The sequence below is a fragment of the Eubalaena glacialis genome, chromosome 7 (genome assembly GCF_028564815.1).
Source record: "Eubalaena glacialis isolate mEubGla1 chromosome 7, mEubGla1.1.hap2.+ XY, whole genome shotgun sequence".
NCBI lineage: Eukaryota > Metazoa > Chordata > Mammalia > Artiodactyla > Balaenidae > Eubalaena > Eubalaena glacialis.
The window spans coordinates 19,437,334-19,911,276 of record NC_083722.1 but is presented as its reverse complement, the minus strand read 5'-3'; the positions used below and the strand labels follow the sequence as shown (position 1 = coordinate 19,911,276).

The 473,943-nt window shown below is 40.4% G+C and overlaps 8 protein-coding genes, 2 long non-coding RNA genes and 1 pseudogene across 17 annotated transcripts; 7 read left to right on the top strand and 4 right to left on the bottom strand.

Moving 5' to 3' along the window:
• Positions 1–1,647: 1,647 nt before the first annotated feature.
• On the top strand, positions 1,648–2,660 carry LOC133095650 (AP-3 complex subunit sigma-1-like; annotated as a pseudogene).
• A 21,786-nt stretch (positions 2,661–24,446) lies between these two features.
• C7H6orf62 (chromosome 7 C6orf62 homolog) lies at positions 24,447–39,992 on the top strand. Of its 2 annotated transcripts, none has more exons than XM_061195769.1 (5): positions 24,447–25,475; positions 28,567–28,743; positions 29,752–29,874; positions 33,707–33,841; positions 38,102–39,992. In XM_061195769.1, the coding sequence occupies exons 1-5, from the start codon at positions 25,434–25,436 to the stop codon at positions 38,225–38,227; spliced, it is 603 nt and encodes a 200-aa protein (XP_061051752.1). In that variant the 5' UTR covers positions 24,447–25,433; the 3' UTR covers positions 38,228–39,992. The 2 variants fall into 2 exon arrangements, with proteins under 2 accessions (XP_061051752.1, XP_061051750.1); XM_061195767.1 differs by having other exon boundaries at positions 24,447–26,819; positions 38,102–39,989.
• A 1,668-nt stretch (positions 39,993–41,660) lies between these two features.
• On the bottom strand, positions 41,661–53,620 carry ACOT13 (acyl-CoA thioesterase 13). Its single transcript, XM_061194878.1, has 3 exons — positions 53,328–53,620; positions 43,584–43,768; positions 41,661–41,914 (listed from the first exon to the last, which is right to left on the bottom strand). Exons 1-3 carry the CDS (start codon positions 53,406–53,408, stop codon positions 41,758–41,760), a joined length of 423 nt encoding a protein of 140 aa, XP_061050861.1. The 5' UTR covers positions 53,409–53,620; the 3' UTR covers positions 41,661–41,757.
• A 187-nt stretch (positions 53,621–53,807) lies between these two features.
• Positions 53,808–66,192, top strand: TDP2 (tyrosyl-DNA phosphodiesterase 2). Its single transcript, XM_061194877.1, has 7 exons — positions 53,808–53,985; positions 54,072–54,157; positions 58,219–58,392; positions 59,127–59,218; positions 60,960–61,087; positions 62,407–62,577; positions 65,264–66,192. The coding sequence occupies exons 1-7, from the start codon at positions 53,821–53,823 to the stop codon at positions 65,543–65,545; spliced, it is 1,098 nt and encodes a 365-aa protein (XP_061050860.1). The 5' UTR covers positions 53,808–53,820; the 3' UTR covers positions 65,546–66,192.
• Positions 66,193–86,557: 20,365 nt separating this feature from the next.
• Positions 86,558–141,372, top strand: KIAA0319 (KIAA0319 ortholog). 2 transcript variants are annotated; one of them, XM_061194876.1, is made up of 21 exons: positions 86,558–86,603; positions 94,979–95,138; positions 100,457–101,205; positions 103,940–104,123; positions 106,738–106,836; positions 108,024–108,121; positions 109,001–109,088; positions 110,048–110,140; positions 111,406–111,538; positions 118,705–118,933; positions 122,615–122,738; positions 123,388–123,520; positions 124,540–124,688; positions 126,152–126,303; positions 127,952–128,090; positions 128,772–128,931; positions 132,970–133,112; positions 134,807–134,929; positions 136,502–136,592; positions 138,403–138,494; positions 141,037–141,372. In XM_061194876.1, the coding sequence occupies exons 2-21, from the start codon at positions 95,072–95,074 to the stop codon at positions 141,213–141,215; spliced, it is 3,225 nt and encodes a 1,074-aa protein (XP_061050859.1). In that variant the 5' UTR covers positions 86,558–86,603; positions 94,979–95,071; the 3' UTR covers positions 141,216–141,372. The 2 variants fall into 2 exon arrangements, with proteins under 2 accessions (XP_061050859.1, XP_061050858.1); XM_061194875.1 differs by lacking the exons at positions 86,558–86,603; positions 94,979–95,138 and having other exon boundaries at positions 100,387–101,205.
• A 6,240-nt stretch (positions 141,373–147,612) lies between these two features.
• On the bottom strand, positions 147,613–181,202 carry ALDH5A1 (aldehyde dehydrogenase 5 family member A1). The gene is made up of 10 exons (XM_061195766.1): positions 180,700–181,202; positions 175,038–175,121; positions 169,268–169,438; positions 167,731–167,847; positions 165,984–166,127; positions 161,674–161,817; positions 159,748–159,906; positions 155,548–155,717; positions 153,058–153,116; positions 147,613–151,064 (listed from the first exon to the last, which is right to left on the bottom strand). Exons 1-10 carry the CDS (start codon positions 181,024–181,026, stop codon positions 150,859–150,861), a joined length of 1,581 nt encoding a protein of 526 aa, XP_061051749.1. The 5' UTR covers positions 181,027–181,202; the 3' UTR covers positions 147,613–150,858.
• LOC133094973 (uncharacterized) lies at positions 161,813–173,915 on the top strand. Its single transcript, XR_009701540.1, has 3 exons — positions 161,813–161,868; positions 167,721–167,868; positions 173,891–173,915. It is a non-coding gene; the product is annotated as an uncharacterized LOC133094973 (long non-coding RNA).
• A 4,606-nt stretch (positions 181,203–185,808) lies between the features above and the next one.
• GPLD1 (glycosylphosphatidylinositol specific phospholipase D1) lies at positions 185,809–232,827 on the top strand. The gene is made up of 25 exons (XM_061194874.1): positions 185,809–185,905; positions 188,633–188,688; positions 197,242–197,320; positions 200,685–200,782; positions 201,268–201,378; positions 202,162–202,210; positions 202,861–202,915; positions 208,246–208,353; positions 208,581–208,608; positions 208,712–208,851; positions 211,867–211,932; positions 213,524–213,644; positions 215,605–215,741; positions 217,842–218,028; positions 221,091–221,201; positions 222,551–222,625; positions 222,726–222,882; positions 223,552–223,693; positions 224,511–224,616; positions 224,705–224,798; positions 227,288–227,464; positions 227,803–227,963; positions 229,158–229,184; positions 229,636–229,686; positions 232,457–232,827. Exons 1-25 carry the CDS (start codon positions 185,809–185,811, stop codon positions 232,541–232,543), a joined length of 2,520 nt encoding a protein of 839 aa, XP_061050857.1. The 3' UTR covers positions 232,544–232,827.
• Positions 232,828–234,523: 1,696 nt separating this feature from the next.
• MRS2 (magnesium transporter MRS2) lies at positions 234,524–264,217 on the bottom strand. Of its 3 annotated transcripts, XM_061195763.1 has the most exons (11): positions 263,897–264,217; positions 261,997–262,070; positions 259,575–259,611; positions 258,218–258,330; positions 256,355–256,528; positions 254,544–254,674; positions 253,416–253,532; positions 245,575–245,727; positions 245,199–245,316; positions 237,710–237,823; positions 234,524–237,166 (listed from the first exon to the last, which is right to left on the bottom strand). In XM_061195763.1, the coding sequence occupies exons 1-11, from the start codon at positions 264,084–264,086 to the stop codon at positions 237,056–237,058; spliced, it is 1,332 nt and encodes a 443-aa protein (XP_061051746.1). In that variant the 5' UTR covers positions 264,087–264,217; the 3' UTR covers positions 234,524–237,055. The 3 variants fall into 3 exon arrangements, with proteins under 3 accessions (XP_061051746.1, XP_061051747.1, XP_061051748.1); XM_061195764.1 differs by lacking the exon at positions 253,416–253,532; XM_061195765.1 differs by lacking the exons at positions 258,218–258,330; positions 259,575–259,611.
• A 547-nt stretch (positions 264,218–264,764) lies between these two features.
• LOC133094971 (uncharacterized) lies at positions 264,765–298,394 on the bottom strand. Of its 3 annotated transcripts, none has more exons than XR_009701539.1 (4): positions 298,104–298,394; positions 277,102–277,247; positions 266,654–266,838; positions 264,765–264,818 (listed from the first exon to the last, which is right to left on the bottom strand). It is a non-coding gene; the product is annotated as an uncharacterized LOC133094971 (long non-coding RNA). The 3 variants fall into 3 exon arrangements; XR_009701538.1 differs by lacking the exons at positions 264,765–264,818; positions 266,654–266,838 and adding exons at positions 275,593–275,996; positions 276,099–276,287; XR_009701537.1 differs by lacking the exons at positions 264,765–264,818; positions 266,654–266,838 and adding an exon at positions 276,434–276,905.
• Positions 298,248–466,034, top strand: DCDC2 (doublecortin domain containing 2). 2 transcript variants are annotated; one of them, XM_061195762.1, is made up of 11 exons: positions 298,248–298,399; positions 299,006–299,393; positions 303,765–303,819; positions 345,776–345,852; positions 345,985–346,116; positions 350,298–350,444; positions 352,863–352,917; positions 362,073–362,235; positions 441,911–442,011; positions 458,932–459,231; positions 460,356–466,034. In XM_061195762.1, the coding sequence occupies exons 2-11, from the start codon at positions 299,101–299,103 to the stop codon at positions 460,452–460,454; spliced, it is 1,422 nt and encodes a 473-aa protein (XP_061051745.1). In that variant the 5' UTR covers positions 298,248–298,399; positions 299,006–299,100; the 3' UTR covers positions 460,455–466,034. The 2 variants fall into 2 exon arrangements, with proteins under 2 accessions (XP_061051745.1, XP_061051743.1); XM_061195760.1 differs by lacking the exon at positions 298,248–298,399 and having other exon boundaries at positions 298,848–299,393.
• The last annotated feature ends 7,909 nt before the right edge of the window (positions 466,035–473,943 follow it).

Genomic DNA, 473,943 nt, shown 5'->3' with positions numbered 1-473,943 from the left:
TATACCACTTCTTCTTTATCTGTTCATCTGTTCATGGACACTTAGTTTGCTTCCATATCTTGGCAATTGTAACTAATGCTGCTGTTAACGTTGGAGTGCATGTATCTTTTTGAATTAGTGTTTTTGTTTTTTTTGGATAAATACCCAAGAGTGGAATTACTGAGTGATATGGTAGTTCTATTTTTATTTTTTTGAGGAACCTCCATACTGTTTTCCATACTTGCTGTACCAATGTACCTTCCTACCAACAGTGTACAAGGGTTCCCTTTTCTCCACATCCTTGCCAACATATGTTATTTTTGGTCTTTTTGATGGTAGCCATTCTGACAGGTGTGAGGTGATATCACATTGTGGTTTTGATTTGCACTTCTCTGATGATTAGTGAGGTTGAGCATCTTTTCATGTGCCTGTTGGCCATCTGTATGTCTTCTTTGGAGAAATGTCTATTCAGGTCTTCAGCCCATTTTTTAATTGGTTTTTTGTTTGTTTTTTTTTAACTTTAAGTTGTATGAGCTGTTTATATATTTTGGATATTGACCTCTAGGGTCTCTTTTTTTTAAATTTTCTTTTATAAGGGCACTAATCCCATTAATGAGGGCTCCACCCTCATGACTTAATCACCTCCCGAAGGCCCCCACCTCCAAATATCATCATGTTGGGGGTTAGTTTCAACATATGAATTTGGGAGGGGTACAAACATTCAATATATAGGAAGATAAATTTTTATTTCCTCAATATTGTGTTAAGTTTTCAGAAGGCCAATTAAGAATATCACAAAAGTCAACCAAAATTATTTTAAGAATTATTGGAGACTCTTAACACTTTAAAATATTATATGCTGTAAGGATTCGTTATAAATTCTGTTGGCTGTGATGATGACACTGTTGGCAGGTTAAAAAAAAGAAAAAGTCCTTATCTTTAGAGATATCCTCAAAACACTTATACGTGAGATGATATGATGTCTATCTAGATTTATTTTTTTAATTGTTATTTATTTATTTTTATTGGAGTATAATTGCTCCAGAATATTGTGTTAGTTTCTGCTGTACAGTGAAGTGGATCAGCTATATGTATACCTATATCCCCTCCCTCTTGGACCTCCCTCCCACCTCCCCGCCCCCCCTCCTCCCCACAGATATCTAGATTTACTTTAAAATACTCCAGATAAATAAAAAATAGAGTGTGAGGAATACATGGACCGAGACTGGGAAAATGTTGATAATTGTTGAAAGTAGGTGGTGTTTCATTATATCCACTTTTTTCCATTCTGTACCCATTTATTATCCCCACTCCTGTTTGTATGAAAACGTTCAAAATAAGTAAACAAATGGGAATTCCCTGGTGGTCCAGTGGTTAGGACTCTGCACGTTCACTGCTGGGGGCTGGGGTTCGATCCCTGGTCCAGGAACTAAAATGCAAGCTGTGTGGTGAGGCAAAAAAAAAAAAAAAAAAAAAAAAGTAAACAAACAAGAAAAGCCCATAGCAACAACAAACAAACAAAAAGGTAACTAAAAATAGGGGAAAGAATGGCCAGCACAGTCCCCAGGAGAGGCTCTCTAGCCTGCCTCAGCCCCTGGCTCTCAGCATCCGGCAGACCAGCCCTGCTCAGCCCAGGCGTGATAAAGGCGATCCTCATTTTCAGCACCCATGGTGCTGGGCTGCACCCTGCAGGCCTACAAGCCTTGTACGTGCCCATCCTTGAGATAGAGCCGAGAGTCAACGACAGAGACATCAGTGGTTAATGGGTAGGGGTATCTCACACGGTGCTGGAGTGACACCCCAACTGTGTGTGGCAGACGGGGGGCAGGACATGGCAGTAGTCTTCGTTCCCGGGGGAAGAGAGAGGTTACCAGTTACAGGGGGAATTGACTTAGGGTTGGCTTACCAGTTACCAGGGAAACTAGCAGAGGGACATTCCTCTCATTGCCCCTTTGATAAGCTATCAAGGTGTAGATGTTCTGATCTAAGATAAGAACAATCACTAGCTGGTGCCGGTGCAAGTATGTAGGAAGGTCAGTCATGTGAGTAGGGTGTAGGTGAAGCAGGCACTGGTGGAGCAGGGAATGTACAGAGAGTGAGAGAACAGCCATCTTGGGTGGCCTGACCATACACATGGGAACTTTCCAAGTTCTACCAGCCCTACAGTAAAGATACGCAACAGCAAATCATCAGGGAGACTTTCCATTTGGTACCTAAGAGAGATGAAAATGTTTGTAATTTCCTAGAAGGAGGATTATTAATTGTAGGATCTAATGACAAACTGACTTACAGACATTATATAACATTATATTTTGTCTTCCATGTGGATTCTTCAGAGAGTGAACTTGGCATTTTAGATATAATTCAAGTATTTTGGAAACATTAGATAAGTGTTTTTGAAAGTGTCTGTGAACTGGTTTTAATTCTCCATGTAGACAAGGAATAGAAATGGTGATGGGAGTAATGAATGATATTAGAGACCAATATGAATGAGATTATTACATAAATTGATGCACAAAATAAGCTGAAGATCTCTGAGACTAGCATAGCAGGAGCTCCAAGCTGTACTGCATGTATCAGATGTAAAAAAAAAAAAAAAAAAAGAATCTTCCTGTGATCCAAGAAATGTCAGCGGTGGTGATATAAGTATAAAAGTGCCAAACCTGCCTTCTTTCAGATAAAAAATTTAAAAGGTTACTCCCAGGTAAAATCCAGAGGGAAAAGTCATCTAAGTTTACCATTCACTTGTTCACCCAAAATAGGGGAGAGTCTTCGCTTTTGCTCTTGGATCGAAGCCAAGGTACTATATACAAGTTATGCAAAATTAGTATGTGTAGTTCAATGTTGCTTTCCTTGCTCGGTGATTTTAAAGAAATTGAGTAGTTCCTGTATGATTTTTTTTTTCCTTTTCTAAACTGCATTTCTATGCCCACCAAAGGCATGCTCTAGTATTGGCTACTGTAGTATTCAATATTTCAAAAAGTGTTTGAGACATTTAACTATCAAAACCCAAAACGTTGGCGTTTGAATGGGTATCAAGTGCAGCATTCCTTAATTCTTTCTGCTATTTGTCACAATTGTTATTTAAAGAACCAAATATGTATTGCATGAAGACGTTGTACCCTTTTTCCCTTAGTTAAAATAAATGCCAAGGTACCTGGAAAAATAATTCAAGTGAACAATTCAGTAAGTCCATATCTCACTATGATCTGCATTCCATTAGGTATGACTATGAACATTTAATCAAAACTTTTCAGTTGTAATTTTATGTTCACATTGTATTTGAATACCTCCCAATATTTTTGAAAGAAATCTTTCAAACACACATATATGGCCTGTCCACAGATTTCTCACGCTTTTTATTTTGAAAAATTTCAACTATACATGAAAATGGAAAGACTAGTACTGTGAAAGCCTGTATACCCCCCACCCAGATTTAACAGCCATGTTTTTGATCTCTCTGCATATAGTTTTTTTTAACTGAACAATTTGCAATTCTTTGTGACACTTTTGCTCCTTCTATTTCTTCCCTTTCCTCCTGAGCTTTTAACTGTCCCTGCTCAGGACCCTTCACCAACTCTGCTTGCTGCTTGCCACTTGAACGGGGCATTCTAAATGACTCCAATTCCATCCTTTGTCTTCAGTTAAGCACTAAAACATTTTGTTGCTTATTAAAGGAATATCAGGGCTTCCCTGGTGGCACAGTGGTTGAGAATCTGCCTGCCAATGCAGTGGACACGGGTTCGAGCCCTGGTCTGGGAAGATCCCACATGCCGCAGAGCAACTGGGCCCGTGAGCCACAACTACTGAGCCTGCACGTCTGGAGCCTGTGCTCCGCAACAAAGAGAGGCCTCGATGGTGAGAGGCCTGCGCACCGTGATGAAGAGTGGCCCCCGCTCGCCGGAACTAGAGAAAGCCCTCGCACAGAAACGAAGACCCAACACAGCTAAAAATAAATTAAAAAAAAAAAAAAAAAAAAGTTTAAAGGAATATCAGGCATCAGTAAGAAGATGGAGAAAATCTGCTTTGTGTGGGAGAACTCAAGAGAATGTTCTGGCCTTTGGGTGTTGACTGAAAAACCATACCCCGAAGCTATTCAGAGGAAGGAATGTAGGTAAAAAGCAAAAATGTTTTGCATGTTAGAGGCTTAGGGAAAACATTTGATGGCAAATAAGGCAGAATATCATCTTTCTCAATTATAAAGTTGTGGGATGTCATCTATCCATGGTAAAGACCTGTCTCCCCCATCTCCACACATAAAGTGGACAATTGCAAACCCCACTAACAGTACACATGGTAACCCCAAATACACACAGTGCACCTTGATCTCAGGTCTTAGTGCTTCACAGGATTAATCAATCTGTTTCGCTTGAAAGGACTGCATCTAATCCTTTAAGTATTAGGGAATGGATTGCTAATCCATAAACAAAAGAGAAAAGCAAGTCCCTGTGCTACCTGATTGATAGGTAAATCTTCCATTCAGGAGTTCATTGCTATTAAGGAGACAACACCTGTGCTGAGAATTAAGCCTAAACTGAGGTAAAGTGGACCTTGAGATTAGGAGAGAAAAAGAACCAGTACACAGTGCTGATGTGTCAGGTAAAGAACAAGGAAGGAGGCAAGCTGAGTCCTTTAGTAAGGTGTGTGTGTGTGTGTGTTTAAATGGAATAAGAAAATTGGATGTTTAAATCAACAAAATGCAGAAGATAAATTAGTGTGTAAGATGGGCATATTAATAAGCATATATTTTTACTATTGGGAAAAAAAATTTTTAAAAAAGGAACTAGTTTAAAGCAAGATAGTTTCCATTTTAGTTTTCTTTTATTTACCAAATATGGTAAAACTGTAGCAGCTACAGATTTAACAGAAGTAAAACAGATGATGTTATTAGGAAGTCACAAATGCACTGGTTTTAGACTTTGTTGGCTTTTAAAAATAAAACAGTTGCCCTTTTTATTTTCCATTCCATATTACATATTAAATACTCTCAAATATCTAAAGGACCCCAATCAGAATTTTTTAATAATAAAATTATCTTGACGTGGCTTCTTTCTTATGAATTTACTAAAATACTTAAGGAGAGGAGAAAGAATAGTTAAAAAGACATATCCTGTGATTGTAATCTACTTTTAATCTAACTAGAACCTAAATTAATTACTAATTTTTATGCCTGCTTTATTATAAAATGGTAGCCCAGTTGTAAACAACTTACTCTGATTTTATGTCAAAAGACTAGCACAGGTGAAAACTGAAAGTCTAGAGTTTAGTTAATAGTAGTGTATTATACCAATGTTGGTTTCTTATTTTGGCAGCTGCAATACAGTAACATAAAATGTTAACATTGGTGGAAACTGGCTGAGAGTAATATGGGAACTCTCTGTAAATAAAAGAGTAAAAGGAGTCTTTGTGACTCTTCTGTAAATATAAAATTATTCTAAAAGAAAAAGGTTATGATTTTTTAAAAAGCCTAGCATGTGATGATATTTATAACAATGGGTGTAAGGATGTAAGGATAATGGCTCGCTCAATATTATCCAGATGATTACTGTAATCATGAAAATTATACATAAAAAGCTTGTTAATTAATATTTTGGACTTTTCTAAGTAAATCTATGTTTAAAAATTCAGCTCAGACTATCAGTTCTAAACAAGTAACCTTTAAAGCACAATCAGACTAAGAACAGTTCTCTAATTTGAGGGATATTAGAATACCCAGAAATAGTCTTTCTTGAGACCAAAATAAGTTGGATGAGGCCATTTGAACAAAAGAAAGTTATTGTCTGCCAGTTTCTCCTGCATTTCTGGTTAATTTGGAGGGAAAAATAAAGAACTGCAAGGAATCAGATGTCCATATATATCTTCTTTTTCCATTTTTTTCTGATATTCAGATATTTCTGAAATCAGGGCAGTTGGTAAGATCTAAAAACCCAGGAGACAGAGCTCTTTTAATAAGTAATTTTGTAGAGCTCATTAAAGATATCACATGCCTTCTTATTAAATAAACTAACTAACTAACTAACCCAAAGAACCTATGTCCGGTCCCACCACAGTTCTTGGCATTTAGTCTTACAGACCAGGCAGCTGGCTACTGCCCATGGACCCAATCTGGCCTGTTGTTGTTCTTTTTTTTAAAGCCCATGGATTAAGACTGGTTTTTACACTTTTAAATAATTGAAGAAAAAAAACCAAAAGGAGAATATTTCATGACACATGAAATGAAATTCAACTTTTAGCATCTGTAAATAAAATTTTATTAGAACACACCAATATCTCTATGGCTGCTTTTCTGTTACAAAGGCAGAGCTGAGTAGTTGTGACAGAGATGAGAAAATCTAGCATATATACTGGCCCTTTAGAAAAAAAGTTTGTCAATTCTATCATAGACGACTTCCGCCATACGCACACACCTCCCTCTTGGTTTTCAGAGCAGTGTTCTCATTTGACTTTCCAACTAACTGCCACTCTGGGATTTAAGCAGCCATACGACAGGCTTGGTCTGGTGAGGACAGGACAAGGAGCGTGGCTAGCTAGGAGGGGCCTGGCAGACACTAATAGGAAGGTAAGATGTCAAGTACTGGAAGAGCTAATATATGGCTGAAGAGGTCGGGCAGGTCCTGGTGATCTGATAGAAGGGTCCCATTTTAGGAAGTCAGCCGAGGAATTAGGAGACAGGAATAGGAGACATGATATGAGTGGTCTAGGAAGAGCCTAGAAGGTCAGAGTTTGCAAGAGCTGCATGAACAAGCAGGGTGAAACCAAACCCACATTCTAATCTTGAGACAAAGGTCACTGCCCCATTTTACACTGCTATCTGGGGTTGGATGGCATTAGGTCCAAAACTACTAATGACATTCAGAAGAAAATCAAGGACGTGAGGGGAACCCTACCTTCTCATAGATTTAACTCCTGTGATGGATGCTGAAGAAAAACCGTTTCTCTCTCGACCACTAGACTTTCCTTGATACTGGTCTTCCTCCACTTACAATGGTGTAACGTCCTGATGAACCCATCGTAAGCTGAACATATTGTAAGTCAAAAATACATTTAGTACACCCAACTTACAGAACCTCATAGCTTAGCCTGGCCCACCTTAAACATGCTCAGACACTTACATTAGCCTACAGTTGGGCAAAATCGTCTAACACAAAGCCTAGTTCATAATAAAGTGTTGGATATCTGTGTTTTATTGAATACTGTACTGAAAGTGAGAAACAGAATTGTTTACCCTCGTGCTTGAGTGGCTGACTGGGAGCCGCGGCTCACCGGCCGCTGCCCAGCATCACAAGAAAGTATCATACTGTTTATCACTTGCCCAGGAAAAGATCAAAATTCAAAATTTGAAAGACGCTTCCACTGAATGCATATCACTTTCACACCATTGTGAAGTTGAAAAATAAGTCAAACCGTCATAAGTCAAACCATCGTAAGTTGGAGATCATCTGTATACAGTTCCACAAAGTATTGATTACAAGCTTTCTTTACTTTTATATCTTTACCTTGGGGCAGAAGCTTGTCCTTGTTTCATGACTAGGCCATATATCTAGTTCCATTATCAAAGTGAAAAGCTATCTTACCCATCTCCCAAGCAAGAAAATCTCCCTCATATGTCACTAGAAGTCCCCAGTGCCTACATTCATCCCAATTCCCGTCTGACCATACAAGAAGTATATACTGTAATGAACAATAGTTGGGCGATGAAAAGTGACAAAAAGAGGGAAGTCATTAAGTTGTGCTGATTCAATCCTTTAATAGCCAGGAATAAAAATAGATAATTTTTTTGATTTGATAAATCAAGTATAGTAGAATAAGTATGTTTTAAAATGTAAAGATAAATACTAAAAAGAGCAGAAAGAAGGAAGAAGTGGTAATAATTTCATCAGTGCTGATAGTATGGGGTCAATTGGTCCTGTCTAAGGAATAGAGGATTAAGTGTATTACATAAATTTACATTTATAAAGAACCATTACGTTAGGAGTTTGGAATTAACATATTTACACTACTATATATAAAGTAGTTAACCAACAAGGACCTACTGTATAGAACAGGGAACTATACTCAATATTTTCTAATAACCTATAAGGGAAAAGAATCTGAAAAAGAATATATATATATCTGTATCTATATATAGATATAGATATAGATATCTGAATCACTTTGCTGTGCACCTGAAACTAACACAACATTGTAAATCAGCTATACTTCAATAAAAAAATAATTTTTTTTAAAAAGTAACTGCTGGGGTAAAAATGCAAATATGTATTTCCTTATAACCCACACCCATACCCACAGAAGAAAATACAGTCTGAATATTGAAAGATTTAAATAGTAACAAAACAAAACACCACAAACAAACAAAAAACCAATCCAGAAATCGTTTTACAAAATGTGATGCAGAGTTAAGACCAAACGTATATGTATATGAGCTTAATTAACTCTGACAGGCACTGTTGCCTACCCAACAGCCATTGCCCTGCCTTTTCCCTGTTTTTTTGTACCCTGCTTTTGTTTGGAGCATGTACCCAGCCCTATGGGATGAGTCACTATTGGCTAAGCTGGGCATGGGTATTCTGTGTCCTTTTGTCAGCATCCCTTACATCTAAGAGTAGCCAGGAGTTGACTGAAGGAAAATGTACAACCTAAAAGTTTCAAGTTATGTCTTAATCAGGGACCTTACTGAAAACTATATAGCCCAGGAGACAGCCTCTCAGATAGCTCTCAGAAACTGTTCCAAAGAGGGAAGGGAGGAACCAGGGTATACAGGACTTTTTGTTGGGAAACAAACCCTCCCCCCCCACCGCCCTGCCCAGAAAAAAAAAAACCCATGTCGTCAGACATCAAAAGATTACTGCTAATCTCAAAAAAACAGATCTCAAGTTAATGATTTTAGTGCTTGTCTGTGTATGCAAAGATGCAAGAGTCTGGACTCATTGAAATTATTCCTTAGATGTGTATCTTAACTATCTAGGGCCAGTATCCTGTTTTTCTCCATCCTGAATTCTCCTCAGGGTGCACCATTGGGGTGACTGCAGTGGCTGATGGCTTGATTACAGGCAACATTCGTTGTTTACTGGAATGGCAGGCAATTTTTTTTTTTTTATACACCGGTATATGACCCGTTTTTATGGCCAATGAGACTTGAGGGGACATCTACTGCAGGGCACCGGGAAATATAGTTTTTTCCCCTGATAAGAGTAGCCCCAGGAGGATAAAACCTTTTACCCTGACTACCCTTTGTTTTCTGCCTTTGAATGTGCATATGATGTTAGGAGCTGTGGGAGCCATCTTGTGTTCATGAATCAACAAAATAAGGGCTGGCAGAGCAGAGGGAAGGAGCCTGAGATCTGATGACTTTGCTGAATGAAGGCCAGCTACCGAGTTGCAGAGTGACTCATATCTTTCCTTGCAACTTTCATTTCTGTCTTCAGGCCTATAGTACAAGGAGGTCATGATTAATGTTGCTTAGCAAAATATTCCCCTCCAAAGCTTTTAACCATTTGCCTTTGCAGACGTTTAGGTATTTCACTTGCAGCAGAGAAGAGTTGACTTTGTACTAAAAATCTTCCTAGCAGAGAATCTTCCCAGCTTCGGATTACATAAGTGACCTTTAGCTTGTGGCATAGAATTCCAGAACACTGGAAATGGCAATGCAATAATGGAAAATGATTCAGAAGGAGCTTCTTGAGGTCACACACTTGGGTTACATAAACTGCTTCAAACAGCCTTTAATTCTTTATTCTTATACATGCTTAAGCTCCTATTAGTTATTGGGTATTACTACTACTTGGTATCTTTTACTGATTTCAACAATGACCTCTTTTTAGCTAAATCCATTATTCTTCTCCGGTTCTTCATTTTCTTGACCTCTCTATTGCATTTTTAGAAAACAATTACACCTACCCTCAAATGCTCTCTTCCTTGACTTCCGTTCTATTTGCTAGCAGTTTCTTCTCTTTTTATTGCCTTTGATTCCTCACGCCACCCCTTCACGGTATATTCCCTTTCCCCAGTCCTTTGCTCCCTACGCTCTTTATTCTTTCACTCAAGGTCACATCATCTTCCCTACAGCCATTACCTCTGTGCTAACAAAGGCCTGTGCTACTTTCTCACTTAAATTGTAGTCCCCTACTGCTTCTTGCTATTTACTCTTGGATATTGCACTGGTACTGCAATTTGAACGTATATCCCTTCTCAAACTGGCTCCTTTTTCCATTTTCCTGCCTGTGGTCATGGCATGGTCATTTTCTTAGTAACTGCTGTTGTTTGGTAGAAACGAAAGAAATTTAAGTTGGCTCAAACAGCAGAAATTTATTTTCTTACAGTTCTGGAGGCTAGGAGTCCAAGATTAAGGCATTGACAAGTTTAGGCCTCTCTCCTTGGCTTGTTGATGGCTGCCTTCTTGCTGTGTCTTCATATGGTCTTTTCTCTATCCACACACATCCCTCGTGTCTCTCCCTCTCTTTTTTTTTTCTTTTTTTTGTCTCTCCCTCTTTTTATAAGGACACCAGTCATATCGGATTAGCGCTCACCCTAATGACCTCATTTAACCTTAATTACATCTTTAGAGGCTTTATCTCCTGATGCAGTCACACTCTGAGGTGTGCTGGGAGTTCAGGGGTGGGGCATAATTTCATCCATTATAGTCACCCAGGCCATATTATTTTGTTCTCCTCTTTACTTATCTCCATTATCTTCTATCCAGACATTTAGTCTTCTAGACTTTTCCTATTGTGTCTAAATCTATTTCACCACCATTCCCAGTGCCATTCTCAGACCTTAATCAATTGTAAATTTCCTTGCCTAGTCTTTATAAGGCCCTCTATAATGACTCACCTAATCTTTTCTTTTGGTATTTTTGTCAAAGCCATTCATGTTTGTAAGAAATATAAATGCTAATAATCAAAAGGAACGGTCCTCTGCCCTAATCCCAGGCCCATCGCCCAGATGTAGCCTCCATGTAGAGCTAAATACTGTGCCAGGAGTACATTTTTTCCTTAAGATCCACTGTTCTTAGAAACTAGAAGCAAGATAGTTTGTGACACATATGCGTTCCAAAAACTAGAATAGATTTTTACTGAATAGTGGTATAACTGATGGTATATGTTTCTTAAAGGTCCAAATGTAATTTTAAAAATGGAAAAGGAAAAAAAAGACCCACTGTTAACAATCCCTGGGCCGTCCGAAATAAACTGCTCTTAACAACCATACAAATACATCCTCTTTTCTGTCACTCCACCAGTTGCTCAAAAATCTTTCCACATTTAGTTCATTTCATATTTGGACATTTTCTAATTATTTTTAGAGCTTCTAATTATTATTTTTTTCCTTATTGAAAGGTATATTAGTTTCTTAGGGCTGCCATAACAAACTACCACAAACTAGATGGCTTAAAACAATATACATTTATTCTCTCATAGTTCTGGAAGCCTGAAGTCAGGGTGTTGGGAAGGGGATGCTCTCTCGGGGCTCTAAGGAAGAAGCCTTTCTTGCTTCTTTCTAGCTTCTGTGGAACCAGCAATCTTTGACATTCCTTGACTTGTAGTTTCATTATTCAGTTTCTGCCTCCATCTTCACATGGCCTTCTTCCTTGTGATTCTGTGTATGTCTCCTCTTCTTCTTGTAAGGACACCAGTCATTGGATTTAGGGACCACCCTAAATCCAGGATGTTTTCATCTTGAGATCCTTAACTAATTACATCTGCAAAATCCCTATGTCCAAATAAGGTCACATTTTTTTTTTTTTTAAGGGTGTTGTTTTTCACTTTGTTTCACAAAAAGAAATATTTACCAGGTTACCAAGAAAATGCATAAGGCAACAATAAGTACCAGAAAAAAAAAGACAGAATGTGCATTTGAGTTCAGCTAAATCATAGTATCTAGCATGTTGACTGGTACAACTTCCAGATTTGCAATGTGTTCTTTTTTTTTTTTTTTTTAAAGAGGGCTTGAGCTTTAGCTCAGTTTTTTGTTTTTTATTTTTTTAAAAATTAATTTATTAATTTATTTATTTTTGGCTGTGCTGGGTCTTCGTTTCTGTGTGAGGGCTTTCTCTAGTTGCGGCGAGCGGGGGCCACTCTTCATCGCAGCGCGCGGGCCTCTCACTGTCGCGGCCTCTCTTGTTGCGGAGCACAAGCTCCAGACGCGCAGGCTCAGTAGTTGTGGCTCACGGGCCCAGCTGCTCCGCAGCATGTGGGATCTTCCCAGACCAGGGCTCGAACCCATGTCCCCTGCACTAGCAGGCAGATTCTCAACCACTGCGCCACCAGGGAAGCCTGCAATGTATTCTTGATTGAGGATCCAGATTCCAGTCTTCTTTTTCTCCATTAACTCTCATTTTTTAGGGTTAGATCTGTATTCCCTTACAGATTTTCTTCTCTTTCTACAAAGGGACAAAAATTCAGGTCAAAAACAGTAGTCACATCCCGGGCTTGAGAAAATAATTGGTAGTTAAATAATGAAAGTGGTTATTCCTCCCCTACACATTCCCAAAAGAGAACATGAGGGCTGGATAATTATACATTGGCTTTTTGACCATCAACCCCCAACAGGATTTTTCCATCCTACCATTAAAATGCTGATTTCTCAACACTGTCCTGTCGTGTTGTTGGACTGCTCTGGTTAGAAAGCTCTGGATGTTAGGAGGTTCTTCCCAACATTAAGAAGGAATCTGGAGTGAATGTTCTCGTCTTCTGCTGAACTTAAAGCTTCTGTCTGGAGTAACATAAACCAAGACTCGTTTCCCTTTCATGCAACAGCCCTTCATGTGTTTGAAGATGGCTACTGTGCTGCCGCTGAGCCATCCTCCCATCAACTAAGAAATGCCCCAGTTCTTTCAATCATTCTTTGAATAACTTGATTTCTAGTACTTTACCCAGCTTATCTGTGCCTTCTAGACAGTGCAATTCTTCAATATGCCTAAGTGTGTACCTAAAACTAAACACAATACCCCAAAGGTGACATCCTGTCCTGCCCAGAGAGATGTGGTTACTTCCCATCAGCCATGCAGTGTTTCTTTTAATGCAAACTAAGTTTGGGGACTATTTTAAAGTATCTGCATCCACTGTTGTACCAAGCTTGTGATGAACTAAAGTCTTTATCTTTTATTTTAAGACTTAATACCATTCTGAGTCTTTAATTGCACTTATGCAATTGATTTAAAAAAAAAAACTAAATATGAGATTTTACATTTATTCCTATTAAATATATCTTGAAGCTTCCAGCCCATGGAGGCCATGTTGATACTCTCATGAGCTCTGAGGGCCAGAAGGTCACATTTTGAGGTTCCATGTGGACATGAAGTTTCAGGGGACACTATTCAACCCACTATAAGGGAAAAATATGACTTGCTCAGTATATCATTAATGTTTTTCCCACCCTAATTACTTTGAAGAAAGAGGGAATTATGGTCCAAAATGAACCCAGGAGCTCAAACAATGTCATCACTGCCTTGTTTCTTTCTCTCCAACACTATGGCTTTGTTTTCCTCTATGTTGGCTTCATTCTCAAGCAAGCTTTACCTCATGTGCCAGCAAAGATAGGTTCTAGCATCTCTCTAGGCTCATCCTCTTCATAAATGATGATCCAAGAAAAAATACAAATGACTTTCCTGTTAGTTCCAGCAAAATACCTAAGGAAGTCTCAGATAGACGTTGTTTGGCTCATCTCTGAACCAATCACTGTGGTCAGAGGAATGAACAAAGCTTACTCGGCCTAACCTGGGTCACATGCCCACCCCTAGTATGAGAGGTGGAATGACCCTACCTAAACCACAGGGAATAAGAATGGGGAAGGATGGTGCCCTAAGAGATCCTTGGTAGATGAAAATCACATTATTCCTTGCAAAGCTGAAAATAGCTTTATCAATATCTTGATTGATAGTTTAACTGTACATGAAAAAGTTCAAAAGTACAGAAAAATTGAAAGCATTTTATGTGAACACCCATATGTCTATCACCTAGATTCTACAATTGTTATATTTACATTATCAAATATCTATCCATCATTCATCCCTCTGTTCATCTATTGATCCATCTTATTAGGCATTTCAAAATCAGTTTCAGACATTACTACATTTTACTCCCAAACACTTTGGCATGCATATCATTACCTAGAGTTCAATATTTGTTCATAATTTTTTAATTTGAGTTAAAATTTGTATACAACAAAAGGCAAAAATTTTAAGGGTACCATTCAATGAGTTTTGACGCTGCAACCCAAATCCATATCAAGATACAGAACATGATGTTCCTTCATGTCCCTTTCCAGTAAACCCCTGTACCTACCCCTCGCAGAGACAACCATTATTCTGGGTTTTTTTTTCAATCATAGGTTAATTATGCCTGTTTTAGGACTTCATGTAGATGGATTCATACAGTATTCATTCTTTGTAAGAATTATTTTATTCCACATAATGTTTTTGATGTTCATCTACATTGTAGTCTGTATCTATTCCACTGTATGAATGAATATACCACAGTTTATCCATTCCCCTATCGATAGACGCATGGGGGCTGTTTCCAATTTTCAGCTATTATAAATAAAGCTGTTATACACATTCTTGTACACATGTTTTTGTGGGCATAGTTTTCAACTTTCTTGGACAGACACTTAGGAGTGGAATTGTTGAGTCATAGAATAGCTGTAGGTTTCATTTTATAAGGACCTGCCAGATCTTTATGCAAAGGAGTCGTACTGTTTTATAGTCTACCAGCAATATATGAGAGTTCTAGTTGCTCCACAATCCTTGCCAACATTTGTTGTTGTCAGTCTTTTCAATTTCAGCCATATTGATGAATATGTTGTGATGTTTCATTTTGATTTTAGTATTCATTCCCTAATGTCTAATGATTTTGAGCACTTTTTCATGTGCAATTCATGTATTTTCTTTTAGGTAGTGTCTAAGCAAATCTTTGTTCATTTAAAAACTTGGATTATCTTTTTATGAATTGTAGGGGTTCTTTTATATTCTGGATTCTACACCTTTGTCAAATATGTGTTTTGGAAATATTTTTTCCCAATCTGTGGCTTGACTATTCATTTTCGTTTTTTCTTTCTTTCTTTCTTTTTGGCTGCGTTGTGTCTTCGTTGCTGCGTGCGGGCTTTCTCTAGTTGCAGTGAATGGGGGCTTCTCTTCATTGTGGTGTGTGGGCTGCTCATTGCGGTGGCTTCTCTTGTTGCGGAACATGGGCTCTAGGCGCGCGGGCTTCAGTAGTTGTGGCACGCGGGCTCAGTAGTTGTGGTGCGCGGGCTTAGTTGCTCTGCGGCATGTGGGATCTTCCTGGACCAGGGCTCGAACCCGTGTCCCCTGGATTGGCAGGCAGATTCTTAACCACTGCACCACCAGGGAAGTCCTCTTCATTTTCTTAACAGCATCTTTTTGATGAGCAGAAGTTTGAAAATTTGATGAATTTATCAATTCTTTCTTTTATGGTTTTTGCTGTCAGCATCCTTCCTACTCCCAAGTCATGAAGATATTCTCCTGTGTTTTCTTCTACGTTTTTATTTTAGTTATTACATTTAGGTCAAGAATTCATCTCAATTTTTGTGTGTGGTTTGATGGGGGTGGTCAAGAATCTTTTTCCTCCCATATGAATATCCCGTCGTTTTAGCAACGTTTAAAAAAAGATTCTGTTGTTTTTCTGACGTCTGATAATTGCATATAGCCTGTTGCCAGTCTGATTTTTTTTTCCTTTGAAGTTGACCTATTTTCTCTCATCTCTGAGTGCTTTCTGGATCTTCTCTTTTCCTTAGTACAGCTAATATTATCTTGCTTATCTTTCAGTATACCCTTTGAATCTGAAGATTCATGGCTATCTTAGCTTTGGCCTATTTTCTTCAATGATTTCTATAACATCTTCTATTGTTGCACTTTCTTTGAGCTTTCTTTCTGGAATTCCTATTGGTTAGATCTTGGACCTGGATTGGACCTCTAGGTCTTTTATATTTTCGCTTTATTTTTGGTCTTTTTCTGTTTTCTAATGTCATATTACCACCTTTCTAGAAAAAAATTCAGTTTGGCAAGCATATTTTTAATTTCTTGACTTTCTTGTTTTCCAAGTGTCTCTTATTTATAGCACCCTGTTTTTTACATTAGGTGTTCACTGTCTTATAGAATACCTCTGAGAATATTAATTAGAGGTTTGAAAAAATCTTTTTCTGTTACCCAAGTTGGTTCTTGTGAGGTCAGCTTTTATTTTTTGCTTCTTCTGTTTTTTGGGGTTTTTTTCTTTTCTGTTTTATGTAGCTGATTTCCCTTGTGTGTCCAGTGATGTGAGGGTGCTTTTTTTAACATTTGAAAAAGAGGAAATAGGCTGATTTTTTTCTAGATTTGTTTCTTCAACTGTTACATATCAGGCTGTCTTCTGCTAGTTAATTTCCCAGAAAAACAGGAGAGATTGACAGAAAATTCTGTGTTCATGAGCAGAGCTTGCTAAACAGGGAGGCTTCTAGTTACAAGGAAAGGCTAGGGAGCCAGAGGGAGGAGGGCTTACCTGATGGCTACCACTCACCTTAGCATTAGTTCATCAGTATTTAATTAAAGTTATTGTCTGCTTATTGTCCTGTTCCCATTACTCTTAGCTTTTATGGCTTTATTCATTTAAAGAATTCTTTACTGCTCTTTTAAATTGTGTATTGTAAGGGAGGGGAGACAAAAGTTTTTGCTTAGGCCGCTGTTTTGAACCAAATCTTCTATCTTTTAAAAATTATTTCCTGTTCTTTCTAAATGGGCATCTTCCACTATATTTAGGTTGTTATGTTTACTGTCTCATGGATATACCAGACTAGTAGCTACCTTCTTGCCCTCAGTTATTGTGTTTCTTTTCCAGATATTTCCTTCTTCTCTTCGCCCTCTTCTTCCACCTAAGCCTAATGAAATTTTTCCCAACTTTTGAAGCTAACTTGAGCACACTTCCTCCATGAATCCCATCTGTTTAATCCAGCTTTCATTGACATCCCTTTCATCTTACTACTATCCAACTCAGTACCTGTCATTCACAATTCAGCTCTTTTTTTAAAAAATATTTATTTATTTATTTGGCCGCGCCAGGTCTTAGTTGCGGCACGCAGGATCTTCATTGTGGCATGTGGGATCTAGTTCCCTGGCCAGGGATCGAACCCGGGCCCCCTGCATTGGGAGCGTGGAGTCTTAACCACTGGACCACCAGGGAAGTCCCCACAATTCAGCTCTTAATTATACAGGCTAGTATTGCTTATTCTTGTTTCAGATGTTTATTATTATGTTGGTAACTATTAAAAACTCTTTGGGAACAGGTATTTATTTTTTCTCTGTCCTTCAAAACACGTAGCATAGTATGCATGTGTAGTAGATATTCAGTAAGTATTCGTAATAACTTCCCTACTATTTGCAAGAAAGGAGGCAGACGACAGCTTTCTTTTTTCTTTCTTTCTAGAAACAGTAGGAGACCTGTCTTTGAACTGGAAGCTGAACTGGGGACACTCCATTCCGGGCAGAAGAAATGCTTATTCTTCTCCACTAAGGAAAAAAACAAGTTACATAGCATAAATGTTTGTTGAAAGCAATGGAGATAGAATGATCCACCAGAGTTGAATCAACAGAGGCAAGAGTGGTTTGGAAAAAAAAAGTAACAAAATGTGATTTAAAAATACATTTTACAGTCTAGAATTCCACAACATTTCTAACAGTGGGTTCTCACAACATTGCTAACAGTGTCATTTTCAATTAAAAAGGAAAGAGGTCTAGTGGTGGAACAAGAGCAAGAGGATTAGTTATAAGTGCTGTTCACCAAATATATCAGCTTCACCAACCTTCTGGGCACATGGTAGGTTTGTACTGCCTTGATCCCATTAAGTTAGGGGTAGCCATGCAACTTGCTTTGGCCAAAGAAATGAGAGTGGGAGTGATGTCACTTCCAGGTGGAAGCTTTAAAAGCCAGTGAGGGATTTGCCATATTCCTGTTTTCTGCTTCAGTGGTCATGGAAGCATGTGATGCTCCATAATTCTGAATTCTTAAAAGTCCATAATGAACAGTCTCTCTGAAGACCTGTGATGGAAACATAGTGTGACGGATAAACCTTTGTTGTTTAAAGCCACTGAGTATAAATTATTGCTGTCCAGAGTCAAGCAAACTACAGCCTGCAGGCCAGCTGTTTTGGTAAAATTTTATTGGAACACAGTGATGCACATTTGTTTATGTATTGTCTATGGCTGCTTTCATGTTACAGCTGAGTTGAATAGTTGCAACAGAGACTGTGTGGCCTTCAAGTCAAAAATATTTACTATTACTCTTTAAGAAAAAGTTTGCTGACCTCTGACCTAGTCTGTCTTGCCTGTGATAGAACTAGAGGTCTTTGATAAGTGCCCTTATGCGGCCACTATCTGTTTTGTGCACAACGCAAATGATGTTTATAATAGCCAGCCTCCAAGATAGCCTGGATGATCCCCATCTCTTGGTGTTCACACCCTCGTGCATTTCCTTCTCACACTGAATAAGGGCTGACTTGTATGACCAATGTGGAAGTGATGCAGTGTAGCTTCCAAGCCTAGGTCATGAAAGACACTGTCACCTCCATCTCCCCCTCTCTGAGATCACTCTGGAGGAGGCCAGCTACCACCATGTTCTGAGGACACTCAAGAAGCCCTATGGAGAAGCCCATGTGGTAAGAAACTGCGGCCTCCTGCGAAGTCATGTGAGTCAAGCCTTCAGATGTCTGCAGCCTTGGCCGACATCTTGACTGCAACCTCATGAGTGACTCTGAGCCCAGATCACCCAGTTAAGCTACTCCTGAATCCTGATCCATGGAAATTATGAGATAGTAAATGTGTTGTTTTAAACCACTAAGTTTTGGCATAATTGGTTATGAAGAAATAATTAATGCAAGGTTCAAATGAAAAAGTGTACTGGTACTCTATATGCTTATATATATATTTGTACATAGAACTTTATACACACACATTATTTTATTTTATTACTAGACAAAGAATTTATGTACTTTAATAATTAGAGTATACTTGTGTGAATATAGATAGGTGGAATTATCCTGTGAAGGAAATTATTATACATATATGTTATCTTCCCCATTTGCTTTTCAATGCCTTAATCTTTGTGGAATAAAGGGTGAAATGTGTTCTGGGAAGGAAGGGAAAAAATTCCCCAAATATTTAAATTTTCCTTGATATGTTAACTGCTCAATTTGCTTTAAGTTCTTTGTAAAAGAATTGGGTAGAATGAATGGAGCAAACTTTTTTTTTTATTGGAGTAAAATTGCTTTACAATGTTGTGTTAGTTTCTGCTGTACAATGAAGTGAATCAGCTATACGTATACCTATATCCCCTCCCTCTTGGACCTCCCTCCCACCCCACCCCTGCATCCCACCCATCTAAGTCATCACACAGCACCAGGCTGAGCTCCCTGTGCTATACAGCAGGTTCCCACTAGCTATCTATTTTACCCATGTTAGTGTATTTATGTCAAACCTAATCTCCCAATTTGTCCCACCCTCCCCTTCCCTCTGTGTCCACATGTCCGTTCTCTACATCTACGTCTCTATTCCTGCCCTACAAATAGGTTCATCTGTACCATTTTTCTAGATTCCACATATATGCGTTAATATATGATCTTTGTTCTTCTCTTTCTGGCTTACTTTACTCTGTATGGCAGACTCTAGGTCCATCCACATCTCTACAAATGACCCAGTTTCGTCCCTTTTTATGGCTGAGTAATATTCCGTTGTATATATGTACCACATCTTCTTTATCCATTCATCTATCGTTGGACATTTAGGTTGTTTCCATGTCCTGGCTATTGTAAATAGTGCTGCTATGAACATTGGGGTACATGTGTCCTTTTGAATTATGGTTTTCTCACGGCAGGGTATATGCCCAGTAGTGGGATTGGAGCAAACTCTTTATAATACTTTATTTCTAATGGTGATCATGTATTTCTAACAAAAGTGTTAGAAGCCAGATTTTTCCAATTGACTGCTATAACCTTCCTATATACATTAAATGGAATAGTTAGTAACAGCATTTGGAATTTGGGGAGTGACAGGGAATCAAGAAAGATCTTTGAAGTGAAGTTAATAGTGAAGAAACAAAAGTCAGTGGGAGCCAGGGTTCAAGGAAAACGAAATTAAAATGTTTCTGATGGCATTTACTTTTTCTTTTACAAATTGAGACAAACAGACAAAGATAATGGGTAAAAAATTCCTTCTCAAATAGTATCAGCAGATTCTTCTGGACAGCAGTCTGTACATCTTTAACCCAAAGTATAAACAGGAGGGCATGAAGTAATATTTTTGGATAATACCTGTAGGCATAAAGCATGAGAAGTAGAAAGGAAAAAAGGAAAGTTAGGAGAGAGAAAGAAAGGAAGTGGGGAAAGAAGAAGAGGTTAAACAATAAAGAAAAAACATAGTGCGGTGTAAGTACTCCCCAGCTTATTCCTCTGGTTCTTAACTGTGTTCCAAACTTAGGATAATGCTGGTTACCTGGCCAAATCTTATTTTCCAAGCCTGTAACTTGCTTTAGGCCTTCAGTAAATATTCAACTATCAGGCTGCAAATAAGTACTGACCTCCACAGTTCGGGCCTACATGAAATTAGGGTAAGCCTAGAGGAGAAATTAACTATCTCCTTATGCTCCCCCCACATCCCAGAAAAGGCCCAGAAAACAAATGTAATTTCTCGCTTTATATCATTTTTGTTTAGTAACCATGTGACTGCTGTGGATGGGAGGGCTGTGTGTACCAGAGTGTGTGCTGTGAATAAACCTTCTTGGACTGTGGAATTTTATTGCCCCATATTATCAGTTACCTTAGATGGTACACCTGTAAGGTTGAAATCTGGAGACCAGGCTCTGGTGCTGCTGCTTTTAGGATCAAACTGGAGAGTTTCAGAACTAGTTCTCTAGGCCTGGATTGACTTAAGCATAAACTTGTTCTGTATAGATGTTTATCATGCTTATTAAACTGTAAGTCATACATATGACCAAAATCAAGGCCCATGTCTGATAAACTTAACAGCATTAATGAAGGGAGACAAAATATTTGAGAATTCCTGAAACAGCTAGTATGCTTACTGGCTGTAATTATAGTTATAGAGAAAATTGAGCTAGAAGTGTTTTCTTCCTCCAGGGAACATTGCTGCTATTCCTTGGCTCATGTCACTGAGACCTGACACAGACCCACAGCACACAGTGTCTTAGGATTTGTTCAGCTTGTGACCAGGTGTCTCCAGTTCTATTTCATAGTAGCTGAAACTGAAAACTTCATTTTTTACCTCAACATCTGCTCCATCCTGCTTTTTCACGATTATTATAGCAGTGTAAAAAGTTTTCAGTGGTTTCATAGCTAAGACACCAAAAGCACAAGTAACAAAAGAAAAAACAGATAAAATTAACTTGAACAAAATTTAAAACTTTGTGTGGCAAAGACCACCACCAAGAAAGGGAAAACCCACAACCCATAGAATGGGAGCAAATATTGGCAAATCATATATCTGATAAGGGACTTGTATCTAGAATAAAGAACTCCTGCATCTCAATAATAAAAAGACAAGTAAATCAACTCCAAAAAAACGGGCAAAATCTCTGAACAGAAATTTTTTCCAAAGAAGATAGAACAGCCAAAAGCACATGAAAAGATGTTCAACACCATTAATCATTACGAAAGGCAAATCAAAACCAATGTCAGATACCCACTTCACACCCACTAGGATGACTATAATCAAAAAGTCAGATAATAACAAGGATGTGGAGAAATTAGAGCCCTTATACACTGCTGACTAAAATGTAAAATGATGCCAACACTTTGTAAAAACAGTCTGGCAGTTTCTCAAATGGTTAAAGATAGAGTTAACGTTTGCCCCATAATTCCATCCAAGAGAACTGAAAACAGAAGTCTACGCAAAAACATTTACACAAATGCTCATAGCAGCAGCATTCTTTTTATTTATGTATGTATGTATGTATGTATGTATGTATGTGTGTATGTTTTGGCTGCGTTGGGTCTTCTTTGCTGCACGCGGGCTTTCTCTAGTTGCGGTGAGCGGGGGCTACTCTTTGCCGTGTGCGGGCTTCTCATTGCGGTGGCTTCTCTTGTTACGGAGCACGGGCTCTAGGCACGCGGGCTGCAGTAGTTGTGGCACGTGGGCTCAGGCTCGTGGGCTCTAGAGTGCAGGCTCAAGTAGTTGTGGCACACGGGCTTAGTTGCTCCACGGCATGTGGGATCTTCCCGGACCAGGGCTCGAACCCGTGTCCTCTGCACTGGCAGGCGGATTCTTAACCACTGCGCCAACAGGGAAGTCCCAGCAGCATTATTCTTAATAGCCAAAAAGCAGAAACAACCTAAAAGTCCATCAGCTGATGAATGGATCAACAAAATATGGAATAGCCATTCAATGGAATGTTATTCGGCAATAAAAAAGAGTTAAGTACTGAAACATGCTACAACACAGATGAACCTTGAAAACATTAGGCTAAGTAAAGGACCATGCATTGTATGATTCCATTTATATGAAATGTCCAAAAAAGGAAAATCTATAGAGACAGAACATAGATTAGTGGTTGGGCTGGGAAGAGGCAGAAGTGGAGTGACTGCTACTGGGCATGGGGTTTCTTGTTTGGGTGTTGAAAATGTTCTCAAATTCTGGTTATGGTTGCACAACTCTGTGAATATACTAAAATCCATTGAATTGTACACTTTAAATAGGTAAATTCTGTGGTGTATGAATTTTATTTCTAATAAAGCTACTTCAAAAAAAAAAAACTCTTCCAAGGAGATGATCTTGGATACAAATTAGGGCCAGATCAAGAAGACATGAACCATTACTATTTTTTTATATCTTTTTAAAAAAACCAATGTCCTAAACTACCTGAAATCCTCCATTTTACCCTTTGAGTTTTCTGCACAGTTATTATGTGATTGTGAAAATCAATCAGGGAAGCACTAGGAAAATGCTAGATTTATCTTTCAAGGTTAGCAATAATTTGGAAACCTCAGGAATCTCATCTTTTAGTTGTGAACAATTTATTTTGAAGGGTGGGTCGCAATTATTCTTTTAACTCATGGGTGAAAAATATGTCATTACAGCTAATCTATTTTGATTTTACCAAGTGAAGAGCAGTAATTTGGGGACCCAATAGAGTTCTAAAATTTCATCACAGAGAGTAGCTCATAAATGATTACGTATGCTTTGCTTTTGTTGAGTGTTGGCCTTTGCTGATTACTTATTTATATAACTGAGTTTTTATAGGCACACTGGAGCTCTAAAAAATGGGACTCATTGCTTTTTGGTGCCAAAGACCTGTGATTCGGATGTGTGGGTCCGTCCCACAGAACCCTCTTCATATTTTGACGAAGACAGAGAACCACCTAAGGGACAGGTCCTAGGTCTAAGGTCCTGATTGACGGATCGCCATAGAAATTGTGTTCTCCAAACGTATGGAGAGCAAGGGGGGAAAGCCGGGGGGGGGGGGGGTGGGTGTGATGAATTGGTCGATTGGGATTGACATGTATACGCTGATATGTAGAAAATTGATGACTAATAAGAACCTGCTGTATAAAAAAATAAAATTCAAAAACTCAAAAAAAAAAAAAAAGAAATTGTGTTCTCAAAGTAGGGTTGAAATCATCCAAGGGGCAGGTTTGGCAGTTTTTCTGCTAAGCCACAGCAGCAACGCTCCAACGGCGTCTCTCACCTTCTTCGGAGCTTGAGAGCCGCCCTCCCTCCCTGCGCACGTGGCGAGGTGGGGACAGAGAGCCATGTGCGACCAACGTGAGCCACTTTCTGCTGCACGCTGTTTAAATTCCAGGTATTGCAAATGAATTCTCAGCTGCAAGATACCGCGGGGCAGACCAGAAGGACTACCAATCAGTGGTTTAGAAATAAAACCACAACGAACTGAAATGAGAGTCTTCGCCTCCTCTTCCGACACACACTTCTCTTTTCCTCTCTCACTCCACCTCCTTCACCTTCGCTTACTCTCTGCCCACCGGCTCCGCCCCGTCCCGCGACCCGGCGGAGTCTAAGAGCCGGACGAAACCAACGAAGAGCGAATCCATCCTGCTGCTTCGTCTGGGAGGGCATAAGGGCGTGGCTTTATGACGACAGAGGGGGAGGGGCGAGGGGCCAACGCTGGAGCCCGGGACCTCCCGACAGAGGGGGCGGAGGGAGAATGGGTCGGCCCTTTCCACGCCCTATGGAAACTCCATACTGTACAAGAGGGGAGTGTCTATTCTCAAACTTCCCTTTGAGGCGGGAATGTTAACTGAGAAGCTTAAGCTCAAAGAGTCACCCTTTTAAAAGCCTGCTCACACCCTCTGCTCCAGCTCTTCTTTCCTTCCTCCTTTGACAACCATGTAAACCTTCCCCCCTTCCAGTTTTTTCTCCCTCTTCGCTTCTGCGCAGATGGTGGCGGCCCGCGGGGTGCGCAGCCGCAGAGAGTTCGGGGCGGTGTCGGTGACGCAGCGGCCGTCGCTGCCATTTTAAGTTGTTTGTTCTCGCTTCTCTTCTCAAACGCGACTCTGCCCCGGACCCGGGAGGCGCCGGAGTCGCTGCCGCCGCTTCCGCAGCCACCGGTGGGGGGGAACCGACCTGTGCCACCGCGGAAGCCCACCCTCCGCTTCAGCATCTCCCCTCTCCTGGTCTCCTCGACCTTCTTTCCGAGAGCCGGAACTCGACCCGTGCGGAGAAGAAAGACTCCAGAGCAGATGCTTGAACTGAAATAACTTTATTTTGGGGGGTTTACTTCGCTGACAGACCCCCCCCCCCTTAGCGCAGGGCTCCCCTCCCCTTCCTCCCTTCCCCCTCCGCCGCCAGTACAAATCCGACCCCCCTCTTCCTCCTCGTTTCTCCTCCTATCTTTCTCTCGCCGTCGCCGCCGTACCCGCGTCCTTCCAGTCCGCCGCCGCCCGGGGCGCCGAGCCAGACTATGGGTCCCAGGTGGGGGCTGAGCGGCGGCAGCAGCGCGGGCGGCCCGGTCACAGTGCGCACTGCAGCGGGGATGGAGGGGCTCAGTTGGCTGGTGGTTTTCTCTTGACATGGCTCCTGCCCGTGCTGCGAGCAGCGCCCCCGCCGCCGCCTCCTCTTCCGCCGCCGCCACCGCTCCGCCCGCGGGCTGCGGCTAGAGGGCCCGAACCCCGCCCGAGAGTCGGTCAGTGAGTCCCGGTCTCCGCGGGGACAGGGAGGGGACTTCCCCATTACCCACCCCCGCCCCAGCTGCCTCGAGTCCACCCTCTACCCCTTTGGGAAACCAACTAACGACCCCGCCCTAAGCAATTCAAGCTCGGGAAACATGGTCTGTTCAACGTGAGAGCGGAATCGGGGAACTTAATTTTTTTTTCTTGGAGGGGGTGGGGTGGGCATACTTTAAAAAGTAATTAATATTAACACAACTATTTTCTTTTCTTCTCACTGATCATTTCCATTTACCCTCTCCCGCCTCCTCTACCCGGGCGGGGATTGTTTCCACGATGAAATGAGTGAAAACCCGAGTGATCCAGTGTCTCCCGTGGTGCGAGTGAGTCGCTGCCGCTGAAGGCAAAGGGTGGGGGTGGGACCTGGGGGGTGGAAGGCCGGTGGTCCCCGGGCACTGCCTGGGATTTGGGAGAAGAGCCCGCCACCTTTGCCTCAGCAATGCTCACAGGAAGATAAGTCGCACTCCCCACGGTCTTGCACAGGGGCAGATTCATAGGGAAGGCTCCCTTGGGGAATGTAGGACTCATTGCAGGACTGGGGGTGTTGGGATCCCGGGCATTAATCAGGTCTAACCACAGAGCCGGAGTCATTACTGTATCGTATTCTGTACCCCCTTTCCCTGTGCCATCATGATTCTCCTTGGCAGCAGCATTAGCAGCCGCCTGAGGGTGAAAATGTGGGTGATGGGGAAGTTGGTAATGACTCCGCTGTTTTTTCTTATGGCTCCTTTGGGCAACAGCTGCCCGCCCCCGGTATACACTGTAGTTGATTGCAGGGAAACCCTGTACCTCTCCCCTTCCTTCTCTACCGATTTTGCACTTTTCTCTTTGCTCACCACCAAGTGTAATCAATAACACGCACTGACAATACATAGCAATAGTGAAATCTGAAATAACTAAGAATTAATTAGGTACTACAGCCATGGATCTGGCTGGGTAAAATCCAATTGGGTATTTCAGTTTCATTCACCTACCCTGTTTTGGGGGGGTTATTTTGGTGGCTTTGTTTTTTCCTTTCCTTTCCTTTTTTTTTGTTTTGACATTCAGAAAGCAAGGATCACAGTCCCCCTCCCCATTCCTTTTCATTATCCCTTCTCTGAAAAGAGGGAAAAAAATCCGGATGGATTTTAAGGATTGGACTGATGTCAGCTGTGTTTTATTGCACACCTAAATCCTATTAATAGGTTTTTCCGTTCCCCCACCTTTATTTTGGCAGTTAAGCCAAATGTGTTTTCCAAAAAGTTAGTTCAAGTATTTTCTCCTCTTTCGTTCCTTCCTTCCCTTCCTTTTTCCCATCTGACCCCAAACGTTATTGTCCAAACATGACTGGACAGCAGCTTTTGTTTCTTGACCCTGTAATATGACAGTCTGCTAATATTGCCAGAAGGTGCAGTTTTTGGGTTACAGTCGTGATTTTAGCTATTCAATCATATTAGCAGGAAAAAAATGACTTGTTTCTGTTGTACTTGAGTCTTAAGAAAAAGTGCCCATAGTTTAGTGACAATTTCCAAAGGCTTTAGTACCACCTGTATTTCAAAATGGGGGACCCAAACTCCCGGAAGAAACAAGCTCTGAACAGACTACGTGCTCAGCTTAGAAAGAAAAAAGAATCTCTAGCTGACCAGTTTGACTTCAAGATGTATATTGCCTTTGTATTCAAGGAGAAGGTAATTTAAAGTTCTTAATGTGAATTAGCACAAGTGATTTTTGTAAGTGTATATTAGGTTAAAGAGTGGCTGACAAAAGTTTACATTTGTGTGCTTTAACTTTGACCCTTGTGGGTAATTATCTCAATCAAAGGAGTTGCAGTATAACTATGAATGGAAGGCTTGAGTGCTGGTTGGTTTGGTATTACTTAATTCTAAAGCTTCTTAGGATCCACTTTTAGTTAACATGGGGTGGGTAGCATTGTAAAACTCATTTATGTTTTACAATGAATTTCATTTATGTGGAGTTACATAGAGAACTTTGATAACTGAATTTAAAGATTGTTTAAAGTATACAGAATGTTTGAAAGTAATAAATTAGAATCAAAATGTTTATATGCTGAAAGCGATCGGGTTCATCAACTCTGTTACCTTTTCTCATGGTACATTTAATGAAATAGAATGCACTTTAATTCTTAGGAGCAATTGATTACTGTAAAGGTTTGATTTGTGTTTAGAAGTGCAGTTGATTAAAATTCAAAATGACCAAGTTTAAATTTTTTTGGTCTTAATCAGAATTAATTCCACAGTTAAATAGCAAATAATGAGTTGTGAGTAGTCAAGGAGAACATGATAAAAGCAGTATTTTTTTGCAACTTAAAATAATTGACAGTTTCTTAGATAATCGATCTCTCTTTGACATGAGGTCAGGTTATGAATATTAAGGAAATACTACTTTGATTTTGTGCTTAAATTATGAGCTAATTTCACATGAGAAACATCATCTTAGCATGGCAGCTCTTTAATATTTGAAAGTTTCCCACGTTTTTACCCCACTATTAAAGATACTAGTATTCAATATTTAAGAATGCTTTTAGCTGCTAGAGTATAGCATTTTAAAGTGGTTTCAAAAGTGGTTTGTTTTGAAATGATATCACAGATTTACTTTTTTTTTCCTTTTTTTGTTAATTGCAGAATTGATAAGATGAGATTTTAGTTGAAGCCATTATAATGTAGGTTCACTAGAAATAAATACAAGATATAAGTAGTGAGACTAGATCTTTGAATTTAACGTGTGAGATGCCCCAGATTATACCATCTAGCTCTTCTAACACCTATGAAAACCTGCTTTCATTCTTTGAGTGGACAGTATCCAGGCAGTTGTCTGAGCAGTTGATAAGTTTTATAACCTAAATTGATGATGAGCCCTTGATCTTAACTACGTTTGAAGATTTAGTAGACATTTTTTTTCCCTCCTCTTGAATGTTGATGCTTGTAGTTACGTAATATCCAGAAGGAGTAATGGAAATTGACCCTTTTAAGGAGTGAAGCAGTTAATTTGTCGGAAGATCTTTGATTTTAAACTGCTGAGATTTTAATTTGGCTGTATGTAGGACCAGTTAAGTGAATTTACATCAAGATTAAATCACTGTTTTGTTTTTTTAACCTTAGGTGTATCTGGTGTTTGTTTCTCACAGCATTTAAGAAATATTGTCTAAAATAAGTACTTGCTGTGGTTACCATAATGCTATAAAACATGCAGTTAAACATTCTGATAACAGCCTGTTTGTGTGTGGTAGAGGAGTAAGGGGGCTGGGGGAAGAACAGAAGGATCCACCTATTTGAAAATCTGTGTTTTCTGTACAAAAATTACATCAGTTAAGAATTTTGCTGAGTTAGAATAAAGGTACATGACATTGTAATATGAACTCTGGGTGTTAAGACAGTGTGCTACCTGTGGGTTAATACACCTTTTCTTTTCTTTTAGAAGAAAAAATCAGCACTCTTTGAAGTGTCTGAGGTTATACCAGTCATGACAAATAATTATGAAGAAAATATCCTGAAAGGTGTGCGAGATTCCAGCTATTCCTTGGAAAGTTCCATAGAGCTTTTACAGAAGGATGTGGTACAGCTCCATGCTCCTCGATACCAGTCTATGAGAAGGGTAAATTCTGTTTTTGTCTTGGTTTTGGTAGGCTTTTGTGAGTTAAACTTGGGTTTTTCTTCCTCCTAAGAATGGGTAGTTAACTGTGGTCATAAATCTCTTTAAAAGTGGAATTTAAATAAAGCATGGATAACTTATGTGTTATTATGTTGGTAATTGTTGCTGTGATTCGTGGTTTATATTACTGTTCATTGGGATTTCCTTTTTCGGGGGAGAACATCATGCCCCTTATAAGTAAGGAATTTTGCTAAACTTCTGCAGCTCATTGAAAGAAAGTTAGTCTGGGCAAACTTGAACAAGAGGTCCCCAGGATTAGTGGGCTTGTTGGGGAGGCTGGAGATAACCATATACTGGTCTGGAAGAGGTTAGTTGGCCTCGATAATCAGCATACAACAAAAATAGCATTTCACCTGTGATTAGAAGGTAGTGATTCATATTAGAAGTTCTGATTTTGAAGAGTGGAAATAATGGTACAAGGACTTAAAAAAAAAGAAAAGACAAAAAATTAGAGCTTCAGTTGGAGTTTTCACCGTGCACTGAGTTAAGATCTTAATGTGAAAAACATTGGATTGAGTGATTATATGTGGACTCTATAAGATAAAAATTAGAATTAGGTCATGAGCTGTTCAGATTGTATACAGACTTCTTAAAAGACATAAAATGATACGTGGTTGACCCTTGAACAACACAGATTTGCACCGACTGCCAGGATCCACTTATAAGCAGATTTTTTCAATAAATACATATACAATACTACTCAATCCACAGTTGGTTGAATTCACAGATGCAGGACTGTAGATGTATGGGGGGCTGGCTATAAAGTTGTATGCTGAAATTTCGACTCTGGTCAGTGCCCTTCATGCCCAAGCTGTTCAGGGGTCAGCTGTATAGTGGACCTTTTGCACTTGTAAAATGTTTCTGTAGTCCAACCCTGTAAGTTGTGACATTGGTTGTTACGGCTTTGTTTCTTTGAAAGTAATTTTTTTTTTTTTTTTTGGCATTTTATAGGATGTAATTGGCTGTACTCAGGAGATGGATTTCATTCTTTGGCCTCGGAATGATATTGAAAAAATTGTCTGTCTCCTGTTCTCTCGGTGGAAAGAATCTGATGAGCCTTTTAGGCCTGTTCAGGTATTTTATTCTAAAATAAGTGTGGTGAACATGTAAACAAGTTGAAAACTCAGAATAGGGTCCAATTTAAGAAATTCTTTGGGAATACGCTCTCTAATAAGTTTTACTTCATGAGTCCCTCCTCGCCTTTTGACTGTTGTAATGCAAGAATAGAAAGCGTTTGGATTATAGAATCTCTTGAGAATGAGGTGGTTCTAACTATCCACTGTGTCCTTGAAATTATGGTCAGAGAAAATCTTTTAAGGTAGACATTTGTTTATTTATAGAGGAGCCCATAGATGAACTTCAGAAAATCTCTTCCCCTGCACCACACACTCTAAAATACTTTATACTTAACCCTGGTTGTCAAAGGAATCTAAGAAATGAATTAAGAAACCCTTTTCTAGGAGTTGATTTGCATATAAAACTTTATAGGAGAAAAGTAAATGTAATAGTGGTTCTTAATTAACTTTCCTTGACAGCTTGCTATGTTTTGACTTGTCATTTGATGTGCTTGACAATTTCTAGTGCTTTATTTCAGGGCATTTACTTGGGTGTTGATGATTTTAATTTTATTTATAGTATATATATATATATATATATATATATATATATATATATATATGAATGGAAGGAAGTATAACAAGATCCACCAAATTGTTAATTATGGTTAGTTTTAGGTCAGATATAGCTAACTTTTCCTTTTTTACTTAAATATATGTATGTGTTTCAGTAAATTTCTATATGAGCATACTTATTTAACAATCAGAAAAACAAAGAAATAATTACATTTATTTAAAGACTCAACTTTATATACTAAGCTAAATATTAGAAGGCTTATTTTAAGCTAATTGCTTAGGAATATGAAAATTGTCATTGAAAAAATTTTGCATTTATCCATTACTATGAAGTATCTTTGTAGTGCTTTCGGGTGTGATAGGCAAATTGGTATACTCCTCCTGTCCCCTTTTTCTAAGATTCCTTTTTCTAAGATTCATTTGACGGTAGTTGTAAAGATAATGCATAGGCTAAATAGAGGTGAACGTATCATATATTTGTGTCTTTTAATAGATGACATCTGACTAACATGAATGTACTGGAGAATTTAAGTTGAATATAAAAGGCAGGAAGACGGGAATGGAAAAGGCATGTTTACATTGCTATCAGGGCATGTCTTACACCTGAACCGTAACTGCTCTCCAGAAGCACTACTAGGATTTTTTTTTTTCTTTTTTTAGTTCAGAATTTCCCATCGGAAAAATTTAGGTCCATTTATCACAGTATATTTTTGAATTTCAGATATAAAGGTCTTTTAAAAAGGTCTCCTCTGAGACCTTTTTAAAAAAATCATTGTATGAAAATAGTCTTGTCTCAAGTAACTTTTCTTTAAAATCATGGCTGTTATATTGAGTGTTGACTGTGCTAGGCTGTCTCTTAAATATATACATTGAATCTTAGTCCTTACAATAAACTAGGTAGATAGGGACCTCCTTTTGCAAAGAAACGTGAGTCAGAGATAAGGTAAATAATGCAAGGTCATGCAGTTAAGTGGCAGTCAAGACGTTAAGTCTAGACTGACTATAAAGCTTACGCTCTTAATTCGCTACCCTGTACTGTGGAAAGCTCCCCGAATGATAAAACCTTAACTTACGGACTGAATATAAGCAGTAGGATATAGGTAATAGCTTTATAATTTTAGAATTCTACTGCAGTAAATAAGGTAACAATGTAAAAACAAATACACTTCTCTGAAGTAATTTAATATACATAAATATCCTGAATGAGAAGCTTTAAATAAAAATAACATAGTTTTTTCTCTCAAGATAGATGAGAAAAGGAAAAGTAAACTTTAACTCACACATTTTTTTTTTTTGACTCGAAGCAGTTTAAAATCTGAATACTTCAGTCGTGAGATTTAATAGGAACCAGAGTAAAGATTGTTTTAAAATATCCAGTTCTACTGTATTCATAGTGCTGTGAAGTACAGAGAAGTACTAGTAAAGTAGATCTCTTCTTTCCTCTTCATCCCTCATGCTGTTGCTTTAGGTTAGCTCTTCATCACACTATTAAAACATTCATTACTTTTCTTCCGGGAATTATTTCTTACATGGTACCTATGAGAGTTTTCTTTTGTGGACCATTTGGACCACAAATGGACCAAAAGTGTGGACCATTTCTTCCCAAATCTTTGGATATTCAAATAGGATAGAATTGAAGTGCCATAGAAATACAGGCAAGGCCTTTTCCAGTCTCACTCAAATCTCTTTTCAGTGTGATACTCTACTGGCCTCTTCCATGCATCCTGATATTTGCCATATTGAAACACTTGAGGCTTTCTTGAGCAGTGTCTTGATTTTGACACTTGTGTTTGTGTAGGTTCTGTTTCCTAGAACGGCATTTTCCAAATTACTTACCATTACTATTTTCCCCAAGGAAAATTACTGTCATCTTTCAAGGCCCAATCCAAAATCACCTCCTAATATTGCACTCATTGTCTACTCTGTTAATTATTTCTTCTTTCTTCCCATAGCACTTTAACAGTAAGAACCCATTTTAGGTTTTTTACAAATAACCACATCTTATTGTGGGAAAGATTTGAAGCATGTTAGGTTTTATATTTGTACGTGCTTTTCCTCTTCAGCAGTATGTGAGTCCCTTAAGGTTGAGATAGTCTTATTCATCTTTTTCAGTATCTCGTAACATGCTTTTTGTATTCTGAGTTCAATAAATATTTGAATTGTGCAGAGGTACAATTCAGTATTATATTTTACATGCAATAGTATATAGGGGATACCATATCATCTTTTGCGTTATGGTTTATGAGAAAAACTACTGGGTAGTAAAATCCTAGATAGCAGGAACTGATGTTTTTCCATGTTAGTATTTTCTGCTGTCTTTGACATAATAGAATAAAGATTGTTTGAACTGAATGGACTAATAATCATTTTTACAGTTCACTATCTAATTATCAGATTAAGGTTTCCAGGTTTCTTGAATTCCCCATTAGCCTGGTGTTTTCACCTAGCATTTGGCCTCTTCACAGACATTTTGTGGGAGGATGGTGTTAATCTTCCTCATATTAAAAGATTAAAAGAATATTATGACTGACTTGATAACTGTTCTTCATAACATAAAAAAAAAATTTTTAATCATCTGAAAAAATACATGTAAAAACGTTTTTTAAAAATTTGAGGGGTTCCTGTATCCTCAGGTGCTCATCCTTGTGAGGATTGGAAGCATATTTCAGGTGTGGGCTTTACATTTCGTTTACTCCTCTTAACTGATGGGTTAGAGCCCTGTTTTAAGTCTAAAAAAGTTAAGGGATTTGCACAGGCCGTATAAGTAGTGAGATGTGCAGCTGGGATTGGAATATAAATAGATTTCTTTCCAAGAACCATCTACAGTGTTCCTTATATGTTATAATAGGAAGGAGGGATGTGTCATTGGGCTTAAAATACTAAGGAGTCTTGAGCTGAGTGGGTTTGAAAATCTGATTTTATGATATTTGGCTTGAAATCATTGAGTATTAGGATTTAGTCAGTTTGGTGTAGTTTTTCTTGAAGGTCAAATTATGAAGTGCTATCCAATAGAACTTTCTGTGATGAAGGAAATCTTCTGTATCTCAAGAGACTATTTAGAATGGAGGCCACAAGCCACATGTGACTATTGATCATATTGATATGTGGCTAGTACTAAAGAACTGAATTTTAAATTGCATTTAATTAATATAAATTTCAGTAGCCTCTATTGGTTACCATACTGAACAGCACAACTCTATGCACGAGTGCAGGTGCTGTTTCAGGTCGTATAACATGTTTGTGGTTACACATAAACGTTTATCTTTCTTAATTAGGCCAAATTTGAGTTTCATCACGGTGACTATGAAAAACAGTTTCTGCACGTACTGAGCCGAAAGGACAAGACTGGAATTGTTGTCAACAATCCTAACCAGTCAGTGTTTCTCTTCATTGACAGACAGCACTTGCAGGTAAGCTGTTTTTTACTTTTCCTTTTTTTTTTTAAAAAACCACATAAGGGCTCATTTTAAAAGCTTATTGGTTAGCAAACTGTTTTCTATATGTTACTTAATTCTGTTTTGCTCCTTCAACATGGCATTAATTTTGAAGTTACTTAAAAACCAAGAAACAGACGTCCTGACCTTAACCTAGAACAATGGTTCCCAAACTTTGCTGCATATTAGAACTACCTGGGGAGCTTTTTTTTTTTTTAATAAATTTATTTATTTATTTATTTATTTATTTTTGCTGTGTTGGGTCTTCGTTTCTGTGCGAGGGCTTTCTCTTCATCACGGTGCGCGGGCCTCTCACTATCGCGGCCTCTCGTTGCGGAGCACAGGCTCCAGACGCGCAGGCTCAGTAGTTGTGGCTCACGGGCCCAGTTGCTCCGCGGCACGTGGGATCTTCCCAGACCAGGGCTCGAACCCGTGTCCCCTGCATTGGCAGGCAGATTCTCAACCACTGCGCCACCAGGGAAGCCCTGGGGAGCTTTTAAAAGTCATGATTCCAGTGTGCAATAATCAGAATCTTTACTTTGAATAAAATCCTCAAGTGATTGATAACACATTATGTTTTGAGAAGCACTGGCCTAGACCTTTTAAATAAATATCTGAAAGGATGAGGCACATCTGTTTTTAAAAGGTCCACATGTGTTTTAAGTAAGTACTTCCAATTTAAGTAGCAATCCAAGTATTCCAAATTGATTTTTATTCTGTAAAATGTTGTTTATTCTTACCAATCTAAGCCTAAATATCATTACTTAGAATTTATAGTAGATAATAGATACTTTGTTATTAACCTTTAAAAATGGCATCATTTTAATTTATTTAACATTCATTCAACAAATGAGCGCTAAGTGCCAGGCACTGTACGGCAATGAATAAGTTAGAAATTCCTTTTGGGTTGACATTCCATTGTGGGAGACCTAGAAGTAGATAAGTAAAATATATAGTTAGATAGTGATAAGTGCTAAGAGAAAAGGGGGAATTACATAAACTGTTGGGTGTGAATTCTTAGATGGTGTCACCAGAGAAGGCCTCACTGAGAAGGGGATTTAAGACTTATTTTAAAAGTACACTATTAATTGCATTGTAGAACATTTTTGTTTTTATTTAAGAGCCGAGTCTATGCAAGGTACTAGAAAAATACAAATGGGAATCATACTGCTACCTTCAAGGAGCTGATAGACTACTTGGGAAGATTGTACATTTTCCATCTTGTAAAAAGTTAAGTAATTATGGTGTAGGTACAAATAAAAAAACTGGGAATTAAGAAGAAGATTAATTTCACTGGAAGCATCTGGTAAAACTGATAGAAGAACCATACAATTTAGGTGGGGTGTTTTTGGTTTTGACCTTTTTTTTTGTTTGTTCTCAGTTTCTTCTTTACCTCAGCTCTCCTTTGGTGAATACTTTTTAGTTGACTTTTTTTCCCTTTTTAATTGCCTGTAAGTGTACTTTCATTTGAGTTACTTGTTGAGAAAATACTGTATAGCAGGGTATTGACTTATATTGTGGAATCCACAACAGAGATTTTTAGTCATAGAAGATTTAATAATAACATACATTAGTGTAGCAACTTCATTTTCACGTGAATATATATGAGATCAGTAATACTGTATAGAAATGACTAGTGAATTGAAGGAGTTTCTTGGCTAAATAAGTTAACGAATCATCTCTTTTTATGCATCGAGGTCAGATGTTCTTAATGTTTTATGAAGCAAACAGCTTGAATCCTTTTAATGAAAAGAAAATTATAAGCTCATAAGCTAAATTTGGGTTGTAGGTAGGGTGTGACCAGTAGTCTCAGTTTGTCTGGAATGTCCTGGTTTTAATACTGGAAAGTCCCAAGTCCTGGAAACCCCTCAGTCAGTCCTGGGCAGACTGGGATCACTGGTGCCCCCTAGTTGTAGATGAATTTGTTCTTCAGCGCTCTTAGTCCCCTTCTTCCACTCAGGCTCTGTTCTCGATCTTCATAAGCTGGAGATGTGTTGCTGTATTTGCATTATATGGAAGAATCAACCTCCACTAGTTCATGAGGGAATTGATATAATAGTGGTGGCCACCACCTATAGTATACAGTTGATGCTTGAACAATTCGGGGGTTAAGGGTGCCAACCCCTGTACAGTTTGCATATGACTTTTGACTCCTCATAAACTTAACTAGTCTCCTGTTGACTGGAAGCCTTACTAATAATGTAAATGGTCAATTAACACATATTTTGTATGTTCTGTGTGTTATATTATTGTATTCTTACAATAAAGCTGAACAGAAGATGTTAAGAAAATCATAAGAGAAAATACACTTACAGTACTGTACTGTATTTATTGATACCTAAGTTTATGAATTTTATTTACAAGATGAATTGTCAGTAACTACAATATTCTTTTATATGATACAAAACACTAGGTGTTATATTAGTAACGTCTACTAATTATATTAGTAACATTAGACATCAAAAAGGATAATGTGAAAAATTACACTAGGCTGCCATAAAGCAACCATACTAATGAAGTGCAGTATGGTTGCTTTATGGCAGCCTAGTGAAATCGATACGATTGCTTCTTGGTAGCCTAGCTGTCCACTAACGAATGCTAATGAATGAATTGTTACGAAAGATTTATGGCATACAGTATTATAGTCATATTCATAATACAGTATTAGAAACATTGTAACATTTTTTTAAAAGCCACTTACCTGTGATGACAGGCTATGTCATTTCTCCAGTTGTGAGAGAGGCATACTGTATGGTAATGTAATCCTTTGAAAGCAAAGCAATAAAACAGGTAGAAAACTAACACATTAATTATATATTAAATGTCACTCACCTTATGCCTATGTAAGGATAGACTAGGGTCTGCAGTTGACCCTTGAATGACACAGGTTAGAGCTGTGCTGGTCCACTTAATACACGAAATTTTTTCAATAAATACATACTACAGTATTGCACGATCCGCAGTTGGTTGAATTTGTGGTTGGTTGAATCTGCTGATCTGGAACCGTGTATATGGAGGGAAGACTAAACTATATGCAGATTTTTAACCGCAGGTAGGGTCGGTGCCCCAACCCCCGTGTTGTTCAAGGGTCATCTGTACATATATTTCATGCATTCATGACACACTTAACTTTTTTTGGTATTTCTAGACTACATGGTTTGTCTATTTTTTCAAATTATCACAAATCTCCAAAATTTTTCCAATATATTTATTGGAAAAAATTTGCGTATAAGTGGACCTGAGCAGCCCAAACCCATGTTGTTCAAGGGTCAACTGTATTATGTACCAGACTCTATACTAAGAGCTTTACGTGTATGAGCTCATTTAATCCTCACGACAGTCTTCTGAGGTGTAGATCTTACTACTCCCACTTTATAGCTAAGGAAATCAAGAAATTAAGAAATTTGATAAAAGTCATCTAGCAGAGATCTTCTGCCCTTTATATCCTAATATAATATATATGATAAGGGCTAGAGCAAAAAAGAATTTTGAATGCGCAGTGGTATAGAGGCACATGCCTAGAGTCTGAATAGTCATAGGTAGCTAGTCTGCTTCAGACATTGGCAAAGGCAGTCTTTCGCCTTTTTTTTTTTAAGAGGTGCTATAGTGAAAAGATGCAAAACTTTGAAGGCAGTTCTGGGTTCAGATTTCGTCTTCCACTTACTAGCAGTGGTTATTTGTGAAAGCACCTAGCACTTGTTTATCAGATGTTAGATGTTAAAATAGTAACTGCTTTTTAAAAAATACTTAAGAGTTTGATTTAATACTTTGGCCTTCTAGTCCTTTCCCCCAGGATACGCTTAAATCTTTTTTACCTATTTCTAATCTCTCTACCGTCTACTCTCACCACATCTGCTGTCTTTCTGTATACAGATGTGATTGCAAACCTCTATTCAAATCTGTCTCCATGAAATGCCTTTAACCCTAATTTCTTTTAGCAAGTAGTCTGTGTTTGACTTTCCTAACTTTCAATTTTTTATTCTGCATAAACTCTGTAAACATTTAGTTTATAATCATGTTTACTCTGTTTTCTCTATATTTTGTATGGCAAGGTTCTGTCCTAACTAGGCTAAGGTCCCTATGGATGGGAACCATAATTTCTTCCCTTACTCTATATGCTTTGTTACTGTGGTCCATAAGTGCTTAATAAATTGTGGGAGATGGACTTCATGTGATAATCGGTCATTTATGTTAAAGTCTTTATTAAGAATATTAAAAAAATTTTTCCCCTTCCAGACTCCAAAAAACAAAGCTACAATCTTCAAGTTATGCAGCATCTGCCTCTACCTGCCACAGGAGCAGCTTACCCACTGGGCAGTTGGCACCATAGAGGATCACCTCCATCCTTATATGCCAGAATAGAGTGCTGACCAGCAAAATGGAGAAGATCAGAGAGTGCAGCAGCAGTTTTTTTTCTTTTTTTCTTACCACTTTATTCTTTCAGAGTTTAAAGAAAATGGACTCATGCACAGAACACTATGCATTTTGAAACTTGTTCATCCTGGATTTTTTTTTTTTTATCATTTGTATCTCAGAACTTAAATTAGATGTCTTCTGCACAGACTGTGTGAAAGAAGATGCTTTGCATATTTGCTGCACTGCATCAACATCTTACTAAAAATGTGAAATGAAAGGACTATTGTACACTGAAATGCTTAAATGTATCTGAAAGCACAAGGTGATACTCATTTTTGATAGTCTTTCCATTTGTGCTGGTTTTTGCCTCTTTGACATCTGTCATCAGTATTTGGAGGGTGAGAAGTGAATGTAACAGGTATAAATAACATTTTAAAAACTTACAGCTTTGCTATAATCACATTGTTCCAGAGCACTGTCAGATTCATTCTAATGACCAGAAGTGGTTGTTTAAAAACAAAAAAAGAAAAAAGAAAATACAACCATGGGAAAGAAATCTTAAATGAAAAAAGCATCTCATTGTAGGCATTCTTGCCTCATTATTACTGGGCCATGTTTGTTTCCTGGTACTCATAAATATATGTATTTTGTTTCCAGATCTCTTTCCCCAAGTTGCTGTTATGAAAGAGCATTCTGCTGAGTGTGGATACAGTTATACACATTAAAGCAGATCTGGAGTCTGAAGTAGCTAAGCAGCTATAAAACTGAGAGATACATTCATAGCTGCAGAAACCATAATAGGTAGAGGACTTTCCTTTTGGTTTTTGTTTTGTTTTTTGGTTTTAAAAAGAGATTTTTATTATAAAGGAAAAAATTCCAGTGAATTGTGCAGAAATACTGGTTTTTACACCACCCTAAAGGAAAACTTAGGGTTTTTTGAAGTAGAAAAGTTACTAAAGTTGGGATCTTAAATTGTGAAAACATACAAAAACACCATTGAGTGTCAAAGTTCTAAAAGGAGAACTCATTTTGTGCAATGAACATAAGGAAAGACTACTGTATAGTTTTGTTTTTTGGTTTTATTTTTCTTTTAAATGAAGAAAAGCTTTGCTTAAGGGTTGCATACTTTTATCGGAGTAAATCTGAACGATCCTACTCCTTTGGAGTAAAACTTAGTGCTTACCAGTTTCCAATTGTATTTAGCTTCTGGTTGGAATTTGAATAAATGAAAACCTAAATAAAATAGGTGAAAGTTCCCTGACTATTCAGGTGAATACACAAAACTCGAAGTGGTAACTTTTCTTCCAAGTCGCTTGGGTACCCGTTATTGATGACCTTAGGAGGGTTTATAAACATGGCTAAACAGTAAACTCAGAAGTTGGGTTTATAATTTCAACAGGTATGGGAATCAAGGACATTTTGTCAGCTTTTAACAATTATCATTCCTGGCCTTACGCCTGGCTTCATGGAAAAGAAAAAAATATTCTTAATTTCAGAATAATTTTTCACATGTTTTCTGATCAATTGAAAATTAGAATCTATTTGAAATTAACACTTTCTCATGGCTGGGTACTGTTCTAAGCTTTTAACAACGCTGAGGGGATCTAGATGCAGAGGTTTAGGAACTTGCCCACACTCATTGTGAGTAGGGGAGGATTTAAAACCTGGCTGTCTGGCTCTGTAGAGTTAAAGTTTTTATTTTAGAATAATTTTAATTGGGAAAGTTCTAAGTAATACAGAAAAAAGCTCCTGTATAAACTTCACCCACAAAATAACTTGACATTTTGACGTTTTGTCTTTCTCCATATATTTATATATATTTTCTGAATAGTTTGGGAGTTTGATCCCTTCCCCCTCGGTACTCCATATATCCCAAGTACAAGGATATTCTTATTACCACAGTAAAATTATCAAACTCAAATGTAACAATGATATACTTTAATTTACCATCCATATTTCAGTTTTGTTGATTGTCTTCCTATCTTTGATTATGTGTTTTTTTTTTTTAATCTCCCTATAGTTAGTACAGGATCATTGCATTCAGTTGTCATGTTTCTAGTCTCCTTTAATCTTGAACAGTTCCTCAGCTTTTGTTTAATGACCTTGACAGTTTTGAAGAGTACAGGCCAATTTTTTAAAACACACAGTGTCCTTATTTTACATTTGAGTGATGTTCCTTCATGGTTAGATTTGGATTATGTATCCTGGCCAATACCCAATGTAAGTACCTTATGCCCCCTAAAGTTAATATCCAGAAACACACTGTCAGTGTACACTGTTGATTTTCATTTTAATTGGTCGTGATGTCCTATTTCCCTATTTTATAGTTATTATTTTATATCTACCCCTCCACATTTACCAGCATTCTGTTACAAGGAAGAGCTCTCCTGTCTCTGCTGTTTATTCAATATTATTACCTAAACAGTATGGACTCCCTCCCTTTTCAATACTGTATAATTTTCATGCCTCTCGTCATTTTCTTGAGCACTTCCTGACTTTCAAAGCACAAGATATGTTCATCTTGTAATTTCCCTATCATCTCAGCCCCCAGCTCTGAAATCAGGTATTTCTCCAAGGAGCCCAAGTTACTTTTAGTGGGAAATACTAGATCTGGGTTTCCTGTGTGCTCACTGCTACTATCAAGTCTGCTTCTGTCCTTTCAGCAGACAGATCAGCATGTATTCTAATACAACCAAAGGATAATCAACCTTTAACTGTTGACTGTGTTTCCAGTTTCCAAAGTTGCTTTGGAACTTTATGATCTTCAGTCATGAAATGTTAACTAAGACCCCCTGATGGCAGAAACCAACTATTATGAATGCCATAGTCAGTAGAACTTCGAGAAATGGACTAAACAATTTGTGAACTTGGTCTTTCCAGTACTGCAGATTGGGAGATTAAAGACCTGCATGGTTTTATCCTAGGTACTAGAAAAGGGGCTAATAGTATGCTCCCCCACCACTATAAAATATGCCAATCCTGTAATAAATTCTCAATCAGAGAAAAGCAGTGCACCCACTGGACTATTTATCACTTACGTGCTTTGCCTTAAACTTTGTTGAGGACTACTCAGTCTATTTTATTTTCCAATGTGGCCTATGGTTCACCTATTTTGAAGTTCCATAATCTTCAAATTGGGTTAAAAAAAAAATATGTAACATTTTAGAGCTGAGAAGGACCTACAATTTGTTAAGGATTAATCGTTAATTTGTATTTCTCCTTTATCTTAATACGAATTTTAGTTTCAAGGTAATCTTACCTCAAAATGGCCCTGCTAGCTTTGCTTTACCTGTTTTCAAAACAGTCTGAGCTAAGAATGTTTTCATCCAAGTATCATGTATGATTACAAACTAAAAGAGGCTTAGAATACAGACAACTCTATCCTATATTCCACTTGATCTCTATGGCATTTTCCCCAAAGAAAATATTTCTTAGCCACTTGTGGTTGTGCTAATTTATTTTGAAAATTATATTTGTTCAAGTCAGATTTACTCTGGACATTCATTGTTGAGTTTCTTTAGGTTACCCTGCTGTTCTCAGTTTCCCAGGTGTTTTGTGTGTCTGCCTTGTGCTATTAATTTTCCCGTGGCCTTGTTCATCAGATCCACAGAAACAAATGCAAGTGTTTTTCCTTGCTTCAGAACATGTGCTGTAATCACTATATCTTCTCCCATTTTAGCAGGTGACATGTACCTTGAAAAGAAACATTTAAATTTAGTTAACAGCAAATAGTTTTTAAAAGAGAAAATTGTGTGCATCTCATAACAGCCTTATGTTACTTATTTACTCCTAAATAGTTGAAGAATAATATCCTTTCTAATTTGAATGGCTGGTCCTGACCGAGTTATATCTTACTGATTCCTTATGCACACAAATTTCTTTTCCCAAAAATATAGGAAGGGGTTTTCAACTGCTCCCACCCCCCCACACCACCCTTTTTTTTTTTACTTTCCCACTTCATATTTATTTGGGGCTAGAGATTTCCTTGAGCTTTCACTTAATTGGCTTAACTTCCTAGGTGAAGTAACACTTGGTGTTAATATCTTGTCAAATCAATATGCAGAATTTACTCAACTCTAAAATGACTTAATAAGAACTATAAGGAATTAATATAGGCCCTTTTGAATCTCAGGCAGCTCTTGATGGTGGCCAATACTTTGGCAACACATACTTTGAAAGGCCAAAATTATGTTTGACTTATTAAAAATCCTTTAGGATTGTAGCAGCAGTATCTTAGAAGATCATGAAATGCAGTGCTAGGTTGGAAGATCTCTCTGCTCGTAACAGAGGGTCTTAAGGCAAAGCAGAGTCATCAAGTGGTCTTACCCTTATCATGTGGAATAAGGTAAGGACTGCTGAATAGGCTCACCAGTGCCCGAGCAGATCCTTCGTTTTGTATGTCTTAATTTCAAAACACCATTTGCATCTTGTCCTGTGATTTGCTTACTGCACTCTCAATTTATTTCCATAGTAGAGAGGGACTGAAAGTTAGCCTAAGAAAAGGTTTAGATTGTTTGAAAACCTGATAACTGACATTATTTCCATTGCCCTTGTGATATATCACATTGGCTTTCCCACCCTAACCCCTGCCTGCCCTTCCAACAAAAATCTTTCTTCTCTTGCTTAGGTGGAAAAATCAATTGTCTTGAAACTAAATCCCAGGGCCCTGCACTCTTTAGTGAGCGGGACACTGGCAACAGTACTAGTTAATGTGGGAATTTAATTTTTTGCATCTGGAAGTGTTTGACCCCTGCAGGCATTTTCACAACAGTGAGTGACAAACCTGACATCTGGGGTTCTGCTTCCTTATCATGAGAGCATGTCTGTGCAGTTGCAGGAAAACATGAAGTACTGCGAAACTGGACATTTGTGTTCACCTTGTTACAAGGCAATGGCAATGTATACGTGAAGGTTTCCTCAACTTTTCTTTGATTTTTATTCTAGCTTTTCTCTATAGGTACTCAGTACAACCTTCACGAGACATTTGTACAAGTGGCACTTTTAAGGATTGTATGAAAAACAGTTACAAACCGTGAGTTTGTGATGATTGTTTTCCCCACCAGTATGCATATTAGAAGCTGAATGTTTGCCTTTTTGAGTGTTTAGATCATTCCCTATTTATTACTGGTTATATTACTGATTACTTATTATTACTGATATATATTGTACTTGGAAATTAATTCCTCTAGTTCTAGATTCTAAAACCATGGAATATTTTAAGGTAAATCTATAGCTGCATTTAAGGATGACCAGCTAAGGGCACCTCATGTTTTATTTATGTTACAAATGTGTTTAGTCTCGGTTGTTTGAAATGAGTTACCACATTGGAGAAAGTTACTTGGGGTACAGTTTGTATACATACGTTATGTTCATGTCGACACTGACTCCGGGTGCTCCCCTTTCTGTGCACAGCAGAGCATATGTTGATACGACATCCACTAAGGTGGCTGTCATGCCACCATGGAGGGTGCCCATTTTATTGGTATGCTGCTCTTCTACTTTCACTTCACAAATCACTTTCCCAGGGACAGCAGAAACAACAGTCACCTAAGTGTAAAAAAAAAGAATTTTGAATATTTGGTGGTATTAGAAAAGCCCAAACAGCCTAACAAGAACTATCATTGGATTAAACCAAGTCACCCCCAAAAAGTTGATTCAGAAATTGAAAATCAAGTTACCAATCTCTCTCTGATAGAAATTAACTCTGATGTAAACTGTTTTGAAATAAAAAGGAATATTTAGGGAAAAACGGGTAGTTCTTCTTAATCTCCACTCCTCTGCAGAAATCAAACATTCCGTCTGAGCTTTTCAGCCTTATGTACAACAACCTGGCATCTCTTAATGTCTCCTTAGAAATTTTGCACCAACAAAGCCAGCTGGTCCTTGTGATCTGTTAACTCATTATAGTTTTAATTTGGATGTTCCCTAGTTTTTGCACAAAGTAATTTTTTAGAATGACTTCATAATGAATGGTTTAAAACCATTTACTGGAAGAAATTGAGTAATTCAATGCATTACTAGAATTAATAAGCTTATACCACAAACCTATTTTAATATAAAAAAAGTTTGATAGAATCCAGCAAAGTTAAATTGCTGCTTTTAAGGTCCTGCCCCATTTATAGTATCATAATGAAAAAATTATATGAAAGATAAAATGTGGAACAATGAATTTAAAATGTTATATCAAACATCTTTAGAAAGGAAACTTAAAGAAAAATAATAGAAATATGTTTCTTATATCCTATCTAAATTACTAGGAAAAAACATCATAGATAATATTTAGAAGCTGGAACTAAACTGTGAATAGAATGTGCTGCATCCAGCAACGTAATTCTCACCGTCACTAGAAGTGTTCAGGCAGAATATGGATGAATATTTGATGTGTCTGTTTGTAGATACAGGAAAGGATGTCTCAAGCATTAAATGGTTTAATTCTAGATAACTACCATTTATTGAGCACTTTCATGTCAGGCACTGTGCCAAAGTCTTTCCATATACTATATAACAAGGAAGGGGTTATTTCCAGTTTGTGTAACTTAAATTCAGAGTGGTTTACTCTCAAGGTCACCCAGGATGTGACAGAACTGAGATTCAGATCTAGGTCTGTCCACCTCCAAGTCTCCCCAGTTGCTAACTATAGAATCTCTAGGTATTCAGCGGCCTTTATGCTCCCACCAGGAAGACATTTCGGCATTTCACAAATATGACTTTAGTTGTTTGCTGTTGTTTATCCCCTAGAAGGCCCTGATGTAAAACAGAAACAGAACTATAAAATATGAACCATCCTAAATAATATGTCATGTTTTGCTTAATGGGTAAATCAATGGAAAAGTAAACGTTAGAACGGGATCAAGTCTATTTATACAATAAATAACCTAGCCACAAGATGTCCTCATAAACTAATAATACACACCAAGCAAGCCCAAGGTGTAAACTCACCTTACTGGGGGCATTTACCTGAGTCTATCAAGCACTGCAATCTAAAGATGAACGAGATCAAATCCCTGCTTTTAAGGGGTTCCCAGTCTAAAGGAATAGACACACATGCACACTGCAGTAGAGCGAATTACTGCAGATAGGATAAATACAGGTTGCTGGAAGTAAGGATCTTACTTATCAAAGTATGTTTTCAGGGAAGAGACATTAGGAAAGGCATCCTGGGGAATTATTTGTGGATTGAAGGACGGGCAGGAGTTAGGCAGGTGAGGACAGGAAAAAGCCAGGCAGTTCAAGAAATAGAATCGAACAGGAAAGCATCATAGTCACCAAAGGTAGTTTAGTGTAATTTTAAGGTATGGTGTGTTTAGTAGAGGTCAGTTCTTAGAGTTCCATTTTATTATCTAACTTTGGCTGGGATGACAAAAGGTAAAACAAATGTCAATAGGATTTTCTACTGCAGACTACTGATTTTGTTTTTTGTTTTTTGTTTTTTTTGGCTGCATCAGGTCTTAATTGCAGCATGCGGGATCTTCGTTGCAGCGTGCGGGCTCAGTAGTTGCAGCACACGGGCTTAGTTGCCCCACAGCATGTGCGATCTTAGTTCCCTGACCAGGGATCGAACCCATGTCCCCGCGTTGCAAGGCAGATTCTTAACCACTGGACCACCAGGGAAGTCCCCCAAAATACTGATTTTAATTTTTATCTTTTTCCACAACTTGAAAGGACAAAGGACATACTAAGATACAAAACTGGTTGAAAATGTACGTTGGAATAGAGATACTTTTGTACTGGTCAGCCAGATATGGCAGAGAAATGCTTTTATGTGTTGCCAATTCTTTTTGTTTTTTTTTTGGCTGGGCTGCATGGCTTGTGGGATCCTAGATCTCTGACCAGGGACCGAACCCGGGGCCCTCAGCAGTGAAAGTGTGGAGTCCTAACCACTGGACCGCCAGGGAATTCCCTGTGTTGCCAATTCTTGTCTCCCTCAGTAAAAATAAGTAAACCAATGGAAGACAACAATGAAGGGATGTCCTACCCAACCTCCCAGAACTAAGAAACAGTCTTGCGGTGGAAGAAACCGATGGAGAGCTACCTGTCTGATGAAGAATGGGGCTGGGGGGAGGACACTATTTAAAAAAAAAAAAAGCTCTCAGTCAAGATATAGGCTGTAGAGAGCACACGTGTTTATTTGGTTATTAACTATGGCTAACTTTGTGTGACAGACCGTGCTCAGAAATGTACACGCATTGTCTTACAGGCATTGAGACCCTGTCTCGATCCTCACAAATCTTTGAAGTAGATACTGTTTTTATCTCCATTGGACTCAGGTGTCTCTGGCTTAACCACTATGCAAAACTGCCTCCCCTCACATCTCACCTGGACTGCTGCAGACAACTAGGACCTCATGCATCGGGAGGAAGATGGGTGTGTAGCCTTTTATGATGCCATGGGATCAGAAATATAGCTGCCATGGCCCCAGTAATCCTGCAGGTTGGATGACTGCAGTAGATCGGCAAGAACTTCTACGGCTCAGCCCAGTCTGACACAGCAGACTCCTCAGTTCAGCATAAAAACGGTCTTAAATGGACATGCGCTCATGTAATCATCTGCCCCTTTTCTGTATGGCCTGCAGGGTACTGTCTCTGCCCTGCACCTCAGGCATTCACATGAGTTTATATGACTCATGCTACCACAGCATCCCCGCCCCCCGCCACCCTTGACCTGCAGGCTCAAATTCCATCAGAGAGAGATATGCTTCAGGTGACAAACACAGTCTCTCCTTTCCTCACTTAGCTTTTCAGTAAAGACATTGAGAAGGGATCCCTAATAGTCAACAGCAATGAAGGAGACAGTCCCTAATAGGAAGCTCTGCCCAGAACCCAGAATTATTCTTAGGCCTTGAGGTTTCCAATCTTTCTGGTCTTTAAGAGTCACCGCCTCACTGGCACTGCTGCTGATTGCTGAGCGGCACACACAGGGCCTCTGCTAATGGATAAAGAAACATATGTCTCTGGCTCTGTAAGGGTGTCTGTAACGGGCCTCAAGGAGTGTGGCACATGGCATGAGAAAACCTGCATGTATGTAAAAACGTGAGTCAACCAAGGAGACGGAATGCGGAAGACCGTATGTATGCACAAAAGCACAGAGAACATAATATTAGTGGATGAGAATTTTGTGTATTTGTAAAGGAGGCTGTTTTCAAAGCAATTTGCCCTGATGATGGACACAGCTGATTTCATATGTGACACAGTACAGATACCAGAGGAAGTGTGTCTGAGGATGATGTAAAAATGCACCTGCATATAAGCAGGAAAAGAGGTAAAGAGTAAGATAGAAGGTGGCAGTGTGATGGAGTGGCAACGGCAAGAAAAATAGTTGGAAATTATGTTAAGGGGCCATAAAAGGGCATAAGCTATTCAAGAATTGTGGTTCAGCCATGCTGCTGTATCAGCCCAACATTTCAGTTTTATAATAAGTGTATGTTTTAGTAGCTTAATTACACAGGTGACTAGACCAATAGTTAAGAGCACTAGCTCTGGAGCCAGACTTAGGCAAGATCCTTTTTTTTTTTTTTTTTTAATTATTTTTGGCTGCATTGGGTCTTTGTTGCTGCGCGGGCTTTCTCTAGTTGCAGGGAGCGTGAGCTACTCTTCCTTTGAGGTGCGCGGGCTTCTCATAGCAGTGGCTTCTCTTGTTGCGGAGCACGGGCTGTAGACGTGTGGGCTCAGTAGTTGTGGCTCGCGGGCTCTAGAGCACAGGCTCAGTAGTTGTGGCGCACGGGCTTAGTCACACAGGCTTAGTTGCTCCGTGGCATGTGGGATCTTCCGGGACCAAGGCTCAAACCCGTGTCCCCGGCATTAGCAGACAGATTCTTAACCACTGCGCCACCAGGGAAGCCCCTTAGGCAAGATCCTTAACTGAGGTTTCCTAAGCTGTAAAGTGGAGATGATAGCACTACCCTCCTAGAGTTTTATAAAGATTAAGATAAAACTCAAATTAAGTTAGAACGGGGCCTGGCATATCATAGGTGATTAAAACATTTTAATTCTCATCCTTATCAAAGTTGTGACTCAAACACAACCATCAAACTGAAAGTTGGTTTGGATAGTTTCACATGGAATTGCTTAAAACTGCCCAGTTGGAATTGTTTCTGTTGCCAAGGTCAAGGATGACTTAATTACTAAATTCAGGCTTTTCAGCCTGTCCCTTACTTGACCTCTCAGCATTCTGCAACATCTAAACTGTTTTCTGGCCTTTCCTGAACTCCCACGTTCACACCTCCGGATTCTTTTCCTCCTCCACTAGCCACTCCACATGCCCTTTGCTGGCTCTTATTCTGCAATGCCCACCAGAAGTCAGAGGGTCAACTAATCACTCAGACTCACAAGCCCACCAAAGGCTACGCTTGGTGCCAGTTTCACTCAGGATACAGGACAGTTTCTCTAAGGTTAGGTACTATAATACAATGTTAACACACAGGCAGGGAGCGGACAACTTGGGTTTAGATCCCCCTTACTAGCTGTGAGGCCTTAGAAAAGTTAAGCTTCTATTTTCTCATGTGTAAAATGGGGATAATAATAGTACCTGCCTCATCAGGTTGTCGTGAGGATTAAACGAAATAATGTAGGTAAAATGTTTAGTGCAGCGTCTGGCTCAGAGTGCTCAATAAATGTTAGTTATTACTGAAAATGCCAGAACTGTGAAGATGACTCCAGCCTGCTTGCTTCTCAGAACTTTCACTCGGCTTCTTTTTAGAGGCCTGAACAACCCTGAAGGTGCTTTTCTGAAGATGAATATGATCCTATCAGATCCCCTGCCTTCTACTCTGCAGTTCAGTTCCTTTCTGAGCATGCCCCAATGTACCTGACTGATTGTAAAAGTCCCAGCTACCAGATAAACGGCAAAGTCCCCTGATATGAGCGCTCAAGATGTATGTAGCAACTCTACAGGAGGGGAATAGTGATAAATCTAATGAGTGATGTAAGCCATAACCAATTTAAGGTAGTTAGATAAAAGGCCTTCTCAGGGCAAGTACCCCAGTATATAGAACTGCCCCAAACCCTGGAGTCATCACTCCTCTTTCCCTCCTATCTCACTATCCAACTCATCAGCAAAGCCTGTCAGCTCTAGCTTCAAACAAATCCAGAATGCCAATCACCTTCCCAGCCCCCATCACCTACTCATTATACTTCCACTCGAATCCAAGCCGTCATTTCTCTCCAGTTGTTACAGAAGCCTCCCAAATTATCTCCCTACTTCTGCCCTTGCCCGCCTTTTGTCCATTCTCAGTCTTAGAAACAAGAGTGCTCCTTTTAAAATGCAAGTCAGGTTATATGACTCTTCTGTTCAAAATTCTCTAATGGAACTCCATTCCACTCAGAGTAAAAACCAAAGTCCTTACACAGTGAAGCCATACATGGTTAGCTCATCTCCAAATCGTCCCTTCCTAGTCTCCTTGGGAATCCTCTTGAAACACTGCAAGCACACAGTGTGATAAAGTCCCAGGGCCTTTATATTTGCTGTTCCCCTGCCTGGATCAATCTTCCCCTTGGAGTATCTATTACGTGCTCAGATCTTTACTATTTCAGTGACATCTTCCAAGATGACAGTATTTAAAACAACTTTCAAAAAAATTATTCCACAGGAATACATATTTCAGGGAAAAATACTCTCCTGTCCCAATATTGCCTATCATTGCTCTTTGCTTTATTTTCTTTTATAGCACTTATTACCATCTAACATACTATATATTTTATTTACTTATTTTGTTCAGTGTTTGATTTACCACAGTACAACGTAAGTTCCATGAGTGGTAGGGTTTTTGTCAGTTTTGTTCACTGGTATATCCCTGGTGCCGAGAATGGTGCCTGGCACATAGTAGATACTCAAATGTTTGTTGAATGAATGAATACATTCAAATCTGAAGGTCAACTAAGAGCATTCTACAACAATATGCCCAACATTTAGTAGCTTCAGCAACTGATTGAACAAACCATAGGGAGTATCTTCTACGTGAAAGGCATTCTTACTAGGCACTGACAAATGCTTATTAAGCATCTGCTATGGACTTGCTCCCAAAGAGCTCTCAGTGAGGAGAGGGAAGACAGAAAAATCAACAGATATTTTCAATAATGAATAGTGAGTCCTATGATAAAAGTTATCATAGGAAAGTTCTGGAGATGGATGGTGGTGATGGTTGTAAACCATGTGAATGCAATAATTACTATTGAATACTTTAATATGGTTAAGATGGTGAACTTTATGTTATGTGTATTTTACTACAATTTTAAAAAGGGGGTATACAACATCAATGTTTTCTTAAATTATTTATTCATAGGACTCTTTTTTCTCAGGGCACATCTGATGGGGCTGTTCCTTGGAACCCACTTTTTCTCCTCTCCCAGATGATAAACTCCTAGAGGGCGAGGAATTGTGATTGGCATTTCTTTATAACCTAGAGTACTTAGTTTGTTGACTGATTTAAAAGTGATCTTATAGCAAGAACAGGACACTTTCTTTTTTTGGCTTAAAACAAAGTCATTTATTAGATTTTGATTCTGTCAGTTGGCAATTTAGGCTGGGCTCGGCCAGCCAGTTCTGTCGGGCTTGCCTGGACTCACTCTTGTTTCTACAGGCAGCTGGCAGATTGCTAGGAGCTGGTTGACTTAGATGGCATAATTCACATGTATGGTGCTTGGTGCTGGCAGTTGGCTGGAGTGATGGGAGTGACAGACCACATGTAGGACATTTATTTTGCGTGTTGGTTTTTCTGTATCAATGTTTTATAAAAGATAGGTTTTGTGGGTATTTATAAACACTGATAAAACAGAGGTTTTAAAAAGAGAACAGGCTTAAATAAACAAGTTCTAATGTATGATCTCATGCACTGACTTGACATCTGTACCAGGACTAATTTTGCAATTTGCCTTTTTCAACAGATCATTTTGAGAGGAACAGAAAGTCACCATCATTTATCAGATTCTATATGCCAGGTCAAAACATCTGTCCAAAAAACAAAATCCCCACTGGAATATTATCAGCCAAATTTTCAAGTGTTATTCTACTTGATTCATTGACTTTGTGGGAGTGGGTAATGGAGCAAACTTGACACAGTAGTACTGTACATCTCACTTGCTTCTTACACCCAGAAACATTATTCCTTCTCACCTTTGCAAAAGCAATGAGGTATAGAGAACAAGTGTGTCTGAGAGACCATATACATCTTTACTCCAATTTAGTTTTAACAATATTCTTGCATTTTAAAATCCTGCACTTAAAAGTGAGCATTTCTTGCCTTGAAAAATCTCTGGTGTCATATTTAAATCACCAAAGGGACAATTCTTTGACATAAAATAATTTTGTCAGTCAAGGTCCAGTGACGCGCGAAAACCACACTAGTTATATTAAGAGACTTTAAAGAATTGTTGGGACTTCCCTGGTGGCACAGTGGTTAAGAATCCGCCTGCCAAAGCAGGGGACACGGGTTCGAGCCCTGGTCCGGGAAGATCCCACATGCCGCGGAGCAACTAAGCCCATGCGCCACAATTACTGAGCCTGCGCTCTAGAGCCTGCGAGCCACAACTACTGAGCCCACGTGCCACAACTACTGAAGCCCGCGCGCCTAGAGCCCGTGCTCTGCAACAAGAGAAGCCACTGCAATGAGAAACCCGTGCACCGCAAAACGAAGAGTAGCCCCCACTCGCTGCAACTAGAGACCCAGTGCAGCCAAAAGATAAACTAATTAATTAAAAAAGAAGAATTATTAACCAGAGATTTAGAGAAAGACCATATTCTGTTACACGCCAACACATGTAGAAATCGCATGATTTGAACAACCAACTCAAACTTCAGTGCAAAGACATGGTTTATATATTCTTATAAAGAACAAGAAAGTAGCAATTTATCTAGTTTTGACCTAGGACAAAATGAATAAGAGGATGGTTTAAGTCAAGTGTTCAAAACCTCAGCACTGTTGACGTTTGGAGTGGGTGATTCTCTGTCGTGGGGACGGGGGAGGGAACCTGTGCAGTGTGGGATGTTCAGCAGCATCCCTGGCCTCTAGCCACTAGATGCCAGTCCCACCCCTCCCACCACACTCCAGTTGTGATGATCAAAAATGTCTCCAGACACTGTCAAATGTCCCATGGGAAGCAAAACCACCCTCAAATGAGAACCACTGGTCTAGATGACGTTACCTTAAAATTTACGGTAAAAGAAACGATGTTCACGACTGGATTTATAGATCACTAAGCATAAACCTGTACTTTAGCCTGAGCAACTCTTCCCACACGAAAAGTAGACAACTACAAAATCCATTTTTGATAAAATTAACAAATACAGAGCACCTACTATGATACTGACCTGTGCAGTTAACATGGTAGCCACTAGTCACCTGTCAGTATTGAGCACTTGAAACATGGCTAGTATGAATTGAGATGTGCTGTAAGTGTAAAATTCACACGGGATTTCAAAAATTAAGTACAAAAAGTTAGTACTCTTTTCTACTGATTACATGTTAAATATTTTGGATATAATGAGTTACTTAAAATATTTTACTAAAATTTCACTTCTTTTTAAAATGTTCATAATATTGTAATAACAATTATATAATGTTACGATTATAAAATACCTCATTCAAAATGGAGTTGGGAAGCCCTGAAGGGGGAACTTTCCCCCACTTACCACTCCTCCCAGCTTACTTTATAAACCCCAGCGGGAAAAAGGAAGATTTTCTCCCCGTCCAGCAACAACCCAGCTGCTGAGAAACCTCTGCAACTCAACCAATGAGACGACCACAGCCCCGGCTCTCCTCTCCTCCAGCGAACTTGTTCAAGACAGCTCCTCTCCTCGCTATAAAAGAACAGTTGAGGACTTGCCTATGGTTGGCCACAGTTTGCATGTCCCAAAGTGCAATTCCTCTGCTATTTTTGCTGGCTAAGCCATTTTGCTGGCTAAGCCACTTACGTTTTCGTTTTAAAGACAGATCAATGTAGGCACACCTAGCACATAACTGTGCTCCATTAAAGTAGTAATTATTATTACTAAGGTGAATTTAGGAACGCAGTCCAACAGAATCTAGCCAGAGACAATTTATTCAGCGCTCACCACGAACCAAGCATGGTGCTTTCTTTCCCCTCATTAGAAACCGCGCCTTCGCCTCTAATACCTTTTCCAAACTTCTGTCAAAACCGAGAGCCTTGCCTGAGAACTTTATCGCCTCCAGCAGGCTCTTTGCCTTACAGCTCATCGTGGACCGTTCGCCGGCTCCCAGGCCCCACTCAAGAATGATTCTTGGAAGGGCAGGGAAGCCCGGAAGTTCGCAAAAGAACAAGGACAGAAAGGGCGAAGGGTTTGCAGCCTTCTGGGCCCGCGACGCGCTCCAAGTCCGCACACGCGCGCCCCCGCGGCCACGGTGCCACCGCGGCTCGCGCACTGACGTTCCGCGCCTCGTTGTGACCTCGCGCGCACGCGCTGTTTAGCCCTCGCCAGCCCGGGCCGGCTTTCCTGCTGCGCAGGCGCGCTATCGTCCTCCGAAAGCGGAGTGCGTTTCCGCAAGAGGCGGTTGATGCGCGAGCGCTGGGGCGCTGGGCGCCTGCGCAGGGCTGCAGGCGTCTCCCCGCTCGGCCCGGGTTAGAGGGAGGTGAGTAGGCGGCGAGCCCATGGAGCGGAAGGGCGGTCCGGACGGTGCCCCGGAGGCTGAGCGGGAGGAGGGGGAGCCCGAGGTGAAGAAGCGGAGACTTCTGTGTGTGGAGTTTGCCTCGGTCGCGAGTTGCGACGCCGCCGTGGCTCAGTGCTACCTGGCCGAGAACGACTGGGAGATGGAAGTACGCTTTCGCTGCTTCTCTCTTTCCCGCTCTTTACTTTGGTCCGTGCAGCGCACACGTCCCATCTCTGTGTCTTTGTTTTGCAGAGAGCGCTGGACTCCTACTTCGAGCCGGCCGTGGAGGAGAGCGCTTTAAAAAGCCATCTTGAGACCACCTCGGAGCCCGAGTTCTGGTGAGTGATGACGGGGCGGGGACCACTCCGGGCGGAGGCAGTTTGTACCAGGTTGCGTTGGGCATCCTGGGACCTGCAGTCGAGTTGGACGGGCGGGTTTGAGTAGAGGCACGTCTCGCCTCTGAATAGCCGGAGGCGGAGGGTTTTTGTTGGTGCGTGGGATGGAGACGCGTCCCAGCAGCGGGGCTGACGCTTCTCTCCCGAAGTCCAGGCTGTCACTTGGAAGGTACTTTGGAGTCGGGGGGTGGGGGGTGGGGGAATATCTGAAAAATGTAATTTTTTGACTACAGTTTTAGGAAATATGTAAGCAAGAGTTTCGAAACAAATGAATGAGGCAAAATCCTCTACTGAGGAATGGTAACTTGGAAGTTTTCTTGCTTCTTATATTGTTGTTGTTTATTTATTCTCTGCCGCCCGGCCAGGATAATAGTTTTTATAAACTGCACATCCGCCCCTATTATTCCAGTGCTCCCTCCCCAATTCATGCACTTCTGCTCTTAAAGTCCAGGTGCCTTACAGGTCCCTCCACGGTTTGACCATATTTCTGGGTTCGTTTCTTTTCACACTCTCTTTCCTACCCTACAAAACTTCCAGGCATACCAAACTTTCCCTTTCTCCAGTGGGCCATTTTTTCTTGCCTTTCAACCTTTGTAAAGATATTTATCATCTCTGCCTAGAACCCTTTTCTTCCTCCTTCCTTGCTAAGTAACATTTATCTTAAGAGTCCAGCTTAGACATGACTTGTCTTCAAGAAGCTTTTCCTGATTTCCCAAGTCTGGGTAAGGTTCTCCTCTTAAGTAATTCTATATAGTATCATGCATGACAACTTAGTTCACATTATAATCGCTATTTAGTATTTTATATCTCCCACTAGACTACACATTTGGTGAAGACAGTATCTGTTTCATACATTGTTGATTTCCCAAAGTCTCAAACAATATTTGGCATGTAATAAGCTCTCAATAAGTATGAATTGAATATATAAAGTTCTCCCAGCTGTATGGGCAGCCTCTACAGTTAACTGTTCATAGTAGATACTTCTTTCTTCCTGTGAACTTTTCAGCTGCACTGTCTTATAGATGTGATAAGATCATTTCATTAGGCTCCTTTCTCCGTCTGCCTGGCCTGTTGTTGAGGAATTGTCTACCCATCCACAGTGACATATCTCTGGCTCCCATGTTGTATTAGCTAAAGTCAGTTAGATTAGTAGGTGTTCATCTAGCCCGTGCTGGCCAGTCAGATCCTCTCTCCTGGGCTTAGAACCAAGAGTGTTTAGTGAATCTTCCTGTCAAGCTGGGACTGTACATGTTAACTCAGTACCTGTGGGGGACCCATACCCATACTCTTTTGTTCATGGGGAAGCTGAGAATGCTAGTCTGCAGAGAGACAGTGAAACTGAGGGAAGTTGAGTAAGATGGAGAGAGAGCCTTGATCGAACTTCCATAGGCATAGCTGTGTTCCTGTACTTGGCTCTGGGACATGATTCTGTTTCCTTGTGAATTCTTTTGTTTTACTCAGACTAGCCTGTGTTAGTGTCTGTTAGTTGTATCCTAAATTGTAGTCAGTAAAGAAGTTGGAACAAAGGAGGTGGAGTCCCTGAAATCGTCCCTCAAAAAAAATGTGGGTGGAGCTGAGTAATGGTGGGGTGGAGGACCATTAGGAGTCTCCTAGCCCAGAATCACGAATTGGCAGAAAACAAGCAAAGTGATTGATGAGGCTGTGGTCTGTTGTCTCTTGGAACTCAGATCAAATGCCAGTGAGAGTGAGGCTTTATCTATAGAATAGAATAAGAATCCACACTGATATAAATACATTTGTCCAGGAGTGAAGGGAACACTTTCCCTCACAGTAGAATTCCAACTACTAAATGTTGAAGGCATGTTAGAGTTAGAAAAAAAATCACCATTTGGGAACTATCTTGATAGTAATTATCTCAGACAGGAATCATCAATGGACACTAAAACTAAGGGACTTCCCTGGTGGCACAGTGGTTAAGAATCCGCGTGCCAATGCAGGGGACACGGGTTTGATCCCTGGTCCGGGAAGATGCCACATCCCACCGAACAACTAATCCCGTGCGCCACAACTACTGAACCTGCTTGCTGCAACTACTGAGCCCGTGTGCTGCAACTACTGAAGCCCGCACGCCTAGAGCCCATGCTCCACAACAAGAGAAGCCATTGCAATGAGAAGCCTGCGCACCACAACAAAGAGTAGCCCCCGCTCGCCGCAACTAGAGAAAGCCTGTGCGCAGCAATGAAGACCCAACGCAGCCAAAAATAAAAATAAATTAAAAAAAAAAACAAACTAATAGGTAAAAGTTGATGAGAAACAAGACATTTACATAGTCTCAAAGTACCTACCCGCAAAATACTTATTACATGGGGGGAAATCATAACTCTGCAGTGCAGAAACCAAGGGATCAAAGTTAACGTGACCAGTACTGGGGACAAATCCAATACTGTTGGATCAGGCCTCCTGACCTGATGCACTGAGGAGAACACCCTATCACTTCTGTGTCATTCCTGCCAAAAAATACACATCCTCAGAAAACATCAGACAAACCCAACCTGAAGGACATTCTACAAAATAAATGGGCTGTATTCTTCAAAAACATCAAGGTCAGGAGAGACAAAGACTGAAGAACTATTCTGGATCAAAGGAGCTTGAAAGAGACATGCCATCTCAATGCGACATGTGATCCTGGATTAGGACATTACTGGCACAATTGGCAAAGTTTGAATAGATCTTTAAATTATATAATAACATTGTATCAATGATAATTTTCTGATTTTTGATAATTGTACTAAGGTATGTATGTCCTTATTTTTAGGAAATGCATTCAAAAGTATTTATGCAAGTGTTTCAGAATAAAAAGAGTAAAGCAAGTAAATGTTAAATAAGTAAAATGTTAACATTTATCTGTATGAGTGGTGAGTAGAATTCTTTTTATTGTTTTTTGAGAGTCTGAAATTATTTCATAAGAAGTTTAAAAGTTAACTAGACTTATCATGGTGATCATTTTGCAATGTATACAAATATTGAATCATTATATTGTGTACCTGAAACTAATATAACATTATCTGTTAATTATACCTCAATAAAAAAAATTTTCCAGGAGTTCCCTGGCGGGCCAGTGGTTAGGACTTGGCGCTTTCACTGCTGTGGCCCAGGTTCATTTCCTGGTTAGGGAACTAAGATCCCAAAAGCTGCGTGGTGTGGCCAAAAAAAATTTTCTTAATTAAAAAATAAAATTTTTTTAAAGAAGTTAAAATATTGGCATTACATTTATTAAAATTATAAATACAAAACCCTAGTTCTTAAATTTACGTATATTTTATAAATGCTTAGCAGTTGCCTTTTAATAATGTTTGTCCCTCCATTCAAGTGTCTGGGCCTTGGTGGGAAAGGTGGGGTCAGGCAGACTTGTGGGCTGGAGCCCATACGCATGGTCTCTCCAGCATGGCAGTCTCAGAGTAGTCAGATTTCTCATGTAGCAGCTCAGGGTTCTTGTTGGACAGAGTGTGCCAAAAGGCTTGCGTGAAAGCTACAAGGTTTCTTATGGCCAAGCCTCAGAAATCCCAGAATAATCCTTTTCACTATATTCTATTGGTCAAGCAAGTTACTAAGGTCCAGATTCAAGGGGAAGGGTATTAGTTGGACTTCACCTCTCAGTGAGGGGAATAACAAAGAATTGCAGCCATTATTTACGTGGCACAATGAGATCTTATTTCAAATGTGATTTAAAATGAATCCAGATAAATGTGGAAATCTTACATTACTCAGTCTGATTTGGGGTCATAGTTTATCAAATCATTTTAGTGACTTATGTCATTGAGGGATATTGAGTTGGTTCTAAGTAAGCAGACATTTGGATAACACAGTAAGAATCTATTTTTCCTCACTCATCAGACTTTTGCTGTTCTATAGGCAGATACTTTTAGGACTCTTAAAATTTATTTACCTGTAAAATGAGGGCTACAGAGACTCACAAAATAATTTTTTAAATTAATCAGTTTATAGATTATTTACAAAGTTGTGTTTCATTCTTATCTTGCCAGTGTTGACCTAACCAAGGAAGAAACAAGTGATTCCATTAGTTCTAAAACCAGCACATCTGAAAATGTTCAGCAAGAAGATGGCAGCATGTTCTCTTTCATTACCTGGAATATTGATGGATTGGACCTCAACAATCTGCCAGAGAGGGCTCGAGGGGTGTGTTCCTATTTAACTTTGTAAGTATTATTACATCTGTTTCATGGTAACGTGATAATGTGTCTTACCTGCCTACAAGGAGGGTAACAGTTCAAGGTTATGGGCTTTGGAATCGGTCCTGACTTCAGAGTCCAGCTCTCAGAGGAAACGTGTGAAAGAATTGGGAGTGACTGCCTCTGGGAGCAGGATTGTGGCTTGGGGTACAGAGGGAACACTAATTTTTGTTCACAGCCTTCTAGTACTATTTTATTTACTAAACTTTGTGTATAATTATTGCTATGAAAAGAAAATTACCAAAATGATCCGTATCTGCCACACACTAGCTCTGTGACCTTGTGGAACCACTTGTAAGCCACTTCAGTTCTCCAGAGCTCAGTTTTCTTCATCATGGATAATAACTGTTTCAAGAGGATTGAAGAAGACAATAACACTTAAAGCATCTGTTAAGAGTGAGGACCATTGTAGGCTCTTAATATTATTGGTTTCTAGTGTCAATGATTCCTTTTCTTCTAACTTTGAAAGGTTGTCATGTATATGTTTTTTTTAAAAATTTTGTCTTTACAGTATTATGTGTTAAATAGCACAGGTCTTTCTCATTTTATAGTTATCAAAGGTCAGCATAAATATTGAATATTAGGTGTCCTAGAGGACTATAATTTTGTGTTTCTTTTATGCTGTGGCATTTTCCTAATCTAGGTAGCTGCAAATGAAATGGTATACCTCATATTTTTCATAAATTGATGTGTTTAATTAGGTACAGCCCAGATGTGGTATTTCTACAGGAAGTTATTCCCCCATATTCTGCCTACCTAAAGAAGAAAGCAAGTAGTTACGAGATAATTACAGGTAACAGTTTTCCTGTTATTTAACTTGTCTTTTTCTTTGAAAAACAAGGTGACAGATAAACCAAAGTTAGACAGTTGGAACATAGACAGGAAAAAGCACAAATAAAGTAAGTTTGAGAAAAAGAAGTCAGACACAGGATACTAAAAAAATCGTAGGAGAATATGTTACGTATGTGGAAAAATGGTTGAAATGGATGATTTTTCAGGAAAATATAAATTGCCAAAATTTGAGGCACTAAGGAGCTTTTTGGTGAAATCAAATTGTTAGAAAATGTTTAAGTGTGGTGATTGCATTGTGGTTATGCTTTTTCAAAAAGTCTTTATTTCTTTTTATTTATTTTGTTCTTTTTCTACCTTTTTGCCCTGAATATTTTAGTTTTTGATTTTTCATCTATTTTGTTTTTACTAAGTGCATTTAATATACCACTTTGGCTTCATTTCATGACTTTTGGCTAAATCTCATGTTTTCTTTGACTTTCACTTTTACCTAGTGTATGATTTTAATTTTGATTTACTTTTTAATCCAAAATTGCTGAAGAGAGAGCTCTCTCTATCTGCCTTTCTCTCTCTCTCTCTCTGCGGGACAACTTTTCTGCATTCTCTTGGGGATTCCTTTTGCCTGTCTTCTGTTTTGGTTATCTTGTTTTCTGAATCCCATGCTTTCTTCCTTGGTTTACTTCCTCATTTTATTGGCGCACATTCTCTAGTCACTTTTCTAAGAAGTAGCACATGGGGAGTGAAGTTTTTGAATCCCAGCCTATTTGGAAATGCCAGTGTTTTATTCTCATAGTTCCTTGATAGTTTGGCTGGACAAAGATTTCTAGGTAGAAAGTCATTTTCCCACAGAATTTTGAAGGCATGATTTCAGTGTTTTCTAGTTTCCATTATTGATGATTAGAAGTCTGATGCCATTCTAATTCTTGATCTTTCTTCCCCCCCTTCCCCCTCTGAAAGCTTTGAGGCTCTTCTTTTTAACTCCAGTGTTTTGGGGGTCTTTTTTTCATTTATTATGCCAAACACTTGGTAGGACCTTTCAATCTGGAGGTTTGTGACCTTCAGTTCTGGAAAATTCTTTTTTCTGTCTCTCCTTTCCTCCCTCCCTCTCCGCCTCCTTTCCTCCTGCTGGACTCCCCACCTGCCATCTTTCTAGTCTGCTGCCCTCCTCCCTGCCCCTCCCTTTCTTCCTCCCTTCTCTTCCTGTTCCTCTTTTCCTGGTTCCCCTCCGTTCTGATAAACCAGTTACCACTTCTCCACCTGCTTTGTTCTCTGAAAACCTTGGAAGCTTTCATTCATTGCCCCTCCATTTCTGTTCTTTTCTTCTTGAAAGTTTATACCTTTCTAAATTTTTTATTCACTTACTGTGATTTTTCTGGTGCTTCCCGAGTGAAAAGTAACTGCATGTCAAGTTGCCTCAGTTTAAGTCTCATCTACTCTGCCTTTCAGAAATTTTTCAAATTTTTATGTTTCGTATTAGCACTGTTAACTGTTTTGGGCACTTATGTAAATTCATTATTATTTTTGTATTTCTTCCATACTTCCAGTTACACTTTTATATTTTTTCCATACTTACAGTTACAGAGGGACTTGGTTGACCATCTTCAACTATTTTGAAATAATAGTTTACTTTTAAGATTTATATCCATTTAAATATCTATACCTGCTTGTTATAAAATTTTCAGTAGGGGAGCTTGGGATAAACTGCAGATACCCCTGATCTCTCAGCCTAAATTCTTTTCTGCAAGCATTTGAAGGTCATGAAAAAGGATATTTCACAGCTATAATGTTGAAGAAATCGAGATTGAAATTTAAAAGCCAAGAGATTATTCCTTTTCCAAATACAAAAATGATGAGAAACCTTTTGTGTGTGCATGTAAGTAATTTTTTTTAATTGTTTTTTTTTAAAAAAGAGTGAACTATTTTTTTCATAGTTCCATGATGGTGTCCTTTTTAAAAAACCATTGTCTTTAGAAAAATATTTACTCCTCACTTATAGGTTCTTTTAAATAGTCTTAAAGAACTTTATAAATTAAATTTTTACATACATTTCAAATATAGACAAATTGTAAAAATAAAATCCTTGATTCATTAGATGTTTTCTTAATATATAAGAGTTTGCTAACATTCCACAGTTGCTTCTTAAAGTAGTTTTTTTTTTTTATTAAATCCACTATACTTGGTACTTTATTGTACTCTGTGAGTCTTACAAAAATGAGTCAAATAGATCTTGGTCTCATAGAGCTCATAGATTAGCAGGGGAGAGATTGTATGTATAGTACCTAAAATAAACGAAAGGCATAAATGCCATGGGAGAGGTATAATGATATGCCATGGAAGTGTAGAGAAAGGAAAGATGATTTTCAGCTACATTGTTTAGTGAAAGTTTCATGATGGAAGTTGTGTTTGAATTGGGCCCTGAAAAATATGTAAAATGTAGACATTAAGAACAGTGCAGGTGGCAGAACCAGCATGAGCAAACTTTTGCAAATTGCCAATAGCAGGGTATGTATATGTGAAAGAGGGCGTGTATAGCTGTGAACGAGCCTTCTATTCAGTTGGATGTAGAGGGCACAAAGCGGGTAGTGTGACGACAGGTTGGTAAAGTAGGTTGGATCCAGATTATAGGAGATCATGAATGCCCAATGTGAAAGAATTTGAACTGGACCCTGCAGGCAATCAGTTTAAATAATGACAGATCTTACATTGCTGGTATCTTAATTGCAAATGGTAAGTGATTCTCATTCATTCATTTAACTGACATTATTTTGAGTTACCTATGTGCCAGGCTCTCGGTAACAGTAATAAATAAAAGAGCCATCTTTGCTTTCAAATGACTCAGGGCTTTGTAGGAGAGAGATAATTGTGCTGCAGTTCGATCTAGGGGACTTTATAAACAGTCTACACAGTGCTGTAGGAGGATAGGGGAGGGAGCCACTGATGCCTGGGATGCTGGGGAAGGGCTCACAGTGGAGTTGACATTCGAGGGAGGTTTTGAAGTATTAGTGGGTACTTGCTCAGTATTCTTTGGGAGTATTCTTTGACCTTTAAGGATAAGCACGGTGCTGATTATATAGTTTCACTTCAGTAAATATTGATATATACCCATCAGTTGAATAGTTACTGATTCTGTGAACAAAGTTCAGTGTTAATTGTTAGTGGATCATTTTAACAACTCTATTTATCTTGTTGCAGGTGAGTGTGTCAGGAAATGAACTTTGCCTTATGACTTCTCATTTGGAGAGCACCAGAGGGCATGCTAAGGAACGAATGAATCAGTTGAAAATAGTTTTAAAGAAAATGCAAGAGGCTCCAGAGTCAGCTACAGTTATATTTGCAGGAGATACAAATTTAAGGGATCATGAAGTGAGTGATGAAGTCATTTCACTGTTTATGGGCAGATTAATGCTGTGGAAACTAATTTAGGTTTCTTTTGACTAAAGCTATTAAAACTAGGACTTTCATCTGTTCATAATGTATAAGTGACCTTGCACATGCAATTCAGCAAATGATTATTTAGCCTGTGCTACTTGCCTAGCACAGGGGAAGCAGAGGCAGAAGGGGCTGTTACATTATTGGGTGAAAACATATATATGGTATATGAAACAGACAACACAAAACAATATATATTGATTAACAAGAGGGGTATAGAGAAAATAATGATTAGAAGAATTTAGAAAAGGTCGTTTATTTGCAGTTTCTTAGTTGTAAGGTAAGAAGAACAGAAAGATTTGACCAATGTAGTTGTCCCTAACTCTTTTCCTTCTGGATTTTCTTTTTTCAACCTTTTTTACCTTCATGACATTGGTTTTGGCAGTGATTTCTTGGATATGACACCAAAAGCACAGACAACAAAAGAAAAAATAGATAAGGTAGACTTCATCAAAATTTAAAACTTTTGTGCATCAAAGGGTATTATCAATGGAGTGAAAAGGCAACCCATGGAATGGTAGAAAATATTCACAAATCATATATCTGATGAGATATTCAGAATATTCAGAATATACAAAGACCTCCTACAATTTAAAAAAAAAAAACACAGAAAAAAAAAATAACCTCATTAAAAACTGGGCACGGGACTTCCCTGGTGGTCCAGTGGTTAAGAATCTGCCTTCCAATGCAGGGGACACAGGTTCCATCCCTGGTTGGGGAACTAAGATCCCACATGCAGCAGGGCAACTAAGCCCACACGCTGCAACTACTGAGCCCACGTGCTGTGGAGCCCACACACCACAACTAGAGAGCCCGTACGCCACAACTAGAGTGCCCACGTGCCGCAGCTTTGGTGCCCACATGCTCTGGAGCCCACGCACCACAACTAGAGAGAAGCCAGCACGCCACAATGAAGGATCCCGTGTGCCACAACTAAGACTCGACGCAGCCAAAAATAAATACAATTTAAAAAAAAAAAATGGGCAAAAGATTTAGACATTTCTTGAAAGAAGATATACAAATGGCCAGTTAGTTCATGAAAAGATGTTAAACATCATTGGTCATGAGAGAAATGCAAATCAAAACCATGATGAGATACCACTTCACATCCATTAGTATGACTATTATAAAAAAACAAAACAACAGAAAATAACAAGTGTTTGCAAGGATATGAAGAAATTGGAACCCCTGTGCACTGCTTCTGGGAATGTAAAATGGTGCAGCTGCTGTGGAATATGGTGTAAGGATTCCTCCAGAAATTAAACAGACTTTCCATATGATCCAGCAAGTCCGCTTCTGGGTGAATACAAGCAAGCAAAAGCAGAGCCTCGAAGAGATAGGTGTACACTTGGGTTGGTAGCATTATTCTCAGTAGCTAAAATATGGAAGCAACCTAAGTGTAAGTGTCCATTGACAGATGAATAAACAAAATGCATATATTGATACATGAAATGGAATTTTTTTTTTTTTTTTTTTTAATTTATGGCTGTGTTGGGTCTTCGTTTCTGTGCGAGGGCTTTCTCTAGTTGTGGCAAGTGGGGGCCACTCTTCATCGCGGTGCGCAGGCCTCTCACTATCGCGGCCTCTCTTATTGCGGAGCACGGGCTCCAGACGCGCAGGCTCAGTAATTGTGGCTCACGGGCCTAGTTGCTCCATGGCATGTGGGATCTTCCCAGACCAGGGCTCGAACCCGTGTCCCCTGCATTGGCAGGCAGACTCTCAACCACTGCGTCACCAGGGAAGCCCTGAAATAGAATATTATTCAGCCTTAAAAAGGAAGGCAATATTGACACATGCTATAACGTAAATGAATGAACCCTGAAGACATTATGCTAAGTGAAATAAGCCAGTAACAAAAGGACAAATGTTCATGATTCCTCTTACATGAGTTTCCTAAAGTAGTCAAATTCATACAGACAGGAAGGAGAGTGGTGGTTGCCAGGGGCTGGGGGGAGGGTGGAATGGGGAGTTCGTGTTTAATGGGTAGAGTTTCAGTTTGGGACATTGAAAAGGTTCTGGAGGTGGATGGTGGTGATGGTTGCACAATCATGTGAATGTACTTAATGCCACAGAACTGTAATGTTAAAGTCGAAATTTTATGTGTACTTCACCACGATAAAAAATATTTTTAAATCCTAGAGTGTGAATGGGAGGAAAAGTTAATGTTGTTAGTAAATTTCAAATAAAACTGAAGGTATTTGACATTATTGGATCATATAAATGGTATACTTCTAAATTTATAGATTAGAGTAACAGTTTTGCCTTCTTTACACTTAATGTTCATTTTTTTAAACTACTAATAGCAATAACTGAGACCATGGATTTTCAGTCTTCTGAGTTTCATTTGACTCCCAAAGTTAGGAAGCTACTTGTGGCAGAAGAGAAGGGGCAAATTTCAGACCTCTCTGTCTCTCTTGATATTTTTATATTACCTACTTATTACCATGCAGTAAAATAATTTTATAATATATCTAGTTGTATCTAGTTTTGCATTTGTGCATTAATAAGTAATCTGTGGCATTCTGATTTGAAAAGTTGCACCTAGTTGTGGTAATGGTGAAGACCTTTTTAATAAAAGGGAAAAAAGACTGAAAAGAGTTTTCTTTCTTTTTCTTTTTAGGTTACCAAATGTGGTGGTTTACCCAACAACATTTCGGATGTCTGGGAGTTTTTGGGCAAACCTAAGCATTGCCAGTATACATGGGATACACAAATGAACTCTAATCTTGGAATAGCTGCTACTTGTAAGCTTCGTTTTGATCGAATATTTTTTAGAGCAGCAGCGGAAGGCGGCCACATTATTCCCCGAAGTTTGGACCTCCTTGGGTTGGAAAAACTGGACTGTGGTAGATTTCCTAGTGATCACTGGGGGCTTCTGTGCAACTTGGATGTAATATTGTGAACTGCTTTTCAAATACGAGTTTTAAATGTTCGGAGCAATTTTGTTCTGTGTTTTCGCAAATATAATTGCTACCTGTCTGGAAAGGTAGTTTAATGTGGAGGAATTAATATACCAGATCATTGTAACAAAAGAAAAAATGCCTGTGATTTTATTTTGTGAATTGTGTCCTCAGATTTCAGAACTAAATCTTAATGTTTATTTAAATGAAAGCATACCTGTGTTCAGAACATGAGGCCTCTTAATGAAAGGTCACAAAGGCTATCCGCTATTACAAACTCTGGCTCCTAATAGTGCTCACAGCTGCTGGCTGGATCTGCATTTAAATAGATTGCAGCTGTCCTACATCAGACTTTTTGTCAGCTAACAGTGCCTAATTGGTAAGCTAGAAATGAACTCATGATTTAAAATCCCTTAATTTTTAAAAATTCATGTTTGTAGTTAATGTCATCAACAGAGGCAAAGTTAGGCTTGATCATGATTAAAGTCACTTTTATAGAGGCATTGGACTTTTTTTCTAAGAGAAGAGTAAATGTGTAAAAAGAATTAGCCTTTTAGTTTTGCTACTTGTAAAACTGAATTTTTTTCAAGACGTGAATGAGGAGCACTTCTACATGTGCTTTAAGGAAAGATTTTTTTCCCATAAGAGAATGTACTTTAAATAAAGAATTCTGCTTGCTTATAGTTTGTTTTAGTATGTTTTTGTGCTCATGATGGGATTGAAGTTTTTACCTGCTTCCTGTTTCTGGCTCCACTGCTACTGTTTCACCTTTGTGTGGAAGAAAACAGCTTTCCGCGTTGCTTCTCACTCTGCCAAGTATTGCCAAGAATATATTGACTTCCTCAGGATACAAAAATGAAAGCTGGCGGTAATAATTAGAATGAGAAGTGGCAGAAACTTATTTTCATCAGGGGTGTCAAAATTAACAACTGAAACACCTAAAAAAAGACAAGCTGTATTTATATATAACATATGCTTTGTCATAATGGAAAAGTTTTATATGTTAATCATAATTTTAATCATTAAAAATGAGTATTAATGCTAATATTTTAGCATGTATTACGGAAGCAATAGTTCATTTTTGTGGGAAAAGGATGTTTTTGGCATAAATTGCTTATTCACTTGGAAGCATAATTAAGTTAGAACTCTACCACACTTCAAATTACAAAAAAAAAAAGAAATCTAGATGAGTGAAAGGCTAAATATAAAAAAATAAAATATGTAGTAGTGTGTATTAGATTAAATAATTATCAAATTGTTTTAAAACTGGAAGGAGTATCGTTTTCTTTTTATGACTCAGAGCATCCAAGTGAAATACCTTACCATTTACTCCTTATAGTGACAAAATCTAAGAAACAAGTTATCAGTGAAGTGAATAGGAACAAAACTACTTTTGGTCTGCTTTCGATGGGCAATAGTTCTCAAATAATGCAAGAATTAAGAAACTACTAATATGCAGTATCTTGAACTTTTTACTTTGAATTTCAAGTTTTCTCAGTATAGTAGCTTTGTGTACCTTATCCCCCTTCTTGGTGAAATTCCAACTCAGAATGTTATATATCAATATGCTAAGCACCATCTTTGCCACTGGTAGGGAATGTACTTGAATCTTGCTAGGCCTGTTTCTCCCACCTTCAAAAAAAGATAGTTCCTTGTCTTTTATTGTGCAGTTTAGTAAGAACAAATGTCCCAAACAAGAACATATAAAAAGCAGACGAGGGCTTCCCTGGTGGCGCAGTGGTTGAGAGTCTGCCTGCCAATGCAGGGGACACGGGTTCGAGCCCTGGTCTGGGAAGATCCCACATGCCGCGGAGCAACTAGGCCTGTGAGCCACAATTACTGAGCCTGCGCGTCTGGAGCTTGTGCTCCGCAACAAGAGAGGCCGCGATAGTGAGAGGCCCGCGCACCGCGATGAAGAATGGCCCCCACTTGCCGTAACTAGAGAAAGCCCTCGCACAGAAACGAAGACCCAATACAGCCATAAATAAATAAATAAATAAATAAATAAATGGATCATCACATTTAAAAAAAAAAAAAAAGACGAAGTCAGAAAAGCTGTACTAAAAATACATCATTTTATCCTTAGTATTTACTATAGTGTCTGGCATGTAGCAGGAGCTCAATAAACGCTGAAATGTAATGAAAGACAGTGCCTTCACATTTGTGTCCTAGGGAGGCAGACTAACATTTTCATAAGTCAGTACCAAAATAATTATATGTATTATATATATCAAAATAGATAATTCATTGTAATGGCTCTGAGTTGAGAAGTCTAGGCTAAGCTTATATATATGTAAGTATGTATATATGTAAAGACTTTAAGCCCATATATTAATGACTTAATTTTTATTTAAAGACTGCTGGGAATAGGCTTGTTGTCTGAGTACATCAGATTTATTGATGTGGTGAGAAAGGTCACTCTGGGGGTACAGTGGAATGCCACTGTGAGAATAGAAAGGATGGAAGTGTCTTGTAAGGTTTGGGTTCCCTTTGAAGGAGGGTCTTGGAATCAGATTGGTACTGTTGCTTACTCTTTCAGAGGCAGGTTAGGAGAAGCAGGGACTAACTATGGACTGGGTGCTGTCATGAGGCAAGGAGAATTCAGCAGTGGGGTATCACCAGTTACGGATGGAAATAGCAAAGCAAAGGGGGCGTCTGTGGTAGGAAAGCAGTAGTCATTCAAAGGGGGTTGTTATGTCATTTTACAGCTGCTGCATGACTTTGGGGGAAATATTTCCTGTTAGTTTTGCTTCTGGCTTAATCTGTGCCTGTCCTCCCAGCCCGATAATTGGCAGGGTTGCCTTTTTCTTTTTAGTCCAAACTGATTTTGACTCTTTCAGTCCCAAGCAGTTTTTATTCTTCAAATGTGCATTTTCTTTTAATCCCCACAGTCATCCTAAAGGAATGCTATTACCATCTCTATTTTATAACTGACAAAACAGGTTTAGCAAGTAACTCATCCAAGGCCCAGCCATAGCCAGGGAGTAGCCTAGTAGGGGCTTGTTCATCAAGTCTAAGCACTGTACTGTAGTCATGGGGATGTGCAAGGAATGCCTTGGCTTCCTTTTGTGCCCTATGTTACCATACCTAGATGCATGAATCTTTCTTACAAGAAAACAGTATAAATACAAGGAAGAGTCTTCCACAGGAGTTTTCTATTGTTCAGATGATCACCTTCCCATAGATGCAAATGTAATCTAAATACTTTGGGCACCTGGTTAACCTATAAAGCGTGGGGTTGATCTGGGCCCCTCCTAACACCTATTTCCATCCTCATTCAGAAAGCAACACGTGCTCAAAACATAGTAGGGCCTAAAGAGGCTCCCGCTGGAGGAGTGGGACTTGTGCGTGTGGGGTGACTTTGCTTCGGGGGAGACATTTGCAAAGGGTTTTTGACCCAAGTAGTGTCCTCGCGCCTCCCTAGAGCCACCCTGGCCCGCGGCATTTGGAAGAGGCACTCATCCCCCAGGCCGTTTAGGACCACGGTGTCCGTCAAAGTGTTGGTAAAGGAAAGGAGGTGGGGCATGCAGGCCGCCCTGCTGTCCGAAAGCCTTCTGCTTGGTCGCCTGCGGGGTGGGAGTCCTTCGCCTGGGTACCCATCTTTAGAGCCCGAGCTGGGAGTCGGGAGCTAGGCCAGGACTGCTGCCCGCCCATCCCTAGGGGCGCGTGTGCGCGTGCGCGTGCGCGCGCGTCGCCGTGGTAACGGCGCAGCGGAAAGGCGCTGAATCACGGGCGCGCGCTTTCCCAGCTCTAGCAGAAGCTGATGCGGGGGGCGGGCGGGGGTGCCCTCCTGGTTGCATCCTGCCTAGACCGGGGCTGACCCCGTCGGGCCTGGCTGGCCTGGCGCAGAGGAGCGGTGGCCAGGATCTCTGTCACTACTGGAGGTAAGAGCGCAGCAGTAGCCTGCCTCATCCTGTCTCCGGTTTGGGCAAGAGTCTCTCCTTGGGGGCTTTATCCTGGGGAAGAGAAAGCGAGGGTTTGGCTTGGATGGGGCGGTACCTCCTCCCTGACAACAGATGCGCGTGCCGGTGTGTAAAAGTGTGTGTGTGTGTGTGTGTAGGGCCGGGAGACGAAGAAGAGGAGCAGGTGGGACGGCAGGTGATGCTCCTAGCCAGCTGCACCGAATAGGGCTAGCTTTAGTGCGGCCAGCAGCGCCTCGATGCAGTATCCCACTTCCCAACCCGTCTGCCGATTGATGGGAAGGGAGGGCAGCAAGTAGGCAGGTTATGCCAAAGAAAAATAAAATCAAGAGGCCCTGAGTTAGGAGGTGACTTTCTTAAGGTTCTTCTGAACATCTAGGAAAGGACTTTTCTTGATTGCTGCACCGATTGATTGTTTCTTAGTAGGGTGGAGTCGAGGAAATTTGCATCTTTTCCCAATCTCATGAATTGCATTTCTTAGACCTGTAGAATCGGTTTTCTTTAAACTTCGTTTGGTAATAGATATGTGATCTTTGCTATTATTTGCTAAATTCATTTTGTCTCTGTATCTTACCATAATCTGAAGCTTGAAACCTTTGAATGGCTTTTTTTCTCTTTCCCTTTGAACTTCCTCCACAGAATGGATATGAATCACGATATTATTAATCAAGAGCATAAACCTAAGATTATGAAAGTCATCATTCTTTCGATCATTCATTCTCTTAAGTATATGGAGAGAGAAAAGAATATGATATACCCACTCATATCCATTTTTATTGTTAGATTTCTCATCTAAACATTTTTGTTTGTGGGTTAAATGTTAGTGGTTTTTCCAGTGCTTAAATAGAAAAATTGAATGATATTTTTGATGATAATAATAGAAAAAGTAAATTTTAGACAACCCCCCCAAAAAGAACAAGAATTTTTGTTAGTGTTTATTTCTTTATTCCTGAAATGCATGTTCAATGTCCATATGTTTCAAATTGTTTATTATAAGAAGACCACAATCATTGAGACTCCCGAGATTATGCCAAATGTAAAATTTTATTTTGTGCTTATCATTTTACATAATTTTTCGTACAGATGAGGAAATCTGGAAATATCAGTTCAGCTATAGACCTAGGCGTCATACAGAAAGCTGAATTCCTCTGTAATTTGAAAAAGAAAAATATAATTATATATCAAGACTTTTTAGAACCACAGGTGATAGAAAGATTCATCACACCTTTGCCATATAAAATGCCAAGTCAGGGAATTAATTTCCTTTCAGAATAACAACAATAATTCAGCCAAACTCTTTATGTATTAAAAATAGTCAAAAGAGAGCTTCAGTAATTTATTAATGTACAAGAATGGATTTGCTGTTAAATTTTCTTGACTTAATTTTTTTTCTAGCCAAACAGATAAGCAGCATTCTCTTTAAATAAATCTGTAGGACCAGGCATGACTGTTTCTGGGGCCGTGATGTATTAATAGATTGCCAGATCAGATGGCCTGGGTTTGGTCATGGCTCTGCCACTTAGTGGCTGTGTTACATTTGGCAAATTCCTTAATTCGTCTTAGCCTCAGTTTTTTCATCTGTAAAATAGGGATAATAATAGGACCAACTTAATGAAATTCCTATAAGAACTAAATAAAACAATATGTATAAGAGCTCTTTGCTCATTGCCTGGTATGCAACTAACTTCAATAAAAGTTAGTTGTTATTGTTATTCTTTTTTTTATAAACTTATTTATTTATTGGCTGCATTTGGTCTTCATTGCTGCAGGGGCTACTCTTCGTTCCCATGGGCAGGCTTCTCATTGCAGTGGCTTCTCTTATTGAGGAGCACGGGCTCTAGGCACATGCACTTCAGTAGTTGTGGCACGCGGGCTCAGTAGTTGTGTCTCATGGGCTCTAGAGCGCAGGCTCGGTAGTTGTGGTGCACGGGCTTAGTTGCTCCACAGCATGTGGGATCTTCCCGGACCAGGGATGGAACCCGTATCCTCTGAATTGGCAGGCGGATTCTTAACCGCTGCGCCACCAGAGAAGTCCCATTATTGTTATTCTTGACATAAGTTTTCTTTTCAGGAAATATTTTCTATGTCTTCAAAATAATTTCTCACTAAAAATACAGTTATTTTGATGTGACCAAAACTTGTTCTGGTTTATAATGTCAAATCATCATAAAATGCATAAATTTTTCCTTGTAGCATCTTTGCAACAATAATAAATATAATAATTACAATCTTAGAGGCACGTCAATTCCAGGTAATTATATTTGATACCCTAAGGAAGGAGCTTTGCTTTAGTAGGCCTGGAATAATTGCTGGGTTATTGTTCTATGTTTTTTAAAATCTGTATTTTTAGATACTATTTATGTGAATTCCATAGTGAGAAAATTTCTTATTTATTTCTATTAAGCAGTAAATATGGTTGGACCAAAATAACATCTATTTTTGCATCATTTGACAGAGTCTTTTAACCAGAGGTGTTTGAATTTCAAAGTAAGTCTTCTTAAATGACGCACAGGTAGATAAAGACATGGTACTGGAGTTTTAACTCTAATCCTTTCCAAATAACCTTGGTAGAATATGTTACCTGTTGGAAAGTGTTACTATGTCCAACCTGCTGTGCGTTCTTTTCCTTAAGTTCAAATAAGCAAGGGACTCTAGTAAACATCTGTTTAAGGAATGTAGCTAGAGTAACAGGATAACTCCGACCTCAAAGTGAATTTTCAAAGTTGGTTTTATTGCATGCTGTAATGTAAAGCACCAGAATTATTAAGTATCGAGGGCAAATTAACTCCAGTGTTGCCACCTACAAATTTTACTACTTTTTTTTTTTTTTTTAATAAATTTATTTATTTATTTTTGGCTGCGTTGGGTCTTCATTGCTGTGTGCAGGCTTTCTCTAGTTGTGGCGAGTGGGGGCTACTCTTTGTTGTGCTGCATGGGCTTCTCATTGCGGTGGCTTCTCTTGTTGCGGAGCACGGGCTCTAGGCACACGGGCTTCAGTAGTTGTGGCTTGCGGGCTTTCTAGAGCGCAGGCTCAGTAGTTGTGGCGCACAGGCTTAGTTGCTCCGCGGCATGTGGGATCTTCCCGGACCAGGGCTCGAACCTGTGTCCCCTGCATTGGCAGGCAGATTCTTAACCACTGCGCCACCAGGGAAGTCCCGCCACCTACAAATTTTAAATGTTACAGTGTGTAGAATGTTTTTTCATGTGGTGGTGGGGAAGTAGGGCTGGCTCCTCTCTAGGATAACAATCCTGTTATTCTAACATTGTGATTATCAGCGTATCTTACCATTTTTTTTTTCTATCCTCCTCATTAAAATGAAGTGTAAGACAGTGGAGGATTACTGGACTGAATGTCAATATTATGACATAGTATGAGTGTGTTTCATGTTTGGTAATTGCAATCATTGTTGCTTTTGTTGTGGTCATCCATGTACAATGCTTGGTGTCAGTCTATTTATCTCTTGTAAAAATAAAATACAGTGTGTGTGGGAAAAAAAAAAAAAAAATGAAGTGTAGGATGTCTTCTGGTCAATATAACATAGTTGCCTGTCTTCAAAATTTTTTCAAAAGAATCTCTTAAGATGACTTATCTTCAATAAAATTATTGGCTTTACCATCTCTCTCGGTATATTTGTACTTATCAGGAGGTTGAAATATTTTATTAATTTAGTATCTTCAGCTTCCTTGTCTTAAAGCTTCAAGACATTCAAATTCTAGGTGCCAAATGCTCAACACTTTATTGTCGTGTGGGAAAAGCTTCTTTGCAGACACGTACGTGTTTAGGAGTACGCTACTAGCAGCTAACTAGTCTTCACTCGTTTATATCAGGCTTTCCTAACTACTCCTATGCCGCAACTGCTCCTCCCCAAATCAGGAGAAACTTTTTCTGACCTCGTTTTACTAGACCTCTTCCACCCAGTTGACCATTCTCACTTTCTTGAAACAAGAACCTCTCTTGGTTCACAAGTTCCATCCTTCAGTCCCCTCCTAGGGTTACTCTCTAAAGCAGATATATGAACATGTCACACCTCTGCTTCAAAATCTTCAATGTCATGTCCATCAGTGGATGAATGGATAAACAAAATGTGGTCCTTACATACAATGGAATATTATTCAGTCTGGAAAAGGAAGGACATTGTAACACATGCTACAACAGGAATGAATCTTGAAGATGTTATGCTAAGTGACATAAGCCAAATACAAAATGACAGTATTGTATGACTCCACTTATATGAAGCATCTAGAATAGTCAAATTCATAAGGATAGAAAGTAGAATAGTGATTACCAGGAACTGCCAGAGCAGGTAATGTTATGGTTCAATGGGTACAGAGTTTCAGTTTGGAATGATGAAAAGTTCTGGAGATAAACAGTGGTGGTGATGGTTGCACAAGAATGAATGCACTGAATGTCACTGAATTATACATTTAAACATGGTTAAAATGGCAGATTTTATGTTATATATATTTTATCACAATAACAAAAAAAATTTTTTTAATCTTCAATGTCTCCCCACTGCCTACTAAATGAAGTGCCAACCTCTTAGTGCGACCTGGACAGTATTTACTATTTCTTCTTGGTTTACGTTTTCATCCTCTTATCACATCATTTCCCGCACATATTCTACATTCCAGCCATATGGAACCACTCAAAATATGCCATCCCTCGCAGGATCCCACGCTTTCTCTGTGTAGTCAGTCCCTACAGCCTAGAATGCCTTTCTTTCTTCGAGAAGCAACCACTCATCCCTCAGGATAGAGCTTACGTGTAACATTTCTGAAGTCTTCCCTCGAGTCCTCAGTTCCTCTTGCTTTGATGGTAGTCTAGCTCGTGGCTGTGCCTCCACAATGTCCCTTATCTCATTACTGTATCCTATGAGCTTCTATAGAGCAGGGACGTTTTATTTTTAAAATGCATATTTTCTTTAAAAAAAAACACTGAAGTTAATGTTTCCATTCTTCTCCTACTACATAAGACCTTAGTATACTTTAATCTGCCCCTCATCTTTCACTTCACTATTGTTTAGCACTTTTTTTGGATAATATTTTTATTATTATTTCCAACACTGTTAGTCAATTTCTACCTTACTGATGCTTCTTCTGTCCATCTGTGCAGTTTTCCTTTCATAGCTCTTTTAGTGAGGATCTACAGGTAGGTATACTCTGTGTTTATGTAAAAAACAAACAAACAAACAAAAAACCCTTATTTTATTGTTACTCTTGAATGACAGTTTAGTGAGTATAAAGTTCTAGGTTGGCAGTTTTTGTCCTTCAGGACTTTTGAAGATGCTATTTCTATTATCTTCTGGCATCTACTTTTTGCTGATAAATCATGTTGTCAGTCTAATTCTTGCCCCTGTTAAGATAATCTGTCTCTTGTCTCTGGTTCTTTATAAAATGTAATCTTTGTCTTTGGAATTCTGCAGTTTCATTTCAGTGAGAATAGGAATAGAATTATTTTAACCTCAGTACTTCTTGTACTTCCTGGATATGAAGATTTTTGTCTTTCTTTGGTTCTGGAAACTTCTTGGCCATTATCTCTTTACATTTTGTCTCTTCCCAGTGCTTTTTATTCTTTCCTTTTGGAGTCATCAGAAGATGTATATTGGACCAGTTTTTACTTCAGGACTCTTATTCTTGCCTTTATATTTTCAATTTTTTATTTCTTTGAATTGCATTTTGGGTTACTTCCTCATACAATATAGCTTTCATTTCAGTTCATTGAATTTTTTTTTCAAGTTCATTGAATTTTAAAATCCAGTGGCTTTATTTCTAACAACACAACTTCTGATTTGGATCTTTTAAACTATGCCCTTAAAAAAAAATCTTACTAGGGCTTCCCTGGTGGCGCAGTGGTTAAGGATCCACCTGCCAATGCAGGGGACACGGGTTCGAGCCCTGGTCCGGGAAGATCTCACATGCCGCAGAGCAACTAAGCCCATGAGCCACAACTGCTGAGCCTGCGCTCTAGAGCTTGCGAGCCACAACTACTGAGCCCACGCACCACAACTACTGAAGCCCGTGCGCCTAGAGCCCGTGCTCCGCAACAAGAGCAGCCACCACAATGAGAAGCCCACGCACTGCAACAAAGCGTAGCCCCTGCTCGCCGCAACTAGAGAAAGCCCGCATGCAGCAACGAAGACCCAACACAGCCATAAATAAATAAACAAACAAATAAATAAATAGCTTACTGTACTGTTACTTTATTATGATTTTTGTCTCCTCTCTTCACCTTAATGTGTTTCACCACTTCAAACATACTTATTTTGTAGTGTCTCTTAGGTGTACTTTTACTTCTTTTTCTTGCTCCAATTTTTTACGTCTGCCACCTCTCCTTTGTACTGGTTTGCTCCCTAGCTTGTGTTACTTTTGTTTTTAGGGTGGTTCATCTTCAGTGGGGATTGTTTTTCTGGTAGAGTTCTATGTGCTCTGTGTTGAGGACTGTTCTAGACAGATTTTGCATTGCTTCTGCATAGGAGCTTAGCTATGTGTTAATAAAAAAAAGTTTTGTTGTTGTTGTTATATATACATATGCTCCATTTAGCCTGGAAATGGAAGTTATAAATTAGTTCTATAAGGGTTGTTAAAAGAAAGTCCCCGTAAAGAGGCACATCTTGGCAATCCTTCCTCTTTTTGCTTTCAGTCTCATCATGACATGCCTCTGGTTTCTTCTAGCCCCTATCTAGGATGCATTAGTCCTCCTAGGCTGCAGTGGTCTTTGTGAGGCTCCTCATAATATTTTATAACGTCAATAGATGTTCAGCTACTTTGCTGCTGCATTAGTCTTTGATAATATCTAATTCCTTAATTGACCCAAATTATTTTTGTCCCTGCGTTTGAAACTAATATTGTATTTTCCCTCCTTCTCTTTCTTTTTTATAACTATTCCCATTTGGTTTTTGTTTGTCTTTTGAACATTCAAGTAGATTTTCCTTCTAGTTAGGAATATATAGTTATCATAATGGCATTTCTTAAAAAGTAATTCCCATCCCTTTGTTTTGTTACTCCTAGTTTGTTACAGAGTAAGTCCTAATAAAAAGTCAGTTTGTTACCGAGTCCAAGCACACTCTGCTCGTTCGTGGCAAGACAGGCCAATAAATCGGAGACAAGGTGCTGAAGCAAGGAATACGACTTTATTCGGAAAGTGGGCAGACCGAGAAATGGCCGACTAAAGTCTCAAAATAGCCATCTTATCGGGGTTTGGATGCCAGTTACTTTTATAGCACAGAGATGGGGAGGAGATGAGGAAGTAAAGTAAAAAGGCCATAAGTTTTGCAGATATCTCCTGGAATGGCCAGGCTCCTGGAGGGGATGTGTTAATTTCTTCTTTCTTGTAGCCATCCACAGGTGGACAAGGTCCGGATATTTCCCTGAACAAAGGCACTTTGGTTTAACCTTCAGGCAGAGGGGCGGGGTTCCCCGAGGCAGGCCATTATGTACAGACAGTATCCTTTCAGTGAACAAAAGCAGCAGAAAGCAAGTTAAAGTAAAAGAAACAGATCCAACATGTAGTCAGATTTGGTTCTTCCCTGTTACAATTTTAGTTTATATATTTTAGATGATTTTTGCTTTATAATGAGTATGAGAATCTACCATTGTCTTTTATTCTCATTCCCCAAATATCCTTGCATATTTGTGCCTGTTTATTTTTTACAAATGGATTTTGTTAAGTACTTTAAAGCATTCTGTTGAGTTTTAATTCATTTTGTTTCTTTGTTAACCTAATATATTGTGATCTTTAATACCTATTGTCTTTCCAGGTTTTATAAGGTTTCCCTCCCCCATTATTGATATCTCCCATTATCTCTCCCAGTACAGTTTTATTATTGTATTTAAAGATATTCTCTGTCACATTGTAAGTCTTTTTGCATTTTTGTAATGCTTCTGGCCATGCCTAGGAATGGGATCTCTCATTAGTGCTCTTTCTATCTGTATATTTGTCTGTTTTATACAGAGATGCTGTTGCTTCAAAGAACTTTGCTGATCTTCACCAGCCTGCTTGTATTAATCCTAGTGCTGATGTTTCTTTCATTAATTTGATGAGTTTAATGATAAGGAAACATCTTGTGTTACTCTTTCCACCATCTCCTTAATAATCTGATTATTTTATTTATTTTTTGGCTGTGCCACGCAACATGTGGGATCTTAGTTCCCTGACCAGGGATCGAACCCATGCCCCCTGCATTGGAAGCGCGAAGTCTTAACCACTGGACCGCAAGGGAAGTCCGATTTAATCTGATTCTTAGAACATTATTAAAGGAGGGATTTGGCACTTTTTTTTGGCTTGTATTTTCTCCTATTTGTTCCCTGGTCCGCCCTTTGGAGCTTCACAGAATCTGTTCACTCCCCATTCCACATGAATGTCCTTCCTGTGTTTAAAAACCAATGCTGGATCATGTTTCCCTTAATTCTGCTTGATCTCCTAATAGGAAGTCATCTTATACTGTAATTGTAAAGCATTATCTCTGTTGCCAGTAAATTCCTGGGTAATCCTCTGTGTTGATTAGCACAGGTTTTCTAGAACTTATTTTACTTTATCAGCTTTCAGTGGAGAAATTCAGAGCATAGATTTCACTACTGAAAAATTGCCAAGTTTTTACCTTCTTGGCGAGGCACCTAACTACATGTATTGTCTGAGTTTCCTCTGCCTTACCTCCTTGTTTTGTTGGTGAGGATTTGGGGGCTTGAGAGCTCCTTGTAGATGCAGGAGCAGTGGGTCTACACCTCTTCTACAGGTACTTTCTGAGCTGCTTTCTTTTCAAGACTACTCTCCAGGCTCAGGCAGGTCAGGGGTGAAGGAGTGTGACTCATTAAATGTTTATCAATTGCCTTGGCAAGGGAAAGTGCTGAAAGTGAGAAAGATCAGGAGGAAGCAACCCTGACTCAGTTTCATCCTTTATATTCCTTACCCACTGAAACTTAGAGGCTTGTTTTGGAGAAACCAGAAACTAACTTCTGATTAGTGAGCCGCAGAATTTCAACTGATTCAACCAGAATATTCTATGTACCTGTTGGGGATGACACATATCTATCTTACCTCTCTCAGATTCTTTTTTTTTTTTTTTTTCATATAATGGATTCAATTAGAGAGCTTGTTTTTTTTAATGAAAGCTTATTTATTTATTTATTTATTTATTTATTTATTTATCTATTTTTGGCTGTGTTGGGTCTTCGTTTCTGTGCGAGGGCTTTCTCTAGTTGCGGCGAGCGGGGACCACTCTTCATCGCGGTGCGCGGGCCTCTCACTGTCGCGGCCTCTCTTGTTGCAGAGCACAAGCTCCAGATGCGCAGGCTCAGTAGTTGTGGCTCACGGGCCTAGTTGCTCCGTGGCATGTGGGATCTTCCCAGACCAGGGCGCGAACCCGTGTCCCCTGCATTAGCAGGCAGATTCTCAAGCACTGCGCCACCAGGGAAGCCCTCTCTCAGATTCTTAATGGGAGCTTCAGATAATATGAAGTATGTAAAATTGCCTTGTGAATAAAAGGACTATTATAAATGGCTATTATGTTGATGATGGTGATGATGATTATTACAAACCATTTTAAAAATGTTGTTACTAATAGGATAGATTATTAACTGACAATATTCTACCTTCTTTCATTTTGTCCCTTTTCCTTCATAGGGAATAAGTGAATAATTATTTCCTTAATGCCAGAAAGTTAAATTCTAAAGGCGAACTCTTTTTTTTTTTTTAATTGAAGTATAGTTGATTTACAATATTGTGTTAGTTTAAGGTGTACAGCAAAGTGGTTCAGATCTTTTTTTTTTTCAGTTCTTTTCCATTATAGTTTAATACAAGATATTGAGTATAATTCTCTGTGCTATACAGTAAATCTTTGTTGTTTAAAGGAGAACTCTTTGACCAGCTAATCATAGGCCTGCTGATAAATGGAATTGAAAGACTGAACAGTCTCAGAATTTATGAACAGTTTGCCTGATTCAGAAGTTTGGTAATCACCAGCTGTCTTCAGAATTTGATGCAAAGCAGATTCACTGTCATTGACACACAGGACGTCTGGCATCTGAACTTGGACATCACAGAGCACAAACTGGGTTTTCCCCCAAAGTCTCTGGCAGACGGTGTCTGCACTCTCTCTGGCCTTTCCCTGTGCATGTTTTCTAAAGGTGATGATTTAGTTATTAGAGCACAGGACAAAGCATTTATTTAGGTAGCAGTGTTGACCCCATTAGTAAGAATTAAATTTAAGGAGAAGGAAAAGTGCTGAGCCAATTGAAAGCTAAGCTATTCCCATAATTAGGGAGACTGTTTAAAACCCCATGATGTACACTTAAGGTTTCACCTTCTGAAATTTTTCCTCTTAGTTTAGGAACAGTATCTCCAGGAATATAAAACTCTGGTGTTATTTATAATACAAGGACCATGAGACAGTGTGTTCATTTGCAGCAGTTTAGAAAAGATGGTAAAATGTATACCCTAGGAATCAGTACATAAAGAAAATAAATATAAATGTCTCTTACCTTTCCTTCCTCCTCACATACGACCTTTCACTGAATGCTATCCACCCGACCTTTGAGTTGTTCTCTTACCTGTTTCATCTGGTTACTTCCAGGAAATCACCACTCACCACTTCCTTTCTAACATTGCTTTGACTCTCGTTGAGTGCAGGATGCTCAGATGGTAACCCATGGCCTGCCGTCACCCCTGCGGTTAAAGGCTGCCTCGGCAAAGACAGTTTTTGTCACAGTAGTGGCTGATAAAGCAAGGAATGCAGAATAATAAAAGACAAGAGAACATCTCTGGCAGCCCCCAGGGGCTAAGCTGAAATAGCACAATACAGCTCACCTTGTTTGAGTTCACTGGCTCTGAAAAGCAGGAGTTTACCAACCAAGTTTTTTTAGCCAGTAAACCACAAACAGGACAAATTATAAGCACAGTCTGTTTTGAGTAGCCTGCAGAAAAATGCTGTCCGGAAGATCCATTGGGATCTTTGAAATTAGGCCCCCTTAGAGCTGTTTTCATTTACCTCAGACAGGCAAGCTGCAACTTGCTTTTTTTTCTGAGCCTGTAGAAGCATTTCACTGCAGCATTATTGATAAGAGCCAAATATCAGAAACAACCTAATGGCCTAGCAATTAGGAAATGGTGAAGTCAGTTATAATAATCACCTCAATGGGATGTTGCAAAATAACAAGAAAGAATAATGAAGAAGAAAGTATCAATAGCAATGAAGGATACTTTTGTGATAGAATGTTAAATGAAAATGAGACCCTGTTTCTCTAAGAGTGTAGCTTTGCTGAAGTATACTGGCTGGTTTACTGGCTAACAAAACTTGGTTGGTGAACTCCTGCTTTTCAGAGCCAGTGAACATGCTTTATAGCATGTTCCCACTAGCTATCTAGTATGATTTGATCATAATGTTTTTAGTGTACATTTTTGTCATTCTAGTTAAAGAACAAGTTATTTCATTCACTCAACCTCCATCCGGCCAGTGTGCCAGAGCTTGGGGCACAGACAGCAACCAGTAAAAGGCAGTTCTTCTGGGGTTTTGCACTATATCATTTTAAAAATCATACTTTTCCCCTTGATCAGAAATGTTATCGCAGAAATAATGCAGCACCTGAGGAACAGCAGAGTTTCATCACAAAGTTCATCTTTCATAGCTCATTCTGGCTTTTCATTTCAAAAACTAGCAGCAGCCACAATAAACCATCACCATTCAACGTCTATAACTTCTGGCTACAACGTACCTTGTTCTGGATTGGAGATTTCAAATATTCTGAAGTCCTTTGTCACTAATTCTACCTTGGTTCTGGCTTGGCTGGTTTCCTTTGGACAGAGATGAAAGAAAATCCCCAGTGTCTGAAGACCTGAGTTATTCTTTCTTCTCACTGTAAAATGGTTGGCTTTTTTTTTTTTTTTTTCATCCTTAAACTTAGAGAATGCTCTCTGTTTTAGGTACTCCACGGAGTCAATAATGGGACAAGGTGGGAAAATTTCAGAAAGCCCTTCTGTTGAAAAATATAAAGGATGGTGTTATGGGTTGCATGTGTCCTCCCCAAAAGATATGGTGAAGTCCTAGCTCCTGGTACCAGTGAATGGGACATTATTTGGAAATAGGGTCTTTGCAGGTGTAATTGAGTTAAGCTGAGGCCTTTAATCCAATATGACCAGTGTCCTCATAAGAAGAGGGAAATTTGGACACAGAGGCAGCCAGGGAGAATGTCATGTGACAACAGAGGCAGAGATTGGAGTGATGCAGCTGCAAGCCAAGGAATGCCAATGACCGAGGCAAAGAAGGATCCTACCTGGAGTTTCAGGGGGAGCCTAGGCCTGCTGACACCTTGACTTCAGACATCTATCCTCTAGAACTGTGAGAGAATAAATTTCTAATGTTTTAAGCCACCCAGTTTGCTGTGCTTTGTTATAGCAGCCCTAGGAAACTAACACAGATGGTAAAAGCAAGGATTATATTCCATATTTTTTAAAATTTATTTTTATTTTTTAAGCTATTTCTATTTATTTATTTATTTATTTGGCTGCATCGGGTCTTAGTCGCAGCATGCAGGCTCTTCGTTTTGGTGCACAGGCTTCTCTCTCGTCGTGCGGCTTGGGCTCCAGAACGCGTGGGCTCTTTAGTTTGCAGCACACAGGCTCAGTAGTTGTGGCGTGTGGGCTTAGTTGCCCAGCGACATGTGGGATCTTAGTTCCCCGACCAGGGATCAAACCCACGTCCTCTGCATTGGAAGGTGGATTCTTCACCCCTGGACCACCAGGGAAGTCCCAGGATTATATTCAATAGGAAAGCACTTTGATGAGCACCGAGGGAGCACAGAAATGGATAAGGCATTGTGGACCTGTTCAGGCTTTTAAGACCCTAGAGGACAATGATGCTTCAGAGCTTTTGTATGAGTCAAACACAACATATTAAAATTAAAACAATTTAAAGAAGAGAACTTACAGGCTAGAAAATAGGAACACATAGGTTACTTAGAAAACTTTTTGCATTGAAAGCAAAAGAATTTAAAAGTGGGAAAATTCAGAAAAGATTTGATGATTAAGTATGTTTGTACGTTTTTTTTTTTTAAGTATTTGTTTATTTATTTATTTATGGCTGTGTTGGGTCTTCGTTTCTGTGCGAGGGCTTTCTCTAGTTGTGGCAAGCGGGGGCCACTCTTCATCGCGGTGCGCGGGCCTCTCACTATCGCGGCCTCTCTTGTTGCAGAGCACAGGCTCCAGACGCACAGGCTCAGTAATTGTGGCTCACGGGCCCAGTTGCTCTGCGGCATGTGGGATCTTCCCAGACCAGGGCTCGAACCCGTGTCCCCTGCATTGGCAGGCAGATTCTCAACCACTGCGCCACCAGGGAAGCTCTGTTTGTACATTTTAAGTGCTAAGAACAACCTGGGCCTGGCACATAGGAAGCACTCAATATATATTACCTGCTAGTATCATCAGCTGTTATTTCACCTGTTCATTCAGTTTTTATTTTAGGAATCCTATCTGAACTTCCAAGAACTTTCTCTTCTTCTCTGATTGTTTTTCTCCTCTTTTGTAGCAACTATTTTTATTTTATGGAGGATGTACCCTCTCAAGTCTTTCTGAGGATATTACTTACCATGTTTAAAGTTTTTCTTTGTCCTTTTCACTGACCTCCTGTTTGTTTATCATGGTCCTTCTCTTCAATGCATTGTTCTCCTATTTCTCAAATGTAGGGCATTGTTTGATTGCCCGGTCTTGTTGATTTCTGAAGACTCTACTGAGGAGGGTGTGGCTGCTTTCCTCCCGAGCTGTCCATTCACTGCCTGAGTCGGGGGTTAACTATGGTGTCTGAGTCTGTGTGAAGGCAGGGTCCGGGCAGGTTTCCCTCTGGTGTGGGTGGGTAGGGGCGCCCCAGGTGGCCACAGGGAGGAGAGCTCTGCTCTAGAGGTGCAGTGCTTTGGAATGGAGTATGTTTCCTTCCAGGACAGTCTTCAGATTCTCTTGACTCTCCTTTTTTTCAGAGGCCCGCTGCTGCCACTGAAGCCCCATGAGGACAAATCTCTATCTCTTGAGAGAGAAGTTTTCCGGCATAAGCTTGAGATCTGTCTTTTAGTGCATCACCCAAAGTGCTGTACGTTGGCCCATCCTGTTTCTACATTCCTGGGCTCAGGGCTTAGAGCTTCTCTGGTGTCCCCTGAAGGTCCTGTGCTTTTTCAATTTCTAGGGAGTGGGTTTCCTCTCTCTCCATCAGTTCCATGCCGTCTGCTTTCTATCTTCCAGGGAGTTTTTTGGAATTTCTGGTCTATCAGTAGTTCTCATTCATATTTTTCTGCCGTTGTGTTGTATTTTCTTCCATCTGTTCATATGTCCTGCCTATCTTTCTCCTTTATTTATTTAATTTATTTATTTTTGATATTTATTTATTTATTTATTCGGTTGCACCAGGTCTTAGTTGAGGCACGCGGGCTCTTTAGTTGTGGCATGCAAACTCTTAGTTGCGGCATGCATGTGGGATCTAGTTCCCCGACCAGGGATCGAACCCAGGCCCCCTGAATTGGGAGCATGGAGTCTTATCCACTGCACCACCAGGGAAGTCCCTCCTCTTTATTTTTATTTTTTATTTTTCAATGAGAACATAGGAAAGAGGGGAAATAGATGTATGGATATGTCCAGTCTGCCATCTTGAACTAGAAAGTTTTCTTTTTATTCTCAGCTTGCCAAAGTCCCATTAATGAAGCTCATTTCCCCACAGGAAGATTAATGTGAATATATTTGCTGTGCAGGCTGGGTCTCTGGACAGTCCTTGGAATAATGGTGACCCTTGTCTCCAGGATCTGCCTGTTCAGAGAACTCAACCGCTTCGAACAGCAAGGGTGGAACCATCCCTCTTTAAGGAACACCTAGGGACTTGGTCTATTACTATAGCATCCTGCTTGTCTCAAGCTTTGAGGATAAAGTAGGTGTGTTAAGTAGCTATGATTAGAGAACCGTAAGACAAGCACCTACCCCAAAATATCTCCTATACTGCCATCTGTCAAAAGTACCTAAAATAGCCTTTGGTCATGAGGAATCTCTGTGTGACAATGCTAGTATCCTCATAAAGAATACGAGCTTAAGGCTTAAACAAGTAATAACAGCCAACGTCTTTGCCTGGAAGCTTGGGTTTATAGAAGCCTGAAGGGAGGGGACTGATGGACAGGAAGGGGAGAACCCGACCAAGACTCCCTAAAAGGGGAGAGAGGCATAATTATGGGCTTCTTCGTTGTCCTGTGTGCCCACGCTGGCTGATATCATGTTGCTTCTGTTTCTTGCTTTGAAATGAAATACTAAAGAGAATTGGCAGCAGGAAGGTAAGGCCTTTGCCTGCACAGGCACAAGGGATAGCAGTTCTTTAGGGATAGGTTGAGGATAGAAAAACACAATTATAGATTGTCAGCATTCCCTTCAGGGCAAAAACCGAAGAGGCCCTCATGTATGGAATCTTCCTAGCTAAGATTAAAGCCAAGCTCTGAAGGGCTGCAGCCCTGCTTACAAAAATTGACTTTTAAAAAAGTTCTGAAGTAAAATTGCATATTTTTTCGTGTCTCAATGTCAAGTTCAAGAAACCTGACTCTCCTACTCCCCTCCAATGTTGATAAAATATATTGAAAATAAATTTCTAATTTTTTCCCCCAGTGGTAAATTATTAACCAAGGATATACAGAACAGGATTTTAAATCAATTAATCTGGTAGTGTTCGAATTAGCAGCAATCAGAATCCACTTAATTACAGTTTTTGTCAGTTGAGCCTTTTAATCAGCCCAGAGCTATATTTGGTTTGCCCTGGCTGAAGCAGCCAGGGAGTTGCTACCGTGTGATTTGCACCCCTGCTAACAGCAAAATGTGGCACTGTCAAATCAGAAGGCCTCCCTGTGGGTCCATCTGACTAGATGAGAGATGTTGTTTATGGAACCGTTTGAAGATGGGCCAGTCCCTTCACATACACACATCTCCCTTCTCCTACTCAAGTTCACCACTCAGGCAATTCTTCCCCCTCTTTTTCCTTTCCTTTCCTTTCCTTTATACTTCCTCCCTTGGTGTTTAAGCAGTTCTGTGGCTTTCAATACCAACTCTATGGCTCCCCATTTATACCTCCAGCTCCTCTCTCCTCTGAACTCCAGACATGTTTATCTGGTGCCCTGTTCAACACTCCACTCGGATGTCTTGGGTTGGTGCCCATTTCGGGTCATGGCAACCCCATTCTTCCGGTTGCTCAGTCATCCTGATCACTTGTCTTTGTCTCATACCCTACATCCCATCCAACAGCAAATCCTCAGGCTCTTCCTGCAAAATAAATCAGGAATCTGACTCCTTCTCAAGACCCTCACTGTTACCACCTTGGGGCAAGACGCCATGCCCCCACCCAGATAACTGCACGGGCTTCTAACTTAGCTCTCTGCCTTCTACACGCTCGTCAACACCAAAGCCAGCAGCTGAGGGAGCTAATCCTGCAACAATTCCCATCTCAGAGGCAAAGCCAAAGATCCCTTGTATTGACCTACAAACCAGCGTGGCCTCCATTGCCTTCGTAACATTGCCTCCTGGTGCCTTCCCATTTTCTAGCCATGCTGACCTTCTTGCTGTTCCTGGAATACAGGGCACATTCCCTCTTCCAAGCCTTTGCATTTCGTGTCCCCTCTACCTGGAACTCTTCTTTCAGACATCCACATGTTTCATTCTCTCATCTCTTTTAAGACTTGGCTCAAACAGGACCTTCTAAGCTCATGAATTCTTCAGCAGTGTCTCATCTGCTCTTTAACACATCTGTTGAGCTTTTGATAAGCAAAAAATGTTATCTTGTTATTTTTACACCTGTGCTTAGTTATTTTTCAAATCTGCCAGGGTCTTTGTGTATGTGTGTGTGTGTGTGTGTGTGTGTGTGCAAATCTTATACATTACTTTTTCTTTTCTTTAAATATTTTAAGCATCTTATTTTATATTTGTATGCCATGATTTCATTATTTGAAAAGCTCGGGGACCTGATTCTCTTGTCTTTCTTTTCTATTACCTTTCTTCATGGTGCCTGTGTATTTTGTAATTTGGAATTCTAAGCTCATGTTTGTCTGGGTTCTCTCCAGGGGTTGAAGAGAGTTCTTCCAGAAAGGATTTATCATTGCCTCTGCCAGGTATGTGTGGGAATTACCAACCCAGGACCACTTAAAGGTAATTTCTCCCCTTGGGATTAATTGGACTAAACTTGTAATGAAAAATGGAGCAAACCTGTGGTTGTCAATTCTCAAAGGAGAATTATTTCTTTCCACAGAGCACAGTGGCCAGATTTTTTTTGTTTTTTCTAGTTCATCCTTTCACCCACAAGGATGCATCTCTAAAAGGTTCCTGGTTTTATGAGGCACCTTAGTTCCAACACCTCATCTCGAATGCACCCAAGGCTCTAACTTCTGTCTGTGTTGTAGCCATGAAACTCGCGTCTCTAGGTTCTAGAGATCAGCAGATATCTCATGCAGCTGCTGCCTCAGCATCAGCTTTCCAGCTTTCTAGCTGTTTGTTTTCAGCCTTGGGGGATTTTGCTTGTGTTCTTGTGAATGCAGTTATATATTTAAAAGGTGTTTGTTATATTTTCCCCAGTAATTTCAATATTTTGCTGTGTTGCTATTTTGCTAGACACAGAAATCCAGACTTTCCCCATGCATGTGTAATACTGTTTTCTTTTTAAAATCTGCATTTTTCATGTAGTACTGGACCATAGACTTCATAGTAATAATACATGGATGTTATACATCCACGGGATATACAATAATATTTAATTATACCCTAATATTGGATATTATTGCTTTTATAAATTAGAAGAAAACCCAATTAGCTTTTTTTTTTTCTTTTAATGGAGAGAGACACATAAGGCAGTACAGAATAGTGGAAAGAACATGTTCTCTGGTGTCAGACGTACCTGGATTGGGTTCCAGTTCTTGGACATTTTAGCTTTTCTGAGCCTCAGTTTCATAATTTATGCAATAATAATATGCAATTGGAGGGGTTACAGAGGATTAAAATGAGTGCATGTAAAGTGCCAGGGACATTATGAAATAAATGGAATTTTTACAAATGTTGATGTACTTTTCATACAATGTTATATTTGTGGTGATAATGTAGCCTTGGGATGTGTCCCGAGGGGATGGAGCAATGACTGAAGCTTGGAGGTTATGTTCGGGAAGCTGAGGAAGGCTTCTTAGAACTGGCTTTTGAGCTGGCTATAGGCAGGGTAGGGGAGGCTGGTCGATGCTGGAAAGAAGACTGGGAAGAGGAGGACATGGAGAGTCATGTGATGAGTTTGCTCTCCTTTCTCAAGGTGTCTGTTCTGGCATATTTCAGGGATTTGTAATACTGTCTCCAGTCGTCATCTGAACCGTCTGTGTAAGATGCACGCAGTCACCGTAGTCCCAGGAGGCCTGCCTGAGGCCACGGGATGCTTCCTACTTGGTTGACTTGAGTTTATTGGTCACAGCTACTACAGTGACTTTTTTTTTTTTTTAATAAATTTATTTTTTTATTTTTGGCTGCATTGGCTCTTCGTTGCTGTGCGCGGGCTTTCTCTGGCTGCGGTGAGCGGGGGCTACCCTTCGTTGTGGTGCGCAGCTTTCTCATTGTGGTGGCTTCTCTTGTTGTGGAGCACGGGCTCTAGGCGCGCGGGCTCAGTAATTGTGGCTCACGGGCTCTAGAGCACAGGCTCAGTAGCCGTGGCGCACAGGCTTAGTCGCTCCTCAGCATGTGGGATCTTCCCGAACTTAACCACATGACCCCACTATGCTTCAGGGGGTGTTGGGAAATGTAGTCTTTTAGTTAAGTACCCTCGTGCCCCAAATAATTATCTGAATCTTATTACTAAGGAATAAGGGGAGGACACGCACTGAATAGACACCAGCAGTCTTTGAGCCTCACTTTTCCTGCATCCTTGACGCTCATCCCTTTCTTGTCCAGGACAAGATGTGCGCCATCATTCCTTGCTGAATACATTTCTGTGCTTTGCTCTTCTCGGAGCTCAGCCCATTCCTAGGGCTCATTCGCTCTCTAACACCATCCCTGAGCCTTACGTCATCTCTGAGTCAGTGATGTCATCACCATCATCCAAAGAGAAAGAACAGTTGGGGTGAGGCTTCCGGGATGGTCACGGATGACAGGAAGCTCAGAGATGGGGTGATGTTCAAGAACAAGATTAGGCCAGAAATATCAGGAATCAGAAATAACCGTTTTACATACAGCTTGGTAATTTTTTTTTTTTTTAATAAATTTATTTATTTATTTATTTATTTTTGGCTGTGTTGGGTCTTCGTTTCTGTGCGAGGGCTTTCTCTGGTTGCGGCGAGCGGGGGCCACCCTTCATCGTGGTGCGCGGGCCTCTCGCTGTCGCGGCCTCTCTTGTTGCGGAGCACAGGCTCCAGACGCGCAGGCTCAGTAGTTGTGGCTCACGGGCCCAGTTGCTCTGCGGCATGTGGGATCTTCCCAGACCAGGGCTTGAACCCGTGTTCCCTGCATTGGCAGGCAGATTCTCAACCACTGCGCCACCAGGGAAGCCCCGGTAACTTTTTTTTTATTTTTTAAATGCTATGTTAGAACAACCATGGCAAAATACCTAAGCCTTCTTTAAAAATGAAAATATAATTGTATTTTATTAATACAAAGGTAAGGTGTATTCATTGTATTAAAAAAATAGAAAATACAGATAAGAGAGGAAGGAAAAAAGGAAGAGAAAAAAAATCATCAGAAGGGAGAAAAAAATTACTTTCACCTTGGGAGGGGCATTTCTTTCAGATCTTCACGTGTATAAAGTTGATCCATACAGAGTTTATGTAAGGATCTATGCATCTGTACTATTTATAACGTTTTGAACTTGTTAAGCCTTATTTTAAAAGCCCTATTTTACCGCTCAGATTCAGCTCTATCTTTGAAATTTTTAGGAAGCTAGTGAGGCTTTCTATGTGAATTCTTTAATATTTTTCTTTCCCTTTAATGAGAACATGAAACAACGGGAAGGTAGGCAGAGGCAAGCAGCAGGAGAGGGCACGATTCTGTCAAGAGAATCAGGCAATTCAGAGATTGAATAATAAGGAAAGAGGGGAGGTCTTCTTAAGTAACCCAGAGCCGAATGCTCTTACTTCCGAGAACCGTAGAGGAGGACTGGGGCAGCTACAGGGCAAGTCTGAGGTCCAGAGTCTCAAGACTGACTCGAAAACTCTGTTTCCTTTTGTGTAAAATGGGAATAATAAGAACTCCTACCTCAGAGAGAGTTATTATCAGGATCAGAAGGGAAAATATATGTCAAAACATGATTTAACTCATGAGGTACTCTATATCAGCGATCCCCAACCTTTTCGGCACCAGGGACTGGTTTTGTGGAAGGCAGTTTTTCCATGGATTGGGGGGAGGGTGGTGGATGGTTCAGGTGGTAATGTGAGCGATGGGGAGCGATGGGCAGCGATGGGCAGCGGCAGATGAAGCTTCCCTTGCTCGCCCACCGCTCACCTCCTGCCGTGCGGCCCGGTTCCTAACAGGCTGCGGACCGCTACCAATCCACGGCCTGGGGTTTGGGGACCCCTGCTCTATATGTATTAAAAAAAAACCAAAACCTAGGGACTTCCCTGGCAGTCCTGTGGTTGGGACTTCGCCTTCCAATGCGGGGGGTGTGGGTTCGACCCCTGGTCGGGGAGCTGGGATCCCACATGCCTCGCGGCCAAAGAGCCAAAACATAAAGCAGAGGCAATGTTGTGACAAATTCGATAAACACTCAAAACATGGTCCACATCAAAAAAATCTTTAAAAAAAAAAAAGCCCCTGTAAACTTAGAGCTAAAAAGATTTTTGATAACATGAAATCCATACGCCTTTTAATGTTGAGGAAATGGAGATCCATTGTTTGCTTATATTAATGTACCGAATAAAGGAACCTTACAGATGATGTTGAGAATAGGAAATGCTTTTGTTGCTGAGCACTGTAAGTTTGCACTCAGATAATTGCTTTCCAGAGCTTTCCAGGTACAATATGTTTGTGAAGGTACATTGCACAAGGGCGTCTGCCAAAGGGTCAAGGGTTTGGAAACCTGGCCCACAGCCCATTTACTGGGCTGTGTGCCTTTGGAGCAGTGTCTGCCCAGAGATGCACCTTTTATTAATTCGGCTGAAGGTACCCTGTGGTATGGCAGGGGCCCAGTCTTTATCCGTGGGGTTCCTGACCAACTGCCCCCGACTGACAGCACCTTTGCTACTGTGGGCAGCGTCTTGGCAGCTGGCTGAAAGCCATCACGGGAGGGCCAGTTGCTCTTCTCCTGCCTTTTAGGTAGGGCGTGGTCAATTACTGCAGACAGGAGATGGCCAATCTTTTCTTCTATCCACTTCCCATCCCAAACCACACTTTTTTTGCTGCAGGGCAAGGAAGTTATTAGTGGCAAACTGTTTGCACCAGCAGGCGGTCCCTCTCTGGGTTGTTAGGCATGAAGCTTACGGGACGCTTACTGAACGTTCACATTCTCCCCTTTACCTTATTGGAAACTCGTGTTCTGATGGCCCCTGTTATCCTGACACAGAGAAATGTTATACCCGCCTCCTGAATTTACCTTCGGTCACCTTCACTCTGGTTCCTTTCCAGTCTCTTGACCTAACTCGGCTCAATAACACAGAACCCCTGGAGGCCTCTTTTGAACTCCCCCGGGCACTGATGCTTGCAGGCTGGGCAGCAACCTTGTTCCAAGTGGTCAACGACAGAGCCACCAGCGCAGTTCAGTGGGAGGCCTTCTTGTGATTTGAGTTGTTTCTTGAGGAAGACTCAAAGCAAGGTCCAGCAGTTCCCAAGCCCTCCTCATAGGATGCTGGGTTTGACTGTTTTAATAGGCTCCTTGTTCTTTCTGGTTGCCTCTGATAAAGCTGATTCACCTATCAGGACCTACAAAGTGGAAGCTGCCCCCGTGGCCCGGTCCACATCACAAATCTAAACCACAGTCAGCCTGATCTCAAGCGGCCTTGGCCAGCAGCGGCTTGAAGCAGGATCTCAGTTCCCCGACCAGAGATTGAAGCCAGGCTGTGGCAGTGAGAGCACTGAATCCTAACCACTAGACCGTGAGGGCCAGTGGCTAGTGACAAGGCCCTGGCTTGTCTACTTTGTAGAAATGAATTTCAACAAAGGGATGGAAAGTAGTGAAACAAGTAAAGTGTTTATTAGGAGGGAAAAAAAAAAGTACATGTGAATAGACACACATGGGTGGGCTCAGAGAGACAGTTGTGCCTTCGTGGTAGTTTAAATCACTTATATGGGGCATTTCTTCTGGGTTTCCTCTGGCCAGTCATCTTGCTTTGCCTGGCTCTGAGTCCGTATTTGGTTATAACTCAGGGTCCTCCCCTGTGTGCGTCTGCATCTCTTAGCCAAGATGGATTCCAGGTCAGAGGCCTGTGGAAAGGTTGACATCACCTATTATGGGGTGGGAACCCCTCCCTTTTGGCCCCCGAGGAGCCTTTCTGCACAGGTGTAGTCAGGAAGGTCTCCTTGACCTCCAGAATGAGGACTATGTGGTCTCTTTATCTCTTATCTGGGCAGGACTCAGCTCCTCTTCTGCTCCTGCTATCATCTCCAGCTGCTCAGCCTGGGGCCCATCTATCTCCTGCCTCAAGCTGCACTTATGGGAAACGCCTGTCAAGGAACCCTCAGATACACCAATCGCAATCCTGCAGCTCCGCTTAGCTAGCTCACCTTACCCTAGAAAGTAGGACCTCCTTGCCTTGTAAGGAAATCCCCGACCTCCTAGCCAGTCATGCCCTTTTTCCACGTTGCCACTTCTAATGTTCTATAAAACTCACTCTTGCCCAAAATCCCTCAGGACGAGTGGTCCACTGCTTATGACATCCTGTACTCTCCCAGTCCGTGGATTGTTTTCCCTTGAACAAAGGACAGCCAACTCATCACTAAATTGTTTGTTTTGTCATTTGATACCCCTCACCTCCCCTAGATTACCACATCATTTTTTCCCCCAAATTTTGTGTATTTTAATAACATATATATGGAAAAATACACAATATATTGGTAAAGAGGAAAAAAAATCACCCGAACTTCAATGTATGAACCTAAGTACTGTTCAGTGTGTGAACCCAAGACTGAGTCCCTTCCGGTCTTTCTCCAGCGATCATAGCTTTTCTGGTTGTAACCATAGCAAAATGGAAATTTGTGTCTCTGGTGGATCTTTGTCATTGTGTTTGAACACAGGGTATCCAAAAAAAAAAACAAAACTCTGGCTAATTTCTGCAATATAAGGAATTTATTTAAACAACATTAGTTTCTGGGGAACTGGGAAAACAAGGCTGGAAACTACACAGCCAGGAATGTGACAGACCTAGTCCAAGGAAGATGCTACGCTGTTGTCACTGGGCACAGACATCTCACCTGCAGGGCCGGCAGTGCTAATGCTGGGGTCTCAACACAAGCCTGGAATCACTTCTGCTGCTCCTCTGGAAATTAAATGTTACTGTATGACACTTCCACCACCACGCCACTGGGTGGAATCTTGCACTCCCTGTAACCTCAAGTCACCAGTTTCTGAGGGTGTCTGGTTGTTCCAGGACAGCACTTTGGGTTCAGAGGATGTCATGAAAGCGAGGATGTGGCATTTTCAGCTACTATAACGGGAGGAAGACCCTGTCTGTTATGGAATCCTCCACGTCATTCTTAAATGACTAGCTGGGAGGCCTCTGCTGGGGTGTCCCACTCCTTGTCATCCCTAGTTCACGTGTAAATTCCTAAATGTACTGAGATGCTTCTGGAAAGGGGGCGGGAAGAGGGAAGGTGATGAGTCTTGTTCTCTCCCAAAAGAACAAGTGTAAGCTGTGTGGGTGGGGGGGGAACAAGGAATGGGCGGGGAGAGAGTGGTGTGCACTGGGACTAAACTCTAGTTCACCGTAACATACCAACTTGTAACTCACAGCAAGGCTCTGGCACACTCACTAGGAAGCCCTTATCTAGGTGTGCTTACTCCTGGAAGCCTTGGTACATATTTGAAATAACAAATACTTGGAGTCCAGACCTCCTCGTACTGGTTCTTCTTCAGCCTTGAGCAAATCAGTGAACTTTTTTGAGCGTCAATTTCATCATCTTCATGCTATCGAAAGCATAGATTATAATATTGCCTGGGTTGTTGTGAAGATCACATTGAAGAAAGTGCCAGGCAAAAATAAAATGCTAATATTACTCTAGTTCATTGAATCTAAGATGCTAATGATTGGAAGAGCCATCATTATTTTAAACACCATGAAGGAAGAAAGAAATCCTGTCAGTTATACCATAGCACATCACTTTCTTATCCTGTAAACTATTTCTACACATTGAAAGAGATTTTGGGGGGTTGCTTCGGCAGATTTTTATCCTGAGTCTTTCTTGTGCATATATAAAAAGGAAATATAAGTGAATATACATTAAGGTATGTTTAAATTTCCTGACAATATTTGTCCATTTCTGCTGAATCACTTGTCAAGGCATTTAGTGAGGTCTGTGTATTTTCTGCACAATTTTGCCTCTGTGTCGTCATGAGCATTGGGGATGCAGCAGTTCTGAAAGGAGTGCTTCACATTGCCTTCTTTCAAGCCTCTGACACCAGTTCTGCATAGTCTACATGTGTGTACAAGCAATGGCATTATCTTCTGCCCAGTGTTTGGCCAACTTAAGACATCCCAATTTCAGAGATGGTAAAGCATGAAAATATTTACATGTTAGAATTGATGAAATATAGTAGTATGATTGATTCTATTTCATTCCCTAGGTTTGGCTTATAAAGGGAGAAAGCATGAGAAGCCCTTTGCCCATTCTTAGGAACTGTACTTGCTATTTGAACAAACTTCAGTGGATGGTTTGCCTGTGATATGGTTGTCAGGGTGGGGGAAATTTCCCCCTTCCCCTCTTGGTCCTTTTGGCTGGTCAAATAATTAAAATGACATGAGGCAGATTAACAAGAGAAAACCAAATTTAATTGCTTACGTACAGGAAATCCACATAATGTGAGAGATTCCAGGTAAAATGAGAGTCAGTAAAATGAGGTATATATGTCATCCTGGACCAAGGAGAAGGGGATAGGGGTCTGGGACTTCAAAGGGAAGGAAGGCAATTCATAGGAAGATGAAAAAGAGCACATGTTTGGTAAACAAATGTTTGCTGCATCATACAGAGACAGAAGAACACAGAGAGGAATTTTAACAAACAGACTTTGCTAGGTTCCTCCCTGTCTACCACACCTAGTTCACATTATACTGTATTTATTTATGGTGAGAGGTCCCTTCCTGGAACAGGTCTTCTATCTAAATCCTTTTGGGCAGTTAGGGGGAAGGTCAAAGATTCTTCCTGAATCCTTTAGACCTTGACTGGTTCCAGCTTGAAATAATCCACATGCCAAAGTGGCACATCTTGGCGTGTCCCGCCCTGAACCCCACTATGGCCCTGGGATGTAAACAAGACAGACTTCCCATTGCCATGAATAAATAATAGAAATAACTTTGTATGTTTCTGCATTTACCTGTTCTTTTCTTCCTTCCTGTCTCTTTTCTGTTTTTCCTTTGAAGTTCTTGAGGCTGAATCTGGCTCCTAAGAAACATCAAAGGAAGCCTGCACCAAAGACCTCTCAGGGCCATCTCAGAAGCCAGCTTCCACCCACCATGTGGGGCAAAATGGCTCCCCCCACAGGTGCGCTCTCTTCATTGCTGCTGCTGGTGACCCTTACAGGTAGGAAACCATTACCCTGGAGACACCACCAGACATCACACTTGGACTTCCTATCTTTGGCTTAAGTAACTCAGATCAACCTGAGGAGATGAAGGTGCTGTGTGTTTGCTTTCCAATAGACTTATTTCACGTATAAAAAGGCAGACCTCATGCATAAGTGGTTTCTGGAAACAGGCATTTAAATTTTTTATCATGACTATTTTGGGGAAAATAAAATCACATTTCATATATACTAGGAAAACTTCATGTATTTATTTAAAAGAATTGCATAGCAGATCTTTCTTGGAAAGCAAATGACAGACATTTTTTTTTTTATCGTAAATCTTTATTTCCATATAGTCTGTTTGCTTATTGTGGACACACCATGGCATAAAATCATTGGTGAGCATCAGTTCTGATGATTCATGCCTCAACTAGGCCAGGCAAGGCAGCCAAGCCCCTTTGAACTTACCAAAGACTGAGGATGGAGATATGGCCAGGGAAACTGGTTTTATATCCGGGGTTTGTCCAAGTATGGTAAAACCATGCTGAGGCTTCCCTGAGAGTGACCCTGGTTAAAATTTGGTTTCCTGGGCCCCATCCAGACCTACTGAATCAGAACTTCTACTGGGTGTGACTCAGGAGTCTGAAGCATCTAAATTTTTATAAGCACAGTTTTAGATCATACAAGGGCCACTTCAGGAAACACTACAATCGGGAAAGCCTTATCATTTCCTGCAGATTACTCTCCCCACGCCATCCATCCATCTTATTAGACTCACCACTGCTTAGTATGCAAGGCAAGATGTTCCTTTATTCCACACTTAGTGTACTCTATACTCTGGAAAATGCTGTCATTAATGTTTGAGCCTTCTTTTCTCTCTCTCTCTCTCTCTCTCAAATCCCCACTTTTTCACTGCTTTTTGTCTTTTTCTTATGAGGTGTTTTTCATTAATTCAAAGTTCCTGAGTTACTGAGCCCAAATAATGTTATTTAGGGTTTGTCTGTCTTTTCTCTCTATCCTCTTTACCTTTGACAAGATGCTAACCGATGATTTTATTGATTTGTCAACAATCATGGAGTGCCTACTGTGTTCATGGATTGGGCTGGCAATTTGTAGAGGGGACAAACATGTGAGTGTTTCTGATCTCTTCAAGAACGTTCTTGAGTGAGTCTAATAGATTCTAAAGTAATTATGGCAACTTGGCCCAAAGGGAGAATGGTTTAGTTGTTGGGAAACCCACCTTTTCAAACTTCTTTATTTCGTGTTCAGATCTCTGCTTAAGGTATGTATATCTAAACAGCCCATTCAGGTGATTTTTTTTTTTTTTAATAAATTTATTTATTTATTTATTTATTTATTTATTTTTGGCTGCGTTGGGTCTTCGTTGCTGTGTGCGGGCTTTTCTCTAGCTGGAGCGAGCGGGGGCTACTCTTCGTTGCGGTGCGCGGGCTTCTCGTTGCGGTGGCTTTTCTTGTTGCAGAGCACAGGCTCTAGGCACACGGGCTTCTGTAGTTGTGGCACATGGGCTCAGTAGTTGTGGCTCACGGGCTCTAGAGCACAGGCTCAGTAGTTGTGGCGCACGGGCTTAGTTGCTCCGCGGCATGTGGGATCTTCCCAGACCAGAGCTCGAACCTGTGTCCCCTGCATTGGCAGGCAGATTCTTAACCACTGCGCCACCAGGGAAGTCCTCAGGTGATTTTTTGCAGAACAAAATGATGATCTGTCCCAGAGGTATTGGGTTGGCCAAAAAGTTCCTTTGGGTTTTAAGTAAAAATAAAAGACACATTTTTCATTTTCACCAAGAAAATGGTATTCACCATTTTGTTCCACTACCTTTTGCCATTTTTCAGGCAACTTCATAATTCCATCTTCCCAAAACTTCTTATTTTTTTGAGCAAAGAACTGTTCCAGGTGCCTTTTACAGTCTTCCAGGGAATTGAAATTTTTTCTGTTAAGAGAATTTTGTAAAGAATGAAATAAATGGAAATCCGAAGTTGCAATGTCTGGTGAATATGGTGGATGAATCAGAACTTCCCAGGTAAGCTGTAACAGTTTTTGCCTGGTCATCCAAGAAACATGCGGTCTTGTGTTATCCTCATGGAAGATTATGCGTTTTCTGTTGACTAATTCCAGACTCTTTCATGGAGTGCTGCTTTCAGTTGGTCTAATTGGGAGCAGTACTTGTTGGAATTAATCGTTTGGTTTTCTGGAAGGAGCTCATAATAGAGGACTCCCTTCCAATCCCACCATATACACAACATCACCTACTTTGGATGAAGACCAGCGTTTGGTGGGGTTGGCGGTGGTTCATTTCGCTTGCCCCACGATCTCTTCTGTTCCACATTATTGTACAGTATCCACTTCTCATCGTCCGTCACAATTTGTTTTAAAAATGGAACGTTTTCGTTACGTTTTAGTAGAGAATCACCTGCAGAAATACGGTCAAGAAGGTTTCTTTCACTTAACTTCTGTGGAACCCAAACATCAAAGCAATGAACATAACCAAGCTGGTACAAATGATTTTCAACACTTGATTTGGATATTTTGAGTATGTCGGCTATCTCCCATGTGGTATAACATTGACTGTTCTCAATTAATGTCTTGATTTGATTGCTATCAACTTCAACTGGTCTACCGGAACATGGAGCATCATCCAGTGAGAAATCTCCAGCACGAAGCTTCGCAAACCACTTTTTTTTTTTTTTTTAAACATCTTTATTGAAGTATAATTGCTTTACAATGGTGTGCTAGCTTCTGCTTTACAACAAAGTGAATCAGTTACACATATACATATGTTGCCATATCTCTTCCCTCTTGCATCTCCCTCCCTCCCACCCTCCCTATCCCACCCCTCCCACCCCTCGCAAACCACTTTTGACACGTTCAATCAGTCACAGCACCTTCTCCATGCACTGCACACATCTTTTTATGTGTTTCAGTTGCATTTTTACCTTTCTTGAAATAATAAAGCATAATATGCCGAAAATGTTGCTTTTTTCTTCCATCTTCAATATTAAAATGGCTACACAAAAATTCACCAATTTTGATAAGACTTTTTAAAATGCACACTGATATGACAGCTGTCACAATTGAATCTAACAAAATTGTTTCAAATGAAGTTAAAGACAACTAAGTGCTACTACAGCCATCTTATGGAAAAAAACCAAACGAACTTTTTGGCCAACCCAATAAATGGCGATCTCCACCTTCAACCTGATGGAAAACTGCTTTAAGCTTTGTGTTGAAGGTTCCTGCCATGCTTCTCACCCACGTGTAACAATTTGCTTATTCCAGGATCACAGCCTTTTCCCTGTATAATGGTTTCTGTGACACAGTTTTATAAGTTGGCTTTTAAGCTTCTGGTGGCCAGAGCCAGAAATGAAACATGATAGTTCTTATGAATCATATTGCCCAAAAGGAGAGGACCCAACAGTTGTTCAAGGGAAATAAAATATATCCTGCCATTTGTGTTTGAAAGAAATGTCTAGTTTGAGTCTTCATTTAAAGGCCCCTTCATTTAAAGGAATGTAGTGATATCTTTACAAATAAGGACACTATTTTTGAGAGTAGAGCTGGGAGTTGGAGATTACCTGCCTATTTTATACGCTTCATCGTCTCTTGACCTCAATTAGAAATGCTATTTTGTTATGTTCAGCAGAATTATTTTTTTCCCCCTCTCCGTATCTGAGACTAAGCTTTTCTTTAGAAAATAAAAGGCTAAAACTATAAAGGTGATTTTTTTAAAAAGTAGATTTGGTTTGAGAAAATGTCATTTCAGTTGAATTAAAGTAGTTTGTTGCTAGCTTATTCATTGGGAAAGATGTATATTTATTATATCTAATTCTTATTGAATTGGACCAATTAGATTTTCCTGTAGAGTCAGTGTTAGTCACTGAATGATTCTTAAAAATTTATAACAATGGTGATATGTATACAGGTAAAAAAAAATAAGATGATTCTTATACTGTATTTAACCATTTCTCTTACCTCCAGTTAGAAGTAATCTCTGACTGTCCTTATGAAAAATGTAACAGTTATTAAGAGAATGATCAGTGATGGGCCCTCACTAGAAAAGAGATCCTTTGCTGTTCTGAGTTCTGCAGAACGGTGCTCATCAAACTATATGTGGTGAGGGACTGATTTGTTTTTATTTCCAATCTACCACCGACAGATTCTTTGGTAAAAAATCAACAAACAATTTCTACTGAAAGAAAAATGCACAGTGTAAAAGTTGTGGGTTTCAGTTTTATCCAGGGACCTTCCTGAAGACTATAGCCCAGGAAACAGTCTCTCAGTAGCTCTAAGGGAACTGTTCTGAAGAGATAGGAGAAGCCCATATATGTATGATTTGGGGCTAGAGAATATGTGCAGTCAAGCACACATTTTAGTAACCGATTACTGCTAGTCACAAGGAACAGATATCTCAGCTGATGATTTTAGTGCTTTTCTATGTATGGGAAGATACAAGAATCTGGGCTCATTAAAATTCTTCCTAAGATATGCATCTAACTATCTATGGGGCCTGTTTTTCCAAAGCACAGAGCGCCTTATCCTGTTTCTCATCCTGAATTCATTTCTGGGTGTACTGTCAGTGACTGCGGTGGGTAATGACTTCATCCTTGTAGAACTGGAGGGTGGGCAGCATTCTTTGTTTTACAAAATAAACAAAAAAGCAGAAAAGTGATTTTTGTCCTTGGATGTCAGGGAATGACACATTGCTACAGAGGTTCCTAAAAGCCCCAGTTGCCCTTATTCTTTATGGACTGGTCACAGAGTTTGTGGCCTGCTCCACTGTGTCTGCAGATCACACTTACGTAGCACGACTCTCCTGCCTGCTGTATTTGCCAGTGGGCAACATTTGTAGTTCATGGTTCAGACTGTGCTTAAAGCTAGTTGTTATAGACCTATATTTAGGACAAGTTTTTCTCTCCTTTGATATGTCATCAGAATTGATCTATCATCAGAATAACCTGAGATGTTTAAAAATTCAATTAACAACAACATGACATTGTTCCTAAAGTAAACCTTTATAGCTGGCTTTTGGGTGAGGAGCAAAATATTATAGTGTAAAAGCAATACACACGTAGGAAAGAATGCCTCTCTTCGCTAAGTGGAGTAACATTATATAAAGAGAGAGGATGGACGGTTAGTTGGACGGGTCGAAGAACCTATGGATGGATGGGTGGGGGTGAAAGGATGGGAGGACAGATGTATGGATGGGGCTGTTGATGGATGGGCTCTAAAGCAGTGGACTTTCTATAGGAGATGCTGGTGGTTTATTTGCTTGCCAGAAGTGATATGCCTCGCTTCCTCATTGGAGACTGCGTGTTTGTAGGTTGTGCCTGTACGCAGTGCAGTGAGGGGAGGACGTATTCCAATGCCATCATTTCTCCTAACTTGGAAACTAGCAAAATCATGCCAGTGCCTCAAACCACCCCCGTGGTAGACTGCACATCCGCCTGCTGTGACCTGTACAGCTGTGACCTGGCCTGGTGGTTTGAGGGCCGCTGCTACCTGGTGAGCTGCCCTCACAAAGAGAACTGCGAGCCCAAAAAGATGGGCTCCATCAGGTCTTACCTGACCTTTGTGCTCAGGCCTGCCCAGAGGCCCGCACAGCTGCTGGACTACGGGGAGGTGATGCTGAACAGGGGTGCCCCGTCAGGAATCTGGGGGGACTCACCCGAGGATATCAGAAAGGATTTGGCCTTCCTGGGCAAAGATCGGGGCCTGGAGGAGACGTCTGAGTACTCAGATGACTACAGAGAGCTGGAGCAGAGCCTCTTCCAGCCCATCAGCAAGCAGGAGCCCCGAGGAAGTGCCGAGTACACGGATTGGGGCTTGCCGGCCGGTGGCAAGGGAGGTTTCAACTCCTCTGCTGGAGACAGCCCAGCAACACCAGCGGAGAAGCAGCAGGAGGGCCCAGAGCTCCACAAGCTGAATGAGTCGGCATGGACCCCGGCCCCAAAACCCTCCCCCGGGGGAAGGTTTTTGCTTCCCTTGGTCACTACTCCACCTTCAGGAAAGGAACTGGAGAAAGAGACTTTTCAGCTCCAGGAGCAATCCAGCAACAGCTCTGGAAAAGAGGTGGGTGTGGCTGGTGTGTGTAGGAGAGGGTGGGAGGGGCTGAGTTCACTTTCAGAGCCCGGCCCTCATTAGGACACACCTCACACGAAGCTTCCTTTTGGGGGCACCTGTTAAGGTATCATCTAAAAAGATTACTCTCAGAACCTTCCAAACAAAACACCCTCTTCCTCTGTTGTGCGCTCGTGACCAGACTGTTTAAAAGAGCAACTATTTCTTCTGCCTTCACAAGTCAGCCACCTAATGATGATTTAGTGCTTCTCCTTAGAGATGCCTCTACTGGTATCTCAGATGAATGAGGTTTTATAGAAGTTTCTGGAGCCAGCCCATATACACAATGCGTGTAGCCAGAGGCTTTGCAAATCTCTCGTGGTAGGTTTTGTAGGAGCAGAAAAAAATTTCCTCCTTTCCTTCTAAGTTTTTTGGTTGGGGTAATAATTAAATTGACATAAGATAGATTAACAGGAGAAAAACAAATTTACTCTTGTATGTATTGGAGACCCCATAAAAATATGAGAGGTGACCAAAGCAGGAAGGCTTTGTATCTTTTAAACAAAGAAGCAGTCTGTGAAGAATTGACAAGCCAGAGAGGATTAGGCTTGGGGTAATAAATTGGTGACAAAGTATCTGTTAAAGATAAGTATCTGTTAAAAAATAAACTGAAGCATATTAACATTTTTAAGAGTTTGAGCAAAAATGCATTCAAATCAGGCAGCATCCAGTATAGCAGATGTAAAGGAGCTCCGAGGAGCTGTACAAAATGAAAAACTTTTTTAGGCAGGAGTGGAAACAAGGAATATAAGGCAAAAAAGTGGGTTGGTTATTACAAGGTTACTTTCCTTTAAGGGATAGTAGGGGTTTATCAAGCAGATTACCTCAAAATTATTCCTGATTGACTGGTTTAAGATTCCATTTCTGGGAGAGCTGAAACTGTAATTAAGTCTTGGTTTGGGGGCTTAACATAAACGACTCTATTTGGGGCCTGTTGCTTTAACACGAGGTTTGTTTCGACAGCCTTCTCAGCCCTAAATTTCCTCTCTATGGTGATAAGGATCCCTTCTATCCTCCTGGTACAGTGTTTTATTTTCCACGAAAGTACATATTTTCCCCTATAGTCACAATTAAATTTTTTTGAGCTGCATTAAGTTGTAGATAATCCTTGAAAGGAAGGGTACCTTTTGCATGGGAGATTTGTCTCTTGCTTTCAGGGGGGACAAAGGAGGGTCAGAGTGTCCTTCTTGCACTGGCTGTTTCTCAAGTACCTTTCTTTCAGAATGATCAGCATGCCAAAGTGCTACATTTTAGAGTGACATTCTGACCCCCTACAGTTTCCTCAAGACCCAACAGGTTCTGAGGTTGCTAGAAACTCACCAGTGATAAGAATCAGTTGGATAGGAGGAGCAAGATACTAAGGAGAGAACATAAGCTGTACAGAACTTTCCATGAAAAACACAGGTGAAAAGAATGGGCACCTTTGGGAGAGCAGACACACCCAAAACAGAGGGAAGGTTCAAGTGCTAACAGCAGAAGGTCAGGGAGATAGAGAAGGAGGCTGCGCTGTGGGGAGAGTAGTTGGGAGCTCAGAGACTGCTCATTTGGGAAACACCAGGACAAGGTGAGGATGTAGTGAGTGTGTTGATCAGGAGAAGCCGAATGCAGGTGGCAGTAAAGTGACAAAAGGACAGGTCATGGGAGAATTTAATGTATTTCAAGATACAATAGAGCAAATCAGAATGTAAAGGGACATAAACCAATTAAGATTTTTTTTTTTTAAAAAGGAAAATATTATTTAAGATATCAGTGCTTAGGTTAGAATAAGTGAAGAAAGCTGGATTGAATTGACTAGACATTATAATCTCAACCATTAAAACTTGCTAAACATTCTTTTAAGCAGTGAGATTATCAGTTTTTTTTCCTGCTTTGATGTATTCTTCGTTTCAAAGTTTTCATATTTTTCTGTCCTTGTACTTGTCTTAAACATTCTTAAGACTTTCAATTAAAAAATAAAGTATCAAAGATTAACGGTGTTCTTTTCCCCCATCCCTGAGTATTAACACATTTTACCTTCTTTTATGTGGCTAAGTGAACTGCAAAAAAGAGTAGCTGTGTTTTCAGTAAATACCAGCACCCCCCTCTCTAGTTAACATTTGAGTTACAGCTTTTCTTTCTGTGGATTTCACACTTCAACTTCCCCTTTGGGTCTCCTATCTTCTTAGCCTGAGTTTTACTTATCTGGCTTCAACTCCAGTCACTGGCAGTTGAAGCTCAGAAGAGCATTTTATTATCATATTGTGAGATTTTTCCCCCGGCACATAATATTTAATTTAAAACTTTAAGTTGGATAACCCTATAACCATAATCTTAAATTATAAATTATGTACAGTGGTTGATATGAATAGAGATCATTTACTCTAGAAACCTGTTCATTGTTGAATTATCTGATTGTCTTCAATTATTGCTACTCTAAGTATTTTCTCTCTTTTTATCTTGAATGTTTTCTGTATGTGTATGTTTGCCTATAATAATTCTCCAACCCAGAGTTGCCTTACGTTTTAGCAGGTAGCAGAGAATGTTTAAAAGAGATGGTCTAGAGTTCCAGTGGTTTGCAATGTTAGACATGGTATTTCAAATGCTACTGAATCTAATTTTTGAAAAAGTCAATGACATGGTGTTGTCTTAAAGAGTTCAACCTTTGTTTTTCCCCCATAACAACTTATCCTTGTAATTGATCTCCTAGGTCCTAATGCCTTCCCATAATCCTTCTCCAACCAGCCTGGAGTTCAGCCCAGCCACCGTGGAGAAAAGCCCAGCTCTCACAGTCACCCCATGGAGCACAGAGCATAGCATTTCAACCCTTCCCACTAGCACCCTCCCCACTGAGTCCACCCCATCTCAGCAACCTGTATCTGCTCCCAGGACAGGTAATTTAAAAAATATAACTGGAAGAAATGTGCTGAAGACACGCTGTGGAATATAGTAGTGACAACTTCGAAAGTTTACTCATTCCCTCCAGGCACGTTTTTGAGCATCTATCGTGTGCCAGAAATGATGCTAGGCGCTGGGAATAAAAAGATGAATAGATATTGTCTTTTCCCTCCTTGACTCTATAGTCTAGAGGATGAGGCTGACAGACAAATAGATGGTTTGATACAGTACAGTAAGTGCTTTGAGAGGCTACTATGGGAGCAGAAAAGGAGCAGCCCGGCTGACCGGCTCAGAGGGGCCACAGAAGCCTTTCCAGAGGTGGTAATGCTAGGACAGATGAGCCAGCAAAAATGGAGTCAGCATGCTGTTCGGGTCGAGGGAGTGACATGTGTAATAACAATAATGAGAATTACATTTACTGAGCACTTACCAGGGCCAGGCACCACGCTCGGCATTTCCCGCCCATCCTCTCTTTCACTGCCTGTGCCAGGGAACAGAGGGACAAGAGCTCAAGGGGCATTTTGGGAAGAACGATAAGGAGTTCAGTATGGCTGCCACTGATCATGTAAACGGAGTGGAAATGGCAAGGTCTGAGTCTAGAGTGGTGAGCAGGGCAGTATTTTGAAGGATCCTGAGTTCTGTGCTAAGGAATTTGTGCTTTACTGGATGAGTAGAGAGAATCCCTGAATGATTTGAAGCAGGAAAGTGAAATGATCAGATTGATATCAAGAAAATAGTATGGGGTTGACCTGAGGCAAGAGGATCCATTAAAAAAACTGTAGTGAGTGGTTGCAGGGATGGAGGGAAGGAACCAGATTCAAGCGATATTAGAAGGGCAGAATCATTAGAATTTGGTAAGTGGTTGAAGGTCACGATGAAGGTAAAAGGACTCTAAGATATTTGGACACATGGAACTGAAAATTAGATGAGTGGTTGGGCTGAAGATAAAGGACTAGGTGTCATCGGTGTAGAGGTGATAGTTGAAGACCCTCCAGGGAGAGCCGCGGGGTGGGCTGGGGAGAGGCCTGAGGGGTGGAACTTTGGAGCTGTCATTGTATTAGGAGCCGGGAGAGCCGAAGGAGCCTATAGAGCTGACTGAGTGGCCGTGACAGAGAGGTAGAGAAGGAGGAGAGCGCGGACTGAGAGGAGAGAGGAGAGGGTTCCACGTTGGAAGAAGTGATGAAGGGGCCGTGTGTTACAGGAGGATTGAAAAGCTCCCATTAGGTTTAATCCTAAAGAAGTTACTAGAGACTTTTGTCATGTTTCCTGAGCCTTTCTGTGGGTAATGCACTTTGAGGATTACCCTCTCTTCTTTGGTTATTTACTTTGATCCTGAGCTTCAGTAGAGAGAAGGACAATGGTGGAGGAGCTGTATAGTATATGGAAAAGGAAACTGGCCTGGGAATTAGCATCCTTGAGTTCTAGTAGCACCTATTGCATAGAGTAGTTAGAGGATGAAATGAATTGATAATCTTCAGGTCCTTGGAACAGAGCCTATCAGAGTTTAATCTTGTAGATAAGTGGCTGTTGAAATAAATACGTTTAAATTAGTTAGATATTGGTGGATCTATTACTAATGATCCACATAGCCTCAAGCAACTTATATTGCCTCTCCAGGGCTCAATTTCTTTATCTGTAAAATGATGGGTTTGGACCAATATCCCTTTTAGGTCCACAATTGCTGATTTTTCTTGAAAGGAGTCAGTGAAAGTGACAGGGAAGAAGAGCCAGAGAGGGCAGCGAAGCCTCTGCAGCTGGTCTAGGAAGGCACTCGAGGGACTGAGTACAGACTGAGAGAAGTAGATTTAAATGAGCCACATCTCCATCTAACATCTCCAAGCAGCTGGGACCTCTAGAGAGCACGCAGCGTTTTAAAAAATCTTTGCTTTTCTCTATGTGATATCTTGACTTATCTCAATTGTATTTTACAAGGGAGACTAATGTCCAGTTGAGTCAAGCCAATTGAACTTATCGATATAATCCTGGTTATAGAGCAAGGAAACAAGCATTGTTCTGAATGCTGATTTAGTGACTAAGTGCTTCTGATGAGAGTGGATGTGCCTGCTGCTTGAGCTAAAATAGCCTTTTTATATTGAGGTTGACTGGCTTTTCTCTTGGAAAGGTTCCAAGAGCAAGACCATTGCAGTAATTCATGGGGTTACTATCAGAACCGAGTGGCGTGTGATTAATGATACAGAAACACTTATGATTACACTCCATCTTTTTAAGACTAAAAATAGCACATACCAGGGGGTCAAGCAAAGCTGGAAGCAAGAGAGAAAATAGACCCAATCCGCAGTACACTACCTGTTTTCACGCAACTCTTGTCACCGACACCTTGCTCAGTCGATCTGAAGCATTATTTTCTCCACAGTGCCTACTCACGTTGACAGTTTTAAATTCATGAAATCTACCCTGCAACATAATATAGGGCACAGTTCAGTTACTAGCCAGAGGGAAAAAAGTATCTTAGATAAAATCGCATGAAGAACTATTACAAAAATATGTGTTATTTTATTTTATGGATACTAAAAACAAATCTATCATAGGGCAGTAATTTAACATCATTGAAGTATATGATGAAACGTACTATTTCTAATTAACTTTTAGTGAAAGAACTCATGGTGTCTGCTGGTGATAACCTAATAATAACTTTGCCGGAAAATGAAGTTGAACTGAAGGCGTCTGTTGTGCCAGCGCCACCTGCAGGTGAGAGTTTGACTTTCCTCTGGGACCAGTAGGGGCCCATTAGCTGGTGTGTCCTTAAGGTGTCTTTACTGGTTATTTACAACTTGGATTCATTTTCACAACATAGTGAATGTCACTCTCGAGTGGATGACAAGGCTTTGATGATCATAAGCTTTAAAGTTTATTGAAATAGTTTAAAATGGAGTGAGAGGATAGGAATTAAATACAGAACATTTCCTTTAATTGGTCAGGATAAAAAGTCATACATTTCTGATGATGCAAAGCAGAGTGATATCTTAGAACAGGAGAGGTTTCCATATACCAGCTTTTGACTTGTAATAACCCACAGAGCCTGGGAAAATTCCACTGTCAGGTGAGGGAGGTAGCACGTGCACAAAGGTTTGTTTGCAGATATTGTAGTGGCAACACGTCTCTCAGGTTCTCAGGATCCTCACACCAGTTGTTCAAAAAATGTTGTTTCAAATGCTCTTTCTTCTGCTCATCCAGCACTCTGCTCTTCAGCAAACATTTGACCTCTTCCTGTGACCTGTCAAATGCATTCTTTCTTAAAGTGTATTCATTTTTAAGGTGTTTGAATATTTCTCATTCAGGTTAGTTCCTTTATTCATTTTTCCCTATCACACATGGATCAAAATTTAAGCATAGATGATAATATGTGGCATTTGTCATTTACTCCTTTCAGCTGAGGTAACTCGTGCTTTAACTCTTACTAGAATCACAAGGTGGAAGACAGCTTCATCTTAATATAAAGAGATTTAATCTGTTCTTATGGCCTTATATAAACTCCTACGACAGATGGAATGAATTTAAATCTCCTTGCCTTTTATTAAAAGGAGAAAAGTACAGTGGATTATACTATGTTAAAATTTATATGTATAGTCAAGTGTAGCAGTCTGGAAGGAAAGTCATCAAATGCTAACAATGAAATTAGGGCAATTTTTAAAAAACTTTCTATATTTTCTAAATTTTTATAAGTTGTATGTTCTTATAATAACAAAGAAATTTTACATTAAAAAGATATAGATACCTTATTGTTCCTTACTTGGATGATAGTTGAAAGTTGAGTGCAGTATATCTAAAGTAATTTCTGCTAGTAGATTGAAGACTGTCATTTTCCTCCCTCTGCCCAGATTATAGGGACTTCTAAGAGTTTATAACTACTCATATTTTTCTTTGCTCGCTCTCAGAAACAACCTACAACTATGAATGGAGTTTAATAAGCCACCCTGAAGACTACCAAGGTGAAATAAAACAAAGACACACACAAACTCTTAATGTCTCTCAGGTAAGTAACTGGTAACCGGTAGTAACTGACAGCGTACCTTAGAATTCAGGTAACACCTTCTTAGCTGTTGAACCTAGAAGTCTCTCTTACGATTAAGATTAAAAGAAGAATATAAATGAATCAAGTTTCAAGCATGTAGGTAGACAGGTAGATTTAAATAAAGGGGCTTTCGGGATCTTTTCTTTATTTGACTTACTTGGCATAGCAGCCCAGGGAAGAGAGGCTGGCGCAGGCTGGTATGGGTCTCTGTAGTGAGGTTAAAGCCTGTGTTCCAACTCTTGCTCCCTTTGCAGTGTTAGAGACATTCTGGTCATCTCTGATTCTTAGTCAGGCACATTTCTAGGATTGCCAAAAATTCCATTCCAGTTCACATATGGTTTGACTACCAAATATTGCTCCAAGATATAAGCCCTCACAAGAAGAAATGTTCCCTCTTCTTGGCCCATAGATGATTATGTTCTCTTCATTTCTGATACTGCACAGCTACTGGTGCAACATGAGTTAGCCCCTATGCCACTGAGCGCTGTTTCTCAAAGTCTGGTACCCAGACCATTGACAGCTGACCCACCAGAGCTACTTGGTAAAAATGCATGATTCCCATACACTCAAGTTTGAGAACTGCCACCCTCGGTTGGTCCATGTCACATATGCCTCTGTAAGCCCCGTGAACATCTGTAACTAAGCTGAAGGCCTTCCTGGGTGATCTTCGGTGTTCCAGAGTATAGGCTTCAGACATGTGGCAGTGTGTCCACGGGTCCCGAGCCCCTTCTCTATGCTGATTCCAGGAGGACGGCTTCTGGAATATTTAAGGATTTTCTAGGCAGTGGACCCATCCTGTTGTTTGCATGTTTATCAGTATAACTTTTCTTTATCTTGCAGTTGTCAGTAGGACTTTATGCCTTCAAAGTAGCAGTTTCTAGTGAAAATGCCTTTGGAGAGGGATTTGTAAATGTCACCGTTAAGCCAGGTAAGCCTGTGTAAGAGGACAGCCTCCTGTTGTACAGGTTTATCTCAATTTTTGGTGCCTGAATAGCATGGTAATATACTTTTTTAGTTTTACATTAGGCTCCATTGTAGAGAAAACATGCAAAGAGTATATGGTTTTTGTCTTTCTTCTTTCTGCATAATTCTTAGTACTTGCTTGACACTGCTGTGTAAGGTTGCAAGGTTATTGCTTGCTGTTCTTAGGTGTGCCAGTAGCCTCCCCCGTCTGACATTTGCTGCGTTCACCCTGCTACCTCCATTCCCCATGACTCAGCTTGTCCTTAGGTGACGGGAGCAACTCAGGGCTCAGGGGAAATGTATGCCATGGGCTTTCAAGCCCCCTGGTCCTTTCAGGCCACCGCTAGTCCATAGGTCAGTGCACTGGTGTGAATTAGAAATAGTGGCCCTTTGTCTGGGTGGGCACAGCCCTGGCTCAGTGCATGGAGCATGGGCCTTGAGCCTCTGCCACCCCCTCCTCTGGGCACAAGGGATGTGGGCCAGCTCAGTGCCAACCTCACCTCCAGCCTCTTCCCCAGGGGCTGACAGCTCCCCATTTTGCACATTCTGTCTGGTTATTCTTAGAGCTAAACGTGGTTGGCGGGGGCGGGGCTTCAAAGAGTCAAGAGCCAGCTAATCATAGGAGCTGGAACCATACTCCGTTGCTTCTCTTTTGCAGTTGCTGCTCAGGTTCTGTGACCAACCCCTGGCTTGTTATTACATGTGTTCATTGAGCCTGGGCTTTCATACAGAAATCTAAACCTGCAGACATGCTCCTAAAGTGTATAGGGAGGTTCCAAAACATTAAAAGTACTTTCCATAGTTGAGGCCTGCAGGATAAACACCTTCTGGACAGGATATTGATAACCAATTTTTGAAAATCAGATGGTTTATTTGGGTGGTGACAACTTGGGCTCAGCCCGTGTCCTTTTTTCTGTCACACAGCCGGAAGAGTCAACCTGCCTCCCGTGGCAGTTGTTTCTCCCGAGAGACAGGAGCTCACTCTTCCTCTGACGTCGGCCCTCATCGATGGCAGCCGTGGGTATCCTGCCATTCTTCAGGGGGTTTTGCCCTCTGCACTATGAGACGTAATGGGAAGTCTCTATTGAGGCTGTGAGGACTTATGGGCTAACTCACCAATAGATGAGCATCTATCTGTATTTTCAAGTCCTTCAGCTCCTTTAGCACAACTTCTCTGTCTTAGGCTGAATTTCCCTTCAGTTATGTCTCATTTGTCTATGAAAAAATTCTTTAGGGTCTAGCTATTTGATCGGAATTAAAGCAAGAATCTCCTTTCGATGTAGTATATGTGATGAGCAGTTGGAAATCACTTTTTTAAAAAATTATTATTTATTTTATCTATTTATTTATTTTGGCTGGGTTGGGTCTTTGTTGCTGTGCATGGACTTTCTCTAGTTGTGGCGAGCGGGGGCTACTCTTCGTTGCAGTGCGCGGGCTTCTCATTGAGGTGGCTTCTCTTGTTGTGGAGCCCGGGCTCCAGGCGCGCAGGCTTCAGTAGTTGTGGCGCACGGGCTTAGTTACTCCGCGGCATGTGGGATCTTCTTGGACCACGTCTCCTGCACTGGCAGGTGGATTCTTAACCACTGCACCACCAGGAAAGTCCCTGAAGCATGTTTTAAATGAAAATATTTACATGAGAAAATACATTACATTTTGATTCCTCTAATTCAGTGTGGTTTAGTTACAGGAAACTGTTCAGGATTATTAACCTGTTGCATGAACTTTTCTTTCCTTAAATGAATTAGATAAAACTGGCTCCCTTCCAGGTCTAAACTTCTGTGATTCTACTTAGTACATTTTGTTTGCTGTCTTTTAAAGTAGAAATAGGAGGTTTTCATGTAGGGTACTACCTTTCTCTGGATTTACACTTAACGATTAGGGTAGTAAAAGGTGTTTTGTAATTATATAGAAGCATCTCAATTCTTTATGAATCTGTCAGTTCAGATACCTATTTGAATTATCAGTAAGATATCGTGTGCTGTAGTTGAAGGGAATTAAAAAAAACAAAACAGTAGTGTCTGTCACTTTGCTTTTTAAATTCACAACTGAGTGGAAACACCCTCACTCAAATCTGGTGGAAATCCAGGAGAAAAATCATGATGATAATTTAGAGAGAAGAAGTAATCCTCCTTCTAACACATAATATATGGCCATTGAAATCTGTGCAATTATATAATTTCATATAAAATCAAATGTAAACCCCAATAATATAAATTACAAAATTTATGTTTTAATATTCTTGTATTTAATTCTAGTTTTCATTTATTTGTCAATCTTTCTAGACAGTACAGATGATACTAAAATAGTGAGTTATCACTGGGAAGAAGTTAATGGGCCCTTCCAAGAAGAGAAGACCTCAGCTGATACCCCCATCTTACAGCTGTCTAACCTTGTTCCTGGAAACTATACTTTCAGGCAAGTGGGTTCGCTTTCCAGCACTGATAATTTGACTATTTCCGATAGATGCCGATAGAACATTGTGCTTTTGATCAGGAGGCAGGGCAGATTTGGTTTCCTCTGGGGTTTTGGTTGTCAGCCACTTTATACTCTGATACCATCATCAATAATATAAATTACAAGTGTGTATTTATTGGAAACCTTTGGATTTGGTTGTCAGGAATAGTTTGGGACGGCATCTATTTTGCTGTGTTGAGATATGTGAAAGAAAGTTTCTATCTTCAGAGTCAAAGTGAGGTAGATTTATATGATTTACCTGTTTCTTTATCTTTTTACAACTTTTAAAGATATAACTGAAATATAATAAACCGAACATATTTAAGGTATAAAATTTGATGAGTTTTGACATTTGCATACACCTGTCACACCATTGTCACAATCAAGATAATAAACATTTCCATCATCCCCAAAAGTTTTCTCATGCCCCTTTGCAATCCATCCCTCTCTCCATTCCTGTCCTTGGGCAACCACTGACCTGCTTTCCTCCACTTTAAATTATCTTGCACTTTCTAGAATTTCATATAAATGGAATTGTACAGTATGTGCTCTTTTGTGCCTGGCTTCTTTCACTCAGCAAATGATTTTTGAGATTCATTCATGGTGTTGTCTCTATTGATAGTGTGTTCCTTTTTGTTGCTGAGTACTATTCCAATGTATGGATATACCACAATTTATCCTTTCATCTAGTATGGACATTGGGTTGTTTACAACTTTGAACTATTACAAATAAAGCTGCCATGAACATTTGTGTACAAGTCTGTGTGGACATGTATTTTCATTTTTGTGGAGTAAATACCCAAGAGTGGAAAGGCTAGGTTCTACGGTGAGCTTATGTTTAATATTTTAGGAAATTGCCAAACTCTTTCCCAAAGTGGGTGTATTATTTTATTTTCCCACCTGTAGTGGATGAGAGTTCCAGAATCCACATCCTCACCAACACTTGGTGTAATCAGTCTTTTTAATTGTATCTAATTTGATGGGTGGTTGTATCTCATTACGGTTTTAACTTGCATTTTCCTGTTGACTAATGATATTAAACATATTTTAGGTGTTTACTGGCCATTCATATAACTTCTTTTGTGAAGTCTCCATTCAGATCTTTTTCCGGTTTTAAAAATTACGTCTTACTTAGTTGTAAGATTTTTATACATTCTGAAACAAGTTCTTTATTTTATATATGTGTTGTGGATATTTCCCAGTATATGACGTTTTGTTCTCTTAATGGTATCTTTTAAAGAGCAAAAGTTTTACATTTTGATTGTCTAATTTATCATTTGTTTCTTTTATGTTTCATGCTTTTTGTGTTCTATCTAAGTAACCTTTGTTTAATCCCAAGATTGCAAAGATCCTGTTTTTTTTCTCTAAGTTTTATAGGTCTAGGTTTTATTTTTAGATTTGTGATGTATTTTGAGTTATTTTTATGTATTGTGTGAGATTTTTGAATGTTAAATCAACCTTGCATTCATGGGATAAACCCTATTTGATCATGATATTCTTTTTATGTAGCATGGGATTCAACTTGATAATATTTTTGTAAGGATTTTTATGTCTATCTTCATGAAAGATTTGGCCTGTGCCTTCTTCTCTCTTTCTCTCTCTCTGTCTCTCTCTCTGCGTCGTCACAAGGTTTTGATATGAGGATTATACTGGCCTAATAAAACAAATTGACCAGTGATCCATCCTCCTTTATTTTCTGAAATACTTATGAACAACTGGTGGTATTTCTTCCTTGAAAGTTTTATAGAATTCACCAGTAAAATCATCTGGGCCTGGAATTTTCTTTTGGGGAAAGTTTTGATAACAAATTCAATTTCTTTAATAGATGTAAGCCTATTTAGATTTTCTGGGTTTTTAAAAAATTTTTCTTTTTTATTTTATTTTATTTTCTTTAATTTTTATTTTATATTGGAGTATAGTTGATTAACAATGATGTGTTATCTGTTTTTTTCTTGTGTCAGTTTTTAGTAAGTTGTATTTTTCAAGAAATTCATCCATTCCTTCTAAATTATCTTATTTTTGGCATAAAGTTGTTCATAGTATTTTCATGTTATCCTTTCATGTCTGTAGGATTTGTACTGATAACCTCTTTTTCATTTCCAATATTGGTGATTTGTGTTCTTTTTCTCTTGATAAGTCTAATTAAGGGGTTTGTTAATTTTGTTTATCTTCTCAAGCAACCCTAACTAGAACTGTTTTAATTATATTTGCCTGTTTTCTAATTTGTTCTTTTCTGCTCTTTACTATTTCCTTACTTCTATTTGCTTTTGATTTACTTTGTTCTTTTTCTTCTAACTTCTTAGAGTAGAGTCTTGGTTCATTCATACTAGAGCTTCCTTAAAAGCTTATAAATCTTTCACAGGTATAATTTTCCTCTAAGTGCTGCTTAGCTGCACCCCACACATTTTAGCTTATTATATTTTTAAGACCTCATATACTGCTTTAAGAATCTGATGATTTCAGAGAAGGAGCCCATACATATGTATTTATGAATCCTCAGAAGTCTAGCCAAGTTAAGAAACTCAAGCATCTGACTGGATTTATCTTTGACTAAAAAGTCCACAGAGGTGCTCTAAAGTGCTTTAGATTTTACACATGTTGTAAAAACTTCTGTTTTGGTTTATCGGAAATCTCAGCTTAAGAAGCAGTTTACTCCATTAGGATAGCTATTATTTAAAAAATGGAAAATAACAAGTGTTGGTGAGGCCATGGAGAAATGCGAATCCTTGTGCATTGCTGGTAGGGATGGAAAATGGTAGAGCTGCTGTGGAAAACAGTTTGGCAATTCCTCAAAAAGTTAAACATAGAATTGCCATATCTGCAATCTCACTTTAGATATATACCTCAAAGAACTGAGAGCAGAGACTCAAATAGATGCTCGTACACTATCTTCGTCCAGTCAGGCTACTATAACAAAAATAACCATAGACTGGGTGGCTTTTAAATGACAGAAATTTATTTCTCATACTTCTGGAAACTGGGAAGTCCAAGATCAAGGTGCTGGTCGATTCGGTGTCTGGTGAAGGCCCTCTTCACATGGTTTTTAGACAGCCTTCTTTTCACTGTGTCCTCACATGGCAGAAGGGGTAAGAGAGCTCTCTGAGGTCTCTTTTATAAGAGTACTAATCCCATTCAGGAGGCCTCTGCCCTCATGACCTAACCACCGGTGGAAGGCCCCACCTCCAAATACCAGTCACATTAGGGATTAGGTTTCAACATATGAGTTTTGGGGGAACAGAAAACATTCAGTCTATGGCATACTCCCGTGTTAATAGAACAACACAAATGTCCGTCAACCGATGAATGAGTAAACAAAATGAGGTATGCACATACAGAGAAATATTATTCACCTTAAAAAAATGAACTTCTGAGGCATGCTACAGCATGGATGAACTTTGAAGACATTTGGTTAATTGAATGAAGCCACTCACAAAAGGTCAAATATTGTATGATTCCGCTTAGTTAAGGTGCCTAGAGTAGTCAAATTCATAGGATAGAAAGCAGAATAGTGATTGCCATGGGGTGGTGGTAGGGGAGAAAAGGGGAGTTAGTGTTTAATGGGTACAAAGTTTCAGTTTGGGATGATGAAAAAGTTCTGGAGATGGATAGTGGTAATGGTTATACAATAATGTAAATGTACTTAATGCCACTGAATTGTGCACTTAAAAATGGTTAAAATGGTAAGTTATATATACTTTACCCCAATTAAAAAAAAAAGAAATTTACCTAGTTCTGAAAGCTTATTTTATTATTGAGTGGATTTCCGGGAATCTATAGGCCTTGTAGGGGTAGAGTGAGTAGCCACATGGGGCATCCAGTGCTCAAGTGTGGGTTTTTTTTTTTAAACTTTATTTTTTTAAGAGCAGTTTTAGGTTTACAATAAAATTGAAAGATACAGAAATTTCCCATATGTCCCCTGCTCCCCACATGCTCAGTCTCCCTGTTATCAACATCAGTCACCAGAATGGTTCATTTTTTACCAAGGATTAACCTACATTGACACATCATAACCACCAAAAGTCTATAGTTTACCTTAGGGTTCATTCTTGGTGTACGTTCTATATGTTTGGGCAAATGTATCCTGGCAGATATCTATCATTATAGTATCATACAGAGTATTTTCACTGCCCTAAAAATCCTCTGTGCTCTGCCTATTCATCCCTCTCCTTTTCCCCCTCCTCTGGTAACAACTGACCTTTTTACTGTCTTCATAGTTTTGCCTCTTTCAGAATATCATACAGTTGGAAGTATATAGTAAGTGGCCTTCTCAGATTGGCTTCTTTCATGTAGTAATATGCATTTAAGATTTTTCCGTGTTTTTTATGGCTTGATAGCTCATTTCTTTATAGTGGTGAGTAATATTTCATTGTCTGGATGCACCACAGTTTATTTATTCATTCACCTACTGAGGGACATCTTGCTTGCTTCCAAGTTTTGGCAATTGTCAATAAAGCTGCCATAAACATTCATGTGCAGACTTTTGTGTGGACAGAAGTTTTCAACCCCTTTGGGTAAATACCAAGAAGCATGATTGTATGGTAAGAGTATGCTTGGTTTTTTGTGGGTTTTTTTGGTGGCCTGTTTTGTGGCTTATTAAACATACATTGTACATTTGGTTTGGCCATTGAGGAGGAGAATGCATTTAAAAGTCAAAATAGAGTAGCTTTTGTTTGTTTATCCAAGGTAAAACTAGGTGGCCATTGTGGATGTGATTTCAGACATGTTTGTGTATTGCTGAGAACTTGAATTTTCTGAACTGTATGGGATTTAAGGACACCACCAGTCATTCTCAAAACAGTATCTGCTAGTAGCTTCCAGCTGCAACCTTATTGTCTGAAAGTCACCTCTTATAGAGTATGTTTAGTTTTGTAAGAAATTGCCAAACTGTCTTCCAAAGTGGCTGTACCATTTTGCATTCCCACCAGTAATGAATGAGAGTTCCTGTTGTTCCACATCCTCACCAGCATTTGGTGTTGCCAGAGTTTCAGATTTTGGCCATAGTATAGGTGTGTAGTGGTATCTCATTGTTGTTTTAATTTGCATTTCCCTGATACTGTATGATGTGGAGCATCTTTTCATATGCTTATCTGCCATATTCTTTGCTGAGTTGTCATGTATTTATTTTTAGTTTACCACACTGGCCGCCACAGCTTGATCCAGAAGAAATATAGGTTTCAAGAGACAAGTAACAATGCAGGTGTTTAAAAAAATGATATTTTCTTCTTATAATAAGAATAATGCATGTTTGCTATAAAAATAAAAAACAGAATGTATCTAGAAGCAGAAAGAAGGAAATTAAATACCTCGCATAATTCCACTACCTAGGAATAAACATCCTTAAGAGTATAGTACTTATATTTATGGTCCTTTTTCTATACACATAAACTTAAAACTTTTTTCTTACTTGGATCAAAATGTATAAGATGTTTTACAAGCTACCTTCTATATTTTCTTCTAAAGTTTAAAAATTTTGTCTTTCATGTTTAAATTTTATCCATCTAGAATTGATTGCATGTCTACTGTGGTTAGATCCAATTTTATTTGTTCCCACATGGATAATCAGCCTATTGTCCCATTACTGTTTATTGCCTAGTCTGTCCTTTCCCAATCTGCAAGACCACATCTCTTCTATATCAAATTGTCATGTATGAGTGGATCTGATTTTGGATTCCCATTAATTATGGATATCTGTGTCATTAAATATTCTGCAACATCATGTTTGATGCTGTGCTGATACATTTTAGAAAATTAATTTAGCCTCATTATTCAATGTTTGGGGGAACATTCTTATAGTTAAATTTTGGAGTGCAAGTAAAATTTCTGGGTCAGAGGCCTGTATGTTTTTAAGGAGTTTGATATATGTTGCCAAATTATTGTCTACTTCTTATCTGAGGGTTTTGCTAAGGTAAACTTGTGGAAACTTTATGACATAAAAGTCTAAGGGAACTTCAGAAAAGTTATTTTTAAAAGTCTTTCTATAACACTTTACTTATTTATTGGGGTAAAATTTATATACAGTGAAATACCACTTTATGAGGTTCTTTTGATTAATTTTAATTTAATGACTCTTTACCCGTCTCATTGAGACAGGCCTACTTTGTTTTTTTTTTTTGTTCTTTGTTTGCTTGTTTTAGTTCCCCAACCAGGGATCAAACCTGTGCCCCCTGCATTGGGAGCACAGAGTCTTAACCACTGGACGGCCAGGGAAGTCCCAAGGCAGGCCTACTGCTAACCCCATTTTACTAGGAAGAAATTCCCTTTGGGGCCCAGAATGTGTCCTGACTCAGCCTGGTTGAGGAGGAAGGACCTTAGGTGTTTGGTTTGCTGTCCGAGCGAGAACTGGAGTTTGGACCTTGGTTGTATGGAGTATGTAGGATAGAGGCCCAGAATACGGGGGCCCCCTGTACAGGTACCTTACCTACAAATAAGGCCTGTGTTCTTTCCAGAGCTTCATTCTCATATTCCTATTTACACCTGTTACACGTGCATTGCTGCTCCAAACTAAATCTTGGCCCCAGAAGAATGAAGTGACCTTATTTCACTGATCCAGTTGCCACATCACCAATGAGTTCACTACAGGAGGGTCAGTGCAGCTCTCTGTGTTGTTTGTGTAGGCAGAGTATCGTTTGTATTTCAAAGTGCTTAATCCTAAAATTGCTTTGCAAGGAGTGTCCTGAAAACACTTAATATTAAGTCCTCTAGAAAAGAATGAGAAAATTAAAAAACTTTGTAGCTGAAAATTCAGGAGTGATTTGCTGTCTCTACATGCTCAGGCCTGAAGGCAGGACTTAAAGCTGATACATTTTGAGTCTCGGGTGGTAGAGAGAGGCTTCTGTGTTGGCTGAGGATGGTTTCTTCATCCAGCATCTCAAAGAATAATGAGAAACCCATATAAAATAAAACTCTATCATGGGAATATATTACTAGCTAAAAATAAAGAAAATCAACAGCAACAAAGAAAAAATATAGCCTCGGGTCTCTGTTCTTTCCTCAGCTTCATCCTCAAATTTCTATTTACACCTGCTCTCAGTTGTTCTGAGAAATGTACCATAGGCAGACTAAATTGACCACTTGCCTTGAGATTTGGCATATTCATGCAGTGTAATAGCTTCCTCTCCTTTTCGTAGATTGACTGTTACAGACTCAGATGGAGCCATTAGCTCCACAACAGCAGCCCTAATAGTCAACAGTGCTGTGGACCATCCACCAGTTGCCAATGCGGGACCAAATCAGACCATAACTTTGCCCCAAAACTCCATCACTTTGAATGGAAACCAGAGCAGTGATGATCACCAGATTGTCCTCTATGAGTGGTCCCTGGGGCCCGGGAGTGAGAACAAAGAGGTGACCATGCAGGTGAGTTCTCCATCCTGCCTTCAGACTTTTATTTGTCTATCTATGTGTTCATCTGTCCATCCATCCATCCATCCATCCATCCATCCATCCATCCAACTCTCTATCTATCTATCTATCTATCTAAAATATTGGTACAAGGGGGCAGCTAAATTCAGAAAATATGTTTTATAAAGTTGTCTGATACATTACAACTACTAGAAGAACAGCTAAACTCACAAATCTTCCAAATTTATGTCACTTTCCTTCACCCACTCTATATAAGCCCAGGATAGCAACTAAGCAGCTCCTATGCAGACAACTTGACCTTGAGCTGAGTTAGGGAAAAGTCTGACCCAACATTTGCTACAGAAATATTATTTTAGTATTAGGATAAACCTTAGGAATGATCTAATCTAAACCTCATTATCAGGAAATTCCTTTTTATTTTGTTTCCCCTATTTTTAGAAACTGCATGTTACCTTTTCTGGATCCAGTGGTCTCTTGTTGAGATCTTTTTGTATTTACCTTTTGATTTGTTCAGATTGCGAATATATCTGTCTAAAGGCATAATAACCTTGAAACATTGCTGTATTTGTATGCGTGAGTATCTGTGAGCTGTTTGCTTATTCTACTTCTGGTGATGGCCAGAACTAACCAGCTTGGTATTTTTGAAGTTATGTTATTATTTCAGAGTTGAATGGAAGAAAGATAGTACCTTACATTACCACCTTCCTCTTCTCCTTCAAACTCCATCTCACCAGTCCAAGACAAATTTCTCATTAGTGTTTATGGTGAAGTCAGACATTCCATGAAAACTGACCTACTTTACTTTTCGATATTTCTGGAAAGTGCTTTGTGATGATGATGAATTAAAAATGACCGGTTGGATGCATGGGTCTTGAAAGAGCCGTGAGTCCTCGAGATACCCTTGGAGAGCACTTGGTATAGAGTTCGTCTCTACCTAAGAGTTGTGGCAAATGCTATGTTTGCTTCTGTTGGGTTAAGAATTCGCATTTGGTGGGGTTTGGATACAAACAGGAAGATGGGTATTTTGTATTTTCTCAGTTAAAAAATATTCCAAATTTTCTTTCCCTAATTACTGGGAAGTATGTGCCCAGAGCTAATGCCCCAGTGCATCCAAGTCTAATGGACATGTATCCAAAGGAAGTCACTAGTGCTGGGCTGCAGACCTAGCCTCGCTGCTCTGAACACCTGCCCATCTGCTGCAGACACTCTCAGATTATCCACAGTAACAGTGTCACTGCCTTGTGATTGATTGATAAGATGTCAAAAGGGGTGATGCTTTTTATGAATTGGGGCAATCGCAAAGATCAGCTCTTAAACCAGCCTCTCTTACACTAGTCTAAAAATCGTCAAGGCAAGCTGCAGAGGCTATGCTCTGTGCTGGGGAGGTCACTGAAGGTCACTGAAGCCTGTGCAGCTACCTGAATCATGGCTGCTTTGAGGCTCTCAGTGCATTAATCTGCTCAGTTCGCATTTGCCACAAGATTCCTTTTTATTGTGTGCATAAGCATTCATGTAACCATATTAATTTTGAGGCACATATTACTAGGAAATTATACTTTATAGAGCTCTTCAGAAAAAAAGTACTTTGCTCTATTGAGTCATAGTAGGGAAAAGCCCTTTTTTTAAGTTCTTAAAAGAATGCATTTCAAATTTCAGAAGTTCCCTTTGTGATAACACACTTGATTTTCTATCCATTTTTTTTTCAATTTTTCCACTAAAACTCTAAAACACACACCCACAGGGACTTCCCAGGTGACACAGTGGTTAAGAGTCCGCCTGCCTGGCTTCCCTGGTGGTGCAGTGGTTGGGAGTCTGCCTGCCAGTGTGGGGGACGCGGGTTCGAGCCCTGGTCTGGGAGGATCCCACATGCCGCAGAGCAACTAGGCCCGTGAGCCACAACTACTGAGCCTGCGCGTCTGGAGCCTGTGCTCCGCAACAAGAGAGGCCGCGATAGTGAGAGGCCCGCGCACCGCGATGAGGGGTGGCCCCCACTCGCCGCAACTAGGGAAAGCCCTCGCACAGAAACGAGGACCCAACACAGCCAAAAATAAATAAATTTATTAAAAAAAAAAAAAAGAAAGAAAGAAAGAATCCGCCTGCCAATGCAGGGGACACGGGTCATTCCCTGGTCCGGGAAGATCCCACATGCCGCGGAGCAACTAAGCCCGTGAACCACAACTACTGAGCCTGTGCTCTGGAGCCCACATGCCACAGCTACTGAGCCCACATGCCACAGCTAAGCCCGCGCGCCTACAGCCCGTGCTCCGCAACAAGAGAAGCCACCGCAATGAGAAGCCCGCGCACGGCAACGAAGACTAGCCACCGCTCACCACAACTAGAGAAAGCCTGCGCGCAGCAACGAAGACCCAACGCAGCCAAAAATAAATAAATAAATAAATAAAACACAGATACATTTATCTTTAGACAATCTTGGGATCTGTGAAAGTAAATAAATTATAATAGGACTTAAAGTTAAAAATCCTTTTCAGGATGCCATGAACTTCAAACATAAGCAATAACTGGAAATATTACCAACAACAGAGCAGCAACAAAATGAAAGGGTATTAACCTGTAGGCAATAAGTAGCTAACTACTATATACTCAACTGAAAAAATGCCTTATTGAAAAGTTTTGTTGTCCTAGCATTTAAAAAATTTATTTTTACAACAAGGACTTACTGTATAGCACAGGGAACTATATATTCAATATCTTGTAATAACCTATAATGGAAAAGAATCTGAAAAAGAATATATATATATATATATATATACACACACACATATATATATAACTTAATCACTTTGCTATACAGCTGAAACATTTTAAATCAACTATACTTCAGTAAAAATTTTAAAAAAAGAAATACATGCAAAAAATTCAATTCAAAAGATAACAATAAATGGAGAAAAATAACAAAATTTATTTTTGATTATAAAAGTAATACATTAATTACTTCCTGTGGTTAAAAACAAACTCAAATTCTGATAAAGTGAAAATACACCTTGACCTCATCCAAGTCCCTTTACTCAAGATAATTACTTTTCTGAGTTTAATGTGTGTGCATACAGAATCTCCTCTGTGTTTGCATATGTGTATATGTGCATGTAGCAAATATCTATCATGCTGTATCCATTGTTTCACAGATTTCTTTTTTTGCTTCGTAATATGTCTTTGACATCTTTCCACTTTATTCTTTATAAATCTACTTTATTCTTTTAAACTTCTTTTTTTTTCAGCTAGCATCCCACAGTGGATTGTGGTGGGTTTGGCCATTCCCCTGTTGATGATTGTTTAGATTGTTTCCATTATTTTTTGGTGTCATAGGCAATGCCTCAGTCAGCACCTATGGGCTAGTCTCCATAATTACACACGTGGGCATTTCTCTAGTGTAGATACTCAGTAGAAATGCTGGGTTGAAGAGCATGTTCTTTTAACATTTGAATGGATGCTGCCAGATTGGCTTCCAAAAAGGCCATATTAATTTATATTCTTTCAAGAGCATCTGAGGATATACAATGGACTTTAGATCCCATTTTCCTGGGACATGCACATTTTTTTTTAAAACAGGATCTCCACATTTAGTAAAATCACTAGTTTTTCGTTATGTCATGCTAATTACTTGTGCTTCTTTAATATTATTTTTTCTTTTTCATTTTTGTATTTGCTATTACTTAGGGAGTAGAGACACCGTACCTTCATTTGTCTGCAATGAAGGAAGGAGATTATACATTTCAGCTGATGGTAACAGATTCTTCAAGGCAGCAATCCACAGCTGTGGTCACTGTGATTGTCCAGCCTGGTAGGTGAGATGGGAAAGGGATTTAGCCTCAGAGATTAAAACAGAAATGACATCTGGGCTTCTGGGCTTCAGACCAGCCGAATTTGGTACAAATTCTCTAGATCTTTGAACTATCAAGAAATCAGGGCTGCAGGAGCTGAATCTTAATATCAAGGCAATTTGCTTTTGTGGTTCTGAATTATGTCCTGGCTGTATCTCCAAACAATGGCACGAGGGACAAAATGAGAGCTATCTCCAGAGTCACTTTGGGCTCTGATGCCATGCCCCACTCTGCTGCAAAGCTCTAGGGCATTCTTGAAGAGGCTGGTAGTTATGTGTGGCTTGATACTCAGATGGCTTGTGGCCAGACATTGGGGAATTAACTACAGTTCCACTCCATGACTTTTAAGGTCTTTTAAAGAAACCAAAGGTGTACATATTAGGGAACAGTATTTCTTGCTGCCTGTAACCCTCATCTCAAACTTAGAATTTTTAACTCCTGGGTCAGCTAGGAGACTGCAGCGTTTCACCCCAGGATTCCCAAAGGACAGGGCATGCTCTAGTAGCTGCCTGAGCTGAATATGAGTAATTTGCTTAAATCAAGAAATCAGGGGATGGCAGACTGAATGCAAAGAGATAATATTTCTTCACACTGTTTCTATAATTCTAGAAAACAACAGGCCTCCGATGGCTGTCGCCGGCCCGGATCAGGAGCTGGTCTTCCCAGTGGAAAGCACCACCCTGGATGGGAGCAGGAGCAGTGATGACCATGGCATTGTTTTCTACCACTGGGAGCATGTCAGGTAGTCAGCCCATCTCATCACTGAGTGCTGGGTTCACACCCTGGATGAGTGCTAATATTACCCCTGCTCTGGAGGGTCTACATTAAACAATCAGCTTGAGATTGTTGAGGAGTCAGTATTTAAGCACATTTCTAGAAGTGGCCAGGGAACTATTGATTAGATTCTGTATCAGGTGTGGATGGACAAGATGGACGTTCCTTGACAGTGGAGAGAGGTGGAGCTGGGGCAGGTGGACAGGGCAGTCTTGGTGTGAGGTGAGCTTCATGACAGAAGAGGTGCAGGGGAACCTGGGTGGGGTCCTCACGAGGCCCCCCAGTCTACACTCACTCAAACCACGCGCAGTGACTGTAGACAACAGAAGTGCAGAGTTCAAGGGGATTCCTTTATCCTCCAACATTTTCTGTGCTATATATGCTTAATCTCATGGAATCCTAGGTCAGTTCTTAAGAGGTAAATGATAATATTATTCCCATTTTAAAGGTGAAGAAACTGAGGCTTGCAGAGATGAGTGAGTCACAGGGTCTCCGGTTGCCCAGATAGTAAGAGCAAGAGTTGAGGCTCAATCCTGGGTCTTCCTGACTACAAAGCCCACGATCTTCACGACTCCGCTGTATTGAATAATTCCTCTTTTAGGAGATCAATTACCTGGCTCATTCTCTCCTCCTCCACACTCTCTCGAAAGATAACTGAGGATTTCAGCTGATTTTATTCAAAGGAGAAACAAGAATAGTTTATAAGGCTCCATTCTGATCATTTCACTGACAGTTCAATTTTAAAAAACCGAAGACTCCAAAATCCTCTTCCCAGGAATCCAGCAGCCTCTGTCTGAAATAGGCTTTAACTTGTGACTCTTACATAGAACTAGAGAATCTAAATGAATAAAAAATTATCTTAGAATTCTCTAGATGGTATATATTATTGCTGTGAAAAGAAGCATTTATAAGGACACAAACAACATACCTGCCGTCGTCAGAATCCCATGCCCCCTGCCTTTTGTTAATGACTGTCCTGTTTCATAGAGGCCCCAGCGCAGTGGAGATGGAAAACATCGACAAAGCTATAGCCACAGTAAGCGGTCTTCAGGTGGGTACCTACCACTTCCGTTTAGCGGTGAAAGACCAGCAGGGACTAAGCAGCACGACCACCCTCAGCGTGACCGTGAGGAAGGGTGAGTCAAGGCAGAGGGCAGGTGGATCTGCCGGTGGAGGAGGTTGGGCCCCTTCTGCTTCTCAGTCTCACAGACCCTAAGCCAGGCCATGGTTATCCGGAAACGTTAGTGTTTGCTTATTGGCTATAGCAGATACCGAACTCTGCTTGGCCAAGCAAAGGTCACTCTTCTTCCGTCCACGTCCACAGCATTTCCTTTTGTTTGTGGAGTGTGTGTCCTAGTAGCTTCATTCTCCTTCTGCGACTACTGGCAACTAAAGCCCCATGTACTGGTGACCACGTGATGCTTTGCTTTCTCTCTTCCTTGGAAATCTAAGAGCAGAGATGGTTTCAAATTCCATGTTGTTTCTTAATATGAAATGTGTGGTCCAGTCTTATGACATCCTGCTTTATGTACTTGTCTCTTTTTTCTTTTCCATTTGACCGTGAGCTGGTTGAAGACCTTTGTTTCAGATATTTCTGTCTCTTCCATGTGGCACAGTGCTAGACTCATGGCAAATCAAAGATGTTGGTTACTTCAGTGAATGAATAAATGATTATGATGTATTGAAGATCAGAGGTGTAAAAGAGCATGGCTGGATGGGAAAATCCATTCCCCAGTATTATGGACCAGCAAGAGTGTCAGTTCATTGGGGAGGGTGGCTGAGACAAAGGCAGAAGCTCAGCCTTGAGGGATTGTATGTGTCATGTGTCATGCTGAGGAGTTTGGACTTTATTTGCTGGGCAGTTGGGAAAGGATGAAACAATTTTATCAGCACAGTGACATCGATTTGAGTTTTTTTCAAACATTTTATTATGGAAGTTTTCAGCCATATATAATAGTAGAGAGAGTATGGGGACACGTGCATAAAAGGGGGTGGTTGTTGTAAGTTCCAGTTTTGAAGCTCGATAGGGTCTAGATATTGTTTTTTATAGAAGGATTTTGGGGCTTACTCAATTTACTGCCAGTCTATTTCTATTCTTTCTAGCCTTTCCCTGTATCGACAATGGAATTAAGCCTCCTCAGTGCCAGATTCTCCCCACTGCCCTGAATCTTCCTTCTTCAATTTACTTAGACAAGCAAGATTTGGCACTGTTAGAAACAAAAATATTTCTGTGGCCAGATAGTGTGGACCAGTACAAAATAATCCATAGCATATTCTAAACCAAAATATTTTCATTTTCCAGACCCTGAACATAAGTAAGATCATGATTTCTCTTTTTTAAAAAGAGAAAAAACTGTAATGATAATAGAAAACTCTCCAGCATATAGGCTGCCAAATTACAACTAGCTAAGTGCAAAAAGAACTTTAAGAAAGTCTGTATATTATTTAATGGGTATTTGGGGCAGGAAATGATGCTTTCTGGATATTTTAAATCTACATATCTGCAAGATGGAATAGTCATGGATAGTTTGTGATACACTTCTATCACAAGTGTTTTAAATCAATTTCTTTGCTTTCATTTCTGCTATATTTGACTTAGAAAATAATAGTCCTCCCAGAGCCCAGGCTGGTGGCAGACATGTTCTTGTGCTTCCCAATAACTCCATTACTTTGGATGGTTCAAGGTCTACTGATGACCAAGGAATTGTGTCCTATCTGTGGATCCGGGATGGCCAGAGTCCAGCAGCTGGAGTGAGTACTTGAAGAGAATTGCCCCTGGACCACTAATCATTACATCTGTATTAGCTTGCTAGGGCTGCATAGCAAAATAGCATAGACGGGGTGGCTTAAACAACAGATATTTGTGTTCTTCCAGTTCTGGAGGCTGCGAAGTCCAAGATCAAGGTGCTAGCCAGTTTGGTTCCAGATGAGAGCTCTCTTCATGGTTCTCAGACAGCTGCCTTCTTGCTGTGTCCTCACAGGGGTGGGGCAGGGGTTGGGGGCGGCGGGAGAGAGAGAGGAGAGAGGGGACGGGAGGGGGAGAGAGAGGGCTCTTGGGTGTTTCTTCTTATAAGGACACTAATCCTATGGGATCAGGACCCCACCCTATGACCTCATTTTAACCTTAATTACCTCTTAATAGACCTTATCTCAAACATTGGGGGATTAGGGCTTCAACAGATGAGGGAACACAGCTAACTCCATAGCAATGTCTCTGTTATGACCTCATCTCCCTTTCCATGGTCCCCACTAAGGTGTTTATGCTTCTAGGTTTCTTCTGAGGGCTGGAGGCAGCAGGCTGCTGTTCAGTTTAAACAAATCTGAAGTCCCTTCCGACTTTTTCCTTGCCCAGACTTTGCATAGGGTCAGAAACCATAGCCTGGAGGGACTTTGAAGCCACGTCTTCTCATGGGACCCATTCTGCTCCTTAGCTTCCCCGTTGTTTCTATTTTGGTCCAAATGGATTCTTTCCGTTTCCTCAACATTGTACCAGATAGGTCAATAGATCGAGGATTGCTATTCCCATTTCCTAAGTACAGACAATGAGATGCAGGGATGGAAAGTGACTTGGCCAAGGTCAACTAACTCATCCTTAATCAAACCAGATAGACCTAGGTTTTTAGCTCCTGGCAGGCCTTTTTCCCCATTAGAGATCACTCTCCCTCTTAGGCTGTAAATTTAGGTACATCTTCATTCCTGCTGTTGCTAAGGACTTGAGAGATGCAAATTTACTCTTGGAGATGTACTGAAGGAGTGGTCCCAGGGAAAGAACTGAAAATGCTTTATAATTTCTAAAGTAACTCTGGAATGAATACTGTTCAGCCAGATGGTGGGTTAGCATCTAAGTGTAATTATAACAGCTCTCTGATCCGAGCCCTTGTTACCATTTGTTACCACCCTCTTCTGTTAGCAAGTTCAGAGCGAGGGTCTGGGAGATTCTTCTCGAATTCTTTGAGCAGAGATGTTGCTACTCAGGCTCTTGGGTCATTTGAGAAGGTGAACCTGATACACCATGAGGAAACCCAAGATGAGAGCATTGTAAAACTATCTTTGAAAATAAGACCCAGAAAACTCTTCAAAGAGAGTGCTTCACCCTCCAGGTCTCTGCCCTAATTTCAGTGGTTTCCCCCTGTCGGGTGGAATTTGGTAATTCCTAGAGAGCCCTTGGGAAGCAGCTCAGCTCACAAAGTCCTGTCTGAGGACTGTGCCTCCTGGTGCTTTAAAAGTGGAAGAGACGCTGAGGATTACCCGGACCTTCACTAACCCACCACCTTGCTTCCTCTTCAGCCTGCCCCTTAGAATCATGCATGTGTGACAAAGACGGCACCCCGAGGTTTGGGATCAACAGAGGCCCAGGTTGGGAGCTGACTACTGAATCATGAATTGGGTTATTTCTCAGGATGTCATGGATGGCTCTGACCACAGCACGGCCCTGCAGCTCACCAACCTGGTGGAAGGGGTCTACACTTTCCACCTGCGAGTCGCTGACAGTCAGGGCGCCTCGGACATGGACACTGCCACCGTGGAAGTGCGGCCAGGTGCGCTCACAGGCTTCCGGGCCTGGGTTTGTGGGGCTGGTCTCTGAGCGGGGGTGGGGGGAGGGGTCAGCCTTTGGGGCTCCTTGCAGGTGACAGTGGAACCCAGTGTGGGAAGCTGGGCCCACTTTGAGGTTTTCTCTGCCTGTGGTTATCGATCCCCAAACAGATCCAGCCTCCTAACTCATTAGGGAGAATTGGATCTGGCAGCAGTACCTCCTGGTCACTTTGGTTTTCCTGCCAGAAGACAAAGACCTAATGTGAGGTGGACACGAGGCCTTCATTCCTGGGAGTGCGAAGAGGGCAGCTCCAGCAAGGTGGCCACACTGACCCCCGGCATAAACTGGCCCGGACCCGCAGCGCTCAGAGACATAGTTCTCTTACCAGGCCCGAGGAGGTGTGTGAGGTCCCAGAATTTCACGTGAGCCCAGAGGCAGATTAGGCACACCTCCTTATCATCTGGAGAAAAATTAATAGACAGCAAGCTGATATAAAAGAAGGAAGAAGTACTCTCGGATAGTGGCCCCTGTGGTACTTGGAAGAATTGACCTGAGCCCTAGAACCTAAGCGTAGAAATTACACAGGGGTCATTTAAAGCTCTTTAACTATTGTGCGGGCCTTGCTCCTCCTATTATCAAGCCTGGGGTTTCCAGGTGGAAAGCCCATGTCTTCTCATTTCCCCAGACCCAAAGAAGAGCGGCCTGGTGGAGCTGATCCTGCAGGTTGGCGCTGGGCAGCTGGCGGAACAGCAGAAGGACACCCTTGTGGGGCAGCTGGCGGTGCTGCTGAATGTGCTGGACTCAGACATCAAGGTTCAGAAGATTCAGGCCCACTCAGATCTCAGGTAAGAACTGCACAGTCCAGCCTGAAGCTCGTCATTTCCTCTCTTGTTCTGTGTCTTTGCACGCAAGTTTATCCCATTCATATTCTTTTTTTTTCTCCAAGGGAAGCAGGAAGGACAACATCATTATAGGTCCTTCCCACAAGTCTCGGTAAATGTTTGTTGATTGAGAATGTTCAGAATGAAGGCATAGGGAACGTCAGAGGGAGCTGGGTTTTAGTTCTGGTATCATCAGAGCGCGTGCGCACGGTCTGGGGCGCGCACGGGGGATGCCTCACAGCCAGACTTCATCCCTGCCCCGTGTTTAGGGGCTGAGACTTCTCTCAGTGTGAGAGGATTATGGGTTACCATTGCTGTTTTCTGAGGGTCTGTAAGGTTCAACCTCTTCCTTGATTTCTTATAAGATTTACAATTTTAATTGAGTTTTTAAAAAACTCTCATCCAACCTATGAACAGTGAAGTGGGATGGGGAGAGAGAGAGAGACAGAGAGACAGAATATGGGGATAAAAACCTACTATTCATAGTAAATCCACCTGCCGGTTATTGTCAGCTATTCTGTTTAGGTTTGCTTTTCAGATAACTGAAATTTACTTACAAAAATAATAAATTAAAAATACTAGTTATTTTTTTATGGAACTCTTTCTAAAATGGATCATACATTGCCCTTTCTTATATCAAACACTGAACCAAACACATCTGAAAATCAATAAAACCAAAAGTTGTTTCTTTGAAAGATCCACAAAATTGATAAAGCTTTAGCTAGAATGACCAAGAAAAAGAGAGAAGACTCAAACTGCTGACATCTGGAATGAAAAGGGATATCACTACCAACCTTATAGAAATGAAAAGAATTATACTATGAACAATTATTTGTCAACAAATTAATTAACCTAAATTAAATGGACAAAGTTCTAGAAAGTCACAACTATAAAAACTGACTCAAGAAGAAATAATACATTTTAATAGACCAAAGTAAGTGAAGAGATTGAATCAAAAAACTTCCCACAAAAACTAGGACCAGATGGCTTCACTAGTGAATTCTACAAAATGTTTAAAGATTTAGCACCACGGTCACAAACTCTTCCAAAACATAGAAGAGGAGGGAACACTTCCCAACTCATTCTATGAGGCCAGTTTTACTCTGATAGCAAAACTAGACAAAGATATCTCTCTCTCTCTCTCTCTCTCTCTCCCTCTCCCACACACACACACACACACAATTACAGACCAATATGCCTTATGAATATAGAAGCAAAAAAATTCAACAAAATGTTATCTGCATCCAGCAACATATTATTTTATTTATTTATTTTACTGAGCTATAATTGACATATAACATTGTGTAAATTTAAGGTGTACAACATGTTGATTTTGTACATTTATATATTGCAATTGATTACCACCTAGAGTTAGCTAACACCTCTATCATGTCACAAAATTATCATTTCTTTTTTGTGGTGGGATCTAGTGCATGTGCAAGAGATCTAGTCTCTTAGCAACTTTGACTTTATAATACAGTATTGTTGTCTATAATCACTGTGCTGTGCATTAGATCTCCAGGACTTATTTATCTATTGGTTGCAAGTTTCTACCCTTAAACATCTCCCCAATTCCTCATCCCCTACCCTCAGCCCTGGTAACCACCATTCTACTCTCTGTTTTTATGAGTTCGGCTTATTTAGATTCCACATATAACTGATATATAGTGTTTGTCTTTCTCTGTCTGGCTTATTTCACTTAGCATAATGCCCTCAAGGTCCATTCATGTTGTTGCAAATGGCAGGATTTCCTTCTTTCTCATGGCTGAATAATATTCCATTATGTATATATGCCACATTTTCCTTATCCATTCATCCACTGATGGACACTTAGGTTATTTCCATATCTTGGCTATTGTGAATAATGCTGCACTAAACATGGGAGTGCATATATCTCTTCGATATCCTGTTTTCATTTCCTTTGGACATATGCCCAGGAGTGGAATTGCTGGATCCATCCAGAAATATTTAAAAGGATTATACACTATGGCCAAGTGGGATTTATACCAGCAATGCAAGGGTGAGTAAACACATGAAAATCAGTAATATAGTAAACCATATTAATAAAGGACAAAAACCGTATGATCATCCTAATAGACATGAAAAAGCATTTGACAAAACTTTTTTGATAAAAACACTTGTAGGTTGAATGGTGTCTCCCCAAAAGATATGTTCTGCCCTAACCCCTAGGACCTGTGAATGTGTTCTTATTTGAAATTGTTGTTGCAGATGGAATTAGTTAAGATGAGGTCATACTGGAGTAGGGTGGACCCGTAATCCAACGTGACTGTGTCCTTGTAAGAAAAGAGACACAGAGACAGACACACAGGGAGCCTGCCATGTGATACTGGAGGTAGAGATTGGAGTGATGTCTCTACAAGCCACAGAACGCCAAGGATTGCCAGCAACAGCAGAAGCTAAGAGAAAGGCATGGAGCAGATTCTCCCCTAGAGCCTTCAGAGAGGATAGTCCTACCAACACCTTGATTTTAGAATTCTAGCCTCTAACACTGTGGGAGAATAAATTTCTGTTGTGTTAAGCCACCCAGTTTGTGGTACATTTTTATGGCAACATTTGGAAACTAATACAGATTTGAATAAAATCTCTCCAAAGAAAATATACAAATGCCAATAAGCACATGAAAAGATGCTCAGCATCACTAGCTATTAGGGAAATGCAAAATCACATTGAGATACCACTTCACACCCACCAGGATGGCTGTAATCCAGAAGACAGACCATAACAAATGTTGGCAAGTATATGGAAAAATTGGAACACTCATACATAGCTGGTGGGAATGTAAATGGTGTAGCCACTGGGGAAAACAGTTTGTCAGTTCCTCAAAATGCTAAATGTAGAGCTACCATACGACCCAGTAATTCTGCTCCTGGGTATATAACCAAGAGAAATGATAAACATATGTCCATACGAAATCTGGCACGTGGGAGACTCAAGAGGGAGGAGATATGGGGATATATGTATATGTATAGCTGATTCACTTTGTTATAAAGCAGAAACTAACACACCATTGTAAAGCAATTATACTCCAATAAAGATGTTAAAAAAAAAAAAAAAAAAGAAATCTGGCACGTGAACATTCACAGTGGCATTATTCATATAGCCAAAAAGTAGATACAATCCAAATGTCATCGACTGATGAGTGGATAAATAAAATGAGATATATTCATACAATGGCATAATATTTGGCAATTCAAAGGAGGGGGAAATACTGATATATGCTACAACTTGGATGAGCTTTGAAAACATTATGCTAAGTGAAAGAAGCCAGATGCAAAATGCCTCATATATATTCCATTTATATCAAAAGCCCAGAATAATTAAACCTACAGAGACAGAAAGTAGATTAGTGGTTGGCAGGAGCTGGGGGGCGGCATGGGGCTGGCTGTTAATGAGTGTGGAGTTTCTGTGATGATGGAAATGTTCTGGAATTAGATGGTGGTGATGGTTGCACAACTTTGTGAATATACTAAAGGCCACTGAAGTGTACACTTCAGAAGGGTGACTTTTGGGAGTTCCCTGGTGGCCTAGTGGTTAGGATTCTGGGCTTTCACTGGCTTGGCCCCAGGTTCAATCACTGGTTTGGGAACTGAGATCCTGCAAGCTGCACAGCACCGCCAAAAAAAAAAAAAAAGGGTGACTTTATTGTAAGTGTATTATATCTCAGCAAAAAGGTAAAAATGAAGATGTGTCTGAAAGTTCTCATTCTGTGGTGGTTATGTCTGTTTGCACACACATATACATTGCTCCTTTTATCCAAAGGTCTATCTATCATCAGCTGAGCTCTGGGACCAAAGAACCTTTATTTGTGAATAGAAACCGATCAATCCCTTGGCCCTCAGAATACACCCCTATGTCCTTGCCAAGCGGCAGAGCTGTGGCCGTCTGTCTTCTCAGCCCCACAGGTCAGATGGCTGGAGTGGATGTGTCACATTGGTCACTGCATAACCGTGTGGCTGGCCTCTGTCTCTGTCTCCTCTGCAGCACCGTGATTGTGTTTTATGTACAGACTGGGCCACCTTTCAAGGTCCTCAAAGCTGCGGAAGTGGCCCGAAATCTGCACAGGCGGCTCTCAAAGGAAAAGGCTGATTTCTTGCTTTTCAAAGTCTTGAGGATTGACACAGCAGGTATGTCCCCTATCAGAAATATTCTTTTTTATTTTTATTTTTAAAGTTCAAGTAATGTAATTACCTAATTGTTGTATAGTCAGAATTGGATTCCACTGGACTAGACATCCCATCCAATTAAATGCAATGGGAGTCGTATAGAAACATAAGTAACTACCCAGGTTAAAGGAAAAGATTTTTCGGAGGAGGTGAAATATGATTTGGTTCCTATATGGCGGGACAGTAGCCAGGTCTCATAGTCTTTTTTGACTTAAGTAGGAATGAAGTTCAATATTTCATTGTCTTTCCAATTTCTCCATGTCAACCCCTACGGGAATATTCTAAAAGAATCAGATTTGCTGATCGTGGCTATGTTTTACTGGCACAGAAAGAGGACATGTGGTCATCTTTGCTTTAGCATCCAGGGATTTGTTTTGCATTTATTTCTCCAGCTGGTTTCCTGCAACATACATTTGCCAACTATGCTTTGTCTTTGAGAGAAACTGGAGAAAAACAACAGTTATGGTCTGTTTTTAAAACCATACTCTTTCATACTGGTCATTGTCAGAGATTTCATACTTAGATGGTCAGAACAGTATTAAAAGACAGGTAAGTGTTATTGGTTGGAAAAGCCATGTTTATATAATTTATTGACCTGGGACTTCGTGCCTTAGGTTGTGAACATGGTGTTATGTAGACTCTTGGAAATTTAAGATAGCTTTTAAGTGCCTTCCAGTGGTACCACTTTTCTTAGTGGCTTGCCTGCCGCCTTTTCCTGGCACCAAACTCATTCATATGTGTGGATGGAAATGTGGTCTTTATCCCAGGTCTCTGTCCCCACCTTCCAAGGAACATGATTCCCTTATTATGTTAAAGGGGTCATTTCAATAGACACTGGAGACTGTGGTACCATTTGAGGAGTAAAATTTAATTTGTTTCAGATGTATACCTATCCACAATTGATTTTCTTTGTAATATGGAGTAAATTAATTTTTTAAGAACTCCTTTTTTTCTAGCTACAAAAGTAATATTTATTTATTGTAGGAAATTTGGAATATCCAAGAAGACAAAAAAATTAGAATAATCCTTTAGATTCTAGAGTCTAGAATTCCCACCATCTGAAGATAACTTTTGTTAATATTTTGATGTTTTTCCTTCTAGTTCCCCCATCTCTAGAAACACGTAATACAATCAGGATAATTTGATATATAATTTTTTAATCTGGTATTTAACTTAAAATCATATTATGATCATTTTCTCAAATCTTTTAAAATTCATCCCCCAATAACATATTCATGACCTCACAGTACTCCATCCTAGATATGTTCCGCAACTTATACAACCAATCCTCTACTCACAGACCTCAGGTTGATTTTAAATAATGCTGCAATGTAGATAAATCTTTGTGCACATCCCCAGTCATTTTCACTGGATAAATTCTTAGAATTTCTCTTTCTTAAGCCAAAGGGTGCTACGTTTCTGCTACATGATGAAGGCTTTTGTTTCACAGTGCAGGTGTTGGCATATTTCTGCCATTTGCTTCCAGATGAGACTGTCGATTTGAGAGACTTTCCCTGGAACCCCTGTTCATAGTGTAGGAGTCTCTTGATTCAACGAGATGCCTCTGTTCAGGGTCTATGCTATGAAAAGACACAGCTGAAGCCAGGGAGCCCCTTTTCTCCATGGTGACCTCTGCCCCACTCGCCTCCTTGCAGGGTGCCTCCTGAAGTGTTCTGGCCATGGTCACTGTGACCCCATCACAAAGCGCTGCATTTGCTCGCAGTTGTGGATGGAGAACCTGATCCAGCGTTATATCCAGGATGGGGAAAGCAACTGTGGTGAGTCCTGGTGTGGTGGAGGCTTTGGGTGAGGAGCCTTCAGACAAATCATTCTGAACTGTCAGAAAGATCTGCCTAGCTTTGCAGCTGTAAATTCAACCCTTTTCTCACCCGAAGCCAAGCGAACGAGCTCACGTGGTGATGGGTTAAGATCCTCCCACAGTTCACCTTGGGGGTGTGTTTAAGGCTTTTCATAAAACTTCCCGATGAGGAGATTCACCTTGGCAGAGCAGATTTGGCTAACCATCGCTGGCATTGCTAAGAAGGTTGCTTTGGGCTACCTGGTCCCCATTTCCAGATTGCACCTGCCTTGGCTTGAGCTGAGTGTGACCTTCTGGTGAAGTGGTCCCTGGTGTGGACCTGGCTGGAATCAGATGAACAAGAAAACTGGTCCATTCTTCCAGGCTGTCTGCCCAAGCAGGCACCAGAAATTGGAACCACCGCCTCAGCTGGCCAAGCTGGTGCCCTTAAGTCTCTTCTGAGGAGGGAATTGTATTTCAATGCCAGTCTATTCCTAAGAGTAATTTTGTTTTCTTGGGGATGTAGATGGACATAATTGGCCGAAAAATTAGGACGAGCTGACTGCCAAATTATGTTCCCACTCTCTACTACATAAAAATTTGAAAATAGCCAGCCCTTGGATTGTTATTCCAAGGAGCATGTATAACATTTAATAGAGGTAAACCTTTTGTCTTTGCTCCATTGGTTTCTCTCTTCCTGAGTTGCTGGTGCAGAACTTTTTTTTTTTTTTATAAATTTATTTATTTTTGGCTGTGTTGGGTCTTTGTTGCTGCACACAGGCTTTTCTCTAGTTGCGGTGAGTGGGGGCTACTCTTCGTTGCGGTGCGCAGGCTTCTTATTGTCGAGGGGTCTCTTGTTGCGGAGCACGGGCTCTAGGCGCACAGGCTTCAGTAGTTGTGGCACGTGGGCTCAGTAGTTGTGGTGCACGGGCTTAGTTGCTCCGCAGCATGTGGGATCTTCCTGGACCAGGGCTTGAACCCGTGTCCCCTGCATTGACAGGCGGATTCTTAACCACTGCGCCACCAGGGAAGCCCTGGTGCAGAACTTTTTACCCTGGATTTCCACAAGGATGTGGGGGAAGTGGAGATCAGGTAGCTTCTGAGCGGCTGTCTGGCTCTGTGAAAAGCGTCTTCATGTCATAGGCGACCATACAAATACTTTACTTGCTTTATTCAAACCAGGCCAGAACTAGTTTTGAGGTTCTGTGATTCTGGAATGAATATTTTGATGTGACTTTCATGGGTGTTTAAGAGGCCTTACCTCTTAACTGATGAATTTATTTTTTTCAGATTATTCTGTTCTCAGGTCAGTGTGAAATATGTGCTCCATGAGGTCCCTGAACCAGTTGGATGAAAGTCGGGTGGTTTTAAGTTGTTCTTGATTTATTTGTATTTCACCTTGCTTAGGCTCTTGACCAGCCTGGCGAGGTGGTAGCAGCACCACAGATGGCTTTGCTTGTAAGGACTCAGAAATATTCATTGTGAGTCATTGAAATAAAGCTGTTTTGCAAATGGTATGTAACATGTCCACTCTGGTTTTCTTGTTTTTCAGAGTGGAGTGTATTCTATGTGACAACATTGGCTGTAACTCTTGTCGTGCTAACAGGGGGTTTAACTTGGCTTTGCATCTGCTGCTGCAAGAGGTACCTGGCACGCTTACTTACATCTTTGAAATAAAGACACAACATTGAAGGTGATGTGACAGTTTTAGCGGCTTTTGCTTGGGTTTGTGAAGCTGCTGAACTGTTTGACAGTCACTCTTTTTATGAAGAGAAACTCGACTTTAAAAGTACTTTATAATGCATTCTCCCCCACGAGGCTTATGTGCCTAGTTAAATAGAATAATAACTAGAGACAGCTTTTTTTCATTGCAGCTCTCATATTTTCTAGAAGATTCAGTGATTCTGTATCAAATCTAATGCTCTTTTCTATCAGTCTCGCATTATGTTCACTAGAACAGTACCTAAGTGGCCTGACTAATCCACCCTCGGTAGAGAAAGGAGTTGTAGAAGTAGACTGATCCACGTGGTAGATTTACATTATTTTACGTATGTGAAGCAACAATCTAATCTACCTGAATTCTATTTCATAAATGCAAAACTTTAAGCGAAGTGAATACTATCACCAAAGAGAGGTTTTGCTTTAGATTTTTTCCCATGGAGCTGACCGCTGAGAAGCCCCAGAGCTGCCTAATTGTCCGAACCTTCCATAACCGCATGCTTGACCCTCTATAAGGAGATTTGTAGGAACAGTGATTACTCAAGTCCTTAGAAGACAGCATTGGGTCCACTTTCCTATGTGGAACTCTATAAATGCTCTCCAAAGAAGACATGATAAAAAGAAATAATGGTTATACCATAATAATAGTTATTTTTCAGAGATCACTTATCAATTTTTTTAGTTTTATTTGTGGTTATTTTCCCAAAGGTAGGACTGGTGAAAGAGAGCACAGGCACTTGGAGGCCTCCATCCCATTAAGTTTTCCCAGAACCATCTGGGCTGATGGTCACCCTGCTGTGCTTGGCTTTAAAAATTCTGCAGCTTTGTGACATTTGTATCAAGTAGATGAGGATGATGATGATGAGAGTGATTGACTGTGAGCATTTATTAAGTATTTGCCATTGTGATGAATGGTTCTAAGTGCTTTCTGTGTATTATCTTATTTAGTCCTCCTATCCACCATATGAGAAAGGGACTATTCTTACTCCCATTTTACAGGTGGGAACATGGAATCACAGAGGTAACAAAAAAATGATCTCAAAGTCACCCTGATAGTAAACCCAGGGTTAGAGGCCCATGCTGTTAATCACCAAGCTATCAGAAAATTGCCTTTGTTTGTTCTCTACATATCTTACCATAGTGTTGATGTGTATTTTCAAATTATCCCCTGAAGCATAGGATGAGGTACATAGGATCAGCCCAGTTGTTTTTAGGTGTTGACTGAGTTATTGCTTATTCCTTTGGGGGAATTTATTATAATTTCTGTTGGGTTTTTTTTCTGATTGCCAGTTACATCATCTTTTCATTCCTGCCTCTTTGGACATCTCAGGATACTATAGGTTCAGGGGGAAACTTGCTGATCCAGGTTTTTACGAGGAAGGAATGACTCATGGAGAAAAGCTTGCTAGGCCAACACACAGGTATTGAGAGTCTCTGGGAAGGTCCCTGGCACCTCAGCCTGAGGATTAGGTGAGAGCCTGCAGCTAGGAGGGTGATAGCAGTAGGGCCGTTCTTACTCTGACATGTGTTTCTTCAAGATGCATGATGTATCCCAGACTCACCAAACTCAGATCTGGCTGTGTATGCATATCCTTAATAAAAGATGCCGATTCATAGAACGTAATAGATTCTAAAGGCAAAACATTTCCTTTGGTGTCCTCCATGTGTTTTAAATCCTGGATCCTAGATACCCTTTCTGAGAATCTGAGTTGACCTTTTCTTTGTTCTTTTCAGACGAAAAAGGACTAAAATAAGGAAAAAAACAAAGTACACAATCCTGGATAACATGGATGACCAGGAAAGAATGGAGCTGAGGCCCAAATATGGTAAGGCAGCCTCCAAGATGATTTCCTGGTGCCTTTCCATTATTTGATCCAGGTGTCTGAGAGTCACCGTAGGTGAAGGGAGAACAGCAGGCTGGAGTGGGCGCTTTAACCGGGGAGGAAGAGTGAGGCTGGGATTCTGTGAAGAAAATCAACCTACTTCAATCCCGGGGATATGCTACCTGCGAGGCGATAGTTGTATTATACATGCAATGAAATCTTGGCAAAGTGCTTTGAGGCATGAATGGGTGAGGGATAGGAAATGCCTATTATTGATCGAACCAAATGACCCCAGGAATAAGACTGCTTTTCAAACAGGTGTCCCCAGTGCCTGGCTTTTCTCTACTCATGGTTGGAGGGTGGGGCCTGTGATGCTGTTTCACCCTGGCTCATCTCTGAATGCTGTTCCCTTTAGGTCTGCCACACACAAAATGCTGCAAAATAACATTTGGACTTCAAAACCAAACATTTTTCAGCATCTGCATTAGCTAATCAGCCATGTGTATAGATGGACACAAAAGCTTTTACAAAAAATTGACTTTGTTCACAGCATGAATTGGTCCCCATGCTGAAAGCTACCTCTTGACCTCAGTTAACTCTCTGATTCTCACTTATTAACTCTTGGAGACTAAAGGAACCTTCTCTGGCCCTCTGAGGCTGCTTAGCACTGATTCTATGGACTTGTCATAATTCTGGATTGATGACTAAATTGATTCTTACAGAGGGCCGTAATCACTTTCGAAGTTGTGAGATGCAGAACGTTGTCCACGGCAAATGTCGTGTATCTACCCTCTGCACAGACCCTGAGTTAGGCCCTGGAGATGGGGAGGAGAATGAAGCACAGGGCCTGCCTTGGGGTGCTCAGAGCCCAGGGGAGGATAATTACACCAGAGTCAGGGTCCTACAGAAGCCGGACAATGCCCTGTAGGAACATAGGGGCCAGAATGACTGAGCATGTATGGAGAGTGTGGTTCGGGCCTTTGGCAGGGGAAGCTTCTCAGGAAATCCACATAATAGCGTGCATTTATCAACTGCTCACCATCTGTATTACATAATTAATATCAGAGGTGTTATAAAGAGACTTTGTACCTAAGAGCTCAAAGTGCTTTTGGGTGCATTGTCTCACCCACCTGCCTCCTAAAATACACTCCCCCCTTCTGACAGTCTTGTTTCTACTCACAGTGCCCCCGTGCTCCTCATTACCAGGCTCTAAACCTGGGACACTGGTGCTTGGTCCAGGATGCCTTGTCCCCACTCCAGCCACTCCGTCTTGCCTAATCTCTTGCCCTCTTCCCTCATCGTTCTCACCACCACCCTAGTTCAGACCCTTGTGATCTCACCTGTGGACTAATAGTAACAACAGTAATAGTTAGCAGGTACTTAGTGTTTACTATGTAGGAGGTACCATTCTATGCACTTTACCACTGAATTCCGATCCTGCCAACAGCTCTATGATTATACCCATTTTACAGAAAGGGAAACTGAGGCACAGAAAAGTTTAGCAACTTGCCCAAGTAACAGAGCTAGTAGGCGCCAAAGGCAGGTGGGACAGGCCGTCTGCTCCAGAGCCTGGGCTCCCTTCCTCCATGCTGTGCTGCTCTGTGTGTGTGGCTGGCTCTCCAGTTACTCCTCTTTCTTCCTTCTGTCCTGCCACTGGGTTTTAGTAATATCTTAAAACAGCATTTTAATCATGTCACTCCTTTGCTAGTAGGACAAAATCCAAGCTTCATGGCTTCCCTTGGATTCATGTGCTTTTCTATGAGGTCCCAGCCTCTGTTTTTTGTTTTTTTTTTGCATTTCCTATGTGAATCATTTGCTCCAGACTGCTTTCTGCAAATATTTCTGGATGCGTCCGCATACTCCATGCTCCTCCACTGTCCTCCTGTCCAAACCCTTCACTCTCTTCAAATCCCATCCTGTGTGAACCATCCCTGAAGCTTATAAGTGTGTGCTTATCTCTTCTTGATTCATGTAAAATTTATTTTTAAAACTTTCTTGCCTGTCATGAACCCTCATCACGTCTTTGTCTTACATCCTTAGCTAGACACTATAAATTCTTTGAGAGCAGGGGTCACATACCTATCTCTTCTCTTATTTTAACTCCCAGCAATCAAATATTCTACTAAACATATTTGATGGGAACAAGTGGTAAAATCATAATGGTTTTCATTTATTGAGTGCTTACTAAGTGATAAATGCCGGCAAGAGCTTTACATGCACGAGTTCACTTAACCCCCACCATAAACCCGTGGAGTAGATGCTTTGTTATCTCCTAATTTAATAGATGAGGAGACTGAAAGCCCAGAGAGGTTAGGTATCTTGCCCAGGGTCACACAGCTGGTGAGTGACAAAGCTTGGGCTCAAGCTCAGCAGTGATTCCAAAGCCCCTGTTAATACTCACTAGGAAACCCCAGTCGCCTGCTGCGTTGTGAGTGATCGTTTTGCATGTGCAGCGCGCATGGCTGCGTGCATGGGACCAGAATGATGGACAGCTGAGAGGGAAAATGCCCTTCCCCCCAAGATGCATCTGTCTGCTTCTCCCTAGGTATTAAGCACCGAAGCACAGAACACAACTCCAGCCTGATGGTGTCTGAGTCTGAGTTTGACAGTGATCAGGACACAATCTTCAGCCGAGAGAGGATGGAGCGAGGGAATCCAAAGGTTTCCATGAATGGATCCATCAGAAACGGAGCTTGCTTCAGCTATTGCTCAAAGGACAGATAATGGAGCGGTTGTGAAATGGAAGGACGCCCACAGGAATCCTTTAATCCAGGACAGTCAATGGGAGTTAAAAACAAAACTAACTCTTGTTAGAATAGCATGTTCCCATCCTTTCACACTGGGCTGGAGGTGTGTCCCCGTATTTTAAAAGACCTGTCTTCCTGGGGTTTTTGAGACACAAACCAAAACAAAAACATTGCTCTTTTAACTGAGATGCTTGTCAATGGGAATAAAGGTTGGGTAAGACGCTAAGGTATATACTTAAAAGAGTTTTGTGTTTTTGTAGCTGGCACAGTGTTACGTTCCTATGTTAAGAGAAGGATTAACCTGTTTGTATCTGCAGACCCTTGCGGAAGATGAGTTCAACATGATGTAAAGAGGGCCAATTTCTCTTAGGACCTGTGATTGCCTTTAAAGACGACTTTCCAAGCGTGGTTTCTGTCGTAGGACCATTGGAGTCCGAGGGCTGTGTGTCTATATATATATATAAAGATACTTTATCTGAGGAATGGGTTGTCCTCTGTCCAGCAAGTTTTCTGTGCTGAAGAGACACCCATACAGAGCCCAGCTCTCCTGTTTTCGCTCCTTCCCTACGGCCAACCGCCATTTCTGTGCTCTCTCTAGAGAGCAGCTCTTGGAAGTTCAAGAGCTAAATAAGAATTGTATTCTGAGGACTGGAGGCAACAGAGAGGGAGGTGAGGTTTGCTCACTTGTAGGTTGAAGGTTGAAGGTAGCATTTTAGCATGTTTCACCTTTTCTTTCTCTGAGAAAAACAAGCCACACCAAGGCCTCTCTCAGCCCCAGTTTACATGAAACACAGGAAAAGTGATTATTAATTCCTTAGACATTTATTGAGTCTGTGCTATAGGCCATGCATTTGGACCTCTATCAGTAGGAAGAAAGACTCAGCAACTTTGTAATATATACAGTCGGGCCTCTGTGTCCATGGATGCAGGACCCATAGGGATGTGGGCCCCATGGATGCAGAGGTGGGAGAGTGGGGGAGGGCCGACTGTATTCCCAAACTCTGAAATACAATCAGTCTTAATGAGGATGTGTGCTTATGATACTCGGCCCCTACAGGTACTTTCCCTAATAACTTGACATAGATATCCACTTCATATGTTTAAAAATATATTTATTAAACCATTTTCTACTAAATATCTTATTTTAAATATATGAAAAAGAAATTAAAGCATCCCCAACTACAGAGCAGCACCCCAGAGCAAGGACTTGGAGTTAATTGTAGCCTGACAAGTTGGTTAGCTGATGATCGTTCCCCATCCGCCCATGGTCCTGAGGCTGGAGGCCTGGGTGGTGCCCTTGGCATTCTTTGTGGAGAGATTAGAATGAGAGGTGGGGCCCGTCACAGACAAGCGTGACCACACCTAAGCAATATTCTGTTGCACAAGCTTCTGTCACACGAGGGGAAAACTAGGATTGCTTTGCTATGACTAAGTGGAGAAGCAAAGTGATTAAACTGTCAGGTTTAAATCATCAGGACAGGACAATAGAGAAAACAGTTCCCATGGGCCTTTGAAAAAAATTAAGCTTTCCGGTGCTTTTGTTCTTGCTGCTAATATTCATCCTCATGAGACCGTCTTATTTTTAATTATTCTACTTTATAGGGAATGGCAAAAAAAAAGTAAAAAGCACAGGAGTGTGATTTTATTTTTAAAATAATTTCTCTGCTTATGTCTACACTTTCTGTATAGCCAGCCAGTTCAATACTATCAATGGTGTTAGAAGGAAAATGTGATGCTTTTTACATGAATATTTAGCTTCATACACTTAAAATCTGCCCTACCCAGTGGCCAGGGTTATGTTATTTTTGTGCACAACTGGAAATTTCTGGCACAGAGGATGGCAGCCTCAATATGAGGTCAGTAGAGCACAGTGATGGAGAAGGGAGTGATCATCTGTTAAGTGCTATGTACATAATACACGTATTTTACATACTCCATTAATCCTTACAGTTATCCTGGAAAAGTAGATATTATTCTCATGTTGCACATAATGAAGGCCCAGTGAGTTTAAGTAACTTGCTCAAGGTCACGGCCAATTAGTGGTGGATCTAGGAATCGAATGCAAATTTTGTAAGCTGCAAAGTCCGTGCTTTCCACCCTCCTCCCCTACACAAAGAACTCCCACCTCCAAGTGTTGGAGGGCAAATTCTGGTGGACCTTTTGGACCACTTGGAAGTTCTGTTCCTAGGACCAAGGATTCCCTTTGTGAAGAAAGCAAAAGACAAAGGGAGAGAAGCCTGCCTCATCTCTTCTGTTGGATCATCCCCAGGGCCACCCCTCCAGGTCACTTCTCCTTTTCTGTCTCCAGCCCGGCTAGTCTGATCTTTCCACCACAGATGGATCTTGAATCTATGGTGGAGCAGAAATAAAGACCACACCAGTGATCAGAAAGTGGGTCCTCTCTTGTCATCAGAGGAGCAGAGCGCGAGGTGGAATGGCAGCCAACATTCTTCTCTTGTGCACTTTGCATTAAGGGCCTTGGGAAGATGAAGCTCACTAGGAGCTCAGGATAGATGAGAAAAGCAGGGCCCGAGAATGTGGGAGAGGGCATTGGTAGGGCTCACAGGCTGACAAGATTCTTAGCTGCTTTGGCTGAAGTCTTGGTTTTATTTTTCTTAATGTTACCTTTTTCCCATGTATTGACAACGTATCATTTCCAATATAACACTATTAAACATATATGCTAATCTGAATAAAGGTGTCTGTATTCTCTGTAACGCCTCCTTGTTGTTGTGGAGGATGGGAATACTTATTCTTTACGCTTCTGTGTGGAGGGATTTCCCTGGAGTAGGAGGCAGCAGGCTGGCCCACGACCTGTTTTTGTGCAGCCGGTGAGCTAAGAATGGTGTTTACATTTTCAAATGGTTGAAAAAAAATATCATATTCTGTGACACATGAAACTCACATGGAATTCAGATGTCAGTGTCCATAAATAAAGTCTTACTGGAACACAGGCACACTCATTCATTCCTTTGTGCTACAACAATAGAGGTGAGTAGCTTCAACAGAGACTGTGTCCCAAGCCTAAAATATCTACTCTCTGAACCCTTACAGAAAAAATTTGCTGGAGCCTAGAGTAGCACCCCTGGCTCCCTCCTCCCCATGGGGGACAGGATTTGGGGAGGCACTGAGAGTGCTCAGTGCTGCCTGTCTTCTCTCCCCTGCTTAGATTCGGCTGCCTGCCGGCTGCCAAAACAGTACATTCCCCTGGTTTCTCTGACATTAATGGGTAGTCTACCCTTTGCTGGGAAATGCCTTCAGCTGGGGGAGGTGCAAGTTAGATTATGGGGTGTGTGTGCTTAAACTACAGCCCCTAATCTAGTTTCCATCATCCCTGTGACTCTTGCATGGAAAAATTGGTGAAATTGGTATAAAGATCGTATGAACGGTATGTACTTCCTGGTTTTGATATTGTGTTAGTTATGTAAGATGTTAAGCTCTGGGGGAAGCTAGGTGAAGGGTACACAGGAATCTATTACTTTTGCAACTTCCTGTGAACTTATAATTACACTGTGCCCTCTGTATCCGCGGATGCAGAACCGTGGATTCGAAGGGCCGATTGTACAGTGCTATTTTACATCAGGGACTTGAGCATGGGTGGATTTTGGGATCCATGGGGGTACTGGAACCAATCTCCCACGGCTACTGAGGGACGACTGTATTTAAAAATAAAAAGTCAAAAGATTTTGAGGGGAAACATACAGATCCATGATTAATCGCGAAACACTAGAAGCGTTTCCATTAGTCGGGAACAAGTTTTTTAAAGAGGCAAAACCATCATTTCTCCTACTAAATGGTCCATAGAGCCTCCCTTTTTGAGATGAGCTTAGCGAACAGCCAAGCTTCCTTTATTTGAAGCCTACATGGTGAGAGTTACTACCTCTGTTCTCCTGAAGACGAGCCCAGAGTTGCAGTGCTGAGTCTTAGCACAACAGGAAAAAGCACATAGCCTTATATAATCTGACAGAACATCTGAAAAACGTCCTTGTCCACTAAACCACTGGGACAGTGGTGGTGTCTGTGGTCTAAATTGTGGCTACTCCTTCCTGGTTAGCGGATAAAAGGGATGGATTATAGGTAAATTTAAAGACCACCAATTTCCAAATCCATTTCCACTCATTTATAAATAGCGCACAAATAGAATATCCCTGTAGCCTTTCAACACTCAGACCATGCAGGACCTGTTCTTTTTCCAGACAGGTTTCCCACACTTGATAAATGAAAACCACAGTAATTTGCTTTTAAAATTTGTTGCAAGTTAAATCAGAGATAAAGCAGCTCTAACAGGTGAAAATTTACTGATAGAAATAGTAGGAAGATGAAAATACACTTGCTTCTAAGCAGAGGCCTAGGCCAAGCATTGAACAAACCCACAAATTGAGAGTATAAAAAATGAACAGAAACTTCAATTAAATAGAGTCGGGCGACCAGAAGGGGGAGCTCTCACACCCTGTGATGATAGTAAAGCCCAACAGGAAGAAGGAAGACTTCTCTTTCCTGGTAAGGACTCAGCCAATGAAAAGTCATGAAGTTTTTAATTATAACCCTCCCAACTTCCCTTTCCTCCCTATAATAGTGTTCTTCTTCCCTTGCTGGGCAGGGGCTTGCAAGCGGCTTGCCATGGCTGTGGGCACTGTTTTGCAATTCTCTGCCAATACCGAATAAACCCATCTTTGCTGGAGAAATATCTGGGAGTCTGTTTGTTTCAGTCAACAAGAGGTAAGTGGATCGTTTCTCCTGGTAACAGTAATTTTAAAAATCAAAAGCAGGTTAAGAGAAATGCATGCAATAAGTGGAATGACAAAGGGAGATGTGTATTCTTTCTTCCAGAGAAAACCTTACCTTTGTTCAAGGCCTACTGATACAATTTGGATTCAATGAGGCCACGTGAAATTTCTTAGAATATAAATGAACACTGGATGAAAATATAAGATATGCTGTTTAAATAATTAACAGTGATTATATCTGAATGGCAGGGTTTCAGAAATGTCTTCCTCATACATTTCTGTATCCAAAAAAACCCAACCTTTGAAAAAAGTACATAATGGATAACAGTAGCACATGTAGAGGAGAGAAGCTGGTGAATTTGAGAAAGCTGGAGGCTACTCCTTTCTTAGGCAACCACACCTGCAAACCAGGTAAATTTTCTATTTAGTGCAGCAAACATTTAATGAGCACAAACCATATGACAGGCCTGTTACCAAGTCTAAGCTTGTACTGCGCACTGCACAACAGGCCAATAATCAAGAGACAAGGAATAACGACTTTATTCGGAAAGCCAGCAAACCGAGAAGAACATGCCCCAAAGAACCATCTTGCCTGAGTTAGAATGCAGGCTTCTTTTATACTAAAAGGGGAGGGAGTAAAGTCAAACATTTCCTGGTTCGGGTCGGCCTCTGTAGGGGATGTGTTCATTTCTTCCTCCCTGCAGTCATTCAAAGGTGGGCCTGGTCAGGATGTTTCCTGTGAGCTAAACAAAGGTATTTTAGCTTAATGCTCATTACCTGGGAAGCAGGGTTCCCAGAGATGGGGCGTTATGTATAGTTTAAGCTCATAGGCAACATCCCTTTAGTGATTAACTTGTAATAGAATGCAAAACGTTCTTCCCTGTTACAGGCCGTCCTGTAGGAAGGTGCTAGGGTACCAAATTTCACAGGCAGGTTCCCTGCCCAAGAGATCACACACTAGTCAAGGGAGCACAGTTTATACATGTAGGAGAGGAAAAATAATTTTCCCTCTACATTTCTGAGTTCTTGGCTGAGACCACTGCAATGAAAGATTAACAAGAGAAAGACAAACAGAAGTTTATTAACATGTATATCTCAGGTAAACATGGGACACACTCAGGGAGAAATGAGTAACTCGAAGAGGTGGCTTAAAACTTCAGCTGACAGAGCATTTCAACAAAAAACAATAAATCTCTGGAGAAATGACAGGACAGAGGAAAGCAGCTGTAGGCTTTCAAGGGCGGAGATAAAGGCTAGTTAGTAAAATTTGTTATTTAGATTCCAGGCTGATTGGGCCTGAAGTTGTCTCTGGGAATTAACCTTTGTCCTTCCCTCCTGATGCGGGGAGGAGAGCACCTTTATAAATCTGTATCCTGCTTTTAGGCAAATGGAGGGGGAAGGAAAGATAGAGGGCTTTTCTTGTATCTGCTTCTTAATTGCCTTCAGCTCACAAAACACCTATGCCAAAGTGGCACCTTTTGGGGTGGCATGTCCTGAACTCCTACAGTCATATTTTGGGGTGGCATACGTATCCAAACTGGTCTAATAATCTCCAAAGTAAACTCAAATGATGAACTGGCAAGAAAAAACCCCACAAACCAGAAACCTTGACATAAAAAGAGGAAATTCTGTTAATTCAACCTTTATTAATTACACACGCACAACTCTGCTGACAAGACATTGACACACACATGCAATTATCAAAAACTGGAAAAATGAATTATGTGCACGTTTAAAAAAAAAAATATTTCCACACTTCCAACTACACTTATTCCCAAGTTTTAGCCCATAAAATACAGCACGAAAAAAATCACAGCATAACTATCATTCAAGTAAAATGCTATCTACCATAGCTGCTCCTGAACAGTTAAAACCCTGGGCTCCAGCCTTCCGAGAAGGCAGTCATGTGGCACAGTTTAAAGTTAATGATACAAGTTTACAATAAAATAGAGTTATTTGCATTGTGCTTCTGATCTTTACTTTCACTGAGTCTTTCCATAAAAATAAAGGTAGATGAACCAGCGCTTGACATAAAATTGTATTTTAAAGCTACTCAAATGGATAAAGATAATAGGTACAGAGGAGCTTTTTAAATGAGAATCCCTGCATAGCTGGGGAAAGTAAATTGAGAAGTGTTTTTTCAAGGCCAATAGACTCCCATTCTCTGGGTAATTTCATATGAATTATGTGAAAATTGCTGGGAAGTTCTTGGTGAGAATTCACTGGAGCAAGGCCCAGAAAAGTACTTTTTACACAGTAGGTGTTCAATAAAATGATATAATGCCTCATAAACGGGGGAAGGTCAATATCTCCCTCTTGGTTTAGATCAGGGGTTGGCAAATTATTTCTGTAAAAAGCCAAAGAGTAAATACTTTAGGCTTTGTGGGCAATACTGTCTGTGCTGCAGATACTCAACTTTGCCAAGAAAGTAGCCATAGATCATATGGTAAATGAATGGATGTGGCTGGGTTCCAATAAAATTTTATTTCTGGACACGGAAATCTGAATTTCACAAAATTTTCACGTGTCATGAAATACTATTCTTTTGATTTTTTTCCCCAACCACTCCTTTGGGAATATAAAAACCATACTTAGCTCTGGGTTGTACAAAAGCAGATGGCAGGCCAGATATGGGCTGTGAGCCAACCCCTGGTTTAATGGTCCTTTTCTATTTCATGTTATAACATACATTTTTTAAAAAATCCATCACATTTGGTTACCTTATTGAAAAATAACCCCCAAAATGTTCATTTAAGAATACTTCTCCGTTTTCCCCACAACCCAGAACAATTTTACTAAACAGTAAGCTATTTCCTTTTCAAATTATTTTAATTCCAAAATTAATCAAAGATATTGGAATGAGTGTCTGGCCCTCAATTTATGTACCTGGTGAGCCAAATATACTAGAAAACTCAAAATCTGCCACCCAGCCAAGACATTCACTGATTTACAAAGTTACAAATGTATTTGAATGTATTCCTCCAAACATTTCAAGCACCAGTATTCCAGACTTCTAAAAACTAGTGTTAGAGCATTTTTATCATTAATAGAAAACAGATGGGCACACCCAAATATTAAGTAATTAGGGTGTTACATAAAACAACCCTAAAACTAAAAAGTAGAAATTCACTGTCAATACGATGCGTACGTGATTCTGGACAGGGTCTGAGCAATGCATGTTACCAGGAGGTGGATTTCAGCTCATTCCTTATTGGGCCTTAGGGGAGATGGCTGATGTAACCCAGGGCAAACACAAGGCAGCTCCAGGACTGGCCGTGGTACTTTTGTGCACAGGGACATCTCAGACCTTTAGCTATTCAGCTCCCCATGGCTCAGTGAGAGACGCTACATCCTAGCTGGGTCCAGGAGTGACTGCCTCTAGCACTCCTTTCATGCATGTTTTCCTTCTCCTCCCCAGAATATCCACAGAATGTCAGTGGAGTGTGCACACAGAGAGAGTGGGAAAGGAGGTGCTTCATCCTTGTCTGTTCCACCGGGAACAGCTTTTATTCCTTTTCCTTGTATATCAGGACAGACGGAGACATGATACAGAAAAGCCTAGTGTGTTTTTAATCAGAGTTTTTCTTTCAGAGTGACAGGAAACAGTGGTCATAGGGTTTTTTTGTTTTTGTATTTTTAAAATGATGAACTATAAAAACTCTTATTGGATAAAAGGTGCCTGAAGGGCAAAACCTCATGCCTCTTCCAATTGGCAATTATGGAAATTCTTTTTTCCTTTTGGGATTATTGTCGTAAAAGTGCTTTCGCTCTTTTGCAGGTGAAGGAGCAGCACTTCCTAAGAACAGAAATAGCAGGCTGCAGGTGACAAGCCCTCACTCAGGCTCAGGTGCTGGGCAGGTGGGTACCAACCTCCGCTCACCTTGGCAAAGCCACTGCCGGACACCCCAGCGGGGCTGGGAGGTGCTGCTCATAATAATGATGACTCCTGCACTTACACTGAATTTTTACTTTTTGGCAAAGACTTTCACTTTCTCTGAGGCTCACAATAGCCCATGGAGCTAAATAAGGCATGTATAGAATCTCCACTCTCCTGAGGGATTGGGGGTGGGTGCGGGGAGGGGTTGAATGGCACATCCATGGGGACAAAGCCAGGCCAGGCCATTACTTGTGGGCCATCCATCCCACCAAGCTGCTGCTGCTGTGCTTTACTTTATGCTTAGGCTCATTTCCTAATGGAAACAACATGACATGGAAAACAGCACAGAAATGAAAACAAAATCTTTAAGCAGTTAATTTAGGACAATGGAGACTTCAATTTAAAAAATGGTCCGAAAAGGGAGAGGGGTTCCTTCATGTCTCAAAGAAACACAGGCAATTCCGTGCTATTTCTGAAGTCTTAAAAAATGAATGGTTCAGAGGCTTCTGCAGCAACACCTCGGAATACCCAGCAAGTGTCTTTAGTGCTGAGCTGGCAGGTTGCCAGGGGTGCTTCATCACCCCAACCGGCCCGTCAGTCACACTCAGGGGGCTTCCCTGCAGCCCTCCGGGTCTAAGCTCCGGAGCCATGTGGGTGCTGGCTGCGGCATTGCCCAGACAGTGATCCAGCCGTGACCATGGGGCTGCAGGGGCCGGCTGGCCTCACGCTGCACTTTGCTCTGAGGCAGACGGGGTCGTGGTGGGGTCCAGGGCTTCATTCTATAAACACTACGCTGGTTCTCGGGGAGTCTGCGGCCTCAGGAGCATGGCATATATTGGTCCCTAGTCAGGTAAGGGGAGGGGTAGGATTTGCATCTGCTTAAGATTATGAGGATTGGATGAGCTTTAAAAAATTCCTAATTCAGATACCCTATGGGCTTATTTAAAATAATGGATGGCGTGTCCCCATACATGTAGGGAAGCTTCCTTTTTTATTTTTTAAAGAACTAAAGAATCCTATAAGCCTCCAAAGCACACGTACTTGAGCTCCAGATACTCATCAATGCCATACTTGGAGCCCTCTCGCCCAAGGCCGGACTGCTTCACCCCCCCGAAAGGGCACTCCACGGAGGAGATCAATCCTTCGTTAATGCCAACCATGCCGACTTCTAGCCGCTCTGCCACCCTCCAGATCTGGGCTGGGTCTTGAGAGTAAAAATAACCTGTCATGGGGATAAAGGACATGGATGTAGAACAGTCATTAAAGACAGCGGTCCCCAACCTTCTTGGCACCAGGGACTGGTTTCATGGAAGACAATTTCTCCATGGACAGCAGGGGGAGATGGTTCAGGCGGTAATGCGAGCCATGGGGAGCGACAGGAACCGGCAGATGAAGCTTCGCTGGCTCGCCCGCCGCTCACCTCCTGCTGTGTGGCCCGGTTCCTAATGGGCCATGGACCGGTACCGGTCTGCGGCCCTGGGGGTCGGGGACCCCTGATTAAAGACATCATGTCCACAGCTGAGGATGCCATGGATGACCATCTGCCTAGTGATGCGGGCCTGGAGCCCTCCCTGCTCCCACGTGGAGCCCCGAGTTGGTCCTGTGCATGTCTTCGTCTCAGAACCTTTGGAAATCATCTTTCTGTTTCTGTTCCACTCTCGCTAGCGCTCTCACCATCTCCTATCAGGTCTGTAACAACAATGAACGCCGCTCCTGTGGCCTCCTGTTCAATGCATCCTGCACATGTCTGTTAGATTATCCACGTGATATTTTTACCCAAACTTTCCAGGGACTCCTTGTTACCTATAAATAAGGTTAAATTTCTGGTGGGTATGTGAACTCTCCCTAATGTGGTTTCAATCAACATTTTCAGCTTTATCTTCCATTATTCCAGCCATTGTCACCAAACTTGTCCACCCAATCCTCTCTGTCCTATCATACTTCACTTCTTAACTCCCTTGGTCCCCCTCTGCCCAGAATCTCTCTCCTCCGATCTCTGCACGACCAGAATCCTGCCCATCTTTGATGACCTGGTTCGGAGCGTGGCTTCCTCCACCATCCATCCCATCGAGAAGGGACGAAAGGAACACCAAACTCGGCGTTATGGAGGCACTTGTGCACACCTTACTCCGGCTTTAGGCTCTTTGAGTAGGGGCAGACTCAGTCTCAGCAGCAGAGTAAGGGACCCTACAGTGTGCACGTCCTTCCTCTGGTTATCAACAGTTCTCTTCCACCCAGAGGGGAAGCTCCAATAGAGCACAGCTGTATCTTGTATCTTTGTCAGCACTTCATTCACTCTGGATGCTAAATACAGATTGGTTGAGTGCATTTTTTTTTAATGCCTTATGTTTTTTTTATAAAGTCATTTATTTATTTATTTATTTTTGGCTGTGTTGGGTCTTCATTGCTGCGCGTGGGCTTTCTCTAGTTGTGGCAAGCGGGGGCTACTCTTCGTTGCAGTGCGTGGGCTTCTCATTGCGGTGGCTTCTCGTTGCGGAGCACGGGCTCTAGGTGCGCGGGCTTCAGTAGTTGTGGCACGCGGGCTCAGCAGTTGTGGCTCGCGGGCTCAGTAGTTGTGGCACACAGGCTTAGTTGCTCTGCAGCATGTGGGATCTTCCCAGACCAGGGCTCGAACCCGTGTCCCCTGCATTGGCAGGTGGACTCTTAACCAGTGCGCCACCAGGGAAGCCCTTGTTGAGTGCATTTATGCACATATAATTTTGTCAGGGTCATAGGGTACATTCTGTGGCCACCTTGTCCATGTCCAAACTGAAAGATACTCTGTGAGGCTCCCTCTGCCTGTGCTGCCTTCGCTTCCTTCATTGCCCCTGATGCTCTCTGTGAGGTCAGGCGCTATTTCTTTTGTCCAGGCTTCCAGGAGCCACACAAAATGGGAGGAAAAGCCCTTGGAATTTCCAGGCATCGAGCCTCTGGGAACATGGGACTTACAGGGTGCGTGCGATTCTCCACCTGAAACACGGCACTGCTTCTCCCACCACCATACCCAGCTCCAACCAGGGAGCCCCCACCCTGCATCCGGGAACGAGGCAAAAGAACACGGACTTGCACAAGCCCACCCTCGCCCCTGGGGAAGCAATGAAACACATGCTCCAGTGAAGTTGCCTTCTCAAGACCCAGGGTGACGTTTAAAAGGCCACCCTGGCATCAGCTGGAGAAGTGATTATGACAGCTACCGAGCGAGGACGGACGCCTACCTGCCAGCCCGACGTCGGCCACATTAGCGATCGCCACCGCCTCCTCCTCTGTATCAAACCTGCCAAATCAAGATGGGTCATCAGCAAAATCCCTAAGGGGAGAGTAAGGAAAACCAGCTGATTTCCTCCTGATTTGTTTCCCAAATAAGGGCGAGGGGTTAATCAGAGCTTTGCAGAGAGTACAGAGGAAAACACCATCACTCACTGCAACCGTGCAGAGTTCAAGACTAGCGAGCTCGGATCAACACCAGTTCATCTCCTCTAGGAGATCGGGAGACACACAGGGTACTGCAGAGTATTCACAATGTCGAACAAAACGCCTTAAGAAAAGGATTACGGCTCTTGCTACCTACTAAGAAGAATAATATGTACCGATCGGACTTCCCTGGTGGTCCAGTGGTTGGGACTCCACGCTTTCACTGCTGTGGCCCCGGGTTCAATCCCTGGTTGGGGAACTGGGATCCCGCAAGCCACAAGGTGGGGCCAAAAAAAAAAAAGAAAGAAATGTACCGATCATAACAACTACCTTAGAAGCAGCCATAATGTAGGAGAAGGAAAACATCCAGAGGCCACTGGGGCCCAGGGCTCTAGTGTCGGCCCCACCACTTATGCTCTAAACATTGTGACGGTGCTGGGGGTCTGTTCCCCTTGGAAATGAGACTGCTAGTGTGGAAGCCTTATGCAGTCTCTTCCAGCTTTATCATCGTATTTCTGGGACAACGTTTCAGAGGCCTTTTTCTGTTGCCCCAGAACTGTAACTGGGGGCAAAACATTGTCCGCATCCCAGTTCCTCAATTCAGAGGTCCAGCAGCAGTGGCAGCCAGCCAGCCAGCCCTCTGAAGTCACCAGGCAGAGCTGGCGGACCCCAGTCAATGCAAGAGGACGACTGGGAGAGAAGAGAGCGCTCTGGGGGAGGGCAGGTCAAGGAGGGTGACCCCAGGAGAATTATTTGTTCCGAGGACGACCAGCTGTGTCTCCCAGGGCTTGGCTCTCCACCTGTAGAGAGTAAGCCATTCTATCCGCCAGAGAACAGAAAACAGGGCATCACCCATGTCCTCACTGCCCACCTGTCCCTCAAAAATGCAGTCATTGGGACTTACCTGGTGGCACAGTGGATAAGACTCTGAGCTCCCAATGCAGGGGGCCCGGATTCGAGCCCTGGTCAGGGAACAAGATCCCACACGTGTGCCGCAACTAAGGAGCCTGACTGCTGCAACTAAGGAGCCCACGTGCAGCCACTAAGGAGCCCTGGAGCCACTAAGACCCAGGGCAACCAAATAAATAAATAAATAAATAAAAAGAAAATGCAGTCATCTCATCATCAGTTGTGACAGCCTTGAGGATTTTCACCTTTCTGTGCTAACGTGGGTGGTGCTCCCACCACCCTGTGTCCCAGAAGAAGTGTGAGACCAGAGACCCCTAGTAACAACTGTGTCCCCCTCCCTGACCTAATGCTTTATTTACACAACAACAACCATAATGATATCAGGCAATGTGCTAAGTGCTTTACGTACATTATGTCATTTAAACCTTACAACTGTCCTGTGAGGCAGGTACTAGTTTTTACTCCTTTTCCCATCAAGGACCCTGAGGCTCAGAGAAGTTAACCTGTTCAACGGGACACAGGTATGAAGTAGCAAAGCCTGAATCTACACCCAACTCATCTCCAAAGCCTGCATTCCTAACCACTACATCCTTTTGGAAAATGTCAAGTTCATACTCCAGGTAAAAAAAAAATTATTAAAACAAAGAAGATGAAAGTTCTCCAAGTGGTTCATTTCCCCAATGTCAGATTAATCTATAAATTTCATTAGCAATAGAAGAGAGAGAAATATTTGGAGAAATAATGACCAAGAATTTCCCAGGACTAAACAAACACTTTAGACATTAAAGAAAGACATTAGGACCTCAGACTGAAAAAGCTCACAGTGTGCCATACCCAAGCTACCATGGTAAAATTTAAGAACGTCAAAGGCCGTGAGAAATTTTAAAAGTCTCTAAAGAGAAAAAGCATATCCCTTGACAGGAGTAAGAACCAGGTATCAGCTTTCTCAGTGACAACCCTCGAAATAAGTAGACAAAGGTGTGACATCTTCAAAGTGTTGAAGCTAGAATTTTATGCAGGTGAATTATTATTTACTTGTGACTGTGAGATAAAAGGTCGCATAAGAACACACAGTTCATTTCCCACAGACGCCCTTGAAAGAACTCTTAAAGGATGTACTTCATTACAAAGAAAAATGAGTTCAGCAGAAAGCAAGAGAGCAAAGTAGAGAATTTGGTAAATTTTGTGGTCTAAAGAGGCAATAATAGAAACAAAATTTTTTAAATGTTACATTGAACTTAGTGTTTCCACTGATACAACCCCGCTCTCTACTTCAGCCCATCCCCCACCCAGGCCTCAAACGACACATGAACTGGATTTCTCTCCAGGTTTCCTTTTCCTTTCCTACCCTTTCTCCTGTCTTCCAACCCGCTGGATGACCTTACTTGATAACGGGTGCCACAGGCCCAAAAGTCTCTTCCTGAGAGCAGAGCATGTCTCGGGTGACATTGCTGAGCAGGGTGGGCTCGAAGAAATTTTTTCCAACTTGATGTCGCTTCCCGCCTGTCACAACGGTGGCCCCTTTGGAAATGGCATCACTCACATGTTTCTCTACCTGTGTGAAGAGAAGAAGAAGAGCCCTTGGGAAAGGTGGTCGAGGATACTTGGGAAATGTTTAAACTGCAGAAAACTGTAACTGGGTTTCTTTCTTTTTCAAATAGGTTAATGTACCCTGGCCCCTTCTGGGTAGAAAGAACCAAATACACAGAGGTACAGAGGCAAGAGGGCACATGGTGTGTACCATGCTGTCTCCTCCCAGCTCTGTGATTTTCTGGCTGTTTGCTCTTACAGTTTGTCAAACGGTCTAATATACATATGCCCATGTCTTTGCAGGCCTGATGCTCAGCTGTCTCCCTGGGATTTGTTCTCATCTCCTTCCTGGGTTAGTTCCAGCCTCTTGGATCCCATGTTGTTCTCCTCCCTGGATTTCACTTTCATTTTGTTCTAATACATTCTCCTCGAGTAGTTGTTTCAAAAAAGGTGCACTGAAAATGGTTTACCTTCAGAGTTTTCTGACACTGCATGTCTGGTGTTTTACCTTGCATTGGTTGGTGATGGAATTTGGACCCAAAGTAATTTTCCTTCAGAACGCTGAGTGCAGGTTCGATCCCTGATCAGGGAACTAAGATCCCACATGCCAGCAGCGTAGCCAAAAAAAAAAAAAAAGTCCTCACTCCTTTGTGGGTTTGTGGGTAGCTTTTCCCGCCTCTGGAAGCTTCTTGAATATTCTGGTATGTTCCTGACATTCTAAAATTTTAATGAAACATATCTGGGTTTTTCTTTTTATTATTCTACTTGGCAATTGACGAAGTCTTTCAATTTTGAAGAATTGTTATTTTCCCCTAGCTCTGAGAAGTTTTCCTCTAGTATTTGATAATCCTATTTCTTCCATCTCAGGTCTTTCTTTCTAGAGTTCCTATTACTAAAATGGATACACCCCTCACCTCAGATGGATTTCTTTGTGCATTCCTGCCATATTTTTCATCTCTTTGTCTTTTGCTTTAAATTCTAAGAGCTCTCCTCGATTTTGTCTTCCATCTTCATTACTGAGTTTTAAAAAGATTTTGGCCACCATGTTTTTAATTTCTAAAAACATTCTTTCTAGGAGTTCCCTGGTGGCCTAGTGGTTAGGATTCCAGGCCTTCACTGCTGTGGCCCGGGTTCAATCCCTGGTCAGAGAACTGAGATCCCACAAACTGCGTGGCACAGCCAAATAAATAAATAAAAACGTTCTTTCTTGTTCTCATTGCTTCATTTTCATAGAACCTGCTTCTGTTTTATAGATGTACTATCTTCTCAGAACTCTTGGAGAATACGATTAGATTCCTAGAAAAAATCCTGTCTGTTCACAGAGTCATCTGCTTCCTTGAGGGTCAACTGTTCTGTTTGTTCTTGTTGACCCTCCTCTGATGTGCTATGGGTTTCCCTCTAGGGCTGTCGTGATTCTTCGTTGTTCATCTTTCTAATGAAGGATGGGGTTGGTTAATTTCAATGGGTGACATGGGTGACCTCTGCTGTTTCCAGTCTCTTCCCCGAACAAGAGGGACAACGCCAAGCTTGGGTTTGTCTCACTCGGCAGGCTTCACTTTAGGGGTGGCCCCACCTGAGCAAAGGGCAAAGGCAGGGGAGCGCCCCTCTGGCGTGCCTACCCTCACTCTTCAAGCTGTACTCCTCCTAGGCTGGCTGCTCTATTTCTTCAGAGGCATTTTCCTGCCCAGAGCAAATGCCTCTGTTACGTTGTATGTATTGGTGGTGGGTGGAGGGAAATGACCCAGAAAACTGTGCAGAAGTAGAACCAATGAGCACTATTTCTCCCCTCCTCCCACTGCTACCCTCTACCCGAGCCATTTCTAGAAAAGCTCCATCCTAGAAATGACACCCATTTCCTTTGCAGGCTTCCCCTGGGCCTGCCTCATCTGCTTTGACTTTGTTAACATGATCCCTGCTGCCTTCCAGAAGTTCATCACAATCCATGGTCCACTGGACCCTCCCCCCGCCTCCCATTCTCAGCGGAATATGCTGTAGGATTTCAGAAGAGAGAAATACAGGCTTGGGCACGGTCTGCCGTCGAGATTCACCCTTTTGAAATCGTCACCCCTTCTAATGCTCTCATAGTCCGCTGTCCGCAGCAAATTGCCATTAGCCAGCCTGGCTTACTTTCTATGATTTATATCTCTAAAAGTACCTGTAGTTAACATACTTAACAAGGCCCCATTCTATTTGACCTCAAATAGAATATGCTCTGTCCTCCTCTTGTCACATTAAATGTGATGTGTACTTTTTTCCCCCAGGTATTTACCCTGTGACCGTATGTACACTAAAGCCAGCATAATGGATTGTTTTCAGACAAGATGTTTTCTCCTAAACTCTCAGAGGAAAAAAAAACAACAAAAAAAACCCTTCAACTGTAGTTGCTTGAGGTCCTAGGAAACAGCGTCCTCTAGAGAGCAATGTCTATACAAAATCACTTTGGCAAGAATAACAACAAAATCTCCAGATGGGTTTCCCAGTCTGCAAACTAGCAATAACTGGGACACTAAATGCCTAGGCCCTACTCCAGACAGATTCACCCCCAGTCTCCTCAAGTAGGACCGAGGCATCTGTAGTTGTTAAAGGTACTGGGTGGGTTAAGAACCACCCCTCTGGGACTTGAACCACAGCTGGTACAGAGCCAAATTTTCTTCACTGGCTGAGTGCCCAGGGTCCAAAGTCATCTCAAAAATGCAGGTGGGGGCTTCCCTGGTGGCGCAGTGGTTGAGAGTCTGCCTGCCAATGCAGGGGACACGGGTTCGAGCCCTGGTCTGGGAAGATCCCACATGCCACGGAGCAACTGGGCCCGCGAGCCACAATTACTGAGCCTGGGCATCTGGAGCCTGTGCTCTGCAACAGGAGAGGCCGCGATGGTGAGAGGCGCGCGCACTGCGATGAGGAGTGGCCCCTGCCCGCTGCAACTAGAGAAAGCCCTCGCACAGAAACAAAGACCCAACACAGCCATAAATAAATAAATTAATTAAAAAAAAAAATGCAGGTGGTACCGATGTAAACTTTAATGTATGTTCTTTATCTAGAGATAGAGAATCCCAAGGCAATAACTAGAAATGTTATCAGAGCTCTGTAAAACCCCAGTACTTCATTGGTGTCTACTGGGGAAGGCACCAGACATGATCTTCAGCCAACCAGACTGCCCACTGGGTCAGGGCAGCCATGCCAGGGCTTGGTCCTCAGGCCCTCAGGAGGCCGACGAACAGCGATTGGGCTGTGCTTCCCACCTGGGTGCTGACCTGGCTCTAACTTGATTTTGGTTCCTCAGGTGACCCAGGAGGCTGGCTGTGCCCCCTTTTTTCCCCACACACAACCTCCAGCCTCTATTTTCTACTAAAATTCTATTGAAATCCTTTCTACCAGTAAGGACTTATCTAGGGAGCATACCGGATGTTTGGTATTATAAGAAACCTCCTTGTAAGCAACTCTAAAGAGGATTATTTTTTTAAAACAGTAGAACAAGAAGAGAAAACTCACCTCGCTAGTAGTCAAGATTGTGACATTATTTGAACAAACAAATCCTTGCTTAAGGAGTTTCCCTTTCTCGCCATCTCTAAATCTTAAACATGATTTCTGTGGCTCTACATCTCCTGCCAGGATGTTTTCGCCAAGGATTCTTCTGCAAGGGCATTTTGTTTTCAATGCCAGCCAGCAGTTCAGCTGAAACATAAACGATCTCAAAAACAAAGCCTTTTTCCTTTCCTTTTAGGTGTTCCAAAAATTAAAGAACTTTGTATTTCAGGATCTTAATTCCTGAGGCAGCAGGAGATAGAATTATCACCACTGTAAAAGAAAATTTAGGGAGGGCAGTAGGAGAACAGAAGTGACAGATCTCATGGGGACTCAGTGAAATGACGGAGCTGGAAAAGCTTATAACCACGTGGTGCCACTCAGTTTATACAAATTGGCAGAAACTCAGTTGTTTTCCCGATTTCTCCATTGTTTCCAAAACCGCCTTGCTGGCCACCTTACCAGAGTGGTTTTGCTAGTTAAGCTTGTGATACTGAAACCATGACATTGAACAGATAATAAAACGAACTTACCTTTTCTACAGCTTTCTCATTAATTAACGGGCCTTGAGTAGTTCTCTCCTCAAATCCATTACCCACATGCAGGTTTGTTTTAATTGCCTCGGCAAATTTTTTCACAAAGGAATCATGGATACCCCTTTGCACCAAGAAACGGTTTGAGCAAACACAAGTCTAGACAAAAAGAAACAAACTCACACTGACAGTTTGTTGGAAGCTATTGACCCAACCAGTAACCGTGTGACTGCTGCTACCTCTGAATGTGAATGCACTTTCCCAGGTGATTCCCGTCCTGTGTTCTACCTGCTATGTTCCTCCCCATGTGGGCTTGGCCCTAAAGACAAACGTGCTGAGTGCATGTACTTCTCCAAGCCCCTCTACAGCCGCCACATCTCTGTGGTTAAACAGGTAAGCGAGGATAAATATCTGTGCACAAAAAACCAAAAAGCCACCTAACCCAAGTTTTTTCGAATGGCTCCTATTGGAAAGAATAAAACCAACACAAGAAACTGTAACTCCCTGAGACAGTGATGCTGCAGTGACAGCAGAGCTAGAAGGAAAGGGATTCAAAGGCTAACTTACATCCACTAGCTTATTAAACCTTTCAAGTGCTTGGTGGAATCCGAGATTTTGAAAATGGACGCAAGACCATTCTTCCGTGTCAGCCTAAATTATTGAAAAGCCCTTTGCTTATTATTTTTTCTAATTAGACCTAATATTTAAAAATTATGTAATATAAACACATTACAGGAAATGTAGTTACCCTTGATACGTTTTCTTCTTGGCTTTTTTCTTAATCGTGTATTTTTCTAATAGAAACAAGCCTATAGATAATTTTGTATCCTATGCATTTTTATTGGCTTAAGGCAATACACCCCAAAGTTGTAGCTTTATAAGTGTAACTCTGAAGGTTACTCACCTTGGCATTTTGTGTTTCTAAAAGGAAACATACCTGTTTCTGAAACAACCAAGCTTATTAGGTTATGTGAAAGGAGAAAAATTAATTACCAAAGGACAAAACAAAGATGAAAGCTATTTAATATGGAATATTATACAACATTTCACCTTTTTTTCCCCCAGATAACCTTTCAGGAGTTATCATTCCATTTCTGGAATGCATTTAAAACTGCTTAGCGATGGTACTCCAAGACAAAGTGCTTAAGAATATTGTATAAGAAGCCAGGATCCTGGCAACAGCTTGCATAGAAGTTGGGAGACCGGGCCCTAGGTTCACAGTCCCAGATCCTGAACCCAAGGATGTATGACTTCAAGTCAGTTAGTCTTTCTAGAGTTTCATGTCTTCAGCTGTAAAATGCAAGTTTTGTGTCAGATAACTGGGAAGGTCCCTGCTAGATCTAATGCTCCAGGATTCCCTACAAGGTGTGAGCTCAGGCCACCACTCTCCCAAGGACAACCTGGACCCTCCTTGGGCCGCTGTGGTGTGTGCAGCCCTGTAGTGGGTGCCTGTCATGCCCTCTCCATCTCGGGAAGAATGAGACCCAGGCAGCAGGGCTTTGAGTTTTTCAAGGCACCATCTCAACATTTTCCTCCCTTCTTTTCCTTAAGACTGTGGGCCTCAGACCCTAGGTGTTCAGGCTGTTTTGTGTCTGAGGAGATGTTTAAACCTGTTCAGCAGAGAAAAGCCCAGCGAGGTAAAACTATGAAAATAACCAGATTCAAAGAGGAGATGAAAGATGAGAAGAGAGAACAATTTGATTAAAAGGCATCTGCTGTTCAGGAAATGCCTTGAAGCCAGGGATGATGACTTATTTCTTTTTGGACCCTCTGAGCCTAGCAGAGTCCCAGGCTAAGAGGGGGCACTTACTAAACACCTGATGAAAGAGGACGTGGACAAAGAATGAGGGGAGTGTCCTCCCAGGAGGTGAGGAAGGGGGTAGGATCTGTAAAACACACAACCCAGAAAAATGCCCTGGGACTCACCTGTCCAGAGTTCCTAAATTTGGATGCCATGGCCCCAGCGACAGCCTGGTCAACATTGGCACTGTCGAACACGATGAATGGGGCATGGCCGCCCAGCTCCATGGACACCCTTTTCACAGAGTTTGCCGCATGGTGCAACAGGACCTGGGAGCAGATGAGAGGATGCTGTGAGCACCGAATCAACTATATGGACCGGTAAGCCTTTGTTTCAAAAAATTGCCCAGTAGTGGAAAAAGCCGGGTGCACAGTAGTGTATACGAGATGACAGTTTGCATAAGAAAAGGGGAAAATAAGAATCTATATGTATTCATATTTGCTTGTATTTGGTAAAGAAACATGAGGAAGATAAAGAAACTAAAAATTACTTATAAATGGGAGGAAATCGGGGATGGGGGTGAGGGTGAAACTTCTGAATATAAACATGTTTATATTGTCCCGATTTTTGAACCATGTCAATGTATGACCTATTAAAAAATTATGATAAAAATTATGATAAAATTATCATATTATAGAGATACGCTAATAAAATCACCCATAACCCCATAACCCATAGCTTACCACTGATAAAATCTTAAGGTATATCCATCCAGAATTTGGCCACACACACCAGGGACATGTGCCTTTTTTTTTTTTTTTTTTTAAAGAGGATGGTAGAGTTACGCAGCTTTATTTATTTATTTTTTAAATTTATTTATTATTTTTGGCTGCGTTGGGTCTTCGTTGCTGCGCGCGGGCTTTCTCTAGTTGCGGCAGCGGGGGCCACTCCTCGTTGTGGTGCGCGGCCTTCTCATTGCGGTGGCTTCTCTTGTTGCAGAGCACGGGCTCTAGGCGCGTGGGCCTCATTAGTTGTGGCACGCGGGCTCAAGCTGCTCCGTGGCATGTGGGATCTTCCAGGTGCAGGGCTCGAACCCGTGTCCCCTGCATTGGCAGGCGGATTCTCAACCACTGCGCCACCAGGGAAGCCCCAAGTTATGCAGCTTTATAACCTGCTTTATCTTCCCAATTAGTCATATATCTGGAACATCGTAACATGCTCACACCACTTTAAATACACCCATATCAGTGTGTGTTTCTAGAACATCCTTTAGCTGCTTGCCTAGTATTCCATTGCAGAGCTATTCATTCATTTATTTATTCAGCCCCCATCTGTTGGAAATTTAAGTTGCTTCCGATTCCTTGCTATTAAAACAACACTGCAATTATTCCCTTAGTATAAATATGTAGAAGTAGAATCACTATAACAACAACAATAAAAAGTATAATCACTAGCTCAATGCACAACTGTAAGGCTTTTTGATACATATAACTATTAGGCTTTAAATATCCAGGAAGAGATTCTTATGGCCTAGGAAAGCTGCCCAGGGATGTTTGCTTTATTACACGATAGTAGGTCTTTGTCCAGTCACAGCTACGAGAACGATGGACCCGCTTGGATGGTTCAAGTGAAACGAACAGTGGTCACAAGCCCAAGGTCACTCCAGGACTGGTCCCTGTGATACACAGCTGTGGGTTTTATGATAGGTCTCTTAGTCAAAATTCAGAAAAGCTGGAAAATTGCTTCAGTGCTGGTACTTCTCTATATGCCCAGATGTTAATATTCCAGCAATGAACTAAAAAAAAACGGTCTTCTCAATGAAATGTTACTATTCAACAAAGTAGTACAAGTTTTAAGATTAAACTTTTTCTTTTTTTAAAATTTATTTTATTGATGTATAGTTGATTTACAATGTTAGTTTCTGCTGTACAGCAAAGTGATCCAGTTATATATACATATATATGTATATGTGTGTGTATATACTTTTTCATATTCTTTTCCATCATGGTTTATCACAGGATACTGAATATAGTTTCCTGTGCTATGCAGTGGGACCTTATGGTTTATCCAGTCTATATATAATAGTTTGCATCTGCTAATCCCAAACTCCTACTCCATACCTCCCTCACCCCCCCTCCCCCTTGGCAACCACAAGTCTGTTCTCTATGTCTGTGGGTCTGTTTCTGTTTCGTAGATAAGTTCATATTTTAGATTCCACATATAAGAAATATCATATGGTATTTGTCTTTCTCTTTCTGACTTACTTCACTTAGTATGATGATCTCTAGGTCCAACCATATTGCTGCAAATGGCATTATTTTATTCTTTTTTATGGCTGAGTAGTATTCCACTGTATATACATGCCACACCTTCTTTATCCATTTATCTGTTGATGGACATTTAGGTTACTTCCATGTCTTGGCTATTGTAAATAGTGCTGCTATGAATATAGGGGTGCATGTTATCTTTTCGAATTATAGTTTTGTCTGGATATATGCCCAGGAGTGAGATTGTTGGATCATATGGCAACTCTATCACATGGCAACTCTATTGGATCATAGTTTTTTGAGGAACCTTCATACTGTTTTCCATAGTGGCTGCACCAATTTACACTCCTGCCAACAGTGTAGGAGGGTTCCCTTTTCTCCATACCCTCTCCAGCATTTATTTGTAGACTTTTTAATGATGGCCATTCTGACTGGTGTGAGTAAACCTATTTCTTTATTTTCTTTTGAATTTTTAAGAAATGCTCTCTGCCAGGCCATTGATTTTTCTGACTCTGCTCGCTCTTGGGTCACTTGCCTCCACCTGTGTCCTCTGACTGCGCCTTCTTGCTACTCAGTGCCCATGATGAGGGCTTGAACCTGGCTCTGGCCTTCATGACCCCTGTGGCACTGCCTGCAGTCCTGCTACGTCTTAAGGAATCCTTTCTGCTCCAGTTCCCCCTGCTGACCTTCTCAGGATCTCAGCTTCCAAAGCCCTAGAAAGGGAACGTGAGTGCCCAGCTCATCTCTCTATGGCCAGGTCACTCGTCCTAGGTCACTGGCCAGCCTATGAATCTGTTTTCCTCGGGTCAAATGACCACTCATGGTTGAATTCTCTGTGGGGGAACAGATTGAGGTATTATGTGCTATAAAGCACGGCTGCTGTCCCCGCAGCAGGCCCCGGGAGGGGTGGTCCCCCTAGAAGGAGTGAGGGCAGGGCAGCATCTCCAGAACAGGCTGACCGAATGGGGTTCAGTAGAGGCAAGATTCTGCGGTCCAAGATCAGGAGCTCAGCCACTGATCCTCTGCAAAGATCAGCTCAGAAGAGGCCCTTGGCTATTCCTTTATCAGTGATTCCTATCACTCTTCCCTTTAAACCACTTGAAGTGAATCACTGTCCTGTGTAAATAATTTAAGAGGCACAGTTGGACTTGGCAGGAACAGGGTCGACATTTTCCTTCGGGGTCTATCCAATGGGGATGGTTCGCTGAGCAAAGCGAGGTTGAGTAATGAGTGGCTGGCCTTTGCCCAGCATCTGAGAATTTCTCTGGCTTCAATGGTAAAGGTTTACAACGCTTTTTCCCAGGCCTCTCTCTTTTTCTCTAACTATTGATATCTTGAAACCCTCTGAGAGTAAGTTTGCTCTGCAAGATCCATTGATCAGGGTGGTAGCAGTTTATGGATCTAAAAATTCCTGCTTCTGGAATGAATGGCAGGCTTCCCAAGTGCGAGTTTATGGCATGACAAATGTGGTTATGGTTGGGAGCTACTAAAATTGCTTTATTCTCTCCTGCTTCTCATGGTGTCAAAAAATGACCAGTTTCACCAAAACTTTCAGATTAGATTTATATTATTTTTATCTGATATATGTTTATGTACGTCTCTAGCATGAGTGTGTGTGTGTGTGTATATAAATACCAGCAGAAAAAAAGTATACTATCTGGAGAGAAACACCATAAATAAGAACTTTTGTTCTCCTCTGCTTTTTTTCTCTTTTGAACATTTAAAAGAATAAGTAAAAATGCACTCACAGGCACACAAATGAAGTTTTCGGGAAAGAAGTTTTCAACATATGAGGGGGGGAAACAAAACAAAACAAAAAAAAGACCTTTCTGTTTCTGTAAGCACCTTTATACTAGACACAATTTTTGTTCAATTCTAAGACATCCATTTCTTTAATTCTAGATTATGAAAGAAACATGCATTCCAGAGTTATGGGAATTCCAAAGTTATGGACAACTTGCAGCTACTTCACATGCAACAAATAATGGGAACCTTGTCTACCCCTAAACCTTCAGTTTTGTCAAATAGAAACCTAGGTCATGTCACAATAAGGAACAGCATCCAAATATCTCCAGAAAATGACTGGACGTTACGTTATGGGACAGAGCCTTTAACACTCTGCCAGAAATCTTCCTACAAATGGTGATCGAGATGAAATAGTATTTTGATACTCTATAAAGACAAGATATTAGAATGCCATTTGTTTTTTTGAGACTTGAGTCACATACCTTTCCGGTGGCTGTTGAACCAGTAAAGGAAATTTTAGACACTAGGGGATCCGTGCAAAGTGCCTCCCCTACTTCCTTGACCTTCTTTTGAGAGCAGGGAATAACGTTGTATACACCTGGAGGAATTCCAGCCTGGTCTGCAAGCTGTAAAGAGAAACAGCAAACATGTGGCAGCAAATGATCAAACTGGAAAAACAGAAAAGAGAAATAAATAGATGTTTTAATCTAAAAAGTAATGGCAAAAAAAAAACAAACTAGGCTGACTTTAGGGACAGAATATATTTGGAACTGAAATAAGATTCTTAATAGTGCTAATGTGATATTAATATGAATGTGTTGTTGGAAGTTTCTGTATGAATTTAAGCACTATTTTATTGTGTGAGTGTGTGTGTGTGTGTGAATACATATATGTATATTTCCTAGCCCTGACACTAAAAGGCCTAGAAACAATGACCAACTAGTAGCAATGACCATCCCTAGTGCCCCAAATGTAGTCTTAAAGTATAATTTCCTACCAAAAGAAATAAGGGCTTTCTGCAAAAATGGTTAATCCCAGGTCTGGGGCAAGAAATATATATAATAAGTCTAAAATATCTTGTCATACTAGCAAGGAAGGTCTCAAAAACTGTTAGAGTTATGTTAAAAGATAAAAGAGCCAACTCGAAGAGGCTGCCATTGGCCAAAAATGGGGGCAATCTGAGCTTCATCAAGGATAATAACCGCAGCCAACTGAAACTCATCAAATACGTTAAAATCTACTAGCACATAATGCTACTAACAAACTAATTGGGAACCTTAGGCAGATGACAGGAATAGATGCATTAATTTGAAAAACTGTAAATAAAAAGAAAGAATCAAACATTCTGTCTTTCCTATGGGAATTTACCACTGGGTAACCACACAGGAGATGATGGGTAGCTTTGATTTATAGACGTAGTCTGGTGAATAAATGAAAGAAAAAGGAAAGAATTCAAATATCACCATTTTTGCACTCCTAATGAATTAACAGACCGAGCAGCATTGCACAGCAATGGCTGCAAATATGAAAACAGAGACACCCAGACATTATTCGCCTCCTGACAAAAGAACACAAAATGGGATCAAACCCAAGTCTGAGGAAGCATCTGGATGCAGCTGCCAATCTGTGGAAAGTGCAGCAGACAGGGGAACACGGTGCATGGTGTGCCATCTGCAAAGCCCAGACTATGGGGAGCTCTACCGGTCAAATGTCCCGCTTCTTCGAAAGATAAATTGTAAGGGACAGAAAAGGATGAAGGGGAATGTGCAGAATAGAAGAAACTCATCAAACATGCCCAATTTTAAAAAAGTGAAGGCCACTGCAGGAAGCCTGACTCTTACTCTGAGAGACATGAGAAGCTATTAGAGGGTTGTAAACAGAAGAACAAGATCTGACTGATGCAGATTGAGGTGGAGAAGGGAACGGTAGATAAGAGGTGCCCTGAATCTGAGAGATGCCCACATTTTAGTCACATTACTATGACAATAAAAATGACGGCTAGATATCATTTTTAGGGTAGCCTAAACAATACATTGCCTACAGATAACAGAAAACTCCCCCATCTGTTATTTTTTTCTAAAAAGAACATCATCTGGGTTAAAATAATGGCTAGTGAATTAAAACACAACACCATCAAACAGGAGACGCAGGCAAAGAAGGAGGTTTCGAAAGTCTTTCCTTCTGTCCCAGATAACATCCTTTTTTTGGACTCTGTGCAGAGAGGCTCACCTCGGCCAAGGCCAGGGCAGAGAAGGGCGTGTCCTCGGCAGGTTTCACCACCACCGTGCAGCCTGCTGCCAGGGCGGCCCCCACCTTCCTCGTGATCATGGCGCTGGGGAAATTCCACTGGATCAAAAGAAAGAGGAGGTAAGTGAGAGGAAGGACTGCCCCCTGGTCCAAAGGCAGGCAGGTTGGGAAGTCGGCCAGCAAATCCCAGTGCACAGGTGCCTGGCAGAGCTGTTCTTGCACAGGTGAGCTCTCAGAACACCTGGTACCTGCTGACTGCTGGGACTGGGGAGACAAAGGCTCATACAGACAGGAAACATCTTCAGAGTTTAAAACAATACAAAATCATCTACGCTGGGGACAGCGAACTTTCTCTGTAACAGGCTGAGTAGTAAAAATTTTAGGCGTTGTGGGATGTCCAGTTTCTGTCACGAGGACTCAAGACCACAGACAATACAGTATGTATATGAATGGGCGTGGCTCTGTCCCAGTAAAACTTTATTTACAAACACAGGCAGCAGGCTGGATTTGGCCTGAGGGCCGTAGTTTGCTGACCCTGTGGAGGAAAATATTAGCAAAGGTGATTTTGAAAATGGTAGATGATATATTACTTTCCTCTCTCTATATATTTATAGATAGCTCTCTGTACACAACTGTGTATCTATAGTAACAACGTTTTATTTCAGCAAAAACTCATATAGTGCTTATTCTGTCCCAGGCACTGTTCTAAGCACTTTTAAACTATAATTAATTAAATCCGCATCACAACCCAATGAGGTTGGTATTTTTCTCCTCATCTGCAGGTTTGGACAAAGTGAGACAGAGCAGTTAAGTAATTTGCTCAAGGTCACACAGCTAGTGGAGAGTCGGCTCTGAGTCAAACCTGGTCAGTCTAGGCAGTGAGGGGGGCAGTTCTCTGTAACTATGGTGAGCAGGGAAAGATAAGCAGTCTTGAGACCAGCTGGCAGACACTGTAGAGAAGTTAATAGGGGATCTAGAAGGTGGACCCAAGAAAGGCAGTTCATGTAGAGAAAGCTGGGTGCCCCGCAAGTATACTGCAGCCCTATCCAGGCAGACACAATATCTTATTTTTTAGCCTTTTTACTTTCAGAACCTGGCCCAGTGCCTGCTGGTAGATACATAAATACTTTGCTGTTGATGATAACCATAAATTAAGCATAAAATTTTCTCAAAACTATAGCACATTTAAAAATTGTCAAATCTTAAGTCTTTTAAAAAATGATAAATACCAGAAGATCTTTTTAGATGTACTAGGCAATGCCAAGAAGAAGCCTTTATGCTAAGTCAGAGGAGCCCCTGGGTCCTCCAGTGGGTCATCCCCCTTCTGCAGGCATTAGAAACGCCCCCTGGCCACCACCACACCCCTCACACCTATCACAGAGGACCAGGAAACACACCTCCAACATGCAGCAATGGCATCAGGAAGCCAAGAACAGGTGACAGAGCTAACAGGATGAGCACACCTGCTCAAACCCCACTCAACCTCCTCCCCTAGGATCTTGCAGATCCTGCCACATACTGGGGTGATGACTGTGGCCACACCGAGGGGCTGCTTGAGGACCAGGGCCCGTTTTTCTTTTGCTGGGGTGTAGATAATGTCTCCGTAAATGCGGCGGGCTTCCTCTGAAAACCACTCCAGGAAATTTGCAGAATAGAGAATTTCTCCCTGTGCCTCCTTTAGTGGCTTTCCCTAAATTAAATCAGAAAAGGACACACTCATTACCTTCTAATAACGAAAGCATGATTCTGAGTTTCTAAATTCTTCAAGGATGCAAGCAGAGCAGAAAAGTCTCCCATTACAAAACCCACAGGGTAGTTGAGAAATTTCTAATGAGGAATGGAATATTTCCTGCCACATCAGTAAACAAAGGATGTCACAGTCATCAGCGATTTGCAGCCCTCCAATGTGAGCTGGTGAGCCCTGAGTGAACTCAGGATGTGAAAACACAGGATACTGGCCCCAGAGAGCTGAGGTGCATATCAAAGGAATGATTTCAGTGAGCCCAGACTCTTGCATCTTCACATACAAAGAAAAGCGCTAAATTCCTTAACTTGGGATCTGGTTTTCTTTACAATAATCTTTTTTTTTTTAAACATCTTTATTGAAGTATAATTGCTTTACAATGGTGTGTTACTTTCTGCTTTATAACAAAGTGAATCAGTTATACATATACATATGTTCCCATATCTCTTCCCTCTTGCATCTCCCTCCCTCCCACCCTCCCTATCCCACCCCTCTAGGTGGTCACAAAACACCGAGCTGATCGCCCTGTGCTATGCGGCTGCTTCCTACTAGCTAGCTATTTTACATTTGGTGGTGTATATATGTCCATGACACTCTCTCACCCTGTCACATCTCACCCCTCCCCATATCCTCAAGTCCATTCTCTAGTAGGTCTGTGTCTTTATTCCCGTCTTGCCACTAGGTTCTTCATGACCTTTTTTTTTTTTCCCTTAGATTCCATATATATGTGTTAGCATACTGTATTTGTTTTTCTCTTTCTGACTTACTTCACTCTGTATGACAGACTCTAACTCCATCCACCTCATTACAAATACCTCCATTTCATTTCATTTTATGGCTGAGTAATATTCCATTGTATATATGTGCCACATCTTCTTTATCCATTCATCCGATGATGGACACTTAGGTTGCTTCCATGTCCTGGCTATTGTAAATAGAGCTGCAATGAACATTTTGGTACATGACTCTTTTTGAATTATGGTTTTCTCAGGGTATATGCCCAGTAGTGGGATTGCTGGGTCGTATGGTAGTTCTATTTTTAGTTTTTTAAGGAACCTCCATACTGTTCTCCATAGTGGCTGTATCAATTTACATTCCCACCAACAGTGCAAGAGTGTTCCCTTTTCTCCACACCCTCTCCAGCATTTATTGTTTCTAGATTTTTTGATGATGGCCATTCTGACCGGTGTGAGATGATACCTCATGGTAGTTTTGATTTGCATTTCTCTAATGATTAATGATGTTGAGCATTCTTTCATGTGTCTGTTGGCAATCTGTATATCTTCTTTGGAGAAATGTCTATTTAGGTCTTCTGCCCATTTTTGGATTGGGTTGTTTGTTTTTTTGTTATTGAGCTGCATGAGCTGCTTGTAAATCTTGGAGGTTAATCCTTTGTCAGTTGCTTCATTTGCAAATATTTTCTCCCATTCTGAGGGTTGTCTTTTGGTCTTGTTTATGGTTTCCTTTGCTGTGCAAAAGCTTTTCAGTTTCATTAGGTCCCATTTGTTTATTTGTCTTTTTATTTCCATTTCTCTAGGAGCTGGGTCAAAAAGGATCTTGCTGTGATTTATGTCATAGAGTGTTCTGCCTATGTTTTCCTCTAAGAGTTTGATAGTGTCTGGCCTTACACTTAGGTCTTTAATCCATTTTGAGTTTATTTTTGTGTATGGTGTCAGGGAGAGTTCTAATTTCATACTTTTACATGTACCTGTCCAATTTTCCCAGCACCACTTATTGAAGAGGCTGTCTTTTCTCCACTGTATATGCTTGCCTCCCTTATCAAAGATAAGGTGACCATATGTGCGTGGGTTTATCTCTGGGCTTTCTATCCTGTTCCATTGATCTATATTTCTGTTTTTGTGCCAGTACCAAACTGTCTTGATTACTGTAGCTTTGTAATATAGTCTGAAGTCAGGGAGCCTGATTCCTCCAGCTCCATTTTTCGTTCTCAAGATTGCTTTGGCTATTCGGGGTCTTGTGTTTCCATACAAATTGTGAAATTTTTTGTTCTAGTTCTGTGAAAAATGCCAGTGGTAGTTTGATAGGGATTGCATTGAATCTGTAGATTGCTTTGGGTAGTAGACTCATTTTCACAATGTTGATTCTTCCAATCCAAGAACATGGTATATCTCTCCATCTATTTGTATCATCCTTAATTTCTTTCATCAGTGTCCTATAATTTTCTGCATACAGGTCTTTTGTCTCCTTAGGTAGGTTTATTCCTAGATATTTTATTCTTTTTGTTGCAATGGTAAACGGGAGTGTTTTCTTAATTTCACTTTCAGATTTTTCATCATTAGTATATAGGAATGCAAGAGATTTCTGTGCATTAATTTTGTATCCTGCTACTTTACCAAATTCATTGATTAGCTCTAGTAGTTTTCTGGTAGCATCTTTAGGATTCTCTATGTATACTATCATGTCATCTGCAAACAGTGACAGCTTTACCTCTTCTTTTCCGATTTGGATTCCTTTTATTTCTTTTTCTTCTCTGATTGCTGTGGCTAACACTTCCAAAACTATGTTGAATAATAGTGGTGAGAGTGGGCAACCTTGTCTTGTTCCTGATCTTAGTGGAAATGGTTTCAGTTTTTCACCATTGAGGACAATGTTGGCTGTGGGTTTGTCATATATGGCCTTTATTATGTTGAGGAAAGTTCCCTCTATGCCTACTTTCTGCAGGGCTTTTATCATAAATGGGTGTTGAATTTTGTTGAAAGCTTTCTCTGCATCTATTGAGATGATCATATGGTTTTTCTCCTTCAATTTGTTAATATGATGTATCACGTTGATTGATTTGCGTATATTGAAGAATCCTTGCATTCCTGGAATAAACCCCACTTGATCATGGTGTATAATCCTTTTAATGTGCTGTTGGATTCTGTTTGCTAGTATCTTGTTGAGGATTTTTGCATGTATGTTCATCAGTGATATTGGCCTGTAGTTTTCTTTCTTTGTGACATCTTTGTCTGGTTTTGGTATCAGGGTGATGGTGGCCTCGTAGAATGAGTTGGGGAGTGTTCCTCCCTCTGCAATATTTTGGAAGAGTTTGAGAAGGATAGGTGTTAGCTCTTCTCTAAATGTTTGATAGAATTCGCCTGTGAAGCCGTCTGGTCCTGGGCTTTTGTTTGTTGGAAGATTTTTAATCACAGTTTCAATTTCAGTGCTTGTGATTGGTCTGTTCATATTTTCTATTTCTTCCTGGTTCAGTCTCAGCAGGTTGTGCATTTCTAAGAATCTGTCCATTTCTTCCAGGTTGTCCATTTTATTGGCATAGAGTTGCTTGTAGTAATCTCTCATGATCATTTGTATTTCTGCAGTGTCAGTGGTTACTTCTTTTTCATTTCTAATTCTATTGATTTGAGTCTTCTCCCTTTTTCTCTTGATGAGTCTGGCTAATGGTTTATCAATTTTGTTTATCTTCTCGAAGAACCAGCTTTTAGTTTCATTGATTTTTGGTATTGTTTCCTTCATTTCTTTTTCATTTATTTCTGATCTGATCTTTATGATTTCTTTCCTTCTGCTAGCTTTGGGGTTTTTTTGCTCTTCTTTCTCTAATTGCTTTAGGTGCAAGGTTAGGTTGTTTATTCGAGATGTTTCCTGTTTCTTGATGTAGGCTTGTATTGCTATAAACTTCCCTCTTAGAACTGCTTTTGCTGCATCCCATAGGTTTTGGGTCGTCGTGTCTCCATTGTCATACAATAATCTTTTGACATTCAGACTACCTGCTCTTTGTTGCAAAACTTCTGTATAACCTGGCTCTGCACTTCACCTCCTCAGAGCAGTTCTCTCAGGGTTACTTGAGATGCTGCCTCCCGGGCTTGAAGTCCTAAAAATTCCCGCTGAATAAAACAAAACTCTCAACTTTTAGGTTGTGAATATATTTTAAGTCAACACTAACCTCAGTGTGAGTCTTAGAAAGCAGACTCACAAATGGTGATGGAAGGAATCCTGCCAGGCTGAGAGGCATTGAGTAGGATAATCAAATATTCAGCTTAGAAACCCCATTAGGGGACTGTAGATAGAGAGGGATTTTTAGGGGGCTTTGGGAGACCACAGTAAGGTTAATGATCACTCAAGAAAGTAATGGGAAAATCCTGAAACAATGTGGGCTTGCTTGACTCATAAAGCAGAACAAGTCGCTTAGCATCAAAGCCAGATTGGCTTGCTTAACAACAAAATCAAGCTAACTTGATTAGCAACAAAATCATACAACAGAAGCATGAGACATGCCCCAATAAAACAATGGTGGCATGAGACCTACAACCTGCCCAGTGGTGTCATCAAGTTAATGACCCCCAGCACATGCTCTGTGCACACAAAAAAATCATTTATGGAAAGGACATTTCAAAGTGAAAGACCCTCATTGTAGTGAGACCTGAAATAATTTTTCCAAAGTGCCGTGACAGTCCTGGCCTGACCATGTAGGGACAAAAAACCCAAAGTGGAGGCGGAGCTGATGATGGAAACGTGATACCTACTCAGGAAAGACAAAGAAGGTCTTCTCCCCCTCCCCTCTCTTCCTTTGATTATAAAAATGTAACCCACTAAGTACTTGGGGCAGTGCAATGCTTGCCTGCCCGCTTGTAAGCCTCACAAGCAACCTATTCTAATAAATCACTTTTTAAAAATAATAAATTTATATATTTATTTATTTATGGTTGTGTTGGGTCTTCGCTGCTGCACATGGGCTTCCTCTAGTTGAGGCGAGCGGGGGCTACTCTTCGTTGCGGTGCGTGGGCTTCTCATTGCGGTGGCTTCTCTTGTTGCGGAGCACGGGCTCTAGGCGCACGGGCTTCAGTAGTTGTGGCACATGACCTCAGTAGTTGTGGTTTGTGGGCTCTAGAGTGCAGGCTCAGTAGTTGTGGCACAGGGGGTTAGTTGCTCTGCGGCATGTGGGATCTTCCCGGACCAGGGCTCGAACCCGCGTCCCCTGCATTGGCAGGCGGATTCTTAACCACTGCGCCACCAGGGAAGTCCTAAATCACTTCTTATCTATCCCTTTGCCTCTCGTTGAATTGTTCCTGTGCTGAGACATAAAGGACCAGGCTTCTTGGAGTCCCCCGAAATGACACCTAACGATTTCAAGACCACCCTGAGCCACAACCATCATTTGCATTCTCAATATGTTTACAATTAGGAGGAGGCACCTAGAACTGCCTCTTCAATTTTTTTTCCTTCTAATATCTTCTAAATGTTGTGAACGGTGGAAAGTAATTTATTAGAGCAACCAAAAAACTGGTACCTTTGAAAATGTACAAAAACAACATGAAAAATCAATCAAAGCAGTCACATGCTAAAAACCTGGAATGGTGGAAAAGCAGTATTCACATAGTTCCACTCAAAATCTATTTCTTGCACATTATTAAATAGGCGTGCCTGACTTAATTTTGTGCCCAAAATAAGAATTAGCTGATATCTGATCATTAGGCAAGGAATTCACGTTTTCTTTAGCTACAGCACTGAAGTTAGAGGCTTCCCCATGCTTCAGTCTAAGAACTCCTGGACAATTTCTTCAGGTAGTAAATTAGGGTCCTGAACTTACACTTTCAGCTGTGATTATCTTGGCAAGGTCATCCTTATTTTGTATCATTAAGTCGTACCATTTCCGAAGTAAAGAACTCCTCTCCTGAAAAAGAATTAAAAAATAAATAGTAAAATGCCAAGTGTAAGAGAGACTATTAAATAATATTCAGTTTCCTAAAATATTTGCTGTGTGGTCTCATTCTTGGGGAGACATACATTGACCTTTCCTTTTTTTTTAAATTGAGGTATAATTGACATACATTGTATTTGTTTCAGGTGTACAGATCTTTCTTTGATAAGTGATAACAAAGATCCAATTTCAAGTTGCATCTAACAAGGTGTGCGGAGTCATAATTTGTAAGAGAGAAAAAGTTCTGTGGAACAGCTGTTATTATTTATGGTAAATATGAATAACTTGAATTTCACCACACTAAGGTATAGTTCCTTACTTTAAAAAAAAAGTTATGTTTAATTGCAGTGAAATACACATAACATAAAATTTGCCATCTTAATCATTTTTAAGTATGCAGTTCAGTGGCATTAGGCACATTCACAGTGCTGTGCAACAATCACCACCATCCATCTCCAGAATGCTTTTCATCTTGCAGAACGGAGACTCTGTACCTGTTACACAATAACTCTCCACTCCCCGCAGCCTCTGACAACCGCCATTCTACTTTCTGTCTCTATGAATTTGACTACTCTAGGTATTTTATATAGGTAGAATCATACAGCCTTTGTCCCGTGACTGGCTTATTTCACTCAACACAATGTCCTCGGGTATAGTTCTTTATTTTAACGACTCACTGGCTAGTTAAATTTGTCCCACAGACTGGGGTGGAGGTTGCAGGGTGTGTAAGGCATCTGAAGGGGTTTTGCACACTTAAGAAGAGGGTCCAGGCACAACACCCTGGATGTACTTGATGCCACCGAACGGTACACTTGCAAATGGCTAAAATGGTAAATTTTATGTTATGTACATTTTATCACAATTTTTAAAAATTTCCAAAGATAAAAGGATGAACGAATAAATTGGATTATTAAGTATATTATGGAAGAAATGGTTTCTTAAAAAAATTTTTTTAAAGGAACTCATATAAAACCATAAAAACAAAGGGGGCCCAGAGAATCCAGGTCAACCAGGCCACACAGAGGTGCCCCGAAGGAAGATGTGCCCCCGAGCTCTGGCTTCCTGCATCTGAACAGGTGTATCCGAAGCAAAGGAGAATCTTTGGTTTATTCCTACCTGCCTGAAAGGTTGCCCATAGCAACGAGCAAACCTGGTTTGTCATTCTGTCATCCTAATCCATCCAAGCAGGTGTTAAGATTTAAATTATTTTCTCATTCCACTCATGAGCAGGGAGCCTGAGACTGTAAACACCACTAACCATCTTTCTCTGGGTTCTTTCCCTTCCCTATTTTGGATAAGCTAATAAGCTTCGTTATCTTAGCTCTCAAGGGTGTTGTTGAGATGAAGTCTTCGGAATCTCAAACCCCCAGAGAACAGGCATTGACAGCTCTTAAAACAGTATTACTACAGTAATTTCACCCTCACTCTGTACAATACTGGTTAAGAATCTGATGACTGTGGGCCTGTGTGCTGTGACTTATTCTGGGTAAGAAAGGAAAGACTAAAATCTAGGAGGCCCGGCTTAGAGAAAAAAATGAAATATGAGTAAATAGCCTGCAAGGAATAGAGCACCACACATAGTCTGAGAGAGAATGAGAGAAGAACATGGAACAGCATGAGAATGGTAAGAATAAAAAGCAGATTCTGCTTGCTGGCAGAAAACCCAAGGTCCAGTCTGAACACAGAAACCAGCAGAGGCCACAAATTGCCCTCAGTGTGTGCGGCCCGTGTTATGGGTTAGTTGCACCTGCCCAAAAAAGGTGTGTTGGAGTCCCAATTCCCAGCACCTCAGAGATGGGGAGATGGGGTCTTGACAGAGGTCATCAAGTTAAGACAAGGTCAACAGGATGGGCCTTGTTTGGAGATGGGGGTCTTGACAGAGGTCATCAAGACAAGGTCATCAGGATGGGCCCTAACGCACTATGATGTCTTTATAAAAAGGGGAAATTTGGACAAGAAAGAAGCACGCACAGAGGGAAGATGACACAGAGAGACACAGGGAGAAGACGGCCATCTATAAGCCAAGGAGAGAGGCCTGGAACCGTTCCTTCCCTCAGAGCCCTCAGAGGAACCAACCCTGCAAACACCTTGATTTCAGGCTTCTTGCCTCCAGAACTGAGATGACACATTTCTGTGGTTTAAACCACCAAGTTTGTGGTTCTCTGTGACGCCAGCCCTAGGAAACTACTCCAGCCTTTGTAAGGAGCTGAGTAAGTGTGCAAGACTCAGACGGGGGGCTGGGGAGGCTGGTGGTGGATGGAGTAACGTGGGGCTCAAATCCCAGACCCTCCACTTGAGCAAGAGTGAAGTTACAGAACCAGGAGGCTCTGTAAGCCAGTTTCCTCATGAACAGCATGGCTCGACTGTCTACCTCACAGGGCCATTGAAAGGACTAAACAAAACGCACGTAAGCACCAAGAACAGTACTCAGCTGTGGAAGGCACAATAACGGCCCTCAAAGAGGTCCTCATCCTAATCCCTGGAACCTGTGAACATATTACTTTACAAGGCAAAAGGGATTCTGCCGACGTGATTAAGTTAAGGACCTTGCGGTAAGGAGAGGATCCTGAATTACCCAGGTGGGCCCAATGTAACCACAAGGATGACTATAAGAGGGAGAGAGGCGGGTCAGAGGCAGAGTAGGGGATGTGATACAGAAGTGGAGGTTGGAGTGCTCTGGGGCCACAGACCACAGACTGCGGGCGGCTTCTAGAAGCTGGAAAAGGCAAGGAAAGCCCTAGAGTTCCTGAAGGAATGCAGCCCTGCAAACCTGTTTTGGACTTCTGACCTCCAGAACTGTAAGAATAAGTTTGTGTTGTTGTGTTTTGTTAAGTCCCTGAGTGTGGGGTGATTCGTTACAGCAGGCCACAAGAAAGTAATGCATCAGCTTATAAGGCGGTCAGTAAACGCGTCAGTAACCATCTTTCCCTGAACTCCTCCAGGAGCTCACAAGGTGGAGAAAGGAGGTCATAAAACGTGTGAAAAGAAAGACGTGAAGTAATGCAAAAGATGTCAAGGGGAAGGGCGAGACAAGGGCACGGGCCACGCTACGGGTTCAGGGGAGAGTGATGGAAGGCTGTGTGGTCCAACGGGCGCCATGGCATAAATAATACACGAGCCAGACCCCAGGAATGGCGGGACGTAAGTGGGCCTAGAGAGGGAAGCGGAAAATAGCTGGGGGGCAGCGGGGCGAGCAGCAGAGGCCTCGGGGCAAGAAAGCTGCCTTACAAGCTGCGTTTGTGCCCCATCGTCCAAGCTGCAGAGGTGGACCCAGCTTCCTTAGAAAGCCGGTCCCACCACGTTCTTAGTAAGATGCTCCAAGGTCCTTTCAAGAAGCCCCAGGGAAGACCACCTGACTGCACCTGGAAGAGCTCCAGGGCACACGTAACACCCCTGCACGGCAGGCTTGAGGCTGCAGGCCCTGGTGGGGCTCCAAAACAACGGCAGAGGGCCCAGGGCTCAGCCTCGATGCCCACCCTTCCTGTAAGCTCGCCATTCCCACAGCTGTAAGCGCACATGCGTGTTGTCTCTAGTTCAGGCGTCCCTCTCCTGACTCACATAGCCAATCCTACTTAACACCCTCGCTTGGTGACTAACGGACATCTCAGACTCAATGTGTCCAAAGCTGAGCTCCGACGTCTCGCCCCAATGCTGCTCCTCTCACCCCCTTCCCGTCTCAGTGGGTAGTTACTCCTTCCTTCCAGTGGCTCTGGCCAAAAGCCCTGGGGTCATCATTCCATCCTGTCTTTCTCTCACACCTCGTCTGTAATAATCTGTCAGGGAATCCAGTTGCCTCTACCTTCAAAATATATCCTTTATCAGAACACTCCTCACCGCCTGAACGGCTAGGGCTGGCCCATCAGCATCTCCCACATGAATCACTACCACAGCCTCCTAGCCCTCTGGGCTTCCACCATTGCCCCCCCACCTTCAGTCTATTCTCGGCACTGTGAATAGACTGAAAACCTTTGAAATGGAGCCCCGCCTCACACGCAGTAAAACCCCACTTAGTCCTTAAAATAGCTCCGTAGCCCACTGGATCCAGCAGCCTCCTCCTAAGACTCTCAGCACACGGGCCTCCTTGCTGATCTACACCTGTGTCAGGCATGCCCCTGACTCAGGATTTTTGCTTCAGCTGAATTCCCTCGCCTCCTTTGGTCTTTGCATCTCATGTCCTCAGTGAGGCCTACCCTGATGTTATAAGGTCCCCCCCAACTCATATAACCCCCCAGTACCTCAGAATGTGACTGCATTTGGAGATAGGGTCTTGAAAGAGGTTATTAAGGTTAAATGAGGTCATTAGGGTGGATCCCAGCCCAATATAACTAGTGTCTTCACAAGAAGAGACTAGGACACTGACAAGTTCAGAGCGAGGAGCATGTGGAGATGGGGGAAGACGGCCATCTACAAGCCAGAGAGAGAGGGGCCTCAGAAGAAACCAACCCTGCCCACACCTGGATAGCAGATTTCCGGCTTCCGGAACTTTGAGACCAGAAATTCCTATTGTTTAAGCCACCTAGTCTGTGATACTCTCTTATGGCGGCCCTAGCAAACCAGTACACCTGCCCACACTACTTATTTTGCATCTTGCCCCTTTTCTCTGGCCTCTGATCCTCTTAGCCTTCCTTCTCTACCTTTTTCTCCCTCATAGCATCCATGACTTCTAACATATTTATTTAGCTATGTTTTGTTTACAGGTTAGAACTCCCCTCCCACCCCTCACCCCCAAGTGAACTCCAAGAGGGCGGGAATCTTTCTTTTGTTGATTGCTGTATCGCAAGCACCTCCCACAGTGCGTGGCATAGCAGTTGCCCAGACAATCTCTAATGGATTAATGAAAGCTACAGCTCCCTCGGGTACTTGGACCTTATTGTTGGATTTGTATCTTCCTTCAGAGGGAGGATCCTGAAGGACAGGGTGAACAGTCACTTCACTGGGCTGACTCCAGGTGTCACAGAATAAATGCTCTAACAGCCCCCATCCCGCACTCCCAATTCTCCACTATTCTCTGTGTCAGTTAATAGATGGAGCTCTCTAATCAGGCCCCAAACCTGGAGACTGGTCCTGGACTGGTCCCTTCCCCTGCCCGATTCTTCTCCCCAGTTCTCCACTGACGAGTTCGTGACTCGAGGCCGGGGCACTCACTACCAGCCTCCTCGTGGACCACTGAAGCAGCCGGGGAGGTGCTTTAGATGCTCTGAAGTCACTCGTGCTCTCACCTTCCCTGACCCTTCCCGCCCTCCACCCCCAACACACATACACACACGCACGCACGCACCGGCCTGCTCGGCCTGCTCGCTTGTAATTGCATGTTGGTGTTCTGCCTCACCTACTGGATACTTTATGAGGCTTGAGACCGGGGCTATGCTCCCTAACGCCGGCACAGGGCTTGGCACAAAGCCGACGCTCCAAACGGATTTGTTGACCATCTCTTTTCTTGTTACCATGACTTTCCGCGTGGTGTATCCCGGAGCACTGGGGAGGGGGAGGTGACAGCTGGTTTCACTAGAGGGCAAAGCCCGATCGCCCCCTGGACCCGGCGCGCACTCACCTTGGCCGAGACGCCCCTCCAGCTGCAGAAGGCCTCGTAGGCGGCACGCACGGCGGCGCGGGCCTCGGGTACCCCGCAGTCGGCCACCAAGCCCAGCTCAGCGCCGCTGGCCGGGTCGTGCACGGGGAAGGTGGCGGCAGCCGAGAGCCAGCTGCCACCCACGAAGCCGTCGGTGCGCAGCAGGGCCGAGGAAAGGCCCGCCGGGCCCCGGGCGTAGCCGCGAATCCGGGCCACCGAGTAGTCGGCGCGGGGGCGCAGGACCCGGCTGGGAGGCGTCCGCGGGAGGTGCAGGGCCAGGCAGCTCCGCAGCCGAAAACAGGTCGCCATGGCCCAGGCGGCGGCGGCGGCGGCGGCAGGAAGCAAGCAAGCGAGCGTGCGCACCCGAGTGCAGGGATCCAGGCGGCGGCGGCGGCGGCGGCGGGGACGCGCCGGGTGGCGGCGGACGCGGGCTGAAGGTGGCCGAGACGCGGAGCAGCGCCCTCTCCCCGCGCTCTTCGCTCTGCATCTCCGCGCACTCTGGACCTTAACCCTGAGGGCCGGGCGGCTTGGCTTCCTGCGCGACCTGGGAAGGGTCGCTGGGAGAGGCACCTGAGGACCGCCGTGCCGTCACCTTTGTCCCTCTCGTTTGTAACTTTTCCTTAGCCCCTCAACCGCTGCAAGAGAACCGCTCTCTCTCCCCACCACTTCCCCAAACCGGCATTCCCCCGCCACCGGAATTTGTGCTTGGCCCATGGATATGCTGGTGTCTGCCCCAGCTTCTAAGGACATGATCACGATTCTTTATTGCCATAGCTCCTGTGCACTTAGGATTTGGGGCGAGGGTTCTCCGAGGGGGTGCAGTGTGGTCCACCGTTCTGCTGCCTGGATGGTTTTCTGGGTGTGTGTCTAAGTGTTCTCTCCATTAACTGGGAGCAGGGGTGCCCATGATATAAGCGCCTTTGGAGACGAACAGACTTGGATCTAAGCTCAGAATCTGTTGTTGGCAAGCTGTGTGACCTTCTACAAGTTATGTAACCTCCTTGCTCTCCTTTGTAGAATGGCACAATACCTACCCCATAGGTTTGTTGTGATTTAACGTATAATGCTCAGTACAGCATTACTCAGTACGTTAAATTCAGCAGTGTTCAAAGCCATGCTAGCTGCCCTGGTTCAAACAACTAGTAAGACTAAAGTTAGGCCACCTACTAGTCAGTGGGACCATTTTGTCAAAATCAATCAACCAAGGTGTAATCACAATTAGACTTGGCCTAAAACCCCAGAAGTAGCAAGGAAACCTCAACTACAATGAGGATAAAAATAAAAATAGCAGGCCTATACTCGGAATTTGTGGGTTCAAATGAAGCCTAACTCTATGTGTTGATTGGATCACTAGTCTCAAAAAACTCCCCTTCTGTATCTCTCCTGAGTGGAGAGTCTCTTGCTGGCTTTTGCAGAGCCTGTGGGCTCTTCACCTTTTCTAGATTTTTATTTGCAAAAGGCTGAGGCGGTACTTTATATTTTGACTTTGGTTTTTGCTGAGTCACTGTCACTCAGTCTTGAGTCAGTCACATTTGGCAGAAATGGGAATAGCACTTAATTAAATAGAGTTTAATCTTTTGTGTGAGTGGGTTCACTTTTTGGTTCTGTATTCTATTGAAGGAATTGGGAGGTGAGAGGCAGTCCTGATGGAGACCACAGCTGGTCGGGTATCACATTCGGGACTGGGGAGCTGGTGTGCTTCCACCTACTGCCTGCAGAGGGAGCTCTACGGATAGTTGATTTCTAAGAGTTGGGGAAATCCATTCTGCGGAGCAAAAACTAAGTCCCAGAAAAGTGAAGTCCGCTGTGGCTGCCTCTCTCGATCCAAAATTACTCTGCTTATTTTTTCAAGGTTCTATTTCAAACGGTGCCCACTCTGCCTAGGGCCCACAGGACTTTTAAGGGAACACAAAAATGTTGACCTTCTTATAAAATCAGAATAAAAAAATAAGCTTTTACGTTCAGTATTAATATATTAACCTTTATACCAATGCAGATGTAAAATGTGATTTTTTAAAAATGTGTTTATTTTTATGAAGGAAGGGACCCTCCCCCCCACGCCAACCAAGGCAAAAGTGCCCAGGGCCTAGGAAATTCACCACGTCCCCTGCCCTTCTCCCCAACTCACTGTTCTGTGCTCTTTGCAAGTTCCCATTTAGAGTGGGAAAAATTCCCTCCTGGTTCCGGGCTTGCTTCTAGGCTGCCCTGATGCCTCCCCGCCCAGAGCTGGCCAGTTGTGTTCACCAGGGCTTAAAAGGATAAGACCACCAGCTGACAGGGACCTTTCTTCCTTTCCCCTTGGCTTTCTCCTGTCCTGAGCACCTCCACCTCTAATTCTCACTTTCTCCATCCTCTCTCCCATGCACTATAAGGGCACTATGATGACAGCAACGTATTAGACTGTGCAGAAGTGAGCTGAAATTGTCTGCTTTATCTCAAAAGTTTCTGGACCTCAAAATTGTATCTCATTTAACTGCACAAGGAGACGCACCTTCACTTCAAAAGCCCTACCCTGTGTTGGCTTCATACACAAATCTAAATTGTTATAAAAGGTATATTACTGTATATCTGAGTGTAAAGTTTTTATTTTTAAATTCAATATGGAATATAGTTACTCAGTAGAAGTCTAAGGTGCATCTTTTAGAAAGGGAACATTTCTTTTGAATGATAATAGTTAACATTCATTAAACACTTACTGTATACCAGTCTCTTTTAAGCATGTTACCTATATACTCATCTTCACGGCAACCCTATATGGTAGGCATTATTATTATCCCCATTTTTATGGATAATTTTATAAGTAAGGAAACTGAGGCAAAGAAACTTTTAGTAACTTGTCCAAGGTCACCCCAATAGAAGGTAGCAGAACAGGGACCCAAATGAAACCCAAGGCCTTGTGGCTCTCAAGCCTGTATCTCCCCACTCATTCCTTAATATACCTGCATGTTTACTTCTCAGCTTGTGTCTCTATTTCCAGAAAAGCTCTAAATGGTAGACTCATGATGTCTATTTTATAACAAAGCCACCTGTATTAGGAAAAGAGGGCATGGGGTGGAAAGAAAAACAATTCCATACACCTTTGTCAGGTAGTTTTCTTAATATTGCCAGCTCTATTTTAACTTTCCTTTAAAAGTCATATCTTTGTTACAAGCAGCATTGTCCTACAAAGGCCCTATCTCATAACCATCACACTGTACTGCCTAAGAAAATAATTCCCTCCCTTTCTATTACATACCTAAAATTAAGTCATTCTGAATCTTAAACACAAAAAATATATGTAGTGAGAAATTTGGCATTAATATGGCTTAGTTACTGAACCCTGAACCCATTTCTTTCTCTGGTGCTTTTTGGATAGGTTTGTTTTATTAAATCTGATTAGATATTGTCTTCAGGCAGTGTTACATTTTCCCTGTCGACCCTTTGCAACCCTTTACTGTTGTCATTCATTGAATACTCCTGGGTGTTCTGGGCTTACCAGAGCCCTAAGTTATAATTGCCTCCCCCTCACTTGCAGGCTTTGGAAAGCCCGGAGTGAGAGGGGAGCAAACCCCATGGCCTCTGATGGCCAGAGGGGCATGGCAACCCGTACACGTTGTGTGTGTGGTGAGGGCTGGAGGACGTGGGGAGGGCATCCTCTGTCTGTGGAGGGGAGACTGCTGGCTCTTCAGCTCCAGCGGATGGTCACATCACATGGGAATGTCAGTTCATGTAGCCAGTTTTTTGTTTTGTTCTTTTAAAGAGAGGTAGAGATCTAGGTTTCTATGTGGATTTTCCCCATTAAAAAAAAGTTGGCCTAAATTTATAAAACACCCTATTTGCCAAACAAAACACATCAGCTTATGGCCTCTGACCTACAAACAGTCAGGAGCAGTGGGGCCTCATGCCGTCAGGGTCGAGGGAGAGCTCTAGGATTCCTTTCCTTGGGGCTTTGCAGATGCAGAGTTAGGGTTACAGACGAAACTTGGCAGACACCTAAGGGTCTCAAATCATCCCATCTTCTATTCTCTTCCGTTTGGCTAACCTGAGAAGGAATACCGTGTCCTCCCACTCTTTTAAAATCTCCTTTCTTGTTTTTAAGGTATAATATGCATAATTCGAGCTTTAAGATCACCATCATTTCTATGAAGAGTTAAACCTAATGTTTCCCATGGGTTAAGTGCTATAGATTGGATACTTTGTCAGGTGTATTTGGAACCTAGCATTTTCTGAATCCTTCTTTCTTGGTCCTAAATCTGTCTCTCCCCACTTGCCCCTCCACTCCCCACCCACCGACAGTGGTATCGGCATCTTTGTGTGGGCTGCAGGAATCTGACCAGGCAGCAGGCTCTGGATAAGCCCTATAAGAATAGCCAGAGATAAAAAGACCAGGAGTGGTTGCAGCTGTGTAATCTCACACAAGTGTCATAATTTGTTGCCAGATACTGAAAGAAGCTGGTTCCACCTGACCATCATAAAAGCTTTCCCAGTACTTGTGGCGATAAAAAGACCAGGAGTGGTTGCAGCTGTGTAATCTCACACAAGTGTCGTAATTTGTTGCCAGATACTGAAAGAGAAGCTGGTTCCAGCTGACCATCATAAAAGCTTTCCCAGCACTTGTGGCGTCCGAGGCTAAGGAAACAGGGTAACCAGATGTATGTGTGGAAAGATGCAAGAGAAATCAGCTTTTGTAAGGTGAGGTGGTCCAATATACTGATTATCAATAGAGACAGGTGAGTCTTTTTTTTTTTTTAAAGAAAGCAAAGAATATTTGGAGACAACTCTGCTTGTGTCTCCGTCCAGATTTCATGTTAAAAAGAAATCCAGGGGAAACCGGGGTCAGAAGATGGGAATGCACCACCTGGAGGCATTTAGATTTCAGTTTATCGCTTTTTTCTTTCCCAGGTGGAGTTTGTTTGCTGTTCTGGTGAAGTTAAACAGTAGTTAAACAGTTGACTTCACTGGAAAATGATATTATTTTGAAATGAGGCTGGGTTTCCCATGTCAGTGACCTGCTTAGCGGGAGAGCAGTGGGTCTGGACCAGGATTTCAGACTCCGTGCTGCCGCAGCTCTGAGCATTTCTCGTCACCATAGGAGCAGGGAGTAATGAGAGCATGTCTACTTTCAGATTCTGGTCAGGAGTGCTGATTGCACTGGGCTCCCTCTGCCCTAGAAGTTCACCGTGTGGCATTTCAACACACATAGAAATAGGTAAGTGCTGACCCCTTGTCATGGTATTAAGGACAGTATATCTGTCAGAAATGTTAAGGAAGGGATTTAAAGTCTAACCCGTGTATTGATAATGAGTTTCCCTGCTGCACTGAGCCGTGGGGCAGTGGAGAAGAAAAAGCCAGAGATGGAGTCATCCAGGATTGGGGATTGACTATTGGGGTAAGGTCCGTGGAGGAGCAGGAAACCTCTTTAGTCACTTGGTCCCTGGCTGTTTCTCCGCGTGGGGAAATAGGAACTGGATAAACTCGGGATTCCCATGAAGCAGAAGAACTGACAGTGGGAGAGGAGAAAGACGGGTGGAATATGGTAGGAGTGAGGAGTTTATGCTTGTTTTTACATTTCCAAGTATATGTAAAGGACCATGTGTGGCCACAGGAGTGGGTCCCCTGAGTCAAGTGGCTTTAAAGATGGTTGGCTTTAGGGAGGGCAAGGAATGGTCCCTGGCACTAGAAATGCCCAGAATGATGGCAGGATTCGGGGAACACAGGGGTACAGCAAGCTAGTGCCTATGAGCTCAGGGGTGAAGGCTGAGTTACCTGGATATAGGTAAATGGTAACACAAAAAGTTGTTTCTTGGACACAATGTATTTGTAATGTTTTTTTAACTCTTTAGATAAAAACAATAACAATATTTTATAGTTATGCTACTTCCAGAAGATTCAAAGCAGAACAAGATTACAAATAAAATATGAAAATTTATCAATGCAAAACAGACCTAGAATATTGAGCTCAGCTGGGCAAGAACTATATTATCACAGAATTCTATGATTTGAAAGGACACTAGAGGTCACTGAGTCCAGTTCCTTTATTTTACAGCAGAGGAAACTGATCCCAGGGAGTTTTCACAGCTCACTTGTTAGTGACCTGGTCAAGAATTACATATCCTGACAGCTGGTCCAGTGTTCTTTCCATTAAACATCTATTGCTGGGCTTCCCTGGTGGCGCAGTGGTTAAGGATCAGCCTGCCATTGCAGGGGACACAGGTTCGAGCCCTGGTCTGGAAAGATCTCACATGCCGTGGAGCAACTAAGCTTGTGCACCACAACTACTGAGCCTGCGCTCTAGAGCCCGCGAGCCACAACTACTGAAGCCCGCGCGCCTAGAGCCTGTGCTCCGCAACAAGAGAAGCCACCGCAATGAGAAGCCCGCGCACCGCAACGAAGAGTAGCCTCCGCTCACGGCAACTAGAGAAAAGCCCACGCGCAGCAATGAAGACCCAATGCAGCCAAAAATAAATAAAATAAATTTATTTAAAAAAACAAACATCTATTGCTAAAAGGGAGTCAGGAGACAGTGGAAAAGGAAATTGGACCTAGGTTCTAGTACCAGCTCTGCTGTAAACTACATGGGTGACTCACTCTCTTCCTCTTCTGCAAAATGAGGGGGCTGAATTTCTTAATGAATTCTAAATTATTTTGCACATCTAAGTTCTATGAAAATGAAATTGCTGAAATTATAGCAGTGGGCCAAAGAGGAACAAATTTAAGTGGGAATATTCAAGGTTTTAATCTTTAGATTTTAAAAATTAGACATGAAATCTAAAAATTTTTAAAAATCAGATAATTCCTTGTTTCTTCAGTAGTTGCAAAACAAAGGTGCTAATAATATGTTAATATATATTAATCTAATATATGCTCAATATAAAACATGTAACAATAAATAATAAACATGTTTATGTGGACATAATTGAAGGCAACTCCTAATCTGCGCACTGAATATTTTTATATAAAAGGCGATTAAAACAACACTTATTTACTAATAACTTAGATTTCATAAATATCTTGGTTCTTGTTTTCACCTCTTATGTAGGGCCTGTGTGGATGGTTGACATTTATGTGAGTTAATTATTAGAATTGGCCTCACTCAGTGATTTGGTTTATAAATCACTGGAATCCTATATACAGGTTATTTGTGTGGGCTGTGACCTTGTCTCTCTTATGGTGTAAATGCTTACAATATGGTAGTGGCTATATTTTTGTTGTATGAATTTAAAAAAAAAAATTGGATGTGACTTCCAGTAGAAATAAGGTATCACCTTTGAATGTCTCTTCATAATTAGTGTTCGTCTTCCTATTGATTCTAAGGAGATTCAGGGTGTGGGTGCGCGTATCTTATGGGTGTGGGCATGTGGGTGGAGCGGGTGGCTTTCTGAGACTTTTTTTGTCCTTCTAAAGTAGTCCAGTGATGAGGAAACACTTGAGGGACACTGATTCAGTCCATGGTTTAGGCCCTGTATTGTATTTCCTACTTGGGTTTATCTACCCCAGTGGGCTGTTGAAGCAAAATATGATGATGACAACTTCTGTTTATTGAGTTCCTGCCATGTGTCAGCCATGAGCTCCTCACTTAGCATTTATTTTCTGTGATTCTCTTAACAAACCTGTAAGGTGGATGTTAATTACTTAATTTTACATAGGTGGGAACTGAGGCCTTGGAGAGGTGAAGTAACTTACCGAAGGTCATAAGAGCTAGTTAAGCAGAAACTTTAAATCATCATGCAATTTTGATTTGTATTATAACAACATAAATATTGTTTGAATCTAATTATAGCTAATGAAAATTACTAGTGCAAAGTTAACTTTCATTTCCCACTTCCTTGACAGTTACAACCACAAAATTATATATTTTCCTTTTAAAGTGATCTCTAGGAAATTCTGTTTTCAGTTATAGTTGAATTTAATTGATTTATGTATTTATTTCTCTCAGGTCACAGAGCTCTGGAGTTTCTCCACCTTCAGGATAGGACTGTTAACTACAAAGAGGTAAGAAGTTTGATTTTTTTTTTTCTTCCTTGGGCATTAACTTTCTCTCGTAGGTGAAAAACAAAGGTCCTAACAGATATTGAAATAGTAATTTTAAGAGTCATTTATATGTCTTTATAAAACATTAATATTTGGGGTTAAATGTATATGTCTCCTCTAGCACAACTTGAACATATATAATAATTTAAATAATATCATTGAAATATTTTAATTATATGAATGATAGTTTGAAAAATATTTGAGAGCATTTAAATTTAAATCTTATTTGTTCTTATAAAGAAAGGTTATACCTAAGATGAGCCATTTATTTTCCACTTCTTATCTCTGTGTGCTGTATAAAAATTGCATCACCGTGAGAAGAAGGAAGTATTTATTGAGAAGTATGCCTTGAGATAATCCTTCCAATTTTTCTGCCTACTGTATTCATGGTAGGACTAGCTGATGGCTCACCTTTACCCATCCTCAAATTAGTTGAACCCATTCTGGCCCTATACACTATTTCTAGTTCTATAGGTAAATAAAACTTTGTGACAAAGATGATTCTTAAATATTACCTTTGAGAGAAGTGGTTAAATTCCCTCACGACATCAGAATTGGGACTTCCTTGGTGGTCCAGTGGGTAAGAATGCAAGCTCCCAGTGCAGGGGGCCTGGGTTCGATCCCTGGTCGGGGAACTAGATCCCGCATGCACGCCACAACTAAGACCTGGTGCAGCCTAAATAAATAAATAAATATTTAAAACAAAAAAAAAACAGAATTGGATCAAATTATTTACCAGTGAGTCTTGACAATCCAGTATGGAAATCAGTATGGTTAAAAAAAACAACAACAGAACTGAAATCTAGCATCATCCGTAAATCACTTTTAGTCATTAGTTTCAACTTCCTTATTCACCAATTTAACAGGCCCTCTAGGAAAAAAAAACAGCATTTATATTTGATTGTCATCTTCCTTGACCCCTGATAGAAAGTCGACAGGAAAGAGGAGAAGCAAGAATCTAATTCATGGTGTGAACAATCAATCCTGAGCAGAGTGATTTTCTAGTAGAGGCATTCAAGCTCCTATCACTAACTTAAAGCATGTTAAATGGACATACATACTTCCCCTCAGCATTGGTCTTAATCCAAAGACTGATGTCATCATTGGAAATGCCCTGAGGACACACACCTCTCCCTTTTAACTTATGAAGACAGATAGGGATTACTTTACCTTTTATCATGTTGTCAAAAAATCCCTTTTCAAGGATTGGTGATCTATTTTATATCTCCATATGTGGGAATCTTAGGAGTTTCTCTTTCTCCCTACTAAAACCTGCTCTTTGGTGACTGCTGGACTCATCGGTCCAGTTTGGTGAAAGGATACAGAGGCAGGTTACCCGAAGGATGCTAGACAGACCCCCACAGGCTGGCGGTATCTCAGCAAGCCCTGCACACTCGGGGTCTGAGTTTTGTTGGTTCTGGGATTATCATTTGCTGATACATCCAGATGTGACTACATTTTAATGACTTTGACCTACCCTAATCAAGTTAATAAGAGACTAATGCATAAAGCTGAGAAAACCAGCTTATTAAGTTATAAGAACTGTAAGAACCAAGTGTACCTCACATTGGTGGTCATTATGGCCCTGATTTTATTCTCTTTCTACAACAATAAACAGAATGTGGTACGTTAACCAGGAAATCAAAACAAGGGTATTTGGTTGGTTGCTGTCCTCTCTTTGCTCTGCTCCTCCCTCACTGCCCATAGAATAGATTTCATCTTTTCTGATTATAAAACTAATAGAAACGCATTGTAAAAAAAAAAAAAAAAATCTTAGAAATAACTAATGTTAAATTAACATTTTGCTTTAAATCATGCCAGGCATTTTCTCTGCATTTATTAGCACTTTCTCTCTTTTTTTAAGTTACGCGTTATTTTGTAAACTTGCCTTTTTTGTCATTTACCATATCAGAGATATAGTCATATATCTGTTCATGTCCATATCAGTAGAGATCTTCAGAATAATTTTAAACCATTACATAATTTTCTGTACCATAATTTATTTAACCAGTTCCTTATTTTAACTTTTTATTTTGAAATAATTTAAAACTGATAGACAAGTTGAAAAAATTAGACAAATAATTCCTGTATGCCTTTTACCCTATTTCCCCAGTTGTCGATAACTTATCCTATTTGCCTTTTGAGCCTCTGTATACGTATTGATTTTCCCCTGAGCCATTTGAGAGTTAGTTGCTGACGTGGTAATCATTACCCTTCAACACACCCTTGTGTACAGTAGTTCCCCTCATCCTTGGGGGATACATCCCAAGACTTTCAGTGGATGCCTGAAACCGTGGATAGTACTGAACCTCATATATACTGTATTTTCCTATACATATGTTCATACTTATGATAAAGCTTAATTTATGAATTAGGCACAGTAAGAGAAACAACAATGACTAATAATAAAGTAGAACAATTATAACAATATACTGTAATAAAATTATGTGAATATGGTCTTTCTATCAAAATATTGTACAAATTTAATGTCTTTTCCATTTTATCTAAGCACTTAATCACACACTGTGGCTGTAGCTTTTACAGTTTGAGGTGCAGCAGCAAAATTAGCACAAATTTCCTTTTCCTTCTTCACAATTTCATGACTAGAAGATTTGTTCTTACTGTACAGTAGTTCTTACTGTATATCTTGCAAACTCATCATACACTTTCTTCCCTTATTAAGTCTACAGTGTTCACCTTTTCACTTAAAGGAAGCACTTTACAGCTTCTCTTCAGCATATCCAAATTGCCAGCATCATTATTCTTGTGCTTTGGGACCATTATGGAGCAAGATAAGAGCTACTTTAACCCAAGCACTGTGCTACCTTGATAGTAGATCTAATAGTAGAGACTAATGGGCAGGATATACTGGACAAAGGGATGATTCACGTTCCAGGCAGACAGAGCAGGATGGCTCGAGATTTCATCATGATACTCAGAATGGCACCCAATTTAAAAACTATGAATTGTTTATTTCTGGAATTTTCCATTTAATATTTTTGAACCATGGGTAACTGAAACCAAGGAAAGCAAAACCATGGATAAGGAGGGACTATATTTCCTAAAAACAAGGACACCATATATATACATATACATATATATAACTACTATATGTATCTATATAACTACAGTATAATAATCACAATCAGGAAATCAACATTGAAATAACACTATCACCCAATCCTCAGGCTCTTACAAATTTCACCAGTTGTCTCAATATACTTTATGGTTCCAGGAGCATGTGTTTAGTTGTCTGATCTCCTCCAACCTGTAACAGTTCCTCAGGCCTACCTTGTCTTTATTGTCCTCAATAGTTTGAAAAAGTACAGTCCAGTAACTCTGTAGAATGCAACTTCATTTGGTTTTGCCTGATGGTTCTTCATGATTAGATTCTCCTGCAGGTTATTTTTGGGCAAAAATATTATAGACCATTGAAGTGATGCTGTATTCTTCTCATTGCCTTTTACCAGAAGGCACATGATGTCAACTTGTACCATTTCTGAACTTTTATTTCAGCTATTGTATTTTTCAGTTCTATAATTTCCATTCAGTTCTTCTTTATATCTTCTATTTCTTTGACTCTTTTTTTTTGTTTCAACTGTGTTCGTAATTGTTCACTGAAGCATTTTTATGATGGCTACTTTAAAATATTTGTCAGATAATTCAAAAAATTCTGCCATCTCAATGCTGGCATCTACTGATTATCTCTTTTCATTCCTTTTGACATCTTTCTAGTTCTTGGTATGATGAGTGATCTTTGATTGAAACCTGGACATTTTAGGTATTAGGTTATGAGACTCTGGATCTTATTTAAACTTCCTGTTTTAGTTGTCTTCTTCTGATACCACTCAGTTCGGGGAAGGGGTCAGGGGACACTGCCTCCTAACTGCCAGCTGGTTTTAGAATTCAAGGTTCCCCACTGGGCCTGCCCTGATGCCTCTCTGGCCAGGAGGGGTAGGAGTGCCTAATTGCTGCTTCTCACCATGGCCTCTACTGATGTCAGAAGGCAGAGGTGGCCTCTTATCGCTGGCTGGAGGTGGATGTCCTGACCTCCCCTGGGCTTCTTTTGACACTGCCCCCCTCCCCAGTGGGGATGGGGAGAGATTCCTTGTTACTGCCAGTTGGGATTGGATGCCTAGGCTCTCTTCATGGTCTCACTGACATCAAAGGGTAGGGGTAGGGGGGCAGGATGGCAGGGATGAAAGTCCTGGCTTCCTCCTTAGCCTTTTCTGATACCACTGTAGTTGGGGCACTGGGGCACCTTACTGCAGCCTCGTGAGGGGACAAGTCTAGGCTCCCCACTAGACCTTAGCTGGTGGTGAGGAAGGGTGGGGCCGCAGGTTTTTCTGTGGTGTTTACCTGGAGTAGAGAGGTTATTGTGTAGAAGTCCTCTGTCTTGCTAGGCTGTCCGTTTCCTGGTTCTGTGGCTAGAGAGAGCAGGCTTTTGTTGTGGCATTGTTTTGTTTTGTCTATACCCATTGGAGTTTCTTGGTGGCTGGCTTTTCCATTATCCAGTTTGGGATATATGAAGTAAAAAGAAAATCCACAGAACTCACCACAGTGTTATTCTTCAGGTCCTGAGTTTCTTAGCCAATCTGCATACTTATCTCCACCTTTGAGTCATCTTATATTCGTTCTGTATACAATGCCCAGGGTTTCAGTTGTATTTAGCAAGAAGAATAGGGAAAAGTACACCCACTTCTGGAAGCAGAAGTCCTATTGATGTTAATTTTATCACTTGGTTAAGATGGTGTCTGCCACATTTTTATATTGGAAAGTTAATAAATATTTTCTACTTTTTAAATTAATTAGGAAGTAAATATTTTGTGAGGAGATATATTGAAGTAATGTAAATATCCTGTTTCTCATCAAACTTTTTAGCATCCATTGATTATTCTTGCCTGAAATAATTTTGACGGTTGCCAAATTGTTTATCTGATTCCATCATTCCTTCTACATTTATTAGTTAGCATTCTGCTGTAAGGTAGAGCTTTTCCTTATTCCCCATTTATCTCTTTCTTTATATTAGTATACAGTCATGGATTCCTATTTTATTCAGTGGTTTATATCACATTACTAACATTATTTATCTTGATGCTCAAACTGTTCCAGATTTCACTTGAAGTTGGCTTTTGTGTCTGTCTCTTTACCTATTTAAAACCCTGAGTTCACACAAAAACATCTCCAGTTCCAACCCATCAGCACAGGATTTATTCTAGCTTTCTCCATGTGTCTATCTGTAGCTCCTTTCTCCAACAGTGAGAAACCTGGCCTCCATCATCCTCAATATATATTCTTACACGCTAGATCTCCTTGTATGTGATCCATTACCTGGCAAATCCCTTCAGCCCTGGCCCTGCTAGTCGAATCCCCTTGGCCCAGAAACAAATAAAAAAAAAAAAAAAGAAAAAGAAAACACAGGGAAGACATACATGACCAAGAAAGGGTTAATATCCTTAATTGTTCATGTATTTCATTGAAACGTCTTTATGTTCAGATTTGGAAATGGATTCACTTTTATGGTCTATTTTTTTAAATTATTTTTTCATTTTTGCCAATTTTATATGTGAAAATGGTATTTTGTTATTGGTTTAACAGACATTTAAATTATTGATTTACTATTAATGAGGTTAAATATACTTCAAGTGTCTATTGACTATTTCTATTGCCTCTTCTGTGAATTGCCTATGTCTTTTTTTTTTTTTTTTTATAAATTTATTTTATTTTTGGCTGCTTTGGGTCTTCGTTGCTGCACGCGAGCTTTCTCTAATTGGGGCGAGCGGGGGCTACTCTTCATGGCGGTGTGCGGGCTTCGCATTGCGGTGGCTTCTCTTTGTTTCGGAGCATGGGCTCTAGGCATGTGGGCTTCAGTAGTTGTGGCACATGGGCTTAGTTTGCTCCACAGTATGTGGGATCTTCCTGGACCAGGGCTCGAACCCATGTCCCCTGCATTGGCAGGAGGATTCTTAACCACTGCACCACCAGGGAAGCCCTTGCCTGTGTCTTTTGCTCATTTTTCTATTACAATACTAATCTTGATGTGAAGAATGGCTTATTTATTAAAGATAGTAGCCTGTCATGTGTCAAGTGATTCTTGTGGTTATTTATTTTTCTCTTAAATTTGTTTCTGATGCTTTTAACCATGCAGAAACATTTAAAATTTTGTGTAGTTAAGTGCATCATCTTTCATGGTTTCTGCCTGTATGTTTTCCTTAGAAATGTCATTCCCACTCTGAGATTATACAATTATTCACTTAAAATTTGTCTTGTTAATTTCATGGATCTATTTTTGACATTTAACTCCCTAATTCATCTTGTATCATTTTGACATAAAGCATGATAGGGATCCAGTGACCTGTTATTGGTAATGTCAACTTCAAGTCAGCGTCACCTAGGCTAAGTATGGATTCCCTGCAAAAATGGAATACTCATTGCCGTGGGATTGTGCTAACACAATTTTTGATTACTCTGTCCTTTATTCATCTCTATCATGCATTAAATTATTATCTATGCTTGAGTCTGTTTCTTTACTCTTTATTCTGTTTCATTGATCTGTCTCTTTTGGTTCTGATATCATACTGTTTTAATTTCTGTAGCTTAAAAATACATTTTTATATCTGAAGGATACCTCCTCCCTCTGTACTTTTTTTCCCCCTAGCAGTTTCTTGACTATTTTTCTGACACCTTTACTTTTAAAAATTTACTTTAGAATTATTTTTCCCTGTTAAATAACACTGCCTCACTGGGAGATGCAGATTCAACAAGTCTTAATGCATATACAGTGAAAAACAGTGGCTGGAAGGTAAATATTCAATAAGGTTAATTATTACTTTTAAGTGGCAAAAGTCCAACTCCAGCTATCTTTAGAAAAGAAGGAGACTTTATGGGTTCATGCAACTGATAGCCCTAGGAAAGAGCTGGACCAAGAGGTCTAGATGGTGCTCTCTCTCCTAGTGGAAGACACTGGCCGTCCAGGACTCAACCTCTAAGTTTAAAATCCCTGATGCGAGGAAGGCATCTTCCTCACAGCTCTAGCTGAGAAGTCTTGGGGAAAGTTCTAGCTGAACTAGCTTCCATCAAATGTGCAGCTCTGAGCCAAGCACTGTAGTGGGAGTGGATATGCTGGCCTTGTACCCCTATGGTCAGCCTCACCGATCAGTATGGAAGAGATTCTGTCTGTCTGGAAGAGACTGGGGATGAGACACTGCTTGAAAAAGCAAAAACAAAAAGTAGATGATACTATATTTCCTTATGTTTTAAGTTCTTTGAGGTACCTCTTTGTTGCTTTCATATATAGCCTATGTTATTAGTAAGTCCCTACTGAAAAATTAAGAAGTTGGAGTGCCAGACTTCTACTTTGCCCATGGTGTCAGAGTTCATTTGCAGACCATGGAAACCCCTCTGGCTAGCATATGCTGAGAGGGGCATAAGACCATGTATTAGGGGATTCAGTGCTGATAAACTGTGAGAAATGGAGGAGCAAGCTCTAAGCTGAGTGTCCAGAACGGATTCCCAGGAAAACACACAGAACTGGCCTGCCAGGGCCACCATGCGATCAGACAGCCACTGTCCCATTCACTAGCTCCACGTCCAGCTCTCTCCTGTGTGGTTTGGAATGGAAGAAGCCACCACCTTGACTGTTGGCTCTGGGGTCTCATCACCTCAGCCACCCTCCGTACGAGCAAAATAGATGCCCTGCACTCTGCCTGTGATCACCTGGGCCCCCTCCACCTTTGCTGCGGAAAGGCCAAGCACTTCCGTGCTGGCTGAAGGAGCAAAAGAGGGAGAAGTGGGCTCCTCGATAGAGGCTGGGAAATGTAGTCTTCATTTTCTAGACTCTGGCGTGCATCTGGGCACAGCCATAAGGGGGTCGGAATGGGATGGAGTGAGCCAGGCCACCAAGGAAGAATGCTGAAAAGAACACCTCTACCACTGACTTGTACATCATTTTAAAGGGGGAAAGGATATTTTTTAACCCTCCAAAAGGTTATAATCTTAACCTTTAACTTATAAAGGATATAATCTTACTCTAAAGCATAGGTAGCAACTCTAAACATATGTGTGTGTGTATATATATGTATATATATACACACATATATATGTATATATGTCTGTATTTTTCTCATTTCACTGATTGTCACTAAATCATTGAAAATTTTACCATAAACCAGTTCTGGGTCAGTGAAATAGCCTTGGGGAAATCCTGCTCTACTGGGTGGACAGAAAAAGTGAAAAGAGATAAAATTCAAACAGGTGAATTTTGCTACTACTTAATCAGCCTGTCTGCTTTTGGTAGGAAAGAACTTGAAGTTATACGTGGTAGGGTGCTGTTTGGATTATACATGAATTTTTATAATTTCTTTATTTACGCCTTCCTTCTGCACTCCTTCCTTCCATCACCCCCCTCCCCGCCATCACATTGTTCTAACTTCCCATACCTGGAGATTGACTGGGTCTGCTTTTCCCAGACTGTTGACGCTTGCCCTCTAATCTCTATATTTTCCTGCTCCCCAGCTGTTACTTGAACACCAGGATGCATATCAGGCTGGAACCGTGTTTCCTGACGCCTTTTACCCAAGAATCTGCGAAAGAGGTAAGCTAAGATTTATGGACCAAATGATGTCACTTTTCCTTGGTTGATAGGAATAGCTAGGACTCAAAAAAATATAAAATAACACATTATATTTTCCACTATTGTTGATCAATGACTTGGGTGCATTTTCCATTTAACCGAAACTTACTTGCTTAAGCATAGAAATTCTGAACGCTTTATTCTAAGCACCCTGACTTGCTTTCCTGCTTCATGGCAGTAAGAGAAAACATTTTGAAAGAAATCAAAAGGTCTGAGTTTTGTTCCTTCTATGTTGTCTGTTAGCATGTGACCTTGAAAAAGTCACTTCCGTGCTGAGTCTCAGTTTCCACATCTATAACACAGTAATATCTAATTAATTACTATTTAATTAATAGTAATAATTAATGCCTGCTTTGCAGCTTTACTGAATTGCTGTTGCCATTAATGCATGTTATTTTGTCAAGTCTTATGCAAATCCAAGGTAGTGTTATTAGTGAACTGGACTTACGAGTTGTTTCAGTCAGGGCCCCCGGAGGCATAGAAGATATACTCAAACTGAATAATTTGAGGGGAGTTTTATAAGGGGACAGTTTACAAAGGTGTGGACAGGATACAAGAAAATTGCAGGGCATAGCGCAGGGGAGGGGGCAGACAGAGCTGCGGGGAGAGGGTCGCTTGATGGGACCAGACCTTGAGTCAGGGACGCAGCCAGCCCCCTGTGACCCCACAGAAGGGGAGCTGGGAGAGTGAATACCCCACCCTCTCTCTCCTCCTTTTCTCTGATCTCCTGTCAGTTCTCCCCATTGGCCAAACCCAGCCCACCCCAAGCCAGAGGACAAAGTATTCAGTTGAAGCAGGTCACCTCAGAGGAACAGTACAGGAGAGAGAAGGATGGAAAGTGAGTCTGGGGGGACCAATGAAAGACATCCAGTACATTGGGTTGCCACATAAACCATTTTTGGAGTCTTAGGGTCATCAGCCATTATCTCACTGTTTTCCAATACAGTGATACCTTTAAAGTCAATGAAATGTTTAGAGCTACTCACGCCTCTAGTTACGATCCCAGATAACTCAGCTTTTGTGTTTCTCTATTTGTACGGGGTTTTTTCCTGTTTCCCTCTTAGTCTGTTCACTATCCTTTCTCTATCCTATTATTATATTTTGCCTGCTTGTTGTAGTTCTTTCTAATAATAGAATAACCTATTACTTCTAATTTAGCATTTCCCAAACTGTATTTAGGAGGCTTTAATGTCTCTTGATATTTTTAACATCTCCTTGATATCTTACACAAAAAAAGAAGTAAAAATGATTTTTTTGTCAATTAAATTTGAGATACTTTTGCTTAACATATGCCCTTTTTAGAGACCAAAAAAACCCAACACAATAATAAAGGTTCTGAGAAGAGTGTAAGAGGAATGCAAACTCCAGCATTTTCTCTCTCTCTCTCTCTTTTTTTTCTTTTTAAATTATTTATTTATGGCTGTGTTGGGTCTTCGTTTCTGTGCGAGGGCTTTCTCTAGTTGTGGCAAGTGGGGGCCACTCTTCATCGCGGTGCGCGGGCCTCTCACTATCGCGGCCTCTCTTGTTGCGGAGCACAGGCTCCAGACGCGCAGGCTCAGTAATTGTGGCTCACGGGCTTAGTTGCTCCGCGGCACGTGGGATCTTCCCAGACCAGGGCTCGAACCCGTGTCCCCTGCATTGGCAGGCAGACCCTCAACTGCTGTGCCACCAGGGAAGCCCTTTTTGTTTTTTTAAATACATCAGTAGATAAGATATACCCTCTTATCTATTATAAAGATTGGGACCAGTATGTGACTGAAGTGAAAAGGTCAATTAGGATTATAAAACATGTACCAATTACATGGAATTTCACACAGACTCCTGCTAGATTTTCCCAGTTTTCCTAAGTCTTACCTTTCTCTCATACATATCTACTTCAACAGTTTTTTCTTCTTTGGTGATTCACTTTTATTGCATCTTTCGAGAGGACTTAAATTTCTTAGATACTTAGTTGCCAAAGAAGCCACTTTTTGAACTCATATTTCATCAATTTACCTACTTAAATTCTATCATCACAGTAACAAGGACAATTGGCTTAATAAACAGGATTAGAAACAGACATGGCTGACCTACCATAAACTATAGCAGAGCCACGGAGACCGAGATGCTTGGGCCTATGCATAGTGGCCCGCTAGTTGCCAACATCCAGCAGTCCTGGGATGTGGCTTTCTTTTGCTTTCAGTCCATACGATTTACAGAGGGAACAAGGAGCTTCAGTTAATCTGGCAATTTGGTTAAATGAAGTTTTGTCAAAAGAGCTACTGCTATACTTAATTCTGGATTTTTGCTGTATTCTGTAGAAGAGGAATGGTAAAGTTTATCTCTAGGAAAACTGTTGGAGAAAATCAGATTGCTTACTTACAACTTCTTGAAAATCATTTTCAGAGAAACCACTGATTTAAAACTGGTTAGTAGGTCCTTGTTGTTTTTATATATATATATATATATATATAAAATAGTGTATATCTGTTCATCCCAAACTCCTAAATTATCCCCCTCCCTCCCTTTTCCTTTTGTAACCATAAGTTTGTTTTCTATGTCTGTGGGTCTATTTCTGTTTTGTAAATAAGTTCATTTGTATCAAGCACAGGGAACTATATAACCTATAATGGAAAAGAATCTGAAAAAGATGTACATGTATAACTGAATTACTTTGCTGTATACCTGAAACTGACACAACATCGTAAATCAACTATACTTCAATTAAACAAAAACCGATTAGGTTATTTTTAGTTTAACAACAGTATAAAAAAGTTGACCTGAGAGATCTGACTCTGGAGTTTTGCTTTTGATTGCCCCTGTGACATGTGACACTCTATGAAGAATCTGGCACTTGAAGGTTTTGAGTAGATGTCAGTTCCTGTCTTTTTCACCCCTCCTGCAGGAATAAAGAGGCATATGGGACACCCCATTTAAAAATATTATAAACTCAAATGCTTGAAAGCCTTTGGAGTATCTACTTTTGTCTTTTGTGCTGTTAGGGAGACTGACTGTGATGGAAAAGAAGATTGAAAAAAAAACCCCAAAATCAAAAAAAAAAAAAAAAAGGACAACTTATCTCCTTAGCTTTAGGGCAGAGAACTTAAACACTTCCAGCTTCTCTTGCAGCCCCGCTGTTTCCAGATGCTATGAGCAGTTAAGGCTCCTTTTTCTTTTGACTGGCCCTTCTGTTCTAGAGGCTTCCTTGGAACACTGACTCAGGAAAATAAGAGGCTTGGAGGGAAGGCGAAGGGACGCAGCAACACATCAGGTGGTGGTGGAAGATCTGATTGAGAATGTCCAACTTTTTAAGGAGGAATTCTGAGGGTTGCTTTTGTTTTGTCAGGACAATTCCATGAAGTGTCAGAGAGCACTCACCGGACTCCATTTCTTAATGCAAGCGTTCATTATATCCGGGAGAACTATCCCCTTCCCTGGGATAAGGTAGGCACAGCCTCTAACCCTAAAGATACTCAGTTCCTGCCAAGTACTCTTTAACCCCATTTGTGACCCGCAGCCCCACCCCAGACTCTGTGAGGGCTGCTCGCCGTTGTGCCTGCGGTGCCGAACACAGCATGTGGGACATAGTAGATGGCTAGTTAATACCTGAATAAATGATGGTTTTGTGTTTGTGTTTTGAAATTTATACCTTCAATTTTATCTGCAGTAAATGATGTTTTTTAAAGTTTGGGCTATGTCACTTGGTCATTTTGTTCTAATAGTAAATTAATCTGAAAGCAGTTCCAAGGCACTCGAAAACATTTCAAAAAGTCCTTTGTGTGTTTTGGGAAACTACAGTATACCTGTCTCTGATTTTTTTGTGAAGTCTCAATGATGGAAATGGATTCATCTGTATTAATCCTTTAATAAGATTGTTATAAAATAACCCCCCCCCACACACACACACCTCTAATTTGCTTATTTGGCAGGACACAGAGAAATTGGTAGCTTTCTTGTTTGGAATTACATCTCACATGGTGGCAGATGTCAGCTGGCATAGCCTGGGTATTGAACAAGGATTCCTTAGGACAATGGGAGCTGTGAGTACATATCTTCAGGTTAATGGCTTTATGGGAGTGATACTGTCATACCCAAGATCCAAAACTGACCCTCTTAGGAAAAGGAAAACTTTAGGTTATTCAGATTCACACGGAAACAAGACTTTGCCCAGCGCGGTATTTGTTAGATTTCCATCTTTCCTGTTCATTCCTCTTACTCTTCTTGCTTCCCGGGTAAATTCATCCACGTGGGCAGAATGACTGATGTGCACTGAAAACAGCGATGGATGTGATATTCTGTTTTAGTCACAAACAGTATTTGAGAAATTGTATGTTTTATTCAAGCTGTACCTCTTAACAAAGGTATAAATACCTACTACTTGGTTCTACCGTATTTAAAAGTAAGTTCACATGTTTTTGTTTTCTTTCCTTCTTACTTTTCTATATGAGGATGCCATATCACCACTAAAAATTGTGATCTTACCTGGTGACTTAGCTTCTGAAAGTCCCCTCTGGTCATTCATTGATATTAATACCGTTCTGTACCAACTTTAAACTTGCACTTTGTAGAGATTTTCCATGCCTCCTGTTCGATGCAAATGTCTGCAGTAGCTTTATCTGTCTCAAGATATTAAGTATACAACTCAGCTGCCAATATCATTTTTTAACACATAAAGCAATAAAATTAAATGTTTCTTTGAAAAGTGAGTCCATCCACTAGGCATTCCCAGCAATCATTGGGTTAGGCTGTCATCTCCTCACTACTCACTTCATTGTGGGCTTTAATTTGTGAGATACACCAGATGGGTCTCTTTTTTTCCTCAGATTGATTTTCACGGCTCCTATTCTGAGGCACATCCGGCTGGTGATTTCGGTACTGTTTATTTACATTTACCAGATTTTCTTTTGCGCTAGTTATATTTCACTTGCAGTCACTATTGTACCTTAAATGTGTATTTTTTTAATCTCTTGCCACTAGCTTTCTATTTTAATATTGCAGTTTGTTTGGAGTACAGGAGCACCTCATTTCACATAGAGATGTACTTCTGTAAAGTTGCATACTTTTTTTTGGTAAAAAACCCCCGAAAAACCCATTACATTTTATCATTTACTTGTGTCATTATTTTAGAAAAGCATTGCTTTTTAAATCAGATTTAAATTCATTGCCTAGTGTCTCCTAATACTTTAGCTTTAAATTGGTAAACTCCATCTTTTTTTCTATAGTAAATTACCTTTAAATATACAAATTATTGGTGAGTGGTGTTTATTTACAAGAACCCTTATGGTCCTTCTTAAAGTAAAAAACCTTTTGGTTATATGGGTGACTCTTTCTTAATTCATGTGTTTCACTAAAATTTTAAAAGATCACTTTTTCTTAAAGATGTGCCTATACCTAAAACAATGAATGGAAACCTATAACAATGTGAAGAAATAATAATCTGGATTGTGCAAATTTGTGTTCAAAGAAGCATGCTATGTGTTGTCATTAACTCACCAGATGCAAATATTTTTCTCTTATCATAGGAGGAGACGTGTTGAGCCAGTTTGAGTTTAATTTTAATTACCTCTCACGGCACTGGTAAGAGCAATGTACATTTAAATATGTGATACCCAAATGGCAGTTAGGAGCTTGACTATATTTTCCTTAGGAAATATAACTTGCAATGTAATTAGGAGCCTTCTGCATTTGTAAATTTTGAAAAGTAAAACTAAAGATTAGAATAGCCTAAGTAGATTCTTTTAAAAATTTGTGAATTATGCCAAACATATAAAATAATGTATTTTTATAAATAAAAAAGATGATGCACACTGTGTGGCTGCCACCTAGCTTAAGCAGTAGAGCATTGCTGGTACCTAGAAGCTCCAAGTCTTTCCTGCTCTATCACATCACCTTTTCTCCCACCTGATGTAATCACTACCCTAGGTTTTCTTAATCGTTTAGTTGCTTTTCTCTATAGTTTTACTGCATGTAGCTATATCCATATGCAAAATATTATATGGGTTTTCACTTTAGATAAATAGAATTACACAGCATGTATTTTGCTTAAAATTAAATTTAAATTAAATTAGAATTTAATGTAATTAAACTTAAAAATGTTTTTGCTTAAATTTTTTCTCTGACATTTAATCATATTGATATGTTCAGCTGTAGTTCCTTGATTTTCACCACTATATGGTCCTCCATTGAGTGGATATACCAAAATGACTTGACTTCATTCTAATATTGATGGATGTGTAAGTAGTGTAAAGTGTTTTTGCTTTACACATAGTGTTGCTATGTACTTTTTTTTTTGCACCAGAGGGGAATGTCTTTCATGTATTTTTGCACCAGAGGGGAATGTCTTTCAAGCAGGTGGCACCAGAAGTGGAATTGCTGGGCTGTAGGGCTTACGCATGTTTAACTTAAGTAAATAATCCCAGACTGTCATTCAAAATGGTCTTCCCAATTTGTACTCGCATCAGCTTTGTTCTGCTTCTTCTGTGTTCTCCAGTGCTTGGTATTGTCCAGCTTTAAAATTGTTCTAACCTATTTGGTGTGTAATGGTATCTCCTTAAGGTTTTAATTTGCATTTCCCAGACTACTAATGAAGTTGAATATTCTTTCGTATTTTATCGATTGTTTGTGTTTCATTTTAAGTGAAAACCTTTTGTTTGGTTTTTAGCCTATTTTTCTGTTGGGTTGTCCTTTTTATTTCTGAGTATTCTCTGTATATTCTGGCTTCTAATCTTTGTCCGTTTATCACTTATTTGTTATAAATATCTTTTTATAGTTTGTGGCATGTCTTTTTACTTACGGTGTATCTTGATAAACAGAATTGGTTAATTTTAATGTAGTTGAATATATCAATCCTTTCTTTTGTAATTTGTACTTTTGATGTCTTATTTAAGAATTCCTTCCCTACCTTGAGGGCATGAGGTTATTCTCCTACCTAACTTTCTAAATAATTTATAGTTTCATTTCTTAACTTTATATCTTTAATTTACCTGGAGTTAATTTTTTGTATATTCTGTGATAGAAATTTTACTTTTTTCCTGTAGAGATAACCGATTGTCTCAGAACCATTTATCAATAGTCTGCCCTTCCTCACTGATCCGTAATGCCCTCTGTGACATAAATTAAAATTCCATACATATGCGGGTCAATTTCTGGGCTTTCTATCATGTTCTGTTGGTCTAATTGACTTTCCCTGAGCAATACTGATTTTTAAAATTACAACATCTTTAATACATTTTGACATCTATTAGGGGTGATTTCTCAACCTGTCCTTTTTCTTCAAATGTATCTTGTCCATTCTCTTGCTTTGGCTCTTGGTAGGATCAAGTTGCCATGTTCCAAGAAAAATCTTGTTGGAATTTTGTTTAGAATTCTATTGACTCTAGAGATCAAGTGGAAGAGAATTAACAATTTTTCAATATTGAGTCTTCTTATCCAAAAATATGCTATATGTTTTATTTAAGTTGTCTTTAATGACTCTAAAATTTTATAAGTTTTTCCATCGAGGTCTTACACATTTTATTAGACTTAGTACCATAAATGGTAACTTTTGGAAACAACTGTATTTTCTAATTGATTGCTGGTGTATAGAAATGTAAGTGACTTTCTAATTTTGATTTTGTATCTAGCAACATTTCTTAGCTATCTTATTCTAATTATCAGGAGATTCTTTTGAATTGACTCACAATTCATAATCTACAAATTGTAACAATTTTTTGAAATTCATTTATTTATTTTTGGCTGTGTTGGGTCTTTGTTGCTTTTGCTTTTCCTTTTCAGTCTTTATACCCATAATTTCTTTCTTGCTGTATCATATTGGCTAGTATTTCCAGTACAATAGAAGTGGTGATATTGAGCATGCTTTTCTTGTTCTTTATTGTAAAGAAAACGCTTTCAATGTTTCATCAAGTTTGCTGTAGATTTTTGAGAGTATCCTTTATCAAAATTAAGGAAGTTTCCTTCTATTTCTAATTTGTTAGTAGTTTTTATTATAAATTAATTTCATGTGTATTGAACTCTTATTCTTCATCTGTTGAGATAGTTATTTTTTTCTTAATCTGTTAATATAGTGAATTATACTAATCTATTTGCAAATATTAAATCAACTTTACCTCCTGGCACAAAGCCAATTTTGCAAAGCTATATCATCTTTTTTTATATTTGTTTCATCTCTTCTCGCTGTTTAGGGTTTTTGCATCTATTTTTATGAGTTAGTTTGTACTGTAATTTTCCTTTCTTCTATCCATGTTTGGTTTTGGTATTAAAGTTATTCTGGCTTCATGAAATCAGGTGGGGAGTATGCCTTTCTTTACTATTTTCTGGAAGTCTGTGTAAGATTATAACTTTGATTTCTTGAATGTTTGGTAGAACTTGTCTGTAAAGCTATCTAGGCCTGATGTTTTAAGAAGTAGGGACTTTTTAAAAACTTTTTAAATGGTTTTAGGACTGTACAGTTTTTCAGTTTCTTCTTAAAGAGTTTTATATTTTTCTAGGACTCTTCCATTTTGTCTAAGTGTTTAAACATTTTGGCATAAGGTAGTTCATAATGTCTTATGTTTTTTCTTGTTTTATTTGTACCTATGTTCCTTTGTTATCCATAATGTTTTTTATCCTGCCTTCTCTTATATTTTTAAACAATCATGTCTAATATTTTTCAGTTTTATTATTAAAAAGATAAACTTTTGGCTTTGTTGATCCTCTTTACTATATGTTCTTTTTCTCTTTCATTATTTTTTCTTATATTTATTTTCTTCCTTCTACTTTTCTTTGGTTCCTGTGAAATTTGAGTCTTGATTTTAAGGTCTAGCATATGATTAATTTTTATCAATTTTCCATCTGTACTTGAAAAGAATGTTAATTCTCCAATTTTTGGTTTAATGTTATATATGTACTTATTAGCTCAAGCTTATTAAATGTACTACTCAAATCAGAAGATTTGTAAGCTATAAGTAAGATAGTCTTACTATTTTTATCTGGTTGGTCTAACAATTACTGAGAAATTTGTTTAAAAATCTCCCCCTGTGATGGTTGAATTTTTCAGTTTCTCCTTGTAGTTAGTTTGCCATACATGTGTTTGAAGATATGTTGTTAAGTATATTCGAGTTTTAAAGTCTTATATTTTTCTAGTGAATTGAACTTTTTATCTGGTGACTCTTTATATCTCACAATGCTTATTGCCTTCAAGTCCGCTTTACCAGATATTACTGTAATTACTTTTTGTTGTTTGTTTTTTCTTCAAATGTTTACTAAGCAGTCAGGTGACATAACTCTATCCCTCAGTCCCAGCCTCAGTCCCTGAGCATGGAGAGCTGAGAGTTGGGAGAAGTGCTTACAGAACAAAGAGGAAGTAGAGCTGGGGGCTTGGCAAGTTGCCCATTCCCATCCCTGGTCCTTCTGCCTTAGAGCTAAGGGAGGCCCAGAACCAACAAGTCACTCCCAGATCAGATGAGGCCAGCTGGCCTTTGGATGTCCCAGGAAGAGGTGGTGGTAGCAGTGACAAGAGGTTTCCCCCTAACTCTCCACACAAGGTCATCTGCACTGGATTAGATGTCCATTTCAAATTGTGCGTCATCGGGGATCTTGTCTTCTTTTGGTTATATTCACTGGTGCTTGAATTACTCGAGGCTTGCATTAGAGTTGCATTTCTCCAGAGAAAGTTTGTCTTGCCTTCTGCATGCTACCTCAAGGCACAACCTGGGACCACATTAAGTTACTTTCAACCCTTGAAGTTCTTCTGACTACACAGCTGGCATGAATGAAAGACAAAACATTTGTGGGGCTGGGTAGTTGTTACCAGTTCTCAGGGGAGATATTTTTCCCTCTCTCTATCCTTTGCCAAGATGAAGACAGGCAGGTTTCTTTGTTGTCCTTGTTGGTATGTTGAGTTTATTTCTAACTAATATTCATGCAGAAGGTATAGCCTTTAATGAGGAGTTTCCTCTGAGTTGGCCCACTTTTGGTATTTGGTGGTTCCTATACTTTATCTCCTGTCTCCTGCATACCACACAGCTATCAAACAAACAAAACAAAAAACTCCTAGGTTCCCAGGTTTAGCAGATGTCTCCAGGGCAAAAGCTGGCTTTCTCACATGCTTACCTCCCAAAGTTTCCAGTTTCAATTTGTTTTTGGCTTTTGGAAAAATTTCACTTTCTTGATAGCTTGGTGATTCATCTAAAAAAATATTTTTGTTATTTTGTCTAGAGTTTTAAGCTATGTTTATGGGGAGGACCATTCTGGTGCGCTTGTGAAGTAAAAAATGGACATCTCAATAGATTCCTTCTTATAAATATACTAAAATCCGGTTTTATTGGTTGTGATTTCTGTCTGGTATATTCTAAGGTTTTTTAAAGTAAAGATAAAAGATAACAGTATAAATCTAATTCTTAAAATGCTGCTCTTCTTCCAACTGAAATAACTAGTATCTGTGAACCAAAAGATTGACTTAGAATTCTTTTTTTTTTACTACCTTCCACTATGTACTCTGAAAGTAGGATGTTGGGGTAAGGAGCCATTTTTGGTGTTTTTAGAACAATGATTTTTGAGAGTAATTCAACTCAAAAGAATGAAAATACTTTATATTGCTCCTTGAACTCTGAATTCACAAAACTAAACATTCTTTTTATATTTTATAGTTACTTATTGTTGTATAAATACTTGATGAGGGTACCAGTTTGCTCTGCAGCATTGGGCAAATTATTGAACTTTTCTGTGCCTTAGTTTCCTGTATGTGAAGTAGGACTATGATAGCACCAACCACTCCGGGTTGTTGGTAGGATTAAATAAATAATGAATGTAAAGCCCTTTGCATGGTGTCTGGCACATAATAATCCTGGAATAACTGGTAGCTGCTATTGCTGCTGTTATTATCTTCAACTTCAGAATCAAAACAACTCTTATTCTAATGCTTTTCTCAGGTATGTGCCTGTTGAAGATCTCCTGGAAATTTATAAGAAACTCTATGGCCGAGCAGTCATCACCAAAAATGCCATTGTTGACTGTTCATACCTTCAGTTCTTGGAAACGTAAGTGTAACTAGAGGAATATTTGCAGTCGATTTTATTGTGACTTCCTTAACACACTTTCCAATGTTTTAGTTTTCTGAGAGTGGGTATTGGATTTATGGATTTTGCTTGTTCAAAGGCAGTTGCTTGATAGTGGATACGTGTTGCTGGAATCTTTTCTTCATTAATTTGCCTCATTTCTTTGTGGAAACCACAGCTCACAGTCAAAATTATTGCTTATGTTGCAGGTATGGTGAGATGTTAGCTATTTCCAAGGTAAAGGCATTTATTCTTCAAAATCTTAAAGCATTATAAAGATACCTTGAGAAGCACTTGATTCATTTATTTATTGACTTATTTTTCTTTCTCTTTGCCATAGCTTTATCCCACTTATTCTAGAAAGTCCCCATTTTTGGTGGAACAATTTCAAGAATACTTCCTAGGAGGACTGGATGATATGGCATTTTGGTCCACTAATATTTACCGTCTAACAAGTTTCATGTTAAAGAATGGGACCAGGTGAATTCTTACTCTATTTCTCCTTCCAATCACTCCCTGCTTTGCTACCCTGTCCCCAACATAACTCTCAGGTTTTTCAATTGATCAAGTGAAGAACAAGAAAGTCTCATGAAGTGCTATCCTATCCTAATCAAGAAGGAAAAGAATGGGACTTCCTGGTGGTCCAGTGGTTAAGACTCTGCTTCCAGTGCAGGGGGCATGGGTTCGATCCCTGGTTGGGGAAGTTCTGCATGCCACGTGGCGTGGCCAAAAAAAAAAAAAAAAAAAGAAGGAAAAGAATGGAAACTGTTTTCTCAAAACTCCAACTAGCTCCCATCTGTTTAGGTTTGCTGATGTCTCTCCTGTCTTAGGGATGAAGAGGTAGATATTGCAAGGTTTGTGGTCTAGGAGAAATGGCTCAGGTGGGAAGGAATCTGCTTCCACAGCTGCACTGCATCTGTTTCTTTTGGGAGACCCCATGCTGTGGGCTGGGGTGTCTGCCTCCCCAAGCTCCAGCAGTGGATGTGGCCATCCTCCTCTCCACCCGATCGAGCTCTCAGAGCTCCAGGGTTTAGAAGGTTACTTCACCTAACCCCCGCACTCCAAAATGAAATCGGAAATGAATGCATTTGTAAAGCTCAGCCTTCTGTTGGAATTTGACATCTAGCCCAGATGGGACAGTTGCTCAACCTCCAGCTCCTTTTCTGTTCCTCCCCAGCACACCTACGACGAGTGTCCATCAGAGACTCAGATGGCGTGTAGACCAGCGTTGACTGGTCGTGTCCCAGTTCCAGCTGTAGTAGACATTTCGGCTCTCACAGAATCTGTTCATGGTCTGAGGGAGCCGAGGTTCTCTCAGAACCCATGTCTGACCATACCACTGAGGATGCAGCCCCTCCCTCCCACGCTGTTGAACTGAGCAGGGTAGGGATGGGTCTGGATAGGGACCCCTGGAGGCAGCACCTGCTGCAGGGAAGGCAGGGAAGCTTAAGCAGCAGCGGGCAGGGAGAAAGAGGGTTCTGTGGCAGGAGCTGCACTGGGGTGGCTATTCTGGGTGAGGATCATAGGAGGGTTGGGCTTTATAAGTTCAGGGGCCTGTATAAGCACAGCTCCAGAATAGTAAACACTGGATGATGTTCCTTTGCCCTTAAAACATTTGCTAGTATTCAAAGAATGTTAACCATAATTATATATTATGTTTTATATTATATACACAACATATATATATATGTGTATATGTATATACAACACATTTATATATATTGTGTTGATTTGAAACAAAATTCCCTTTGATAAGTTCAACCTTAGCCTTGCTTTTAAGACTCGGCAAGTAACAGTGTGGCAGATGGAAACCATCCAATATAAATAGCACTTTTAATAGTGAAAATTAACCTTCATTAAAATCCCCAAGCTCTTTTATGGCTGTGGGTGTTTCAGTCCATGTGAGTTGTAGAGAAGATGAACTTTGGAATTAAAGAGACGTGTCACTCTCTGTTGAGCTATCCCAAGCAAATTGTTAAATCTCCCTAAGTCTTAGTTTCCTCATGTATGAAGTGTAGGCAATAATAATTCTATCTTTCTCATAGGGCTATTGTGAGGAGTAAATGAGATCACTCGTGTAAAGGGTTTAGCCTACAGTAAGCACTTGATAAATGTGGGCTACTAGTAGTAGTGTTAGAAAAAAGTTAACTTTATATTGGAGGGATTCATAACACATGGCCATGTTAGAGTAAATGACCTACATTTATTTGTTGTATAAAGTCCAAGTGTATTGATCCTTAAATTGGAAAAACAATTTTGGTGTTTGTCTTTGGCTCAGTTGTCCAACATAGCTAAGGAAAGTTATGTAGCTGGACATTATTCTTTAATTAGGAGGAGATAACTGAGAAAGAACAGATTTCTTGTCTCTTGATCTGTCTTAATTTATCAAGGCAGAAAATTCCATGAATTGATTGTATCTTTACAGACATTTACAAAGAAAGATTCATCAGAATTTATGCAACTTTATGGGAAATTTGGAGAATTATCCAAAGAAAGACAACACAAACTCATGACAGAAAGAAAAGCATACGTATTTTCACATTATAACCATTTCTTAACTTACTAATACGTGATCTTCCAAAGCAAATTTGTGTTACTTGAAACTCATAGTATATTTTCCTAAAGAAACAGTGAAATAATGGTAGTTACGTTCCCAGCCAGAACTCTACTTAACTCAAAAAGTATTTGTAACTGTAGTGCTAATCTTGTAAGGCTGCCATCTAAATCCTGGTGGTACAGAAAAGAGAATTTGAGGAAAAACCTTTTCCTCAGCTTAAAGCTGGCCCTAAGAAAGATTTTGATGGGAAAAGTTTGCCTTCAGCTTCTTTCACCTCTTTTCTGAATTCCTTTTCTAGCAACCAGTCCTTTTGCCCCAGGTTCATACTTCCTTCATACTGCCCTGAAACTCCCTCAGTGACCTCCAAAGCTTCCTCTCCTTCAGAATAGTCTTCATTCTGGAAGAGACTCTTACAATGTAATACCCACTCCCTTAGTGCTTCTGTTCAGTGTTAGGGAGAAAGTTCACCTCTTACATTCTATCAGCAGCCTTTTCACTTGTAGAAAGGGATACTTAGTTACCTATTTAATTATTAGTTTATAAATTTTTGTTTTTAAAGGAATGAGAATGAGAAATTAAAACATTGAGCATAGATGGGCAAAAGGTGGCACAGTTGGGAATCAGTTTCTTTCAGTCTCTAACTCTGAGATGGTTCATGTCAGCAGGGAGAACTCAGCAGGTGGAATCGGGAGGGAAGGGGAAGGCTGTGAGTCTAGGGTGACCAGCCGTGTGGCACTGCCTGTGTTACCGTAATAGCACCTGCTTATCCACCCTCATCAAGTAGGACTCGGGCCCTTTACCAGTCCTGCCTGGCTAAGTCATAAAACCTCTGCATGAAGACTTTTGGAGGTGGTTTGAAATGTTACACTGATTCTCAGAAAAATTCATGCTTGAAAAGAAGGTCGAAAACTGCCTAACTCATTTGACTCTTTCCCCAGTAACTGCAACCTACCTGAGAACCCTCTGTTTATCACATGTGGCAGCCAGCAAAACAATACCCACGGGTAAGTGGATTCCAAAATGGCTCATAGAAAAAGAACATCTCACTCGCTCAGAGGGGTGCTCAGTAGACTCTGAAAGCATGGGCTTTGTAGACAGAGGTTCAAATTCCAGGGCTGCCATTTACAGCGGTGTGATTTTTAAACAAGTTGCCTAATTATTTGTTGAGCTGCAGCTTTCTCCTTTGGCAAACTGGAATAAATACATATCCATACTCCCAGAATTATGGTATGGATTATGTGCGAGAATGGATGTAAAGCAATTAGCACATTAGTAAGTTGCTCATTAACTGGTAAATGATAGTTAATAGTATTATTATTATTATCACCATCATTATTGTTATTATTCATAAAGTTTGGCCAAATTCCACCCTGAAAAAGTATCAACAAGACAGGGTGGGGAGAAGTCCTCTCAGTTAGTTTCTGAGGAAGAGGGCCAGAGGATCTGCTTTGTATTCTAAGGGGTGGTATTCCCCGCTGGACTCAGGTACCAACCACCAACCATTCATTCATGCATTTAATAACTATATTAATCCTAATATTATTACTAATAATACAATACAATTACAATAAAGTAGTACAAATTATAATATTTCCTCATCATTATGTGCCAGGAACTAGTTCAGGCATTTAGAGACCTCATTGTGAACAAGACAGAGACAGTTTCTGCTCTCAGAGGATGGCGGGTGGATGGGCGCTGAACAAGAACTTGTAAATACCCTTGAGTATTAGGAAGGACAAGTGTTGGGTGCTCAGGATGTACCACAGAGTGTCCTCAGTCACAGGAGACGTCCTGTGAAGAACTGATGCTTCTACCAAGATACTTAGGGTGAGCAAGTGTCCGATACTCAAAAAGAGGGCATTGCAATAAAAGATGCTAAGGTGAGAGAGAGTTCAGCGCTTCCAAAGAATTGAAAATGTGCAAAAAGTGTTCAGGTAAGCCCTCACTTTTTAGTTTATGCGAATTAGGTAAGTTTTGTTTTGTTTTAATTAAATTGAACGTCTTTAGGTTGGGTTTGCAAGCTCTAGATTGTCGGGATCCCTATACTGGCTGGTATCTTATGCGGCCTCCTTTGTTCATTTGTTGCCCAGCTTCCACTGTAAGCATTTCTGAAACCTGTCTGGCTTCTTTAGGCATCTGATTGGTAGACTGGTTAAAACATATGAATTTGAAAATGTATTTTTATTGTATAATTAATTCTTGCATGTCTTTAAGGATAAATCAGTCCACCTGCATACTGGTTTCCCAAACAGCTATGACCTTTTCTTGGCCATTTGTATGAAATGTTGACTTTTGATTTTTTTTTTTCTTTTAAATCTGGAAGGAATTCAAACTTATACGCTTATAGAACTTATTTTTGTAAGGACAGGCTTTTTCAACCTTGGAAATGTGTTTATTAAAAGATGTTGTGGAATCTCCTATAAAAGTTTTTCTACAATTTTGTTTTTTGTGTTGCTGTTCCTTCAACTTGCAGATGTTAAAATTTTATGGCCTTTTAACCTGTGATTAACTTGACTATAGTTTTCAACTCAGTTATTCAGGGGGAGTTGCTGTTTCCTCAGTCTTAACCAGTTTATTCCTCTCTCTTTCCAGCAGCACAAAAGTACAGAAAAATGATTTTCATAGAAACGTGACTGCAGCCCTAACTAAAGATATTGGAAAAAATATAAACTATACCAAACGAGGAGTGTTCTTTAGTGTGGATTCCTGGACCACGGTAAGAATTTTCGGCTTTTAATGGAGAGACAGGCACCTGCCGCTTCCTGTGATACCGCGTTTTGTAGAGTCGCTGGCTGTTTAATCGTTCATTGAAAGTCACCTGGGCGTGAGCCAGGCTCGCAAGTATCCTTGGCCTCCAAGTCTGGCTTGTTCCGGAAACATCCTATGACGAGAGTCTGGACCTCAGTGGCCTTTGGCAAGCCAGGTGGAGCCCAAGGTGGCCGTGGGGCCAGTCCTGCTCTGTCCTTAGGCAAAGTGTGTCAGCAATATTGTAGGCTCACTGTGCAAGGTCCCACACCAAGGGGACACCACTGCATATGAAGTTCCTCCATGAGATCACCTTAAGTGTCATTCCACCAGGGAGATAGAAGATGAAAGGGAAATAGCCTCTGACATTTAGAAAATTTCAGTCTAATAGGGGTGATAAATACAAAAATAACCATTTGTGAGTAGGATGCAACAAATCCTATGGTTGGGGGTGGGGATGGGTACATAGCCTCTCATGAGGATAAAAAATTATATCCCTACTATCAGAGAAGGCTTCATGGAGGAGGTGGCATTTGAGTTAGGCCTTGAATACTAGATGGTTTTTCATCAGTGAGCATGTATTTCTGGTAGTGGGTTGGGAAAGTTTCACGATGTTTGGAAATCTGAGTAGTCTTGTTTGCCTGGAACACAAGACAAGGGATACAAGGTACTTGCGAGAGTTGGGGAGGGAGAAGGGTTTAGACAACATTGTGAGCTGGGTGAGGGTCCGGGCAGGGCCTGCTTTTCACAGGTCTGCAGCCTGCATGGTCACGCAGAAGGCCGCCTCACTTGGTTTAATGCTCTGCTGTCATTGCCTTAAAACTCTTAATAACTTGGGAACAAAGAACTTTGCTGAGTTCTACAAATTATGTACCCACACCTAGACCTGGGAAGCTCTGTCAAAGCAACTCTCATTTGGTCTTGCAATTATGTGGATCAGTCTCCTTTGCAAAGGGAAGATTGTGTAAGAGAAGGACTTTATATTCCCAAGGCCTGGGTGGTACCTGACATGATGCTTCCTGGATGAATGAGAATGCCAGAGCTGGGCATCAGATGAGCAATCTGTGGATGGCCTGCCAGAGGTGTTAGACTGGAGAAACGGAAAGCACGGTCCCTTCCTGCAGGGCCCTTTTAACCTGCACTTCTCTGGAGCCTGAGCTGTCCAGGGCTGTCCCATGGCTCTAAGCTGATTCTGCTCTTGGGCAGGCCCGGGAATTCTTTTTTGGTCTTATGTTACCCCTGGGTGGATTTCGAGTTGTGTTCCCTGAACTTGCATGGATCTAGTGCCTGGCCAGGTTGTTCAGGGCCACTGCAGTCTGTATTTGTGTCTCTGCAGTAACCACACTAAGAACAATTCAGCATCCCTGTTCCCTCATTTCTCTCGCATACAGCTTCCAGCACTCCGCACATGACCCCTCCTGCCTGCCCGGTTTCTTGGGACTCAGAGCAAATCCAGCAGCCTCTCAATTTGAGTGTGGTTGGGAGGGTTTCTAGCATTCCTGGTGGTATTTCAGTTCATTTGTTTGGGGGGAAAAAAAGGAGATATATATATATACAAATATAATTACAATTCTAGATTTGAATGGACTTATCTTTAAAAAAAACTTTAGTTCGTAACAATTATTTTGTTCAGTTACATTCTGCAAATTAATAGACCATCCTGACTTGGTTTAGGTTAATCCCAGCTGACTCTTTCTTTCCGTGATGGCCCTGACCTCTAGGGCTATAACTCCCATCTGTGAGCACACACTGGTGGTGTGATTTCACTCTCCTAATTGCCAGTCTTAAGTCGTCTTACTTGTTGATAGGAATTGATGTTATTTTTCAGCACTTGTAAAAACTTGTTTCCTAAAGTCTAATGTTTTTGGCAGGAAACGGTAGCTTTGTTGATTATGCTGTGCCTTTTTCTGTCTGTAATCATTTTATTTCAGGATTCCGTATCTTTCATGTACCAGTCTTTGGAGAGGAGCATACAGGAAATGTTTACTGGCAGCTCTCAGCCACAGAAGCATGTTTCTAGCCCCTCAGCATCTTACTACTTGTCATTTCCTTACACAAGGCTTGGTTGGTACGTATGAGTTTATCTAATTCCTGAACGTTTTCATCAGTATTAATTTCAAGCAGTCATTCACAAATGTTTACAATGGTGCCTATTAGCACTTTATTTTCCAATCAATTCATCGTCAACAAAAAACAGTAATTTTGTGGTTAAGTTCTGGTAAAGATAAAATTATCTCCTTAAAATTGGTCAAAAATATGTTTAAGTACAAACTTTTACTTTATTAAATAACCACAACAATAAACTATTTCTTTATAGAATATTTGTAAAGCTTCAGTGTTTTCGGAGATAGATTATTACAGATATCTTGGCACCTAATGACATTAGAAGGATAAAAGCAGGTAGTTATTATGGTGACTGGACTATTATAACTTCATAAGGCAAAAGCCTAGCACACCACAATAATTTTATAAAGAGAATGTTAGGGATTCCTCTGATTTTAAAGATCAACTGTTACCAAACTGAACTCGGGTCCCCTCGCCCGAGGCACAGCAAAGCCAATCTACTGATACCGAGCTGCGGTGAAGGAAAGTACAGCATTTATTGCAGGGCCCCAAGCAAGGGAGTTGGAGACAAGCCTCAGGTCCACTCCAATTTGGTCTTCGAGTTAAGGGTGTTTAAAGGGGGAGACCAATGAAGCTGGGATCAGTCATCGTCTTGTGACATTTCTGTGACATTTCTTAATCATACTGTTAGGGGTCAGGATGTTTCGGTTTATGATTCTCTGGCCAGGTGGTCCATGGCTCGGGGGTCTGATAGCTCGTCTTGGCCTGGAGAAACAACCTGAGTTTGTATGTTAATGATATCTACAACAGCCATTTTAGTACATTAACGATGTTATCGACAACAGCAGTTTTAGTCATCTGACTCTGGTTGAGGGTAGTGTTCAGTTAGCACAGGATTGAGGTCGGAGGGGACAAGAAAGGGAATAAAGTTTTGGATAGAAAGATTAATCATAAACTCGGTAAGGGAACTTGGTTTTAGGGGGACTCAGTTTCACAACCAAACTGAGCCCAAGGATATAAAAGTGACTATTTTTTGGAGGTTTTTGTAAAAGCTCTTTTTTTAAACCACACTTTTTAAATCCAAATAACATTGCATTTCCCTTGGAACAATATACCGACAGCCCTTCCTCTTCAGGCCGCTAATGCATTCAGCTCCAGCACAAGGAATGGGGGGTGAATGCTGTCTTTACTGGACATTCATTTGTGAATAATGAATAGCTCTTCTTGGCTGCCTTCCTGAAAATCCAAATGAGGGCCTCCTGCTGGGATCTCTGCCACATGGGGGGGAGTGGGGTGGGGGGCAGCACAGAGGTCCTTCCTGGGGGCCATTACTGGCCAGAGTCCAGCCTCGGGAGTGCAGAGACCAGCAGTGTCTCCACGGTGTGCATCTGACCCAGTTCACCAGACGTCATACCTGTTAGAAACTGCTCTTCTCTTTTTCCTCTGTTCTGCTATTTATTCTTATGTGGTCATCAGAACCAGAATAAATAAATGACTTTTGGTCATTCCAGCCCCGCCAGAGACATTTGAACCATTGACTCAGTTTGTCCAGCTCTGTAACTGGTAGGTCATGGACTCTCATTTAGAAACATCCACTAAACCTGTTAGGCATTGAATTTTTTCCAGTATAAGCCACGCTACGTAGCTATGGTAGAAATAAAATGGCCTACTTACCACAAACTTGTCTTTGATCAGGTAACAAATTGAAATGAGTTGAGCCGATTGTAACCTGTGCCATTGGCTGATGGCGAATTTCCTCTCTGTTCTCAGGTGGAGCCTGGGATTGTGCTTTGGCTGCTCTGGGTTTTGCATGTAGGACAAGGTGCTTTTGTGAGGATGCTTTTTATGTGTTCAGGTTATATGGTCCAGAAATGCCCGGAGGCCTTGATTTGTCCAGTTTTGTTGTTATTTTTTCTGCCGGAGAACAAGGCTGAATCACACAAGCAATATAACCTCAGAGGTGAATATTCACAACAGTCATACAGGATGGAAAAATCCATGAGAGGAAGTTAAATTCTAGAATCCAGAAAGGAAAGGAGCAAGAGACAGTTTTACTTATAGCTCTCAGTAGACACTGCAGTGGGTTCCCTCTTCTTCCTTACAGGGCGATGACCTCGGCTGACCTCAACCAGGATGGGCACGGTGACCTGGTGATGGGCGCCCCGGGCTACAGCCGCCCCGGCCACATCCACGTGGGGCGCGTGTACCTCATCTATGGCAACGACCTGGGCTTGCCCCTCGTCGACCTGGACCTAGACAAGGAGGCCCATGGGATCCTGGAGGGTTTCCAGGTGAGGCCCCCATCTCATATTTTCCCTTTTTAGTGTCAATAAGCCACTGCCCGCATTTCCCGGCAAACTCTTCCAGGATGAATGACAAATAGCAAGAATAATGATAGTAACAAACAGCTGGTGGCCAGCATTTGTGTAGTACTTTTCATGTTTAAAAGCATGTTCATGTCATTAATCTCATTCTATCATTAACTTTGAGTGTTTAGTCCAATACCTTCCAGAAACAGCCATACTATTTAGTGGCTTTGAGTAGCCAATCAGAATGTGATATCTTGATAATATAAAAGCTCGTTTGGTGTGTTTCTTTTAATATAAATATTTTATCTTGTAAGAATTTTAGATTCACAGAAAAGTTGTAAAGACAGTACAGAGAGTTCCCATGTACCCTTGACCCAGTTTCCCCTGTGTTAACATCTTACGTAATTATGGCATACTTGTCAAAGTTAAGAGACCAACACTGGTAAATTGCTATTTTTTAAAAAAAATTATTTATTAATTTATTTTTGGCTGTACTGGGTCTTCATTGCTGCGCACAGGCTTTCTCTAGTTGCGGCGAGCAGGGGCTACTCTTTGTTGCGGTGTGCAGGCTTCTCATTGCAGTGGCTTCTCTTTGTTGCGGAGCACAGGCTCTAGGCGCGCGGGCTTCAGTAGTTGTGGTATGCGGGCTCAGTAGTCATGGCACACGGGCTTAGTTGCTCCGCGGCATGTGGGATCTTCCCGGACCAGGGCTTGAACCTGTGTCCTCTGCACTGGCAGGCGGATTCTTAACCACTGTGCCACCAGGGAAGCCCAACACTGGTAAACTGCTATTAACTAAACTCCAGACTGTTCAGGTTTCATTCCGTTGAGTGGTTATTCACCACCAGAGGAGTCCCGCAGTGACTGTACAGATGTTCCGCACGGAGGCAGCATGAATTCCTCGTGGGAGCACTAGAGACCGGGAGGGTTTTCCTCCCTGACGTCTTTGGTAATAGTCCTTACATGAGCAATAAACAAGGAGGGGCCGACAGCGCCCTGCTACCAGCCACAGACGAGTATGCGGGCTTTGGTGGCACTGCAAGCTCCAAATATCAAACACCAGGGGAATTTGGGGTCAGATGGTTTCTTGTCCCAGACATACCGTTAAAACGTTCGCTGTGGAGTTAATGCTGTGAAAAAAATAAGATGGCGCACCTGAACATACTTTAAATAATGAAAAGTCCAATGGTTTATAATCTAGGTTTTAAAAAAATAAATTTATTCTTGGCTGCATTGGGTCTTTGTTGCTGCGAGTGGGCTTTCTCTAGTTGCGGCGAGCGGGGGCTACTCTTCGTTGCGGTGCGCAGGCTTCTCATTGCGGTGGTTTCTCTCGTTGCGGAGCACAGGCTCTAGGCACTTGGGCTTCAGTAGTTGCGGCACACGGGCTCAGTAGTTGTGGTGCACGGGCTTAGTTGTTCTGCGGCATGTGGGATCTTCCCGGACCAGGGCTCAAACCCATGTCCCCTGCATTGGCAGGTGGATTCTTAACCACTGCGCCACCAGGGAAGTCCATATAATCTAGTTTAAGCTCTGATGGAAGGAGCCTCTGAGTCCGAAAGGTGTTAAGTTGATGGCCAGTGTAGGAGGTCACACAGTCCCAGAGGGACAGCATTTTCTGGAACCTTCTGACACCACATGAGAAAGTTCCAAAATAAATCAACTCATTCTTGTTACTTCTTTCTTCACCAAGCCATTCCCCTGTCAAACTGTGGTGTAAAGTGTAATCCTTTGGTCTCCTGTAGACAAGGAATAAGAAAGGCAGCTGCTTCCTGTGGATGAGAAATTCTCTCAAAGACACTTGGGGTGAGGAAGGAGGTAGCTCCATGCTCTCTTGTCCCAGTGACCTTTGATAATTTGGAAGATGGCCAGATTAAGGCATGTGCTAGGGATGGGAATCCTGTACTCATCCCTGGTCTGCAGTTAACCTTTCTGGTCATTGTCTATAAAGTGGAAGATTAGGATAGATAAGCATTTGCCTGCTTTCGAATGCTGTGCTTTTCTTGGAATGATGGTTACCCTGCAGGAGGGCTTGATAGTAAAGCTGGTGGTGATGAAACGAACCCATCTTCAGTTGGCAGGGACCTCTATTCATTGGTCCCCATCCTGCCCCAATGTGCTTGTGTCCCGGGGCAGTCCTCTCTCGTTTATCAAGTTCCTGCCTTGTAGAAAGGGGCTGTTCTCAAATGCCATTGCACACAGGTATAGAGAGATCAGACAACAAATAACAGATGTGGGTTCTGGGGCATGTGTGTTATGTGGCAAGCATCACTTGTGCAAGACTCTTCATAATAGGAGAACCTCATGAGTTATTTTTAGGTCTAGGCTCATTCTAGACAGTAGGAGATGAAAGATCTAGAAAATCCACCTTGGAAGAAAATTGTCCCTGAATGGAGTGAATTTTCCAGCTGTAAACCACAAAAGTAGGAGTAATAAAAGTATGTACGTTAATCCATGTGAAATGCTTAGTGTCTACAGCACTGTCATCAACAGAACTTTCCATGATGATGGAGATCCTTTAAAGCTGTGCTGTTCAGTGTGGGAGCTACTAAGTGCTTTGGCTTTTGAGCATTTGAATGTGGCCAGTGCAACTGAAAAACTGTTTTGGTTTAATGTTAGGTAATTTAAATTTAAAAGTAATAGCCACATTTAGCTAGTGGCTACCGCACTGGACAGCATGGCTCTAGAACAGCCTGAGTATTCGACAGATGTTAGCTACTGTTATGTGATTATTATCTTGGATACTTTCCAAGAGGAGTCTGGTCCTTAACGTGGGGCATGATACACACCAGACCATTTTCTGAAAACCTAGAACTTTTAAGAACCGACCTTCTTCTCTCCGGCACCTCTTCTTCCCCTCGGGGCAGACAGATGAGCCAAACACATCCTTAGGGCAGAGCTACCCACCTGGCGGGTCATGGGTGTGTTACGGGCGGCTGCAGTTCTGTTCCTCAGTCCTGGCGTGCTGGGCGGGGTCCCCCAGGAGTCAGGTGTGCTCTTCTGGAGGTTGTGGCTCAGCCCAGGGGAAGTAACTGGTGCCTCTTCAGCCCTCAGGTCGGTTCGGCTCTGCCGTGGCCGTGCTGGACTTTAACAAGGACGGCGTGCCTGACCTGGCCGTGGGAGCCCCCTCAGTGGGCTCCGAGAAGCTCACGTACACAGTAAGGAGGCTGCTGGGGGTGATGGTGGCAGATGGGGGGGGAGGGGAGGAGGAGACACTGTGTGGAGGCTCCGGAGGAAAGCAGGCAGCAGGGGTGCCGGGCAGAGCTTTTGTGGGGAGATGATCCCAGCCCCCCATTCAGGTCCTTGATGGGACTCCGGTTACCTGGCAGCTCCTGTTCCTGCCTCCCTGGCCTTAGCTGGGCTTCACGGGTGGCACTCCACCAGGTACTGTACTCTTCCTCCCCCCTCCCCCGGGATGCTGAATGATAGGGAAGGCAGAAATTCCAGCTAATCCATAGCTTCCTGTCATCACAGCAGGGAGGTGACTTCCTGGATCTTTCCTCTCATGCAAGGAACCCAACGGGTTCCCTCTTTCCTTACCGAGAGCAGAGATCCTGGGTCCTGGCCCACAGGGCTTTCCTCCCACAAGTCCTCCACACCGTAGCCGGGCACCGCGAGTGACAGTGGAGTCAAAGGCCCTTCGTCTCCCTCTCCCACTGCAGGCTCGCCTCTTCCTCTCCCTCCTCACCCTGTTTCTAGTCCTGTGAACAATTTGTCATCCAGACGCATCAGGTGCCCTCACGTTAGGGCTGGTGCTCATCCAGCTCCCTCCACCTGGAAAGCCCTTTCTCCCCTTTTTTCTGTAGGGGTGAAATGTCACTTCTTGCAGGAAGTGTGATCTAATCCCTGGCTCAGGAGACACTTTGTTGTCCTGTGCTCGCTGCACCTTTGTAGCTCCCCACGCTGTGGTGTCACAGTTGCCAATTGGCCAGCTTTTGGGACGGAGAGAGGTTGGTCTTATCCATCACTGTGTACTCAGTCCTTGGCTCACTATGGAAAATAAATGCATGTAGAAGGAGTAGGGATGGAGACAGGCAAGTTATAAGATGAGAAGTGAGAACTAGTTTGTAACACAATAACAGCACAGTCTGCATCCCAAGGCAAGTAAGCAGTACTGACACGATGTGTTAGTGTTCAGAGAAATAATGGGCTGGGCCGGGGGAGGGCTTCATTGAAAAGCCAGAAACTGAGCTCGGCCTTGAAGGGGTGGGGAGTTGAGCAGGTCATTCTGCAAATACAGTGAACAATTATGGATGGCAGATCCGGAGCAAGATGCTGGGGAGGCAAAGATAAAAATGACAGTTTCTGCTTTGGGGCTCTAATAGTCTGATGGAAGTGGCCAATACACAGGACTGGACACTGACTTCTGGCAGTAACTAAGCTCCTGACCCTACAGGGCTCTGATGGTGATTTATTTCATCATCAGTCACCTTTGTCTTGCTATTATTTAAGGTTCTCGGGTCACCACCAAGTCTTAACGATCGCCCTGTGGTTTGTCCTTGTCTAGGGTGCAGTGTACATCTACTTCGGTTCCAAACAAGGAAGACTATCTTCTTCCCCCAACATCACCATCTCTTGCCCGGTATGTTGAGCCACCTTTGAGAGGTACAGAAAACTAGAACTCGCCATATCCTACTTGCCTCAAGGGCTGAGTAAGACGTGTTTTCCTGTTTCCTCTTCAGGACACCTACTGTAACTTGGGCTGGACACTCTTGGCCGCAGATGTGAATGGAGACAGTGAACCTGACCTGGTGATTGGCTCCCCTTTTGCTCCAGGTGGAGGGAAACAGAAGGGAATTGTGGCTGCGTTTTATTCTGGCTCCAGCCACAGCGACAAAGGTAGTGCTTGCTGGGGCTGGGGGTGGAATGGGCGGAGACCTCCGCTGCTCTAGTCTGTGGTGCCTTCTCTTGCATATGGGTTTTTGTCCTATTTTCCTCATTGCATAGCATTTCACCTAAATTTTCTAACACTCTTATTCTTGCAGATGTTCTGGCAAATGATATGGATAGATTCACTGAATAAACAAAGAGGGATCCAGCGTGTAGATCCAGATCCAAAGGAGGGGGCGATAGCTATTCTTATAGTGTCTCAGTGGAATGGAAGAGTAGAAACACTCAAGCATCCCAGTGATGCTCTAACTGTCCAACAGGCCCTTTTTGCCGTGCGGCTTGTGGGATCTTAGTTCCCCGACCAGGGATTGAACTCGGGCCGTTGGCAGTGAGAGCACGGAGTCCTAACCACTGGACCACCAGGAAACTCCTAACAGGCCCTCTTTTTAAATAGCATCCTCCACTCCACAGAAGTGAGCTCTAGAAATGCATTGCTTATATGAAGCGTGAGTTCCATTTCTGACGTTGGGGCCCTGGGGACAGCATGGGGGCACATAAGAGTTGTGGCAAAAACTCAGCCCAGTGAACCTGTTTCTCATTGTCCTACAAAAGGAGCCCACTCTTTCCATTCTGGTAGTCTTTCCACGTAAAGTAAAAGGCACTGGTTGTCTTGTGTAGAAGAGCTGAATGTGGAGGCGGCCAACTGGATGGTGAGAGGCGAGGAGGACTTCGCCTGGTTAGGATACTCCCTTCATGCTGTCAGTGTCAACAACAGGACTTTGCTGTTGGCTGGGAGCCCGACCTGGAAGAACGCCAGTAGGTGAGCACTGATGTTGGGGCCCAGGGACCAGTGAGCATGAGGGGCAGGTGCCTGCAGCCGTGGGAGCCCACTGAGTGTGGGGTTCAGAGGAAGCAGCTAAGGAATTCTTACCCTTCAAGGAAACGCTAAGGCTCTGGGGCAAGGTTGCAAATGTTCCTTTTTAGACGTTTAAAAGAGAGATGGGTGTGTTAGTTTGCCAGGGCTGCCATACAAAGTACCATAGCCTGTGTGGTTTAAGCAGCACGAATTGATGGTCTCATAGTTTTGGAGGTTAGAGATCTGAGATCAAGGTGTCAGCAGGGTTGGTTTCTTCTAGGGCGCCTCTCCTTCGCTCACAGACGACCACCTTCTCCCTGTGTCTCACACAGCCTCTTTTCTGTGCACCCATCCCTGGTGTCTTTCCCTCTTCTTACAAGGACACTAGTCATATTGGTCAGGGCCCCACCCTAATGACCTCATTTTAGCATGATTACCTCTTTAAAAACCTTATCTCCAAATGCCGTCACATTCTGAGGTACTGGCAGTTAGGATTTCAACATATGAATTTTGGGGGAACACAATTCAGCCCATAACAGTAGGCATCCCTCTATTTTGTCAGTCGGGAAGTAGAATGGTGAACCTCACATCTGGAGAGCCTTGATATTGGGATTCATTCTGAAAGCACCCCATGCTCATGTCTAGGATCACAGGGACCAGGAGCATACAGGGAGGGGGGGCATGGGTGGGGAAGATGTGGGTTGTCTTTCCTTGGACCTCAATACCTGGCCAGCATTGAATCCTGTGCCCCATCAGCTAAGACCAGTGTGCTTCATTCCAGTCTGGGCCATTTGTTCCGCGCTCATGATGAGAAACAGAGCCCTGGACGGGTATCTGGCTATTTCCCGCCAAATTGTCAAACCTGGTTTACCATTTCTGGAGACAAGGTATGACAGCCCCTCCCTCCCCAGGCAAGTGGACACCACAGAGAAAGTTTTCTTAGCTGTACTATATTGACTTACTGCTATTTCACAGGCAATGGGGAAACTGGGTACCTCCCTGTCCAGCGGCCATGTGATGATGAATGGGACCCGTACACAAGTACTGCTGGTTGGGGCCCCAACTCAAGGTAGGTAACCCGCCATGAAACTTTGCTTCTTTTTAGTCATGTGGCTCCTTGACCAAGTCATATGGGGGAAAGTTAGGAGATATGGAGGCAGACAGACCTGAGTTTGAATATTTCCTTTTCTCATTAATAGCAAGCTGGGTCACCTTGGGGAAGTTACTTAAACTCCCTGAATGCAAAACACAGCTTATAATATCTACTTCAAAGATTTGCTGAAAATCACACGTGAAAGTAACTTGGTGTGTTTTTGAAGCTCCTATCCCATTGAACTTGGAGACGGAGCAAATTTTATAAACCAGTTCACCAGGAATAGGTCCACTCTGAGGGTGTATGTTAATAAAACATTATTTTGTTTAATTTATGGGTGAGTTAAAAGAACAAAACAAAAACTACTCCCTCTAAGAGTATAAAAGTAAATTATGCTTATTGTAGAAATTTGTGAAAATATAAGTATATAGAAGAAAAAAATCACCCCTTATCCAGATATTTTAAAGCTTAAACGCATAAATGTTTTTTCACACCTAATATTTTATATCTTAAGTATGTTCTCATGCTAAATATTCTTCTAAAACATTACTTTTGATACCTGTATCACATTTTTTCCATATGCACATGCCAACATTTACTACCATCATCCTATTGCTAGAGGGTCTAATCTTAAGACTCTTAATACATATTGTCAAATTATTTTTCAGAAAGATTTTCGTTTCATACAATATATTTGAATAATAAGTAGAAGTGGATTGGGCAAAGGAATGGTTAAATCTTTCCTTGCATGAGTAAGGACACAGCATTACAACAGAAAGTTGCTGACTTAGCTTTGGAATAGTTTTTTGTTTTTCTCCTTTACAGAGTCTAGGTAGTGATTTCTAAACTCTTGCAACACACATTACTAATTCTGTGTCACCACTCTTGCTCCCAGAGTGCTGTGAATTAGAGCTTCCCAAATTTTCTTAGTTTTAGTCCCTTTACTGCCTTAATAATTTTCTCCATTATCAAATATTGTATAAAATACAGAATAAAAAGGTTAATTATATATATCATGATATATATGATATATAAATGATGCTTTTTGAGATAATTATAAATTCACATGCAGTTGTAAGAAATAATAGAGGTCATGTTACATTTTATCCAGTTTTCCCCAATGATGATAATCTGCACACCATAACCAGTGTCACATCTGGGTTATCAACAGATATAATCCACCAATCTTGCTCAGATTTTCCTATTTTTACTTGTATTTTGATCGTATTTCACCCACATAATTTGAGGGGCCCAGACAAAATTAAAATTTGTTAAGAAAAATTATCCAGAATTTCAGGTAACAGGAGAGCGTAAAGCCAAGCACAGGGCCTTTCTCAGTATGGGGCCCCGTGTGACTCAATAGATTGCAGACGCTGTGTTTATGTCCTAAAAGCTTAGCTCCTTTGGGGTACTGTACCACTTCTCAAACCCTGGAATCAGATTAGACACCACTATCCTCATTTCGATCCACACTGATTTTCTAGTGGTACCTGCATTTTACCGTAAACAACCCATTATGATAAAATCCCAGTTTTGCGAAGATGTGACATCATTGAAAGGAACATAGGGATCTAACGTTGAAACTGTGACCCACCCCCAGCAGGGTAGCTCATGTGGCGTTAGACAGATGTCATTGTGTTACCAGCAAAAATTCAAGACACCTGCAGTATCCCCGTGAGTTCGCTGAAGCGTTTCAGTGTATAGTTGGGGAATCGCAGCTCTATGGACAGATTAAGTTAAATGTGAAAAATCTGATCTACTTTCAGGGCAAGTTTGAGTAGGACAGTTAGGCTTGTCCCTCTCACCCTGTCCCCTGCCTCGGCAGGATCTCTGGGTCAGACTGTGGCCACTATACACAAGTTTGAATATTCAGTGAGGATTTTAGGGTGATTAAAAACTATGAAGTACTTTCAGTATTAAAAAGAATACTCAATGACGGCAAGGTTGAAGTGAGATGGGAACTTATACACTGTTAGTGAAATGGAAATCGATATACCTTTTCTAGAAAGAGGTTTGGCAAAATGGCAAGAGCCATTCCCCAAATCCAATGCTATATGGGCCCCTTCTAAGAATCTGTTCTCAGAAAATACTCAGAACTATGGGGAAGGATATTTATCATAGTATTAATTATAAAAGCAAAAAGTTAAAAATGGCCTGAGTGTAAAAAGAATTTTATAATCTGCAAAAACCCCCATTAAAATGTGTGTATGTATACGTAAGTATATATCATTGTCCAGAAAGAAATATATGCTTTATATACATTTTCTTCTTTATACTTTTTTGGGGTGTTTCCCACACCTTTTATAATGATCATATATATAAAAAAAAACCTTGGCATTCACAAATTTATGTTTTGACTGCCTCACAGTAATCCTGCAAGTCAATGACACAAAGTAACCTATAACTTCTATGTCCTATCTTCATCCTTGTGACGGCAGCAGTTGCTGTACTGTGGTTTATTTCAGATGTCACGGCTAAGATGGCATTCCTGACCACGACCTTGCACCAAGGTGGAAGCACTCGGATGTATGAACTGCCACCTGACTCGCAGCCTTCTCTGCTTAGCACCTTTAGTGGAGACCGCCGCTTCTCCCGATTTGGTGGTGTTCTGCACTTGAGTGACCTGGATAACGATGGCTTAGGTAGGAAGGAACGGTGTCTCGGGCCAATAAGAAAGTCCTTTGCTTAATTGATGAGTCCCCCTAATTGGATCACCTAGGCTCTACCCTCATAATGAATCAAGACCAGAGCTGGATGTATGAGTAGTACTTTTTGAACATGGTGACCCGACAGCCACCCACATCAACTATTATTGATGAATGATAACAGAAAACAAAAGCCTCTGACTACGTAGGAATGAAATCAGAACAGACTAGTAAAAGATGTACTATTATTTATGGAAGGTTGGGTTAGGATCCAGTAGTGGAACAATGACAGCAAGAAGTAGGTACTTCCTGCTGCTGGTTTTCATTGTTTACAGATGAAATCATCATGGCAGCCCCACTGAGGATCACAGATGTAACCTCTGGACTGATGGGGGGAGAAGATGGCCGTGTCTATGTGTATAATGGCAAACAGGTCACCTTGGGCGACATGACAGGCAAATGCAAATCATGGGTAGCTCCATGTCCAGAAGAAAAGGTAACTGTTCTTGTACACAATTCCATACCATACTGGGAAAGGATGGCTACTTGCTGATGCCTTAGTAAATTATGTCCACTATAGAACTCTTAAGAGTTTCTGCCTGAACTCGGGTAACCTGCCCCTTACCTGGTCAGGACACAATCCCTTGCTTGTGTTTGTAGGGCCAGGCTGCCTGCCTGCCGGCAGTTCTGCAGTGTTCACCCCCCACAGCTGCAGCTGGATGTGGTGTCATATTGGTTCTTGGTCACAGCCAAGAACTGCTTGGTTAGGAGCCCACGGCAGAAGAAAACAGGCCATGGCCATTGGAGTTTCATGAAGACTCCCAATCTTTTTATTTCACCTTTCATTGCTTTGTTTTATTCCTTTTCTCAGGTGGGTTTCCTTAAGTTTCCTGGGTCTAAAACACTTGGCTGTTAAACTTAAAAATTACTTTTTAAATTGCAAAAAATGAAAGTTTATTGTAAAAATATTAAAAAATACACAGTACAAAGAAGAAAACTAAAATCTACCTAGAATTCTACTCTACAGAGATAACGTATATTAACCTTTTGATGTGTATCCTTCATTTTTTTGCTATGAACTTAATTGCTACCATTTATTGTGCATTCACTCTGTGCCTAGCACTATGCTATATATAAAAAAATCTAATCCACATCAAAGCTATTAATTTGGTATTTTATACCCGTTATAAAGAAACTGAAGATTGGAGAAGGAAGTTGTTACAGGCCACACTGCTAGGAAATAGCAGAACAGAGACTTGAACCAAGAGCTGATTCTCAAGTGCACTCTTAACCACTACACTGTGCGTGTGTATCTTATTAACGGTGGTGACCATATTGTACATGATTTTGTATACTTTTTTTCTATGCCTTCCTATAGTCTTATACAATATATCTACCAGATACCTAGTATTTTATCTGTAGATAAACCAGTTTAATCATTATTTAAGTGATTATTATTAGTCACTTAGTCCATTTCAAATTTTTGCTGTTATAGTAAGATAAACACATTTAAACATTTTTATACATCTGTTTTTCTGAGCTAAACTCCTGTAAGTGGAATTTCTGGTGACAAAGGGCTTCTCTAAAATGAAGAAATGTGAGTGTAAGGGTGTAATTAAAATTGGTTTAAAAAAATCCCCATGAACAGTAATAACATTAATAGTCTCCCTTTCTCATCACTTTCTTTCAGGCCCAATACGTATTGATTTCTCCTGAAGTAAGTACCTTCTGAAAAAAATGAAAGAATAACTACCAAAAAAAAAAGCAGCCCTTCCCCTTATTTCAAGTTGATAAAATAACATGGTGTTTTTCTTTATTTTTATTTTTGGCTGCGTTGGGTCTTCGTTGCTGTGTGCGGGCTTTCTCTAGTTGTGGCGAGCGGGGGCTACTCTTCATTGCAGCAAGTGGGCTTCTCATCGCGGTGGCTTCTCTTGTTGCAGAGCACGAGCTCTAGGCACGCGGGCTCAGTAGTTATGGCTCGCAGACTCTAGAGCGCAGTCTCAGTAGTTGTGGTACGGGCTTAGTTGCTCCGCAGCATGTGGGATCCTCCAGGACCAGGGCTTGAACTTGTGTCCCCTGCATTGGCAGGCGGATTCTTAACCACTGCACCACCAGGGAAGCCCCATGGTGCGTTTTCAAAGGCTACTAACAGACAGTGTGTTTTCCAGGCAGGCTCAAGGTTTGGGAGCTCTATGATCACTGTGAGGTCAAAGAAAAAGGTGAGTACCAAGACTGTACCACTTTGATATCTGCATTTGTTCTAAGGCTGGGATTTGGGGATGATCTCATTTTGTATGTATTTTAGATTTTTTAATTTGAAAAATAGAGGGACACACACAAAAAAACACTCACACATAATCCCATCATTTTTTGGTGAAAAGATTCCCTCACTACCCCTCCAATTTCATCCTCTACAGCAGGGGTTAGCAAATTACAGCCTGTGGGCCAACTCTAGCTGGCTGCCTGTTTTTGTATAGCCCATGAACTAAAAATGATTGACATGTTTGCAATGATCAAAAAATATATTTTGTGACACATGAAATTTATATGAAGTTCAACTTGCAGTGTCTCTAAAGTTTTAGTGGAATATAGCCACAGTCATTCCTTTCTTTACAGCTGCTACTATACCGTTGATCAGTTACCTCAGACTGACGTTCCACAAAGCCTAACATATTAACCTGGCCCTTCACGGGAAAAGTCTGCCGACCCTTGTCATATTGGCTAAGCACTGTTAATATTTTGGTTCTTTTTCTACAAGACTGTTTTTGTATGACTTTAGAAACATACACATGCACTGTGTTTTAATGCCGCCTTCCAGACAAGTACATATAGAACTATCTGATTCTTTTCAATGACTGAATAGCAATTTGTTGTCTGGATGCACCATATTTTATTTCTTTGGTTTACTTTCTCATAGACGTTTAGTTATTTCTTGTAGTTATTTCCATTTTTTTTTCCTATTACAGACAATGCTCTAGTGAGCATTCTTGTATCTGTAACTTTATAATTTATATCTTTATAATTGTGCAAATTTCTCTGCTGGTAAGATTCCTAGAAGACTGCTAGGTCAAGGGGCATGCACATTTTGAATTTTTAATAGATACAACAGATTAAATGGGTTTTATCTTAAAATATACAGCTAAACCACTGATTCCACTCATTTATTTTAGGATATGACATTGTATGGAATTATGCTAGGCTATGAGAGAGAGAAAGAGAAGACCAAGTCCCTGCTCTTGAGGAAAATTATACACATGGGAAGTTAAATAAAATGCAAATCAGTATAGGATTAAATGGTAAAGAGTAAGTGAACTATGGGATGAAAGGCTAGGGAAGCCTTCAAAGATTTTCAAGTACAGAACCAGGTTTGTAGGGTCGGGTAGGTGCTGTGGCCCTGGCTTGTGAGAATTGTGGTGAAACTGCCCTCTACGGGCCAACAGTTCAAGTAGCCCTTGCTGTAACTCATTTATAGGCAAGCTCGAAAGCGAATACTCAACCATTATTTATACCAACTGAAGGGGGGGTGGTATAGATCATCTAAAAGTATATTTGATTCCTTTCTGTATAACAATGCAAATTCATCTTCCTAATTACATTTCACAAGTCAATAGTAAAATTACTCCACTTTCCCAACACATACCTGAGACTGGGGGCCCCTAAAGCACTCTTGAGTGTAAAGATAAATCAAAGGTTATATTTAAAAAATGGACACAGACAATATGAGGATGATCAGAGTGGGTGGCCTTTTACTTGAGTAAAAGTTATGACTTTGAAGACTCCTTTCTCTATGTGAGCATTAAGTATTGAACTAGTAACCAACTAGAACCAGGAGGACTCGGCACTTACCTGAGTGGTACTGCCACTGTATTTCTGAAACCACCTGTGGGGCTGCCTTCAGTCAGCCCGAGGGCCCTGGCGGAGCAGTGTTACATTGGGTACCAGAGAGGCAGACAAACCTGAGCCCTGGTCCCTGCCCCCAGGTTCTTAGAGTCTAAGTGGAAAAATAAAACGAACAGCCGTAAGACCAGCAGGTCCATTTAGGATGACCAAAGGCAGTCAGAGATCAATGGAAGTCTATGCTGGTGGAGTCAGGGAAGGCCTTGCAGGGCCCCTTGGGCCTGATGGATCTGGAAATAGGAGTAGGCTGACTGGGCAGAGGGCAAGAAGCAGGGGAAGACCTGATTTTAGGAATGAAAGTGGTTTAACCAGGAAATGGAGAGGAAACTTAGCTCACAGCCAAACTACAGGCAAATCCAGTAAATGAGTAATTCCATAAATAAGAGTTGAGATTTTCCCTCTTATCTGACACTAGTGTATTTAAAAAGATACAAGCAAAGGGTTAAGCATAGTATCTGACCTATGGTAAAGGCTCAATATGTTAGCCTTTATTTCTGGATTCCATTGGTAGTTTTCAAAATTAAGTCAATGAGCAACGTCACAGAAGGGTTGGTCATTTTATGGTCACACCCTGCTCTACCACAAACCCTATCAGCCAGTTTGATCAGCCACATCTCATTTATCAGCCATGGTCCAGAAAAACTCTTGGTAGTTTCCAGAACTAAAATCCACCTCGAAAAATGTTTAAAAACTTGTACAAGCTTAGACACTTTTGAAAGACAGTTCCTAAAATATTTCAAGCAGCAGGGGCAGAGTAGGTGGTGTGAACACACCGACAAAGGCCAGCCTGTCTGTGGAAGTCTTATTACTCCAGATATGCCGTCTACACTGCACCACAGCTCGGATGCTGAATAAACATGCATGAACGCACTTTTCCTTTATGTACCAGAGAAGGGACTAGAGAGAACTTCCTCAGCTGTGGTTTTCTGAACCTACAGATCTGCCAAAGGGGTATTTAAGCTCAAGCCCTGGGGCCTGGCCAATGTCTTACTCATCTTTATATTTCCAGAGCATAACATTATGCCTGGACTACAGCAGGAACTTAATAGATGTTATGAACGGAAAATGAATTCTGTTTTGTGTCCCCTACAGAACCAAGTTGTCATTGCTGCTGGAAAGAGTTCTCTGGGAGCCCGACTCTCTGGGGCGCTTCATATCTATAGCCTCGGCCAAGATTAAAGGTTTCACTCCACTTTCCTAACCTGCCCCCTCCCTCTCTCATGCCAAGTCATCTCCAGGGTGAGCGTTCTGGTGGACAGAGGGGCACATCCAGTGGAGCCTTGTAGATCCTACCACAGGTGGGGCTCCTGGGGGTGGACGCATACACACTAACAGCCAAACTATCTGGAAATACAGGATACAGTAAATGGGGACAACATCAGAAGCATGTGAAACAGCAAATACTCTGGTTATTCATGTCCCCTTCCAAAGTTCACTTGTTTCCTTTGTACCTAAACTTATTCCTAACTTGTTTCCTGTGCTCAGACCTGCTGTACAACCTATTTCGTCTTCCACATGAGTACCTGTGTCTTTCTGATGACTGGAAAGGCCTCTCTCTGGTTATCTCTTAGGAAAACCTCTGTAACACAATTCTTCCTAAAAATGTCCTTTTAAAGTTGGTGACCCATTCCAATCAAACAGAAATAGAAAGCACAGTATACAGGAAAAACGCACAAGGAGGAGAAACAGAGTGAGGAGAAAAGTAAGGGGTGAGGCATAACCTCACAACTCCAAAATCATGTTGCAAATGATGTGGTCCTTTCTTATGAGGATGATTGTATTTTCAATGTTTCATATAGTGAAAGACAAATATAAAAAGTAAAACATCATCTTACTGTGCCCTCAGATGCTTTCGGAGAAATGACTGTTCTAACAGCAGATGAGCCTAGTGAAGTAGCCTAAAGTCATCCCACGAAGCCTTGGGTGCATTAAGGCTGCCACAAGCTGTGCCAACAGAACTAGAGTAGAAAGAAGAGAGATCTGTCCTGAGCCGGAGGCTACTGCAAGGGACCAAGAGGAGTGAAGCAGGCCTTGGCCGCCCTTGTTTCTGGGCTGGTTTTAGCAGAGTAGATCTCATCTGCCAGTCCTGCAGGGTGGCATATTTAAGGCAAAGGAAATGTACCATAGCATTTCAGCTTCACTAAAAATCTGCAGGCATTGTTATCCATAAACAGTAACTAGTTGATTCTCTATCAGTCAGGGTAGAACCTCTTTCTTCTGACACTAGTGAAATGATACTAAAAAGCAGGAGAAAATAAAAAATGACCGGAGCCCTTCTCTTAGCTTCTCTAGAGGCAATACAGAGACTGGTCAAAGGAGACAGGAATTCAGCTGAAGAGTAAGCTAAATCAGAAATCAAGGAGAAGCTAGTAGAATTACAACTGTGAGCATAAGGTGAGTATGTAGATAGGAAAACAGCATAAACAGGCACATACCTAGATAGGACCTCTGGATCACTCCTGGGACTGTCTCATCTTTCTTAAAGAGGTATACTAGCTGCATGGTTCCCCTATGGCACAGCAAAAAGCACATAGAAACACCATGTGGTTTTTGGTTAACAATTATTGGCAGCTCAACCTATGTGAAGAATTATTTTTAATTAAAAGGAAGTTTATTTTTAGGGGACCAGACATTAGTTGTAAGTATGAGTTTTTATGAATTGAGAAGTCTGAGTGTAGAACAAGCTAATGACACTGCATTTCAGTAAAGGCATGCTTTCACTATTGGATTAGAAGGATGCATACCTTCATATTGCCATTATTATAGAAAGTGTTATGCTTTACTAAATGATAGGGCCTATGTTTAAACATGATTATTCTTTACCTGAGGATTTTTATTTTCTCAATGCCTAAACATACCACATTAGCAAGCAGCAGGAGGAGAAGGTTAAAATTTACAAAGTTAGAAGCAGGTTTTCATATAGGACATTAAACCATACTAACCCCATATTCAAAATTATATAAATTGTACTTCTACTGTGTATATGGAAAATATGTGAAAACCCAGCATAAAGGAAAAAAGTCTAATACCTGACAGTCTAATGTATTATCCTAACAGGTGGATTAAATTTTCACTCTACTAAGTATTAACTGTAGTTCTAAGCATTGATTCTGAAATACTTAACAAAAATACCTTAGGGATTTAATCTCTCCTGAACACAAATCTGAACTTATACAATTTAACTCAAAATTACCTTTATTTTAAGATATCAGAACACATTTACATATTTGCAATTTTTATCTATTACCTGTATATGCAAAAACTTTCATCAAGGCTTCAAGATTGGAATTGTTCTATGCCTTTGTATCACAGACCTACAGAGATCTGAAGTGAGTTTGGGAATAAACTCAGGTCTCTGAATTCCCTATTCCATGCTCCATCTGCATACCTATTACTAAGGTAATGACAATAAATCCTGAATTTAAAGTGAGTTTAATATTGCAATTCCAAAACATAAAGCTTGTACAACTCTTGGAATAACTCACCAAAATAAACGGCTTTTTAATATGACTATTTAGTGGTTATCAGTCTTTATCAAGGATGAAGCAAGTGTTAATAGCATCTTAAAATGACGTCTATTCTTGCCACACTTTCTTAAAGGTCTTAAAAAGGCAATCTGTTAAGAATATCATTCCTTGTACTTATACATGTTAAACAGAATACGACTGCCTGCTTACTCATAACTGAATGTTTGGTATTCTTTCACCTTACTTACAAATAGTTTATGTACTCCGTCTATTTAAATTCAAAATTTAAAACTGCTGAACATTTTTTTTTTTTTTTTGGCATAAGCTGTTATTATTTGAGGGCTATTTAATATAAGAAGCATCCTGCTACCTATCACCAAAGCAGAGCTAGCTGACATCTGGAAATCATACTTGATTTAACCACCTTCAAGAAATTTATAAAACATGAGTACCTTCCCTTTATCAGACTTATGAGGTAGTTGCATTTATTTTCCCATTTATTGATGCGACATGACTCATCAAAAATTTTTATGTAAGCCCACAAACTAAGCAACATCAGAAAGAAAAAAAGACCAAAATTCTATCCTATTCCTGATCTTAACCAAATCAAATTTTGCCCTCTGGACTTCCAATTCTTCATATGTCACAGTTAAGTGATATTACCTTATTTTACAGTGATAACCTAAGATGAAAAATAGCAGCAGAGTGCTCTGAGGTATACCAAAGAAGACTGCCCTGTGAAATCTAAATATTATCAAAGATACTTTATCTTGGAAATCATCAAACAGATGTATGATGCTATTCACATTCCAACAACCACACCATAAAGTGTGCTCCAAGACAAGCCCAGCCTGTTTCATGCTATTCTAATGTCCTCTCATAACCAGACATGGGAACAGGGAAAACTTAATACTTGTAACTTTGTTTTCTTTCAAATCAGCTACTAGAAGAGCATTTTTATTCCTAGCACTAAACCACCTGGTAAATGGACCCCTAAACTCCCTCATATGACATATTAGGGTATCAGGTATCCTCCAACATCATCAGGGTATGCATATTTATTTTATTACTAAATTTGTAGTGCAAGAGCTGCTCTGAACACTCTAGAATCTTCTATGCATCTTTTGGAGGCAAATGTAACTGTCATGTTCTATTGCATAACTGTACTTAACCTCCAGAAAATAATTTGGGTTGGCCAAAAAGTTCGTTCGGGTTTATAAACCCAATATTAAAAGAGGCAGATGATGTTAAGTAGGATAGGAGCTTTGAGACATACAAATAGTCATTTGTTTTAAACCCAAATCTGACTGTGAAAACAAAAAGGTATCACAATTTTAAAGTTTATCTACCCTCTTGTTTTAGGAAGCCCATCTGTCAACCTCCGAGGTGTAGGCAAATAGATTAACTAGGCTACATATATTTTCCTCTTTGGGGTGACATGTCTATCTGTTCTAAAAACCAGGGAATGACCAAAACAGCTATAAAGCAGCAACAGAATGGAAATACTTTCTTTCAGCTCAATTTCCAAAGGCTTTAATTATAGTCAAGCAAAGAAAAATAATTTCATTGGTTGAGGAAGTAAAATTCTGATTAACTGGAATCTATATAAAGCTAACATTAAACTCATTTCCTTTTTTTTTTTATTCCTTATATAAAAAGGGGGCAAATACAAGAAAATAAGGTTATGTCAAAGACTGGTTTAAAGCACAAACTCCCAGAGTTTGTTTTAAGGTTAATATATATTCTGCTAGCTTTTCAGTCACCTGAGAGTGAGAAATTCACAAGAATGTGATTCCTTGTACTAAGAACTATGGCTACCTGGTCTCATAACTGTGGGCTTGTCAAGTTTCCAGGCTTCATTTGGCACGAGGTTGCACTTTTGTTGACATGTATAAATTAAATAAAATTAATACCACAATCTATTCTTGTGTTAAGTTAATCTCTCCGTACCTTACATGTCTATAAAAACAGCCTCTTAAGTTTGTAGGAAATAGAACTTTGGCCTTTTACAAAAGCAAGCGCTTTGTTTCTTTACTCAGAATCCTGAAAATGCAATTAAGTTCTAGTATTGTGACTGCCATAATATTTTTAACATCAGACACTATAATTTAAATGTCAGTGATTTTTTCCCCCAAGTCTCTGACACAAAAGAAAACAATAGAAGAATATCAGAACTTTCCTGTGACTACCATAAAAAAATAATTCAGTTTCCACCGGGTTGTGCCTAACGGTTTGTTAGGACACTCCTGCTTGATTCAAGTCCATCCGGCCTGAAGCTGTGTTTCATTTCCGTCCTTCTATCTGCCTGCAGTGTCTTTTTAGGTAAAGAGGCCACCTAAATGAAGCAGAAAAATTCGTAATTTTAGTTGTGTCTGTTTAAAAGAAAAGCCACCAGTAAAACGATACGTTAACCACTAAACGAGGGAAGGACTGCAAGCCATGTATCAGTATCTTGAGTACTTGCTCCAGGGGTATAAACTATAAGTAGAAACGTAAGAAAAAGAGGTAACCTGTGTATCTTTTCCTATACACGATAAATCTTTTCTACATTTCAATTTTGGTTATGACAAAACCTGCACCAGAAAGTTACTAACATGTCTAAATGTACAATGCTTGTCACAGTGTCCCACACAGAATAAATTTCTAACTTATTTACTGTGCCAGGCCCTGTGCTCATAAGTGCATTACACACATTATCTAATTCTCCCTTTAACTACATGAAGCAGGTGGCAGATGGGGAAACTGAGCGAGGATTAGAGAAATTAAGTAACCTGCTCAGGGTCACAAAGCCCGCGACAGCTTAAGCCCAGGCCACAGGACTTCAGAGCCCAGGACTGTAGCCCTTCTGCAGTACTGCCGTGAACCAGACCCTTCATACCAGAGGAGGCAAAGGAGCTTCTAGCTGTCGTCCAAGGAATGACAGCAAGCGCCTCCAGATGAGGCCACTTCCCATAAACATAATTCCTGTGATCAGCCAAAACACTCTATGGTCCTAAAAGAGAACACACAGTTAATTTCAATCACAAAAGGTTAGTTTCCTTAGTGATAAAATTTCCTGAACTTATCGTTGCCCCAGAGTTTAAAAGAAACCTTCTGTTATTTGTACTGCTCTTTCCTACAGGAACTAAGAACAAATAGCACCCAGAGATCAAGCGTCAGAAAATAAATCAGAAGGAAAACATGATTTAAGAGTATTTTACGATCATCAATGAACCCACATTAACTACTTTTACTTTGTGTTTCCTTCCAGTCTGTTTACATTCACACAAATTTTAATAGTTATAATAGTTATAATCACATAGGACATACAACTTAATTTACATTTTTTGCTTATAGCCACATTTGCCAAACTGTGAGCTGAGGTGTCCTGGCATTACAGCACCGCAGAATACTTTAAATTCTGAAGGAAATCACAGTGCCATCTGTGGAATACCATGAGAACTGCTACTCTTAAATTGTTTTGACCTACCTTCTTCATAAAAGAAACTGTAAGGTAACATGACAGAAACTCTAACATAATAAAAGAAACTTTTGGTCTAGGGATGCTGCAAAAAAATTACTAAGACACTAAAAGCATCATGAACCAAGAAAGCCCGGGAACCTCTGACTTACAGTGAACATTTTCCCTCACTGTCATTTTCTTTTCTTTTTTTTTTTTTTTTTGTGGCCACACTGCGTGGCTGGCAGGATCGTAGTTCCCTGACCAGGGATCAAACCCAGGCCCCCAGAGTCCTAACCACTGGACCGCCAGGGAATTCCCCTATCATTTTCAGAATTGTATTATTTTTTGCAGTGTGATGCTTTTGAGTGCATGTGTGAATGTACAGAATCACAGAATTTATATTAATCTCCCACATGGAAGGAGTCTCAGCTACAGAAATGCCATTCGTTATTATCAACAACAGCTTGGTCTCCAGTGATTGGGAGCTCAATTTCCTCCAAAATGATCAGTAACCACTGATGGAAATTCAAGCCATACATGAAGAAGAAATCTGCCTCCGTTTTAACATGAAATTAGATGTTAGACATAATTTATCAAGAAGACAAGTGCTTATGTGAGTTAACTGTTTGGATGAACACATTTCCAGTTATCCTAAACGAAGGCCCTAATTTATTAAGTAAAAATTATGTTTAAATGAGATTTAGCACACCCAGATTACCGTTGTTTTTTGCTATAGACTGGTTCTGTAATGCCCTATAAATCAAAAGTCTGGGAATGCTAAAATGTGATAAACTTGAGAGGTAAGCAAGTCAAAAATTCTATGTGTCATTAAAATACACACACAGCACAGTGTGAGACCTCTAGGAGATTAAGGGAAGGGACAAGTGTCTAAGAGTTGGATTTTTAATGCCCCCTCTTCTCTGGGCGTGCCCTGCAGTATTGTATGTTTAAGTACCTACCTTTCAAACTCCTCATCTCTGCCACTGTTCAGTCTATCTACTCCTTAGAAATAAGATGCCTAGAACATCTTGATGTGCCAGAGGCTAAAAAAGCACTAAAACCGATGGCGACATGTCAAAAGTACTCAGAAGTCAGCATGAAAGGAACAATTTGAACACCAAGATAAATAATGACAGTAGTGACAGATTATAACTCATTGACTAAAGTAAGACCCCATGAGTCCATACTGATACAAATGAATAAATAACTGGGAGAGAAGGAAGGCTCTACTTTATAAAGAATAAAAGGAGGAGTGATGGAATTAGAAATCACCATGTGATAATCATCATTGCAGTATTTGATTCAGGCATGAATCAATTTTGGATCAATTAGTGGATGCTAAAACTAGAGGGTGCAAATTATTAGAGAACTGCAGATCAAAACTACAGTGAGGTACCACTTCACACAGGTCAGAATGGCCGTCATCAAAAAGTCTACAAATAACAAATTCTAGAAAGGATGTGGAGAAAAGGGAACCCTCCTACACTGTTGGTGAGAAATGTAAGTTGGTGCAGCCACTATGAAAAACAGTACAGAGGTTCCTCAGCAAACTAAAAATAGAATTATCATATGATCCAGCTCTCCCACTCCTGGGCATATATCCAGACAAAACTATAATTCAAAAAGATATATGCACCCCTATGTTCATAGCAGCGCTATTCACAACAGCCAAGACATGAAACAAACTAAATGTCCATCGAGAGAGGAATGGATAAAGATGTGGTATGTGTATACAATAGACTACTACTCAGCCATCAGAAGGAATGAAATAATGCCATTTGCAGCAACATGGATGAAACTAGAGATTATCATACTAAGTGAGTCAGAATGAGAAAGACAAATACCATATGATATCACTTATATGTGGAATCTAAAATATGGCACAAATGAACCTATCTACAAAACAGAAACAGACTCACAGACATAGAGGACAGACTTGTGGTTGCCAAGGGGAGGGGGTTGGGGGAGGGATGGAGTGGGAGGTTGGGGTGAGCAGATGTAAGCTTTTATATATAGAATGGATAAACAACGAGGGCCTACTGTATAACACAGGGAACTATATTCAATATCTTATGATAAACCATAACGGAAAAGAATATCTAAAAATGTATATATATGTGTAACTGAATCACTTTGCTGTACAGCAGAAACTAACACAACATTGTAAATCAACTATACTTGAATTAAAAAAAAAAAAAACTAGAGGGTACAAATTTGATGAATAGCAGAGTTCTTACAAGATACTTAATTCCACAGAGAAAAAGAGTAACTTCACAGGACAGAAAGTTGGCAGATACCACCTTAACCAAATGATCATAGTTAGTATCACCAGTAATGAGACAAACTGACATCAAGGGTCTCCTGATGGGATTCAATGTGAGAAACACACTGACACAATGTGTAACCAGAATCCAATAATGAAGAAAGAGTATCAAGGGCCAAACAACTGACCTACATTCTTTGTGAACATCAAGGCCATGAAAGACAAAGACCGAAAAACTGGCCTAGATTAAAGAAGCCTAAGGAGACATGACAACTATATAACAACACACAATCCAAGATTTTCTATGAGGCAAAGGGCTCTACTGAGCTGAGTGGTGAAACCTGACCAGGGTCCACAGATTAGAAAATAGTGTTGTTTCAATGTTAATTTTCTGGAGCTGTGGTTATGTAAGAGAATACATGTTTTTAGGAAATACATACTGAAATATCTAGATGTAAAGGAGCATCATTTTTTGTTTACTCTCAAATGATTTAGAAAAAAAGTATGTATATATTGATAGAATGATAGAGTAAATATGATAAAATGTTGCTGTTTGAAGAATCTGGGTAAAGGCTGTATGGGAATTCTTTGACTATTCTTGAGACAGTCTGGTATTATTTTAAAAAAGAAGAATGTTTTTCCTATCTTGGAGTCACCATTGTAAATATTAACCCCAACTATACAAGGACAGGGAAACCTCTGCTATTCCTAGATTTAATGAACATCTTCCAACTCTTCTCCAGGAAACCTGGAGATGTCATTTGCGACTCTGGTGAGACACTGATCTGAATCTTGCTCTGGGGGCAAGCCTAGCTCACTACTTTCTACTCAGATCTCATTACAACCAGAATTGCATATGCTGAAACTATCAGAAAGGAACTTCTAAAAATTCTTTCATTTTTTAAAAATAGGCATTTAGAGAAAAATATTAGAGTGAGCATAAGATAGAGTTAGCTTGTAGAGTGAGTATATGTACATAAAAATAGTTCTTAACAAAAATAATTTGGGAGAATGACAGGAACTTAGAGTTCTGCAGTCACAAATTGGGGAATTTGCAAAGGTCTTTGGGAGTACCCTGAGAATGTCCAGGGTTGGTCTATGTCACACAAGATACTTTGGCGACTACTGGACTTTTTACTATATTTGGGCTCAAAAGCCTCCAAGAGATTCCTATCACACTTAGAATAAGCCCAAACTATTAGCATGCTCCACAAAATCAACATGCCCTCCCCCTCTGTCCTTCTAACATTCTCCCTGCCTTTCTCCACTTGACGCACCTCCCCTACCACTCTGGCCTTCTTGCTGTTCCTTCAAGCTCAGTGCATCCCTGCCTCAGTCTCACATGCGTGGTTCCCTCTGCTTAGATCACCTCCCCCCCAGGCCTTCCCACTTTCTCTTTTCATTCAGGTCTCTGCTCTAGGGTCACCTCAGAAAGGCCTTCCTCGACCACCCTATCTCTAGGATGCCCCTCGTCTCACCTCTGCTAACAGTCTCTATCCCTTTACCTGGCTTTATTTTTCTTTATGGCACTTATCACCTAATATACCATGGATCTGTTTATTCTCTTCTACCTCACTGTAATGGAATCTCCACAAGGGCAGGGACTCACTGCTATATCCCCACAGCTAAAAGCAGTGTTTAGTGTGCAACAGGCACCAAAAACCGTATCTGTAAGATGAATGAATGAAGTGTGTTGCATTTATTTTTCTTTCACATCTTATAAGGAGCATTAAAATGACTAATGCTGACTTTGCTTCAGGGAGCTATGATCTTTTGCAGACTTTAAACAGCAACTGCAAATTTGAGGAACACGGCAAATGGGAAGTGTGGGATTATTTGGGCACGTATAACCAGGGGAGTAATTTTACTCAGCTGGGTTGGGGGTGCAGTCAGGGGAGAGTCTCCTTGGAAGTAACACGTAAGTTGAGACCTAAGAGAGAAACAGATGTTAACTAGGCAAAAACAGGTGGACGCCGAGGAGAGACGTGTGGAGGCCCCGTGAGTAAGAATAGTGATGAATCAACCGACGGTGATGGCAAGGTGTCTGGAGACAAAATGGGGATGTGGGTGCAGCAGACCAGGAAAAGCCCTACAGGCCAAGGAATCTGGATTTTTATCTTACTGACAATCAAAACCCCCTGAATAATTTTACACAGAAGAGTGACCATCAGATTTGCTTCTTTTAAAGACCACTTTTTAAAAGTGAATCGTGGTCCTGATGAGATGACATGGGTTGGACTTCAGCGACAGCCAGAAACAGAGAATAGATCTGTTAACTAGGACACAGAATCCAGCGCCAGAGTGTGCCTGCCAAACGCACATGCAGATTCATTTCTAGAAATCTCACAGTAAGACATCTTCTGAAAGTACAAGCCTACAATGATATGAAAAACCCTGCGAGGGACTTCCCTGGTGGTCCAGTGGTTAAGAATCTGCCTTCCAATGCAGGGGATGCAGGTTCCATCCCTGGGCAGGGAACTAAGATCCCACCTGCCGCAGGGCAACTAAGCCTGCATGCCGCAACTACTGAGGCCTTGCACTCTGGAGCCTGCATGCCTTAACTACTGAGTCTGCGCCACAACTAGAGAGCCCACATGCCACAACTAGAGAGAAGCCCACGTGCTGCAACTAGAGAAGCCTGCATGCCACGACGAAAGATCCTGCATGCCACAACGAAGATCCCACGTGCCACAACTAAGACCTGACACAGCCTAATAAATAAATAATTTAATTTAAAAAAAAACTCTGCAAATTCAGTGTTATATTAAAATGGAGCAAAGTGGAAAGTGCAAGTCTTGGGGACTAAATCCTAGTTCTGTTATTTCCTAGCTCTGTGCCCTTGGTTAAGTTACTAACATTTTCTGCGCCTCAGTTTTCCTACCTATAAAGCAGGGAAAATACATTCATTTTCAGAGTTTTGATAACTGAGTCAAATAAAGCATGCAACTGTCCGGAACACTGCCTGACACACAAGAATTTAAAAAAAAAAAAAAAAAAAGAATTCCTCATTAACACTGCCTCATAGTGTACTACTGTTTTGTCAAACCTTCCCCATGTGTAATTACACGTTTTGGGAATCATAAGGTAACCTAGGCTATCTACGTTATAACAGAGTCTAACAATATGCCATGAATTTTAAATGACTTAGAGTATATATTTTATTTCACTAGGGGTATATACATCTTAAAACTTTCTTTTTAAAATCCATTAAAGGGACTTCCCTGGTGGCACAGTGGTTAAGAATCCACCTGCCTACAAGCAGCTCATGCAGCTCGATATCAAAAAAACAAACAACCCAATCCAAAAATGGGCAGAAGACCTAAACAGACGTTTCTCCAAAGAAGATATACAGATTGCCAACAAACACATGAAAGGATGCTCAACATCACTAATCATTAGAGAAATGCAAATCAAAACCACAATGAGGTATCACCTCACATCAGTCAGTATGGTCATCATCAAAAAATCTACAAACAATAAATGCTGGAGAGGGTGTGGAGAAAAGGGAACCCTCTGGCACTATTGGTGGGAATGTAAACTGATACAGCCACTATGGAGAACAGTATGGAGATTCCTAAAAAAACTAAAAATAGAACTACCTTATGAACCAGCAATCCCACTACTGGGCATATACCCTGAGAAAACCGTAATTCAAAAAGAGTCAAGTACCACAATGTTCATTGCAGCTCTATTTACAATAGCCAGGACACGGAAGCAACCTAAGTGTCCATCGAAAGATGAATGGATAAAGAAGATGTGACACATATATACAATGGAATATTACTCAGCCATAAAAAGAAACAAAACTGAGTTATCTGTAGTGAGGTGGATGGACCTAGAGTCTGTCATACAGAGTGAAGTAAGTCAGAAAGAGAAAAACAAATACCATACGCTAACACATATATATGGAATCTTTAAAAAAAAAAAAAAAAAGGTTCTGAAGAACCTAGGGGCAGGACAGGAATAAAGATGTAGAGAATGGACTTGAGGACACAGGGAGGGGGAAGGGTAAGCTGGGACAAAGTGAGAGTGGCATGGACATATATACACTTCCAAATGTAAAACAGATAGCTAGTGCGAAGCATCCGCATAGCACAGGAAGATCAGCTCGGTGCTTTGTGACCACCTAGAGGGGTGGGATAGGGAGAGTGGGAGCGAGATGCAAGAGGGAGGAGATATGGGGATATATGTATACATATAGCTGATTCACTTTGTTATACAGCAGAAACTAACACAACATTGTAAAGCAATTATACTCCAATAAAGATGTTAAAAAAAAAAAAAAATCCACCTGCCAATGCAGGGGACACGGGTTCGAGCCCTGGTCTGGGAAGTTCCCACATGCCGCAGAGCAACTAAGCCCATGTGCCACAACTACTGAGCTCGCGCTCTAGAGCCCACGAGCAACAACTACTGAAGCCTGCGCACCTAGAGCCCATGTTCCGCAACAAGAGAAGCCACCACAATGAGAAGCCCACACACCACAACGAAGAGTAGCCCCTGCTCGCCGCAACTAGAGAAAGCCAGCGCGCGTGTAGCAATGAAGACTCAACACAGCCAAAAATAAAATAAATAAAGTTCTCTTTTAAAAAAAATCCATTAAAAAATTATCTTCAAAACATTAAAAACAACCTCTAGATTACTGAAATAATACATTCTCACCTCCTCAAGGGAAGATTCCAAATTCATTCCAAAAGCAACTCCCATTAGTCCAAAGAGCGAAAGAGAGAAGGTTCCCATGGTCAACTGTAGGTTCAACCTCATCATCACATTACGGTGGCTGGGGAGGAGAACAACTGCTTAGTTCAGAAGATCTTACCAACTACACGCAGCAAATTCACTAAATAGTCTATTAAAGACCACATGGATTAAACATACACCTTAAAAAAAAAGATACTTCCATGTAGTAATTACAAACGATAATGATGGTATAATTCTTTCCAAAATGGAAAAACAAAGCTATCCTTAAAAGCTTTATTACTGTGTATTATTTTATAAAGAAAATACTTACTGATTGTTTTATACGATGCCTTCTTACCTGTCCAAGTTGATGAATATGATACTCTGTGAATCATCAATCAGTGCCCTAAGTTCCCGAGCTGCATTGGAAAGATCCTCAGCTAATCGGTAGTAGTTTTCCAACAGTAACTCCATCTCTTCTGCATGGTCAATCCCAGCACTGCTCTTTTCACTTTAATTAACAGAGTTAACATAATTAACATGCCCACAATACATGAATTATACATTTAGTACCATAGAACTTCCTGAATTAGTACAAAATATTCAGCTACCAGTGAAAAAACTACCCTTTGCCTTTACTATTATTGTGATTGAGGCCAGTCTGGAGTGGCTTTGCCAACTGATCCTAAACATGACCCAGGTAGTTGAGGACACGGGTTCCATCCCTACAGAGGCCTCACTGTATTCCATGGCCCTGATCCCAGGGATGCTCATGCAATGCTACCAGTTACAGGAAAATGCAGACATGTGAATGCTGATGAATTAGTGCAAATCCCAAATCACTATCCGGTAAAAGAAAACCAAAAATTAACATAAAGAGCATTTCCTTTCCAAGGTAAATATATAACATCATTTTCATATAAGAAGTAAACTGTTTTTGAAAAATGTCAATACAGTGAGAGGGCTCAAGATGGCAGAGGAGTAGGATGGGGAGCTCACCTTCTCCCACAAATACATCAACATGTGGAATGACACTCACAGAACACCTACTGAACACTGGCAGAAGACATGAGACTTCCAAAAGGGCAAGAAAATCTCCACATAACTGGGTAGGACAAAAGAAAAAAAAAAAGAGAGAGAGAGAGAGAAAGGAATCGGGAAGGGACCTGCTCCCAGGAGGGAGCTGTGAAAGAGGAAAGGTGTCTGCACACTGGGAAGTCCCCTCACTGGTGGGGAGATCAGCTGGGACAAGGGGGGAGCTTCAGAGCCTCGGAGGAGAGCACAACAAGCAGTCTGTGGAGGGCAAAGCGGAGAGAGCCCCGCACAGTCAGTTGGTGCCGCTGCCTGGCACTCCCCAGCCTGAGACGGTCCTCCACTGGGGCGGGTGGGGGCTGGGTGCTGAGGCTCAGGCTTCGGAGGTCAGAACAGGGGAGAAGACTGGGGGTGGCTGCCTGGGGGGGCTAGGGTGTGGTGCGCCACCACTGAGGGAAGAAGCCTGGGCCCCCCAGAGAGGTAGGGCACCACTGTTGGGGCGGGGGGCATGAGGAGAGGGGTGGGGGGGCACGAGGAGAGGGGTGGGACCTCCATAGGAGCTTATTTCTCAGGCAGCAGGGCACCGCTTACATGAGCTTTGGGTGCGGGCACGAGCCACCACTGCCATCTCAGGCTCCAGAGGTGGGAGCAGCCTGCCAACGCCGAGGGTCTCGTGACCAGGCACCAACCGCTGCCCCTGACCTCCTGGGAGCGTGCACAGGGCGCGCACCTGCACACCCTCTGACAAGGGGATGATGGCCAGCACACACTGAGGAAAGAGATGGCAAGCATCCAAACCAAAAACAGCCCTCAAGCCAAAAAAATATTAAACCCACAAAAGCTAAGCAGGAATGCTCCCGCATATAAATAGCCCTCCAAGCCTACAGTAGATGATTGTTTCTCCTAAACTCACAGAGTAAGAGAAATATAAGCAAAATGAAGAAGCAGAGGAACCACTCCCAGTTAAAAGACCAAGAGAATTGCCCTGAAGGAACAAACAATGAAATAGACCTCTTCAGTCTAAAAGACACCGAGTTCAAAAAGGAGGTAATGAAAATACTGAAGGAATTAAGAAAGGCTATCAACAGAAATGCAGATTACTGTAAAAAGGAACTAGAAACTATAAGGAGGAGCCAAGGAAAATTAGAAAATTCATTTGCTGAAACGAAAGCTAAGCCAAAGGCAATGAATAGCAGAATGAATAATGCAGAAAAATAAGTGATCTGGAAGACAGAATAATGGAAATTACCCAATCAAAACAGTAGACAGAAAACCAAATGAAAAAAAATGAAAGCAATATAAGAGACCTATGGGATAATATAAAGCGTGATAATCTATGTATAATAGGGATTCCAGAAGGAGAAAAGGGGATTAAAAATGTATTCGAAGAAATTATGGCTGAAAAATTCCCACATCTAAAGAAGGAAACAGATATCCAGATACAAGAAGCATAGAGGGTCCCAAACAAGATGAACCCAAACAAACCTACACCAAGACATACTATAATAAAAATGGCAAAAGTTAAAGATAAAGAGAGGATTCCAAAGGCAGCAAGAGAAAAACAAAGAGTTAATTACAAGGGAACCCCCTTAAGGCTATCAGCTGATTTCTCAACAGAAACACTCCAAGCCAGAAGGGAGTGGCAAAATATATTCAAAGTTTTGAGAGGGAAATATCTGCAAACTAAAATACTCTACCCAGCAAGATTATCATTTAGAATAGGAGGGGAAATAAAGAAGTTCTCAGACAAGCAAAAACTAAAAGAATACAGCAATACCAAACCTATCCTAAAAGAAATATTGAAAGGTCTTCTCTAAATACAAAAGAAGATATAGGAAAGGGGAAATCACAGTTGAAAAGTAAATCACTTAAGTTAGCCAGTATACAGATCAAAAAGAAAAAAAAAAACCTATTGTGAAAGGACGATAAACACAAGAAACAGCAAAAGGATAAATATGAAGCTGTAAAAAAAAGCTGTTCAAAATCATAAAAGGTGGGGAAGGAGAGTAAGAAAATGTAGATTCTTGTTTTTTAGAATGTGTTTGAGCCTATATGACTATCAGTCTAAAGCAAGCAGATATAGGAAGGGGTTAACATACTTGAAAAACAGGGTAACCACAAATCAAAAACATACAATAGATTCACAAAAATCAAAAAGAAGAGAACACAAGCATAAGATAAAAGGAAATCATCAAACCACAAAAAAGAAAAACAAAAAGAAAAGGAACAACAACAACAAAAATCCATAGAATCAACTGGAAAACAAGGTTTAAAACGGCAATGGATACATATGTATCAGTAATTACCTTAAATGTCAGTGGACTGAATGCTGAAATCAAGACAGAGTGGCAGACTGGATAAAAAAACAAGAGCCTACAATATGCTGCTTACAAGAGACCCACCTTAGGGCAAAGGACACACACAGATTGAAAGTGAGGGGATGGAAAAAGATATTTCATGCAAATGGAAATGACAAGAAAGCAGGAGTTGCAAAACTCATATCAGACTATAAAACAGACTTTAAAACAAAGGCCATAAAGGAAAAGAACACTATATAATGGTAAAAGAATCAATACAGGAAGAGGATTTTACAATCATCAACATATATGCGCCTAACATAGGAGCACCAAATCCATAAAAACACTAACAGATATAAAGGAAGAAACTGACTGGAATACAATAACAGTAGGAGATTTTAACACCGTACTCACATCAATGGACAGATCTTCTAGATAATCAATAAGGCAAGAGAGATCCTAAATGATGGAATAGGACAGTTAGACTTAACTGATATTTTCAAGACATTACATCAAAAAGAACAAAAAAACAGAATACACATCTTTTCAAGTGCACGTGGAACATTCTCTAGGATTGACCACATACTAGGGCACAAAACTAATAACCTCAACGAATTTAAGAGTACAGAAATCATTTCAAGCATCTTCTCTGACCACAACAGCATGAAACTAGAAATCAACCACAGGAAAAGAAATGAGAAAAAAATGATTATATGAAGAACTAAACCATATGCTACTAAAAATAGGTCAATGAGGAAATCAAAAAGGAAATTAAAAAGTACCCTGAGACAAACAACAATGAAAACACAACCACATAAAATCTATGGGATACAGCAAAAGCGCTTCTTAGAGGAAAGTTCATAGCAATACACGCCTTCCTCAAAAAACAAGAAAACATCTCAACAACCTAACATACCACCTAACATACCAACCTAACATACCACCTAAAAGAATTAGAAAAAGAAGAAAAACCAAAACCTAAAGTCAGCAGAAGGAAGGAAATAATAAAGATCAGGGAGGAAATAAGTTGAGATTAAAAAAACAATAGAAAAAAAATCAATAAAACCAAGAGCTGGTTCTTTGAAGGGGTAAACAAAATTGACAAACCTCTGGCCAGGTTCACCAAGAAGAAAAAAGAGAACCCAAATAAGCAAATTAGGAAATGAAAAAGGAGAAATCTCAACCGATACCACAGAAATACAAAAAGCCGTAAGAGAATACTGTGAACAATTATATGCCAACAAATTTGACAACCTAGAAGAAACGGACAACTTTCTAGAAAGATATAGCCCACCAAAACTGAATCAAGAAGAAGTAGATAATTTGAACAGACCGATTCACTAGAAGTGAAATAGAATCTGTAAAAAAACCAAAACAAAACAAAACTCCCTACAAACAAGTCTAGGACCAGAAGGCTTCACAGGTGAATTCTACCAAACATACAAAGAAGAACTTATACCCATCCTTCTCAAACTCTTCCAAAAGACTGAAGAGGAGGGAACACTTCCAAAGACATTCTATGAAGCCACCATCACCCTGATACCAAAGCCAAAGATACCACCAAAAAAGAAAATCACAGGCCAATATCTTTGATGAATATAGATGCAAAAAATCTCAACAAAGTATTAACAAACTGAATCCAACAACACATAAAAAAGATCATACTCCACAACCAAGAGGGATTCATCCCAAGTTCACAAGGATGGTTCAACATATGTACATCAATCAGTGTAATACACCACATAAAAGTAAAAAGCCACATGATCATCAAAAGATGCAGAAAAAGCCTTTGACAAAATTCAAAATCCATTCATGATAAAAACATAGTAAAAGCATTTATGACAAACCCAAAGACAGTATACTCAATGGTGAAAAGTTGAAAGCCTTTCCACTAAAATCTGGAACAAGACAAGGATGCCCACCCTCACCACTTCTATTCAACACAGTATTGGAAGTCCTAGCCACAGCAATCAGACAAGAAATAAAAGGTATTCAAATTGGAAGGGAAGAGGTAAAACTGTCACTATATGCAGATGACGTGATACCATATACACAGAAAACCCTAAGGACTCCACACAAAAACTACTAGATCTAATAAGTGAATTCAGCAAAGTAGCAGGATATAAGATTAACATTCAGAAATTGGTTGCATTTCTTTACACTAACAATGAAATATCAGAAAGGGAATATAAAAAAACAATACCTTTTAAAATCACACCAAAAAACAAACAAAAAAACCCTAGGAATAAACCTGAGCAAGGAGATGAAAGGCTTACACGCTGAGAACTATAAAACATTAATAAAGGAAATTAAAGAGGATTCAAAGAAATGGAAAGATATCCCATGCTCTTGGATTAGAAGAATTTTGTTAAAATGGTAATACTACCCAAAGCAATCTACAAATTTAATGAGATCCCTATCAAATTACCCATGACATTTTTCACAGAATTAGAACAAATAATCCAAAATTTATATGGAACCATAAAAGACCCAGAATTGCCAAAGCAATCCTGAGGAAACCAAGCAGGAGGCATAACTCTTCCAGACTTCAGACAATACTACAAAGCTACAGTAAGCAAAACAATGGATCAATGGAACAGAATTGAGAGCCCAGAAATAAACCCACACACCTATGGTCAGTTAATCGTCTACAAAGGAGGCAAGAATATAAACAGGAAAAAGTCTCTTCAGTAAGTAGTGCTGGGAAAGTTGGACAGCTGCATGTTAAGTCAACAAAGTTAGAACAAACCCTCACACCATGCAGAAAAATAAACTCAAAATGGCTTAAAGACTTAAACATAAGACACGACACCATAAAACTCCTAGAACAGAGCAGAGGCAAAACATTATTTGACATAAATTGTACCAGTGTTTTCTTAGGTCAGTCTCCCAAGGCAACAGAAATAAAACCAAGAATAAACAAATGGCACCAAATCAAACTTACAAGCTTTTGCACAGCAAAAGGAAACCATAAAAAAAACGAAAAGACAACCTATGGACTGGGAGAAAGTATTTCCAAATGATGAGACTGACAAGGACTTAATTCCCCAAACAAACAAACTGCTCATGCAACTCAACAAAAACACAACCCAATCGAAAAATGCGCAGAAGACCTACATAGACATTTCTCCAAAGAAGATATACAGATGGCCAGTAGGCACATGAAAACCTGCTCAACATCACTAATCATTAGAGAAATGCAAATCAAAACTACAATGAGGTACCACCTCACATCAGTCAGAATGGCCATCATTAAAAACTTTACAAATAACAAATGCTGGAGAGGGTGTGGAGAAAAGGGAACCCTCCTACACTATTGGTGGGAATGTAAATTGGTGCAGCAACTACGGAAAACAGTAGGGAGGTTCCTCAGAAAACTAAAAATAGAACTACCATACGATCCAGCAATCCCAGTCCTGGGCATATACACCTGGACAAAACTATAATTCAAAAAGATACATGCACCTCTATGTTCACAGCAGCACTATTCACAATAGCCAAGACATGGAAACAACCTAAATGTCCATCAACAGATGAATGGATAAAGATGTGCTGTGTGTGTGTGTGTATATATATATACATGCATATATATATGCACGCACGCACACACACACACACACACACACAATGGAATACTACTCAGCCATAAAAAAGAATGAAATAATGCCATCTGCAGCAACACGGATGCAACTACAGATTATACTAAGTGAAGTCAGAAAGAGAAAGACAAATACCATATATCACTTATACGTGGAATCTAAAATATGGCACAAATGAACCTATCTACAAAACAGAAACAGACTCACAGACATAGAGAACAGACTTGTAGTTGCCAAGGGGGAAGCGGGGAGGGAGAGGGATGGACTGGGAATTTGGGGTTAGCAGATGCAAACTATTACATACAGAATGATAACAACAAGGTCCTACTGTATAGCACAGGGAACTATATCCATCCAATCTCCTGGGATAAACCACAATGGAAAAAAATATTAAAAAAAGAATGTATATATGTGTATAACTGAGTCACTTTGCTATGTAGCAGAAATTAGCACACACTGTAAATTATCCTCCCTACCAAGGAGGATAAGTGGGAATGAAGCACTCTGTAAAAGACACTTACAAAGCATATTAGAGATAAATTGGCCTAAGAAGCAAAGCAAGCAAGAGTTACAAGAGTGATCAAGTTTCTGCTACTATATCTAGCTGCTATAATATCAAGCATTATAGAGCCCTTATCTTAATCGTTCATTAGAATATAGATAACTAATTTCTCAAAATGTTGAAAAATCTGTACACACTACAGAAACTATGCACATTACAAAGGTGTCTGTATTAATCTCTGATACTGATCTGCAAAGTACAAAAATGAAATATTTGGGGTATTTAAAAAGTCAACATTTAAACTTGGGTGTGCACAAGAAGCGTAAATGATTCCTAAATTCATAAGAGAGAAAAGGTTTATAAGATGAGAGAGTTTTTATATTAACCAGACTTACAGAATCTGTGCCAGTGTCTCTACTCACCTCCCTGCACCCCACCCTTTCCCTCCTCTCTCCCCCTGAACTCTCCAGGTAAGTTATCTGGGTAGATGTGTATGTCACTTTGGTGGCCAGTCCTTTGAAGATAAAGGTAATAGTGTGTGTATAGTCAAAGCCCAGCATATTGTTGTGTACACAGTGTGCACTTAGTAAGTCCTCATTAAATTCAATCAGATGCAATATGGTACCGGAAATAGTGAAACAACTGGGGATGAAAAGTGCCTACATCCTCTATCCCAGAAAAATGTTGTATCCTCCCTAAAAAGTCATCTTGAAAAAGACAAACAACTGATCCTAAGAGAGAAACTAACAAAGCATGACTGTCTGCTTACAAGACTTGTGGGTCACTCCACTTTGTCAGACAGAGCTCTTCCAGCAACTCTTCTTCATCCAAGATCTCCAAAATGGACTCTTTGAAGATTTTAATATCTGTTTCTAACTCTGACAGGCTGTAAGAGTAGTTGCATAGAAATGTTCAATAACATAAACCTATAAAAATATTTCCCTAAAAGAATAGTGCCTTTTTAGTGTCTTATCAAGTAGATACACTTATAAATTCATGGTAAACACTGATTTGTAAAAAAAATTTTTTTTATATTTACTATGCACTCTGAGAATCAATTCCCAATCCCAAAACTACATTAAGTGGTAAAATTAACCAATGATATAATTTTCAGCATATATTATTTATCTCAGAAACATATAATCACTGTGATTTAAGCTTCTGGGCTCAGAAATTTATCTTTACTCTTAATAAGTATGGCAGTGATGAACAGACTATTTACTTTTAATTCATAAAAACATCCTAATATTTTCAGACAAAGAACTACTGATTCAGGAATTTTAGCTGTTAACTCATGAATAGATTTTTAGGGGGTACAAATCCTGAGGGCATGTTCATTCAGTCTGTAATACAAATTAAAATATTATCCTTAAATTCTGGAATGCATTATGATAAACAAAAAAACCCATGGACCTTGGAGGGAAAGAAAATTGGGTTTGAGTTTAGATTTGCTATTTAGTAGCTGTTAAAGTTTAGACAAGTTACTTAGACCTCAGTTTTCTTATCTTCAAAATGAGGACCATGTCAACAGGATTGCTGACAGGATGAGATGACATCACACACATAAAAGAGACTGATACAGCACTTCATGCAAAATAGTTTTTCAATAAACATTAGTTTGTGTGCCCCCTTTAGCTCAACTTCCCACCTAGGCTACTTTCTTAAAGTTATTAAAGACAGTGAAAACCAAATATGGAAATGAAGGTACTGAGAGTAAGTCACAAAGTAAAAAAATGTCATTATCATTAGCAAGACTAGTTGGTATTTTTAAAAGAGCTAAGAATTACACTAATTTTGGACCTGAATTTACGTTAAACATTTCACTGTTAAGACTACTGAAAGAGAAATTTAAGACATTTGTGTCTAACTCCCAACTTGGTAAATCACCCATATTTACCTTTTGCCATTTTGTAGTAAGATGTGAAGTTTGCTTCTGTCTATGGAAGAATGTTTGGGATCCACTAAAGCTTCCAATGTCTCAAGGATCAGTGGTTGCAAAATGCTAAGTTTCCCCTGAAGAGTGTTGATCTAGATAACAACATGACCTTTCATAAGAATTAAAACAATCTTTTTAGAATACTCAGGGTCAGTGAATCCTCTGATTAAATACAGAAATCTGTAATAGCTAGGAAGGATGGTAACATTTCAGAACATGGTCACTGCTGGAATGCCCATCCCAGATGATTAAAAACTAGACCTCCTAGGTTAAAAGATAACCATGCATAATGTTGTTAGTAAGCTCCCATTTGGTTGCCAGGGAATTAACTCCCATAAGTCTCTTCCCCCTACAGACACCAGACGCTTATTATGAAAGGAATGGAGGACTGATTAAAAGAAAAGCTGCCGTTCTTTGGTTAAAACATAAACTTTACATCTGGTAAACAATACCTATGTTCTTTGTAAATAGGATACAGTTCAAAACTCCTATGAACATGGCTCTTTTGAAAACCAAAACATACCTGAAACTTTACAAAATAAACTTGAAAAGTCAAGTGTATTTATTATTCGGGTTAATATAGGCACAGCAGGAGTCAATCAGCAGGTATACATTCATACAGCTATACTAGTTCTTAAAATATTAAAATTCTTCCATACCTGTTGGTAAACAGCATAACAGCAGCTGAATTAAGCAGTAAGATTAATTATTAATGTAAATTCCAACATATACTATCCATCCCAGCATTAGCTCCTGAGAGCTTAGTCAGTCTGTGTAGCTTGCCACCGACCATTGTTTATACCTTCATTTCTTTCCATTTTTCCCCTGCTTAGTAACTGAGCTTCAACTAGTCACCATCTCACTGGCTGGCACTAGCTGGCACTATTGCCTCATTAACCTGAGTAAGGAACGGAGCCATCTCCTACTCCCTCAGTAGAGCAAGGCAGACAAAGAAGGGTGCCAGGTTCACCAACACCCCCCCCCACCTCATGTCCCCTTTACTCTGCCCTCTTCTTCTCCCACTGTGGCTAGCATGCTCATGGCACTGACTCTTGCATGTAGCCAGGTCCTGAACAGTACTATCCTGACTCATAGGGGGAAGAAAAGATGATGAAAGATTTGTCGGGGCCAGGAAAGCAGTGACCATCCTTGTTCAGAGCCTGACAGGATCCCCAGACACTCAATGATGATCAACTTAAAGGAGGAATCGTAAGAAGAATTGTACACAGTTTATATGTCAAACTAGGTCTCAAACACAGGCATCATTTAGCTAGCTCAAACAAAGGATTACACAAACAAAGAATGATCTGGAAACTTATCAGAATGATTTGATGAAAGATTTGTGCTATAATATTTATCATGTGCAAGCAGTTACACAACAATTTAGTTAGAGAATAAAATGGAGTACAGTTAAAACCTTTTGATATGTTCATTTATATCATATTTAGGATAAGTATTTTGAATTAGCATCCCTGAATACATTTATTAAAATTGAATAACGGATAGACAACCTGAAATGTGCTTCACTGAATGTCATAACATGACTGTCAAAGAGACTCTATGTATACCATACCTAGAGACTTTAGATCTATTTGTTTGGGTCATAAAGTTTAAGAATTAAGTACTTTCTGCATATAAAACCCTTAGAAATGTTTTTATTTGGGGGGAGGGTGTGGTTAGGGAAAGTGCTATTAAAACAATACCAATGTGTCTTCCTCAATAGTACTGTAAAACCATAAAACATTCAAGAAGCTAAATAAAAACAGGCTTACCCGATATTGCAGGAGTGCTTCTATAGCTCTAAATTCAAAAGGTAAAGGGTATGTGACAAGTTGACCCTCTCCAGCCAACTGTGAAGGGAGTTCCCGGAAAAGCCACTGCTCTAAATTTAAATTACGATAATCTAGTATCAGAAGACACTCTGGAGTTATCACAGCTTTCAAATACTGAAAAAAAAAACATAAAAAACATATATATATATATGTACACACACATACGCATATGTAAGTTGTAGAGTTGTAGGGAAAAAATAACCTTCATAAAATAGGATTTAATACTCTATTAATTTTGGACTAAGCCCAAACCAAATCACTGTTCATTTGGTTTTTCAAAAAAAGTCAAGACTTTTTTTTTTTAAAGAGAGGAAGCCTAAAATAAATCCAAGTCTTGATACCTCTAACTCAGTCTCAACAGAACTAGAATTAAACAAATTATGTATTTATTAGGACTTCCAGGGTAATCATGAGAAATATAGAGAACAAAGGAAACAAGATAAGGTCTTCTTACAAGTCAGGTATTCAGCAGACTTTTAGAAAAGATTTAGTTTAATCATGATTAGTTTGGCTGAAATGGGAAAGTTTCCTTTTTAAAATATCACCAAAACACATTAAGCTAATTCAAAATGATAAAGATAAAATGTATCCTTAGCGCTCTAATTTAGAACACTATGAAATTAAAAATTTATTCTAAAAAGAAAGACTGACATCTTTTATGTTAGAAGAGTAACACAGAAGAGTAGTAGCCTGTGGCCACTGTATTAGTGATATAAAAATCAGAAATTTTTCTTTCCCATTTTCCCCATTTTACAGCTGACCCTTGAACAACACTGGTTTGAACCATGCGGGTCCACTTACGTGCAGATTGTTTTCAGTAGTAAATACCGCAGTACTACACTATCCGTGGTTGGCTGAATCTGAGGATGTGCAACAGCAGATATGGAGGAACCGTGACTATAAGTTACATGTGGATTTTTGACCGTGTGGAGGTTCAGTGTCCCCGACCCCCATGTGGCTCAAGGGTCAACTGTAATATGAACATGTTTATTCAGAAAAGTTGAAAAATTACACAGTGAATACCTATACACATACCAATTCGATGATACGATTAACATGCTGCTGAATTTGCTTTATCACATACTTCTCTATCTCTTCATTAAAGAGGTACTGTTTTGAAGGGTGCTCGCTATTGATAATAAAAGTGAAGAATGTGTTTTGGAGAAAAATCACTTGGGAAAAGACTGCTTCCCTTTTTAATTTTTTAAAAAATTCTAGATAAATTGACAAAAACCTGCCATCAAAGACTTTTTGAAGAAAGCAAGTCTCATGCCCACTGCAGGGCCGATACCATTGAGACCTGCGTCCCCTCATCTATGTCCAAACCTTAAACGTTAGCCCACCAAAATAACTTAAAGCTTTCCATAAAAATAAAAAATTAAATTAAGATGATAAACTTTAAAGGATATTCTTAGGCTATTTGGAAAACCAGAATATATTCTTAGTAGCTGAAGTTACGCTACAATTACACATAACTGTATACGACTGAAAATGTCTATTATAAATCAAGATTCTTTCTCTTATTTCAGAAACTAGAGACTAAATTCAAACAGTGAGAATGGAGACCGAAGTCAGATCTTTTCCATCATAAATAGAGCAGTGCTATGCCTGCTGAGCATATGTATATAATCCACGTAAAATGAGTTTTACTCTTAACAACATGTTATATTATAAAATATTCTATGTTTCACATAGCTATTTTTATTACGAAATTACTTTTAACCTAGTTATTGATCAAGATAGTTAGGAAGTAACTTTTATAAGACTGCAGCGGAGAAATGTATATGGAATAAAATCCTTTACCTCCATTCTCATGATAATCCTATTGTTTCTGGTTGTGATACTCATTAAATGCTGAAACCTCAAATCTCTGGCTTGAAGACCTAATTCTTGATATAAGTCAGTTTTCTTTCTTTCTATAAAAGAAACATGTTCAATAAAAAGAGTGGGTAAACCAATATACCGAAAAGTTTAGATTTTTATATCAGAGTACCCCTCCCACCAACAAGATAATCTTCTATTACTACCAGAAACGAGAGCTAAAATGGGTCTTTTTAATACCCATTTCTACCTCAAAAACATACTCAGGCTAAATCTGGTCAAACTAATTTTTCTTTTCTCCTTTTAACCACACTTCATAAAATTTCTCTGTGCTTAGAAAAGCCTCTTGGGACCAATATAAAAACCATAGCTATACATCATTGGAATTTACAGTATCAATTTCTAGCTCTAGATTCATGGATTTTTAAATATGAACTGTAGAGAACTACAGTTCTATTTTCTATTTTTTCCTTACTACATTATCAACTTCAGCATTTTAAATCTATGAACAGACAAGTTCAATTTTCTTTGTTCTTGGACTAATACAAAATGAGAAAATAAAGTCAGTTCTCACACTAGATTCTCCTACCTGAAAACTAAATTTATTACCTAAGAGAAAGCAAAACAGATGAAGAAACTCAAGAAATGATGCTGGTAATAGTAGCATCTATTCTTATAATATCAAGCCACACCTGTGATAGAGCTCTAAGTAGAACCACCTTTTGAAGGAGATGCCGAGCCAAAAAACCGCCCAAAATACTCCACTGGGATCTTAGCAACAGCAGGAACAGGACCACGGGGTGGGAAGGACATGGGAGACCTGAAACCTGCACCTGAGGTCAGACAGTAAAGTAATGCTGGGTTTCATTTAAAAAAGTAACCGTCCATGAGAGCCATCACTGGCAGAGTTCCATCTGACTGCCATCCAGTGCCCTGTCCCTTCTGTCTGCTGTCACCCACTGCTACTGCAATAACAGTGGTATTATGTGATTCTCTGCCTTCAACATGGTACAGGAGGAGAGGGACATGTGGACCGGGGCAGTGAAAGGGAGACTCAGGAAGAGAAACAAAAGGGAAAAGAGTGCTTCACTCTGAGCTGCACACCAGCCTACGCTCTTCCTTTAACATCCTGTTAGAGTGAAAGTGGCTCCTGAAACAACAACACAGGTCAGGTGTTGCCAGTTCCAATTAGGACAGATGGGCAAGTGCTGAAAAAGATCTCCTTCAACACATCCATAAATGCAAAGAATATTCTACTCAAAATATTGTAATTTCTTGACTTCTAGTGGGTTCACTCATTCACTGATGAGTGATTTAAAAGAAAATTACAGATACTCACCAAAAGAAGTAACCTTTCCCCCTTTGTCAAATTTTGTCTGGAGAGAGATAATAAAATATTATTTTCTCCCACATCAGTACATTATATATGGTATTCTAATCCTCCCAAATACTGAAATACAGATAAAAACCATAACTGCCCTTAAGTTAAATTCAGTTATGAGTTAAGGGTCAAAAAATTCCCTTTCCCTTTGCTAGGACAAATCTGACCTTGGATTAACTTTCTAACTTGGTTCCCCGGGAGATCTGATAAAGGAGTGTCAGTTGTGTTAATAGGCAACAATGCTTATGGTAAAAGTGCCCAATGACTGGTAGACAGACTGCTCCGGACTGGAAAGACTAAGAACAGACTACAGACACCTGTTGGGAAGCCATGGTTCTGCCTTTTCCGAGTGTAGTGGTTCTTCTAACCGACTATGCTCCTTGTGGGAGCCCTGGATGTGTCTCTGGGATGGTTACAAGATACTGGCGCTAGAGGGCCTTGGGATCCTAAGCCAAGGTGGATCTCACACCCACATTTGAGAATATCCTCTCCTCTCACCTGAGCTGTCACACAGGGGGCCACAGGAGCCCCTGCATGGCTGTAAGGACTTCTTTTGAAGAGAAAACACCTAATGCTGCCCTTCTGCACGTCCTATCCTTTATCCTTTTGAACAGACTGGGACCAAGTGTGGCTTATCTTGTGAATCTAAGTATCTATGGGAGGCTACGAAGTCTCTCTGGTGGGTGTTGCAGAATCAATAAATGTTTACAAAAAGACCTCTTCTGAGAGTTTAAAAAGAGGACACAAGGCAGAAACTGTACTTATTTCCTATAAAGCAGAGGGAAGGTTTTCCTGTAATACTTGTCCATAGTCAAGTTTGAAGATGTCAAATAATATTTAATGAATCACTAGGTACTGGGCTGTATTAATTACTATTAAATATGCATTTTCAGGAAGACACACTCTAAGATACAGTTGTAGGTCCAAGTCCTGGGTTATTACCATGGAAAATACACATGCTGTGTTAATAATAACACAATAAAACCTCACAATATATATTTCAACTTGCTTCTCATGAGCAAAGATAAGATCAACAGGATTATATGAGTATCATAAAACATCAGAGTTCAAGGGAAATTTACATCAAGGGAAGCTTTATGTTTTGTGTAATACACACTAGCTTTCCTCCGTACACTTATTTCACAAATATATACATCTGCTGCAGAAAATTTGAAAATAAAGATAAATAAAACTATTTGGTCACAAATTTTTAGAGAAAATCATGCTAATATTTTACTGAATGTCCTTCCAGACTTTTTCCTATTAAATATATTCATGTTACACACACTTCTTTGCAGTCTTCCCTCCACTTTCAACTTAACAATGTATGGTGAATATTTTTGCATCTCAGTATTTATATTTTTTCCTTAATGGGATTTTTTTGATTTTAAAAAAAACATGAGATCATACAAACTGATTTTTTAAAAAAATGTTTACCTTGTAATGTAACTCACATTATTTCAAATAGCATCAACTGATTTTAAGTGCTCTTGGTAGACAATGATTTCACCTGCAAAGAACCTTCTTTCAATATTTAACATCTGATTTTGTACTGTTAATTAAACTGGCTAACTCTTCCAGAACAGTGAATAACAGTGATAACCCGCAGAACTACGTGTAGAAGTTATCTTGTTCTGTATAATTGATAAAGAAAAGTTCTTATGTGAGTAAGCCTAAATAATAAGGATGATATATAATGGCTAATATACACTGAATGCTTACCATGCATGAGGTATTATTTTTAAGGGTTTTACATACGTGAGTTAATTTAAATCTCACAATTCTATAAGGTGGGTACTTTTACCCCCAAGTATACAGATGAGAAAACTAGGGCACAAAGATGTTATCATAACTTGTCCAAGTCCATCCAGTTAGTAAGAGACAGAGTTGAGATCTGAATTTAGAAACTCTGGCTCAGAGCAAGCACTTTATTTTTCTCTCTCTAAATATGTGTGTGTGTGAGACACACCATTTGTGTTATTTTATTCAGTTTTTTTCCTGAAAAAAAGAGAAAGCTGCAGAGATCATGACCCTTCAAAGCATGCACTCTCAGCTAATACACTGTGCTGCCCTCAAAATGCTTCTGCATATATTACGTTGCATAGCACAGGTTCAAGACGTTTTGTAATTAACAGCCTTCAAGGACTTCTAGATTTCTGGAGAAATCTTGAGTATTCAAATAGGAAGCTCTGAATTGTGATTTGAGCCACCTGTTCTAGTATTAAAAGATGAGCTCTACAGTCATTAGCAAAGTTTCAAGAGTGCTGTGAAGCAAACCTAGCTGGTACTCAGGTCACTGGCTAAGCAAAAGACAATGACTTATAAGGATTCATTATAAAACAAAGTAAGTAATATCATCAAACGGACCACACATACTCACCACAGTAAACACCGGGGCTACACTGGCTAAAGTGGCTTGAGAGACATCAGAAGTTCTAAACCGGTGAATTTCACCTGAAAAACGAAGCAGAGAATTCCTTGTGATCATACGATTGGTTTTCACATACAGCTAAGATACAATTCTCACAGTATGTGGAGGTCTTCAGACTATTTTACTATGTTTTGAATCTTTTTCCTAGAGGGAAAATAAGAAACACTCTTGTTAATATTTGTAGGTGATAATGTTAGGTTTGCCAATGAATGAGTAGCTTAGGTAAGGCATTAGAATAATCTATGGAATCCAATCACCGCTTTGCCTTTCTAAGTATTATTGATATCTTATAGTTGGATGAACAAGTGTATAACAATGTTCTGAGATTAAAATAAAATGTCCATTCTTTTTTGCCTAGTTTAGAAAGGCTCTTCATGCAAGTTACATTGGTACAGTTTAGAAAACATACATTCCAAGAACCATCTGACCTTTCAGCATTCCAATATCAGGATTATTTGACCTATAAATTATGAAACCTATTGATTTTACTTCTGTGTATTAACTTCTTTTTCACAGATATACTTTAGAGTGAACATACTTATGAAATAACCTACTGCACTAGAATGGAGACCCCAGTGAACTGGAATAAAGACAAATCTTTATTTGAAAATAAACCTATTTAAAACATGTGATTTAAACTGAGCTGAAGTGAGCTCTCAAGTATAACCAAGTAAATTTAATGCCTGACAAAGGACACTGTTCAAAATACTAAACATAAGAGGAATGAACAGAATTCCTATCTACAGAACATGTAGATATATTCTCATTTCTGATCTTATTCCTTCCTATTACATAAAGACATGTAATTTGTTACCACCTGTGGTTTGTTGGTTCCCTTCTACAAAATACAAACTATGTTATGAGGGTCAGCTGAATAAAGGTTAAAGAGCTACACATCAGCATTTGCTAATCAGTCACCAGTTAGATAAAATGTTACCATCTAATGTTTTGTCCTAAAACATTAGATGGGCTGAACCTGGGTTCCCAGGCATTTACCAAAGAAGGGAATATGAAATGTAACCCAATTTGGAAAGAGTCTCCTAATGGGTATGGGGAAGAAGGTGGAGATGGTGAGTTACTTCGGGAGCATTTTGAGAGTACAACTGAGAAACTTGAGGACATTTTTTGCGAAGACGTATATTTTAATGCCCTTTGTTTCTCAGCAGTATTAGCACCCACACTGTCATATTTGTGAAAACGTCAACGTATTACCGTCATGCTCTATCATTCAGGGGGAAAAAAAATAACTCAAATTTCAACCCCTCTCCCCCCCATCCCCTGACTCCTTCTGGCTGTCTGGTTACACAGTACTTGGAAAAAAAGTCAGATCTTTCTCAGAAGCAACTCTTCCCATTAAGTTTCAAAGTCTTCAGCCTCACTTCTAGGTGCGTCCCCACCCCTTACCTGAGCAACTGGACAAAGGTATAAATGTGTCCGTCCATAAGGAAGAGACAGAAGACAGGGAACATACTTAAAAAAATATTTCAGGTAGATAAGCCTAAACTTAGCTTCAGCACTATGATGACAGATAAGAGTGAAACTCTTTAAAAAGTCTTTTCACAAGCGCACTTAAGCCTGGAGATTTGCAGCTGGGGCGGTGGGAAAGACAGAGGCCTGTCGGGTCGGGCTCTAGCTGGTCACAAGGCGCAGTGCTCAGTCGCGTTCGGAGCTGGTGGGACGCAGCTCGGCCCGCGGACCTGGGCAAGGGGACAAGAGCCGGGCGCCCAAGGGCGGACCTGGAGGCCAAGGCCAGAGCAGCCACAGCCACGTGGGCTCCGGCGGTCGGGTCGGGGCCCTGGGATCACGGCAAGCCCGGCGTCCCGGGGCTGCGGGGCGGAGAGGGGAGTACCTGCCGTGGGGAGCCGGCGGGGCCCGTACAGCGGCGCGGCCCACCTCCTTCCGAGCAGTTGGGCGGCGCGGCCGCAGGCGGCAACGGAGCGAGTCCCGGGGGTCAAGCCCAAGGCCAGAGCGCATAGGGTGCGCCGGGGCAACCTCACCGCGCGGGGCAGGAGCTGGGCCAACCTCCGCAGGCATTCCATGGCGCTGGAGCAAGGAGGAGGCAGCTGCAAGACCCCAGCCCTTCATACCTGACGGCAGCGGAGCAGCCGGCTCTTCGCGACCCCGCGCGAGCGCCCAAGCTGCGGCCGCTGCCTACCGGGCATGCGCGGAGCGCGCCTGCGTCTAATTTCCCGCGCATGCTCGGAAGGTGCCTTTGGGTGGGCATCTCGTATCCCTCGGCCAATCGGAGTTTGTCTCCTACACCTGAGTCTGTACCTGTAAAGCGTGTAGGGACCGGCTCGGGGGGGGCGGGGCGCGTTTACCTGCGTGAGTCGAACTCTCTAACCTAGATTCGACCCATAGGGCCTTGGAGGGGTCAGGTCGGCGCGTAGAGTGTCGATTATTTCTATTAACTAGTCATCGTTAAATGTGAAAAAATACCCAGCATGTATATAATGCTTTGCGGTCTCTGGAGCATTTTCATACGTATGATGCAGTCTGCAATTTGGAAGTGAAGAAATTATACCCATTGCCAACTCAATTTATATTTAAGTTTAATGTAGCAAAAATAATTAACCGTCATATGGAATGATATATTAAATTTTGCTAGTGAAGACTGAGGAACATAAACGCGTAGGATTTATAGTCCGTATTTAATCAAATGTAAGATAGTATCAATTTCAAGGTGCCATTTTATATACCACCAAGAAAGAAAAATCGCTGATAAACTTTGCTCTCTAATTATATCATTTAAGAGTCATCCCAATTTCAGTCTGTAAAATAAAAAAAAGTGAGGCTTAGAATTGATGAAATATAGTATATATACATCTTTTTAAAGTGTGAGTTAATAGACTTGTCCCTTACAAGGTAGAAATACAAGGCAGACACAAATTTCACAGATTACCATTCAATCACTATGTATGAATACAGAGCTGAGGAAGCACGAGAGAACTTTTCCCCCCCTGTAGGATATGGAGACTGAGGCAGTAGACAGAGAGAAGGCTTACAACACAGGGGACATCTGACTTGAGCATTGAGGGCAAAGGAGGACTTCAAGCAGTGCTTCCTTGGCAGTGGGATGGGGTGGGGTTTGGAAAGTCTGGAAAAGAGCCCTGGGTATATAGTACATGGCTGGTAGATTTTTCATGTAACTAAGGGCAACAAGGATGAAATACATCTTTCAAGAACATTGCGTGCCTTCAGAGACATTTCTTGGAAACAATATGTGATAACTTTTTAAAAACTTAGTCCCCAGCATGAAGAGACAACTCTGTTTAAGATGACCCTTACAGAGCCTTAGAAAAACTCTGGGACATGGCCAGACACATGGCCTTAAAACTCATGTCAAGGATTTAGAATTTCATCTGAGAAGGGTGGGAGCTATTGCGGGGACTTTGAGTAGAGAAGTAAATCTGATTTATGTTTAAATGGATTGTTCAGGCTGTGTGGGGGAGAGATTACAGAAAGGTAAGTGTGGAAGCAGAGAGATGGTGATGATGGTTTAGGTTAAGGTGGAGGTGGTGGAGAAGGGGAGACTGGATGGGTTTGGTGCTATAAACTGAAGGCTGAGTTGACAAGATTTGCAGATGGGATGTAAATAAAGAGGCATAGAAGCTGACTCCAAATTTTTTGGCCTAAACAACTGGGCAATCGTGGTGCCATTTACTGAGCTAGGGAATTTTGGAGAGGAGCAAGTTTAGATGGAGAGCAGATGATGGCTTGGCGTTTGGTTCTGGGCATGTTAAATTTGAGAGCTCTACTAGACACATATCTAAGCATAGATATCAGGTAAGCAGTGTGGAGTCTGGGGAGATTTTGGAGCTAGATATATACATTTGGGACTATATAGAAATATTTAAAGCCATATGATTGGGTAAAATCTCTTAGGAAGTGAGACAGGAAAGAGAAAAGTTCCTGTGATTCAGCTCTAGGTCCTCCAACATTTAATGGTTAAGAATCGAAGATGGATCCAGCAGAATACGAGAAGGCATGGCCAGGAAGGAGGAGTAAAATTAGAGAGGGTGGGATCCTTGAAGCTAAATGGAGAAAGTGTGTCAGGAATGAGGAAGTGATCAGTTATGTCAAATACTACTGTTTGGTAAGTGAGAAATGAGAATTGTCTATAGTGGGTGTGATGCTGTGGAGCTTACTGGTGATCTTGACAGGAACAGTTTTCAGAGAGTGGTAGGGAATGGGATCTGGATCATCACCTTCCTTTTATTTTTTTTTATTGAGGTATAGTTGTGTTACAATGTTGTGTTAGTTTCTACTGTTCATCACCTTCTTTTTCATCTCAAGCCATGACAGAATCCCAAAAGATTCTGCACCCATATAACAATTTGGCTTTAACATTCCTTAATCTCTTTCCTTACCTCTTAAGCTTTAAAGCACGTCGGTGACCTAATCCGCCAGGATCACACTCTGGATTGTGTTCTTACCCAGAATTGTTTCATCTCAGAAATGTTACACCAGTTATGCACACCATAGCCTCCTGGAGGCTCTACACCCACAGTGATTATATTCTCCCATCAGACCCTTCCTGGATGCTCTTCCTTCTCTACCCAGCCCAGATTATGTAACTGATCTCTGAAACCACTAAGACTTGTACCTGGAGCATGTTGCACTCATGGGATGTAATCATAGAAGCCACTTTATTTTTGTCTCTTTAATCCTGCTGAGTGGGGCTAGTCTTTCTCTTGCCTCTTGAAAACTTGAGCCGGTTCCATGACTTCTCCAGTCTTTCAGTCTTATGTTCATTTTGGTCTCAATTCAGCAATTTAAAATATCCACTCCCTATTATGTTTAGTGAAATAAGTCAGAAAAAGACAAATACTGTATGTTATCACTTATATGTGGAATCTAAAAAATAAATGAATGAATATAACAAAACAGAAACAGACTCATAGATACAGAGAACAAATCAGTGGTTACCGGTGGGGAGAAGGATGTGGGGAGGGGCAAGATAGGGGTAGGGGATTAAGAGGTACAAACAACTATGTATAAAATAAATAAGCTACCAGGATACAGCACTGGGAATACAGCAAATATTTTATAATAACTATAAATGGAGTATAATCTATAAAAATTTTGAATCACTATGTTGTGCACCTGAAACTAATATATTGTAAATCCACTATACATCAATAAAATAAAACATCCACTCCGTATACTTCAATTCAGTAATTTGCAGTGTCAGACCCAGTATACTAATCGCTGTTTCAATCTTCATTCAAAGGAAAGACTTGGTTCCTCTTTCCTTGTTAGGCCTGGGGGCAAATAAGAACTTTGGGTGTGGGTAGAGATTCTGGGCAGCTCCTCCTACCCCTTTCCCACTGCCTTTCTTATTCCATGGCTGCTGTTTCTGACTCTGCTGGGGCAGTGAAGCAAAGTTAAGAGTGAACCAGGGCTTCCCTGGTGGCACAGTGGTTAAGAATCTGCCTGCCAATGCAGGGGACACGGGTTCAAGCCCTGGTCCGGGAAGTTCCCACATGCCATGGAGCAACTAAGCCCGTGCGCCACAGCTACTGAGCCTGCGCTCTAGAGCCCGCGAGCCACAACTACTGAAGCCCACGTGCCAAGAGCCCATGCTCCGCAACAAGAGAAGCCACCGCAACGAGAAGCACCACGACCAAGAGTAGCCCCTGCTCGCCGCAACTAGAGAAAGCCCGCGCACAGCAACGAAGACCCAACGCAGCCAAAAATAAATTTTAAAAAATAAGTTAAAAAAATAAATAAAGAAAGAACTAAAAAAAAAAAAGTGAACCAAATGTGTTTATTGAAAGATGGCCCCGTGTTCTCTCTAGGCAGGGCAGATTTTAAGCTGATTTCATCGTGGGCATATTCACGTGGTCTCCAGAGGACCAGCTCCCTCCCTTTCCCACCCCACCCCCCAACCCAGGGCCATCTGATTGCCATTGCTTTGACGTCGGCAGTGACCGTCCTGATCACTTTCAGATTCTGCCCCTTCTTGCCTCAAATGATCAGGTTCCTCTCTTCCTGACATGCTGCTCTTTGGGGCAGGATCCTTTTAAAAACAACCCCAGATTGATATTCCTGTAGTCAGGTCTGCATCTAGGATTTCATGCACCTTTAGAGGGAGTGCAGTCACTTCCCTGCAGAGCTGGTCTCCCTTGCCCAGGTGTGAGTCTAGGATCTCTTCCAGCTCTTGGAGCGCTCTCAAGTTCCTCTCACTAGACTTGAAGTGAGTGGGCAACACTTCCCCTACCCCTTTCTCTTGATGGTCGTGGTAGGGGTGGGATTCCCAAGCACAGCTTTTTTTCCCAAATCTTCCATATAATATCTGCCCCTAAGTCTTCAGTCTTTCAATCCTTCTATATTGTGAGAGGTGAGAGGTCGAAGAGCTCTGTGATGGCTGCTCAGATTGTTCCCTGGGGAATTTGCATCTGGCAATCCATCTGGTAACTCACTTTGGTGCTGATACCCTATCTTGGCACCTCCGTGGAAGCACCTACACTCCTCAGCACCTTTGATTCTGTGGCACCTCTTTTATTTATTTGTTTATGCAGTCATTTATTTCACAAATATTTATTGAGCGTAATCTTCATGCCAAGTATTATTTTAAGTTCTAGGGGTAGAGGAGTGAATGAAACAAGTCCCTGTTTATACTGAGTTGAATAGCGGCCCCCCCAAATTTATGTTCACCCAGAACCTCAGGATGTGACCTTATTTGTTTTTTGTTTTGTTCTGTTTTGGCTGCATGGCATGTGGGATCTTAGTTCCCCGGCCAGAGACATGGAACCCACACCCCCTGCAGTGGAAGTGCAGAGTCTTAAACACTGGACCACCAGGGAAGTCCCAGGATGTGACCTTATTTGGAAGTAGAGTCTACAGATTTAATTAGTTAAGGATCTCAAGATGAAATCATCCTGGATTTAGCGTGTGCCCTACAATGACTAGTGTCTTTGTCAGAGAAAGGAGGGAGATTTGGACACACAGACCCAGATAGAAGACCACCATGTGAAGATGGAGGCAGAAACTGGAGTGATGCTGCCACAAGCCAAGGAACACCAGAAGCTACCAGAAGACAAAAGAGACAAGGAAGGATTCTCCCCTAGAGACCTCAGAGAGAGCATGGTCTTGCTGACCCTGATTTTGGTCGTCTAGCCTCCAGAACTGTGAAAGACTAGTGTTCTGTTGTTTTAATCCACCTAGTTTGTGGTCGTTTGTTACGGTAGCCCTGGGAAATTCATAAGCTACATGTTTTCACGTAGCTTAAATTCTAGTTCATTGGGGCCCATAAAATTCGCAGCCCCAGCTCTGTCCTCAGTACTGCCTGCCAATTATTTTGCCCTCTCTCAGTCCCTTCTTCTTTCCCCCTAACACCTCCTTTGAATATTTACTGGTATCCTCAAACCTCTTATTCCAGCCAAGCTCTACTCTCTCTTAGCAGGTGGAGTACTCTGCAGTCATTTAAGGTACAAAATAATTTTACAGTGTCAGGAAATACAGTGATATAGACCAAAAGCAAGTAAGACCTGTTATAATTTTATGTTTTCCTCTGGCTTAACTTGCCATAAGTTCTGGCTTTTATGGCTCTTTAATATTTGGCTTTGGAATTCAAATCAAAGCCTTCTCCCAAAATGTTTTGGGCCTTTAGGAGAAGTACATTCATTTCCTTTGGAGCCTTAGATGCATTTCTTGAAAGTAATTATATATTCTGGTCATTCTTCATCCCTTCAACCAATATTTCCAGGCACTGTATTTAGCTCTGGAAATATAAAAAAAGAGAGATGTGATACTTAGCCTCAAGGAGCTTACATATCAGAGACAGACATTAAAAACATGATTTTACAGATAATTGTTTAATTTCACTTGTGAAGAGTACTATGAAAGAAGAGTACAGAGTTCTATGAGGACTTATAAGAGGTGGACCAACATGGGAGGCCAAGGAAAGCCCTTCTTAGGAAGTGACAATTTGGCTGAGACCAAAGGATGCACAAGCATTAGCCAAATGAAGAGGAGGGGCTAAGAAAAATTTCTAACAAGGGGAAAAATTGTGTAGGAAGACTAGTGTTCTTTGGCCATTGGAAGACCTATCAGAAGTGGCTGTGTCTGGAGCTCAAGTGATTCTAGATGAGGCCAGAGGGGAAGGCAGGGGCATATCATGCCAGGCTTTGCCAGCCAACTGAAAGAGTTTTGATTTCATTCTTTGAGAAACGGGGACACTATTGAAGGATTCTAAACTAGGGGAATGGATTTGGTTTTCATTTCTATTTTTTAATTTTTAAAAATTGTTATTTTTTGGCCATGCCACACGGCATGTGGGATCTTAGTTCCCCAACAGGGACTGAACCCTTGCCCCCTGCAGTGGAAGCATGGAGTCTTAACCACTGGACCGCCAGGGAAGTCCCTCGATTTTCATTTTTAAATGGTCACTCTGGCTTCCCTTGGAGACTGGGTTATGGGGGAAGCAGGAAGAGCATTGGGAGGCTGCTGCAGGCATCCGTAAAAGATTTGATGGGGGCTTGGATGAGGACAGGTGAAACGGATATGGAGAGGATAGACTGAAGAGTTGTTTAGGAAGTAGGGTGGGTAGGACTTGGTGACTGGGGAGAGGGAGAGGGCGTATTAGTTTGCTCAGGCTGCCATAACAAAATTCCACAGACTGTATGGCTTAAACAACATAAATTTATTTTCTCACTATTTTGGAGGCTGGGAGCCCAAGATCAAGCTGTCGGCAGGTTTGGTTTCTCCTGAGGCCTCTTTCCTTGGCTTGCAGATGGCTGCCTACTTGATGTGTCCTCACATGGTCTTTTTTCTGCACACACACATCCCTGGTGTTTCTCTGTAAGTCCTAATTTCCTCTTCTAATAAGGACATCTGTTAGATTGGAGTAGGGCCCACCCTAATGGCCTCATTTTAAACTTAATTACCTCTTTAAAGGCCTTATCTCCAAATATAGTCATATTCTGAGGTCCTGGGGGTTAGGGCTTCAAAATATGAATATGGGGACACAATTCATTCAATGATAGAAGGTAAAGATGAAATCCATGACTCTGGGAGAAGTAAAATACTGAATTATGGTACTGTTGACTGAGTTAGGAAAACCTAGAGGAAGAGATAGTTCAGAGGAAAGATTGGGAATTCTATATTGGACCTGCTGTGTTTGAGACTGCCTAGTAAATAATCCAACTGAATAAACAGATCATTGGTCTGGAGCTAAGAATATGAGTTTATCTAGGCTAGATGGATAAATGTGGGGGGTTTGGCGTATAGATAATCAGTGAGGCTATAGACGTGCAGGAGATTGCCTGGGGGCAGGGGGTGTATAATAAGGAGGGGAGAAAAGGGTCCAGATCACAGTCTCCAAGGCACACCAACCAAAACCGGAGTGATAGAGGAAGAGCCAGCAAAGGAGACTGAGGAATGTGGGTATTTTGTCTGTTGTTAGCATGTACTGGCCTAAACAGTAGTGACCCCCAAATAAAATAGCGGAGTTACCCTGAAAGAACACTGCTTTTGACTATGGTGGCAGAGTAGTTATGGTGAGGGCCTAGAAGTTACTATAGCTCTAAATTTCACTAAGATCCATAAGAAAACAACCCATGGGTCTCCTTGATAAAAACAAATGCAGATCCCCAGGGTTGATGTGAGAGGAGGGTTCTCTGTGATGGGTTTAGGAGTCTGGCCCATCGTCCCTCCATTGTTTCCCTTGTGGCTTTCTTACTGTCGTCACTACCATTCTGAAGTTGAGGCGGTTCTACTCCTTTTTAAAGTCCTGGGTTAAGCCAGAATATTTGAGTTTATCATTATATACCAAGCACTGTGCTTAAGCACTGCAAGTAGTAAACTAGAGGAAAAAAGTTGGCGCAATATTGTAGTATCATGATTACACTTTTCCACACTTATCTCAACTGCTAGGTTTCCTTAGGGCAGTAGTTTCTAACTTTTTATTTAATCACAAAAGACTCCTTGTATTATTTTGTCCCAAAGGATCTATAAATTCCTACAATATTGCATCAGATGAAATGAACTTGTATGTAGTGTCTACACGCCAAGATTTTTATTTTAGTTAGTCTAAGAAATTTTCTTGTAGATAAATGTTCAGTTGTTATTGGAGCATTTTTAAAATGTTGAAAATAGCTTTCAGACTCCTCTTATTTTCACAGAGCCTGAGGATTCAGAGATCCCAGGCTGGGGCTCCAGGTCCTAAAAGAATTGCTTTTCCTCGGTTGCCAGAGGGATGACTACGTCGCAGTCAATCTTTTCTCTTCTCTCCCGCTCTCAACGCACCTGTCGCTAGCAGGCATGTTTTCCTAATGAAAACATTTCAGATCTACCTGGAGTTAATTTAAAAACTTCACTCTCCTAGTATTTCGCTAAGAGAGAAGAATAACTGAATTTATATCTCACGGTAGCTAGCAACCAAAACATCCAAATATATTTTCTATTTTGAAGAACAATGGTTAAACATTGTAAATATATTACATTATAAGACAAAATATATAATCCAAAAGTATGTAGTCAGACATGAGACTGAGTTCAAAAGAATCATCCTTCCTGAATTTTTAACTTTATTGCTGGAATTCTAACAGAATGTATTTGGCTTTGCCGTTAATAACTACTACTTTTTTTTTTTTAATTTTAACATTGAATGTTTATTTGAAGAGACTAAGAAATCTCCCTTGCATTTAAGGTGTGATAGAAGTATTGTGGTTAAGTCGAAAAATACACAAGAGATGAATAACTACTACTTGTAAGTTGAAGGTTTATATATTACAAATGAATGAAAAGGATTAAAGAATTCTTATATATTTTTTTTTAACCTCAGCTCTATTGACATTTTGAACCAGATAATTTGGGGATGAGGGCTGTCCTGTATGTTGTAGGATGTTCAGCAGCAACCCTGTCCTCTGCCCCCTAGGTCCCAGTAGCACCCCTTCCCTGAGTTGTGACAATGTCTCCAGACATCACCACTCTCTCCTGGGGAGCAAAATCACTCCTGATTGAGAACTACTGTATTTTATAACAAGGAGAAGAATCCACAAAACCCCAAGACCATTTTTGCCTTTAGAAGATATATCCCTTTCGATGTTTCTAGACATATTCTTCACACGTGGTAGGCATTAAAAAGTGAAACTCTAATGTTACCAGACTCCAGTAAAATATTATTTTTCCTGATTTTATGACTTAAATGTGTGTGCTTATTTATTTGTGTCTGTTATCCCAAACCCAAATCCCAGCTTTTAAAATCATGTTCCTGTTTACATACAGCACCTACAATGGTAAGTGGGCTTCTCTGGGGTCTGGGTCCATGACACACCTGGTGTCTGCAAGAGATAGGTTTTCCTTGTTGGAAATTTTTCAAGGAATTTGGCCACAAGAGGGAGCACTATTCCTATGCTTGCTTATTTATTTATTAACTATTTTAATACATGCTTGTCCCACAGAGTTCAATGATGCAGGGAATTCCTAATACAGAAATCAGAAACACTGCTAGTATACTCGTCAGGATTTTCCAGGGAACTCGAGCCAAGAGCATAAAAGGAGATTTATTACGAGGAATTGGCCCACACAATGATGAAGGCTGAGAAGTCTCATGATCTGCCATCTGCAAGCTGGAGGCCCAGCAAAGTGGGGGAGTAGTTCAGTCTGAGTTCTGAGGCCTGAGAACCAAGGGAGCTAATGGTGTAAATGTCAGTCTGAGGGCAGGAGAAGATGAGGCATTCCCGCTCAAACAGGAAGGCAGGAAAAATAAAAAAGGTGGAGAATTCCTCTGCCTTTTTTTCTAATCAGGCCCTCAGTGGATTGGATGACACCCACCCACAATGGGGAGAACAATTTACTGAATTCATTGATTCAAATGCTAATTTCATCTGGAAGCACCTTCACGGATGCCCAGAAATAATGTTTAACCTGCGCTGCCCAGTCAAGTTGACACATAAAATCAACCATCACAACTAGTTTACACATCGAGAATCTAACCACATCTCCATTTTTATAATCTAAACACTTGCCACTACACTTATTTTTTTCAGTTACATTTTTTGAAACCAGTAGTGTAAGATAGCACCTTGCTGGGCTGTGCCCCATAGGCCTACAAGGCCTGTGCTTGCCCAGCTTCAAGATGGAAGAAAGAGCCTGGAGTGAGCAATCAGAAACATCAATGGCTTAATGGATAGGGGAGCTTACACTTCTGAAGCCAGGTCCTGGAGCGACACGCCACCAGGCGGGCAGGAGTTGGAAGTCGTCTTGCTCCTGGGGGGGGCGGGGGGGAGGTTACCAGTTATAGGGGAACTGATGTCAGGTGGGCTCATTAGTTACCAGGGAAACCAGCAGAGGGGAACGCCCCTCACCGCCCCTTTGATAAGCTCTCAACAGCTGGGGCAAGTATGTAGGAAGGTCAGTCTTGAGAGTAGGGTGTAGGTGAAGCAGGCCCTGGTCGGGCAGGGGGGTTAGAGAGAGCAAGAAAGCAGCCATCTTGAGTGGCCTGACCATACATACCTGTAGATGAAAGATTGCTGCACCATATAGACGGTTTAAAGAATTTCTCAGAATAAAAGTATTAGAACTAATATCCTCTCCTTTGGAGAAAACACAGGGTATATGGTGACATCTGATAACTGGTGCAGTCTCCACCTTTATGTACCAAATACAGGTGTATTGAGAAGGTGTTTAATATAAAGCAGCATTTTAGAAATTTTTATAAAAATTTAGCAGCTGTCAAAATGTGTGTGTGAAGATTTTGGTGTGTGAAGATAATAGACCTTAATAGAAGTACATCCGTATGCTTTAAAAAATAAATGTACATGTACTTCATACTGTAATGTGCTTGAATTGGCTCCAGGCAATAGCCAAGAATGATATGGCAAATTTGGTGAAAAATTACTTTCAAGAAATTTAGAGTGGGCGAGATAGAGTTAAATAAATAGAATAAAACCTTGTATGACATGGTGTGTAATTTATTAAATTTTACCATTTTACTCTTTTAAAAACCGAGCTTATCATATGGATATGCCACTGTACTTTTTACACCCTCTGCCAACACAAAGGGAAGCCATGTTCAGATATGATCATCTAGGAAGATGTTAGAAGAATTTAAGTTCACTTTTTCAGGAAGGTTGGAAATGTTCTAGACCTTCCCCAGTTTACCAGACCTGGAAGTGAAGTTTTGAAACTGATAGAGGTACATCAACACATGTTTTTTGTTATTTTTTTAATCCATACTTTTTTTTTTTTAACAACTAGGTGAGGCAAGTGTGACTATAGCCTGCACTTTTTTTTTTTTCTTTTTTATTTCTTTTTATTTTTTGGCTGTGTTGGGTCTTCGTTTCTGTGCAAGGGCTTTCTCTAGTGCCGGCGAGCGGGGGCCACTCTTCATCGCGGTGCGCGGGCCTCTCACTATCGCGGCCTCTCTTGTTGCGGAGCACAGGCTCCAGACGCGCAGGCTCAGTAGTTGTGGCTCACGGGCCTAGTTGCTCCACGGCATGTGGGATCTTCCCAGACCAGGGCTCGAACCCGTGTCCCCTGCATTGGCAGGCAGATTCTCAACCACTGCGCCACCAGGGAAGCCCTAAACCTCATTTTTTGTTTCAACCCTTCTTATTGGGAATGTTTCTAAGCTATATTATTATTATTTTTTATACATTTATTTATTTTTGGCTGCGTTGGGTCTTCATTGCTGCCCGCGGGCTTTCTCTAGTTGTGGCGAGCAGCGGCTACTCTTCGTTGCGGTACGCAGGCTTCTCACTGCAGTGGCTTCTCTTGTTGCGGAGCACGGGCTCTAGGTGCGTGGGCTTCAGTAGTTGTGGCATGCGGGCTCAGTAGTTGTGGCTCGCAGGCTCTAGAGCAGTAGTTGTGGTGCACGGGCTTAGTTGTTCCGTGGCATGTGGAATCTTCTGGGACCAGGGCTCGAACCTGTGTCCCCTGCATTGGCACGAGGATTCTTAACCACTGCATCACCAGGGAAGCCCTCTAAGCTATATTATTTTCTGCAACAGTAAATGAATCTTTAGTAATCTGGGTCATGATTCTAAATGTAATTTCTTACTGATTAATACCCTAGCACTAGGTTTTATACCAGGTAGACTTACTTTTGAGTTCCATAATATCTTATAATCAAAGTTGACTGATGAGAGTAAAAGGTGACGGCTGGATCCTGAAAAAGCGGCTGCCAGCTTTGCTTCCTCCTTTCTCGGGAAACTCTGATTTTGGTGGTGGAGAAATGATGGAGGCAACTAGGGCAGATCCTGGGGTGGGGCATTCCAGCTGTACATGTAAAGCTGTTGGAGAGATTTATGAGTAGTGACCCTACCGACTGGAATGGCACTACTTCTTCCAATCTAAGACACTTGGGATTGTTACCATGGCTGTTAGCCTCGGGCTCTAACCCTCTCCCTTCCTTGAGGGAAGGTAAGCTGTGGGCAAGTGTTATCTTTGTCTTATGGGAAACCACCAGAAGAGAAAAACAAGAGGCCACCAGAATTGATTAGAACAACTGGTCAAATCCAAGATGGCAGAAGACCCGACCTCCAGCAGACCTTGAGCCCTGTTATACGTTCATTGTACTACATTAGCATTTATTTTATTTTTTATTTACTTTGTTTTTTATAATTTATTTATTTTTGGCTGTGTTGGGTCTTCATTGCTGCGCACGGGCTTTCTCTAATTGCAGCGAGCAGGGGCTACTCTTCGTTGTGGTGGACAGGCTTCTCGTTGCGGTGGCTTCTCTTATTGCAGAGCACGGGCTCCAGGCGCGCGGGCTTCAGTAGTTGTGGCATGCGGGCTCAGTAGTTGTGGCTCGCATGCTCTAGAGCACAGGCTCAGTAGTTGTGGCACACAGACTTAGCTTCTCTGCGGCATGTAGGATCTTCCCGGACCAGAGCTCGAACCCATGTCCCCTGCATTGGCAGGCAGATTCTTAACCACTGCGCCACCAGGGAAGTCCCTACATTAGCATTTTAAGTGACACACTTACTGGCAGCCAAGACAGGAAGGACCATAGAAGGAAGAAACAGAGATGGCAGTCCAGTTCCAGGAAGAACCCCACCCATTCCCAGAAAACCAATGCATAGGCCTCCGCCTCATTAACCTTACCTTTAAAAATCTTGCCCTGATCCTCCCCGAGGAGAAGTTGATTTGTGAACTAAGTTTCCACTTCCATTCTCAGCCATTGAACGGCCATTCAACAAAGCTTGTGCTGTTTCAGTCTCAGCATCAGTTTCATTATTGGCTGTGTGAATCTGAATAGGAAAAGAAACAGGAGGCCTTGGCTGGGCTAGGGCCCAAGTCAGGGTCCATAAGACCAATTCAGTAACATGATTGCAAGATGCACCGTTATTTTATGTACCCCTAACAAAGAAAAATATTAAATTCAATTAAATGATGATACAATGCTTTCTTATAACACAGATTTAAAAAATTGTATACTTATTGAAAGTCCTCTTTTAGACTTATTTAGACATAGCTCTTTATCACATGACATTCTTGTATATAAATGCGAAAATGTAAGCAAAATATTACGGCATTTCTAAAACTTTTTTGTTTCAATGCTAAATCATGGTATGATCTTAAAAAAATTAATCTTAAAAAAATCTTAAAAAAATTCATTTTAAAAGTCAGTTAAACCTAACATATGAGGTACCAACCATGAACATATCTCAAGTGGTGACACTGAACAGTATGGCCAGGTTCTTACCTGCTCACACAATACACCACCTGGTCAAGGACAAGTGTAGGACTTTGTAAGGCACATCCCGATTTCAGAGATGTAAAGGTGGTGGGAAAAAATGTGCATCTTAAATAAATGTAATGTAGTTATTTGTTTCTTTTTTTCCTCTTTTCTTCCTTCTGGCTTGAGTAAGTTTCTGATATTGTTTTGTCATTTGTCTCTTTCAGATTAAATTTGAGTTAATCATGGGAAAAAGTCAGTTAGGCAGGGTTCAGGGTGTGCTGGGTTCTTTTCTTTTTTCTTTTTTTTGGCTGCGCCGCATGGCTTGTTGGATCTTAGTTCCCCGACCAGGGATTGAACCCGGGCCCTTAGCAGTGAGAGCGCAGAGTCCTAACCACTGGATCGCCAGGGAATTCCCTGGGTTCTTATCAGGAAAGGTTTTACTGCATTTTAACTTCTATGGTATTTAAACCTTGTCATCCACTCACATAGATGTTTTAAGAAGTGCTTTTCAAATCTGCACTCAGTATGGTTTTGCTGCACTATTTGAACATGTCATTGGGAAGGGATCAAATAGGTCATAAAACAGAGGGTTGAAAAAATGTTATATTGTGCAATCACTGAAACTTCTGTAGTTTATAATTAAGTTAGAAATCGATATATGTGAGGAGCAAACATTAGGGTGTCTAGCCTTAATAATACTATCTCCTATGCTGGTCGTGGTCTTATTGACTGATAAAAAATTTTTAAATTAGAATTCCCAAACTTTAAATAACATCAGAACATCATAGTTCCCTAAAGCAGCTCCCTCCATTAATCCAGAAACTGGACTGCAGTTAACCAATAACTTCTGTATTAGTGACATAATTTCCTGCAAAATTGTTACTTTGTAATGGTTAACTTCGCTCTTGGTTTGTTCACAGCAGGGGGTAGTTTTCTTTCATGGAAGTCTTCTATTTATTATAAATTCACTGTGGCTTACCACATCGGACCCGAAAACAAAACCAACCCCCCCCCAGGTACTAAGAGATAATACTGTTTTACCTCAATAATTATCAGTGACCTAAAGAAAATCCTTTAAAACACTAACTCAAAAATTGTTAGCCCAAAGTGGACATCTAAGGTTTTCACAGAGGTAACCTTTTAATGACGGTAGAGGCAGAGAATTAGCCATCGAAGCATACTTGTTGGTGTTAAAGGATAGTGATTTTCATTTTGGAATTAAAAAAGGAAAGAAAAGAAAAACTCTCTTCTGAGGTTGTGTAGAATTAAGGTCTGTGGAGAAATGTAGCCTGTTAGTAGTGTGAAAATATGAAAGAAGCCCCTGGAATGTTGGAGACAGGCCCAATCCACATTCATTGTGTGGTTCTATTGCTCCAAATCTGAATTACAAAAGGATTAGCACAGTTTACCAACAACAAAAAATCAACCTCAGATATGCATTACTCTAATTTTCACTTTAATGAAATCTGATAACAACCTGGAGAGGCAGCGAGCCCATCAGAGACCAGAGGACCTTGAATTCTTTGGGCTGTGGGGTCTGGGGGAAGGTATCAACTGACTACTAAGCTTTGGCTTTATTTCTTTCTAATTTATTTCCTTATATTTAAAGATAAATATATTCATTTTATAAACATCACTCCTGACTTAACGTAAATAAGATAGTTATACCTACTTACTTAATGATTATGCATATAAATAGAGAACTGGGAGGTAGAAAAACAGAACTTAGTTTGGTATAGTGAAACCATTCCAAAAGTATCGGCCAGTTTGTAGAGTCAAGCTGAAGAAGATGAGTTAACAATTTTATTAACTCAGCATCGAAGAAAGTCTTGCTCCTGTAGAGGGTGACACAAATAATTTTTTTTTTGGCTAGGAAGGGACTTTTATTTTCTTTTTTTTAACATCTTTATTGGAGTATAATTGCTTTACAATGTTGCGTTAGTTTCTGCTTTATAACAAAGTGAATCAGCTATACATATACATATATCCCCATATCTCCTCCCTCTTGCGTCTCCCTCCCACGCTCCCTATCCCACCCCTCTAGGTGGTCACAAAGCACCCAGCTGATCTCCCTGTGCTATGCGGCTGCTTCCCACTAGCTATCTATTTTACATTTGGTAGTGTATATATGTCCATGCCACTCTCTCACTTCGTCCCAGCTTACCCTTCCCCCTCCCCATGTCCTTAAGTCCATTCTCTACGTCTGCATCTTTATTCCTGTCCTGCCCCTAGGTTCTTCATAACCATATATATATATTTTTATATATATATATTTTTATATATTTTTAACACACATATATGTGTGTTAGCATACGGTATTTGTTTTTCTCTTTCTGACTTCCTTCACTCTGTATGACAGACTCTAGGTCCATCCACCTCACTACAAATAACTCAATTTTGTTTCTTTTTATGACTGAGTAATATTCCATTGTATATATGTGCCACACCCTCTTTATCCATTCATCTGTCGATGGACACTTAGGTTGCTTCCATGTCCTGGCTATTGTAAATAGTGCTGCAATGAACATTGTGGTACATGACTCTTTTTGAATTATGGTTTTCTCAGGGTATATGCCCAGTGGTGGGATTGCTGGGTCGTATGGTAGTTCTATTTTTAGTTTTTTAAGGAGCCTCCATACTGTTCTCCATAGTGGCTGTATCAATTTACATTCCCACCAACAGTGCAAGAGGGTTCCCTTTTCTCCACACCCTCTCCAGCATTTATTGTTTGTAGATTTTTTGATGATGGCCATACTGACTGATGTGAGGTGATACCTCATGGTGGTTTTGATTTGCATTTCTCTAATGATTAGTGATGTTGAGCATCCTTTCATGTGTCTGTTGGCAATCTGTATATCTTCTTTGGAGAAATATCTACTTAGGTCTTCTGCCCATTTTTGTATTGGGTTGTTTGTTTTTTTGATATTGAGCTGCATGAGCTGCTTGTAAATCTTGGAGATTAATCCTTTGTCAGTTGCTTCATTTGCAAATATTTTCTCCCATTCTGAGGGTTGTCTTTTCATCTTGTTTATGGTTTCCTTTGCTGTGCAAAAGCTTTTAAGTTTCATTAGGTCCCATTTGTTTATTTTTGTGTTTATTTCCATTTCTGTAGGAGGTGGGTCAAAAAGGATCTTGCTGTGATTTATGTCATAGAGTGTTCTGCCTTTGTTTTCCTCTAAGAGTTTTATAGTGTCTGGCCTTTTATAGTGTCTGGTCTTTAATCCATTTTGAGTTTATTTTTGTGACACAAATAATTTAATTGTAAGTGAAGGGAATGGAGAATTGCATGAAGTGTTGAAAGGATTTTGAGCTTAGGTTGCCTAGTTTTGTGAAAGTTTTTTTTTTTTTTCCCTCCTTATAGTTGGACAGTTAAACCACCATGGAGGAGAAATTGCTTTGTTTAAATAGCTTTTCTGTTTAAAGAATCAAAGTGTCACAACAAACTCCTTGTAGGATAGAGTAAATTGTGTTGTAAGGGGAATTACTCAAAGAAAAGTATCAACATTACATCAGCTTCCAGCAGTCCTGCAGGCAAGCAAAGTCAGCCTAGCAGCTTCCTACAGCTCCCAAACTGAGGCAGAAACCCTTTAAAAAGCGAAGCTCTTTGTTCTAGTCCTCAGTTGTCATGAATGATCAAGTCTCAAGAGGGTTCTGGTTTCCTGTAAAATAGTGTAATACTTTGTTCTTCGGTTTCCAGAAACTATAGTGTATAAGAACAAAACAAATTGATGATACAAATGATGTATATTGCCAACAGATACACTGAAACAAATCAAAGAGTAAGTCAATTGGTAATGACTTGACTGAAAGAATTGAAAATCTCTATAGTCCCAGGTCTGCTGCATCCTTTATTGGTACCTCATGCCACTGAGCTAGCATTTATAGGTTCGTTGAGACATTTGATGGTTAGTGTTTTTCATTCACCACCAGCTTTAAACTCAGCTTGGGTTCACTCTAAGACCTATGGGTCTATCCACTTTCCCAAAAAGGAAGTAAATGGGTATAACTAACATATAAACTAGACGTTCTTTAGAACAAACAATATGTAAAATAAAGAGAGTGGTGATTTGATAGAATTGGCACTACTCGAATTACAAATAATGGATGTTATGAAGTGAATTGTGTACCCCTCAAAAATTCATATGTTGAAGTCCTAAGCCCCATTCCCTCAGAATGTGCCTGTATTTGGAGATCTTTAAAGAGGTAATTATCATTAGGGTAAGTTCTAATACAATATGACAGGAATCCTTTTAAGAAGACGAAATTAGGGCACAGGAGGTGGAGAAAGGGCAGAATATTTACTATACTCTATAAATAAGAAATAGTGCTTTGGGCTTCCCTGGTGGCGCAGTGGTTGAGAATCTGCCTGCCAATGCAGGGGACACGGGTTCGAGCCCTGGTCTGGGAAGATCCCACATGCCGCGGAGCAACTAGGCCCGTGAGCCACAACTACTGAGCCTGCGCGTCTGGAGCCTGTGCTCCGCAACAAGAGAGGCCGCGATAGTGAGAGGCCCGCGCACCGTGATGAAGAGTGGCCCCCACTTGCCGCAACTAGAGAAAGCCTTCGCACAGAAACGAAGACCCAACACAGCCAAAAATAAATATAAATAAATAAATAAATTTATAAAAAAAAAAAAAAAAAGAAATAGTGCTTTGCCCAGAGTAGGTTCTGAGCTAGTATTTGGTAATGAATGAATGAATGAATGAATGTGTGCATGCATTAGGTAGGCAGCTAAGGTCCAGGACTGGAGATTAGAGAGTCAGAAGGGGTAGGATCATAGGTTTGTATACAGTGACTTATTACGGAAGTGCAGTTAAAGGAATTGGTAAGAAGCCAGGTAAGGGCGTGATTTCAGGCGATATCCCACTGAGGGCCACTTCAACGTGATTCCACAGGGGAGCTCTGAAGTATACTTTATGCCTTAGAATTAACCCAACCTAAAGCAAGGGAGGAGGGCTTTCAGACTCTTGCACTGGTTGGTCACAGGGTAAGGGACAGTGGGTAGGTGTGGGCTGGTGGTAGGTGGAGGTAGGGGTGGGGAAAGATAAACTCTCCGGCACTCTCTGCTCTCAGCCAGTTCAGATGCTGCTGCTACAGTAGCCTGAGGCTGCCTGTGAAAAAGAGTCACAGGCGTGGAACATAGAAGCCAGGGGTGGGACACACAGGGTCTCAAGGATCCGAGAGGATCTGGGCTGAGCGCTGGCACTGCCCATCTTGGGGTAGTAAGGCAAGTGGCCTCAAGACTAAACCCTAAGCAGGATTGTTGCTCTCTGCTCTGTTATATTCTACTGAGCCTGGCCAAATGTTGTATATGTAATATCTAAAATTGACCACACTCATCTACACAAGAGAAGAAGAAAAAAAAATTATCTCTTAAAAAAATGAGATAATATTTATTTGGTGCATACTGTAAACACTATACATTTGTCATTATCTCTTTTAATCCTATATGGGTAGGGTTTTGTTGCTCATTTTATATATGAGGAAACTAAGAGAAAAGTGAAGCAACAGACCCCTGGTGACAGAGTTATTAAGTGATGGAGCCAAGATTCAAAACCAGGTTACAAGTATTATGTATAAATAAAACAACACAACCAATCTACTTTGAAGTACATTAACATTTTCAGTGAAGCAAGTTAAAATCAATTATGAGATCATCCCTGTGAAATAGATGCAATCTTTCCTAAATTAAGAGATTTAAATAATTTGATGACCGCATTGCAATGTGTATGCCTTTTAGAACATAAAACATCCTTAGTTAGCAATTTTCTTCATTCTCTCTTATAATAAAATTCTATCATTACCAGTACATTTTGAGGAAGTCAGTTACAGAGGTCAGATCCTCTGATATCTAGAATATATGATTTTTGGTCACATCTGTCTGCTTTCTAGTATAGAAAAAGAGCAATCTTTCAAGAGTAAAGTTTTGTGTTTAACCATCGTGTGGCAGCCACATGGACCATCTGAAATGTTTATTGACTCCAATGAATTTGACTGTGGTTGGAAACCTCAGGCAATTTTTTTCTTCCTTGCCGTGAGATAATTGTCTAGAGACAAGGGAATCCTTCAGGTGGCTAGTTAAATGCCTCCAGAAGGCATAGGGCAGTGATGAATCCCTCTGAGGATTTCTGTAGTTTACAAGTGGTCTTATTGGCCAAAGAATCTCATTAATCATACCTCTTACAATGGGATCTACAGAAGTGGCATGTCTGTGAAGCAATCGTGAAGCAGATGTGATGCTGCATTTCAGAATCCCTGGATGAAACTCTCTAATACAGAGGCATTTCTTATCTTTAAAAAACCCACACTGATATTTAAAATAGTTACTCTCTTGTCTTTTTCAACATCACTAGGTTCTATTAATTGTTTTGCGTATACCTCTCTCACTTTCAAGATCTCAAACCCCTATATTTTCTCAGGTCGTACCAGGCCAGTGGGTAAAACTGGTCAAAATTATTAAGGCACAGCTTGGCAGGTTCTTGCTTCCTATGAAACATACATGTGCATCCCATAACTGTCCCCCTGAAACTTCCCCCAGTTACTTCGAAGAGTTCCCAGGGAGTGAGCTCTTAAGTCTGCCCAGCTTCTGCATGTTCCTCATTCCCTGCTCTAGCTCCTTTCGGTGCTATTTCCTACTGAGGCCTCTACTGCTTGTGAAGCCGGGTACTGCCCGCTCTGTACCGTTGCCTCTGTGAGGTGATGCTGTCTCTTGCCAGGTCCCAGCACCACGGATGCTACGTTACAGTCCACAGGGTCCAGGGAGGCACCGCCAAGGTGACTGTGCTCCCTGCGCCAGAAAGCCTCTCTTCTCCATCTCGCTTCCACATTACATTTTACACACTGTATAAAAGAAGAGCTGTTTGTGCTCAATGCTTTATAGAATTTATAGTGAAATATTTATTTCACATTTTGCTGATAGCCACATCCAATTCCCCGTAATGAGTACATGGGGATTGGAACCTGACACGTGAGACGCTAAACTTCAGATTGCCCCTCTCCCATGATCTAGCCTTTGTTACTGGGTTTACTTCTCTTACAGCTTTTTACTTTAGGATGATTTTTTTTTTCCAGTGATGCCTTAGTTTTTCATAAAAACACATCCCTGGTGGGTCTATCTAACAGTCTGTCAGACACGCTCAGACATACATGAATACTGTAGGGGACGTAGTGGAGACCTGGGCTAGGACAGCTTCCTTCCTTTGCCCTTTTCCTCCCTCCCTCCCTCCCTTCCTTCCTTCCCTCCTTCTTCTCTTCTACTCCCTTTTCTCTCTTTTTACACACACACACAATATTCATTTGCTAGACTATATGCCAGGCACTGTTCTAAGTACTTCATATAGAGCAGCGACAGATCAGACAATGTCCCACTCTCCTGGACATTCTACAGAGTGGCAAGTGCCACAAACAAGAAACAGAACAGGGCGTTGTGACCTACAGTGACTAGGGGACACTTTACATAAGGTTATTAAGGAAGGCCTTTCTGATGAGGTAAACATTCAGCTGAGAGCTGAATGACAAGAAAGACTCAACTGTACTTAAAAACCTGGTACTTAAGCATTCCATTCAGAGAAAATGGCAGTACTTACACCTTTATTTATATTATATGTTATACTCTGCCTTAGAGAGCATCCCTTGCCCCTAAAGATGTACGAAGTGGGATTTTACACTGAACCCACCCCTGGTTGACTTGTTCCACTCGCCCAGGTATCATGTTAGGGTTTGTCTTGATGTTGGGGTCACCCACATGAGTGGCCCTGTCTCACAGGGCCCTCAGCTGGAGGGATCCTCCGTAGATCCCTCTCAGGGTACAGCCATATTCCCAACTCACCACACACTCTAATGAGGTCTCTGGGCATATGGTTTTCAGGGTTTCTAACCTCATTCCACAGGGAGGGGAGCTTCAGGGAAATCCCAGCCCAGGTGCAGGATCACAGTGAGGAGAAGGCAGTAGAAGCCCGCATCCTCCTTATTCTCAGGGAATTCCAGATTCCACATAGTTAAGCCCTAGAAGATGAAGAGTAGGGATTTCTCCAGTCACCGTGGGGCATTTCTGATAAAACCTGGATTCCTCAAGATGGCTAAGCGACTCAGGAGGCTCTCGCATGCCCAAGGGGGTCAGGTTCTCCCTTTCAACTCCTCAGAGGGGAGGGACATTGGTCACCACAGGCTGGGTCTCCTCAGGCAGCCTCTGATTTTACCTGGCTTCTGGGGCCCTCTCTGCTGAGGCTCCGCCATCCAGCCTTCACTGTCCTTCACCACAGGCTCCCCCAGCAGACACAGGCCTCCCATCGTCTCCTGAGCCAGGCCTGGGTCAGAGACGACTATTTGCCTTTTGGGTTCTTCCCAGGCTTATTCCTCCATATTGTCTTTGCTCATCATCATTTCCTCATGAAGCTTCCTTTAATTTCTCCTCCATCTCTTCACTGTATCACATCCAATCAATTCTTCAAGGCCCACCTCAAGACTCACTTCCTCTGGGTGGCCCTACCCAATTGCTATTGCTCCCATTAATCTCTTCTTTGCTGAATGCCTACAAGCATCCCAATTCTTCCTCTCCCTCCCTCCCCACTTCCTCTCCCTTCTCTTACTTCCCTCCTTCTCCCCTCTCCCTTTTTTCCTTCTCCTCCTTCCTTCTAAATAAGAATTAGCTTATTTATCCCAACTCTTTTTTGGGAAAAACCCCTAAATTTTGAATATATAACAAAATATTTATAAGGTATATGAGGGATATAAAATATTAACAATAATACAAAGACATTTGTGCACCACACCCTCACCCCCACCAGTCCAAGAGTGAGATATTACCATTTTCCTACAATAGATCGTAATGCTCCTGCCAGATCCCATCCCCTGTATTCCCCCCACCCCACCCCCCATGCCAACAGGTAACCACTATCCTGAATGTTGTGTCTATCACTCTCCCTTACTTTTCTTTATAGTTTTACCATCTTGGATCCTTCAACAGTGAATTCTTTAGTTCTGCATGCGTTTGAATTTTATACTAGTGAAATTATACTATATTTATTCTTCTGTGCCTTGCTTTTCTGACTCAGCATTATGTTTGCGGATAGTCTTCCATGTTGGTACATGTTGGTGTATGCTGTTGAGTTCATTTCCACTGCTGTATATGGTGTTCTATTGTCTATTTATTTATCCATTCTATTGTTCTTCCACATTTGGATTGTCTCTTTTCTTTTTTTTTTTTTTTTTAAACATCTTTATTGAAGTATAATTGCTTTACAATGGTGTGTTAGCTTCTGCTTTACAACAAAGTGAATCAGTTACACATATACATATGTTGCCATATCTCTTCCCTCTTGCATCTCCCTCCCTCCCACCCTCCCTATCCCACCCCTCTAGGTGGTCACAAAGCACCGAGCTGATCTCCCTGTGCTATGCGGCTGCTTCCCACTAGTTATCTATTTTACATTTGGTAGTGTATATATGTCCATGACACTCTCTCACCCTGTCACATCTCACCCCTCCCCCTCCCCATATCCTCAAGTCCACTCTCTAGTAGGTCTGTGTCTTTATTCCCATCTTGCCACTAGGTTCTTCATGACCTCTTTTTTTTTTTTTTTTTTCCCTTAGATTCCATATATATGTGTTAGCATACTGTATTTGTTTTTCTCTTTCTGACTTACTTCACTCTGTATGACAGACTCTAACTCCATCCACCTCATTACAAACACCTCCATTTCATTTCTTTTTATGGCTGAGTAATATTCCATTGTATATATGTGCCACATCTTCTTTATCCATTCATCCGATGATGGACACCTAGGTTGCTTCCATGTCCTGGCTATTGTAAACAGAGCTGCAATGAATATTTTGGTACATGACTCTTTCTGAATTATGGTTTTCTCAGGGTATATGCCCAGTAGTGGGATTGCTGGGTCATATGGTAGTTCTATTTTTAGTTTTTTAAGGAACCTCCATACTGTTCTCCATAGTGGCTGTATCAATTTACATTCCCACCAACAGTGCAAGAGTGTTCCCTTTTCTCCACACCCTCTCCAGCATTTATTGTTTCTAGATTTTTTGATGATGGCCATTCTGACCGGTGTGAGATGATACCTCATTGTAGTTTTGATTTGCATTTCTCTAATGATTAATGATGTTGAGCATTCTTTCATGTGTCTGTTGGCAATCTGTATCTCTTCTTTGGAGAAATGTCTATTTAGGTCTTCTGCCCATTTTTGGATTGGGTTGTTTGTTTTTTTGTTATTGAGCTGCATGAGCTGCTTGTAAATCTTGGAGATTAATCCTTTGTCCGTTGCTTCATTTGCAAATATTTTCTCCCATTCTGAGGGTTGTCTTTTGGTCTTGTTTATGGTTTCCTTTGCTGTGCAAAAGCTTTTAAGTTTCATTAGGTCCCATTTGTTTATTTGTGTTTTTATTTCCATTTCTCTAGGACCTGGGTCAAAAAGGATCTTGCTGTGACTTATGTCATACAGTGTTCTGCCTATGTTTTCCTCTAAGAGTTTGATAGTGTCTGGCCTTACACTTAGGTCTTTAATCCATTTTGAGTTTATTTTTGTGTATGGTGTTAGGGAGTGTTCTAATTTCATACTTTTACATGTACCTGTCCAATTTTCCCAGCACCACTTATTGAAGAGGCTGTCTTTTCTCCACTGTATATGCTTGCCTCCTTTATCAAAGATAAGGTGACCATATGTGCGTGGGCTTATCTCTGGGCTTTCTATCCTGTTCCATTGATCTATATTTCTGTTTTTGTGCCAGTACCAAACTGTCTTGATTACTGTAGCTTTGTAATATAGTCTGAAGTCAGGGAGCCTGATTCCTCCAGCTCCATTTTTCGTTCTCAAGATTGCTTTGGCTATTCGGGGTCTTTTGTGTTTCCATACAAATTGTGAAATTTTTTGTTCTAGTTCTGTGAAAAATGCCAGTGGTAGTTTGATAGGGATTGCATTGAATCTGTAGATTGCTTTGGGTAGCAGAGTCATTTTCACAATGTTTATTCTTCCAATCCAAGAACATGGTATATCTCTCCATCTGTTTGTATCATCTTTAATTTCTTTCATCAGTGTCCTATAATTTTCTGCATACAGGTCTTTTGTCTCCTTAGGTAGGTTTATTCCTAGGTATTTTATTCTTTTTGTTGCAATGGTAAACGGGAGTGTTTTCTTAATTTCACTTTCAGATTTTTCATCATTAGTATACAGGAATGCAAGAGATTTCTGTGCATTAATTTTGTATCCTGCTACTTTACCAAATTCATTGATTAGCTCTAGTAGTTTTCTGGTAGCATCTTTTGGATTCTCTATGTATAGTATCATGTCATCTGCAAACAGTGACAGCTTTACTTCTTCTTTTCCGATTTGGATTCCGTTTATTTCTTTTTCGTCTCTGATTGCTGTGGCTAACACTTCCAAAACTATGTTGAATAATAGTGGTGAGAGTGGGCAACCTTGTCTTGTTCCTGATCTTAGTGGAAATGGTTTCAGTTTTTCACCATTGAGGACAATGTTGGCTGTGGGTTTGTCATATACGGCCTTTATTATGTTGAGGAAAGTTCCCTCTATGCCTACTTTCTGCAGGACTTTTATCATAAATGGGTGTTGGATTTTGTCGAAAGCTTTCTCTGCATCTATTGAGATGATCATATGGTTTTTCTCCTTCAATTTGTTAATATGATGTATCACGTTGATTGATTTGCGTATATTGAAGAATCCTTGCATTCCTGGGATAAACCCCACTTGATCATGGTGTATGATCCTTTTAATGTGCTGTTGGATTCTGTTTGCTAGTATTTTGTTGAGGATTTTTGCATCTATGTTCATCAGTGATATTGGCCTGTAGTTTTCTTTCTTTGTGACATCTTTGCCTGGTTTTGGTATCAGGGTGATGGTGGCCTCGTAGAATGAGTTGGGGAGTGTTCCTCCCTCTGCAATATTTTGGAAGAGTTTGAGAAGGATAGGTGTTAGCTCTTCTCTAAATGTTTGATAGAATTCGCCTGTGAAGCCATCTGGTCCTGGGCTTTTGTGTGTTGGAAGATTTTTAATCACAGTTTCAATTTCAGTGCTTGTGATTGGTCTGTTCATATTTTCTATTTCTTCCTGGTTCAGTCTCGGCAGGTTGTGCATTTCTAAGAATCTGTCCATTTCTTCCAGGTTGTCCATTTTATTAGCATAGAGTTGCTTGTAGTAATCTCTTATGATCGTTTGTATTTCTGCAGTGTCAGTGGTTACTTCTCCTTTTTCATTTCTAATTCTATTAATTTGAGTCTTCTCCTTTTTTCTCTTGATGAGTCTGGCTAATGGTTTATCAATTTTGTTTATCTTCTCAAAGAACCAGCTTTTAGTTTCATTGATTTTTGCTATTGTTTCCTTCATTTCTTTTTCATTTATTTCTGATCTGATCTTTATGATTTCTTTCCTTCTGCTAGCTTTGGGGTTTTTTTGTTCTTCTTTCTCTAATTGCTTTAGGTGCAAGGTTAGGTTGTTTATTCGAGATGTTTCCTGTTTCTTGATGTAGGCTTGTATTGCTATAAACTTCCCTCTTAGAACTGCTTTTGCTGCATCCCATAGGTTTTGGATCGTCGTGTCTCCATTGTCATTTGTTTCTAGGTATTTTTTGATTTCCCCTTTGATTTCTTCAGTGATCACTTCGTTATTAAGTAGTGTATTGTGTAGCCTCCATGTGTTTGTATTTTTTACAGATCTTTTCCTGTAATTGATATCTAGTCTCATAGCGTTGTGGTCGGAAAAGATACTTGATACGATTTCAATTTTTTTAAATTTACCAAGGCTTGATTTGTGACCCAAGATATGATCTATCCTGGAGAATGTTCCATGAGCACTTGAGAAAAATGTGTATTCTGTTGTTTTTGGGTGGAATGTCCTATAAATATCAATTAAGTCCATCTTGTTTAATGTATCATTTAAAGCTTGTGTTTCCTTATTTATTTTCATTTTGGATGATCTGTCCATTGGTGAAAGTGGGGTGTTAAAGTCCCCTACTATGATTGTGTTACTGTCGATTTCCCCTTTTATGGCTGTTAGTATTTGCCTTATGTATTGAGGTGCTCCTATGTTGGGTGCATAAATATTTACAATTGTTATACCTTCCTCTTGGATCGATCCCTTGATCATTATATAGTGTCCGTCTTTGTCTCTTGTAATTGTCTTTATTTTAAAGTCTATTTTGTCTGATATGAGAATTGCTACTCCAGCTTTCTTTTGATTTCCATTTGCATGGAATATCTTTTTCCATCCCCTCACTTTCAGTCTGTATGTGTCTCTAGGTCTGAAGTGGGTCTCTTGTAGACAGCATATATATGGGTCTTGTTTTTGTATCCATTCAGCCAGTCTGTGTCTTTTGGTGGGAGCATTTAATCCATTTACATTTAAGGTAATTATCGATATGTATGTTCCTATTCCCATTTTCTTAAATGTTTTGGGTTTGTTATTGTAGGTGTTTTCCTTCTCTTGTGTTTCTTGCCTAGAGAAGTTCCTTTAGCATTTGTTGTAAAGCTGGTTTGGTGGTGCTGAACTCTCTCAGCTTTTGCTTGTCTGTAAAGGTTTTAATTTCTCCATCAAATCTGAATGAGATCCTTGCTGGGTAGAGTAATCTTGGTTGTAGGTTTTTCTCCTTCATCACTTTAAGTATATCCTGCCACTCCCTTCTGGCTTGCAGCGTTTCTGCTGAAAGATCAGCTGTTAACCTTATGGGGATGCCCTTGTGTGTTATCTGTTGTTTTTCCCTTGCTGCTTTTAATATGTTTTCTTTATATTTAATTTTTGATAGTTTGATTAATATGTGTCTTGGTGTGTTTCTCCTTGGATTTATCCTGTATGGGACTCTCTGTGCTTCCAGGACTTGATTAACTATTTCCTTTCCCATATTAGGGAAGTTTTCAACTATAATCTCTTCAAATATTTTCTCAGTCCCTTTCTTTTTCTCTTCTTCTTCTGGGACCCCTATAATTCGAATGTTGGTGCGTTTAATGTTGTCCCAGAGGTCTCTGAGACTGTCCTCAGTTCTTTTCATTCTTTTTTCTTTATTCTGGTCTGCAGTAGTTATTTCCACCATTTTATCTTCCAGGTCACTTATCCGTTCTTCTGCCTCAGTTATTCTGCTATTGATCCCATCTAGAGTATTTTTAATTTCATTTATTGTGCTTGTCATCGTTTCTTGATTCCTCTTTAGTTCTTCTACGTCCTTGTTAAATGTTTCTTGCATTTTGTCTATTCTATTTCCAAGACTTTGGATCATCCTTACTATCATTATTCTGAATTCTTTTTCAGGTAGACTACCTATTTCCTCTTCATTTGTTAGGTCTGGTGTGTTTTGACCCTGCTCCTTCATCTGCTGTGTGTTTTTCTGTCTTCTCATTTTGCTTATCTTACTGTGTTTGGGGTCTCCTTTTCACAGGCTGCAGGTTCGTAGTTCCCGTTGTTTTTGGTATCTGTCCCCAGTGGCTAAGGTTGGTTCAGTGGGTTGTGTAGGTTTCCTGGTGGAGGGAACTAGTGCCTGTGTTCTGGTGGATGAGGCTGGATGTTGTCTTTCTGGTGGGTTCGTCCACGTCTGGTGGTGTGTTTTGGGGTGTCTGTGGCCTTATTATGATTTTAGGCAGCCTCTCTGTTAATGGATGGGGCTGTGTTCCTCTCTTGCTAGTTGTTTGGCATAGGGTGTCCAGCACTGTAGCTTGCTGGTCGTTGAGTGAAGCTGGGTCTTGATGTTGAGATGGAGATCTGTGAGAGATTTTCGCCGTTTAGTATTACGTGGAGCTGGGAGGTCTCTTGTGGACCAGTGTCCTGAAGTTGGCTCTCCCACCTCAGAGGCACAGCCCTGATGCCTGGCTGGAGCACCAAGAGCCTTTCATCCACACGGCTCAGAATAAAAGGGAGAAAAAATGGAAAGAAAGAAAAAAAGAGGATAAAATAAAATAAAATAAAGCAATTATAATAAAAAATAAGAAAAAAAATTATTAAGAGTAAATTTATTAAGAAAAAAAAATTTTTTTTTAATTTTTAAAAATAGATTTATTAATTTTTTATACTAAAAATAAGAAAAAAATTATTTAGAAAAAATTTATTAAGAAAAAAAATTTTTTAATTTTTTAAAATAAAAAATATGAAAAAACTTATTAAAAATTTTTTTTAAAAATAGAAAATAAGGAAAAAATTATTAAGAAAACATTTATTAGGGAAAAAAAAATTTTTTTAAGCCAAAAAAAAAAAAAAAAAAACAAAAAAACGACGGACCTAACCCTAGGACTAACGGTGAGAGCAAAGCTATACAGACAAAATCTCACCCAGAAGCATACACATCTACACTCACAAAAAAAAGGAAAAGGGGAAAAGTTAATATATCCTGCTCCCAAAGTCCATCTCCTAAATTTGGGATGATTCGTTGTCTATTCAGGTATTCAACAGATGCAGGTACATCAAGTTGTTTGTGGAGCTTTAATCCGCTGCTTCTGAGGCTGCTGGGAGAAATTTCCCTTTCTCTTCTTTGTTCGTACAGCTCCCGGGGTTCAGCTTTGGATTTGGACCCGCCTCTGCATGTAGGTCCCCTGAGGGCGTCTGTTCCCCGCCCAGACAGAACGGGGTTAAAGGAGCAGCTGATTCGGGGGCTCTGGCTCAGTCAAGCCGGGGGGAGGGAGCGGTACGGAGGAGGCGGGGCGAGCCTGCGGCGGCAGAAGCCGGCGTGACGTTGCAGCAGCCTGAGGCGCGCCGTGCGCTCTCCCGGGGAAGTTGTCCCCGGATTACGGGAGCCTGGCCGTGGCGGGCTGCACAGGCTCCCGGGAGGGGCGGTGTGGAGAATGACCTGTGCTCGCCCACAGGCTGTTTGGTGGCGGCAGCAGCAGCCTTAGCGTCTCATGCCCGTCTCTGGGGTCCGTGCTGATAGCCGCGGCTCGCGCCCGTCTCTGGAGTTCGTTTAAGTGGCGCTCTGAATCCCCTCTCCTTGCACGCCGCGAAACAAAGAGGCAAGAAAAAGTCTCCTGCCTCTTCGGCAGCTGCAGACTTTTTCTCGTGCACCCTCCCGGCTAGTTGTGGTGCGCTAGACCCTTCAGGCTGTGTTCACGCAGCCAACCCCAGTCCTCTCCCTGGGATCCGACCGAAGCCCGCGCCTCAGCTCCCAGCCCCCGCCCGCCCCGGTGGGTGAGCAGACAAGCCTCTCGGGCTGGTGAGTGCTGCTCGGCGCCGAGCCTCTGTGCGGGAATCTCTCCGTTTTTCCCTCTGCGTCCCTGTTGCTGTGGGATCCGCGCTGATAGCCGCGGCTCGCGCCCGTCTCTGGAGCTCGTTTAGGCGGCGCTCTGAATCCCCTCTCCTTGCGCGCCGCGAAACAAAGAGGCAAGAAAAATTCTCTTGCCTCTTTGGCAGCTGCAGTCTTTTTCCCGGACTCCCTCCCGGCTAGCACCGAAGCCCGAGCCCCAGCTCCCAGGCCCCGCCCGCCCCGGCGGCTGAGCAGACAAGCCTCTCGGGCTGGTGAGTGCTGGTCGGCACCGCTCCTCTGTGCGGGAATCTCCGCTTTGCCCTCCGCACCAATGTGGCTGCGCTCTCCTCCGTGGCTCCGAAGCTTCCCCCCTCTGCTACCCGCAGTCTCTGCCCACGAAGGGGCTTCCTAGTGTGTGGAAACCTTTCCTCCTTCACAGCTCCCTCCCACTGGTGCAGGTCCCGTCCCTATTCTTTTGTCTCTGTTATTTCTTTTTTCTTTTGCCCTACCCAAGTACGTGGGGATTTTCTTGCCTTTTGGGAGGTCTGACGTCTTCTGCCAGCGTTCAGTGGGTGTTCTGTAGGAGCAGTTCCACGTGTAGATGTATTTCTCATGTATCTGTGGGGAGGAAGGTGATCTCCGCGTCTTACTCTTCCGCCATCTTGCCCCTCCCTCTTGTCTCTTTTCTTAATATGAGAAATACTTCTACACACTTTCTTGTAGATGTCTCCTGATGTACCATGTGCAGGAGTTTTTCTAGGGTATTTAGAATGTAGAAGAAATGCTGGTTCTAAGTGGTTGTTCTAGGTTATAGTCTCACCAGTGGTGGATGAGAGTTCCTGTTGCTTTCCATTCTCGATGACTTTGGTTTGTCATATCTTAATTTTTGCCAATCTGGGGGCAAAATCTTGGAGGTTTTAATTAGAATTTCTCTGATTTCTAATGAAGCTAAACATCTTTTCATATGTTTATTGGTAATTTAGATTTCCTCCTTTGTTAAGAGGCTGTCTGAATCTTTTGCCCATTTAAAAAGTTGAGTTAGGGTTTTTTTCTTTACCTTTTGGATACTGAATAGTTCATATATTCTCAGTAGTAGTCCTTTATTGGTTATATATTTTATAAATATCACCTCCTAGTTTGTGGCTTTTTTCTCTGTTTCTGGTTTCTTTCTTTGAACATAAATTCTTAATTTTAATCCATATTTATTTATTTATTTATTTATGTTTTATTTTTGGCTGTGCTGTGCAGCATGCAGGATCTTAGTTCCCTGACCAGGGATCAAACCCATGCCCCCTGCAGTGGAAGCACAGAGTCTCAACCACTGAACCGCCAGGGAAGTCCCCTTAATCCATATTAAATCCAAAATCATAATCATCTGATTTTCTCCCTTAATCTATAACATGCAGAATTAAATTAATGGCTCTTTCTTATGTCAAACCAACTTTGCATTCCTGGCATAAATCCAATTTAGTTATGGTATATCTTCATGGTTATTGTTTCCTAGTATTTAGCTTAGAATTTTTGCATTTATGTAATTTTCATTTTATATTGTTCTTGCAAGATTTTGGTATAAAAGTTATGCTAGCTTCTGAAAGATTTGGCGTTAGACTGAAATTATAGTTCCTTAAATGTTTGGCAGAAGTCACCAGTGAAATTGCCAGTGAAGTCATTTGGGTCCTGTTAGTTGTTTTTGTTTTAATCAGATTTGGGAAGTTATTTATGTTTAAGACTATGTCCATTTCATTCTTTTTTAAGTTTATTGGCATAAAGTTGATCATGGTATCAATCTTATTATCTTTTAAAGGTCTGTGGCATATACAGCACGTCCCACCTTTTCCTTTTTTACCATTGTTCTTTATGCTATCATTCTTTTAATTAATCTCACCAGAGTTGTGTTGATTTTATAAATCTTTTCAAAGAACCAACATTTAGCTTTGTTGATCATCTTTTCTTAATCCAGCTGTCTGTTGATGGACACTTGGGTTGCTTCTATAGCGTGGTTATTGTATACAATGCTGCTGTGAACATTGGGGTGCATGTATTTTTTCGAATTAGTGTTTTTTTTTAGTGTTTTGAGAAATCTCCATACTGTTTTCTCCAGTGGCTGCACCAATTTACTTTTCCACCAGCAATGCACAAGGGTTCCCTCTTCTCCACATCCCCACCAACATTTGCTATTTGTGGTCTTTTTGATGATAACCATGATCAGTGTTTATCTAACTTTTCTGGCTTCTGAAATCCTTCTCCCTTTGCTGTGTTGGGATTCTGTATAACAGAGAAGAGCTCTAACACAAATTCAGCATGCAAAAGGAGCAGAGAGAAAGACTGCAAATATATGACTATTTCTGTTGTTGTTTCTCTGCCATAGTTAAATATAGTCAAGCCTGGTGCACGGGCTTCTCATTGTGGTGGCTTCTCTTGTGGAGCACGGGCTCTAGGTGCGAGGGTTTCAGTAGTTGTGGCACACAGGCTCAGTAGTGGTGGCTCGCGGGCTTAGCTGCTCCACGGCATGTGGGATCCTCCCGGACCAGGGCTTGAACCGTGTCCCCTGCATTGGCAGGCGGATTCTTAACCACTGTGCCACCAGGGAAGCCCCGACTCAATTGTTAAATTTCCAGCAATTTTAAACATGGTCATTGCATAAATATACAATTAAATAAATTACATTAAAAATAAAGATAATAACTACTCAAAACTCATCACCACCTCCATTTTACTATTATCTCTGAGGTTATATGTCTATTGTATCTGAATGGTGGAAATACCATACATGCTACTGCACATCTCATGCTTTCAGTGATGTCAGATTGGAGCTGGAAATGGGCCTTGTTTGCACTATTTAAACTACAAAAGTTGGCAAGTGCTGTGAATCAAGGCTTTCCCCACCCTGCAAACCAGCAGTTAAACATTTATCACCATATCACTGTCTAAGAGGCAAATGGATAAATGAGTCTGGGCTCAGGAGACAAATCTGGACTGGAGATAGTGTTGGGGGAGGCATCAGAATACAGATGTGGGGCTGCTTCATGGGCTGATGACAAGGCTTCACACTCAGAAGACCCTTGTGCTTAGTTTATTGTTCTGTGGCCACCATCTTGAAATTCGTAATTTTTGAACAAGAGGCCACATGTTTTTATTTTGCTCTGGGCTGGTATGGGTATGGATGGTAGGGAGGTTTAGGTGGTCTGGGGGTGGCTTGATTTACTGCCTTTCATCCCTCAAAACAGGTTTTCTCTCCTATTCACCTACTTGGTAGCACATCCCCACAGATATTTTCCCCATCCATTCCCTCAACCTGTGTATTCTTCACAACCAGCTCACAAAATTTCCTTCTTCTACTTTCCCTCTGTATTGTTCTCTTCTCTTTAATCTTCTTTTGAAAACTGTTAACTTTTAAGGCATTGATGTATTAAGTAACTTTAATAATAACATTTCTGCCCCAGACTGCAATGTCCCATACATTCATCTCTCAGATTGGTATGACATGGTGGTTAAGGTGGTCCTGGAATCACAGAAGACTGGGTTTGAATTTTCCCACACGACCTGAGGTGAATTTCTTCTGTTTCTCTACGCCTCAGTTTCCTCATCTGAGGAGAGAATATTTACCTCTGAAGGCTGTGAACATTAAATTAGATAATCTAATTAAATTAGATAATCTAAAGTGCTTAACACAATGCACATGGTAAGTGTTCAATTAATGGTAGTTATTAACTACCATTATGGTAGTTAACTACCATAATGGTAGTTATTATTAACATTATTTTTATTCATAGATGAAGAATTAGGAACAGCCAGTAATGAAATTTGCACATGACACATAGTAGGGACGTCTTACGAGGAACAAAGGAACACTGGGAGAGATGAGCTGGAAGATTTCAACTTTTTAAAGAGAATTTTCCTGCTTCCACAATATGTGTCCCAGAGTAGCTTGGACAAAGCACTTCTTCACTGAAGTTCTCAAAGCTCCTCTCCCCCATCTTACGGTACACCGATCCAATCTATACAAACAGCATGGATGTGGGCTCTTGGTCACCGAGAGCCACTTAGCCTTCTTGAGGCAACCTTTTCTCGGCATAAAGCTACGCATATGGTAGGCACTTCAAAATATTAGATTTTTTTCTATGCCGCTGTATCCCGCAACTTCAAACACAGAGCCTGGCACCCAGTAGGCGTCCATTTATAGAGTGACTGCATGATAATGACTCCCAGGCTTCCCCTTCTTACCCCCAAAACACTCACTTCTCGAGTCTCTGCCGGAGGCTGCGGGCAAACCCCGAGGGATCCAGGAGCGCGCCAGGCCTAGTTCACTGATTCCGCTCCCTGCGCGTGGCTGCAGTTGCTATGGAAACGGCGAGAAATAACAACTCCGTCCCCCCCCCCCGCGCCCCGGGTGAGGGAGGCCCGCAGAGGAAACGGCAGCTGGAGGAACAGCGGGAACGACGCGCGGCCGCCGCCGAGTTCACCGCGGCGCCCCTGCCCCGGCCCTGCCCCGCCCGGACCGAGCCGCCCCTCCCCCCACTGGGCCTCGGGTGTCGGTAGGTACTCCGGCCGCGGGCGCCTCCCGGGACCCCACCCACTACCCCCCGCCTTGGGACTCGATTGCCTGCCTCTGCCCTATGTGTTCAAACGATGCCCATGGGAGCTTCGCCGCGGGGCGGTGCAGGTCATCTGGGGAGGGGTGAGGGGTCTGGGAAACTCTCTCAATGCACTTTAGGCATTTATTTCTCGGCAAAGAAAAATCTGGGCAATTCCAGCCAGAACCCTAATTACTTTGGGAACAAACAGAAGATTGAGAGGGGAGAGAGCCAGGCGAGGAAAGAAGTTTCATCACATTTATAATTTTATAATTCGTGTGTGTGTGTGTGTATGTGTGTGTGTTCCCACCTCCCTCCCGGGCGCACGAAGTTTGCCTGTTTCAAGCCCCCCGCGCGGCTCCTGTGCAGAGGTGGTTACGCCTTGATTCTGCCGGTAGCGAGTGAAACAGGTGTCGTGCGTGCAGCGCGATTGCTGATTGGCTGTGCAGACTCTGGTGAACTACTTGAACGTGTCCTGCAGCTGCAGGGTCTTCGCGGGGTGAACGCCGGGCATACGCAGTTGCTTTGCCTTTACCCGTGAGCTTGTCTGTTGCCCATTCGTTTCAGGACGCGACCCCGCGCCGCGTGTGCCGTGAGGCCGCTGGGGCAGCGGAGGTGCCTCCCCGCTGAGAAGCGAGCCGGAGCGGCGTGCCGTGGGGAAGATGAGCGGCACCAGCGCCAGGTCCAGCCACCTGTCTCAGCCGGTCGTGAAGAGCGTGCTGGTGTACCGCAACGGGGACCCCTTCTTCGCGGGGCGCCGTTTCGTCTTCCACGAGAAGAAGGTGTCCAGCTTCGACGTCTTCCTCAAGGAGGTGACGGGCGGCGTTCAGGCGCCCTTTGGGGCCGTCAGGAACATCTACACCCCGCGGGCCGGGCACCGCATCCGGAAGCTAGACCAGATCCAGAGCGGGGGCAACTACGTGGCTGGGGGCCAGGAAGCCTTCAAGAAACTCAAGTGAGTCCTTCTATCCCCACCGCCCGTCATTTCAGAGGGTTCTAAGGTGGAATAGAATAACCCCCGCCTCACCCCACACCTCGGTGCGCTCAGGGGCTGTGACTGTGCGGGTTGATGGCACTCAAGGCTCCCGCTGCAGCTGGGGTCAGAGGTTGAAAGTGTGATTGGAAAAGAAAGTTCACGTACGGAGCAGTAGTAACAGACTTTAAATGTGTGTATAAGGAGTGGGAATAAAAAAAAAAAGTGTTTCGTGACTAGCTATTTGGAAAGAGTAACACAAACGTCATGTTAGATATTTGGCATTTTCTGTTCTGCTTTTTCTCTTTCCACTTTTGCTTGGAACCTATCATTTTAATTTTTGTTGGAGTATAGTTGATTTACAATGTTGGAACCTATCATTTTAGTTTAAATAAAGACTTCTTAAAAATCACTTGGAAGTATTGTCACCCGTGAAGAAAAGTGCTTTCAACCTTTCAATTCCAAGTAGAACTGACCACACCCCACTTTGTGACCCTCCTCCCACCTCCTGCACGTTTATGTTATTTCCTTAATGCTTGGAAAAGTTTACTGGCTTACTGTATTTGTCTCCATGTCTGTCACCAGGTACTTGATGGTTAAACCTTCAAGGACAGGGGTCGTTAGTGGTGCTTATCCCCAGTTCCTGGCAGGGCACTCACTTACTGTGGGCGTTCAGTGAATCAGCAAACTGTGCTTAGGTCTCTGAAGGGAACAAACATAAGACAGGACTCCTTGTCTTTTGGAGTTCACAATCTAACAGGAGACAGACTACATGCACACCAGTAATTTTAATGCAAAGTACAAAAGAATGAGTGCAATTAGAAAAATAGTTAAAGTTATATGGGAGTTGAGAGAAATTATTCCTCGTGGGGGTGGGTACTGTATGACAGGTAGAATTTAATATTCCATAGGGTTTTTTTTTTATAGCTTTACTGAGATATATTTCACATAACATAAACTACAGTGGTTTTTAGTATATTCATAGAGTTTTGCCGCCATAACCACAAACTAATATTAGAACATTTCCATTACTCCAAAAAGAAACCCTGTACCTTCTCAGTTTCTCCTTCTCCCCATCCTCTAGTAACCACTAATCAGTTGTGGTTAGTTTCCCTGTCTCTATAGATTTGTCTATTCTGGACATTTTATATACAGGCATACCTCGGAGATATTGCAAGTTCTGTTCCAGACCACTGCAATAAAGTGAATATTGCACTAAAGCAAGTCACAGGAGTTTTTTGGTTTCCCAGTGTATATAAAAGTTATGCTTACACTATGCTGTAGTCTATTATGTGTGCAATAATAACATTATGTCTAAAAAAAAGTACATGCCTTATTTAAAAAATACTTTATTGCTAAAAAATGCTAATCATCATTTGAGCCCTTAGCAAGTCATAGTAGTAACATCAAAGATCACTGATCACAGATTACCATAACAAATATAATATAATGAACAAGTGTGAAATATTGCAAGAATTACCAAAATGTGACACAGAGACATGAAGTGAGCAAATGCTGTTGGAAAAAATGGCGCTGATAGATTTGCTCCATGCAGGGTGGCCACAAACCTGATTCAATTTGTAAAAAAATGCAATATCTGTTAAGTGCAATAAAATGAGGTATGCCTGTGAAAGGAACCATACCTTTTGTGTTTCTGTCTTCTTTCACTTAGCATAATGTTTTCAAGGCTTATCATGTTATAGTATGTATCAGTACTTCATTCTTTTTACTGTTGAATAATATTCCATGATATGGCTATACCACCTTGTGTTTATCCGTTAATCAGTTGATGGATATTTGGATTGCTTCACTTTTGGCTAATATGAATAATGCTGCTATGAACATTTTCATTTCTCTTTGGGTATATACAAGTTTTCATTATTTGGGTATGTATAAGTTTTCATTTCTCTTTGGGTATATACCTAGGAGTGGAATTGCTGGATTGTATGGTAAGTCTATATTCCATAGGTTTTTTTCCCCCCATAGTTTTTTATATAATATTTTAATTAAAATTCAGCTTGGACCGCAGGAAGGCAAAAAAAATACCTTTACCATAAAATCTATGCTTGTGAGTTCTGATTTTAACTGTGTAGAACTATTTTCCCAAGTACCACTAACATTATCTAATATAATCCTAGCTTGTGTAAGTTTGTTTAAATTGAGTTCTAGGTGTTCTGCTTTTTTGTTATGCCAGATGTTCTTTTTATGGGAGGTGAGGGATACATTTGGATTTAGTTTCCCTTCCCTGAAACCTCCTTTAGTATGCTTTGTCTAACTTCCTTAGAAAAGAGCCAAATGAAACTGTACTTCAAAATAACTTAGAACTTAAAGCTGAGAGTCAGGAGACTTGTGTTTGAGCTGTTTATTAGCTCTGCATCCTTGTGCAATTCACTTGACACAGCTAGTCAGTTTCCTAATGCAGAAAAGGAACATAACCATTCCTACCTCACAGTCTTGTTGTAGAAAGTAAATGGTATGGATGTGAATGTGTTTTGTAAACAATGAAGTGTTATAAATGCAAAGCATCTCTGTATCCAGTTCCTTTCATCATATACTTCGTTAATTTTTTAAATTAAATGATTTTCATATGAAGCAATTTCATGGGAATGTAAATCTGCAATTCCAGACTCACTTTAATAATTCGTATTCTCTTTTGTTTATTTAGTGCTACCAACTCAAAAGATAAAAACAGGTACAGTTCCAAACCAAATAGAAAGTGCACTTCAGATCACTCTTTATATATATATATATATATATATATATATATATATATATATATATATATATATATATATATAAATAAAAGAGATTTGCATGGTTATTTTTGCTTTTAACTCACACACAAAAACCCTGAGTTTGTTATAACAGTGTCCATGGTTAATTTTCCATGCTGACAAATGAATATTTATTTGTGTTAAAGTGGTAATATCTATGGTTATAATGATAGAAGCCAAGAAGATTTAAATGCTGAATATATTTGAAGCTTTGCAGTTTTAAGTTTACATAACAAATGAAGAAACTGGCAGAACAAAAGAAAGCCCAAAAGATATTGAGGGTAATTCATGCCACGTAGACCCTAATTGATGTTGGGGAAGACAGCAATGGTGGAAAAATATTTTTCAAATGAAAATGATCAACATTGTTCTTGCGTATCTTTTACTCATATTTCTTCTAATATTTTTGAAATGGTGATTAAACTTCAGGTAGCTATTAAACCTTTATTTTATGGCAGAGAATTCTAGAGATTGTTATTTTCCCCAGAGTTTTCCTTATGCATTTTGGGACGTTGACTCTACTACATGTGGATCTGAAATCACTTTCCTGCACATGACAGTTAGAATGTTTTATTGTTATGTCAGAAATCAGTCCCTGAAGATTTCCGAAAGACCCATTTTATTGTTAAGCAGGGGGAGAATTTTCACTGTCTTGTATAATACTGTTTATGTAAGAGAAATACATGATAATTTCCAGAGGTATGGATTAACTAAAGCGTTCTATCCAAAAAACAACAAAATAAAACATAGCCAAAATTAATTCTAATATAAACATTTTTGGCAACTCAGCAATTATGGTAGTTGAGGTAGAGAATGTATCTATCTTTCTATCTATGGTTATAAATTAAATCCTAGATTTATATTGATTTTTAATATTAAAACATTTATTTAGCACCTTCTATGTATGAAGCACAGTGGAACGAGATCACAGTGATGGACAGATAGCTTGAAGTGGACAAAGGTATAAAGTTTTTAGGTTGTGCTTATGCTATAGCTAAAGAATGATCACTAGTTAATATATGTAGCAAATAGTAATGGAATAATAGGGGTCTCCAGAGGTTAACTAGTTTACCCATCTGTATTTTAGCTGAACCAATGCCTAAACCATCCCACATGGCTGAGCATTTCTGCATCATTAAAGTGCTCTCCTAGGAAAAAAGATTTCCCAGCTTTTCACAGTTGTTACTCTAATGCATGGGATCAGTACTACTTTCTTTGGCCTAAAGTCTGTGATTAATAGAACTGTTAAGCAGCTTTACACACAAACCACTATTTATATCAAAATTGATATAAAAATAAGAAATACCATATATATAGTAAGTAGCTGACCATTGTGGGGAAAAATGTTCTCCAATGGCAGTATGTATTTCTAAGACTTCAATTTCATTGAAGTTTAGCATGGACATGTGTCAGCCCTGAAAGCAGTTCCTGTTATTATAATGGCTTTTAATTAGTAGCCATTGATTTTTGCTTAAGTATTTCCTATGGCTAGCTTTACTTTTCAATAATTTTTAAAAAGACATTTACATAGCTGATTCAAAAGTAATAAAAGAAGCCCTTATTGTTTTTTTTCCCCCAGTTACTTGGACATAGGAGAAATCAAGAAAAGACCAATGGAAGTTGTGAATACGGAGGTAATGCAAATAATAGTAACAGTGCTGCTTTGTGTTTCTTATGGTATGTCTTAGAGATCTGGATGACATTCTAATCGAGATAAATTGTCTAATGTATATAAACAGGACATTAGATGTTTTAAGGCAAAGATAACCCTTTCTGTGGATCATTATCAGAAACAAACAGACCGAGTAGGTGTCCACAGATGTGTAGGACTAGACACAACATGCTCTTATTCTCCCATTTTCTAGCTGCGTGTTCTCTGGTTGAAACCCATAGGGATTTTCCCTGTCAAGTGAGAAGAGATTCTGAGCACCGTGATACCAACCTTTGCCAAAACTACATCCCCTGTCCTGACTTGCTTCTGACAGTCCAATGTCTGAAATGGCCAGGATCACTCTGACTGGCCCTGAGGCTTTCAAAGGAGCCTGTTAAGACTTCCTGTGATATCAGGAAAACACCTCCATGTTAACTTGCATTAAAGTTCACTTGAGCGTGGTCACCAGAAGCTTGCATGAAGACTGGCAATGAGTCTTGTGACATAGATATTCATTCCACTATGTTCCACATAGCATCTGGATCCCTAGTGGAATCATCTCTAGTGGGTATTCTATAGGATGTATTCCTTAGTCTATGGATGAAAAAACAGATTAAAAACAAAATTAAGGCAATAGCCTTAAACGTCCCAGTGAGACAGGGAAAATGATAGTTAAACCCAGATTGGGATTCTATTCACCAGCCAGACTTGCCCTCCTCCCATTTGGACCCCACAGAGTCAAGTGCTCCCAGTGGGTGTGTCCTGCCAGTGAAGAAATGACTAACAGGAAAAGGAGTTTTTCCTCATTTGTAGTGCAGAGCCCCAGGGAGACTCCTCAGCTCTGGCCATTTCCTCCCATGCTGGGTTTATGCCCAACAGGACCAAATTGGTCTCGCTAGGGAAAAAAAAAAAAAAAACTACGTAAGAAAAAATTTTAATTGTGCAGTGTTTTTAATAACGCAAGATTAAATTCATGATTCAAATAATTTGTGGGAAAACGTGGTAATCCCAGACATTATTTAAAATAATATTGTTTGTATTTTTGATTTTCAATGTATGAAAAGTTGATTATTTATGAAAGTGATAAGATTTATAGCTTAACGTAGACAAAAATATAAATTTTTCAGGTGGTGCTTATGTTACAGGTAAAGAATGACTGCTAGTTAATATCTGTAGCAAGTAGTAAGAAAAGACATTAGTGTATTAGTTCTGGATATAGTATTGTTTGAAGGACACACAACCGCTTGAAGTAAGCTATCAATACCTTGATTGAAGTTAGTGACTGAAGCCGAATTTCTGCAGTAGGATTTGAAATGTGTGAATTCCAAAAAAATTATGAGCGTATATTTACTCTGGATTCCAGTGTCTTTGATGAAGACATTGGGTCTGGCAAATTGCAAGAGGTGTGCAAAAAATTTTTGGAATGTACTTAAAAAAAAAAAGATTATCCTTAACAAAAGAAGCATTCACAAGGACTCTAGTGAATTTAATTTGCTAATTGTTCTTCCGCTTTGGAGCAGTAACTATTGATTTCTCTTTACTTGGGGCCTGTGCACGGGCCACACAGACAAGGTTCTGATTTATGAATGCACGTCTTACATGTGACAAATCCACCCCTTATCTCAAACTAGAAGACAGCATCTCTCCCTCTTCTAGAACACTGTATCTCTCCCGCTTTACTTCTTACTGGTGGTTCCTGCCCCTTCTCATTTGCTCTAACTGCATGGATCCTGCTGTAGCCTTTCATTTCTTCTCAGTCCTTCCCCTCGCAGTCTTCCAAAGGGGGTCATTTTGGGGACGCAGAGCAGGTGGGAAGAGGTGGTGAGAAACTGTTCTGTTTGTCCGTGACCTTCAGCACTTTCCCTCACCCACCCAAGCCCCACTCTCCCACTTTTGTCCCCCTCAACCTTCCCTCCCAGTCTAGACAGCAGTGTATTTACTTCCCTCACTTTGCATTTACGGTCTTTTTTTTTCCGGCCGCGCGGCACGGCATGCAGAATCTTAGTTCCCCCACCAGGCGTCAAACCCGTGCCCCTTGCAGTGGAAGTGAGGAGTCCTAACCACTGGACCAGGGAAGTCCCATGCATTTCCAGTCTTGATCTTCAGCACAGACACCCTCCTCCCCAAAGTCCACACCGTGACCACACGCTAAGCCTGCTTTGAGCAAGGGGACCCCTGTTTTCATTGCCAGAAAGGGAGAGTTTTGGGTTCCGGGCATCCAAAATAGGAACTCTGAATGCATTTTCCCATAGAGATATCACTTTCACTGTTGGTTCTGAAGTCTTATTGATGCTGTTTTAGGTGGAGCACAAGTCAGAAAGGCTTTTGTAGGCTGAACTGAGAACCTCACTTTTGTGTGTGTAATTCTTACTGGGCAGAAATACCTTTCTCTTTTTCACAAGTGATTAACCATCAGACTTTCAGAATTCCACAAGTTTATAAGTTAGAGGACAATCTATGTTCAAAATTTGAGAACAAACTTGACAGACACTGGCCTTTCACAATATTATAGATTCTATTTTCTTGATCTAAGGTGGTGATTTCCTTTCAACATTTGTGTCTACTGAGAAAAGAGTGCACACCTGGTAAAATACTGTTGGTGACTGCTATTCTTTGAGGAAGATAACACATCTTTCTCCCAATCACAGGGAGGGATTCACAGAAATAATTTTGAAGTGGGAATATGAATACATAGAATTGGAGAGTTTAGAGTTGTTTCAGAGAAGAAGTTTCAATGCAGTAGTAGCACAAACAATGTCTATTCAAAGACGTTTCAATATGAAGAGTTAGTAAAATTACCTATTCATCAAAACTGGGGACATTTCCCTCAAATCTGACGTATTTCATATTGTTTAAGTTTTCAGTGTTGGGGTTACCTAATAAAAGCCACCACATTGAGGTAGATGATTCAATTTTTCTAATTGCTTGAAGCATATGAATTCTGATTATTCACAGTGCACGTTATAACAGAAGGACTTTTGCCGTTTGTTGGGGTTTTGTAGGACTTGTGGCGTTGGGTACCACAGCTGTGGCTAGGTTTTCGCGTGTGGTAGGAAACCCAGCCAGTGAGTGCTGGGGGTCAGCAGCATTCCTTTCCTCCTCCCGGAGCACCCCCCGCCCAAGTCTATAATACAGTTTGCTTGTTCTTTAGACAGTTAATAGTTTAGACACAGTGGTATCCACTTGCTGACTGCAGGTCACGTAATGAGAATGGCCATGTCATCTGGACGTTCCAGGTTCTGCTGTGGTTTCTGTCATTGCCCTTCTGTGCCATGAAACTCATCTTTGAAGAGACACTGAAAGGACAGCTAGTCCTATTCCTCTTCTTCTTTGTAGCCATGTCATCAGGACAGACAAAGGCAGAACTCTAATGCACCTGTTCCACTAACCTGAAAGAAGTACGTGGTCTTATGTGGCCAACACTTTTTGCAGCAGGAGGAAGGGTGAGGGGAAGTGGAGGAAAGACAGCGAAGGAAAAGGAGATGGGAGAAAGAAAAGCAAAATGGTGACTGGTGGTTTGCACCTGCTCCAAAGTTGGGCTGCGCTGTGGGCTCTGAGCCCTTCCTTACCTCTCGACACCAGGTCTTGCTTTTAATAACATCCAGATAAAGAGACCTTCTAGGCCCCCCCTTGGACTCCTGCCTCTATTCCCCAGTCATTGTGTTGAGCTATATTTTCATCTTTCTTCCCGCTTTCCCTGCATCGGTGGTGGTTTTAATAAAGACAGTGTTCTCATCTTCTGACCTTGGTAGTTCATCTCCTTATTTATGTCTTCCCAGTCCTCTGTCTGCTTCCTTTCCCCCCCCCCTCTGCCCAGTTTCAGATCTCGTTCTATGTTTCCACGTTCCAAGTCCACTCACCAGCTTCTTCCTTTCCTCTCTCAGGGAAGCCGTCTATGGAGCCCTCTGTCCTCATGCACTGGGAGCCTCTGATCCGCATGTGGGATACCTTTCCTCTTGCTTACCAGCCCGCATTGTGCTTTTACCCTTTCCCTTTAACTGAAGGAGGGTCTTCTTATTTTTCTGCTTTATCCACTTTGCTTTCACATGATTGAACACCCGTACTGTGCAGCATGGTAGGCAGAGAGCAGGGGAGCAGAATGAACAAGACACATATAACCTCTCACCTCCAGGAATTTACAGTCTTGCTGAGAAGACATAAACGAAAATCTCCAGTACTGCATAATAAGCGATTCAGTTTGGTAGGGGTTCAACTCCATTTGCGTTGAGCTGTTTATTTCAAGTGCTTTTGACTTTATCAGGTGGCAACAAGGCCATCGGTGAACTCTTCCAAGGGAAGCTTCCTTCGTCTTCGACCTAGAGTTGTGGATGTTGCTGATCGGCTGATCAGCTCTCCCCTGTCTCATCCATGTAGTGAATCCTTTAGATTATGACATTCTTTAATACTTATTTAGAGAGCAAAATCTGTTTCATTGTGTAAGAGGCGTTGGATAGGGCCATTCTGGACAGAGGAGACAAGCAGACAGCTTGGCTACATAGCACTTAGGATGCGCTGGGAGCTGTGAGTCACCAGGTATAAAATGAGCACTTCTCTGCTTTTTTAGGAGTTTGGAGTCCAGGGGAGAAGACAGGGAAGTAAACCAACTATTATTATCCAGGGCACATGTGCTGGGCTAGGGGGATGCTTGGAGGACTGAAGAAGGGTAGATGGGATTAGGTTTATGGGTCAGCCAGTTTTGAAAAGATTTTAAATATAACAGAATCTTTTATTTTTGGCCCATTTCTCTTAGATTAAGGTTTTGAGAATGTCCCTTTCTACTTGATTAAGGAGGATTATTTAATATTTGTATCTGTGTAAAGATCAAAGCCTGTCTCTGACAGAGTGAAAATCAGCTGGATGGAGAAGCAACAAAGGCAGCCTTGCCACTAGTCAGGCTTGGAGGACAGACACATAGCAGGCCAGCTGCAAAGTTATCATAGAACACTGCTTCTCCCAGTTATGCAGCAGCTATAAGATGCCATAAGGGCCTCCCTTTCAGTGATTAATGCTTACTTGCGGCTGACACTCCAGACCTGCTTTGCTGTTCTCATATTTTATTGGTCATCTTTATTTTTTATTTTTATTTTTTGGCCGCGCCACACAGCTTGCGGGATCTTAGTTCCCCGACCAGGGATTGAACCCGGGCCACAGCAGTGAAAGCGTGGAATCCTAACCACTGGACCACCAGGGAATTCCCTACTGGGCATCTTTAGTTGCTAAATCGCCCTCACCTCATAACAACCCCTAGTTAATCCCCACATCTAATTTCACCTCAAAACTGCAGTCACTCCAGAACTGAATCGGCTTCCCTTAGACCCTCCTTGGAATCCTTCAACGAGAACCCAAACCTTACAAAAGATGATTCCCTTCTCCGTCTTTCTCAGCGTCATTTTGTGCTTTCTCTGAGTGCCATCCCTCGCTGCACCAAATCAATAAATCTGATTTTGTCTGACTACAGATTTGTTCCTGTTGTTGGTAGTCATCAACTGATGAGGCTTTAACACATGTGTCAGAGCTGTCTGTTAGAGTGTACGTCCCTAGGAGGTCTGCTAATTCTGTATAGTACCTAGCATTAATAGGCTGGTAGTCGTTTTAATTCTCTATAGTGTTGAATGTTCCTTATCATAGTTAAGGGAGACATCTGTTTGCCTCAAGCGTGCCTGGTGATTCTGCATTTCACATATGGGTGGGATGTCTCAAATAACTTAAAAGTCTTCATGGCCACTATCTATCTAGCTTTTGTTTCAGGGATAAAATTAGTTTAGTTAAACCTTTGTGTGATTCATTTATTGTCTCTAGTATAATTTGGAGCTATATTAAATGAATGTTATTCATTTAACATGGATTTACTGTGTGACTGCTATGTGCCAGGCATTGTGCTTGTCACCTGAGAACCAAATAACATGGCCCCTGTCCTCATGGAGTTGACTACTCTTTAGCCTTCCTTGCCTGCCATGCCTTACTTTTAACTCTACCAACATTGATCTTTGTTGTAGAACTTGTAGATTTCTTTGGCTCAAAAGCCCACATTTTAAGGGCTAAACAGTTTTTGAACTTTATCAATGATGGGTCAGGAAATAATGGGACTAATTTTTGAGGAGCAATAAACTCCTAATTTCTGGAAAATTTGTTCCATTTTCCTGGAGTTATAAACACCTAAGCTGCTAGTTGTAACCTGAATAATGGCTGGAGTTGTCCATCTCCTATGGTCGAGATAAAATTGGCTTGAACCTCCATTACTTAGCCTTTGGAATGTCCTACATTCTTCCCAAGACTTCTGTGAATTCCTGCAGGGATTATTACCTCATGCTCACCTCTTTGCCTGAGCTTCTGCTTCCAAAGTATTAGCTGAGTTCATGGACTGTCTTGTTCTTTGCTTGAGCTTCTGCTTCCAAAGTATTAGCTGAGTTCATGGACTGTCTTGTTCCTGTACAGGTTGTATTGTTTAAGGCCCCACCAACTCAGAGGTGAAATCCTCTCATTGATGTCCACACAAATACCCCGTTCCCACAAGTTTGTGTGTGGTGAAATTTACCAATGGTTTGTAGAAATGGAGTGGGTTTTATAGGTAATCTAGAAGTGCCAACAACTCAAAACTTAATATCAGACTTCCTCATTCTTAAAAATAGCTTGGTCTTATATGCCAGTTCAGGTTCTAGTCTTTGACCTTGCTTCTTGACCTCCTCTTTCTTTTTTTTCCCTCTGCCATTCTCTTCTCTGTTCTACTCCCACTCCAGTTGCTTTTCTTTCTTTCTTTTTTTTTCTTTTTCATAAATTTATTTATTTATTTATTTATTTATTTTTGGCTGCGTTGGGTCTTCATTGCTGCACGCAGGCTTTGTCTAGTTGTGGTGATTGGGGGCTACTCTTCGTTACGGTGTGCGGGCTTCTCTTTGCAGTGGCTTCTCTTGTTGTGGAGCACAGGCTCTAGGCACACGGGCTTCAGTAGTTGTGGCACGCAGGCTCAGTAGTTGTTGTGCACGGGCTTAGTTGCTCCGTGGCATGTGGGATCTTCCTGGACCAGGGATTGAACCCATGTCCCCTGCATTGGCAGGCAGATTCTTAACCACTGCGCCACCAAGGAAGTCCCGAACTGCTGTCTTAAAAAGAAATCTTCAAATTAAAATCCAAAGACACCAATGAATGTCTTCCCAAGGAGTGGAAGCTTCCTCGTTGGATAAACATCATATTGGATCCTCTTGAATATTCCTCTCTCAGTTTAGATTTTCATTTATGGAGAATTTGGATAACTGTTGTTTCTTCTTAATGGGGTAGAGTATTGCAGGAGTACCTTGGAGAGGAGGAAAGAAAGGAAGTGAGTTTTTGAAACCTCAGAACTTGGCCTGGTCTGAAAAGGTTGTGGGAACATGGGTTGTACTTCTGGTCAGTCACTCCAGTGAATGTCTTTAAGATTTTGAATATCATTATCAAAACTTCACATTTCAGTTTAATCATTAGGCATCATCTCCAGTGAAACATACTATGAGATTTGCTACTTAAAGGCTTTGGGTTGGGAATGGATTTCTAGACATTAAATTGGGTGTAATTATTAACCTTACTGCAGGAAGGCATGGGGCTCTGTGGTTTCACTAACTAATCTTTAGCCTGGGAATTCTGAGTTCAAAGGGGGAACTACAAAATAGTTAAACTCCTAAATATTTCTTTTTTTAACTTGGGGAAAGATTTCCAGATTATGTTAGTCAAGTTTACTAATTTATCGAAGAATCAAAGAAAATGAAACCCACTTTTGTGAGTTCTTCCAACAATAATTGAAGCCCCTTTCCAATCTTTTACTTTACACCTTTCCCCCATCTCTCTAATGTATCTGCTAAATGAGAAGCATTCTTTTAAGGACAGCCAGTTCACATCAGTGGTCATGGTGATTCCAAGGTGTCTATGACCTTGCCAAGGCTCTAGGAAGACAGAGTTTTCTGTTGAAGAACAAAACTGGCCATATTTCATTTTTCTTTTTCTTTTTAAAGAATATTTATTTATTTATTTATTTATTTTTGGCTGTGTCAGGTCTTAGTTGCAGCACATGGGATCTTCGTTGCGGCATGCAGGATCCTCCGCTGTGGTGCAAGGGCTTCTGTCTAGTTGTGGTATGAGGGCTCTGTAGTTGCGGCACGCGGGCTTAGTTGCCCCGCGGCATGTGGGATCTTAGTTCCCTGACCAGGGATTGAACTCACATCCCCTGCATTGGAAGGCGGATTCTTAACCACTGGACCACCAGGGAAGTCCCTCATTTTTCTTTCACACTTTCTTGTCTGTTCGCTTTTCTCAGTATTGAACTGTGTGTGTGTGTCTGGGTGTGTGTGTGTGTGTGTGTGTGTATGTGTGTGAACAAGAGGAAGAAAGAGAGAAGTGTTTATGTCAACCTGGAAAATATTGGTCTAATGAAAAATATCCATTAATAACCCTATTCAGCTCTGATCAAATGCTAAAAGACTGGTGATTTTAGTTTGTCCATTAACATGTGCCATGGCATTTGTTCCAGATATCTTGCACTTTCTATTTGTCATTTAGACATGATTTTAGAATGTCTGTGAAATTAGAAGATGTGCAAATTAGAGTATGTATATCTTTTTTATTTATAGTAATAAGCTGTTCTAAGCAAAGACAGACATTTAATAAACAGTTATAAAATAATTATCAACCTTTTAAGAAAAAATAGAAAACGTATCTAATAAAAGAAATGGCTAGCTAATTGTGTGTGTTTAAAAATATCACTTAATCTAAGTATTGAACTATTCTCAGTAAGACATTTCATTGGCCCCACTAAAACAAAGTCCTTCTGGCAACACCAACAGAACTTCGTGTTTTTATAGTGCATGAGATTTGGAAACACAGAAGATGAAATTTTAGGCATATTCAGTATGATTTGAAGTTCTGCCAAGGTATACCAAACTTTTCATTGATGGATACTGTGCATCTACTAGAAAATCAATACTTAGGTTCACATTTTAGGATAATTTTTAGAATGAGCTTATTGCATTTTCTTGTGAGTCAAAGGGACAATTCATGATGGAAATATGATTATTTCCACATAGTAGGAATAATAGGAAAATGTGACCAAATAGCAAAGTATAGTCAAGCAAGACAAATTATGCTCCACCATTTATTGAATGCTGCTCATGTACGATTTCACACTTTCTTGAGAATATTTATCCAGAGCCTGCTGAATGCCAGGCAGTGGGCTAGATTCTAGCCACACAGATATAAAAAGACACTGAGTATGTGCCAGTCAGAAATTACAACAAGGTAATTGTTGTCAGAGGACGCTGAAAAGAGTTTTCAAAGAAAAGCTGTGTGAAAAAGTACAAAAGATGGGAAAAATAATACCAGAGATTGTTAATCCAAGGGGAGAGAATTTTTTATTTAGACCTAATTAATAATTGGCTTCAATGCTTATAAAGAATATGGTGAGTAGGTCTTCTCCATCATAGCTGGGTACCGAAAAGGGGAAAAAAAATTAAGCTGTGGTGTGAAGTTTGAAGAATTTCAGTCAGATTGAAAGAAAGCTTTAAAAAAACTTGGTTAGGACTACTAAGCATTTATTGAAAGAAAGTGTCGTATCTTCTTTTCATCTGTTTTAAAATATAAATCCATTCCTTTGACTTGCATATTTCAGTTGCATACCAAAATGGCAGAGGTGAACTGAGGTCTCCCTCTAACCTAAGGTTTCGTGGGTTAGGTTGCTGTCAGAGTCTTCCTGGAAAAGCCCAGAAGGACCACTGCCCAGGCTGTCATCACAGTCCCTCATGGAGGCAGCAGTGTGTGGGAGGAAACTGCCCAGGTGACTGGCAGCAATCCGTGCTGGTACCTTCTGCTGTGATTTCTCAAGTTTCAGAGAGTTCTTCTGTGTAAATAAGCAGGCAGTGCTGTGATGTGCTGGTACTTCCAGCCATAATTTTTCAAAAGCAACTAAATTTGAAGGCACACCATGAAAGTAAAGGGTTTGGAGAATATTCCTGTTTTGGAATGCGGTTTTTGTATTTGGAACTGTAGCGTAGCCTCCTCAACAGATACAGCAACCATCTAAAGAGATGTTTCAGTTTTTTTTCCCCACACATTGTACATTCAGAAAAGAAAACCCAAGAGAGTGAGGTGTTAAAGGAATAAAGGAAGTGAAACTCAAAGGAATCAGTAATAATAAACAAGCATATAAGGTCATCTATGATGATGGATTCATTTTTTATTAGGATATAGAAACAGTTTAAATTCTATTTCTCTTTAAGAACAGATTTGTGTGTGTGTGTGTGTGCGCGTGTGCGCGTGTGGGGTAATCTTTTTTTTTTTTCTGAAAAAGAAAGATATTTAATATATATTCAGTATATATTGTTATAAAATGTAACATAATTATATATCACATAGCATACCAATTATGTATTACATAATGTATGATGATGATATGAATTGTAATAATAATAAATTATACTTTTATAACTCCTTACATTTAAAAATCTTTCACATATGCCATCTTTGAAATAATCACATGGGACGAGTAATTATTTATATTTTACAGATGAGAAAACTGAGGCACAAGCGTGTTAAGTCATTTGCCAGTGTTCACAGCCAGGTCCTGAACCCAGGTCTCAGATCCCAGGCTCCGGGGGCCACTGCTCAACTGTCACGACCTTTTAGGACCCTCCTCAAAGGTCTGGTGCCACCCCCAGGCCAATGCCCTTGACACGCCAGCTGTTATTTTTGGCCAGGCAGCTCTCCCACCTCCATCCTAGGCGTGGGGTAATCTTAAATGCCTAACTTGTGGAAACTTTGTTTCAGAGATCCAGAGTAGCACAGAGCAGCAATAAACCCTTAGACTGTTCCTCATGGAACAGCATGGTGAGATCACCATGCTAATGAAGCCAGGGACTTGGACTGGGACCCCATGGGACTCTCAGTTCTACTAGGTCCCTGGCCCCAGACTGTCCCCCAAACATCTAGCTGTCCTCTCAGGTGTGGCATTGTTTAAGGCATAGGTGAGAACGTATGTGAAATTCAGCTTACATCTATCACCATATTGGAGAACAACTAAAAAGGTCTGTGTCCCACAGGTAGTAGGCTAATAATCTTATCTTTGTGTACAAAATAAAACATATTTCTGTGTACTGCAAAATGGATGCATGGAGGCATTTTTTAAAGGTAGGGCGATTTATTTACATTTGGTTTATTTCAGCCTGAAGTATAAAGGTGGTGTGCTTTAGTATCTAGCTTGGTCAACAATGAAAATTCCCATTTATTATTGTGAAAGACTCCTTTTTAAGCAGCCAGCCAGATCAAGCTCAGATGTCATCCCATGATTACATAGTTTGGATGTTTGGTTTGTTGAAATAAGGTTGATTTCAGCCCACCTGTTAGCTGGGGACAAAACTAAGTGGTAAGGGACTGTGGGAGAGTGAAAACTAAATGGACTTGGTATATTTGCAATGTCTAATGTTTAACCTGGGACATTTCTCTCTAGGAAATTTCTAGTGGCAGTCAGTCCATGCTGCTTTGTGTTTTTTTCCTCACCTTCTGGCAGTATTTTTGAGTTTCAAAGATTTATGAACCTCCATGGCCATCTTGCTATTTCAAATTATACAACCTAATGTAACTGGGCTGCCAACTTCTGGCAATACTTATAAAAGAAGTCATCTAATATTACCCAAGTTCCGTTTTGTAACTTATATGGTGATTGATAAAGCTCCATAGTCACAGCTTGTTTTTCTAGAAGTGAACAGATAACTCAACTTCCAGTACTATGAGTTTTGTATTAGCTTGTGTGCTGTGGGATCTCCCACAGCTGGTTTTTAAAAGCTGGATTAAAGGGACTTCCCTGGTGGTGCAGTGGTTAAGAATCCGCCTGCCAATGCAGGGGACATGGGTTTGAGCCCTGGTCTGGGAGGATCCCACATGCTGCAGAGCAACTGAGCCCGTGCGCCACAGCTGCTGAGCCTGTGCTCTAGAGCCTGTGAGCCACAACTGCTGAGCCCACGTGCCACAGTTACTGAAGCTCGCGTGCCTAGAGCCTGTGCTCTGCAACAAGAGAAGCTATTGCAATGAGAAGCCCGCGCACCACAACAAGGAGTAGCCCCTGCTTGCTGCAGCTAGAGAAAGCCCACATGCAGCAACGAAGAGCCAACGCAGCCAAAAATAAATTAAAAAAAAAAAAAAGCTGGATTAAAAAAGTGATTTGAGGACTTCCCTGGTGGTCCAGTGGTTAGGACTCCACGCTTCCACTGCAGGGGCACGGGTTCGATCCCTGGTCCGGGAACTAAGATCCCATATGCTGCGCGGCGTGGCCAAAACAACAACAAAACCAAAAAACCCCCAAAGCAAAAACAACAACAAAAGATTTGAAATATCAATTTAAAAATTACAAATATATATATTTACTATAGCATAGAGATTCTTTTAGTATGGCTTTTGCAACGTAGCTGTTTCTCATGAACTCTCAATTGGCTAATATTTAAATTAGTCAAATAGTATATGGAAGTTGGATTGAATTAACTTTCCTCTAGCTGGCACTTCTTCTAATCAGGTTGCTATTCCCTTGTGTTATTCCTGTTTCAATTATTTTATCAATAATATTGATTAACTTTGACTCTTCTTACCTATTATCTAAACATGTATACATGGATATGTATATAATGAAGTATAGGCATAGGCAATGTGATTTGTCATTGGGAATTTTCAGCATTTTTACTTAGTGACTCTTATTTATTCCTAAACTTTCTTCCTCTCTTCCACTTCCCTAATTCACTTGCTTATATAGAACCATATTCAAATTGTAATTCTCTGTTTATGAATTCCCTTTGCTCTAGCTTATGGTGTCAAGTTAGTGGAGTTGTGTGCGTCAGATTTGGTGCCAAGAGAACCTGTCCAATGCTTATTATAAATGAAATTATCCTAGAAAGACAATCTTGGTTAGATATCTGCATTTTAATCTGTAGCAATGTCAGTTTATCTTGTGTCCCAGACACCATGGGATTACTCTGAGTATATAGACAGAATTATAAAATCATAATGGCAGTCTTCCAGTACTCCATGTAAGCGATCCTAGACGATTATAGAAGAAGGCTTTGTTGCGGAGTGTGGAGAAGGGGAGTCTGGCAATGAGGTGCTCTGTGTTTCTGTTATTATTTTAGACCTTCTTGCGTGTGGGAGGGTTTGGAGCTTAACGGAATGACACACACTAAACTTCCAGCGCTGTGCTGATAGTTAGAGCTCAATTAATGGAAATTATGCCATATTGCTGCTGATGTTAACAAGATCCCTGTGGTAAGTGAAATAAGAGATGGATCACTGACATCGTATTGGCTGCATTTACTGGCTATGTCCAAAAGGAGAAAATGTAAATGTAAATGCTCGATGGAGTACAAAACTCTCTACGGATGCTAGGTGATACTTACCACTCCTTCTGACTGCAGTGACCATAAATTAGATGTTTAATAGATGGTTAAGATTATTATTATATAAATACATTGAAGAGGAAATACATTAGTAAATAAAGTAGCATACAGTAAACTTGGGCGTGACACTGAATCTTGGAGTTGTTCTTCAAATATTGAGGGTTTACGTAATTTCAGATATATATAGAGAGTGAAAAATATACACTTGACTTAGTCAGGATATTGTCAGGAAGGAAAAGAAAATGTCTGTGTCTTATTTTAGTGGAAAAGGAATTTAGAAAAATATACTGGATATCCTTTAAAACCTCTGATAGAGCTGCAGAACTGAGCTCAGAGAGTGAGCAGTCACAAGGGAATTGAAGCAGCTAGAATCTAGACCACATTATGCCACAGGACCAGGCCATTAAGGATGGTACTGCCACCACCATTGATCAATGGAGACATTCAGCTTCTCAGGCCACTGCCGCAAACTTTTCACAGTAGGTGTGGTAAACACTACCCCTAGAAACTGGGCTTCATTGCTACTGATGGTAGCACTTTTACCTTCTCTGCTTTGTTGTGTCACTGGAACTGGTGTTAAAGCCCTGGATGGGACTACCGAGCCAAGCAAAGGTCATGTTCTGATGGGTTAGCTTACAGTAGGGCTGATAAAGTGGACATCGGCCTTTATAACCTTCTGTGGCTAGTGGTAGGATCTGCTTCTCCCCAAGCTTCATGTGATGGGAACTCTATTCTTATGGAAGATGCATTCAGATGCTGGAAAGCCAAATCTGACAAATATTTATTACACATCTTTCTGCCCAAATCAATGCTAACGTTTCTGCTACCTCTGAAGTCATACTCATCCTCTTCCTCAGAAGGAGGTTACCCATTGTCACCTTAGTTATTGTATCTTGTTCCACGTCAGGATCTCTGGGTGAGGTCTATTCTTCTTCTAGTTCTGCTGCTATCCCAACTCAATATTTTGGTATAAATGTAATTATTTTTACCTCATATAAGTCAATGAGATAAGGGGGGGGGAAGGATATTAGTTATAGACAATATCCAAGATATACAAGACACCACAAGAAAGGAAATAGGGTATTTCTTCAGAGACTCATGAGACTAGAGATAGTATTCACGATTTCCTTTTCTACCCTCCTTCCTACCTGTAATTAACATTGGGTTGGCCAAAAAGTTCATTCGGGTTTTTCTGTAACGTCTTATGGAAAAACCCGAACGAACTTTTTGACCAACCCATACTTCATCTGCTTAGGATTCTTAGTTGGTTGGGTGGCCCAAATGTTTGTTCTGGAGGGATCTGAGCTCTTGGTAGTGCTGTCTATATGGGATTGCCGATGTTTTCCATTAACATCATTGTTTTTAAGAAACTATGAATTATATATAACGTACAAAAGAGAAACCATAGCTACAGTTTGTAGAACAATAAAATTAACATCTGTGTACTACATTCAGCTTATGAAACAGAGCAGAGCAGATATAGTTAAAGCTCCTTATGTCTCTCCTTAGTCCCATTTCTTCCTTCTTCCCAAAATGTAAACACTATCTTGAATTTCATATTTATCATCTCATTGCCTTTTGTTTTTCTTAATAGTTGTGCCACATATATATGTAATCCTAAACAATATGTAGTTAAGTTTGGAACTTATGTAAATGGAATCATACTCTATGCATTCTTTTGCAGCCTGCTTATTTTGCTCAGCATTATTTGTGGTATTCATCCATGTTGTGGGGAGTTGTATCTCTTTCATTCACCTTGCAGCACTGTATTCCATTTTATAAATATAATACTATTTATTCATTCTCCAATGGTTAACATTTGGATTATTTCTAATCGTTCCTCCTTCTTTCTTTTTTGTATTACTGTTGAAAATATTTTGGGCATATCTCAGTTCATAAACATAAGAGTTTCTCCCTAAGAGATATATTGAGAGTTTGTGCCCAAGAGCCAATGTCTGTTCATTCCTCAATGGGCTGAGTATTTTACTCCCCCCCCAGGGCATACTTCTCTGGTGAATGGTTTCAGGTCTCATTGAAAGGACTTTGAGGAAGACTCAAAAGTTTTTATTTGTGATATTGTAGGATCGTTTGGCAAGGGCCAGGCCTCAGGTATCAGGATACCTTCAGGGGCTGTGAGGTCTGATAATTGACTGTGGGCTATGACAACTGGAAGTTTGAGTCAGGCTTCTGTTTACAAGATCTGGAGATTTTTGTTATAGAAATCAAGTAGTGAGTCGCACAACTCTTTTAATCTTAGAAGTCCCAAGATCATTCAGACAGCATTATAGGGCCTTACAGGTCAGTTTATTGTGGTTACGACATTGACTCTTCTGCCTCTTATGGTTACTCTGCCTGCTTTGTCTCTGGAGATGAAGTGCTGCTTTCTCCTTCTGCCACCCCACAATCCCGATACCCCGCTGGAACCAGAGAGCCCACTTCAAATGCAGCATCTTCCATGCATGCGTGGTCTAGAGAGAACAAGCACCAGCGCACTTTTAGAGTGGCTGGAGCAATGTTCCTCACCCATGGGTTTCTCAAGGCCTTGTTGAAGGGAGGGTGTTTGGGATCCTTCTTTGAGTCACAATGGTAGATTAGTGGCTGAAGCGCTCATGAAATTCTACTCCAAGATTTCTGTCTCCTGAAGTCTTTGGCTGCTCCCTTCCTTGGAGTCACTTAACTAATTTCTGTAAAGGGCAGGCAGTAAATATCGTAGGCTTTTGGGTCATATAGTCACTGCTGTAAGTACTCAGCTCTGCTGTTGTAGAATGAAAGCAGCTCTTGGCGGCTCGTGAGTGGCGGCTGTGCCCCAGAGAACAAACAGAATGTGGCCCATGGGCAGTAATTGGCCGACCTTGGCTCTGAATTATATGCAAGAAAATTGGGCATCTTAACTTCTTTATTGAGGACCACCACTAAGTCCCAGTTTTAATAAACTAGCTAAGCAAAAATTCAGGGCTATTTCTAGCTGCTCAAGATAGTATATTGTGTCCAGTCTTTGGCAAGTACACCCACAGTGATAAAAGGTGATACCTCATCCAGTGTTAGTCTCAACTATTCTTCAATGGACACATTATCTGGGACTGTGAAGTTATTAAAATTTTGTTTTTCACTAAATGTGCTTCAAAATTACTGTACCCCAATGAGCTGTCACCATAAACTAGAAGTCAGCTTTGTTTGCAAGAGCTGTCTTCCCTGCTCTGTACTTGGTTTCTTCCTTTGTTTCTTCAGAGAATGGTACTACTTACCATCTTGTTTTGAGAGTCGAAAACCTCACTCATCCTCAATGTGTAGTTAATCACTCCCATCAGTTTTAACTCTCAAGTATCTGAAATTCATCCATTTCTCTCCATCTCTACCCCCACGATCATCATAATTCAAGCTACTATCATATCTTGCCCAGTTTTCCTTGGTAGTCTCCCACCTCATCTTATACTCGTTCTGTTTCTCCTGCATTCTGTTTTCTCTTGTATTTCAACCAGAGTATGGAAACACAGATTTGATTATGTTACCATGCGGTTTAAAACTCTTCAGTGACTTCCCATTACTCCTAGCATAGAGATAAATTCCTTAACTTACCCTCTTAGGCCTTATGCCAGTGCTTTTCAAACTTCAGGTTGTGACCCTTTAGTACACTGAAAATCAATTTAGTTGTGACAAATACATACAAAGATAGAATAGACGATAGTAGATTGCATGATAAGTAGTGAAGGTAACTCCTGTTTTGTGAAACTGATTTTGATTGAGTGTGTGTGCATGTGAATTAAGTGGCAGTGTAAGATGTATTCCTTTCTTTGAGTGGTGGTCAATAAAAGTCTGAAGGATGTTGTCTTACGTGTTCTTGTACCTTCATATACTTCCAGATCCACTCTTCCAACACTTTCTTTTGCTCTTTTCTCTTTACCTTGCCACTCTCCATCAAGAGGTAGAGTCTAATTTTTCTTCCCGTGAACCTGGATGGGACTTTGGCTTGCCTGGGAGAATAGGATGCAACAGAAGTGATGTTGCATGACTACTGGCCTTCCTTCAGTCCATGGTGTACCCATGCTACCTCTTGTCTCAGGACCTTTGCACATCGCTGTTCTCTGAGTCTGGAACATTCTCCCCTGTTCCTCTCTTTGCCTCTTTTGCTCATACTTACCACAACTCAAGTGTCAGTTTTTCAGGGAAGCCCTCTCTGACCTTCCTAACTAGATCAAATTCCCCCACTATTGGTGCATATTGGGCCTTTCTCCTTGTTACAGTTGCATTTACCTTTGTGTAGCTGAATAGTTGATTGAAGTCCTTTCTCCCCCTAGATAATAAACTCCAAGAGGTCAGTCATTATATCTGTTTACACTCATCTTTGTACCACCCCAGCATTAAACACAGTATCTGGCACACAGAATTTTTTTTTTTTTTTTTGAATGAATAGTAATCATTGCTACTTTCCTGGTATATGAAAATGGCTGTAATCAGTTTTTGCTTTAAATACTACTATTTCCTTCATATTTAAAAAATTTTAGATTTTTTTTGAAAATGAAGTGTTCCAGTTTTTAGGGCTGCAACATAAATTACCCCACAATTTAGAAGCATAAGACAATGATTTATTTTGCCTATGGGTCCTGTGTGTCAGACATTCAGGGATGCGCAGCATAGATGGTTTTTCTCTGCTTCATGAAGTCTGGAGCCCTAGCTGAAGACTTGCAGGCTGACTGCTGGAATCATGGGAAGGCTGTTCACTCACATGAATGGTGGCGAATGTTGGCTGTCAGCTGGACCTTACTTCCTCTTCACCTGCCCGTTTCCACGTGGTATCTCCTTGTGGGCTAGATTGGGCTTCTTCACAGAATGGTGGGGTTCTAAGGGCAAGTGTTGAAAGAGAATCTGACCTACAGGCAGATAGACAGACTCAGGAGTCATGCAACATCACTTCCCTTACATTCTATTCTTCCAGGCAGTCCAAAGTCCTGTCCAGGTTTGGGGGGAGGGGAAACAGACTTCACCTCTTAGTGGGGAGTGGCAAGATTCTGGAAAAGGAAGTGGGCCAGAAATATCGCTGTGGCCATTTTTGGAACACACCCTCGGCCACACTGGGAATTTGTTTCTGTTATAGCATTTAGATACGGTCCTTGCATACCTTCAGATGTCAATATTTTGATGATTACTTTGTGAATTAGTACAAAGGCTCTCCTCCTTTTCATATCTCTTATTTTTGAGTATCCTGAAACAAACTGATTTTTCACTTAATTGCTTATAGAATTAACTACACTGTATATATATGATTTATCCCAATATAAACAACTTGTCCTTAGTTTTCTGGTTGCTCAGGAAGCACCACTCTGTTCTGGGAAATTTTTCCTGTAGAGTATTGACAACACAGAAAACAGAACATGAAGGAACCATTTAATTTGATCTTCTGAAATATAATTTGTCAGTAGAACTGAGTAGAAACATTCTATTAACATGTAGAATTTAATCTGATAAATTTGAACATTCACATGCAGATAATCTAAAAAAGTGACTTCATGTAATTATGATGAAATATTTGAAAGAATTTAGATATTTCTAACTATATCAAATATTTTTGTTGTAATCAAATATATATACTTAGATATAAGTAATAGAGAGAAGTTAATTCTAAATATAATTATTTAATAACTTTTGTGCTTAATTTTTAAAAATTAGGTCACATTTACGTTTTTTCCAAATATTTTTTTTTTCTCTTCTTTCTAAGTGACTTATATTTAGCATTTTGGATATCCTTATCCTTACTCTCTTAATTTTTTTCATTTCTTTATCTTCTTACTTTATTCACTATTCTTTAAACTCTTCCCATGTTCAGCTTCTAGCCTTTACTGTGCTTATTAAACATGATTGAAAAAAAAAACTTCAGCTGCCAGCTTCTCAGTTCATCTCTTTCCAGTGTGTTCATGTCTTATTTTCAAAGTTAAAAAGTATATATGCTGTGATGTCTTAATTGAAGATATTTTTGATTAAGTGAAGATATTTTTGATCAAGTGCATGCGTTGTTGGCTACCACCTCCCCTCCCCACACCAATTGACTTTTATTTCTTTTTTAAAAAATTTATTTATTTTATTTATTTATTTTTGGCTGTGTTGGGTCTTCCTTGCTGCGCACGGGCTTTCTCTAGTTGTGGCGAGCAGGGGCTACTCTTCGTTGCGGTGCGCACGCTTCTCATTGCGGTGGCTTCTCTTGTTGCGGAGCACGGGCTCTAGGCGTGCGGGCTTCAGTAGTGTGGCTCACGGGCTCTAGAGCACAGGCTCAGTAGTTGTGGTGCACAGGCTTAGTTGCTCCGTGGCATGTGGGATAGTCCAGGACCAGGGCTCGAACCCTTGTCCCCTGCATTGGCAGGTGGATTCTTAACCACTGCGCCACCGGGGCAGTCCCGACCTTTATTTCTTGATAACATTTTTATTAACATGTTAATTTTGGTGAAAAATACTCCAGATCATTTCTGCAATTGGTATTTGCGGTTGACTTGGCTTAATGATTAGCATAGGAGAGGGATTGAAATACCAGGGAGTCAAAGCTATAGGTAAGATAAAAGCAAATTATGATTAGCAAAATTTAATAAATGAAAGAGCTGCTTAAGAAATGAGTGAATGAGTGACAAGGTAACTCCTTACAATACCAGTCTGAGCTGTCATCTGAATGTCACTGAGTCTGCACCATGTTTAGATAATTTTAGTGACTGTTGTCAAATAAAGGATCGGGTTTAAAATATTACCATTTTATATATAATGTATCATCCATTCTCATTGGAGGAAATAGAGTTTTCTGTTGTGAAGTTTTGAAGACTGTTTTGCTAAAAATGTTTGAAGTCAGGTAGAAGATGATACGGAATATTTCCTGTCTAACCCGAAGACGTAGAGAATTTACTAGTAATTTGGCAAAAGTAATACCTGTTTCTTTCAGAGAGGATAAATGATGTATATGATTTAGAAGTTAATCAAAATTAAAGGGCCTCATGTATTTAGTAGAAGTGTAACTGCCAACAAGCATGTGTCAGTTTTGTTTGTTCTTTAAACCACATAGGGGTTTTCTTTCCTTAATTGATCTGAGGTACATTTTCTTTTTCAGAAGCAAATACCTGTCAACTTTGTGATTTCTTTGTTATTTAAAGAAATTAAAAAAGACTTCACATAGAATTACAAAATAAAGCGGTTCATATCAAACTACTTGCACTGCATGAGGGTGAATCTGCTGCTTTCTTTTGATGTTTCCAAGTCATCAAGCTACTGAGCCAGGCAGTTTATCAAAAAAGAGAGGGTGGCAGTCATTTAGGAGCTTGTAATATAAGACAGGTAGTGCTGACAAAGGTATAGGACAACTTAAGAAACATTGAACTAGGACTTAGATTGATTTATTAACATTATGTATAAGCAATGGCTCAAGGCATATTATAGGGCTGTGAGTGAAAGGAGAGCTGGGGGAAGTATATGTCACCAGGGAGAATTCTCTGCTCATCTCCAGTTAGATAGGAGAGATTTTATAGAACGGGTGAGGTTTCAGTAGCTGTTTGAGTGAAAGAAGGGAGACATCTGGAAGAGCTGGGAGTACAAGACGGCAAGCTGATGCATAACAGTATGTGTCCTTATCATGCCGGAAAGGACAAGGAAAAGGCATTCAATTTTTGCCTTCCTTTTATTTCAGTATTCCTTTTCTCCCCCAATATTGTGTTTTTAGAGTAGAGAAAATGCTCCAGCTGCTTTTCATTCTAATTCATTTTAATGATGAAAATACTCAAGTTTTTAAAATTGCAATTCAAGCCTTTTGGGAGTACAAACAGGCACCCCTGTGTTAGGGAAAGATTCATCACAAAGTTGAAAAATATGATTAAACCACAGCCTAACCCCCTCTTATTCAGACGAATAGTGTCCATTTAAAACATCATTCCTCTGGGATCCTATTTTCCTGCCCCTCAGTGGCTGTGGCTCTTTCCTCTCCAAATTCTCTCTGTCCTTCTTGAGTTGTGGGATCCTACCTGCCCCCAGCAATCTAGAAAGAGATGGACCAATGTTGAATCAAGAAAACAGCCTGCCTTACATGCCCACAAAGCAAATTCACAAGATAAAAATTCCTAAGTGTTCTTTGTGGTGGTCCATTTTAAAAGGCCAAATTCTCAGATAGTTTGGGAGGCTAAATTCCTCCTCTTTTGAAGCTAGACAGAATGACTTTACTGCAAGGTTGCCCAACCAATACTGTTTATACAGGGTGACCCTTTACTTTGATTTATTATTCTACTCCCCACGGGTGTGAAGATTGCAATTTATCTTTGAATGCATATGGCAGGTTTCAGAATCTCTGGAACAGTATGTCTAGAAGTTACATTTAGTCCAGGGTTGTTTGGTAACTGGTAACTTGGAAACCTAATTGCAACAACAAGCCATCCAAACACAGTTATTCTTCTGAGTGCGCGTAATGAAAGTAACACCGGGAGGGATCAGCCAGGAATGGACCAGACTGCCCTTGCAAACAAAACTGGCTTCTAGTTTATGGTTATTGCTAATTGGGGTACAGTAATTCTGAAGCATGTTTAGTGGAATTTAAAAAAAAAAGAAAAATTCCACAGTTCCTGGTAATGTGTTCACTGAAGACTTACTGGATGAAGTATCATTCTTTCTCATTTGCAGGTTAAAATAGCTGTCTTTTCCTCCATATCCAAGCAAGTGTAAGAGATTTGCTTTCTCAAATAAATGTGCTATTTTTTCCCTTCAGTATTTCACATTATATAAACACTACAACAAAATGGAAAGGAACACAGCGTGGAAATTTGAACACCCCTCTGACCGTTTTATTCATTCATGTCTTCATTTTGACACTATAAGTATAAACGCAGGTGGAATAGAAGGTAGCCCAGGGAAGACTCAATGTTTCATGTGGAAATGATTTTGTGTCATCTCTTGGATTCCTTGAGTTGTTTGTATTGAATGTAATTAGGCACAAAGTAAGCTAGGCCTCTTCTTGTAAAACCTAGATTAATCACAGAAATAGATTGGTTCCAATTTTGGGATGATAGAAGGAATCCCTCTCCGATTTCGCATTCTGTTTGGGACATTAGGTGGCTAATGTTGCTTGTCTGTCTCCACTGTATCCTTAGTTCCAAGCTATCACCATTCTCCCTTACCTTACCTTTATAATTTTGGGATTGCAGGGTAGAAATGAGGAGTTGAAGTGAAGCAAAAATGCAGTGATATTTTTTCAAACTAATCTTTCAACAAACCTGAGTTGATAAAAGATTTCATTGAACTTGTTTTTCTTCTTAATATGACAGTTTATGCTCAGGAAAACAAAGAAACAAACAAACATGGTAAAGGCTTTCCAAGAAGTCTATCGTACATGGAAAGGAAATGAGGGTAAACACTTTCCTTCAGTTGTGTTTATTATTTTGTTCATGTTCCCCTGCTCACTACACATCTACATGCATTTTGGGTAACCAAGCTTATTGAGCCTGAATTATCTCTCCAAACTTTAATTTATACGCTTTCGTCAGTAGGTGAGTGCCCATCCATTTTTATCTGAATGCTTCAGTTTAGCATCGTTTATCATTGAGAGAGAGCAGGGCTTAGTGGAAACAGCATGGATTTTGGAACTAAATAGGCCTGAGTTTCAACCCTGATCCTGGGACCTAAAGTACTGTTTTCTCATTGGGAACTGGAAAAAGTTATCTCTGTCTTGAAGTTGTAGTTATCAAGAAATATTAAGTGTGTGCTTCCCTGGTGGTGCAGTGGTTAAGAATCCGCCTGCCAATGCAGGGGACATGGGTTCGAACCCTGGTCTGGGAAGATCCCACATGCCGCGGAGCAACTAAGCCCGTGCACCACAACTGCTAAGCCTGTGCTCTAGAGCCCGCGAGTCACAACTACTGCAGCCTGCGTGCCACAACTACTGAAGCCCACGTGTCTAGAGCCCATGCTCCACAGCAAGAGAAGCCACCACAATGAGAAGCCTGCGCACTGCAACAAAGAGTAGTCCCTGCTTGCCGCAACTAGAGAAAGCCTGCGCACAGCAACGAAAACCCAATGCAGCCAAAAATAAATAAATAAAATAAATAAATTTATATTAAAAAAAAAGAAATATTAAGTGAATATCTGCCACGTGTCAGATGCTGAACCGGATGATTGGGGTGAAAAATGAGAAAACGTGGCCCCTATTTTCCAGGGAAGAGCTTTTTGTCTCACAGGAATGATAGATGTGCATGCAGATAACAGTAGTAAAGTGTGATAAATGCACACAGTGTGTAAGCCTGATGTGAATGAACGTACCAAGGGGAATGCAATTAATATTGCGTGGCAAGTGGGGTCAGAGAAAGGACACTTCGGAGAGGAGCTGGGTCTTGAAAAATCAGTAGTTCAGTAGACATATTGAGGGTGAGGTAAGCAGGCCATGAGCAAGGACATAGACGCATAAAATTTCGTAGCTGTGTTGGCCAATAGTTTGAGCGATGACCTCTGGGGTATGGTAGGCCATGGGCTTCACACTTGACAGAAATGTGCTTTGGCTATATCAAGTCCCCAAAGCAGTGATTCTCAACTCTTGGTTTAGTCTAGCTATACAAGTTACCCCTCTGCCTGAAGATAATTCAGATACACAAGTTGTGGCCTCAATTAGTTGAATTCATAAGCATCGCATATTCAGATGTCCAAAGCACAGCTAGTTTAATATCCCTGGTAGTGAACTTTACAGGAATCTAAACTCTTTATTACCTTGAGCTCTAATAACTGTAAAGGTAGGTCTACACAGGGGAATCCACTTTAAAATCCTCAGTTGTCAACAACTCAGTGCCAATAGGCAGGGGATTTAGAATTACTCTGTGACTGAGCAGGAGAGCTAATCAAGTTTCTGTATATGTGGAGGAGATAGATGCCCTTGGAGAAAGTATTCCTCTTTGCTTCCTAAACAGATACTATTTATTGACATCTTCTGGTGTGCTAACTATTCTTGTTCATTGTCAGGGAATTTATACTACACTCAGAAGGCAGTCTGTATTTTCTTCCTTGAAAATGGAAGGACGTTAATTTAGGCCTCATTTCCTTGTGCTTGCCGTCTTAGCCATCTGTTGGAGAGTAACAAATGTGGGGCATTAAAGTGTACATCAAGCTAAATATATATTAAGCAGAGACAAATAAATGCAAGGGGAAAGACATATTAGTACATTCACTGGACTATAAAACTTTGTTGTTTAAAGAATATTCATTTTGTTTGCTTGTAACATCTCATGTCTTCATTATAAGTTTATAATGTTAAGAGATTGATTAAAAGTGGATCACTGCAATGAAAACCAATGATATGTGTGAAATTCACACACATCACATGCTAAAAGACACTGAAGATATTAGAAGAGATTAGTTTTAAGTAAGTAGGGTTCACAGAGAAAGTGTCAATAGAAATGAAAACAAAGTGCTTGTTATGTAAAGCAGGGAGATCTCAGGAGTTAGAGTTGAAAGTCCTGGCTCGGTTGCTTTATGGCCTCAGTTTCCTCAGCTGTGAGTTGGTGATGACAACAGTAACTGTTCTAACCTAGGTTTCCTTGTAATTCAATTCAACTCAACTCAACAAACACATACTGTCCCGTTAATGGTAAGCCCTGATAGTCTAGGGACCCTGACTGGCTGGTTCATGGTCACGTGGAGGGCTCCACAGATGCTTGCTGTTGTGCCAGGCCCTGGGCTGTGCTGGAGGAATTAGAAATATGAAAAAAACAGAGTCCCTGGGCTCACAGAGTGAACCATCTATCTGAGGAGACAGCAGGCAACAAATCCTGTAACCAGAATACCGGATGGGTTAAAGAAGAATGTAAGTGAAAGTTCTTCATACATTCTTATTTATTTTTAATAAATTTATTTTATTTTTGGCTGCGTTGGGTCTTCGTTGCTGCACGCGGGCTTTCTCTAGTTTCGGCGAGCGGGGGCTGCTCTTCGTTGCGGTGCATGGGCTTCTCATTGCGGTGGCTTCTCTTGTTGCTGAGCATGGGCTCTAGGCGCGCAGGCTTCAGTAGTTGTGGCTCACAGGCTCAGTAGTTGTGGCTTGCAGGCTCTAGAGCGCAGGCTCAGCAGTTGTGGCTTGAGGTCTCTAGAGCACAGGCTTAGCAGTTGTGGTGCACGGGCTTAGTTGCTCTGCAGCATGTGGGATCTTCCCTGACCAGGGCTCGAACCCGTGTCCCCTGCATTGGCAGGCAGATTCTTAACCACTGCGCCACCAGGGAAGCCCCATTCTTGGTTTTTATTGATATGAATGATGGTGTTTCTTTCCCCTGGCTAAACTGGTTTTTTTTCTACATCTGTTCTCTTTATAGCTAAGATATGTGTCAGTCCTTTTAACAGCTCTTAATCTTTGTGTGATTTTTGATTTTATGGATCATCTACAGTAAATTTTAACATTTGGACTGGTTTTTCTACTATCTGGGAGCTATGAGGGGATGTCTTTTTGCTGGTTGATGTGTTCTAAGAATAAAGATTCATTTAGACATTAGTTTGAGTCAAAAAGGGAGATAATTAATATATTGGCAAAATGAAAAAGGCTGATTGAGTAAATTTTAATTTTAAATGACTTTTGGATTAGCTAGTGCTTTGATTATCTGTATCTCTTCTCCATCAACAGGGAGAATTGGAAGTTTTGTGTAGGTGTGCTTACTAACAAAATTGCAAATTACACACAGGTACATATGCTTCATCCATTACCTCAGTTGTTGACCAGAACAGAAATTTTCTCTTATTTCTTTCCTTTTTTTTCCTTTTTTTTTGGCTTTGGAACTTTGCATGAAACTTGATCAACAATTCAAATTACATATTCCCATGTATGATGGTAATAAAGAGAAATTATACTAGTTTGTGGCCTGGGATTCACCATGGCAGTGGGGAAGGGAGACCTGAAGTAATAGCAAGTAAATATTATGGTATTAAGAATAGGGAGGTCAGGGCTTCCCTGGTGGCGCAGTGGTTGAGAATCTGCCTGCCAATGCAGGGGACACGGGTTCGAGCCCTGGTCTGGGAAGATCCCACATGCCGCGGAGCAGCTAAGCCCGTGCGCCACAACTACTGAACCTGCGCGTCTGGAGCCTGTGCTCCGCAACAAGAGAGGCCGCGATAGTGAGAGGCCCGCGCACTGCGATGAAGAGTGGCCCCCGCTCGCCGCAACTAGAGAAAGCCCTCGCACAGAAACGAAGACCCAACACAGCCAAAAATAAAAAAAAAAAAAAAAAGAAAAGAATAGGGAGGTTGTGAGACTGACAGTTTTCAGTCTTTTAAATTTTATTATTTAAAAATCAGAGATGTGGTAAAATAAATGTGACTCATCTCCCGCTTACATGTATAGTATTTGTTTTATGTAAACAGGCCTTGATATTATGCTAAGGACTAAGCCCTGCTGTAGGCTGAGACGTGAGTGTGGTGACAAAGAAGAGAGAGACATAGTGACAAAAATGTTTTGGATTTTCTCTAGTAACTTATTTTAAAAAATAATAAAAATCCACTCTATCTGCTAAATGTTACTTGGAATGATGGAAAATTTTGTGGAACACATTTGTTCAAAATTTCTGGACTAGAAGTGCTAATATAACTGAAATCTTTGATTCATTCTTTGCGATACCAGGACTCCTCTGTGATGTCTTCAGGATGTGAGGGACATCTAGTCTCTCAGGGTAGAGGACAAAACCCCCTCTGTCTTTGCAGGTGGGAGCCAAGGTCTAAGTTATCCTTCCAAGGTGGATAGTTTGAGGCTTCAGTACTTTCAGAGTTCCCCCATAGGGCATAAGAACCTACATTCCATGCTGCTTTTCCAACCACCAGGAGGACTTTATGGTTTCTTATTTACAATAATGCAAAAACTGTTCATGGAATAATTAAAGATGGTGGCCTGTGAGTGAGTGCCTTTACCTGGGAAGGAAAGAGGCAGTATATGAGGAAGTGGATGTCTTGTTCCCTTACTCTAAATGGAGTGTTTGAGTTTGAACCAGGTGGGTTCTCTGAAGATTTTGGTTTTGGATTATTCCAATTCAGTTCACTTCAAGGACCTCCTGATTCCAAGGCTTTCCCTGCAATAGTCAGATTGGGAGTAGAATGAACTTGGCCTTACTTAATTGCCTTGATGTGAAACCCTTTCTTCTATCTCTTGTGTTGCAGCCCAAATAGTTTAGATACCAAAATGACCCAAATGCCCTTGCTCTTGAATGGGTGACCCTCATCCAAGCAATCCAGATAGAGAAGGAAATGAAGTATGAAAAAGATGGGACAAAGAGGGAATAGACTTTGATTTTCTTGCTAACAGTGATTTACAAGCGAGACACAAAGTAATCATAAACTGTTGGTTTTTTTGCAGGTCTTAGGTCCTAATGCAGGGTCTGGGCCAAATACAGATTTTACTTCTTTGTGTGTTTTACTTAAAAGAGTTGTGCTGTCATTCGTCTTTGGTTCTCAGGTGAAGGTATTTGTTTGCGGGGCTTGGGCGGGTGGGGTGGGAAGGGCTGGAGATAAGCTCACAGGAGGGAGAGCTACTTACAGAAGGGAGGGTCGCTGCGCCATAGAGAGTCTTGAACTGTTGCTTTTTGAGAAATAAAACCTCACTGAACCTTGAACATTCTTTTTTATCTGCATCATGTGCTTTGACCTCCTGGATGGTGCAATTTTGATGTGGAAGTGAGGTTCTTTTGACCTAGTTCTCCCCTAAGGGATTGCAGATATTTTCCCAATTAAGCTAGGTTCACTGGTTAACAACAAATCATTGTTTCTTATTGTTCTGAGCTAGTAGGCCTGGTATGTGAAAAAAATCTCCCCCACCACTTTTTGTGTATTCGTGACAAAACTCATGACTGATCTTTGGGAGATAACTGTGGTTTCTTCTCTGTTTTAGCGGTGCAAGAAATTATTAATTTAGTGTCGAATTTAGGATGACTATTTTTTTGTTCTTTCCAAGTTGTCTCTTGGGTTAACAAAGTAATAGAAGGTCAAGTTTCTTTGAAACTACACCAAAACCCAAATGTAATCACATGACAGAAGTGCTTAAGTTTATTCTAGTTACAAGTGGAAACTATTGTTGGTTATCTCAGGAATTTTTTTTTTTAAATTACATTTTAAGTGCAGAGTTGTGCATGATTATTGAGAGAAGATAGGGTGAGGGAGGTGAAGACAGGGCAAGGGACACCTCCTATGTATCAGATCTTTAGTTATGGTAAGGGGTGTTAAAGATTATATTTGTTTAGCTTTTTATTTTGAAATAATTTTAGACAAAAGTTGTCAAAGAGTACAGAGAATTTATGTACACCTTCCTTCGCCCAGCTTCCTCTTTTAACATCTTACATAACGTTAGTATCATTACTGAAAGCCGGAAATTAAAACTGATACAATGACTTAATTTATAAATCTTATACAAATTTTGCCAGTTTTCATGCTCATGTCTTTTTCTCAGGTCCGGGATTCAATCCAGAGTCCCACACTGCATTTAGTTTATCATGTTACCTTAGTTTCCACTAACCTGTTACTGCTCCTCAGTTTCTCATGACCTTCACAACTCTGAAGGTCAGTTATTTTGTAGGATGTCCTTTAGTTTGGGTTTGCCTGATGTTTTCTTGTGATTGGGTTTGAGGTTATTTATTTTTTGGCAAGGATACCAGGAGATGATCTTGTGCCCTGTTCAATGCATCATGTCAGAAGGTACTGTTGGGGAAATATAATTAAAAACAAAATCCCTCAATCCAGAAATTTAAAACAAAATCTCTCAATCCCGAAATCCTCTCCTCAAAGGTAGTAGAGAAAGAAAGCACTTTTATTACTGAATATGCATTAAATCAGAATATGATGTGAATCACAGGCAATCTACTAAGAAATTGCAATGACAGAAAGAAATTTTACTCTTTTATATAGTCAAGCAGGTGCCACCCACAACATACATACATGTTTTCAAGATAAACAATAACTAGCCCTGAAGTGTGAGGACTTGAGGGTACCATTTGTCACACACAGTTCATCATCAGTTCACCTGGTAATTGGGGTGACCATCTGTGTTAGCTAGTTGGCTTTATCCAGAAGAAAAACAAACTATAGTATTCATATCTTTATGAAAGGAGGTAGTTTTGCCACTTGGAGCAAGGTGTCCATTGAAATTAGGCTTCTGTCCTCCAACAGAAAGTGGGAAATAGGGGTGCTATCTCCCTTGATGTTTACATCCTAGGTCTTTGAGAAAGACATTACCAGGTGATAAAGTTGACAAAGGCCTATCTTAATCTTCAAAGAGATTATACATACCTTTCAAAGAGAGGAGAAAGTGCTTACAGTTGCAAGTTTTCTAAAGTAAATGCTCTGAGAAAAAGTTGGGAAGGGAAATCTCTTGATTTCATCGGGGAGAATTAATCCTCTTTCAATTTGTATTTGTCCTTGGAGTAAATAATGCTGATATGTCTTCTTACTGGTGATACTAGCTTCGATCTCTTGGTTAAGGTGGAATCTAACAGCTTTCTCCACTGTAAAGTTACTGTGTTTCCTTTGTAATTAACAAGTATCTTGAGGGGAGATACTTCGAACCTATGCAAATATACTTTTTCTCATCATTCAGGATATCACTCACAAATTTCATTATCCATGGATGGTTCTTCCTGCAACAGTTATTACAGTGGTGTTTACCTGATGATAGTTTCCTGTTTCCACTGTGCCTTCTACCTTTATTAGTTGGAATTCTACTGTATGGGAGAGTTGTCCTTTCTCTCACATTTATTTATTTGTTCATTCATTCATTCAGTTATTTCTTTATATCAGTATGGACTCATGGATATTTATTTTCTTCTCTGGGTTAAAATCCAGTACCATCATTATTCATTTTGTTACTTAAATTATTCCTGCTTTGCCCACTGGGGACTCTTTCCAGATGGCTTCTGTGTCATTTTGACATGGTCCTAACATTTTTTTGAGCACTTCATTACTTTCTAGCACCACAAGATGTTCCAGGCTCATTTTGTATTTTTCCTTCTCTGGCCCTTAGAATCAACTGCTTCTCCAAAGAAACCTAGTTCATTTTAGTGGAGAATGGTATTTAGAAACCAATATCTGGACATTAGGGGTGCTCCTTGCTACTGAGATGTCATGGCTTTTAGGGCCTCTCAATAGACAGAGCTAGAAAATATATGTATATATGCAAATACACACATCTACATTTATTTCTATATCTATCCATCTGTGTATATATGCAGATATATATTTAAAAAACTGAGTTCATACTGATACCTCCAATTCCACACCAGCAGCACAGGGTTCATTCTGTCCTTTCCCATTCCTTATATGAAACTTACTTCTCTAAACTGGGAAACCCCACTCTCATTATCTACAATATATTCATGTATTTGTTCAGTTTTAATGTACCTACAAAATAGTTTTAAAATTGCTAACTCATACTCCTATGAGAAACATTTAATTGACTAGAGTCAGTATTTGTGTAGTTCTTTTTGTCTTTAGCTTTCCAGTATACAGTAAGGACACTATTGTCCCAAGTTACTTAGGTTAGTTTTTTTCTTCCTCATCCCTTTTGTTATGGAACCAGGTTTGTTTGCCCGATGCACAGCAAGCCAAACACTGAGACACTGAGGTCTGCAGCAGAGAAAAGTTTTACTCACAAGGCAGCCAAGGGGGGAGATCCAAGAACACATCTCAAATCCACTTCCCTGAAGGCAAGGGGCTTGGGATATTGATGGGATAAGGGAGCAGGGTGGTCTGAGGTGTGGGGAAAGATGATGAGAGGAAAGAAAAAGGTGAAATAATCGGTGTTCTGCGGAGGCTGAACATGCTTTTTCGTGGGATGTATGTTCAGAAAATGGCAGTGTTAACATGATCTGAGGTCATGTCTGATGTCAAAAGGTCATCCATCGGACACTTGTACAGGCCCCGTTGAATGGTCGGTGGTCTTGACAGGTTTGAGCTGGGCAAGACTAGCTCCATGTTCCTGAAAAACGTTTTAAGCAACAGTTATTATGTGTCAGAGGTATTATCTATAGGGGGAGGTCAAAGAAGTCTTGTGATGTATGTCTAAGCTACGCGAAACTTGGAAGGTATGCAGTTTGCAAGAACAATTATAGCAAGCTTGGTTAGTGAAGGCAGGTTACAGGATATTATTTATTAAGAAAGTTATAGTTTAAGGGATCTAACTGATGACTGCCCTCTTTTAACTTTCAGTGTGGTTGTGTTATTTATTATAATACAGTTAGGTTCATTTGTTACTGTTTATATTCTATTTTGGGTACACAACATTGTGGTTGATTTTAATTATTTGCCATGTCCTGAAAGCCATAAGCTGTACAAAAAGCTATACTGAGAGAAGTGTCTCTCACCCCCTGCCCCACTCCCATTCCTACTGCTTAGTTCCTAGTCCTGCATTCTTTTTTTTTTTTTAATAAATTTATTTGTTTATTTATTTATTTTTGGCTTTGTTGGGTCTTCGTTTCTGTGCGAGGGCTTTCTCCAGTTGCGGCGAGCGGGGGCCACTCTTCATCGCGGTGCGCGGGCCTCTCACTGTCGCGGCCTCTCTTGTCGCGGAGCACAGGCTCCAGACGCGCAGGCTCAGTAGCTGTGGCTCACGGGCCCAATTGCTCCGCGGCATGTGGGATCTTCCCAGACCAGGGCTCGAACCCGTGTCCCCTGCATTGGCAGGCAGACTCTCAACCACTGCGCCACCAGGGAAGCCCCCTGCATTCTTTATACCTGGTTCTTGGCCATTCCCCATAAGAAACCATTCTCCTTAGTTTCTGGTTTATTTATCCTGTCTTTATCCTATCCTTTTCCACAAATGAGCAGATATGTATCTCTACCTCTGTCTCTATCTCTATATCTATATTCCTATCTTTTCTATATGAAGGGTCCACGCTATAGATATCCTTTGGCACTTTGCTGTTTTTCACTTAACAATATATCCTGGGAATCTACGTATAGGTCATTCTCATTCTTAATTGCAACTTCAGAGCTCTTCATTGTATGAATGTACCATACTTTTCTCAACCATTCTCCTATGTGTGGGCATTTAGATTGTTTCTAATATTTTATAATTACAAAAAATATTCCTAACGATCTGATTCCAGTTACAATGTGTGGTTCCCCCCCCCCCCCACACCAAGCAGTTCTCTGACACCAGCTGGGTGTCCTACAATTCAACTCAATTCTGACACTATCTACCTGGAGATAGGTAGACCGTCCCCCTGCCCCCACTTGCTAATCTCAAGTCCAGGTTGTTACCTGTGCTTCTGAAGACCCAGCTATAGATCAGAGGTTGCAGTGACCCCCTCTTTTTGTTTGCTAGAGTGGCTTTCAGAACTCAGAGAAACATTTTACCTACTAGATTACTGGTTTGTTATAAATGGATAACCAGATGGAAGAGATGCATAGGGCAAGATGCCTAGAGAAGGGCACCGAGTTTCCATGCCTCTGAGCTGGCCACTCTCCCGGAATCTCCATGTGTTCACCAATCCAGAAGCTCTTAGAACCCTGTCCTTTGGTTTTTTTTATTACATAGCCATGGTTGGTTATATCATTGGCCATTGGTGATTGATTCAACCTACAGTTCTTTTTCCCTTCCTATTGGTCTGGAAAGTAAGACTGAAAGTTCCAACCTTCTAATCACATGGTTCTCTCACTCCTGCATCCCACCCTATGCAGAAGCTCAGTCACTGAGAATGGAGGCCCTCTCTGCCCTTCGTGCACAGTTCTGAATCCTCCACACAGAGCACTGAGTGCCTTGTGGGTGAACCATTAATAGTTGCTAAATATGTTAGTGTACTTTCTCTTGCCATCCGTTGACATGTTATTAGCTTTCTTAGTATTTATGAAAGACAGCATTTAGATCCTGTACAGTTGGCACATTCTTCAGTGGGAATCCTGGGGACTAAATGACTTATTTAAATGCAGGTGGAGGCTGTACTCTGCCCCCGCATGCTCGGCATTGCTAACCTTTCATCTTGCATTGTTATGTACACACTTCCAGCTGCTCTGCATTCTTAGTGGAAATTTTACATTCCACTGCCTAGATTGGTTCTGTAACCAGAATCCCATTTGGGAAGACAAACCAAACAAAAATGACAATGGTGAAATAGAAAGCAAGTTGTAGTAAGTGAAGAAGAATAATTAAAGAAAAGACAAACAATCCAAAAAATTTTTTTCTTTTCAATGCTTTGTTAGTAGTGGTTTCCGTAAATTACTCCTAAGAGTTCTCTTGGGTTAATTGGTTATTTTTTAACTTTATGAGGGTCATGTTATTCTCTTCAGCATAGCATTAGGGAAGCCCATGCAGACTTATGAATGCCTTAAAAATGACTCAAGTCCTGTTTAGTTTTGCTATAAGATAGAGTGTCCATTGCAAATAATTATTTTAGAATAAAGTTAATAAATGTGAGGTTTAACATTATATATTCAGAATGCTTGGGATTATCTGATCTTTTAAAATATTCCACAAAGTGCAAGAGAGAGAAAATTAAACCAGAAAGCCAATAGTTTAAAAATTTGTGGTATGCTGGGAAATTGATTTGATGGTTCAAAATTTGATGAAAATTAGTGGGCATTTTGTTTTTTAAGACAAAAAGATTTAGCAGTATGGACACATTTAAATATATGCTTACACTTAAGAATTTTTTAAGGAAGGTATTACTAATGATGGGTATATTATCTTTTGGGTTACTTTTTTAAAAGTTAAAAAATATTTTTTTAGACATCACGTTTTAAAGCCGTTTTAAGTTCACAGCAAAATTGAGGGGAAGGTACAGAGATCTCCCATATAGCCCTTGCCCCCAGACATGCATAGTCTCACAAGAGCGGTAAATTTGTTACAGTTAATGAACCTACACTGACACATCCTAATCACCCACAGTCCATAGTTTACATTAGGGTTCACTTGTGGTGTTATATATTCTATGGGTTTAGACAAATGTATAATGACATGTAACTTTTGGGTCACTTTTAAGCTAAAAAGAAATCTTTTACCTTGCTTTTTTGAATAGCCATGTCATTTTGTGAATTTGTTTTGACTTGTTTTCCTGCTTCAGTGGAGGGGGAGACATTCATTTAGAGAACAGTTCAAAAGCCAAATATGCAAACTGTTGCTAAGATATCCATTATTGTCAGAAAAATGACCCTCTGAATAAGAGATGATAATTCACACCTGATAGATGAATCCTAACCCTTCCTTTGGGTATCAGCCCCTGGACTGAGTACAACAACACAGGGACCTGTAGAGGACCCAGATAGAGATGAGTGGTTGCATCAGCTCATAGAAACTAACTGGACCCTTCTGGGAATGTTCTAAACAGCTGGTTCATTATAATTAGAGACATCTCCTATAGCTAGGTTGTCGCTGAAGTTAGAGTGGTTGGAATTTTTTATTATTATATAACAATGCTGATGAAAATATTTCAGTGGCTGGGCTGATTTTGCCACCATGCCTTTCTGGAATTTCTAAAATTTCAGGGGGTTAACAGATTTCTATTTTCATTCCATTGGAGTTCCATAAATTATACTGATATGATCATGTAAAGAATAGTTGGCAGGTAGCAGTGAAGGGGAAAGAAACTTGGGTGGTCTTGAGAAGACACTGGAACCACTGAATAAGGGTGGTCTAGATATGCCAATATATATAAATGTTTATAGATATTCAGTTGTATATAATTCAAGAAAGCTGTTATTTAAATGGGTACAAATATGTGTCTACTATTTCTGCTAGTGGCCAATTTCTGTCTTGGCAACATTAGCTGTAGGAATGAACCCTGCACTGGGAATCAGAAGTGGACCCATATGACTGCTTCTTTGCTTACTGTGTGACCTTGAGGGGTGGAGAGGCTCATCTTTTCCTTTCTGTACAACTGGAATAATACTAACCTCATAATATTATTTTGAGGAATAAACATCACTATAAGTGTGAAAGCATTTTATAAATTCTGTTGTGTTTTACAATTGTAAACTTATTTGAAAATAACTAACATAAAGGTATTACAAAAAGTCAAGGTAACATGTGGAAAGTGTTTGATACAATTCTGGACATGGTATGTGCTCAAAAAAATTGGTCCCAATTTTGTTTAATTAAAGTATTTACTGAAGATGTATACACACACACACACACACACATACACACACAATGGAATATTACTCAGCCATAAAAAAGAATGAAATAATGCCATTTGCAGCAACATGGATGGACCTAGAGATTATCATATTAAGTGGTTATCATATTAAGTCAGACAGAGAAAGATGAATATCATATAACTTATATGTGAAATCTAAAAAAAAAATGATACAAATGAACATATTTACAAAACAGAAATAGACTCACAGACATAGAAAACAAACTTATGGTTACCAAAGAGGAGAGGAGGGTAAACAAATTAGGAGTTTGGGATTAACATACACACACTACCATATATCAAATAGATAAACAACAAGGACCTACTGTATAGCACAAGGAGCTATACTCAATATTTTATAATAACCTGTAATGGAAAGGAATCTGAAAAAGTATCTATCTATCTATCTATCTATGAATCACTTTGCTGTACACTTGAAACTAACACAGCATTGTAAATTAACTATACTTCAATTAAAAAAAAGTATTTACTGAGTGAATTCTATGTCCAAAGCACCATGAATGGATCTTTGAGTTATAGATGAGGCTCGTTACTAAAAAAAATAAAAGAGAGATGCAGTCCATGAAAATATTGATAACATAAGGGGAATATGTTATACCTATGAAAAATGTTGTATGGAGATTCAGACAAAATGATATGGAATTTCTGAGGAGAGAATTATATCCACATGAGTGAAGGGTAGGCGGTAGAATAGTGAGAAATGAGGTTAGAGTGTGAAAAGATGGGGCCAGCTCAGATGTGATCTCAAATACCCAAGTCCAGGACATGTGGACTTCATCTGAAGGCAGTGAAGGAAAATAGAGTTGAAGGCTCTTTGTGTAGGTTGGGCTATATTTTGCAAATAGCTTCAGTATGTTTTTTTTCCTAAATGCCTAAGTCTATCATATGGACAGTCACAAAAACGTGATTTTTAAAAAAAAATTTATTTATTTTGTTTATTTATTTTTGGCTGCATTGGGTCTTCATTGCTGCGCGCGGGCTTTCTCTAGTTGCGGCGAGCAGGGAGCTACTCTTCGCTGCGGTGTGCGGGTTTCTCATTGCGGTGGCTTCTCTTGTTGTGGAGCACGGGCTCTAGGTGCCCGGGCTTCAGTAGGTGTGGCTCGCAGGCTCAGTAGCTGTGACGCATGGGCTTAGTTGCTCCGCGGCATGTGGGATCTTCCCGGACCAGGGCTCAAACCCATGTCCCCTGCATTGGCAGGCAGATTCTTAACCACTGCACCACCAGGGAAGCCCATGTGATTTTTTTAAAAAAGCAATTTAAAATTGAATTTTAAAATTGTATCAGGAGTTTTTACAAGAGATCAGCGGTCATTAGATTTTCATGATGGTGTCGTTTAATGGCATCATTTCCTCAGGTCCTTAGACCGACTTTGGTTTACTTGGCCTAGGGTTTCAAGAGATGGTGAGTGCTGAGATTTGAGGCAGGTAGATCTGAAGCATTCAGCCTAGCGGCCCCAGGGAATGGTATTGCCACTTCATTAATTAGTTCATGGAGCATCCCTTTGGGCTTGTTTAGCAGGATTATCCCTATTTTTACAGAGCAAGAAAATGAGGTGTGAGGTGTTGAATTGGCAGTCTGTCCTGGAGTTCAGAATTTCAGACCTTTAGTCAGTTCCTCAGTTTGTAGATCTTGTTCTTATTAATCCACATATGTATGTTCACAACAATTTTAGTTTCATTGAGTTCATTTTTTTAAATAAAAATTCATATTTTTAAGTCATGCAGGTTTTAACTTGAATTTGACCCAGCTGTGATATTGTCCAAGTGTCATGTGGAATTTGTGAGCTTGAGTTAAATTATATACTTAGACTTGTCAAATTCACATAACGTTTTTTTTCTGTTTGTTGTTGGGTTTTGTTTGTTTGTTTGTTTTTGGTATAGCCATCTGTGACATAAACACAATCTAAATGAGATACCAGAGGCAGAGTGATATATTGAAAGGTGCATGTGATTTATATTCATCAAAGACCTGGCTCATCCCATTCTAGCAGAGTGAACATGCTTAAGTCACTTTTGCCATCTTTGACTTTGAAATATTTCCAAGAAAAATGTTAGCCAAATATTTAATCTATCTATCCATCCATCCAGCTATCTAATTTCTACTCAGGGAGTGACTCCTCTCTGATTCACCAGGCTAACCTACTTCTCAATATCCAAATAAACTGGGTTTTCCAAGACAACGTTGAACCCAGTTCAGAATCAAGGTAAGAGGTCAGCTATAAGCATGTTCTGCTTTTGCCTGGTGGTGGTTCCCTCACTAACTGACAAAGCCAACCAGGAGTATGATCTCTGCTGAGTCCAAAATGAATGTCCGAGTTTTGCATTGATGCCTTTTCAGTTGATTTGGTTCCATAGTCACAGATTACACCTAACACTGGTCAGGATGCTCACCAGCAAGACATTCCTGGTACACAGGGGTCTGAGTGGGAGTACTTCATACTCAATCCTTTGGGGTCCATCCCTCCATAACCAGGTGTGTTGATACTTAACATTATTCTCGTATTTCAAACATTATTTATTTTCAAAGGGCAAGGGAAAGTGTACAGCCTAATAAGAAAATGTTCGTGTTTTAAAAATATATTCTAATTGATTATTATGTTTCCCATATCTAAGCCACAGTGTCTCTAGATTAGCACCAAGTGACCAAGTGACCAACACTTAATCTCTGATAAAGGCTTTGGGAAAGCTCCCCTTATATGTAGTTGATTTGCTTAATTCTTTTGTGATTTAAGTTATTATTTAAAATGCCAATTAGAAAAATGCATTTTTAATGAAAAATGGTATTTTTTCCCCTCAAAAGCCCTAATTGTTTTATACAATGGTCTTACATTTTTTCTTTGAATTCAAACATATTACTTGGATTATTTTTTCAAATTCTTTTATTAGTATATCTGGAAACAGACTGATTTAGTTATTTTAACTAAAATGACTCAAATATATATTTAAGATTAATCTTCAGTTCAGCTGGTTAATCATGAACATTTGGAGAGTATTTTTGTCATACTGAATGAGGAAAACAACTTATTCAAGACAGATGGTTTAATTTAATTCAAGCAACAACTTACAGACTCAGAATAAAGTTATATAATTATTTAAAAAATCATCTATTTGTGAATTTCTGTATATAATAACTATAGACATGTATGCGCTAAAGAAAAATAGCATATATCAGGCAGCTCAACAGGAGTTTCCAAGTTATTTGTTTATCTAATGTATTCACCTTCATCTTTAATTCAACAGTCTAACAGGGTATTAAGCAATCAAGTTTGGAAGGAAAGACATTTGAAAAAATAACAATTGGTATGACGTATGTGCTCAGTACATTACTAGTTAATATTGAGGGTAACGACAAAGTAACAGTAGGGACAATAAATTAAAAACCAGGTAAGTAAAATGTACAGTATGTTAGATGATGGTAAGTGCTATTAAAAAAACCAAAAAGGCAGGGAAGGGCAATAGAGAACCAGGGATGTGGCAGAAACTTTAAGTTCAGTGGCCAGGGAGTCAGTATTAAGAGGTGGGGAGGATTTCACAAGGCAGATACTGTCAGCGTAGACGCAGAATCAGAAAGGCCTGTCCTTCACACAGGCAAAGACTCATTTGCAGTTAAACAAGCTAAGCCTTAAGAGGAAGCAAATCTGCTGGGAGAGGGATTTGTAGTCATCCAAGGTGCTGTAAACTACAACCCTGGCCACAGAACTTTATTCCTTGTAAATCGAATCTATTTTCTTATGCTATAGTATGAACTAAATAAATCAAGGGACCCTTGGGATCGATCAAGAGTAAGCTTGCAATACATTCCATTAAACTGAAAAAACTGCCTCTTCTTTATTTCAGCAAATTCTCAGTTCTAATAATTTATTCTACAGAAATGCTTACATATTTATGCAAATAAATATTTACGAGGAAATCTATCATGGCATTATTTGCAACAGCAAAATTTAGAAACAACCAACAGGATTGTCATTGAGGGACAGGTTAAATAAATTATGGCACATCCATGGTGTGGAATATACACAGCTATTACAAAGAATGAAGCACCCCTTACTGTAACTACCAGTATGGAACAACCGCCATGGTAATTGTTAAATGAAAAAAGCAAGGTGCGGAAGAATGGGTACAGCAAGTTATCCCTATGTTTAAAAATTACGTGTATAAAATGTCCACATAAAACAATATATATGTAGGTATAGGCTGCCTTTGAGTGAATATTGCTAATTCTGGTGCAACTCTGTGGTTGGGGGACAGGAATGGGAAAGATTCTTCCTTTTCACTGTATGCCCCATTTTACCACTTGAATTTTGGTCAGGTGCATACATTATCTGTTAAACTTTTTTAAAAAAAAAGTCGACATCACTGCAAATATTAGCTTAGGGCCAAGAATCTCTGGGTTTAAAATGCAAAAAAAAATTATTGGGATTGATTAAAAATTTTTTACTCTAAATTAGAGTCTCTTTTAATTAAATTTCAATAAGCATTTATTGTTCAACTAGCAGGCATTGCCAAGTGTTGTTTTAGGCACTGGAGAGTCAAGAAGAATTCTACCCCTTGTTCTTCTCAAAATGGCATAATTTGACTGAAGAGAGAGTCCCATAAATTATTTAGGGTTAATACTTATCTCTAAAATAACTACCCAAGTGCAAAGCAAATAGTGGTTCACTTGTATGGACAACCCTGCCCCTTAGTATGTGTGATTTTAGGCAAATTAATTAATTAAGCTCCAGTTTCTTCATCTGTAAAATGGGGTTAAATAGTAAGTACTTATTCAGGGCATAGTTTTGATGATTAAATGATATATAAGGCATGTAAATTGCTCAGCACAGTGCTTGTCATTAAATATAGTGAAATAAATGTTGGCTGTTTTTATTAATCAGTTCCCTTTGCTATTTTTATTAATCAGCTCCGTTTCAAATCAGGAAGGAAAAAAAAAAGCCCTAAAAACAGAAGTGGGATCATCAATACTATAGTAGCCGTAGCAGTTTGAGACAGACAAGTAAAGAAGGATGAACAGGGAAGGACTGGTGATGACTGAGCTGGGCATTGATTAGCAAATGGAATTTCATCAGGTGGAGGAAGGGGGAGGGCGTTTTGGGCAGAGGGGCTTGATGAGCAAAGGCGTGGAAGAGGATTCAGGGTGTGTTTTGGGAATGGAGGAGGGTAGGCTGGTTTGACCTAAAGTCACAACTAGGGGCTGGGGAGGAAGGAGTGTTGGTGGGAGATGAGGGAACCAAGGAAGCAGTGGTTGGTCATGGGGGGTCCTTGTAGGCCAAGCTTAAGAGTTGGGATATATCTTTCTTTCAGTGGAAACCAGATAGCAGAAGACTGAGGAGAGGATAGGGTGGGAGGAATTAGGAAGAGGAATGATGAAGAGGAGAGAAAGGGCCAAAGGGTCAAGGGAGAAATTGAAGACACCAGATGGGGGTGAAGGGTCCTAGCTATTTAATGGAACAAGTAGAGGCAGCAGGGGATAAAATCAAGATGGGGGCTTAGCTTTGTAAAGGGATAAGGATCCTTCTCCTGAGACAGGCAGCAAAGGAGAAAAGTGGTGAAGATGTAGATGAAGTGGGTTATGGAGGGAAGGGAGGTTGAAAGCCTTCATGCCTGTTGGCCTTTATTTTCTTGAAGTTTGGAGGGAAATGATGTGCTGAGAGTGAGTGTGCCTGGAGTGTGATTTTAGGATTTAGGATGAAAGGTAGGGATTTGGACAGTTCACTGTGGGAAATGTAAGAAGTAGTTGATTTGGAAGGAGGGCAGGGTTGGCCGATGCCAAAGCCTTGTCTCAGGCCAAGGTGCCCGAGGGGCCATGTGCTTCTCGGTACAGCAGCCTGGACCCTGGAAGCAAAAGGAGCCGGAAAGATGACCAGACCTACCCAGATGCAAGGGGTTCGGGAATGGAGGGTGGTGGTCAGTGTCTGGCTGGTGGATAGAGGAAGAAGTGAAGTCGAGAAAAGTTGATGAAGTCAGTCTCAAGAGAATAGGATGGCGTCAAGTGCCTGGTGGGGACCCAGAAACTCTAGGCAGCAGGCGGGTAAGGAGAGATGACCAAACACTATGTTGTGGCTGGAGGGGGAGGACACTTGGGAGTCCAAGATTTTATAGGATTATTTTATTATTTTATTTTTTTTTACAGAAAGTAATTGCTTAAAAATGTTGCCTTAAAATTCTCATAATAGCTCAACAGTTTCTGTTGTTGGCACAGATCATGAGCAGTATGCCCAGGGCTTAAGTGAAATTTTTCCTGAGAGCTCTGTTAAGGCAACATGCCTCGATAGAGGGTGAGCCCAGAGTGTTTATGTAAGTGGAGAAAAAAAGCAAGGTTTTAACAAAGGCAACACAGGTCTCAGCCAGTTCCCTGGAAACCTGTAATTTTTCCTCATGGGGGATAAAAAAAGCACTCGGTGCTGTGTATTTCATAAGCTCGGTGATTTGTATTTCTTTGCTTTTGAAGGTAAAACCAGTAATCCACAGCAGGATCAATGTGTCAGCTCGCTTTAGAAAACCGCTTCTGGAACCCTGCGCTATCTTGTAAGTTGGAGCCCTTTACATTTTGAGTGAAAATTGATGTGGTGGTTTCCTTTTGGGTTGGGATTTATTTTGTAGTTTTAAAGGCATAACTGTGTCAAACGGTTTGGCTCACTGGCTTTGCTTTTTTTCCAGCTTGATTGCAAATGGAGACCTTATAAACCCAGCTTCTCGACTCCTCATCCCTAGAAAAGCCTTGAATCAGTGGGATCATGTACTACAAATGGTCACGGAAAAAATAACTCTGAGGAGTGGGGCTGTCCACAGGTATGTCAAAGTAATCTTGCAAGTGGATGGGTTTCAGAATTGCTGAGGATATTCCCAAGAGGCTCTGGAGTCACTGGTCCCTAGATTTGAATTTCAGCTCACCAGTTAGGCTCTATATGCCTCAGTTTCTCTAGCTGTAAAATGGGTATATAATTGTTCGTTCCTTGTAGGGTTGTTTTAGGAAGGAGTTAATCTGCATAAAGAGCTTAGAACAGTACTTGGCACATAGTAACTTCTCAACAAATATTAACTGTTTATATTCTTTGGCACATAGAGCACATCAACAAATATTAACTATTTTTTTCTTTTGATTTACAGCAAATAGGCAAGCATCAGCATTGTTGTATTTGAGAAGGACTTTTTTTTTTTTTTTGAGTGAGCCAGCTTCTTGACTCTTAATTAACTGTTCTTTTCTTTAGGAGATATTTATAATTATCTGATGGTCCAAATTATTTGCCTCAGGTAAAAAAATCAGATGTCAGGAGGTATTAGTGGGTTTAGGAAGGAGGCAAGTTAGAGAGGATAATTAAGTGGGGTTGCCTAAACTTGAGAAATCAAAAACATTTTTCTCAAATTCTAATATTTAAGTGAAGATTAAAATCATGACTTTTAAGTTGTGAAGCCTATGAAACTATACCTTGATGGAGGCTCACTTATTTATTATCTCATAGGTGGGAGGGTTACAAATAATATAGACATGTACAGAGATTATATATAATATGTGACACACAAATATTTGAAATCCAATGAAGAGTTTTCTGGTAGTTATTCTTGAATATTATCCTCACCCAGTCTCTCTAACATATTCCACTGGTAGAGAACACTATAGACATAGAGGGTAAAATAAGCTCTCAGATGGTTGTATGTTTTTCAGTTAAATGTGGGTACAGATTAATGTATGCATATTTACATATATTAGTATATATAGTTTCACAACCATTGTGATTTAAATATAATTGTTTTAATTGAAAGTATAATACTTCACATGTGGTAAAAAATTCAAATAGGACAAAAATATAAATAAAAACTATTTCTCCCACCTCAGGTTCCCCAGTGTTTCTTTCCAGTACTTTTCTGCATCATTGCAGGATGGAAACTGGAATTCATAGAAACACAAATGGGAACACACACACACATGAATAAATATGTAAATACACCTTGCTTTTTTCCCTGTAACAACAAATCTTGGACAGTTTTCTTATCAGCACAAATAGGTCTATCTTATTATGTTTAACGACTACAAAATATTCCATTTTATGGGTGTACCTTAATCTACTTAACAGTCTCCTCTGGATGGAAATTTCGGTCATTTTCAACCTTTTGCTATTACAGTACATGTTTTTGTATCTAAGCAGAGTTTATTAAGAGATGAAAGTGTAGAAGTTGAATTGCTGTATCAAGTGGTGAATGCTATTAAATTTTGATAGATACTGCCAACTGTCTTCCAAAGAGTCTGTGCCAATTTACCAAAAGTGCATGAGAGGGCCTGTTTTTCATGCTCTCATCTATACTATAAAACTAACAAACATTTTGTCTTGGTGAAAGTAGTATTTCATTGTTTCTTGAATTTTATTTATTTAATATACTACAACAACAACATCACTGATCATTTCTTGTGTGCGAGTCATTATTCCAAGTGTTTTACATTTTTAACTTAATTAACTCAGCAACCCTATGAGGTGACTAATTCTATTAGTCTCTTTTAATAGACATGAAACATGAGACATAGAGGGGGAAATTTACTTGCCCAAGATTATTCAGGTAATGAGTAGAAGGGCTGGAATTCAAACCTAGTAGGCAGTCTGCTCCAGAGCCTGTGCTGTTAACTACCAAGCTAGTCTGTAAATAAATGCCATACATTTATCTCCCGTTATATATGAATGAACATATGAATATATATCTCTCATGGCCTTTGCACATTTATTTTATTGATTCATAGGGACTCTTTATATATTACGGAAATTAGCCCTTTCTCATATATGAGTTTTAAATATGTTTCCAATTTGTATTTTTGTAACTCTTTATGTTTCTTTTTGCACACAGATATGATGAATTTTGATGCAGTCAAATTTTCAATCTTTCATTATGATCATTAGGTTCTATGATTAGCTTAGGTCTTCTTCACTCTGAGATTATAAAAATATTCTCCCATGTTTTCGTCTTTCAACTTTTAAATTTCATTTAAACCTTTGATCCTTTTGGATTTCATTTTGGCATCAGGAGTAAAGGCAGATCTCAACAGTTATACGCTGATTTTTTTTTAAAAGATATATAGTTTTGTCTTTTGACACATACATAGATGTAAACCCACTCAATAAATAATATGGAGCACACAAAGATACATACACACAATTGCATGCCCAGATACACCTATTCATACATATACTGATATGAACAAATTGATACATAGAAATAAAATATATTCCAGAACAAATACAGAAATGAGAATATAGTTATATGTCCCCTGAACCCCTGAATACTTGGAGAGGCTTAATTCTTACTGTAATGCCAGACACGAATGAGGTTTGGTTGCTGCTCACTTGGGACACGCCTACCCTCCCTTAACAGGGAGGGTTCCCTGTGCATCAGTATATATATCAAAAGCATCCCACACAAATTGGTTCAACTCCTTGTTTATGATTCTTGTGTTTTGTAGCAAAGTAAGAAAGCAGGTCAACAAGAGTCATATAAAAGAAGGCTAAAATCACAGGCTAGAATTTATTCAGTATCTTTTACCTACCTGTTGAGGAAACCAGTCACATTTTGGCTGTTTCCAGAGTCACAGCTTTGCTGCCTTTTAATTTCTAGCTATAAAAGTTAACTACTGATTCAGATCTTCCTATTCTGAAGGAAAATGAAAGAAGAAGAATATCTGGATCTAGACCAGTGGTTCTCAACCAGGGCAATTTTGCCACTAGGGGATGCTTGCAGTGTCCGGAGTCATAAGGAATAGGGGCAGCTACCGTCTACCATCTAGTAGGTAGAGGCCAAAGGTGCTGTTGACATCTTACAATTCCCAGGACAGCCTCCCAACCTGTCCTACAATTATCAGGTCCAAAATGTCAATAATGTTCAGCAACCCTGGTGTAGGTCAAGGCAGGAAATCCAGATATCTGGGTTAAGTGTTGGTATTTAGACTTTGAGGGATAGAATTACATTATAATGAAAGACTTTAGCATCTTTATACTAACTCAGTACTCACACATTTTAGGGGGTTTGGTGGCTGTTTTTGTTTTACTTCTTGACTCCATATGATATGGCCATTTACATAATCAGTAAACAAGTAGACAGGTCAATGGCAACTATCACTGCCCTTAATTATATAATATAAGAAGTCTGAGAATCTTAGAAGTTATTATCTTAAAACCCTTCCAGTTACTAACTCTTTTGTTTATCACCTTCAAAAACATGCATTGTCTTTGTGGTGTAGTTTTCTAATAGTCTGTTTTTTCTTGTTCTTTAAACAAGTTCTGTGGACACTTTAAATCGTCTAGCAAAGTTATCACTGTTCTTTTAATAAGTAACATATTGTAGTTTGCAGCAGCAGTTTTACAGTAAAGGGAAGTTCTTGTGAAATCCCTTGATTCTGGGAAGATGAGGGAAGGCAAAAGAAAAAAGAAAGGAAGCATGAACGCTATGCAGTTCTGCATCATTAATACTAGCAATGGGTTCTTTTACCTCTTGCCCTCTCACCTCTTGTTTTCTGACCCAGTTCTGTGTGCTTGGATGTAAAATTTTGGCTGAGGGCTGCTCTTGCATGGAATGCAGTAAGTGGCTTGTCAACCTGACCAATGCATTAAGAAAATGAATTTTAAAGGTGCTCACAGAATATAAGTAGAAGAATCAAACTTCAGTGGAAGCCGAGCTTCATTTAAAGCACGACGTTCTCTACAAGTTAATTCTTTCCCTCTAAAATCTAAATAGGGCAGCAATAGGGGATCATTATGTTAGATTGTCAGGTTTCTTGGGATGAAACACTGTACAGCTAGAGAGTAACTGCATCTGCATTATAGCAATGGCATTTAGCTGAGTCTAATGACTTTGAAGCATTTATAATTCAGTGATTAGCATAGTAACGAATGAGCCAACTTTAGAAGAGAGTTTTTAATTGACTCTGTGATTTTAAGCAGTTCTTGCAATGCTTGTTAAAATTTTAATCGCTGGCATTCATATTTTGGCAGACTTTATACTTTAGAAGGAAAACTGGTTGAGAGTGGGGCAGAGTTGGAGAATGGGCAGTTTTACGTGGCTGTCGGCAGAGATAAGTTTAAGAAATTGCCTTACAGTGAATTACTTTTTGACAAGTCAACGATGAGAAGGTCTTACGGGTAAGTTTGCATCCTCATTCACTTCTCACATTTTAATTATCACTTGAAATAGCATTGAGTCTTATGCTGACCACTGGTCTATTTTATAGAATCTTGTTTATCAGTTAAAATGGAAAGCATGTATGAAATAAATTGATCGGTGTTTATTTTGCCGTGATTGGAGATTGAGAACTATTGCATGAAAATATAATTTTGAGGAATCCATGATAGACTATATAGTATTTTTTTACCATTCACTTACGAATTTATAATAAAGACTTATTCTTGTGAAAAAGATACAGGGCAGGGGCTTCCCTGGTGGCGCAGTGGTTGAGAATCTGCCTGCCAATGCAGGAGACACGGGTTCGAGCCCTGGTCTGGGAAGATCCCACATGCCGCGGAGCAACTAAGCCCGTGCGCCACAGCTACTGAGCCTGCGCGTCTGGAGCCTGTGCTCCACAACAAGAGAGGCCGCCATAGTGAGAGGCCCGCGCACCGCGATGAAGAGTGGCCCCCGCTTGCCGCAACCAGAGAAAGCCCTCGCACAGAAACGAAGACCCAACACAGCCAAAAAAACCAAACAAATAAATAAATAAAGTGAAATTCTTAAAAAAAAAAAAAAAAAAAAAGATACAGGGCAGTGAGCTTCTATACAGCATACGTTATTAGAAGTTTTAATAGCATCTTTAACTGGTTAGCTAGACTGAATAACTTTTCAGTTGGTGCATAGAGAAACTTCTAAAGGTGATTAAAAATTAATATTTTCTACTTTAAAAAATAAAAACAGTAAAATATAAAAATGATATAGTTCCTTTTGTACAAATAAGTAGAGTGGCTGGGTGTGTAGTTATTACATGCAGAATTTTAAAGATTACACTTTTAACTACACACAGTGCACAATGGACCATTTTCCTCTATGAGATGTCATATATTTGTGAAGAATGCCTTACTTCAGCCCAGTGGATGGACGCCGAGGCATGCATTTTCATGAAGAGCCCCAGCCCTGGATGCAGGGACCGTTTGGCTTGCTCATGGTGCCCTGCAATCCATCTCTGCTGCTTTTCTGTGTCCACTTTGCTAGAAAACTGACTTTTTGTAGTTGTCCTCTTCTAGGGTGGGTGATTTGTGGCAGAGATAGAGCAGAGTGTCACCAATTTGTTCTCCATTAATTTGCAATCTGTGTAGCTTCATGGTGAGGCTAGCCAAGGGTTTCATAAGTAATAGATGAAATGGAATTTCAGGGGTGGTGTTTGAAGTATGCAAGCAGACTTACTGCTAACCATCCTTACCCATCCATGAAATCAAATCCTTCACAACCTTTGCTAAACAATACTGGGTTAGGCTGCTGGGCGTTGCAGTACACACTGCAGTAAGAGCTTGTGCTTGATGTCAGTGAGAAAACTAGCTCATGGTGGCCTTTCTCAGACAGATTATTAAGATTTACCCTTATCTCTGTGGCCTCCTTATTTTCAGAGAGGGTTAGGTTTCAAGGTGGGTTGGGTTTCAAGATGGATCTTTTCCTATAATAGAAACATCTGGGAAATAACTTACTCTTAGAGCCGAAGAGAATTTTTTACTTTTTGGTGAGAATGACTGGTTTAGAAACTCCCTGAATAGACATGCCAGTGTTTTACTATTCTATGCTTCTATCAGAGGTAGACATTATAGACATGATAAAAGCTCTGGAAATGTACAGTTTTAAATGCCATCTGGCAAAATCATCACTCGGCTTGGGAAATGATTTTTTGAAATGCAAATAGAAAATTTAGAGATCTGATTTAAAATGCTATGAAAAAATTTAAGACAGTACTAAATTTATTTGTAAGCATCAATTAACATACTATACAAGAGGGACTTCCCTGGTGGCGCAGTGGTTAAGAATCCGCCTGCCAAGACAGGGGACACGGGTTCGAGCCCTGGTCCGGGAAGATCCCACATGCCTTGGAGCAACTAAGCCCGTGTACCACAACTACTGAGTCTGCACTCTAGAGCCCGCGAGCCACAATTACTGAGCCCACGTGCCACAACTACTGAAGCCCGTGTACCTAGAGCTGGTGCTCCTCAGCAAGAGAAGCCACCACAATGAGAGGCCCGTGCACCGCAACGAAGAGTAGCCCCTGCTCACTGCAACTAGAGAAAGCCCGTGCGCAGCAACGAAGACCCAACACAGCCAAAAATAAATAAATAAATAATAAATAAATAAATTTATATAAAAAAATGCTCTACAAAAAAACATTAAAGGTCTTTTGGAATGGAATTTGGAAATGTTATGGTGGTCTTTGTGAAATTGGGAAAGTCTATGGGACTTTTTGTGAAATACTGATGTCAGTAAGTAGTTGAGTTCCATGTCAGGATGACAAATTGAGATGACGATTATCTTGCCTTATATATTATTTGTGAATAATGCTCAGATTTCTAAATTGCAATTTGTTTCCACAGTCAGAAAGCCTCTTCACTACCTCCTATTGTAGGATCCAGAAAGTCTAAAGGGAGTGTAAGTATCAGATGCTTTACTCATTAATGTTCTATATTTCTGTATGATACAGAGAGACTGTCCTTTGGGTTTCAATTAAATTAGAAGAAATGAAACTTAGCCACCTTGTGGTATATAAGCAATTATGTGAAACAACACTAGAACATTAATGTTACAACTAAGTTTCTAAAGGAGAGCTAACATTTTAAAAATATGGATTTCAAAATATCTTTTTCCTAATATACAGACCTGATAAAATTTATACCATGGTTGAAATCTAGGCAGCGGTACACAAATGAGAAGAAATGCTGTATTAGGTCACACCAGTGGTCTGCCCAGTCTTGTGTTCTGTCACTGACCAAGACTGAAAAGAAAGTTTTTGTAACAGAATGGTAATCCTCAGTTATGTTCCTTTAAAAGATTGAGAATCATTCCAAATATTTAGCTCCTTATCAGAATCTTTTCCATCCATCATTCATTCATTTATTTGTTATTTCAGCAAATGTCTACTAAATACCCATTATATGGGAACTGTGACAAATATTTAGTAGGTAACTTCTTAACCTATTTGTATTTTTTGTCTGTACCCCCTCATGGAGATGAGTTTCATATCATGCTGGAGTATTGCTTTGACAGGTCTTCTTGGCTGAAACTTCTCTTTCTACTCTTTTGGTTGAACTTCCTGACCTGTAGTGGTCAGAATTGATCTGACATTTCCCCTTTCTGAATTAAATAAGCAAAATGCTTATACTGGTGTTTTGTAAAATAAGTGGCTGCTGGGCAATGATACTGTCTCCTCATGATGATTTAGATATTTCTTCCCCTCCCCACTTTCTGTAATATCATGTGAAATTCTTGAAAAAGAAAAATAATTTTGTGTGAAGAAATAGTGCTGATCTCAGTATAACAAACAACAGACATACCCACTCATTCGCTGTAACTCTTGTACTATTTATGACAAAGCTCTTGCCCTCAAGAAACTTACAGTCTAATTGAAATAGAGAAAATAGTTTGAAAAGGTAACTAACAAGTTAAAGCTAAATATAAAAAATGTGCTGAGATAGCTATACAGAAGGAATGAGATAGCTATACAAAAGGAATCAATGTGCATTGGCCAAAGTACATGGAGGAAGTTGAATCTGAGCTGTGCCTTTGAGGACTGTTTAAGATTCAGGTGAAGGTTAGTGAGAGGAAAGGGAGATAGAAAGGACAGTGTGAAGAAAGGAGCAGAGATGAGCACACGGAGAAACAGTAATTTTGGCTGATATTTAGTGAACACTCGAGGGTTCAACACCATGCCAAGGTCTTTACAGATGTGATTTATTTAACCCCAACCCCATGAGGCAGGTACTGTTGTTATTGCATTTAAAAATGAGAAAAGGAAAGACAGATAGTAGAAGTAGCATCTCCAAAGGCTCCACTGAGTAAATGGAGGGGAAGGATTGAGTCTAGATGGCCCGCTTGGAGGGAGCTAATGCTTCTGACCCCAGGGGGACAATGAGTCCCTCAGGCCAACTGGAACAGAGGGCACCTTATGGTGTGGAGGCTGACATGCCTCACTTGGCAGGTGGTGGCAGTTTTAGATGACCTCAAATGTCAGAATGTAGAGTTTAGTCTTTAGCCTTGAGTTAAGGGAAGCTCATGAAGGCTTCAGAGAAGTGAGAATGTTGATCCAAGTCCAGTCTAGAAAGGCCAGATCTTTTATGTGGAGAAAACCTTAACATGGTGAGAGGCCATAGATGAGGTGTCAATTACAAAGCAAGTTCCATAGCCTTGGTATAAAGTGGTAAGAGCCTAGACCAGGTAGGTGGTGAGGGAGCAGCGGTAGGTGATTATTGCTCATGAAGAAACAAAGGACTTGCTAGGTGATTGGATACAGGGGATTAATGGAGCATTTGGAGCCAAAGATAACTGCAAGTTTCTGAGCTTGGATGCCCGAGAAAATGGTGGTACTATGGCTAAGAAGAGGGCAACTAGAGGAAAGAGTGACCTGCTTACTTTCCAATGCATTGAGTTGTGTCATCACGGAATCTAGTTGAAAAATGTTCAGCTAGTAGTTGTAAATGGCAGAGGCTGAGGACATCAGATGTTGATTTGCAAGTTCATCCACATCATGGTCATCGTCGAAGAGCAGAGATGTGTCATGGTGGTGTTGTTTCCTCGGACCCAGCACAGCCTGGCAGGGAGCAGGGTTCTTCACGCTGTTGAGTGAGAGGATGGGGGAGTGGGAGCCGAGAGAGAGACAGACAGACAGACAGACAGACAGAGCAGTGAGAACCACAGAGGACCCAAAACTTCATGCGTGTGGAGAGCAAGGGGAGAGAGAGAATTCTAGTAACTGAAAAATATATTTTAGCCACTACAAAGCTAAATAAAACCCAGGAATTTAGGGTTTGGAAATTTTGTCCTCTTGCTCTTCTTCAGGACTTTGGAGTGGAATCTCTTCCACGTACCATACACATATAAGCTCATTAACTCTCACAGTACAGCTGGAAAGGTGATGGTTAAACAGAGACCAAGTGTAGGTGAATAACTGACCTAGGTCATAGGGAAAGTTCATGTCAGAATCAAGATCAGGACTCAGCTCCTTACATTCACAGTTACTGAACTTCGGGATTAGGTGCTTACTCTTCTGAAATTTAGAATGTCTGATTTTTTAAAAAAAATGTGTAATGTGTTTCCCGTTTTAAAATTCATACACAGGAGGCACATACATGCCTCTTTCTTACTCACTTGTTTGGAAGATCTGTGCTGTGAATACTGGGTCATCTAATGATGATTGGTGAAGTCTTCTGTGTGTCTGGCATGGAACTAAGCACCAGGGAGATGGTATTGAGCAAAAAGACACAACACTCTCTCTTAGCCCTGGCCTACTCAGGGAGACAAGGGTTATGTAGGCGATGCCACAAAGCAATATGTAGTTGCAAAGTGTGACTAAAATGAAGGAAAAGTATAGAACAATACGCAAGAAGATAAAAGGAGAACTTAGGTATGTGTGTCAGGAAAAGACCTCTTTGAGGAAGTGGCCTTTGAAGACTCCAAGTTATATTTTGAGATGAATTTCCATCTCATACACAGCAAAGACTCAAAATTATATTGCCATACTATGACTTAGAAAAATACATTGATAGCAGAGTCTACCTCTCTTTCCACAATGCTCCCTAAGCATTCTATAGATTCATCCATCCATTCATCTGCTCATCCAGCCATCCATCCAACGTGTGTTTAGTGAGCACTTACTGAGTGCCAGGAATTGCTCCAAGCAACTGGCATAGATTAATGAACAGACAGACAAGGTTTCAGACCTCAAGGAACTTTTGTTCTAGTGCCTGTATCTGTGTGGGAGTAGGGAGGGTGGAAGAATGGGGGTAGACAGACTATCAATCTCTAAACAAATATAGGGACTTCCCTGGTGGTCCAGTGGTAAAGAATCCACCTTCCAATGCAGGGGACGTGGGTTCGATCCCTGATCGGGGAACTAGGATCCCGCATGCCGCGGGGCAACCAAGCCGGCACGCCACAACTACTGAGCTTGCGCGCCTCAGCTAGAGCCCGTGTGCCGCAAATTACAGAGCCCATGTGCCCTGGGGCCCGGGCGCCACAACTAGAGAAGAGAAAACCCGCATGCCACAACTAGAGAGAAGCCTGCAGGCTGCAACAAAGAACCCATGCGCCGCAACAAAAGATCCCATGTGCCTCAACGAAGATCCTGTGAGCTGCAACTAAGACCCGACACAGCCAAAAATAAATAAAATAAATAAATAATAAACAAATATATAAACAATTTCAGATGGTGATAAGTGCTATGAGGACAATAAAATGTGGGCACTAATTAGGACACTAATTGATATAAGATTCTCTGAGATTGGGACCTTAATGATGTAAAGGAGCCAGTCATACGAGGTGGGCGCAGGAGAAACAGTCACAAGGGCCCTTGGTAAAGAGCTTGGTGTAAAGGAGTGGGGCAGAAAGAAGGCTGGAGTGGTCTGCGATTAAATTGGAGGGGCGGGCAGGGCCCGATCGTGTAGGCCATGCGTGGAGTTTGGATTTTATTCCTTACCAGGACACCATTTGAGGGATACAAGTAGAGAGTGGTATCATTTGATTTGCGGTTTTAAGGGATCATTCTGGCTGTGTTGTCTACAGAGAAGGGGGGCGGGGCAAGAACAGAAGCAGGAGGCAGTGGGACGGCTGGCGTCCAGGTGAGTGATGCAGGTGACTTAGACAGGAGGCAGCAGGGCAGATGGACATCTATCCTACTTCTTCTTGGAGCATATTGTAACTGCTGTCACTGATTGACCCGTTCATCCAGTAGCCGTTTATTGAGTTCATATTATGTCCCGAGCACTGTTTTAGCGCTTGTGGGGAAGGAGAGGCAGAGATTCCAGAGAAAACTAAATGTATGAAGCTTCCATTCTGGAGGAGGAAAAAGACAAACAAATACACGTGTGATATTAATCAGGGATAAGCTTGAAGAGAAATGCGTGAGGATATGGAAAGAGAAAGTGAGAGAGGGTGCAGTATCCTTTGGGTGGCCAGGGTGGGCCTCCTTTAGGAGGTTATATTCAGCTGAGGGGAGTAACCCGCCGGGCACACAGTAGGTTCTCAGGAAACCCGTCTAGTGGACGTGTGAGTGAGTGCTGTGAGCCGCACAGAGGGAATATTCTATGTCAGGCGTTCCAAAAGCACAAACTTGTTTTTTAAGAGAAGGATCAATTTGCTCCTTTCCTTTAATTAATTGGTTCCCTGGAGAATGTACGTGTTTTTAAGATCGTTAACCGCTTGGCACTGAGTGGGGCTGTGAGTGAATGGGACTATGGGCGAGCAGGCTTCAGACTTTCGGAACTACTGTCCAATCAAAGGGAAGGCATCCCCGAACTCGTGATGCAAATCAAAGGGGACATAGAACTGGATTTTTAGGAAATCATTTCTCCACACCGCCTTCTAGGAATGGCTGTATTGCAGCATGAAGGAGAGTGTGGGTGGGGGCCTGATAGAACTTCAAAAAACAGAAGAGAGAGAGAGAAAGCTGCCATAGTCTGCATAGAGGACCCTGCTGTGCAGGGGTGACGTGTCCACGAGGCCCCACCCTTGTGGTAGGGAGTGTGGGTAACAGGGCTGGGGGGTTCTGGGGGTCCACCAGACCCTTTCAGAACAGCCAGGGAATGTCAGACTGGGGAGTCACAGAAATGAGCACCTTGAGAATAATTTTACCTTGTGATTCTAGCCTTGAAAACAAAAGGAAGATATAAGTGAATCCTCTGAAGTCCTATTAAGTTTGAAAAATTAACCCACCGGCGGGAGGCTGTTCTCTAACTGCGAGGTCTCAACACACGGAATCCAAGCACCCTCTAGTGGAAGAGATGTAAAATCAGGGACGTATTTGAAAGAGCCAAAGACGACGTTAAATTGTCTTTAGTTGTCCTTATTACCATGTGGCTGATGTATCTTGTGATCAGCAATTTACAGGTTCAAATATTGTAATTGCTAAGGTTTTGGTAAGAAAACGACATGATCAAAGTCACGGTGAAGCAAGGTCAATTCCAGAGGCTTCCCAAATTCCATTTTGCCTTTTGGGAAACGGATGCCAATTTGGATAAAAGGATTTCTCACACTTCCCATCACTAGATGCACAGTGAGAGAAATGCCAGCCTAGGTCTGGGTCTGGTCCCCTGCTCAGAAGGTCTCCTGGGTGCATCGCTGAAATACACACACTGTGAAGGCTGCTGTGTGCGGCAAATCCCTCACAAAATTATTTTAAACTTGATGCTTTATGGCCTGTATGTCTTTGACACATGTTCATGGGGGCTGAAAATGAGTCTACCTTGGTAATGAAAGAAACCTGAGTTGATTGGATCTTGTTGCAAAGAACCTAGGGAATTACTGAAAAAAATCCCAGTTTCAGTAGAGTGAGGGGTGATCGAAGGGCTCTTTTTAGTTTTTTGTTTGTTTGGGCCAGAGGTTTGCTATTCCTATCAGATATCTTGGTATGTGTGTGAAGCAAAGGCAGGACAGTGGCTGAAGTGTCACATGGGGTCTAGTTATTGCATGGGACACGCTGTAAAATTTGGCTGCTTCTTGATTTCTTCCACTTTGGGAAAAAGTCATAATCTATTACTTCCAGGTAGCTTTTTTAGGGAACCATTCTATATAATAACTGTTTCTAGTGTCTTGGGTATTAGGAAGGTTCAGTGTAGCAGAAAAATCAGACCTGGGTAACCCTGAGAAAGTTAATTCCTTTATCTGTAAAATAGTGATAATAATACCTATCTATACATTTGGTAAATATTTATGGTTATGAGTATTTAGCACATAAGAGGTACTTAGTAATACTGTTTTATCAACTAGCATAGCTCTTATGAGATGGCAAAACTCCCCTATTCCCTATGCCCCACAAATAGCAATGACTATCCATGTATCCAAGTTATGAGTCACATGCAGAAGTCTCAGAAAAGAAAGGAAAATCCATCTCTCCATTCCTTTGCCCTTCCCTTTCTCTATAATTTATTTACATATTATCTATAATTTATATAATTAACTATGTAAATAAATGAGTATATATAATTTATATTATATAATTTATTTATATCTTTGTATTTATTATATATCTATTTTATTTTTTTAGATGAATCAATATTTTCTTTTTCTAATTTTTATTTTATATTGCAGTATAGTTGATTTATAATGTTGTATTAGTTTCACGTGTACAGCAAAGTGATTCAGTTATACATATACATATGTCTATTCTTTTTCAGATTCTTTTCCCATTTAGGTTATTACAGAATATTGAGTAGAGTTCCCTGTGCTATACGACATGTTTTCTTTTTTAAAAAGAAAAGCATTTAAATTCTTTCCCATCTTCTAATTACAAAACAGTTCTTCCTTTTTTCTCAGTTTAATTTGGTTCTTACTCACCAAGTGCCTGGCGGTTAGTCATTAATCAATATTTGAATGCATGAGTGTCAATTACCAAAGCCATGCCTCATATAGTTATTGGAATCAACTAGTCTTTCTTGATGCTTCCAAATTGCCCTTTTGAGTGTCCCTGACAGAGGTGTAGTAAATCAGAATTTCCTGTATATTCAACAACAGAGTTGATTTTTAAAATTATATGAATCCCCAGACACTCCAGGATGGGGCATCTGCTTCTCCCTTGTTTTACCCCTTTGTGAATAAGAGTTTTCCCAGAGAGCGGTAAAAAACTATTATGCTGAGATCCAGAGTTTCTCATTCTTTAAGTTTCATTTCAGTCCTTGAAAGTTCAACAGCATCTCTGAACATTCTAGTAGGCTTGCTAGAAGGGTTACTCCTCTCATTCAAGGCTTTTAAAGTTTTAGAATCTTGGGACGAATAGACTTGTTTGAAAATAGACTAGAATGTGAGACCTGGTGGATGGTTTCTTCTCACATGATGGTTTTGGAATCTCTACTATAATCACATTAGCCATTTTTCCTGCCTGGCAGTTTATGGCCTTGTGAGGAAGAATCATTAAAGAAAAGGAAAGAAAAAAACCCAACTCTGGTTGCAGTTAATGCAATAATTAAATGGAAACTGTATGTTTAAATTGCAGTTGGAATAGGAAATTAAATTATGCAAAAAAGTGTTATAGGTTTGGACAAGTTTTCATAATGTTAATAAATTTATGCATAATTCATTTTCTTGTAGGCTATGACAAAATAGCATAAATAACTTCATTTGTAAGGCTGTGAATTTTTCTATTCTTAATTGGGTGATAGCTAAATCTATTTAAATGCTTCTGGATGACTGAATATATAAATGTTTAAAATGGGCAGTTATAGTAGGTTTCTAGGCAGATTTGTTTGTTTAATATTGCTACACTTATTTTCAGATACTAGCGTAGTACAGATGTTGCATGAAGATTGCACCCAATATGGTATGAGTTTGGTGTGATTTTTAAGAAAAAGATATTAACTCTCTGCTCTTGAAGGAAGCACTCAGATAGTCTTTGAACAAAACTACATGCCAGGCACTGTACTCATTACTTTATAAACGTTACCATTTCATCCTAATGATAGACCTAACGGCAGGCACGTCAACCCCATTCAATTGATAAGGATCCAGGCTCAAAGAAGGTAGGAGTTAGTTACCCCAAGGTCCCATAGGTGGTTAGTGGCAGTGCAGTGGCTCTGAGACAGGTATTTTGGGTCTCTAAAACGTGCATTCTTTCTACTACCTGCAGCCTCACACCTTACACACTCAGGTAAGTGTAGCACCTGAGCGTCTGAAGGCCAAGGCTGTCTTGTTAGGAGGGTGTTTCTCGCAATGGCCAAGCAGTGGCTGAGTATCAGCACAGCTGTTCCTTGGGTACAGTAGCCACCACTGTAGTGATTCTTATGTGGCTCCCCAGGAGCTGTATGTGGGCCAGTGACAGGAGCCACTGAACTCAACCTCACCTTCATGCTGAGAAGCTCACTTTGCAGATGCAAGGTCTTTGTTTCGAGAGGCACACGGGAATCAGAGGCAACCACCAAAGGTGTGATCATTGGGGGCCGCCTTGCAGGAATGAAGGGCATGTGGTTTTGAGCTGCTTGTGTCTGTGTTGCTCTGGATTTGTGATTCATAGAGACCATGGCAGTCACCAACAGATGAGTCAATATCAGGGGATTTCTACAAGCACAGTGCTTGTATGATGATACTGATACACTCACGGTGACGACCAGTTAAGAAGGTATTTCTAGATTAACTGATCAAACGGGTTTGTCATTATTCCTCATCCAATAGCTGGCTGCTGATTCTTCGGAAAGGTGCAGGAGGGAGAGGAAGGTTAAGACAGCGGACCCGCTCTGCTCCTTGCTGGCTGTCTGACCTTGGGCAGGCTTAACCACTAAGCCTCATTTGCGTGTCTATATAATGGGGTGATAACAGTACCTGTCTCTCAGGTTATGAGGATTGAGTGAGACAATTTCATAGAACACCTGGTACAATTAAGTACTCAACAATTGTCAAGTGCTGTTATTTTTATTCTCCTTCCTCTGGTAGACCCTTCCTCTGTCACCAAGAAGAGTTAATGTAGGTAGTGGACAGCAGCAGAATCAGTACAATACCCCCAACTCCCGCCTCTGCCCTTTTTACCACTAGTGAGTGACTTGTACTGAGTAGTAATCGCTTAGGGAGTTCATCAGCCGATAGTAAGGGTCTAATCTTTTGCCACATAGGGAAATGATCGCCAATCTAAGTCAACAGTCGGATCCAGCGACAACTCATCTCCTCAGCCCCCAAAGAGGAAAGGGAAAAAAGAAGATGTGAATTCAGAAAAACCCACGAAAGGGAAACAGAATGTAAAGTTAAAGAGTTCGCCGCAGACAATTCCAAACAGTGGTAAGTTTGTTGTTATTATTATTATATTGTTATTATTGATTATCCTTATCTTAAGGCTGTGATACAATTTTAATTTGTAAATAGATCCATTTGTTTTCCTGGGCCTACAGAAAAGACTCCTTATTGTCCTATATGAGAGTTTGCAAAGAAGACTTTCTGCGTGTGAGAGATCCTGCTGTTTTTCATGCTTAATTTCTATTTGTAATTAGAGATTCTGCTACGAGGACACGTGTTTTTTAAATGTTTTATCAAGAAAAATTTTTTTTGGCTGCTTTGTGTCTTTGTTGCTGCGCATGGACTTTCTCTAGTTGTGGCGAGCGGGGGCTACTCTTCGTTGCGGTGCGTGGGCTTCTCATTGCAGTGGCTTCTCTTGTTGTAGAGTGTGGGCTCTAGGCACGCGGGCTTCAGTAGTTGTGGCACACAGGCTCAGTAGTTGTGGCTTGTGAGCTCTAGAACGCAGGCTCAGTAGTTGTGGCGCATGGGTTTAGTTGCTCCGTGGCATGTGGGATCTTCCCGGATCAGGGATCGAACCCGTGTCCCCTGCATTGGCAGGCGGATTCTTAACCACTGCGCCACCAGGGAAGTCCCAAGGACATGTGTTTTGAGGTAAAATATGTCTTGAGTGGTCGTATTGGAAAAGGTAACTTTTACCATCCTGTGTTCCAGCTAAAAGGGCTCGATTAACATTTTTGCCAACCGCTGTTGATCTCTCTTATTTGTGTGTCTACAACCCTTGTTCACATTGATTACGAATTGCTTTTAGTCACAGATCACTTTTTCCAAAAAGATGTTTCACTGATTTTACTGATAACCAAGAGAACACACACACACACAACTTTACCAATAAACAGTATGTACCAAGTTAGTTATGTGTCTTGCATGACGAGGCGAGAGATGGTATAAAATAATTTAAAACATTTTGCATTAGTACAAGATTTCAAGATAAAAGTGTGATAAACTAAGGATGAGTGCCGTCAGAATTGTGAAGTTTTCATGTTAGTTTTTTGTGAAGACAAGCTCTTTTTGGCTTCACTTGGAGCGTGGTCTCAGTGGGGCGAGCGCACGAGGGTGGGGTGATGCTGTGGGCGGGGGGCTGGCTGGGACAAGGCTGGAGGAGTGATGGCTTCTCCCTCCCCCTGGGATCCACTTACCCCCACTGGAAGACATGCCAGGCTGCCCTGGAAAAGGATGAATGGGATCAAGTTTCAGATTCATGGCCAGAGCTTGGCTTCCAGATGGGAGCTCCAGCTCACTTCAAAGTCCATATGAAGTGTCACATTAGAATTACAGCTCAAGTGGGCTTCACAGCTGAGGAGACAGCATGAACTTGTGTGAGTATTTAGAAGACGCTGCTCAGATGATTAAAGTTTCAGAAGACAGATGTGTGAGACTAAGTTAAAATAACAGGTGAAATGAAAGGAGCCAATTCCATAGAGAAGAAAGTGGAGGGGTTTTAAAATCTTCAGAGATTTAAATGGTGGAGATTAGCTGGAAGTTGAGAGTCCTAGATTCTTGTCCCAGTTCCGCTCTTGACTTCCGGCAAGTCACTGAACTTCTTTTAGCCCCATTAGCATTCTGCAACATGTGGGCTCATATTAAGATTTATCTTCAAAGTTTTGCTTTTATCTTTAAGTTTGTGCAATCCTTTCCGGTGACTCTGAAACAGGGAGGCCAGTAAAGTGCAGTCAAAGGATGTTTATTGAATGCTTGTTGTATGGTAGGCACCAAAGGAAAAAGCTAGCCTGGAAAAGCATGCCCTGCCATGAGCATTAAAAATAATAGAGGGTTGGGACTAACCTGGTGGTCCAGTGGTTAAGACTCAGCGTTCCCAATGCAGGAGACCTGGGTTTGATCCCTGGTCAGGGAACTAGGTCCCGCATGCCACAATGAAGACCCAGTGCAGCCAAATAAATAAATAAATATTTTAAAAAAATAATAGAGGGTTTATTTTAATCAGTATATACTAGATTGTGAAATTCCCAAGGCCGTGAGCTATGTCTTACTGGTTTTTTTTTTTTTCAGTCCCCAACAATTAGCACAGGTCTGACAGATGAGACGCTTAATAAATATTGATGGGTGAATGATGGAAGTTACAAAATAGATAAGTCTCTGTAATACTTTAAAACCCACTAAGAAACAGGACTCATGTTAAACTCTTCCTGAATTATTTTTGATTAAAGGCTTTTATAAAATGCTACTTTTTTATTTTCTGCGAGGCTCTTATAAGCTTATGAAAATACCAACTCCTACTTCCAATATATTTTTTGAAAGTCTATAGATTCAGTAGTTGTTCCTCAAAAGAAAGGGGACCGTCATCTCTTCAGGTTATTTCATTCGTGGAAACTTGGGAACACAAGAGGCTGAATCAGCATTTCCATGTTTCACAGGAAAGTAAACTTTATTAAAAAGTTGAATTATCAGTGTTTTTAAAAAAATTTTTATTAGAGTATAGTTGATTTACAATGTTGCATTAGTTTCTGCTGTACAGCAAAGTTTATCAGTTATACATATACATATATCCACTCTTTTTACTTACTTTTTTTTCTCTATTTCTTTTTGAATTTTATTTTATTTTATTTTTATTTTATTTTTTTTAATTTTTTATTTTTTTTTAAATTTTTTTTTTAATTTTATTTTTGGCTGTGTTGGGTCTTTGTTTTTGTGCGAGGGCTTTCTCTAGTTGTGGCAAGCGGGGGCCACTCTTCATCGCGGTGCGCGGGCCTTTCACTGTCGCGGCCTCTCTTGTTGCAGAGCACAGGCTCCAGACCCGCAGGCTCAGTAGTTGTGGCTCACAGGCTCCAGACGCGCAGGCTCAGTAATTGTGGCTCACGGGCCCAGTTGCTCCGCGGCATGTGGGATCTTCCCAGACCAGGGCTTGAACCCGTGTCCCCTGCACTGGCAGGCAGATTCTCAACCACGGCTCCACCAGGGAAGCCCTATTTTATTTTTATACAGCAGGTTCTTATTGGTTATCTATATTATACATATTAGTGTATGTATGTCAATCCCAATCTCCCAATTCATCCCACCACCACCGCCCCCATCAGCATTTTTGTTTTTATAGAAATTCACAAATAATTTTCAACAATAGTTGTATCTGTGGGGGTCAAAGTAACAAAAACATGTTGACCACGGAAACAAGTCACATTTTTAAAGTGCTAAGAAAAGGTAGAAGCCCTCAGCTGTTCTTACCGTGTCTTTAGAGAATCCTGCAGTTGTTTTAATTGCCCATGTTAAGTGTACATTTTGCAATCTGGTTTTATAATGTGCAGATGATAGGTTTTTCACTGCTGTATCTCAGTGTTAACATAGAACTACTGCTGCTGTCTTTCACATGAAGGTTTAGGGAATTTTTTTTTTTTTTTTCCCAGTAAGAGGCTTATACCACAGATCTAGAAGCATATATAAGAGTTTAGACGAAGCATTTTGTATCTTTTCATCTTGATGGAGAGAACATATGACCTGGAAAATGAATCTTGGCTTCCAAAAACAATTTTCCCAGGGAAAATGAAAAAAAGGTTTTGTGTAGTTTATGAGATTAAATCATCACTTGATAAGTTTAAGGATATTAGCTTAAATCCCTACTTTTGAAAATTGAGCTATTTCTCCTTATCAGATCTGCCTCCAGATGTCTTTGGCTATAGAAATTTTCTATGTTATGTTATCAAAAGTATCTGTCTTTATCTCTCTCTCTTTTTTATTACTCCTTTAGCCTCCATATTCATTTATTATTGCAGTTGCTTTTTGCTTTAATGACATCTGTTTTAGTAATTAGAACCAAGTGCGCGATTTTGGACATTCATGCCTCCAGAGGGCTCTTATTCCTTAGAAAGGGAAAAGCAATAAGGACTTGAAGCAAAATGAAAGGGAAGGTGTATGGTGAGTCAGTGAGTCAAAAGTGCAAGAATTTAGTACTGTATTGCACATTTGAAAGTTGCTGAGAGTAGAGCTTAAAAGTTATTACAAGAAAAAGCTTTTTGTAACCATGTGTGGGGACAGATGTTGACTAGACTTACTGTGGTGATCATTTCTCAGTATATACAAATATGGCATAAAAAAATGCAAGAATTTGATTATAGAGATGAAACAGTTTTTGCTGCTTAAAAATATTTTAAATTTGGCATTAAGTAATCTATTCAATTTTATTTCTAAGTTAAATTTTAAGAGTTAGGATGCATATCGCTGATTTCTTTCTAGCATATGTTAAATTATGCAAATTTTTGATCAGTGTTCTTTAGTGTTCTCACGTTAATTAGAAAAAAGGAGACTTTGTAGGCTGTCTTGATTTTTATCATTACGATTGTAGTCATACATTTATCCTTTTATTTTACTGCTGATATTTACTGATACTCTGATGTCTAATGCTTCATGAGTGAGCAGTGCTGATAACAGTCTGTAGATGGCAACCTGGGTCTAATTTTATTTCTTTTTCTTGTTTCTTCTTTTTTTCCGACTCAGTTTCTCTCTGTAATAATAAAGCTTAATAATTCAAGCAGAGCAGTGACATATTTCTTCAGGGAAGCAAATCCCATTTTCTTTTGGTAGCCAAGATGCAAAGTAAGATTGGTTGGTGATTGATGAAGTTGGGCGTGAAATGCATTTTTAGTGCTGCATTTAAATGCCAGCTTAACTGACCAGCGTATGTTTTCCGTGCACTTTCCACCTGAGTGGTGCCTTGAGATAGGTTTTAGAGGCTGTTACCTAGCTATTCTCTCCTCTCTGAGCAAAGTTGTAATGATGATTGCTTTGAAATATTGTATAGTATTTTGGGATTGATTGTATTCGTTGATATTTTTAATAATGTTTTACATGAAAAAAAATTAGTGTTTTTTAGACCCCTTGGAACACAGGAAGCATAGTGGGTTTAGGGTTCCTTAGAATATTGGGAAAACTGTAAAGAAAATATCCCGGTCTGTTATCGCTATGGTTTATGTGGTATTGATAATTTAAAATACTTCTTAAAAGCAGAGTATTAAAATGTAAGCAAAAACAAGACCTGTTTTCTTTTCAAACCCGTGCCCCCTGCAGTGAAAGGGCAGAGTCCTAACCACTGGACCGCCAGTGAATTCCCAAGACTTGTTTTATTTTGAAGGATGTGATTCTCTTTCTGTTTCCACGTGTGGGCGTGCGCATGTGCACACACGGATTAGTACCCTTGATGCAGTTCCTAGCTTGCTCCCAGTATCGTTCACTGATTGTTTCCAAGGAATGTGTGATGTTTAGACTCCTGATGAATGATAGGGAGCAGGTGCAGTGCCGGGAAAGGGTGTCTGAATATTATGACCTTGCTGGGTGACTTGAATTTTTTTCTTGAATTTTTCTAATAGCTACAAACTGCACATGGTTTGCTGCATCGCCCCAAGCATGAAGCATCACTGCGGTCCATCCTCAGAGTCAGATCAGGGGACACGGAAACTTGAGCTTCTTTGGTTCAGCTGATGAACCAGCTCAGGCACTTGCATGGTTCACAGTCACAAGAGACTCAAGATAAAAACAGGAAGCATGTTTTCCAAATGTGCTCTCCCAAGTCTCACCCACTAAGGATGTCATGTACCGGAGGAAAGTATATAAGAAGGCACCAAGATGACTTCACAAAGCAGGGCACTGGTTTTTTTTGATAAGCTGAGGAAAGATTTATGATTCCTTGGTGTTTGTTTCCGCCATACTCACCACATAACGGGGAAATACAGGTTTTCTATTCCTTCCTTGATCTTAACTTCCCATCTCAGTGGCTATGTGTATTGTGGGATATGGGTCCAATTTGACTATGACGAGTACCAGTATGATAAAAATTTGCAAAATAAGCACTTTCCCATGCCTCAATAACCCTTTTTAGAGTGACATATTATACAACAAAATCTAGTACAGCAAGGGGTCTTAGTAATCCCTTGAAGTTTTATTGTGCTATTCAAATTCTAGTAAGAAAAATTAGTTTAGGAATACAAGCATACTTTAGAGCAATTGTGGGTTTTGTTCCAGACTACCACAATGAAGCAAATAACACAATAAAGCAAGTCACATAAATATTTTGATTTCTCAGTGCATATAAAAGTTATGTTTACATTATACTGTGGTCTACTAAGGGTGCAATACCATTATGTCTAAAAAAATCCAATGTATATGCCTTAATTAAAAAATACTTTATTGTTGAAAAAATGCTAACCATCATCTGACAACGCAGGGTTGCCACTAACCTTCAGTTTGTAAAAAGTGCAATATCTGCAAAGCGCAATAAAATGAGGTATGCCTGTATATACTCTCACTTTCAGCTGAGATATTGAAAAATTAGAGGCTGGCTGAATACCAGTAAGATGTTTATCTCAGTTTGAGAGGAGTAAGATCCTAGCCCTTTTTAGAAAAGATTCTTTTCATATCCTGCCCTCTTACACACTTTGTACATTGGATGGAGCAGCATTGTGAGAAAGGCATTCTTTTCCAGCTGATGTCAGGTTGAGGCCATAAACTTCTTTTGGGGGCTATTTTTCATTTGGCTGAGGGTTGGGATGTGAAGATACTCTTTGTTTTCAAAAGGAGAAGTTTGTGAGCTGTTGAATTGTGTAGATATTTCCAAACCTTTGGAAGATTTTATTGCAGAAATTTGTTTTAAGTAGGTATTTTGGTAATTGCATCACATTTTCCGTACAAGTAGCCCGTACAGTTCTATGTAAGCCATAATGCGTCTTAATTCTCACATTGTACTCGTGGTGCCATGGAGGTAGCTGCAGTGTACCGTAATGTTTCTGGTGGGAAAAGAAATAGAAGTTCCATATTGAATGCCAGGAACTCGTGTTACCCTGCTGCCCAGGGATGCAGAGCTGCCCCAGGTCAAATTCTTGGTGTCGGCCAGAGCCTTGAGGTTGGGGATCCCATGGGGTTTGGGTCTGAGGAGAAAGGCAGAGGTTGAGGGTCGGACCTGGAATTATAGGGGTGGGGACACTGAGCTCCAGACTGAGGTTCTTGTAGCAGTTGATCCTCTGGAAGAGAGTGATGTGTGGAGTGTCTCATCTTGATTTTTCTCCCTGGCTTCAGGCTTTGGCTTGCCAGACTCCCTTTTCATAGATGCTACCTATTACTTCTAAGTAGGTCCTCTCTCCTTCCGTGCCCATCAAGGACCCAGACAAATTTCACAGCATTCCCTTGATTCCGCTGCCTCTGAAGTTAGCTCTGAACTTCTCTATACCTTATCATAGGGAAATATGGATCCATACCAATGGTGAGTTTCTGAAGTGTAACTCTTCTACTTTTCAGGAAGAAACTAAAATTGGGTTACCCCGGCCGGGTGTTTCATCATGGGTTCTGAAATAGGGCCCAGACCTAGGCTTGGTTCGGGAGGGGTCTGATATCAGGAATGTCTGTGAGATGCTGATGGTGGGACGTGACAGTGTGACAGGAAGAAGTAGCCATGGAATTTATTACCCTTCCCCCCTCCCCAACTTCCTCTTCCTATTGCCAGCCCTGTGGTGAAATAAAACCAGGATGGGGACTTGGTCCATTAGACTATCAGCAGCTCCTCGGCCATTATTCACACGTGATACACAGATAAGCACCCAGCAGAGTATCCTGCTCAGAGTAGCACTCAGTGTTGAGTGTGTGTGTGTGTGTGTGTGTGTGTGTGTGTGTGTAGGTCCATTATGCCTACATTTGTGGTGACAATTGAAATTAAGGGTGACAAATTCCAAACACTGAGTAATGGTACGATTCTGATACCCATGCTTTAGAACATCTCAACTGTGGATTTTAATCTGATATTTTATAAGCTTCATCTACAAATCCTCAGAATTAGGTAAACAGCATTTCCCTAGTTTTACAAAAGGGGGAAAAAGAGGAGAAACCAGTTTTCCCAGAGTCAAAGGGTATATCAATGGCTAATGATTTCTAGAAATTGCCATGCTGACCTACACTGGCTAAGAGGTGACACCCTCATGCGATTGTTTGTAGGGCACTGATGCCAGGAGTCCAGGGGGAGGGAGGCTTTCGTGTGTAAGTGCTTCGACCTGTCTTCCTTTAGTGAAGAGTGTTGACATATCACAGTCAACGCTGAAGCTTATCTGAGAGATTTTGAGGAGTTCCGTTTTTCCCTCTTCCATTTTTCAGGATTTCATATTCTCTTTGTAAATGAGAATGGTTGATTTGAGCTCTTTTTGTTTTGTAGGTGGTAGGAATTATTATTACTAGCAAGGAGATTTTCCTCTTCCGCAATGTGGTATAATAATGAGTCTTTAGTATATACCAGGCTGGGATGAGTCTTCAGCAACCAAACCTACTTTTTTCAGGGTTTGGGAACCTTGAAGAAGGTGGATATTTTTGAGGTTGACCTTTAGTTTATTTATCAAATGGCCAAATCCCATTTTTTAATAGTTATTTGAATATCCTAGGACTTAAGCTCTTGCATCCCAAGCCCGTCACTGCGTCTGAATTTCCTTCCCCAAGTTTCATGAATCCTTAGACTTATGAACCCACCCCCTTTTCTAGAACACCACTTTCATTTCTTCAATAAACATTTACTGAGCACTTACTATGTACCACACTTTGCTAATCGGTGGGGCAACTCCATTTTCTCTCTTGTATACTAATAGCTTAGCACTTACACATTTTCTTCGGGTAATTGTAATTATATCTTTATCAAGGCATTTTCCTCGAGGAAGTAGAAAAATTTCCTTCTCCATTTCCATGACCAAACTCTGTTTACTGCACATAAATGCCAAATGTGTTTATGTTGTGAGCATTGACAATTTGTTCCTCCTTGGTACTAAGTCATCTCCCAGGGCTCCATGTCAATTTTGCTGATTTAGAAAGTAGCAGCACAGTACCCGAGAACAAGGCCATTTCTGCTTAAATGTGTTTAATACGGTGTCTGGAAGAATTACTAATACTACTTGGTACTACCAGACAGGGGAGAGATATTTCTCCACTCATATAATATGCTGTGACTCCTTTGTACGCTGTGGCTATTTTCTATATGAACTCTACTTTTATTCTTCTCAGTTATCCTAGTTATTCTTGAAAGAAGATATAATCTTTATTGCAAATCACCATGCATCATGCTATCACAATGGGGATAAAGGTAAAGAGAAAATATGTATAGAGTACTTTTGAGCTTTGTTGGTTTAAAGCTGTCCATTTATTCTTAATTTATACAAGTAGATGATAATACCAAATTGTTTCTGTGAAGTTGGGCAAGGTTTCATTCCCTTTAAAATGCCATAATAAAAACCACTTTTCACTGAGTACTCTGGCCTGTCCCACACTCAGGCTGAACAAGCTTCTGTGGCCAGAGAAAGGCCTAGGGCAGAGACTCAGGAACTTGAGGCAGGAAGGCCTGGGAGTGTATGGGAACTGTCCAGCGAAGCCGCCCTAGACCTCTGGGTTGGGCTACGAGGTTATGGGCAGGACATCAGAGGAGGATTTCTTGGAAGTAGAGGAATCTAGAAGGCCTGCTGTAGACAAGGAGAGAAATGATGGTGGATTTGATAGCCTTTGGCAGTGGGATAGAGAGGAGAGGACAAATTTGAGAACTACGTAGGAGATAGGCAATACGACCTGAGACCATCTGGGAAGGTGGGAGAGAGTCAGTGGGATCCAACGGGACACTGAGTATTTGGCCTGGGTAACAAGGGGGATGGTTGGTGTCAGTAACTCTCAGGGAATGTGCTCAGGAGGAGAGAAAGGCTGTACCCGGTGAGTTAGAGGGACCTACCTGGCATTTGGTGGAGGTGTGCATGGATCAACTGGAAAGGGAAAGACTCCCCTTGCAGATGGAGATCTGGGGGTCATCAGCCAATAGGTGAGAGCTGAAGCCAAGGTAAAGGAGAAGATGCCCAGGGAGGACCCACAGATTGAAAAGAGACGGGCCAAACCTGACTCTTAAGGAGCAAGTACAGGAAGAGGACATGAAGAAGTAGAAATGAGAAACCTTTGGTTAGCACCTGTACCTCTAATTTCCTCACTTGTTTCATGGAACAAACACTGAGGAGTAGGTATTATTCGTAAGTGGAAATCATATTATTCATAAATGGAAATCATAATTTCCATTTTACAGAGCCAAAGACCAAAGTGCAGAAAGGTTTAGTGTCTTGCAGTCTTCAGCAAGCCAGAAGGCATTTAATAAATGACAGCGATTTCTTTCCAAGGTATCACAGCCTGTGAACAAGGTCCTTTGCCCCCAAGTTTAGAGTCTTCCCCATGATTATAGTTTTCCCTAATCAGACTTTACAGTTGCCTACAGCCTAAATGTGTTGGAGTGATTCTGTGTCTATTTTATATAAAGCTAAGGCCATATTAACACATATATGTGGAATCTAGAAAAATGGTACAGATGAACCAGTTTGTGAGGCGGAAATAGAGACACAGATGTAGAGAACAAACATATGGACACCACGGGGGGAAAACAGGGGAGGGGGGAGTGGTGGTGGTGGGATGAACTGGGAGATTGGGATTGACATGTATACACTAATATGTATAAAATAGATAACTAATAAGAAAAAAAAGCTACCTACACGGCCGCAATGTTATATATAAATTTAAGAAATAAATTCATTTATAAAACAAAAAAGCCACCACCACCAACAACAAAAAGCTAAGGCCAAATGCAAGGCACTGAACTCACATCAGTGCAATGATCTTCCTCCAGACATTGTCCCTAGCACAGTGTTATAAACCTTGTGTGCACAGCAGCAGGAAAGGTAAAAATGCATTAACATCTCAGATCAAAAACAGAGGCAGAGTCATTCTGTAGAGAAATTGAACACCAAAAAATCATAGCAAGAAAATTGATTTAAACTGTACTTAGTGAGGGATTCGAAGGAAATGATAGTTCAGAATTCTAAAATTGTTTTTTGTATGAGGTGAAAATTTTGCAGTCTGAAAATGAATGACTATTCCTCTGTAACTGTAAAACTACCAGAAAGATCCAATTGAATGTGTAGACAGTTCCCATGTCAGACTAGCCCAGGAATGTATTAGGAGCAAAAGGGAACAATGACTGGTTTTCTTAATTAAATAAAAGAATACCATCTTTTACCCCTCTCTGGCACCAAAGTTCTCAATGATTTCATCTAATTTGGGAATGAATCGGGTAGGCTGTCATTGTTCTAGGAGACAAGAAGATTAGCCACCCAGGACAAAAACTTAAAAGGAACCAATAAGCACCATTACTAACAAATGGTCTCCATGTTTTCTCTGGTGCTTTCCATCCTCGCATGTTTGAGATTTATTACATTTTCAATTTGGTAACGTTTGCTAACTAAAACAGAGTTCCAGATCTAATTACGACAGCACTCAATAGCATTTAGATGGATGAGTTCACCCCTCAGGAGTTTTTATTTTCTGAGCAAGCCTCAGACAGAAGGGACAAAGGAATAAGAAGTTTCTGTAGTAGGTAGATGGATGTAAGGCAATTTTTCATTTGTGAGGCAGGTTGGCTGTTTAATTTTTAGAAATTAGTTGAGAGAATCATCAAATTCTCTTTAGACTTTATTCCCAGGTTCACCCTTAGGTTATAATTTAAAAGCACGATTATGGTTATTTAGCATTTTCATCATAATGGAACATTAATGAAAATGAATGTGAAAACACTTTTATAAAGTACAAAGTGCCTGAAGAGGCTAGTGGTTAATAGCAATATCTATGTAAGGAGATAGGAATTAGTTTGAGACGATCTCCAAGTCAGAAATGAGGAACTTTATTTAGTACCTGGAATTAGGGAGCCTGGAGATGGGGAAGTGAGGAGGGTACCCATTATTTTTAAAAATTTTTAAATTTTATTGAAGTATAGTTGATTTACAATGTTGTGTTAATTTCTGCTGTACAGCAAAGTGATTCAGTTATACAAATATATATATTCTTTTTCATATTCTTTTCCATTTTGGTTTATCACAGGATATTGACTATAGTTCCCTGTGCTATACAGTAGGGCCTTGTTGTTTATCCATCCCATATATTGAATATAATAGTTTGTATCTACTAATCCCAAACTGCCAATCCTTCCATCCTCCACACCCCTCCCCCTTGGCAACCACAAGTCTGTTCTCTATATATCTGTGAGTTTGTTTCTGTTTTGTAGATATGTTCATTTGCATCCTACTTTAGATTCCACATATAAGTGATATCATATGGTATTTGTCTTTCTCTTTCTGACTTACTTTGCTTAGTATGATAATCTCTAGGTCCATCCATGTTGCTGTACATGGCATTATTTCATTCCTTTTTATGGCTGAGTAATATTCCATTATATATACATAACACCACACCTTCTTTATCCATTCATCTGTCAATGGACATTTACGTTGTTTCCATGCCTTCGCTATTGTGAATAGCGCTGCTATGAACCTAGGGGTACGTGTATCTTTTCGATTATAGTTTGGTCTGGATATATGCCCAGGAGTGGGATTGCTGGATCATATGGCAACTCTATTTTTAGTTTTTTGAGGAGCCTCCATATGTTTTTCATAGTGGCTGCACCAATTTGCATTCGGGAGGGTACCCATGATTAATTCATGTTGCCCCAGGTAGCTGCCTTCTTTCTGCTGCCCTTCTTCTCCCTTCCAAGACTCAGTTGCCACCCTAGTCTGAAGCTCAAAGCTGACAAAGTCTTTGCAGAATGACAGAAAAGTTAAAGAAAGTCAGTAGAAGGAAGGAGTAGAAGGAAAGATAAGAAGAAAAAGGTCAGCTGGGTGGACAAAATCATTCCTTCTAAAAACATTTTAAAAAACTAAAAATAACCTTATACAGTCATTCTCTTTCACTCCAGTTAGTTTCTAGGTTAATCTCCTTACTCTACCTTGCTCCATTGTACTTTATTGTCTGCATGGTGATCCTCTCCTTGGAGGAGAGGCATAAAAATGGGGAAAAAACATGGTTTTCTTCTCATGAAGATTAAAATTGAGTTGGAGACTCAAAAGCACCTCTAGGTCAAGGTCGGAGATGGCAAGTAGCATAATAGAGTTCATGGAAAAGGCTTTGAGAGTAGGGGAGGGAGGTTAAATCTGACTGCTGAGATTGGGAATTGATATTTATTTGAGAAAGAAAGTTCTGGGCATAGAAGTGTTGTGTGTTGGGGGGGGGGGCGGGGCGGAAGGAAAACCAGGACTGAGCTCAGCATTTAAATCTCGGATGCGTTTTAAACCCAGAGTGGTTAAATGTTAATTAATCCTCCAAATTAGAATAGTAATTTATTTAACATGAGCAGGAAAGGACAGGGATTTCACCAATTTGTTTATTGGACAGTGGAAAATTGCTGTAGTTTTTTGTTTGTTTGGTGGAGGAGGGGGCTTTTCCTTGATGGTTTAATCTTATAGTGTTATTTTTATATCCTTTCTCAGATTAACTCAGAAGTTCCTGTGTACTCTTCTTAAAAATCATAATGGTGACAGTGAACATCACAGTTTACACGAAAGGCCATTGCCCATAAAAACAACAAAAATTGTGACTTTTCCTTAAAGTGACTGAAGGACTTTCATTTTTCATTATTATGTGTCCCTTGCTAGGAAACGCCCTTAACGCATCCTTACGGACAGGACATTGGAATGTGTTTCCAGGTTCAACCACTTTTCTTAGACTAAGGGTCCTATTTCTGACTACTTGCAATTTCTACCTTGATTTCTCACAGGCACCCTATATGCACATGTGAAAAAAAATTCTCCAAACTCTGAATTGCCTCTGTATACTTAGTTTTCCTCCCTCATTCCTTGTGTCAGTGTCCCATGGAGCCAGAAACCCAGGAGTGATGCGTGTTGGTGGGTGGGGGTCAGAGGAGGAGTCTGAGGCTTCTGCCAGCTGGCGGGGAAGTTCGGGGCGCGACCTGTTCCTGCCCCATTCCTTTCTAATCCCCTCCACATTACCTCTCCCATCATTTTAATCCTGTTGACGTTAGAGTCAGCCTAGACTCTTCCATGTCCCTCATTCTCCACACTCAATCAGGGCTAATTTGCACAGATTTGACCTTCTTAGAGTCTCTTGAATCTGGTCCTCCTCGCCTGGTCATTCCTGATTTAAGCTCCGTATGTTTCACGCAGAGACCCCTGCAGCCTTCTAGATTAGGTCTCCTGAGCGCCCTCCCAGTCTGCCCTTCATAACTCTGCCAGCAATGTCCTGAAACCGCAAAACTGTTTCTAATGAAATTCCTTCAGGAGCGTCTCACTTTCATGGCCTTTCTTTCCAACTTCATCTTCCACCAGCCTCCTGCATGCACGTCGGGCGTACAGAACTTTTTAGAGTTTTCTTGATGGCATGAGCTGTTGCCACGTCATTTGTATGTGCCTAGAATACCCTCCCGGTTCCCATCAACTTTATTCTCTTTAAGACTCACAGTGGCATCATCCCTTCTGTCAAATTGGTCCTGACACTCTCAGCGTTGAGCCTTCCCTCTCTCGGGCTGCAATAGCAGTACGTGACTTTGCCATAGTGCGTGTTACATCGCCCTTCTCCACTGGTCCCTGAACAATTTGCGAGCCAGGACTCCTCCTTATCATTGCCTTATTCATCTTCACGACTCCAGCATCTGGCTCAGTTTCTTACACGTAGTTAGCTCCCTGTAAAGTGTGATGAGAGAATGACGGAATTTTTCCAAACACTGTATGACTTTTTTTTTTTTTTTTTTTTTGCTGTGCTTTTATTTGAATTTAGACATTGCAATTATTTATGATGATATTTCTTAATCAAAGTGAGCTTGATTAAAACAGATTTTCTAACCAAACGTCTCCCAGTGGCATAGAGATTAACAAGGTCTCTGCCTGCTACAGTGCCCAGGCAAAGGAGATATACATCCATGTAAGTGGAGACATTTTGTTTAAATTCAAGGAGAGGTAATAGGTTAGGGAAAAGACTGCTTACTTGACTTAAGAAATCAGTATTAAAGCCGAGGTGCAATATATGGCTCTATGTGGGGAAAACTGAAAAATTAATCTTGTTATAATTTAATTAAAAAATTCAGCGTGGTCGGATGGCCCCTGAATTGGTACACTGTGCTGCTAAGATAACAGCCTTACGAAGATACCACTAAAAAATGGAGGCTCTTAAAACCAAACTGAGTTGATGAATTTTCCTCAGTTTATAATGCGAAATTATTCTTTGTGTAGTGCTGTCTGCATGATATTGGATTTTCCATTAATAGAGGATTTAAAAGCCACTCTGGATTAGAGATTATTTACATTTCTAATTTCTCACGTTAAATGGTGGGGCATAACTCTCACCTGAGTCCCCCCTAACCCTCCCACCAAACGAACTTTTACAAAAGCTCAGTCAGCCTCCTGACGAATCCCTCTCTTGTTCATACGCAGACCCAGGCTACTCACTCTATTCTCTTAAGCTCCAAGCAGCAGAAATGTCTGAATTTTTGGAAATCCTTTTCTTCCCTTGAGCATCCCAGTGTCTCCCAGAAGAGTGAGTGGCTACACAGACACACACACTGGTATACACTGGGCACATTTAAAAAAAACTTTTTATGGACACATAGCGTATATATAGAAGAGTGCTCAAATCATAAGTTGACATCTTGATGAATCTTACAAATTGAGTAGACCCACGTAACCAGCAGCCAGATCAAGAAATAGAACATTATCTGTGTGAGGTTTTTTGTTTTTTGTTTTTTTCCCTGACACCAAATACGTGGTGTCTCTTCCACACCATCTCTCCAATTCACCAACACCAACTAGGTGCCCTACAGTTCAATTCAATTCTGACTCTGACTGCCCGCAGTTAGCATCAGACTCCATAGGTTTAAGGGATAAGTCCCACAAGGCAGATCTTATTTCAGGTGACAACTGCAAGTATCAGGTCCCCAGGTTACCCTCACTTCTGTCTGACCTTGCTACAAAGTCGGGGGTTTCTACACCACACCCCTACACCCCCTTCCAGAACTCAGGAAAACGCTTTTACTTACTATTACTGGTTTGTTATAAAGTATACAACTCAAGAACAACCAGGTGGAAGAGACGCACAGGGCAAGGTAGAGGGGGAGGAGCACGGAGCCTCCATGCCTTCTCCAAGTGCGCCACCCTCCCAGCATCAAGATGTGTCCACCATCCCCGAGGCTCTCCATACCTGGTCATTTAGGGTTGCGTTATGTAGGTATGATTGATGAAATCACTGGCCATTCATGATAAACTCAGTTTTCAGCCCCTCTCCCCTCCCTGGAGGCTGGAAGGAGGGGAGCTTAAAGTTCCAAATTTTTAATTGAGGTTTGGTTTTTCTGTCACCCAGCTCCTTCAGGTTGGAGCTATCCAGGTGCCTGCCAAGAGTCACCTCATTAGAACAAAAGACCCTCCTGTCACTCTCGTCACTCAGGAAATTCCAAGGGTTTTAGGAGCTCTGTGTCAGGAACCTAGGACCTGGGGACTAAGACCTAGTGTAGATTATACCACGACCAGCAACTCAGAAGACCTGCCCCCTCTACCCTTCCAGACATCGCCCCCTGAAGAAAACCATTATCCTGACTTCTACCATCATAGATTAGTTTTTCTTAGTTTTGAACTTCTAAAAATAGAATTATACACTATATTGCAACCTATTTATGTTTGGCTTTCATTGAAAATTGTGTTTGTGGGATTCATTCATTCTGTTGCACATAACAGTAGTTTGTTATTCTCACTGCAGTATAGTATTCCATTGTGTTACTCTAGCATTATTTATGCATTCCATGGTTGGTGGACTTTTGTGTTTTTCCCAGTTTGGGGCTTTAGTGAGTAGTGCTGCTATAAACATTTTGCTATGTATCTGTTGGTGAACATATGCAAGTACTTCAGTTGAATTGTTGGGTCATATGAGATATGTATTTCATCTTTAATAGATATTGCCAAATAATGTTCCAAAATGGTTGTGCCACTTCACATTCTCACCAATGATGTAGAAAGTTCCAGTTGCTACAAGCCTCCCCAACATGCATTCTTGTCAGTTTAAAGAATTTTAGCCATTCTAGTAGGTGAGTAATGGTATTTCATTGCAATTTTAATTTGCATTTTCCTGATGACTGATGAAGTTGAGTGCCTTTTCATATGTCTTTTATCCATTTTGATATGTTTTTTAGTAAAGTTCCTATGCAAGTCTTGTGTCCATTTTTCTGTTGGATTGTCTGCCTTTTTTTCATATGGATTTGTAGTTCTTTATAAATGACTCATTTGTTGAATATCAGAATATCTTCTCTTATTTTGTGGCTTGTCTTGTCACTCTCTTAAAGATTTCTTTTGAATTATAGAAGTCTGTAATCTTCAAGTCCAATTTATTAACTTTTTTCTTTAGCGTTAGTGTTTTCTGTGTCCTGTTTAAAAAATATCTTTGTCTCTCCCGAGGACTCATGTTTTCTTTTGGAAGCTTCGTTGTTTTATTTTCTGCTATTAAAGCTACAATCTGTCTATAATTGATTTTTGTGTATGGTATGAGGTAGGAGTCAAGATCAGTTCTTCTCCATGTGGATATCTAGTTGATGCTGTACCATTTCTTGAAAATTTCATCATTTTCCTCTGTCTTAAATTTGATGTTTATCTATGTGTGAATACAGTTATGCCTGCTCTATTCTGTTCCATTGGTCTATTATCCTTGTGAAACACTGTCTTTATTTTAGTTTTATCATAAATCTTGACATCAGTTAAGATAAAGCTTTCAGCTTATTTTGTTCTTCTTTAAGACTGTCTGTACATTTTAGAATCCACTTCCCAATTTCCACAAAAACACCTGCTGGGATTTTAATTGGGATCGAATTGAATCTATAGACCAATTTTTAAAATATTGAGTCAAGTACATAAGCATGGTATGTCCCTCCATTTATTTGTCTTTCTTAATTTTTCTCACTTATGTTTTATATATATTATGTTTTGCATATCTCTTATTAGATTTATTCATAGGTATTCTATGCTTTTTTGGTGATGTTATAAATACTGTTGTTTTAAATTTAAATTTTATAATTATTTGTTGCTGATTTATTAGAAATACAACTGATTTTTATATATTTGACATTGTTTTCTGTAACATTATCAAATTTAACTGTTAACTTATGTTGCAGGAAGGGGGATCCCTTCCAGGGCCCGAGAGTGGGCTCTTGTCTAACACTTGGAAATGAATTGTCTGAGGAGACACATGTGCTTACAAAGCAAGAGACTTTATTGGGAAGGGGCACCCGGGTGGAGAGCAGGAGGGTAAGGGAACCCAGGAGGACTGCTCTGCCACGTGGCTCGCAGTCTCGGGTTTTATGGTGATGGGATTAGTTTCCGGGTTGTCTCTGGCCAATCATTCTGACTCAGGGTCCTTTCGGGTGGCGAGCAGAACCGCTCAGCCAAGATGGATTCCAGCAAGGAGGATTCTGGGAGGTTGGTAGAACATGGGGACTGGTGTCGCCTCTCTTCTTTTGACCTTTCCCGTATTCTTCCGCTCGAAGGTGGCTTGTTAGTTCCATGTTCTTTACCAGGATCTCCTGTCAGAAAATAACTCATGCAAATTGTTACTGTCTTTGCCTGGCCAGGGTGGGTGGTTTTGGTCAGTGGTTCCCCTAACACTTAAAATAGTTTTTGTGATTTCTTTTGGATTTTCTAAATACAGTGTCATTTTGCTTGCAAATAATGACAGTTTTCTTTCTTTCTTTTCACTCTTACAGCCCTTTTCCTTACTTTTTTGTACTTCTGGTACAAAATAGAATAGAATTAGTGATAGCAGACAACTTTATTCCATTCTTAATCCCACGGGAAAGCCTTCAGCATTTCACCATTAAGAATGATGTTTAGTCTAAGTTTCATACATTTTGTCAGATTTAGGAGGTTCTATTTATTAGAGAAGTTTCCTTTTTTGTTTGCTGAGATTTTTAAAAAATTGGAATGGGTTTTGAATCATATTAAGTGCTTTTCTGTAACTGTTGAAATGATATTTATGCTTTTTCCCCCTTTATTCTTCTAATGTGGTGAATTATATTGATTTTTGGATATCAAACTAACTATTTTTGGAATAAAAAAATTGTCTATGATGTTTTGTCCTTTTTATATCTCATTGCTGTAATTACTTAGACCTGGAATTTTCTTTATGTGAATTTTAAAATTCTTTAATAGCTATAGGGATATTTATGCTTCTTAATCTTTTCTAGTGTTAGTTTTGGTAAGTTACGTTTTAAAAGTTAATTTCACTTAAATTTTAAAATTTATTGGTATAAAGTTATTTCTTATATCATCTTTAAAAAATGTCTATAGGATCTATACTAGTGTACTATTTATCACTCCCCCATATTGGTAAATTTTGTTCATAATCTTGCTAATGGTCCTTCAAGTTTACTATTCTTTTAAAATAACTAATTTTGACTCTGTTGATTTTTCTCTATTATATATTGTTTATTTTTCATTTAATTTCTGCCCTCATATTTGTTATTTCCTTTCTTCACCTTTCTTTGAGTTTAACTTATTCTTTTACTAAGTTCTTGAGATGGCTATTTAGAACATTGATTTTCAGTCCTTTTTCTAATATATACATGTAAAATCATAAATTTCCCTGTAAGCAGAGCTTTAGCTGTATCCAACATGTTTTACTTTGTCTTATTTTCATTATTTATAGAAAATATTAAAAAATTTCCATGGTCATTTTGTCTTTGACCCAGGGTTATTTAAAATGGTATTACTTAATTTCAAAACAGTAAATTTTTGGATTTTCTAGTATCTTTTTTGATTTCTAGCTTAATTCCACTGTGGTCAAAGAACATACTTAAATAATTTCAATCTCTTTAAATTGTTGAGACTTGCTTAGTGACTCAGCATAGGGCCAAACTTGGTAACAATTCCCGAGGTCCTTGAAAAATGTTTCTGTGCTGTCACTGCTGAGAGCCATGTCCTGTATTTGTCAGGTAGGTGACGTTTCTTAATTTTGTACTTTGGCTTTGGAATGGCTCCAGGTTCATCCTACCCTTACCATCTGCTTTCTATTTTCTTGCTCATTAAATTTTTTTTTATTGAGATATAATTGACAGTTAATATTGTATCAGTTTCAGGTGTACAATATAATGATTCAGTGCTTGTATACACTGCAAAATGGTCACCACTCTACCACTTTCTTGCCCATTAAACCCTCTTGCTCTCTTGTTTGCTTTTACCATGGCTTCCTCTTTTGGTCTAGCTGTGTTTGCATTTGTATATGTTTCCACGTGGTTTCATTCCGCTCTGTCTTATCCTCCACTTAAAATTCTGGTTCCAGTCCTTTGTCCCTTATCCCTTTGGTTCTGTGGCTTTGCTCCGTAGGCCAGCATGGCATTCTCCCTTTCCTTTGGATTCTACTTATTAAAGAAGTTGATCAGACAGCTCTGTCAGCAGGCATTCATTGAGCATAGGTTATGGGATTCTGGAAACATTTGACATAGTCCATGCCCTTGGGGGCTTGTGATCTGGTTGGAATCAGGACGCCCCACTTACAGAGATTGGACAGTACAAGGAAGGATATAATACAAACTGCATGAGTGCAGTAGGGAGAAGAAGACAGTCATTATGGGCTGGGATGGCTTTGCAGAGAACCTGGAATTTGATCTGAAATTAAAAAAAATGGGAAACAAGGATGTGAGTTCACAGGGAATTTGCCTGAGTGAAAATCCAGAGGCAAGAAAGCTTAACTACTCTGTGTTTGTATTTCACAGATCACACTAGCTAGAGGGAACAATATTAGTTAGCAAAGTGATGGTAGCCTGGTCCATAGAGGTAGGCTGAGGTCAGATCATAAAGGGCCTTACATGTCAAGCTAATGCATTTAGAAATTATTCTGCAGCTACAGAGGCAAAGCATTGGAGAGTATCAGTATGCACACAGTGTTCCAATGTGGTGAAAGTAGTGTTTTAGGGAGAATGATCTGATGTCTGTGTACAGGATGGGATTGGAAGGAGTCTGGAAAGGCCCTGGAAAAAATTACGTGATTTGAGATGATAATGTGCATAGCAAGGTGGTAACAGATTAATCAGGAGTCTTAGAGGATGGGTTAAGGTGGATTCAATGATAATTCAACAAATCCAGCCTAGCTTTTTAAGAGACTAGCGGTGCTATTGACAGAAATAGAGATGTAAGGATGTGGGGCAGAATTTAGACACAAGGTGTCAGAATGGTGCCCAAGGCCAGAGAGTTGGAAGCAATGCTGTACAGGTGTGGATTAGATTAGACAGACTCTAATAGTGAAAAGGGTGTGGGTGTTGACATAGGTTTTGGGAGACAATGGAGTTGGTGGACCGAAGGAGCTCACCTAGAATTCTCTTGAAGATAGCAGAGTTTCATGAGATTTCTGATGACTTCTGTTTGCCACACAAGCTATGGAAGCCAGCATAACCTAACATTGCTGCCCCAATTCCATAATCTCTAAAGTAACAGACTGAAATCAATGAACAGTAATAGTAGCCCTAGTAGTAACAAGGGAAAAGCACGGCCCTGCTAAACCACAAGTGAAATTCATTTGTGACCATTTCGGTTTCAGTTTTAAAGGAATAATCTGTTCTGTACATACGCTCCTGTTCGTTCTGAAAGTTCCCCTGCAACCATCCAGTTTCGCCTTAACAAAGACAATTTGCTGAGGAAACAGGGCAAAATCCTAAACCCCAATTAGCCAGTGCTATATCAGAGATTAAATAACACTTTAGACCTGCTGGAAGCGGCTTCTCATTTGAGCCTCTTCCTACTGTGTCATGGCAACGACTTACAAATTTTAATAATAGATGTCCTCTTTGAGAGATTGCCTTTCCTTATGCTATGGGAGTTTTTATGATTAGAACTATGCCTCTTCCCTTGCTGTTGTTTTTGAGGCATTTATGTTACCATTTTTGCTTATCAGTAATGGTTCAAACATTTTCTAACACAGAGCAATTAATATCTGTCAGTAGAAATAAATTACATTTTTCATCACTTGTGACACACTCTCAAATGCTGTTTGAAAGTGCCATAATTATGCATCATCATGCTATGTAATTTTGATGTCTGGTATAGTAGGGCTTTAGGGGTATGATTTATATTTTCTGTTTTTTTTTTTTTTTTTAGTGCTGAATTAATAGGATAGGTGTAAGGATGGAATGTAAGTTGGAAAATGACATTTTGCAGAATAATTTGTATTATTTCCATTCTAAAGCAGTCTTTTTAAAGAATTGTTCACATATTATATATATATCTGTGTATGCATATTGTGTGTGTTATAATTGTACCACCAATAACTTTTGCCTTGTAGCACTAGAAGGCACAACATGCCTTTAAAAATTTAATGCATAGAATATATGTATATTCAGAACATATTTTTTATTGCCATAAGGAGGGAGTGTATAATATTTGCAAACTTGTTACCTCTGTGGGGTTCATTTGGTCCTTGTCTTTTAAGCACAGTGGGGCCACTTATACCTTAGTCAGCCATCAATACTGGCAGCAGACAAGGGCCTGTGATTCAGTCTACCCTCTGTTGACCTTTGGCCTTGTTCTCTTTTCCTTTGGCCCTGTAACCTGGACTTGACAATCTGATATTGGCCTCTTTCCTCTTGGTTACCTGTTTACACTCAGCTCTAGCTCAGTGGATTCCAGCTTGCCTGGAGGTTCTTTTTGCCAGTTGGTATCTTTCACCACTCATCGCACCCCCCAACCCCTTACTCCCTCAGGTGAGAGATTATCAGATGAAGTCAAGAGGATGGGAGAGGGAGGCTGCCAGGAACTGGGGTCAAAACCTAGCGAATCACAAAGGACTTGAGCCTACTAATTAAGCCTCTCAAATGACACTTGTGCTTAAAGCACAGACCGGTGGCTAATGAATGAACCCACTACTATCTTCACTTATTGCTACACGGTTGTTCTTAAAGTGAGTTTGCTGCCCCAATATATGCCATTTTGGCATAAGACTTATTTTGAGCTGAAGACCATCGGGAAACAGCAGACATCGGAGGAACTCTCCTTCCTCTCCCTTTCTGCCTAAAAGCAGAGCATAAATTTTCATTTGTAAAGTTGTCTCCCCCTCCCATACCAGGAAGAGAACAACTCTTAATCACCGGGGGAGGCTCTTACCAGTGGAGATGGCACTGACTTAAGACTGTATAAACAAACCTCACCAAAATAACCCTTATCTTCCATTAGTTTCGCCCACATATTTACCATCCAGCAATTTACCACCCCTAGAAGCCCCAACTCCTCCCCTTAGTCTACTCACTTTTCTACAGTTTATCCCCCTTTGTTAAAATGGTATATAAGCCCCCAGTCCTAGCCACTTTTTTGGGTTTTCACTTCTTTTCTGTGAAGCCTCCATGTGCATGTGAATAAACCTTTTCCCCTGTTAATTTTTTGTCAGTTTAATTCACAAACCCCAGTCACTAAACATGAGAGGTGTTGACTGAAATTAAAAAAGCACAGTGTGAGAGTTGTGAGTTAAGTTTTATTGGGAGCAAAATGAGGACTGTAGCCTGGGAGATGGCCTCACAGATAGCTCTGAGGAACTGTTCTGAAGAGGTAGGGGGGAAGGTCAGTATTACATCGATTTTAGTGAAGGGAGTACGTGTAGTCAAGCACACATTTTGGCGGAGGCTTGCTCCTAGTCCCAAGGAGCAGATGTCTCTGTTAATGATTTTAATGCTTTTCTAGATATAAGGAGATGCAAGAAATTGGGCTCATAAAGTCTTCTCCTGAAAATATCTATCTGAAGGCCTCTTCTGCCAGTTTTTCCCAGAGCACGGAGTGCCTTATTCCTCATCTCCACCCTGAACTCCTTTCAGGGTGTGTTGAAGGTCAGTGACTGCAGTGGCTAGTGACTTCATTCCTCTGGAACCAGATGGCAAGTGACAATTTTTTAGTTGGCAGAGGGCAGAGTAAAAGTAATTTTTCCTCCCTATGTAACATATTTCATCCTGTTAGACTATTATTAGTGATCTCATTCAGAAACAGAAAAAAAAAGAGCTTTAACTCTTAAAATTACAATTCAAATAATATTGCACCTTAAATGTCATATTGAGGGGAAACGGGATCAGGGAGGGACCAGAATCACTCACTCAGCAAGTCTAAGTCTATCTCCAAGCACTGGGCTAAGTGTGCAATATTCCTGAGGAATGTGGTTCTCCAAATAACTGGCAGTCCTTTCAATGAAGTCTCTCCTCACTCTCCATCCCTTAACATTTTTGTTTTTTAATTGAACACTTTTGGTTGGGTTTATTTAGGTTTGGATAAAATACGCACAGGGTAATGGAGACAGATACTTAAAATACAGGCATTTTGCAACTCACACATCCACTCCTTATCTTGAAAGTTCTGAACTTATTCATTCAGGAAAGGCTCTATTACTGTATATCGTAGCAGCACAGCTGTGAGCAAAGCTAGGGCTTTACTATTTGAAAATTTTAGAAGAGAAGCTGTATTGAACTTCTCAATGGAATAAATTTTAAAAAAGGTACCGTAGTGAATAGAGAATTGTCTTCCTCCACGGAACTCAAACCATAAGATCCCTAAGGAGAATTTTAGTAATTTATAGTAGTTAAATAGGTTTCAGCAAGTCTAACCCATCTCCAAGAAGCTATGATTGTAGTGTATTTTTAATTACGGAGGCATTGAAAGCAATCAGCTCACATTAACCTTCTTTTAAATAGAATCATAAAGCAGAGCCTTTCACTCTGCTAATTCCTTTGTTTAGGGAATCACCCAGTATTCTTAAGTGAGTCACTTCAGAATGAATGGTCTATTGTAGGATTGAGTTTTAATATATTGAATGAGAATAACAAATCAAAGTGGAAGGAACCTTCGAGATTACGGTCACCTCATTTTACACCTTTCTATTTAATTTCTGAAAACAAATACCTAAAATGATTAAACGCAAAAAAGAAACTAAAGCTTTTCACTGGATGGCACATTGGTCATTGGCAGTTACAGTTTTAAAGGAGTAAGGGCATTAGGTTAATTGGCATAATGTGAAGACAGATGCTTTATATTTTCAAACATCTTACTAGCTATTCCCTATTGAGCTCCCATTTTAATTTAACACCTGTGCAGAGGTTCATATTTTGAAAATGTTTATAGTCATTTTAATTTGTTGTGTTTTTTATGTGAGGTGGATGAGCACATCATTTTGTATGGGCTAGCCATCAATATGTGGAGTATCAGGCATATAGTAGACAGATGTTTCTGCCCTCAAGGGAATTACAGATTAAAATTTGCCTCTTAGTGTCTTAATATTCCAAAGGTCATGTAGTGACCTTTGCTTAATCACACATCCCCTGCCACTTAAACTGGTTTTAGCAAGTTGTGCCTACCACTGATTAAGGACTTCTATGTGCCAGGCACTATACTAAATTCTCTATGCATGCGGTATAATTTAATTTTCATAACAGTGCCACAAGACAGCTACTATCTCAGTTTTATGCATAAGGAACCCAAGACTTGAAGAGGTTCAAACCATGTAACTTGTGTGTGAAGTCCTGGATCTGGTAAGTGAAGGGGTCCAGGTTTGCATCCAAAGCCCGGCTCCCTGGAACTACATCATGCCATGTCTTGCAGTAACAAGGATGGCTAAATTTTTTGAGCAGCTACTTAGTGCTGGTGTTCTACTAAGTGCTTTTCAACACATTTTCATTGAATACCCACAACAACTGTGAAGGTATTTCATTTCCAACTTGCCAGTGCAGAAACTGAGCTGAAGAAAGGTTGAAGAACAGACTGAAGATCGCACAGCTATTAAGGCACATAGCTGAGTTTCAAAACAGGTCACTCTGGCTTCAGAGCCCATTGCTGTACCTACGTTCCAAACAGCACTCCTTTAAACCACTTTCCTTTTGTGTGTGATAATGATCCATAACCAGTCCTTACTTGAATTAAAGAGAGCCCAGCATGTATTTAGAGAGACTGAATGGAGCTTTATTTGGAAAGTTTGGAGCGTTCTCCTTCCTCTCTTTCAGTATCTGTTTCCCTTCTTTAGCACATCCATCTTTAGTTTAGAGTACCTCATCTTTAGATGACTAGAGCCCTCCAACCATCTCTTGTTTCTCCCCCTTCCCAATAAAATTACCTGTTGAAAAGACTACAAGAAGCTCAGTTGCACCAAGTTAAAAAAAATAATGTCTTGTTGTTTGGCATTTGCTGAGATTATTTTAGTGGAATCCCAGGTAGTAGGCACTGGCTGGAAAAGATTTTTCTTGGGATTCTTCAAAACATGACTGTAGTTGACTCCCTTTATGTATAAGACCAACCTGATCCTCAATAAGCTGTTTTACAGGATGTTTTAATCTCTTTTGGGGTTCCCTTTTCCTACAGATATATACTTCTGATTTTATAATGAAAATTAGTGAGAAAGTGGGACTCATTTCACAACAATTTCTCTTCATTATATGTGCTCTATGAAGCAAAGCAACAGGAAGCATATATATGCATATAGGAAAGACAAGAGTTACTTGAAAACAAACCAACCAACCAAAAAACCAAAAACTGGCTCTCTTGCATTTACCAACTTGAGACTTTTCATCATTAACTAAGACAGATCTTACACTAAGGTTCATCAAGTAAATACCTGTAAGATGGCACATAATTAAATCGGTTAGGGAATTAATATTCTCTAAATTTTTACTGCTAAAAATCTAGTCACTTGGAACAATAAATTTTTAAAAGAAGTATAAATAATCCTTTGAGAGTAAACATTACATAATTTCATGATTTATAACCATTTTATGGAAAAATATTCAACTTGCTTTGTTAGAATTTGGTTAGATGGAATTTGATCTCTTATGATTTTTACTCTTTGTGTTGCATTGTGGTGATTTTCTTAGCTCTATCTGCCAGAGATCACAAATACTCTCTTCAACTGGGATAATCTGTTTAATCTATTTGGTATTTAATCTTGTCCATTGAGTTTTTAACTTTAATGACAATGTTTTTCATTTCTAGAAGTTTTATTTGACCCTTTTCCAAACCTGCTAGTTTTTATTTGTACTGTTCCTTCAGCGTTGTTTCTGTTCTCTTTTATTTCTCTAATCATTTGAATGCACTTTTCAGTGATCACTTTTAAAATTGTTCTATTATCTCCTGCCCTTGGGAGTGCTAATTCTCTTTGTTGTGTTGACTGACTCTCCCTCATGGTGGTTAGTTTCTGCACTTCATCTGCAAATTTTGACAGTGAGCTAATCTTCCACAGGAAGCTTGTTTGTTTTGCTAAGACAGTCCTGTGTGCCTAGGATTGAGGCAGCATCCCTTCAGAGTGCATTTGCTTCTGCTAAGACCATGGGGATTTTCCTGATTTTGGACTAGTTTTATGGTTAGTTTCTTGGCTGGAGGTTTCTTCAGTACTTGGATAGTACAACTTTAGATCTTAACAGCCTTTTGCATAGTATGTGGTTGGAATTTTGATTTCTCAAGGACCCCAGGCAGATGCCAAGCTTTCTTGCTGCTTTCTAGTCTTGTGCCTGGTTTTAAAGTCCACTTGTCAGAGATTTGGAACCCCTGAAATGGTTCCAGGTTTATGCTGTGGTCTTGGTTCCAGCCCTCCACCGTGTGGACACTACCAAATATAAAACCCGATAGCTAGTGGGAAGCAGCCGCGTAGTACAGGGAGATCAGCTCGGTGCTTTGTGACCACCTAGAGGGGTGGGATAGGGAGGGTGGGAGGGAGACGCAAGAGAGAGGGGATACGGGGATATATGTATATGTATAGCTGATTCACATTGTTATAAAGCAGAAACTAACACACCATTGTAAAGCAATTATACTCCAATAAAGATGTTAAAAAAAAAAAAAATCCTAGCTCCCAGACCCTAGAGCCTAAATCCCTCTCCATCTCCCCTTGAATCCCTGAGGCACCCTTCTTTATGTACAGTAGCTGGGGACTGCCCTTTCTTTAGAGCTCAGCAATGAATGAAACTTTTGTGTTCACATTTTATCTGTCATTTTATGTATTTGTAGCAGGAGAGAACCTGGGTCACCTCAGTCCATCATGTTGCTTTAAGTTTCTGGTACATGAGTTTGCCTTGAGGGGTTTTGCTGGGGTTTGCAGGTGGAGGAAAGAATGAACTTGGGACACAGAGCATTGCCAAGAATGGTCGGGCTTTGAGCACCCTGAGGGGACTAACAGGAGCCAGAGAAGGAGGACACGGAGCATTGGTCTTCAGGTAGAGACTAGACCGGAAGTGTAGGCAAGGACACAGAAAGGGAGACGGGCAGGTGGGGAGACCAGCTTCATACTCTGCTTAAGGGTGATTCTGCCCTTAAGATAAAGAATTTGTTGCTCTCATTGAACTTGGTGACCTTTACTTGGCCAGATCAAACGAAGGAGAGTCTAAGGTGTCAGAGGCATCCATGTGATGAAAGGTCAGGGTGATTACAGCTCATCTCATGTAACTTTACAGTGGGTAAGTTTTCTGTCTTTTCCCCACCACCCTTGATTTACTCTTAAGCCCATCTCACATACTTATTTTTAAGGAAAATCTTTTGATTAGGCTTCTTGGTTCCAAATCATTTTGCACTTACTTGTATTTTTATCTGGACTGTTAGAAGCAAACACAGACGGTCACCATTTCTGGATTTTCCTTTAGAGATTTTAGGAACAGAATTAAATTTTCATTGTTAGCAGCAACACGATCCCTTTTGAAGTCTTCTGGGTTTTACTTTCTAGGTTGAAAATGCTCTGTTTATGGCAACTATTTGCTTCTAAAGCAGAAACTCTGGTTGTCTGTTCAGAGGTCTTTTGGATGATACTTATATATGTTGATGAGAAGATGAGTTCTCCTTAGCAGGAAGCTGCATTATAAGCCTTATTAGTGATTCTTATGGGTGTAAGTTCTGAAATGAAGAACAGGCATTGAGATAGGAAGTAAATATTAACTCAAATTGTGAAACAGGTGGTGAGGACATATTGAGTTTTATCTCTAGACCTTTGTCTGTCTCTCTGCTCTGTCTCTCTCCTGACCTCTCTTCACTCCCACTCTACTCCCACTCCCATTCCTCAGTTTTTTGGGATGCCTCTATCTGCTTTCAGGAGTCTAGGGTTCCTGCCCCATAAGATCTCCAGCTCATGGCAGAATCAATCATGGATCCAGTGACAACTTGGTCTAGCTTCTGGCCGCAGGCCATGCCTGCGCCTTCTTTCCAAACTAGTCCTCAGCCCCACATAAGCTGTAGCAATAGGCAAGTGGAATTTGTCATTCTCTTAACAACGATAATGATAATAATAAAAATAATAGTAGTACTAATAATATTCAATACTCGTAAAGTGCCAGGTATTGTTCTGAGCACTTTAAATACATTAACTTATTTAGTCCTAGCAGCCCCATGAAGTAGGACTCTTATTAGCCTCATCTTACAAATAAGGAAAGTGAGGTACAGGTAGGTTTGGTAACTTGCCCAGAGTAACACAGCTAGCAGGTGGAAGAGCCTGGATTAAATGTGGTCTGTCTGAGTCTGCAGAGGTGGGTAGCCTCCCACCAGGCCTAGCTTTGGTTCCTATCACAAGTGGGATAAGACTTGGTTACCCTGCAGGTGTGGAGTTTCCCGCACTAATTCTTTTTTCTAGAAGAGGAATTCATAAGCCCGGGGTTTCGGCCCTACTTACCAGTTTAATTCTCTGTTCTGTTTTTGATTACCAAGAGCCTTAGCTTATTTCTGAGTCTGGCAATCTTTAAAATTTTTCTCCTCTATTTTCTCTCTCATTGCTATGTGTTTAGACAAAGGAGATAACTCAGAGGATAGACTCCAAGGCTGTCTTGACTGGAAATCTCCAGTCCCTTCTCAATGGAATACATTTATTCATTCAGTCATTCACTCATTCATTCATTCATCTCGTGATTGCCTGCCTCATCATGCTCTGTGCTGGGTGGACAAAGGGCAGTGTCTGTCCTCAGGGAGCTGAGGGTCCCCTAGGAGGAATCAGCTGTGGCTTCTGTACTGTGGTCAGTGCTGTCACAGAGGCTTGGCTCTGACTGGGGGATGGGTGAGGACGAGGATAGGTCAGGGAAGACTCTAGAACTGAGGCTGAAATAAACCCTCTCCAGGTAGAAAAACAGAAGGAAGATATTCCAGGCAGAGAACCGGCATGTGCCCAGGCTCTGCGACGTGGGTGAATACAGTGGGTTAGGGGCTGGTCAGTAAAGTGATGGGAGGGGGTGGAATGACGTGAAGCTGGAAAAGGAGACCACGCATAGAACTCAAAGGGCCCTGGGGACCTGGATAAGGAGTTGGGATTTTATTTTGCAGGTGATACAGGAGCCATTAAATAATAACAAAATATTAATTAACAAAATCGGGCCATTTTTTTTGAGAAAATTGTATTTTCCATTTGTAAAGCCAGTGAAATACGAAGCATACGCATATCCAACGATCTTTTAGGAATAAGGCATTAAAATATAGAAAGACATACAGTAAATAATCACAGGTTGGAAGAACTTTGGGGAGGGTGGGCTATTTAAATATGCTCTCTTGAGATTATTCTCTGAGTGCTTTGTAAGTCTTTAAAAACACTGCCAAAAGATATTTAAATATTCTCCCTAGTGAACTTTTCATGAATATGGAAAAGTAGTGGGTTTTTTTGTTTTCGCCGTAGAGTTTTTGTAGTTAGGGAATATTTTAGAAATTATTTTAAAATTCCAGAGGACATATGGTATTTTAAAAATATGATTCACTGCATACTTTTTCTGCAGATCTTTTAATTTTCACTTCTTCATTGAAACCTTCCCATCAAAATATGAAGAAAGCTGGTGATTGTACCTTTTATTGTGACCTGTGAGACGTGATTTGAGATATAGTCAAGCCTTAGTGTAAAATGACATGAAATATATTTTAAGTAAAATGTCCTGCCATCCTGGAAGCTCCATGTAGAAAATGCTAGCATAGTACAAGCTTAAGACTCATAGTTCTTTCTATCCTTTTTGGTCATAGTCTTGGAAAGGCCTCCTGTAGGAGAACTACAAAGTAAAATACAAGAGCAATTTTTTTTCCCCTTTAAATGTTTATGTTCCCTATGCATAGCTATCATGGATCATCAAACTGCTTCCTTTCCAACCCCAGCTGGCTGAAGGTCACAGGTCTTCTAAACTGATGGTGAAACTTCAGCCTGTATTCTGTTACTGAGATTGAAAAGTACTTGCATCCCACAACTAGGGAAAAAGAATTTCACCTGAGGAAGCATGTACAAATGACGTTCATTGTTCCTGGTTGTCTCGATACCAGTAACAAGCACTTTGTCAGCAGACATTCTGACTTTATACAAGTAGTTGTGCACAAGCAGGAGCCCATTATCTTGTTATAATATTCAATTTCCTTCCCATTCTCTTAATGGAAATGAAGTTGCCCCTGCTGCTTTTGGGTAGTGGAAGCTTTATGAATATCCTAAACTCTCAGCTGCTAAGGGATTGGTTCTTTGTCTTCCCATCTTTATCAGGTACTTCCCTGTGTGGGCTATCTCTTGTTTCTGCCCCCAGCATGATGCTATTAATCATGTTCTATCAATCCAGCCCATATGTGATGGCAGAGTGCTGATTAGCCTCTTTGGATTACTTTGATTTTGAAATTGACTAGTCCTCTAGTCTTTCAGTCATTTATTCCAAAATACCTGGTAATCAAAATAATAACATTAATGATTATCCACCACCGAGGCCCACCGTGTAAATTAGCTCATGGAAAGAGCTTGAAAAGCAATACAACTGAACAGGTCTTTTCTTATCTTGTTGACCAGAGGAGTTTATAAAAGTCCACCCATTTCAAATATAGCCCAAAACCCCCATGGAAAAAACTTTACAGTTCAATTAACGGGAGATAAATTGCATGATGCCTGTAATCAGAAAAACTGGCATGAACTCGATGTTCAGTTACTACCTCTAACCTCTTCGTACTTTCTGATGTATCCCCTTAAAGCCACTGAGGAGTTACGGAGGATAATTAATTTTTAGGGTGAATTAAAAGAAGTAATCTGACGCTAATAAGAGCTGATTTTCAGCTTGTACTTGTTACTATGGCCAATAGCCACACTAGTTGTTTATGATTTCTAACTGGTCAGTGCCGCTGTTCATTGGTTCTCAAATATTTTGACTTTTTAACCTGCGAATTATGCCATGTATGATCTTTATGCATATTTTAACTATTACATTACATCTACACCCAAATCTGTATGCACTTCCATTGTCCATACCTGTACCGACTGGTTTGCACATCTGTTTTCTCTGTCTCCAGCACCTACACGTCACCTGCCACATTGTTAGTGCTCAGAAATGTTCTTAGTTGAAAAATGGAAATACATATTGTTTCTATTTTTGTGCATCTCACACCCGTTTGGGTTGGTGAGTTATTCCCTAAATTTTGTTTTATAGAATAATCTCATTACATGTATTTTTTTGTTGAAAGTGACTTTGAATACTGAAATAGATAATTTGCAGAATTGAAAAAAGAATTTTAAAGTCCAGGGCAAAGCCAGGGACCTCAGAACCTGGAACCAGGCATACAAAAATCCACAATATTCTCTCTGTATCTTTCAGCTCTGATTCTTCTAGCCCCTTGGCTTCATTCTCCCGTATTGCACACAGACTTTCCTCCTGTGAGGGGAATGTGGCTGTAGACAGCTCCTGGATTATATCCTTTTAGCCCAGGAACATGAGAGTAAAGAGAACTTTCAACTTCAGATTGGGGAAAAAAAAAAAAAATCACAGGGAAGGATTCTGATTGGCCCAGCTTACAAGCATGTGTCCACCCCTGGGGCCTATCAGGGCTGGGGAATAATGATTTATGATGAGCTGGGTCACATGACCACCTCAGTGTTTAGAGGAGTAGTGCTGTTACAAGAAGGAAAAAGGGTTGTCTGTGAACCAGGCGGTCATCCCAATTGGTGCCTACAATAGTTGGGTGAAGCAGACTTACCAAATAAAGTGAGAAAAGACTTTGCATGAGGTGGTCCACCTGTTATTGAAAATAAGATAGTGGTGCTGGGGAGAAATGTGTTTCTAAAAGGGACTTGAGTCTAGCAGGAGGCTAGTATCCTGTCCTTTCGTTTGACGTGAAGGGAATGCCATTCATGTTACTCCTTCTCCAGGTGGGTTTCGTAGCTTTTCCTTACCGCAGTTGTACTTACCACAGGCACCTGCAATAATTTCTTGACAAATCCGCCTCTTGCACTGGACTGTGAGCTACTTGTGGGTCGGGATCACATCTGATTCATGTTTGAAAATATTCATGTTTCCAGTGAATGCTTGGTACTGGCAGAAAGAATGAATATGGGAAGTATAGCAGTCTACTGCAGAGTTGAGGCATCGAATGAAAATATAGTTGGATTACACATGTCTTTTATTCTAGAATTGCAAGACAATAGCTGTTAAAGCTAATAATGGTTCCTCCAGCTGATAGAATTGCCTGCGTATATTCAGGGAGCTCTTGTCCTCACAGGGCAACCGTTTCTCTTACTCTAAATGTAAATCCTTTTCTGTGTTGGACCATAATCTACTTGCTTGTAATCTCCACTCTGCTCCCGGCGAAGCCATCAGAAGGACGGCGTGGAGAATATGACTCTTCCAGTTGGTAGCCCTTTAGAAATTTGGAGACAGGTGCTGATGTTCATTTCAGTCTTTCTCCAGCTAAAACGTCCCAAATTCTTTCAGCCACTCCTCAGTGAGAAGGATTGCTTCATCTTCCTATCCTGGTTACATTCTACCTGCAAACTTTGGAGTGTTTCAGTGGCCACCTTAATATGAGATGCCTGGAACCGAACGCAAACATCCAAGATGTGGTTTGACTTGTGCAGAATATACTATGGGTTGATTACACCCTAAGATCACAGTCAGTGGTTTGGGAAGTGGAACCCTTTCGTTAGAGGAAATTTTACAAAAAGTCCCCTTTGTGTAATACATAAACGGAGATCTTTTCTGGTTGCAGGGAGTTTTCTGGATAGTTTGGGAGGCCCACCTGCTCATGATTTTCCTCCTCATGTACTGTGGTGGCCGCTGAAACATTTTTATGGCACTCAGGATTTTGTGACCCACCTCAATCTGAAGAATGTATTATTAAAATGTATTACATATTTCTATGAATGGAGTCCAAGTTTTCAGACTCAATATAGGTTATATTAAGTTTAAGTGCTACTAAAATTTCCATTTAGACTCACACGGAGAGCTGTCAAGTTACATCCTCCCATCCTATAATGCAGGATTTTTCATGTTTTCCTGTTAAATTTAATCTTGTTGGTATATATTTCAGCCTGTTCACCTAATTTTGGGTCTTGATTTTGTAACTTGTTATCTTTTCCATCTTACCATAATCTGGATATTTGGCAGTGTGCTATCTACATGGTATCCAACTATTTTTATAAGTTTTTTGAAGCAAATAGGGTCCATGAGAGAGACTCTTCTTCAAATTGACACCTGGATGCTGATGAGCATTTTTTGTGGTTCAAAGACTTTGTACCCAACATTCCTAAAATTACACTAATCATCTCCCACCGCAACACTTTCTATCTTGATCAATGTCATCACTATTTATCTGTGCCTAAAATTTATGTACAATCTTGACTTCTTTCTTCCCCTTACCTCATATTCCCAACTGTTCACCACATCCTGCTGACTTTACTTGCTAAATATTAGGACAGTTTCCCAATTTTCATCTCTCTACCACAGCCCTTGTTTAGGCTCGCCTTTGCTCTCAACAGGCAACAGTGACTTCCTAACAGGTGTCCTTTTTTTCTGGTCTTTCCCCCTGAGTTTTGTTCTGTCCTCATTTCCAATGTCACCTGTCTGGACCAAAATTTGGCTATGTGTGGTTCACGTGCTTAAAACCCTCCAGTTGCTCCCCGTCACCCACAGACAAAGCTGAAGGTCTTCAAGTTCATGACTGTTTCGCATCGTATTCCTATACCCCCTAAACTGGGCTTGATGCTCTTACAACATTAAAAGACTTGGGATTTCCTCCATGCCCTATACTCCCTCTTGGTTTTTACTGGCTTCTTTGTCTGATACTCTCCTCATTCATACTGCCACCCAAACTTTTTTTTGTCAAAACTTACTTGTTTTTAAGATTCAGCTTAGGTGTGCTCCTTCGTGAGTTCTGCATCCGCGTATTCAACCAACTGCGGATCGAAAATATGTGAAAAAAATTTTCCAGAAAGTTCCATAAAGCAAAATTTGAATTTGTGCACACTGGCAACTATTTACATAGCATTTACATTGTATTAGGTACTGTAAGTAATCTAGGGTAAGTTTTATGCAAATACTATGTCATTTTATATAAGGGACGTGAGCATCCACAGATTTTGGTATTTACAGGGGTCTTGGAGGTATTCCCCTGTGGATACTGAAGGAAGGGTGACCATAATTTGCATTTAATCTGGTCTTTAGTAGATACTTAGTAAATATCTGTTAAGTAAAATAATGGCTGAATCAACCCACTTATATACACATACTCACGTTATTTTCCAACCCAAATTTTACCATCATATACACAAAGATATGTCGATTAGTGAGTCCATTAACTGTTATGTTGAAATACAAATATTCTATGTTTGATGCTTTCTTCATCTATCAAACTAGCAGCTCTGTAAAAAAGAAATAAGGAAATTTCCTCATTAATGACATGGTAAGTGAACTTATTTTGGACTTCTTTCCATTATTGCCTCCTTTCCTAAATGCGCACAAACAGTTCTGGAAGGAGTAGATTTCTAATTAAACTGCCTGATTGGAGATCACTTTTTACATGGTTCCTTCTTTCCAGTAGCTTCAGACAATTAACCTGGAGGTGAAATAACACGAATTTATTGACTATTCCCTGTGATATTGTAAATGTGCCTCTTGACACTAAGCAGTTTATAATTTCATTGGCAGAAGGAGACATACACATGAAATAGGTAACAGTGAATTCAGCAAGTGGTCCAGTATCAAAAAGAATGGCACCGATGATAAGTGTTTGGCATTTTTGGAAACAGTGGCGATTTAAACAAACAAAAAGCAAACAACCAGCTGCACCACATTTGAATGGGCAGAGGCTTAATTTACAAAAAATATAAATTATTTAGGAAGGGAATCAGGTGACGGTCCGGGAAACAGGACCTCCTGTGATTTTATGTTGAGCGAATTGTGAGGCTACTAGGGTTATTCTAGAAATGAGCACATTAGTACACCTAAATTGAAAAATTGTGTAATGTTTGGAATAGGGGCTGTTTTATCAGAACTTTCTTATGAAGTCTGATACCACTGTAATCAGATAAGAACCTCTTGCCTGCTGAGCTTACATCCACTTGAAAACACATTAGAAACAGGAAAAAAAAATGAATTAAACATAGGGAAAACCATCAAGTGCTACCTGGGATAGTCATGCTCTAATGTCTTCAGACTGGGGAAAGCTGTTTCCCAGGCTGCTCCTAGGCAAATGCAGAAAGGAAAGTTTGCCAGGTTTTCCCGTGGCCAGAAGGAAGTATACTTTGAAGCAAATATACTTTTTCCAAGAACTCCATCCATTCATTCACATTTAGCAACTATTTACTGACTCTCCAAAAGGCACTGTGTTAAGCTATAGAGAGAATTCCATGGTTGCTAAAGCAACACCATGAATTGATTTCCCATGTTTAACACCCCTCTCCCCCACAATAATATTTTGTCTATCAACCAGATATAGCCTCCTGTAAATTAAAGAGCATTGCCTGTGTTAAGTGAGAAATATAGGTCTAGTCATGCCTTGGGCAAATTATCCAACAATTCTGTTCTCAATTGGAAAATGAAAGGGTTGAACCATTTGCTTTCTTGAGTCCTTTGGGGCTCTAAAATATAATGATCTAATTAATTTTGATGGCCTTCTGGCTTACACTGTAGTATTTGTGAGTGTGTTTAGTACCTGAACATGCTGATGGAGTTAACTTTGTGAACTTGCACAGAAGACAAAGTTCTGAAATACAACGGCAATGGTGTGTTCATTTAAACGGGAAAACATCCTTCCGTTCGCAGGGCAGGTATAAACTTCCATTGCTTAGGTATTTGAAAACTTAATGAGTTAATATTTATCATGCTATATGAGAATAGTTAAAATATTTCTGTGCCTGGTCAACTGAGATGTGGTGCTTTGATTTTATGGCATTTTATATGAACAAATTTTTAAATGCACTGCTTGACTTTATGGATATTACTGATGTTTCAGACGTGGCAGAGACATAGATCTTTTTATATCTGTTAAGTGGATGAAATTGCTGTATAAAGTTTAAACTGCTCCATCAACAAAATTGAGCATTTTGGTAAAAGAAACTTATACGTGTGTGTATAAAATTACCAAAGTCACATAGCAAATATTATCTTGAAGTCATTTCTGAAAGGGAGTATTTTCATGTTCTCAGTGAATAATTTCTTTCTGCCTGAGAGCTACTGTTGTACCCTGGGAAATATTCAGAGGAGAAGATAAAATTATTTAGATTTGCAGCTTCTTGTCATGGGAGGTGAAGGCCTTTTTATTATTATTGTAAATGTGATGGGAATATTTCCATCACATGGTGTCTCTGTACAGCACAACCTTTTCATCACGTAAATGATTACAGTTCTGATTGTTTTAATGCCTCCTGCCATTACTTGCTTCCCCATCTCAGTTGCTTTCCATCTGAGCAAGGAGAATGTCTCTCTTCTCAGATAAAGGTCTCCCCAAGTACTGACACTTGGTAGGAGTGGTGGGGGTGAGGAGAAGGGTCGTTTCTCTGCCTCAACACGACCCAGGTCTGAGCTGGCTGGAAGGGAGTGTACCAGGAAACAGGAGCTTGTTCTTTTCAAACTAAACTTTTCTTGCATGTAGTAATTGCAGTATTTTCCCAGAGGAAGATTCAGCTTCCGGCCTGGTATCTTTTCCTTTCACACGGGCCTGCTTCCATAACCAGGGCTCCTGGCCTGGTCTCAGAATGGACAGCCCACATATCCTGCTACTGAGGGCTAGACTGGGCCAGAGTCCCCTTGGTGATCAGGTGTGTCAGGCACCATCCCTGCTCTTGGGCAGCGAATATTCTCACCTTCTCATGAGGGAGAGAGACGACGAACCAGGAAACAGAGAAGTAAAGCGGGTCCGAGAGCAGGGATGCTGTCGAGGTCATGGGGGTGGAGGTGCCCTGAACGCACATCTCCTCACGGCTCCATTTCTGCATCTGGAGAACAAGTCACAGGTCAGGCAAGTGTGTCTTCCACAAACCCCCCTTTTCTGTATCATTTTTGCCCCTCAGCGATGACTTCTTCCAGTTTCTCTTAGGTCCTTGGTTGGGCCCTGCCATTACTGAATGGAAAATGGCAAAATATTTGGTGGTTAAAAGAATAGACAGTCTTCAGATAAAAAAATTGAAGACAGTTGTAGAGGAGAATTTTTTAAAAAATCGGATCTAGTCTTTTTGCATTCAAATGAACTTTAGCTTTTGTTGTGAAAAATCTATACCCTCCTAATACTTGGTGACTTCTGTGTTCTTTCGCTCCTCAGGACCTTTGACCCAGCCATTCCCTCTCCCTGGAGCATTCCCCCTCAGATATCCATTCCTCATGCTTTTTAAGTCTTTGTTTACATGTTATTTTTAAAATGAGGCCTGCCCTTACTGCTCGAACATTGCTCCCTCTCTCTAGCACTCCATAGCACTTATATGACGTAATATTCATGATTATTGTGTCTATTGAATCTCCACTGTCCCTCCTGCTCCCAGCCTCCACAAGGCCATTAGATTTCTGCTTATGTGAATTCCTAGTTCTTAGAACAAGGCCTGGCACATAGTAGGTGCTCAATAAATATTGTTGAATTACAAAAGTTTTTTTTTTTAACAACTTATAATCAACTTTCAGAAGTTTGATTTAAGCATCTGCAATGGTGACTTCAGCCTCCACCGGGGCTCAATGCTGATAGAAGTCACCTTAACAATCTCGGAAGGACCATGTGTGTCAGTGAGTCACTGGTGGGTCCTCCTCTGAAAATGACCCCAAGGCTTAGAACCTTCACTACAAGGATTTTTTTTGGGTAGCGATTCTCAGAGTCTTGGTAGGTGTCCGAACTGGTCCTTTCACTTTGAGATTCTTTCCCTTCACGCCTCTGATAAAATCATCACACACTTTCTCCAAAGATTTTATGTTGCTGCTGTAATTCGGTGAATTGCCACCTCTGGTTCCACACGTGTCTTTCCGGTATCTTTCAAAGACATGCGATGAGGCAGGGGCAGGTACAGGCAGACCTGCACTCCGCTACACCTCTTCCTCAAAGAGACGAAAGATTAAAAAACCCAAAACACAACAACAACAACAGCAACCTGTAAGATCCCTTAGGAAAATCTCACAAGGGCTGTTTGTTTGTTTTGGGGACTTAGGGGTTGGAAGCAAGTGCTAACCCTGTCCTGACCCAGGTAGGACAGGGCTCATTATTCAAGCAGGGTGGGGGGTATGGGTGGAGGTAGGGGGGCAGGGATGCCAGCAGCCCAACCCCAGGCATCTCAAAGGGAAAATGGCAGGAGTGGGAGCTGGCCATTTGCTGGGCTTGCGACCCTCTGACTTCTCCTCCCATCCTGAGAGTAGTCAGGTCTAAGTGTGGACAGAGGGACTCATCCCTCTGTAGTTTGGTTCTGAAGGACATGAGTGTAAAATAGTGGAACTGAGACACATTAACAATTTACCTTCCTTTAACAAGTTGTATGAAGACATGGTCATAAGTGTTCGGGTTTTTGTTTTTTTTTTTTAATCATATTAGAATGTGTTCTGAAGAGACTGCTCCCACAGACTAAACCAACCTTTCTATTTGACCAGCTGACTTTCTTTAAAAGTGTCTTGAAAACCTTTTGTGCTCCTTTCCTGAAAGATATAGTGAGAATGTGATAGGCAGAATAATGGCCCTCCAAAACCCATGTCCTAATCCCCGGCATCTGTGAATACGTTATGTTACAGGACAACAGGGGAGTTAAGGTTGCTAATGAGCTGACCTTAAAACAGGGAGATGGTCCTCACTTACCTTGGTGGGTCCAATGGACTCCAAAGGGTCCTTTAAATGTGGAAGAGGGAGGCAGAAGAGTCAGAACCAGAGAGATGACGTCGTAAGAAAGACTCAATGATGGGCCATTGCTGGCTTTGAAGATGGAAGGAGGCCATGAGCCAAGGAATTGAGGTGGCTCCAGGAAGCTGGAAATGGCAAAAAGATGGATTCTCCCCTAGAGCCTGCAGAAAGGAACAAACACAGCCCTGCTAACACCTTGATTTTTTAGCCTAGTGAGACACATTTCAGACTCTGACCTCCAGAACTGTAGGATAACAAACATGTGTAGTTTTAAGCCATCAGGTTGGTGGTAATTTGTTACAGCAGCAATTGGAAACCAATACAGAAAGAGAAAGGGGAAACCTGTCTTTGTGTTTTTGCCACATGCCTCCTTCCCAGTGCTATGGTATTTTCAGTATCTTCCGGGGAAAATTAAAAGACAGAGACAGAACCACAAAGCACTTTAGGAGACTGTGATGGCCAAACCTGGCAGTGGCCACTATGAACCTCCCTCTGGGGACTGGAGTCACACCCTCGCTTCAGGACAGTGACCAGAAGCTCACAAAAAGAGACCCACGCTGGCAAGGCCTCAAGCCATGATTCCTCCAAATGGCCCGGGTTAGGGAAGGAGATGTATATGGGGAAATATTGAAAGTTAGTGCACAGTGCTACTCTTGGAATTCTTCATTGGCAGATGTTTAAAAGTCAGCGCTCTTGGGCTTCCCTGGTGGCGCAGTGGTTGAGAGTCTGCCTGCCAATGCAGGGGACACGGGTTCGAGCCCTGGTCTGGGAAGATCCCACATGCCGCGGAGCAACTAGGCCCATGAGCCACAACTACTGAGCCTGCACGTCTGGAGCCTGTGCTCCGCAACAAGAGAGGCCGCGATGGTGAGAGGCCCGCGCACCGCGATGAAGAGTGGCCCCTGCTCGCCGCAACTAGAGAAAGCCCTCGTACAGAAACGAAGACCCAACACAGCCAAAAAAAAAAAAAAAAAAAAGAAAAGTCAGCGCTCTAAAATTACTTGCAGAAGCTTATAAATATGAATTTCCTGTAATTCACATTTTATAAGAACTCCTATCAGCTGTATCACAGCTTGAAAAATACCAAAAATGCATTAGAAAAACCTTTCTGTTTAAAACTCTATTGATCTCATGTTTACATGGCAAAAGAAGGCCATTACACGGCAGGCAGTAAAAGCTTCATTTCAGAGAGCTTGAGAAAAAACTCAAAATAATTCACTGTTAGACTTTTCCTTACAAAATAAAATGAAATACCACCACCTGCTGCTTAAAATCTCCAATTAATGCTATAAAAAGTACCTTCATTTAAAAAGCCAATGTGTAAATTTCTCCAAGCTGGGTGCAGACATTTCTTCAAATTTACTGTAACCTTTTGCTCCTGTCTGCAGTAGAAAGAGGCTTCCAGATTCCAAAGAGAAGCCAGACCTGATTTTCACCTAATTACTAAGAGTGAAACCCCTTTCTGTTCATCGGGTTCAGTTATTTAAGATACTGATAACTTACATATAATCTGCTGCTATGTGTGTTTAGTAGAAATTGTGAAAGAAGATTATCGAAGCTTGCCAACATTCCACCTAGGAATTAAAATAAGGGTGTTTTTGCACGAACCACAGAAGAGAAGGAAGAGGCTGGAAGAAAAAATGAACAGTGATCTTTCTTGTCTCATAAGGCTCTTTAAAGACCAAATCAGCAGGTGTGAAAATCACCACCTTTGAGCAGTTTTTAAGCAATGAGAAAGTGCAGGCCTTTTATCTCTCTCTCCCACCCTGATAGTCAGGTTAATGAGAATTTCCGAGGGGTGAGCCACTGGACATCTTTGAAATGCCCCCTTCTGTTTACCAGATGAATCAAGGGACAGTCAGCTGTGAACACTGGGCAGGCAGGGTCAGCTGAAAAATGGGCAGGAGGGGTCATTTGCAGCCTGTGAGCAAAACCAGCAGGCCGTTTCTGTCATTCTGTTTTCTTGCCCAGCCAGTTATCAGGGCAGAAGCTAGTCTGCAAAGAGTTGCCAAGAATCATTCGGGGCTGTTGTGGTCAGTTACTAGTACACAGTAGGGAGTTCCTGGCAGACAAGACTGAAGACAGATCTATGGCTTAACCTAGGACGGTCCAGCGTCTCTGCTTGCCCCTCAAGGCTCTCCACGATAGCCCGCTCGACTGGTACCACTCATCTCCCACCGCCCCTCACCATGAATCCTGGAGGACCGGTCTCTTTAATTAGGTCCCTTGATGATCCCTGCCCCTCCAATGCTCTGTTCTTATTTTTAATTCTTGCCTGGTGTGTGCTGCCCCACCATATCTCTTTTGCATAGCCTACATTCTCTGAAAGTCCAGAGGAAGTGGTACAGCTTCCCCCAGGGAAGACTTTATAATCCTCGCTCACACTGATCTTAACCTTTCACGTTTGTGACCTTACTGAGTCACAAAACTGGCATCTTAGATAGAGGTTTGTTCGCTAAAAGGTATCCGTGTTATTTATCGCTTTATTAAATCAGCAGATCAAGCTGATGTTTTGTGGGCACCCTGCTATCTTCTCCACTGCTCTTCCCTTGGTTTTGTGAAAATCCTGTCTGTTGCTTTTCCCTTTCCCTTTCTGTTCCTTCTCAGTCCGAGAAGAAAGGTAACCCCTTTGTCTACCTATCTATCTTCAAGTGTAGTGTCCCTCAGAGTTAGGTCACAGGCTCTCTCTTCTTCTGTATCCACATCTCCCTGGAACACGAGTCCTGCATCCCAGCTACCTCCTGCATGCCTTCACTGATATTACAGAATTTTCAAACTTAAATTAGATTCTAAATTAAACCCGTTCTTCGTGGATCCCCTCCAGTTATGTCTTCCTCATGTATTCTCCTCAGATGCCTAAGTGAGAAACCTCAGAGTCATCTGTCAGCTGTGTTCCTCCCTTGCTGCATCCCACAGGCTGCTGTTTGGTCTATTTCTAACGTCTCTGGAATGAGTTTCTACCTTTAGACCCCACTGCCGTTCCCTGGGTCATATCCTCTCTGCCTATGAGCAGTCCGACCTGAGCAGAACCTGAGGGGTTCTCAGACTCCAGTCTTGTTCATTTTTAATCTATTCTTGACAGTCATAAGTTATCATCTGAAATGCAGACAGGATCAGGACTCTATCTTAGAAACTTTGGTGGCTTCTTGCTCACCAGAGCCCAGCCTGTCTCTTTCACATGCTTGTAAGTCCTGTCGAGTCTGCTCTAGTCTTCATGGCTCGTGCTCAGACAGGGATGGTCCAGCCACTGGGCTCCTGAAAGCGTTGCGAGAGTCTGCTCAGATTTCATTGTCTCTGTCAAACTGTCACTGAGCCCTCAGTCAAAAATAAGCACTCTTTTTTTTTAGGGTACCATTTGCCCTTTGCACAGACCTTCATTAGGGTACCTATTATATAAAATGTTATTTATCGTGAACATGATCTGTTCTAGGGCAGGGACCGTGCCTTTGTTCATCCTTGTATCCTGAATGCTGGCATAATACCTGGATCATAGGGGGTGGGGGGCAGGTATCAAAGTTTGTCAATCAATGGATGTTCACTTCCAATTAGAATACAAATCCACTACTGGGCAAATATTATGTGTTAAACTTTTTTTATCCTTATACAGTTATGAACACACAGGTGACAAAGAATAAATACTTGTTGGCTAATTTGTGATTAAAGCTGTAAGCAAGTGAAAGTGGAACTGTAGGACGTAGGCATGTGGCTGAAATATTGGATATAAATGTTTCACAGTGATGTGTGGGAGTGTATGGAGATTTGCTGCATTATGCTTGAGTGTGATGTACTGTTTTACTGCTCTGGTATGAATGGGAGCACATGATCTTAAAGCAAGAGACCAGTTGCCAGGATTTAGGGGGAATATTTATTTAGGTGAAATTAGTCAAAAAAGAAAAGGGAGTTTCAGACCCACCAAAGAGCTGTAGTCTCAGAACATGCATGTTAGTGTGTGTATATGTGTAATGGTCTAGGCAAAACTTCCTGTTTAAGGCTCTCTTTATGTAATGTGTCAAATATAAGTAAATCAAGGGCTTGCTAACATTAGAAGTTCTATATCATTTACATAAAGAAGTAAGCAATGACTGAATGACTGGGGTTGGGGACTGGTTGTGAAGGGAAGCAGGCTAGAATATGCATTGTGGTTGACTGATTTCATAGTCAGGTTGCTACTTCATTTTGTCATGTTCCTTTGTGAACTTTCCATCCATCTTCCTATGAATATGTCTATATACATATGTATATATGTGTATATATTATAATGTATATGTGCACACTCATGTGTGTGTGTGTTTATCCAGTTAAGCTTCATGCTTGTCCAGGTCAGGGACAGACTTGCTCATTTACTTGTCTACTGCCTCCTCTAGATTGATCACACCTAATAAGTTGTCCAACATGTAGCAGATGCTCAACAGTTACTTACTGACAACCTAATTTTCTTTGTATATCTCACAGAAATGATGCCAACATTTAGTTCCGTTTCAAAATTTTTGAAAAGCACGCGGAGTCCCACAGCAGCTCTGCGTTTCCAAATTTTTGTTGGAGCACGGACACAACAACCATTTATAAAAATCCCCCCTCCCTCACCCCGCCAAATTGGAGGAGACCTAAGAGCAGAGAAGGTGTTTAAAAGAAATGTCTTCGCTCCCGTGTTCTCTATGCCATCATCTACATGGCTCCAAGAGGAATATTTCAAAGCACATAATCTGGCAGAAACACTTATCCACACATTTCTTTTTTTATTGATCGATGTCATAACTCTGTTAGAGGCTAAGGATACAAAGATGAACAAGACATGGGCCCCTCCCTTGAGGCATTCACAGTCAGATGAGTTCGTCTTCACAGTCCAGGAGTGGAGGTGGGTGCCACCCATGACAGGGGCAGGGCCAGGGTACTGGGGGATCACAGAAGAGGGACAGCCAAAACCGGACTGAGAGGCCAGGGCGAGCTTCCTGGAGGTGGAAGTCTTCGGGAAGGATGCGGGTCAGGTCACTGTCAGCAGCCCCCTGTCATCCTCAGGGCGACACTCCTGAGAGTGTCTCATAAGCTCTTTCACCTTCTGGTTTCTATCACCTCCTCATTTTCAAGCATCAATATACAACACACGTGTGTGTACACATGTGTACATGTGCTTACACACACACACACACACACTCACCGAATGCTCTGGCTAATAAGAACTGAGCAGATCGTATTAGTCAAGACTCAGATATCATTGGCTTCTGTAAAAGAATACTTCACCCTTGATATCTCTGACTGTTCACCTACAATTCATGCTTCAGCCTATTGGAATCATTTTTCAGTTCTCAACCTTCTAATGAAAACACACTGGCCAAGGTTGTCCTTGACCTCTGGAAGGTTAAATCCAATGACCTTTTTACAGCTTCCTTTTACTTGGCCTCTTTGCCCCATGTGGGTGACCCTGTCACTTAACACTGTGTCATCTTGGACAAGTTCATTAAATGATCTCTGGCTCGATTTCCTCAATTATAAAATGAGATAATAATACGATTATTATTATCACAGCCCTATGAGTATTGATTGAGTTGATATATGCAAAGTGCCTGGTATAAAGCAAGCATAGTTAAATGCTACTGTCATTTAACTCTCCTGATCAGTCTCTAAAAAACAATCTCTATGCTGGTAACTTTGACAGCACTCTTTGGTTGTCCCCCCACCTCTTTGTGTCCTTCAGCCTTCTTCATTGACCTCTCTTATTTATTCTGCCTCCCCTTAAATGTTAAGGTCTCAGGGTTTGTCCCGACATCCCAGGCTAACACACTGGTCCACCCCCAGGGCTCTCCTGCCTCCCACTTGCCCCTACGACAGCTCAAATCTAACCACTTCCCTAGTGGTCTGTGTAAAACTCAAATCTCAGCATGTTCTTCCGCTGCAGAGGCTCCCCTATGCAGGACCAAACCCCTTTACTTGGCTTACAAAGCTCTTTCCACCAGCTGGCCTCAGCCCACCCTGCAGATCTTACCTCTCACCACCCTGACCCCTCACTTCCAGTGCCTCTAGGCAGTTCCTCATATGTACTGGCCAAGTGGGCTCTGTAACTTGCATGGCCTTGCTCATGCTATTCCTTCTTTCACACCAGCTTAGGCATGATTTCCTTGGGTATTCTTCTCCCTGGATATTCAACGACTCTCTCCTCTGTGCACCACCGTACCCCAAGCTGTTGCCCATCAGACCTCTAGGACAGCTGCTGTGCTGATTTGCAGTCATTGCCATTTCCCTCAAGGGCAAGGGCTGTCTTATTCTTTGTATCCTCAGCACCTAAAGGGCAGCTGCTGTGGTTGGTACAGAGTTGGCGCTCAGACGATGAACAAATGAATGGGACAAACAAATGGAAGGGCCAATAAACTGTAAAGCTGGACCCAGAGCCCATTCCCAGTGGACTCTGGGGTTGCCAGTTCCCTGCTGCCTCTGCCTGTCAGGGAGAGACCTTCCCGAACTCTTTCTTTTTCTCTTTCCTGAGAGGGTTGGTGGCAATCTGAGTGCCTGGTGGGCATCTGCAGATGATCCAGATTGTCTCAATCCTCTGTGTTAAAAGGAAGGTCAAGGGTGAGGTCAAGGTCATTAATGCATTAGGAAAAGCAACTTTTTCCCTTTCTTTCCCACTGGTGGGAAAGCTCAGTACAGTGACATTTAAGAACAGTCTCTACTCTTAACCTCTTTCAAATGAATAGTAGTCTTAACCATTTTCTCTCTGTCAGTTTTCCTTTTCTTTGTAAGTGCCAGTTTGGTGGCTACATAGGCAAGGATGGCAACTGTTAGCTGCAAATCCCCAGACACAGGATAATTTATAATAAGCCTGGTTGGCATTATCCCTATGCAGTGCAACTTACACTTAGCTTCTTTTTGCAGGCTAATCAATTCAAGGAAGTATGTCAGGTGTGCAACACATTTACAGGGATTGTTTATTTAATGTAAAAATTTCTTTATGCATTTATTTCTTTAGTTGTTAATTTGCCAATGTGTACCATCTCTAACAATTCAAAGGCCTTTCCAAAGTTAAGGTAAAATTGTTGCAAACGGCATGAATTTTGTAAAACAGATGAATTGAGAAAGTGAGAGGGGATGCTTGATACACAAAAGGTAGTTTTGCGGTTGCTGAGTTAGCAGGAACAGTGAAGAACTGTCTGCGTTGGGGTAGAGTTAGCCCAACTCACACAAGGTTGGTATGTACAGAAATATCAACCTTGTCTCTGCTTCCTTTGTGACCACTCAAGACCATTGCATATGGTTTTATCATCTGGTTTAAAAATGTGCAGCTTAAAATATATTTAAGAACAACGTGTAACACATTTAAATGTAAAATTGGACTGTGTGAATATTCTTAGAATAGCATTCATAAAGAAGTCAATTCACTTAGACACAGTTGCAATGAAATTATGAACTCCCTCTTTGCTTAAAAGCTTTTTCCAAAAGTTTTCGGATAGAGGATTGCCAGATTACATTTATACCCAGGGGTGGAATTCATTAATCTGTGCTCAGTTCATTTGGCCATGGACTTTTTGAAAAGGAACATAACAATTTTTTTTATCCACACATCCCCATATGAAAATATACATTTTAGTCAGTCCTTTTTTTCATGAAAGTTCAGCTTTTGCCCCCCGCAAAAGAAAATATATTCAAATAAGCAAATGTGATTGGAAATAAAAATAACTTTGATTATGATGAAACTTAGTGACTTCACTGTTTAAACAGTTATTCAATTTTTTGATTATTTTTATTTTGCATTCTAGTCTGTTCCACTGCCTTATGGATGTACTGTTGTTATACCTGTAGCTCAACGCATTATTCTCTCCCTATTTTTAGCTCTTCTTTCAATGAAAAAAAATATACGTAAGCTTTAGGAACATCTAAAGAAAACAGATGACTTTTCAGAATTTCTTTAACCCTGAAATTAAATCTCTTGCTTTTCACTTTTGAGCTAAGAATAAAATTGTTATGGATGTCCTCAGACTGCGTATTAATGCCTGTTCCACTCATATTCCACATTAACATTTTTATTTCCACTGGGATTTCTGATATAATCAGGTATTAAACCTGTGGTTATTTTGGCAATTATGCCTTTTATGGAAGGATTCTAACAGTTAAACCCTAAGTCAGGAAAAAATATTGTTTTTACCTCATCTGGAAGAAGAGTTATCCTAAAAGATGGTTAGAAGATTCAATCGGAGGTTAAAATTTTTAAAGAAAAGCTCACAGATAGAGTCCTCCACTTTCCATTCATTAAACAAAACACACAGGAAACGTTTTTCTTCCTCCCGCTCTGTCCAAAGCACATGCCAGACTCAAGCTCATGCCTTGAGCTCTATGCCTCAGCCATCAATTTTTAAAAATTGACAGTTCTCCATTATTCCTACAGAGTTTAATTTCTCACACTGTCCTACAATTTTTACTTATTTTAAAGGGTATTGTCTCCCCTTTTCTCATTTGTTTTCCCAAAATAATCTCAAAACTACTCACCCTCCCTCACATGTCCCTCCACTCAGACCTGCTATTTCCATTTTCAATTTTTGAATTTGCTTCTTCTCATCCATAACTTAGAAGGCAGCCTGAATGTTCAAAAGTAAAATTGCTCTCCCCTGTGACTCTTACAGCACTGGCTCAGGTTTGGTCTAATTAGCATGTAGTTCTTTACCTTAATGTTGGTGATGCTTCTTCCAAGGTATCATTTAAAAGGCAGAAGCTTGGGAGAAGCTGAGGCCTTGGTCCTGGCTCTGTGCAGCCTTAGACAAGTTATTTAATCCTCAGATCCTTTATGAAGTAGGATAAAAGCACCTACTTCACAGGGTAATCGTGAGGAATGTGCTTAGCATACATAGTAGGCGTTCAAAAAAACTAGGTCCCTTCTCCCTCTCCTGGCTCCATATTGAGTGCTACGTGTAGCCCAGCCAGGTTGCATGTCATGGGCTTTGGGAGAAATGAGTATGAGACAATCTCAATATCCTTTCTCTGGCAATATCTAAATTGCCTATAATGTGGTACCATTACGGTACAGAGAGTAAGTATAAAAATTTCAGAGACTTGAAAGACATTGGGGGAAGGGGCCCTTGAGTTGTGTCCTGAAGGGAAGGATGGACAAGCGCTGTGGCCGGGAGGAGATTGCTTGAGGAGAGGCCAGGAGGTGAGGAGGACAGGGAAGCGAGAGCCATCACATTCCCCTGGGGGTGAGGGGTCTAGTTGCAGAGCTGTGGGGCATGTTGGAAAGTCAGTCCAAAGTATGATGGTCTTTAGGAATTGAACAGAGGACTTTAGACTTGAAATAGAACATAACAGGGAGCTGGAGTTCAAGTAATTGCATTGCCCTCGTTAAGTGGATTATCTTCCAGGGTGGCAAGAAGAGAGGGTTTTTATGCCTTTTATTTTCTCCAGTGTAGGGAAGTGATTTTTAAACTCTCTGTGACTCATCATACAAAAATATTTACATCATGATACAGGACACCTGCATATGCTTATGTATATTTGTGTCATGAAATAAAAGTTTTGTGAAACAGTTGTTACCCTGGTTATGTGTACTGCACAGGGCTGACTATGTAATTTGCAGGGTCTTGTGCAAAATGGAGATGTGGGACGTTTTGTTCAAAATGCAGGTAAAAAGTGCTGTTAAAGGTACTTAAATATATACTTTTTCCTTTCTTGTGTGGTCTCTTTCTTACTCAGCTTGTCATGGTGTTTTTTTATTTTGCTTTTATTGTCATTCTCAGTAAAGAAAATTTAAATTGGAAGTTTAAATTATTAAGATTTAGAAATGAAAAAGGAGAAATCACAACTGACACTGCAGAAATGCAAAGGATTATAAGAGACTACTACAAACAACTATATGCCAATAAAATGGACAACCATGAAGAAATGGACAAATTCTTGGAAAGGTACAGTTTTCCAAGACTGAACCAGGAGAATTAGAATATATAAACAGATCTATCACAAGTAATGAAATTGAAACTGTAATTAAAAATCTTCCAACAAACGAAAGTCCAGGGCCAGATGGTTTCACAGGTGAATTCTACCAAACATTTAGAGAAGAGCTAACACCCATCCTTCTCAAACTCTTCCAAAAAATTGCAGAGGGAGAAACACTCCCAAATTCATTCTCCGGAGCCACCATCACCCTGATACCAAAACTGAAAAAAGATATCACAAAAAAAGAAAATTATAGACCAATATCACTGATGAACATAGATGCAAAAATCCTGAACAAAATACTAGCAAACAGAATCCAACAACACATTAAAAGGATCATACACCATGATCAAGTGGGATTTATCCCAGGGATGCAGGGATTCTTCAATATATGCAAATCAATCAATGTGATACACCACATTAACAAATCAAGGAATAAAAACCATATGATCATCTCAATAGAGGCAGAAAAAGCTTTTGACAAAACTCAACACCCATTTATGATAAAAAAACTCTCCAGAAAATGGACGTAGAGGGAACCTACCTCAACATAATAAAGGCCATATATGACAAACCCACAGCAAACATCATACTCAGTGGTGAAAAACTGAAAGCATTTCCACTAAGATCAGGAACAAGACAAGGATGTCCACTCTCACCACTCTTATTCAACATAGTTTTGGACGTCCTAGCCATGGCAATCAGAGAAGAAAAAGACATAAAAGGAATACAAATTGGAAAAGAAGAAGTAAAACTGTCACTGTTTGCAGATGACATGCTACTATACATAGAGAATCCTAAAGATGCCACCAGAAAACTACTAGAGCTAATCAATGAATTTGGTAAGGTTGCAGGATACAAAATTAATGCACAGAAATCTCTGGCATTACTATACACCAGCAACGAAAAATCAGAAAGAGAAATTAAGGCAACAATCCCATTTACCATTGCAACAAAAAGAATAAAATACCTAGGAATAAACCTGCCTGAGGAGGCAAAAGACTCAGAAAACTATAAAACACTGATGAAAGAAATCAAAGGTGACAGAAACAGGTGGAGAGATATACCATATTCTTGGATTGAAAGAATCAATATTGTGAAAATGACTGTACTACCCAAAGCAATCTGCAGATTCAATGCAATGCCTATCAAACTACCAATGGCATTCTTCACAGAATTAGAACAAAAAATTTTACAATTAGTATGGAAACACAAAAGACCCTGAATAGCCAAAGCAATCTTGAGAAAGAAAAATGGTGTTGGAGGAATCAGGCTCCCCGACTTCATACTATACCACAAAGCTACAGTAATCAAGACAGTATGGTACTGGCACAAAAACAGAAATACAGATCAATGGTACAGCATAGAATGCCCAGAGATAAACGCACGCACATATGGTCACCTAATTGATGACAAAGGAGGCAAGAACATACAATGGAGAAAAGACAGCCTCTTCAATAGGTGGTGCTGGGAAAACTGGACAGTTACATGTAAAAGAATGAAATTAGAACACTCCCTAACACCATACACAAAAATAAACTCAAAATGGATTAAAGACCTAAATGTAAGGCCAGACACTATAAAACTCTTAGAGGAAAACTTAGGAAAAGCACTCTGACATAAACATAAACCACAGCAAGATCTTTTTTGACCCACCTCCTAGAGAAAGGGAAATAAAAGCAACAACAAAAAAGGGGACCTAATGAAACTTAAAAGCTTTTGCACAGCAAAGGAAACCATAAACAAGATGAAAAGACAACCCTCAGAATGGGAGAAAATATTTGCAAATGAAACAGAAGACAAAGGATTAATCTCCAAAATATACAAACAGCTCATGGAGCTCAATATCAAAAAAACCAAATAATCCAATTAAAAAATGGGTGGAAGACCTAAATAGACATTTCACCAAGGAAGACATACAGATGGCCAAGAGGCACATGAAAAGATGCTCAACATCACTAATTGTTAGAGAAATGCAAATCAAAGCTACAATGAGGTATCGCTTCACACCGGTCAGAATGGCCATTATCAAAAAATCTAAAAACATTAAATGCTGGAAAGGGTGTGGTGAAAAGGGAACCCTCCTGCACTGTTGGCGAGAATGTAAATTGATGCAACCACTATGGAAAACAGTATGGAAGTTCCTTAAAAAATTAAAAATAGAACTACCATATGAACCAGCAATCCCACTACTGGGCATATACCCTGAGAAAACCATAATTCAAAAAGAGATATGTACCACAATGCTCATCGCAGCACTATTTACAATAGCCAGGACATGGAAGCAACCTAAGTGTCCATCGACAGATGAATGGATAAAGAAGATGTGGCACATATATACAATGGAATATTACTCAGCCATAAAAAGGAATGAAACTGAGTTATTTGTAGTGAGGTGGATGGACCTAGAGTCTGTCATACAGAGTGAAGTAAGTCAGAAAGAGAAAAACAAGTACCATATGCTAACGCATATATATGGAATCTAAAAAAAAAAAAAAAAAATGGTACTGATGAACCTAGTTGCAGGGCAGGAATAAAGATGTAGACATAGAGAATGGACTTGAGGAAACGGGGTGGGAGGAGGAAGCTGGGGCGAAGTGAGAGTAACATCGACATATATACACTACCAAATGTAAAATAGTCAGCTAGTGGGAAGCAGCAGCATAGCACAGGGAGATCAGCTTGGTGCTTTGTGACCACCTAGAGGGGTGGGATAGGGAGGATGGGAGGGAGGCTCAAGAGGGAGGGGATATGGGGACATATGTATGCCTATGGCTGATTCTCTTTGGTGTATAACAGAAACTAACACAGTATTGTGAAGCAATTATACTCCAATAAAGATCTATTAAAAAAAAGAAAGCAAACTTTCCTTTCCACCAAAAAAAAAAAAATTACTAAGGTGAATCATACCATTTGTCTTTATAACATGCAATGCCATAATGTTTTTTTTTTTTTTTAAACATCTTTATTGAAGTATAATTGCTTTACAATGGTGTGCTAGCTTCTGCTTTACAACAAAGTGAATCAGTTACACATATACATATGTTGCCATATCTCTTCCCTCTTGCATCTCCCTCCCTCCCACCCTCCCTATCCCACCCCTCTAGGTGGTCACAAAGCACCGAGCTGATCTCCCTGTGCTATGCGGCTGCTTCCCACTAGTTATCTATTTTACATTTGGTAGTGTATATATGTCCATGACACTCTCTCACCCTGTCACATCTCACCCCTCCCCCTCCCCATATCCTCAAGTCCATTCTCTAGTAGGTCTGTGTCTTTATTCCCATCTTGCCACTAGGTTCTTCATGACCTCTTTTTTTTTTTTTTTTTTCCCCTTAGATTCCATATATATGTGTTAGCATACTGTATTTGTTTTTCTCTTTCTGACTTACTTCACTCTGTATGACAGACTCTAACTCCATCCACCTCATTACAAACACCTCCATTTCATTTCTTTTTATGGCTGAGTAATATTCCATTGTATATATGTGCCACATCTTCTTTATCCATTCATCCGATGATGGACACCTAGGTTGCTTCCATGTCCTGGCTATTGTAAACAGAGCTGCAATGAATATTTTGGTACATGACTCTTTCTGAATTATGGTTTTCTCAGGGTATATGCCCAGTAGTGGGATTGCTGGGTCATATGGTAGTTCTATTTTTAGTTTTTTAAGGAACCTCCATACTGTTCTCCATAGTGGCTGTATCAATTTACATTCCCACCAACAGTGCAAGAGTGTTCCCTTTTCTCCACACCCTCTCCAGCATTTATTGTTTCTAGATTTTTTGATGATGGCCATTCTGACCGGTGTGAGATGATACCTCATTGTAGTTTTGATTTGCATTTCTCTAATGATTAATGATGTTGAGCATTCTTTCATGTGTCTGTTGGCAATCTGTATCTCTTCTTTGGAGAAATGTCTATTTAGGTCTTCTGCCCATTTTTGGATTGGGTTGTTTGTTTTTTTGTTATTGAGCTGCATGAGCTGCTTGTAAATCTTGGAGATTAATCCTTTGTCCGTTGCTTCATTTGCAAATATTTTCTCCCATTCTGAGGGTTGTCTTTTGGTCTTGTTTATGGTTTCCTTTGCTGTGCAAAAGCTTTTAAGTTTCATTAGGTCCCATTTGTTTATTTGTGTTTTTATTTCCATTTCTCTAGGACCTGGGTCAAAAAGGATCTTGCTGTGACTTATGTCATACAGTGTTCTGCCTATGTTTTCCTCTAAGAGTTTGATAGTGTCTGGCCTTACACTTAGGTCTTTAATCCATTTTGAGTTTATTTTTGTGTATGGTGTTAGGGAGTGTTCTAATTTCATACTTTTACATGTACCTGTCCAATTTTCCCAGCACCACTTATTGAAGAGGCTGTCTTTTCTCCACTGTATATGCTTGCCTCCTTTATCAAAGATAAGGTGACCATATGTGCGTGGGCTTATCTCTGGGCTTTCTATCCTGTTCCATTGATCTATATTTCTGTTTTTGTGCCAGTACCAAACTGTCTTGATTACTGTAGCTTTGTAATATAGTCTGAAGTCAGGGAGCCTGATTCCTCCAGCTCCATTTTTCGTTCTCAAGATTGCTTTGGCTATTCGGGGTCTTTTGTGTTTCCATACAAATTGTGAAATTTTTTGTTCTAGTTCTGTGAAAAATGCCAGTGGTAGTTTGATAGGGATTGCATTGAATCTGTAGATTGCTTTGGGTAGCAGAGTCATTTTCACAATGTTTATTCTTCCAATCCAAGAACATGGTATATCTCTCCATCTGTTTGTATCATCTTTAATTTCTTTCATCAGTGTCCTATAATTTTCTGCATACAGGTCTTTTGTCTCCTTAGGTAGGTTTATTCCTAGGTATTTTATTCTTTTTGTTGCAATGGTAAACGGGAGTGTTTTCTTAATTTCACTTTCAGATTTTTCATCATTAGTATACAGGAATGCAAGAGATTTCTGTGCATTAATTTTGTATCCTGCTACTTTACCAAATTCATTGATTAGCTCTAGTAGTTTTCTGGTAGCATCTTTTGGATTCTCTATGTATAGTATCATGTCATCTGCAAACAGTGACAGCTTTACTTCTTCTTTTCCGATTTGGATTCCTTTTATTTCTTTTTCGTCTCTGATTGCTGTGGCTAACACTTCCAAAACTATGTTGAATAATAATGGTGAGAGTGGGCAACCTTGTCTTGTTCCTGATCTTAGTGGAAATGGTTTCAGTTTTTCACCATTGAGGACAATGTTGGCTGTGGGTTTGTCATATACGGCCTTTATTATGTTGAGGAAAGTTCCCTCTATGCCTACTTTCTGCAGGACTTTTATCATAAATGGGTGTTGAATTTTGTCGAAAGCTTTCTCTGCATCTATTGAGATGATCATATGGTTTTTCTCCTTCAATTTGTTAATATGATGTATCACGTTGATTGATTTGCGTATATTGAAGAATCCTTGCATTCCTGGGATAAACCCCACTTGATCATGGTGTATGATCCTTTTAATGTGCTGTTGGATTCTGTTTGCTAGTATTTTGTTGAGGATTTTTGCATGTATGTTCATCAGTGATATTGGCCTGTAGTTTTCTTTCTTTGTGACATCTTTGCCTGGTTTTGGTATCAGGGTGATGGTGGCCTCGTAGAATGAGTTGGGGAGTGTTCCTCCCTCTGCAATATTTTGGAAGAGTTTGAGAAGGATAGGTGTTAGCTCTTCTCTAAATGTTTGATAGAATTCGCCTGTGAAGCCATCTGGTCCTGGGCTTTTGTGTGTTGGAAGATTTTTAATCACAGTTTCAATTTCAGTGTTTGTGATTGGTCTGTTCATATTTTCTATTTCTTCCTGGTTCAGTCTCGGCAGGTTGTGCATTTCTAAGAATCTGTCCATTTCTTCCAGGTTGTCCATTTTATTAGCATAGAGTTGCTTGTAGTAATCTCTTATGATCGTTTGTATTTCTGCAGTGTCAGTGGTTACTTCTCCTTTTTCATTTCTAATTCTATTAATTTGAGTCTTCTTTTTTCTCTTGATGAGTCTGGCTAATGGTTTATCAATTTTGTTTATCTTCTCAAAGAACCAGCTTTTAGTTTCATTGATTTTTGCTATTGTTTCCTTCATTTCTTTTTCATTTATTTCTGATCTGATCTTTATGATTTCTTTCCTTCTGCTAGCTTTGGGGTTTTTTTGTTCTTCTTTCTCTAATTGCTTTAGGTGCAAGGTTAGGTTGTTTATTCGAGATGTTTCCTGTTTCTTGATGTAGGCTTGTATTGCTATAAACTTCCCTCTTAGAACTGCTTTTGCTGCATCCCATAGGTTTTGGATCGTCGTGTCTCCATTGTCATTTGTTTCTAGGTATTTTTTGATTTCCCCTTTGATTTCTTCAGTGATCACTTCGTTATTAAGTAGTGTATTGTGTAGCCTCCATGTGTTTGTATTTTTTACAGATCTTTTCCTGTAATTGATATCTAGTCTCATAGCGTTGTGGTCGGAAAAGATACTTGATACGATTTCAATTTTTTTAAATTTACCAAGGCTTGATTTGTGACCCAAGATATGATCTATCCTGGAGAATGTTCCATGAGCACTTGAGAAAAATGTGTATTCTGTTGTTTTTGGGTGGAATGTCCTATAAATATCAATTAAGTCCATCTTGTTTAATGTATCATTTAAAGCTTGTGTTTCCTTATTTATTTTCATTTTGGATGATCTGTCCATTGGTGAAAGTGGGGTGTTAAAGTCCCCTACTATGATTGTGTTACTGTCGATTTCCCCTTTTATGGCTGTTAGTATTTGCCTTATGTATTGAGGTGCTCCTATGTTGGGTGCATAAATATTTACAATTGTTATATCTTCCTCTTGGATCGATCCCTTGATCATTATATAGTGTCCATCTTTGTCTCTTGTAATTGTCTTTATTTTAAAGTCTATTTTGTCTGATATGAGAATTGCTACTCCAGCTTTCTTTTGATTTCCATTTGCATGGAATATCTTTTTCCATCCCCTCACTTTCAGTCTGTATGTGTCTCTAGGTCTGAAGTGGGTCTCTTGTAGACAGCATATATATGGGTCTTGTTTTTGTATCCATTCAGCCAGTCTGTGTCTTTTGGTGGGAGCATTTAATCCATTTACATTTAAGGTAATTATCGATATGTATGTTCCTATTCCCATTTTCTTAAATGTTTTGGGTTTGTTATTGTAGGTGTTTTCCTTCTCTTGTGTTTCTTGCCTAGAGAAGTTCCTTTAGCATTTGTTGTAAAGCTGGTTTGGTGGTGCTGAACTCTCTCAGCTTTTGCTTGTCTGTAAAGGTTTTAATTTCTCCATCAAATCTGAATGAGATCCTTGCTGGGTAGAGTAATCTTGGTTGTAGGTTTTTCTCCTTCATCACTTTAAGTATATCCTGCCACTCCCTTCTGCCTTGCAGAGTTTCTGCTGAAAGATCAGCTCTTAACCTTATGGGGATGCCCTTGTGTGTTATCTGTTGTTTTTCCCTTGCTGCTTTTAATATGTTTTCTTTATATTTAATTTTTGATAGTTTGATTAATATGTGTCTTGGTGTGTTTCTCCTTGGATTTATCCTGTATGGGACTCTCTGTGCTTCCAGGACTTGATTAACTATTTCCTTTCCCATATTAGGGAAGTTTTCAACTATAATCTCTTCAAATATTTTCTCAGTCCCTTTCTTTTTCTCTTCTTCTTCTGGGACCCCTATAATTCGAATGTTGGTGCGTTTAATGTTGTCCCAGAGGTCTCTGAGACTGTCCTCAGTTCTTTTCATTCTTTTTTCTTTATTCTGGTCTGCAGTAGTTATTTCCACCATTTTATCTTCCAGGTCACTTATCCGTTCTTCTGCCTCAGTTATTCTGCTATTGATCCCATCTAGAGTATTTTTAATTTCATTTATTGTGCTTGTCATCGTTTCTTGGTTCCTCTTTAGTTCTTCTACGTCCTTGTTAAATGTTTCTTGCATTTTGTCTATTCTATTTCCAAGACTTTGGATCATCCTTACTATCATTATTCTGAATTCTTTTTCAGGTAGACTACCTATTTCCTCTTCATTTGTTAGGTCTGGTGTGTTTTGACCCTGCTCCTTCATCTGCTGTGTGTTTTTCTGTCTTCTCATTTTGCTTATCTTACTGTGTTTGGGGTCTCCTTTTCACAGGCTGCAGGTTCGTAGTTCCCGTTGTTTTTGGTATCTGTCCCCAGTGGCTAAGGTTGGTTCAGTGGGTTGTGTAGGTTTCCTGGTGGAGGGAACTAGTGCCTGTGTTCTGGTGGATGAGGCTGGATGTTGTCTTTCTGGTGGGTTCGTCCACGTCTGGTGGTGTGTTTTGGGGTGTCTGTGGCCTTATTATGATTTTAGGCAGCCTCTCTGTTAATGGATGGGGCTGTGTTCCTCTCTTGCTAGTTGTTTGGCATAGGGTGTCCAGCACTGTAGCTTGCTGGTCGTTGAGTGAAGCTGGGTCTTGATGTTGAGATGGAGATCTGTGAGAGATTTTCGCCGTTTGGTATTACGTGGAGCTGGGAGGTCTCTTGTGGACCAGTGTCCTGAAGTTGGCTCTCCCACCTCAGAGGCACAGCCCTGATGCCTGGCTGGAGCACCAAGAGCCTTTCATCCACACGGCTCAGAATAAAAGGGAGAAAAAATGGAAAGAAAGAAAAAAAGAGGATAAAATAAAATAAAATAAAGCAATTATAATAAAAAATAAGAAAAAAAATTATTAAGAAAAAAAATTTTTTTTAATTTTTAAAAATAGATTTATTAATTTTTTATACTAAAAATAAGAAAAAAATTATTTAGAAAAAATTTATTAAGAAAAAAATTTTTTAATTTTTTAAAATAAAAAATATGAAAAAACTTATTAAAAATTTTTTTAAAAATAGAAAATAAGGAAAAAATTATTAAGAAAACATTTATTAGGGAAAAAAAAAATTTTTTAAGCCAAAAAAAAAAAACGGACGGACCTAACCCTAGGACTAACGGTGAGAGCAAAGCTATACAGACAAAATCTCACCCAGAAGCATACACATCTACACTCACAAAAAAAAGGAAAAGGGGAAAAGTTAATATATCCTGCTCCCAAAGTCCATCTCCTAAATTTGGGATGATTCGTTGTCTATTCAGGTATTCAACAGATGCAGGCACATCAAGTTGTTTGTGGAGCTTTAATCCGCTGCTTCTGAGGCTGCTGGGAGAGATTTCCCTTTCTCTTCTTTGTTCGTACAGCTCCCGGGGTTCAGCTTTGGATTTGGACCCGCCTCTGCATGTAGGTCCCCTGAGGGCGTCTGTTCCCCGCCCAGACAGAACGGGGTTAAAGGAGCAGCTGATTCGGGTGCTCTGGCTCAGTCAGGCCGGGGGGAGGGAGCGGTACGGAGGAGGCGGGGCGAGCCTGCGGCGGCAGAAGCCGGCGTGACGTTGCAGCAGCCTGAGGCGCGCCGTGCGCTCTCCCGGGGAAGTTGTCCCCGGATTACGGGAGCCTGGCCGTGGCGGGCTGCACAGGCTCCCGGGAGGGGCGGTGTGGAGAATGACCTGTGCTTGCCCACAGGCTGTTTGGTGGCGGCAGCAGCAGCCTTAGCGTCTCATGCCCGTCTCTGGGGTCCGTGCTGATAGCCGCGGCTCGCGCCCGTCTCTGGAGTTCGTTTAAGTGGCGCTCTGAATCCCCTCTCCTTGCACGCCGCGAAACAAAGAGGCAAGAAAAAGTCTCCTGCCTCTTCGGCAGCTGCAGACCTTTTCTCGTGCACCCTCCTGGCTAGTTGTGGTGCGCTAGCCCCTTCAGGCTGTGTTCACGCAGCCAACCCCAGTCCTCTCCCTGGGATCCGACCGAAGCCCGCGCCTCAGCTCCCAGCCCCCGCCCGTCCCGGCGGGTGAGCAGACAAGCCTCTCAGGCTGGTGAGTGCTGCTCGGCGCCGAGCCTCTGTGCGGGAATCTCTCCGTTTTTCCCTCTGTGTCCCTGTTGCTGTGGGATCCGCGCTGATAGCCGCGGCTCGCGCCCGTCTCTGGAGCTCGTTTAGGCGGCGCTCTGAATCCCCTCTCCTTGCGCGCCGCGAAACAAAGAGGCAAGAAAAATTCTCTTGCCTCTTTGGCAGCTGCAGTCTTTTTCCCGGACTCCCTCCCGGCTAGCACCGAAGCCCGAGCCCCAGCTCCCAGCCCCCGCCCGCCCCGGCGGCTGAGCAGACAAGCCTCTCGGGCTGGTGAGTGCTGGTCGGCACCGCTCCTCTGTGCGGGAATCTCCGCTTTGCCCTCCGCACCACTGTGGCTGCGCTCTCCTCCGTGGCTCCGAAGCTTCCCCCCTCTGCTACCCGCAGTCTCTGCCCACGAAGGGGCTTCCTAGTGTGTGGAAACCTTTCCTCCTTCACAGCTCCCTCCCACTGGTGCAGGTCCCGTCCCTATTCTTTTGTCTCTGTTATTTCTTTTTTTCTTTTGCCCTACCCAAGTACGTGGGGATTTTCTTGCCTTTTGGGAGGTCTGACGTCTTCTGCCAGCGTTCAGTGGGTGTTCTGTAGGAGCAGTTCCACGTGTAGATGTATTTCTCATGTATCTGTGGGGAGGAAGGTGATCTCCGCGTCTTACTCTTCCGCCATCTTGCCCCTCAGAAGCCATAATGTTATAGTATAAGACCACTTAACTCATGTATGGAATCACCAAAATTGCACAATTTGTATTTCTTAGCTCATATTTGCATATGCATTTTGTTCTTATCAGAATAGTGGAAATACTGTATATAAAACTAGCTCAGCTATTTATTTCACTTTTAATATGCACATTCTATCAACACTCTCTACCTTAGGTGTACTGATCAGTAAGGAAGGACTGAAAAGAAAAGGGACCATGGGTTGCCTTATGTTTCCCTTTCCTTCTATGTCATCATTTTCAGCAGAAGTGATTGACTGCTACAGAGAAGTAACATGAGTAAGAAAGAGTAGGCTAGGGTTATCCTTGGTCTTTCTTATTTCTTACAATGCCATTGCCTTCTTTCTTCCTTGGAAGCAAGTTCTGGTTTTATTGGAAAGTGTGGCCCCACCACGCCTTTCTCAGATGCAGACGTAACATGCTTATCCTATACTCATTTGAGTCTTGACAGTCGCCCATGCGATTGATGGGTCCACCCATTGATGAGTCCACCTGAGTTCTGTACTCACCAGCCATCACAAACCCTAAGGCAAGGAACCATGGGCACACATATTATGTATATATCCTCCCCTCATGAATGTGCTCCATTGTCTCATTGGACTTCACTTACGAAACACAAGTTCAAAGATAAAATTATTAAGAACTTCAAGATGGTGGCAGCAGATCATTAAGCCAAGTTGGGGGCTTTTCATAGAATGGGGCCCTATGAGACTGTATAGGTCACATGCCCATGAAGCTGACCCTGGCGTAACAATCAATATTTTGTTTTCTTCTGTCTTATTAAAAAAAAAAAAAAACATAGTTGCAACCCATTAAATTGATGTCACAATCCACTAATGGGTCATGACTGGCAGATTAGGAAACCCACCATTAAAAACGTAGACTCTAGTGTCAGATTGCGAGGTCTGAATCCTGTTTCACCACTCGCTAATTACGACCTTTAGGGGACCTCCGTTTTTCATATATAAAATGCAGGAAATATTATTAATTACTTCATAAAGCTGTTATGGTATTAAATGAGTTAATACATGTAATATGCTTAGACTGATGTATGTCGTATAATAAGCATCCAATAAGTATTAGATGATCGTCATCGTTAATATTGTTACCATTATTATTAATTTACATCTTGCTCTAGGTAAATGCTGAAGAAAAAAGTGTTTCTCTACTGAACAGTAAGCATCTCCACTTATTCTAAAATAGATATTGGTAAATAGGTTTACCAATACTTGTGTTTTATCTTGACTGCAAGTATGGGAAATATTATAATATTCAAATGAAAGTTAATTCTTACCACCCTTAATTCAATGAAAATACTTAAAAATTACAGTTTAATGAAAAATTCAATGAAAGGTTGCTTTATTTCTGTTCCCCCTCTCCAAGATTAAAACAGATAGATTACTGGTATTTGTCAATTATCAGTTAAAAAAGAAGCAAGGATATCTGAAAGATACCATTCCTTAGCTTAAGGAACCAGAATTATTCCTTTTGTAATGAAATTCTTAGATGATGAACTTCAATCATAGGTTAAAATGCTAGAGGAGAATGTTTTCTATCTTTGCAAACATACAGCAAACATCAATTTTTGTTATAGACCCAAACTAAATCCCTAAGTCGTAACATTAAATGAAAAGAGTGCAGAATCTGGTGGATATCCCGTCAATACCTGTTGTTGGAACAACATTAAATCAAAGTGAGCAAAATGCTGACTGATTTGCTTTGATCTGTTTTGACTCCTTGATAGTTTCATAATAAATAGTACTATTTTGTAGCTAATTTGCATATTTCCCATTATCATCTGAAGCTGTTGAGATCTCTTCCCATTGATTCCTGGACATTTTATGTTTACTTGATTCTCTCAAATTTGGTACTAAGTTTATATCTGTATAAAGTGACAGTCACTTTATATCTGATTGTCTATCAATTGCTGATACATGGACATAAATATATGGACATATTTATGATTAGATAATCATCTTAACATGGAGTTCAATAGACTCATTTAAATGGATTTATTTCAGGCTATTTTAAATAAAATTTGGGACATAGCAGATACTGCAGAGCAAAATATCTTATGAAAAAATTTGTTTTTATCTACTATTTATTGACAGCAGTTTCTTGAATTGTAGACTTTATGTGTCTTCAAAGATATGCTAAATTGAGTATATTTTAACTTCCCATTTTATGTTAAGATGGAAGATTAACTACCAATCAAAGCTAAGTTATGTCTTTAGCAAGGCATCAGCTCTGATAGCAATTTAGCATCCTCTTCAAAAATTGCTGTGGAGCAGATTAAAACACCTGAAATGCTAAGCATTTAAAGAGATATCACTTTGACTGTCTAAAGCAAATAGAAGCATACAAATCTGTAAAATGCTGAGTTAAATTGAAAACACCCTCACTCAGATTTAAAGAATAATTCAGGTCTATTACGTGTGCCAATTAGGTTTGATGAAAAATTATCCAGTTCCTTTATTCAGGATGACTGATTTGTACTGATTTGCACATTTGCACTACCTGTCATGTTACCCTGAGTCAGGACCACAGTTCACAGAATCACTAACAGCTGTCTCAGGATTAGATTAGCTTTGAAAGTGGTGATACTTGTTTTATACTTATAGTAGGATTGGCATTGTTAAACATATTATGTTAAAGCATATTATTCTAGTAAGTTGAAAGAATGTTGGAGCCTTAGACGATGAAAGAGTAATTTAGTAATAATTGGGATTAATAACCAACTTTTTAAAAATGCACGTTCAGTTCATTTTTATTTTCATATTTGAGCTAGGTATTTAATCCCTTAAGTATATGCTGTGTATATAATTTGGAAACAATTTTTAGAGAAGTATCTCAGCCTTCCATCTCAAGTTGATCAACTGCAGATAGATTTTGAAAATTTACAATCCTGGTTTCTCTTTTAGCCTTTGGTTTTTAGGTTCCTTGCATGAATTCTTAGTAGTCTTCTGAAGCCAAGGCGTCTTTTATTTCTTTGTCTGAAATGATTGTGAATGACCGTGCTAATAGAATGCTTTAACTCAGGTGTGCAAGTTGAAGGTGCCTTGTTTCCTGGGATGGGTGCTGCCCATAGGCTTATCTCCTTCTTGCTCTATCTCCCCATATCCCCCTACACCCTGCAGCCACACTACCATGTTGTAATCCATTTAGGATTTTTGGCTAAGGTTCAAACTCCAGTAGATGTCTGTGTAGTAAGGATAATATTTTCATGAAATACAATTCCAGCTGCATTTATATTATCAAGATGAAGATGATCCGTTTTGGTTTAACTTGGCCATGCGTGAATGGGGATTGTTTGAGTTTGCAAGAGTGCTTGGATTTCATTAGACATGCTTGTGCGTTAGGGACATAAGTTTAGCAACAGCTTTATGGTGCTGACATCTGTGACAAATTCTTTGGAAGGCAGGAGTCAGAAGAGGTGGGATTTAACCCTGTTCAGCCCTTACTACCTCCATGGCATCAGGCCTCTGAGTTAGGTTTTACAGGACTATGGTCTCTCTTCTCCACTTCACAGCCAATCATCTTGAAAGAGTGGTCCATATTGCCTGTGTTCTGTGATAGGCACCACCCTTTTGTACTGCACCCCAATATAATCTGATATTTTATGCTCTGCTAAAATTACTCTCACCTAGTTGACCAGATCATCAGGGTGCTAAAGCCAGAGGACACTTTTTAATACTGATTATTCCTTTGCACTTGACTTTTGCTTTTCCCATGGCTTCCGTAACATCTCACACTTATTTTTTCTTGTTCTTTCCTTATTTCTTTTCAGTCTTTGTGAGTTCCTCTTCTTCCCATCCCTTCAATTTTTTTTTTCTAGAATTCTGCCCCCAGCCATCTTCTATTCTCATTCCAAGTTCTCTCCCAGACCCTTGGCTTTATTTACCAACTGTACTCTGACAGTTTCCAAATCTGTATCCTTAACCTAGAACTTCATCCTGGTTAACAGATTTATATTTCCAACCACTTAATTGACATGTCTTTCAAGATGCCTAACAGGGGACTCAAGGCAGCATACGAAAATCAGAACTCATACTCTCCCTTCTTAACCACGCCCCACCCCTTCCTTTTCCATCCCTTGTCTTGATAAATAGCTCTCCTAACCACTGAGACACCCAAGCCATAAATCTTAGATTCCCCCTTTGACTCTTTCGTCTCTCTCACCTCCCACATCCAGGCAGTCACGGAGTCCTGTCAGTACCTTTACGTGTCCCTCGTGTCCCCTCCTGTCTGTCCCGCTGCCAATGCCTTCATTCAGGACCTGCAATGTCTAGTGTGTCTCCACAGCCCCACAGACCAGTGCCTGTCCCACTACCCCAGTGGGGGCTGTGGGTTCTGTGCTTCAGAACCTCATGACCCATCATTCCATACTTTATTTCCCATTCCATTTCTTTGAACTCTCCAGGATACCAGCCTTCTGTCACTTCAGTCTGACCCATATTACAGGCTTTCCTTTCTACAATCCTGGCTAATCTTCTCACTCTGACCCGTTATCTCCACATCAGCAATATCGTCCTAGAGACCCTTGAGTAATACCTTCCTTCCTTAGCTTCCCCTCCACACCCACCCTGCCATGAATCCGCACTCCCTTCCTCCTAGGCAGCCCTCTTTCCAGGGCACTCCCCCAGCCCGATGCTCCCTGCATCAAGTCCTTCAGTTGCTCTTCGTCATCTTCAGGCTCAAGTTCAAATTCTTGGTTTTATCAGTCAAGGTTTTCGGAATCATCCCTGCCTGCTTGCTGCAGCCATGCTCATCTGACTGCAGTCCCTGGAACAGACCATGCATTCCAGTGCCTCTGAGTCTTTGCATATACTGATCTTGCTGTCTAGAATGCCCTTCCTCTGCTCCTCAATAACTAATTCTACTTGTCTTTTGATTTGTAGCTTCTGTCTCTCAGAAGCCTTCTTTGGCTGACCACCACGCCCACCTGTCACCCTTGCCTACCTCTCTGCACTCTTGACAGCCTGTGTAGCACTAGTTACATTTATCATTCCGTTCTACTGATTTTTCCATTTAAATTTCCTAGTAGACAGTAAGCATCTTGAGACCAGTGCCTTGTTCATCTCTTCCATGGCTGGTATCCAGCACATGCCTGGGCATGAGGAGGTTTGGTAAATATTGGCACAGTAAATGAATGAATGAATGAATGAACAAAAAATTGAGGAATTTAAGAGTACTGTGTATTTCTGTTATATGCAAGTACACCATTTGTTACCTTGATACATTTTCTACGGCAGAGAAGTAATTTGAGTATGGCTAGCTCTTTTACAGACTGAAATACGCAAGGTCATTTGGAGGTAGTTGGACCAGCCAGAATTAAGAATAGGAATCATGATTTTTCGGCTACTTATTAAGTAACTTCAAGTCACTGGGGTCCAATGAGGAACAGATTCAATTATTCTGATAAACTAAAACGAATTTGCAGTATAATTTTTATAAGGTTACAAAATTAGAAATGAAAAAAAAAAATAAAGCTATGTATACTTGTTGGCTTAGGTAAACCAACTCAGAAGTATTTTATTTTTCTCAGATCCTTGTATCTGTTATGGACTTTATAAAGTATATCAAAATTTATATAGATTATAAAATAATTTTGTCATGAATTCTACATATTATATATATATGTGTTTTAGTCTTTGTACTTTGAATATTTCTGATTTTGATGAAAATCTAAAACATCTGTATCTGAAAAGAATAAACTAGAAATGAAGGGATAAGAACAAAATTACCTTTGATCTGGGGAAATCAATGATAATAATCCTACTTTTACTTTCTGTCTACTCTTAGAAAATTTTGTTACACCCATTTAAAGTCAAGGTGAACTAACCATGGTGGTTAAGATCAAGTCTATGCAAAGAGTTAATAGTCAAATTTAAACATCAATTGCATAACAGATGATATTTAATACCTGGAGTGGGAGTCAGGAAATAGAAAGAAGCCAGATACACTTCAAACTGCAGTTAAGTAAACTCAGCCTATCTAAGTGGATGGATAAAGTTATTTTCATGTAATATTCTAAATTGCCAAAGAAAAATATCACTTGTGATATTCTTGTTCCTGTAAAGAGTTTCCATTTGAGTTTATGGGTCAGAATGAAACATATGGAGACAATTAGTGATTTTAAAACGTTCGGGTAATATGGCTGTACTAAGTTAGATACACTCAGAATATTAGCTGTTATTTGATTAGTTTTTCATTCTGCCTAATGATAATATTCTTTAGTTCAGGCGAGTGGTGTGAGGAAGATATTGTGCAAGTTGCTATAAGGATCAGAGGAGGGCTGGCCAGCATCCTTTCATCAGGAAGTGTTATCACATGGGAATCCCTCTTCCTCTCCACCTCCCTACTTGCTAAACTTCACATAGGGTTACCTTTCTGGAAGTGCTTTCTTTCAATTTCATTAAGATGTTGTGATGACAACAGTCTGTATCTAAGAAGAGTTTTATTGGAAATTCAATATATTTCACATATGAATGTATGTTTCATTAGCATTAGCTAATGAAAATAATTTGTATGTCACTTTCTTACCAATTTTACTTTGAATTCTGCCTCTGGTAACTGATGTGACACAGATAAAGACAGCATAATCTTCCTTTTAAACAGATCTATATACTTTTTTCTTCTTAGAATATTATCTTATATACTGAAAGCCATGAGCTCCTTGTTGCTCACATTTTTTTCTCAGTAATCTACTGGATTTAATGAGCTGCTTTTTTAAATTAATATTTTGTTTTTAATTTAACATTTTTATGAGAAAGTCTCAGTAGTAAATCATAGTAAAATGTTTATAGTCACACTAAACTTTCCTGCTTACAAATAGAGCCTCCACATAATAGATATCTAATATTTCCATAAAGTATTTAAAACTGGGTGTTAACTCTGTTATTTTTCTTTTTATTTATCCTGATAAGTTCCAATCAGTTTCAAACACTGAACACATTCAAATATGGTTTATAATATTATTTTAAAAGAATTTTTAATAATTCTGGTGAGAAAGTGTCCTTTAAACAAGGTCGTTGGGCTTAAATACTGATTATCAGCAATTACATGAATGTATCATTCATTAATTATTTGGTAACTTTTCTTACTTAACATTAACATTTTAACATATTTAAAATATTAAAATATTTTAATGTTACTACACTAACACACTGATGTACTGAAACTAGGAAATGCTTTCATTTCAGCCGTTCTAGTTGCAGAAAGGCTCAAAATGCACAAGCACTAGTTTGCCATTTCTGTAAGGGAAACAGATTCTTATTTATTACGAGCTACACACTAATGACATGACTGCCCTACCTCAGCAGCTCTGCTTTCATTTTTTAGGCAATAAAATTCATAAGGGGTAAGTGAAAAATAATTGAGGAGCATTTTTATTCTTACTAGAGTGTTTGTTATTGCTTTGCTGTGTAATATACACTAAAATGTCTACTCATGATTCAAAGAAAAAAGATTAGAGCTGAACTGCAGTGTAGTGTGCATCCAAGCATTGAATTTGATCCTCAGTGTAGTAGTTGAATGAGAGCAGTATTGTGTATCAAATTTATCCTCGCTCTTTAGTTTGTTAGCAAATGGCTTTTATTACGAAGGTTTTAGGGTAAGGGAGGACTTAAAAAAATCGAGTCCCTTTTCTTCTTTCTGGCAGATGTGGGTATCTGGAGGGGTGTTTTTTGTACATTGTAGGGGAGGGAGAGAGAGAGAGAGGTAATAACATTTAGAGACGGAAAACAGAAGGCAGAGGATTTGCAGGAGGGTTTTGGACCACTGCCTTCATAGCAGGAGGAACAGGGGTGTCTCAGCTGCCTGCCCTCACCCAGCAAGTAGGAGTCAGAAAGGGGATTTGCAGGGGCTACTGCCCCAGTGTTCTTTCTAGACCATAGTTTTTGGGCACATGGTGTATTAGTTGCCTGTTGCTGCTGTAACAAATTACCACACACATGGTGCCTTAAAACAGCACATGCTTATTATCTTAGTGTTCTGGAGGTCAGAATTCCAAAATGGTCCTCACTGGGCTGTAATCACAGTGTTGGTGAGGCTTTATTCCTTCTAGAATCTCTATGAGGAAAGTTTCTATTCTTGCCTTTTTCCAGTTTTTAGAGGTTGTCTGCAATTCCCTCGTTTATGGCCCCCTTCCATCTTCAAAGCCAGCAATGGCCAGTCAAGTCCTTCTCACACCACATCACCCTGACACTGATTCCCCCGCCCCTCTCTTTCACTTACAAGGACCTTTGTGGTTGCATTGGGTCCACTTGAATAATCCGGGATAATCTCCCCATCTGAAGGTCAGCTGATTAGCAGTTCCATCTGCAACCTTAATTCACCTCTGCCATGCGATGTAACATGTTCAGTTTCTGAGGATTAGGATGGAGACCTCTTGGGGGGGGCGGGTATTATCTCACTTACCACACATAGCCTAATTTATTGATCCCTGTGTAGGTGTACGCCAATCTTCTTTCTCTTCACCCCTCTTTATCCTCCTCCTCCTCATCAAAATGCTGTACTGCCAAGTGTGGCCAGGTTGGGGCAACACAGAATTAATGGACTGGGCTAGCGGCTTTTAACTTGTACTCTCCTTACATTCTATCTCAATGCAGCAAATATTTTTGAGTGCCTGCTGTTTATTCTTTCAACAGACACCTTTTGAACACCTGTGTGCTGAGCTCTATTACATGCTAGCTACAGAGCAGTGAACAATATGGGCGTGGTACCTGCTCTCTTGGAGCCTACACTTTGGTGGAGACTGACAAACACTAAAACACCAAATAAACAAGAAAAATATCAGCTAGTAATAAATGCTAGTGAGAGAATTAAAACAGAGCAATGTGAATGACTGGGTGACTACTTGAACTGGAGGAGGGTTTCCTGAGATCTGAATGAGAAAGAGCAGCTTACCTTGGGAAAAGGGAGGAAAGAACATTCCAGGTAGAAGGTGTAAAAAGGACAAAGCCGTAAGATAGCGATGAGTTTTCTGTTGGAGAAACAAAATGTACCTGGAGTTTAATGGCAAAGGGAAATTGGTATGAAATGTGGTCTAAGAGGGAGTTCAGGACCAGAACACATTTCTCTAAGCCATGGTAAGGAACTTGGATTCTATGTATGTTGGAAAGTGTTAGAGTTTCCAAGTAATTTTTGTAATCTATTAATATAACTTGGCTTTTGTGTGATGAATGATTCAGAGGAAAGCAAGAGTAGAAGAGGAACACTAATTTGTAAGCTGTTGTAATAGCCCATCCAACAGATAGTGATGATTAAACCAAGCTAATAGTGGAGCTGGAAATAATACTCACATATTCGGGATTTTTAAAAAAAATTTATTGTATTTATTTATTTTTGGCTGCATTGCTGTGAGTGGGCTTTCTCTAGTTGTGGCGAGCGGGGGCTACTCTTTGTTATGGTGCGCGGGCTTCTCATTGCGGTGGCTTCTCTTGTTGCGGAGCACAGGCTCTAGGTGCGCGGGCTTCAGTAGTTGTGGTATGCAGGCTCAGTAGCTGTGGCTCGCGGGCTCTAGAGCACAGGCTCAGTAGTTGTGGCGCACGGGCTTAGCTGCTCCGTGGCATGTGGGATCTTCCAAGCCCAGGGATCGAACCTGTGTCCCCTGCATTGGCAGGCGGATTCTTAACCACTGCGCCACCAGGGAAGCCCCCGGGATATATTTAAAGGGAGATTGAATTGACAGGCCAAGAATGGAATGGATATAGGGAGTGAGAACAAGATGGAAATAAGGATAATTTCCAGATTTGGGGGTTGAGTGGAGGTGCCATGTTATGGGATGAGGAATATAGAGGATGAACAGTTTACGGTGGGGACCTGGAGTTCTCTTATGACCATGTTAAGTTTGAGATGCCCATTAGACATCCAAGGCAAGTTGTCAAGTTAGGCAATAGGATATATGAGCTTGGGGACCTACGAAGAGGCTGGTATATTGAATGGATTAGAGAGTCATTGACATATTAATGGTATTCAAGCCATAATCAGGATGAGATTATCTAAGAAGCATGTGTAAATAGAGAAGTAGACTCACGATGTAGCTCTGGGGGTACTGCGACACTTCGAAGTTGAACAGAGGAGGATAGGTTGACCAAGAAGACTGAAGAGAAGCATCTGTTGATTCTGCTGAAACCAGAGTGAAATGGAGAAATAGACAGATAAATAGATAGGTAGACAGAAAGAGAGAGAGAGATCGCCTGTATTAAAAGCTGCTAAGAGATCAAGTAAGATGAGAACATAAAGGTGACCATTATGGTCACTGATTTTGACCAGAGCAGTCTTTATGAGATGCTGCTACAGAGGTTGGACTAGGTGTGGGGCTAAGTATGTGGGTAAGGGATGGAGGCAGTGATTTTAGACAGCTTAGCATGAGGTGCTCAGCTAGGGCAGGGCATTTTGAGATGAGAAATCATTGTATTATCACTTTTTTCCAAAAACCTACTTTTTCCTACCTATAGAAGAAAAGTTTATTTTTATATGATGTACAGGCATTCTATTATTACATTTACAATGTACAATTAAATTTAGAGGAAGCAAAATTGCTAAGACTCAAACAAGAAGTAATTTCATGAGCAGTTGAAAATTATGTTAAAGCTTATTATAAGGGGATTAGAAGAAATCTTGAATGTGTGCCAGACGATTATTGGCACACCAAAATTTCACAGATGGGCGGTATATGGCAAAAAGGGGCACTTACCTGTTGACATTGGGATCGAGTAAGACTAAATTTCTGTTTTTACGAGCATCCTGAGGGATGCTAAAACTAATCCTGTGTCCCATTAGAGGACCCCCTACCCTAGGTGGCATCTACCCTTAGTGAGTTGTGGTTAGGACGTCTGAGCTATTTATAGCAGTAACTATACAACCATTGCACATAACGATTGCTGTTATGATCTAAATTTACTGTGCAAGTTTAAATGAGCAGTCATAATAAAGGGAAAGTGTAAGGTTTTGAAGTGCTTGCATAATATTGCCCTTGATGAAAAACTGAATATTTTTGTAAAAACTTAAATTTCTTGCGGAATCTATCCTTGCAAGAAGGTGCTTTAAGTTTTTAATGTTTCATCTTTACCTTCTTCCATGGAGTGTGTCTTTAGTTGCTTTTTTTGTGTGTGATTTTCTTTTTTTAAGTTAATTTTTAGTGGAGTATAGTTGATTTACAATGTTGTGTTAGTTTCAGGTGTACAGAAAGTGAATCAGTTATACATATACATATACTCACTCTTTTTTAGATTCTTTTCCCATATAGGTCATTACAGAGTATTGAAGAGTTCCCTGTGCTATACAGCAGGTTCTTATTAGTTACCTATTTTATATTTAGTAGTGTGTATATGTCAATCCCAATCTCCCAATTTATCCGCCCCCTCCCCATTTTAGTTGCTTTTTACTGTGGCACTGACAGAAGGGGAACATATTGTATCGTTCAAATTCTTTACCATTGTATTTTGGCCTTGCTGGCAATTCTTTGGTGTTAATTTTAATTTTCTGGTTTTCAGGCCTGCTTTTGAACTTTCACCTTGAGCATTCACATAACTTTGAACACTCATCATGAATGTTCATCATATTTTTGAACATTCACATTGGCTCACTGATCTTGGCCCTGGATGAAGTACAGTAGTTCCCCCTTACCTGTGGTTTTGCTTTCTGCAGTCAACCGTGGTTTGAAAATAGTAAATGGAAAATTCCAGAAACAACAGTTTATAAGTTTTATTTTATTTTACTTCTTCAATTTATACACTTTTAGTTTTTTTTTTTTACATCTTTATTGGAGTATAATTGCTACACAATGGTGTGTTAGAGGGTGCAAGAGGGTTCCCTTTTCTCCACACCCTCTCCAGAATTTACTGTTTATAGACTTTCTGATGATGGCCATTCTGACCGGTGTGAGGTGATACCTCACTGTAGTTTTGATTTGCATTTCTCTAACGATTAGTGATGTTGAGCATCCTTTCATGTGTTTGTTGGCAATTTGTATATCTTCTTTGGAGAACTGTCTGTTTAGGTCTTCTGCCCATTTTTGGGTTGGGTTGTTTGTTTTTTTCATATTGAGCTGCATGAGTTGCTTGTATGTTTTGGAGATTAATCCTTTGTCAGTTGCTTCATTTGCAAATATTTTCTCCCATTCTGAGGGTTGTCTTTTCGTCTTGTTTATGGTTTCCTTTGCTGTGCAAAAACTTTTAAGTTTCATTAGGTCCCATTTGTTTATTTTTGTTTTTATTTCCGTTTCTCTAGGAGGTGGGTCAAAAAGGATCTTGCTGTGATTTATGTCATAGAGTGTTCTTCCTATGTTTTCCTCTAAGAGTTTGATAGTGTCTGGGCTTACATTTAGGTCATTAATCCATTTTGAGTTTATTTTTGTGTATGGTGTTAGGGAGTGTTCTAATTTCATTCTTTTACATGTAGCTGTCCAGTTTTCCCAGCACCACTTATTGAAGAGGCTGTCTTTTCTCCATTGTATATACTTGCCTCCTTTATCAAAAATAAGGTGACCATATGTGTGTGGGTTTATCTCTGGGCTTTCTATCCTGTTCCATTGATCTATATTTCTGTTTTTGTGCCAGTACCATACTGTCTTGATGACTGTAGCTTTGTAGTATAGTTTGAAGTCAGGGAGCCTGGTTCCTCCAGTTCTGTTTTTCTTTCTCAAGATTGCTTTGGCTATTCGGGGTCTTTTGTGTTTCCATACAAATTGTGACATTTTTTGTTCTAGTTCTGTGAAAAATGCCAGTGGTAGTTTGATAGGGATTGCATTGAATCTGTAGATTGCTTTGGGTAGTAGAGTCATTTTCACAATGTTTATTCTTCCAATCCAAGAACATGGTATATCTGTCCATCTGTTTGTATCATCTTTAATTTCTTTCATCAGTGTTTTATAGTTTTCTGCATACAGGTCTTTTGGCTCCTTAGGTAGGTTTATTCCTAGGTATCTTATTCTTTTTGTTGCAGTGGTAAATGGGAGTGTTTCCTTAATTTCTTGTTCAGATTTTTCATCATTAGTGTATAGGAAGGCAAGAGATTTCTGTGCATTAATTTTGTATCCTGCTACTTTACCAGATTCATTGATTAGCTCGAGTAGTTTTCTGGTAACATCTTTGGGATTCTCTATGTATAGTATCATGTCATCTGCAAACAGTGACAGTTTTACTTCTTCTTTTCTGATTTGGATTCCTTTTATTTCTTTTTCTTCTCTGATTGCTGTGGCTAAAACTTCCAAAACTATGTTGAATAATAGTGGTGAGAGTGGGCACCCTTCTCTTGTTCCTGATGTTAGAGGAAGTGGTTTCAGTTTTTCACCATTGAGAACGATGTTGGCTGTGGGTTTGTCATACATAGCCTTTATTATGTTGACATAAGTTTTAAACTTCAGTCTGTTCTGAGAAGTGCCATGAAATCTTGTGCTCTCCCACCTCTTCCTGCCTGGGAGGTGAATCATCCCTTTTTCTGGTGTAGCCCGCTCTTTAGACACTTTAGTCACCCTCTTGGTTATTAGATCGACTGTAGAGGTATCGCAGTGCTTGTGTTCGAAGTAACCCTTATTTTACTTAATAATGGCCCCAAAGTGCAAGAGTATTGATGCTGGCAATTCGGATATTCTCTTACTGTGCCTAATTTAGAAATTAAACTTTATCGTAGTATGTTCGTATAGGAAAAAAGATATTATTTTCAGTGGAAAAAATAAGTCAATAGTCAATCTAAGAAAGAAATGGAGAATTTTATTCGAACCAATCTGTGGATTATAACCTGGAAGACAGTCTCTGAGAGCTCTGAGAACTGTTCGAAGAGTTAAAGGGGGGAGGCCAGTACATATGTGATTTTGACAAAGGGGTACATGCAATCAAGCGCTCATCTTTTTTTTTTTTAATTTTTGAATTTTATTTTATTTACTTTTTATACAGTAGGTTCTTATTAGTCATCAATTTTATACACATCAGTGTATACATGTCAATCCCAATCGCCCAGTTCAAGTGCTCATCTTGCCAGAAGGTTATTGCTAGTTGCGACATCTTAGTTAATGGTTTTAGTGCTTTTCTAAGTATGGGAAGATGCAAGAATCCAGGTTCATTGTCCATTAATTACAGCATGGTACCACCAATTTATTATGTGTTCAGATAACATTTAATGATGTGGGAAATGCTCATGATATGATTTCAAAGTTAAAAAATCTCTTGAAATTATATATACATTAGGATCTCAGTTTTATGAGTGTGTGAGAGAGAGAGAGAGAAACTCTGGATCATGAGATTAGGATGTTTATTTTCTTCATCTTCCAAGTTTTCTAAAATGCATGCATGTGTATTAAATAATCTATAATCAGAAAATGCTATTTAAAAATATTTCCCCTAGAAATTCATATTCCCCTATTTTAAATTTTATATAACATTTTTAATAAAAATTCAAGTCCTTTTTCATACCACAAAGTAACTTTCTTGCTTTTCTTTTTTCCATCACTGTTTATTTCTGTGAATTCCTTTCCAACCGTACTTTCTTGCTCTGTGCTGCTGAAGGAGTTGACTTACACATCTCCATTCAGTGGTGAACAAATCCTACGCCATGCCTCAACCAAACACTTTTATCTTTGTATTTTCTCTTTTTGTCACTATACTCAATGTTGAGCTTTGTTGATTTGTCTCCTTGCTGTTTATATCATTATGGTTGCCATTTTCCATCTCAGTGCCCTTTCCATTTTGTTTGTTATTATTGATCTCATTCTTCTTTTCTTGTGAAATGTTTATCCTAAAACACATCTGCAAGCCATTCAGAGCTCTGCTTGGATACAGTTAAACATTTCATTGAATGTGAGCATTAACAATATATTTCTTTGGTATCTGTAGGTTTCTCTTTGTGGTTCCCTTGAAAGCAGGTGCCATACTTGGATGAAAAAATGTTGTCCAAAAAAGTCATGGACATAGGTCATAGTCTACTGAGACCAGCATCTATCTCTAAAGGTTGACTCCAGGGACATTTTGTGGATGAGTATGATTGTTGTCTCCTAAGGTATTTCAGAAGGTGGAAGTGAATGTCAAACACACCTTAACTTTCCTTTTTAAACCATTTTGGAGATAACATTTGATAAAATGTGCAACCCTATTTGAAATTAGTTTATTCTGCCTCTATACATTCTCAGAATTGTGGACTCCACATGTGAATAAAGTGGAATTTGTTTTTCTATCATTTAATTAATGTTTTCTACCATCAATGTAATGTTTATTATTTCCTTGAGTTCTGTGTTCCAGAATTTGATGGAGAGACAAATATCAGCTTGCCCTATCCTTGTTGACTCCAATTTTATAGACTTGGATTTCTCCCTTTCACTTCTTTTAGGACAGAATAATTGTAAGCTATTTTCCTTGCCCTTTGAAGTGTCCTTCCCTGTACTTTTCTTAGCTCAAGGATTGCTTTGTTGAGCTTGTGACCATAACTTTGCATTTACTCCAGGCCAGATACATGAGAACATCATCACATATTCTGTTTTGTTTTCTATATTCTTTTTTCTGATATTGCTGAACTGCAGTTTCATTTGGATTCATGCTCTGAGTTATAAGATGCTATGGAGTTAGGACAGAATCATTAGACCTGCTAGGTGAGCTGTGTCCTTGGGGAGATGGGTTGCAGAGATAACCCAAAATAGCTGCCTATGCAGAAATCATCATTTTGGTGATGATTGTGTAGTGATTCCTGTATATATATATATTTTTTTTCAATTAATATATACACAGGATGATTTAACTGAGAAAACTCTAGTGAATGAAAAATTACCTTGGATTGCTTATGCACACATGAGCTGGTGGAAGGAAAGGATCATCAGGTGACAAGGTTGTTGGCTGAGAGGAAAAACCAGTCTGGGATTAAATTATTGCTGCAGGTAATCCTCAAAATGACAGAAGAATGGATAAAGAAGATGTGGTATATATACACAATGGAATGTTAGCCATAAAAAAGAATAATGCCAGTTGCAGCAACATGGATGGACCTAGAGATTATCATATTAAGTGAAGTAAGTTAGAGAAAGACAAATATCATATGATATCATTTATATGTGGAATCTAAAATATGACACAAATGAACTTATTTACGAAACAGAAAGACTCACAGACATAGAAAACAAACTTATGGTTACCAAAGGGGGTAGTGGCAGGAGGGGGCGGGGAGATAAATTAGGAGTTTGGGATTAACATATACACACTACTATATATAAAATAGTTAAACAATAAGGTCCTACTGTATAGCACAGGGAACTATATTCAATATCTTGTAATAACCTATAATAGAAAAGAATATGAAAAATAGTATATATGTGTAACTGGATCACTTTGCTGTACACTTGAAACTAACACAACATTGTAAATTATACTTCAATAAAAAATGGAATTAATCCATGTAAATTAATCTAACATGTCTAATCAGCTTTGGGGATAGCTCTGTTGTTCCTGGTTTTTAAAAAGGATAGTAGAGAAGTAATTAAAAAGTAATTAAAAAGGAAAATTGTTTCTCTAGGAGAAACAAAAAGGGCTTGAGTTTGGTTATATTTCCTCTCTCTCTTCCTTCCTTCCTTTTTCACTTGGCTGTACCTTCTAAGCTTCCACTAGGGCTCTGCCATAGCCCTTATGCCTCTTACCTCAGGGCACCTTATTAGTGGTGTGTATGTATTTCTGTCTACTCATTGGTCTGTAAGCAACTGGAAAAAATCTACATCTCATTTATATCCTAGGTGGTCACATCGGCTCATATTGTGCCTTACATATAATTGATCCTCAGCGAAGGTAAAGATATATTTTATGTTTAATTAAGAGTGACTTCATAACTTTAACAATATGACGTATTATCATGTGAAATGTGTTAACTCTTTGTGCTCTGGGAAACAAGCTTCCATTTGAGAAATAGAAGGGGTTTTAAGACAAAAGATAAAAACATTTTCTAGACTGTAAGGGTAATCAAATACTGGAATAGATGATCAGAGAAGGAGGTGAAATCTCCATCCCCACGGATTTTAAATGATTGGGCAGAGAAAACATCCATGCGAATGACTGAAGCATTAGACCTGCCTTGAGGCAAATAGATGGGACAGAATGACAAATGGTCCTGTGATTCTTTGATTACTTGGCCTGGAGAAGAGAAGACGGAGGGAAGACATTAAAACTACTTCAAATATGGAAAACAGCTCTTATTGCTTCCCGTGGGAGAACAAGTCGAAGGAGCTTAACCTAAAGTCTTAGAAATTTGGGTTACATTTTATAGTTAAGGGTTTTAAGACATAGGTTGTGAAAATACTGTGGACACCTTCAAAGTAAAAGATTGATTTGTGTGAGATGTGGAGTCAGCTCTATGATCCTGTTACAGTAAAAAATATTTTTTTATGTTACTCTGAATGGAGAGAATTATTCCAATACATTATTTCAGCGTATAGCATTCTTTTGGGAAAGGCAAACTTCTAAAAGGAGTATTTTCAAGCACCAAGCATCATCACTGTTTCAGGGCTAGGAGGAGAGAGCAGAGATAATAGGTAGGAAATCCTTCCCATCTAAGTACTTGTACAAGGCTGTGTTATTTTTTATTTTTATTTTTTCCCAACACTGGCTTATTTTTTTTCAATCCAATTCTCTTTTATTTAATTAATTTATTTTTTTTAATTTTTAACATCTTTATTAGAGTATAATTGCTTTACAATGGTGTGTCAGTTTCTGCTTTATAACAAAGTGAATCAGTTATACATATACATATGTCCCCATATCTCTTCCCTCTTGCATCTCCCTCCCTCCCACCCTCCCTGTCCCACCCCTCTAGGTGGTCACAAAGCACCGAGCTGATCTCCCTGTGCTATGCGGCTGCTTCCCACTAGCTATCTATTTTACGTTTGGTAGTGTATATATGTCCATGCCACTCTCTCACTTTGTCCCAGCTTACCCTTCCCCCGCCCCGTATCCTCAAGTCCATTCTCTAGTAGGTCTGCATCTTTATTCCTGTCTTGCCCCTAGGTTCTTCTGACCATTTTCTTTTTTTTTTTTTTTTAGATTCCATATATATGTGTTAGCATACGGTATTTGTTTTTCTCTTTCTGACTTACTTCACTCTGTATGACAGTCTCTATGTCCATCCACCTCACTACAAATAACTGTTTCGTTCCCTTTTTATGGCTGAGTAATATTCCATTGTATATATGTGCCACATCTTCTTTATCCATTCATCTGTTGATGGACACTTAGGTTGCTTCCATGTCCTGGCTATTGTAAATAGAGCTGCAATGAACATTTTGGTACATGACTCTTTTTGAATTATGGTTTTCTCAGCGTATATGCCCAGTAGTGGGATTGCTGGGTTGTATGGTAGTTCTATTTTTAGTTTTTTAAGGAACCTCCATACTGTTCTCCATAGTGGCTGTATCAATTTACATTCCCACCAACAGTGCAAGAGGGTTCCCTTTTCTCCACACCCTCTCCAGCATTTATTGTTTGTAGATTTTTTGATGATGGCCATTCTGACCGGTGTGAGATGATATCTCATTGTAGTTTTGATTTGCATTTCTCTAATGATTAATGATGTTGAGCATCCTTTCATGTGTTTGTTGGCAATCTGTATATCTTCTTTGGAGAAATGTCTATTTAGATCTTCTGCCCATTTTTGGGTTGGGTTGTTTGTTTTCTTGATATTGAGCTGCATGAGTTGCTTGTATGTTTTGGAGATTAATCCTTTGTCAGTTGCTTCATTTGCAAATATTTTCTCCCATTCTGAGGGTTGTCTTTTCGTCTTGTTTATGGTTTCCTTTGCTGTGCAAAAAAGCTTTTAAGTTTCATTAGGTCCCATTTGTTTATTTTTGGTTTTATTTCCATTTCTGTAGGAGGCGGGTCAAAAAGGATTTTGCTGTGATATATGTCATAGAGTGTTCTGCCTATGTTTTCCTCTAAGAGTTTGATGGTGTCTGGCCTTACATTTAGGTCTTTAATCCATTTTGAGTTTATTTTTGTGTATGGTGTTAGGGAGTCTTCTAATTTCATTCTTTTACATGTAGCTGTCCAGTTTTCCCAAGGGCTGTGTTATTAAATCAATAGCCAGGGGGTGAGGAGAGGCTGGGACATAGCCCTGCTCTTCTGGGTCAGCCTTGCTTTGGTCACTGAACCTTTTCCCAATGAAAATATAGAAGAATTGGGGGCTACAAAAATCTTGTCAATACAAGGGGAACCAGAATACCTACGAAAAATAATCATTAGGTATTTGACTGTAATTTCAACATTCAGCCACACGATGTCACAATTGGATTTTGATTCTCACTGTGTATTTGTCTCAAATAATAGATGAAGGCGTTTTCAAAGCTGGAGAGGAAAGATCAGAAACGCGGGGGGCTGCAGAAGTCCAAGAAGATGAAGATACTCAAGTTGAGATTCCAGTTGACCAGGTAGTCTCCATGCCTTAAAAATATGTGTAAACCAAATAATATTTTTCTTTCAAGTTTTGTGTTACCTGCCCTGTGCTGTTCTTATGCAGATGCGAGTTAAACACTCTCAGGTGCTAGCTATGTGGCTGAACGACCTTAAAAATAAAACAAAACACCTTCAGTTCTTCCTCGTATTCCCACAAAGAGGAGCCATTTGGACAGAGTCTTTATTGTTACAAAAAATGGTATATCTTTAATAAACAGCATTGAAGAATGAGGTGGGTTGGAGTTAGGTATGAGATACAGAGGGTGAAAGTTTGATACAAAAAAGAGTATTGGCTTGGGCATTTTTAATCTAGAAAAAAAGTCCTCCATTTAGAGAAGCAGTTTAAAAGTGCCGTTATTTTCTCTCCTTTAGGGTCCTTGAAATGGTGATGGTTGGAATTTGTTTTTCGTAAAGGAATTGCTTATATAAATGCAGCTCAAATATTTGCTAAGTGTGTATTGATTTTCTTTTTAGGCCAATGGGACACTGTACTTTTAGGAGTGTGTGTGTGTGCACACATGTGCTTATAGAAGGAACTAAGTAGTGTTCATTCTGGCTAAATGATACAAGAAATAAAAGTTGTTTAGGCTTTTTAATAGAATTCAATCAAGTTTCTTACAGTTCTAAGTGGAGGATTGGAATTTAGGTGAGGAGGGGGAATTCATAATCCCAGGCTCAAGGGAATACAGAGTCACCAGGAATTGCCACTTGTTTCCTGACTATTATGTGATATTTCCTTTTCAAAGAGCAAATCTCACAATCCAGCAAATTCCATAGATGATGTTCTCAGTTGTATTTGTCTTAACATTGCAGCAGTGAAATTGCTGCCTGATTATTCCACAGGCATTTTCTGTAAGCATCACCTTCCTGATGAAAAGCTTAATGTGTTAAAAATCACACAGATTTCAAAAATCCAATTTATTATCCAGGATTAGCTGCAACTAACAATTTTTCATAAGCTCCAGTTATAGGTATTTTTTTTTCCCTGAGGGAAATTGGAATTTTAAGTTTTCGGTGAAGCTATAATTAAATATTATATTTTAAGACAAAGAAGAGAAATCATCACATATGTACAACACCTAATAGCAGCAGAAACCAAGACTAATTTATATTCCAAAGTCAAAAATGCCAAATATCAAGAGAAAGTCGTAGCATTATTACCAAAAAGGAGATCTCTTTGTTAATCACTTAGTTTTGAAATCTGTGATAGGTATTTATTTCTTTACTTGTGAGTTTGATGATCACCAGGAAGGGGAGGGCACGAGAGGAATTGATCTCTGATAATACTTGAACAGCCATGAAAAGTGTCTGCAGAGCTTGATTTCTTATTTGACACAAGAGTGCTAGCTTATTAAAATACAAGTATGCAGGAGAGACAGATTAAACAGATTGGTAAAAGCTGGGCAATATCAACAAATTGAGGTCAGTTTGAAGAAAAGAAAACCAGGTAACAAAAGGTCAGAACTGCTTTCTTCTTTGACCCTGTTAGTAATAGAGTTAGGATTGTTTAGCTCATGGGGTTGGCATGAGATGCTTATGAAGTCAGGTCTTAGAGTCATTCTCTCTGTGGCCTGGTGGTCTTTTGCTCCATATCCTAAGCAGCTATGTTATAAATATTGTGAAAAACCAAGTGAGAGTGTGGAGAAATTAGTGTAAAGCTCCATTCTAGTAAGAACAACTCTCAGGACCTGTAATAGTAGCAGTAGCTACTCTTTATTCAGTACCTACTGAGTGCCAGGCACTGTACTAGGCACTTTTATCTCATATAATTGTTATGACAACCCTATAAGATAGGTCTTATCACCTTCACTTTATGTATGGAAATAAAGTAAGCCCCCGTAGGTGGAATTACATGTCCAGGTTTGTACTGTTAAGTAGAGGAATTGGGATTTGAATGCAGGTCTGTCTAACTTCAAAGCACAGGAGTGATCTGGGGAAGAGTATTAAATGCCCTTCTCCCCCACAAAAGCCAGTTATTAACCCAAGGAGGGGAAAAATTCCTGCATAAGAAAAGAACTGTCTATTATATACTACTTGGCTCAGCTGTAAATGATACATACATTTCCTTTCGGGCCATACCTACTTAACTTCTTTGAACTTGTTTCCCATCATCTAAATGGCTCATGTTGTAACTTTAGTCAAAGTACCACGAAGAAGGGTGTGTGTGCATGTAATATCATGTGTAAATTGGCCAAGTACTTTACCTATGCCTGAAAAGCAGATCAAGTTTCAGAAGTAAATATTAAGGCCTCTGTTGAGAGGCAGTTCTCCATGGATCTCTTGTGTTTTTGCATGTTTTGTGAGTAGAGGCACAGATTGCCTTTGTTCTGGACTGTTTTTTCAAGGATGTTTGTGTAGTGAATAGCCTCAAAAGACGGAGATAGTGACTTCCTCTGGAGCAGTCTTTCTCAGCTGGAGGTGATTTGCCTCTGAGGGGATATTTGGCAATTTCTGGAGACATTTTTGTTCGTTATAAGTGAGGGAGTGCTACTGACATCTAGTGGGTAGTGGCCAGGGAATCTGCTAAATATCTTGTAATGCACACGGCTGTCTTCACAGCAAAAAATTATCCAGTGCAAAATGTCAATAGTGCTGAGACTGAGAAATCCTGGTGTGGAGCAAAGGCTAGGTTTGTTGATGGTCCAGTATAATAAAGATGATGTCTCCCTGTGGTGCAAAGGTCAGGCACGTTTACTATCCATTATAAAAGATGTGCCATTGACTTGTATACTTAAAACTAGTTAAAATGGTAAAATTTTTTGCTATGTTTATTTTATCACAATGAAAATATTTGGAGAAAAAAGATTTGGGTTCTCTAAGCATGGGGCCCTTCCCCTGTAATGTAAGCCAGCATGTGTATCACCCCCTTCACATTGCTCTGTGGGAATGGGGCCTCAGGGAGTGGGTGCAAATGCTGATCCTCTGGCCACTGCTATTGCTGTGAGCAATAAAGTCCTTTGTCTCTGACCCAGTAGTCTCTTGTCTTCTGCCAGCATCCATGAAGAGATGGCAGGCTAATGTGTTAGCTTGTTAAGTATGGAAAAATTTCAGATCTTCCATAGTCTTTCATAGCCTCTACTGATCCCATCTGGCATTGTGTTTATGTGTTTAAGTGTGTGTAATGGGGCACTGTGGACTAATTTCAGCTAAAAACATGTTTGAGCTCTGTCCCAAAGTCTAGACTCTTAATTTTTTGGAGACAAATTAATGATTCTGGATCTAATACTACTTCCAAACCCATGGGAAACTGAAGAATGTCACATTCTTTTATAGATTTGGGGAGGCCAGAACAAATACCTTTTCTCAGGGGAGAGTTTAGGTCTCATAAGAATAAAGTACTCTTTTAAAAATTAATTTTTTTGCATGCACATTCTAAATCAATCTGGTTTCCCATAAGCAGTGAAGCAAGTGCCTGATTAACCAATATTTGTGGCTATACCTGGCACCGATGACTTATGTGTCATTATGCTCCGTTTATAAACTGATGCTTTTCAAGCTAAGGAGGCAAGAAATGAGACTGTTCCAATATAGTTAAGTAAACTGCCTCTAGTAAGTAAAGATCAGGCAGGAGAAGCCACCATCTCAAAGACATAGGTAAATACATACCTGTAAAATAGGCAAAGAAGCAATTATATTTTGGATTTTGTTCCATTTGAGAGAAGAGAGCAGAAGATGTGGATTGTAACTTCAGCGTGGTTTTGGATTGTTTTATAGCTTTTTCCATCCATGTGTAGTTGATTTTGAGTAGTAATAAAATGAGAATTGCAAGATGTTTTTATGCTAAGTAGTTTCATTAAATAGCATTTAAACCAGCGTCGTGAACACAGGAGCAGTGAAAGCTTTCTTTTTTTTTTTTAAATTGGAGGTTGTGATATATATTATTTTCTTATTTGTTGATTGATTTAAAACTTAATAAATCCTTAATAACAAAATTACACATGTACTCTTTTTAAAAGTCAACCAATCCAACAAAATTATGACAAAAATAGCAACCACTTGCCCCAGCTTTCCCCACCTGGATTCTTCCTGCTCTATAGACCTAACCGATTTGAGCTATTAGCTGTTTCTCATGGAATAGAGAAATATTCTTCTGTAATATTTTTTCCTCCTCCCTATTTTAGTAATTGCCTATGTGTTTTTCATTTGCTTAGTTTTCTAAGTTTTCATTTGATTAGTTTTCTATTCTCTGTAGTCATTACCAAGCCATCTCCAAACTCTGCCAGAAATGTTGATCTCCTCTTGATGTACTCAGATGTACACGGTGATAATAAATCTCAATTTCATCTTTTTCTCAAGCCTTTCGATCATCTGCCTCAGGCTGGTTAGTTGTTCTTTGGATCTACTTTTCAGAGTCATCCTGGTATTTTTCTTCACCATTATTTTGGGAATTTCTTTGGCTTCTCCCGTGGATGGATTCCCTATTTCCTGGGTTCTACATCTTCCTCTTTCTTGGTTATACCTTCGTTGTTTTTGTGGAGCTCACCTCTAGCAGCTGCCTCGGAAAAGCTTCATGGGAGGAACTTTTATTTTTTGAGACTCTGCATGTCTGAAAATGTCTTTTTTTCTTTTCTCTACCAAACTTGACTGTAAACATGACTAGATATAAAATTCTAGGTTAGATATAATTTCTCTCAGAATTCTGAATGTGTTGCTCAGTTGGCCTTCCCATCCAGATTTGCAGTTGGGAAGTTTGATGTCATTCTGTTTCCTGATCCTTTGTAAATAATCCTTTTTCTCTCTCTGGAAGCTTTTAGGCTTTTTCCTTTGTTCCTGGTGTTCTGAAAATTTCCAGTTATGTGCCTTGGTGCAGGTCTTTTTACTTATTCGACTGGGTACTCAATGGGCTTTTTGTGTTTTTTTAAAGATTTATTTATTATTTATTTATTTATTTAATTAATTTTTGGGTGCGTCAGGTCTTAGTTGCAGTACATGGGATCATCGTTGAGGCATGTGGGATCTTTCGTTGCAGCACGTGGGCTTCTCTCTAGTTGTGGTGTGCGGGTTTTCTCTTCTCTAGTTGTGGTGCGCAGGCTCCAGGGCACATGGGCTCTGTAGTTTGTGGCACGCAGCCTCTTTAGTTGAGGCGCGAGCTCAGTAGTTGTGGCTCGTGGGCTTAGTTGCCCTGCAGCATGTGGGATCTTAGTTCCCTGATGAGGAATCGAACCCACGTCCCCTGCATTGTAAGGCAGATTCTTTACCACAGGACTACCGGGGAAGTCCCTCAATGGGCTTTTTTATTCTGAAAATGTTTGTTTTTCAGTTCTGGAAAAAATTGTTGCATTATGTCTTAGATAATTTTCTTCTCTCTATTTCTCTACTTTCCTTCTGGAACTCCAAGTATTCAGATATAGGACCTCCTAGGCTGATCCTCTACTTATCTCTCCTACTTTCCACCTCTATGGATTTTTTTCTATTTTCTCAACTTTAAAAAAAACATCAACAAGCTTCAGCATTTATTTTCCATCTATTGATTTTTTTCTAGCCATCGTGGTTTTAATTTTTAAGAGCTCTTTCATATTCTCTGAATGTTCCTTTTTATAGCATCCTATTCTTATTTTATGTATGTGGTCTCTTCCCTTATCTCTCCAAGGATTAACTTATTATTTTAAACTTTCTTTTCCAGAACTATGTTTGTTTCTTCTGTTTCTTTTTTCTTTCTATCTTTCTATCTCCATGACCTCTGTCTCCATGTTAGAGGCTCTCCTTGGTTGTCTGGTTAGATTTTTTTTTAATTGCAATATATTTGACATGTAACATTGTATAAATTTAAGGTCTATGTCTGGTTAGATTTTAGAGGGAAGCATTAAGGAAACTCTGTGTGCACAGGCAGAGCTTATCAGGCTGGGGATGCTTCACTGGAGAGTGATTGGTTTTGCCATTTCATTGGCGTACCTCCAGTTTTCAGTATCTGTGTTGTTCCTTTGGGTTGGTCTATTTCTTTTGAGTGGAGTCTTTCAACCTCTTGCCTTAATGGTGTAAGCCTGGCTGTGAGCACTTTGGGAGCTGACTGTGGGAAGGTGGCTTGGGGACCTTAAGTAGAGAGATGTATCCTTCTGAGTTTCAGTATGGTGCTCTTGTTCTCACTGTGCTTGAGTCCAGCTTCCTTATAGTTCAGTATCTTTAAAGAATAAACCTCATTTATTTCTCCAAGGTCAGCAAGGGGATCTTGGGAGTCTACCTCCTTCATTTAAAGACTCTAAGCCAATCCACCTGTTTTTAGTTATATCAATACCTATGCCCCTTCCTCCAGAGACAGATGGTACCTCCAATCCCCAAGCCTTCTATAGGTTTTTTCAACGTGCAAAGTTTGCTTCTTGGCTTCCCCTCCCTACAGACTCAAATTTTAGCTTACTCGGTTCTGCTGTTATCGGCCCCACGTCCAATGGCTTTACAATTTCCCAAATTCTGTGGCTGTTTCCCAAATTCCAGGCTTCTGTGTCTCTATAGCTTCATCCCTTTTAAAGTTGCCCTTACCTAAAATTTAGAGGGGAATTGGAAGGAAGCTACAAACCCCCCCCCCACACATTTGTTCAGTCTGCTGTGTTTAACCAGAAATCTCTTTCACACTAATTCATCACTGTGAAAATAAACTGTCTTCATAGAATCTGCAGTAGGGATGACAAACTGGCAGCCTGTGACCAAATCTCCTATGAGAGAATCTTTTTGGCTGGCCCAGGGCTTACAATATGGAATCTCTTTAGTGGGCGTGTACTCTTCAGTTTACTGCAGACCTCAGCACTCCCTATTACCTCACATATGTGCTGAATTACACATTTATGTAATTTTCCCAGCCCCTGGGGGCATTTAAGTTTGTGATGATTGATCTGCACATATAGAACACATTGCCATTTTAAAGAATCTGCAGCCTAGAGGCTATAACCAGAAACAGGAGGTTTGAAGTCCAAATATGCCCATTGACCTATTTTGTCCCTTCTGGAGAATCAGCAGTCACTGACACCTTCTCTTATGAAGGGTAAGCTCAATGGAGAGCTTGTTTGTGTTACTTGTTCATGTTCATGAGTAAAATACACAGAAAGATAAAGGAGGCTGCTTCTTTTGACCAGACCCCTAAATCTATTTCAGTGAAATGTTATTTATTAAAATAAGAATTAGGAAATGTTCAGAACCAGAAAGGAGGCTGGAATAAACTCCTTGCTTTGCCATTGAAGAAACAAAGCCCCATGCTGTAGTGGGGAAAGCCATTTTCCCACAAACACACAGCCTGCTGGGGGTTGGGGAGTCTACACAGGCGCCCAGGGCTCCTGGCTTCCAGTTTGGTGCTCTGTCTCAACACTTCAAGGAAGGGAAGTGGGGAGACTAGGGGCTTCTAATTATCTCACAAACAGAAGCAGATTCCATCTGTGTGGAGGGCTACTCGGCCTTCACTGCCTTCCCTGAAATGAAAGGAATTGCGTGCAAACAGTGTTTTCACCATTCTCTACCTTCAGGTCACCTCCTCTTAGTGAATCATATTCATGGTTGGTGCTATAAGCATCACACACAGTGGGAAGAGTTAAGATGAGGACGCTCTGGCTTCTTAACTTCCCTGTGCATCATCAACAAGGCCTTCTGTGACATCACCTTTGTTGATTTGTGTTTGATTGATGGAAATGGTGTTAAACATTAAAACATAGCCTTCAGCGATTTCTGATGTAAGCGAAAGAAAATCAACATTTACTTCTAAAGTGAGAAAACTTAATGGGGAACGTTTTTTTCTAAGATGACTAAATAGCTATATAAATATAAGTTTTCAAGGTATTATATCTTATCCTATGAGTGTCGTGGGAACTTGTGGAATTCAGCGGGCCTGGGTGAGCCAGCTCTCAGCAGGTGGCTGGCCAAAGCTTCACTCTCCTTGTGTCCTTCGAGTGTCACATCTGTAAATAGAACCACCCTTTTTTGTAGGTCATTGTACTTCAAACCACATTGAAACCATTTTTTCCCTTCCGTGAAAGTAAGCCTCTGAAAGCTGAAAACGGGAAGCGGTACTTTGCTGTCATGAAAAATTGAAACTGATTATTTCCAAACACCTCATTCAGCTTGGGTAGGAGATGATTTTAGTCTCTATGGGAACAGAAATAAAAACAAGTGTCGTAACTTCTTTACTTTCAACATCTCTGCCTGAACTCTGCCATCAAATCCACAGAAACACCTTCTATCCAAAGCCTGTAACAAATCCTACTCCTAAATTTCAAAGGTAGCAAATGCTGCATGGAGAAATGGACATTTAAGGTAGTATTTTCATTTGGTTGGGGGGGCGTTCTGAGCTCCAGTTTCTAGGGCTAGGGTATTTCAGGGAGGGAGACCTGACAGGTAAGAATGAGGAGGACAGCTGGATGGTTAGGTAGGCTCTCTTGCCTAGAAAATTGTAGCGTGTGCTGTTATCTCAGATAGCGAGGGTTTTAACATTCAAATATACTCCTTAGGGAATTCTGATATAAATATAAGAAAAAGCAACATTTACTTTTTTTTAAATTTATTTTTTAATATTTTATTTATTTATTTTTGGCTGCGTTGGGTCTTTGTTGCTGCACGTGGGCTTTCTCTAGTTGCTGCGAGCAGGGGCTACTCATTGCGGTGGCTTCTCTTGTGGAGCACGGGCTCCAGGCGTGTGGGCTTCAGTGGTTGTGGTACGTGGGTATAGTTGCTCCACGGCATGTGGGATCTTCCCTGGCCAGGACTCAGAACCCATGTCCCCTGCATTGGCAGGTGAATTCTTAACCACTGCACCACCAGGGAAGTCCCAACATTTACTTCTTAAGTGGGTGGGACATCAGCTGTAGTGTCTGTTTAGATGCCTTTTCCCATTTCTAATTTTTGGTGCCTCTGTTACTGTCAAAGGTGTGATGTGAGTTTAAAGTGTAAGTCACTTGAGCAGCCTCATCTGTCTGTGAAAATACCTTCCAAGTAATTGATGCTTCTGATATTTTGTGGCTCATTTCCATATGATTTCCATATTCCATCTTCTTTCCTCTTACCACTCAGGAATCCTGAGTTAACCTTTGTAACTGCATGCATATATTCTCTAGAAAACCTGAATACTGATGGTTTCCCCTGAGCCGTCCCTGCTAGGATGCAGACAGCAATAATAACTACCAGACCTTTTCTGTCTTGCCATACAAATCAACCATTTTCCCAGGATGTCCCTTACAAAATAAATAGTAAGATATGCATGTAGGCAAATGCAGGCAAAAAGGCGCTTGGAATATCAATGCTGGTGTCACATTAAGGAGAAAATCTGGTGTCACTTTTCTAGTAACAATATCAAGAGCAATGGCTTATGATAAATAAAGTGCTTTTTAAAAGGTAAAAGTCTCACCTTTCTTATAAAAACTTCTATGTTTAAGGGTACGTATTATCTGTAATTGTACATATATGTGTAATATGTCTGTTAATCTAGCTGCACTCTGGATGTTCTTGATGTCAGTGAGGCTTTGAGACCGGAACCATCTAAATGATTTGTGCAATCATTATATACATCAGTTTAGTGAATATATAGGGGAGAGTATAATGAATACCCTTTCTTGACTCCAGTGAAACGTAAGAATTGTGCTTTGTACAGAATATAGTATTACACAACTACTCACAGGAATGAACTAGTCCTGAAAGTTCAGGATGGAGAAACAGTATCTACCTGAAAACTGGTTCTCTTAAAATTTTAGTCACAAATTGACTAAATTCGACATAAACACCAGGGGAGAAGACCTTTAAGCATAGGTAAAAATATCTTCCTGGTTTATCGCCTTGGCAATGATGTGTTTCTTTTTTATAAAGTGACTCCTAAGAAAGAGTAGCAGGGTGATGTAATTAGAATAAATCTTGTAGAACTGTCTTTATGGCTAAATATCATTCTGTCAACAGTCAGTACTATTTTCTCCCAGTTTTCAATAAAATTCATATTTTTTAAGTTAAAATATGATCTTCATCTAACGAGGCATAATTACAACTAGAAATTTTAACCAAAGATGTCTTTTGGGAGTGGTGGTGTATTTATGACCATACCTTTGTTACCTGTGGTTTAGAGCCTCACCAAGTGTCACCTGGAGACCAGCGGCATCAGCAGCACCTGAGCTGCTGGAAATGCAGAGGCTCAGAACTGCTGACTCAGGATCTGCATGTAACAAGATGCCCGGTGATGGAGAGGCATTGGCTTAGAAGACACGAGGCTGGGAGTAACTATTTAATGTCGTGTTGAGTTTGGGATGTTGCTCTGTACACTATCTTGGGGAAATAGTACAGTTCTGTGGTCAAAAAAGCATTCATATCCCTCTGTCACTATTGGTGGGCTTTTGGACAAGTTTACCTAACTCTTTATGCTTCAGTTTGTTTATCTGCAAGTTGGGATGAGAACAGTATTTTCCTCAAATGGTGGTGAGGTTAGTTTAAATACGATTAGGCATATGAGGTGCATGGAACATAGGACCAGGTCCCTGGAGAGCGCCCAACAGACGTGAGCCTTGTCACCATCATCTGTCCTTTCCTGAAGGCACATACTCTGTTGGCTTTTATCTGTGGGAGGCACATTTGGGTTTAATTCAAGACAATGAATTACAGTCCTGTGGGAAATGTGGTGATGGACACAAAGATGAAGAAGAAAGAGCCCTTGCTTCTAGAAACTTCCAGAAGGCCTCCCTAGAGCCGAGGTTATTTCCCCATTATTCCACAATCATTCCAAACATCGTTTGAGGCATCTACGTACTCGATAGCAATTCACGTTCACAATTTTCCTTTTTTTTTTTAAAGATTTTTTTGACGTGAACCATTTCTAAAGTCTTTATTGAATTTGTTCCAATATTGCTTCTGTTTTATGTTTTGGTTTTTTGGCCGAGAGGTATGTGGGATATTAGCTCCCTGACCAGGGATCAAACCTGCACCCCCTGCATTGGAAGGTGAAGCCTTAACCACTGGACTGCCAGGGAAGTGCCCCACGTTCACTATTTTCATATCAAACATAAGTAGGGGATAATGGCACACTGTGATTAGAGTTTGACAGGTGTTCTGAGGGCGCAAATCAGGAGTCACAACTGCCTGAGGGGACCAGGAAGGCTTCGAGAGAAGGTGGGTCTAACGAAGGGAAGGAAGAGCCTCTTGGGTAAAGGTAGGAGGAACAGGATGAATAACTGGCTACTGCCAATCTGTCATTACAACTGAAGACAAAGTAGTGCATTACCTAAATGCATATACTAATTTATGGAGGTCATCCTATTTTGGTATTTACTGCTGGCGCATTTGTATTACTTTTAAGAGTGAATAGAGTTCAGAAAAAATAAAAGCTATTGGATGGTAAATTTGTTGTGAAAAGTGCATACCAGGGAACTCAGAAGCAAAGAATAAACGTAAGTAACTAAAAGCAAGGGTGATTAGTTTATGAAAATCACACCTAACCGTCTCATTGGACCAGAAGTTGAACATCAGCCTGCATATTAACTGTATTAACTAAAAAGGGCAAGATAATTGCTAAGTGTCTTGATATATTTTGTTTTGTTTGTTTTCATGTGAATGAGATTTAGAAGGGAGACTGCTCTAAGTGGCCCACTAGAATACGATTTCATTACTGTAGTGCAAATCCTGTATTATACTATTTCATCAGACAACCTCTCAACTCTTTCCATCCAAGAGCAAGAAAAATGGAGTGGTAACAATAATAAACATATATATACAGACACACACATACATGTATATATATATTTGTTGCTTTTTCAGTTTATAGTGGTCTTTCATGTGCATGATCTCGTTTGGTCCTTACTGCAATTCTGTGAGGTCATTATTATCCTCAGTTTCCAAAGGGTGAGGTGGGTTCACTAGCCTGAAGCTGCAGAGTGACCTCTGCCTTCCCAACAGACCACAGTTGCTTCATTTCGCGCAGTTGACATCACCATTGTAGAAACATCAGCAGGCAGAAATTTTGTCCAGGAACCCCTACCCCTGCCTGGCGAGCTTCTTCAGTTATGAACACAGTCTCTTGGAATCTCATGAGAACTGGCTTCTTCAGGAAGGAGAGGCAGTGTCACATGTGGGAGCTCTGCTTCCCTTCAGTGTAAAAGGGATGTGTGATTGGACCTGGGAAAGAGGGTTCTTCCCTTCCTGCTTCTCTTCTTCCTTCCTCGCTCTCTCAAGTTGAACTTGCGACGTCTAACTCTTACCTTTTCCATCCGTGTCCCTGTCCCTTTCTCCCCACACCCTCCACCCTCGCCCTTTTGCCTCCTGTGTCCACTTTTCTCTGTCAAAATTGTAAACATCATCGGAATCTTGTAAGGTTCTTTGAGGTGCGGGTGGAACGTGGGTTCTGTGTACATGTCACCCCTGGCTCACTGCGCTAACACTGGCGTCTGGCTGGCTGTGACTGTCCCTGCTTAGCTGGGCAATCAGGCAGGGCCAGCTAAACGGGCAGAGACTGAGAACTACTTGGGAATTTTGAAGAAATTAAATAGTTAAAAAGTTTTGTTTTGTTTTGTTTTTTGGTGGGGTGGAGTGGGAACACATTATTCAAATATAGTGTGGCTATCTAATAATGGACACCCACTCTCTTATAGAAGGAGTGCTGTTTTTTTTTTTTTACTTCTTTGTAGGCCTTTACCACGGTATAGATTTTACCTATGTGAGTGTGTATGGGTGTAAAACTCAGTGTTCCTTCTGGGGATGATTTGATTGATGTATACACTAGAAACATCTTTAATAATTTAATGCTTGCTTCAAAGGAGATTACACCAAAAAGCACATTGCTTTTCATTTATTCATTACAGATCTGTCATAGAAGCATTTTTTTCTTTCTTTTTTTTTTTTTTTTGTCCTGAATTGTGTTGTAGTAATAATAAATTTCGTACTACACTCAGGATATTTTAAAGGATTATATGCCTTTTAACTAATGTTACCATCTTATTTAAATTGATCAAATTGGTATTTCGGCCCCATAATCCAGCATTTCTTAAAGTTGAGCTAACCAGATGTGGCTTCGTTTGATGATGACTAAAATAGCTGTGCTGGGAAAGTCTAATAGAAATAATGGGATGAAAGCATAATACTGCTTGTTACTAGTGGTGGTAATAACAGCAAAGAGAACAGAGCTGAATTTAGGGCTAGGTGTCTCCGTCCTTAAAAAGAGATTAGGGTATATCCCAGCCCAGCTCTTTTCATTAAAGGGAAAAAAAATGTATATGCATTTGGGGATTGGGAGCAAAGAAAGGGGTAGGATGAGAGACTTAAAACTAAAAACTAGAAACCAACACTCTATCATTCTGTAACTTTTAGGTATAAATCCAGATATCAGTAAAGGAAAACAGACTTTTTCCCATTTAGACAGCCGTAGTCACCTTAGCAGACTTTAGCAAGCTCTTGTAATAGATTCTCAGAGGCAAGGGACATATCTAGATTCCTGAATGGTTACACTAAAATTTGAGTTTTCTGGTATCATTGTTAAAGATTTTGTATTAAAAATGCTGTATAACTCCTCTTTAAAACCAAAACCCAAAGTTGCTTTGAATAAGGCAACTTCAGGCACAGTGAGGATTACAATTTCTAGAAGTGCGATACACGATCATCCAATTTTCAGAGGTAACTTGCACAGAAATCTTTTTGCTCTTATTGGCCATTAGCGCTGTAGTATTTCTGGATTTTCGTTATGTCCTGCTTCAAGTACTCTGCCTAACAATGTTTATAATGTTCCTTCCCTAGATCTACCAGTCTTTACTAGAAATCCAGAAATGTTTTGTTCTCAGGTCAGTAATTCTTTAAACAATAAAAGTAATGTTGCCTACTGCAGACGTCAGATTTTCTGGCCATTGAAAGCACACCTGAGTGTGCTTGCAGCAGTGCTAGGTACATTAGCAACTGCTTGTGTTATTACTTTGAGAAAGAATATAGGACTTTGGGACAAGACCACGTTGGGTTCCATCTTAGCCCTGTTTGTTCACCTGCAGTGTGATGCAGGCAGTGTTGAGAGATTTCTCATTTTCCTCATTCGTATAATGGGCATCAGAAGCCTGTTTCGTAGGGTTCTTGTGAGGGTTTTAGGAAATGATGAATTTATGAATGCTGAGAGTGACATTCGGCACATACAGGTGACGGGTGCTCGGTGTATTTGCTGCCTGTCCTTTGCTCTCCACCTATGAACGCCGTTCACGCAGTGCTGTAGAAACCTCAGTACGCAGACTGTGTGGGATGTGGCCCCAGGCTGCCACACCCCACCCTGAGTTACTGCTCTTTCCTCCTGCCCCACGATCACGTGATGTGCTACTGCACTGCTCTGGGCCCTTTGATGTCACAGTCGTATTTGTCTCTGAATGCCTGGCATCTAGCCCAGCACAAACAGCTGCTCCAGGCCCATTAGCTCGAGTCATGGTGCCTGAGAGCCCTCCAGTGTCTCTTAGAGTCCCCCTGTGAGTATCCCCTAAAAAATCCCTCAGAGTCACCAGCAAGGGAACTTGCTGTCTCTTGGTCCAAGACCCCTGAGCCTTTTCATGGCCTCTTCTGATAGGTTAGTGGGGAGCCACCCGCCATGTTTCTCTGAGTTGGCTCTTTTTTTTTTTTTTCCTCTGTAAATTTTTTTTTTAACATCTTTATTGGAGTATAATTGCTTTACAATGGTGTGTTAGTTTCTGCTGTATAACAAAGTGAATCAGCTATACATAAACATATGTCCCCATATCTCCTCCCTCTTGCGTCTCCCTCCCACCTGCGTCTCCCTCCCACCCTCCCTATCCCACCCCTCTAGGTGGACACAGAGCACCGAACTGATCTCCTTGTGCTATGTGGCTGCTTCCCACTAGCTATCTATTTTACATTTGGCTCTTTATTCTAACTCTCTCCCGCCCAGAGTCCCCTCTCTGTCCCAGTGTCTTATTGAGGAAGCCTTTGGACCTCCTGGTGCTGCCGGTTCCTTCCCTGGGTCCCTCAGAAGCCCTGTCTCCTCAGTGACATAAATGTCATCTTTGGCCCCAGACATTTCCTCTGCTCTGTTTTCACAATGACAGTGCCCACCCTGTTCCTCGCCACACTCTCCTGTCATCACTTCTAGTGCGTCTGCGTCAATGCTCTGCCGTGTTTGTTCTCTGCATTGAGAGAGGGTGGGACAAGCGTGTGGAGATGGGAACATAGTGTTTTCTCCTTTGGAAATTGAAAATTTTTCTCATCTTCATTCATTGAGGTCTTATGCATAAAAACCAGAAATCCTTACCAAGCGCTGTGGGTTTCATTTTATAAATCTCTTGCCTTTTCCTTCCACATCATCTGGCAGATCCATCCCCTCCCACCTTTAGTTTCTGTCCGGCATTTGGCCTTCCTAAGGGCCTCCCCCTGGGCAGCATGCTTAGGGATCACTAGGGCTCTATGCAGTTTGACATTAAGCAACTGAATGGAAATTTGAAAGACGCAGAAGCACTGTACTATTATTTAATTTGTATGATGACAAAGACGATGGTTATTGGAATATTTTAAGAATTCATTTTTTTAACCTTCATTTTCTTAAAGGGCATCTTTGACATCATGTAATCAAATCTGAGACTTTATTTTGGACAGAGTATAAGAATTCATGGTTCTGCCTCTTTCCTCTTCGAAATAATGTTGTGTTGAATTTTATCCTGAGCTTTTAGTCTACTCTGCTCCATTTCCTTCCTTCTTTACTTCCTAAACTGAGAGCATTATGATAACTTTTATAAGAAGACCATTAATAGTCCCATAATAAGAATTTGGGTAGTTAGAGGAGAATGGACTTCCAGAGTTGGAAGGGAGGTCAGAGTTAATTGCATCTCAAAACTTTGTTTTACAGATACCAGGGGATTAACTGATCTGTCCAGTGTCAGATGACTAGAAAGAGGCAGGCGTGGGGTCCTAACGTAAAACAAATTCTGTTTCTACCCTATCCTTTAAAAAACTCTTATTTTATTAAGGCCAATGAAGAAATATGGTAGGTTCAGGAAAGAATGTATTATAACAAATGGGAAGATATTTTAATTTTTTTTTTTTTTTTAGGATCATGATGTGCCAGGTGCTTTGCTAGGCACTGTATGTAACTTATTTAATCTCCGTGGAAGTTTTATTATATTCTCATTTTACCAGTGGGGAATATGAAGTTCAAAGAAGTTAGGTAACAGCCAGTAAGTACCTGGCTAGGACTTGAACCTGGGTCTTTCTCTCTCCCAAGGCTTGGCTCTGGAACTTGGCCTCCTGTTCTGTTTTAAAACAGACTTACATGTATCCAAATAACAGTAAAAATGCCTAGTTTATAAAATACTTGAGCGTTTATTATTTTTATAGAAAGAATATATCGTTTCTTGGCCTTGGATCTGCATGACAATCACTTTTTGTATTTAGAGATATACAGTCAACTCTCTTAGGCATTGTGTGGAAAGCTGTCCACGTTTATTTTTAGAAAACCAGGGTTCACATCCTGGCCATCGCCATTGCCCTTTTTTCATACTTAGAGATTTAAATACATACCAGACACTAGTGGTGGGGATGATAATCTCTCCACAAAGAATTTTTTTTTACCTCCTCCTCTGGGCCACTAGACATTGGCCAAGTGTCCTGCAGTTTAGTTTTCTCTTTGCCATGGGGATTAAGAACATTGATTTTGGAGTCACATGCTTCATTTTCATTCTGGCTGTTCCACTTACAAACAGTGGAATCTTGGGCTAGATACTTGGTCTCCCTGGACCTCAGTTTTCTCACCTGTAAAACGGGAATAATACCAACCTCACAGGATCACTGTGAGAATTAAGTGAGAAAATATTTGTGAAGAGTGGAATATTTGTAAAGGTTAACACAAGATATACTGTATATATGCAAATGTAAGGAAGTTTTACTTGACAGTAATATTATAATTATTACATTATTATAATGTGCCATGGAAAATCTGTTATACTTCCTATTTTTATCCATTATTCCTTTTGATCCATCAGAGGCCAGCAGAAATAGTAGATGAGGAAGACAGAGAGAAAGAAGATAAGGAAGTGGGACAGAAGGAAGACTTTTCAGGAATGAATGGTGGAGTTGAACAGGAAGGAGGCAGGGAGGCTACTGAAGCTCCAGAGCAAGCAGAGGAGATCCTGGATCACAGGGAGGAGCAGGCAGGTCCTGCTCGTGTGAACAGAGGCACCAATGAAGAAAATGGCGAGGAACTGGACCAGGTTAATAATGAGCTTCAAGAAGCAGTGGACGAGGAAATAAAGTCTCAAGGAGCTGGCAGTGGATGTGAAGAGGTATTTCTGTTGCTTTTGCTCACTTGTGTGCATGCATGAAGTGTGTGTGTGCATGAGTGTGCATCTGTGCTCACACTTAGGGAATTATTCAAGCACTTATTAGGACTTGAAAGCTATGGCACTTCCAGGATTCCATGGAGCAGAGTTTGAAAACCAGCTAATTCTAATCTTACCCCCTTAGTTTTCAGTCCAGTGGGTAAAAGACAAACTGTAATGAGATATCATTAACAAATGAGAAATCCAAGGGGCAGGGATGCTGTTCCAGAAGCTGCCTTTATGTTTTCATTTTCTGTCCTGCTCTTATCTACTTGATGGTGCTTGGTACCATAGTCACAAAGAATTTGAAATTAGAAAACTAATAAAACTAATAAACTAGAATTAGAAAACTAATAAAAGACATCTGGTATGGGGCTGGATTATTAATGTGACACGAGAGGAGAACTGCTGCATTTTACTCTTCCCTTTTCTCTGAAAATGCTAAAATGAAAAGTATAGGTATGTTGTTGAAAAGAAAAGCTCAAAAGGAAATAAAGAAAAAAATTGAGGGCTTCCTTGGTGGTGCAGTGGTTGAGAGTCTGCCTGCCAATGCAGGGGACACGGGTTCGAGCCCTGGTCTGGGAGGATCCCACATGCTGCGGAGCAACTAGGCCCGTGAGCCACAACTACTGAGCCTGCGCGTCTGGAGCCTGTGCTCCGCAACAAGAGAGGCCGCGATAGTGAGAGGCTCGCGCACCGCGATGAAGAGTGGCCCCCGCTTGCCGCAACTAGAGAAAGCCCTCGCACAGAAACGAAGACCCAACACAGCCAAAAATAAATAAAGAAAGAAAGAAAGAAAGAAAATTAAAAAAAAAAAATTGAGATAAATAACACCTAAAGCTCAAGAGGTGAGTCTGTGCCCTTTAAGCACATGGTGGATTATGGTCCCAGAAAGGACTTCTGAACAAGTAAAGTTTGAGATTGTCGTGTCCACTGGGTGATGATAGACTAAACAACATAGGGAACCCAAGGAACTATTTTTAGTTGAATAAGATTAAAGGCAATATTGAGTCATTTTTCCTTTGTAAATTTTATTGTCTCTGTAACTAAAGAGCTAAATATCTTTGTTTTCATCTGTTTTCCTCCAGGCTGACTTGGACCCTCGAAGACCGCCAAAGCCAGAAGTAAAAATCACCAGCTCACAAGAAAATGATAACAACGAACAAAACAAGGATAATCTGTCATAGCATGGATGATTTTTAAAAAGAGAGTATATTGAGTATAAGAAAAATTAAGGGTTATAATACTCGAATAACAAGCATATAGTTATTGCTAAACATAATGTGACAATATGGTTGAATACTACCTACTGAAATTTAAAATTAGAGGCCAAACTAATGGGAAAGACTAGATAACTTTGAATAGCTACTAAAGCAGAGTGACTTTTTATGAGATGTGTTTTAAAAAGTCATTTAGAAAAATTAAACAAGAGTAATAGAGGGGAATTTGCACTGGAAGACAATTGGCCACTTGTCTTTGTAAAGATGAAAAAGAACAAGATCATTCCTGTTCTTGGTAAGTGAGATTATTAGATGGCAGCTTATGCTAAAGCACTTATCTAAGAAGGCACAGAATTAAAAAAAAATGATAATAGGAAAGCATGTACTATTTTTTTTAAAGCAATAAACTCTTGAATAAACAAATTGCAATTTAGTTTCAGAGATAATTTGAAGATGGCAATAGATTGAAATGTTTCTGTGTCTTGTTGACACTCCTTTCTTTCTTCCTCCTTAGCCAAAATCCACCTTAAGAGAACAAAAAGGAAATGCAAGGTATTCATTTTGGAAGGAGGAAGTATTCATTCAGTGTATTCCTGACAAATATTGTCATGCCCCTCCCTTAACTGCTGCAGGTTTTAATCCTTATGGCTTTAATGACACATACTCAGGAAGGAATTATAAAGGAACACCCAATTATATCACTGAGCCTGGCTGGGTGTTTTGCAAATTCTGGTATCCTGTGCATTTTTGTTGATCCAGTCTACCATTACCAATAATACTCCTCTCTTCTCCTTTGCATTATTATTCAATATTAGAAAACACAATATTGGCTATTCCAAAGATTGAATTTTCTCCAAACAGTTTTTTAACAAAAAGAACAAGATAGCATAGTAGAAAAAAAGTAGGCTATATGAAGAGTTTGTTACTCCTCAATTTCTCTTGCTTTTTGCCTTATTTCTATTAGGACCGCCTTGTCATATTTTTTCCCCTAGGGGTATCAGCAAATATTTATTTTCATGGTTAGTTATATTTAGACTTTCAAGCAGATTCCTTTCTATATAATTAGAAGCTATAGGATAGAAATTGTTGAAAAAAGTTTAAAAATTGTCATAATGAAACCAGTTCCTGATTACAGTTTTAGGAGTTAATTAACTCAAATTGCCTTGTTAGGTATATATGGAGAAAAAAAATAATCGTATTAGTTTTTTGAATTCTTAAGAGATGATGCAGTTCTTCCTTAAATATAGAAATGTTTTTCTCATATTAAAGAATATTTTTGTTAATTATGTAGAAGTTATAAATTTGAAATTTTAACTTCTTGTGCTTTCATAGAATTCATTATTAATGATAAGTTTAAAAGATTTTTTTCCCCTCCAGGTTTCATAACCAATCACTTGGAATCAAAGTAGTTACATAAAGCACTTAATAATACTATAGAAAACTGATGTATTTTTCCTAGAAGCTATTTTAATATTTTCCACAAATAGGAAGTATATGCAGAGACTATAATGTAACAGTATTGGAAAGAGATACTGATATAAGGGTATATTAATCTGGGAGGATGATTATAAATGGGGTCCTATATTTCTAATATAAGCTCTAGATTGTGCTTTCTACTAATAGGCTTATTTTTTCAAATGGGACAATATAAAGCATTGCAGACTATAAGCAACAATCTTAATAATCCTTGTTGCTAGGGAAATAGACTACCTGGTCTTTTAATGTTAAATTCCCACACTATTACTGGGCCTGGGGTTAATGATTTCAAATAGTTTATAAAAATATGGGATTACATATAAGAAATTATAACTGATTATCAAGGTGATTCTTTTTTCTTTCTTTAATGAGGATTTTATCTCTCTCTCTCTCTTCCTTCTTCAATAAAGATATTCTGTCTCTTTTTTTTTTTCCCTGTTCTTTGCTTCATCATACTTAGTATTCAGGTTTTCAGGAACTTTTTAAGAGTCATCTTAGTGAAGCACAATGTTACTTTAAATGAAAAACAAAGTTTGGTATTTTAAGTATACTTCAAGAAGGTGATAGGCCACAATACCTGTAGCAAAAAATTTAAAAATTGGGACGTAATACTTATCTTTTATGTGCATATTTCACCACCTGTCTGTAGGATATAATTGTGACTTAACTTGAGGGATGAACAGTCACTAATAACTTTAAAACACTTTGCAAGCATAAGTAACAAAAAAAAAAAAAAAAAAGAACTATGTCGGTCCAACCAAGGAAGAAATCACTGACAGATGATTAAAATTGTAAATGTCATTTTGGAGATGACTTTAACACACATGATGAAAGTTAATTCACCTTCCAAATGTGGACATTTTCCTTGTGGGAATGGTGGCCTCCGTGGCAGAGTAGCTCCACAAATTAAGTGAGACTCACTGACAGATTTGGAGAACATTTATGTGAGTGAGCAGAAGAGATCTTGGTTAGGCTTCAGGTATTGTTTTATAGAGGGTGTTAATAAGAAAAACTCATGGAGCTTTTATGTGGTAACCAATCACAGAATGCTTTCATCTGTTCTTTCTTTGTGATAGATTTTCATAGTTTTAATTTTAATGAAATGCTTTTCTTAAATTTAATTGGGTTTTAACACATTTGTCAGCAACTGGTTTGTTAGTTGAAATGGAACATAAGGAGTTTTGCAGCGCAAATAAAGAAGATTTTTAACTGAAGTCATTTTCATGCAAAGGACGTATTACCTGGTTTAGCTTCTGTTAAAATTGCATTTGAGCATCCATGGATTTCTAATTATAAAACAAGATACTCTGGCCATAAGATAACTTTTTACTCATTATATTTCTCTATGGACATAGGATGACTTTTTGTTTATTAAGACATTTTGGGGGGGAATATTAGAAAGCCAGACTCATAGGAAGAGTATGATACCCTCTCGTGCCTCCCGTTTTATTATGAGAGTTAATTCCTGCTGTTGTCTGTAAGCACAGACCCATCCTATATATATGTGGCTCAGAGTCACTCAGATCTCTCTGTAGGCTCACGATCGTGAAGCCATATTAGTGTGAGCTTATTCATGTTAACTCTTCCAGTTATAGCTCAAAAACCAACATCCTTGAAAATTTCACTAAATAACTTACCTTCTACGCAAAGGATAAAGCTAATTCACCTAGTTAAAATTGTGGCCATAGAACAACAGGAAGTCTTCTTTATCTTGTTAACTGACTCTCCTAAAGAATTAGCTCTATCCTTTCATTTTCTGCTCAAGAAGGAGCCAAGGCAAAAGTTTATAAAGTAGATTAATTGCTAAGCAGAAAGCATCACATCTGAACTGTTGGCAATCTGAACAGAAATCGACTATGTAGATATACACAGACACATAACAAACACTCACACAGATGCGCTCACACACTTTAAAATGTTGAAAAGCCTTCCTCAGGCACAGCGTTATTAATGGAATAAGGCTCTTTTGAGAGAAGCAATGGACAAAAACTGTTGGTAAGGAAATGCTAAGAAATGATGTATATCAATGGTGCTTTAAAACTTGGTTCCCGAAGACTTTAAGAGGTTTAAAATTCTTCTCAAAATAAAAAAGCTACCAGCATTTTAATGGAAAATTTATTCTAGGGAGGGGTGAGATATATATTAATATATAAAATCTTTTTTTTCTGAAGTAACTACGGAATACAGTTCTTTAGTCCTTTGTCATCAGTCTTAAGTACCATATACTTCAGGCGCAGAATATTTTGTACCAACCAAACACAGGCTCTGTCAAAAGGTCATTACTGCTTGTGAATGTGTGTGTGATTTCCATGAACATGTAGAGTGGACTCTTTTCGGTACCAAGTAGCCAAGTTCACCACAAACAGAATAAAAATATGACTTATTAGTCTATTAGTTTATCTAATGTTCAAGTTCAGTGCAGAAGCTTTTTAGCTTCCTTGTATGAGTGTAATATCCTGGAATGGAAGGATTTTTTTTTTTAAGGTTAGTCTGTTTTTCTAAGGTGATGAGCACATACAGTTCTTCATTATTAAATATCATTTTTGTAAATAGTGTACGATCTTTGCTTTTCAGAAACTATACTGGTATTTAGATGGGTCTGATTTTTGTTCTTACCACATGAAATTTGTATATTTCCTACCATGAAGTCTAAGTGACTTGGATGGAGAATGAATGTGTGCCCCTACATGTTGATGAGGAAGAAAAATATTATTTTTGAAGAGGCATAGCGTACTGTAGGAGATGGGGAATTAAAAAATGTCTGGATAACAATAAAGCATTTATAAAATCAGGAGGTAACTAATGGAGCTCCGCTGACTTAAGCCAACAACAACTTAGCTTTAATCTATGAATGGAACCAAATGTGTTCTCTGTTGCTTAATCCACTTAAACCACATAGTTAATTGAGGGGTTGAGTTACTGTCACAAATGTAATGGCATATGGGAAGAAGGAATGACAGTAGTCAATTTTAGAAGAAGATTGAAGAAAACCTATTCTGTTTTTTTTGCTTCAGTGTTTTTCTTGTGTCTTAAATCCTTAATATGTACAATGATAATGGGTGATTATTGAAGTTGTAGGTAAAGATTAAGTTGAGCTCATCATGTTTGTATGATTTATGTTTAGAACTCTTCTTTGTAAGGACAATTATTTATGTTTTGATCAAATTACGAGCTTTTAGGTTTTTACTTCTGTATCAGTGCTCACTCTGTAAGTTTGCTGTAATTTTTTTAGCAAATAGATCTGTGTTTTATATAATTAAAACGTGTTTGGATAGTTTATTGTTTATGATGTTGTGTTGCTAATATTTCATGTATTAATTGTTTTTATGATATTTTTTCACAAGCATAATAGATACTTTTGATTTAAACCATGTGGAAATTCAGCACATTAAAAGATATTTCTGTTTCTATTCGGCATAGATATTAAACTTCATTATGTAAAGAAATTTTTTTTTACAGCTTCATATACATGTTGTTTAGTTGATAAAAATTTGAGGGATATTTTAAAAAAACTCACTGTTTTTTCTTTTATGAAATCGTATTAGAGAAACACAGGTTCAGAATTTTTGTTATAATAAAGGTAAAAACAGAACAAATTATGCACACTTAGTGTAGATATAGCTATAGGAATAAATTCACAGTTTTACAAAGAGATTGGTTAAAATTCTGCTTCAGTTTGTGAGATATTCACTGCCTTCATTCTATTGAATTAAAATAGTTTTGTGTTTTCCTTTCATGTTTGAGAAGCAAAAACAGTTAAGGAAAAGCATTTTGCCTTCTTAATATGTAATAAAATATGTTTGATTCAGGTACCGTCACTGAGAACTCATTAATGCATCTCTTGTGCAGTTGACCCCTGTTATCTTTGTTATTCCATAAGCAAACCTGGGCAACTGAGGAGGCATCTAGATTGCCAAAGTCAAATCTCTTTAGGCCACGTGGCTAACTGACATTAGAAACTTCCCGTAACCAACAAGGACTGTAATTTCTAGAAGGTGCTGTAAAATGGCTAGCATGCATTGGTTATCAAACTCTTATGAGACTAAACATACAGCTTTTCTGCAGGTTTCTAAGTGTTTTTTCTCCCCGGAATGTGACCTTAATCTATTAAATCATCGTACAGGTCTCTCAAATGCCCTCACAAACTCAATCTTCCATTAAAGAGACAATGATGCAGGGATGTCCCGCAGTTCTCTTTTCGTTTATTATGGGTTTAGTAATAACAAAAATGATTTTAAATTGCAAAAAATACCCACAGAGTTTAAAATTCAACGAGATACTCCCCTTGGTTTCACTGTATTTGTTCCTCAGGCCGCCGGTCCCGCGAACTTCGACCCGTGGAGACCACGGCCGCCATCAGGTCGCGGAGGCGGGGATGGGGGAGAGGTTCGCCGCCGCCTCAAGGCCTGGGCCCTGGCCAGAGGGTGGCCGTGGCGAGGGCTCTGGAGCTCTGCAGGAACACAGCTCCCAGTCTGTCCCTGGGTCCCCCAGCTCACCCGCCAGCCCGAAGACAGAGGGCCTGGAGAGCTCCGGGGAAAAGGCCGCGCTCCGCCTCCCACCGGCAGGACCCCTGCCCCGCTGACCACTGGCGGAGCGGGACCTCGACCCGCCTTGCTCCTGGTCTCGCGCCGACAGTCTCGCGGTATCCAGGTCTCCGGCTGATGGTCGAGCGCTAAGGGCTGCGCGCGCGCCCGCCCGCGCCACCCGCCATTACACTAGCACCGTTTATTGAACATGCAGTTTTTCCCCATTAATTTGTGGTAGGAACTATACCAAATTCTCATGTGTTTTAGGGAAATTCTTGGCCCAAGATTGGAGGACAATTCTATTATGGACTGAATCACATTCCTCCAAATTTGTAGGTTGAAGCTCCCAACCCACAGTGTGACTGTATTTGGAGACGGGGCCTTCATGGAGGCAATTCAGGTTAAATGTCGTCATGAGCGTGGGGTTCTATTCTATAAGAATATGCTTATAAGGATGTCCTTATAAGAAGAGGAAGAGACACCGGAGGAGCTCGCTCTCTCTCTGGACAGGCGCAAAGGAAAGGCTCTGGGAGGACACAGCAAGAAGGTAGGCATCTGTAAGCCAAGAAGAGAGGCCTCACCAGAAACGAAATCTGCCAGCACCTTTGATTATGGACTTCTAGCTCCAGAACTGTGAGAAAAATAATTGCCTGTTGTTTAAGCCAGTCTGTGGTATTTTGTTATGGCGGCTGGGCCGACTAATACAAATTTTTTCTCTTTGCCGAGTCCTAAATTATGTAATGGGATTTTTTTTTTTTAAATTTATTTATTTATTTATTTGTTTTTGGCTGTGTTGGGTCTTCGTTTCTGTGCGAGGGCTTTCTCTAGTTGCGGCGAGCGGGGGCCACTCTTCATCGCGGTGCGCGCGCCTCTCACTATCGCGGCCTCTCTTGTTGCGGAGCACAGGCTCCAGACGCGCAGGCTCAGTAGTTGTGGCTCACGGGCCCAGTTGCTCCGCGGCATGTGGAATGTTCCCGGACCAGTGATCGAACCCGTGTCCCCTGCATTGGCAGGCAGACTCTCAACCACTGCGCCACCAGGGAAGCCCGGATTTTTTTTTTTTTTGTCAGTGAATATACATGAGAAGATATTAGTTTAGAAGTTTTTTTTTTTTTTTTTTTTACAAATTCTGTTTATTTTATACTCAAGATAACATTAAGTTTTTATCTTCTGCTAATGAGTGCCTTTCCTTAGAAGGAAGAATATTTTAAAATTGCCTCAGCCTGGTGTTGTGTTTGTATGTTTGAAGTAGTTTTTTAAAAGATTCGATTTCTTTTAAGGTTATATGTCTAGTCAGGTTTTCTGTTTATCGAATCAAATTGGCAACTTATATTTATCTAGAAAGTTGTTCATTTCTTTCAGGTTTTCAAATTTATTTGCCAAAATTCTTTATAGTATTCTTTTAGAACTTTAAAAAACTCTTGCTAAATCTAGTCATAGTCTCTCTTTTTTCATTTCTAACATGGCTTATATGTGTTTTTCTTTTTTGTTCAATATTGCCAGATATTTGTTTTTATTAATGTTTTAAAAATACTCAATTTCTTTGATCCTCTGCATAATTTTTCTATTTCATTATTGCTCTCTCTTATTATCACTAATATTTCTTTCCTTCTACTTTCTGTGTGTTTTCTGTAACTCCTTAAGTTGAATGCCTTGCTAATATATTTTGGCTTTATTCATTTCTAACATATGCGTTTGAGGCTATAAATTTACCAGTATGTATCACATTAGCTATAACCACAAGTTTTGAGACGTATTGTTTTTTTTCATCATTTGGCTTGTAATTTTCTCTGTTTCTTCATTGACTCTTGGGTAAATGGGTGATGCTGTTGGTGCCCCATCCAGATCCCATTTTACTTGGCCAGGGCACCCTTCCACCAAATGCTGTGAGTGCTGACTTCCTTCAGAGAATTCCCCTCAGCCAAACAGAAGCTGCATTTCCCAGGAGGTTACATTCTCACGCTGGTAGCTTACAGTCAATGACTGACTGACATGGGAGGAAAAAATGTCCACCTTCTTTTTCAAGGTAGGGCTAACTCCGTGGTGCAATTTGTGCTCCAGGACTCCCTGTGGGATCAGCCTACTTTTTAGCTGAGATACATCCTTGCTCTCCTTTCCCCTCTGCCCTCTCCTGTTTTCCCCATTCCTCTTATTCTAAGAACCCTCCCTCAATAAATCATATAAAAATCCCCATCTCAGGTCCTGCATCTAGGGGACATAACCCAAGACAGGGGTACTATAATAGCATAGGCTTTGGAAATAGATTTTTAGGATGGAATTCTGGAGGTGGATAACTCATCAGCCAGATAGCAATACCCCATCACTGGGGTAGGTGGAGTTTTGATGGTCTCTGGCATATTATGTCACTTGTGGTAAATTGGGACAGTATATAAATGGAAGGGGATGCAATAAATGCAGTGTCTCTGGGATTTGAGAGGTATGTGGGGAAATAGTTACCCTAAGGAGGGCTATGGAATTAGGTTGCTCTCGCTAAGTATCCTTTAAACATTGAAGAAAGAAAATGACAAGTTCGGGTCTGTTAATCAAGAATTTAAAGCTGAGTGTGAAATTCAGAGGGCCTCATTGGTAGCATTTAAAAGAATTATTTTTTTCTTACATTCAAAGGCAGATAGAGCTGAAGGCCAAACCTAGGTCGAAGAACTCAAAGAAGGCTGAATTCTCAGCCTAGGCAAGTCCCCTGTGGCAATGTCAGGTCCTCAGTGGGGAAGAACTGGGACCCCAAGACTTGGTGTAGGACTGTCTCTGGCTTCTTTACTTCGTATGAGACACAGATGCCATGAGCAGACAAGTATGAGCTTGGCTTTTTACATGCTGTCCTGAGCCATAATCCCTCATCCGTGGAGGTGCTGGATGACCAGGGCTTGTCCCCCTCCTGCTGCCTCCTCTACTCCCTTCCTCTTGGGTCACTTCCACTGTCCCTCGTGCTTAAATACCCAGGCTTCAGCACCAGGCAGACCTGGTTTGTTTGTCTTTCAACACTTACTGTGTGACTTAGGCAACTTTTTCAACCTCTCTGAGCCTCAGTTTGCTTATTTATGCAAAAGAGAAAATAATAGTAGCTACCTTGTTGACCCGGGAGGCCATAAAGAGAGAACGCATGTACAGTAGTCAGCACAGAGTAAGCATTCCGCAGCTGTTAGATATTAGGATTATTAGCTTTCTGACTTGGTTTTTGGCATCTTCTTTTGAGACTCCTGCCAACTTTCCCTGGCTTCTTACTGCCTCTTTACTATCCACCTTTGAGCCAGAATTGATTCTTTATTGGTGTTTTTCCATTATTCACAAAAATACTCTCCAAAGCTCATACTTTCGGTCTTGCTGTACCTATATTAGCTTGGACTGGCTAGGTTCACAACTTTTGTCTGTTACTGAAGTTGCTGATTAATCTTAAGGGGGAGATGGTGTTGACGGTGATGCTGGTGTGTGAGTATGTATATGGATGAGAGTGGGGTGGATCAAACCCATACTGCTTGATGTTTTATCATCTTGGCATTAGTTTTGGTAAGTTTTACATTGATCACACAAGCTGTTTACATGTAAAATTCAGGGATTTCGTCTTTGTATTTACCTTAGAGCCTTAATTACTGTTAATCCCAACCCACGCAGCCCAAGTGAAAAGCCACAGATAATCTGGATGCATATTGGAAAGTTTCTGTTATGTGAATGTGAAATGACCAAAGTGGTAGACTTTCTATGAAATACTAGTAGGTAACCAGATACTGGTTTGGACATCATGTTAGTGTGAAAAAATTATCATCTTCATCATTAATGAAATGTTTATTTTTATTTATCCTTTTCAATGTGTTTACTATATGCAAATACAGATATAGATATAAATTATGATGTTGCTCAAGGAGTTTTGTTTTAGTGGTGTAAGGATTAATCACAAGGTTAATATTTAAATGAAATGTTTATTGAGCAGTGGAATACAAAGTAATTATAAGGGACAAAAATAATGCAGACATGCACATGCACCGTTGGGGCAAATTATGAACAATAAGATACAAAAAGGCCAAAAACCAACTGCCACTTCTGAGGTGTCGGGAGCGAAAAACAGGGTCCTGTGCATGATCCCTGCACACAGCACCACCAAGGGGGTGGGCAGACTGCCTATGCCACCCCTGCAGCCCGACCCACCTATCTGCCCCCACCCTCACCCCATTTGAGGGACCAGCTCGCCCTCCTTGGGGAGTGAGCAAGCGCACCTGTCTGTTACCTGTTTCCACTCCCACATCCTGCAGCATGAGTCCCAATAAAGCCTTTCCTGAATTTGTCTGGCTTCTTACCAATTTCTGCTGATTAAAGTGTCCAAGGACCCTACGTTGGTAACACCTGCATTTTTAGCACCGTGCCTCCAGGCTCTGCATCCTGGCCCCTCTGCTCCTGTACACGTAAGTGACCCTGACACGGTGAGGGTGTCGCCAGGGGGCCACCCACTTTCCAACTTGCAGCATCAGATCCTTCTTTGCGTTTATGAAAGGCAATCTCCAGTTAGAAAATTAACCATAATTGTGATGACAATTTGGGCTATTCAGATGAAGTGGAACTTTGCCCTTCATTTCTAGGAGTGAAGCTTTTAAGTCCACTGAGATTATTTCAAGGTCCATGTTCATTATATCCATTTTCTGAAGGAAATGTCCTAGGAAGAGTGTCTGGTTACTTTTGCCACGGAAATTGCTTTACTCTCCTTGGCTGGAGACCATCGTCCTCAAACTAATTTCCTGTTTAGTGTTCAATATTTGAAAGCAGGAAATTGTCATAATAAATAGGAAGCTTGAGAAGATGGTGGAAACGCATTCAGAAATTTGGTTGCTAGGGAAATCATTTTTGCCTACTTTATTAAAAACCCAGACCTTATTTGGCATTTTCTCCCCTCATTCTTATCCTCATCAATAGCCATTATCAAAAGAAGTTTATTAAATATCTATCTCTGCTTGGCACTATGACTGGGTGATCCGACCCCTGCCCACTAGCAGCTTGTAACAATAATAACAACAGCAACAAAACTGCAACAACAAAAATGATAGTATTAATTTGATACATAACTGTTGATAAACACTCTTCTGAGCACCTTATTTGGTTTTTAAAAAATTTAATACAACAGCCGTATGAGGAAGGTACTATTATGACTTTCATGCTGTTGACAAAGTGTGTGAGACATGAATTAAATAATTTGCTCAAAGTCACACAACTAGTAAAAAGAAGTGTCTGGATTCCTCCCTTCTTAGCTCACATTATTAACCACTATGTTTTACTGCTTCTAATCTAACCAGAAAACACTAGAAAGAGCAGAGAGGAAGCATATATCCACGAACAATGTAAGCGGGGACTTATTATTGTCCACTTGAGTTAAGCACATTTTGTGGGATGGAGATGAGAAAGAAATTTCGGGAGTTGTGTATTGAAGAGAATTTCTGCTCTCTTCAAAAAAAAAAACAGGAGACATCTGCAACTTGACAGAAGAGGTAGGGTGAGGCAGCTGGGGCAGCAGCTGGGGTGGTTTTATTGTAGAAATGGACACAGTCTGATGGGCTAAATGGAGAGTGGGGTGAATTAGCTTGAGTTTGATGGGCTCAGATAGTTGGTCTTCAGGAAGCAAGGTCAGCACATCACAGAGACCCCGCTCCCTGGAACCAGGTTCCTCTGGCCAGTGCAACACTCCATAGCAAGGAGAAGCAGGAGAAGGTTCTAGCCTGATGTGGCCTCACCATGACACATCCACAGCCTTCTGCATGTTACCAGAGGCAGGTGAGTTTTAATCAAGCACCACACTTGTTTAAGCTTTTGATACTCATGTTGGAGAAACATGGTCTAGTGACGCAAATGCCAGCCTAGGAAGTCAACATGGTCGGAATCTATTCTTGGTCTTTCCTGGGAGAAGTCGCTGGCTGGAAAGAGCAGTCATTTTGAGCAGCTGAAAATAACTAACAAGACATTTTAATGAGTTAATAAATCTTTCTCACTGAACTACATGGAAAGACATGAAACATTTCATGTTAGCTCCTCACCAACCTTAATTAAACTTGATGTTGAAAAGGTCAGTGCCCTGTCTGGCGTGTTCCAAATCACTTCAGACCGACAGTAGGGGTGATTGTAGGGGTGTCTGCAAATGTGTGCAGGAGACACCTGCCTTCTGTTGTAGCCTTAAGTGGTGCCTTTTAAATGAGCCACACCCTGTGAATAACAACTAGCTTTTATTAAGTGCCAGCTCTGTGTAAGTCACTGCTCCGAATTGCTTTAGCTGCATTAACTCATTTAATCCTCAACAACAACCCTTGTGGATGCATGCTGTTATCATTCTTGATAGTGGAGGAAACTGAGGCACAGAGATTTGTAGTGATTGGCCAAAGTTCTGTAGTCTACAAAGTGACAGGGCCAAGATTTGACAAGGTCTGACTCCAGAGCCTGTGTCCAGGACCTTCAGAACCTGTAGGCTCTGCTGCCTCCCTCAATTAGGGGTTGGGCTGTGCTCACATAGTTAAAAATGCACAAGCCTCCTGTGAGTTTTGAGGCACTGATACCTTCTGGGAGTTCCAGCAAATGCATTTTAGGACAGATCAAACAATGCGAGGCACTTGGGTGCTGCAGGGGAAACATGATTCTTACCAATGCCATCTGGAGTGGTAGAGGTCACCAGGAGGTTGGGTTGGAGAGAACAATTTTTGCAGTTTTTTGGAACTAAAACACATAGCTTCGGCAAACATTTATTGAGTTTCTACTGGGAACCAGATACTGTGCTAGGTGTTGGGGAGAAATACAAGTAAGACAAGGTGTTGACCTCAAGGAGCTCACAGATTAGCAGATTTGCCCTTTATCAAATTTCTGGGAAAACTGAAATAGCAATCTGGCCTGATTTTTTTATAAACTTTGCACTTGAGTTCAGAGGGAGTCTTGCCTTGCACTGGTTTAGACTGAATTCCCATGTAGTGGTAACATACGTATGTAATATTTCCTGCCCATTTTTTAATGCTCCATAGAAGTGCAGAGCTCTGTGATAAAGGACATGTTTAATCTGGGACATTTTGAACAGAGACGAGATGCACCTACTTTCTCATCCTTTCCAGAAGAATCTGTTCATAGGGAGGGAGATCATTGAGGCGCTACCTTAGAGTAAATGCTGGTTTGATCACTTTCTGGCTGCATGTTCTTGGGTGAATTATCAATGCTTCATCTTTCTCAGCCTGGACTTTCTCATCTGTAAAATGGAGGAATTAGTAGTAGTCAGCCTTAGGATTCTTTCAAGAATAGATTAAATAAAATGCAAAAATGCATAAGAATTTTGTCACATCGCATGCAACAGAGAAAGCTCTCGATAAGCATAAGCTGTTTTGATTATTTTCTGGGCATTGTTTCATTTCTGAGTTCCATGGCATCATGCAGTACTCTGGAAGAGGCTGTCTAGCAAAACAAAGATGATAGATTCTTTCTTCTGT

Coding starts and splice junctions, on each gene's coding strand:
- C7H6orf62 (XM_061195767.1), top strand. CDS start 26,691: ATGGGGGACCCAAACTCCCGGAAGAAACAAGCTCTGAACAGACTACGT. Junction 26,820..28,566: donor CCTTTGTATTCAAGGAGAAG/GTAATTTAAAGT, acceptor CTTTTCTTTTAG/AAGAAAAAATCAGCACTCTT. Junction 28,744..29,751: donor GATACCAGTCTATGAGAAGG/GTAAATTCTGTT, acceptor GGCATTTTATAG/GATGTAATTGGCTGTACTCA.
- ACOT13 (XM_061194878.1), bottom strand. CDS start 53,408: ATGAGCTGTAAGGCAAAGAGCCTGCTGGAGGCGATAAAGTTCTCAGGC. Junction 43,769..53,327: donor TTGACAGAAGTTTGGAAAAG/GTATTAGAGGCG, acceptor TTTTACACTTAG/GTGACTGTTGTTTCTGCTGT. Junction 41,915..43,583: donor AGTGTCGACATGAACATAAC/GTATGTATACAA, acceptor TTTCTTTTCAAG/GTACATGTCACCTGCTAAAA.
- TDP2 (XM_061194877.1), top strand. CDS start 53,821: ATGGAGCGGAAGGGCGGTCCGGACGGTGCCCCGGAGGCTGAGCGGGAG. Junction 54,158..58,218: donor ACCTCGGAGCCCGAGTTCTG/GTGAGTGATGAC, acceptor TTATCTTGCCAG/TGTTGACCTAACCAAGGAAG. Junction 59,219..60,959: donor TAGTTACGAGATAATTACAG/GTAACAGTTTTC, acceptor CTTTTCTGCAAG/CATTTGAAGGTCATGAAAAA.
- KIAA0319 (XM_061194875.1), top strand. CDS start 100,387: ATGCTGGTGGTTTATTTGCTTGCCAGAAGTGATATGCCTCGCTTCCTC. Junction 126,304..127,951: donor GCCAGAGTCCAGCAGCTGGA/GTGAGTACTTGA, acceptor GTTATTTCTCAG/GATGTCATGGATGGCTCTGA. Junction 128,932..132,969: donor CAGGCCCACTCAGATCTCAG/GTAAGAACTGCA, acceptor TCTCCTCTGCAG/CACCGTGATTGTGTTTTATG.
- ALDH5A1 (XM_061195766.1), bottom strand. CDS start 181,026: ATGGCGACCTGTTTTCGGCTGCGGAGCTGCCTGGCCCTGCACCTCCCG. Junction 161,818..165,983: donor GTTCAACAGCCACCGGAAAG/GTATGTGACTCA, acceptor ATCTGCTCCCAG/GTCCTGTTGCACCATGCGGC. Junction 155,718..159,747: donor ATGAGAAAGCTGTAGAAAAG/GTAAGTTCGTTT, acceptor CTCTTCACACAG/GTAGAGAAACATGTGAGTGA.
- GPLD1 (XM_061194874.1), top strand. CDS start 185,809: ATGTCTACTTTCAGATTCTGGTCAGGAGTGCTGATTGCACTGGGCTCC. Junction 213,645..215,604: donor GTGTGGATTCCTGGACCACG/GTAAGAATTTTC, acceptor ATTTTATTTCAG/GATTCCGTATCTTTCATGTA. Junction 227,964..229,157: donor CTCCATGTCCAGAAGAAAAG/GTAACTGTTCTT, acceptor ACTTTCTTTCAG/GCCCAATACGTATTGATTTC.
- MRS2 (XM_061195763.1), bottom strand. CDS start 264,086: ATGGAATGCCTGCGGAGGTTGGCCCAGCTCCTGCCCCGCGCGGTGAGG. Junction 245,728..253,415: donor TGGAGTGACCCACAAGTCTT/GTAAGCAGACAG, acceptor TGTTAATTAAAG/TGAAAAGAGCAGTGCTGGGA. Junction 237,167..237,709: donor AAGCTCCTTTGCCTCCTCTG/GTATGAAGGGTC, acceptor TGCTTCATTTAG/GTGGCCTCTTTACCTAAAAA.
- DCDC2 (XM_061195762.1), top strand. CDS start 299,101: ATGAGCGGCACCAGCGCCAGGTCCAGCCACCTGTCTCAGCCGGTCGTG. Junction 345,853..345,984: donor CTGGAACCCTGCGCTATCTT/GTAAGTTGGAGC, acceptor CTTTTTTTCCAG/CTTGATTGCAAATGGAGACC. Junction 346,117..350,297: donor AGGAGTGGGGCTGTCCACAG/GTATGTCAAAGT, acceptor ATATTTTGGCAG/ACTTTATACTTTAGAAGGAA.